This window comes from Delphinapterus leucas, chromosome 1 (assembly GCF_059928025.1).
Source record: "Delphinapterus leucas isolate spDelLeu-1000000601 "Yukka" chromosome 1, BTC_Dleu_Yukka2, whole genome shotgun sequence".
Classification (NCBI taxonomy): Eukaryota; Metazoa; Chordata; class Mammalia; order Artiodactyla; family Monodontidae; genus Delphinapterus; species Delphinapterus leucas.
Genome location: NC_143129.1, coordinates 168,521,818 through 169,098,533, shown reverse-complemented (window position 1 = coordinate 169,098,533; position 576,716 = coordinate 168,521,818). Strand labels below are relative to the sequence as shown.

Genomic DNA, 576,716 nt, shown 5'->3' with positions numbered 1-576,716 from the left:
AGGGCTGTGTCCTTTTGGGCTGGTTCTTTGGGCTTTTGCCATCCAGAATTGAGGGAAGATGGAGGGTTCAGAAAGGCAGAGGGGCAGTTTGTCAGGGGTGGTTTTTCTGTAGGATTTTGGACACCTCAGGGGGGGAGAGAAAAAAAAAAAGAAAGGGCTGGTTGAAAGAGAGAGAGAGAGAGAGGTGAAATCACGTTTTTTAGAAGCACCATTCTGTGCTCTGTATCCATCCCCTTCATGATGTTCAAGAAATGCAAGACCAGGGTTAGTATGAGACTGAATTGGGTCGCTTCACATTTCTTTGCCACTCTGGTTCTCTGAGATTGAGGAGATTCATAAAATGTTAAATTGAGGATGTTTATCCTGGTTAATGCATGAGGAAACTGAGAGACTTGTGACTTGGCCAAAGCATTAGTGAAGGCTCTGGCCTTAGAGTCTGAAAACCAGAAGGCAGACTGACTGGGTTTGAATCTTGGCCGTGGTGCTAACTATATGGGAGAATTTGAGTAAATTCCTTAATCCCTGGGTGCCTCAGTTTCCCCATTGAGTGGTAGGGATTAGAAGAAGCCCCACCTAGTAGAGCTGAGTTAGCCTGTGAAAAGGGCTCAGGACAGAAAAGAGGGCCACCTGGGCCGGCCCACACTCACCCAGGCTCTGCAGCATGGCCACCAGCCCCCCGGCGGGCACTCCGCCCCCGTTCGCCACAGCCGACCAGCTCATCATCTTGGCAGCCACCGAGTTGGCGGCGATGCCTGTGCTCATGAAGCCCAGCGCGGGCAGCGCCATGGCCATGAGCCCTGGAGGAAGAGGAAGCAGTGAGGGACGCCAGCCGCTGGGCCCGCCCCACCTTCCGGGGCTCCCCGCCCTCCAGACCCACCTCCTCCGACGGCCATGTAGGTCAGCGTGCCCAAGAACCCGGAGTCACTTTCTTCTGGAAGGAGAGTGGACAATGTCCAATGGGGAGCAGGGTCCCCCTACCTGTGCCTGATGCTCCGGACCACCCCCGGAGGTGGGGCCACCATCCTCCCATTTCAGAGAGCCTCAATGAAGGGAAGGGACTTTTCCCAGGCACTCTGCCTGGTACAGAACTGGGATGAACTCATTTAGGGAGAATGGAAGAATTGACAGAGCAGGGATTCGAATCTGGGACGCTAGCTACAGGGACCCCGCGCCGCGCTGTCCATTGGAATAGCTTCTCTCGTTCAGAGGCACGCCTGGGTCTCGAAACCAGGGATCCTGAAACTCTCCGCTTCTTTATCCCGGAGTCCCCAGGTGCCCCAGGATCCTTACCTGTCTCCTCGCAGCTGCAGGTGTTGAGTAGCAGGTAGCACAAGACGAGCGATACCGCCTTCTGCCGCATGGTGGCACAGCGCAAGGCTTTGTCGCCGTACTTGGGATGGGAGAGAGGGAAGAGACGGTCCCCAGAGCCCTATTGGAGCCACTCGCGCTCTATTGTATTCCCTTTCGATTCGAGGACGAGTCCACAAAAAGCAGCAAGATGCTCTGGACTGAGCCCAGGACCCCTCTAAGGAGCCGCAGGCTTTCCGTTTCCTCACGGCACCAGCGGGCTGATGTTCCTGCCACACCGGTGGTTATGAGAATTACAGGATGGAATCCTCTCTGGTACAGTGCCTGGCATGCACTGCGCACTCAGCGGAAGTCAGCTAGTATCATTACTGTGGTTTCTGTTTCTGGCTTTGTCTGGTTTTGTCTTAAGCAGGATACCTGGGGCTTCTTTGAGCCTGTTTCCTTATCCCTAAGGTGGGCCTATTTAATAAAGCCTATTTCGGAGGGTGGCTGTGAGTTTTGCAACCGTTCACCACTATATTCCTAGCAATTAGAACAGTGCCTGTCACGCAGAATGTTCTAAACGATGGTTGTTGATAGATTTATTCTCCCAATGCATTGAATATTTACAGGCCCCAAACACTGGCTTCACATCAACTTCCTTTCTCACAAAGAAAGCAGAGAGGGGTAAAAGAGCTTGCCCAGGGTCACACAAGAAATTGTGCAGCCTAGACACAAACTCAAGACTGCAGAATCCAAAACCTATGCTCTTTCCATTACACAGCAAAATAGAAACACACTTCCCTTCCCCCACCACAACTCACCTCTAATGTGAACTTTGTCCGCTCAAAGCATTTTCCTTGAATTGAAAAGAAACAAAAAACCCAAACAACTTCCCCTCTACTGAGCACTTCCTCAGCACTTTATGGTACAAGGTTATTTATACCCATAGCAACCCCATAAAGTAGGTATCATTGTTCTAAACCACACGTTATAGATAAGGAAACTGAAACTCAGAAAAGTAATAATCCCAAGCCTGCTAAACTAGGGAGTAGCAGTCAGGATTTAAAGCCACAATCGACTAATGCCCAAACCCACACTTTGAATATCTACTTCAGATCACTTCATCTATCCTCAAAGGTAAACTCACTGTCACATTAGATTCTGCAATAAAGGGGTTTCAGAAATCGTCCAGTCCTTTGGGCAGGTAAAGTAGCTTGATTCTCATTTTACAGATGAGGAACTAAAGCCCAAGGAGGCGAAGTGGCAGGGTTAAGGCCAGAGACTGCTGACATGGCACCTATAAGCTAAGTTTCATGACTCTTGGGGTTTTGCAACCCAACCCCCCTAAAAGCCCACCAACACATCCCCTCAGACCACTCTGAGTCCAGGGCACTCAGGGGTGTAGACTCCCTGAAGAATGGGCATCCCGGCTCTCATGGCATGAGCCTCAAGGGCAGGCAGCCTGGCAGAGGTTGGCAGCTTGACACCCACATCTCATAGCTTCTGGGTTTACCTTGGAGGAGAGCAGAGAAGGAAGCTTCCTGCCTGCAGCCTGCTGACAGACGGGAACAGCAGTGAGGTAACAGCTCTTAGGCTCGTTTTTTATAGGCTCGTTTTTTATAGCCCTTTCAGATTGCCCCAGGTGGCCAATCCCTGTCAGAGTTTCTAGTTTTGGTTTCCCAAGCTCTGTGGAATCTTTTCTCTTCCCCTCCAGCTCTGCTCAGTGACAACATCTCTGCTGAGCTGCCTACTGGCCAAAAAAGTGTAATTCAAGTCGGAGACTTTCCGAATAGCTAAGAGTATTCAAAGCAGGTCAAACTAGAGTGAGATCCACTGCCCTACTGGGCTTAGTGAAGCCCGATCACCAGCTCCTCCTGGGGCAGAAGGTCTTTCACAGTTTAATTCAATTAATAATGATGCCTACCACTTATCGAGCACTTGCAGCATACAAGGGCCAAGAAAGAGATCCAATCCCACAACAGTCTCGTGAAGTACTAGAACTGTTTATAATCCCATTTTGCAGAAGAGGAGATTAAAACTTGCGGAAATGAAATCACTCCATTCCATTGTTCTCTCAGGCTGGCTGCTTCTGGGTGATGGGCATATGGTAAGACCAGTGAAGCCCATGTTCGTGAGGCCATTGTCACATATCCTTTGCCATAAAATGAGTCTTCTGGCTCTGGGTAATGGATTGAGCATTCTTTCAACCTTTGGATGGCGATGCTTGCAGAACTAGAAATGCAAACCATATTTGGAGTACATAATTCCAGTAAGGATGAATCATTGCTTTCTGCAAGGTGGAAGGGGGTTGATATAATTGACCTGCCCACGGGGGGCTGGCTGCCCTCCCTGACCAATGTTTCTATGCTGCTGCCTGCTGCTGGCTGGTTGAATAATTGTTGGCCGTTGTCAGATCAGCCTCGATGAAAGGGAGCCCAAGTTGTTGGGTCCATTCATAGCCTCCATCCTTGCCACTATGGCCACCCTTTTATGGGTCTTTTGCAAAGCAACAGGGTGGCTAACTTTAGAGGCTGGCTGACATCCATAAGATGGGACATTTGGCCATCTGGCTGGAGAGCCTCGATGGTCTCTGGTGAGCATTAATGTGAGACACAAGATCTGCATACTTTGCACCCACTCCAATAAGTTCATCTATGTGCCCCTTACCCAGACCTGCTTGTCTCTGAAATTCTGCTCTCTTTCCATGCCCTTGACCAACTAGCCAAGCCATTTGCCATTTATTAGGAATTAGTGTATATCTGTGCTTCAGTCATATCTTCCTCCATACAAAAGGAAGGACAAAGTATATTGCTTGGAGTTTTGCCCCCAGGGAATTTACCACCGTCCTTCAGGGCTACCCCCACTTGGGGTTGTAATAGAGTGGTTCATTTCCAGCTTGTGTCTATACTGACTTGTGTGTAAATTGGCTTCTACTCCCTTCCTCCTTTATCAGTTTGCTATAGGGAACCCTCCATGAGGCCATAGGGATGAATTAAAGCAGAGGTGTCAGATCAACAGAGTTAGATGCCATGGGAGTCTGAGCTGCCTGTTCATTTGATTTACTCATGCCTCTGAACTCTTTGAGCCCAGCCCTGAATGTACCACTTCCATCATATTGGATTGCTGCTGTGCCCGTCTGATGACATCCAGCTTTAGACATACAGCCACCTGACATCTGGTGGCCACATGCTCAGTCACTACTGGGGCCCAGTGACACACCAGAACCTTTTTGTTCAAATGGACCATGGCAATTATGGCCTTACTCCAGAATCCTAGGGGTCCTCACTGCGACTCTCCTATTTGAGCTTTCAGAGACTCCCCACAGAAACTTTATCCACCACAGATTCCTCAGGCAACATTGTATCTGCAGGATCATATAATCCAAAGTGGCCGCATTGCCTGTTTTATGATCTGAACCTGCTATACAGTCCTCTGTTGGTCTGGGCACCACCCAGAGTCGGCAGCTTTCCAGGTCACCTAATAAAGGGTTGGAGAAGTAGTTCTAAGCGTGTCTATTCTGTCTCCAAAATCTAAAGAGGCCCACCAAAAACTGTGCATTTTTCTAAGAGATATGTGAGGTGAGATAACTTGTCCTGGCATGCCCCAAACCACTGAACCCCTAAAAATATTCCCAGTGTGGCAGGACCATGAATCTTCATGCAATTTATCTTCCACTCTCTAGCAAATATGGTGCTTACCATTCCCTTTTCATGTCCAATGAGCATGATGTCATCAATATAGTGGACCAATATGATGTTCTGCGGGATGTCAAGGTGATCAAGTTCCCTGAAGACTATAGATAACAGAGAGCTGGAAGGTTAACAAAGCCCTGAGGGGAGAGAGCGAAGGTGCTCTCACTGTCATATTGTGACGTAAAGGCAAACTAACCGCCTTTGATCATCTCGTCTCTGGGTATTGAAAAGAAAGCGTTTGCTAAATCACTAACCACACACAAGTGTTCGAGATTGTGCTGATATGCTCCGGTAAAGATACCACATCCAGGAGCACATCTCTGATTGGGGCTATCACAAGGTTAAGTTCACAGTGATCTATCCATCTTCTACCTGATCCATCTGTTTTCCTGGAGGCCAGACAGGTGAATTGAATGGGGATACGATGGGGAATCCAAGCTCAGCCAAAGCATTAGATCAGAAATAATACTGCACAAATCAGCTGTAGGGCAGTGTAATGGTTAATTTTACGTGTTAACTTGGCTAGGCCACAGTACCCGGATATTTGGTCAAACGCTACTCTAGATGCTGCTGTGAGGTAGTTTTTACATGAGATTTATATTTAAATCAGTATACTTTGAGTAAAGAAGATTACCTTCCATAATGTGGGTGAGCCTCATTCAGTCAGTTAAAAGCCTTAAGAGCAAAAAAATCCTGACTCCCCCTTGGAAGAGGGAATTCTGCCTGCAGTCCGCCTTCGGGCTCAAGCTGTAACATCAGTTCTTCCCTGGGTCGCCAAGTGGCCAGCCTACCCTGCAGACTGTGCACTTGCCGGCCTCCACAATTGCATGAGCTAATTCCTTAAAATAAATCACTCCCTTACTATATATGTACACATCCTATTGGTTCTGTTTCTTTGGAGAACTCTGACTAATACAGGGAGTTTCAGGAGCTTCTGCTTGGCTTTTCCTATCATTATAGCCTTTACTCTGCAGATCGTGGAATCAATGAAAGGATTCTGTCAGCTTCTTTGGGACCCATTGGACTTAGAGTAAACTCCATCTATATCAACTGCGCTCCTTTACTCCCTGCTCTAGCCAGAGAACTCTGTTTTGTGTCAATTCAGACTCCATTTCTTTAACAATCTTTCAATATTCTGAATATTGTCCTTTTTCCAATGCACAGTTATCCTGGTAAATGACAGCAGATTCCTTTGGGGAAGAATTGGAGGAATATTTACTATATATAATTATGGTATCACTGGAGAGTTGTTTCTTTAGGGGGATGGCCTCTGCTGTAGTCAAGGGGCTCTGGCTCTGTGGACTTAGATCTAGAATCTAGATGAGGGACTGTGGTTATCCATTGTAGCAGCTGACGTCAGTCATCTGCTTACCAGCTCCTGATTTTTTAAAAAATATGAAAATAGAGGATCACCCAGTCAGTGGTCCATCCATTCCATCCCCATAACAACTTGCCATAGATTCCTGCAGATCGAGGCATCCTCATTGTCACTCTGGCCTCGCTGCCCTTGACAGTAATTATATTCACCTGGTCTCGGATGCCACCTCTGCCATTCTGGAATCCCAACATTAGTATTGATATTAGGGATCCCAATTCCATGGCAGCATCTATTACTCTTAATCCCAGGGTACCCCAAACAGTCACCACTGAGCTACTCAGAAGTGCTGGTGTCCCCTTTATCAGTGAGTTCCTTTTTGACTTAGTGCAGAGGGTGTCGTGTGGGCCCTCCTAGAGAACATGGGTGCTGAGTTCTTAGATCTTACATTCCCACCTCCCTGAACTTTCTGACCTCTTCTTAATACTCTACCAAGGAAGTTCTAGCATCTTGACCTCATTTATTGTAGGTCATCATCCTGCTTTAAGGAACCATCCTTGCAAACTATTAAGATCATATTTCAATCATCTATTGCTGAATAACCGACCACACAAGACTTAAAGGCTTAACAACAGCAATTTATTATTTCTCACAATTCTGCAGCCTGGGTTAGGCTCAGCTGGGTGTTCGTACGCTTCATGTATTGTTTGTAGGTGTTGCAGGAGGCACAATGTCCAGGATGTCCTTTTCACTTACATAAATGGCAGCTCAGCTGGGATGGACGGAACATCTGGGGCTGGTCAGGCACCTCTCTTTCTCAGCATGGTGTCTCTTCACAGTGTAAGGGTGTCTGTGTGGTTGGATTTCTTACATGGTGGCTGGCATCCAAGAGGGAGGAAATGGAAGCTGCCAGTCTTCTCAAAGGCCAGGTCTGGAACTGGAACAGTGTCACTTCTACCATATTCTGTTGGTTATGGCAAGTCGTAGGCCAGTCCAAATTCAAGGAAAGGAGGAAAATAGACTCCATCTTCTGATATGAGGAGTGGCATGTACATAGAGGGAGAGAAGGAATTGATGGTGACCCTCTTTGGAAACTACCAGAGACCAGCTCAGGCATCCTTGCAAGCATATTAAAGCCTGACTTACTCAAGTGTGGTCCACGATAATGTATTCCCCATTAGCCAGTCTTATATTCTGCCATGCCTGCCCCCTCACTGCCATGTCTAGAACTCCCAAGATCACTCCCACATATATTAGCCAGGCCTTTCGATTCCTTTGATGTGTGGCTTATTTTTCCTGGGTCAGGACTTAAATCTCTCCCCTTAGGATTTGCTAGGAACTGATCCCAGTTCTTCGAGTGTGTTTTGGGAGTGACATTTGTATTAAGGAGAACAAATACCTTATGAAGGACGTGCTTCATGTGAGATTATTGTATAATCTCAAGGAAGTGAGAAACTGTTATTCCTTAGCAAGAGGGCAGGGGCTGCTTCTGCCACCCAGGAGAACTCATGAGATAAAGATTCTTAGGTTTGTCTACCCTGATGTCCCTAGCCCAGGTCTCAGGATCCTACTCTTTCCCTATCAGGGCCTTGACTATGACATAGGAGATCTACTGACACTGTACATTTAGAGACCTTTGCAAATCTGCCACTTATAATGTGATTGGCTGTGATGTTTTTTTTCTACATAGCCTTCCCTTCAGCACAAGTGAAAGCTTTACTAATTGTGATGCCAGCTGAAGGGCAAAGTTATTATCACTCCATCTACTACCAACAATGAGATCCCTATTGCTTTCACATGGGTGAGAAGTTCAACTACAAAATCACACCCCGGAGGTCTGTTTTCTAGGACCTCTTCTGGTACTAAATGTCAACCCATGTTCCTTAGAAAATGGAGCCTGAATCAAAGGTTGTACACTGATGCTTTCTTGGGTGTTACAATCCCAAGGAAGCAAAAGTGAGGGGGAGAACAGAAGTGAAACAGAAAAAGAAGGAAAGAAATATAAGCTCTTACATTACTTAGCTGGCCAGAGCCCCACAAAAACCAAGGCCAGTTGCTCAGTCACATGGGATCTCTTCAAAGAGGTCACATGGAACCACTATGTCTTGAAATAGTCCATAGTAAGGCAGAAGGGTGAGGAATTTATCTGTCATCAATTTTTCATTGTCTAGTCTCATGGTTGCCAACAGGGTCTTAACAGTCTGCCCTTTGGAACCGTGTTAACTCCTTCCACTGGGCTGTTGCTGGGGAAGCCAGAGCCTTCATAAGCCCAGTTGGGTCAGACATGAGTGCCAAAGCTTCTGGTGTTCCTACTGTAGCAGGCTTAATTGAGTTCATGCCAAAGACTAGCTCTTGCCTCCTGATGATGCTGAGGCAGCCCGTAACGTTCGGCAATGAGGGAAGGATGTTGACTGCTGAGAGACATCTAAACTGAATCTGGTACAATTAAAGGAAAGACTTTGGCATTTACTTAGAATGAGATGGGAAGCTATTGGAGAGATTTGAGCAGAGGAGTGACATGTCTGAAAAGCTTTCACAGGATCACTCTGGCTTCCCAGGAGGGCAGGGACAGAAGCAAGGGGACCAGTTAGGAGTCAGTTGCAATAATCCAGATGTATCCATCAGGGTTCCATCAGAGAAGCAGAACCATTAAGAGTGGTAAGAATAAGGGATTTATTATACATATTTGATTATATGCAATTATGGGTGTTGGTTACACAGTTTATGTACAGCTGTTGTTTGTACTTCTGCTGTTGGGTTAGGAGTCAGCAGGGAAGTCCTAAATGATGGGTGTTCTGAAAGATGGACATGAAGTGGTGGAGGGCAAGGTCAAGCTGGCACTCATGAAGATGAACTGGAATCTATGAGGACAAACTAGACCTCCACCCCCACATTTCTCTCTCCCCACCTCTAAGCCTCCAATTTTGATGATGACCGGCAAGAGAATCTGGTGCCTTTCATCAACACACATCTACCCTGGAGCTGGAGAAGCTGAAGGCAGAGATTGGGGCGAGGAGGGGGTGCTGGAGGAGCTACGGCCCAGCTGCTGCCTTACACCGACAAGGGGAGCCAACAGATCAGTGAAAACATGTATGAACTACAGCAGCACTTGACCCTGTACTAGCCTTCCAAGCGTAAGCATGTCTACAGCTTCACTTCCACCTCCTAAATCCTGCCTAAATCTCCCTCTGTGGCCAATTCTCATCCAAAACTATACAAGAAAAGGAACTCTGGGAAACATAGTTGCAGCTTGGTTGAGTTGACATAATACAAAGCCCACCACACCAGATGAGAAATTGAAATGGCTTGGACCAGAGTATTGGCAACAGGGGCGTAAGAAGTGCTTGAATTCTGGAAGTATCCTGACTATCCCTCACTATCTGAATCTATGTGGTTTCTGAGCTTGGATGGTGAGCTCTGATGTGAGAGTGGTCATGTCACCTTGAGTTTGATGAGGGAGAAGCAAACAGGCCCACCACTCACTTCTACAGGGCCTGGGACAATGGTATAAATTGATGCTCACCTACCAGATGTCTAAATATTTAAAAACTCTAAATCAAGACAAAAACCTATTATTTAAGGTATATTCTATCTTCATACCTTAACAAATATAGTTTCATAACAACAAAATGGAAAGTATGTATAGAAACCTATGTTTTTTTATGACTGAAAGTCTGTTAAAATGACTGAATATTAGTACGTACCTGGGTGTTCTACTGGTGGACTGGAAATACTTGGATGAGGAGTAAGAAAATATGTACACAGTTAATAAATTATGTATTTATTCCATATAAGAAAGAAAAAAAAAAAGGAGGCTGGCCTGGCACTCAGAGCTAGGTCATGATATTGAACATAAATGACCACACAGAATACCAGTCTCAGACAAGATTACTCTGACACCATGATAAAATGAGACAAAACAAGGCCACTTTATATTTTGTCTAAGCATAGACAACAAGTCAAAATATCAAACAACCCCACCTTAGCTAAAATGAGTGACTGCTACTTCTTACCAATTAGTTTTAACCTTGGGCTAGTCTCTTCCTTCTATAGATCAAACTTACATCCCCAATCATAGCATTGTACTTGCTTTCTATCTTTTTTTCTTTTTTAAAATATTTATTTATTTGGCTGCGCCAGTTCTTATTTTGTTTTTGTTTTTGTTTTTCTGTACGCGGGCCTCTCACTGTTGTGGCCTCTCCCGTTGCGGAGCACAGGCTCTGGAGGCACAGGCTCAGTGGCCATGGCTCACGGGCCTAGCCGCTCTGCAGCATGTGGGATCTTCCCGGACCAGGGCACGAACACTTGTCCCCTCATCGGCAGGCGGACTCTCAACCACTGCGCCACCAGGGAAGCCCTGCGCCAGTTCTTAGTTGCAGCATGTGGGATCTTAGTTGTGGCATGTGGAATCTTTAGTTGTGGCTTGTGAACCCTTAGTTGTGGCATGCAGGATCTAGTTCCCTGACCAGGGATGGAACCTGGGCCCCCTGCATTGGGAGTGCAACATCCTAGCCACTGGACCACCAGGAAAGTCCCTGCCCTTGCTTTCTGACATCCAATCTAGAGCAATCCCTCACTTTCTTAGACCTTCCCCCAAGTCACTCAGCCCTAGCCCAGATCCTATAATAGGTTCTTCCTAACACCCTCTGAGACATCCTATGATTCCCAGTGATGTGTATTCTCCCTCACTGCTGGGAGTTATAAATCCAATTCATTTAACTACAGGTGTGTTTCTGCTGGTCTTTGGCTGAATGATACTGACACACCTACAATGTATTTTTCTTGATTTTGTTTCAGCAAAATTACTAATATGTTTTCATAATTAAAAATTTCACATAATTTGTGTTCTCTTGACAGCACTGGAAAACTATAACCTGTGGGCCAAATCAGGCCTTTTGCCTGTTTTCGTAAATAAAGTTTTATTGGAACACAGCCATATTAATTCATTTATGTATTGTCTATGGCTGCTTTCATGCTACAGTGGCAGAGTAGTTATGACAGAGAATGCAATGACCAACAAAGCCTAAAATATTTAGTATTTCTCCCTTTACAGAAAAGTTTACCAACCTCTGATTTAAAAAATTAAAATGTAATTGTTTTCATAATACACAAAATTTGAATATATTTTCATCAAAAGATTAACTAAAAATTAAAATTTTATTATATATTTTAAAATTTAAAAAAATTACTCCAAAAGATTTAAATCATATATTACAAATAAAAAAGCAAGCTATACATATTAACATAACTTCTTTTTTTTTTTTTTGTGGTACGCGGGCCTCTTACTGTTGTGGCCTCTCCCGTTGCGGAGCACAGGCTCCGGACGCGCAGGCTCAGCGGCCATGACTCATTGGCCCAGCCGCTCCGCGGCATGTGGGATCCTCCCAGACCGGGGCACGAACCCGTGTCCCCTACGTTGGCAGGCGGACTCTCAACCACTGCGCCACCAGGGAAGCCCCTAATATAACACTTTAAATCAAAATTTGAAGCTGATATATTTTGTTTTGGTAAATTTTATCAAATCTTATTTTTTTTAAATAAAACTTTCTACCATTTTAGTATTCAATATCTATCTAAATGCTAACAGAAAGAATTTGTACTATGCTTCACATATAATCTAGAGCTATACATACCCAGGTGAGTAATAATTGTTTAATTGGAAAACATCCCTTTGCTGCCATGTGCAGCTGTTGTGAATGTTGAGGTAACTTATGAGTACGTCTCATTTGGAATTGAAACTGGAAGAGAAGCAAGAAAATGGACATTGGTCACTACCAGCAAATGATGCTTTGTCATGCAAGGATTTACAACTACATTCATGCTATCGGAGAGGAAGGATTTGGTAGGTCAACCAGTTTGTTGTTTCTCTTACCTAAGCTCTTCCATCTCTCAATCTTCCCCAGACACTGTAGCCGCGTCTGTCCCTGATGTTGGCAGCAACGCAACCTGTAAACTTTTACAGCAATCGACACAGTCAACTTTTGTTTTGAGGACATAGGGCAAGAGATTTTAGAAGCATTCCCCAGGGCCTGAATGGTGCTAGTCCTAGAGTGGATGTTTATGTTTACGAGCTGTGCTGTGCCAGTGCTGGGCTTCGGATCCTGGGAGTCAGAGGCACTTGTGTGTTCTTTATTTGATGTGTGTTTGTGATATGGAGGGTCCCCTAAAACACAGGGCCTAGATGGAAGGCTGGTTGTAGTAGTAAGGGCTCAGATGCTGAAGGACTTTTCAAAATAGTTATCTGTGTCTTTTTGGTTTCTGAGTTTGGATAACAGGAGTTCAACTAGTGAGGGATACGTAGCCTTTACTGACTGTCCAGATGTGAGATATGAGAGAAAGAGAGGAGTAAAGGATGACACCAAGATTTTTGGCCCAAACAACTGGAAAAATGGAACTGTTGTTAACAGAAAGGGGGAGGACTCCAGGACTTTTTCTGCCAGTTCAACTCTACATGAACTAGCCTCAATCATGCAGACAGTGGAAGGAATCTGGGTGCCTGGATGACAACAGAGAGCACAGCCACCAGATGACTTGAATGTTAGTCCTTAGCCCGTGATTGTCAGTTCAGGCTGCTATAGCAGAAGACCATAGACTGGGTGGCTAATCAACAACAGAAATTTATTTCTTACAGTTCTCTAGGCTGTGAAGTCCAAGAGCACGGTGCTGGCAGATTCAGTGTCTGATGAAGACACCTGTTTCCTGGTTCCTGTCTTCTGTGTCCTCACATGGTGGAGGGAGAAAGGGAGCTCTCTAGGGCCTCTTTTGTAAGGGCACTAATCCCATTTTTGAGGGCTTAGTCCTCTTGACCTAATCACCTCTCAAAGGTTCCACCTCCAATACTATCACACTCAGGATTAGGTTTCAACATATGAATTTTGGGAGGACATATTCAGTCCACTTCAATTATACAAGAGAAAAAGAAACTTCTATTTTGTTCAAGCCACTGAGTGATTGTTCATTCTCTTTGTAACAGCAGCCTAGCCTTAGGTCCTCACACCCAACCCAGTCCAGGAGCAGTAGAAAAGGAATAGTTGGAGAACGTGACTCCTCATGTTTGAGGGTGGCACCGGGAGCAGTGGAACATTTTCTCCAGTGGCCTTGAGCAAAGTAGGTGTGGCACATATGGCTGGCAGGCATGAAGAGGAGGACACAGCAGCAAGCCACATGGGCAGATGACTTCACACCAGGTAGGAAGGAAGATGTCAGTAAGGACAGATGACCAAGACTAGATATTCCTTACCCTGCTCCATTCCACCTGTGTTTGTGGTTCAAAAGACTCCTAGAACTTAGATGCAGGCCCTGGGAAGTGTGTGGGGAAAACTCTAAATTATTCCTCCTGCTATGCCTATAGGCAACTTTCAACTTATACACTGGATCCCATCCCCACTCACCTACTCAAAGACTTTGTTCCTGCAAATTTCTCCTCCTTCTCCTGTATCACCAATTTCCCCTTTACTGTCATAGCCCCTATTTGAGAGAAAGAGGTCAAACTTCCCTTGACCCCCAGGCCCCCCTTCAATTATTATCCTGTTTTTGTTTCCCACTTTTTCTAAATGCTTCTCTATACTCCCTGACTCCACTGCCTCACCTCTCATTCTCTCTCTTTCTCCTCTTCTCCCCCCATTCTGTCTTTAACCCATCCCAAGCAGGCTTTTCTTCCTGCCAACCCAGTGAAACTGGTCATGTCAGGCTCACCAAACACCCTTTACCACAGGTGATCACTTCTTTCTTGAAGCCATTTCTTCACTTGGCTTCTGAGACTCAAAACTCTCCTGGTTTATGAGGCTTCCCTGGTGGCGCAGTGGTTGAGAATCCGCCTGCCGATGTAGGGGACACGGGTTCATGCCCCAGTCCGAGAAGATCCCACATGCCGTGGAGCGGCTCGGCCCCTGAGCCATGGCCGCTGAGCCTGCGCGTCCGGAGCCTGTGCTCCGCAACGGGAGGGCCACAACAGTAAGAGGCCCGCGTACCACACAAAAAAACCCCAAAATAAAACAACTCTCCTGGTTTTCTTTCTTCCTAACTGGTTGTACCTTCTCAGTCTCATTTGCTTATTACCACTCTCTCCTTCCTTCATCCCATCCTCAGTTCCCAATCTATTGTTTGGAGCTCCGGGCCTGTCTTTGGAATTCTTTCTTCACTCTTCCCAGATGATCTCACGGCTTTTGAAGCCATCTACATGTTCATGACTTCCAAGTTACACTTGCAGCCCTCACTGATACTCTACACCCCAGGTCTGTATCTCTAACTGCCTATTCATCTTATAATCATCTCAAAATTATCATGGCCAAAATGGGAGCTTTGATTTTCCCTTCCAAATTAGCACCTCCACGACTCTTCCCATCTCAGTAAATGCCATCACTTTTTACCCAGTTGCTCAAGCCAAAAACATAGGACACACAACCTTCATTCCTCTCTATTGTTCACACCAATGTCCAATTCCTTGGCTGGCCATTTAAGTTCTAGTCTCGAAACTTATCCAATCTTCATGATCTTGGATTTGGTAATAGTTTCTTAAGTGTCACAACAAAAGCACGGGCAACAAAAGGAAAAAATAGACAAATTGGATTGCACAAAAATTAAAAACTTTTATGCATCAAAAGACATTATCTTATTACTCAGCCATAAAAAAGAACGAAATAATGCCATTTGCAGCAACATAGATGGACCTAGAGATTACCGTACTAAGTGAAGGAAGTCAGACAAAGGCAAATATCATATGATATCACTTATATGTGGAATCTAAAACAATGATACAAATGGACTTGTTTACAAAACAGAAGTAGACCCACAGACACAGCAAACAAACTTATGGTTACCAAAGGGGAAACGGGGGGAGGGATAAATCAGGAGTTTTGGATTAACATATACACACTACTATATATAAAATAAACAATGACTTACTGTATAGCACAGGGGACTATACTCAATATCTTGTAATAACTTATAATGGAAAAGAATCTGAAAAAGAATATACATATATATTTTATATATATATATATATATATATAACTGGATCACTTTGCTGTACACTTGAAACTAACACAATATTGTAAATTAACAATACTTCGATTTTTAAAAATGTTTTAAAAAGACACTATCCAGAGAGTGAGAAAAAAAGCCGCAACGGGAGAGGTCACAGCGGTGAGAGGCCCGTGCACCACCAAAAAAAAAAAAAATATATATATATATATACATCCAATAAGGGATTAATATACAGAATATATAAAAAACTACTACAGGGCTTCCCTGGTGGCGCAGTGGTTGAGAATCTGCCTGCCAATGCAGGGGACACGGGTTCGAGCCCTGGTCTGGGAAGATCCCACATGCCACGAAGCAGCTGGGCCCGTGAGCCACAACTACTGAGCCTGCGCGTCTGGAACCTGTGCTCCACAACAAGGGAGGCTGCGATAGTGAGAGGCCCGCGTACCGCGATGAAGAGTGGCCCCCGCTTGCCGCAAGTAGAGAAAGCCCTCGCGCAGAAACGAAGACCCAACGCAGCCAAAAAATAAGTAAATAAATAAATTTTAAAAAAAAAGAACTACTACACGTTAACAACAAAAAACAAACAATCCAATTTAAAATTGGGCAAAGGATTTGAACAGACATTTCTCCAAAGAAGATGTCAAATGACCAATAAGCACGTTCAAAGATACCCATCATTAATCATTAGGGAAATACAAATCAAAACCACAATGAGAAGACCTCTTCAGACCCACTAGAATGACTATTAAGAAAAATAACAGGAATAAGTGTTGGCAAGGATGTGGAGAAGCTGGAACCCTTATTCATTGCTAGTGGGAATGTACAATGGTGTAGCTATTGTGGAAAACAATTTGGAGGTTCCTCAAAAAGTTAAACATAGAATTGCCATATGATCCAGCAATTCCACTCCTAGGTATGTATCGCAAATAATTGAAAGCGAGGACTCGAACAAATACTTGAACATCGATATTCATAGCAGCATTATTCACAGTAGCCAAAAGGTGGACAAAACCCAAATGTCCAACAATAGATGAAAGGATAAACAAAATGTGATATATACATACAATGGAATATTATTCAGCCATTGAAAGGAATGAGGTTCTGATACATTCTTCAATATGGATGAACCTTGAAATTAAGCCAGACACAAAGGGACAAATTTGTATGATTTCACTTATTTGAGATATCTTGAATAGGCAAATTCATGCAGACAGGGGTTAGAATAAAGGTTACCGGGGCTGGAGGGAGGGGGAATTGGGGAGTTATTGCTTAACGAGTACAGAGTTTCTGTTTGGGATGATGAAAATGTTCTGGATATAAATATATAGATGGGTGGATATAAATAGTGATAGTTGCATAACACTGTGAATATATTTAATGCCACTGAATTATAGATCTAAAACTGGTTAAACTGGCAAATTATACATATTTTACCACAATGAAAGAAAAAAAACTTATCCCAAATCTGGCCATCTTTCACCATCTCTACCTTTTTCTCCTGAGTCCCAGGCATCATCACCTCTGGTCATCTAACTGGTCTCCCTGCTGCCATTCTCATCTCAGATCAGCCAGAGTGATCTTTTAAAATGTAAATCAGATCGCACACTCTGCAGTTCAAAACCTTCCAATGACTTAGCATAACCCTCGAACGACATCCAAACTCCTTATCATGGCCCATAAACCCTGGAGGATATGGCTGCTGGCTGCCTCTCTAACCTATCTCCTACCATTCTCCCTTTCACTGGTCTTATTGTTACTCGGACATGCCCAGCGCTCCTAGCCTCAGGCCCTTTGCACTTACTGTCCCCTTCCTCTGGAATTCTTTCCCCCAGATTTTCACATGCTTGACACCTTCACTTCACTTAGGTGTCTGCTCATGTGCCACCTCCTCAGGGAAGCCTTCTTGACCATTCTATCTAAAATAGAGCCTTTCCCATCATTCTCTGTCCCTTTCTCCCACTTTATTTTATTTTATTTATTTTATTATTTCCCCCACTTTATTTTTTATCAGAGCACTTAGCATCACTTGAAATTATGTTATACGTTTGTTTACTCATATTATCGCCTGTCTCTCCCCTCTCTGGAATGGAAGCTTCACGAGAGCAGGGACTTTGTCATATTCATTGCTGTCCTTCCAAGGCCTAGCACTAGATACTAGATGTGCAATTCATGTTTACTGGATAAATAATATAGAAATTAAATTCAGTTATATGTCAATTATATCTCAATAAAGCTGGGGAAATAATTAACTTTAAAAAAAATTAATTAATTTATTTTTGGCTGCATTGTGTCTTCAATGCTGCACGTGGGCTTTCCCTAGTTGCGCTGAGTGGGATCTACTCTTTGTTGAGGTGCGCGGGCTTCTCGTTGTGGTGGCTTCTCTTGTTGTGGAGCACGGGCTCTAGGTGTGCGGGCTTCAGTAGTTGTGGCACGCAGGCTCAGTAGTTGTGGCTCACGGGCTCTAGAGTGCAGGCTCAGTAGTTGTGGTGCATGGGCTTAGTTGCTCTGCAGCGTGTGAGATCTTCCTGGGCTGGGGCTCGAACCCGTGTCCCCTGCATTGGCAGGTGGATTCTTAACCACTGCGCCACCAGGGAAGTCCAATAATGAACTTTTTAAAAAAGAAATTGAATTAAGTTTTTTTTTTAAGTGTGTTGGTATTTGTTTTCACACACACACTGTATTTTATTTTTACAAGAGATAAATAAACTGACACCAAGCATTGTAAATGGATGACCACAACAAAAGCAACAATGATTGCAATTACCAAACACGAAACACACTCATACTATGTCATAATATTGACATTCACTCCAGTAATCCTCCACTGTAACAGGTCCTTTACTTTGCAGTGAAAATTGATTTGAATATTTTTTTGCCTCTGAGCCCTTGTGGGATTTTTCTTTTATTCAAAAAGAAAGTCACAAAAATTATAATCATCCTCATCAGTTTGCTCAGACCCATGTAATTAATTTTTTTTATCTTGATCTTTTGTTAGCACTTTTATGAATTCATCAGTTTTCCATTAGAGTTCTGAAAATGCTTATTCATTCAGTTCAGCAGTATAGTCAGTTACCAGAAACCTGTACTTGTCAGAGTCTTTTCCATGAATTCCTTGAAGATGAAACCCTTTTATAGGAACAGTTTTGCAAAAGCATCAGAGTACACCCAGGACTGTCTGTAAATGACGAAAGACTTTAAAATGACCACGTTAAAGATTTGATGAAAGTTCATAATAATGCAATTGACAAGGAAATTTAGTTATTTCTGAGATATACATTTTAAAGTAATAACTAGAATTATGACTTATAACATTATACCAGAACACATAAGATTTTTAGAAATTTCATGTAATGTCTGAAACATTTATATTAACATATTTCCATACAAATAACCCAAGGAAAGTTTAGTATGTTTTTTTGTTTGTTTGTTTTTTTATACTGCATGTTCTTATTAGTCATCAATTTTATACACATCAGTGTGTACATGTCAACCCCAATCACCCAATTCAGCACACCACCATCCCCACCCCACTGCGGTTATCCCCCCTTTCTGTCCATACATTTGTTCCCTACATCTGTGTCTCAACTTCTGCCCTGCAAATCGGTTCATCTGTACCATTTTTCTAGGTTCCACATACATGCGTTAATACACGATATTTGTTTTTCTCTTTCTGACTTACTTCACTCTGTATGACAGTCTCTAGATCCATCCACATCTCAACAAATGACTCAATTTTGTTCCTTTTAGGGCTGAGTAATATTCCATTGTATATATATACCACATCTTCTTTATCCATTCGTCTGTCGAAGGGCATTTAGGTTGCTTCCATGACCTGGCTATTGTAAACAGTGCTGCAATGAACATTGGGGTGCATGTGTCTTTTTGAATTATGGTTTTCTCTGGGTACATGCCCAGTAGTGGGATTGCTGGATCATATGGTAATTCTATTTTTAGTTTTTTAAGGAACCTCTGTACTGTTCTCCATAGTGGCTGTATCCATTTACATTCCCACCAACAGTGCAAGAGAGTTCCCGTATCTCCACACCCTCTCCAGCATTTGTGGTTTGTAGATTTCTGATGATGCCCTTTCTAACTGGTGTGAGGTGATACCTCATTGTAGTTTCGATTTGCATTTCTCTAATAATTAGTGATGTTGAGCAGCTTTTCATGTGCTTCTTGGCCATCTATATGTCATCTTTGGAGAAATGACTATTTAGGTCTTCTGCCCATTTTTGGATTGGGTTGTTTATTTCTTTAATATTGAGCTGTATGAGCTGTTTATATGTTTTGGAAATTAATCCTTTGTCCATTGATTCGTTTGCAAATATTTTTTCCCATTCTGAGGGTTGTCTTTTCGTCTTGTTTATGGTTTCCTTTGCTGTGCAAAAGCTCTGAAGTTTCATTAGGTCGCATTTGTTTATTTTTGTTTTTATTTCCATTACTCTAGGAGGTGGATCAAAAAAGATCTTGCTGTGATTTATATCAAAGAGTGTTCTTCCTATGTTTTCCTCTAAGAGTTTTATAGTGTCCGGTCTTACATTTAGGTCTTGAATCCATTTTGAGCTTATTTTTGCGTACAGTGTTAGGGAGTGTTCTAATTTCATTCTTTTACATGTAGCAGTCCAGTTTTCCCAGCACCACTTATTGAAGAGAGTGTCTTTTCTCCATTGTATATCTTTGTCTCCTTTGTCATAGATTAGTTGACCATAGGTGTGTGGGTTTACCTCTGGGCTTTCTTGTTCCATTGATCTATGTTTCTGTTTTTGTGCCAGTACCATATTGTCTTGATTACTGTAGCTTTGTAGTATAGTCTGAAGTCAGGGAGTCTGATTCCTCCAGCTCCATTTTTTTCCCTCAAGACTGCTTTGGCTATTCAGGGTCTTTTGTGTCTCCATACAAATTTTAAGATGATTTGTTCTAGTCCCATAAAAAACGCCATTGGTAATTTGATAGGGATTGCATTGAATCTGTAGATTGCTTTGGGTAGTATAGTCATTTTCACAATATTGATTCTTCCAATCCAAGAACATGGAATATCTCTTCATCTGTTGGTATCATCTTTAATTTCTTTCATCAGTGTCTTATAGTTTTCTGCATACAGGTCTTTTGTCTCCCTAGACAGGTTTATTCTTAGGTATATTATTCTTTTTGTTGCAATGGTAAATGGGAGTGTTTCCGTAAGTTCTCTTTCAGATTTTTCATCATTAGTGTATAGGAATGCAAGAGATTTCTGTGCATTAATTTTGTATCCTGCAACTTTACCAAATTCATTGATTAGCTCTAGTAGTTTTCTGGTGGCATCTTTAGGATTCTCTCTATATAGTATCATGTCATCTGCAAACAGTGACAGTTTTACTTCTTCTTTTGTAATTTGTATTCCTTTTTCTTCTCAGATTGCCATGGCTAGGACTTCCAAAACTATGTTGAATAATAGTGGTGAGAGTGGACATCCTTGTCTTGTTCCTGATCTTAGAGGAAATTCTTTCAGTTTTTCACCATTGAGAATGATGTTTGCTGTGGGTTTGTCATATATGGCCTTTATTATGTTGAGGTAGGTTCCCTCTATGCCCACTTTCTGGAGAGTTTTTATCATAAATGGGTGTTGAATTTTGTCAAAAGCTTTTTCTGCATCTATTGAGATGATCATATGTTTTTTATTCTTCAATTTGTTAATATGGTGTATCACATTGATTGATTTGCATATATTGAAGAATCCTTCCATCCCTGGGATAAATCCCACTTGATCATGGTGTATGATCCTTTTAATGTGTTGTTGGATTCTGTTTGCTAGTATTTTGTTGAGGATTTTTGCATCTCTATTCATGAGTGATATTGGTCTGCAATTTTCTTTTTTTGTAGTATCTTTGTCTGGTTTTGGTATCAGGGTGATGGTAGCCTCATAGAATGAGTTTGGGAGTGTTCCTTCCTCTGCAATTTTTTGGTAGAGTTTGAGAAGGATGGGTGTCAGTCTTCTCTAAATGTTTGATAGAATTCACCTGTGAAGCCATCTGGTCCTGGACTTTTGTTTGTTGGGAGATTTTTAATCACAGTTTCAATTTCATTACTTGTGATTGGTCTGTTCATATTTTCTATTTCTTCCTGGTTCAGTCTTGGAAGCTTATACCTTTCTAAGAATTTGTCCATTTCTTCCAGGTTGTCCATTTTATTGGCATAGAGTTGCTTGTAGTAGTCTCTTAGGATGCTTTATATTTCTGCGGTGTCTGTTGTAACTTCTCCTTTTTCATTTCTAATTTTATTGATTTGAGTCCTCTCCCTCTTTTTCTTGATGAGTCTGGCTAATGGTTTATCAATCAATCTTCTCAAAGAACCAGCTTTTAGTTTTATTGATCTTTGTGATTGTTTTCTTTGTTTCTATTTCATTTATTTCTGCTCTGATCTTGATGATTTCTCTCCTTCTGCTAACTTTGGGTTTTGTTTGTTCTTCTTTCTCTAGTTCCTTTAGGTGTAAGGTTAGATTGTTTACTTGAGATTTTTCTTGTTTCTTGAGGTAGGCTTGTAGAGCTATAAACTTCCCTCTTAGAACTGCTTTTGCTGCATCCCATAGGTTTTGGATCATCGTGTTTTCATTGTCATTTGTCTCTAGGTATTTTTTGATTTCCTGTTTGATTTCTTCAGTGATCTCTTGGTTGTTTTGTAACGTATTGTTTAGCCCCCATGTGTTTGTGTTTTTTACGTTTATTTCCCTGTAATTCATTTCTAATTTCATAGCGTTGTGGTCAGAAAAGATGCTTGATATGATTTCAGTATTCTTAAATTTACTGAGGCTTGATTTGTGACCCAAGATGTGATCTATCCTGGAGAATGTTCCATGCGCACTTGAGAAGAAAGTGTAATCTGCTGTTTTTGGATGGAATGTCCTATAAATATCAATTAAACCTATCTGGTGTATTGTGTCATTTAAAATTTGTGTTTCCTTATTTATTTTCATTTTGGATGATCTGTCCATTGGTGTAAGTGAGGTGTTAAATCCCCCACTATTATTGTGTTACTGTCAATTTCCTCCTTTTTAGCTGTTAGCAGTTGCCTTATGTATTGAGGTGCTCTTATGTTGGGTGCATATAGATTTATAATTGTTATATCTTCTTCTTTGATTGATCCCTTGATGATTATGTAGTGTCCTTCCTTGTCTCTTGTAACATTCTTTATTTTAAAGTCTATTTTATCTGATATGAGTATTGCTACTCCAGCTTTCTTTTGATTTCCATTTGCATGGAATATCTTTTTCCATCCCCTCACTTTCAGTCTGTATGTGTCCCTAGGTCTGAAGTGGGTCTCTTGTAGACAGCGTATATATGGGTCTTGTTTTTGTATCCATTCAGCAAGCCTGTGTCTTTCGGTTGGAGCATTTAATCCATTCACGTTTAAGGTAATTATCGATATGTATGTTCCTATAACCATTTTCTTAATTGTTTTGGGTTTGTTTTTGTAGATCCTTTTCTTCTCTAGTGTTTCCCACTTAGAGAAGTTCCTTTAGCATTTGTTATAGAGCTGGTTTGGTGGTGCTGAATTCTCTTAGCTTTTGCTTGTCTGTAAAGCTTTTGATTTCTCCATCAAATCTGAATGAGATCCTTGCCGGGTAGAGTAATCTTGGGTGTAAGTTCATCCCTTTCATCACTTTAAGTATATCATGCCACTCCCTTCTGGCTTGTCAAGTTTCTGCTGAGAAATCAGCTGTTAACCTTATGGGAGTTTCCTTATACATTATTTTTCATTTTTCCTTTTCTGCTTTCAATAATTTTTCTTAGTCTTTAATTTTTGCCAGTTTGATTACTATGTGTCTTGGCGTGTTTCTCCTTGGGTTTATCCTGTATGAGACTCACTGTGCTTCCTGGATTTGGGTGGCTACTTCCTTTTCCATGTTAGGGAAGTTTTTCACTATAATGTCTTCAACTATTTTCTCTGGTCCTTTCTCTCTCTCTTCTCCTTCTGGGACCCCTATAATGTGAATGATGTTGCGTTTAATGTTGTCCCAGAGGTCTCTTAGGCTGTCTTCATTTCTTTTCATTCTTTTTTCTTTATTCTGTTCCACAGCAGTGAATTCCACCATTCTGACTTCCAGGTCACTTATCCGTTCTCCTCCTCAGTTATTCTGCTATTGATTCCTTCTAGTGTAGTTTTCATTTCAGTTATTGTATTGTTCGTCTCTGTTTGTTTGTTCTTTAATTCTTCTAGGTCTTTGTTAAACATTTCTGGCATTTTCTCAATCTTTGCCCCCATTCTTTTTCCGAGGTCCTGGATCATCTTCACTATCATTATTCTGAATTATTTTTCTGTAAGGTTGCCTATCTCCACTTCATTTAGTTGTTTTTCTGGGGTTTTTATCTTGTTCCTTCATCTGGTACATAGCCCTCTGCCTTTTGATCTTGTCTATCTTTCTGTGACTGTGGTTTTTGTTCCACAGGCTGCAGGACTGTCTGAATTCAGTTTTTTAAAGTTTTATTTCTGAGATTGCAGATCAAGAATTTACACTTGCCAATAGAAGGCAGTTTCGATTTTTATCAACTCCCCCCTTCCACCCTGGACCTATACCATCCTCCTTAGCTTGAAGATTTTTCTGGAGATTGTGAACAGGAGGCAAGCAGTGACACTCTGGGAGAGCTGACCCCGTTGAAGCTAAGTGTTCCCTCTGTGTACTTCCACGATACTCTAAGCACAGCACAGTTCAGTCATCCATTATTCTGTCCATGGCTATTCCCTTTTTGTCCCCCTTTTCTTTTGCTACCATGAACAATCCTGCTAGAAATACCCTTTTTTCCTACTGTTCCCGCAGGGACACGCCCAACTGCTGTTGCCAAAGACACATGGAAACTTCATAAAGGGAAGGAGGGATAAGGTTTGACAGGCTAGACATTCAGCAAACAGGTGTGTGTTCAGAGCAGTTCAGGAAACATCAGTCACTGTCATCACTTTAGTCTCTCAGTAGCTGATGCCACTGTTGACTGATGTCTCCTGCTCTTCTCTTGGCTTCTGTGAAACTACTCTCCTCTCTGAACTCTCTTGCTCATGGCTACTTTGCAGGCATCTCCTCATGACAAGATCTCTGTTGGATGGACTTTCTCTTGACTCAGGAAGGGGCACTGCTATCTTCTCTCTCTAGGCTTCCAAGGTAATATCGTCCAGTCTCAGGGCATATATGCTGATCATTTCCCCCGAAACTCTCTTCATCCCAGACCTCTCCTCTAAGAGATATACAGACTAGAGCCGCCACCTACATAATGTCTCCCTCTGGAGGTCCCATAGGCATTTAGAACTTACTATGTCAAAAATAAAACTCTTGGGAATTCCCTGGTTGTCCAGTGGTTAGGACTTCATGCTCCCACTGCCAGGGGCCCAGGTTTGATCCCTGATCGGAGAACTAAGATCCCAGAAGCCACGTGGCGTGGCCAAAAAAAAAAGCAAAGAAATAAAACTCTTGGTTTTGTCTCTGAAACCCGTCCTTCTAGTCTTCCCTTTTGCTGGAAATGATACCATCATCTGCACACAGCTGGGCACATAGACCATAATTTCTTTCTTTCCCTCACCACCCCCTAAATCCACTCCACCCCTAAGTCCTGTTGACTCTATCTTCAAAATATATCCTGACTCTTTCCACTTCTCTCCACTGCAAACTTGTCATCATCACCTCTCACCTGGATGACTGCAATAGCCTTCTCACTGAGCTCTGTGCATTTATGCTGGCCCCCTACAGTCTATTCTCCTCGTAGCAGCCAAGTAAATTGTTAAAAAAATTTATATCTGTCACTTGACTGCTTAAAAACTGCCTATGGCTTCTTTCCCATTATACTTCATACGCTGTACTTTGAAAAAAAAATCATATGCGCATCAGGGTCTACAGGCTTTGCACATCTGGCCCCTGCTGACTCCTGCCAACCTCTCCACTTGCCCTCTGTCCAACTAAGCCCCAGCTATACTGGCCTCTCCTCCATTTCTTGAAGATGCCAAGAAATATTCCACCTCAAGGTCATCACCTTTCCCTCTGCCCAGAACATTCTTGTCTAAGTCCTTCTCAACCTTCAGGCCTTGGCATCCCCTGGCCTTCTCTCTACCCAAGTGACTCCCCCTACCTTCTCCCTATCCCAACTTTGTTGTTTATCCCTGCAGCATGTTTATTCGTTCATAGTCTTTGCTATTTAACTGTCTTTGCCACTAGACTGTTGGCTTCACAAGGGCAGGGATCACATCTGTTTTACACACCAGCGTATCCCCAGTGCCTAAGCCAGACCCTGGCACATAGTAAATATGTAAATATTTGTTGAATGAATGGGTTAATTAGCCCTGCACTGGGTGAATAGGATACAGAGGACCCAGATATGGTCTTTCTGTTCCATAATGCCATAATCTGATGGATGAAAAAGAAGTAGATAGGTAATTGCAAAACTGGTAAATAATAGAGACCAGAACTGGAGGCAGTAGAAACATAGAGGGGCCCATACCCCAGTGTGGAGTATGCATGTGAGCAGAGAGGAGGCTGTGTTTCCATGATCGATGGCACCAGCATCTCCCTAGAAGAAATTCAGTTTCTCCTAATAGCATTTATTTAGTGTACCAAGTTCCATGTACTGTTTCTTGTTTGTTTGTTTTTAATATGCCCAAAATCATACAACTTATAAGTGATAGAATTGGGATTCAAAGCCAGGCAGTCTGGCTCCCAAACCTGCATCTTTTTAAAACTTTTTAAAATTAAATTGTTTATTTATTTATTTTGGCTGAGCCACGTGGCGGCTTGCAGGATCTTAGCTCCCCAACCAGGGATCGAACCCAGGCCCCCCTGCAGTGGCAGCGCAGAATCCAAACCACTGGACTGCCAGGGAATTCCCTGCATCCTTTTTTTTAAAAAAATAATTTGAGGTGAAATTCATATAATATAAAATTCATCATTTTAAAGTGAACAATTCAGTGGCAGTTAGTACATTCACAATGCTGTGCAACCATCTATCTAGTTCCAAAACCTTTCCATCATTCCAAAGTAAAACCCCTTATCCAGGAAGCAGTTTCCCATTACCCTCCATGTACTTACTGTTTTTGATCCCCACAATGACCCAATTGTACAATTGAGGAAAGAGGCTCTGAGAAATTCAGCTATAGTGAGAAGTTCAGAAGTTCAAGGTTACCTAGCTAGCAGAAGTGGAGAAGTGATTTTTGAACCTTTGTTTTCTGACCCCAGAGTCTAAATCTTTGATTAATACAGGTCCTTGGGCAAAGTCACAAGTAGGGGGCTGGATTTGGGTATCAAAGAGAGTAAATTGGGGGGGGTGTGCACGGATTTATAAGCCATAAATGCGCCCTCGGTTGTTAAAAAACGCACGTTTAGGTAAAACTGCAATTAGCATCGCTCAGGCGAGCAGAGTCAAAAGTAAGAGCAGGGTCTTCCCTGGTGGCGCAGTGGTTGAGAGTCCGCCTGCTGATGCAGGGGATACGGGTTCGTGCCCCGGTCTGGGAGGATCCCACATGCCGCGGAGCGGCTGGGCCCGCGAGCCGCGCGGGCCGCTGAGCCTGCGCGTCCGGAGCCTGTGCTCCGCAACGAGAGAGGTCACAACGGTGAGAGGTCCGCGTACCGTAAAAAAAAAAAAAAAAAAAAAAAAGTAAGAGCGGTTATAGGGCAGAGACCTGGAAAGGTCAGCACTGCCGGAAGCTTTGCCAAAGCCTCAACAAGAAGTTTGTAATTCCTTGGACAGCCCCTAGACGCACCATGCTGGGACCTGAAAAGAGGCAGAGTAGCTGGGAGGGTGTGGCTTGCCTTCCTGTGGCCGGACCTAACCAGGAAATGCCAGGGAGTTGTTCGACAGAGAAGCTGAGGGTGCAGCTGGATTAGGCACAGTAGGAAGCAGTCCTCAGGCCAATTGCATCCCACTCAGAGTGGGCCTCCTGGGCACGAGTACTCTCAGGGGTGGAGGGCCTCGCCTTAGTACCCGTCTTCTCCTTCCGGGAGAAGCTGTCATCACTCTAGCACCCCTCTTCCACAAAATAGGGGTGCTCTCTCTGGGGCTTCTTTCTTTCTCTCTGGAAGTCAGGGACCCTGGAGGTCCCTCTTTTTTAGGGATCTCAGACAAAAGGCATCCCTCTAAGTTGCCTCTCACGTTTCCTCTCCTCCCTCGAGTGAGAGGGCTGTGCGGGCCCCTCCTACCCCGACGTTGGAGGCGTTTTCTCAGAAGCCCCCATCTTCTTCAGGCTCGGGGTGGCGGCCGAGTTCTAGTTCAACAATGCACCGCGCTCGGCTCAACCAGCTGCGAGAGGGCAACTCCATGGAAACCAAAACATCACAACTCCGTGGAGATATCGCGAGAAGCACGGTGGCTCCAGCTGCTGAGAGAGGAGGAGCGAGGGCGGGAACAGAGAGCGAAGTGGGAGGAGCCTAGGCACTTCAGAGTCCCCCGCGGGAGACCTTCCCTCCCAGCGGCGCCCCCTCGTGACTGCGCTTTACATAATCGAGGCCGCGCGCGTCATAAGTGGCGTACTCCAGTCCAGACCGAATCAGAGTCGTAAGAAGCTCCGTGTTCCGCCCCTTCCTCCTTGATAGACGTCAAAATGAACCAGTGAACGGGCGTCCAGCGCCGCCGCGCCAGCCCTGGTCCGCCCGCACCCGAGAACCCGCCCGCCTGCCGCAGCCCGCAGCCTGCCGCCGCCAGGTTGTGCTTCAGACTGTCAGATAAAGCGGCGGGCCGGGCCGGTAGGGTTGTGAGCACGGCCCGGGCCGGACATGGCGGCGCTCTACGCCTGCACCAAGTGCCACCAGCGCTTCCCCTTCGAGGCGCTGTCTCAGGGGCAGCAGCTGTGCAAGGTGCGCGGGCTGGGGCGGCAGCCGGGAACTGGGACGCTGGAGGCGCGGCCCGGAGCTCCCGGTTCTGTGGGGACGCCCGGCGGGGTCCCCCGGGCAGGGCGTGGCAGGCCCGCCTAGCTGCGGAACCGCACCCGCTCCGCCGGGGGCTGGCGGGGCACGTGGGGGAGACCCGGGCCGTGTCCAGGCCCCAGCGGCCGGCGTGTCCGGGTGCTTAGCAACAGAGAGGGATTGTTCTCGGACCCCGTGAGGTCGGGGGAGGGGACAGCTGGTCCCCCGCTCGCCCTCGACCAGCCGCGGCGGAGATCCCTTTTGGGCTGGCTTCCTCCCGCGGCGGGGTCTGCCGGGTTTCAAGCTTAGGGACCTCCTGCCCCGCCTGGGACAGAACTCCAGAGTTGGGTGCTGTCTGGGACGATCGTATCGAACTGGGAGCTTCACGGGCACTTTTCAGCCAGTCCTAGAGTCGGAGGTAGCCAGGCTTTATAATAAAGCCCCACAGTCAAACGCACGAAGCAAAAGGATGATATTTCAGCTTCTAGTTAGTGACCTTCTGTCCTCGCCGTAACCAGCTGCTGATCAGTTTTTACCCCTGAAGGTCCAAGTTCTCTTTTTTTCTTTTAAGTTGCTTCATCTTGCTTTGCCTATTTAAATGAATAGAGGTGCTGTGAAGCGACAGTTAAAAGTCACCAAGCCGGCTGGAGAGTGATGTTGAGATATCTCCAGATAATCCAGAGTTTGTATCTCTGGTATGGCTAACTCATAATTGTGTGTCATCAATGCTTTCAGTGGCCATGACTTTGTCTCTTTTGTTTACTAGGTATGAGAGAACTCAAAAAGTCAAATGTCTGAATGCCTTTTTGGCCTTAAAAAAATACATATTTGATTATATGTTTGTATATGTATATATTTATTGATTTTAAGGGAGTTTTATATATGTAAGCAATAATGATTTTAATTCAGTACTTTGGTTTCACAAGTGAACCTGCTCAAAAATCACACAGTGGCGGAGGCAGAACTGGACTAGAATCCAGGGCTTCTTATTCCCTAGGGCTGAGGCTTATTCATACCTTTGTTTTACAATTTATGACTAGTTCCGTATAAATTCTTACTTAACTCCCACATCAATGCAGGGTGGTGGTGCCAGTTTTACAGACAAAAAAAATTAGTCCCAGAAAGTTTAAGTGACTCACTCAAGCACAGTGGCTATGCTTGGAATAGTACCCAGGTCTTCTGCCTCCTACTGAAGACTTTCCATTTCTGACTGCCTTTTAAAATCATATCCTCATTTCATTTCAGGAATGTCGGATTGCACACCCTGTTGTGAAGTGTACCTACTGTAGGACTGAGTACCAGCAGGAGAGGTACAGTTTTCGTTGACCATGAGCTTTTCCTTTTAAAATCTGTAATCGATTGCATTTCAATATACAGATCTGTAATCAATTGCATTATACACAGATTCTGCCATTTCCTGTTATAACACAATGGAAGTAAAAAACACATATTGTTCCCTAGTTATTCATTAATTGCTTAAATTATTAGTTATTTTTCACATCCTCGATAATTTTATATTGTGGGGTTTTTTAAATAAATAAATAAATAAATTTATTTATTTATTTTTGGCTGCATCGGGTCTTCGTTGCTGTGTGCGGGCTTCTCACTGTGGTGGCTTCTCTTGTTGTGGAGCACGGTCTCTGGGCACGCGGGCTTCAGTAGTTGGGGCTCACTGGCTTCAGTAGTTGGGGCTCGCAGGCTCTAGAGCGCAGGCTCAGTAGTTGTGGCCCATGGGCTTAGTTGCTCCGCGGCATGTGGGATCTTCCCGGACCAGGGATCAAACCCGTGTCCCAGGGAAGCCCTATATTATGGTTTTGACATTTTTGACACTAAGAAACCAATCCCACAACAGTAAAACATGAGCCTTGTGCTCTAGTATATTTATATGCAGAGTTTGAAGAATTTATAAGCCAAAAGAAGATACTTTTGAAAATGTGACAATCTGATAAAGAGTTTGTTAGCCCTAGTCACATTTGAAAAAACTCACTTGCCTTTACACTTGCCTTGTGTGAATCTCATTTTGAAAAGTGTGAAAAATATTTAGGTGTGCATGAACACACATCTTTGGGGGACTTTTTAATAGCCAGCAAAGTGGTTTATTGGTATAGTAAGTTAAACTTTTGGGGAACCGTGGCTGTAGGTAATATTGCCTTAAGCAGGATGGGGTCTGTTTGCCAGCTCACACATGGACCCAGAAGCCTAATTTTGGTCAGCTTCATTTCAATTCTAGGAATATTTTCCCTGACATTTCGTTATGTATATTTTCAAAGAAAAAAAAAGCTAAAAAAACTAGATAGTAAACACTCATCTACCCACTACTTAGATTCTACAATTTACACTTACTACTTTTGCATCTATCCATCTCTCTATCCATCAGTGTATTAATCCATCTTATTTGTGATGCAGTTTAAAGTTGGGGACATCAGTGTACTTGACCCTAAACACTTCAGCATGCATATCATTAACTTAGAGTTCATATTTGTTTATGGTTTTTAAATTTTTTTAGAGGTAAAATTTGCACACATTGAAATGCTCAAATCTTAAGTGCATCATTCGATGAGTTTTACAAACAGTATATATCTGTGTAACCCTAAACCCCATCAAAATATAAAACATTACTATCACCCCAGAGATTCTAACCCCAGCCCAGTCAGTCCTCACCCTCCTTGCTTTTTCCAAGCAACTACTGTTCTGATTTTCCTTTCCACCATAGATTAGTTTTACCTGTTCTAGAACTTCATGTAAATGGAGACACACAGAATATACTCTGGAAGGTTTATATTTTAGCTTTTACATTTAGGCCTATGGTCCCTTTCAAATTTATTTCTGTGTGTAGGGTGAGATTTGAAGTTTAACCCTTAATTCACACCATACATAAAAATTAATTCAAGATGGATTATAGAAATAGGTTTTTTGCATTTTTTTTCTAAAATGTCAAGAGCATTTGTATATATTGATATATATGTCCCACTTCTTGAGTAATAAATCTAAAATAAACCCAAATGTTCAACATCACAGAAACACTGATGCTAATCCTCTTTCTAGAGGTCTCTTTCAATGTACTTCACTTCCTGAACTGCCTTTTTTTTTTCTTTTTGGCCACCCTGTGGCTTGTTGGATCTTAGTTCCCCACTAGGAATTGAACCCGGGCCACGGCAGTGGAAGTGCTGAGACCTAACCACTAGACCCCACTGGACCACCAGGGAAGTCCCTGAACTGCCTTTTTAAAATGGCAGAAAATTGCCCTGGGAAATATTTTGTTTGAATATCTCATTTTAATTTAATGATTTTTACTTTGAGGTTTTTCTTTTGTCTTTTAAGTTTGTAGTCACTTTGATAGGAATTGTATGGGAAAAAAATCACAAAGTAGCAATATACTGGATTTTTATGTGATTTTGTTTTTAGCCCCCAAATATTGTTTAAACTGTTGTTAAACATGAAGCATTTGTTTGTACCTCCCTTTGTGAAGGGTTAGACTTTATTTGAAGATAATATTTTTTCCCCAAGGCAGTTTACCAGTTTAGGCATGTAGGTAATATTATGACTTGGATCTTCACAAGGGAAAGGGCGTGTTTATTTTTGTCAGTGCTTAGCTCTTAGAGAAATTGGAAATATTGAAAAAATATTTGGTGTTAGCATCTATTTCCCCACATCAGGGATTTTCATATACTTTTACTTATAGAGGAGAACATAGACAGAGTAAGGTCAACATGGATAGAGTCTCTGAGCTTATATCCCAAACACAAATACTTTACTCCTCATCTCGAATTTCTCAGCTGCTCATCTGAATTGAGGAGAATTAATTTCTTTTCTGCTAGTCCATTTTGGTCTAACGTAATATTCTTTTCAGGGTCCTTTGCATATCTGATAATTTTACTTAGTGGTACTTGGAGATGTCATAATCATAAATAACTCACTCTTCATTTTAACCAAAGCCTCCTTGTATTTGAGCTAATAAAATTTATAACTACAGAATAATTAAAAGAGTTACTGGGCAGATACTCACCCTTCAGTTAATCAAATGTCCAAACCATATTCCACCTTGGCACTTAGTAATGAACAAATTCCTTGGACTTAAGGAAGAATCAGTTTTCAAATGTTGTAAGTAAAACAATTTTTTTCTTATAAAGCCTTGTGTCTTTTTCTTCCTTAACAGTAAAACCAATACAATATGCAAGAAATGTGCTCAGAATGTGCAGTTGTATGGAACGGTAAGTAGGGTTTCTCTGTACCTAACAGTCAGGTCTCTTGGGACCGTACATTCTGTGGACTATTAATATAATTACAATATTTTTATTAGAAGACTTAGTTATGCGTAAAAATGTTCTCAGAAAAATTTATGTAGTGTTTTAGCTTTCAAACTTAGCTAATACTTAATATTAAGGAGCTCTGTGTTTATAGTCACTGTGGCAGGATTGTGATTATAATTTTCCTTGAGAAGCTTCAGTAGCCAGTATGTAAAGAGAAGGGGAATGATGAATCCTATGACGTGACCTCTTTGTTTGGTAACAGTTGACTATTCATTTTGATGAATGATTTTTTTTCTTTCAGTGTTAGGGTTCAGCATACTGTGTCCTTGCAGGCATTCTCCCCACATGTTTATACACTGATAATGTCAAAAGAGGCCTTTTCAGAAATTTGGACGCACTTGCTCATTTCTCCAAGAGCTGGTTCTGTTGAATTGGTTAGAGAAGTCCCAGCATATATGCTAATGGGTTTTTGTTATTTGTTTATTTATTTAAAAATCAATAGTCCTGTGCAGAAAAACACTTTACATGGTGTTAGGAATTGGGCTTTATTGGATCAGTGTAAAAGGAAATTTATGAAGTTGGGAATGCATTTTTACCATGACTAATGAACTATGTATAATAGAAATCATTGCTTTAAAAAATGCACTGGAAAAAAAATGCACTGGTATTTTACAACATACTTACTTGACACTTCTTTTTTCTCTTTAAGCCCAAACCTTGTCAGTATTGCAACATAATTGCAGCATTTATTGGCAACAAATGTCAGCGCTGCACAAATTCAGAGAAGAAGTATGGACCACCATATTCTTGTGAACAGTGCAAGCAGCAGTGTGCATTTGACAGGAAAGATGATAGAAAGAAGGTAAATCTCTGTGTTTTTCTGGATATTTTTTTCTTTCAGAGAAATTAAGGTGGGCCAATTGTGTTAAAAAGACATATAACCAAGATTGATTTCTCAGTTCCTCTCCAAATTCTGTTATTGACTTTGAAGAAGATATTCAGTCTTTGTTTTCTTCATTTATCAAATGTGGACCATTATATTATAACATTTCATAGGTTAGTATTTCATGAGAATTTGAATTACAGTGTTCAACATCCCTTATGAGTGAAGTGGTGATTGGCAAAATTCTACAAAACTCTTTAAAGGAGAGATTGTGACTTAAGCAGGATATAGTCTGTTACCAGTTTTACTGTCTGGCTCTTTAAATGTTTCTGTCTGTTGAAGTTAAAGACCACAAGAAGATGATATAGATAGACCTCTATATGGAATGATGGTACCTTGGTGGAATTAAAATGATTTAGATTTGGTCTGTTTAAAATCCTCAAGTGGCTTCCAGTTGCACTTAGAATGAAACCCAAACTCCTTCCATAGCCTGCAAGGCCCGTACCTGACTCTCAGTCTCATCTTCCATCACACTCCCCTCCTCCTCCCTTGGTCCAGCCACACTGGCCACCTTTCAGTCCTTCAGATATACCAGTCTCATTTCCACCTTTGTGCCGGCTGGATTTGCCTGATAACACAGCCTTCTCCAGAGTGTCATAACTGGTTCCTTGCGTCAAGTCTCAGCTCAATTGCCAGCTTCTCACAGAGACCTTCTTTACTAACTCCCCCGATCACTCTATCATAGTACCCTGTTTATTGTCTTCATAGCGTGTAACGTTATGAGAAATTATCTTGTTTGTTTACATGTTTGTCCACCCCCACTAAAGTATGAGTTCTTTGTCCATCTGTTTTCATGCTGTATTACCAGCAGCCTGGCACATAGTAGGTACTCGATAAATATTTTTTGAATGAAAGAATGTAGTACAGAAACATCTCAGAGATGCTTTTCAGAGATGCTTAGGCTCTCAAAAGCTGATTCGTGGTAACCAAATTCATTAATTTACAATGGGAGGAAGTAACTTTCCAGTGACCAGAATACGCCTGCCTGCCAACCAGGGCACCTCTTCCCTGAATCAAGATACTAGAGAAGCTGAATTAGTAATCAGAAGGTAACATATAATAATAGTTGGAGCACAAGCTTTTTAGTCCCATAGATCTGGGTTCCAGCCCACTTCTGGCTTAGCTGAATGATCCTGGGCAAATTATTTACTCCTGTTATACATCAGTTTTGTCATCTTTACTGTGGGAATAACAGTAGCTACTTCACAAGGGCATAGGGAGATTTAATTGAGATAGGTATATAAAACAATTTTGAGCCTAGCATATACTATACTTCATTAAATGGCACCTATATTATTATTAATTGGATTACACTAGAATTCATTGTTTCTACTTTCTAGTGACAATCCTATCATAAGAGTTGGCGTATTTGTAGGCATCCTCAATCACCTATTTATAAACTTCAGGAGGACCAAGCTTAGGGATTGAGAGTGGATGATCTGGACTCAGAGTGCCTGGATTGAAATCTTTGTCTGTCACTTAATTGTTGTGTGACTTTGGGTGAGTTAATCTATCAGTGCCTCAGTTTCCTCATCTGTAAATGACCTCATCGTTGTTATGAAGGTCAAGTGTAAACCCCTTCAGAAGGAATCTGGCACATGATAAGTACTCAGTGTTATCTATGATTATTTCTTTATGATAGTTTAATTCTGAGAGGGTGATTTTATATTTTTAAAGTTTGTGAAGGAGAGATCTGAAATAAAGTGTCCTGTGGTTCAGTGTGTGATTTTCATGTTTAATGTTGGCTGTCTTTCAGTGCAGTTGCTTTGTTTTCAAACCCTTCTTCAGTGAAAGCTCTTTCGTGGAGAAGGTCTCCTAGAGTTTTTTGTTTTTTGTTTTGGCTGCATTGGGTCTTTGTTGCTGGGCGCAGGCTTTCTCTAGTTGCGGCGAGTGGGGGCTACTCTTCGTTGCAGTGTGTGGGCTTCTCATTGCGGTGGCTTCTCATTGCAGAGCATGGGCTCTAGGCACGCGGGCTCAGTAGTTGTGGCTTGCGGGCTCTAGAGTGCAGGCTCAGTAGTTGTGGCGTACGGGGCTTAGTTGCTCTGCAGCATGTGGGATCTTCTCGGACCAGGGATCAAACCCGTGTCTCCTGCATTGGCAGGTGGATTCTTAACCATTGCGCCACCAGGGAAGTCCTCCTAAAGTCAGACCTTCAGGCCATATCCCATAACCATGAAATGCAGCAAATTGAAGTTTGGTTTCAAAATTCATTTATACATTCGTTAACAAATAATTAGATGCTTATCATGTCTCAGACACTGCTCTGGGTGTTGGAAATACACTGATGAACTAAGCAGAAGAGACCTTATTCTCTCAGAGCTTTTATTTATGTGTGTAAGAGATGGATGAGAACAAACAAGGAAATAAATGAACACAGATTTTAGGTGTAAGTGCTATAAGGAAATAGGGTATATGGTAGAGAGTGACTGGGGAGGCCAGTTTTGATTGGGCAATCAGGAGGACCTGCATGGAGATAAAATCTGAGCTGAAACAGGAAAGATGAGAAGGAAGCAGCCATGGGAAGCTCTGGAGGGCAAAGATCCTGGGAAGAGAGACCAGCTATGAAAAGACCCTGAGGCAAGAATGAGCTTGGCAGATGGGAAGAACAGAAAGAAGGCAGAGTGAACAGAGAATGAGATTATAAAAGGCAGGCAGAGGCTACATTTAAGTCAACATAGGCTATGGTAAAAAGTTTAGATTTTATATTTTAAGGCGAGAAGAGACATAATCAGATTTACATTTAAGAAGCCCTCTTTGGCAGCTATGTGGAAATGGTTGATCTGGAGAAAAATAGCGAGATCATTTGGGTGGGTCTTGCAGTTGTGACAGGTAAGAATGGCTTTGCTTGGGTGGAAGCAGTGGAGTTGGAAAGAAGTGGATAGATTCAGACGGATGACTTGCTAATAGGTTAGGAGAATAAGGTGCAAAGAAGCTTTTGCTAACAAGACAGATATTTTAGGTAAATGATGGTCTGGCTTACCCATGTTCAAGATGGGGCAGAAGATCTAATTTAGAGGCAAGACATGAAAACTAAGATTCCATGAAATATCAGCACACTCCCTCCTCAACCTGAGTAACTGCAACCAGCTCTGCTGCCCTGCCACTTGTACCAGGCCACCCCACAAACTTACTTTTGCAATCTGAGTGCTGTACAGAGGCACCCCAGCTTCAGAGGATTGTGGAAGCCCCATTCTGCTTTCCTAGCCCTGTGCCCTGCACCCTGGTACAGAGCTGCCTCTGCCCAAAGTGATCAACTTTTTCTAGATCAAACAAAGTGCCATGGTAGGCCACCACCAGGGATTGGGGCCCTGGAAGCTACTTGCCCATCAGTCTTTTTCTGGAGACTTTTTTTTTTTAAACAGAAGATATTGGGGTAGGAGTTTATTAATTAATTAATTGATTTTTGCTGTGTTGCGTCTTCGTTTCTGTGCGAGGGCTTTCTCTAGTTGTGACAAGCGGGGGCCACTCTTCATCGCGGTGCGCGGGCGTCTCACTATTGCGGCCTCTTGTTGCGGAGCACAGGCTCCAGACGCGCAGGCTCAGTAGTTGTGGCTCACGGGCCTAGTTGCTCCGCGGCATGTGGGATCCTCCCAGACCAGGGCTCGAACCCGTGTCCCCTGCATTAGCAGGCAGATTCTCAACCACTGCGCCACCGGGGAAGCCCTCTGGAGACATTTATTTCCATCTGAGAAAAGATATCCAGCATACCATTTTATGAGCCATTTATAAGGTATTAAAGCTAAAGTATAGGGCTTCCCTGGTGGCACAGTGGTTAAGAATCCGCCTGCCAAGGCAGGGGACACAGGTTCGAGCCCTGGTCCGGGAAGATCCCACATGCTGCGGAGCAACAAAGCCCATGCACCACAACTACTGAGCCCATGTGCCACAACTACTGAAGCCTGCGCGCCTAGAGCCCATGCTCCACAACAAGAGAAGCCACCACAATAAGGAGCCCATGCACCGCAACAAAGAGTAGCCCTCACTCACCACGACTAGAGACAGCCCATGCACAGCAACAAAGACCCAACGCAGCCAAAGATAAATAAATAAAATAAAATAAATTTAAAAAAAAAGAAAAGGAAAAGCTAAATTATAAATTTTATGTTTCATCTTCTGTCTTCTCTTTTCCCTGCTGTGTTTTCCTTGATGAGATATTTGTGTCTTTTGAAATTCTTATGGGAACTTTGCTCTGGTCTGTGTTAAGTTGAAGAAAAACAAAATACAAACATATATAAAATTAGCAGCTCATTTTTATTTTATTTATTTATTTAAAAAATTTTTTGGCCATACCACACAGCATGTGGGATCTTAGTTCCCCACCAGGAATCAAACACGTGCCCCCTGCAGTGGAAGTGTGGAGCCTTAACCACTGGACCGCCAGGGAAGTCCCCGGCTCCTATTTTATTGAGCAATTTTTATGTACCTTGCACCATGCTTTACCTACATTATGTCACTAGATTCTTGCACCAGCCCTCTGAAGTAGGTTCTATTATCCCTCATTTTATAGATGAAGAAATTGACCCCATGAGTACCCAGCTGACTTCCGTAAGGTCACACAGCTTGTAAGTGGCAGATCTGGACTTAACCAGAGGTTCTAGCTCCTAATACCCATGTTCTCAGCCACTGCACTAGCACATTCCTTCTTCTTTATCTTTGTCTCCTCTTTCAGGTAGATGGGAAATTGCTATGCTGGCTGTGCACACTTTCATACAAACGGGTCCTTCAGAAGACCAAAGAGCAGAGGAAGCACCTGAGCAGTTCTTCCCGTGCAAGCCACCAGGAGAAGGAGCAGTACAGTCGACTGAGTGGTGGCAGCCATTATAACAGGTAACCCCGAGATGCATGAGATAGGACTAGAGGTGCTGGGAGGTCAGATGTAATACTCACACAATTAACCATGGAAGACACCATTTTGTCTAAATTTTCCTATTTTCTCTCTAGTTATTAGTCTATAGAGGGAATCTCCTTTGTCGTAGTTTGTAATTCATGTATCATCCAAGGGCCAGAGAGACTTCCATAAGGCATCAGGATTTTCTGACTTGGTTTCTGTTGTGTCTTAAAAGTTTGTGGAACTTACTCCACTTTAACATGTAACGTTCTCCCCTCCGTTAGAGTGGGTTATCTCCCTAGAAGATTGGACATTTCACAGTCTGAGGGATGCAGCTTTTTTATGCATATTGGCTAGGAGATTGATAGATATTCTAGGTTTGTCCTTGTGAGATCCAGTCAAAATGATGTCCTTTCATTATTGTCTTAAGCTTCGTTTCAGAGTATCTGTAGAATTGTTAAGAGTTCTGGCTTTGGATTGAATCCTGGGTCTGCCAAGTTTTCTGTATGGGATATTGGGCAAGTTTTTTCATCTGTGAAATGAAGGAAATAATAATATTACCTCATGGAGTTGTTGCAGAAATAAATTATATAGTATGTGCATAGTGATTAGTTTTATAACCGGCATATAGGAAGCTTCAATACATTTTAGTTATTCGTTGTTATTATTACCATTGTGATTTTCTTTGTTCATTGTTAAGTACTTTCATGAGCCAGGTTCTCTGCAAGGAATGCAGAGATAAGTAAAAGACTCACGCTGCTATCCAAGAGTATGCAGTCTGGTAGGGAAGACAGACCTGTAATCAAATCATTGCAGGATAATTCGATGGGCATCACAGTGGAAACATGTCAAAATACAGGCATAAGAGGCAGTGGTAATTAACTGCCTTGGGAGGTTAGGGAACGAAAGATCAGAGAAATGCTGGTGTTGGAGCTAGATCTTAGGATGGGTCAGAATCATCAGATAAGGAATGGGCAGAGACATTCTAGGCTGAGGGAATAGCATTTGCAAAGACATGGAGGGCATGAGACCACACGGAACTTGGGAACAGCAAGTCCTTTTATTTTGCTGGAGCTTATGATTGGGAGCTGGAAAATGGGAGGAAAAGGAATCCAGCAGACCTGGTAAGGAGCATGAACTTGATCTTAGTGATCTTAACGGGAAGCCACTGAAAGGATCTATGCAGGGGAGGGGCCAAATCTGCATTTAAAAAAAAATTAACCCAGACTACTGGGGAGAATGCATTGGAGGAAAAAGAGGCTGGGGCCTAGTTAAGAAGCTTTTTTGGTAAGAGTCCAGATAAGAGATGTTAATAGAGAACCTCAACTTGAGGCAGTGACACTGAAGAGGCTGATTCAGGAAGATACTTTAGAAGGAGAGTTTTGAGTAAATTAGATAATGTGATGAACAGATAGATGGGCAGGAGCTGGGTGAGTAAAGGACAATTCTCAAATTTCTTACTTGGGTGAATGGGTAGATCCTTATCTGAGAGAGAGTATAGGAAGGGGGAAAAAGAAGTTCAGTTTTGGAAAGTTGAGTTTAAAGCATCAAGAAGAATTATTTAGCTCTTTTCCGTGGCACCTTGGAGGCGAACGGCTGCTTCAGGATGAAGCTGAACATCTTTCCCAGCCACTGTCTGCCAGAAACTCACTGAAGTGAACTATGAACGCAAACTTTGTACCATCTGTGAGAAGTTTATAGCCATGGAAATTGCTGCTGATGCTCCAGGTGAAGAATGGACGGGTTATGTGGTCCAAATCAGTGGTGAGAGTGACAAACAAGGGACCATGAAGCCGGGTGGCACGACCCACAGCCGCGTCTGCTTGCTACTGAGTAAACAGTATTCCTGTTACAGGCCAAGGAGGACTGGAGAAAGAAAGTGCAGATCTGTACAGGGTTACATTGTGGATGCCAATCTGAGTGTCCTGAATTTGGTCATTTTGAAAAAAGGTGAGAAGGATATTTCTAGATTTGCTGATACAACTGTGCTGCATTGCCTGGGGCCCAAGAGCTAGAATCCGCAAACTTTTTAAGCTCTCTAAAGAGAATGATGGGGCTTCCCTGGTGGCTCAGTTGTTAAGAATCTGCCTGCTAATGCAGGGGACACGGGTTCGAGCCCTGCTCCGGGAAGATCCCACATGCCGTGGAGCAACTAAGCCCGTGCGCCACAACTACTGAGCCTGCGCTCCAGAGCCCGTGAGCCACAACTACTGAAGCCCGCGCACCTAGAGCCTGCACTCTGCAACAAGAGAAGCCACCACAATGAGGAGCCCACGCACCGCAACGAAGGGTAGCCCCTGCTCACCGCAACCAGAGAAAAGCCCGCGCGCAGCAACAAAGACCCAAGGCAGCCCAAAATAAAAATAAATAAATTTATTAAAAAATAAATTAAAAAAAATAAAGAAGATGATGTCTACCATTATGTTGTGAGAAGGCCCTTAAACAAAGAAGGTAAGAAACCTAGGACTAAAGCACCCAAAATTCAGCGTCTTGTTGCTCCACATGTTCTGCAACGCAAACGTCGGCATATTGCTCTGAAGAAACAGCATGCTAAGAAAAATAAGGAAGAGACTGCAGAATATGCTACAGTTTTGGTCAAGAGAATGAAGGAGGCCAAAGAAAAATGCAAGGAACAGATTGTCAAGAGACAGAAGCTGTCCTTGGTCAAAAAGAAGATGTTCTAAGAGTAACAAATAAATAGATCCGACATCCAAAAAAAAAAAAAGAATTATTTAGTGGAAGTTTAGCCTAAACTCACAAGAGAGGTTTGAACATGAGCCATTGGTAGCACGTAAGAGTCAGTGGTAGCAGAGATTAGTTTAAAATGTGGATTTCTGTGGCCCTACCTCAGAGTTTAATTCAGTAGAATCTAGGATAGAGTCCAGGAATCTGCTTTGTTTTATAAACATCTCAGATGATTCTGATGCAGGTGATCTGGGGAACATCATTTCTAACCACTATGATAGATAGTTGTTAAAACCATGCTCTTGAATGACACGACTCAGGTTGGAGGCTGAGAACAGATTCTAGAAGCACTCAAGAAGGATGGAGTGAATATTTGAAAACCAAATACCTGATCAGGGTTAATATCCAAAATATATAAAGGACTCAACAGTATGGTGTTTCCTGAAAAAATTAAAAATAAAACTGTCATATGATCCAGCAATCACTCCTGGGTATATATCTGAAGGAACTGAAATCAGTATCTCATATTCATTATAACTTTATTCATAATACCTAAGATATGGAAGCAACCTAAATGTCCTTCGAGGGATGAATGGCTAAAGAAAATGTGTATATACATACAATGGAATATCCAGCCATAAAAAAAGAAGGAAATCCTGCTATTTCCTACAACATAGATAAACCTGGAAGGCATATGCTAAGTGAAGTGAGCCAGAGAGAGAAAGACAAACACCATGTGGTATGACTTTTGTGTGGAATCTTAAAAAAAATAAAGCTGATTTCATAGAAATAGAGAATAGAATGGTGGTTGCCAGGGGCAGGGGGAGAGGGAAATGGGGAGGTGTAGGTCAAAGGGTACAAACTTTATAAGAAGAAGTAGTTCTGAGGATCTAATGTGTAGCTTAGTGACGATAGTTAATAATACCATATTATATGCTTGGAAGTTGCTGAGAGTAGATCTTAAGCATTCTCACCATTAAAAAAAATAAAAGAGGGAATTCCCTGGGAGTCCAGTGATTAGGACTCTGTGCTTCCACTGCAGAGGGCATGGGTTCAATCCCTGGTCGGGGAACTAATATCCTGCAAGCCACGTGGTGCAGCCAAAAAATAAAGTAAAAGAATTAAGTATTCGAGGTGATGGGTGTACTAATTATCTTGATCTTGGTAATCATTCTATAATGTACATGTATATCAAATTGTCACCTTGTACACTTCAAATATGTACAATTATATTTGTCAGTTGTTCCTCGATAAAGCCAGGGGGGGAAATGGGTGGCATGGTCAGTGGTATCAAATATTGAAAAGAGGCCAAGTAAGAAAAGGTCTGAAACATCCTTTGGGCTTGGCGATTGGACATCCATCAAAGTAAAAGGGTTGCAGACTAGTTTTAGGGTGTCAACTTATTGGGGCTAAAACTGATCTTTAGTGTTGTTGTGGGACTCAGACACCAGAAGATTCACAGAAATAGAGTGAGGAAGAACTGGACTTGGAGTTCAAATATGTCAGCCTGGTGTCTAGTCCCAGCTTCACTGCTAACTAGCTGTATATCCCTGGGTAGGTCAGTTAACCTTGATGAGCCTCAGTTTATGCAAAATAGAAATAATCCCTTGTATATACCTCACGGTATTATAAGATACATGTGAGACAATGAATGTGAAGGTACTTTTTAAATTGTAAGATAGATTATACTTCTGAGGTTTTATTGACTCTGTTCTCATAGTTATTAATAAAGCAGATAAGATTTAATCAAGGCCAAGAATTTGGGGGAGGACTATAGAAACGAGCTACCCATGCATCCAGGACCTATGAAATCAAGACTTTGGTGGATTTTGATGATCAAGAATAATTAGCTCTTAGATCTTAGATCAAGGCCACCTGGACATTTGTGCTTGTGGTCTGTTTCACGCGGACAGCGTGCCCCACCTGACCTCAGAATTGAAAGCTTTACCCCCTTTAAGTAACAACACAGGTTCATGTGTGTTCCTTGTGTTATGCTGTATTTTTTTAAGTAAAATAAATGAAAGAGAAAAAAAAGAATAATTAGCTCTTGCATAGAATGGGTATTACATTGGTCCCATTTGACAAGACTTTCATTGTGATGTTTTATTAATCTTTGATTTCTAAAGTGTGTGTATCTCTCTCTCTCTCCTTTTTTTTTTTTTTTTGCCACTAAAAGTCAGAAAACACTTTCTACATCTTCAATTCAAAATGAAATCCCAAAGAAAAAATCCAAGTTTGAGTCGATCACAACCAATGGAGATAGGTAAGCCAATTCAAGTGTGTGTGCATGTTTCTGTTTGAAATGCATACACTGTTCCTGAAACAGGAATACATTTTAGGGCGTGTCATGGAGCTAGTCTATGGTTGTCAATGAACTTCTCAGGTTCGCTACACTAGCCACTTGATATCTTATAAATAAACAGTACTGATATTTGTTTATAAATCTAATCTTGTCTAGAACATATAACTGGATTTCATAGCAATTGAATTCTGCAGTCCACAAATAACTTCCTCACACGAATTCAAAGAAGTCAATAGCTAGATGCTTTTTATTGTGATCTGTGCCTGTAGCCTCCTCCAGGCAGGGCAGGAGTTGGTCTCCAGAGGCAAAGCAGAGACAGGTTGGGATTTTTTTTTTTTTGGCTGCACTGCACAGCTTGTGGGATCTTAGTTCCCCGACCAGGGATTGAATCTGGGCTACGGCAGTGAAAGCGCTGAGTCTTAACCACTGGACCGCCAGGGAATTCCCGACAAGTTGGAATTAAGGCAGTATTGCTCAGTCTGTGAGGGATGATCCATGCTTCCTTAGCATTAACAAGAGATAGCCCAATGCAAATGCTGGCTCAGGAGAGAAGGAGATGTGTTTAAATATTTTTGTTTCATTTTAAGCCTTTCTAAATGCATTTTTATTCCTCACTTTCCCCTCTCCTTCTCAGTGATGCTTCGCTTACGAGCTACTTTCTCCTCATATCCAGGGTGCCCCATCCATGTTGGTGCAGTGGGCGGCTTCTCAGCAGAGTCTTGGGGCCACCTGTTTTCCTGTTCCTCCAGGCCTGGGCATCCTGAAGTGAGACCACCTGGCACACTCTTCCCTAAAATCCTTGGAATCATCTCCATTCTGAAAACTTCCATTCTCGGTTCTCCCTCCCAGGCAGTGGTGGGTATGGGAGCAGACCAGCATATAGGCTTACCAGCGCTGAATTTTGTTTATTTAGCTGGATACACAGCGTCTATGAAGTTGGCTTTTTCATTAACTTGATTTGAGACTCTGCAAGCTGTCTTCTTCATGCTAGTATTAGTGACTTTAAACTTCTTGAATTGATCCTTCTAGAAATGGTTAATTTAGATATTCTGATTACATAGGGGAAGGAACCATAAAGACCATCTTTCTGGTCAGCTTTATTCTCTGAGCAGCTAGTTTGACCATTCTGAAGAAAATAGATGTGGCACTGATTGTCCCATCACCTCTGCCAGGATTCATGATCCTGTAAAAACTACTTTTTAAAAGAGTGAACCATTCTGAATGCCCTGCTTTATAAAGGCCTAAGCCAAGACCCACAGCCTTTAGATTCATCATTTCTGTTTTGTGCTATTTGTGACGCAGGCTATGTTTGAATGACCCAGAAAAGCTCATTTAGTTTAACTTTTAGTTTAACCAACAGTCCTTAAAATTTGCCTTCTATTAGCTCATTTTGTTCTTGAGATATTGCCACTATTCTTTCTGACTATTGCTATGGATACACCAAGCCAAAGACTTAAACTTTCTGTTCAGTGTTTTATTGCATCCGGTTACCAGCGATGATTGTTTTCCTCAAGTAGGATGCCGATCCTTAACTTAGGTCTGTAGTCTTTCATAATGTCCTCTGGGAAAGATCTTTAAAAATAATTTTTCCTTTAAATGTCCATGGTAATTAAAAAAATAACTTATCCTAATAACTTGAAAATTTGGAAAAAATTTTTCTGCTGCCCAAAAAATTATTTTCATATACAAGTTCCATTTGAATGTTCCTGTATTAGCAATCTTAACAATCTATTCCACTTGTTTACATTTCTGTCTTTTAAAAGTTCATATACAAGGTAAATTACATTTTTCCTTTTCTTTTTACTTTTTGTGTTTTTTTCCCTTGCTTTTCCTTCACTTAGAAAACATTCTGACAAGACTTTTTTTTAACAGTCCTCTTTTTAATGTCATGCAAACCAAAAATTTTTTCCTGAGTATCCATTTTGAATTCAGTTCTGTAGTAAATGTTACCAGTTTTGTTTCCTAACTATCTATTGTGACTGCCTCCCAGTTTTTAATTAATCACAATCCACTTTGCTTGTCCCACTCTTAAAATATCCATATACTTTTTATTTTATTACAGTATAGTTGCTTTACAATGTTGTATTAGTTTCTGCTGTACAGCAGAGTGAATCAGCCACACGTAATATACATATATTTTTAAATTTATGCTTTTATTCTTTCATTTTTATCCCTTCATGTCTTCTGCAGGTTGCTCTCTAACAGTTTTCCATTGACCTTTCTATACTACCATATTTTCCTCTCTTTTTTTTTTTTTGGCCGTGCTGCACGGCATTTGGGATCTTAGTTCCCCAACCAGGGATCAAACCCGCGTCCCCCGCAGTGGAAGTGTGGAGTTGTAACCACTGGACCATCAGGGAAGTCCTCTTTTTTATTTTTTAAATATCGAGGAATATTTGATTATTTTTTCTCGTCTTTTTCTTTTTTTTTTGTGGTACGCGGGCCTCTCACTGTCGTGGCCTCTCCCGTTGCGGAGCACAGGCTCCGGACGCGCAGGCTCAGCGGCCATGGCTCACGGGCCTAGCCGCTCCGTGGCATGTGGGATCTTCCCGCACCGGGGCACGAACCCGTGTTCCCTGCATCGGACTCTCAACCACTGCGCCACCAGGGAAGCCCTCTTCTTTTTCTTTATTCATTAGCCTTCCATATCATAGAGAACCCATTACTTTAGGGTTTTTTTAAAAAAATAAAACCATTTTTCTCATGGTTTTATACTTATAAAATGCCTTTGTCTTTTTATTTTTTAGTATCCTATAAAATTCACAGCCTCCATCTCAATATTTTATAGTTTGTCAAAATTGTAACAAAAACTCTTCAATTTGAAGAAAATCGGAGTTCATTTCTAGCTTTCCTTCCCTGAGAAATGCACTTTTTGATCATATTTGTTTATTGTTCTATGGGCAGTAAAAGCAGTGGGTGACCTCCAGGCACACCTTGTGGTTTATTGTTTCTAAAGGACATTCTTTTCCTTTCCTTATAGTTTTATTTTATTCTCCCTCTGAAATATGCCTGAAAGATTAGACTTACTCTGTGTGGCCTTTGAGGACAGACCCAGGACTAATGGATGGGACTGATAGGGAGGCAGGTTTTGGCTCAACCTGAGGAGAGATGTTTTCTTAAGCTTTTGGAAAAGACAAGAAGCTTCTTGGAGAAATAGTGAGTTCCCTGTCTTTGGGGATATTTAGAAAGAGACTGGATTTGATTTTCTGCCTTGGTAACCTAGCCATCTTTTTTCATTTTGATACCCAGCAGTTCTTATTAATCTGGAGTTACAGAGTTACAGAGGTCAGGACCTAACACAAGAAAGGCACAACTAGTTTTGTCAACGATTTATTGGTATAGGAAGAATCCTCCCTCAAGAAGCAGGTAGAGCCAAAGCAATCTTGAGAATGAAGAACAAAGTTGGAGGTGTCATGCTTTCTGATTTCAAACTGTACTACAAATCTGCAGTAATCAAAACAGTATGGGATTGGCACAAAAACAGACACATGGACTGATGGAACAGAATAGAGAGCCCAGAAATAAACCCACACTTATATGAGCAATTAATCTACAACAAGAGGCAAGAATATACAGTGGGGAAAAGACAGCCTTTTCACTAAATGGTGTTGGGAAAATTAGACAGCTACATGCAAAAGAATCAAACTGGACTGCTTTCTCACACTACTTACAAAAATAACGCAAAATAGATTAAAGACTTAAATGTAAGACCTGAAAGCATTAAACTCCTAGAAGAAAACATTGACAGTATGCTCTTTGACATTGGTGTTAGCAATGTTTTTTGGATATGTATCCTCAGGCAAGGGAAACAAAAGCAAAAGTAAACAAATAGGACTACCTCAGACTAAAAAGCTTTTGCACAATGAAGGAAACTATCCATAAGATGAAAAGGCAACCCACTGAGTGGGAGAAGATATTTGCAAACGATATATCCGATAAGGGGTTAATATCCAAAATGTACAAAAAAATCATATATCTCAACATCAAAAAAGCAAACAGTTCTATTTAAAAATGGACAGAGGGGACTTCCCTGGTGGCGCACTGGTTAAGAATCAGCCTGGCAATGCAGGGGACGTGGTTTCAAGCCCTGGTCTAGGAAGATCCCACATGCCGCAGAGCAACTAAGCCCGTGCACAACTACTGAACCTGCACTCTAGAGCCTGCGAGCCACAACTACTGAGCCCATGTGCCACAACTACTGAAGCCCGCCCGCCACGGAGCCTGTGCTCCACAACAAGAAAAGCCACCACAATGAGAAACCCACGCACCGCAACTAAGAGTAGCCCCCGCTTGACACAACTAGAGAAAGCCCGCACGCAGCAACGAAGACCCAATGCAGCCATAAATAAATAAAGTTTATCAAAAAAAATAAAATGGGCAGAGGGCCTGAATAGACGTTTTTCCAAAGAAGACATACAGATGGCCTACAGTCACATGAAAAAATGTTCAACATCACTAATCATCAGGGAAATGCAAATCAAAACCACAATGAGATACCACCTCACACCTGTCAGAATGGCTATCAAAAAGACAACAAACAACAAGTGTTGATGAGGATGTGGAGAAAATAGAACCCTTGTGCACTGTTGGTGGGATTGTAAGTTGGTGCAGCCACTAGTATGGAGGTTCCTCAAAGAATTAAAAATAGTACTGCCATATGATCCAGCAATTTCACTTCTAAGTATTTATCCAAAGAAAAGAAAAATACTAATTCAAAAAGATAGGGCTTCCCTGGTGGTGCAGTGGTTGAGTCCGCCTGCTGATGCAGGGGACACGGGTTCGTGCCCCGGTCCGGGAAGATCCCACATGCCGCAGAGCAGCTGGGCCCGTGAGCCATGGCCACTGAGCCTGTGCGTCCGGAGCCTGTGCTTCGCAATGGGAGAGGCCACAACAGTGAGAGGCCCGCGTACCGCAAAACAAAAACAGAAACAAAAACAACAAAAAGATATATAGACCCCAATGTTCATTGTAGCATTAGTTACAATAGCCAAGATAATGAAAGCAACCTAAGTGACCATTGATAGACAAATGGATAAAGAAGCTATGATGTGTGTGTGTGTGTGTGTGTGTATACACACACACACACACACACAGGAATATTACTCATCCATAAAAAATGAAATCTTGCTGTTTGCAACAACATGGATGGATCTAGAGGGTATTATGCTAAATGAAATAAGTTGGAGAAAGACCAATACTGCATGATCTCACGTATATGTGAATCTGAAAAACAAACAAAGCAAAATGAAAACATGCTCGTAGGTACAGAGAACAAACAGGTAGTTGTCAGAAGGGTGGGGTGGGGGATGGGCGAAATAGGTTGAAGGAGATTAAGAGGTATAGACCTCCAGTTATATAATCAGTAAGTCACGGGGATGTAATATACAGCATAAAGAATATGGTCAATAATATAATAATGTTATGTGGGGACAGATGTTTACTAGACTTACGGTGATCATGATATATACAAATGTCAAATCATTATGTATGAAACTAACATAATATTGTACGTCAACTATATTTCAGTTAAAAAAAAAGAAGAAGCAGGTAGAGCAGAGTATTAGGAGCTGTGAGGACAAGAAGTTATTTGTACTAGCCCATTACTCCATTTCATTTGTTGCTCTGCTTATGGGTTTACCTAGATTCTGTTGGGTTGAGGGAAGACAGTCCCTTGGTGAGCATGAAAACCGGTGGAGACAATGATGGGTCCTTTCAATATTTTCTCCTCCATGCCTTGTTTTATTATTTTACATTTACTTTTTTTTTTACCCAGTAATTCTGCATGTTTATCAGTTAGAAAAGCAGTGATCCATTCTTCCTCTGACATTCTTCTCATATGCTTCGTGTAGACTGAGGGGGAATATTCTTATCAATGGAGTGTGTCTTCCCATTCTAGCCATAGAAATGTTTGACTTGGTAACTATGAGGAAGTTTGTCCAGCGGTTCACCTTGTTATTTGGAGTTTCTACCTGTGTAGAGAATTATTAGTTATTAGATGTTGTTTAAGATGTAGGAAAGAACCAACAGCAAGGGGTATCTAGAGTAGTTGCTATATTGATATAGGGAGTTGGGAATCAGTATTGCAGTATCTGTTAGGAGAAACAGGTTTGTGTTTTACTTTAAAGGTTGCCCCGGGAAAAGTAAAGAGCTTCCTTTGGGAAGTCTGTAGAGAAGGGCAGGATTTGACTCTCTTGGCTGTGATTCCTTAACTTCTTTGGGTCTAAGACACCTCTGACCAGCCTTAGAAAGCTATAGATCCTCACCCTAGAAACCATCCATTGTATGTATACATAGAATTGTACATACAATTTCAGAGCTTTACAGATTCCCTGAACTTGTCCTGGTTACTCTACTAAAAGGATGGAGTTCACCTGGCACTTTGACAAAGTGTAGTGCTCAGAGACTATTACTGGGAGGAATCTGTTGAAAACCCCAGGTTGTGATGTGGCTTTGCAGTTTGCCACCTCTTTGTTCTTTTCCTAACTAAATATTGCAGAATTCTTGATATTGGAAGTGACAATGAACAGGCCAGTTGTAGTGGGGGAAGTTGGCTTCTTTCCTATTAATTTCATCTTCTTTCTATCACTTTTTAAAAAGACTGACTGCTCCTGGGGCAGAACACAGCAGCTGCACCACATCGTGGGCTTTGGAGCAGAAAACAAAGAGTCAAAAACTCTATGGGTAGCTTTAAAGAAAAACGCATGAACTTACAATTGATAATTTATCCAGATTCTAGGGAAATTATCTAATCACAAAAAAATTATGACTCTCACCCATAAATAACCGGAGATCTTCAGTGAAGCTGGAACAGAATATCCTTGGCTCTTGTGAGAAGGCATTTATTTTAGTCGTGAATGTGAGCAAAGATGCTGCAGGAATGCTGTGGGTTGTGGCTTTGGTTGGTATAGTTATCTGATGGCTACCTTACCTGTGCAGTTTAGCGAATACTCTCAAGTCAGGTGTGTGTTTTGCTTGATGCTGGGAATTCAAGTAGTTGCTCCTGCTCTTGCACTTGCAGTCAAGTGGCCTACGATGTGTACTCAGGTAGAAAAAAGTTTATCAATCCAACTGATTTTCTCCCCCTCCATTTTTCCACTCAGCTTTTCCCCAGACCTGGCTCTGGACTCACCAGGCACTGACCACTTTGTCATCATTGCCCAACTGAAGGAAGAAGTAGCCACTCTAAAGAAGATGCTGCATCAAAAGGATCAAATGATTTTAGAGAAAGAGAAGAAGGTACTGTTTAGTTAGTGCTTCCCAGGTCAGAATGAGACAGGCGGGTAAGATATGTGGTGCAGGGCATGATGCTGTTTTTTTGTTTTTGTTTTTTATAAATTTATTTATTTATCTTTGGCTGCGTTGGGTCTTCGTTGCTGTGCACGGGCTTTCTCTAGTTGCGGTGAGTGGGGGCTACTCTTTGTTGCAGTAAATGGGCTTCTCATTGCGGTGGCTTCTCTCTTGTTGTGCGGTTTCTCTCTTGCACCTGGGCTTCAGTAGTTGTGGCATATGGACTCAGTAGTTGTGGCTCGCAGGCTCTAGAACGCAGGCTCTCAGTATTTGTGGCGCATGGGTTTAGTTGCTCCGTGGCGTGTGGGATCTTCCCGGACCAGGGCTCGAACCTGTGTCCCCTGCATTGGCAGGCGGATTCTTAACCACTGTGCCACCAGGGAAGTCCCAAAAGTTGATTTTTCTTTCTTAAATTTGGAGGAAGCTTCCACTTCTAAGGGAGGACCGATGTTGACCAAGCTTACAGAGATGATGTGTAAAAATATAATGTCTGCCTCTTAATTCACAACTATAATGTCTGCCTCTTAATATAACAGAGTACTACTCTTTTTGGCATAAGCTGTCTAGGAAGCTTGTAATCAGAGGGTGCTGAATGAGCACGGAGTTGGGACAAGAGGAGGTAGTTACATAATTGGAATTTTTAGTGCTCTCAGGCTAGGAGAACCTGATGCCTCCATCTCTATTATTGGTATGGCTGTGTCCAGGGGACAGTAATGCTCAAAATATGTGGACCAGGTCTCTCTCCTCCCTGGACAGTGTTCAGGTAGGCCTTCCTCTGTAACTGCATCACTTTGTTTACTATTGCTGATAACGCCCTTCCTGAGTGACCTACTCTTTGAGCTCATTAATATCTTCAGTGAAGCCTTTTTCTGGTCTAAGAGCCATCTCCCCCTCTTTCGGGGAGTTTTTTATGTCCTTGTTCTGATTCATATCTATTGTTTCTTATTTTCAGATTGTTAGAGAATATCTCATTTTTGCCTTAATATTTTAATAACAATAAAAATAATAGCTAACTTTTTTGGAGGCTTACTGTGTGCCTGAGCCCATTCTAAGTGCTTATATATATTAACTCATTTATCCCCATAACAACACTTTGAGGTAGGAATTATTATTATCATCATTTCATAGATAAACAGTACCTTCAGTATTTTTCCCCTTAGGGTTCCAGCCCCTTCCTCTAGCTCTGTTTTCTTCCGGAGGCTGTTATGTTGTTTTGCACTGTGTTCGGAATGCTATGATTCATTCTGAATGGCTAACAAAGACATTTATAATGTTAAAATCTTTATGTGCATTCTTTGCATCTGATTTCTACCTCATCTTACAGATGAGGAAGTGGACCCAAGAGGATTAAACGACCAAATTAAATGTCCGAATCACACAGCTGATAAATGACAGAACAAAGGAATGAACCCAAATCTTCTTGACCCTACTGTGCTGTGTTTCTACTCTGCCAGTAAGGTGGAGATTCATGGGAAGAGACCAATATTCTTTCCAATTTACTACATGACTGTCAGATGAAAGCAGACCCAAGTATGTTTTCTTCATGAACTAGATCAGAATAACACATAAAAGGATTTTTGCAAAATAGAGACAAAATGAACACTTGTTTCTAGTGCTTTGCAATTGCGGGATCTTAGTTCCCTCACCAGGGATTGAACCTGGACCAGGGCAGTGAAAGCGCTGAGTCCTAACCACTGGACTGCCAGGGAATTCCCACAAAGTTAGGGTTTTAGAAAGAGCAAACACAAGTAGTAGATTATTTCCCATAACTTTCAGGATCAAGGTCACACTCTTGGGTTGGAACACAGGCTCTTCCACATCATGCCTGCCTATCAGTAGCCTCATCTCCTGACACTCTCATCATTCATTTGAACACGCTCTCAGTTATCTCGCACCCTGCCTGTGCCCATACTGTTCCCTTTGCTCGGGTGCCCTTTTCCTTACCTCATGTGCCAGTTGCTGCTTGTACCTCAAAACTCAGCTCACACATCACTTCTCTGATTTAGATACCTCTTCTCTGTGTTCCTTGAATAGCATAGTCAATAGAAGGCCTGGAGTTTGAATTCTAGCTCTGCTACTTGCTAACATGTATGATCTTGGCCACTTTACTTAACCTTTTCTAAGGCTTTGATGTTCCCATCTATAAAATGGGAAGAATAACATTACTGTCCCACAGGGTTGTCATAGGATTGAATGAAATAATATAATCAAACAGTTTGCCTGGAACAAGGTAAAAATTCAGTAAATGGCAGCAGCTGTTATTCTCATGGCTTCTCTCAAACTGTCAGCCATATTTGTTATAATCACTGATTTATTTGGAGGTATTTGAAAGATGATTGCATATATTAAATACATGAAATATCTAAAACCTTCTAGTAAGTGGTTAAGTATCAAACATGCTATTTCAGGATTTTGTGTAATTTTCAGGAAATCATTAGAAAAAATAGGATACACAGTTCCCTGGCTTTGATTTAGGTATGAATCTTTAGGAGAGCCCTGGATTTCATTAATTTGGGGGACCATTTAGCACTCTGGTACCAAAACATTTCTCATTGCACAGAGATTTCTTCCGGTCACTCTGCCTTTTTTTCCCTCAGATCACAGAGCTGAAGGCTGATTTTCAATACCAAGAATCTCAGATGAGAGCCAAAATGAACCAGATGGAGAAAACCCACAAAGAAGTTACAGAACAATTGCAGGTGACTCTTCCTATTTAATATGGTAACTCTGGTTTATTTAGCTGATGGTATTTTAAGTGATCATCTCTTAGATTTCTTTTTTCTCAGAGAATTGACAAATCATATTAATCCACCTTATAGATGTCTTTTAATATTTTCTCTTGGATGTGTTCTGATCTTTTTCTCTCAGAAACAGTGGAATTAATAAATGTGCTCTTTGATTTTTGGATAAACCAGATGTGATTCCAGATGTCTGAATTGTAAATTCTGTTTATCCAGCACATTAAGGCGCTCCATGGTTCGTTTGTGTTGCATAAAGCATCCTTTTGTAATAGTGGATCCCAAGAGATTGAAGTACACTGATTAATCTCCAGCAAATACTTTCTTCCCTCTGAACCAAACCCTAGAGCTTTCTGTTGTTTTCTGCCTCTAGAATTTGTTCACCTCTTCCTGACCTCTGCATTGTCTCCCTTAGCATCTGCATGAAAAACATAGCCTATCCTGCTAAAACGTCCTGTGTGATTTTTTTTTTTTTTTTTTTTTAAAGGCCAAAAACCGAGAGCTCCTGAAGCAGGCAGCTGCTTTGTCCAAGAGCAAGAAGTCAGAGAAGTCAGGAGCTATAACCTCTCCATGAGAGACCACAAGGACGCTCCTGGCAATAGCAATGGATTCCTGGGTTAGGGTGGCAACGTAGCTGTTCTCTGGGAATTGCAAGCTTTCTTAAGAAATCTCTATTTTACTATAGTTATCCTTCTTTGTGCGATTGCAGTGGGGCTGAGTGGAAACACCTGGTTTGTGCTATATTATGACTGCATGCTTGAATGTTTGGGGTTTCAGGCTCTCTCTCTCTCTCTCTCTCCCACTCTCTCTCACTCTCCCTCACTCCCCTCTCTACCCCCAACCCTCCTCTCAGTACTACTGTCTCTCTGTCTGTCACTCTTTTGTTACTTTTTTATGTGTGTGTGGTGGTCACTGCTCAGTGTTATGTGCAGAATGGTTTGGGTTTTTTTGTTTGGTCCATCATGGCATCCTGCTATACCCATGAGCAAATAGTTGGCATTAATTACATATCACTGCCACCCTCTGAACTTTGAAAACTGCCACCTTAAGACTTGGTACAGTGGAAGAGAATTTTTCTCTCCAGTAAACCTTTTGCTTCAGGGTATACTCTTGGGTTTTTTTCCAGGTGTATTATGTACTTTGTACTATGTATAGCCAGAGTTTTATTTATTTTTTAAAAAAAGAAACTTTTTCTTGATAAAGGAGTAATGGTAGCCTAGTTTGTTCTTCTTGTAAAAGTGATGCCTCTTAAAAAAAAGTCCTACTCTCTAGCATTTAGTAACAGAATCAGATCTTTTCTTTCTTGTTACCTTGGAGTCTTAAAAACTGATTGCTAAGGTGAAACAATTCAATATATAAGTATGGAGTTAAGTGCCTTTTGGAGGATTTCTTGGAAGACCATGTAAGAAGATACTTAAGGGAGGTAGCAAAGATTTGGGCAGTCTGTCTTTCTAAGTAAAGGCAGAAAGAAGGGTTGTCCAGGTTGTACTGGACACTTCTCTCCCCAACCCCTTTCTTGATTGTTTTACGTGACTGATTTTAAATTCTCACACTGCCACCTCTTTTTTAAAAAATGCCCTTTACTTATATCGGTTGTCATACTGGGCCATTTTCAGGTAACTTTTTTTTTTACATGATTCAAAATGGGATAATATTCAGACTACAGAGCATTTTGGAGGTTAGTATGAGCTGCTCAAGTATGGACTGTAAGTCCTGGGAGAATGATATCACTGTACCTTTTCCCCACTCCTCCTCACCCACCCCAGCCTGTACACTCCCTGCCTTTAATGGAAATGTGTTGAAAACAGGTGCTTCTCAAAAGCAGCTTGGCCGCAGCCTGAACTGTGTCCTGTTTTCCCTTCTTGACACAATAGGTACATGGATTCTCTTTTCCAGGTGAGAGGATAGATTTGCATTTCTAGCCATACTCTCAGGTCCTCTAGATGATGTTTGTGAAAGGAACTAGAGATGTGTAGTGTGCCATGAAACAGTAAAACCAGCTACCTTGGAATCATTAATGCAGGGGGTGGTACTAGAGTTAGAGGTAATCATAAGGGCAGATGACATTTGTACCTCAGTCTACCAAAAGTGTAGCAGTAAGTTTAACTTGCTAGGCATTTCCTAGGAGCAAATGCTTCTAATCTGTGAGCATTCTCACAAGTGGAGCCATGCACATAATTGGACAGAGATGTGGCAATGAGTGGCTTCCTTCTGGTAAGAGGAACAACGGACCATGTTACTTATCTATCACTCTAGTAGAGGCTGTAATTTTCCCTTCTAAGCAAGGGAAATGGCAGTGCTAAACAGTTTTGTAACTTTTTGAATGAGAAACTTTTAGGTAAAGATAAACTGTCAGATAATATTTTCAGCTGCATTTACATTGACTATGGGGAAAAGATTGTGAAAAAAGTTACAGTCATTTTTTTTTTATTTTAAAGACTTGAGAAATTCTGTTACATGAAGTGACAATGTAAAAACACATTTAGTTTTATACTAAATCTTTTTTTAAGGTCTTGGCATTTAATATAAAGCAAATCCACACATTTTCTAACTTTCCACAAGTTCCAAAAAGGGAAGGAAGAAACCTCAGTCTTGAAATTTTGGTTTTTAAAAATCATGACACTGTTTTACCGTGAAATTGAGTAGCTAACTTTTGGTAACACCTTTTGTTTATTTGTATGTTTGTAATAATGGACCTTTTAAAACACAGGAATGTTTTGGTTTGTACAGACTTTGAAAAATGTGTGTTAATAAAAATTCATATTGACTTAAGTATAATTGGTTTTTTTTTTTTCATTTCTTGCTGGTTCACCAATAGACATATCCCATAATCCCCTTCAATCTAGAAAAGAGTCAGTTTGTCTTGCTTGTAGAATTTAAACAATTAAAAACCTAACAGTGCTAATAGGGAGTTTTATGTCCATCAGAGAATAAAATCATTCTCTTTCTTCTTTGAGTTTATTTATTCAGTTTAAGTGCTTGCTTTGTTATAAGCACTGGTAGGCAATGAGGATACAGCAGTGAAGACAATTGACAAAGTTACTCTCCTCATGACGCTCCCATTTAATGGAATATTGGACAACACCATTGTTCCTTGATTTTATATTTACCATTATTACTCAAAATTAATACGGGATGAATCTTTATAAGGTATGAGTGAAAGGTTTTTGAGATGTCATCTCAAGGAGAGGAATGTATTGGTTTGAAACATTGGTGCTAGTAGGTTTCTAAATAACAGGTGCCTTTCAGACATTATCACTGTCACATCCTGGTCATTCTGTTCTATAGGTGTAATGACAACTCATTTTCTCTAAATAAAGATAGTTTTATAGGTGCTATGGTCTGAATGTTTATTGCCCCTCTCCTCTCCGCCAGATTCATATGTTGAGATCCTAACGCCTAGTGATGGTAGTATTAGGAGGTGAGGACTTTAGGAGGAGCTTAGGTTCTGCCCTCATGAATGGGATTAGTGCCCTCATAAAGGATGCTCCAAATAAATCCCTTGCGCCTTCTACCATATGCCAGCTATGAATCTGGAAGAGGGCCCTCATTAGAATGCTGACCCCTTGATCTTGAACCTCCCAGCTGCCAGAAATGTGAAAAATAAATTTCTGTTGTTTATAAGCTACCCAGTCTGTGATATGTTGTTATAGCAGCCCAAACAGACTACGACAGTAGGTTATGTTTATGACCACATTTATTGTGTGAATTACCTTAATTTACCCATTTACACAGCCGTATAAGCGGCTGTAGGGAAAGAATATAGTGTAAACAGAGAAAGATATCATCTAGTTCTTCAGGAAGTTCTTCAACCACTCTAACTAACCTTAAAAGCAACTTAGCAGGATTTTGGTTGCATCCTTTTCAGTTTAAGACCGTATGTTACCTGCAGTATAGCTATCTTCATCTAACGGTCAGTTCGAGGATTTGGGGGGAGGGGCCGTTTTCGGGAAGGTCCAAACTGTCAGACCTACAGAGTGTTGTGGTTATTATTCCTGCATAACAAATTACCCCCAAATTTAGGTGTTTTGCTTTTGTTTTGTTTTTTGGCTGTGCCGGGGGCTCGCGGGATCTTAGCTCCCTGACCGAGGCAGTGAAAGCACTGAGTCCTAACCACTGGACCGCCAGGGAACTCCCCAAAATTTAGTGTTTGAAAACAACCATTTTAATATGCCCACAAACTCTGTTGATCAAGAATTTGGACAGGGCACTGTGAGGATGACTGGTCTTTGTTCTTTAATATCTGGGTCCTCAGCTGGGAAGATTCAAAAGCTGAAGGAAACTTATTGGAACTGAAATCATCTCTCTGAAGGCTCTGCTTACTTGTGTATCTAGTGCCTGGACTGAGATGACAAAGTCTAGTAATGCTGACTGAAGCACCTATGTAGGGCCCCTCCATATATACCTTGCCTTCTCCAGCATGATGGGCTCAAGGTAATCAGACTTCTTCCATGGTGGATCAAGACTCCAAGCACAAGTGAACAAACCTGAAGCTGTGTTTCATCATCTGACCTGTCCTCAGAAGTCACATTACCTCACTTCTGCAGAATTTTATTGGTCAAAGCAGTCAGGAGTCCATCCAGACTCAAGGGGAGGGGACATAGATCCCTTCTCTTGATGAGAAGGTGACAAAGTAGAAGAGCATGTGGGATGGAAGCTACTGTGGAGGCTATTTTAAAAAATATAATCTGCCAGACTTCCCTGGTGGCACAGTGGTTAAGAATGCGCCTGCCAATGCAGGGGACACGGGTTCGAGCCCTGGTCCGGGAAGATCCCACATGCCGCGGAGCAACTAAGCCCGTGTGCCACAACTACTGAGCCTGCTCTCTAAAGCCCGCGAACCACAACTACTGAGCCCATGTTCCACAACTACTGAAGCCCGTGTGCCTAGAGCCTGAGCTCTGGAACAAGAGAAGCCACCACAATGAGAAGGCCACGCACCACAGCGAAGAGAAGCCCCTGCTCGCCGCAACTAGAGAAAGCCTGCGCGCAGCAACGAAGACCCAACAACGAAGACCCAACGCAGCCAAAAATAAATAAATAAACTTATTAAAAAAATATATATATATATAAAATCTGCCACATAGAGAATGGATTTTGGAAACAAACTGAATATAAGAGAACAAGGCACAAGGCAGAAGCTGCAATGACTTTCATGGCCTATCTTTGGATGTCACACTGCATCATTTCTACAATACCCTATTGGTTACAGAAGACAAATTACTGACACTGGACTTCCCTGGTGGCACGGTGGTTAAGAATCCGCCTGCCAATGAAGGGCACATGGGTTCGAGTCCTGGTCCGGGAAGATCCCACAAGCCATGGGGCAACTAAGCCCATGCGCCACAACTACTGAGCCTACATGCCACAGCTACTGAAGCCCGTGCGCCTAGAGCCTGTGCTCCGCAGCAAGAGAAGCTACCACAATGAGAAGCCCGCGCACTGCAACAAAGAGTAACACCCGCTCGCTGCAACTAGAGAAAGCCTGCACACAGCAACAAAGACCCAACGCAACCAAAAATAAGTAAATAAATTTTTTAAAAAATTACTGACACTATTCAATGTGGAATGGGACTACCCATGTGCATTCATATCAGGAGGCAGAACCACTGGGGTCCATCTTGGAGACTGGCTACCACGTTGACCTTTGACCAATAAGATTGATTAACAACTATGTGAATCTCTGGATTTTGAAGGCAGGAATGACAGTTGGCATTTGGGGGAAAGGAGTTCATATTTCCTAGTTATGACTGGAGTCAAATAACCACTTTGCCTGCCAGTGCTTGTCAGGCTGTCACTGAAGCAGATTATCAACTCTACCTGAAAAGTGAGACTGTGTCAGGCTGTGGTTAGCTCTAAAGTCAGACTGCCTGTGTGTGAGTTCTATCTCTACTTAGGGTTGTTGTGAGGATTAAATAATGTATGTAGAAGTCTCTAAAACAGTGCTTGGCACATAGTATGCACTCGATTTTTTAAGCTATTATTATCACAGAATCTACATTGTCTGTTTCTTGAGAGAGAAAACAGTGACAAAATAGAGTGAACATATATGTTCACTTTTTTAAAATTTATTTTATTTATTTTAACTTTTTTGGCTGCATTGGGTCTTCGTTGCAGCGCACGGGCCTTCTCCAGTTGCGGCAAGCGGGGGCTACTCTTCCTTGCAGTGCGCAGTCTTCTCATTGAGGCGGCTTCTCTTGTTGCGGAGCACGGGCTCTAGGTGCATGGGCTCAGTAGTTGTGGCACTCGGGCCTAGCTCCACGGCATGTGGGATCCTCTCAGACCAGGGCTTGAACCCGTGTCCCCAGCATTGGCAGGCGGACTCCCAACCACTGCGCCACCAGGGAAGCCCTGTTCACTTGTTTTTTGTTTCCAAAGTTACTTTATCTCCAGATCACTTTATCCCCAGATTCACGCAACCCACAACTTTTATATCTTTTTTTCAACTCCACATTACCCACCTCATGCGTGCCACTTCATTACACTGATCCTTAGAGTGCCATTTTTCTTTACGTTTAATAAGATATAACTTGCATCTGGTAAAATTTATCCTTCTCAGTGTATACATCAAAAAGATTTTGATGGATGTATGCAGTTGTGTAGTCACCACAGTCAAGACATGGAACATTTCCATCAGCACAAAAACTTCCCTTGTGCCCCTTGGCAGTCAGTTCCCTCCCCCAGCTCCAGCCCCTGGCAACCATTAATCTGATTTCTCTCCTTATAGTCTTGCCTAACCATTAATCTGATTTCTATCCTTATAGTCTTGCCTTTTCCAGAATGTCATATAAATGGAATCAAACAGTATGTAGACTTTCATGTCTGACTTCTTTCATTTAGCATATGCATTTGAGATTCATCCACATTGTTTCACATCTCAGTAAATTTATTCCGTGTTTCAGTAGTTTGTTCCTTCTTATAGCTGAAAAGTTTTCCATTGATAGATGTACCACAATTTGTTTATCTATTCAGCAGCTGACGGATATTTGAGTTATTTCTAATTTTTGGTTACTATGAATAAAGCTAACACATTTGCATACACATCTTTATATGAACATGTGCTTTCATTTCTCTTGGGTAAATACCTGGCAGTGGGATTGCTGGATTGCATGATAAATTTATGTTTAATTTTCTAAGAAACTGACAAACTTTTCCAAGTGGTTGTACAAGTTTGCATTCCCACTGGCAATATATGATGAGTGCTAATTTTAACACAGTCTTCTTTGCAAACTTCTTTGAATTTCTCCACTGACTCTTCCCTACATTTCCCAGAAAGCTTGTTATATTGGTGATAATGATACTTTATTTTTAAAATATGAGATGTATTTACTGAAGTGTAGCATATATACAGAAGAGGACACACATCACAAATGTATGACTTGATGAATTTTCACAAAGTAAACACAGTTATATAATCACCATCCGGATCAAGAAAGACTGCTACCAGCACCCTAGCCCATCTCATGTGCCCATTCCTAGTCACTCCCTCTCCTCCTCAAAACTGAGAGTTCCATGGTGGCCTAATGCTTAGGATTCCAGGTTTTTCATTGCCGTGGCCCGGGTTCAATCCCTGGTCGGGGAACTGAGATCCTGTATAGCTGCACAGCAAGGCAAAAAACCAAACCAAACCAAAAAACTAACTACATGCTATTCTGAATTTTAATAATATAGATTCATTTTGCTGGTTTTGAACCTCATAAATATGGGATAATACAGAATGTACTCATCTTTGTCTACTTCTTTTGCTAGACGTTATGTTGGACAAGGTCACCCACATTGCTCACATAGCCGTGGGCCATGAATTTTCATGCTGTATGATACTACAATTTATCCATCCTACTGTCGATGTACATTTGGGCTGTTTCCAGTTTGGAACTTGTAAAAATAAATGCTGCTCTGGCCATCTTCATAATAGCTTCGAACTGGAAACTATCCAAATGCCCATAAATAAGAGAATGGATAATCAAATTGTAGTAAGATCATATGATAAAATACTACTCAGCAATAAAGACCAAACCACTGACATATGCAATATCATGGATAAATCTCAAAAACATTATGTTAATTGAAATAAGCCAACACTAAAGAATACATAACATATGATCCCTTCTTGATGGAGCCTGAGAATAGGCAAGACTAATCTGTAATGATAAAAATCAGACAGTGATTTCTGGGGATGAGGAGAATTGATTAGAAAGGAACACAGCCTGGACTTCCCTGGTGGCGCAGTGGTTAAGAATCCAACTGCCAATGCAGGGGACACGGGGTCGAGTCCTGGTCCGGGAAGATCCCATATGCCGCGGAGCAACTAAGCCCGTGTGCCACAACTACTGAGTCTGCTCTCTAGAGCCCGCGAGCCACAACTACTGAGCCCATGTGCCACAACTACTGAAGCCTGCGCGCCTAAAGCCCATGCTCCACAACAAGAGAAGCCACTGCAATGAGAAGCCTGCGCACTGCGACGAAGAGTAGCCCCTGCTCGCCGCAACTAGAGAAGCCTGTGTGCAGCAACGAAGACCCAACAGAGCCAAAAATAAATAAATTTAAATAAATAAATAAAAATAAAAAAGACATTGGTGACTTACAAAAGAAAAGCATCTCTTAAAAGAAAAAAAGAAAGGAACACAGCCTGAGGAAACTTCCTTGTGTAACAGTGAAAGTGTTTTATTTCTCAGTTTGGATGGTTGTTACGTGGGTATATACAAATGTCAAAATTCATTGAAATGAACACTTAATACCTGTGTATTCTATTGTGTGTTAATTATGATGAAATAAAAATTAATACAGAGAAATGCTGCTTAGTCGTAAAAAATGCTGTCATGAATTTTCCGATACTTGGTTTTTGGAACACATATGGATGCACATCTGTTGAGTATACAGGTAGGAGTAGAATTGCTGGGTCATAGAATATGTATGAATCATGGCTCTGCAATTTAATAGCTGGATGACATTGGGCAAGTGCCCAGAACCTCTAGAGAACACCAGTTTCCTTATCTGTTACCAAGGAGCTAATCTCACCTTGATGGGTTCGAACCATGAAAACTGTTTTTGTCAATTAGCAAAAAGACATAATGCTGAGAAACCTCATTTTCTAAAAGCACTGCTTTTTCAGAAAATTTGCTATTTGAAATATCAGTAAGAACGGAATATTCCACTCTCGACTGGAGGATCTGAGTTACTTTGACACAGAGAAGCAGCCTCAATTTCCAATCCAGGTGCAGAGCTTCAGATAAGGGGTTTCCAGATACAGCATTCCACATTTATCTTCACGCTGTAGTTTCCAAGGAAACAGGATTCTGAGTCTTCTTGTTAGCTCAGGCCTGACGATAATCCCTTTACACATAGCCTGGTGTGCTTTGAGGCTATCAAAAACACTGCTTCTTTTAAATTTTACCTACACTCCATCTTTCCAAATCCTGGAATAATTCTATCTCTCCCGTGCTTGGTGAGATACCCCATGATTCCTCTGGTGTGTAGTCCCCCTTGCAGCAGTAAGTTAAGAATCCTAACTTTGTCAGACCATATAAAGATAAAGCCACTTTATCAGATGGGCTTTATCTTGGGTATTACCAATAACTTTGTAAAATGTGTTCACATTACCTGGATGGACATTAAGAAATGATAGTTATTTTTTATTATTCATGTATAAATTCAATATATGTTCATTTGACATCTAGTATTTGCTAGGCACAAATGTATTGCTATGAGAGATAGCACAAGATAGCCATGGCACAGATGGAAAACCACTTTTTATTTTAGCTGGAGAAATAAACCAACAATAACAACCACCACTATGTTTTCAATCCTAGGAGAAAAATACCTTTACTGAACTTCACTTTAAATAGAATCAAATGTAAATGAAAACATTCTCAAGACTATTTTATAGGTAAAAAAGTACAATGTACACGATTTACTATAAGATAGGACATAAAACTATGGATTCTAAGAAATCGTATGGTTTTAATAACCAGAATGAGAGGACCCAAATGTCATCTGTCCTTTTCTAAAGAGAAAAAATTGCTCTTATAAATGCTCCAACGAAAAATAGAGACAGCATTGCTTACAAAAGCTCTAAGGCTGAATGCAGGCTCATTCACCCATTTAGGGTCCCCTCCTACACAGGCAAGCATCTTCCTCTCTTGGTCATTCCCCAGAGATTGCAAAGCAGACTGGAGTGAAGTGGGGTGGAGAATACAGGAAACAAACACTGCCAGTTCCCCTTCACTTCTCTCTATCTTGATCTCCTCCAACAGCAAAATCCTACTCTTGTCTTTCCATCTAACATACGCTCACAAAATGCAGTCTTCTATGGGAACATTGACGTCATACACTCCAAATTACTTAAGAGAATGATTTTAAAAATTTGACAGTCTAGTTCTCCAAGAAATCCTGGTTTGGGATATAGATGAAGAAGTTATTTGGGAGGGATTTAGATGGAGAATGAATTTGGTAATATAAGAATGCGTTTTAGGGACATAGCAAGATGACAATACGATTAGCTTAGTGTTTGGCTTTTGCAGTCAAATCTCAGAAAAACAAATTAACCTCTATGGTTTTTACTTTCTCAACTGTAAAAGGGAAAATAATAATGCTTGCTCTGTTGAGTTACTTTACTTCAACATTAAAAAAAATCGATTGTCCGTTATCTAGTCTGAAGGTAAAAATATAGTTAGAACATCGTCCCTTGCTGTGAAAGAGCTTATGAACAACTGAATTGCAGTGAGGGGATCACAAATAATACGTGCTCAAGAAATCTTATTATTATCATTTTATTGTTTAGACTAGAAGAGGGGTGGAGGGAGAAATGCAAGTAATTTGTAAACCATAAAAGTGCACTCCAATAAAGATGTAAAAAAAATAAAATAAAATAAAAAAAAGTGCTCCACAAATCCTAACAAAGCCCTAGAGGATGGAAGCAGAGTGAGGAATTTCAGGAGTTTGGTTACGGATCTGGGTTTCAAGGCTGTCGAATTCTCCATATTTGGGCCTGAATGCTCAGAATAGAACAGAATAGGATGTTAGGGCTGAGATCATCTGGTACAATTTTATGCTAATCGAAAAATTCTTGCCTTCTGTCACCGTGCCCTGGCGATAAACAACACCGCCACCTCAGATTCTCCAATCCGAGCCCCAATGGTATGATGTCATCGCCCCGCCCCGCATCCCCAAGCTCCAGGGCGTCACGTCTCTAAGCTACCGTGCCTACACCAGCTCCAGAGGCGCCTGCGCAATGTGGGGGAGCCAGGGCGGACGTGTGCGCGCTGCGAGGGGGCGGGGCTAGCGCTCACGCAGCTTTATCCCCTTCCCCGCCCTTTCTCTTCCCGGTTTCCCTGTCAGCCTGCTGGTCGGGTCTGGCGGCTGTTTCCGGTAGGAGCGCGGTGCAGGGCGAGTCGGTCTCGGCTCCTCGTCATGTCCTACGGTCCCTTAGATATGTACCGGAACCCGGGGGCCTCGGGGCCCCCGCTCCGGGACTTCAACAGCATCATCCAGACGTGCAGCGGCAACATCCAGCGGATCAGCCAAGCCAGTGAGCCGGGGTACCGGGCTGGGGGGCGGGGGCCGTTCCCGGGACAGGCCCGGGTGAGGCTGCCGGGACGCGGAGCCCGGCTAGGGCTACGGCCAGGGCCACACCTGAGGCCGTCTTGGGTGCTCTACTCTGGATACGGCGGGCTGCTATCCCCGAGTCTGCCAGGCCCAGGCACCCCGAGGGTCCGGAGCCCCAGCTGCAGCTCGAGTTTCTTCTCAGGAGTTCTGTTCTTACCGTGTTGGGGCCAAGACAGCAGTCCTGACAGCCGCAGGGTGGGAGGGTGTGTGTGTGTCCCCTCCAGAGCAGTGAATGAGTCGACTGGCTCCAGTGGTCAGCCTAGTTTTTCCTGTCATCTGCCTCCCTCCACCCACCTCTCTTTCCTCTTTGGCCAGCTTGGATCGGGAGCTGTTTACTGGTTTAGAGTTTACATTCTGCTGAGCTTCTGGCTTCTTGGAAGTCAGAACCTTTCAATTAAGGGAAGTGGAGAGTGCATGTGTTTTGGTGACTTTAATACTGTTCTTCCTGTAAGGAATTTGGAAATCAGATACAATGACTTGTATTCGAGGGGTGAGATGACTTCTACTTTAATAAAGAGAATTCACCAAAAACATTTTAGTTTACATTCTTTTGTCTTTTGTAGCAAAAGATTTGCATATATTTTTGGATTTCAAGCCAATGAGGCTTTCGTTTTCCTTCCCCACCTAGTTACTCTTTTGAACAAGCATGATACACAGAGAAGCTCAGGGACATGGCCACAATCACATAGCAAGTAAGACATGGTAGAGGTGGTGGTGGATTTCAGAATGTCATTGCTTGTCTTAAAACTCCCTCCCCACCATTAGGGTCTGAATGATACTATAGTTGAATGAGTCAAATACACGTTATTCCTTGTGCCTGAAAATTAGCTCAGAGCCTTATAAACAGGAGGTCAGCAGCAGCAACTACTTGGAAAGAATGGTATCATGATCCTTGTTGTTTATTATTGTGTTTTTGTGAGCTTGGCTCTACCCTGTTAATAGGTACAACTAGTTGGTCCTGAATTACAATTATGTTCTATATTTTAAAGAACAATCTATCACTTAGCTTTTAAATTTAAATATATAATGAGAGAGGGAAGTTTCTGATGGAAAGCGTTTGAATCTGGGCACTTTGGAAGTGGAAAGAAGAATATGTGGTCTGTTAAATCCAGAAATTTGAAACAAAAATTAATGTGACCACTGGTTAGAAAGTATAGTACTTTGTGTTCCAGTTTCCTTTTGTGAGGGAGCTGTAATACAGGTTAGATCAGAATATTCTGGTTCAATACTGAAAGTTTCTTATTGAGGCCAAATATAATTTTAATGTCTATTTGTGAAATTTTCATGCTGCATGTATTTGAGTATGAGGCATGTAGTATGTATAGGAACTGACATGGATTCCTTCAACAGGGAGCCTGTGGCGTACATAGTGACTGAAAGCGATCGCTACTATAGAAGAGATATAATAAAATTATAGATATTCAGGAGAGAAAGACACCTTTTTCACTTGGGAGAGGCCAGGGGAGGCATTATTGGCATTTGAGCTAGGTCTGGAAAGATGGTGGAAAGTATTTGAACTTTCGAGAGTAAAGAAGGGAAGAGCGTTCCAGGAGGGAATAAAATGAACAAGGCATGGTAGTGGGAAAGCATGTGGTGTGTATAGAAAAATAGAGTGATTTAATTTGGCTAGACTGGTGGAGTCCAGAAAGTAGTGGAAAATAGGATTGGAAAGGTAAGTTGGGGCCCAAACATGAAGTGCTTTAAGTGCTACACTAAGGGGGTTTGGATATAATTCTTTAGAAATGTGTAAATTGAGTTGGAAGGGAGAGAGACTGGAATCAGAGACACCAGTTAGGATCTGAAAATGAAAAGAAGGAAAGGATAGGAGAGGTGTCTGGTGATAGAATTGATAAGGTTTAGCTGTTGATTAGGCATCAGGCTCAAGGGATAGTTGGATTCATTCCATTAATAACATTAATAGCTAACATTTGAGTACATACTGTATGCCAGGCGATATAAGTGCTTTACATGCATTATCTTAATTTTGTAACAACCCTGTGAAGTAATTACCAATATTATTTCTTTTTATGGGTTAGGAAACAGGCTGAGAAAGGTTAAATAATTACCCAGCTTACAAATGGCAATACCTAAATTTGAAACCAGATCTGTCTCTTATGACCAGCATTCAGCCTTTTTATAATTTTTAATTAATATTACAGTTTTATAACAGTTAACACTTCAAGTTACAAGTGACTTTTCTTTTTCTTTGTTTTTTTTTTACTCTTCATAGGAAGCTATGGGGAATACCTGAGGCTGTGGAACTTTCTCTTCTTGTGGTGTGTCTGCCTCTCCTGCTAGATTGTTAGTTCCTTTGAAGAAATGGGACATGCCTTATTCATCTTTATATTTCTAGTACTTATCTCAGACCCAAGTATATGTTAGGTTCATTCATTCACTGTTCAACAAATATTTTATGAGCACCTGCTATGCACTGGGGATGGAGTGATGAGCAGGACAGACAAAATCCTGCCCTGATTGTGTGTCTGTGTGTGTGTTTGTGTATGTGTACGTATACACACGTATGCATACATGCACATATATAAACAATATTGAGAAATAATAAGTGCTATGAAGAAAAAATAAGGGAACAGGGAGTGAGGAGAGCAAGAGGGTGGGCGTGCTATTTTATACTTTTACATCAGTTGGTCAAGGAAGGCCTCTCTGAGGGGGTGATGTTTGAGTAGACACCTGAATGAAGTGAGGGAGAAAACCTCGTGAGTAGCTGGGGGAAGGCATCCTAGGCAGAGGGAATAGCAAGAGCGAAGACCTCAGTGATTTCAAGAATAGCAAGGAGACTAGTGTGGCTGGACTGCAGTTAGAGAAGGGGAGCATCGTAGGAAAAGAGGCCAGGGAGGTAGCCAGGGATCATATCATTTAGGGTCTTGATGCTTAGTAAATTGTATTTAGTAGATTTGAATGAATGAGGTTTCTCTACCATCTTGGAACTCTTCCTGACTCATTTACCTTGTGCTGTGTGGTTCCTACCACATCTTATGACCCTAGTCAGTGTGAGTTGGAATTCTCCCCTTGGGATTGTTTACTGAGGCACTGGGAATTTGAAATTGGTAGGGTGACATTGCTTCTACCCACTTATCAGGCTGGTGCCCATCCCCCAGACGTGGCCAGCATACCTAAGTATACAGTCTGAATGTGACCGCCCAGACATATGCCCACATCCATATAGTCCTGCAAGGAGCTGTATCTATGGAAAATTTGAGAGAATAGCTATTCTTTTTTCTCAACTGTGGGTTTTTTCACATATGTGGGTTTGGAATTGCTGAGCATATCAGCCTGAAATACGGCAGGCCACTGCGTGGGTTGTTATAGGTACAGCTAAGGTTGACTGCCTGGTACAAGGGGTTGTTATCAGTATGTGTGGGCTACAGAAGAAAACTGCTTGACTCTGCCTATTGTGAAACAAAGGGTCTGGGCAAGTATTGCTGAGGCAGATATAAGGAAATAACCTTAACAGGCGCCAAGTTATCTCTGAAGAGATTAAAGAACATCATTTCTGTTCTTTAACGTTGCTAATTTTTTAAAAAATTTATTTATTTATTTATTTATTTATTTATTTATGGCTGTGTTGGGGTCTTTGTTGCTGCACGCGGGCTTTCTCTAGTTGCGGCGAGTGGGGGCTACTCTTTGTTGCTGTGTGCAGGCTTCTTATTGTGGTGGCTTCTCTTGTTGTGGAGCACAGGCTCTGGCGCGCGGGCTTCAGTAGTTGTGGCACACGGGCTCAGTAGTTGTGGCTCACGGGCTCTAGAGCGCAGGCTCAGTAGTTGTGGCGCATGGGCTTAGTTGCTCTGCAGCATGTGGGATCTTCCTGGACCAGGGCTTGAACCCATGTTCCCAGCATTGGCAGGCAGATTCTTAACCACTGCACCACCAGGGAAGCCCAACGTTGCTAATTTATTGATATGGTTCTGTTTACTAAAAAAATTAAAAGCAGTTGAACTTTTAAAACTGATTATCGTGTGCAGTCCTCTGGGTTGTTCTTTCAGAGTTATTTTCATATTGGCCCCTTGCTCTTTATTTCATTGTCCTCCTCATAAGTCTTCATGATCTCAGCCTCTGTCATCCAGCAGCATACTCTCAGTGTCTCTGTTCCCATTCTAGTTCATCCTGATAAGGCTATCAGCAGTATGTCTAAAGTCCTGTTTTCATTATACCACTCACCTCCTCAAGAGCCTATGGCGGCTCTCTGTTGTCTGCTGTATCAGATCTTAACATTTCACCTTGCTTTCACTGTCTCTGTCATCTTAACCCAAATTAGCCATATTTTCTACTTCTCTTTGTTACAGGCAGGCTGTTTTTCTTAACATCCCTAAACACGGGGTTTTGCTGCAAGTTTTTGCTCTTTCTGTTCCTCCTTTCTTTAATCTTTCCCTATCTCACTAGCTACCTAAATTATAAAAATCCTTTGAGTTGTGCTTAAATCCTGCCGCTTGTAACTAAGCCTTCCTTTGCTTTTGAAAGAGTGAAGTCAGGAAGAGCCTGGGCCTTAAGCTCAGTAGATCTGTGGCTGAGTCCTTGCTCCTCTGTGTTGTACTGTTCACCTTGGGCAGGCTAGTTCCCCTTTCTATCTGTTACCCCATATGTAAAATGAATGGTGTTGTTAAAGTGGGATGTTTGAAAGTGCCTAGTCTAGTGCCCGGTACATAGTAGACATTCAGTAAATGGTGATATTATTGGTTGAGCCCCCTGCTCCACTACAGTTTAGTAGTTAAGTGAGCAGGCTCAGGAGTCAGACTGCCTGGGTTTGAGCCCTAGATCTGCTTCTTGCTAGCTATGTAAACATATTGCTGTACCTCTCTATTTCACAGTTTCCTCATCTATGAGATGGAGTTAATGATAGACTCTACTTCATAGGATTGTGGGAATTAAGTGAGGTAATTTATATAAAGTGCTTAAAGCAGTGCCTGCAACATTGTTTAAGAAATGTTAGCTATCATTTTGGTTTTTTCCTTTGAACTTGCAAGCTTAACACTTACTTTATTCTGTAGTCTTTAATTCATGCTTTTTGACCTTGTTATTCCAACTGAGAGATTACTATTAGTTTTGTTGTGGGGATAGTGATCACGCATTGTACAGCTGTCTTTAGCTTCAGTGCCTGGCACAGCAGTGGATATGTAGTTAGCATTCGATGTGTACTTAATTGATTTTATCATTGCTAAGTACATTTTTCTTGGTCTCGAGTTTGATAATAATAGCTATCCTTAATTGAGTTCTTTTAAGTGCCAGACATGTTCTAAATTTAGCTTCATATTATCTTAGGTCATCCTCACAACAACCATATGAGGGTTCTCTTGTTTTTCCCATTTTTTAGGTGAGGAAACTGAGGCACAGAGGAATAGAAACTTTTGCTAGGAAGTGGTGGAACCAGGAATAGCACACAGCAGTCTTAACTGAGAGTCTGTGCTCTTAACGAGTTCGTGTCCTGTCATGGGTATGGTAAATAGAAGATTATACCTTTGATGTTTAGTATTCATGTTCAGTTTAGTTTAGAGCTTTACTATTGTAGTATAGCGGCTACTTTTTTTTTTTTAGTTGTTTTAATTTTTTAGCTGCATTGGGTCTTCGTTGCTGTGCGCGGGCTTTCCCTAGTTGCGGTGGGGCTACTCTTTGTTGCGGTGCGCGGGCTTCTCATTGCTGTGGCTTCTGTTGTTGCGAAGCACGGGCTGTAGGTGCGTGGCTTCAGTAGTGCGGCACATGAGCTCAGTAGTTGTGGCGCGTGGGCTCAGTAGTTGTGGCTCGTGGGCTCTAGAGCGCAGGCTCAGTAGTTGTGGCACACGGGCTTAGTTGCTCTGTGGCATGTGGGATCTTCCTGGACCAGGGTTTGAACCCATGTCACCTGTTTTGGCAGGAGGATTCTTTGTTGTTGTTGTTGTTGCTAGAAATCTCTCCTGTCTTAGGAAGTTGACAGAGAGATACTACTTTTTTTTTTCTTGAATTTTATTTTATTTATTTATTTATACAGCAGGTTCTTATTAGTTATCCATTTTATACATATTAGTGTATATATGTCAATCCCAATCTCACAATTCATCACACCACCACCCCGTGGCAGGCGGATTCTTAACCCCTGCGCCACCAGTGAAGTCCTATAGTGGCTACTTTTAAAAAGTCAGGTCATTTTCATTGTAGCTTTGCAAAAGCAGTGCAAACCTAATTTTCAAAGACACTGAGATGACTTCATTGTAATAATGACCACGTAGGCTATCATTTTCTCATTTAATGTAAATAATGCTCTTTCTTTGAATTTATATTTGCTTGTTTAATATACTGAATTAGAGCATTCGAGTCTCTCAGATGAAGAAATTTTTACCTGTATGGTAGTTGCTTTTGATATGACTAGACATTGATTTGGATTAAGGTTCATTTGGAGATTCACATTCTGCCTATATCAGCTAAAAGCACATGAAGAGTGTTCAGTCTAGAGTAGTTCCTAGTGTGGGTGTTAGCTGTAATGTGCAATAAATTGATTTGCTTCGTAGTCTTTTAAAAATTTTAGCCAGGACATGCTTTTAAAAGTGAGAGGTCAGTGATAGGAGAAATTGAGGCCTAGTTTTAAAAATAACAAAATTGCTTACACGGAACTGAGGCCTAGTCATCTGGTTTCCAGGATTATGTAGCATTTCATAGAGAATAGATACCCAATTATTTTCATCCAAAATATTGTGACAAATCAATCTAAAGTAAAACTTTTATTTACTAGAATGCTTAGAAAAGGAGTTTTCTCATTAACCGAGCTGACCAGAAAACCCTTTTAGATGTAGCCCATTTTGGTAAAAATTGTTCCAAGAAGTATCACTGCACTTTTTGACATTTTAAGTACATTCAAGTGAAAATAAGCATGTATGTAAACATTCACACTATTCTATTTCTTTTTGTGCTTTAGGTTGAAGGAATACATTTCTTAGTTGTAAAACAGATGGGTCATTAAGTCACTATTTTCAAATAAACCTCTGATGTTGGTGGTTATGGAGGGCGGTATACAAAACAATGATACTTCCAGTAGATGTAGACACCACTGTCTTTATCATTTGAGTTTTGGGGCATCTGATACCTGAGTCTTGCTGGAAACTTTTAGGAAAATATCAATATGCAGGAATTTAGATAGAATTGATGGAGGCTTGGATTCATTCTGGTGCTTAACTAGTAAGTGACCCTATAAAGTCCTCCTCCGCCCCACCCCCCATCCCAATTCAGGTAATCTCAGCAAACAAAAGAAGTCAGAAAAGTCTAGATAAATAAAAGTTCTCAGCTGAGAATATACAAAGAGCAGCTGAATTTCAATTGATTTTTTTCCCCCCAAAGTCTGTAAAGTCCCCTTTGGTCTCTAGGGCATTTAATATGGTTTGATAGACGATTAACAACTTGAAACTTTGACATACCTGTAGAGTTTCTAAGGAGAATGCTCTATATAAAGACAGTCAGTAAGATGAAATGTTTCCTTGAACTGCCATACCAGTAACATTTCCCTTTATATGTCACCCTGTAACCAACTATTTTCTGGAGGGGTATGTATGTGTGTGTGGTTATGCAAATACAAAAATGAGTAGAAGGGCTTCCCTGGTGGCGCAGTGGTTGAGAGTCCGCCTGCCGATGCAGGGGACGCGGGTTTGTGCCCTGGTCTGGGAGGATCCCACATGCCGTGGAGCGGCTGGGCCCGTGAGCCATGGCCGCTGAGCCTGTGCGTCCGGAGCCTGTGCGTCCGGAGCCTGTGCTCCACAACGGGAGAGGCCACAACAGTGAGAGGCCCGCGTACAGCGCAAAAAAAAAAAAAAAAAAAAAAAAAAAAAATGAGTAGAATGTGGTCAGTGCCATCAGAGGCATATAGTCAATCCAGTCCCATTTGTACACAGGCAGAGTCTCTCTAAGCCAAACTCTGGCTTAAAAACACTGCATGGTTACACAGCATCATTCTGGGACTAGAGCTTCTTCATTATTGCTGAATTTTAGCATTGAGCAGTGGTGGGAGTACTTAGAGATCATTTAGTCCTTACATAGTTGTAATAATTTAATGACTACAAAGCCCCACACAAATAGTAAGTACTGTGACAAATAGTAAGTACTCAATATATGTTAGTTAAACCTGAATATCATATACAATTGGTGAAAGAGACCCAGCAACATGAAATGACTTGTCTGGTGCCATACATGTAGTTAGTGGTCGAATCTGGCTTAGAGTTTAGGTCTCATTATTCCTAGCTCATGTTTATTCATATCTTCTGCCTTGAAAGTGGCATGACATAAAACAGAGGCTAACTCAATTAATCAACAGTTACTTATTACCCGCTGGGTGCTGGCACTCTGCTGAACTCTGGTGAGTACACAGGAACCTTACCAAAGGTGGGAGGGAGTCCGGGAAGGGAGCAGGTTACAGCAAGGGCATCAGCCTATCTGGAGCAGAGAGCTATTAAGTTAGGATGCTATCAAATAAGCAGGGTGGGGCGAAGTGGAACACTGGGAAACGGAGGCCTGCCCTAAGTCACTAGTTCTGTGTATTTCCTTTAAGCGTCAGCCTTTTGAGAGAACCTAGTGTGGCATAAAGAATATAGTCATTGCGGGGGGCTTCCCTGGTGGCACAGTGGTTGAGAGTCCGCCTGCCGATGCAGGGGACACGGGTTCGTGCCCCGGTCCGGGAAGATCCCACATGCGGCGGAGCGGCTGGGCCCGTGAGCCATGGGCGCTGAGCCTGCGCGTCCGGAGCCTGTGCTCCGCAACGGGAGAGGCCACAACAGTGAGAGGCCCGCATAGTTATTGGAATTAGCCCTCCTGGGTTTGAATGCTGGTTTTTATGACACTCTGCTCAAAACCATCAGTGGCCTCACATTTCTTTAAAATTCGAAGTCCTTGCTCTAGTTTACAAGGCCCTATGTAATCTGGCTCCCCTCTCTCTCTTACCTCTCTTTTGCTGCCTCTAGGCCTCCTGTGCCTCCATCACAACAAGTGCTCTTGCCTTGGGGATTTTGTGCTTAATGCTCTCTGCTAGAGAGCTCCCCCAGAAATTTCGCATGGCTTGATCTTTCACTTCATTTGGGTCTCTGCTCTGTGTCACCTTATCAGAGAACTCTTCTCTGACCGCCCCGTGTAAACTAGTACCCCCTCCCTACCAGCCTTTAACTGAATTTATTTTTCTTTATAGCACTTATCACCACCTGATATATGCTTATTATCTCTTTTCCTTAAAATGTAAGCTTCTCGAGAGCAGTATCTTCTAGAGCACATAACAGTGTAGAGTAGGTATTGTAAATGAATGAATTAATGAGTTTTGTAACACTCAGTGTGAGCCTCAGTGTGCCCATCTGTAATAATGCTTATTTAATAAGATAATACTTATCAAGTGTGAAGGAAACACACTTCTGTGTTTCCTCCACTGTCAATACTTCTGACACCAGATGTGTGGATTTACCACACACCAAGCAATTATCATATTCTCTGGACTTCAGTTGGGTGTCCTCCAATTTAACTCAATTCTGACACTACCTGGAGTTAGCATCAGACTCCACAAATTAAGGACTTAGTCCCACAAGACTCCCCCCACCCCACCCCCTTCAGATGCCAATTGTAAGTCCAAGTTCTTATCTGTGCTTCTGACCAGTGAGCCATATTGGAGGTTCCCATGAGCCCCTCCTCAGGTTCAGCTAGTTTGCTAGCCCAGCTCACATAACTCAGGAAAACATTTACTTACAGATTACTGGTTTATTATAAAAGGATATAATTCAGGAGCAGCCAGATAGAAGAGATGCATAGGGCAAGGTATGTGGGAAGAGCTCAGAACTTCCATGCTCTCTCTGAGCGCTGACACCCTCCCCGCATCTCTGCGCCACGCCCCCCCCACCCCCCACCCCCCACCTTTCCAGAGGTTGATGGGTGGAACTGAAAGTTCCAACCTGATAATCACTTGATCTTTCTGGTGACTAACCCCACCCAACCTAAGCCTATCAGGAGCCCTACCCTAAGTCAGTCACTTCAATAGGTAAACTCAGTATGCTCCAAAGGAACCCTTTATGAATAACAAAAGACACTACTATCACTATCACTCCGGAAATTCCAAGGGTTTTAGGAGCTTTATGCCAAGAACTGGGGACAAAGACCAAATATATTTTTTATTATACCACATCAAGTATGTAGCCCAGTGTCTGGCACATGGTGAATGCTCAGTAAATGCTAACATCTGTCCTCTTTCTTAAATTATTTGTTTGGCCACCCAGTAGATAGCTTTGACTCTGATTCCCATTTGACTTAGGTAAGAAGGACATTATACATCTTAGTGATGAAAAATGATTATTTATATCTTACATAGTGTTTTTTTTTAGCAGAATGCAGTATTTTATAGTGCTTACATTTTCCAATGGAACCAATAAGCTAAAACCCCTCATTTAATAGAATAGATATATTTTAGGAAAGTTTGTCAAAAGGCAACTTTTTAATCAAGCGAATTCTATATTTCTATTGTAAAAGTGGAGTTATAGTTTTACTTAAAAAATGGCCTCAAAATAAGATAAAATCATAATTTGAAGTGTTAAAAACCAATATATTCTTGACTTCGCAAAATTTTGCTTTGTTACACCCATGATGACACAGGGATTTGGGCTAGGGAGTGTTGACCTAAAACAGAGACTGCCAGATATTTCTCCGGCAAAGAGGGGTTTATTCACGATCAGCAGAGTTGCAGTTTGGGGTCTGCAATCATGGCTAGCCAAGTGGAATCCCCCTCCTGGCAAGGGAAGGGGAAAAGGAAGTTGGGAGGGGTATAGCAAACAAAGAGTCCATGGCTTTTCATTGGCTGAGAGGAGTCTTCTTCATAGCAGTTGGGCTTGGCTGTTGTGGCAGGGTGTGCGAGCTCCCCCTTCTGGTCTCCCAACTCTGTTTAACTGAAGTTTCTGTTTATTAATTTTTTACAGGAGAAATAACTTGTACATGCTGCTAAGGACTAAGTTGTTCAGTTTCTACTTAGGAGAAGAGTCACTCAGCAATCACCTGAAAGATTTTGCTTAATTATTGTTTCTTAACAGACTTAGAGGCTATTAACACATCTGGGTTTTCTTAAGGTAACTGGTACTTAATAAACTTCGGCTTGCCTTTTTACTACCCTTGGTGACCGAATAAGGGCCAAGGTTATGACTCTGACCCCCAAATTTTGTTATTTAAGAAGCATCTTATCATAAGAAGCAATTAATTTTTATTAATTTAAAAAATATTTATTTATTTTGGTTGTGCTGGGTCTTAGTTGCGGCAGGTGGGCTCCTTAGTTGCAGCTCACGGGCTCCTTAATTGTGGCACGTGGGCTCCTTAGTTGCGGCAGGTGGACTCCTTAGTTGTGGCACGTGGGCTCCTTAGTTCTGGCGTGCAAACTCTTAGTTGCGGCATGCATGTGGGATCTAGTTCCCTGACCAGGGATCGAACCTGGGTCCCCTGCATTGGGAACACAGAGCCTCAACCCCTGTGCCACCAGGGAAGTCCCAGGAACAATTAATTTTTAAAATTTAAAATTCTAATAAGTGCAATTTCGTTTTCATTGGACATTGAAGCTTTGTTTATGTATTGTTCCTATGAGATGTATACAAATGATACAGTACAGTACCTCATCTTCTTCCACTAAGCCAGTCATTTAGCAGTCTGGTGTTTCACAGGTGAAACTTGGGCATTAATCCTGAGAGGGTAGGAAAGGCCCTCACAAAGGACATTGTCTTTTGGCTAGAGGAGCCATATATTACCTATTGTGTTATAGCATCTCTTGAAGTTCTAGTGAAACTTAAAGATAATTAATTGTGTTTCCCCTGGGCAAAAAGTACTCTATTGTTGTGTTCTGTATTCCAGCTACTTGCAATAGAAGACAGGGAATGCTCTTAAAATGCAAGCGTGTAAACAAACAAAAAAGTCGTACAATAAAATTCCAAGCTCTGCAAATGAATGAATGAATGAATGAATCTCCCTCGTCCTCCCTGCCAACCAGAAAAAGAAAATAGAAAGCAGGACATGGGAAATCAGGGGCTCTGTTCCTGTTGCAGAAGTCAGTGAGGGACAAGGGTGTTCAGATTCCCAGGCAGGCTGGTGTTTCTCCTTATTGAGAGACAATCCATTCCTCTGCTTTCCTAGTCCAGGACTAGGGGCTTAAACATCTAGGATTCAAACATGACCATTCCAGATCTTAGCACAATATCTAGGTAGAGTAATCTGAACAAAACGATACACTGTTTGTCTACAGACAGCGTAGTTAAAATATAGGCATTGCAGTCTGATGTACCTGGGATTGATTTTTTTGCCCTGCTACTTTTTGTGTGCCCTTATATAAGATATTTAACTTCTTTAAATATATTTCCTCATCTGCACAGTGGAGATACATCTACTTCAGACTGTTGCTATGAAAATTAATAAGATTATGTATACAAAGCTCCTAATATAGTACTTGGCACATAGAGGTGCTCAGTTAGTGGTAACTTAATAATAAGTGTACATTGTCTTTCCAAAAATGTTTGCCGTATAAAATATTGTGTATGAGTGAATTTAAATTTTTATTGTTGTGAATTGATATTTGGTATCAAGGCCATTCCAAAAGTGATGAACATTTTAACCAGTGTCATGGGAAATCTGGCAAAATGTGGGAGTTCTTTGGGAGTGATGAACAAAACCACCACCCTCTACTTAGTGGCACAGTTACTCTAGAGGAGAAAGGCGGACCTTATAAGTAGCTTTAGACGGGAATATATATGCCAAGGTCTTGATCATAGCATGCTTTCTATTAGTTGTATGTACTTATTCAGGATGTGGAGAGAGACCAGTGATCTGAGAATTAGGATGCTCGTGATGAATGTATTTTTCTTTTTTAAAAAAATTTATTTATTTTATTTATTTATTTTTGGCTGTGTTGGGTCTTCATTGCTGAGCGGGGGCTACTCTTCGTTGCGGTGCACAGGCTTCTCATTGCGGTGGCTTCTCTTGTTGTGGAACACGGGCTCTAGACGCGTGGGCTTCAGTAGTTGTGGCTCACGGGCTCTAGAGCGCAGGCTCAGTAGTTGTGGCGCACAGGCTTAGTTGCTCCGCGGCATGTGGGATCTTCCTGGACCAGGGCTCGAACCCGTGTCTGCTGCATTGGCAGGTGGGTTCTTAACCACTGCGCCACCAGGGAAGCCCTGTGTTTTTCTTTTTTTGTGTGTGTGTGTGTGTGTTTTTCTTTTCAATAAATCTTTTTTTCTTCTCTCCCCAGCTGCTCAGATAAAGAATTTGATGAGCCAACTAGGAACTAAGCAAGATTCAAGCAAGCTACAGGAAAATCTGTGAGTAGCTTCCTAACAAGGTTGGGATTTGTGAGGACCTTTTGGGGACACACTTAATACCCTTGCTGCCTGGCAGCTGAGGTTTCAGGCCTGTGAAATCAGAATGAGAGGCAGTGGGATATGAGGTCATAGCTGGATCTAGAAGGGGAGCAACAAAATATATTAATGGGTTGTGATCTCCGTTGCCTCGCAGAGTCCTTGAACGCTGCTTCTTTTCTCCCTTGGGCAGTTTAGCAGAACAATTTAGGGAAGCAGAGAGGGAATCCCTACCACTCTTAAACTACATTCTGCCTAAATGAGCTTCCTTGTTGGCAGAGGCCTCCTGATGATCTACAGCGCTCGTCTAATCGGGTTGGATTTCCAACTGTCTATCATATTAGAAAAATGTATTCAGAATGACCCGAGGAGAGTCTGAGGGAGAGAATAGTGGAATAGATTCTTTTTATTATGTCCTTCTTGACTCCGTCTCTGCTTTTAGAAGTTCAAGTTTTCATCTTTAACACGCACTGAACGATATTCTTTGTTTCCTGTCCTAGACATTGTGAAGTGAGAGAATGACTTACTACTTTGAGCTTTTTCCAGGGAGATGTGAGATAGCTCTGGGTATGTTAGTACTGTCTGCGATGCTCAGGCTTCTGATTGACTTCCCTCTTGGGGTTGTTTTGTTTGTTTGTTTGTTTTGTCTCCCTCTTGGTTTTGACTCCCTTGTTTTATTTATTTTTATTTTTTTTATCTTGGAGGCCCCTTTGCAGTGAAAAAAACATTAGTAATTAATGGTGTGGTTTCCCTGTCCTCCCTTAAACCCTTTGTAGAAATGGCCAGATAGTAGAGGAAACCATGACTAAAGGAACCTTTTTTGTATTTCTGCTACCTTTCAATCCCACTTAATATAGCACACATTCTTCCCTCTTTAATTTCCTTCCCCCTCTGCTCGTTACATTTTTTTACACAGTATAGGGCTTCTTTGTTTTGGAGGGAAGAGCCAGAAAGTCAGGCCTAAGGGACAGGTAGGGAGCCAAGGATAAAGCTGAAAAAGCATGAGTTTTAAGCAAGAGCGTGGGAGTAGATCTTTGGAGGTTGTTCCCTAGGGTGGAAGCTGTGCTTCTAATGCACATTTCGTCCAACCTCCAGTGCCTGGATTCTGTCACTAGTCAGTGGACTGTGACAGACAGTACCCATGCAGAACTCCTGGGCAAATCAATACGACAGTTTTGAGAGAGCGTTCAGTGTGTTAAAACTCTTAGATTGAGGTGTGGGGGCAGTTGCTCTTCTTCTATCAGAACTGCTGAGAATGCTTTTCCTTCCTCCCCGAGGAGTTAAAATACCCAGTCAGCAGGTTTCATTGAGGCAGGTTCTTTCTACTCAGTAACATGAAGACGACTTGAGGTGAGTATGACTGGGTAGTATTTCCGGAATTTTGTTGTGAACCTGGGCATCTAGGAACCCATTTCTTCAAGTGCCCTTTCATTCCCTGTGTTGTGAGACACTCTGAGAACGAACTGATACCAACAGCTCTCAAGAAGTGAGAATATCCTAAAACATATCTTTTCTCTCTTAGGCAACAGTTACAACACTCTACAAATCAGCTTGCCAAGGAAACAAATGAATTACTGAAGGAATTAGGGTCCTTGCCCCTTCCTTTATCTACTTCAGAACAGGTTGGTATTTTGTGGGGTTTTGGCTTGTTTTTTAATAAGAAAGGACTTTGTTTTTGTGGAGAGGCAGTGTGTGAAACAAAAATAACTTGGCCTTTGGTTCTAGATAGACCTTCTCTGAACCTCAGTTTCCTTATTCATAAAATGGATAAGTGTCTTTTGTGACAACAGAAAGAACATATGCACCGGATCTTGCAAAGTGCCTAGCATTTAGTAGGTACTCAATATGGGTAGTGGCTGCTGTTATTAGTAATAATATATTAGTAAAATGGGTTTAACTGGAGAAGAATGTCCATGTTTGCATCTTGTTGGGGTTTGACCTGCAGCTTTATGCTTTCAGGCTTGATCCTAGTTTTCTTGTATCCTGTATCTATAAATTTCAAGCAGACGTCTTTTATATTTTGTAGTCACTTTCATGTCGCATCATGAATCATTTATAGGTCTCAGGTTGAGGAAATGCTCAGGGAAATAGATTCCTCTATTTAAGTCATTTTCTTCAGTGGCCATTTAAATCCTTTAAAAACACACAATTTTTACTGGAATTCATTGTTCCCTTGATATGCGTGCCTTTTCTTCAGACGTTCCTGAAGTCAGATGTGCCCCCTCCACTGTGGCTTGACTTTTTAATCTATTATTCATGGTCTGCCTCAAATCCTCTCTCTTCCAGGGCAAAAACCTTCTTCATCTATCTTAGCCTATTATGATTCTATTTTGCTTTTAGTTTCTGTACCACTCATGGGAGCACTTAACTTACATTTCTTTTTATTATTGAATTTTTTTAAATGATGGTATCCTATCTCTGATGGCTCTAAAGATGAAGCCTACCACCTCCCTATCCCGGGTTGTCTGTGCATTGTGACTATTGGAACATAAAACAATTTTAGTGTGTTGTGATCATCATTTATAAAAATGAAACAAAGTAGAAATATCAGAGTGTGTAACCATGTAATAAGGGTAAATACTGTTAATGAAACTTTCATACATATGTATATATATGGTGCTAGGTCAAGATGTCACATTCTTATTCTGTGTCTCCATCAAAAAAGTTTGAAAATCATCAGTTTAACCCATTCCTGGCAAGTCATTTAATGAAGTATATGGTTCAGCCTTTGGAGTTTTGGCATCCCCTTGCACAAAAGAAAAGAACCAAAACTAGGTGCTTTTGTCATCCTGCTACAAAGTAGTAACCTTAATGTAATCACCCTTTGACTATCCACATGTGCTGTTTGTTTTGTTACTCATCCTGATATTTCACCTATGGACCAGTTCCCCCTTGCCATTCATTGTCTCAAATTGTTCCCAAATCACCCCTTTCCTCCCCCCAGCTGTGCACTTAGGGAATACACACTTGCAGATAATTTTAGCAGTAATAAAAAGGGAGTCTAAGAGTCTGATGTAAACAGAGTATTGAAAGTACTTAAGTGTTAAATAGTAGCCTAAGCAAAATGTAAAGTTCAATCTGCTTAAAAATAAACCTAACGTATTCCAAAATCAAATAGAATTTAGTTTTGGATTATGCATGCTCTTGTTCCCTTACGTTATCTTGGATCATTAAGAACATGAAATAAATCTACAGACATATTCTCTCTGGTGAAATACAGATCCTTGATTCCCTTCCTCCTATTGTGCTGAATATTCTTTTCCCTTTCAATTGTTTCTTTATCTACTTAATGTGAGCCCTGTCACCCATCTTTTTGTTACTGGACTATCAAACCATACATCCTACTCTCACATTTTCTCATACCTACGTGCTGTCATCAGTAATCTCCTAGTTGCTAAAGCCAGTGGCCTTTTTTGAGTTTATTCACTTTTCTTTGTTTCATTTGATCCTCTTGCCCATCCTGTCTTCACTGAAACTTTCTTCTTTCCATGATCTCTGTAGTAAAGCCTACAAAGTAGTTTTCATGTCTCCCAACTCTGGTGATCCCTTTCTGGCCTATTTTCTCTTACCCCAGGTTGAGTCTCAGCCTCCTTCTCTGACTTTATATCTTCGTAGAAGTGGGTGTGCCCCAAGGCTCTGCCATTGATCCTGTAATTTTATTACTCTATGCTTTCTCCCTCAGGAGTCTTTTCTACTGTACTTTTATGAGCTTCCTGTCACCTTTATGAACGTGATCCCCAGATCTTTTTCAAGCCCTAGCCCCTAAACCTCTAAGTATTTGGCCCATATTGCCAATTCCTGCTCTAACATCTCCTCCTGAATATGCTGCCTTCATCTAAAATTTAATGTGTTGTCTTATACTGAATTCTTCCTGTTTCACCCAAACCCCTTGACTAAGCTGATTAACAATGCTTATTGTCATAAAAAAGTTTGTGCCTTTTGACCTAATGTTCCCACTCCTGCAAATGTGTTTGCGTTCTAAGAAAAGGAAACCAACTATGTACTCCGGAGCCAAATTTCCTGGATTTAAATTCTACCCCTGCCATTTACTCTGTGATCATAGGCAAATTGCTTAACCTCTCTGTGCCTCATTTGTCTGATCTGTAAAATAGGTACTATAATAGTACCTAATTTATAGGTTGATGTATGGATTAAATGAGTTATTATATAAGGTACTTATAACAGTACTGGTACATGATAAGCACTGTATAAATATTAGCTGTTACAATGGGGCTCACTTTAGCTTTATTTATAATGGTTAAAAGTGGAACAGTCTAGAAGGAATGTTTACCTAAAATTTACTAGATCAACTTGATGGAGTATTATATAACAAAGACCATAATTGTGAAGAGTATGGTAACATGGAAAATGTTAATGATATACTTAAAAGATAGCACTTTTGTATAGTGAGATTGGGGAGTGATGGGTTTTTTCCCCCTATTGTTATAATGTTTATGTAAAAATTAAAATCCAAGAAAAGGGATAAAAAGTCCCTTATCTAAATTTGCTCTTCAGTATTACCATCACTCTCCCAGGCGTGAAATTTGAGTCATCCCTTGACTTCATACCCCTTTCCCCACAGCCAGTCACATAATATTCCTTAGATTCATTTCTTTGTGTTCCCATTACTGATACCACGTCTTCCTAACCTTAAATCTAGATTATTGCAGTCATCTTTTTGACTTGTTTCTTTTTCCCATTCCATCACCATCACGGACTAATTTTTCTAAGTTATCATTTTGTACCCATCATGTTCTCCACACAGAAATCTTCGTTGCTCTTTGTTCTGTAGAGGTTGAATCCCAAACTCATTATCTTGGCATTTAAAACCTGCCGTGGCCACCCCCTTTCCTCCTTTTCCAATTTTATCTTTTAGCTATGCTCATGAAAAAGCCTTTGGTTCAAGCCAAACTATCTTTTTCTAGATCCTCTGCAAATTTCTGCCACCATGCCTTTGCTCACACTGTTGCCTTGCCTGGATTCGCCTTACCCCTTCTCTCTGCTCTTCATGCCTTACTCTTCCTTCGGTGCCCACCTCCTCTGGAGGCCTTTTGATCACTTAGATTCTTACTGATCATACTTGCCTCTGTATAATGTGTACAGTACTCTGTATAGTACTAATTGAATATAGCAATTATTTGTATTGATTTGTTATTTGTATATCTAAATTCTTTATCTCCACATAGATGATAAGCTGTTTGAGGTCAGGGGTGACTTTTTACTTCTGTGTTCTCAGCACCCAGCAAGTGCTCTCAGTATGTGTTTTTTGAGACGTAGCATCAGTAAGCTTAGTAAAGGTAGCTCGTAACTCTACAAAGTAGTTTTCAGGTTCTCAAAGATTTTGAACCTCACTACAGTGTGAAGGAAAATGATGGTTTTCAGGTAAGCTGTGAACTCAGTATAGATGAATACAGTTTTAACATTTTAGCAAGAAAACAATCTCTGTTGGGTATTCTGCTTTTAGATTCTCCTGGGAGCTAACATTTTGAATTGTGGCTCGCTCTGAGATTCCCTTACCAGGTAAATGATACCCAATTCCCAGGTTTGTCAGAATGAAAGAAGGAAAACTCTGACTTGGCCTATAGTATTAACCAGGGATTTGAGTTAGAAAAGGACAAATTTATTAATTTAAGGAAGAGCCTATTTCATAGTAATTTTCCTAGTTGGAACTCTTTAGGAGGTATAATTTTGCTTTTAATGGGAATTAAAACCAAATGATTCTGGGTTAATGTGAAATTTCAAGTTCTTATTTAATTTCCTTAGCGCCAGCAGAAACTTCAGAAGGAACGTCTCATGAATGACTTCTCTGCAGCCTTAAACAATTTCCAGGCTGTGCAGAGAAGGGTATCTGAAAAGGAAAAGGAGAGTATTGCCAGAGCAAGAGCTGGATCTCGTCTTTCTGTAAGTTTATTTCCAAAAGAAGACCTTTGCAAATTTCAGGATGTTCTTTCCTAAGTTTTTAAAAAATTTTTGACCATTTTCTTTGCTTACTATCCCTCCAAATAATAAACATAGACATTAGCTGCTGTGAAAATGTCAGATTGGTTTACCCTTTGTTTAAAAAAAAAAAAATGTACATATAGTCACTTTGTACACTAGACCAGAAAAGAATGTGCCCAAAGATTTACAAAAGTGACAGGTAGAATTGTGTGTCATTTTCTTTTTCCTTTTTTCTTGTCATGTTGATCTTATGTTAAAAACTTAAAAAAAGAAAAAAGAATACATCTGTTTCCTAGAATATCGCAGGCTAGGTTATTTGGACTAGCCTTCTCTTTGAAAAGAATTAACAAATACTAGATTTTAACAACCCAATTTCTTAAAAATATTAAGAGCCATGAAAATATTAAGGTCAAAGTCTAAGAGAAGGTGTGAACCCATAGACATAAGCAGAGCACTGAAACTGCTTTTCCACTGAGTACATTTACTGAGGGCCAACTTAGATTCAGTTTCGATGTCCTCATGGCATGAAGGGGGACAAAAGTCAAAGCCAAGAATCCATGCATGGTGGATAATCTAAAAGAAGGTGCTCCTCAAATTAAACTGGGCCCTAAAAAATGAAAAGTAAGCCCTCCTTTCCCCTAGCAGACTGCAAAAAAGATCGCATTAGCACTGAGGATGGCAGGAGGGAGGGGAAATCCAGACAGTAAGTTGTACCACAAAGTAACCTTCAGGCAGATTTACTGCCCAAATTCTACCTGAATGGTCCAAAAGCCTAAAGCTTCAAGTAGTCCTGGTCTGGATGAGTACCTACGTGCCAGACAGAAGCAAATACAAATCCTTTCTGTTTAGAGGCCTTTATCCTAGCCCTAAAAGAATACCCTCAAATAAGTTTTGAAGTGTAATGAGCAGCCCAGGGTACACAAATAAACAAATAACCCCGGACAAAAACTAGTAGAAACAAAAGTGAGGTGAAATAGACCTATAAAGACTTAATGTATTAGAATTATAAGATAACTATACTTATTGGGTTTAAAGAAATAGAAGATCTTGAACACATCTGCAGGAAGAAGGAAACTACAAAAAGCTTTGTAAAGAGTCAAAAGATTTTCTAGAATTGAAAAATATAATGTGGAAATTAAAAACTTAACGGGTATGTGGTTTAACTAGAAAATAGGTTAGAAAATATTATCCAGCATGTAGCAAGAGGGTTAAGAAGTTAAATAGGGAAGAAAGGTTATGAGAAATGGAGACTGAAGTAAAAGGATCTAAAATAGTTTTTTTTTTAAATAAATAAATTTATTTATTTATATTTGGCTGCGTTGGGTCTTTGTTGCACGCGGGCTTTCTCTAGTTGTGGCGAGTGGGGGCTACTCATTGTGGTGTGCGGGCTTCTCATTGTGGTGGCTTCTCTTGTTGCGGGCTCTAGGCACATGGGCTTCAGTAGTTATGGCACACGGGCTCCGTAGTTGTGGCTCGCAGGCTCTAGAGCGCAGGCTCAGTAGTTGTGGCGAACGGGCTTAGTTGCTCCGTGGCACGTGGGATCTTACTGGACCAGGGCTCGAACCCGTGTCCCCTGCACTGGCAGGCGGATTCTTAACCACTGTGCCACCAGGGAAATCCCTATAATAGTTTTAATTAGAGTTACAGAATGAGGGTAGAGCAGACATGGATCAGAAGTCATATTTGAAGAGAGAATGGCTGGTAATATTTCAGAACTGATGAAAGTCACTAATCTACAGTTTCAAGAACCCCAACAAATCCCAAGAAGGATAAATTTAAAAACTCTAATTCTAGGTATATCAAAGAGAAACTTCAGAACACCAAAGACAAAGAGAAAATCATAAAAATAGCCCGGGAGGGCTTCCCTGGTGGCACAGTGGTTGAGAGTCCGCCTGCCGACGCAGGGGACACGGGTTCGTGCCCTGGTCCAGGAAGATCCCACATGCCGCGGAGCGGCTGGGCCTGTAAGCCATGGCTGCTGAGCCTGCGCATCCGGAGCTTGTGCTCCACAACGGGAGAGGCCACAACAGTAAGAGGCCCACGTACCGCAAAAAAAAAAAAAAAAGAAGCCAGGGAAACAATAGAATATCTTCAAAGGTGCAATAGTTAGACTTCTCAACAGCAACACTTGAAGCCAGTAGAGTGTTGTCTTTAATGTTATGAAGGACGATAACTGCCTCCCTAGGATTCTAAACCCAGTGAAAATAGATAACCAGAATGAGGCTAATTAAAGACGTTTTCAGTCAAAAGAGAGTTTGCTATCAGCACACCTTACTTAAGAACATTCTAAAGAATGAACTTCAGGCAGAAGGAAGGTGATCCCAGATAGTAAGCCTGAAAAGCAGAAAGGAGTAAGAATAAAGAAAGTGGTAAATATGTGAAAAGACAAATCACAAACAGGGAGAAGATACTGCTATTTGTACAACTGACAAAAGACTGGTATCGAGAAAATATAAAGAATTCTCAGGAATCAATATGAGCAAGACACAACCCAACAGAACAATAGTTTCTTAAACTTTTTGATTTCAGGGCCCCATTATACTCTTAAAAATTATTAAGGACCCCAAAGAGCTTTTGCTTGTATGAATGATATCTATTGATATATATTGTATTAGAAATTAAAACTGAGTTTTTAAAATGTTTATTATTTCATTTACAAATAATAATAAACCCATTACATACTAACATAAAAATGTAAATGAGATTTTAATTAATACTACTTTTCCAAAACAATAAAAAAAGTTTTAATGAGAAGAGTGGCATTGTTTTCATTTTTGCAAATCTTTTTAATATCTGGCTTGACAGAAGGAAGCTAGATATTCATACCTGCTTCTGTATTCAGTCTGTTATGATATGTTGTTTTGGTTGAGGTATCTGAAGAAAATCCAGCCTCACAGAGGTAAGTAACTGGAAAAGGAAGGAATATTTTAATTAACCTCTTCAGATCATTGTTGATATTTTTCCTTGATACTACATCAAAACTTAGTTGCATTGTGGAATCGAAAACCATTGTCAATGACTTGTTCGTACTCTGATGCATTAAAATCTTGGTCTGTCTTATGCTTTTATTGGATCTTTTATCCGTGCATGATTTTTATAACATCATGTATTTATCATTTGGAAAATATTGGTTCCCTGACTTATGCAGGTCTTCTAAATGTTGATATATTTCATTTTACAATATCAAAAAATCATGTATTATCTTCAGCTTGACCAGAAAAGTCTTTAAATATTGAGAATCTCTCAAGTTCACAAGCAGTAGATACAAGTTTTCCAGAATTCTTTTTTTTTCTATTTGAAAGCTAGATTTTTATCACTGGCAACAAACACTGTGCATTATTTTCCTTGAGGTGACAGGCTCACATTGTTTATCTTGAAGACCTTGTCTTTTGAATACCCATCTGAGTAACCATAGATTGTTAGTTATTCTTTTATATATATCATATATAATATATGTTTGTGTATACATATATATGTGTATATATGCGTATATGTATATACACAAATTGTATTAAAAGTTTATATATTTTAAAAGTTTTATATATAAGTATAAACTATATTGAATAAGTAAAAATGCTATTCCCTAAAAAAAGTAGCTAGTTCACCCAGCAACTCAATTACACAAGTGCTTTTCCTGGAGACAAACATCGTATTGCTGTTTGTAGCAGGAGGGCTTTATGTATACTTCCCATTTCATCATACAGAATATTAAAAAGACATGTACTAAAAAAAAAAAAGAGACATGTACTGAGATTTAGTTAATTAATAAATTTAATGGCTTCATTAAGGACAAACTGGCTTTTATCCCCCTATGTGTGGTGATAAAGAATAGAAAACTCCTAGTATGGTTTGGTGCCACTGCCTTGATTTGTGTCAAAGTGCAAGTGGTAGTTTTGTCCACCTTTGTTTTTGTCAACACAGTGATAAAAGCAAATAACATCTTAGTATTGCTTTGAATAATGGTCAAATGGACCATTTTTAGTAGTCATGGAATTACAGATTAAAACCACCCTGAGATACTATTTCATGTCCAAAGTAAGGGCAGAAAAAAAAAAAAGGCAGAAATTTAAAATTCTGTGAACAGGGAGGGTTGTTGCCATGGATATGATGCACAGGAACTTTCCTATCTGGCCAGTGGTAGTATGAGTTGGAACAACCACTGGAAAACATTCTGGCTGCAACTTCAGAACACATGCACACCTTATGACCCAGCAGTTCTATGCTAGAGAACACTGTAAGTCTGTACCAGGGTATATGTACAGGAATGTTCATAGCAGCATTATTTGTAGTACTCAAAAATCGGAAACATCCAAATGTCGATTAACAGTAGAAGAGATAGGGCTTCCCTGGTGGTGCAGTGGTTAAGAATCCACCTGCCCATGAAGGGAACACGGGTTCGAGTCCTGGTCCGGGAAGATCCCACATGCTGCGGAGCAACTAAGCCCATGCGCCACAACTACTGAGCCTGCTCTCTAGAGCCCGTGAACCGCAACTACTGAAGCCCATGCGCCTAGCGCCCATGCTTTGCAACAAGAGAAGTCACTGCAATGAGAAGCCCGCACACTACAATGAAGAATAGCTCCCGCTCGCCGCAGCTAGAGAAAGCTCGTTGCACAGCAACGAAGACCCAAGGCAACCAAAAATAAATAAATACATTAATTAATTTTAAAAAACGTATAAAAAATACAAGAAAATGATGATCACAAAGTCAGGATGATGGTTGCTCTAAAGGAGAGGGAGGTGATTGTAACTGGAGGAGGGCACATAGGTAGGCTTTAGGATGCTAGCAGTGTTCTGTTTCTTTTTTTTTTTAATTTATTAAATTTATTTATTTTTGGCTGCATTGGGTCTTTGTTGCTGCGCGTGGGCTTTCTCTAATTGTGGCGAGTGGGGGCTACTCTTCATTGCTGTGCACAGGCTTCTCATTGCGGTGGCTTCTCTTGTTGCGGAGCACGGGCTCTAGGCATGCGGGCTTCAGTAGTTGTGGCACACAGGCTCAGCAGTTGTGGCTTGTGGGCTCTAGAGCTCAGGCTCAGTAGTTGTGGTGCATGGGCTTAGTTGCTCTGCAGCATGTGGGATCTTCCTGGACCAGGGCTCAAACACGTGTCCCCTGCCTTGGCAGGCAGATTCTTAACCACTGTGCCACCAGGGAAGCCCTTGTTTTGTTTCTTGATATGGGGAAAAAGTAAAAATGTTTTTTAAAAAAACCCACAGTGTTCCTCTGGGTGGGTGGAATTTTGAAATTTTCTTTATTTTGCTTATCTTTTTAATTATTGTTATCATAAAAAGGGACGGCTTTTTAAAAATAGGAAAAGATTGCTCTTTTAACATTTTTTCTTAGTTTGTTGTTAAATTACAAAAGTAATACATAATTAGACTGATTTTTTAAGTCAGTTTGCCACTTTTGTACCTAATATGCTTTAAATGTCCATTTAAAAAAATCTTCACATGTTCTGAAAATTTGTTTCCTAGCAAATTTTCAACTCCTTCCCTTAATCCACCTGCCTCCAAATTTTAAGATAGGTTATCATTATTATTAATTTTTATTCCTTTCTCCTATCCATGTTTTCTCCGTCCTACTTAGTATGGTTTCTGTTCTGAATCCAAATTGGAATGCAGATTTGCTTTCAACTACTTCACACCCATTTCCTGGTCCAGTCAGATTGCCAGAGCCCTGTGTCATCTTACAGACTCTGTTGGAGCCAAGGGATGTTACTTCTTTATACTGTAGCTAAAGGAAGCCATTGTGTGTGTGTGTGTGTGTGTGTGTGTCTGTCTGTCTGTCTGTGACATGTTTCTGGATAACAGCAGCAATAATGCCATCTGCTTTCTAGGTGGAGGAGAGGCAAAGAGAGGAGCAGCTCGTCTCATTTGACAGGTAAAGGAATTATTCTAATGTAGAGAGTTGAGATGGGATTTTATACTTTATACTTAATTTTAATTTTAAAAATCAATGAGAAAAAAGGAGGAAAAAGAAAGGGAGTCCTGGAGTAGGTAATTTATAATCCATCAAATAAAAAGTCAAAACTGTGGGCTTTTCCCAGATCTTTGAATTATGGAAGGAATAATTTCAAAGTGAATAAAAAACTTTCAAGAAATCTCTGATGTCTATGTGTTGAGGAGAGGGTGTGGCTCAATAAGAATAAGTATGAGCCCCCAAATCTACGGATTTGGAGGTCTAAATAATTTTACCTCAAATTCAGATTTAAATTCTTCAAAGTTCTTGGGTCAGTGTTTACTCATCCCTAAAATGGAGGCAACCCATCCTTCTAGGGGTATTAAAAGAAAAAGCAAATAATTTGTATCTGAAGAACATCTCCTTTCTTAACTTCTCCAAACTGAATTAACTAATTCCATAAAAATGTACTGATGGTATTAGTTGAGAACATAAAATGTTTTCTTATAGGTATGTATCTATCTCCCCCCCACTATACTGTGAGCACCTCAAAGGCCTGGGGTGCTGTCTTATTCAGTTTTGTATCTCCAGCACATGGAGGAAATTCTTTAAATATTGTGGAGATGATTTGTGATTTATGTGTACTGTTGGAAAATGCTTAATACTGAATTTTCAAAGTGTTACATTTCTAGTATAAGATGTCGTATGCGTTTCTTTTAAATATGGTACCTGAAAAGAAGGGTTATAACATTTCACTAGCTTTTTACTTTGGCTTTCTGTTAAGAGACAAACTAAAGCATAACCTCAGAGATTCTCAAAAACCAGGGGATGTGATTCTATCGGACTAATTGGTGAAGCACTGACAGGTCACTTAACCTGCTCTCCTCCACCTGTCTAGTACCCGAGATACCAATACAGCTTGCGCTTTGAGAGTGCCCTGGGAGAGAATGGGCCTTTGTTGATTTCAAATCTCTGCCCACTTCTGTCTAGCAAGCCCTAGCAAGATTGTAGAATGTACCTCTGAAGGGAAACAGCAAGGAGTCCCATCCCTTATAATTCTGCTTCCTCTTAGTTTTGCCCAGGAAAGCTGAGACTTTGTTTTTTTGGTATTACCAACTCTTTGCCTCTGGATGTGAAGAATGTAGCCTCTGACACTTGTATTGATACCAGAGGAGTTGGAGCCCTGGTACTGTCTTTGGGCAGGCTCTGCTGGCAGCAGAGGTGATGAAGGTATGTCTCATGCACACCTTAGAGAGGAGGAATCAACTAGTGTGCTTGTCTCCCTGCAGCCATGAGGAGTGGAACCAGATGCAGAGCCAGGAGGATGAGGTGGCCATCACTGAACAGGATTTGGAACTTATTAAAGAGAGGGAAACGGCAATTCGGCAGCTGGAGGTGAGAGCCAAGTCATGTTCTTTGTTTGACTCAATGTAGATGCAATCTCTTAATTCACCTGGTTTTTCTCGCTGTGATTATGAAAAAGGATGAAATGAGTTGTTGTATGGCTAATGAGACATATTATGTCTCAGTGTAATCACGGTGAATTTGAACTACTCTTATGTTGGTATAGGCCATGGCACCTGAGAATGCCCGAATCCTCTCCTCAGTTACTATATCTTATATGGTCTCCATGAGACTATGCATAGAGAACAGAGCAAGGCCAACAAATATTTTATTGCTCATTAAGACTTTGTCCCCAAACCTCAATGCCAACCTCTAGGTTAGGTAGGGCTCTATGGAGAGCCCTTTGCTTAATCTGAATAGCCTAGAATAAAGATAGGCCAAAAAGGTTTGCTCCGTTTTTGTGTATCCCAAAGTCCACTCCCAAGTTTTGGATATCATGTCAGTGAGTCAGAGAAATAGGAAGAGTTTTTGAGGTAGGGGTTGAGAGAGCGGTCTTGAGGCCTCTCTTACCTTAGTTCCCAACTTTAATCTTGCACAGTGACCAGTAAAATATCCTTAAACCTGAGTACTTTTCTCCTCCATGGGGATAGAAAACTGCCATCCCCGGAGGCAGTGGGGAGGGGAGGGTTGAGAGAGGAGAAACTTTGAACTTCTCCTTGACCTTCATCTGTGGCAGTCGTTCTGAACCATGACGGCACTTTAGAATCACTTGGAGATTTTTTTTAAAATTCCCCAGCTCTCCTCCTCCACTACCAATTACTATGTTTGGACTATATGATTTGCCTATTTTTCATAGATTACAAATGGGCAAACATCCACAAGAGGCCCTGGCCGTGGACACTTTTTCCCTTACAAACTTCGCAGGTGATTACAACGTGCAGTCGAGGTTGAGCCCCACTGCCCTAGAGCCCATCAGTGTCAGTTTTTTTGATGGGACAGCTCATCCTCAAGTTTGATTATTACCTTCAAAAATGTCATGTCTTGGGCTTCCCTGGTGGTGCAGTGGTTGAGAGTCCACCTGCCGATGCAGGGGACACGGGTTCGTGCCCCGGTCCGGGAAGATCCCACATGCCGCGGAGTGGCTGGGCCCGTGAGCCATGGCCGCTGAGCCTGCGCGTCCGGAGCCTGTGCTCCGCAACAGGAGAGGCCACAACAGTGAGAGGTCCACGTATTGCAAAAAAAAAAAAAAAAAAGTCATGTCTTTTCTCTGTTTCACCTTCAAAAATGTCATGTCTTTTCTCTGTTTCACCTATTGCTACTAATCATTGACTTGGTTCTTTAATGTGAGAAATCCTGTTATAGCAGGGAGTAGAGTGAGATATATGGAGCTAAGGAGAAGAATGTAATGTAGTAGATGTCAGGAGTGTAATGGGGACTTCATTCAACAGAATTAAGGCCAAATTCCTTAGCCGGGGCTGGATTTTCATATCCAGTCATTTCCTGCATCTAACATACAAACCCCATGCTAATGGTGAAGCATCACACTCCTGTGTGTCTCTTCTGCTGTCACACTACACTTCTGACACTTCTGGCCCCTAGATGTGTGGGCTTATTCCCACATCAAGCAGCTCTGCCACACCATCGGGATGTCCTACAATTCAACTCAATTCTGACACTATCTCCCTGGAGTTAGCCTCAGATCCCACAAGACTGACCCCCCTCCCTGTGACTTCAGATGCCACTCCCAAATGCAGGTCGTCACCTGTGCTTCTGACCGACAGGCTGGAAACTGGAGGTTCTCACGACCCCGTCCTTGGGTTTCATTAATTTGCTAGAGCTGCTTACAGAACTCAAGAAAACAGTTTACTCACTAGATTACCGGTATATTATAAAAGGATACAGCTCAGGAACAGCCATATGGAAGAGATGTATGGGGCAAAGTATGTGCGAAGGGGTACAGAGCTTCCATGCCCTCTCCAGGCACACCACTCTCCCCAAATCTCCATGTGTTCACCAACCAAGAAGCTCTCTGAACCCTGTGGTTACATGGGCATGATTGATTAAATAATTGGCCCTTGGTGGTTGATTTAACCTTGAGCCCTCCTCCCCTCCCCAGAGGTCAGGATTGGGGCTGAGAGTTCCAACCATCTAATCACCAAGTTGGTTCCCCTGGCAACCAGCCCCCATCCTTACTGGTTTTCCAAAAGTCAAGCCATTAACATAAACTTAGGAGTGGTTGAAAAGGGCTTGTTACGAATAAAAAAAGACATCTTTATCTCATTTATCACTTAGAAAATTCTAAAGTTTTTAGAAGCTCTGTGCTGGGAATGGGACAGAGACCAAATATATATTTCTTATTATGAATCACAATATCACACCTTATGTTATAGTCAAACTGGGCTGTTTGTTCTTTAACCCAGTTACCTTTCTGTGTATATGGCTTCTCTTTTGCTGTAAGGCACAACTCAAGTCCTACCTCTTCTGCCATAGTCTTCCTCCTCTGCTAGACTTCCTATACCATTTATTAGTCATTTACCACGTAACACCCTTTCTTCTTATTTATCTTATTGTATACTGATCCCTCCCCCCGCCCCCCTCCCCGCCCTGTTAGCTATTATTAAGCCCTTTTATATTCACAGCAATTAGCAGACTCTCCCAACTATAGTAGACTCTTAGCAAGTAACTGAGGTTCTGGCAAGAACTATTCTTGCAGGTTATGATTAGGAAGTCATTGCTTTGAAGGCATCATTTTTTATTATAGCATTCTGAGAGGCAGTACACTTTGAAAGAGCGTGGGCTTTAGGGATATAATCCTGGCTGCAATGCTTAGTTTCCTCACTGACGAGTTGTATGACTAGACAAGTTACATAACCTCTCTGAGCCTCATTATCCTCAAAGATACTTAATTCATAGAGTTACTGAATGATTAATTCAAGTATCAAGGAGGCATAGTAACAAAAGATCATGAACTTTTAATTCTCAGTTCTGCCACTTGCTAGCTGTGAGACCTTGGGACAAGTCATTAAACCTCTTTGAGCCGTGATTTTCTCTTCTGTAGAATGGGGATAATACATGTCTCATTGGGTTGTCATGAGGACCAATTAAGTAATAGTTAACAATAGCTGACCCTTATGAAGTGGTTATTTCACAGTTCTAAGAACTTTTTATTTAGTACTTCTGAAAACCCTATGAGATGGGTACTGTCATTGTCCACATTTTAGAGGGGAGGTCCAGAGAAGTTCTTAATTTAAGGTTGGACAACAAAACTGGAGGATTAACAGTCCTCTGTAGCTGACAGTCAGGCTCCAAGAGACTGTGCTTTTAATTACCTACCTGGTATAGTACTTGGCACATAGTAGTCATTTAGTAAATGTTAATAATTAACTATTTTTCATTTTCTGTTTATGGAGAAAACATGATTTATAAGCTTTAAAAACACATGTGTTGTTACTAGACAAAACTTTAGGTAAGTAGAGGAAATGAATCTTCTAACATGTTGCTTAATGTTAATTGTTTTTTTGTGTTCCTCAGGCTGATATTTTGGATGTCAATCAGATATTTAAAGATTTGGCAATGATGATCCATGACCAAGGTGATCTCATTGGTATGTATTATTGATACCTTTAACATGAAGGTGAGTTGACAGTATTTGTGTGCAAAGAAGTCAGTAAGATGTGTCTTAGGAATTTTGGAATACCATTTAAAAATCATTAAATTCATTTTCTTAGCAATTTTCTTATGTTGTCAAATGTGTAAGTTAAAATGAGGCTTCCATGAATAGTCAGCTCCATTCACTTGCCATAGCCTCTTGGTAAGTCTTTGGCTGTTTAGGGAAATATTAGCTGTCAGCTTCCCAGTTTTTATCTCCAGAAACTTGCACAACTATGGGCTTAGAAACCCTTTTTTTTAAAAGCTTTTTATTTGGAAATAGTTTCAAGTTTATAAAAAGTTGCAAAAATGAAAATAATAAGGAACTTCTTGGGCTTCACTGGTGGCTCAGTGGTTAAGAATCCGCCTGTCAATGCAGGGGACATGGGTTCGAGCCCTTGTCTGGGAAGATCCCATGTGCTGTGGAGAAACTAAGCCCGTGCGCCACAACTACTGAACCTGCACTCTAGAGCCCGCGAGCCACAACTACTGAGCCCACGCGCCTAGAGCCCCTGCTCCACAACAAGAGAAGCCACTGCAGTGAGAAGCTTGTGCAACGAAGAGTAGCCCTCGCTCGCCACAATTAGGAAAAGCCTGTGCGCAGCAACAGAGACCCAACACAGCCAAAAATAAATAAATTAAATAAATAAAAAATAAGGAACTCCTTTATAAACTTTACCCAGATTTACCTCTTGTTAACATTCTGCCCCACTTGCTTTTTATTTGCCCTCTTTCTCACTCTATGTATATACCTGATTTTTTTCTGAACCATTTGTGGGTGAGTTATATACTTCATAACCCTCCACCCCAGTATTTATTTCCAAAGAATAGGGCTATTCTCTTATGGAGTTAGTAACTTTTGATTTCATGCCTGGATAGTTGGAGTGATGGTGATGAACCAGGACCCATAGCATCATAATTGTTTTCAGTTTGCAGTCTTGAGACATCTGAGTGTGGTAAAACATCCACTGCCCTTCTTTTTTGCAGACAGCATAGAAGCCAATGTGGAAAGCTCAGAGGTGCATGTAGAAAGAGCCACTGATCAGTTACAGAGAGCTGCTTACTATCAGGTAAAAGCAGGTACTAAAGAAAGTCACTGTGTGCTGTAGACTTTTTGAGAGCAGCTGCAGCCTTTTGCTTAGACTTAAGCTGGAGACAGGTAGTCATAATTGCAGTCCCAGCTCCACTTTTAGTATTTTTCTTTGCAGAGAGATCTACAAAAAGGCATCAAACTTTGAATAAACTGACATAGAAGCCTCTTAGCTGCAAAGCTAACCATGTAAGCTAGCATGATACCTAATCTGGTATAAGCCTACGTTTATAACCTAAACAGCTGAAGTTTGTTTCAATTAGGATAGTAATAGGTACAAAGTAGAACTTTGCAGATACTTTATGTTGACTGTTGCCACAGAGGATGGACAAAGAATCAACTCCGACAGCTATTTATGAATTAATAGGGGCTTATCATTTTGGGGTTATTTCGTATGAATAAGTAGGGGTTAATCGTTCCACTTTCTGTAAAGTGATATTTTTCTACATATGAGTTGAAACTCTAGTTTTGTGACTTTTATCTGGGTCTTTACCTCAGTTTACAAATATTGTGAATGAGGTCCCTCTCATTTCTCCTCAATTTGGTGTTGCATGGCTTTTTAGAAATAAATAGCATTCAGTCAGTTACCATGTTCCTAAGATAGCTGTATTTCACCTGGGACTGTTCTTAAAGAAATTCATATTTAATAATAGTGTTTCCCTTTAAAACTGAGTGATGACTTTAATATCCAACAGTAAAGGAACAATTAAGTAAATTATATACATCCACTCAATGTTATGTGGGAATTAAAAGAGATGTTTATGAAGAGTTTATAATATCAAAATTTTTATGCTAAAGCATTAAGTGATAAAAACATCAAACATCATACAGTATGGTCCCAATTATGTCGGATAACAACATGCATGGATAAAAGATCAGAAGGAAATACAATCAAAATGTCAACTGTTTTATTATCTGTGGGTGATTATTTTCTCTTCTGCTCGTGTGTATTTTTTACAGTGAACATAATTTTACAGTGAACAAAATTTTATACTAGGTATAAAACCTTTATTAAAATACACATGTATGGATAACTTATTTTATTGCAAATAATGCCTAGCAACATAGGTATAAACAGTTCCTTTGCAAAATTGTATTTGGGAGCCTGGAATTAGAACTTGCGCTGCTGCCTTAGCACTGGTAATTTGAGACTTTTGAGAAGGTGTCCGCATAGTCATACATGGATAGAGTTAATTTTGAATTACCAGGAGGCAGATTGATGAAGCACTCTTGGGGTCTTAGATTGAAACGTTTTTTACTTGTTTCATGAGTGTCTTCTTTACATATTTCTCTCCTCAGAAAAAATCTCGCAAGAAGATCTGTATCCTGGTGCTTGTCCTGTCAGTGATTATTGTAATCTTGGGACTTATTTTGTGGCTAGTTAATAAATGAAGTGATTGCCTCTGAGCCTTCTCCTGCTGAGCTGTTTTCAAGGGCAAGTGCTTGCTGGAGTCTTGCCAGAACAAACTGATCACAAGAAGACAGAATACACCAGAATGTCCTGTAATAATTTAGTTAGAAACTAACTACTAACTAGTCCTTGGAATTAGTGACCTGTGGAGACAGTATTTATCAACTTATGTGTACATTTTATTGATTTCTCAAATTAAGAATTAATTTATGTGGATTTTGCTTTCTCTTATACTCTGATTGCCCTTCGTCCCAAGTGTTTACTGAAAGTTACATTCTAGATATTCTTGTTTTGGTAGGTAACACTATAGTCTTGTAATATTGTCTTTCTATGTACATACAAGATTTACCTTTTTACTAGCAACTGAGATAGAATTACTTTCTGTCACCCAGCATATTGGAGTCTGTCAGAAACTGTATAATAAGCCAGCATTTTTTATTATTTAATATTTGTTTGAATTTCTAAGAAGCCTGCCCCCTATATGCTTTGAAAGGTTTTGGCAATGTATTTAACTAGAGAATAAAAAATTGCACAGGTGATCCAGATTAAATGAGAAGTAACTATTTGAGCTGGTCAGCTGTTGGGGTGTGTGTTAATCTGGGTTTAAGTTTATTATCTGCTAGTGTCATCGACTGCAATTCATCCATATATACACTAAATGATCTTGTTCACTTTTTGAAGAGTTTAATTAACATTATGATTCTCTGTGGGGTTCCTCTCCCACATGTCTGTATAGAAGGGGAGAATTAGACAAAGCGTTCTTCTGGAGAGCAAATAGGAATTGTTTGGAATGATTTAATCTTTTGTTGTTGTTGCTCAGTTGTGGTTCTGCATTCCTGGTAAATGATGAATGTTGCCATCAAAAGGCTGCCCCATACCCTAATAAGGTTTGCTGGGCATTTGATGGCAGGAAGATTTTAAAAGCTAGACTGAAGTTGGTTTAAAATTTAGTCCTGTGAACCTGGCGATAAAGCAAAGGTTCTTTTTTGTAAATAATACTGGTTTGGAATAGTGATGTTAGACTTATCCTAATTTATGAACAAGAGATTAATCTCTCCATGCATAGTTTTAGACAAAAAATGTTTCAATAAAAGATTGCTGTCTTGTAACATAAATGTTGTCCACTCCCCTTTTTCACAAGTGTAGGGAAGTTAAAGGGAAAGTAATTTCTCTAGGTTCTCACATAAATGTGAATTGGGCCAACGATTTCAGTTCATCCTTTAGTGAATCAGAGGATCTCACTACCCTGGATATATTTATACTTATTTCTTCCATTCCCTTTAATGTTACTTAATCTTCTTTTACTAAACTAATGTGAACAGCAGGGAAATAGGGCTAAATGCATAAGTTTCTTTGCACTCTTGCAGCATTCCACCCACATAAGACAAATAAACATTTGAAAAGCTTTTGTAGTAAGTTTTTATGAGTTAACATCCTAATGCAGTAGATACTGGGTAATGTGCTGTCCAGAGAAAAACTGAGACCTGCAAGAAGACTGGAGATCAGGTGAGGATTGGTTTAGGGGTGGAATAGGTCCTTTCCTTGAGGAACAGGATAGAGCTATTGGGGCATCAAGTGGCCCAAGCAGCAGCTTCAGAGGTAATTCCTTGGTTATACAATCACTGCCCCTCCAGCTCTAAATTACGGTTGGACTTGAATACATCATTTGTAACATTCCAGGCAAGAAAAAAGTCTTGACTGTAAAAAAATACCAAACAAACAAAAAAAACCACGAAACCTTTCAGTTTGGGTAAAATGAAGCCACCATAGTTCTGTTCTGTGTTATCCAATGGTGGTGGTAATAGTAGTCATGGGTAGCAAATATGACCTTGGCCTAGAATTTCAATGGCCTGGAATTTGTAGTAGTCACCAAGAGGTTCTGCTAAGTGGTCCTAACAAACCTGTTCACAGAATCCTCCTTGACTGTGCTTTGTCCACCTTTAGGGCACCATGGTTTAGGGCAGTGGCTCTTAACCATGGCTTCACATTAGAAACTAAAAAAATACTGATACCTAGGTGACCATGCCACAAGATTCTAATTTAGTTAGTTTGGGTTATAGCCTGGGTATAGAGACTTCTAAAAGCTCCAGATAATTCTCAGGTATAACCATGGTTGAAAACCATTGGTTTGGAGGTCAAAAACTAGACTGGGGTACAGAAGGCCTGGGGAATCTTAGCTCTGTCATTAACTTGCTGTAGGTATTTGGACAAGTTATTTAACCCATAGGCCCCTAGTTTCCTCAGTAGTTCTCTTAAAGCTATAAAATTCTTTGATTATAAAGACCATAGGGATGTGGTCTGAACATACCAACTGTATGTTTGTCTCTGTATTCCTTTCCTTTTCTCTTTCTTTCTCCTTTCTTTATAGAATGTTTTCTCTTCAAGTGAATTAAAACAGTAGTACTGTAGTATAGGGTAAAGTAGAGGTGTCATGCTGGCCACTTCCTCTGCAAATGTTCCAGAACAAGAACTTGCTAGCTGCTAGACCAATGCTCCCTGGGTAGGTTTTGTTTTGTTTTGTTAAGGGGTGGTGATACACTGCCTTGCACCACTGGGGAAAAAATATCAAAATGAAATCATGCTTCAGTCAGTGCAAACTAAAACATACCGAGCCTCCTCCGTTCAGTTTTTTTGTTTTTTGGGTTTTTCCCCCTTCTTTTGTTCAGGGGCAGTTCTCAGTCATGGGAATGAAGCTTTTGCTTTTGGTGACTAAATGCAGACCAGAACCTCACTCAGATTTCATTCTATCCTGTTTCCTAGGGCTAGAAATCACCTGCTTCCTCCCTTTTCTAAGCATATTTAGCGTATCCCTAGGTTTCAAGGAATTTTTCAGTATTGCTTTCCAGTACTATGAATTACATCTACTACTTTAGAATCTCCATTTAGCCAGGAAATAGCTTGAAAGGTTTTAATTCCAACCCTTGATCCTGCTTTTAGGCCAACTGAGTAGTTCATTTTAATACGTATCCAAAATGAAATTTGATGAACAATATACTACTTAATTTTTAAAAGATAAACTTGAAATAATAGAATTTTTAATGTGGGACTCTGATTAAGGACCAAGTTTTTACAGTCCACGGAGAAATGAGAAAAATAACATAGTGGGCTTTTTAAAGTACCATCTATGAATCTGAGCTAATGGCCTTCTCACTTTTTAAAAAGATTATGAAAAGGTGGTGATGTTAGGTGACAGTCTTCATTTAAAAATCTCAGTTGGCAAAATAAAAGTTGACACCCCTATAATACTTATTTTCCCCTGGTCCATGACATCTCGAATATCTGAACCACTCATCTATAAAGCTGCATCGCTTTACAACTGAAGAAGCTGAGGCCGGGAATGGCAGTATACTGCAGGAACTTAGAGGCTTGAGGAAGTGCTCTGTATGTGAATGGTCATTTGTGGGGTAATACTGGAGCCCTTACTACAAGCAATTTACTATGCTGAATGTTTTACATTTATCATCTTACACTCACAAAACTATTGAGGAGATATATTTTTCTCGTCCTCTTTTTATGGATTAGGAAACCGAGGCATAGTAAGTAAGCGACCTGGCCAAGGGCACACAGTTCAGGAGCAGTGGAGCCAGGATTTGATCTCAAGCACACAGACTTCAAAACCACACCTTTAGACACTATACACTGTCTCCATTCATCACTGATACAAACTATCCTGCTCACCACGTCTTTCATGAAGCTTTAACAATGCGGAGTAATGGGAATTTCTATTCAGTTTTCATGAATATCTTTTCTTTTGTTGGCACCTTGTAAACTTTTCATTCACCACCCTGCTAAGTGAAGTCTCCTGCTGTACCATCTCTACACAAACACACAATTTTTTCAGTGTCTCCATTTGATCACTCATATATAAAAGATGTTCTAAGAAGTTTTTTGATATCAGTATGCTCCTTATGTCTTTAGATTCTATTCTAAGGAAGTCTCAAAGTCTAAGAAATTAATGTCTTTGTTGAGATACCAAAATCCAAAGGCAGCTAGCCCATCAGTCTTTACATTTCAAAAGGTTCATGTCCTAGACTGCTGTCCTCCAGTTTGCTGATCTCTATTGACATCATTGGTGCCCAAAGAGCATTTTGCTTTATAAGGCCCAGGAAAGTGTAAGGTGCCATTACATCAGAGGTCAGTGTGAATATCAGCTATGCTGGAAACAGGGAACATGGCCAAGGAATAAAAAATTATAAGGGTAAGAATATACCTTAGGTTTCTTGGGTGTACATTCAGCATTAGAAGGGATTAAATAATAGACCACCCGCAGAAGCTGAGAAATTGAAAGGCAAAGCTGACATAAGATGGTATTAGGTCCCTGATAGTTAGACATGCCTTCAATACCTCTTCATGCCTGAAAAGGGCATGGGACCTTAAAGGCCCACACAATCTCTGTAGACACAAGCACCTTGCTCCTTTCTGTTACACTCAAAACACTTGAAACTATTTAATTCTTTCTTAAGAATCAAGTCCTTGTGCTCAAAGGAGGAAGCTATAGCCTGTTTTCCTGAAACCAAGTTTAGAGCTATCAGCCTAGTCTATTTTTGGAATCACAAAGCTGGAAAGTAGGATATTAACCAGTTTGTGTGATAAGTGATCTGAGGGAATTCCCTGGCAGTCCAGTGGTTAGGACTCGGCGCTTTCACTGCCGAGGGCTGGGTTCAATCACTGGTCCGGGAACAAAGATCTTGCAAGCCCCGAGGCACAGCCAAAAAAAAAAAAAGTGATCTGATCAGTTAACATCCTTGCTGGATGAGTTTACTGTGCATTTGAAGACCAGGGGAAAATGTGATCCTCCTGCCTAAGAGTTGATAATTTTAAATTCTAAGTTAATATTATGCTGCAGCTAAATCTTGATGCCTAGAGATGTCACCAAGGGCAAACTCTTTTGAACAGGCTGATGTTGGATTTAAAATCTAGAGGACCAGTAGCAAGCAATCAAGAAAAGAAATAACTCCACCATAGAAGGAGATAACTTGCTGTGCAGTCAGTGCCTCTTTATGGGTGAACAATAATTTTGCATTCGGTTTCCTTAAAAGAAAGAAAGAAAAAAAAAAGGTCAGATAATCCTCCCATGTTTTCTACAAAAGTGAAAAAGTGTTGGGCTTTAGTTGCATGCTAATATGATCACACCAACATCAAAATGTGACAGATAGCGATGATTAAAGAGCATGGGCTTTGGCATCACACTGATTTAGATTTGAATCCCACTCACCACTTGTTCTAGGGTGAGGCTGGGTAGCTCAATCTCTCTGACCCACCCCTCAGGAATCATAATACCTATTTCAAGAGAGTTGTGAGAATTAAATGAGATGATTCATAGAAACTATATACTTGCCCAGATAAGTAAGCACTCAATAGACATAAGCCATTACAACCAGAGGACCTGCTGCTGGTCTCTTTCACCCAGCTGTTGGCCTAAAGCAGGCCTGAATCCTAATTCTTCCTTACACTATCTAGTCACTATGACCAAAGTTTTAAAATCCAAAGGGGCCTCAACTTGATTAACCATTTCATTCATGCACACTGAAGATCTGGACGCCTGCCATCTGGTTGGATCCGTCCCTGGCTCCTGTTTGTCCAGAGTTTAGATGACCCCCAAAGCTAGCTTCCCAGATAATCTAACAGAAGCTCTCAAGTGCCGGATTTGGGTTACAATGGGGAAGGGAGTACGGTGCATGCAGCTCTACGCAGAAGGACCGGAAGAAGAGAAACAGAAAAGTTGGAGTTTTTCCAATCTCTGAGCTCTACCCTCTAGCTTCTCTCCAGACTGGGGTCGAAACGCTGAGGGGGCAGGCCCAGAGCAAGGGTGGAGTCGCAACATTTTAGAGCCTGGGAGCGTGTTTGCAAAAAGAACGTAGAGGGAAACAGAACCCCTCCTTACGAGCCCATTTTCCTCAAACAACTCCCGGCCAAGGAAGACCCTGACCTCTGTAAAGAGCGAACTATCAAGCACTGAAAAAGACCCCAAAACCCTACCCCAGTTCCCCCCGCTACTAGAAGCGCCCTGTGCGTCTGCGCGTCCATGCGTGCGTGGGTGGGCGCGCGCGCGCATACGCACAGGCTGATGGGAAGCCGCCTCTCTCCTCTGGGTCTTCCAGTTTCCCGGCGTGCTTCAGGCCCGCCAAATGGGAGGGGGAGAAGCAAGATGGCGGCAGCCGCGAACTCCGGCTCCAGCCTCCCGCTGTTTGACTGCCCGACCTGGTGAGTGGTGGGGTGACCAGCGCTGGAGTGGCCTAGCCTACGCTGGCCAGGGCTGGCCGGGCGGCTCATTTCTCGCAGCGAGCCGAGCGGCCCAAAGATCCTGGGACTGACTGAGGGAGAACTGTCTGTCGGGCCGGGCGGCGTGTGGAGGAACCGGGAACCCGGAGCCCGGGCCCAGGAACTGGGGAAACCCGGAGTTGGGGGCTCTGAGGCGCTCGCTTAGGCAGCCCCTCGGGCAATCAGCTGGTTGCCGGGGCGCTTCGGGGCCTTGACCCCGAACTTACCCCAACTCCTGTCTGGTGCTCTTGTGGAGCATCGTATCTGCCCCCCTGCTCTCTGTCCCGAGCGCGCACGAGCTAGCTTCCCGGCCCCGGCGCCCCGCTCAGAGCCCCGCATCCCGCGGTTGTTGATGCAGCCTGGGTGCGGCACTTGCCTGTCTCTCGCAGACTGGGAGCTCCCTGAGGGCAGGATCGGCTCTGACCTACCCCCAAGCTCGCCTCAGCGACCAGCGCGAAGCCGGGCAGCAGAGGGCATCCTTGCTTGTTAGGATGAACCCCTTTCCTCCTTTCGCAAGTTCTTGGGAATAATGGAATAATTTTAGTCTTTGAGTAGAGTACACGATGAATACATATGAATTGCCTTGCAAGGAGACCCATCCGAGTTGGGGCTATTTCTGCTTATCACAGTGTATTGTTTGTGTTACTCTCTGGCCCCCGTTATATAGAGATCCTCAAAGGCAAGGGCTGCCTAACGCATCTTTATATTCCGAGTTCCTAGGCCTGAGCCTGGCACGTAGTAGGAGTTCAGAAAGCATGTTTTAGACATAACTTGGCTTTCCCTGTTTTCCAGACAAAATGGGCTTTTGTCCAATGCACTTGTCATACTGACAACCTCCATAGAGGAGTTGGGTCAGGATTGTGAGATGACTGTGTTGCATCTTAAGTTAGATGTAAACAGATGCATTTTTGTGTGTGCATATGTAGGGACTCTGGCAAGATTGTTCATCCTTCAAACTTCAAAGGAGCAAACACAGGAAGCAAGTGAATGTGTGGCTATTTTCTGGGTCCCTCTGCACTTTTGTAACACCCAGTTGCTTCAGTCTACAAATTCTGTGTCCATTTTGGTTCCTTGCTGCATTGATTTCAGAAGTTGGGCCAGGACAGTAAACTTATAGTTAGAAGAGACTGTATAAGATCACCTACCATTTCCTCAGCGTCTGTTAGGCACCGGGCACTGTGTTAGGTGCTTTGACATACATGTATCTCCCTTGGATGGTGTGGTTACAGGAGTGTAGAGAAAAGTTCCCTTACCCATGCCATTGTAGAATGACCTGTTCAAGGTTAACAAATATGTCTTGTATTTATTGGTACCTGGTTTCATGGGCATAGTTTTGGATTGTCTTAGCTCCCTAATTACACTTCTCTGATTTGGACTCAGAGCTCAGGACAGTACCCTCTGCTTATTCTGTGATGAGTCTAGTCTTGATCAGCCCCAGACACCAACTGATTTATTCTGCCTTTATATGGTATTAATTAATGGTAGTGGCAAATCTTAGATTCAGACTCCAAGTGACCAGACAACCCCAGCTATAGTACTTGCAGTCTTTGTGCTGCTTTCTCTCCAAGGTGGATAATCCAGTGCTAAAATATGGGTTTCTTTGGTGCTGCTCTAAATACAGATCCACTAAAATATGTTTTGGAGCAGTTGAATCACTGGGGAAGTAAGTGTCAAATGTAGAAAGGAGCTATAATAACAGTGAAGTAGATGGCATTTCTGCTTGAACATGAACTAATTATAGGCTAGTAAGAGAGCTACAGTGTTGAATGGGATAATGATTGTAAATAGCATCTACAAACTCATCCTGAAAATGTTTTTTCACACTTATTTTTCAGGGCAGGTAAACCCCCTCCTGGTTTACATCTGGATGTAGTCAAAGGAGACAAGCTAATTGAGGTATGGAAGTACATGTCTTCCCTTTTTTTCCCACCACACTAAAGATTTTTGCCAGTGACTCACTTTTCCACCTCCTCTCCTGTGCTTTGTTTTACAGAAATGCTACTTTCGTTCATCCTGATTTTTTTTTTTCTATTAAAAGCACATGGTGATATAACACATTAAAACCATGTATCTCCACAGACACTCAGTTTTTTGTGACTCCTCTCACCTTCCAAATGAAGGGTTTTAATAGATCATGGGCTTGTAGGCCTCAGTCAAACTGGATGCCCTATAACTTGGTGAATTCCTTCTCTCTGAGTATGTGGAGTTGTATGGAAGGTGCAAGATCTGTAGTAATTGAAGAAGAAAGTGAATGATGTAGATTGAATTTAACTTTTAAGTTGCTTTTATGAGATTCAAGCCAAAACTCTTCAAAGAAGATAGTAAACTAAGATACTTGCTCAAACAAGAGAATGGAAATGGTGACAAAATTCATTCATTTATTCAAAACATTTACTGAGTACTTACTATGTGCCAGTCATTGTGCTCGGCATAGGACTGTAGCAGTGAACAGAACAAATGTGGTTCCTGTCCTCAAAGAAATCATCTGATGGGAACAACAGAATCAAACAAAAGTTTGCATGATTATAATTGAAATAAGTACTATAAAGGACAAGTTGAGCAGAATTCCAGCTTTTCTACAAGTCTCTAGAATGAAAACCACATAGAACTTCAAGAGAACATGAATTTTGATTAGCTGTTAGGTTGTGTACTTTTTTAAAATCCTTATGTTACCATTTATTTACCAGGAGATGGAGATTAAGCCCACTCTGACTGTGGAGTTGTGAGTCTCTGTGTCTTCAACCAATTTTATGTTTGCTTGCTTAGATAGAATTTAAGTTCAAGGCCCTATTATTGAGTGCAGTTATTTTTCTTTGGTATATATAGTAAAAACATTGCACTCCATAATGGAAAGCTATCTTTGAGGTCTCCTGCAGGATGTTCTATAAATACAGTGTTTTCACTTTCAGGATGTTGTAGAGATACCCACGTATTTTGCAAAGTATTAAGGCATGAGTTGTGATGAATTCTCTTATTAATTCATCAAGCCCTGAGCCAGTCACTTAGAGCCCCTTTGTCATGTGTTCTTCTGTCTTAAAGATTACAGAGTACCAAGATTATTCAAGGGAATAAGTTAGCTAAAATGTTTTTTGTTTTGTTACACTGTAGACTGTTCCACACATATAAAATATTGTTGCTAAATAGACATATAGGAGTCTTTTTTTATATATAACCAGAATTTAGTAAATCTTTAGTTTACTACAGGAAGAAACAGACAAGGAGGGCTAGCGTTAATGATAATGTCATATTCCTCTGCGAAATAATTTATACTTTCAAAGCACTCTGACTTGTCAAACATCCTTCTAATTACTGGTTTCCATTAAGTGATAATGTTCTCTTTCAGTGCTCTTAGGTGTGCTGAGTTGCCACAGAACTGTCATGTTACAATACTTAGACATCACTGTATTGTTTCCGAGAGGAATAGACACGAGATGTGCTTATTTTTTAAGGATTTAGGCAGCACTTGATACTAACCGAGCTATCTGTGTCCTAGCCTTATGTCAGAGGCTTGTGATGTGTTGTGATAGCTGGGTTTAAGAAGTGCAATATTAAAACAAAAGCCATGAGTCTTTTAAGCCCAGTGTGTAAAGATACACTCTGAGTTATAACTCAGAGGCACAACTGAATAATGATACTAGCCATAGCTAGTTAAGAAATTGTGGCTTAGTGGCTATTGAAAGACCAATGCATTATTTCATTCACTTGGACAGAAGAAGCATATTGTCTAAGGATTCACACATTTTCTTGCTTCCGAGGCATACTTTTTTTTCCCCTACATTTTCACATTTCTATAATTGAGATGCCTTTAATAGTGAATGTATATATTTAATTTGGAGGCCTTTTCTTTTTTTTCCCCTCTAAACACCTAAATCGCTGGTACTGGCAGCTTAGAGTCATAGAAATGTGGTCAATTTTATATTAGAGCCCAAGTGCTGGTGATCTTATGTACTGTTTCTTTAAGTCTAGCCTGTGAACACTTTGGTTAGCAAATTTAAGCTTATGAGGACATAATCTATGTGCACATAAATATGAATGAGAAATGCAGTGAGATTCAACCTGCATAGATATTATCTAGAGAGAATAAGATGCTGAAATTTCAGGGCTCTCTCAATTCTGAAGCATTGTCTTATTTTTAACCCAAGTCTTAATACTTGGGTCTGAGCAGACATGGGGATGCTTTTGTGACTGAGCTGTCAGGCTGTTGTTGAATCTTGGTGCTCCCTAGCACTAGGGGCCTGGGACAAGCTCTGCCAGCAGCAGGTGGGCACTGCTGGACAGGGTTTCCCAGAGGTGACCCCCATACCTATTTTGAGCCTTAAAGGCTAAGCTGGGAAGGAACTGGGTAAGTGATTGTTTAAAAAACAATTAAGAGTGTGACCCATAGTACTTGTTCACTCCTTAAAATGTTTTTTGCCATGTGGTGGATTTTTTGATGCAGGAAGAGTGAAGAAAATATATAATGTAGTGGTTTAAAAAGCTTAGACTCTGAAGTCAGACAAACCTGAAATTTCTAATCCAGTTTATAAATATCTAGCTGTGTGAACTTGCATATATTAATTAATTTCTTTGTGCCTCACTTTTACTATCTATAAAAATAGGAATAATAGTGCCTGCCTACCTCACAGAGTGGTTGTGAGGATGAAATGACATAGCATAAAACTCAGAGCATAAAACTCATAGCACATAGGCACATAAGTACTCAGCAGTTGTTAACTGTTATTAGTACGTGAGGTGTATTTCTGGTTTTGTAAGAACACTGAAGCATAGGGGAGAATTGTAGCCCACTGTGGATTCAATGACATAGCCAGGAATGAAATATAAGCCTCTTGATTCCTAGCCTGGTACATCCTAGTTTGACTATACTTCCCTACTCAACTTTGTGCTGTCTTCTCTCAGGGATTTTAGAAGGAGCATAGTGTGAAATGTGAACTAGAGCTTAGTGAGACCTTGTGTTTAAAGGAAAAACAGGGAATTCCCGGCGGTCCAGTGGTTAGGACTCGGCACTTTCACTGCCGAGGGCACTGGTTCAGTCCTTGGTGGGGGAACTAAAATCCCTGCAAGCCGCATGGCACAGCCAAAAAAACCCCCCAAAACTTAAAGGAACAACATAATGTATATGAATGAGGGTTATTCTCCAAGTACTCATATTGTAGACTTTAAGAACTGAAAGCAGTGTTAGCGAAAATTTATCCAGAGTCCTTCATCTGTGATGGCCCAGTCTACAACCAGTCTGTGGCAAAGGCTTTACTGATCATGGGCTAAAAGAAAAATAAAGACAGTGTAGTGAGTTTTTCATAAATTCAGCACAAAGAGTGGTCCTTTATCTCTCTTCTTACTTATTTGTTAAAATGACCTATCTTTCGTAAAATGATTATAATACTGATTGGTGACAATTAAAAAAATAGTTCTCATATGGCAAAAGAAAAGTTAACAGTACTATGTCAGCCCCTACAATTTTTAAAATAATAGATTGCTGGTCTGCGAAATCCTCTTTTCTGCTATTATATTGGGGCCTTATACAGTTTTGTTTTTTCCAGTACCACAGCAGTGGCTAGAAACATTTTGGAGCTCTTCTCAGAATTGTTTCAGACCCATGGCACTGTTGTTTAGAATGTTAGCATTGCAGGTCATTTCACACCTGAGTTTAAACCCCAGATCTGCTACTTAACCAGCTGGACTGCCTTGGATACGTGGCTTCATCTCTCTGAATCTATTTTCTTATGTTTAACAGTAAAGGTGATACTTGGTTCACAGAGTTGTTTTGAGGATTAGATGACATAATACTTAAAAATGCCTAGCAATAATAGTTCTTCAATAAATGTTTAATCCCTACATCCCCTTCCCCCAAACCTGGAAAATCTTTGTCCTGTGAGGTTGTTCCATATTTGGACACAGCAAGTACTCATTTAGAGTTAACTTTGAGTAATGCTTTTTTGTGGGCAAAATGAAATGGGACAATAAAGTTAGATTTAGAGGCTCATACAATGATGTCTAATGTAATTCTAGTTTCTAAAGAGGGTTCCAGAAATACTCTGGGTCTCTGGCAGCATGATTAGAATATAGATAGGTGTTTATATCCCCTTCCTTTTTGAACCAATTGATAATCTTCATTTGAATATATATTTTTCTGAAAAGCGGTCTTATTACTTTATAGGCATGCTTTGTGTTTCCTGCTTGACCTAAAATTAAGATTCAGTGAAATCTTAAATTTCCAATGGTCAGAAAACAACCACTCTTGCATGCCATTTACGTCTAATACGATTAGGAAAGTTCTTTTCATATCAGCACTAAACATTTGACCACTACATTTGGGGAGATTAATTGCCATCCATCCCCCAATGTTAGTAAATTATTCTGAGCTCTTTATCTTGAAGAATAATAGTAAATATAAATATTTCCTTTGACAAGGAATTTTATCTTAAGATGCTCTACTTAGTTTATTGGAAGAATTTTTGCTAAACCCTGTTGAAACAAGCTTTAAGTAATATTTAATTTAATTTATTTAGAAACTGATCATTGATGAGAAGAAGTATTACTTATTTGGGAGAAACCCTGATTTGTGTGACTTTACCATTGACCACCAGTCTTGCTCTCGGGTCCACGCTGCCTTGGTCTACCATAAGCATCTGAAGAGAGTTTTCCTAATAGATCTCAACAGTAGTAAGTAACTCATATCCCATCCTATTTCACACATTGTCTTTTGGGCAGTGTGAAAATGCTCTTTGGGTTCTTCAGTTTTGAAATTGTGTTTTGTTGCTCATCAAGGAAGTTTATGTTTGGTTTTTAAATTAGTTGTTCTCCATTCCTGTGATATTTCCTATTTTACTGGAATAATTGATGACTGGAGAGAGAAGAGGGTTTTGGGGAGCACTTTCCTGGAGAGAGCAATAGGTATATACAGAGAACAAAAAAAGCATCCAGGAACTAAGGAATGTGTTTATAGGCCCATGATAGATTGTGGTCCAATTTAAGCAGAAGCTGTGATTAGCTCCATTAATGTAGTAGAGTTGTAGTACAGTAGGACATTAAAAAAAAAAACAAAACTTGTTTTGACCAAAAGTTAATTTTTTATAATGGGCTCTTTATCCCAGCTATATTTTGCTGTGATATTAATAATATCAATTTTAATTCTATGAGCACACTCCAACTAATAAGATTTTCAAGTTTGTCAAAGATAATCCCAGAAATGCAGTTGAGACTTGACTGCATGGGGCCTTGAAATTTGTTCATTTTTGCCTATGTATAATTACAGCTTGAAATGTAAAGGATCTGCTTCCTGGGTTGATCGTGTTTTACTCCTTTCCCCGCTCCCCATACACACGCACACATCACCCCAGTATGCTTATATAATGGTTTTGGAGAGCCTTGTCTCATAAGTACTTACTTGCAAATTTATCTCATCTTTTCTCTCCATTTCATAATATGCAGAATGCAGACATGGAAAGATATCCAGACTCTCCAGTAGGATTGTGGCTTGCCTTGCCATTGATATTGCACCTGTTTCAGCCAACCTCATTTCTTATCCTGGGGAAACCCCAAGCATAACTGCCACCAGGCCAGCAATTTCTATGTTCCTTAGACTTGGGGCTGGAGAGGTCAGACCATAGCAATTCCTGTCTCCTGCCTTAGCGGGCATGCCTATTGCTGGGTTGGAACCATTCCTGCTGGACCCAGAATGGAGCCAAGCCTGTCTGGCAGCAGAGAACAAGCAGTGGTATTTGTTATGTGGGGTAACAGCAGGTCTGAAGATGTGTAAGAAATCCACTGAAGAGATTCAAGATTCAGTGAAGGAGTTTCCTTTTCATTGTGACCCATGACAAGGGATGCAAAGTGGACCCAGAGCCATTTCCATTTTAAAAAGCAAAACTGATGTGCTGGCAGGAGCTACTCTCCCTTCTACAACTCAGGTTTGTTTGTTTGTTTGTTTGTTTGTTTGTTTTCCTCTCTTACATTTCTGATTTGGTTATTCCCAGCACACGGCACTTTCTTGGGTCACATTCGGTTGGAGCCTCACAAGCCTCAGCAAATTCCCATCGATTCCACGGTCTCATTTGGTGCATCCACAAGGGCATACACTCTGCGTGAGAAGCCTCAGACATTGCCATCGGCTGTGAAAGGAGATGAGAAGATGGGTGGAGAGGATGATGAACTCAAGGGCTTACTGGGGCTTCCAGAGGAGGAAACAGAGCTTGATGTAATTCCATTGTCTATGTCATTGTTATGTCTTTTGGGACGCTGGCTTTTGCAGTGTGTAGCTGTTCTGTGTAGTTTGAAATGCCAGTGACTTAGCAACTGGAGGTTTTCTTGAGCCCAGTGATAAGCCTTTGCCACTTTGGCAGTGTGGTGTGGCCCTTGGAGAGCTGCATTGTGTGGGTTTGGTTATGTATAACCAGGGCTAACTAGGAGACTGGGTCTCCTGCCAGTAGACCCTTATGGTTGTCTTGTGCAGTTTCAGTGGATGTTAGAAGCCAAGGCTGGGAGTTACATTTCTCTAGAGCTGCACTGTCCAATGCAGCAGCCACTAATCACATTCCAAGTACTCAGTAATCACATGTGGCTAGTGACTAACCATATTGAATAGCACTGATAGAAGACATTTCTATCATCCAGAAAGTTTGTTTGAACAACACTAGCTTACAGAGATTGAAGCTTTCATTCATTTATGTAGCTGTTTTTGATATTGTCCAGTCAGCCCAAGAATCTTCTGAGTAGAACTAGATAACTTTTGCTCTGGGCCTGGCTGCCCTGAAGACCATGAATTTTACAAGATTTAATTTTAATGTGCTAAGGTTTTCTTTTCTAGAGCTGACCCCAGTAGTTTGTGATGTAGCTTTTGTCTTCACATGTCTATCACTGCATTGGTGTGACTGGTCTATCCAGGGAGATCAAACGCCAGCCTGTCCTTCACCACCCACATGCATTTACTATTCTTGTATACCGGGACAGTTTCCCAGCCCTTAGGAAGAAAAGCACAGTAGCAGTCTTACAACTTAGAAGTTATTTTGTTCTAAAGAAGTAGCCTCATAGCCAGGGACCTGGTTGGCAGTCAGTCTTGCACATTCTCTTCCAGGCTGCTTCCATGCCTTCCTGTCTTTTAGTTCAGTATGTTAGGTCATCTCTGGGTCCTTGTTCTCAAGACATTTGGGATGTCTCAAACTGCAGTACAGATTGGAATAAGTCCAGGTGATTGGGAAGAGGCAGGCAGCAGTGATGAGGTCAAGTTAATCACTGAGATGGATAGATAGTTATGAGTAGAAATGGGGCCAGATGAAGGGATGGGGAGTGACAAAACATTAATGCCAGATATTCAGTGCACTGGTAACGTCCTTACAAGTTTTAAAGGAGAGAGCTACTGGGAAAGAAGCTGTCAGTTGTCCTTTCTCGTCTCTGTTACTTAAAAACAATTCTTGGATTTCTTCCCAGTTGTATTCCTTTAATTCTCAGCATGAAGACATGATAAACTTTATTCAGAAAAACCCAAAACCTCAACTCAAGGGTTTTTGCACAGATGACCTGTCTTCATCTCAAGGTCCTTCACTCTCTTTTGAATATCACTGCCGCACTAGTCAATGAAGATGTTCCACATTCTGTCAAATTGAGGCTTGCTGGTATTAGCTGTCTAGGGACGGTAATGAATCTTTTCTGAATGCAGAAAAGAATCTCATCTGTGTGGAGAGGTCAAGGTTAGCTCCTAATACCTTCCTGCCCTTTATTTGGTAATATTCTCCTTCAGATTCCTTGTGTACTTATTCCTGTCTTTCCTGTGTGAACCCTGTCCCAGAACCTGACAGAGTTCAACACTGCCCACAACAAGCGGATTTCCACTCTCACCATTGAGGAGGGGAATCTGGACATTCAGAGACCGAAGAGGAAGAGGAAGAACTCACGGGTGACCTTTAGTGAGGATGATGAGATCATCAACCCAGGTGAGGTATCTTCCTAGTTTTTTCTGATGAGAAAGCTGTGATGTCAGAGAGTAGTGTACACAACCTGTAGGTCAGTTGTAATGATTCTGTACAAGGTTTAGGATAACAGGTGCTATGTTGAGGGGAGATATTTTTGTACAGAACAGGCATACCTTGGACATATTGTGGGTTCAGTTCAAGCATTGCAATAAGGCAAGTCACATGAATTTTTTAGTTTCCCAGTACATGTAAAAGTTACGTTTACACAACTTCAGTCTGTTAAGTGTGCAATAACATTATGTCTAAAAAAGACAGTGTGCGTACCTTAATTTAAAAATACTTTATTGCTAAAAGATGCTAACCATGCTAGTCTGAGCCTTCAGTGAGTTGTAATCTTTTTGCAATAGTAACAACAAAGATTGCTGATCACAGAGCACTGTTACAACTATAGTAATAATGGAAAAGTTTTAAATATTGTGAGAATTACAGAAATGTAACACAGAGACACGAAGTGAGTGAATGCTGTTGGGAAAATGGCACTGATAGACTTGCTTGATGCAGGGTTTCCACAAACCTTCAATTTATAAAAAACTCAGTATATGTGAAGTGCAGTACAACAAGGTATGCCTGTACATTGATGGAGTGCCTTGAAACTCAAGCATTATCCAGTTGCAGTGTGAAAGAAGTAGATGAAGGAAGGCTGTAATTCTCCTTTGCTGATCCAGGTATAGTGGAGTTTAAGCATAGGTCAGAGCAGACACTATTGTCATGGGGTTCCATGTATGATTGGTAACTCTAAGATTGGAGAACTTTCTGCTACTATTAATCGCATTGAAGACTTGCCTCTGTAAGGTCCTAATTTATAGATAGTTTGTATGGAAATGTCAGCAGGATGAGAGCATCAGTTTCTGGGAAGGCCATTGAGTTTACCCATTTGTTCCATCATTCAACATTCATTTATTGGGCTCATGTTATATCTCAAGTACTCTGGGAGGTGGATGGCATGGAGCTGGGAGGTGCAGTTTATACAGTGAAGATGGAATTGGGATTCCAAAAATCTTGTTTGAAAATAAACCTTCATGGATGGAAACAAGGATCCCAGACTAACAAGTTGCTTTTATATCCCAAATTGAAATGCAGTGAGAATAACTTTCAAGTCCTGCATTTAGTTTCAGAATGTCAATTGTTTAAATGGAGAAAATCTGCTCCAGTGACAGCTCATGTTAAAAAAAAGGTATAAGGATTTTAGTTAGTTAAAAATGCAGTCTGAGTCATCAGGGGGATATGGAAACTAATCAAGTACAGTTTAAAATTGCATTAATAGAATAATGGGGGACAGTAACCTGGTGGCCTGTGTTCTGAGCAGAACTCACCCAAATGTGTTACTAAATGCAAGCATGGCCTTAAGTACTAAATGTGTTACGTAGTCTTGAGGGAAAGAGGAGACTCCCAGCTATGGAAAGTGGTCCCTAAATGCTGGGAACTGTACATGAGGGAGAGTAGATTGGAGGGAGGCACCCTGAGGTGGATGTTTGCAAGGCTGACCTTCGGGAGGATGGAGTAGGCGAAACCAGAGCCTGTGAGTAGCAAGTATTTGGCTCAGCATGAAAAGCAACAACAAATCCTTCTTATATTTAGAAGAAGAATTAAAAGAATTCCTGTGAAAGAGATTGGGGCATTCATTCTAGTGACTTTTGTTCACTTTTTGATGATGTGTGAAGTGGAATGAATTACTTCTCAAGGTACTGAATGCCCAAGGGAAGTGTTTGGGCAGGAGCTGGATGACTAATCTGGGAAGTTTATTTCTGAGTGCCAGATAAGAGTTTCTAGGGGTTGGACCTCGACATTTGTAGTTTTAATAAGCTCCTGTTTGTACTGATGAACAGCCAACAGTTTGGGAATCACTGAACTAGATAATTTGTTAAGTCTCTTTCAGGACCCGGGGTCTGATATGTTCTGTTTTTCTCCTTGAAAATTATTGTGGGACTTCCTGGCGATTCAGTGATTAAAACTCTGTACTCCCTGGTTGGGGAACGAGGATCTCACATGCTGCACGGCATGCCCAAAAAAAAGAAAAAGGAAAAAAAAGAAAATTATTGTCCTGCAGCTTTATTAAGGCAGTACGTTCAGACGGAGTATGGCATAGTGTTTAAGAGCGTGGGCTCTGATCAGAGGGCCTAGGTATGAAATCCACCTGTCCGCTTAGTAGCTCTTTGACCCTGGCCAGTGACAGGACTACTGGTCTCAGGATTGGTGGGGAGATTAAATGATTAATATATGTGAAAATACCTCATATCTGTGCTTGGCACTCAGTAGCCCTTGATAAGTGTTAGCCATTGTCCTCCTCCTCATCCGCCACCCCTTCTGCCTTGACCTATGCAGACTTTCCTGTACCAGAGGTAGACTTAGCAAGAGAATTCTCGGTAGATCCTCCGGGAGCAGAGACTGCCTGCAATGGGCAGACCCCCTCTCTAGGAGTCGAATGGCTAGAGAATGAGGAGAGGGTGAGAGGCCTGAGCACCACTCAGCCAGCACAGGACAGGGTCCCCCAGATGGCTTAGCCCCCACTTCCGTAGGCCTCTTGTGTTTGTGGGTCACATACCCCGTTAGCCATGCCTCTTGGGCTCCAGTTGCTCTTGCACTTGATTTAGCTTTCCTGAAGGGATGATTGGAGCAGGGCTGTTATGGTAATGAGAGAGAATATAAGGGCGCCTTTTTTAGAGACCTCTCCTTCCTGATGAGCCTGGATAGCTTTTCCTCTTTCTTCTTCCATATAGAAGCTATTCATTCATTGAACATCGATTGTTTGTGAAAATAATTCCAGGGTATATTCCTTAGAGGCATCCTAATATGTGAAAAGCCAGACTTAAAACAAATAAACCAGGGACTATATTCAAATTAAATAAGGAATCTTTGTATTCCAAAGGGACTCACAAGAGTGTTTCTTTAAATAGCAAGTGCCCTCAACACATTAAAATAAGGTGTACAACATCTATTAGGGAAACAATTCCTTTCCTACCACTATATTAAGATAAAAGGGCCCTGGAGTAGTTTTTTCTAGTAATGATAATAAGTCTATGCTTGCCTGTTTCCCCACACTCAGTCTTCAGTGAGAAAACTGTTCATTCTAGGTGATCCAGCCCAATCTCCCCTCTGTGCTCCAAGAAAACTATTTTTGCACCACTCTTCAAGCACCTCCATTGTATTCTGGCCTGTCTGGCTTTACAACTGTGAACTCCTTACAGGCAGGACGGTGTCTTGTTCTTTATTTCCATGCCTGATGTCCAATAAATGAGAGACTGACTGACTACAAGCATGTCCCTTACTTGGTCTTAGTGCATTCTTGTGGCACAGTGAATGAATGAAGCTAGAAGCTTCGTAGGGTGCAATAGTGTGTGTATAAGCTGTGAAAAGGGAGCCGCTGTCCCACCCTGCCTGGACAGGGGCTTCAGATCCTTTAGTGAGTCTTAATTGTACAGGCATACCTTGGAGGAATTGTGGGTTTGGTTCCAGACCACTTCAGTAAAGTGAATATCAAAGCTAGTCACACATATTTGTTTGGTTTGTCAGTGCATATAAAAGTTATGTTGACATTATATTGTAAACTGTTAAGTGTGCAGTAGCATTATGTCTACAAAAGCAATGTACTCGTTTCTTTACAATGCCTTAATTACAAAATACTTTATTGCTAAAAAATGCTAACCATCATCTGACAATGCACAGTTGCCACCAACCTTCAATTTGTTGTTGTTTTTTTAAAAAAAAAAACAATATCTGCAAAGCACAGTAAAATGAAACTCAATAAAACAAGGTATGCCTGTGTACAGTTGTTCAGCTTGAAAGGCGAGGTTAAGCTAGGAGCCTTGGGTCTGAATCCTAATTCTGTTATTTGCTAATGAGCGGGTGTTAGCAAGGTATGTGGTGTGTGACCTCTTTTTATCACTAACATGAGATTATTGATGTCTTCCCTCAAAAGAGGGAGGTATGTGGAATGGGAAAGAACCTGGGGAAGCCAGTGTAGCACATAGTCCAGAGCACAGGCCTGTTTCTGGCTGCTTAGATTTATATCCTGGCTCCTCTCCAGCAAGGTGACTGGGCCGGTCACTTTCCTTCTCCAAGCCTGAGTTTGTTTTCTCATCTATTAAATGTTTATTGTAGTGGTACTAACCTCGTAGGGTTGTTGTGAGGATTTAACACAGTACCCAGTAAACACTTGAAGTGTTAGCTGTATTTTACTGTTTTAATATGAATTATTGTGATTGCTTTATTCACATTGAGCCCTATAACCTTAATCCTCCCAGTTGATTACGGAACTAACCCTGCCCTCGTGTCTTTTTGCAGAGGATGTGGATCCCTCAGTTGGTCGCTTCCGGAACATGGTGCAGACTGCAGTGGTCCCAGTCAAGGTAGGAAGCATGTTGTGACAGTATTTGAAATGTCATATAGTCTGGTTTAAAAACCCACTCTTTTATATGTAGGTAAGTGTTAAGTGTGTGCTTAATTTTAAAACATTCTTTGCTCCTTTCCCATTTTTCATACTGTGGAAATCCATTTACCCCATCTGTGTGCAGGGATCCTGGAGTGCCATAGAGAGGCTGCAGGTGACCAGCTAGCTTGATCCTGCATGTAAATTATGGTGTGATGTGGGTCTGTAAATTTACCTCCCAGCAGGGTGCAGAGAGACCCACCTTTCTTTAACCTTCCCTTCTTGACTCAAAGTAAGCTATTAGGCAAAGAAGAGACATTGTTGCATTTCTGGATGGCACCTCTGGCCTTTACCACATCTTTATTTTGTGAATGGGGATGGCACAGATAGGAAAGCCAGCCCACATTGGATTAGGTTTAAAGAGCAGCTCTGCTGAAGAACCAAGAGGTGGAAGTTACAGAGGTGTTCTGATTGCTCAACATGTGGAGAACCACCTGCCAGCTAGGGCTCCAAAAGGGAGCAAACGGCCCCTGGAAGTAGATCCCTATTAGTAGAGGTATTCAAAATGTGATTGGAAGATGCTGGTCAGAGATGCTATAGGGAGTTTTATTTTTTTAAAAATCTTTAGAATATATTAGAATAGATTGATAAAATGTGTCAAGTTCATGCAAAAGGAGTAGAGGGGTGAGGGAGGATCTTTCATTGAACTTTAGTCCAGTGTGAAAAAGTATAAGATGAAATTTTTCCATACAACTCCATAGTATTTGTGTCACATTTCCCCTTGGGCACTTTTCTCTTTTTTCTTCACCCTTTGGAATTTTCTGTTGTCTTTAAAGTATAATTTGAATTTTGACAGATATATACACCTGGGTAACCACCACCATAATCAAAATACAGATTTCCATCACCCCAGAAAGTTCCCCTGTGTCCCTTTGCTGTCAGTTTCCTCCCACTCCCAGGCAACCAGTAAGCTGCTTTCAGTCACTACAGATTTGTTCTGCTCTCAGATTAATGTTTAAAAATTAGGTGCCCAACAGGAAGATACTAACTTTTTATTTTCCCCCCAAAAAAGAAAAATTGAAATACTTACTCCATCTATTATCACCTCTGATTCCTGAAAGGGCATTTTAACATTGAAAACAAGAGGGAGGAGTATGACCTTAGGGTAAAGAATGGTCACTTAAACTGGATGTCTTACTTTATGAAAAGTTCACACACTAGCCTCATTTTTCTCAGTTTGACGTAGGATGGTGACCACTTTGTGTGGGACAGTGTTTGGGAGCCGTGATGTTAGATGACCACTGTAAGGTCTCTTCAAACCCTGAGATTTCAGGACAGTGAGATGGGTTGTTTAAGAAACAAAACAAGTTAGAGGTTTAGGGGCCTTCCCCAGTTTTTTGAGGACTGCAATAGAACAGGCTAACAGCACTCTTGTGTCTCACTTCTTGTCTTCTCTATAAACCACAGAAGAAGCGGGTGGAGGGCCCTGGCTCCCTGGGCCTGGAGGAATCAGGGAACAGACGCATGCAGAACTTTGCATTCAGTGGAGGACTCTATGGGGGCCTGCCCCCCACGCACAGTGAAGCCGGCTCCCAGCCGCACGGCATCCACGGGACAGCACTCATCGGTGGCTTGCCCATGCCATACCCGAACCTCGCTCCTGACGTGGACTTGACTCCCGTCGTGCCGTCAGCAGTGACCATGAACCCTGCACCAAACCCTGCCGTCTATAACCCTGAAGCTGTCAACGAACCCAAGAAGAAAAAATATGCAAAAGAGGCTTGGCCGGGCAAGAAGCCCACACCTTCCTTACTGATTTGATATTTTTGGTAATGGAGGAGGGTGGGATTGGGTGGGAACAGGGTGGAAGGGTGATGGGGGAGCTAAATGAATTAGGGAGAAAAACTTTCCATGTGTGCAGTATCGTCTTTCAGAATGTCTCCTGGGGTCCTAACCATGTAATATTAAAACTGGGGGTGGGGTTGAAGTATCCCAGAAAGACCTGTCTTCAGAACACTTTCATTGAAGAGAAATGTTTCATACATCCTTTTAAATAGACTGCCCTGGCTCTTTTCCACTCTTTCCATTATCTCCTTTTTTCTTTTCTCTCTCTTTCTAGGATCACTTTTTAAAAAATCATTTACCCCAGGGAGAGACTCCAGGCCCTCAGGTTGAATGTAGAGCTGTGGAGGTGACAGTAGCATTGCCAGCTTTGTGGGTTTAGCAGCCTGATTTATATTTACTATCCTGCAAGTCCCAGGTAGCAGAAGGGTTGCCACGGATTCCAGGTTAACAAGAGGGTTTAGAATGCTTCAGTTAAGCTAAGGTTTAAAACAACTCAGAAGTTTTCCTGGGTCGGTGGTTTTGAGGTCCAGTAGTTAGGCTTTTCTCTTTTGTCCTTTCTGTTAGAATGAGAACATTTTGATTTTTCTTCATCTGTGACCAGTGCCATAGACACAGGTTGATAGTTTTAAACTTACAGCATTGTTTGAACTTTACCTGTTTTTCTTGTCAAACCTGAGTACTCTACTTGCTGAAGTTTCTCATTTGATTCCAGAGTACTGTCCTCTACTCTCTAAGGCATTACTTTCCTTTTCAAGTGTGTTATGAAGGCAATATAAAGGATATGACCAGTTAGAGCAATTTCAATTAAAAAGGAAAAGATTTTACTTTGAAGTAACGGATAGCTCGAAGAGGACATTTTCAGATGTTGATTTGGAGGCTCTTTCCCCCCCTTGACTGAGAGCTCTCGTTGTCCAGAGCTCCAAGACTAGACCTGGTTAACAAACATAGGAGACGAAGGTAGGACACATTGATGTGAGCTTTGTACAGAGATTTGTACATTTGTGTAATAGGCCTTTTCACGCTTTATGTGTAGCTTTTTACCTGTAACCTTTATTACATTGTAAATTAAACGTAACTTTTGTCATTCGGGTGCGGTCTGTGATTCAGTTGCCATCACCTATTTCTACTGCCATTAGGGAATTTTTGTCAATACAGCTGTCAGGCTTGGGAGGTGATACTCTGTCCCCATTTTATTACTACAAATAAAGATGCCCCCTGATGAACGTGGAAATTCTAATTAGAGATTCCAGTCCCCAGACTGAAGCCTCAGCGAGCAAAGTGGGTTAAGAAGTGCTTGCTGCCCTTCATCAGGAGGCAGAGCCGCTGGTCTGACGACGAAGACTGGGCTTTGGGGCCCTTGTCCTGGGTGTAACCATTGCCCTCCAGTTACAGCTGCCTGCATTTGCGCTATAGCTCAGGAGGCACAGGAGTGAAAGGAAGCTAAAGATGAGTACATTTAGAAGGGATTTCAGCCAGAGTTTGGGTTGGATGGGTGTGTCTTGCATACTAGAACCTCGTGTGCAGGAAGTGCATTTGTGTGTGGTGAGACTTAATATATGTGGCTTTGTGGTGAAAATGCCAACTAGGTTCCAAATCCCTTAGATTGAGCGTGTGGACTCACGGCAGGAGCAGCCTGTTAAAGAACAGAGACCTGTAAAATCACAGACAAGTTAACTTCTCCACTGGCCTCCGTAACAGTGAGTGTCCTCGTCTTCATGAGGGTGCCTTCCCCTCATCACAGCGAAGGTTACTGTTAGTGCTGGTTAACTGTCACTCGTTGAGCACCTGCCTACTGTGCCAGCCATCTACAAGCATGTCATTTAATTTTCATAGCCCTAAGAGGAATACTGTTTTTATCCCCATTTTACAGATGAGAAAACAGGCTCAGAGCTAAAGTAAACTTCCTTATGATTTCATGTAGTAAAGTCAGGATTTAAACTGTAGCCTGAATCCAGAGCCTGAGCACAGGTTTACATGGCCTCCGGGATGAGTTAAGGGGAAGGATGTGCCGGTCTTTAGGTGGCTCGTCATTGTGCTCTGTAGACTGGAGCTAGGTGTTTGTTCTGAAGTTTGAATAAAGTATTTTTGGGACTTCCCTGGTGGCACAGTGGTTAAGAATCCGCCTACCAATGCAGGGGACACGGGTTCGAGCCCTGATCCGAGCCCTGGTCCAGGAAGATCCCACATGCCGTGGAGCAACTAAGCCCGTGTGCCACAACTACTGAGCCTGCGTGTCACAACTACTGAAGCCTGCGCGCCTAGAGCCTGTGCTCCTCAACAAGAGAAGCCACCACAATGAGAAGCCCACACACCGCAACTAGAGAAAGCCCGCGCAAAGCAACGAAGACTCAACGCAGCCAAAGATGAATAAATAAGTAATTTTTTTTAAGAAGGGGAAAAAAAGGTTTTTTTCCAAACTGGACAACTTACTAGAAGGTATAATAAGGGATTTAGGTCTAGTTTAGATAATAAAATAAATCCTTCCTGGTGAGAGAATAAAATCCTTCCTGGTGAGAGATGTCATGCATTATTCGGTTTCAGAATTTGAGTTGCAGAGTAAAACGAATTGGTGTGTCAAAGAAGGCTCAACAGAGAATATCCAAGCCTACAAAGCTCTGTCTTTCTCTTCAAAGGTCCATTTGCCTTTAGTGGAAGCAGGACTGGCTGAATTTGGTGGTTACACAGCATACGGAGGCATGTGTGTATGGAAACCTGGCTTTCCTGACACCAGATTTCTGATTTATTCCAATCATGTTTTAGTGCCCCTCAAAGATGAACACTGCAGGAAGGGGCTCAGCTGCCTCTCGCCCCTAATGCAGGTCTAGACGTTGACTGTGGGTAGGTAAGCCCCTGCTCTTCACCACCAGGATCAGCAAATGGTCTCTATCACTCAGGTGAGCACAGTGCTGCTGAGGGATGCAGGGATGAGAAGCAACTGTTGGTTTCCCCAGAGTCCTTTGCCCCTAATAGACCACCTGCTAAGGAGGGAGGGGATGACTCTTCCCCTCCCCAGGGTGGGAGAGAGTGATGAACCCCATGGAGAAGGACCTATTGACAGAAAGCAATAGGTGATCACAGCTCAAGCTGTTTGGTGACTGCTTGCCTAAAATAATGCTCATCATTATCAACTCAGAATTTTGGAGTCTAGAAGGGTTTGTAAGATCCTGCCTGGATCCCTCATTTTGCTTGCAAGCAAACCATGGCAGCGGGGACTTACTTCTACTTCTTTCAACTAATAAGGATTGAACATGTGTGAGTAGAGATGAGTGAAACCCGGGGTGTCAGTGAGGCTTCTAGGGAGATGATGTTTGAGCTGAGCATTGAAGATCAAGGAGGGATTTGCTGCGTGAAGGACTGTGGGCCATGGTTCTCCAGGCAGAAGAACCAGTGTGAGAGAGGCATGGAAGGAGGACGAGGGGATGGCTGGGGGGGTGGCAGGAGGGAGGAATCAGAAAGGCAGAGTCCAGGTCCCACACGGTGAGCTCTGCTGGGGAATTTGAATCTACCAGGGAGCCAATGAAGGATTTGTTTTCCTTACTTAAAAAAATAAAAATGTATACGGACATTCTTATACAGCAATATTGGAAACTCCAGAGACATATACCTCACACAGACACGCACCCTCCTCACCCAGAGTGGGGAGACTTCCTCGGGGAGATTTCAGGCAGGGCAGCGACGGATCGGATTCAGATGCTAGAAAGTCCCTCTGGCAGCAGACGAATGAGGCAGTCCCTGACCTCAGGTGAGTCTCGAAGCAGGGGAGACAGGTGTTCTAGTGTACTCTCTCACACAGTTTAGCAAACCTAGAGGTAAGTCCAGATGTAGAGAGAATACGGAAAAGAAAGTTCCTTAGTAGTTCTCTCTGTGAGAGGGAGGGGTGCTAAGAGGAGAGGGTCATGGAAAGCTTCAGACCTTTGATGTTTCCAAATGGCGGAGGTGGGGGCACTCCAAGCAAGGGCAGCTGCAGGAGTAAAGGGGGTTAGGGTGGATTAAAGGCCCTGGCGATGATGTTGGGGGTGGTAAGAAGACTGGAGTGCTCGCCTACCGAATTTGGGTAGTATCTGTAGCCATGGAATGAAATTGCTGGAGGAATTGTATGTGGAGGCTTCTACCTCTGAACTGGGGTAGAGGTGCAGTTCCAGAGTCAGCCAGCAGGCAGGGCCCTGCTCCCATCCTTGCAGCTGCCGTAAGAGCCAGTGTGAAGACCCAGGGTTGTGGGTGGCAGAAGATAGGAAGGGAAAGCATCTGGCTCCTTGTCAGGCACCCTGATGGCACTTTATGTGTTTTACCTCCCTAAATTCTCCCAACAGTCCCGAGAGGAGGTTGGTTGAGTCCGACTTTATACCTGGAGAACTTGAGGCTCACAGAGTGCACAGCGGGCAAGTGATAAACCAGCAGTTTGAACCTGGACCTGCTGTTTAGGATGACGAAGAACACAGGGGAGCTCCTGGCTCAGGTCGCTGTCCCTGCCTGTGCCTGGGGTCTGTGAGAGACTCTGGATTTTGGTCCCTTTCTGATTTTTCTCTTTCTCAGTTTCCTACCCCTTCTATCTCCATCTCTGGTCCCTTTTGGGGTCCATGGAGCTCCAAGTGCTCTCTCCATACCTGGGCCAGGCTGGGTGACTGAAGCCCCCTCCAGACACTATTGCACTCATGGCCTGGGGACAAGGTTACTAACAGGAAGTGCAGGTGAGATGTGGAGAGAGGCTCTCAGGAGAGAACCTCTGATGACCAAGTCCCCCATCTGCTTCGGCCTCCCCTCCACCCCCACCATTACCACGGTATTCCTCCATAGCCAGGCCGCCACTTGGGCCTGGAGCCTGTTTTTCTGCGGTTATGCCCTCTCCAACTGACACCATCAAGACAGTCTCTCCTCCAGACCTTCCTCAGCAGTGTTCTATTCATCGTCACTGCTCTCAAAGGGAAACAAAACCAAAACCTCTATTCCACTTTCTCACCAGGTACCACAGCTTCCTCCTGTTTCTCTCTTCCGCCTTGCACTACAACTTCTGGAAAGAATTGTCTCACCTGTGTCTTCATTCTCCAATTGCTTGTGAATCGACTTCAGTCAGGTTTGTGTCCTAACACTCCATCGAAACTGTGCCTGCTGATGACTCCGGTCCGCCGTGTTCACTGCTCTGCTCAGAACGCTCCAGAGGCCCCTCATTTCCTCTGGCCTGAGAGCCAGTCTTTTCACTGCTCTGCACCCCCTCCCATTGCCTCTCTGTCCTCCCACCTCTCTCCCCCTTGCTCATTCTGCTGCAGCCACCACGGGGTCTGGCTGGCCCTTCAGCCCTCAAGGCACACTCCCACCCTGCCCCTGTGGCTGGAACTCTTCACCCAGATGGCTGCCTCCCTCACTGCCTTCAAGCTGAACAAGAGGAAGGCAGGCCCTGACCTCCAGAGGCTGGCCTGGCTCACACAGCTGGGCCTTGGTGCTCTCCTGCTGAACATATACAGTTTCACAGAACATCAGTGTCAGACAAGGCTACTCTGTGACCACGATGGATCAAGACAAACAGGACCACTCTGTAATGATGTCTGAACACAGACAAAAACGTGAACACTGTCCAAACCACAGAAAGGAATAATTACCTTAAATGTCAATGGACTGAATGCTCCAATTAAAAGACAAAGAGTGGCAGACGGGATAAAAAAACAAGAGCCTACGATATGCTTCCTACAAGAGACCCACCTTAGGGCAAAGGACACATAGATTGAAAGTGAGGCAATGGAAAAAGATATTTCATGCAAATGGAAATGAAAAGAAATCAGGAGTTGCAATACTCATATCAGACAAAATAGACTTTAAAGCAAAGTCTATAAAGAAGGACACTATATAATGATAAAAGGATCAATACAAGAAGAGGATTGTACACTTGTCAATATATATGAATGTAATTTAGAAGCACCCAAGTGCATAAAACAAATACTAACAGACATAAAGGTAGAAACTGACGGGAATTCAATAATAGTAGGAGACTTTAACACCCCACTTACATCAATGAACAGATCTTCTAGACAGAAAATCAACAAGGCAAGAGCGATCCTAAATGATACAATAGAACAGTTAGACTTAATTGATATTTTCAGGACATTACATCCAAACCACAAAAAGGACCAGCCATCCCTGTACTGGGTTGACTTGTGGCCCCAAAAGATACGTCCACCCAGAGCCTCAGAATGTGACCTTATTTGGAATAAGAGTCTTTGCATATGTATTTAAGGTAAGCATCTTGAGATGCGATCATCCTGGATAAGAGTGGGCCCTAGATCCAATGATAAATGTCCTTGTAAGAGACAGAAAAGGGGAAGACACAGAGACACAGAGGGGAAGCTTGTGAAGAAGGTGGCAGAGACTGGAATAACGTCTATAAGCTCAGGAATGCCAAGGGCTGCCAGCAGCCACCAGAAGCCAGGAGAGAGGCATGGAACAGATGCTCCCTCAGAGCCTCCAAAAGGAACCAACCCTGCCAACACCTTGATATCCAACTTCCAACCTCCAGAATTATGAGAGAATAAGTTTCTGTTGTTATAAGCCACAAGTTTGTAGTAATTTGTTATGGCAATCCCCCTAAGCCAGATAATATGGGAGACTTGCTTTTTGCTAATAACAGTGGTAGCCTTGGTCTGGTCTTCCCTCCTTCTAGCTAAAGTTAATTAGGATCCCCAGTCATGAAAGTAAGGGGGTGGAAAAAATATTCCTTGCAAATGGAAATCAAAAGAAAGCTGGAGTAGCAATTCTCATATCAGACAAAATAAAGACTTTAAAGACTATTACAAGAGATGAAGAAGGACACTACATAATGATCAAAAGATCAATCCAAGAAGAAGATATAACAATTGTAAATATTTATGCACCCAACATAGGAGCACCTCAATACATAAGGCAAATGCTAACAGCCATAAAAGGGGAAATCGAAAGTAACACAATCATAGTAGGGGAATTTAACACCCCACTTTCACCAATGGATAGATCATCCAAAATGAAAATAAATAAGGAAACACAAGCTTTAAATGGCACATTAAACAAGATGGACTTAATTGATATTTATAGGGCATTCCATCCAAAAACAACAGAATACACTTTCTTCTCAAGTGCTCATGGAACATTCTCCAGGATAGATAATATCTTGGGTCACAACTCAAGCCTTGATAAATTTAAGAAAATTGAAATCGTATCAAGTATCTTTTCTGACCACAACACTATGAGATTAGATATCAATTACGGGAAAAACAGTAAAAAAAAAAACACATGGAGGCTGAATAATATGCTACTAAATAACCAAGAGATCACTGAAGAATTAAGAGGAAATCAAAAAATACCTAGAAACAAATGACAATGAAAATACGATGATGCAAAACCTATGGGATGCAGCAAAAGCAGTTCTAAGAGGGAACTTTATAGCTATACCAGCCTACCTCAAGAAACAAGAAAAATCTCAAATAATCTAATCTTATACCTAAAGGAACTAGAGAAAGAAGTACAAACAAAACCCAAAGTTAGCAGAAGGAAAGAAATCATAAAGATCAGAGAAGAAATAAATGAAATAGAAACAAAGAAAACAATAGCAAAGATCAATAAAACTAAGAGTTGGTTCTTTGAGAAGATACACAAAATTGATAAACCATTAGCCAGATTCATCAAGAAAAAGAGGGAGAGGACTCAAATCAATAAAATTAGAAATGAAAAAGGAGAAGTTACAACAGACACCGCAGAAATACAAAGCATCCTAAGAGACTACTACAATCAACTCTATGCCAATAAAATGGACAACCTGGAAGAAATGGACAAATTCTTAGAAAGGTATAACCTTCCAAGATTGAACCAGGAAGAAATAGAAAATATGAACAGACCAATCACAAGGAATGAAATTGAAACTGTGATTAAAAATCTTCCAACAAACGAAAGTCCAGGACCAGATGGCTTCACAGGTGAATTCTATCAAACATTTAGAGAAGAGCTAACACCCATCCTTCTCAAGCTCTTCCAAAAAATTGCAGAGGGAGGAACACTCCCAAACGCATTCTATGAGACCACCATCACCCTGATACCAAAACCAGACAAAGATACTACAAAAAAAGAAAATTGTAGACCAATATCACTCATGAATAGAGATGCAAAAATCCTCAACAAAATACTAGCAAACAGAGTCCAACAACACATTAAAAGGATCATACACCATGATCAAGTGGGATTTATCCCAAGGATTCTTCAATATATGCAAATCAATCAATGTGATACACCATATTAACAAATTGAAGAATAATAACCATATGATCATCTCACTAGATGCAGAAAAAGCTTTTGACAAAATTCAACACCCATTTATGATAAAAACTCTCCAGAAAGTGGGCATAGAGGGAACCTAACTCAACATAATAAAGGCCATATATGACAAACCCACAGCAAATATCATTCTCAATGGTGGAAAACTGAAAGCATTTCCTCTAAGATCAGGAAAAAGACAAGATGTCCACTCTCACCACTATTATTCAACATAGTTTTGGAAGTCCTAGCCATGGCAATCTGAGAAGAAAAAGAAATAAAAAGAATACAAATTGGAAAAGAAGAAGTAAAGCTGTCACTGCAGATGACATGATACTATACATAGAGAATCCTAAAAATGCCACCAGAAAACTACTAGGGCTAATCAATGAATTTGGTAAAGCTGCAGGATACAAAATTAATGCACAGAAATCTCTTGCATTCTTATATACTAATGATGAAAAATCTGAAAGAGAACTTACGGAAACACTCCCATTTACCATTGCAACAAAAAGAATAAAATACCTAGGAATAAACCTACCTAAGGAGACAAAAGACCTGTATGCAGAAAACTATAAGACACTGATGAAAGAAATTAAAGATGATACCAACAGATGGAGAGGTATACCATGTTCTTGGATTGGAAGAATCAATATTGTGAAAATGACTATACTACCCAAAGCAATCTACAGATTCAATGCAATCCCTATCAAATTACCAATGGCATTTTTTATGGAACTAGAACAAAAAATCTTAAGATTTGTATGGAGACACAAAAGACCCCAAATAGTCAAAGCGGTCTTGAGGGAAAAAAACGGAGCTGGAGGAATCAGACTCCCTGACTTCAGACTATACTACAAAGCTACAGTAATCAAGACAAAATGGTACTGGCACAAAAACAGAAATATAGATCAATGGAACAGGATAGAAAGCCCAGAGATAAGCCCACGCACATATGGTCAGCTTATTTTTGATAAAGGAGGCAAGAATATACTATGGAGAAAAGACAGCCTCTTCAATAAGAGGTGCTGGGAAAACTGGACTGCTACATGTAAAAGAATGAAATTAGAACACTCCCTAACACCATACACAGAAATAAACTCAAAATGGATTAAAGACCTAAATGTAAGGCCAGACACTATAAAACTCTTAGAGGAAAACATAGGCAGAACACTCTATGACATAAATCACAGCAAGATCCTTTTTGACCCACCTCCTTGAGAAATGAAAATAAAAACAAAAATAAACAAATGGGACCTAATGAAACTTCAAAGCTTTTGCACAGCAAAGGAAACCATAAACAAGACGAAAAGACAACCCTCAGAATGGGAGAAAATATTTGCAAACAAAGGAACTGACTAAGGATTAATCTCCAAAATATACAAGCAGCTCATGCAGCTCAATATCAAAAAAACAAACAACCCAATCCAAAAATAGAAGAAGACCTAAATAGACATTTCTCCAAAGAAGATATGCAGATTGCCAACAAACTCATGAAAAGATGCTCAACGTTACTAATCATTAGAGAAATGCAAATCAAAACCCCAATGATGTATCACCTCACACTGGTCAGAATGGGCATCATCAAAAAATCTACAAATAATAAATGCTGGAGAAGGTGTGGAGAAAAGGGAACCCTCTTGCACTGTTGGTGGGAATGTAAATTGATACAGCCACTATGGAGAACAGTATGGAGGTTCCTTAAAAAACTAAAAATAGGGGCTTCCCTGGTGGCGCAGTGGTTGAGAGTCCGCCTGCCGATGCAGGGGACGTGGGTTCGTGCCCCGGTCCGGGAGGATCCCACATGCTGCGGAGCGGCTAGGCCCGTGAGCCATGGCTGCTGAGCCTGCACCTCCGGAGCCTGTGCTCTGCAACGGGAGAGGCCACAACAGTGAGAGGCCCGCGTACTGCAAAACAAACAAACAAACAAACAAACAAAAAATAGAACTACCATATGACCCAGCTATCCCAGTACTGGGCATATACCCTGAGAAAACCATAATTCAAAAAGAGACATGTGCCACAATGTTCATTGCAGCACTACTTACAATAGCCAGGATATGGAAGCAACCTAAGCATCCATTAACAGATGAATGGATAAAGAAGATGTGGCACATATATACAATGGAATATTACTCAGCCATAAAAAGAAATGAAATTGAGTTATTTGTAGTGAGGTGGATGGACCTAGAGTCTGTCATACAGAGTGAAGTAAGTTAGAAAGGGAAAAACACCATATGCTAACACATATATATGAAATCTAAAAAAAAAAAATGGTTCTGAAGAACCTAGGGGCAGGACAGGAATAAAGACGCAAACGTAGAGAATGGACTTGAGGGCACGGGGAGGGGGAGGAATAAGCTGGGACAAAGTGAGAGAGTAGCATGGACATATATACACTACCAAATGTAAAATAGCTAGTGGGAAGCAGCCACATAGCACAGGGAGATCAGCTCAGTGCTTTGTGACCACCTAGAGGGGTGGGATAAGGAGGGTGGGAGGGAGACGCAAGAGGGAGGGGATATGGGGATATATGTATAGCTGATTCACTTTATTATACAGCAGGAACTAACACAACATTGTAAAGCAATTATACTCCAATAAAGATGTTTAAAAAGATAGATTCCTAGTCATAGAATTGTCCCCACTCCTACAGCATCCAATCCAGAGCAAAGTTCTACTTCCTGAAGCCCTCCCAAATCATCTAACCGAAGTCCAAATCCCATAGTAATTCATTTCTAACACCCTCTTACTGAGTGACCCCATGGTCCCCACGGAGTACGCTGTCCCTCACTACAAGTCAGAAACTCAACTTGATAACTGCCCTGTCTTTCTGGTGGTTTTTGGCTGGAGGTCCTTCACAAAGTCTTTACCCAGAGGTTACCATCTCCAGTGAAAACTGCAGCCTGCCCCACCCCCCAAGCCTCCCCATTCCCTTGCTCCATTTCCATCATAGCACCCATCGCCTTCTCCCACACTGGATCAATTTCTTATTTGCTCTATATTGTTTGTGGTCTGTCTCGCCCGTCCCCAACCCCATTTGAATGTGAGCTCCACTAGGGGCATGGATTGTTGTCAGGATCGTTTCAGGTTGTATTCAGGATGGCTAGAACAGGGCCTAGCACATCGTAGGCACGTGGTAAATATTTGTTGAATGAATGAACCATTGCTAGGACCGGAGGCCCTAAGCAGCTTGGCCATCAGGAAGGCTTCCCTGGAAATGGGCTATGAAGGCTGGGATCTGATGGGTAAATAGAGGTAATCCTGCCTGACAGTGGGGAGGAGCATTTCCAGCATGTGCAAAAGGCCTGGGGAAGCGAGGGGATATTTCATGATTGGGGGACTGCAAGTGCTTTGAGATAGCTCAAGAGGGAGTTCTGGAAGGGGAAGGCAAGAGATGAGGTTGGAGAGTTGTCAGGGGCCAAGAGGGCTGGGTCACTGGGAACTCAGAGTTTACCCTGAGGGCCACCAGGAGCCATGGAAGTGCTTAAGCAGAAGGCAGCATTTTAAGAGCAGATGGCAGGAGGGGGACAGTGCCGTGGAAGAGGTGAGGCTGGAGGTGGGAAGACCAGTGACAAGACTGTAGGAAAGTGAGATGATGCCACCTGGGTCACGGTGGCAGCTGGAGAGAAGGGGCTGAGTCCAGGGAGAAGGAGAAAGACCCAGGTGCCTCCTGGGTCCTGGCCTGGGCATCCAGGTGATCAGAGGTGCCATTCACTGCAGAGGGGGAGGTGGGAGGGGCACGTTACGGGGAAGGTGCTGAGTGTGAGACACTTCGTGCTGTGGAACATCAGGGGAGATGTCACGTGGGCAGTTGTATGTATACCTGGAGCTCAAAATTGGACTGGAGACACAGGTTTGGAAGATGGACACAGCGGTGCTGAGAGGAGTGGTGGAGAGAGGAATTCTGAAGACTTCTAGCTGAGAAGCCACAGCCTTGGGGGCTCAGGGCAGACAGGGTTTCAGGGAAGGCAGAGGAAGGCCCACTTCCCCACCCCACCCCCCCACCCGTCTTCCACTCTCTCTGGGGTCTGTAGGTCTCACCTTGCTCCCTGGAACTCCCAGAGGCTGGATCACTCACTGGGACAGAAGAGTCCTCCCTCTCCTAATAATTCACCGCTCCAGGCTTGTTTAGAAAGCAGAGGGGGAGGCTCTGTGCTGCACACAGGCCCTGGGACCAAAGGTGCTCTGGGACCAAAGCCCCACCTGGAGGCGGAGATGGCAGCCCCTCCCCGGGACACAGGCCCCCATTATTCTGGGAAAGCTCAGAAGGGGGACTGAAGTCGGGGGGGCGGGTAACCAGAGGAAGTCCAGGCACAATGTCACCATCAGCAGCTCACAGACAGCAGAGCTGGCGGGCAGGCCTGGCACTCTCCCTCCTTGTCCCAATGGCCCCAGCCACCTGCCCCCAAGACCCTTACCGGAGCTGACGGCAGCCCTGCCCCGAAGGAAGGGCTTAACCCAGACTCCCTGGGCTCCATTCTGCCTCCTACATGCCTCTCCCTCCCATCTGCCCACAGCCAGGTGGGACCTCCCTCCTCCCTCCTCCCTCCTCTGAGCACTGCTGCAGTGCCCTTCTCTGCCCACCAAGCCATCTTCCACATCTCCCCCGGGGTCTTCCTAAAATGCAATTCACAGCACATCACTCCTCCTTCAGATGTCCCTGAAGCAGGGACTCATCCCCAAAACTTTTGGGTCAAAGGCCAATCTCCCTCCTGGGGCCTCAAACCCTCCCACTTGACTCTTTTTTTAGCTCCTTAGTGTGCATCCTCCCTGCTGCCCTCCCCCTTCACCTGCTGTTCACCCTCGGCTCACTCATCACTTCCTCTGGGCGGCCTTCCTTTGTCCCCAGGCTGCGTAAGGAAGGTCTGCTTGAGTAACTCCCACTCACTGGGTTTTTCCCACTCGGGTGCTGGGAGGGCAGAGTCTGGGTCTATCGTATTCACCACAGCTTCCCAGCAAACCCACAGTGGGCCAGCCGTATAGACAGCATTGAGTTGGAATGTGTCATGAAGCTCTTTCACCCTCCTCCCCTCCCCCATCCTTGGATCCTGCCCCTGCTGGATCAGGTGAGCAGGGGGTGTTATTCCCCATCTCAGCGAGAAGGGGCAGCTGAGTGCAGAGCCGCGTCCCTTCACCTATGCCACCTAGAGGGTCTCAGCCCTGAACCCAGTGATGTCCCAGGGGTGTTGGGAGGAGACACCAGCAACTGAAGTCATGTTTCATCAAGGCTCCCAAACCCTCAGGGGAAGTAAGGGCAATGAGACAGAGCAGGAGATTCTGTGGGGAGGGCTCCAGAGGGCCCCTGAGAAAGGGAAATTGCCCTGTGGCTTCCTGCTCCGAGCAGCAGAGGGGATGCTGGCTCCTGGGAACCTGGTTCGGTCTCTTCCTGGCAGCGGAACTTGGGCACACCGCTTACTCTTTCCCACCTGTAAAATGGAAAGCACCGGAGAACCCTGTCTCAGGTATGGTGAGCTTAGCGGAGCAGTGCGTGGAGAGCCCCTTGCACAGCGCCTGCCGCATGGAGAGGCAAGTTCCCCTTCCCAGGCCCCCAGGCCTTCCCATCAGCTTCATGCATATGAAAATTCAAGTGTGTGCAACATCCAGGCCGAGGGTGGATGGGACGGACCCGGCTGAGGGGACAGAGGACACAGGGGCAGAGCTGCTGACTAAGGGCTGTGGGACAGGGCCCTGGGACTGAGGAAGAGCAGGAAGTCCTAACAGGAGGAATAGGGAGGGGACCTGTGGCTTCTTTCAGCCCCTTTTCATTGCAGCTGGGGAAACTGAGGCTTAGAGGAGGCAGAGCCAGGTTTGCGACTGCAGCTCTCCTGAACCTACCGCACTGAACGCAAGCTTCGAGGCACACGCTTTAGACGCAGACAATTGTTTGACTCAAGATCACAAGGAAGAGGGTGTGACAAGCCAGGAACCCAGGGTCCTGACTCCCCAGGACCCTTCCCCCTTCCCCAGGAGGCCATCCTCACAGGGTCTGGAGGAAGATGTGGAGGCTGGGAGTGAGGGCAGATCACACAGTCCAGAAGCTTCCCATCATCTAGTCAACAAACGCCAGGCTCTGTGGAAATAGCAGAAAAAGAGACGCAGCCAGCTCTCAGGGAGCATATAGACTACTGAGGAAGAGATGTTAAGAAATCACGAATGAATGTAACAGTATAACTGTGATGAGGGCTATGGAGAAGCGGTTCATGGGACTGTGCAAGGATGTAGTAAGGGACCACACTCTACCTGGGAGGTCAAGAAAGTCTTTTGAGGATGCGGTGCTTAGGCTGAGACTCAGGATGAAAAAGGTTACTGTGAGATAATAATTATATATCTATATCGATACCTGCCCCTGGTTCCTGGCCCAAGGCTCCTGTAACCCTTGTAATTTCCTGACTTATGAGGACACTAGGAGCATCTTTTGTTTTACTGAAGTCACTTGGCTGGGGGGAGTGGTGGTCCCGAACGGCTCCTGGAGGGGAGCTGTCCACCAGGAAGACCAAGCCTTGATTAGAAGCTTGGAATTTTCACATACACACTCCTCAACGCCAACTTCTCCAGAGAGGGGAGAGGGCTGGAAATAGTTGATCATGTCTACACAAAAATCCAAATAGCACGGGTTTCGGGGAGCTTCTAGATGAGTGAACACATCCACGTTCTGAGAGGGTGACACAACCCAGCTCCACGGGGACAGAGGCTCCTGCGCTTGGGACCTTCCCAGACCTCGCCCTATGTGTCTCTTCATCTGGCTCTTCATCCGTATCCTTTGTCATAACCTTTAATAAACTACTAAAGTGCTTCCCTAAGTTGTGTGAGCCACTCTAACAAGTTGATTGGACCCTAGGAGGGGGTCGTTGGAACTTTCAATCTGTAGCTGGTTGGTCAGAAGCACAGCTAATTACCTGGGCTTGTAACTGGCCTCTGAAGTGTGTGGGGGGGGGCAGTCTTATGGGACTGAGCCCTTAGCCTGTAGAATCTGATTATATCTCTGTGCACATAGTGTCAGAATTCAGTTGAATTGTAGGACACCTAATTGGTTTCACAAAGTTACTTGGTGTAGGGGAAATTCCCTGGGAAGATGTTTTTTTTTTTTTCCGCTACACAGTTACCCAGGCAAGAGGGTGGAGTGCATTCCAGGCAGAGGGAATGGCATCTGCAAATGTCCTGTCATAGGAGGAAGTACAACATACTCTAGAAATGTGCTCCAAGTTTGCCTTTTCAGGAAGGTGGAGTAGAGGCATCTTCTTCCCCTTTTCTTCTTGAAAATCACCCCATCACACACAGACAGACAGACACACACACACACACACACACACACACACAATGGGAACAAGAAACAGAAACTCCATCTTCTAAGAAGATATTTCTGACCTCAAACTACAATATTGTAGAAAAGCATCAAATGTTCTAGATCCTAGTATGGTTAAATAATGGAATTATTAAACAATTTTGTCTTCTCTATAGTTCTAGAACTTGGCTTCCTCAGCCCTGCTCTTTTGCATTAACTAATAAAATTCCAATGCCTGGCCCTAAGAATGAAAATTTTAATTAACAACTTCTATGAAAACAAGCCTCAGAAAGATGGGAAGTACCTGTCTTTTCTCCCCTGAAGCTGTAGAAACACAAATACTTATTATACTCCATCATAAAAATGAGTTTAAGAATCAGACATGATTGGGAATTCCCTGGCGGTTCAGTGGTTAGGACTCCACACCTTCACTACCGAGGGTGTGGGTTTGATCCCTGGATGGGGAACTAAGATACGGTGAGCCGTGGTGCGGCCAAAAAAAAAAAGAAAAGAAGAAAAAGAATCAGACATGATACAGATCAAAACAAGAAATTTCACAAGTGTGTCCATCTTGTTTTTCTGTCCAATGTGGAGACTGTGGAACTATGTGTGAAAAACATGTTAGCTCTGTTAATACAAATCCGTCCTGAGTGGGACTTCCCTGGTGGAGCTGTGGTTAAGAATCTGCCTGCCAATGCAGGGTTCGAGCCCTGGTCTGGGAAGATCCCACATGCCACGGAGCAACTTAGCCCGTGCGCCACAACTACTGAAGCCTAAGCCCCCTAGAGCCCGTGTGCCACAACTGCTGAGCCCACGTGCCACAACTACTGAAGCCCGTGCGCCTAGAGCCCGTGCTCCCCAACAAGAGAAGCCACCACAATGAGAAGCCCATGCACTGCAACGAAGAGTAGCCCCTGCTCACTGCAACTAGAGAAAGCCTGCATGCAGCAACAAAGACCCACTACAGCCAAAAAAAAAAAACAACATCCTGGGAAAGGTTGTTTGCACAGAGAGTCTTGAAAGACAGCCAGATTTCAGATTGTACAAAACTCTGTGGAAGTAACTTTTAAATTCCAAAAATAAGACTGGGATGGCAATTGGCTATTTTAACTGATAATTTGAGCCAGGATAATTATGTTACAATTGTCATCTGTACGGCTCTTATCATAACTGACACCATCTTGGGCCCATTCAGCTCCTCCTGTCCTTCCACTGACCCCAGCCAGGACTATACTGTCCTGTCATCAAGGACTTTGTAGTTAATAGATACTGTTTAATAATTGTGATGTCCAGGTGGCTCTATATTCTGTCAGTCTCCAAACAATGATGAAGACCTGCGCTGACTATTCCCAGTGCCCATGCGACTAGTTACCCATTTATAAATCTTGACTAGAAATGCACTTCCTGTTTCCAAGTACCTACCCCCAAACCCTAAGTTAACTATAAAATTGTCCCAGTGGCCCCTTGGTGGTGCAGAGTGCAGCTGCCAATGCTTCTGTATCATTGTCTGCCCCATCCCACCTTGTGATTACCCTGTAATAAACTGATCCTCTGATTATATGGAGCTGCTTGCCTCATTTTTGGTCTCAAGATACTTCTCAAGGAATTCCCTGGTTGTGCAGTGGTTAGGACTCGGCGCTTTCACTGCTGTAGCCCTGGGTTCAATCCCTGGTTGGGGAATTAAGATACTGCTAGCCATATGGCATGGCCAAAAAAAAAAAAGATACCTTCTCAGTTTGGTTTTTGTTACCTCCTACAGCCAACAATTAGCAAACCAGCCAGGAGACTGAAAACGACAGAGAAATGGGTAAAGGGATAGTGCAGCGGGGCTGGGGCGGGGGAGCCGATCTCTGGTGGGGGAATCCCAGGCTGGCAAGCCACGGCCACGTGGGGTGACCTGGCTAGGTTTCTGGAATGCTTCTGGACGGTGTATGAGCATGGGGATGCCAGGAAAACACCAGAGGGCTTACTAGATATATTAATCCAAGCCGTGGGAAAGTGAAAGTGGAAAAAAGAAAGTGAGCAAGCTATCAGGTTGTTGCATTACCTTTGTTGTGTGTCCTGAGGATTAGCACAGACAAGGAATTGCAGCTCAGCAGTGGAACTAGAGCCAACTAGAGAGGCGCAGGGGTTAGAGAGGGATGTCCAGACGCCATGGTCCACCACCTCAGACGTTATGTCAAAGAAAATACAACAAGAAGAGCACATTGAAGTGATGCATGTAAGATGGCTCAAATGAAGGGCTGTGGGCTGCCCCATTCAAAGGTGTTATTTCAAAGGTGTTATAAATCAGAAGATTGCCTCTCTGTCCCTTTCTGGTTTATGTTTCGCCCATACCTGATTATGCCGTGGGTTTGGATGTCCTACAGGACTTGGACCTCACAGCCACCACGGGCGAGTTCCGGTTACGGATCCCAGGGGTCAAGTTAAGGGGATCCTGTAAAATTGCTTATCCCTCGGAGAGTGGTAGCAATAAAACAATATTGCCTACCTGGGGGACAGGAAGAAGCAATGGCTACCGCCAAGGAATTAGAGAAGGTGGGAGTTATAAGACTGGCCCAAAGCCCATTTAATAGCCCCACGGGGGGACTTCCCTGGTGGTCCAGTGGTTAAGATTCCGCACTCCCAATGCAGGGGGCCTGGGTTCGATCCCTGGTCAGGGAACTAGATCCCGCATGCCGCAACAAAGATCCTGCATGAGGCAATGAAGATACCGCGTGCCGCAACTAAGACCTGGTGCAGCCAGATAAATAAATAAATATTTTAAAAACATAGCCCCATGTGGCCGGAGTAAAAACCAAATGGCACCTGACGCATGGCAGTAGACTATAGAGAATTAAACAAGGTAACACCCCGTATCTATGTGGCAGTTCCAAACACAGCCCAACTCCTCTTCTCTCAAGACATATCATTGTGTCTCAGATTTGTCTAATGCCTTTCTCAGCATACCCTTAGAAGGGGTTCCCAGGACCAGTGTGCCTTCACGTGGGAAGGGAGACAATGGACTTTTACTGTCTTACCCCAAAGTTATCTGCATAGTCCTACTATACGTCATGGGATGGTGGCCCAGGACTTGGAGAAATGGACTCTTTTTCTCTCTTTTGTTCTCTGTTATTACACTGATGATATCATGTTAACCTGTGATGACTTGCTCTCTCTTTCCCAAGATGCTGCGTCTCTTCAGGAACGTTTAAAAGCTCGGGGATGGGAGGTAAACACTGACAAGAAGCAAAGACCAGGACAGTCAGTAAAATTCTTGGGAACTCTCTGGTCTGGTGAGACCACAGTGATGCCCGAGACTGTCATTGATAAAATATAGGCATATCCGCATCCTGCAATGTAAAAGAACTACAAGCCTTTCTTTGTAGGTGGGCGAGGGTACTGGCAGCCTTTTACTCCCCACGTTGCCCAGATATTAAGACCCCTATAGGCTTTAGTAAAAAAGGGAACAATCTGGGACTGGAATATCCCACAACAAGAAGCTTTTGAAAAGGTCAAGGTGATTGTCAAACAAGTCTAAGGACAGAGGGTGTTAATGCCAGACACAAGTCGTGAATTGGATATAAGTATACATCCAGAAGGGTTTGGATGGGAACTGTGGCAGCAACAAAATGGGAAAAGAATCCTGCTAGGATTCTGGTCTCAACTACAGAAAGAGGGGGAGAACCAGTCTAGTCCAATAGAAAAACAATTGTTTGCAGTTTCCCTAGCCTTACAGCAAACCGAGGATCTGACCACCGACTTACCCGTCAGCTTACGAACTCCCCTGCCTGTGGGTCGATGGATTAAGGACTTTCTTTTAAAGTCTAAGTGTGCCTGTGTGTAGCTGAGTACCTTACACAAGTGCATGCGTACCTTCAACAGAGAAGCACCTCTTACACTGGTCCCCTCTCTCAGGAGTTGCATGTTTTATTAGGGCTGGTGACCACCACAGATGCTCTGACCATCACCTGCTTGCACCCTCTGTAGAGCACAGGTATGAGAAGATACCGGGATGCCTCCTGCTGATACATGGTACACGGATGGCAGCTGTAGGGGCAATTCCCCCCTGTACTCGACAGCTCTTTGGATTCTGATGTCATCTGGTTCGAGAAAGGGACTAGACAAAGTAGTCAGTGGGCAGAACTCAGAGTCGCGTGGCTGGCGACTACTCACGGGTCCACGCCCCTCAACCTTGCCACTGACAAGTTGGGCAGTATGGAAAGGCTTGACATGTGGATGTCTCAGTGGCATCAAGATAATTGGAAAATATAGGGAATTCCCTGGCGGTCCAGTGGTTAGGACTTGGTGCTTTCACTGCCGGGGCCCGGGTTCAATCCCTGGTTGGGGAACTAAGATCCCATAAGCCACAGAGTGCGGAAAAAAAAAAGAAAAAAGAACAATTGGAAAATTTTAAATAAACCTCTGCGGGGGTTGAATTATGGGCTGATATTTGGACTGCCTGCATGCTACCAGGTGCCAGTGTGCCCGTGTGGCACGTTTCAGCCCACTCACCCTAACTCTCTCTGGCAATCATGAAGCTGATGCATTAGCCAGGGCAAGAGGTCTGCTGCTGGAGGAATTACATATCCCATCTGACGTGGTGGAATGGCTCCACCGAAGAGAAAAAGGCTCCATTTGCCCCTCAAATATGCGGATCCACGGGCTTCCCTGGTGGCGCAGTGGTTGAGAGTCAGCCTGCCGATGCAGGGGACACGGGTTCGTGCTCTGGTCCGGGAGGATCCCACATGCCGTGGAGCAGCTGGGCCCGTGAGCCATGGCCGCTGAGCCTGTGCGTCCAGAGCCTGTGCTCCGCAGCAGGAGAGGCCACAACAGTGAGAGGCCACGTTGAGAAAAAAAAAAAAATGCGGATCCCCAAGCTGTAGATCATTTGAAGTGCCCCCTGAGACACCCCCCAGGGCACATCAGACACTCTGACCATCCAGTTACTAGATGGCAAGTGGATACATAGGGCCTTTGTGGGTGTCAGAAGAGTATCAGTGTGCTCTAACCTGTGCCCACACAACCACTGGATCAGTGCAAGCCTTTGCCATTAAGAGCCAATCAGGGGCTTCCCTGGTGGCACAGTGGTTAAGAATCTGCCTGCTGCCAAGGCAGGGGACACAGGTTCGAGGCTTGCTCCGGGAAGATCCCACGTGCCACGGAGCCCGTGCGCCACAACAACTGAGCCTGCACTCTAGAGTCCGCGAGCCACAACTACTGAGCCCATGTGCCACAACTACTGAAGCCTGCGTGCCTAGAACACATGTTCCGCAACAAGAGAAGCCCCCGCAATGAGAAGCCCGCGTACCCCAACAAAGAGTAGTCCCTGCTCGCTGCAACTAGAGAAAGCCTGTGCGCAGCAACAAAGACCAACGCAGCCAAAAATAAAATAAATAAATAAATAGATAAATTTATTTTTAAAAAAAAGAGTGAATCAGGCCGTTACAATTAAAGGCCTGTCAAAATTGGAAGTTATGTGAGAAACACTGGCCCAAATTGACAGTGATTAAGGAATTCATTTCACTGGACATGAAATACAAGAGCAGGGGCTTCCCTGGTGGTGCAGTGGTTGAGAGTCTGCCTGCCGGCGCAGGGGACACGGGTTCGTGCCCTGGTCTGGGAAGATCCCACATGGTGTGGAGCGGCTGGGCCCGTGAGCCATGCCCGCTGAGCCTGCGCATCCGGAGCCTGTGCTCCGCAACGGGAGAGGCCACAACAGTGAGAGGCCCGTGTACCGCAAAAAAAAAAAAAAAAAAAAAAAAAGAGCGGGCAGAAGCTCGAGAAAGTCTTTGGCCTTTCCATTTTCCATACAACCCCACTGCGGCTGGCCTGGTTAATTGGATGTTAAAAGCCACCTTAACAGCCCTATCCCCCGTCAGCACGTTACAAGGTTGGTCCCCTCGGCTGTCTGAAGCTATCAGACTGTAAAATGCGGGCTGACATTCTGCATATGAACGGCTGCCTGACCGAACACCAGCAAGGGCGTTGAGAAAGCAGGTACAAAAGGGAGGTCTCTGCCTATCCAGTGGGAGGAAGGTCTTGTTTTTGTCTGTTTGTTTTGCAGCTACCACTGGACTTCCCACCTGGTGTTACTGTAATTCATTGGCATTTAAATTGGTTTGCCCCTCCCAGGTGGTATCATGGATGGGACTCGCCTTGGTATCACCTTCATTCAGGGATTTTATGTGGGAATGGGCCCCAGCAGACCCAGATCACCTCTCCAGAAGCATTAGCACAGGAGCTGAAGTGGATTTAGTCATGTGGGGTCCCACTGAGGTCCCTGTATATAATTTTACTTTACCTACTGAAGATATTAAGGATAAAATGTGTGATATCACCACTGGGAAAAATGCCAAAACCAGGGGTGGTTTTGGCCGGTGGAGATCACACGGCTACAGTGTTACTCATGAATGAGGATTTGCTTTATCTTTGATCCCTAAAACACTTGTCTTATTGCCCATAGTGTCTGCCTCATGAACTTCCTGACTCTGGTTACGGGAAGTGTCTTCCTATGCTGGGCCCCAACATATGCAGAGGTCCACAATCGTTCTGACTACAGGGTCTGCAGCCCGTTGCCTGTCTCCAGTGCCCAGGGGATGCCGTGGACAGTTCACCCATTCAACCACATGGAATGGGAACAATGGCTTGGATTGGTGACCAAAAATCCCCTTGGTGATCTGACTCCTACTGAGGAAAGCTCTATGTTTGATTACAGTGACTCTAAACAATATGTTTTTCCCCTGGTGCAAAACTAGTCAAATGATTCCCAGATTCCAGTGGCTTATCATATTTGGGATGGCTTGGGGGAGTTGGGAGCTGAACATGGAGTCTTGAGGTCAGTAGCCCCCATCTGCATAGAAAGGACCAACCATATGCAAGCAAATCACAGACATATCTGATGTCTTCCCTATGAAGCCTGCCAAGTAACTCACAAGATATTAAATACTGAATGGACAGGAAAAGAAGCAGCTTCATACAACAGGCTCCTTTATGACTCCCAAACAAGGGAACTGGATATGTGGATCCTATTTGTGCCTCATCTGCCCTGTGGGTGAATGGGCCGATGCACCTTGGGGCCTCCTTCCCTCTCAGGCCATATCCATCTATCTATCTATCTATATATACACACATATGTTCTTACTGGAAACTTCCCATAACCTTCCTGCTATTAAGTCCAGGTGGTGGGTCCATCATAGTTTGTCATGGTGGGAATGGCCAACATCTATGTTCCTTCCCCAGTACATAGGTGTAAGTGCCATATGGGAAATCCAGGCGTTAGCACAGTTCACCATGTCAGCTTTGAATGACCCCCTCAAAAGCATCTCTCTATTAAACCAGGAAACTGCTCAAAAGAGAAAAGTGGTGCTGCAAACCGTACGGCTTTAGACATGTTGACATCTGTGCAGGGAGGAGCTTGTACCTTTATTGGGCAGGAATGCTGTGCATTTATACACCTTCATCTGAACCCAACGTAACTGGTTTACTTTCCCACATGAAAACAGTCATTAATCATATAAAGTTTCCTTTGCTGATGCTTCTACTCGCTGACTTACTTCTCTCCTGGGTAAATGAGGAACCGTAGTTCTTACTATCCTTCTATGTTTAGTAGTTTGTTCTTGCTGCTGCTGCCAATGAGGAACGCAAGCCACCTCCTGAGATCTGTCACTAGTGTCTCTGTGGAAGAATGATGGATAAGAGTGTATGGCTATCAAGACGTCATCAAGATGTCAGGGGTGGAGTGTACGGCTGTTGGCATAACCGATGCCATCTTGGGCCCATTTAGCTCCTCCTGTCCTTCCACTGACCCTAGCCAGGACTATACTGTGCAGTAAATGACTTCTCTGTCATCGAGGATTTTCTAGTTAATAGATACTGTTTAATAATCCTTAGGACCAGGTAACCTTTATGCTCTGTTAGTCTCCAAACAATGTCAAAGACCTTCGATGACATATTCCCAGTGCCCACCAGACTAGTTGCCCATTCATAAATCTTGATTTGGGAAGGCACTTCCTGTTTCCAAGCACGTACCTCCATACCCTAAGTTAACTAAAAAATTGTCCCAGTGGCCCCTCAGCCATGCAGAGTGCAGGTGCAAATGCTTCTGGATCATTATCCACCGGATCCCACCCTGTGAGTAAGTTACCTTATAATAAACTGATCTGTTGAGTACATGGAGCTGCCCGCCTCGATTTTCAGTCTCCAGATAGCTTCTCAGTTTGGTGGGCACTTTTCATTATCTCCATCCTCCAACAGTCATCTCTTAATTACTTCTAAGGTTTTCTTCTCTGGAAGAGTGAATCAAAGCAGAAGATAATCTTTGGCAACTCCCTCTCTCCCCATGAAATAAGAACAGGATGAATTAAAAGTAGAATTTTAAAGAACTGTTACCAAACCAAACTTGAGTCCACTCGCCCATGCCCAGTAAAGCCAAGCTGCTGACACTGGGTTATGGTGAAGGAAAGTGCAGTGTTTATTGCAGGGCACCAAGCAAGGAGTCCAGGTGGCTAGGGCTCAAAAAGCCCAAACTCCCTGATGGCTTTCAGGGAAAGGTTTTTAAAGACAGGGTGAGGGACAGGGGTTATGGGGTACACGATTAGCTTGTGGATACTCTTCTGATTGGTCAGTGGTGAGAAAATCAGGAGTCAACGTCATCAACGTCATCAACCTTCCAACCTGTCTGGGGTCTACGTTCTTGTGGGCAGCATAGAGTTAACTTGTTCCATCTGGTGGGGGCTACAGTATCAGCAAAACATCTCAAAGGACATGGCTCAGCAGATTATCTCTAGCCCTTGAAGAGGAACTAAAGGTCCTTGACTTTGTTTAATGGGTAAACTATTATTATTTCGTCTTTTGTTTTGTTTTAATATTTATTTATTTATTTGGCTGTGCAGGGTCTTAGTTGTGGCATGCAGGATCTTCATTGCAGCATGCGGGATCTTTTTAGTTGTGGCATGCGGGATCTAATTCCCTGACCAGGGATCGAACCCAGGCCCCCTGCATTGGGAGCATGGAGTCTTAACCACTGGACCACCAGGGAAGTCCTAGTATTTTGTCTTGTTTGACTGTTTTACTTTGTTTCTGCATTTTCTCACTTCTTGGATTAGATTTATCCTTTGGAACTAGGGGAAGGCCTAGGAGGCTAAAGTTTTTCCACAAATAAGAGGCAGGTGGAGGACTTGTGTGGGGGGGTGGTCTGTCCCGGGAAGGCACCATAGCATCTTGCTCGGTTACAGAAGGTTTTGGAAATTAAAAATGTAAAAGCAGAAAAAAATTTTAAGAGTTGTAGAACAGTTAGAAGATGAAGGCTATGAAATCTCCTGGAAAGTAGAACAGAAACTCAAGGAGATGAAGAATTGGTCCAGAAGATACAACATACAAGTAAAAGATGCTAACAAAAGAGAGAAAAACGAAAAATAAACAACAAAAAAAAACCAAAACAAGAAAGTTTTTAGACCTGAAGATGTGAGTCTCCATATTAAAAAGATTCACAAGTGCCCAGAAGCAAGAATGAAAGACCTGAAGAGGGCTGAGCATGTGAAAAATCAGAGCACCAGGGACAGAGACAAGACTCCCAACCTTCACACACAAGGAGTCTGGGGTAAAAATGACGCTGGACTCCCAACAGTAAACATGTTACTCCAAGACTATGGAGCCATGTTCCAAGTTTGGGGGAATACTGTTTACAACCTGGATTTCAATACCAGCCAGATCATTGTTGAAGAATAAACAATGCTGTACATTAGATTTAGGCTTAGACACAGTCTGAGAGAACTTGTTTTTTAAAGATCATGATAGGGACTTCCCTGGTGGTCCAGTGGGTAAGACTCTGAGCTCCCAATGCAGGGAGGAACTAGATCTCGCATGCTGCAACTAAGACCTGGTGCAGCCAAAATAAATAAATAAAAATAAATCTTAAAAAAATAAAGATCACGATAAAACACACATAACATAAAAGTTATCACTAGGTATATAGTTCAGGAGTGTTAAGTGTATTCACATTGTTGTACAACCCATCTCCAGAAATTTTTCATCTTACAAAACTGGAACTTGATCCCCATTTTCCCTCCCTCCAGGCCCTGGCGGCCACTCTTTTACTTTCCGTCTCTATGATTTTGACTACTCTAGATACCTTACTCCTTTTGTCAGTGGCTTATTTCACTAGCATAATGTCTTCAAGGTTCATCCATGTTGTAGCATGTGTCAGGATTTCCTTCCTTTTTAAGGCTGAATAATATTCCATTTTATGTAATATATACCACATTCTGGTTATCTATTCATCTGTTGATGAACACTTGGGTTCCTTCCACCTCCTGGGTATTGTCAATAACACTGTGATGAACATGTGGGTGTACGAATACCTGAGTCCCTGCATTCAATTCTTTTGGATATATACCTAGAAGTGGCATTGCTGGGTCACATGATAACTCTATTGTTAATATTTTGAGGAAGAGATAAATTCTTTTAAGCTCTGCTGAAAGGAGACAGCAGACCCCGCTATTCCCCGCAAGCCCAGAAACTACATAGAGGTTTTTGTAGTGTTTGGAACCCAAAGCCTGACACCTGCTCCCAGAACTGAGCCCACGTCCTTCCCTCTGCTCGCCAGCCATGCAGGTGCTGCAGTCCCTGCTGGGAGAGAAGCATCTGATGCAGGGAGCAGGGAGTTTTGGTTCTGTCCAGTCCCAGCTGGGACATGCCGGGGCAAAAAGCTCTTTGGGCTCACACTCACTTCCCCAGGCCAAGCCCCATGGTTCCACTTTCTGTGTTCCCGCTCTGCTCTGCCCCCATTTCCCTCCTCGGGACCTCGCTTGTTCCCAGGCCTGAGCAGCTCCTGCCCAGCCCCCCTCAGCTGTCACCCCTACTGACCTGCACCCCTGCAAGATGTCTTGGGACCCTTCACTACCCCCACCCCCAGAGCCAGCATGCCCTAGGCCTTCCCTGAGGTCCTGGGGCTTGAAGAGGACTTGCAGCTAACTTTCCACCACACAGGAGGGAGCAGAGTCAGTCCTTCGGAGATTCACAACCACACATGGCTCCTCCTTGAGGAGATGCAAGTACTGAATATCTTTTTCCAGAAGGGATGTTCCCCCAGTGAACATCTACCAGGGAGGGGCATCCCTCCAGGATGGTCTCCACAGCTGTCTCAGGGAGGACTTGGCAGAGAGTCATTCATGTATATAAACCAAGCTACAGAAAATCTAGCAAACAGGCAAAGAAGACAGATCACCCCTCAAGCCCCCATGGTTCCCAGCTCCGGGAGCGTTACTGGTTTCCCGTGAGTTTTCTGCACATGATGGGCAACTCGATGTGTGTCTGCTGCTCAGGTGGGGCGCCCTCGACACCCAGAGGTATCATCACGTGGCAGACTGTCGTTCGATTTGTGAAAGGGCACACGTCTCATAGCCATCAGGGCCAGTGCCAGAGGAAGAAGTCCACAGGAGCCCAGGGAAGGCTCCAGGCTGCGGGACAGAAGCCTTGTAACCTAGCAACCAGCATGCAGAGGGCTTCCAGCCTCTGCCAGCTCACTCACCCCTGAGCAGAGGCAGCCTCCTCCTCTCTCCCATACCCTGCCCTTGACCTTCCTGACTGCTGGCCTGTTTTCCACCACCTTGGGCCAACATGCCTCACTGGTGGACATTGAAGTGGACAGCAGAACATTGTAACCACCATGTCCAGCACTGCACCATCATTAGTCCCCTTTTCTTCCTGGAAAGGATCATCCCACCCACTTGGATGTTGTCTGAAAACCCCAGGCCACATGACAACACCTGCAAGAGTGGACGGTGCCAATGCAGCAGCAAGGGCCCCAGTCCCCAAAAGTTCCCCTGACCATCGGCTGCCCACAGCAGGTCCCGAGCCAGTCACCTTCAGGCTCCAAAAACGCGACAGAGACTGTGGAGGAAACTCCAGCCCTTGGTCCTGGCAGGCACCCTCCTCTCAGCTCCTTCCCATGGCAGCTCCCTAGCCTCTCTGTGAGCCTGGGATTCCCTCTCCACACCCCACTCGGCTCTTGAGGGACCTGGGGAGGCCCAGACCAGTGTTTTGGGGGTGGAAAGGGCTCGGGTGACGGCCAGCATAGGCCTGGCTTCCAATTCCATTTCCTCCATTTGCATATTGCATAAGAGCAAAGAAGAGTTTCCCACTCAGACTCTTATTTTCCTAAAATAGAAAGCAGGGTGCTGGGAGAAGGAAATAAGAGCTGAGATCTCTAAGAAATGACACAGGCACAGGAGGCCCTAGGGAAATAATAGTGATAACAGATATCGAGCGCTTGGCATGTGCCCAGATGCCTATGTTACACTATCATTTTCACCAACACCCCACTCTCACCAGTTCCCATTGTACAGAGGAGACTGAGATTCAGAGAGGTTAAGGAACTTGCCCAAGGTCACACAGCTAAGTGATGGAGCTAGGATTCAAGCTCAGCTCTATCTCCAAAGCCCACCTTTTTTTTTTTTTTTTTTTTTTTGTGGTACATGGGCCTCTCACTGTTGTGGCCTCTCCTGTTGAGGAGCACAGGCTCCGGACGTGCAGGCTCAGCGGCCATGGCTCATGGGCCCAGCCGCTCCGTGGCATGTGGGATCTTCCCGGACCAGGGCACGAACCTGCGTCCCCTGCATCGGCAGGCGGACTCCCAACCACTGCTCCACTGGGGAAGCCCCCCACACTGTATATTTCTTACTGATGACTCATTTATTTTGCAGGTGGAAGTTTGTACTACAGGAGCTTCTTCTTGAAGGTCAGGGCTGGACCTGATTTCAGCTGGGTCATGGGACAGGCAGTGGTGTCTGTAAATGTCTATGCAAGGAAAGAAAAAGACGGAAAGAAAAAGACAAAAAGTACAGGCAACACAGTGGCAAGGGGCACTCTCAGCGACCAGAGCATGGTTTCTAAACACCATTCTCCAATAAAAGGCACCAAGGCTTCTGGGAGAAATGTCTGATTGTAGGGTGAGGGCAGGGAAAAGACAAGAGGACCCTGGAGCATCTGATAGCACCAGGCAGTAAGGAGGTGCTCAGAGAAGGGAACAATGGGGGTATGGCAAAGGGTCCCAGGAGCCAGACTGGGGGAACTCCCAAAGCTGGAACAATCTGAGAAACAAAATAAATAATGTAGTATTAGATTATAGTCAAAAGTATAAATTAAATATACATGAGTCCATACTGACATAAATAATTGAATAAATAAATGGGGGAGAAGAGACAAATCTTTCTTACAGAAGAATTCCAAATAATTTATTTGGATGCTGCCCTTTCCAGGAAGCGGGGCGGAGTTCCCCCTGAGTTCCTTCCAAAGAGCAGCTTTACTGTGGTGAAACCTGGAAACACCACCTTAACCAAGTGGTCAAGTTTAACATCACAGCGAGAAGTCACGTGGATATGTCATGTGCCCCCGGGAGGGTGTGATGAGAAGGACACCTTACCTTGGTAGTATCCTCCCCCTAAAATTCATAACCCCAGTCTAGTCATGAGGAAGACATCAGAAAACAACAAATTGAGGGACATTCTGCAAAAATACCTGACCAGTACTCTTTAAGACGGTCAAGGTTATAAGAACAAGGTCAAGGAAAGGTTGAGAAAGTGTCACAGACAGGAGACATTATGACTAAATGTAACATGGAATCCTGGTTGGGATCCTGGGGCAGAAAAAGAACAGCAGTGAAAAAACAGATAAAATCCAAATAAAGTCTGTAGTTCAGTTAACAGCAACGCAGCAATGTTGGTTTCTTAGTTTTGGCAAATGCACCCTGGTAATGTGAGATGCTACCAACAGGGGAATTTGAAACTAGCTGAGGGATATATGGGAAATCTCTACTATTTTTGCAACTTCACTGTAAATCAAAAATTAAAAACAAACAAACAAACCACACACACACCCAGGCAGAATAAAGAGTAGAAAGAAACACAGCAAAATGTTCGTTATATTTGGGAAAAGAATGTCCTCTTTTTATTTGTCAAATGTCTTTAATTAGGGTTTATTCTTTTCATTTTAAACTTTTGTTATTATTTCTGATTAGAAGTCCTCTGTTATTTTATAGTGACAAAAAACGAAATAAAGCATTTTGTACAATATCTATATTATCTCATTTAATACTCACGATCAGTTTAGAAAAGATTCTTTCTTCCATTTTACAGATGAGGAAACTAGAACTCAACACCAAAGTGATTTGCCTAAAGTTATATAACAAGCCAGAGGAGGGGCTGGGACTTGAACCTCTGTCTGACTCCTGAGGCGCAAGGAGATGGAAAATCCTTGTCCTCTCTGGGGTCAGGGGAAGTGGCTGGTCTCTCTCCTAAGCTGATTTCTCTTTAGCCCAAGGAAGAATTTTTAAGTAGAATTGCGTCCTGGAAGGGTAATAAGCGGCAGAGGACCATGGAGTGTCCCGGAGAGGGATTCGGGAGACCTGATGCTCTATCTTCCTCCTCAGACCCAAAGGGCAGGCTGTGTCCCTCCTGTGAGACTCAGAACTACACCAGGAGGGACGTGTTTCCTCGTTCGGAGAGGACAGGGGGGATAACGAGGGTGAGTGGGAGTCGGGGGGTTCTCCATCTTCATCCTCGTCTTCCCTCCACTATGGGGCACCTCACTGATGACTGGGCACGTAGGGACCAGCTCTTATTTACTCAGAGCCTCCCGGATGTCAGGTCCTGGTCTTGACCTTCTAAATCCTGCCCCCAATGTGAGAGGTGGGTACTGCAACCCCCTTGTAGAGACAAGGGAACTGAGGCCGGGAGAGAGAGGTGGCGCGTCCCAGAACGCGGCGTCGCATCCCCAACGCCCCTGGGCGGGGCGCTCCAGCCACCCCCGCCCCGCTGGGCCGGCCGGGCGGGGCTGCCGCGCTCGGCGGCGGGCGGGCCGTTCAGTGTGCGCCCAGCGAGCCTCGCGGACCATGGAGCCTGTGTCGCTGCAGGACTTCGTGTGCGCCCTGGACCCCGCCTCCCTCCCGCGTGTGCTGCGGGTCTGCTCGGGTGTCTACTTCCAGGGTGAGTGAAGGGCCGAGACCCCTCCGACCTCGGCCCCGCGGCGGACCGGTTCTCCCTGCCAGGGCGTTAGAAACCCGGGACACTGCGCCCTGGGTTCGAATCCCGACGCTGCCGCTACCCAAGTTGTGTGATTTGGGGCCACACTCCAACTTCGCCGGGTCACGGCTTTTGCTTGCGTGGAATGCGGGATCACTGATTGCCCCGCAGGGTGGTGATGGGAAGTCCATGAGCTCAGATGCTCAAGTGGGTGGAACCGAGCCAAGCTGGGGCGGAACGGCGTTGCGCATTGCATGAGGTCGGACCGTGCAGGGTTGCGGCATTCAGGCGCTCACGACGCCGGGCTATTGCTTGATTCTCAAGAGCCAGGTCAGCCTTCCCCTCCGTATGCCCTCCCACTCCTCCCCTTGGACGTTTATCCACACGTCCTTCTTTCAGTGCCCCCATCCCGCCTTTGCCCTCTGCTTGGCACTGGGCCGTACTTGATCCGATCAACTCTTCAGTTCTCAGCTAAAATGACTCCTCCTCCGGGAAGCCTTCCTGGCTCCTTGCACACCCGCACATCTGCCCACATGGCCGCAGCCCACCTGGTTCACAGGGATGGTACACAGCTGGGGCTTAGTAGTCATTGCCTGAAAGGGTGAGAGGGGAGGGACTGACAGGCAGTGAGGGGAGAGGCGGCGTCTCTGAGGGTGAGGCAGGACCTGTGGGCGACTGAGTGGGAAAGGTGGAGGGCGAGGAGAGAGGGAAGTGAGAGTCTGGGTGGGGTGCAGGAGGCTACTTCCTTAGAGAGCAAACTACGTCTGAGTGCCCTGCTTCATCCTGTTCCCTCCATCCGCTCCCTTGCTCCGCCACAGCAGCTTCCAGAAAAGTGTTCTGAGGCCCCAAGTGGGGTTCCTAGATCAAGGGTGAGACGCATGGAGGGCCCCACAGGGGGCAGGACGGGCCACCACACCATGGGGTCTCGCCAGGCCCACTTGGGAATCTGAGGGATCTGGGTTCAAATCCCGCTCTCCCTGGGGGCTTCCTGCAGGCATCTGTGCTCTGTTTGCCGTCCGCCTGATACCCCGTCCCACGGTGTGTCACAATACTTGAGTTTCCTCATTATGCTCCCCGCCGGGGGGTGGGGGTGGGGCGGGAGTGGCAGAAGTGAGGGTAAGAGGAGAAGCTGACAGGATGAGAGTGTGGGGGTGGGGTGAAGTGGAGGGGCAGGTGGCTGTGGTCACCGCGTGGTTAGGAGCCCCAGTTCGGAGGCAGATGACCTCCTATTACCCGATAATCTCGGGCGGCCCATTCACCCTTGCCAAGGCTCGGTTTCCGTATTTAGAAAAGAGAAACTGTCCTTCCCTCCAGGGGCATTCATGAGTCTTAAGTGCTATGACACGTCTGCAGTGCCGAGCACAGCGCCGGGCATATAGTAAGTGCTCAGCACCAGGGCTGCTCTTGTTACCAGCCCCGAGCGTCTGTAGACAGAAGTGTGTGTTTTATGAGCCTGTGTGTATTTTCCTGGGGATAAGGGGGGGGATTTTCATCAGTTTCTCAGGGCTGTTGTAAAGGACCCTGCCGGGGCTGCCCTGGGGATGCAGTAGAGTCAGGTGGCCTGGAGGCTTGCCCACCTGCACTGTCTGTCCCTCATCAGCAGGATGGGTCGCTGTGTGAGAGATCTTTACTGAGCACCTTCCATGCTCTGGATCCTGCTATAGCCCTTTAAACCTTGTAAGTCAGGGCCCAGACCCGCCTACTGGGCCCACCCTGTCAGCAGCCCGCCACCCGCTCCTGTGCTTCTCTTAACAGCAAGTCCTCTGAAGAAGAAAGCGCCAGTGTGGGTGTTTGGCTTTGTGTGATCTCGGGGCAGTCACCGAACCTCCCTGGGCCTGATTTTGTAGCTAATAAGGGAACTGGGATTTACTGGGTTGTTTATTCATTCATGACTTAAACACACACACTTCGAGGCTGGGCCTGTGCCGGCTGAGATGGATCAGTCCTGCCCTGTGAGCTGAGTTCAGGAGGCAAGGGGATGTGACCACAGAGGGGTACAGTCAGTGCTAAAAGAAGGCAGAGCGGCATCAGGGAAGAGCATTCCAGGCACCGGAACAACGTGTGCAAAGGTGTGACCGAGCAGTGCCTGGGGGGAACAAGGCACGGGCGGCGCAGCGCTTGGCCTTTGCTGAATGGGTGAAACTGACTCTGTCTCCGCAGGCTCCATCTACGAGATCTCCGGGAATGAATGCTCCCTCTCCACAGGAGACCTGATCAAGGTCACCTGTGTTCGCCTCCAGAAGGTGGTCTGCGAGAACCTGGGGACGGGCCAGACCATGGAGCTCGCTCCCAACTTCCAGGGTAAGGCAGGCACCTCTATCTCCCTGAGTGCCCTGGAACCCTCCAGGCACACCCTCGGGCACATGTGACCCCAAAACAAACTCCCACCCCTCTGGGTTGGCACACACTGCTCTCACATCCACCACTACCCAGCCCCGAGACCCGAATGTCCTCTGAGTGCTCTGACGGTGTCCTGAGCTGGCGTGGCTGCGTCCTCTCCGTGTCCGTCTCTGATTACATCTGCCTCTTGGCTGGGCCTTTTTTGTTTCATGTCTTTGTCCACGTGCCAGTTTTCATGTTCGCTCCCACATTCACTCACCAAACATTTATTGACACTTGCTGTGTGCCAGGCCTCGTGCTGGGGGCTGGGGTGTGGGGTTCAGGATGAAGCAGATGCAGCCCTCTCCGGCGGGGAGTTTCCAGGATGGCAGTGAGGAGGACAACAGCACAAGTAGGCACCAGTTTGGAGAGGGCTCCGGGCAAGAGTGGCCTGCCTCTCCAGAGGTCTGTGCAGGCAGGCTTCCTGGAGGAGGTGGCACCTCAGCTGGAGGAAGGATCCCAGCTAGAGGGAGTAGCATGAGCACACTGGTGCTCCAGAAACCCCCTGTAGCGCATTCATTGCAGGAGGTGTGTAGTGTGGTGGACCATGGGCCTGGACGCTGAAGCCAGCAGCCTGGATGGGAATCCCACCTCTGCCGGCTACTAGCTGTGGCCGTGGTTAGTTCCCGTGACCTCTCTGTGCCTCAGCTTCCTCTTCTGTAATGGGGCAGTCAGCCTTGATGTGACGATTAAATGAGTTGCCACGTATGATGCACTTAGAACAGGGCTGGGCTCAGAGCAGGCACCCTCTGTGGGCTTGTTCTCAGTATGGCTTCCTGTGATCGCTGAAGGGGACCAGTGAGGGCATGGGTTCCAGGTGAGGGGCAAGTGGTGGGGAGGTGAGCGGGAGCCAGACTGCAGGGGGGCGGGGGGAGCTTGTGTGGGGCATGGACACATTTCGTTCTTTTTTTTTTTTTTTTGACTTAATTAGGCACATAACCCATTTTTATTATAGAAAGAAATATACATATAAGTAAAAAGATCATGTCACTTAGTCCCACTGTTCAGTTAACCAGTTCACATCTAGTGCATATCATTCCAGATATTTTTGGTGTACATACATGTGTATAAATATTTTTACAAAAATAGCATACTATGAATACCATCTACAATGGTACCTTGGCATCTTTATCTTACTTGATGTGCATATAAGTCTGTATCATTAAGACTGTGTAGCCTCCTGCTGGACAGATACACAACACCTAAAACAACATCTTTGTGTATCTCTGGTATAATTATTTCCTTAGGATAAAGTCCTAGAAATGGAATTGGAAGGTCTAAGAGATGATGAATATTTTGAGGCTTCACACTGTTGTCTTTAGGCGGTATCTGTTATATCTTGCTTCCAAACAAATTCCTCTGTGTAGCCAGTGCCCAGGCCACAGCTTCCAGCACAGGTGAAGACGGCCAGGACGCCCCAGTCGACACTCCTGCCCAGTCTGTCGGCCTTCAGGTAGTTGAGCAGACGAGGCATGACGTGGAATTCAAATATTCTCTTGGCACCACAGGGGCAATCTGGAATATCCTTTTCTTGAGTGATATTTTCACCAGAGATCCAGATGGGGGCAATCCCTCTGCCGTATCTGAGAATCTGTTCTGGTTCAAGGGATATTTTGGTTTTAAACTTCTGGAAAATTCTATCTTCCCTAGATTCATGTTTTGCCATGGAATCCAATTCTTCCTCAGGTGCTTCACCCATGCTACCTATAATCTCTGATTCATCATCTTTTTTTCACAACTTCAGGCATAATCTCATCTTCTGTTTCTATTACAATTTCAAATTCTGGAAAAAGGAAGCTGTGGTCTGGAACTGTACTGTCCAAATCACCTTCTTGTGTACAAGCCTGCTTATGTCCCTATCTCCAGTCCAGAGTCTGATGCTCCTTGCTGCAGTACTGTGCCTTGTGACATCGGGAGCATGTTTTGGGGCCTAAACAGCCACAAACTCTGCAGAGATGAGCACCGGACTCGAGCTGGAGGCACACGGATTCTCCTGTCTCCGGCGGAGGATCCTCAGAAGGTGGCTCATAGGCGTAGAAGTCATTTCTCCTAGGCAATTGATTTCTAAAAACGCGTAGGCCGGCGCAGCACGGTGGCGTTCGGCAGCAGAAAAGGAAGAGACCGCGGTGAAGGCGAAGGCGCGGCCCGGAAGCGGTGCGTACAGCTGCAGCAGGAAGGCCAGTGGGCGGCCGCACAGCGCGCAGGCCAGCCCCGCGGGCCCCGGCAGCCCGGCTACGCCGAGCCACGCCGGCCAGCCGCCCACCTTGCTGGGGAACTGCTCGCTGCGCAGCCGCCACGCCGGCGCCGCCTCCACCTTTTTTTTTTTTTTTAAAGGCTTTATAAATTTAATTTTATTTTTTTATAAATTCATTTATTTATTTAATTTTTGGCTGTGTCGGGTCTTCGTTGCTGCGCATGGGCTTTTCTCTAGTTGTGGTGAGCAGGGGCTACTCTTGGTTGCAGTGCACGCGCTTCTCACTGCAGTGGCTTCTCTTGCTGTGGAGCACGGGCTCTAGGCGCATGGGTTTCAGTAGTTGCAGCACACAGGCTCAGTAGTTGTGGCGCACGGACTTAGGTGCTCCGTGGCATGTGGGATCTTCCCAGACCAGGAATCGAACCTGTGTCTCCTGCACTGACAGGCAGATTCTTAAGCACTGAACCACCAGGGAAGTCCCCACATTTCAGTCTTTATTTTGAAGGTATTAAGTAGCCAAAGCGCTTTTAAATAGGGAAGTGATGTGTTTTGTTTTGTATTTTGAGGGTTTTTAAAAATTTTGAAATAATTTCAAATTTACAGAAGACTTGCTAGAACTCCTGTATACTGTTTATCCAGATTCACCAGTTAAGCATGTTGTTACATTTGCTTTCCCTCTCTCTGTATATTATATATACATACACACACACATATATACATATGAACATATATTACTATATATGTGTGTGTATATATATCTTTTTTCTGAACCATCTGAGAGTTATAGACATGATGCCCCATTACATCTGAATATTACTCCCAGTATTTAGCATAACTCCTATAAAACAAGGACATTCACTCACAAAACTGTAGTTCAGTGATTAAATTCAGGAAATTTAATATTGATACAATACTACTGTCTAACCCACAGTCTGTATTCAGATTTCACCAGCCGCCCTACTAATGTCCTTGATAGCCCGGTGTTTGCCTTGATCCAGAATCTAGTCCCAGATTGCACATGACATTCAGTTGGCCTCCTTTAGTCTCCTTCAGGCTGGAATAGTTCCTCAGCCTTCCTTTGTCTTGCTATCAACATTTTTGAAGAGTCTAGATCAGTACGTTTGCAGAATGTCCCTCAGACCGACTTTGTGTGGTGCTTCCTTGAATAGATTTGTGTTGAGGGTTTTGGGCAGGAAGACCCTGGAAGTGATATTATGTCCAGACATGGGGTATTTTAGGCCAGTCTGGTGGCAGAAGAATGGACAGGGCAGGGGGAGGGGTAGAGGGGTGGTCAGAGGTCATTTGGCCGGTAGCTCCTGGGTTTCTAGTTTGGGAGGGACTGTGGCACTCACCCACCCAGAATGGGGTGGTAGGTGCTGGTGTGTGGGAATGGAGCAGTGGTGAGGTATCTGGAGACAAAGATGGCAAAGTGAGAGGCAGGTGGGGTCGGCAGGTAGGAAAATGTGGCAGTGTGTCTGTTCTGTTCTGTCTCTGGTGACAATCCCTCTGTGTCCGTGCCTGTGTCAGAAGGAACTGTCCCCACCCCTGCCCTCACTGTCCATTTGCAGTGGTCACTTGCTGCCTGCCATCCCTCAGCCCTGCAGCCTGGATATCCAGATGCTGGCCCACCCTTGGCCCCTGTCCTCGGGGGATTCTGGCTGGTTCTCTGCAGCCAGACCTGGGCATGGGATATGAGGCCCTGGGCTCGGCAAAGGTCTGCCCCACCCTGACACCCCCTGCTGTGCCCCACAGGCAACTTCAGCCCCCTCACTGGCCCCCAGAGCTATGAAACCCTGGAGGACCTGGTCTCTGCTACGACCCAGAGCTCCAAGCAGCTGCCCATCTGCTTCATGTCGACCCACAGAATCACCACCAAGGCCAGGGTGGTGCCTCAGGAGCAGCCCCTCAAGCTTGAGGCTGTGGAAATGCACCTCGGGACCTGCTGTGCCCGCTGTGTGCTGGGCACCGGGGCCCAGCAGGTGATTCTGCACCTGCCCCTGTCCCAGAAGGGGCCCTTCTGGGAACTGGAGCCTGGGCCCCCTCGGACTCTGCTCCAGGTGCTGCAGGACCCGGCCCTGAGGGACACCATCCTCACCTGCCCCGTCCTCCCCTGGCACTCCCTGACCCTGATGCCCCAGTATGAGGTCGAAGCCATCATGCACTGTGAGTTCCCCGGGCAGGTGGGTGGGCCGGGGGCGGGAGGGACAGAGGGGGCCCTGGGGAGCTGCTCTGATGGGAAGATGCCCCCTATCCCCGTGGATAGTCCAGGGATTCCAGGTGGTTTACCTGGTATATACAACGTAACAGAATAAAGAATCCCCAATAGTGGAAGTTAGGTGCAAAAGGAGATAGGAAAGCGGGTAACTTGAGTGAGGTCCCACGTACTTTATAAAGTTTGGCAAAAGTTGGGCTGTGAGGTTGCCCGCAGCTAGGACAAAGAAACACAGTGTTAGAAAGTGCAGCTCAGGAGAAATATATTTTCCTGTTGCTGGGGAAAGCAAGATTGTTCGTGAAGGGCCTCCTGTCTGGGAGGGTACTGTCTGGCTGAATCCCCCAGCTGTTTCATAGGTTACTTCTTAGGACAGGCTGGTGGCTGCACACAGAGGGTTGGTGAAACCGGAGGCAGAAGCTGGCCAGGTCTGGCCGGTCGGAGGCCAAGCTGGAGCAGAGGTAGAAGAATGGGTGTATGTGTAGAGGTCCCCAGGGCACCCCCATTCTTCACCCTCCACTCACCCTTGGCCTCTTGACTGGCCAGGTTCTGCCTCTGCCTCACCAACCCTGCTCTGGATGCTGCCAGCAGCCTGACTGAGTCCTGTCCTAAGAAACAACCTAGGCTTTATTTACTAGTTTTTGTAAAAATAACAAGTTGACTGCCTTGGAGAGTGAGGCAGCTCAGGTAATTTATAAAGCATTCTGAACTAAAAAACAACAGTATAATGAACCCAGATGTGCCCATCTCCCAGCTTCAGCCGATTATCAGCTCATCTGGCACAGAGCAAAAATCCCAACCATGTGACCTGAGGGAAGTCACCACCGCTCCTCGGAGCCTCAGTGTTCTCATCCACAAAACAGGGAGAACATTCCGTGTGGTGCGGCTCAAACAACATAGTGGGTGGGCCAGTTTTCCTCAGACTCTTACAGAGCTTACGCACCAGGCGCTATCAATGCCAGGACAGGAGGAGGTTGTCCAAAGTCATGTAGTCAGTGTTTTTCTTGATTTGGTTCTATCTATTTAAATCCAGAAAGGATTTGGAAAGACAGCTTATAAAATTACATTCAAAATTCAATTAAAATTTTAAAAGTGAACTGATTGGATATTCAGTGATATTAAGGAATTATCAAATTATTATTATTTCAACGTGATCATAGCCTAGTGGTTATTATTTTTGAAATTTTAATTACCCCTTCTTTTAGCAATACACGTTGAAATAGTCACAGATGGCAAGATGTGATTATTCTGATTCCAAATAATCCAGTGGAAGGGGAATGGATAGATAGGGGTATCAAGGAAAGAAAATGGGCCATGGGTTAAATGTTGAAGCTGGGTGACAGGTACATTGGGGTTCACTATACTATTCTACTTTTATAAATATTTTAAAAACTTTTTATAGTAACTTTTCAAAAAGAGGTTGAAGGAAAGAGTGGGCAAGGAATCTGGTACAACAGGAAAACGCTGGTAGGAAAGAAAAGATGAAGACAGGAAAGAGGTTAGCAGGCTCAGACCTCTGAGGGGTGGAGGGTGCGCACCTGAGCTGACCTCTCCCCTCCACAGTGCGCAGGACCATCGTCAAGATCCCCTCCACGCTGGAGGTTGACGTGGAGGATATCACCGCCTCCTCTCAGCACATCCACTTCATACAACCGCTGCTGCTGAGCGAGGCCCTGGCCCGGGGAGGCCCCTTCCCCCTGCCCACAGAGATCCTGGAAGTTCCGGAGGGGCCCCCCATCTTCCTCAGCCCGTGGCTGAGCTCCTTACGGAAGGGCCAGAGGCTCTGCATCTATGGCGTGGCCTCGCCACCCTGGCGGTTCCTGGCCTCAACCAAGGGCCGGAAAGTGCCCAGACACTTCATGATCTCTGGGGCCTACCAGGGCAAGCTGCGGCGGCGGCCGAGAGAGTTCCCCACGGCCTACGACCTCCTGGGTGCTCTCCAGCCAGGCCAGCCACTCCGGGTAGTGGCCACAAAGGACTGTGAAGGAGACGGGTTGGAGAACCCCGGGTTCATGTCCCTGGCCATGGGAGACAGGCTGGAGGTGTTGGGGTCTGGCCAGGCCCTTGGGGTTCAAGAGAGGGACATGAATGTCCTGGTGTGTCAGCGGCTGAGTGACCAGCCTGGGGAGGAAGAGTATGAAGAGGCAGAGGACCAAGAACAGATTCTGCTGCCCCTCCACTTCTCTGGCGGCTTCGTGGAAGAGCTGGGTGATGGCCGGCGCTACAGCCTGCAGGATCTGATTGCCCAGTTCCCACTGCCCTGTGAGGTCAAAGTGGTGGCCAAGGATGCCAGCCACCCTGATGACCCTCTGCCCTCCTTCCTGGGCCTGCGGCTGGAGGAGAAGATCATGGAACCCTTCTTGGTGGTCAGCCTGGACTCCAACCCTGAGATGTGCTTCGAGGTCCCTCCCCGGTGGCTGGACCTGACTGTCGTGGAAGCTGAGGGGCAGCCAAGCCAGCCGGCTGGGCCCCTCCCCGTAGTCCCAGTGGAGGAGCTGACAGAGGCCTTCTATTATCACCTTCGGAAGTCACCGGCCTTTGAGGGTCAAGCTCCCCCGCCCAGGCCTCCGAAAAGTAAGGGCCTCAGTGGGCAGAAGAAGCAGGTCAGCAAGGCGAAAGGCGTCAAGGTACCAACAGAACCCAAGTGGGCAGGGAGGGGCCACCTGTAGGGATCATTAGGGTCCTGCCGTTTCTTCTTTGTCTGTCTGGCATCACGCCTCTTACAGCTGTACAGGACATGCAGTTTGTTTATTTATTTTTGAATTTTATTTTTTTATACAGCAGGTTCTTATTAGTTACCTATTTTATACACATTAGTGTATATATGTCAACCCCGATCTCCCAGTTCATCCCACCGCCGCCACTACCCACCCACCCCCACTTTCCCTCATTGGGGTCCATATGCTTGTTCTCTACATCTGTCTCTATTTCCAGAATGTGCAGTTTATAAACGTGCACGCTTTGTACCTACTATTCGATCCTGACCATCCTGACATTGGTGTGATCATTCATATTTTACAGTCGAGAAAATGAGGTCTCAGCGACTGTGAGACTCAAAGTCACACAGTTTGTAAATGGGGGGGCCTGAACTGGAGCGGAAGCATTGTGACTCCAAGTTCACGGTGCTTTACCTCTCTCTGCTACCCCTGCTGTCACTCCCTAGCTCAAGCTACAGCATTTTTCACCTAAACTCTTCCAGCAGCCTCTTCAACCCCTCCCCACGGCTGTCAGAATGGCCTCCCACATCCTTCCCTGGTCACTATGGGGCCTCAGCCCCACCTTCTGAAACCTTCCATGGCTCCCCATTGCTGGGGGTAATGCGAACCCCTTAACATGGTATCCAGGGTCCTTCATAGCTGACTTCAGTCTCACCTTCCCAGGCCCACCTTCCACCACTGCTCAGCAGCTCCAACCACAGAGGAACTCCTGATGCTCTCGGTATGCCAGGATTCCTGCCTCAGCACTTCACACGCACCAGTCCTGCCAGGAACATTCTTCCTCCTTTCAGGCTCACGGGCAAGGCTCAGCTCACATTTCCTCCAAGGCGGTGACAGTTCTCCCTCTTCTGTAGTCACCCTGCACGCTGTACATAGCTTGGAGGTGGGAGGCCATGTAGTTTTAATTAGTTGTACTTGGTCTCTGGCTAGAACAAGAGTCCTGTGGGGCAGGGACCTCCCACTCCAAGGCAGGCAGAGAAAGTGCCAGTGAGTCCGAACTGAACCAAACTGAATCATGACAAGCGGGCAAAGAACCTCAGAGTCAGAAACACGAAGTTCACATCCCTGTTTCCTCACTCTGTGGGCTGTACTTCCTCTCTGGGCATGTTTCCTCACCAGTGAGCCTGGGATAACATCACTCTCAGTGCTGTTTCGTTAGCCTCTACTCGTGGGGCGCTTACCCTGGGGTGGCCCCTTATGCATACGTACTGCCCCACCCAGCTCTCACGGCGTCCCTCTGAGGTGGGCGCTGATAGCCATGCTCTGCTGAGAATGGGGGGCGTGGTGGGGTGGGGGGAGTGATCTACATAAAAAGCACTTTGTAAACTGTAACAAGCATACTGTTTTGGGATGTGCAGAGACTTGGATTTCGTACTGTGTGGGGAGGCAGTGGGATGGCAGTGGAAGTTAAAAAGATGAACCCTGAGCGATCTCAGCCCCAGAAGGGGCTCGTATCTGTGGGGCAGGGGGTAGGGTAGTCGTTTTCTGACAGAACCAAAAATAGACTGGGACATCTGAAACACAGGCCTTGTGACAGTGCTGGAAAGAATGTGGTACAAAGAGCTGAGACCTCCGTCCCAGCCTTGGTTCCTGACGGCTCCTCTGGGATGGCTCCTGCTTGTTGCCCTAGAACCAGCAATTTCCCTCCCTGGGAATCAGTATTCTCCGCTGCTCATCAGGGAGCCGTACTGTTTGCTTTTGAAAACATGACGTGGTGGGAAGAGGAGCGGCTTTACAGGTCACAGACATGGTTCTGCGTCTGAAGCCTGGCCCGGCCAGGGATCCCATGTGAGGCTTGACATGGCACACTCTTTCTGAGCCTGGTTCCTCACGTGTAAACTGGGAACTCAAACAGCTCCTCAGAGAGTCACTTGAGGGTGAATGAACAGATATGCATACAGCTTCTGGCACATGGTAGGATTTCAATAAAAGTCCTCTTCCTTCTGGGACCCCTCTCAGCTCTGTACTGTTTGTCCTGAGGCTTTGTGACTACTTTTTTCTCCTTTAGCAAAAGATTTGGAGGACAATGACCAAATCCCTGTGTAAAAACGCAGAGACACCCTGTCTCTAGCCCCCAACCCTATCATGTCTCACCCTGGCCCCTTTCTCCCCTGCCAAAGAACAGTTCAAGTGCTTGTAGCAAAAACACCTGGCGTCCTGAGAAGCCATACACTGAAAAGTTCAGAGAGGAGCAGAGGAAGTGAGATGTGAAGGAAATTGCATTTCAGGTACTCTCTTACCCCATTTCTTGGGACCCTGCTAACTTCTGCTTTTTTTCCCACTTAGTCTTCTGAAGCCTTCGAATTGCAGGAACCATCTCTGATGCCTAAACCCAAGAGGAAGACCTTGCGAAAGGTCATCAAGGACAGCTGCAATTTATACAGTGAGATTCCTGGTCGCAAGAAAGGTCTCAGGCCCACGAAGCCCATCACTCAGGATACAAGTGAGTCTGTCAGCCCCTGTTCACCCCTGTCTTTCCTTCTCCCCTCCCCCATGCCATTCTGCTGCTGCTTTTGCCTCTGATGGTGCTGGCCATACCCTCAGCAGGGCTCTGCTCATGAGCGACCCTTCCACAGTCCCAGTTGGATGGACAGGCCTATATGAGATGGGCGTAGGCTGAAGGGTCCCTACTGTCCTTCTCCCAGTGGCTCCAGGGCCCTGGCAAGGAAAATGAGTTCATCCCCCAACTACCCTCCCCAAGGCACACAGGAGAATGTTTGCAAAGTGTTCAGACACAACCAAGTGTGGTTTCTGGGCTAGCAAGGACCTTAGAGCATCCAGACCAAGCCCTCCCCTGTTCAAGGGACGAAAGTACCCTGAAGCGGGGAAGGAACCTAAGGCCAAAGGTCCTCACTACTTGGGTTCTTTTGCAGATGACGAACACGATTACGAAGAAATACTTGAGCAGTTTCCGAAAACCCTCTAGGTGCTGGAGAAACCTTACTTCCTAACTGCTGCTTCTCAGGGAACCCGAGATATCAGCCAACTATTACAAGCCTTTAGAGGACCCTGGACAAGGTCTCTCAGAAATCAGACTGTGGACAAGGAGTGGCCGGGTGGGGACTGACTGGAAATAGGATAGACCCTGCACCAGCTTCCCTCTGGCCCCTCTGGGCCCAGCACCTTGCATTTGGCTCCTTCAGGTTCAGAGCTTTGGTATCAAGTAGCCAGCTGGGTTCTACTCAATCCTGCACCCCAACACCAGTTGTCCCACTTGTTACTGCAGAAAGGAATCCAAGACACTGCCCACCTCGGTGACAGCAGCACAGTGCCTCCTGCCTCTTGGTAAAGGGGACTCAATCCTGATGACACACTGCACTGAGAGCCTTCTGTAATGCTGGCCGCCCCTGCTCCACTCTCTCCTCTCTCTCGCCGTCCCCCACCCAGGCTCCGAGCCCCTGAGGGACCAGGACTGTCTTCCTCAACTCTGCAGCACCCAGCACATGACCGTTGTAGGTGACTATCTAAGATTATTTCACTTTAAAAGCACAGAATAAAAATGACATCTGAGCTTCGGGAAAAATGATTAAGAGATTATCACTTATTAAGTTCTGTCTGTGTACCAGACCCTTTACAAACCCGATCTAAATCAACTCTCTGAGGTAGACAAGGCCTGGTTTTAAAAATCAGGAAACAAACTAGTCTAGTGTGCTTCAGCGGGCAGGCTAGTCATGGGCCTGGGTCAGGATCCTTGCTCACCACCTACAAGTGATTTTAACCTCTCTAAGCTTCAGTTTCTTCACATGCAAAATGAAACTAAGTTATCTACCTCAAAAGATTGTTTTAAGGATCGACTGAGATAATATCTGTAGAGCATTTATCACAGTGCCTGGCTCATAATAAATATTCAGTAAACATGTTAGTATCATTACTGTTGGCCAAGATCTGAAAGCTGTACCTGTCTCTAAAACCAACACCCCTTTCACATGCTTACACTGTCTCCTAGTCATGGAATTCATCCCAGTGTTTATACTGTGTTCCTGGGCTGTGGAGACAGAGCCAGTATAACGAGATAAGAGAAGAAATACAAGCCTGTGCCTATGCAGAGAATAACTCAGTTTCCAGGGTCAGTTAAGGCCTGTTCAGTAAGGTAAGACCACAGGCCTCACTTCCTAGAAGTAGTGGGACTTGGTTTCTTGGGCTAATGCAGTCACGGAATTAAGCACCATGGTCAGCGGAGGACCGGAGAGAGACAAAAAGATGGAAGGAGTGTCCAGTGGAGGCGGGAGCCGAAAGAGGGTCAAATTCCCACTCCTGGATTCGAGGCACTACACCTGAGTGTGTCCTTCCTTTGCCTCCTAACATCCCTCTGGCTCTCTGGACCCATGTACTTCCCAGGCCGCCACACTCCAGCAGGGCATTCTCCAGGTGACCACTGAGCGGTGACTACGTGCTGCTGGGCCAGTCCCCAGTATCTAGCACCCATGCTCATCTCCACACCAGTTCCCACGCCCTCCTCCACAGATGCAATCACTACCACACAGGAGGACCCTGAGGAAGAGAGTACTCTGGGAAAAGCAATAAGCAAGAGACAGAAAGTTCCTCCTTGGCACCGAACCCCTAGGGATCAGGACCCCATGCAAATGTCCACAGTTTCACGTTCACGTTTGCAGTTAATCTTGGCGCCAAATTGAGCAAGATCACAAAAGGGGGGCAGAGGAGAGGGGCCACCAGTTCCCACAAAAGGGGGTTTCTGAGTGGCCAAATGCTGCCATGAGGAGAAAGCCACCAATTTCATAGCAGGGAAAGCTGGGCTTAAAAGGAAAACATGTTTGAAAACCACAGCTGTGACTGTCTTACTAGAGCAGTAAGGGTAGGAAGGGAATGGACCAAAGGCAGATACCACCCTCAGGGTGCTTTTGTCTTCTTTACCTCTGGAATAAACCGCTGGGCGGTGGGGAGGGAATTATAATGGGGCTAGAGATTCCCCCAAGCAGTGGTCTCCAAAGTGAGGACACAAGATGATTGACTGGGAAACAGAGAAGAATTACAGTTGACCCCCAACACGGTCAAAAAATCCACATACAACTTTACAGTTGACCCTCCGCACCTGCAGATTCAACCAACTGCAGATCGTGTAGTATGTGTTTATTGGAAAAAATCTGCGTATGAGTGGACCTGCACAGCTCAAACCGTGATGTTCAAGCGTCAACTGTATTGGTACATCCTTTCATATTTATTTTTAATATCCTTTTTCATTTCTAATTTTGAGTGTTTTGTAATATATATAACAAACTAATATAGTAACTGATATAGTAAATAACTGCTAAGTAAATGAATATAACCTGGGGATGCATGCTCAAAAATTTATCGAGTTTTGAATTTCCCTCAACAACATTTTAAAAAACAAATCTATTAATTCACATAGGACACTAATTCTTACTGGCTTTTCTCTAGTTAAATCCAATAAAGTACCACTATTTCCCAAGGAGCCTCATCTCCCACTGTACACCTAAAGAGATCTTCCTGAGACTAAGCTAGACTCATGGCTTGGCTGTGACACTGGGGATTTCTGAGAACTTGAGTCATAGTGCGGTCCCTGCTGTCTCAACAATGTACTAAGAGAACACTGTATACCTGACATCTCAGGTGACGACAAATATACAAAATGCAAGTTCCCCTGGCTTGAGCAGGTAGAAGCTCTACAGAGGCTGGCGTTTCACTCTGCTGAGCAGTGGCCTACCTCTGCTCAGCCCCACGGGCCTCCATAGTGCTCAGAATCCACAGAGCTCCTGTGATACCGTGTCAATGCCAAGGTGGCAGGGAATTCAGTATCCCTGAGTAGCTACTCTGTGTTATTGGGAATGCTGAATCAGCAAGTCCTGGGACACCAATCTCTTATTTTGCTTTATATTCCTAGTAGCTGACCAATAGGTTGACATAGTAGGTATTCAATAAACACTCGCTGAGGGCTTCCCTGGTGGCGCAGTGGTTGAGAGTCCGCCTGCCGATGCAGGGGACATGGGTTCGTGCCGCGGTCCGGGAAGATCCCACATGCCGCGGAGCGGCTGGGCCCGTGAGCCATGGCCGCTGAGCCTGCGCGTCCGGAGCCTGTGCTCCGCAACGGGAGAGGCCGCAACAGTGAGAGGCCTGCATACCGCAAAAAAAAACAAACAAACAAAAAAAACTCGCTGAATTAATGAGTAAGTAGTTTTTGATTGCTAAATCACAGAATTCAAAATCAAAAGAAAAAGTGACTTCCACCCAGAACCACTGCTATTGCCCCCTTGCCCATTTGAGGGCATTAGCATGGTAACTAGAAAGAGAAGTCCACCACCCATAGAAGCATCCTATCATGCATTCCATATTCAAATGTATATGCTTTTTTAAACCTGTTTTTAGCCACTGTCCTTTCTTTTAGGCAACCATCAAGAATGGACATACTTGCAAATGAACATACTGGGTGACTGACTTTTAAGCGTCTGCACAGCTCCCCAGATGGGAACTATCCTGCATGTACAGAAAATAACAACCACATTGTTGTTCACTGTCAGAAACCAAGGGAGTGGAGCCTTCTCCACACAGCTGCTGGTAGATCTCATTTAGAAACACGGTTAAAGCAGTTACAGAACTTTTATTTGCATGTTACACCTCATTAACTTATCTCTGAATTAGCTGAGATGATAAAGTATTAATTATTACAGTGTAAGAAAATAAGAACATTTTTACAAGTTACTGCAATAATAGAACTATTTTATTAAACATATGAATGTACTTATTTTGTACAAAACACATATCTTTCTCTCTGCCCCATGAAGCCACCATTCTAGAACGCCATGCTTATAAAAACACACTTTGGGCAGCAATTATGACAAGGTGAAAGAAAGTGCAATTCTGAAAGTAACAACACATAACCACATAACCAAAGTGGGCAACAAAAATAGGCAGAGGTTAGTGGGCTTCGTGGCTAGCTCTCTGCTGACAGGCCCTAGTCCTGCTCTCAACAGGAAACAATTTAGGCATAAAAACTCCTGAGTATTATTTAAGTAATACCGCCCAACCCTCTTGGTAGCATCCCTCTTCCAATTCCATTTATCCTGATATTGTAACTAATTTGTAAGTTCTTTAAGAAATTCCGTCCTGGTTTACATCCCTGTCAGTTGCCCATATCCCTCTGAGCTTCAAAAACACAAAAGAGTAGTAAGTTTCAAAAGGATGTCAATTGAAACCTTTTATAGATGAAACCTACTTCCTAGAAGTCAACCTGCCAAATATATGCACAGCTGGAGACGAGAGACTGCGTAAAAAGTCCAGCTGGAAAATATCTCGGGTACCCAATTAGATCCAGTTATTCTGCATCTGTGGATTTAAAATGATCATCATCCACAGTGGAATAGATGTGTCCCTCGTTGCTTAGAAAATCCACAGCTTCCCTAGAAAGAAAGAAAAAACCAAATGCAGAAGAAAGGAAACTGCCTTTTGGATATGGCCGAATATGTAAACTTTACTCATTTCCCTACTTTCTATCTTAGCTGACAAGAATTCATGGCATTTGCTCATGGAAGGCTCTTGCAGGGAGAAACACCAGTAAAATTACAAAACTGAGGTAATCCTTGGAGACAAAGGCTTTAGGGCTGCCTTGGATGCCTCTCCCAAGTTGTGTAAAGCAAAGAAAATAGGACCTCACTTAAATACCAGTGTAAGCAAACTGAAACCAGGATCTAAAGCTATAGTTCCGGTTGCATATAATGTCTCCCAATATAAACAGCTATATAAAAAAAATAGCTCCTCACTCATCCACCGACCCTCTCATTCCCCTCTGGGAAATCAAGTTGCAAGAAGGAAAGGAAAGGTCTTTCTAGAAATGGTATGACACCTTCAAATCCTTAAAGGCTCTCAGGGTCAGTGTCAGTAACATATTTAATAAGAGTAAAAATTTATAGAGCACCTACTATTGTGACAGACATTCTGCACCTCATCATCACAGTAACTCTAAGATAGGAATTATTATCCTCATCTCATAGGACAGGAAATGGAATTAGACCTGAGTATTCTTTTCTATCGAGACCTAGAATATCAACTGATTTATAGTAACAACTGTCACAAACACCATAATACTCAGTTTGTTTGATTAGTTCATTAGAATCAGGAAGCTGCTTGTCTAACAGGTTATCAGGACAAGGATGTTGGAAGGACTGTCTAATGGCTTCAGGTCCAGATAGCCTGAGGAACACTGCACAGTGGGGACAGCAATGCCAGTGCAAATGTACACCTGAGGACTAGGAGCTTAGGATCTCATTCCTCCAGACTAAATTCCACGAGAGGTATCTGGTCAATTTTTGCTCAAAATTACATCCCTTGCACATAATGGTACTTAGTATTTGCTGAATGAAAAATGAATGAGTGAAGTGACAGGCAGCACCATCTTTGTGAGTCCTTTTTCTACTTTTTCATGACTGAACAACTTCGCTTTTGTTAGTCAATAGTTTTTTTTTTTTTTAATTTTTTAAACTTACTTCTCATTACCGGGAAATCCTGGTGAGGGGAAACGGGTACAATTCTGGAGCCCTAGTTCACAGAAACCAAATACTCACTTGATGGAGGGTACGGTCATGTGTTGGAGCTGATTCTTGAGATCCTGAAAGTTCAATCCTTCAGGTCTTGGGCAAGCCTTAATCAAATTCAGTACCTGAAGATTCAAATCAGAAAGATTTTAGCAACTACTCTGAATCAGCTCCCCTATGTAAGCCAGAATCCCTTTATAGGAAAGAAATGAGTAAGGTACTTAGCACCATTAAGGAAGTAACATAATTTAAAACTAACTGTCTGTGTCTTGCATGTCTGGAGCCACTCAGCTGTTTACCTGGTTCTGGGCCACAGTGAGGCCATTTGCTGGCATGAAGATATTCCCACCGAAGTTCCCAGCTTCACCCATTCCTGGATTGCTGACAGGTGCTCTCCCTGCTGAGGGCTGAATTAAGAAATAAGTTTACAACATTAGTAAATTCACCAATTTAAACACAGTCCTTGCTCTTTTAAACAGCTTAATAAGTAGTTTACAAAAAAACAATTTAAGCAGTTTTTTTTTTTTTTTGGCTGCGCCACACGGCTTGTGGGATATTAGTTCCCTGACTGGGGGTTGAACCCAGGCCACGTGAAAGTGTGGTTAGAGTCCTAACCACTGGACTGCCAGGGAACCCTAAGCAGAGTTTTCCCAATAACAACTGCTTCCCTTGGAAAGGACAGCTATTATCTAATGAGAATTTCATAGGAAGATAAAGTCATTCTCTGAAGCATATCGTATCAAACAGAGAGAAAGGTACTTCCTGGATCCTCCTTTTCTTTTGTGATGTGACAGGAACCAGAGGAAAAATAGCACTGAGAAGAAAATTACTGAGATCTGCTATAGTGGTATCTACCTCTGGTGCTTCAATCATGCAAGCATTTACTGAGTGTCAACTAGGCATGAAGCATTACAAGGAGAGAAAAGGAGACATAGTTCTCATTACCCTCTCTTTTCTTCTTTTTTACCACCAAACTTTTAAAAAATAATAGATTATAGTCACTGTTTACATTTCCCAGCACTATTTGGATTCTCTCCAAATATACCTCTGAAACTGTTCTCACCAAACTTACCAATGCTTATCAACCAACACAGCCAGTAATCCCTTTCAGTTCTCATAACACTTGACCTCTCAGAAGCAGACACTGCTGACCACACCCCTCTTGAAATGTAGCCCTCCTTAGGCTTCCTGACACCATATTCTTCTGGTTCTCCACTTAATTTTCAAACTATACCTTCTCAGTATCCCTTCTCAGCCTCTTTGTCTACCTGTCTTCCAAAATGCTGATAGTTCTCTCAGGATTTCATCCCAGACCTCCTCCGAGGCCACAAATCCTCGTTACCAACCATCTACTGAAGACCTCCACTTAGCTATCTCACGCACTTCAAAATAAAGTTTACTTTCCTCCCCAAACCTGCTTGCCCTGGTATATTCCATTTCTATTAGTAAGTCCAAGCCCAGTCCTGTAGATCTTGGCCATCTTTGAGTCTCCACTCGCTCACCTCCCACAGCCCATCACCACAGCCCATCACCACAGCCCATTAATACAACGTTCAGTGGCTCGAATTGATCCTCATCACCCCTGATCTCCTGACTGGTGTCTCAGCTGCAAGTCTCTCCTATTCCAATCAACCCTCCTCACTGCTCCAAGTAATAACTTCTGATCATGTCTCTCCTCCACCTAAAAGCTTTCAGCTGGCTCCCGCTGCCTGTGAAAATAATATAAAACTCCTGGATATTAAGACCTACCACAACTAGACATCAAAGTCTGTATTTTATTCTTGACCACCCCCTTTCAACACAGGGAATTCTTGCCAGTCACACACATGCCTCTGACACGTTATTCCATGTCTGGAATGCTCCTCCCCTCATCTGCTTGGGAAACACTCTTCTCATCCTTCAAAGCCCAACTTAATTGTCACTGCCTTTGTGAAGACTTCCCTGACATCCCCCCAGGCCAAAGTTAGTTGTGTTCTTCCTTCTTGGCTCTCACAGCATTTGGCCCATTCCCTCTCATAGTAGCCATCACACTGTTTGCCTGTCACTTTCCCCCATAAGCCCCTTCAGCTTTGCACAGTGCCTGGTGGGCAGCAGGTGCTCAGTCAATGTTTAATTTATTGAACTGAATAAAGATGACAAAAGATTAAATATGTTAAGTACTCATTACAAGTAAAAGAGCATTGTGGAAGGTCATCAGTGAATCCCATGTAGTCAAGAGACTCATTCATTCAACAAACGTTCATTAGGGCTTCCCTGGTGGCGCAGTGGTTAAGAATCCACCTGCCAGTGCAGGGGACACGGGTTCGAGCCCCGGTCTGGGAAGATCCCACATGCCGTGGAGCAACTAAGCCCGCATGCCACAGCTACTGAGCCTGTGCTCTAGTGCCCCTGTGCCACAACTACTGAGCCCACATGCCACAACTACTGAAGCCCGCACGCCTAGAGCCCGTGCTCCGCAACAAGAGAAGTCACCACTATGAGAAGCCTGCGCACTGCAATGAAGAGTAGCCCCCGCTCACCGCAACTAGAGAAAGCCTGCGCACACGTGCACAGCAAGGAAGACCCAACGCAGACAAAAAAAAAAAAAAAAAAAAAAAAATTCATTAAATGCCAATGCTTCAAGGTCATTAAAAAAAAAAACCAAAATTCAGTCATGGTCTCCTGTTTTCAAGCTAGATGCCTTCACGTTGCTTGCTGGTGAGACAGAAGTCCTATTTTATGATCCAGTAATACTGAACTGAACGCTATTTCTTCCCTGGATACCTCTGCTGAAATGACCTCATGTTCTGCTTCAGGTGCGCCCCTGCTCCCATATGTGTATTTTAAGACTTGGTTTAGGCATCACCTCCTCCAGCAGGCCCTTTTTGATGTCCAGGTCAGGACAGGAAACTCTTCTCTGTGGTTCGACAGCACCCTGCACTTGCCACTCCTCACTGCTTAAGTGATCTGAACCCTCAATGCTTAAGGCAAACTCTTTGAGGGAAAGGATTATTTTATTTACTCCTCAATATAACTGTCTATACTCACAGCTTCCACCCATCCTCACTTTAAAACCATTTTTATCACAGAACATTTGATATATATGTATAGGTTATGAAGTATAGTCATAAAATAAACACCCTAAACTTTCTACCCAGTCCCATTCTTTTTAACCCACATTTCCCCTAACCATTGAAGCCTCTCTTCTGAAGATCCACGTTTCCAAACCCAACAGACCTCTCTCATCACCTTACTTGACTTCTAGGCAGCATTCTACTGTTGAACTCCACTCCCTCCTTAAAGTACTCTTTTCAGAATATTCTATAGAATCACATTTCCTGATTTTCCTCCTGCCCAACTGGCAACTTCTCTGACTTTCTCTGGCTCCTGCTGTGCCTCCAGACTCCTAGCTCTGTGTCTCAGAGCTTAGGTCTCTTACCTCTTAACTCACTAGTTATCTCGTCTCATCCGAGGCTTTAAATACCATCCACACAATGACTCCCAATGCTCTCTCTCTACCCCTGACCTCTCCTTTGAGCCCCAGCTTTATACAGTCAACCGTCCATTCTGGTCTCCATTTGGGTGTCTGACACGTTGCATTTGCTAAGTCCAGAACAGAACTCTGGAGTTTGCCCTTCAAACCTGCTAGCTTCATCTAGTTACTCAAGCCCCAAACCTAGGAGTTATTTTTGAACCCTCTCTTTTCTTTATATCCTGTATCTAAACATTAAGTCCTGTCAGCTCTACCTTCGAAATGTATTAGAATCCAACCACTTCTTACCCAGCTGCTGCTACCATTCCCCAGAATTACTTCTGTTGCTATTGTTGGTGCCTCATAGTCTACTCTCCACACAGCAGCTCAAGTGAGCTTTTAAAAAGGTAAATCACACCACATCACTTCCCTAGTCAAAACCTTCTAAAGGTTTAGTGTCAATTAGAAAAAAGTAATCCTTACTATGGCCTACAAAGCCCTACATGATCGGGGTCTCGCTCCCTTGCCTACATCCCTGTACCACCTCCCATGTCATTTGCTTCACTCCAGATAGTCTGGCCTTCTTGCTGGTCTCAAGTATGCCAAGCTTGTTCCAGTCTCATGGCTTCTGACACCGCTTGGAATGTTCTTCTCTCATTTAAAATTATACCATTCTTATTCCCTCCATCACTGTCTTCTCCTACTCTGCTTAATTTCAGAGTACCTATAACTACCTAAAATTATATATTTGTTTTCTTGTTGATGGTCCATTTCTCTCAAGAATATAAATTTGAGGGCAGACACTTTACCCATCTTGTTCACTGCTTTATTCCCAGGGCCTAGAATAATGATTGGCATATACTAGGCTCAATAAATTGAATGAATTTATCTTTGTATCCCCAGGGTTTAGCAAAGTGCTTGGCACAAAACAAGAGGCAACAGCTCCAGTCCCTCCTACTGTAACCAGTCTTCCACCTTGCCACCAGAATCATCTAAGGGCACTCTAATACTCAGATCAGCAAACCCATTATGTGGTCCTAGATGGACTTGCCAAACTGAATTTGTACCACAGGAAATGTTGAGAAATTTCGATATGAAGCAAGAAATATAATTGCAGGGACAAAATAATGGTGCATAAATAATCCTGTTTAGCCAACAGGTTGGAAGGAAAGCAGCAAAATGCTACCTTAATTGGGGTTTTTCTCTGAATATGGACTGAAAATCCTGAAGCTAAGAGCTCAGCTGAATTATGTGTCTACACTTGAAGCTTGTCTTGGCCTCAGCCATCCAAGCCACCGGGGTTAGAGGAACTTGTAATTTTGAGAGGAAAGTGTTTCATCAGGAATAAAATAACACAGCAAAGCTCAAGGAGAAAATTTTTTTTGAGGACTGAATGATGACTTTCTTGTGGCTCAATCTTCAAAATGTCAAGGAAATCAAAGCCGGAGCACAGAAGTGGTTTAGGTTTTTTCAGGGAAGAGAAAAAACGACGAGAATGAAGCTGCTCACCTGGCTGTTACACTTGCTGAGCATCATGTGTGCATTGACTACTTCCAGAATATGTGTGGTGAACTCATTCATATCCTCCAGGGGCATGATCTTAAAGGCTACCAGGCTTTTCTTGTTCTATTAAAATAAAGAGAGAAATGTGAACAAATAATGAGCACATTCAAGTCAATTTCAGGTCAAAACATTGTGGCTCCTTTCTTGGTTATAGTATTTTACTAACTGAGGAAAATGTGTTATATACTGAAAATTTTTAACTCAGAGTTAATCCAAAAACAGTCAATGAAATATAGTCAAAAGAACAAAACTAGCACAGAGATGTTCAATGACTTCCCCAAAGTTATACAACCAGAGTCTAGTCTCCAAATCCAGTGTCCGCCTTCTACACCTAATGAATGCCATAGATGGCAACTGTAGGCTGTGATCTTGTTCTTTCTCTACCTTTCTGTTTGTTTTATATTGAGGAAACCCATTATTTCCTTTTGAAGAAGAAAATAATGAAATAACTTCAATATAACTCCCATTAAACATAGAGACTTACTAAGTCTTAAGTATCCTAAACTTAGGCATGACCCCAGAAACTGCTTCATGCAGATACATTTTAACTGTCGTTTTTTCCTGACTTTACCTGAAAAGATCTCAGATGACCAGCCACTTTCACATATGTTTCTGGAGGAACCACAGTGTTTTCACTGCTGGCATCCTAACAGAAAAAATACAAACACACCACTTAGGTTTTAGTGATGCTGGTGAAAGCCTCATCAAAATTTCTAAATTATGTACAGAAAGAGAAAGTTACAAAGGAAGAGCTAAAGGATCCTAATGTAGCACTACCTAGTTTGCCCTGCCTTTTAGAATTTAATTTTTTAAAAATAAAACCAGGAATTAGAATAAAAATATCCAAGTTCTATGTTATGCACATCAAAAAACAAGCAAACGATTATGGCACTCTCATTCAGTGTTCTTAGGCACACAACTTTCTGGTGGACATACTTATTGGCATAGCAACTGTACTTTTAGAAATTTAAGAAAATAAAGAACACGTATTAAGATTTAGCTTTAATATGGTCAACTAATCTATGACAAAGGAGACAAGGATATACAATGGAGGAAATACAGTTGCTTCAATAAGTGGTGCTGGGAAAACTGGACAGCTACATGTAAAAGAATGAAATTAGAACACTCCCTAACACCATACACAAAAATAAACTCAAAATGGATTAAAGACCTAAATGTAAGGCCAGACACTATAAAACTCTTAGAGGAAAACATAGGAAGAACACTCTTTGACATAAATCACAGCAAGTTCTTTTTTGATCTGCCTTCTAGAGTAATGGAAATAAAAACAAAAATAAACAAATGGGACCTAATGAAACGTAAAAGCTTTTGCAAAGCAAAGGAAACTACAAACAAGATGAAAAGACAACCCTCAGAATGGGAGAAAATATTTGCAGACGAAAGATTAATCTCCAAAATATATAAACAGCTCATGCAGCTCAATATTAAAAAAACAAACAACCCAATCCAAAAATGGGCAGAAGACCTAAATAGACATTTCTCCAAAGACATACAGATGGCCAAGAAGCACATGAAAAGCTGCTCAACATCACTAATTATTAAGAGAAATGCAAATCAAAACTACAATGAGGTATCACCTCACACCAGTTAGAATGGGTATCATCAGAAAATCTACAAACAACAAATGCTGGAGAGGGTGTGGAGAAAAGGGAACCCTCTTGCACTATTGGTGGGAATGTAAATGGATACAGCCACTATGGAGAACAGTACAGAGGTTCCTTCAAAACCTAAAAATAGAATTACCATATGACCCAGCAATCCCACCACTGGGCATATACCCAGAGAAAACCATAATTCAAAAAGACACATGCACCCCAGTGTTCACTGCAGCACTATTTATAAGAGCCAGGTCATAGAAGCAACCTAAATGCCCATAGATAGATGAATGGATAAAGAAGATGTGGTACACATATACAATGGAATATTACTCAGCCATAAAAAATGAACGAAATTGGGTCACGTGTAGAGATATGGATGGATCTAGAGACTGTCATACAGAGTGAAGTAAGTCAGAAAGAGAAAAACAAATATCGAATATTAACGCATGTATGTGGAACCTAGAAAAATGGTACAGATGAACCGGCTTGCAGGGCAGAAATTGAGACACAGATGTAGAGAGCAAACGTATGGACACCAAGGGGGGAAAGTGGCTGGGGGGGTGGTGGTGGTGGTGTGCTGAATTGGGCGATTGGGATTGACATGTATACACTGATGTGTATAAAATGGATTACTAATAAGAACATGCTGTATAAAAAAATAAATAAAATAAAATTCAAAAAAAGAAGATTTAGCTTTAGGAGTATTCATCACAGCATAGTTTTGAATACTAAAACATTTAAAACAACCTACATATGCAACAAAAGGTGCACATTTGTATAATGGATTAGTTTATACTGCTGCAAATGATAATGCAGAATTCTATTCATTGTCTGTGAAGACCTGCTGTGACTCATGGAAAAAAGCTTATTTCCCACAAGGGGAAACATATACATCAAGACGTTAACAAAAGTTAACTTGGATAATTATAAATGATTTTAATATTTCTTTTTGGGTTTTCTAGACTATGTACCTATTATTAATAAGAAAAATACATAAGCTGACTCAAAGCTCTTTTTGATTATAAAATACACGACTATAAAAAAACTAGAATATAGAATGCATGTGTTTAAAACTAAAAAACACCCCAATTCCCATTACCTGGAGATTATCAACTATTTGCATTTCACTCTACCTATTATTTTACATAGCTGTATATATACCACAGATAAAAGTTTATATTCTCTCAAAGAACATTTTAAAACAAGCTGGAACTAACACAACATTATAAATCAACTATACTGCAATAAAAATTAAAAACAAACTCTTGCAAAAAGTAAAGCTGGATCTATACTTCTCTCCTTTTACCAAAATACATCATTTAATTATAAAAAGACTTAATCATATATAGAGATATAAAAAGAAACCACAGAAATTATAGAAGGAAACATGAATTGAAAAATAATCTGAAACAAGGAAAAGCTTTTCAAAGTCAAAAGACAAACTACAGAAGTCATATAATTATGATAAGAGGTTAATATTTTTCAGGCTCTTGCAAACAAAAATAAATATCCAAACACTCCTGGGGAATCAAAGGACTTTAGACAACTAAAAATCCCCCCACAAATTAACACTGAATAAAGTTAAAAAAAAAAAATCCAATCTCACTAAAACCAAAGAATTACGCATAAAAAATGAGAAAATTCTCAATGACAAGACTATTTTTAAACTATGATACAAAAATTTAAGACTCATAAAACCTACTGTTAGGGTGTGGAGAACTAATGGGGAACTCTCATGCACTAAGTAAATTGGTACCTTTATGGAAGGCAATAAAAAACGTAAAAACGTAAATGTAAGATTAACCAAAAAAGAAAGTAGAAACATGTAAAATGTGTATTTCCTCCAGAAAACCTAGTTTAAATTGATCTTAAGGAGATTATCTCAATCATGAAGAGATGTACACAAAGATACTCACCGCTGCATTGTCTATAATAACAAATGATGGAAATAAGCTAAATGTTTCCTGACTGGGTCTATAAGTAAGGGATGATATATCCTTATGATGGAATAGGCAGTCACCAAAATTGATGGTGTAAATTTGTATTTATTGACATTAAGAAATCAGTTCCACTACATAGTTTTGAGCAAAAAGAGCAGATTACAGAGCAGTTGCATATCATATTATCCTTTATGTAAAACTGTAAGCATACATCTATGTACAGATATGCAGAGAGAAATGTCTGAAAGGGTATTTCCCAAAATGTGTTGTAACAGTAGTCATCTTTGGGATGTGGGATTCCAGGGGATCTTTAAATGTTTATAAGTGAGCACCATACATTTTGTATGAGCATGCAGTATTAGGCATCTCTAGTAACTACCTTCCCCCTTGATGGCAGGGACTGTGTCTTTTGCATTCTTTGTCTACCTGGAACCAAGCAGTCTGGTTCAGAATCAGTACTCCAATAACAACTGTTGAATGAATTCTCCTGTATTTTTCTGAGGTCCAAAAAATAAAGAATGAATAACTATCAAGTTAATTCTTCACAGACGACTTGTGGTTTTTGAAGCGAAAATAGCATACAAAGTATGCATTATCCAAATGTTCTATAATGAATGTATTTTAAAAACAACATAAAAAACCAAGAGGCCTCTGCCCAATTAAAAAATAAAAAGGAGGCTTCCCTGGTGGCACAGTGGTTAAGAATCTGCCTGCCAACGCAGGGGACACAGGTTCGATCCCTGGCCCAGGAAGATCCCACATGCTGCGGAGCAACTAAGCCCATGTACCACAACTACTGAGCCTGTGCTCTAGAGCCCGTGAGCCACAACTACTGAGCCCACATGCCACAGTTACTGAATCCCATGTGCCTAGAGCCCATGCTCGCAACAAGAGAAGCCACGACATGAGAAACCCGCGCATCACAACAGAGTAGCTCCCGCTCGCCGCAACTAGAGAAAGCCCGCGCACTGCAACAAAGACCTAACACAGCTAAATAAATAAATAAATTTTTTAAAATAAATAAACTAATTAAAAAAAATAAAAAGGGTAAAAGGAATATATTTTCTTTAAGTCTATTTTCTCCATGTTTATACATACACTTATATATATGTTGCTTTGCAAAAATGGGGCCACGCCATGCATACTACCTTTTTTTTTTTTTTTTTTTTTTTGCGGTACGCAGGCCTCTCACTGTTGTGGCCTCTCCCGCTGCGGAGCACAGGCTCCGGACGCACAGGCTCAGTGGCCATGGCTCATGGGCCCAGCTGCTCCGCAGCATGTGGGAACTTCCCGGACTGGGGCACGAACCCGTGTCCCCTGCATCGGCAGGCAGACTCTCAACCACTGTGCCACCAGGGAAGCACCATACTACCTTTAACATGCTCTTTTCCTCTCAGCAATTTATGGTAAACACTTCTTTGTGACAATACATACATTTCTACATCATTTGCAGTATTTTAAAAAATATACCAGGATTTAATTAATAATATCCTACTGCTAACATTGAGATTCCTTTTAGTTTTCCATTATTATAAATAATGATGATCAACAATCTTACAACTGAATCTTTGTGTGTATCTTTAATTACTCCTTAATGCAAATTTCTGGCAGTGGAGTGGTCAACATTTCTGAGATGATTTTGATCATCGGCTGTTTTTTGAGAAAGGTGATGCTCATAACATCAAGGTAGGGTGGTATCCACTTCCCCAGACAAACAGTGACAATTCACTCCATAAATTAAGCGCTTACTGCTCTCAATAGAAGTGGACATTGCCATTCTCTTTTCTCCTTTGCCAATTTAATAAGCTAAAAATGGTATCTTAATGTTAAGTAAACTTGCTTTTCTTATTGTTGTTGCAATTTGTATTTCATCTATTATGAATTACTTGTGCATTTCTTTGCCCGTTTTCCTAAGGTGTGGTTGCTTTTTCCTTTTTGCTTTGTAAGAACTTTCAATAATTGAAAATTTTAAATGTTCGTAATATTTTGCAAAAAATTTTCCCACTAATTTAAATAATATTTACTCAGGGCCCACTATGTAACTGGCACTGTTCTAGGTGCTAGGGATACAGTGCCAACATAAAAATCCTTGTTCTCACAGAGTTTACATTCTAGTGTGTCCCGTCACTTGCCCTTTAACTTCGTTTATAGTATTTTGGGAAGTTTAAAAGATTTTAAATTTTTTATGACATCAAATGTATTGGCCTTTAATGTTAGGGTTTTTGCCTTTGATGTCTTATGTTTTATTTTTATAAGATCCACCTTTAAAAAGTAAGACTAAAAAAGTTCAACATCTCCAAAGTCCCAAAGTAACCCCACCCTGATTCAAAAACAACTACTTACATCTGTGTCAACCCACTGGCGAACATCCATGGGTGCAGCCGTCATGTCATCTATTTTGTAAACAATGTTGGTTGCAGCCTTCTCTGCATTTCTGATTATCCCCACAATAGTGACCTAGACCAGAAGAAAAAAAAATTTGGTTTTCTTAGAAACCAAAGCAACACTTATGTATTTTCTTAAAAATATTAATTAATTTATTTATTTGGCTGCACTGGGTCTTAGCTGTGGCACGTGGTATCTTCATTGCAGCATGTGGGATCTTTAGTTGTGGCACGTAGGCTCTTAGTTACGGCATGCAGGATCTAGTTCCCTGACCAGGGATTGAACTTGGGCCCCCTGCATTGGGAGCATGGAATCTTAACCACTGGACCACCAGGGAAGTCCCTATGTTTTTTTTTCATAAATTTATTTATTTTAGGCTGCATTGGGTCTTCATTGCTGCGCGCAGGCTTTCTCTAGTTGCAGTGAGTGGGGGGGGGCTACTTTTTGTTGCAGTGCGCGGGCTTCTCATTGCGGTGGCTTCTCTCGCTGCGGAGCATGGGCTCTAGGCGCATGGGCTTCAGTAGTTGTGGCTCGCGGGCTCTAGACCACAGGCTCAGTAGTTGTGGCGCACAGGCTTCGCTGCTCCACAGCATGTGGGATCTTCTCAGACCAGGGCTTGAACCCATGTCCCCTGCATTGAGGCGGATTCTTAACCACTGCACCACCAGGGAAGTCCCCTATGTGTTTATTTATTTTTTTTGTGGTAAGCGGGCCTCTCACTGTTGTAGCCTCTCCCGTTGCAGAGCACTGACTCCGGACGCGCAGGCTCAGTGGCCATGGCTCACGGGCCCAGCCGCTCCGCAGCATGTGGGATCTTCCCGGACCGGGGCACGAACCCGTGTCCCCTGCATCGGCAGGCGGACTCTCAACCACTGCGCCACCAGGGAAGCCCACCCCTATGTATTTTCACCCCTATGTATTTTGTTGAGATGTTAGTTTTATCTCATTCTTCATTCCTATGATTAAGTGACTCTTCCACAAATTATTTTTACTTACCTGTGAAATCTCAACATTTCCAATTCTGAACACTTCATCAACCAGAGTAGCAGAAAGCAGCTGAGATATGGTACAGGGTACAATATGCTGAGCTCGGGCTCTCTGAAAAAAAAGTATGCATACATCCAATTAAGAAAATAATAACTACTGTTCATTTAGCACCTGCTATGTGCCAAGCACTTTACATATATTATAACATTGAATCTTCAAAATGCACCTCATTATCCCTGCTTCACAGAGATGAAAACCAGGGTTATATAGCTAACAAATGCCACACTTTAGATTTCAAACCCAGGCTTGTCTGACTCCAAAGCTCCTGATGAATGGGTAAGTTTGTGCGGTACCAGGGATCACCAAAATGAGTAGGCCAGAGTGCAAACAGCATAAGGAAGATGACCTGCTTCTGGAACAGACTTTTAAAGGAAACCCCGCCTTTAGGAGCTGGCTTTTTATCACAGATGAGATGGTACTCAGAAGGGGTTTGAGAGATGGCCAGCAGAGACAGAACATTGGAGTTGTTCTAACTCTCATGATAAAATATAACACAAAGTTAGAGGTATAGCTTTAGGATAGATGTTCTGACAATCAAATGTGAGTATGGGGAAAATGGGATAAGGGCTTGGCCACACTGGACATCTTAAAGGAAAGGGACAGGAGGTGATGGGCAGAAGAGGACACCCAAATCACATCCAGAAGCAGCCTAACACCAGCATAAATTCTTATTTTTGCCTACCACTGGGCAGAGGTTGTTTGGGGGACATAAAGATGAGTAAAATGGAATAGGATTTGCCTTCAACATACTCCTAACTTAGGGGAGGTAAAAATGTAAATAACGAGCCTGATCTTGATACACTATAGAATGAGATGCTCTATGTAGGATCTCGGAAATATTTTTGGCAATTTCAAGAAGAGGGCGCATTTAGGCTGGACCTTGAAGCACAAGAATTTCGACAGTGAAAAAATAGTGGGTAGGGAATATGCATTATAGGCTGAGGGCAAACATGCACTCTCATAGACTCTTAGAGGGACCATGTACAAGATGGAAAAAGCATGGTGGATTAAAGATTACGGTTCTTCCTGTTGGAGATCAATAGGATGTAACCCAGTAACTGTTCCACATGTAAGACTGAACATAGTAGACTCTTGGTCTTCATGGATTTAGCAGTTGAAGCTTATCCCTGAAGGTCCATGATACTCGCAACATTTCACTTTGCTGAAGCCTAATTTTGAATGGTGAGTACTGCCAGGATGGTAGAAAGTAAGCCTAGCCAACTACCAGCACACATGTCACAACAGGCAGCAGCCAAGCTTGAGTGTAAAGATTATGGCTCTACCACTCAGGAGCAGTGTGTTCTTGGTCACATTTCTCTATTCATCTGTACCTCAGTTTCCTCATCTATAAAACTAGGAATAATAAAATCATTAAAAATCATTATGAAAATTAAATATATGGTGAAGTACCTAGAATAACTGGCACACTGTAAGCACTCAATAAACATTAGGAATTATTAGGTCAGCTATTGTTCCTCACTCTTTATATCTCAATAGCTTTTAACAAGGATATAAAGGAATCAACTGTTTTTCAATTTTACTTTATAGTATTTTATAAGTGAAGTTATATGCTATATTAGTATTTATATATTTAAAATTTGCTGAGGTCCCAGGATTTAGCGCTCATGATCTACTATACAGTTTTCACCTATCACACCTGAGATTTTCATTGTATCTTCAGCATAAGAAAACTAAGAGCCACTGTGGTAACAGCAGCAAGAATATGGGCTTTGGAGCCAGAAAGTCCTACAGACCTGTGTTCAAATCCCAGCTCCACAGCTCTGGACACACCACCACCTATTCTATAAAATGAGGATATCTACCTTTTGAGTTGTAAACGAAATATATAATGTATATGAAAATGCTAATCCCAAGCGCCACATGTAGTAGGTATTCAATAAATATTATTACTCCTCAGGGAAAAAAGTTACAGATGGGTAATTATTGAGGTGTTAGTAAATACCTTCAATTTCATCTCAAATCACAGCAAGTTCTTATTTTTTAATGGGCACCTATTATGTGCCAAGAACTGGTCACAAAGAGTTTCCAGTTTGTTCCAAAGAGATTCACAGAGAGGGTGTCAGCACAAGTACTGATATGTTTAATTCTGAAAAAAATTCTTTTCTAGCTGACTATGAACCACTGGCTACTCTGACAGTACTATAAAAAACCCACCATTTTTAAAGGCAAAACATGGTATTAGAAATTTCACATGATTCAATCAAATATAACAGGTTTATAGTCGACAGGAAACATTTTAGATAGAGTGTTTATCTAATTTACTGTGGAAAAGGCACTAGATTTAAACATAAAAAGACCTGGGTTTGAAATTCCAGTTTATAACCATCATTGTTCTCTGAAAAGCAGTCTTAATACACAGCCCCAGGGAGAGATACTGAGATTAAGAATTCTAACAACCAGGGCTTCCCTGGTGGCACAGTGGTTGAGAGTCTGCCTGCCGATGCAGGGGACACGAGTTCATGCCCCAGTCCGGGAAGATCCCACATGCCGCGGAGCGGCTGGGCCCGTGAGCCATTGCTGCTGAGCCTGTGTGTCCGGAGCCTGTGCTCCGCAACGGGAGAGGCCACAACAGTGAGAGGCCGGAGTACCGCAAAAAAAAAAAAAAAAAAAAAAAAAAAAAAAAAAAAAAAAAAAAAAAAGAATTCTAACAACCAGAATGAAGAAAAATAGTTAAGATAAAGGAGAAAAGATGAGAACCAATGATCTATCTTTTGTTCTTTCCTTTACAGCCTCAAGGAAGACAAAGTTAGAGGACTTGGAGTCCCCTCTGGTCTTCCTGGGAAAAAGAAAATTACAATAGACAGAAGTTGCTCATCAGATTTTGGATTTGTGCAGCATCAATGTGTGGACTGTCTAACTAGCTATGCAAGCTCAGGTGTCCCTTAATCTCCCTGAGCCCCTGTTGTGCAATGCAGTAAATAATAATTAACTCACAGGATTATATAAAATAATCATATGAAAAATATAAAGCAATGCCCAAATGTATGGGGATTATCAATGGATTTTTTTCCCACTGACACACCCTTGTGAATTACCAGTTTAGGTAAAAGCTTATCAACCTGGACATAAAACAAAGAAGCTACTAATACTGAATCTTAACACCAAATCCTATATTTTTTAAAGGATGAAATCAACAGCAGCTATTAAATTGAAACTCATTTCTGAAAGAGTGAATAACAAGCATTTGGACAGCTTCTTACAGATCACTTTCCTATACATTACCTCATTTATCAATTCTCAGAACCACCCTGGGACATGAGTAGTACTAGTACTATTATCAGATGAGAAAAATCAAGGGCCACCAAAACCAGCAGTGGAAGCTGCTTCGCTAAACTCACACCACCAGTTAAAAGGCAAAGTTGATTCTGGACACCACGTATTCTGGCTCCAATGCTCAGGTTCTTTTTAATAATACTCTCTGGGACCATTTACTGAAAGCAACTCTGGGGCAGGTGTAATTATATATATATCATAATATTAAGTCTCACAACAACCTTGTAAGGTATCTATTATTAATCCCATTTAGTAGGTGCCAAACAGATTTCCAAGGAGGTATCATTTGTCCAATGATACCCTGCAAGGAGTGTCAGAGCAATGGTGGATCATAGATCCACTAGACTTCAAAGACCATGTTCTTTCCACCGCATTAGAGCACCTCATTACATTTCATTTAAAAACGACTTCCAATACATGAAGAATGTAAACTAGGCTATACAAACAAGTTCACTTTTCCCACAAGGTTGATTTCATCAGTTCTATTGGTAAATTTCAAAATAAAGGCAAGGAAACAATGGATGCAAAATTAGGGGAATTTCATTTTTCAAAATTACAGCACTCAATTATAAGATTCGATAAGATAATAATTGACAATTATCGTATCAGCTCAAGTTTAACACCCTTCCTTCATCGCATAAATTTTCTCTCACAGATGAGTCAGTAGCTTCCGGACAGTATAAGATAAAACGAAGTACGCTTTCAACCTACAGATTTCTTTTCGGCCTGGGAAGGTGTCGGTGATCCAAAGCCCCCAGGGGACTGTGTGTAGCTTCCGGTTCCCCCAAAAGAGGAACTGCTATAGCTTTCAAATCCACCTGGTTTTAAACAACAACGGTATTAATACCTGTTCCGCCCTCCAAGCCTCTGAAAAATCCACAGAACCCCCAGACTTCACCCTAGCCACTTCCAGCGTCTCCTTAACCTCCCCCCGCCCCCGCACGCCCCCGCCCCTCCCCCACCCCCGCCGCCACAGGCCTCTCCCACCCAGCCCCTTGCTAAATCCTTCTTGCGGGTCTCATAATCCGCCCCACTCATCATTACTGGTCCACATCTTCGTCACGATTCCCTCAGGAAAGAGTTCCAGAACGTTCCGGCCTGGTGGGTTCCCCTAACCGCCTCCGAGCCCTGAGGCGTCCGCTCCGCTATATCTACTTCTCGCAGGAGCCACAAACTCCTTCCCGCGGAAGACGGAGCCAGTCAGCAGCCAGAACTCTTCTCGCTTCAGCCAATCAGTGCTCACGAATCTTACGCCTTTTCCCGTCTTCTCCAGCCGCGCTCCTGAAAACGCGCACTCTGCTCCCGGGAGGGTAGGAAGCCTCTGCGGCCATCGTTACTAACGGCAAAACAGGCTGCGCAAGCGGAAGTAAGGCTGAGGGACGTTGTGATAGGACGGTGTCTCAAAAAAATAACCAATCAAGACGATATGTCCGCACCTCAGGCCGTGTAATCCCACCCCCCGTGACACCTTACATCACTTCCTTTGTACGGCTCCTCCTGTTCCCGCCAAATTCTTCCCAAGCGACGCCTTAATCTAAAGGGTTGTAGTAGAATTCCTGCTTCCGCATCTGGGCCTGGCGATCACGCAGCATTTGCGCACCCGGGGAAGTCACAGTACTGGCTTCACGGCACCTCGTGGAGTTGCATGTTCTTTTCCTTAAAAAGCCAAGTTCAGTTCTTTTATTGCCACCTTCTCGTCCTGATTTTCCCCAGTGAGGCTATGAGAAACCTACACTGTCTTTCCCAGAATGGCAGAAGATCTGAGAATGACATCCCCTCAACCTGTTCCTCACCCCGCTCTAATCCAGTTTCGCATTCTCGGTTGCTTCAAGTATTCTTCATATAACACAGTTGTGTCCCTACTATAGAGAGTGGAACACGTCTGTCAGTTCTTTGCTCTAAATACTACTATACTGTTAGGACTCCTCCTCCCTCCCCCAATTAATTTATTAAAAAATATTTATTGGGCTTCCCTGGTGGCGCAGTGTTTGAGAGTCCGCCTGCCGATGCCGGGGACATGGGTTCGTGCCCCGGTCCCACATGCCGCGGAGCGGCTGGGCCTGTGGGCCATGGCCGCTGAGCCTGCACGTCCGGAGCCTGTGCTGCGCCCACAACGGTAGAGACCGCAACGGTGAGAGGCCCGCGTACTGCAAAAAAAAAGAAAAAAAAAAATTTATTGATGTCTCTTTTGTTCCCAGCTCAGTGCTGGCCACTAGAATTCAATGGTAAATAAGATAGACATGGTCCCGGGCTTTTGGGCCATTGTATTTCCTTTGCTAAAACTGCAGGCACTGTTTTTTTTTGTTTGTTTTTGTTTTTTTGGCTACGTTGGGTCTTTGTTGCTGCTGCACGGGCTTTCTCTAGTTGCGGCGAGCAGGGGCTACTATTCGTTGTGGTGCTCGGGCTTCTCGCTGCGGTGGCTTCTCTTGCTGCGGAGCATGGGCTCTAGGCGCGCAGGCTCAGTAGCTCCACGACATCCAGGACCTTCCCGGACCAGGGATGGAACCCGTGTTCCCTGAATTGGTAGGCGGATTCTTAACCACTGCGCCACCAGGGCAGTCCCGCAGGCACTGTCTTAAATATTTTACATTAATTAACTCAGTCCTGTGAGGTAGGTAAATACTGCTGTTGTCCCCACTTTACAGATGAGAAAACTGAAGCTAAGTTGTGGGCGTCTATACTGAAGCCCAGGAAGGCTGATTCTATCAACCAGTGTAGTTAGTATACCTTCTTGAACATCCTAGACCTGGGGCACAAACTCACATGACAACTGGGCTCAGGCAGGAAAACTGTAAATATAGTGGATTGAATAATAGAGGGGAATTTTTTTTTAATTGAAGTATAGTTGACTCACATTGTGTTAGTTTCTGGTGTACAGCAAAGTGATTCAGATATATATATATATATATATATATATACACATATATATATGTTCTTTTTCCTTGTAAGTTGTTGTTTTTTTAAATTTTATTTTTTTATACAGCAGGTTCTTGTTAGTTATCCATTTTATACATATTAGTGTATACATGTCAATCCCAATCGCCCAATTCATCCCACCACCACCACCACCCCCCTCACCGCTTTCCCCCCTTGGTGCCCATACGTTTGTTCTCTACATCTGTGTCTCAATTTCTGCCCTGCAAACTGGTTCATCTGTACCATTTTTCTAGGTTCCACATATACACGTTAATATATGATATTTGTTTTTCTCTTTCTGACTTACTTCACTCTGTATGACAGTCTCTAGATCCATCACATCTCTACACATGACCCAATTTCGTTCCTTTTTTATGGCTGAGTAATATTCCATTGTATATATGTACCACATCTTCTTTATCCATTCGTCTATATATGGGCATTTAGGTTGCTTCCATGACCCGGCTATTGTAAATAGTGCTGCACTGAACACTAGGGTGCATGTGTCTTTTTGAATTATGGTTTTCTCTGGGTATATGCCCAGTAGTGGGATTGCTGGGTCATATGGTAATTCTATTTTTAGTTTTTGAAGGAACCTCTGTACTGTTCTCCATAGTGGCTGTATCCATTTACATTCCCACCAACAGTGCAAGAGGGTTCCCTTTTCTCCACACCCTCTCCAGCATTTGTTGTTTGTAGATTTTCTGATGATGCCCATTCTAACTGGTGTGAGGTGATACCTCATTGTGGTTTTGATTTGCATTTCTCTAATAATTAGTGATGTTGAGCAGCTTTGCATGTTCTTCTTGGCCATCTGTATATCTTCTTTGGAGAAATGTCTATTTAGGTCTTCTGCCCATTTTTGGATTGGGTTGTTTGTTTTTTTAATATTGAGCTGCATGAGCTGTTTATATATTTTTGAGATTAATCTTTCGTTTGCAAATATTTTCTCCCATTCTGAGGGTTGTCTTTTCATCTTGTTTGTAGTTTCCTTTGCTTTGCAAAAGCTTTTAAGTTTCATTAGGTCCCATTTGTTTATTTTTGACTGGGGTCAGTCAGGAAAACTGTAAATATAGTGGATTGGATAATGGAGGGGAATTTTTAAAACTTTTTTCTCCACAGTAAGAAAAGCAACCACACAAGCATAATGGTAAATAGCAACTGACATAAAGAATATGGGGTCAGTGTTGCCAGGTCATCTTAAGTTTTTTTAGCAGGTACCAGAAGCCTGCATTTTTATGTAAAAATTTCAGAATTTTGTTTATAAGTAAATTTAAAAATTAAAAGGGACTTCCCTGGTGGCGCAGTGGTTAAGAATCTGCCTGCCAATGCAGGGGACATGGGTTCGAGCCCTGGTCCAGGAAGATCCCACATGCTACGGAGCAACTAAGCCTGTGCGCCACAACTACTGAGGCCGTGTGCCACAGCTACTGAAGCCCGTGCACCTAGAGCCCGTGCTCCACAACAAGAGAAGCCACTGCAATGAGAAGCCCGAGCACCACAATGAAGAGTAGCCCCGCTTGCTGCAACTAGAGGAAGCCCATGTGCAGCAACAAAGAAACAAGGCAGCCAAACAAACAAACAAACAAACAAAAAATAAAAAATTCTATGTAGGCCAAAGAAAAGGTATCTGTGGGCCAGATGTTGCTTGTGTGCCGTTTCTTTCCTATGTAAATTCTGTTAGCGTCCAAATCATTGCTGAGAAATAAACAAGATACAGCCAAGAAGAAAAGTCATATCAAGATAACATTATTATATTAAGCCTAAGGTGATTGAAACTTTCATAGTCTGACAAGTAAGAGCATATTTATGATGTGTAGGATTAAATGTTAGCAATTAAGAGTAATTGGGAAATTTAAGATGTGGGTTCACTTGGAGTAGTCAGCCTCATTTGTGGTTCAACTAGTTATAAATTCAGCTGAGAGGATCATACTTTTAAAAATAAATAAAATGAAATATGAATATCTTAAAATATAACAATGCAAAACGTCAAACTAAGGTTTTTGCAAATCTTTTCAAGAGCTTGATGATCTGATAAATTGAGCAGAGGGCTCAGTTTTCAATTAGCGCTAAAATGATTAGTATTTACCTTTTGTTTGGGGAGGGGCAGTGAATTCTCTCAAGGTTTAGTTTTATCAAGTTGAAGTCTTCCTGTCACATAGAAGGGATTTCTGAGAAGTCTTCCGTTTCCCTCTCCAGGTAGACTGCTATCAGGGAAACCCACAGCAAGACTGAGAAAAGGAGAAATCACCCTTTAAAAGCAATCTGGTGACACATCCATTAGGATGGCTACTATTTTAAAAATAGAAAACAAGTGTTGGTGAGGACATGGAGAAATTGGAAACTTTGTGCACTGTTAGTGGGAATGCAAAATAGTGCAGCCACTATGAAATACGGTATGGCAGTTCCTCAAAAAATTGAAAATAGAATCATCATATGATCCAGCGGTTCCATTTCTGGGTATATACACCAAAGAACTGAAAGCAGGGACTCAGTTACTTGGACACCCATGTTCATAGCAGCGTTATTCACAAAAGCCAAAAGGTGGAAGCAAACCAAGTATCTATTGACAGATGAATAAATAAACAAAACGTATGGGACGTACAATGGAATATTATTCAGCTTTTTAAAAAGGAAAGAAATTCTGATACATGCTAAAATATGGGTGAACCTTGAAGACATTATTCTAAGTGAAATAAGCCAGTCACAAAGGACAAATATTGTATGATTCCACTTATATGAGGTATATAGAATAGTCAAATTCATAGGGACAGGAAATAGAATAGTGGCTACCAGGGGCTGGAGAAAAGGAAGAATGGGGAGTTATCATTTAATGGGTATGGTTTCCACTCGGGAAGATTAAAAGTTTCCCTACTTCCCTGGTAGCAGAGTGGTTAAGAATCTGCCTGCCAACGCAGGGGACACGGGTTCGAGCCCCGGTCTAGGAAGATCCCACATGCTGCAGAGCAACTAAGCCTGTGCACCACAACTACTGAGCCTGCGCTCTAGAGCCTGTGAACCACAACTACTGAAGCCCGTGGACCTAGAGCCCATGCTCCGCAACAGAAGAAGCCACCGCAATGAAAAGAACGCGCACCGCAAGGAAGAGTAGCCCCCGCTCGCCAAAAAGCCCACACGCAGCAACGAAGACCCAACGCAGCCAAAAATAAATAAATTAATTAATTAATTAAAAAAGAAAAGTTTGGGCGATAGATAGTGGTGATGGTTGCACAACAGGAATGTAGCTAATGCCACAGAACTGTACTTGAAAATGGTAAAAAGGTAAATTTTATGTCGTTTGTATTTTAACACAATTAAAATTTTTTTAAAATCCACCCTGGTATTTATTGAGTATATGCCACAGGCCAGAAACGTGCATTATCTCTGCTAAATTCTTCATATGCATTATCTCCCAAAGTTTTTGACCTGCCATTTAAACCTCCAAGTTCATTTTGCCTCCACATTATAAATACACATATTTTAATCAGAATGTTCTCAACATTGATGAATTTTCATTTAGACTTAATTTCCTGTTCAATTTTTTGTATAGTGAGATTTAGCCATTTCTAATTTTTCCATTTTCAATTTTGCAGAAATTATTGTGAATCCATTCTTCCCTGGGCAAACTTTACAATGAGTGTTAAATTCATCATTCAAATTTGATTCATACCAAATTTTACTGGTTTTTCACATCTGCCATTATAGTTTCATGGGTGCTCATTTCTATCAAGTACAGTTTGATTCAGGGGATTTCTGGTAGTTTTCAATGTTCACAAGATGTGATTCTCCTTTTTTTTTTCCTAAGACAATTTTACTGGATGGAGTAGCTATTTTCAGTTTTATATTGTACTGCTTATTTCCACCAGTAATAATCATTATGAATTGGATAATACTGATAGAATTCTTTTAATATCAAAGAGGTTTTTAGAAGTGGTGCAGAACACTATTTGTTTAATGCTCAACTTTTTAACTCTTATAGGTAATAATCCTTGAAATCAATCTTTTGGGTATTTAAACATTGTTTACAAACTTAAATATCCTTAAATTTTTTTTTTCGGTACGCGGGCCTCTCACTGCTGTGGCCTCTCCCACTGCGGAGCACAGGCCCCGGACGCGCAGGCTCAGCGGCCATGGCCCACGGGCCCAGCCGCTCCGTGGCACGTGGGATCCTCCCGGACCGGGGCACGAACCCGCGCCCCCTGCATCGGCAGGCGGACTCCCAACCACTGCGCCACCCGGGAAGCCCATCCTTAAATTTTTAAACGGCAATTAAAGTGCTAGTATGGCTGGCTGATTCTTATGAATACTTCAAATATCTTAAAGAGCAGACAAAATACAAAAATGATAATTGTGAAGTTAATGAAGTTGAAGTTTCCAGGGCTCTTTGCTTGCACAGCCTCTTCCAAAGCCCTTCTTTTGTTTAGATACCTCTTTAATATCTTACTTTGCATTCTTTTCCTTAAATAGGGCTACACAAATTGTTTAAGCCTCAGGCCCAACAAAATCTGGTGCCTCCTTTCTCCTGCTTCCTTGGATCATTGCTTTATTTATTTTATCATCCTATGGTTTCTGTAGTATTATCCTTGGCTTTCAAACATTCAATCAGACTGAAAAGAAAAAGATATGTCATCTTAATCCAGTTGAGGTTATTGGATCTGGGTCTTCAATCAATTTATTCTTAGTCAGGTCTCATGACTTGCTTGTGTGGTCCAAGGGGACTGTCACCAGGCCACAGACGACTAGGCTGAGCTTCCTTTTTGTAATACCTGTTAGACTTTTATAGTCATACCTTTCTCTTAGGTTTTCATTGTTTGCAACCTAATGTCTTTTCTCAAAATCATGGGCTTTCAGTCTCACTTGGGCAGCATTATATAAACTGCTGTCCTGTTATTTTCTTTTAATTAGTTTATTTATTTATTTATTTATTTTTGGCTGCATTGGGTCTTCGTTGCTGGGTGCAGGCTTTCTCTAGTTGTGGAGAGCAGTGGCTACTCTTCTTTGTGGTTCGTGGGCTTCTCATTGCGGTGGCTTCTCTAGTTGCAGAGCACAGGCTCTAGGCGCTCAGGCTTCAGTAGCTGTGGCATGCAGGCTCAGTAGTTGTGGCTCGCGGGCTTATTTGCTCTGTGGCATGTGGGATCATTCCCGGACCAGGGCTCGAATCCATGTCCCCTGCATTGGCAGGCGGATTCTTAACCACTGTGCCACCAGGGAAGTCCCCTGATGTCCTGTTTGATACATTGATGGGGACTTTTGCAAGTTTGAAAATTCATGTATTCTTATTGATATACTATTTTGTTATATTCATAGGGCCACCTGAAGGCTTCACTTCCTAGAAGAGGAGGAGTAGTCTTTGGTGTTAGCAGGACTCTAGGATGGTTGGCTAATTAGCTCTTGGAGCCCCTTCTTTTTGGTTATTGTGTGTGAGCAGTCCAGCGTGTCAGCCCATCTTGTTCTGCACACAATTCCCATTGTCTGGGACTATTTGACTTCTCACAGGTCCGTGAATTTCTTCTTTATGCAAGTGGGAACTGTACATATGTATACTTTATAAATAGGCATCTAATTAATAAAAGAAGCAAAGTGTCCATGTGTGTATACTTATGAAAATAAACAAGTTAAACATATCCTGTACTAGTCACAGTCTTGTGTGTTTCAACTACCTTTTCGTGTTCTTTTTCTATGTGGACTGTTATCCTGAACTCATGGCCTTTCACAGATGCAGCTTCTTCCAAAAATTGTGACAATAACAATAAGAAAATCGTTATCATATTATTATTAATGCTGCAGTTGTCACATCTTGGCCAGCGATGGGTTGGATCCTTGGACCTATCAGCGCTAAGGAACCTCATGTTCCTTAAAGCCTTCTGGCTTTTTGGCAGCAGGAGCTCATCCCACCCCATCCAGCCTAAACTTTTTCTTTCCCTAGACACGGCCTCAGTGCTCCTCCTTTGAATGGAGAACGGTACAGGGGACCGCTGCTGTTAGAGCCCTCTTAGTAGTCACTCAGGAAGGGAAACATTTATCTTTTAAGGTTAGGAGTTTACATGTATTTTTCCAATTTAACATAGCATGTTGCTATACCTTCCATTTGTTAAGCTGACAGATAAATTGTGGATAGTTTTTTTAATGTCTTGGAGGAAAGGGCATTAGATTGGCAAAGACATAGGATCTGGGTGTGTCTCTGGATTGGGAGGGCAGGATCTAATGTCCTGCTTTATTCACTTCATCTTCACAACAACCAAACGAGGTAAGCACTATCATCATCCCCATTTTACAGATGAGGAAACTGAGCTTCCCAACTTTTTTAATGTTATATGTGCATGTAGAAAATAGTGCTTGTGTGGCACACTGGACTAAACACATGAGGCTGGCAGGGGCCAGAGGTGCAGGGGCTAAAGGGGCACTCATCCCAATTTGCCCAGGACTTTTCCATTTTTAAAACTAAAGGTCGGGACTTCGCTGGTGGCCCAGTGGTTAAGAATCTGCCTGCTGGGGCTTCCCTGGTGGCGCAGTGGTTAAGAATCCACCTGCAATGCAGGGAACACAGGTTCAAGCCCTGGTCCGGGAAGATCCCACATGCCGTGGAGCAACTAAGCCTGCACGCCACAACTACTGAGCCTGCGCTCTAGAGCCGGCGAGCCACAACTACTGAAGCCCGTGTGCCATAACTACTGAAGCCTGCACGCCTAGAGCCTGTGCTCTGCAACAAGAGAAGCCACCGCAATGAGAAGCCCACGCACTGCAACAAAGAGTAACCCCTGCTCGATGCAACTAGAGAGAGCCCGCGCACAGCAACAGAAGACCCAATGCAGCCAAAAAATAAACAAACAAACAAATAAATAAATAAAATTAATCTATTAAAAAAAAGAAAAAGAATCCTCTTGCCGGTGCAGGGGACACAGGTTTGAGCCCTGGTCTGGGAAGATCCCACATGCCACGGAGCAACTAAGCCTGTGCGCCACTACTACTGAGCTTGTGCTCCAGAGCCCATGAGCCACAACTACTGAGCCCACGTGCCACAACTACTGAAGCCCGTGCACCTAGAACCCGTGCTCTGCAACAAGAGAAGCCACCGCAATGAGAAGCCTGTGCACCGCAACAGAGTAACCCTGAGAAGCCTGTGCACTGCCACAGAGTAACCCCCGCTCGCTGCAACTAGAGAAAGCCCCGGTGCAGCAAGACAGACCCCACGCAGCCAAAAATAAATAAAAAAAAAAAAAGACACACACACACACACACACACACACAAGACACACACTCAAAAAAACCAAAGGTCTCTTGTCCTGGAAACCCCTCCAGTCCCATTCAAACCAAGATGGTTAATCACCCTTCAGAGGTGTTTTGTTAGCGTCTCCAGCTTCACCAAGCCCAGCCTGCCTGGCTGACCTATGGATGAATATCTCCTTGCTCCTGTGAACTTTTAGTGATGCACTGGTGTGCCTGGGTATTCCATGTGAGACTCAGTAATCAGCCTGAGGTCACAGAGCTAGCAAAAAGACCAACCAGATTGAACGCAGCTCTACGTGACTCCTGAGCCCAACTCTTTTTAAAAAAATAATTAATTAATTAATTAATTTATGGCTGCATTAGGTCTTCCTTGCTGCGCGCGGGCTTTCTTTGGTTGTGCTGAGGGCTACTCTTCGTTGTGGTGCGCGGGCGTCTCATTGTGGTAGCTTCTCTTGCTGTGGAGCACAGGTTCTAGGCACACGGGCTTCAGTAGTTGCAGCACGTGGGCTCAGTAGTTGTGGCTCATGGGCTCTAGGGCACAGGCTCAGTAGTTGTGGTGCTTGGGCTTAGTTGCTCCGCGGTGTGTGGGATCTCCCAGACCAGGGTTTGAACCCGAGTCCCCTGCATTGGCAGGCGGATTCTTAACCACTGTGCCACCAGGGAAGCCCCCTGAGCCCAACTCTTAATCATGATGTTTTTTTTTCCTGTGCCTCCTTTTTGTCCATCCCCTCACCCTTGTCAGCTCTTCTTTACCTTCAAATGCTTAGTACTTTGATGCTGTTGTCACATTAAACAAACAGAGGTGAAAGGAGCTTATTCTTGTTTTTCTCAAACATATTTGCAATTTTAAAGAGTGCCCGGGGTTCACTGCAGCACTATTTACAATAGCCAAGACATGGAAGCAACCTGAATGTCCATCAACAGACGAATGGATAAAGAAGACGTGGTAGTATATACAATGGAATATTACTCAGACATAGAATAGAATGAAATAATGCCATTTGCAGCAACATGGATGGACCTAGAGATTATCATACTAAGTGAAGTAAGTCAGAAAGAGAAAGACAAGTATCATATGATACCCCTTATATATGGAATCTAAAAAAAAAAGATACAAATGAACTTATTTATAGAACACAAACAGACTCACATACATAGAAAACAAACTTACAGTTACCAAAGGGGAAAAGGCAGGGAAGGGATAAATTAGGAGTTTGCGATGAACATATATACAGTTCTATATATAAAATAGATAATCAACAAGGACCTACTGTATAGCACAGGGAACTATACTCAGTATTTTGTAATAAGCTATAAGGGGAAGAAATCTGAATAAGAATATATGTATGTATATATGTATATGTATATGTATATGTATAACTGAATCACTGTGCTGTACACGTGAAACGAATACAACATTGTAAGTCAACTATACTTCAATTTAAAAAAAGACATTTAAGAAGACCTAAATACGTAAAGAAATAAACCAAGTTCATGGGCAGAAAAATTCAATATCATAAAAATATCAGGTTGAGAAGAATTGGCCTATAGATTCTATGCAATTCTAATAGAGATTCTCAACAAGGTTAAAAAAAAAAAAAAAAAGGGTGCCCTGGAAGAGGACACATGCCCAGGAGGACTGATAGAACAGAGATACCTACAAAAGGGTGACAGTGCCTGGTCTGGATGCCTTTTATGAACTTTGGACTTTCCCCCACAGTCATGGGGAGCCACCGAAGGTTTTGAAGCAGAGCAATTACATGATCTTGCTGGCAGATTGAGGGAGTACTGACAGACAGATTGAGGGACTGCCCAAGACTGGAGACAGGGTGATCTGTTAGGAGGCTGGAGAAGCAACCAAGGTAGTAATGATGTGGGCCTGAATCAAGGCAGAGGGAGTGAGAAAGAGAGGGACAGATAAAACAGAAGTCATAGGAAAGGGGAAGGTTTAAAATGTCTTTAATTTATTAATTTTTTATTCATCCAATCAGTCTTATTTAGTCCACTATTTATTTATTCAACAAATATATATTTAGTGCCTATTAAGTGCCAAGAACTATGCTTCCCCTGAACTGACTCTAGTTTTTTTTTTTTTTGCGGTACGCAGGCCTCTCACTGTTGTGGCCTCTCCCGCTGCAGAGCACAGGCTCCGGAGGTGCAGACTCAGCGGCCATGGCTCACGGGCCTAGCTGCTCTGCGGCATGTGGGATCTTCCCGGACCGGGGCACGAACCCGTGTTCCCTGCATCAGCAGGCGGACTCTCAACCACTGCGCCACCAGGGAAGCCCCCTGACTCTAGTTTTGAAGCTGGGTCACAATGAGAAATAGATCAGGAACTCAAGAGCAGAAGCAGGCTTCTTCAGTTCATATTCAGCCATGTGAGTTCGTCAGTTGTGGCCAACTTCAGAATTTCTCTCTGGGACCTTTAAGGATCAACCATTACAGAAAAACCCAGCTTAGAGAAGACACAAATTATATAGTATAATTTGAGGCCCCTCAGCTTTCCTCGTTAGATATTCATTCTTTTGTATCAGTCACTGCAGCTGCAAAGGGAAAATTCAATTAATTATTTTAAGATCTTTTCACTTCCCTGCTCCAAAATCTTCAGTGGTTCCCCATGACCTATAGGATAATGTTCAAGGTCCTTGGAATGGAATCCAAACTGGGCACCATCACAGTTATAGTTTTAGGTTTATCTGTATGAATCTTACTGAAGCCTATTTGTCTCACAAAACTATAAATTAGTTTTGTTCATCATTGTATCGCCAGCACCTGGCACTGTTCTTGACCTTCTTGGACTAAGCCCTCTGTGGACTTGGACCTCAAGCCAACCACAGCTTCCCAGGAGCTCAGAGGCCAGGAATGGACAAAGGTCCTGGGCACTGAAGGACTGGCCCCCTCATTCCCTGGGTATTTGTTTTATCTGCATCACTGAGGTTAGAGAACTAAAAGGCTACAGCAAAAACGTGAAGAATGCTTGCTTTTATCAGCTTTCATACCACATGTTTTTCTCCTAAGAGTGATGTGTATTTTCTGGAGATGACAGTTGCCAAGAATCAAATAAGTGCTTTGGGGCAATTTGAAGAAGAGCGGCTGTTTTGTACTTAAGAAGGAATGGTCCCAACCCTTCGGATTTCTCTGCCTCATTTACCTTTTCCAGCAAACCCAGGTCCAGCAGGCCAGGCTGAACCCAGGGAGAAGCCATTATCATTTAGGTAACCGGCTCCTGGCAGAGGGCTGAGTAAGGCCTGAAATACTCCCTGGCTGCACTCTGAGCCCTGCTGGGGTACCTTTTTCTTTCTTTCTTTTCTGGCCACACCACGCAGCTTGTGAGATCCCAGTTCCCTGACCAGGGATCAAACCCGGGGCCCCTGCAGTGGAAGCACGGAGTCCTAACCACTGGACCGCCAGGGAATTCCCGGGGTACCTTTTTCTATTTGTGAAAAGTTACCTTATGGGTTAGTGGTGGTGACAGTGACCAAAAAGCTGTGGTATTTAAAAGAAGTCCCTGCATCCAGCCAAAAGCTGAGTAAGACTCTAGCACCCCTCAGAGGGGTTTACAAGGAGCACCTAGGCTCTCTCAGAGGTCTCCCCCTTGTTCCAATTTCAAGCCTAGTCATTGCCAGCTCCCTGCTCCGCCCTCAGGGAGCTGCCTGCCCTAGACTCCTTGCCTGCCCTCCTTCCCTACGGGTCCCACGGGTTACCTTCTAAGCTAACCTCGATGTGCCCTAGATACTGTCGAGCAGGTATGAATCAGGCCATAAGCTAAGAAAAGCACACTGACTTATTTTCATTAAATCAAAAGCAGTTGGTCCCTGAGCCCTCTTCTCTCTGCACTGGCAGAAAATTCATCTTGGTGGTTATTTTGATGCCCTCCTCCTCCTTGGGGTGACCCAGGTTCTGAGCACAGATGGCGCTTTAGTCTTTTTTTTTTTAATTGAAGTATAGTTGATTTACAATATTGTGTTAGTTTCAGAAGTACCACATAGTGATTTGATTTTTTTTTTGCAGATTATATTCCATTATAAGTTATTATAAGATATCGGGTATAATTCTCTATGCTAAACAGTAAATCCTTGTTGCTTATCTATTTTATGTATAGTAGTTTGTATCTGTTAATCCCATACTCCTAATTTGTCCCTCTCTCCCCCCTCCCCCCTTTGGTAACCATAAGTGTGTTTTCTCTGTCTATGCGTCTGTTTCTGTTTTACATATAGATTCATTTGTATTGTTTTTTAGATTCCACATATAAGTGATATCATATAGTATTTGTCTTTTTCTGTCTGACTTATTTCACTAAGCATAATATTCTCTAGGCCTATCCATGTTGCTGCAAATGGCAATATTTCATTCTTCTTTATGGCTAATATTCCATTGTAATAGTCCATATATACACCACATCTTCTCAAGCCAGTCGTCTGTTCATGGGCACTTGGGTTGCTTCCATGTCTTGGCTATTGTAAATAGTGCTCCTATGAACATTGGGGTGCATGTGTCTTTCCAAATTAGAGTTTTTGTTTTTTTCCAGATATATACCTAGGAGTGGAATTGCTGGATCATACTGTAGTTCTAAGTTTAGTTTTTTAAGAAACGTCCACACAGTTTTCCATAGTGGCTGCACTAATTTACATTCCTATCAACAGTGTAGGAGGGTTCCCTTTTCCCCACATCCTTTCCAGCATTTAGTTTTATTTTTTATTTTTATTTATTTATTTTTGTCTTCATTGCATAGGGTCTTCATTGCTGCATGCAGGCTTTTCTCTAGTTAAAGCGAGCAGGGGCTACTCTTCCTCGTGGTGCACAGGCTTCTCATTGCGGTAGCTTCTCTTGTTGCAGAGCATGGGCTCTAGGCTCACGGGCTTCAGTAGTTGTGGCACGAGGGCTCAGTAGTAGTGGCTCGCGGGCTGTAGGGCGCAGGCTCAGTAGTTGTAGTGCACAAGCTTAGTTGCTCCACGGCATGTGGGATCTTCCCAGACCAGGGCTCGAACCCGTGCCCCTGCATTGGCATGTGGATTCTTAACCACTGCGCCACCAGGGAAGTCCCTATTTGTAGACTTTTTTGTTGATAACCATTCTGACCAGTGTGAGATGATACCTCATTGAGCTTTAGATTTGCATTTATCTAATAATTAGTGATGTTGAGCATCTTTTCATGTGCCTGTTAGCCATCTGTGTGTCTTCTTGGAGCTGTAGTCTTTAGTTGTCTATGGATCCTGCTGATATAGTCAGCGACTAGCCTTGTATGGTTCTGAGGGGCCAGAGGTTCTGCTGTGACTCTGACCCCAGGGCTTTGCCAGGCTGGGAGCCTTGTTGATTAGTTTGTATAATGTCCTTCTTTTTTGCTGAATGTAAGCTCCATGAGAGCAGAGGCTTTGTTTTTCTCACCTCTGTGTCCCTAAGACCTAGAAGCTAATAGAGTTTGGATATATATTGAACCCAAGTGAATGTCTCAGACTTCATGTCTGAAGACCGGCTTCCTCCTGGACACCTTGACACTTTTGGAACCCAGCAACTTCCCTCTGCTTCAATGATTGGGCCAGTCTCCCTTCTCTTATAGGTTCTTCCCTTCCCCTTTCTAGAGGACAAAATCTGGAGGTGGCTGTCTTCAAGAAGTTGTGGCCTTCTACCTGGCCACAGCCTCCCCCAAGGGAGGGGATCCTTACTACCTGCTTAGATCAGGTTTTCAAAAAAGATACAGGGAGAACATAAATTAACACAACAACTCCCCTGCTACAGTCTATTAATTCCACTCTACTACGAGTTACTCACTCCCTCGTGTAGACCCTCATTGCTTTTCTCTAGGACTACTCTGTCTCAGCCTCCTTGCTGGTCGCCTAGAACAACCATCTTCTACAGAGCCAGTGCGTCTTTCTAAGATGCTAATTTGGTTGCGTCTCTCCCCTAGTTAAGACTCTTCCATGGCTCCCCACAGCTCTCAGCTCAAACCACTGAGCACGGCTTGGCTCCTGCTTGCTGCCCCAGTTCAGGACCCCAAGCCCCAATATCACCCAACACAGCTCCCTGGGATGTTCCAGCATCTCTTAGCAGGAGTTGTTTCTTCTTCCTGGAATACCCTCTTCCCCATTTTCTCCTTCTTCTGGCTAACTCTTACTTGTACAGGCAGGCCTCCTGTTTTGAAAATTTTTATTTTATATTGGAGTATAGTTGATTAACAATGATGTGTTAGTCACAGTTTTACAGCAAAGTGATTCAGTTATACCCATACAAGTTCCCATTCTTTTTCAAATTCTTTTCCCATTTAGGTTATTACAGAATGTTGAGCTGAGTTTCCTGTGCTCTACCATAGGTTCTCGTCTGTTATCTATATTAAATGTAGTAGTGTGTACATGTCAATCCCAAACTCCCAATCTATAGTTCTCCCCACGCCCTTTCCCCCTAGTAACCATAAATTCGTTCTCTAACTCTGTGAGTGTTTCTGTTTTGTAAATAAGTTCATCTGTATCATTTTTTTAGATTCTGCATATAAGTGATATCACATGATAATCTGTCTTTGTATGATAATCTCCAGGTCCATTCCTGTTGCTGCAAATGGCATTATTTCATTCTTTTTAATGGCTGAGTAATATTCCATTGTATATATGTACCACATCTTTATCCATTCCTCTGTTGATGAAACTTTAGGTTGCTTCCATGTCTTGGCTATTGTAAACAGTGCTGCAGTGAACATTGGGGGTACATGTATCCTTTTGAACCACCGTTTTCTCCGGATATATACCCAGGAGTGGATTGCTGAATCATATGGTAGCTCTATTCTTAGTTCTTTAAGGAACCTCCATATTGTTCTCCATAGTGGCTGTATCAACTTACATTCTCACCAACAGTGCAGGAGGGTTCTCTCCTCTCCACACCCTCTCCAGCATTTACTGTTTGTAAACTTTTTGATGATGGCCATTCTGACAGGTGTGAGGCGATATCTCATTGTGGTTTTGATTTGCATTTCTCTAATACTTAGTGATGTTGAGCATCTTTTCATGTGCCTCTTGGCCATCTGTATGTCTTCCTTGGAGAAGTACAAGCAGACCTCATTTTCTTGTGCTTCACTTTATTGAACTTTGTAGATGATGAGTTTTTTACAAATTGGTGTTTGGCAGCCCTGCATCAAGCAAGTCTGTTGGTGCTATTTGTCCAATAGCATTTGTCAGTTCGTGTCTCTGTGTCATATTTTGATAATTTTCACAATATTTCAAACATTTACATTATCATTATACTTGTTACAGTGATCTGTGATAATAAGTGATCTTTGATGATGTTACTATTGTAATTGTTTTGGGGTGGCACAAAACGTGCCCCTGTAAGTCAGAGAACTTAATCCATAAATGCTGTGTGTGTTCTGACTGCTCCACTGACCAGCTGTTTCCCCATCTCTTTCCCTCTCCTTTAGCCTCCCTATTCTCTGAGACACAACAATATTGAAATCGGGCCAATTAATAACCCTACAATGGCCTCTAAGTATTCAAGTGAAAGGAAGAGTCAATTGATGAGACAAAGTTTATTGTTGTCTTATTTTAAGAAATTGCCACAGGGACTTCCCTGGTGGCGCAGTGGTTAAGAATCCGCCTGTCAATGCAGGGGACACGGGTTCGAGCCCTCGTCCAGGAAGATCCCACATGCCACAGAGCAATTAAGCCCGTGTGCCACAACTACTGAGCCCACATGCCACGACTACTGAAACCCGTGCGCCTAGAGCCCGTGCTCCGCAACAAGAGAGGCCACTGCAATAAGTCAGCTCAGGGCAACGAAGAGTAGTCCCCACTCGCCGCAACTAGAGAAAGCCTGCATGCAGCAACGAAGACCCAACACAGCCAACAATAAATAAATAAATAAAAAGAAATGTCCACAGCTACCCAAGCCTTCAGCACCCACCACCCTGATCAGTCAGCAGCCATCATCATGGAGGCAAGATCCTCCTCCAGCAAAGAGATTACAACTCACTGAAGGCTCAAATGATGGTCAGCATTTTTTAGCAATAAAATATTTTTAAATTAAGGCATGTACATTTTTTAAACATAATGCTATTGCACACTTAATAGACTACAATATAGTGTAAACATAACTTTTACATGCACTGGGAAACCAAAAAATTCATGTGACTTGGTTTATTTATTTTTTATTTATTTACTTTTTAATAAATTTATTTATTTATTTTTGGCTGCGTTGGGTCTTCGCTGCTGCGCGTGGGCTTTCTCTAGTTGCGGCGAGCAGGGGCTTTTCTTCGTTGCGGTGCACGGCCTTCTCATTGCGGTGGCTTCTCTTGTTGCGGAGCACTGGCTCTAGGCACGTGGGCTTCAGTAGTTGCGGCGTGTAGACTCAGTAGTTGTGGCTTGAGGGCTGTAGAGTGCAGGCTCAGTAGTTGTGGCGCACGGGCTTAGTTGCTCCACGGCATGTGAGATCTTCCCAGACCAGGGCTCGAACCCGTGCCCCCTGCATTGGCAGGTGGATCCTTAACCACTGCGCCACCAGGGAAGTCCGTGACTTGCTTTCTTTGATATTCGCTTTATCGTGGTGGTCTGAAACTGAACCTGCGATATCTCTGAGGTATACCTGTATGTTAAGATTAAGCTGGTGGGACAAGCATACAATTACATGCCTTGCGCTACAATGCAGCAGGAAGGACACAAGGCAACATGAGACGTCATCTTGCCAAAAAAAATCAAATCTAAATGTCATCAAACCTCTAGATCTAACTACCAGTTTATAGGAAATATGGGGGACAGAAGAATAACTTAAATGATACCACGAAGAAACAATCAGACAAATACTCCAGAATGGGGGAATTTCATAGGACAGATGACCTGGTTCCACTGACAAAGAACAAGCAAAAGTGGAGGAGGGAGAGAGGCCTAACATTAAAGAGAGACTTAAGAGACACATCAACCGCATGCAATGTGTGGACCTGGTTTGTATCCTGATTTGAACAAACCAGTTGTAAAAAAAGTACTATGAGACAATCAGGGAAGTTTAAACATTGACCAAGTATCTACCTGGTGGTAGTAAGGAATTACTATTGAGATAGGCTGGGACCTGGGACCCTCTATGGGAGTGCTTTCAATTGCACCTGGGCAAATGTCTCCTTGAGCAACAGAAGACAAAGAACCTATAAGGGGCTAAAAATAACTGCACACATGAGCAGTTGGGACAATTATGAACAATAAGATACAAAAAGGCCACAAACCAACTGCCACTTCTGAGGTGCTGGGAGCAAAAGCAGGGTACTACGCATGATCCTCACACACAGCACCACCAAGGGATGGGCACACCATCTAAGTCACCCCTCCAGCCCGACCCACTGATCCACGCCTACCCTCATCCCATTTAAAGAGCCAGCCCTCCTCCTTGGAGCGCAAGCAAGGGTACCTGTTTCTTGTTTTCCTCCCTCGTGCTGCAGCACAAGCCCCAGTAAAGTCTTGCCTGAATTTCTCATCTGGTCTCTTATGAATTTCTGTTGATTGAAGAGTCCAGGGATCCCAGGTTGGCAACATTATTATTTTTTTAGATCTGCTATGGTATTATCATTGGGTTAGCAAAAGAGAATCCTTATCTTTTAGAGACATATACTAAAGTGTTTATGGGCAAAATGATATGATCTCTGGACTTGACTTTAAAATAATCCGTCGGGGTCGGGGTGGGGGTACAGTAGAAGTAAGATTGGCCGTGAGTTCATAACTGCTGTTGCTGGAGGATGGGTACTGGGGGTTCCTTACACTATTCTCTCTACTTTTATTTATGTTTGTCAATTTCCATAATGAAAGAAGAGATGAAGCCTGCGTCACCTCCTCCCACTTTCCTCTCACTTTCCTCAGAGGGTTAGATCCCTCCTCTGCGCTTGTCAAGCCACCTAACACAATGAACGGCAGTCCAGTGGCTTACTTCTCCCTCTTGAGGGCAGGGTGGCCTGGGGTCCCCTCTATCTCCATGGGACATGGTTTCCGGCATAAATGAGCAGATGACTCTTAGTCTTGATTCATTTGTGGTCAAGCATCTCGATCTCCAACAAGCAGTTATGTTCCTTTGATGGCAAATGCCTGACATTTTATACGGTATGTTTGTTCTGCTGGGGTGGGGCAACATGAAAGCTTCAAAAGTAGTTATTTGCCTGTCATTGACTGGGGTTGAGTGAGTCTCTTGGAGAATCCAGTTGCTGGCTGTACCAACATTCTCTGAGGAACTGGCAGGACTGGTGCTGCTTCCTACTTGAGAGTCCAAAGTCCTGGCAGGTACAGCTCCTTGGGCAAACCCTGCTCACACCCTGACGGGCAAAGGAAGAAAAGCTAGAGGAGCCAAAGGCCTCCAGTGTCTGGGACACTCAGCGACAGGACAGGAATTCTGCTCTGGCACGTGGCCACCAACACCTAGTTGGGAAGCCTGTGGCTTGAACACTTGCTCCGGGAGAACCTGATGGCTCCCATGAGGCGAGCCCCCAGGATGAGACTGCCCGAGCTGCTGATTTTCCTGGCCCACTGGGGAGTCACCAAGGCTGGACAAGGTAGGCACTGAGAATGCCTGTGATCTCTCTGTTTGGTACTATGAACTCAGGATCTAGGGCTGCTGGAAAGTGCTCACAGAAAGCTGAAAATGCTGATAAAACTAGCAAGGCAGGGAGCTAGGCTGGGGAGGCTGGGTGAGAGAGTTAGTGGGTGGTGGAGGTGCTGTTTGAGCCTGAGATTTTAAGTGGAGGTGACAGCTGGCCACAGGAGGGACATTGACATTGTTCAGAGGTGTGGGTATGTAAAAGCCGGCCAGCTGGTAGAGGTAGAAGGTGGCAGGAAGATTCAAGAATTCATTCAAAAAATATTGGTTGAGTAGCTCTCAAATCTAGTATTTTATTCAAACTCTGTTGAGGCATTTTACTAACCTCATTCCCTTTTTTAAAAAAAAATTTATTTATTTATTTATTTATGCTGGGTCTTAGTTGTGGCAGGTGGGCTCCTTAGTTGCAGCTCGCAGGCTTCCTTAGTTGCAGCATGCTGGCTCCTTAGTTGTGGCATGTGAACTCTTAGTTGCAGCATGCATGTGGGATCTAGTTCTCTGACCAGGGGTCGAACCCCAGGCCCCCTGCATTGGGAATGCAGAGTCTTAACCACTGCACCACCAGGGAAGTCCCCTCATTCCCTTTTTGACCTGTAAAACACTTTAGAATTTCCTAACAGAGTTTACTCTTGTTTAGAAATTTGCAAGGGCTTCTTCTCTGCAAATGCCACCGGCAGATTATAAGTTTGGCAACAATGTAGGTCTTAGTACCACCAGACTTTGACCTACATCATTCATGGTATAAAGTTAACCCTTGCAAGATAACTCCTATCTCTCTCTTAAAACAAAATCAGTTAGCCAGACTCATCAAGGAAAAAAAGGAGAAGACTCAAATCAATAGAATTAGAAATGAAAAAGGAGAAGTAACAACTGACACTGCAGAAATACAAAGGATCATGAGAGATTACCACAAGCAACTATATGTCAATAAAATGGACAACCTGGAAGAAATGGACAAATTCTTAGAAAAACACAACCTTCCAAGACTGAACCAGGAAGAAATAGAAAATATAAAAAGACCAATCACAAGCACTGAAATTGAAACTGTGATTAAAAATCTTCCAACAAACAAAAGCCCAGGACCAGATGGCTTCACAGGCGAATCCCATCAAACATTTAGAGAAGAGCTAACACCTATTCTTCTCAAACTCTTCCAAAATATAGCAGAGGGAGAAACACTCCCAAACTCATTCTATGAGGCCACCATCACCCTGATACCAAAAACAGACAAAGATGCCACACAAAAAAGAAAACTACAGGGCAGTATCACTGATGAACATAGATGCAAAAATCTGCAACAAAATACTAGCAAACAGAATCCAACAGCACATTAAAAGGATCATATACCATGATCAAGTGGGATTTATCCCAGGGATGCAAGGGTTATTCAATATACGCAAAACAGTCAATGTGATACACCATATTAACAAACTGAAGGAGAAAAACCATATGATCATCTGAATAGATGCAGAAAAAGCTTTTGACAAAATTCAACACCTATTTATGATAAAAACCCTCCAGAAGGTAGGATAGAGGGAACTTACCTCAACATAATAAAGGTCATATATGACAAACCCACATCCAACATCCTTCTCAATGGTGAAAAACTGAAACCATTTCCTCTAAAATCAGGAACAAGACAAGGTTGCCCACTCTCACCACTATTATTCAACATAGTTTGGAATTTTTAGCCACAACAATCAGAGAAGAAAAAGAAATAAAAGGAATCCAAATCCGAAAAGAAGAAGTAAAACTGTCATTGTTTGCAGATGACATGATACTATACATAGAGAATCCTAAATATGCTACAAGAAAACTATTAGAGCTAATCAATGAATTTGGTAAAGTAGCAGGATACAAAATTAATGCACAATCTCTTGCATTCCTATATACTAATGATGAAAAATCTGAAAGAGAAATTAAGGAAACACTCCCATTTACCATTGCAACAAAGAGAATAAAATACCTAGGAATAAACTTACTCAAGGAGACAAAAGACCTGTATGCAGAAAACTATAAGATACTGATGAAAGAAATTAAAGATGATACAAACAGATGGAGAGATATACCATGTTCTTGGATTGGAAGAATCAACATTGTGAAAATGACTCTACTACCCAAAGCAATCTACAGATTCAATGCAATCACTATCAAACTACCACTGGCATTTTTCACAGAACTAGAACAAAAAATTTCACAATTTGTATGGAGACACAAAAGATCCCAAATAGCCAAAGCAATCTTGAGAAAGAAAAACGGAGCTGGAGGAATCAGACTCCCTGACTTGAGACCATACTACAAAGCTACAGTGATCAAGACAGTATGGTACTGGCACAAAAACAGAAATATAGATCAATGGAACAGGATAGAAAGCCCAGAGATAAACCCGCATACATATGGTCACCTTATCTTTGACAAAAGAGGCAAGAATATATGATGGAGAAAAGACAGCCTCTTCAATAAGTGGTGCTGGGAAAAGTGGACTGCTTCATGTAAAAGTGAAATTAGAACACTCCCTAACACCATACACAAAAATAAACTGAAAATGGATTAAAGACCTAAATGTAAGGCCAGACACTATAAAACTCTTAGAGGAAAACATAGGCAGAACACTCTATGGCATAAATCACAGCAAGATCCTTTTTGACCCCCCTCCTTGAGAAATGAAAATAAAAACAAAAATAAACAAATGGGACCTAATGAAATTAAAAGCTTTTGCACAGCATAGGGAACCATAAACAAGCCGAAAAGACAACCCTCAGAATGGGAGAAAACATTTGCAAACAAAGGAACTGACTAAGGATTAATCTCCAAAATATACAAGCAGCTCATGCAGCTCAATATTCAAAGAACAAACAACCCAATCCAAAAATGGGCAGAAGACCTAAATAGACATTTCTCCAAAGAAGATATACAGGTTGCCAACAAACACATGAAAGTATGCTCAACATCACTAATCATTAGAGAAATGCAAGTCAAAACCACAGTGACATATCAACTCACACTGGCCAGAATGGGCATCATCAAAAAATCTACAAACAACAAATGCTGGAGAAGGTGTGGAGAAAAGGGAACCCTCTTGCACTGTTGGTGGGAAAGTAAATTAATACAGCCACTATGGAGAACAGTATGGAGGTTCCTCAAAAAACTAAAAATAGAACTACCATATGACCCAGCAATCCCACTACTGGGCATATATCCTGAGAAAACCATAATTCAAAAAGAGATTGGGGCTTCCCTGGTGGCGCAGTGGTTGGGGGTCCACCTGCCGATGCAGGGGATGCGGGTTCGTGCCCTGATCCGGGAGGATCCCACATGCCGCGGAGCGGCTGGGCCCGTGGGCCATGGCCGCTGGGCCTGCGCGTCCGGAGCCTGTGCTCCACAAAGGGAGAGGCCACAATAGTGAGAGGGCCGCGTACTGCAAAAAAAAAAAAAAAGAGAGAGAGACAGGTACCACAATGTTCATTGCAGCACTACTTACAATAGCCAGGATGTGGAAGCAACCTAAGAATCCATCGACAGATGAATGGATAAAGAAGATGTGGCACATATATACAATGGAATATTACTCAGCCATGAAAAGAAATTGAGTTATTTGTGGTGAGGTGGATGGACATAGAGACTATCATACAGAGTGAAGTAAGTCAGAAGGAGAAAAACAAATACCATATGCTAACACATATATATGGAATCTAAAAAAAAAAAAAGGTTCTGAAGAACCTAGGAGCAGGACTGGAATAAGGACGCAGATGTAGAGAATGGACTTGTGGACATGGGGAGGGGGAAAGGTAAGCTGGGATGAAGTGACAGAGTGGCATGGACATATATACACTACCAAATGTAAAATAGATAGCTAGTGGGAAGCAGCCGCATAGCACAGGGAGATCAGCTCGGTGCTCTGTGACCACCTAGAGGGGTGGGATAGGGAGGATGGGAGGGAGACACAAGAGGGAGGGGGTATGGAGATATATGTACACATATAGCTGATTCACTTTGTTATACAGCAGCAACTAACACAACATTGTAAAGCAATTATATGCCAATAAAGATGTTAAAAACAAAAAATAACGAGATCAGGTTAGCAAATGATATAAAAACTTCATTGTTTGGGACTTCCCTGGTGGTCCAGTGGTAAAGAATCCGCCTTCCAATGCAGGGAATGCAGGTTTGATCCCTGGTCAGGGAACTAAGATCCCACATGTTGCAGGGCAACTAAACCCGTGCGCCACAACTACTGAGCTCCCGCACCTCAACTACAGAAGCCCGCGTGCCGCAAACTACAGAGCCCATGTGCCCTGGAGCCTGCCTGCCACACCTAGAGAAAGAAAAAACTGCATGCCACAACTAGAGAGAAGCCTGTGCGCCGCAACCAAAGATCCCGCATGCCTCAACTAAGACCTGACGCAGCCAATAAATAAATAATAAATTTAAAAAAAAAACAAAAAATTTGTTGTTTTTCAAGACAAAGACAAGCTTTCCTAAGCTTGAATTTATAGTTATTAAAAAAGAAAACAAAACAAAGAGGCAAACAAACAACAACAATAAATCAAGACACAAGAAAAAGAATGTCCTGGGCAATAAAAGAATGATTTTAAACCAAAAAATATGTCATGCACTATTCTAGGAACCAGGGACGTGGCAGAAATAAACAAAAGTCCCAGACCTGGTGAAGCATTCCCTCACCTCCGGAGAAACCTCTGAAAGACACATGAACAAAGAAATACATATTCCAGTAAATAACAAGTGTTATGGAGAATAATAAAGCAGAATAAAGGAGTGGAGGGGATGGCGGGGGGAGATACTTAAGGGATAGCCAGAGAAGAGCTGTCGAATAAAGTGACATTTGATCAGAGATTTAAGGCAGCAAAGGAGAGAGCCATGTGGACGTCCAGGAGAAGAACATTCCAGCAGGATAGGACGGAAAGTGCACAGGCCCTGAGCAGGACGCACAGGCGATGTGTGTAAGAGAGAGCCTGAGGCCAGCTGGCTGGAGCAGAGAGGATGGGGAGGGTGTGGGGAGGGATGTCAGGGGTTACAGGGGTGGGGGTGGGGCTGGTGGCAGCTCATGTACAAACCTGTAGACAATTTTAAGAACTCAGAGTGAAATGGGACATCCTTAGAGGGTTTGGGACAGAGCTGTGGTGTGATCTGACTTGTGTGAGTTTAAAAGGACACTTGGGCTGTTGTACGGAGAAGCGCCTGTGATGGGGTAAAGGTGGGGTGAGCAAGTGATCTCAGTTTGCCTGAGACTTTCCTGGTTTTAGCACTTAAAGTTGGGCGGCCTTGCCAGTCCCTCAGTCCTGGGCAAACTGGGATGACTGCTCATCCTGGTAAAGGAGAAAGAGCAAAACCAGTGACGAGGCTACTGCCATCACCCAGGGAGAGGAGGGTTGCTGGGAGATGGTCTGACTCAGGACAAGACTTGCTGACAGGACTTCCCTGGTGGCGCAGTGGTTAAGAATCCACCTGCCAATGCCGGGGACACGGGTTCGAGCCCCGGTCCAGGAAGATCCCACATGCCGCGGAGCAACTAAGCCCATGAGCCACAACTACTGAGCCTGTGCTCTAGCGCCTGTGAGCCACAGCTACTGAGCCCACGTGCCACAACTACTGAAGCCCGCGTGCCTTGAGCCTATGCTCTGCAACATGAGAAGCCCGGGCACCGCAACACAGAGTAGCCCCCGCTCGCCACAACTAGAGAAAGCCTGTGTGTAGCAATGAAGAACCAACGCAGCCAAAAATAAATAAAATTAAAAAAAAAAAAAGACTTGCTGACGGAGGGTGTGAGAGAAGGAAGACTCAGAGGTGACTCCAAAGTTTTTGTATCAGCAGCTGGCAGGACGAGGTTGTCATTTGCTGAGATGTGGGAGGAGGAGAGGGCGGTTTGATTTGGGACATGCCCTGAGAGGATGTGTCATTCCCTGGGAGGGTGACTGCTTGGGAGAAGGTCAAGAGTGGCCGTCCTCCATCTACTTGGACACAAAGACCCTGTTCCCCTCTGGGGGACTCAGGGCCCTGCCAGTCTGACTGGAGACTTAGGAATGATTGAAAGTATCTCCACCCCCTCACTGTTTCACTTTTAAATATGTTTTCTTAGAAATCCAAATGCCAGCAGGCACCCCCTTCTCAAGCCCAGGGTCTTAGTGGTTAAAAAGAATCTCCCCTGCAACCAGAGCACTAAGATGTTTATTGCAGTGTTGTTTATAATAATGGAAAATGCTAACAGCAATAGAATGGCTGAATAGATTATGGTAAAACCAACAGACAGAAAAGTTTTAAGATAATACCATAAATTGAAAATATTAAGTAACATTTATTAAGTACTTACTATGTGGCAGGCACTGCTAAAAATTTTTACATGATATCCTCACAACAGCCTTGTGAAGTAGGGAGTATCAGCAAGGAAACTGAGCCTTAGAGAAGTTAAATAACTCTCTCAAGGTCACACAGCTAGTTAAGTGTCTGAGTCTGGACATGAACCCCGGCTGTACATCTTCAATCTGTTTATAAAATAATGTTATATAAAAACACACAAAGAGGGACTTCCCTGGTGGCCCAGTAGATAAGGCTCTGTGTTCCCAATTCAGGGGGCCCAGGTTCGATCCCTGGTCAGGGAACTAGACCCCACATGCCGCAACTAAGAGTTCACATGCCGCAACTAAGAATTCACATGCCACAACTAAGGAGCCTGTGTGCCGCAACTAAGACCCAGTGCAACCAAATAAATAAATAATTTTTAAAACATAAATAAAATCACACAAACCACAGTAAGGAAAATAGCCAAGAAGTGCTAACATTTATTTTCTGAGCACTTATGATATGCCATGCTTGTGCTTGGTGCTTGACATATGTTGTCCTTTTAAAACCTATTTGAAAAATGAAGTGAAAAAACCTCCTTTGATTTTTATAGTCCCTGTAAAGTAGATACTATTACCATTATATCCCTTTTGCAGATGAGGAAAATGAGACTCAGAGGGGACACAACACCCGCCCAAGATCCCACAGCTGGGAAGTGGCAAGACCAAGTTTGTACTCAGCCACTTTATCCGTCATGCCCTTTGATGGGTCCTCTTGGGATGGTGGGTTTTATAGGTATTATTTTTTTTTCTCTTTTCTCCAAACTTTCGGGAATGTATACGTCTATAATCTAAAAATGGAATTAAATTTAAAAAGAATTCCACAGCACCTGTAAGATTTTTCAGAATCCGAGTCTCTTCCTGGAGTGCAGAACTTTGAGACACCAAATCAGATAGCAGTCATCCCTGTTTTGCATAAAACCGTGGGGATTCTAGAGCCGGTAAGTCACAACTACTGAGCCCGCGAGCCTAGAGCCCATTCTCTGCAACAAGAGAAGCCACTGCAATGAGAAACCTGCACAATGCAACGAAGAGTAGCCCCCACTCACCGTAACTAGAGAAAGCCTGTGTGCAGCAACGAAGACCCAATGCAGTCAAAAATACATTAATTAATTAAAAAAAAAGACCTTATTAGACTTTAGGAATGATTTTTGCAAGTCTCCTCCACCCCATCATGAATCATTGTAAAAGTATCTCACATTATCTATGATTTTATATATATATATGATTTTTAATGATATTTTTAATATTGCATTTGAAATGGATTGTTGGTTTCGCTACCATAGTTTTTTTTTGTTTTTTTCTGAACTTGGGAAGCAATGCACTCTTTTTCAGGCCTCAGACATTTCCATGAGTCTTACAAAACTATTAGGCCCTGGGCCCTGTATCTGTTGTCCCCAGTGTACAAGGTGGGCCTGATGACTCCTTTGGTGAAGAAGGAGGAGGGCCAGGAGACTTTTGCCTGCCCAGGCACAGGGAGCAGAGCTGAGCTCTCAGAATTAAAACTAGAGGGTGTGCTGTGCCACCGGTCCTCCGCTCAAGGAGGACCAGCCAGGAGGGGACAGGATCTGTTTTCACATTGTTCTGTTTCAAATGTCCTGGCCCCAGACCTGCACTTTCCTGCAGAGGACAGCAGCTGAGGGGACGCTGGGGCAGGCAGGGGAAGGACACAGCCACTCCCCTGGTCCCTTCTCCCTTCCATGGTGAAAGGGGACTTTCAGGACACCTCAGGGACCAAATTCAAAGTAACTGCTGCTTGGCTTTGCTGAGTGCTTATGCATATTCTCATATTCTCTCATTTTAAACCTCACAATAACCATAAAAGCTGGGGGGCGCTGTTGTCCCCATTTTACAGATGAGGAAGCAGGCACAGAGTAGTTCACCCAGTTAGTGGGCACTGGAGCTGGAATTCCAACCCAGGTCTGTGCCCTCAACTTCTCACTGGATTTGATGCTAAATTAATGAATAACAATGACAGCTAAGATTGGTATACCTCTTCTTAAAACTCAAAGATTACATGAATACTTTCTTACTGTAAAATATCCAAGCAGTATGAATATAGAAAGCATCTTAATTTTCATGAGATTCCCCAGGTGAGGCAACTGCGTGGTAATGTTTGAGAAGCTCTGGTCCAAAGGATAAAGTGTTAAAGTGCCCAACTCCCCACACCCTCCCAGTCTCACTCCTGGCCCCGCAGGTAATTGCCAGGGACAGTGGTGTGTTGAGAGTCTTCTGGACTAGCTCTTTCTTGTTCACTGTCTTATTTGATGCTCACAACAAGCAGGGCAGGCGTCAAACACCCTCAGGCCAGCTGGCTTGCCCAGAGAGCCTGGATTAGAAACCCAATAACCTGCCTCCCTCTCCAGGAGGTGCCCATCCTCTTCTCCATGACATGATAATTAGAGCTTAACTCCTCACATTCTGTGACCAACTCCATAGAAGCCTGTGGCTCCCATCTTTTATGGGTAACATAGATGTATTATAAAAGCCTTCTGGGGGCTCTGAGTCAACATTGTGTCTCAGCTTTGCAGTCAGAGAGGTTGGGTTCGAGCCTCAGTTTCCTCATCTGTGAAATGGGCATAAGAATCCCACCTCACAGAATGGTTGCAAGGATGAAATGAGATGAGCATGTGAAGGACACCTGGCTAACATTCTTTGAGTGCTTACCAGTCCAATCATCCTCCCCACAGCCTTGTTCGTTCATCAACTATATGGGCATCTTCCACATCCCAGGCACTGTTCTGGGTGCTGAGGACACAGGGATGAACAAGACAGGCTTTATGCCCTCATGGGACTGACACTAAAGAAGGGGAAGATGGCTGACAAGCAAGCCAACAAGATAAGTTTATATGTGAGAGTGCTCTGAAGAAAATAAAACTGGGGGAGTCACATAGCTAGTGACCAGAGGGGCGGGAGGAAGTGGAACTTGAGCAAAGGTAGTCGGGGGGGCTTCTCTGAGGAGGTGACCTTCGAGCTGAGGCCTGAATGAAGAGGAGAAAGCAGCCATGCGATGACTTGGGGAGGACTGGGGAAGGTGGCAGAGGAGCCAGAAAAGAGGCCCTGTGAGGAGAGCGGGTGGGTGGGGTTGGGCAAAGCAGCAGAGGAAGGATCTGTGATCAGACACCACAATGAGGACACTGCAGCCTGAGGTGGAGCCCCTGCCTAGATCTCTGGCTCTCTCTGCCATTCTTTTTCTTTTTCTTTTTAATTAATTAATTTATTTATGGCTTGCGTGCGGGCTTTCTTTTTAATTGCGGCGAGCGGGGGCTACTCTGTTGCGGTGCACAGGCCTCTCATTGTGGTGGCTTCTCTTGCTGTGGAGCATGGGCTCTAGGCGCGTGGGCTTCAGTAGTTGTGGCATGTGGGCTCAGTAGTTGTGGCTCGCAGGCTCTAGAGCGCAGGTTCAGTAGCTGTGGCACGCGGGCTTAGTTGCTCCACGGCATGTGGGATCTTCCCAGACCAGGGCTCGAACCCGTGGCGCCTGCACTGGCAGGCGGCTTCTTAACCACTGTGCCACCAGGGAAGTCCTAATGAACGTTTGTTGAATGAATGAGTCTCTTGACTGCATGGGATTTCACTGATGAGCTTCTACAATGCTCTTTTACTTGTAATGAGTACTTAACATATTTAATCTTTTGTCATCTTTATTCAGTTCAATAAATTAAACATTGACTGAGCACCTGCTGCCCACCAGGCACTGTGCAAAGCTGAAGGGGCTTATGGGGGAAAGTGACAGGCAAACAGTGTGATGGCTACTATGAGAGGGAATGGGCCAAATGCTGTGAGAGCCAAGAAGGAAGAACAGGCGGATTCTTAACCACTGCGCCACCAGGGAAGTCCCTCTCTCTGCCATTCTTTCCACTGTCCTGGCCTCTCCTGAAGTCAGGCCTTTGAGGACGTGGGCACGCATGCACGCACCCATGCACACGCATATACATACACACACACAAAAAGCACATACACACATATGAACACACACATGCACATACATGCATGCACGCACTCAGAGGTCCTAGGAAGTGTGAGGGAGGCTGCAAGGAGTTTTAGTTCTACGGCTGACTAGTCCGGAGCTTGCAGGAAGAGACAAACCAACAGCTGACAGCCTCAGGCAAGGAGTCTCTGAAGTGGAGAAATAACCTTTGAGCACTTTGAGGGCTGATGTCAAAGGGGCAGAATTGCTCCATGTTTGTGGTTAGTTGAGAAAGAGCTGGCTTGAGGCAGGGGAATGGTCTCTGCATGGTCTGCAGAGAAGGCAAGGGACCCACGTGCCAGAGAAAAGGGCAAAGGGCCTCTCGCTTCCACAGCCAACCTCGCCTACCCTCAGGCTTAGAAGCAGGTGTGACCCGCTCATCGCCTCTGGCAGAGGCTTGGGAAAGTCCATCAACTCTACCCATTAACTAGTTGAAATGCGGAGGTTATTTTCTTTCCTCTGGCTTAGGATTTTGCCCCTGTAGAAGTAATTTCAAATATATTAGTGATCACAATTTGTGTGAAAAGTTTAAATTCCCGCCGTTATAAACAAAGACTTTCAGTTTGGGTAAAAAATTAAAATGCAGGCATAGACTATCTACAAAAAGACATAGTTAAAATAAAAGGCACTGGTTTTACCCCCTTAGCAATCACATCTTCCTGGGAGAGGATAGGGAGCCAGAGGACCCCCACCATTTACCATGATATCTCAGGCATGTTGACCTCTGAACCTTAGTTTCCTTATCTGCAAAATGAGGTCGATCCCTTCAGGGCTGTAGTGAGGATGACCATATAATGACCTTGGGAGGGGCCATGATTTGCTTAATCAGTCATTTGCAACTTAGTGTGTACCTTTGTTTTTTGTTTTTTTAAAAATAAATTTATTTATTTATTTTATTTTGGCTGCGTTGGGTCTTTGTTGCTGCACATGGGCTCTCTCTAGTTGCGGCGAGCAGGGGCTGCTCTTTGTAGCAGTGCATGGGCTTCTCATTGTGGTGGTTTCTCTTGTTGTGGAGCATGGGCTCTAGGCACGTGGGCTTCAGTAGTTGTGGCGCTCGGGCTCAGTAGTTGTGGTGCACGGGCTTAGTTGCTCTGTGGCATGTGGGATCTTCCTGCACCAGGGCTCAAACCCGTGTCCCCTGCATTGGCAGGCAGATTCTTAACCACTGTGCCACCAGGGAAGTCCCATGAACAAGTTTTTGATCCTTTCCTGAGTTGAGGTTTAGATCAGGAGAGGTGGGCAGAAGCTCAGAAGCATCTGGAGTAAAAGTCAAGGAGTGAGATCAGGGTCCAGACTTTACCTTCAGGCCTTAGAGCCCCACTGACGGTCCTGTGGCGGGGACGGGGGGAGGGACGGCTTGAGGGAGTGGGAGACTGACTGATCCAACCCTGAAAGCAACAAAAGCGGGACCCCCAGGCCCAGGCCCATTTTCCTGGGATGGGGTGGGTGTTGGCTATTGGCTCTGAGTCTGAGCGACACAGGAAGTGGAGGAGGAGGTGACAGCAATGGTGGAGAGTGAGGAAATTCCAGGCCTCACCCCTGCTTTAGCCAGAAATAGGATTTAGGGCAGAGACCAAACCTGCTCAACACCCTCCTTCAATAAGCATCATTGAAACCACTTACACCAGGTCTTGTGCTAGACAGATGATAAAGCCACTCCACGTGGCCAGTTTCTTTGGGTTCCGTCCTCTGTATTACACCAAGAGATTTTTGGCATTTTACCCCGCATCCAGAGTCACTAACAAGTGCACCCACAATAAGAAACTCAACCCAATCTGCAGTTACGTTCCTTATTTTCTGGCCTCGTACTTGTAAACTCCATTTCCACACATATTCCCCAGGTTTTTGCTGGTACTGATCAGCAAGATCTTACAATGCATGTGATGTGTCAGCCTTCTCCCAGGTCAGATTTTTGTATGTATTTCCCTGCTGAAAAGATTTGGCTCTAGTTATGGTCTCAGAGAGGTGAAGCAACTTGCCCATGGTCACACAGCTAGTATGTGGCTCCAGAGCCTGGGCGCTTAACCCACCTTTGCTTTAAAACAAGCACTTTGCTTAGAACTCCCAAAGCGTTTCTTTTTTTAAAAAAAAATATTTATTTATTTATTTTTGGCAGCGTTGGGTCTTCGTTGCTGCGCGCGGGCTTTCTCTACTTGCGGAGAGCAAGGGCTACTCTTCCTTGCGGTGCGCGGGCTTCTCATTTTGGTGGCTTCTCTTGTTGTGGAGCACAGGCTCTAGGTGCGCAGGCTTCAGTAGTTGTGGCGCGTGGGCTTAGTTGCTCTGCAGCATGCGGGATCTTCCTGGGCCAGGGCTTGAACCCGTGTCCCCTGCATTGGCAGGCGGATTCTTAACCACTGTGCCACCAGGGAAGTCCCCCAAAGAATTCTTGAGGGTCACGCAGTCCATCTCTCATGCTGCTGCTGGGGAGACTGAGGTGGGGAGATAGAAAGGGGCTTGTCAAAGGTCAGAGGTCAGGGACAGGACCAAGCCTGTCTTCTGCTCTGCTCAGTGCCTCCCTGGGCAAAACCAGGCCCTGGGTTCGGAGAAAACTTCCTTTTACCTGTGCAAGCTCCCTTCCCCCAGCCCAGGGTTCCCTTGACTCCCGCCACATCCAGACTCAGGGAGAGACCTGCACTGAGCAGGGACTCCTTGCCTCTGCAGGGAAGTTCTGGCACATCTCTGACCTGCACCTTGACCCGGACTACAAGGTGTCTGAAGACCCCCTCCAGGTGTGCCCATCCGCTGGCTCCCAGCCGGTGCCCAATGCGGGCCCCTGGGGCAACTACCTCTGCGATTCTCCCTGGATCCTCATCAACTCCTCTATCTACGCCATGAAGGAGATTGAGCCAGAGCCAGATTTCATCCTCTGGACTGGGTGAGAGCCATCACCACAGCTACCCTTCCCCGGGCCACCACCTGTGCCCCAAGCCTGCCTGGCACCTTCCCCACACCATCTCCCTCAGTCCTCACCAGCCCTGTTGCAGAGAGGATGAACCTGAAGCTCAAAGCTTGTCCAGGGGAGCCTGGGCCTGGCTGATTCCAGGGTCTGTGCCCTTGATCTTGTGTCTTACGGCCTCAGCAGAATATGGCTCTCACGGAGGCTGGGGACACGGTCATGGCATGTCTGGGCATGTGGGGAACTCCCGGATTTTAAGTTGGGGGTGGGCGTGGGGGTCGCTGAACACTGGCGCCACTCCCAGTGGGGTTTGGGGACTGCAAGCCCCAGAGATCCAAATACAGGGAGGGGAGAAGGTAGGAGGGCTGAAGGTGAGCCAGCATTGGGACCAAGTGTCCTGGTCAGCTGCAGGCCACCCCCGGCTGCCCTGGCCCTGGGGATCCTCACTGGTCAGAGCGCTACTCTGTGTGGAGAGAGCTTGAGGGGTGATTTCAGCTCAGCCACAGAGATGCCATTCCTGCTGCTCATCCATGGATGCTGCTGGAAGTCCTCTGAGTTCCCTCAGCACTCGAGGTCCTTCCTTCACTCATTCGTTCCTTCCCTCCCTCCCTTGGTAGGTCAGCCTGTCTTGTGCTCACCCCCAGGAGACGGGGGGAACAGAGGTGATAGGGACCTGGACACTCCTTCAGGGAGCTCGTGGTCTCCCGGGCGACACAGACAAGGCCACTGACCATTGTATCCCAGCGAGGACAGAGGGTCACTGGGTGGATGGGGGAGCTTCACAGGGCACCTGACTCCCTCTGGTGGGATGGCGGAGGACTTCCTGCAGGAAGCGGTGAACCAGGGAGCGGGTGAGGAGTGCTGGCAGGAGCTCGGGCTGCTTGTGTCCTCCTCCAGCCTCTATGGACACTTCTGTAGGGAAGGCAGGATCAAACCCATGGCGTCCCCAGCTGCCCCTCAGTGTGACATGGGAGCTATCGGAATGACCCTCAGATGGACTATGTGGTCAGCAGCGGGAGGGGCAAGGCTGGACACTTAAGAAATGTGACAGTGTCTCAGCAGGGGCCTGGGCAGCTCTGGCTTCCCTGGGCCCAGGAATCCATCTAAGGAGAGAGTGAGATTTAGGCCACGACTCTGGCCTCCTGCTGTCTGAGGAGGGGCCCTTGGAGAAATGCGTAACATTCTAAAAGATTTGATCCCTCTGGGAGATTCATGACCCTTTAACAGAAGCATGATTTTTCTGGGAAATCTCTGGGACTCGCAGAGGTGTATGGCATTGGACAAGATGACCTCTAGGACCCTTCATAATTCTTCAATTTCTAAGAAATTGGACCTCTCCGGGAGAATTGCAGTTCCTTGGTGGATAACCTGTAGAAATTGGAGGTGTTTTTGCAATCCCCTGAGGGATAACCTGTAGAAATCGGTTGTGTTTTCTATCACACAGAATTAAATGCTCCAAACTAGAAAAAAAAAAAAAGGAATTTTGTTCTATCTTCGTATTCCTGGCCTGTCCCCAGGGAGGACAGGGCTAAAAGGCCCTTTTACTGCCCTAATGAGGGTATCAGAATCACAGTAGGATGTAATGGATGTGAGCATAGACTCTGGAGCCAGGCTGACTCGTTCAAACTCTGACTCCACCACTGTCTAGGTGTATACATTAGGCAGGATCCTTCACCTTTCTGTGCCTTGGTTCCTTTATCTGTCAAATGGCACTAACAGTAGATCCTATGTTGTAGGGTTATTATGAAGAACAAATTAGTGGATAAGGGTACAATACACAGAAAGTACCCAGCACAAAGTGAGCCAGGGTGGGCTGCCAGTAGCGGTCTCAGAGCGATTCAGCTAATTAACTTCCCTGGGGAGTCTCTGGGCAGCAGCTGCCTCGCCCCGTCGGTCCAGCAGAGTCCTCAGGCTTTAGTTGTGAGGGCTCTCAGCACCCTGCAAACCTCCTTGCCCACTTCTTCCCCCACCTTGCTGCATCTTTCTAAGGTGGATCCAGGAATTTAGGTTTGTCAAACGTGGGGGACTAAATGGTCCTGGGGTAGGTCCTCGGCCTACCAGAGTAGATCTGAATTCTATATTCTGAAGCCAGCTCCAAACTCCTTAGAACCTTTGCGGAAACTCAGAACTCAGACATGGTTTCTTCATCCCAAGCTCCCCAGGGGCTTGCAGATGAGACTGGAAACCCAGAGCTTCCCTCTCAAGACCATATTAACTGCAACCTAGCAGCTACTACATTTTATATATTTTTTTCCCCCTTTATTGAAATCCCATAAATACTCTGTGTGTAGATACCATTATTGTCCCTATTTTATAGATGAGCTAATAGAAGCTCAGAGAGGTTAAACAACCAGCCCAGGGACTCACAGCCGGTCAATGGCAGAGCCTGGGTTTGGACTTTGTCCCACGTGACTCCCAACTCCAGCCTGGTCATTCCCCTTCAGTAGCTGTCTGAGGCTCAGTTCTGCAGTCTCTTTTCTTGTGGTAGAGCCGTCCCTTCTTTTCCTTGTGCCACTTCCCGAGCTGCCCGGCGGTGTTTTGCAGTGATGACACGCCCCACGTGCCCAACGAGAACCTGGGAGAGGCGGCCGTGCTGCAAATTGTGGAGAGCCTGACCGAGCTCATCAGAGAGGCCTTTCCAGGTAAGACTGTGCCCCAGGTCCCCACAGCACTCCCTGATGCCCAGGCGGTGCCTGGCACAGTGGGACGACAACGGCAGCAAGATGCAGAGGAACGACCTTCACCCGTGGACAATGATGGCTGCTGGCCAAGTCCCGGGCCAGGCACTTCACAGCGATTGTGTCTTACCTTCCAACAACCCTGTAAGGAACATGAGAGTTTGTCAGCCTGTGGATACACATAGAATCCTGTTAATGGTGTTAAAAAACCAAATTCAACTGAGTAAATCTGAAGATCTATTTGGCTGTATTCAACAATTCACGAATCAGGCAACATCCCATCTAGCAAATAGAAAGGAGCTCCAGGAACTTCCCTGGTGGTCCAGTGGTTAAGACTCTGCCCTTCCACTGCATGGGGCGCGGGCTCGATCCCTGGTCGGGGAACTAAGATTCCGCATCCTGTGCAGTGCGGCCAAAAAGAAAAAAAAGAAAAAAAAAAAAGAAAGGCACTCCAAGGAGTTGTACGAATGGAAGGTTTTATAAACGGAAGGCGGTGGAAAAAGGAAGATTCTAGCAAAAAGTGGATTGTTTCAGGCAAGGTTACCTCCATTTACGGGAAGGGGTGGTGTCTTATCAGGCAGATTTCCTCACTAGTGCTGACCAGGTAATTCCAGATTGACTGTTTAAAGGTCACATTCTTGGGAGAGGCTGAAACTTCAGTTAGGTTAGGTATTAACTTGGTTAATACCTAACTTGGTTTGCTGACCTGGGACTTAGCACAGGTAACTCCATTTTGGACCTGTTGTTTCTTTTTTAATAATGGAAATGCCTGACATTTCACTGGCTTCTGTCCTGACAGCTTAACACCAGGCTCACAGCCCTTTCTCAAGGCATTTACTGTTATATTTAGGCATCTTCCCTGGGTGAGTCTCACGTGGGCTCGCACACAGCCCTTGCGTCCTGCTGTGGCTCTGGAATTGCCATCTACTGCCTTTAAACTGTCCCAGCTGCTGGGACTTTGGGGAGATGCTGATTTCCAGCCAAAGTGCTGTTTCGTGGTGCAATCCGAGGCCTTCAGAGCCTGGGAGAGCAGGCCAGGACCACGAGTGATTATGGTAGCAACCCCACAGGACTTGACAGGGAGAATGTAGCCTGGGTGCTCCATCTAATGGCCCTTGAAAATGGCTTTAATCAGGCTGTGCCAAACACAAGGTCCTGGGGGCTGAATCAGGCTCTCAGCCCGCCAGCTGGACACCTGTGAAAGCAGACCCCTAGGACCCCCCCCCTCCCCATCCCCCAATCTCCTTTGGGTTCCAGCACAGCTGCTTCCTCTAAAGGTCTTGGTCATGGGTCCCCAGGACCCAGATATGAAATAATGATAATAAAAACAAGTAATAGCAGTGGCAAGAACAGCTATATGTATCCATGTATCAAGGGCTAAGTGTCAGGCACTCCTCTAAGAAAATTATATGCCTCAGCTCGTTCACTGTCAGGAATGAGACTCAGGAGACTCATGGGGAGTGGAGCTGTCTCACGTTTTTACTGATGACGAATGTGAGCCTTGGGGTCAAGGAAACAGGCAAGGTTGAGGATGCAGATCCTGGTTTGAGGACATCTCTTACCTATCACTCCTACTGCCACTCCAGGAGGGGCCCCCGAGCTGCTGTTACCATCCCACATCTGTCCCCAAGGCAACCTCATTTCTGACATCTCCTTCCCTCAACGTAAATCAGTGTGTGCAAAGAAGTTGCCTTGATGCCTCTAGTCTATGTAACTCAACCCAACCCGACCCAACCCAGACATGCTTGGGCTAGTTCGTCTTCCAGCAGAAGTCGCTACTAGGGTCAAACCAGGACACTCTCCCCCATGGCAACAATAGGTATTATTATCCCCAGTGTATATATAAGGAACCTATGGCTCAAAGCTAGTCAGTTCCTAGGGAGGGATTCACACTCAGATCCAACACTGAGCACTCTTTTCTCTGCTCCACATGGGGCTTCAGGAATAAAAGTGAAATAATGGATAAGAAAATGCTTTATTACTATGACTTAACATACAAGTGTAAATAAGATTTTACAGTTTATAACACGCTTGCACATTTATTGAATTTCCTAAATCCAAGATACCATTGGCTGTAAGATGTTTCATTATTTTATGTATCGCTAAGAAAAAAAATGCTCTCCAGGAAATTCCCTGGTGGTCCAGTGGTTAGGACTCAGCCTTTTTACTGCAGGGGGTGCGGGTTCAATCCCTGGTTGGGGAACTAAGATCCTTTAAGTTGCATGGCGTGGCCAAAAGAAAAAAAAGAAAAAAAAATTGCTGTCCATTAAAGTATGACACAGAACTTTCTCATGGTCTCAATGGTAAGACACATCCCACTTATAGAGATGTTAAAATATGAACACATTGGAAGAGGTGAAATGAGGCATTATCTTATTTGAGAATGGTAGCAGCACAGGTCAAGCAGAACACTCCCTATCATAGAGATAAATAAGCTGAAGCAACTTGTTGGAGAAGAGGAAGGGACTGAAATTTGAGATTTTGGTTCCATGTCATGAGTTCTTCCTGCCACGTGTCCCCCCCACCAGAGTCACTGTGAACACTGGTCCCTGTCTTTCCACCAATGGTAAACGCAGGTGTGCAAGGCAAACTGATCCAGGTCCCAATTCAGGTCCTGCCACGCTCTAGCTGAGCCATCCTCTGGACACACAGTGTTCTCCCTGTGCAAAATGAGGAAAATAATGGTACCTGCCCAAAGGGTTGTTATGAGGATTAAATAAGGTAATCCATACATTCATTTAGTCAGTCAACAAATATTTGAGTGTTCTCTACGGGTGAGACACCACGCTAGGGGTAGGGGATGTGGCCGTGAACAAGATGCCAGGTCATGCCCTCATGGAGCTTAGGCTTGTAAGGATCTTCTAACAGTGCCCGACACATAGAAGTGGCCAAAACCTGTTACCCCAAAACTGGGTTTGCCTCTTGGTGGGTGTCAAGCCAAAAGACACAACCAAGCCAAAGATCAGGAGAAGGAAGGATTGATTACTTGCAACAAGTAAGGAGAAAACCAGGGATCTTTCCAAATCAGTGTGTCCTTCAACAGCAAAACTGGGGAAGCTTTAAGCTAAGGATATATGCATATTCATGAAGGGGCTTGAGCAGGAGAATGCAACTTAGAATTGGGGCAAAGGTTGACAGAGTCCAAGCTTTAGTTGATTGAAGTCACAAGGGTCAGCAAAGGTCAGCATCATCATTCCTTAGGTTCCAGTTGATCTCACGGTGGTCGAGGGGGTTTAAATTCTGCCAAACAGCTCAAGACAGTGCTTCAGGCTAATCTGTACCATTGAAACAGAACTGGGAGTCTTTACAACTGATTTATTATCTTTGCCCTTGTTACTTCTCTTGCCTGATAACAGTAGTTTGTGCTTTTGTTCCCTTAAGATCATTGTTACTGAGATCTGTTCAAGGGCAAGCATTGTAGCCAGGCTCAGATCCCAAAATGGCTTAGGCCAAAAATGGCTTCTCTTATGTCTCCGGGCACCCCCCACCTTATCTGCTTATAAACCGGGAGAGATAACCTCCCTTCTCATCTGCCTTTGGGATGCCAGGGATTTGTGTTTTCTCTTAAATGAATTCTTTTTTTTTTTTTTTAATAAATATCAGAGCTGTATTTAATTCTGTTGTTTATTTATTTATTTTTGGCTGCACTGGGTCTTCTTTGCTGCGCGCAGTCTTTCTCTAGTTGCAGTGAGGGGGTGGGGCTCGTGGCAGTGCGCAGGCTTCTCATTGCGGTGGCTTCTCTTGTTACAGAGCGCAGGCTCTAGGCGTGCGGGCTTCAGTGGTTGTGGCACACAGGCTCAGCAGTTGTGGCTTGAGGGCTCTAGAGCGCAGGCTCAGTAGTTGTGGTACACGGGCTTAGTTGCTCCGCGGCATGTGGGATCTTCCCAGACAAGGGCTCGAACCCATGTCCCCTGCATTGGCAGGCGGATTCTTAACCACTGCGCCACCAGGGAAGTCCTTAAATGAATTCTTATGGCTGCCTCCATCTGTGTTAGAGAGGTGAGGTTTTCTTTCAGGCAGTCACAGCCATGACTTCTGGCTTTGTGACTAATTCCTCATGGGAATTCTACGGCCTCCTCCTTTGGCAGAGCTTAGCATTTCCAGATCTTGTAGGCAATACAGGGTAAAGGGTTTGTTAGAATCATTTTTTCAACTAGGAATTGGAGGCGCCAGGCTTCCTCATTGGTTCAAGTTCACTCCCTGGGGTAAGCCAAGCTCATATAAGGGCAAGGCCCTGCCTTGAGCTCAGAGGAGTTTTTGTTTACTATCAAATATTTATTGAGCAACGACTACATGCCAGACACAGATGTAAAATAAAAGCAGGAGTGAGGCTACTCACAAGGAAGAAATGAGTCTGACAGGCTCCCCTCTCCCTCCTGGGTTCATTCACAGGCCACATCCTCAGGGAGGCTCCCCTGACCCCCACTCCCACTCCTGTTATACACTCCCACAGCAAGTGGCTTTTCCCTTTTTGTGACAGCCATTACTCAACGCCTATCAACCCTATTGCACTGCCAGGCCTCTGGGCCTGGGCCTGGGGGCCCAGGTTTACACGTTTGCATGTACTAGGTGCTCAATAAATATTTGTTGATTCATGAATGAGTGAAACTCCCCAGGCCTTCCAGGGTGCAGCAGACCCCTTCCCTGACAGTAAGATGGATCTGGAATTGACAAGAACAAGGCACACTAAATGACCAAGTGGCTGATCATGGACCTGAAGGTTATTTGGATCTAGCTTTCTCCTCCTCATCTCATGCTTCATTTCTGACCACGGAACTTTCTGCTGGGAATGGAGTTAGAGAACTCACTGCTCTTCCTTCCCAGATCTAAGCCAAGTTCTGCCAGATTCTATAATGTGGTTTTCTGCTCGGCTCTGTATTTTTCCTTATCTGTGCTATAGCTCTTCCCTATTAGCTCTGATAGCCAGTGGCTGAAACTAACTCCACTAAGCACTTTTGCATATATATTCTTATATTTTTCTTTTTCCTCCCAGATACTAAAGTCTATGCGGCTTTGGGAAATCATGACTTTCACCCCAAAAACCAGTTCCCGGCCGGAAGCAACAATATCTACAATCGGGTAGCAGAGCTGTGGCGACCCTGGCTCAGTAACGAATCCATTGCTCTCTTCAAAGAAGGTACTAACACCATTTGCTACTGTAAGGAGCACTTTATGCCAAGGTCTGATCTAACTTCATCTTCACAACGTCCCCATGAAATAGGGACTGATTTTATCCCCATTTTACAGATAAGGAGACCGAGGCTTGAACATACCAAGTCACTTGGCCAAGGTCACCCAGCTTAGAGGAGGCAGACTTGGGAGTAGGATCCAGGGCTGATTCCAATGCCCATGTTCTTAACTCCACAGCACTAATGAGGATCATAAGAGAATATTCACTGAGCATTTCCTGTGTGCCCGGAACTGCCCTCAGCACACTGCTAGACTCCTTACAACAATCCTAGGTAGGGGCAGTGGCCTTCAGTTCAGGCCAGGTTTCTCAACCTTGCCACTGTTGACATTTGGGGCTGGATAATTCTTTGTTGGGGGGCTGTCCTGTACATTGTAGGGTGCTTAGCAGCATCCCTGGCCTCTATCCACTAGTTGCTAGTAACACCTCCAGGTGTGAAAACCAAAAATGTCTCTGGATGTTGCCAAGTGTTCCCTTGGGGACAAAATAACCAGGTTGAGAATCACTGGTTTGGAGACACAGTATCCCAAAGTGACCTGACCTCCTCCCCTTCCTTTCCTCAGTCCCTTGCTGTTGGGGCTCCCCATTGGTCAAACCCAACCAGAAGCTCACAGCACAGAAGCCCATAGATTTAACCCACAGCTCCTGGGGCAGAGAGCTGAGTGGAGAAGGGTTGACAGTGGATCTGGAGGGGCAAACACACCTCTATGTTATGCCCATTATACGGAGGAGGAAACTGAGGCATAGAGAGGTTAAGGAACTTTCCCAAGTTGCACAGCTAGGAAGTGATAGAGCCAGGACTTGAACCCAGGCAGCCTGGCTCCAGGGCCTTTGGTCTTACCCACAATGCCACTCCTATGGGAAAGATGGGAAGGGAGGAGGCAAGGGAAGGAGGAGGTGGGGGAGTGAAGTGGAGGGGGACAGAGGTGTGTCTGTTCGGAGGCTGGAGACCCCTTCAGATTCCCCCTGGCTGTGATGTCCTAGGTGCCTTCTATTCTGAGAAACTGCCGGGGCCAAGTGCGGCTGGGCGAATCGTGGTCCTCAACACCAATCTGTACTATAGCAACAACGAGCAGACGGCCGGCATGGCCGACCCTGGCCAGCAGTTCCAGTGGCTGGATGATGTGCTGACCAATGCGTCCCAAGCTGGGGAAATGGTAAGGGCTCCCCACTCCTCCTCTTCCCTCCCTGGGGTCTCTTCCCATACAAGTCCCCTACTTTGGCACAGACTCACCCACTCACTTGAGATGCCCACATCACAGAGGGTCTTTCATCAGCTCGGCACCTGAGGGGGCTGCTTCCATCCTCACAACAGCCCGTGAGGCTGGGACCCTGGAGTCCATTGCAGATGTGAGGCTCCTGGTGGGCAGTGACAGTCTCGAGGCCCACAATAAGTGGTGGGCCTAGACTAGAACCCCAGTCTCCAGAATCCAAGGCCAGCACAGCTGCAGCCGCACTGTGGGCTAGACCTCAAGGGGATGCCCTGCCCTTGAGGTGTGTCCATCTAGTCTGCTGGGCTAGCAGGTCCCCGATGACTGACCCTGTGTCTCATTTGCCTGAGTCCCTGCTCTGACCAGCGCATCCCAGCAGGATCTCATGGCCAGTGCTTTTGCCCTCACTATGCATCAGATACGTTGCTAAGTGCTTTACATGGATGATCTCATTTAACTCTCATATCTCCACCAGTTAGGTGTCCTTCCCGATGAGAAAACTGAAGCTCAGAGAGGTGACACACAGCTGGTGTCCAGCTGCAGCTTGGCTCCAAAGCTCATGCTCTTAACTGCCCTTCCTACCACTGCCCCCATCCCCCATTCTACCTCTTGCAACGGGGACCAAGGGCCCAGGCATTGTTAGCTGAGAGACTCGAGGAATGTAAGACGTGAACACACATTACCACACAGCATATGCTACACAACCATGCAAGGAAGGTTTGGTTACAGTGCCTGAGCTCTCCAAGAAGAGAAGACTTGTCTCTGAAGGATCAGAAACGTTTCAGGAGGACGTATCCTTTGAGCTGGGTTTTGAAGCATGAGTAGCATTTACAGAAGTGAAAATGAGAAGGGCGCTCCAGGTGGCAGGCATAGGATGGGTAAAGGCACAGCGGGAGGGAAGCATGTGGCACATTCATTTCTGGGTACAGGGAGATGCCGGATCACCTGGGAGAGGGATGGGGGAGGAGGTACCTTTGAGCCCATCTGCTTGCCTCTGGGGAGACGGGCAGGTTGTGAGAGGTAGAGATGAAGAGTTGTGGAAGGGGTCTCTGAGCCCCTGCTGGGCACCCCTTCCTCGTAGGTGTACATTATCGGCCATGTGCCCCCTGGGTTCTTTGAGAAGACGCGGAACAAAGCGTGGTTCCGGGAGGGCCCCAACCAGGAGTACCTTAAAGTGGTCCGGAAGCATCATCGAGTCATCGCAGGGCAGTTCTTCGGGCACCACCACACTGACAGCTTTCGGATGTTCTATGATGATGCAGGTACCCAACCTGGAGGGCCACGGCCAGACCAACGCCCTCTTTCCCTCGCCAGCCTCTCAGCTCCACTCTCTCTTGAAAGGTGCCCCCATCAGTGTCATGTTCCTTACACCTGGGGTCACCCCATGGAAAACCACGTTACCTGGAGTGGTCAACGGAGCCAACAATCCAGCCATCCGGATGTTTGAATACGACCGAGCCACACTGAGCCTGCAGGTCAGGAGCCTTGGGTCTGCTGGGGCCAGAGGAGGAGGGGGGAGGGACCTGATAACACCACTCCCTTCCCTAGCTGACCCACGCTCTACTGACCACTGAGACTCAGGAAGGTCAAGTTATTTCCACCCTTTTAGAGCTCAGGATCAGAAGAACCCTGGCTCTACCTCCAAATCCTGCCACCAAGTCAGGTCAATTCTCCAAATTGCCCTTTGCCCTGGATCATTGTCAAGGCCTCCTACTTGTTCTCCCCGCCTCCAGCACTGCCCTGCTGTAGCTCATCTGGTACAGCTAAGGAGGGGATTAATCTTTCTAAAGCATTTCTTGTCTCTTTCCTGCTCAAAAACCTTCAGTGGCTTCCCAGTGCTCCCAAGATAAGTTGGATCTCTTTGGCCTGGTATTCAAGGTCTCTCACAGTGTGACTCTCCTTGGCCTGGTATTCAAGGTCTCTCACAGTGTGACTCTCCTTGGCCTGGTATTCAAGGTCTCTCACAGTGTGACCTCAGGCCCACTGCCAGGTCTTCTCTACACTGACTACGCTGCAGCTAAGCAGGCCCCTAACTCAATGAGCAATCCCACACCTCCTGGGATGTGCTTGTGATTACTGAAATGACAAACAAATATTATTCCTTAATGTATTCAACAAAACGTGTTAAGCCTCTGCCATGTGCCAGGCCCCGTGCTAAGCTCAGGAGATACATAAGCGAACAAAAGTCACTGCTCTCCTGGAGCTGACAGACAATAAACAAACACATAAAGTTAAGTGTGGCATGAAATAAGTGCTAAGGAGAAATGAAAACAGGGTGAGGAGGCAGGTGGTGACACTTACGGGGTACGTGTATATGTGTGTGGTGTTAGATGGGGCAGGGAAGTGTCACTGATAGGGTGACATTTGAATTCTGAGTAACTTCAGGGAGTGAGCCGTGGGAGCGTCTGCGGAAGGGGCAGGAAGAGCATGCCAGGGGCCCAGGGTGGGAATGTGCTTGGTGTGTTAGGGGAGGAGCACGGAGGCCCACGAGGCCATGGCGGAGGTCGCGAGCGGATGGGGCGTCAGGTAATGTAGGCCATGAGGATGACTCTGGAATTTTAGAAAACCACCATTCTGCTGGGTGGAGAGCAGGCTGTAGGGGGCAAGGGCAGACACAGGGGGATCAGTTAGGAGGTGACCACAGCCACCTGATGGTGGTGTGGGCCAGGGTGGCACCCATGGGTGGTGAGGAGAGCCAGGTCCTGGATGTATTTTGAAGGCACAGCAGACAGGATTTGCTGGTGGATTGGATGAAGGGTGGAAGAGAACGTGAGGAGGCAACGAGGGCTCCAAGGCTTTGGCCAGAGCACCTGGAAGGATGAGGTTGCCATTTACCAAAACGGGCTCACTGCAGGAGAAGCAGATTTTGGAGGAAGACCAGAAGGCTGGCTTTCCTGTTAACTTTGGGATGTCTAAGTGGCATCCAGGTGAAAATGCTGAGAGAAGAGGCAGCTGGGTATTCAAGCTGGAGTTCCAGAAAGAGGTGGGTACAGAGATTTAATCTGGGTGTTGAGAAAGGACATTTAAAACCAGGGACTGCATGAGTTAACCTGGGTCCTCGACTCTAGAGTGAATGTATATGGAGAAGAGGTCTGAGGATTTTTAAGAGTGTGGTCCATTGTCCACATGGGCACTCAGACCACAGGGTTCGGGGAAGACTAAACGAAATAATGTAAGGTGCCTAGCAAGAAATTGCCATCCATCCATGGCAGCTCCTCTTAGCCCACCTCTCCTGACCTAAAGCAGATCTGCAAATTTAGGTGGAAAGTGTTGCACAGATAAACCCTTCCAGATTCTAGTCCTGAAAATGCACCTGAGTACTCAGGGTCTTGGGTGTAGCCCAAGCCCCCTTCAAAGCACAATTCTATAAGCTAGCTCTCTCAGCCAGGCACTCCACCCCACTGCTTTTATATTGCGTTTTATCCAGTCTTTTTGCAAATATTTACTGACAATCTTCTGGGTACCCGGGAGCTTGCTGCAACAGAAAATGCACAGGCTATGGGGTAAACAAGCTGGGTTCCAATCCTGCCTCAGCCACCTGTGGGACCCTGGCCAAGTGAATTAACCTCTTTAGGACTCAGTTTCCTCATCTGTGAAATGGGGAAAATAAGCACAGTTACCTCATCATATTCAATCAGAGGATGTCTGCCAAGCATGCCGGGCAACTAGTGAATGCTCAATAACTAAGAGCGGTCAGGATTACAGCTATTAGAATCTGGGGGCAAATGCAAGGTGGAGGATTGGGGGCGGAAGCGGACAGCTGCTCACAGCCGGCCCGCCTCGCGCGCCCCCTCTGCAGGACATGGTGACCTACTTCTTGAACCTGAGCCAGGCGAACGCGCAGGGGGCGCCGCGCTGGGAGCTCGAGTACCAGGTGACCAAGGCCTACGGCGTGCCCGACGCAGGCGCCCGCTCTATGCACGCGGCGCTGGGCCGCATCGCCAGCGACCAGGGCGCGCTGCAGCGCTACTACGTCTACAACTCGGTCAGTTACGACACGCTGCCCTGCGACGAGGCTTGCCAAGCTGAGCACGTGTGCGCGCTGCGCGAAGTGGCCTTCGACGGGTATGCCGCCTGCCTGCGCGCCCCCGGCGTCGCGCCCGCGCCCCGCCTCGCGCTCCTGCTGGTGGCGCTGCTGGGCCTGCGCACGCTGCTTGTGCCGTGACCTTGGGCGCCGCCCGCTGATTGGCTTGGCTCGCCTTCCTCCTGGTAAAATGGGGAGAGCATCAGCCCCGAGAGCTGTACTTTCCACCCTTTCCCCGGCGTCCGCAGAATGAACTGGGACGGGACAGCCGATCAGGAAATGAAGCCCCAAGGGCCCCACCAGAAGCACATTTCTTTCAAGTTTCATGTTTTATCCCAAACACAATGCTCGTCGTGCATGTTATTCTGTTATTAATTTGTAAATCATGTTTAAAGTAACTCCCTTGCCCAGTTATTGAATCCCCCTCCTCCTATTCGGATAATCCGAGTAAAATGAGCTGCCAGGAAGATGCGCCTGGTTGATCCAGTGCCCTCTGTCTCCCCTGGCACACGGCCCGGACTCGGAGGCAAACTTAGCAAAGTCCCTCAGTCAGGGAACGGAACGGGCCTTGGCGTTCTGTTGTTTTGTTTTGCAACAATGCAGACGTGAGACATCGCAGTTCTAGCCCGGGCGCTAATCTCCGGGCCATATTCGCCGTTTTGGGTATCCAGGAGCCTCAAATGTAAAACAAGGCGATTAGAAGCCTCCTAAGCTAAGGGCATTGCGCCTCGGACGGTCCGTCTTCGGGCCTAGCGGTCCTCGGGGCCCTCAGGGCTCAGCGGGGCTGGGGTGAGAGTGCGGGGATGCCTAGGCAGGCGGCAGGGCCAGGGATCTGTGGGACCGCTGATACCCCAACCGCGGGGTCTACGGACCTCGCTCCTCCCCGGACAGGGCGGGACGGGGAAGTCCCGCCCCGCAGCCCAAGTCCTGGGCGGCCCCGAGGGCTGTGTCCGCCTCCTTCCTGCCACCGCGACCCTGGGCAGGGAGGGCGACCCTGGGCCGGGAGGGTGGGTCCGAGCCCAGAAGAGAAAGAGGGGCAGAGGCTGGCGGGTCATGCCCTGGTCGCCACGCGCCGCTCTCTTCTGGGACCTGGTCCTGGGCGTATTGGGCACCCTCGCCTTCCTGATCGACCTGGGCGCCGACCTGTGGGCCGCGAGCCAGTATGTGCTCAGCGGTCGCTACCTGTGGGCCGCGCTAGTGCTGGCGCTGTTGGGCCTCTCCTCAGTCGCGCTGCAGCTCTTCAGCTGGGTCTGGCTGCGCGCCGACCTCTCCAGCCCGCACGCGCCGAAGCCCCCAAGCCACTGCCTGGCGCTGTTGCATGTCCTGCAGCTGGGCTACCTATACAGGTGAGCGCCCTGCCCTCCGGGAGAGGGAGGGGGAACGGAAGTCAACGTCACCTCCTGCAGCTGGGCTGGTAGCGCAGGTGAGAGCCCTGACCCCGCGACGGGGGCGGAGAGGAGAGGACTGAGACCCCGAGGAGGAAACTAAGCGCCTTGTAGTTTAGCGGGCGCCTCTCCCTACAGGTGAGTTCCTGATCCCTGATGAGGGAGAAATCCTGCTGGCAGCCCTCAGAGCTCATGAACGGCACCCTTCCTGGCACAGCTGAAGAAACTGAGGCCCAGAGAGGGAAGGGAGGCACATGACTTGGGGTCGGACCCTTTGGGATCCAATCCTGGCTTTACCACCTGTGTGGCTTTATTCCTGCCTTTCTCTGAGCCTCAGTTTCCTCCTCTGTTAAAGGAGGTAGTGATCTAGAGATAGGTGTGGCTGGCAGGCCTGTGGTGAAGGGCAGAGAGGGAAGTGCCCCGCACAGTGCCTGGTGGCAACAGACCTCCCGTTGTTTTAGCTGTGGGTGGAGCCTTGGGCAATTCACCTGACCCCTCTGGGTCTCAGTTTACTCATTGTTCCAGAGGCTCACAGTGTAAGGATTAAATGGAATGAGACCTGTAAATTGCCCTGGTGCAGAGTAAGCAGGCAGCAAGTGTTAGCTAGCTTCATGATCAGCTGGGTCACCCTGGAGTTTCAGCAGCCCTGACCCCCAGAGCAGCGCTTGTTCCCTCACGGCCAGTGCCTCCCACCCTGTCTTTCCCAGTTGTATTCTCCCTGAACACTTGCTCCCCACCCCACCCCCTCACTCCCAGACCAAGCAAGAGGGCAGAGGTGGGGTCTGACACATCCATGTCCCTGGAGCCACGTAGGGTTGGGCTCAGGCAGGGGCCCTCTAGAGATGGGGAAACTGAAACGAAGGGGTCAGAGTCATGTGAAGTCAGGACATGACGTGGTCTGGGTTGGGATGGGATGGACGGAGCCAGGATCTGCTCTTGAATCCATGTTTACAGATTCTCTCCAGATCTTGCCTTGAGTCTCCAGGAGTGGGCGAGAGGAGCTTTGAATGTTGCAGTGTTGCCTGAGGGACTGTCCAGGCATCAATAACACCTTGGGTGAACACGAAGGGGCACAGTTATTACAGTCCTGGCAGCCCGCAGTGAACCCTGAATCTATAATTACATCATGTAGCTTCTGTTTCTGCTGAGCATGAGTCAGACAGACTGTACTGAGCTTTGGTTGAGAAAACGGTGTCTCTGTTCCTGCCTGTGACTAGGCTGAGGCCTCTGCCAGGGCACTGGGGGACCTCCCCCCGCCCCGAACTCGGGTCTGCTCCCTGAGTGTGTTGTCAAGTTCATCCAGGGGAAGTGACAGTAAACATCTGATGAACGAACTTGCAATGAGTGAATGGCCTCACCTTCCAATAGCCAACTGAGATCAGTTCTGGGTGGGGCGAGATCTTGGTGCATCCTCCACTGCCCGCTCATGCCAGTGGATCTCTCAGGCCTGTCTGTCCAACCTCTGGACTCTCTTAACTCTGCCCCGTCTGTTCCCATCGCTCTGGGCAGGCCTGTTAAATGGATCCCTGGGTGCTCTTTCTGTAGCACAGTAGGACCTGTCTTGCCTGTGCTCAGAAGCTCTCAATGGCTTCCTTCCCCACAGGATCCTAAGAAATTCTTACACCTGCTAAAATTTGAGAATGCTCACTTTAGGCAATTTCCCAGTACACCTTTCAAATTCAAACAGCTTTGGGTCCAAATCCTGTTTCCACTGCTCATTTGCTCTTTGGTCCTGTTTCCCCATCTGTAAAATGGGGATATTGTAAAGGAGTAAATGGGACAAGGTTTGTGATGAGCTTGGTATGGTGGCTACCGCAGAAGTAATAGCTGTTGTATTTATCCCCACTTCACAGATGAAGAAACAAGTTCAGTGAGGTAAGTCGCTTGCCCAAGGCCTTATAGCATGTATGTGACGAGCTAGGATTTGAGCCTGTCTGCATCCACTCGATGGGTAGGGAAGGAGGAATGCCACAGGATGCTAACTGGGCCCCTTGGGGCATCGTGTGTACTGCCTAGGTGCGTGCAGGGCCTGCGGCAGGGGCTGCTGGTGTGGCGGCAGGAGGTGCCTACCCAGTTCGACTTGGCCTATGCCGACTTCCTCTCCCTGGACATCAGCATGCTGCGGCTCTTTGAGACCTTCCTGGAGATGACACCGCAGCTCACACTGGTGCTGGCCATCATGCTGCAGAGCGGCAGCGCCGAGTACTACCAGTGTGAGTGTCAGGCCCTTGGCCAGCCCCCCTTTTACACCTTGGGAAAGTTGCCCACAAATGTCAGAAAGGTTTTCACTCTTTTATAAAGGCTGCTTAGAAAATAGGAGAATGTCCTTTAGTCGGGCAGGTCTGTGTTCAAATCCAAAGTTATGCTCTAGCCTTGAGTTCGGACAAAGGACCCCACCTCTCTGAGCTATCAGTTTGTTCTCATCTGGACAAATAAATGGATGTAATAAATGATCCTACCTCATGAGGTTAATGAAAGGTTTAAGTGAAGTGATGCCTATAAAGCCTGGTGCCTAGTGCATAATAAATCTTAAGTGTGATTTTTACTATTTTGGAGATAACAGGTGAAGTGTGTAGGGTGCCTGACGCCTAATAAGCAATTTGTTGATCAATAGATAAACTACTGAGCACTTTTGTACCTGCAGAGTGCCTTTTTTTTGTGTGTGTGTGGTACGCAGGCCTCTCACTGTTGTGGCCTCTCCCGTTGCAAAGCACAGGCTCCGGACGCGCAGGCTCAGCAGCCATGGCTCACGGGCCCAGCCGCTCCGTGGCATGTGGGATCTTCCCGGACCGGGGCACGAACCCGTGTCCCCTGCATCGGCAGGCGGACTCTCAACCACTGCGCCACCAGGGAAGCCCCGTGCCTTTGTTTTGATCGAGCACCTTTGTGCCTGGCCCTGTGTTAGGAACACCACAGTGAATAAGGAGATGGACACAGCCCCTGGCCTGCCAGGACCGTAGACTGTAAAGCAGGTACTTACAGTAAAGCATGTGGAGTGATCTGAAAAGGAAGAGGCGGGTGGCCTCATAAAACACAGGAGAGGTTTGTGCAAAGAGAAGCTTTGGGAGGGCTTTTAGGGAAGTTGCCCAACGTCACAGGCCAGCTGGCAGCCAAGTTAGGACTCCAGCTCACATCTGATTCAGGGTCTAGGCTTCCCATTCTCCTCCTCAGCCCTCGCACACCTGCTGCCGTACCAGGCACAGCCTCCCAAGGAGCCAGTCCCAGCTCTGCCTCCACTCTCTGCGGGACTTGGAGATCCCCTCTCTGGCCTCAGTTTCCACAGCTGTACAAGCTGGGGAGTTGGACTCAGTCTCCAAGGGCCCTTTCAGTGTGCTAATCTGAGTCTGCAGTATTACTTGAAAAACAAAACAAAAACCAGTAATAGCAGCCATCACGATTGAGTGCCTGCTATCAGCCAGCCCTGAGGAAAGTGCTTTATTGTCATCATCGCTCACATTCATAGCGCCTCTAGTTTGGTGCTACATTTATCTCCATTTTACACAAGAGGAAAGAGATGCCGAAAGGTGAAGTGATTTGCCCTGGGACACACAGCACTCATTGTGCACGTACCATCGGGCCTCTGTCTGTGAGTCCTGCATCCACAGATTCAGAGGGCTGGCTCTGTTATGCCATTTTATATTAGGGACTTGAGCATCCGCGGATTTTGGGAACCAATCCCCTGTGGATACTGAGGGATGACTGTGTTTTTTGTTTGTCTCTTTGAAGGCAGTGGGTGTCTAGGACCAGGGCTAAATGGGGACAGTCTACGCTGTGTATGGAGGGAGTGGGGATGGGGGATTGAGGGAAGAGACAGGTTTTCCCAACTTTTGTTTAGCAAACATGTATTCAGCTGCTGTTATATGCCAGCTTCTGGGGGATCCCTGGGGAGCAGAATCTGTTTCCTACCCTGAAGGAGCTCAGAGATAAGGAAATAATTACTGTGTGATAAGACTCCAGAGAGGAATGGGGTGCTATAGGAGCTGCACAGCGGAGTGGGGTGGGGTGGGGTCCAGATGGGTGACTATAGGGGATAATGAAGCCAGAACTTGCAGGGTAAGGAGGAGTAGGCCAGGGGAGCCAGGGCGTGGGTCCACCTAATACCAAGGGCACCGCTTGTCAGCTCAGAGAATGTGGCACGCTGGCAAACTGGAGGAACATCAGCCCTGCCGAGACCCTGAGTGTGGGGTGGTTACAAAGGCCACAGATCTGATTCCAGGCTGGGAGTGGGTTCCTGACCCATAGCAGGTCCCCAGCGAACATCTGTTGACTGAATGCAATAGGGAGGGGGCGGGGAGGAAGCAGTCTAGAGATGCTTCCAGCCCTCGTTAGAGGGCCTGGTGCTTCTAGTCCAGGATGGGCAACTAGGAGGTGGGATAGGATCCCCACTATACACTTCGAGTCTTGGAAAATCAAAGCTGGGGCCCAGTCTGAGGGTGGAGGGGAGTAGAGGCTGTTCCACCCATATAACAGGGACATCCCTTTTGGCCCCGGAAGGCAGCTTCAGCTAGAGGCCTGTCGCCACCCCATGGGATTTCCTGCTTCCCTTTCTGAGACTAAGAAGGGGGAACTGGACTGCTGATTTTCAGATCCAAGAAAGGCATGGGCTCTTCTGGGAAAGGAAGGGTTACAGGGCCCTAGAAGATGCTCAGGGTGTGGCCAAGGCCCAGGGGTGCCGGATGCTGGGTGACAGGGGTGCCGATGAGACTGTATAAGTCACACACCTTCTCATCCATGAAAAATATAACCGTGGTAGCACCTGAAAAGGAAAGGTTTGCGGTGAAAGGCAGACTCCATATGGATCCTAGCTCTGTTTGGGGTTGTGTGAACTTGCTGGTCTCCAGCTGTAGTTTTCCCTTCAACAAATTGGGGGCCGTAATACCCACGTCAGCGTGGCTACGAGGCCTCGCAGTACCCGTGGCCTCTGGGGAGTGCCCGCAGGGCTCACCTGTCTCCTCTTCCTCTTCGTAGGGGTCAGCACCTGCACGTCCTTTGTGGGTATCTCGTGGGCACTGCTTGACTACCACCGGGCCCTGCGCACCTGCCTCCCCTCCAAGCCCCTCCTGGGGCCGGGTGCCTCCGTGATCTACTTCCTGTGGAACCTGCTGCTGCTGTGGCCCCGAGTCCTGGTCGTGGCCCTGTTCTCAGCCCTCTTCCCCCGCTATGTGGCCCTGCACTTCTTGGGCCTGTGGCTGGTGTTGCTGTTCTGGGTGTGGCTTCAGGGCACGGACTTTATGCCAGATCCCTGCTCCGAGTGGCTGTACCGGGCGACGGTGGCCACCATCCTTTATTTCTCCTGGTTCAACGTGGCTGAGGGCCGAACCCGAGGCCGTGCTACCATCCACCTGGCGTTCCTCCTGAATGATAGCCTTCTGCTGGTGGTCACCTGGGTGACCCAGAGCACCTGGCTGCCCAGCGGGTGCCTGCTACAGAGGCTGCTGCCTGCGGCCGGCGCCTGCTTCCTCCTGGGGCTGGCTCTGCGGCTGGTCTACTACCGCTGGCTGCACCCCAGCTGCCGCTGGGAGCCTGACCAGGTGGACGGGACCTGGGGTCTGCACTCCCTCGAGGGGCGTCAGCTGCCTCAGAACAGGCGCATGGCCCATTTGGCTAAGAACTTTTTCCCCAAAGGTAGGGATGAGGCTGCTTTGCCATGGAAGGGAGAGGTGAATGGTGTCCTTTGAGGCAGGGTCAGACCCAGCCAAGGGGACTGAAGGCCAGATGGAATCAGTTGGTAGAATGTAGAAGATAAGCTACTTATGCTGCTATGGGCCTTGATTCACTCAACGAGCACTTGATGCCTGATCTGTGCCAGGCGCTGGAGGCCAGAGTTGAGTAAGACAGAGGCCTGCCCTCAAGGATGAGAACAAGATGAGAAGGGCTGGGCCCTGGAGGGTCCAGGGCCCCAAATATTTATGAAACACTTTGGGAGGAAAGAAGAGACCCCCTCTTCCCTTCCCCCCAAACAAGTATAACCCCAAAGCATCCCAGTGTTGGTATTTTTACCGCCCTGGCTACCTCTAAAATAATTGGTGGAGCTGTTGTCCCACCCTTGGTTCCCCTATCCTGGGCTGGAAGGCCCCAGGACCTCCAGGATGTGTTCTCTGGAATTCTTCCTCCCCTGCCCCACCCTAGTCATTCAGTTCATTCAGCAAATGTTTACCGAGGGCCTTTTACGTGCCAGAAGCATCATTCTAGCCTTGGCAGATCAGTTGCCATTCTAGCTTCACCCCTTACCCTCTCCAGATACTCCAGAACAGGCTCTCAGGCTGGAAGCCAGGGATGCCTGACTGCCTGTCAGCCCTGTCAGCCCCTCCAAGGCCTTAGTGCAGCTGGCCCAGCCTCTGCCTCTGCTCTCAAGGGGCGACCTTTCAACCAAGTGCCTTGTGAACCTGCGGTCTGGGCCGTGGCTCAGCCCGCCGAGTATGTTTTTGTGCTTCAGGCAGTGTACTTTCTACCTCAGTCTGTGTGGGTGGAAGAGGTGTGTGTATCTGCGTCTCTGTAAGCGAGAGACACGTGTGTTGTCTTTGTTGAACAGTATTATTAGATTATTATTAAAACCTCATGAAATCCCCTAGCCTAGTTGTGTCATTAAATCCGCCACCAAGTTCAAAGCTGCCTGGAAAAAAGGGGTCAGGGACGCAAAGTCCTCCTCTCAAAGTCGATAAAGACCCTGGGACCAGAGAAGAGGGCTGGCTTAGGCAAGACTTCTTAACCTTGTTTTCTAAGCATCAGGAGCTGGTGAGCCAGTGTGGTGTTGACCGCTCAGGTGGGCATCAGAACCCAGATCTGGGCTGACTCTAGCATGTGCTCTTAGCCGGCTCTGCTGCTGGGCCTGGCGGGAGTAGGTACACCTTTGTGCAGATTCAGGAAGTGAATACGCGAGCGCAGGTGAAGAAAGGTCTTTTTGCTGGGAGGTCACTGGGAGCGATGCAGTGATGATAGGGGATGTGGATGTGGGCAGTGGTGTTGGGGAAGTCTGTGGTTTGGAGAAACAAGGAGCGGGGAAAGGGCACTGGAGACAGAAGGAAAGGTTCATCACCACCGGGACGGGATCCAGGAGAGTCTGTTATTCATTCATTCATCTAGTGGAGACACAGTAAACAGAATAAGTGAAAGAATGTATGATAGTGTTAAGTGCTAAATGAAAAATAAGGTGGGGAGAGTGCGTGTGTGTTGTAGGTGGGAGTTACAATTTTATATAGAATGGCCGGGAAGGCCTCCCTGAGAAACTGATATACGTCCTAAAGGAGGTGAGGATGACAGCCACGCAGATGTGCTTTATTCCAGACACCAAGTCAGCAGTGACTGTATGAAGGAGGGCTTGTAGCAGTTATACTGGCCTGGAGCCAAGGCTGACACAGAGATGAAGGTTGGGAGCAGGGAGAACTCTGGGAAGATGATGCTGGTGCTTTTTACATACACAGAATGGTAGAGGTAGAAAGGATCTCCAGGATCACTTAGTCCAATGATTTTCAGACTTCTGAATTTCATGAACCAATATAATGGCCAACATGGTTGCCAAGTTAACTAATGAAAAAGGGCATAAAAACTACCACCATCTATTATCTTGTCTTATGAAAGGACATACAACCTCAGAAAGAGGATCATTTTTTAAATTGACTATAAACACACATTTGCACACACACAAAAGTGAAATCATTATTTTTCTCAACTCATAGGGAATATCAAGGGTTGAGACCTCAGAGAGCAGGCTTGGCCTTTATAAATCCCTGGGCTTAGTGTCCACCGTAGCCTCAAACATAGCTTCTAAGGGGTTCACTAAAACAAATACTTGCTCTCAACTATACTTCAATTAAAACAAAACAAAACAAAACTGGCTACATTTACTTTTCTCTACTTCTTCCTGTCATACGTGGAGAAGACTAGGCTCTGGGGAGATGCCATACATGCCCAAACAGATGATGCAGTGTAGTGTCTTAGGCTATTTCCCCTGAGAAAATCCAAAAAGATGTTTAATTTTTTGGCTAAGCTCTCATCTGTATTCTCTAGATGAAATTGTCAAATAAGGGTAACAGGTATGTAATTTAAAAAGCTGTGGAATTTAGTGATCGTTTCATTTGTAAATAAAGTTTACAGAATCAAGAATTTTAAAAAGATGACAGTGATGTTACTTGTAATTAGAAATTTCCTTTGAAGATTTCCATTGTTTTTTTTTTTTTTATGTCAAGAAACTTGTTTTTGAAGAATAAAAAAGCTCTTCTTGATTTGCTCATTTTAACCTGCCACCGGAAAGGTTCTTGAGAAACGTGCAGACGTTACACCTATTGGAGGGGGAGATGGAGATGTTTACTCTTTGGGCTTAAAAGCTAATAACACTCTGATACCTGTACTTCTGACCGATTAACAAGTTTGCTTCAACTATATTGTGGCTCAAAATGTGCATCTTCTGATGAAAAGATTTAATGCCTCAGAATACAAGACAACCCCCTCTTTTCTGGGGGGAATTAATTTGGGGAAAAATACATCTTATAGTCTGACATGTATGGTACTTGGAAGCTAGAACCCAATTCTAATCTCCATTGGAAAAAAAGGCAAAAGGATTCCTGACTGTTTTCCAGACCAATGAACAGTCAGACTCAAATCTAAAGAAATGAAAAGAGAAAAAGTAGTTGATGTAACATGAAAACAAGCCAAATCAAACAGTTTGGTATCAATTTGTCAGTTTTATTGCTTTTGCATTTTAAGCTCAGCACAGCAAGGTATTGATTTTTTTAATAATTAAATTTCAGCACATTTGACAGCAAATGAAATCTCTTGGCGTTCGAGTCCTAAACTTTGAAAAGTGATGTATTTTAGAAACAATTAAGAAATAAACTTTCCCTTGCAAATTATTTTAAAATATTTAGTTTATTTTCTCATTTATTTATACCAAATGGTTAGTTTTGTTTGTTTCTTTTGGTGAAATTAATGACTCAGTTACTGAAAGGGTGCCATCTTTCTAATGAGCTCTTCTGATTTTTTATGAAGCCCTACTTAGAAGCCTACTCAGCTGGGCAACTGGGCTGATCCTACTCAGAAAAGACACAGGAGCAAACCATATAGAAAATAAAAACTTTATTTTTTCAAGTTTATAAGATAGTTCCCATTACATATAACATTATGGTCAAGGACTCTACAGCCACAAATGCCCGCAGTCACATAAATATATCTAATCAGTGCCTTTTCCTGCTAAAAGAGGCATCTGAAGTCCAGAGGGTCATGTTTTGAGTAGAGGTCGTCCTTAATGGGATGGCTCCCATCAGTGCATTAGGAACTAGCCAGGTAACCTTGCTTGCTAGAGCTGTCTGACTCAGAGGAGAAGAAGGGACAGAGGGCCTGCTGATCAGAGGTGGGACAGAACTAGATTTTCTCTCCTGGTTTAAGATATTTCAAAATCTCAGAATTCAGATTTGGCCTCTACAGGGTATTTGGGGAATTCCAACTTTTGGATGAAAAAGGAAGCCAATTTAGTGGTAAGAAAAAGAAGCCTGCTTAAGAGGGGTCCTAACTGCCCCCTTCCTGCAGGAGTGAGGAGAGGAAGGCCCCAAGCCCACCAGCCCTTGGCTTAGACCATCGCTCTCCCAGGAAGAGGGAGAGCGTGGCTCCGCCCCTCGGCTCCTCTCCCCCACGGTTCAGTGGCACCGACACCCATTCAAGGTAGTGAACATCTAGAAGCTCCATATACTGCAGCTGGAGTTTGCCAATCAGATTCTGCTTGGAGCTTTAACGCGAACAAGTTTTTGTAAACTGCGAACAAGCTGTGGCACAAGTCTCCTGGGACACTAGCTTTGCTCCCCCAACTTGCAGAAGACAGGAATACCCCAAACCAAATAAAAGCCCAAGTAGGCATCTAAATCTGGAGCAGGCATCCACTCTCCTGGACACCACCAGCTGCCCCAGGGGCGCCGGACAGGGTGATGCTAAGGCACAGTCAGTTTTACATTCGAAAGTAAAGCCACCTCTTAAACCCAGGACACAGCTGACAACTCGATTCCCTACTAGAGACGGCCTAGCTCTCACCACGAAATGTGCAGACCCATCTTACAGGACCCACGGTGCCCAGCTGGGAAAAGGACTCATCATGGGGCTTATTCCATGGGGACTCTTTCTAGTAAAGAGGGCTTCCCCCTTGACGAAAGGACCCACAGTATCCTTTCGACCTCAGCCTCCAAGAACTCATGGTGCTGCCTACTTGTTTTCCTCTCCAGACCGCTGTGCTGGGGAAGAGGAAAACACAGGCTCCAAGAATATCACTCGGTTCCCTGAACAATTCATTTTGGCAAAGAGCCAGGAAGCTCCATTTTCTGTCTACCCTCTAAACCACCAGAAAAGAGCAAAGGCGGCACTGCTCAGAGAGCTTCCTCACCTCTCTTAGCCAATTTCAAGTTCCTTTTGCAAAGACCTAAGCCGTGCAGTCAGAGCAGGAGGGAAAAGGCCATCGCAAAGGGACTCCAAGTCATATTCTAGGAATAAAGAGCTTGTCCCAGCGGGCAGGGAGAGGGAAGTGTGTGTGTGTGTGGACCTGTGTGCACAACGTGGGTACCGCTCTGCAGCCTGAAGCACAGCACCAACAGGGTGGCCTATGTCCAGGGCAAGAAACCAACAGCTCTACTGCCGGTACGGGGAGGGCTTGGGGCCTGGAAGTACAGACCCACCCTAGAGCATTCTAAGATAAATTACCAAGCAAGGCGGAGCAGCATCTGGGCAACTATGCTGAACTCAGACCAAGAAGGTCCGCCTCAGGCTTTGTATTTCCCATCCAAAGGAAACAGGCCAAAGAGGCAGCTAAGTAATGAGCACTGACTTGAGCTCCTCTCCAAAAACATCTTCTCTAAAACTGAGTCACGAAGCACTTTCTCAATCAGTTCTGAGGGAATGTGTGTATACCAGCCTTTCTCTGGGTGATCTGGCTTTGGAAGGAACCTGACCCCTTTGTGCTGCAACATCTCTGAAAATGGATATGCAGAATCTCTGAGTACAAGCATTTATAGCTGGGGTTGGTCAAGGATGCCTCCTACTAAGGACCCAGACTGCACCTCTCTGAGGTGCTTATAAAATCACCTCTCTCTGTGCAACCTGGAAGAGGCCGAACTTCCTCAGCTCTACAGAAGTTTATTCTGCCTGAGCAGATGCCCAGGCCAGTCTTGGAGGGATGGGGCATCCACAAACACAGCTGGACTGAAGGCTGCGACCAGTGCCTGGGCACCCACCGATCCTCCCAGAAGTCAGGTTGAGAGATGTTCCTGCATTGGGAACATTTCAGGCATGGAGTAGGGGGCCTACAACCTCATTTAAATCAGGAAAGTGTTTCTGGCCTTCTGGTTTTCCATTTTAGAAGGGGATTTGAGAAGTGGGAAGGGTATATTCCATGGGGAAACTGGGCTGTGATCATGGCAATCTGTTCTTCAGTTTCAGGCTGAGATCTGGGTAAATACATGTCCAGAACACCTTTCAACAGGGCTTAAAGGATTCAAAGAAAGTCAAATCCCTTCATAGTTTTGGCCAAAATGTGATTATGAACCTTTTCTCAGACTTGACTCCTTGGGTCCAAAGCCTGGGGACTGGCCAGAGCTGCATGGGGGTGGACATGAGGTACAGAGGGCAGGAAAGGGCCAAGAGCCCAGCCAGCACTGATGACTAAGAAGGGCGAGGGCGCTGTAGAGGTGAACATGTGTTGGGGAAGGGTGCTTCTCTGCAGGAGGAAAAGGTGGAATCTTCTTGTTTCAAGAGCCAAAGAAGTGGAAATTCCTAAGAAGCCTTAGTTCTTCTCTCCAGTTTGGAGGTAAGCCCCTTGGGACATACCCTTTGACTAAGAGTCAAGCTGAAGGCTTACAATTTACTGTCTAAGAGAAGGAGTTTCTAGGGTTGTGCCGTTTGGTGAAAGGGGAGAGGGACTGGAAAGGGGACTAAGGCTTCTAGGATGGGAACCAGCAAAGTCTACAGTGAATCAGTGTCCATGCCCCACAGTGCAGCCAGCCAGGAGATGGAGGAGCCGGAAGGAAGCCGCCCGAGAGAGCAGAGCGCTGGGCAGCTGAGGAGGTGCTACCGTCACAAAGAGGTATCTCAGATAGTTCAGTTACGAGTTTCCAAGGAAACTTTACAGACCCCTTTCTTGCTAGAAAGAGGGCGGGAACCTGCTTCAGAGACCAGACCCTTACCTATAAAAATAACATATACATTCACTGGGAATATGTTCTACAGCTAAGGAGATTACAAAGACTGCAAGAGATGTTATTATAAAAGTCTGCTGCGTTTATCCTATCACCACAAGTTAATGGCAGTTCTCAATCTGGTCACGGACGCAGAGTGCAACTCTGCCCCAAGAATTTCCTTCTCTTTTTCTTCATTTATTTTGACACAAAATAAAACAAAACAAAACCCAGAAGAGTTAAAAGCACTGTAGCTGCGGTGAGTCTATTGTTCTCTCAATCCAACTGTCTTCCGCTCCTATGCGAGGATGAACACGGGGCTGCAGCTCACTCTTAGCAAAAATAAGCTTCATCTCTTGCAGCTGTTGGTTTTGATTGTGTTCTCGCCAGCATTCCATGGAGAAAGAGTTCCCAGTTGGTTCCAGTCTCTAGCTCCTTTCAGGAGTGAAAAGGAGCTCGCGGGGAAGGCTCTTCATTCCAGTTCTTAGAGAAAATCAAGCTCCAAAGCCTGGTGGAGGGACACCAGGTCTCCGTGGTTTGTGATCCTCCAGAAGGGCATGTTGTGCTGGAAGGGGGAGGAGGGAGGGGAACTGGTTAACCCAACTTCTTTTGGGAGCTTATATTTACCCACACCCCTTCCTCCACAGACCTCTCCCCAAAGTACTTGGTAGCCCTCCTTACTCCTGCCCACCTCATAAGACTGTCATACGGATCAAGTAAGTCATGTGTATAGGGACATATGTATACTACAAGACACTTACAGATGGGAGAGATTTTTATTAGGTTTCAGTGATAACTCTGCTTTTATGAGACAGACTTGTACGATCCTCAGGATCAAATAAAATGACCCATGTAAGAAATCAGTATTAATATAGTATTACATTTTCTTATGGATAGTCTATTTTCTATAAGGTTCAGAGCTGCAAAGCCCAAATCTTGTCCATGACCAAGATGAAGAACAGAGAGATCTAGAAAATAATAATCCCACTATATTATGTGATCAGAGTTATGTCCAGAATACTGTGTGCCATTCTGGAAGCCATATTTTAAAGAAGGGCTTTGAAAAACATGAGTGTTGGAAACCATGTTCTATAAAGCTGACGGAAATTACCTTTACTAATCATTTTGTTCAGACTGGTTGCAAGTTACCTGGAATACTGAAAGTCCTAGAACACAGTTCTTTTGGCATGTAACTCAGTGCTTTTTCAAGCCTGCTGCTCACACATAATATTTAAAAGGCCTTGAATATACTGAAGAGGAAGCAGACTTGTTATGTTGTGCTCAGAAGTGCCAGATTAGGACCAGGATACAAAACAGAAATTTTAGTTCAATGGAAGGAGGAACATCCTAAGAGCCTGGATGACCCCACAGTGGAACAGGATACCTGCGAAGCAGTCTCCTCACCCTTAGGTATATTCAAGCAAGGACTAGGAAGTCTTCTGTCACAGAGGGTGCAGAAAAGATCCCTCAGAGGGAAGAGACTGAGATCTAAGGCATTTTCCAATGGGTGTACTCTGTGGCAGATGACTAGAAGCACGCGCTTAGAGACACAAAGTCTGATAAATGACTTGAGTTGTTCTTCTATCTCCCCCACTCCCTTCTTCTTCAGACCAAGAAGCACTGATGTCTACATCCACTAGTGTCTTCCCCAGAGGGCAACAAGCACTTTAGAATTAAAGCTGGAAAGCCTGTAAAAGTCTGAATGATTGGCCTTTAGTAGTAAAGTCTCACGCTCTTGAGAAAGCACTGACCTCTAAGATGAAGATGGAAGATGGGGCCCACGTCAGGTTTAATGATTGGCGTCCTTGTAGCAGGGCTCAAAAATTTTAAGATTTTAGAGTGGCAGGGAGGAGAGAGAAGGGGAGGATCTAACAACTTACAGGGAAAACTCTGCATGGGGAAAAAAATGACCCTCTTTCTTTTTTTTAAAAGAAAAATGGGAGAGGAATAGGAGGAAGAGAAAACACTGTAAATGCACAACAGATTACAACGATTTCTGAGTTTTACCATTCTTCTAATTGCTCAATGTATTCCCATATGGACTATTTACTTTGCCATGTTACCTGTTTGGCTGCAATTTCTTCATCTCGTCCATCTCCAATCACTACGTATGTGACTTTCTTTCCAAACCTTGACACAATTCTCTCGAAGCAGCTCTCTTTACCTGATGAGAAAAAGAAATTTCCTATTGGGACATTCCTCCCTTTCTTTTTTTCAATACCAAAGAAAAGGGCTGCTGCTAGGTTCACCTGCCTGTGCTTAGACAGAATCAGGGCAGCCCATGTGGTCTGCCTGGTGGGGAGCAGGGGTGGTAGCTAGGGATCCAACAGGCCCTCTGTCCAAAGAATGTGAAATTGTGCCATTCACACAACAGACTTTCTAGGCCCTGTGCTCTCTAGGTTATTTTAACTTTCACACTGAGGGTGAAGTACCTAAGATCTTAGTGTGGGATGTTTCTATAAACACCATATGAGAGCTGTGCACACTCCCTCCCTCTTCCACAGCTCCTGTACTTTACAATATACAAAGCAGTTTCAAAGTGTTCGTTCACTTAATTCTCAAAATAATCCAGTGAGACGGGTCCCATCCCCTATTCTGATAGATGGAAATGGACCCAAAGGATTAGTGACTTGCCCCAGATCACAAACAAGCTAGTAGCTAGACTCTGAGCCTCTGACTCCAGAGTCTAGGCTCTGGTCATTGTGCCATGACGAAAGGACGATTTTTTTTTTTTTTTGCGGTAAGCGGGCCCTTCACTGCTGTGGCCTCTCCCGTCGCGGAGCACAGGCTCCGGACGCGCAGGCTCAGCAGCCATGGCTCACGGGCCCAGCCGCTCCGCGGCATGTGGGATCCTCCTGGACCGGGGCACGAACCCATGTCCCCTGCATCGGCAGGCAGACTCTCAACCACTGTGCCACCAGGGAAGCCCGAAAGGACGATTTCTGAGGGGAAACCGTTAGTGTAAGAAAAAGAAGTGAAAGTCCCCAATTTCCGGTTAGTAATTAGGAAAAAAACAGCCATTTCCTTCCAACTCTACATTTCCCAGAAACAGTCCTAGTCCTGGGCCTTATGTCTTTCAGGAGGGGAGGAGTCTCAGAGTACCAATGAATATGGCAGCAATATTTGTCACATCTGGAATTTCCTATTATACTGTGTAACTGCAACTGAGATCCTGTATCAGTGACATTAACCTTGGGAAATGGGTGATTTAAATCCACTGCAGACAGCTCTTAGAAACATGGTGATGAATCAAAATTCAAATCCTACCTGGAACCAACACCTAAACGTGCACACATAATACTGCTGTGGCAAAGACACTGTACTTGCATAAGTAAATAAAAAGAAAATTCTCTCTCTTGCTCTTCCTTCACCATCTCTTATGTTTTATTAAAACTGCTTCTGCCACCTTCTTCAGTTAAGGAAGGCGCTAACTCTGCTTCCTTTTTATATCCTGCTGCACTAACTTTCTCATCCTATCTTCTTGCCAGATTCAGTGACTTAGCACCAGGGTTCCTGTGTGAATAAGAAAAAGGCGCGGGCTTCCCTGGTGGCGCAGTGGTTGAGAGTCCGCCTGCCGATGCAGGGGACGCGGGTTCGTGCCCCGGTCCGGGAGGACCCCACATGCCGCGGAGCGGCTGGGCCCGTGAGCCATGGCTGCTGAGCCTGCGCTCCGCAGCGGGAGAGGCCACAACAGTGAGAGGCCCGCGTACCGCAAAAAAAAAAAGAAAAAAGAAAAAGGTGTCTCTTCCTCAAGGCACTTGAATGCCATCTGCTGGAAAACTCTTGTAATAAATATACAAATATAGAAATACACAAATCTAAGATGACTACATCATATCTGACAAGAATCTTTACACCCATACTCAGAAGTCCTGATTGGTACATCTAAGCAACTGCAAGTCTTTGACATGCCTAGCCCAGGTAGCACCTCAAACCTGGAGCAGACACTAGTCCACTTGGGGCTTCAGTCTCCCACTCTTAATACAAGGCTTGGCTTAGGTGCACTTAGGTCCCTTTCAGTGCTACCATTTTATAACAGCATTGTCACACCTTATGTTCATATCAAGCATTCAATCCATGTTTGCTAAGTAAATACATTTTAATTTCACAAATGATTAAGGGGATGGCTCTACTCTATGCCTTGAGCCCCAATTTAAACATTAAATAATTCAACTAATAATGAGTTCTTAACATGTTCTTATTAAGTGTTAAAGAGTTATTTGTCTAATTCCATTCCAACCATTAGGTCCTTACCTAAGCCAACCTCTGCTAGACCCACAGTCTAATTTATGATTTATAGAAAAAGCTTCTAGGTCGGTAGGATTTTAGAAATTTCCCCTAAGAACCAACAAAGGGAATGTCTCTTATTTAGAAGACAGGGACATAGAGATGTTTTCATTGTCCTGGCCTTCAATGATCAAGGAAGAAATACAATTAAGAATGTTTCTCTAAAAGGATTAAGGGTGAGTTATTAACAGCTCAGGGTAAAGAAGTAGCCATATGAAAAAATAATTCCAATACAGTTGGTAAATACACTGCTTCCATTTTATACTTTCAAAATAATCCTAGAGATGAGCTTTCCTGTTCAGGAGGATAAAACCAATGACTAGTCAGCCTACCAAATGTCAAGCGATAGAAGCTGTCACTGCAAGACCAACCAAGCCTTTGGAGAAGATGAGGTTCTTGGGTTTCCTCTATCAGAAAGACTTCTGGGCTTCCCTGGTGGCACAGTGGTTAAGAATAAGCCTGCCAATGCAGGGGACACGGGTTCGAGCCCTGGCCCGGGAAGATCCCACATGCCACAGAGCAACTAAGCCCGTGCATCACAACTATTGAGCCTGTGTTCTAGAGCCTGTGCGCCACAACTACTGAAGCCCGTGAGCCACAACTACTGAAGCCCGTGCGCCTAGAGCCCATGCTCCGCAACAAAGAGTAGCCCTCACTCGCTGCAACTAGAGAAAGCCTGCACACAGCAACGAAGACCCAACGCAGCCAAAAATAATTAATTAATTTAAGAAAAGAAAGACTTCTGACATTTTCAGAAATGATTTTGAGAATTCTCTTCAATGTCAGAGTGTCCATTAAGAGAACTGCAATTCTGAAACCATTTCAGAGGAACCGAACAAATATTTCCTCTCCCTGCTCTCATCTCATAGTTCTGTAGAGGAAAGCCTCAAGCCTCTCACTGTGGTTACCATGGTGCCAGGTACCACTGTAGCTCCGCTAATTAGCTCTGGACAAAATTGAGAAAATCACCAAATAAGCACACTTACTGTCAGAAGGAATAAAATCACGTCCATTAGTTTGATGAGCCTCTGAGTGCCAGGATGCAGTATCAAGCACTACAGAAATCTACCTTTCAGGTGTGGGAAGGTTAGCAAGTGCTCTGAGTTCTTACAAAATGCATAGTAAAGCAGGGGCAGCAGTAGCAAAATCTGAAGGGGGGTTACAGATGTATCTCCCCCATCAAAGCCCTTGTAAATAAAATAATTCAACCATACAAAAAAAGAACAATAAAAAATAAAGGCCTATATAGCTACCACCAACCCAGCTTTATCAAATCTTAACACTTTAGAGTTGCTTTAGATAAAAAAATATAAAAATGAGATCGTACAGGTTTATTTGAAGTTTTCTATTTACCCCTACTTGATGACATTCTTCCTCCTCCTTTCTCTCCCTGAGCGTGTATCCATAAACAATGTATGGCTATTATTGTGAACGTTTTTTACCTTTATATAAATTATATACTGTACATACTATTTGTAATGTGTTTTTTGTGTTCAGCATTGTTTTTAATACTAATCTTTAGGGATATATGTAGTTTTAGTTCATTCACCTTTTTTTTTTTAATTAATTAATTTATTTTTAGCTGCGTTGGGTCTTCGTTGCTGCACGTGGGCTTTCTCTAGTTGCGGTGAGCAGGGTCTACTCTTCAGTGCAGTGTGCAGGCTTCTCATTGCAGTGGCTTCTCGTGTTGTGGAGCATGGGCTCTAGATGCGCGGGCTTCAGTAGTTGTGGCGCACGGGCTTAGCTGCTCCGCGGCATGTGGGATCTTCCCAGACCAGGGCTCGATCCTGTGTCCCCTGCGTTGGCAGGTGGATTCTTAACAACTGCACCACTAGGGAAGCCCCAGTTCATTCACTTTTAGCTGCTATACAGTATTCCATTGTTTGACTATTTTCTGTTCATAGACAGGTTCATGTGCTGTTTCTAATTATTTTCTACTATGAACAAGGCTGCATCAAAAAAAAAAATCCTTGCACATACCTCCTTGTGCAAATGAGAATAAACTCAAGGGAAGGAGTTGGCATATTTCAAGCTTTGCAGGTCATATGATCTCTGTTGCAATTATTCAACTCTGCTACTGTAGTGTGAAAGCAGCTATGGAAATGATTACACATGGCTCTGTTTCAATAAAAATTTCCAAAAACAGGCAGTGGGCAGAATTTGGTACGTGGGTTATAGTCTGAGACCCCTGCTCTCGAGTATAAATATCTAAAAGTAGAATTGCTTGGTCACAGGGTTATGCACATCTCAAACTTTACTAAACATTGACAAACTGTTTTCCAGAAAGTTATATCCATTTTCAATCCACTAGCAGAGTAAGCTCTCACTTCCTTGACAAAGTTTGGTACTGTCAGACTTAAATTTTTGTCAATCTAATAGACGAGAAAGGCATTACATTTTAATTTGCATTTCCTTAATTTGCAGATCCTTAATTGGTGAGGTTAAAAAACTTTTCATATACGTTTACTAACAATTTGGGTTACCTTTTCTGCAAATTGGCTGCTCCAAGGTTTTTGCCTACTTTTTAAAATTATGTTGTCTGTTGCTTATTGATCTGCAGGAGTTCTTTATAGATTCTGTATACTAATCAACAAGTAAATGTATTGCAAGTATCTTCTCCCAGTCTGTGATTTGTCTTGTCACTTTATGTCATCTTTCACTGTATATAAAATTAAAAGCTTCACAGAATCAAAATGATCATTTTCTTCTGTTTTTTTTTTTTAAGTACTATTTTTGGGGTCTCTTAAATGAGATCCCTCCCTACCTTAAGGTCATACAGATACTCTTCTATTTTCTCTTCTAAAAATTAACGTTTTGCTTTTCATGGTAAATTTTTTATCCACCTGGAATTTATTTTTGCAAGTAGCATAAAGAAGGAATACAGAATCTGCTTTCTTCCCCCGTATGGATAACCCAATTATCCGAGCACCACTGACTGAAGGTAAGTTCCATGAGGACAGAGGATTTTGTCCCTGCTATATTCTGAGTGCCTTGGCAATGCCTGACATTTTTTAATCTAGCAGATAACTACAACTTATCTGCAAATGAGGACTGTCTCCTTGGCTGCAGTAGGGAAGTAGGAACTGTAGGCACAGACTAAAGGGTCTGGAGGGGTAAGGAGATAGCTGTCACAGTCCTCTTTCCCCGGACCATGTACAGCACATAAGATTAGAGTGACACATTCTGCTGTCTTCTCAGCCGAACAAGTTGGTTTTATATAAATCTGGTGCCAATTCACTAATCAATTCAGCAAATATTTATCGAGTACTTACTATTTCATGTACTTAGAACTGAATACATTTTTAGGGGATAAAAAATATCTTCACATACACAGTCTCATTTGATTTTCAAAACCTCTCTGGTAGTTTTTCATCTTATATGAGAAAACTGAGGCTCAGGAGATACACTAATTTCCCTAAAAGCTAATAAGTGGGGGAGTTAGGACTCTATCCTAGTCCTTAGCTTTTTGTTTTTGTTTTTCCTTTTCAAAAAAGTACGGTAAAAAAACACATAACATAAAATTTACCATCCTAAACATTTAAAAATATACATTTCAATAACATTAAGTATGCTCACACTGTTGTGCAATAATTCTCCATAACTTTTCATCTTACAAAACTGAAATTCTATACCCATTAAGCAACAATTCCCTATTTCCCCTCTCCCCAAGCTCCTATTAACTACCATTCTATTTTCTGTTTCTATGAATCTGACTACTCTAGGTACCTTATACATGAGTGGAAACATACAGTATTTGTCTTTCTGTGATTGGCTTACTTCACTTAGTATAATGTCTTCAAGGTTCATACATGTAGTAAGCATATGACAGGATTTCCTTCCTTTTTAAGGTTGACTAATATCTCACTGTATGTATATACCACATTTTGTTTATCTATTCATTTGATGGACAGTTGGGTTGCTTCCACCTCTTGGCTACTATGAATAATGCTGCTATGAACATAGGTGTGCAAATACTTCTTTGAGATCTGCTTCGGATTCTTTTGGATATATACCCAGCAGTGGGATTGCTGGATCATGTGACAGTTCTATTTTTAATTCTTGAGGAACCGCCATACCGTTTTGCACAGCAGCTGCACCATTTTACAATCCCACCAGAAGTGCACAAGGGTTCCAAATTCTCCACATCCTTGCCAACACTTGTTATTTTGTTTTTTGGTTTTTTTTTTTGGATAGCAGCTATCCTAACGAGTGTGAGGGATTTAACCATTTTAAAGTATATATCTTAGTCCTTGATTTTTAATCTAGGGCTTTTTTGATTATACTACATTACAGTGCACTCTCTGTGAAAGAGGAATTTGAAATGAGGAATAGTGGATTTCTAAACTAGATATTATGTTCTTTCAAATATTATAAAAGAAAAGAGCATGATAAATTTTAAGTCCAACAGACCTGGATTCGAATCCTGTTTATGTAGCTTACTAGCTATGAAGTCTTGAGCAAACTACATAACTGATAAGCCTGAACTGCCCCATCAGTAATGTCAGGAGAAGAATGCTGTGAGGATTATAGATATATGTATATGTAAAGTGTCTAACTGAGGAACTGGTAAATAATAAGCACATCCTAAGTAGCAAGTATTATTGAAAGGCTAGTGACAAGAAACAGAATTGAACCCGTACCAATTTTGGTAGCACTGTAGATGTTTTCAATAGGAAATATTTCTCCTAGCCCATATAGGAGAACCTTGGCCAGAGCTGGAACCAGTTGGGTTGTAGTGATCAGAACATTCACACAATTCTTTCTGGAAGGGAGAAAGAGGGAAAAGAAAAGAAAAAGGTGAAATCAAACCAACCTGCGAACAAGAATTCAAATGGATCTTCTCTCTAGGACCTGCTTGTGAAAAATTAACCTCAAAATGCCTGGCATGGTATCTGTTCAGTGCCAATGTCCACTTTTTGCTCTAATTATCTCAGGTTTATTTATTTTCCCAATTAAAGGACAGAGACTTTTGTGGTGGACACAAAGCAGCAACTTGATTCTTGCCTCACTTCCTTCTGACCATTCTAGCTCACTGCATTGTTAGCAAACCCCACCAACCCACGGCACTGATACCACACTCCAGAAAACACAACGAGGCTTTCAGTTACAGTGCCATTTCATCTGAATGAGATATGACTGAAGTCCTCTCTGCTCATCACACCATGGCAACATAAATTTCAGAATACATATTATTTTCACAAGTCCTTTACCTTCACAGATATCCACCCCTTGGTGTCAGTTTTACTGTTCAGTAGGCTGTGAATCTGGAATTCTTGCTTCGAGGGAGGGACGAATAAGGGTATGTATTTATTTCCCATTCTAGCTTCAAGCTCAAATCTCCTTAATCTGCTTAATGTACCCTTTTTCTTTTCTTTTTTCAAGTTATTTATTTTTGGCCGCGCTGGGTCTTTGTTGCCGTGCGCGGGCTTTCTCTAGTTGCAGCCAGCGGGGGCTACTCTTCCTTGCGTGCGCAGGCCTCTCATTGTGGTGGCTTCTCTTGTCGCGGAGCACAGGCTCTAGGTGCACAGGCTTCAGTAGTTGTGGCTCACGGGCTCCAGAGCGCAGGCTCAGTAGTTGTGGCGCAAGGGCTTGGTTGCTCCGCGGCATGTGGGATCTTCCCAGACCAGGGTTGGAACCCCTGTCCCCTGCATTGGCAGGCGGATTCTTAACCACTGCACCACCAGGGAAGTCCCTGTACTTTTTCTTTTGAATCCCGCCTTCCTGAGTAGGTTTTGCTACATTTCTCTGGCGCTTCCTACACTTAGGATGTTTGTGATATAGCTCCTACATGTATTCTTTGATGTCACCAGGCCCACCCACGTTCTGGGTTGGAGATTCTGGGTTACTGAGTATAATTTAGTGAGCAAAAAGTAAGAGAAAAGAAAAAAGCTTTCAAAGCTCTTCGGTGTGCTTTTAGAGTAAAATGACCTTGCCTCCCACCTAACCGAATACTTCCCTGCATCATTTGAACTCTTCTCACCCCTGTCCCACAGTCTGTTTTAGGGAATGGCCTATCCTGGACTAGGGTGGAAGAAAGCGTCTCTCTGAGAGGATGAAAACTAAAATTATTATTTCCATACCTGGACTGGATGAGAAGTAAGGACTTCAATGCAGTTCCTAACCAGGAATCTGTTAAAACTTCAATTTCTGCTCTTAGTCTCTGCAGTGCTTCCTTTCTCTGGGGACTGAGGAGCCCTTTGGGAATAAAAGTAGACACATTCATCATTTGACAACATCCTTGCTGGCATAGAGAAAGCGACTTCTATATTCAATTTGGAAATAGTGTGAGCTACTGAGATATTCTATTGAGCTAACACATCTCTCTCCTTGATAAAACCCTAGCCTACTCAAAATGCCTTTTTTACTTTCTTCACCAGAATATTTTGCTGGGGGAGGGGGGAGGTGCATAATCACAACAACGAAATCAGCTGATAGAAACGCTATGATTAGGCTCTGGCAGAGGCTCTTTCATCACCAACCGGTAACGTAATTTGCAGACCAGTGGACCATACTTTGAGTAGCACTGCTTTAGATGTGACATCAAGAACCAAAGGGGGAAAAATTACAGATGGAGAGTCCACAGCATTTCCAATCTCTTTCTAAAGAAACCGAGGTCCACAGAGGAAAGGGGGCTGCCTGAGAATACACAGCAAGTTAGTGGCTTTTGGTCTCAGAAATCTTCCCACTATCATACACTGCTCCCACAGTGACTGCTCTCACCCACTTCAGAACACATCAACCTGAGATCCCAGGCCGAATCACCAGCTTTCTGAATGCCATTTGTTTGTACTGTACTTCTGAAACAACTCCAGCTGATAAGAGACTAAAACACTTCTTTATTAAAGATCAGACGATTAAGCACAAAACAAAAAACAATGCATCTGATGGGAGCACGTTACCTGACACTTGAGTTACAATATTCAAATAATAAACCTGGCTCTGAATGTTCTGTAGTGAAGGTAAAAAGAGAAATTCTGCATTCTATTACCAACACTCCATAAAAACAGAAGTCATTTCTATGAGTAGAACTGTGTATAATTTGTTTTCAGTCTGATGGTTTTTCACAATGCAAGCCTAGAATTAGATGACTCTCAAAATTTCTGATAAAACAAAACAAAAACCAAACAAGTATCTATACGTCATGTATGACATATACATAAGCACGCATATGTCATATATCATGTGGCACTTTTGTTAATTCGCATTTTACAAAATACAGGTGGATATTACTTTTACTATGTTCCCCAGGGTGGGCTCAGGGGATTCTCACAGAGGGTTATATATCACTTTCTTCAGGAAACCACATCCAGACACTCACTGGGCAGAGAAAGGACCAGAGACTTAGGTTGTATATGAAAATGAACAAAAGAAAGGCTAATGTCTGTGAGAGAGAAAGAGCAAAAAGACTTGGTTACCAAAATAAAAAGTACTGGCTCTGAATCATGAAGAAAAAAAAGCAGTAAAGAGAGGAATCTGAAAAAAGTAAATAAATTAGATTCCCAAAAGCCCAGATGCCTCTGATTTTTTTCTGGTATTGGAGCACTATAACACGAATGCACCAAACTGATCTTTGAAGCCCTATTTTTACTTTCTGCCCCACACTGTAGTAGTGGTATGGTAGGTAGGAGGGCTCTCTTGACCTGAGGTAATAGACTTCTAGGCAGTCTATGGAATCCCCGAAACTTCACGCAACATTTTGTGCAGATGGAGGTGGTTGAGGGTGATGGTTCACAGTTTTCAATATTTTCTCACAAGGGTATATCACTAAAAAAGGAATTGCATGAATGTAAAGTGCAGTGGACCAAGAGTTCGGGATTCCAGTTGTGGTATGGGCACTAATTTGCTGTGTGACCCGACCTTGTTACCCTCATGATGGACCATCAATTTTCTCAAGTGCAAAAAGAAGGATTTAGATTAGTTCCCTAATGTCACTTCTAATTTGAACAATCTATGGCTAATTAATTAATTCCAAATAATAGAATTTTAGGCATAATGGCACCTGACATTTGAGATATATCTGGGCAGAAAGAATTTCCAAGGTCCTTCAAATCACAATGCACAGATACTGCCAACCTATCATCCTGGACCTAGTTTTCCATCCACTATAAACCTGGTTGCTAGTTCCACCTGACTTGTCCCAATGGCTATGTAAATCTGTTCAAAAATATGGCAACCTATTAAATATTACTGATAGTAGTTGTTTGCGAAGTTATACCAAGAGAAGTCCATGAGAAATGCAGAGCTTCCTCCCCAGAGGGTTTCAATCAAACCTGTTTTTTAAATACAGAGTTAAAATGTTACTGTGGCACAAATTCATAAGTCAGGGAGCCCTAAGGAAACCCTGGAAAAGAAAACAGGAAATCAGAACAAAACAGAAAATTAGCTGGTTGTATGCCACACTTACCAGCCACATTGCTTTTATGCTTATCATAGATTTCTCTCACTTTTCGGTAACGGAAAGCCAGTTTCCTCATCCAGTCCACACCTCCCTGGACGCCCACAGAGGAACCATGGCTGCCACTACCTCCCGAGCCACTGAAACCATCTGTTGAGAAACTGTAGTTGCTGTAGAGAGAGAGGATGATGAAAATTAAAATCTACACTGCATGGAATTTTTGGTTGAATGCCACCTCGGATTGATTCTCTGTCCTATTCCTGGCATCTGACAGCAAGGCTTTGAGAATCTTCTTTCTTAATCTCTGTATGTCAGTCTATTTTTTCATCAGTCCTCCATCTCATCCCTATTACTTCTATCAAAGAAAGGATGGAAAGGGAGAGCAAGAGAGGCAAGACTAATTCAAGCACCAGCATCCCCTAGAGGTTGGCTTCAGACAGACCATCTTTTCATTAATGACAGAAAATACCTTACAGTGAAAAAAACCCGGAATACAAAACTTTTGTGTACACACCCACCCACAGACACACACACACGATTGCAACTATGTAAAAAGGAGAAACGTGAAAAAATAATGGAAGGAACTACCCCCAAATTCTAATAATAGTTAGAAAATGGGAATGTTTTCCTTCAGTGATCTTTTGGCTAGTTTAATAAGTTCATGGGTCACATATAAAATATGTCCACAAATTCTTTAATACTCCTCTAACTTTGCTCCCTGTAGGTACGGACTGTATTTGAACGTAAACAGAATGTGGTGGAAGTGATGGTGCTGGACTTCAGAGACCAGGCCTCTCTTACAGCACTTGCTCTAAAAGAAGTCAGCTGTCACAGGAGAGCACTCATGCTGCCCCATGGAGAGGCACATAGTGAGGACTGAGGCCTCCTCCTATCAGCCACACATGGAAGCAGGTCCTCCAGCTCCAACCAAGCCTTCAGATGATTTAGCTTCAGCTATCTTGACTTCAATCTCAGAGACCCTGATTCAGAACTACCCAGCTAAGTCACTTTCAAGTTCCTGACCTACAGAAGCTATGAGATGATAATTGGTAACTGTTTTAAGCTACTAAATTTGGGGGTAATTTGTTACACAGCAATAGACAACTATTATAGCTAAACAGGCTGGGAGGGATTAATACTTCCTAAGTCAAGATTTCCAAATGACTGACAGAATTAGAGACAACTTGGTTCAATCAGAAGTCAAAATAGAGTTCAGTGTAAAATTCTATATTTAAGAAAATAAAGCTGCCAAGACATAAGATTGGTAATTACTAGTTAGCCATATGCATAAGAGAAAAAAAAAATACTAGGGTTCAGAGTGGACTGTAAACTGCTTCAGACCAGGCTTTTTCCTAAGGTGAGTAAAATCTCTTAAGACTGGTACCCTCCAAGGCTGTGGAAGACACAGCATACACGACTGAATCTGCTCCAGAAGTGAAACCTTTCTATCCTTCTCGGCACCAAAGGGTTACGTCCTTACTAAGTGATATGTCCAGTTCTGCTCTAGATTTGAGAATTCACAGAGGAAACAATTTTAGGGTAGACGCATGGAAAAACTTTTTGCCTATGAAAAGGGATAAACATTAAAACAAATTAACATGAAAAGATGTGACAACTTTTTTTCTAAAGGTCTTTAAATGTAAGGTAGATAAATTTTTGGATTATTCTTAGCTACTACTACTGAGCTAGAAGACAGTAGCCAAGAGAGAAAGGAGGAGACTGGGCAAGCATTTTGCCACTGAGACCTCCTTGGTTTAGCGTTCACTGTGATATTAATGTTTAAGATTGTCTTCCATAGGGTCACTCCTGACACCATCAGACCCCCCACAATTAACTTCCTTGGTGAAATCCCTGGTGCTTATTTGTATCTAAAACCAATCAATCTGGAAGCACACTTTTCCCGACTGAAAATCTGGCCAAAGAGAAACTAGTATATCCTTTACTTTGGAATGCTTTTTTCTCATTCCATCATGCTACCCATTCATCAAGGTCATAGTTAAATTCTACTGTGCTGAGAAGGCCACTCCAATGTTGGCACCACGTACTCCCCACACCCATCAGAATTACTTTCTATTCTGTGTTCCATCACATTTTCTATTGTCACCTTCTCACACTACATGCCATCGTTAACTACGTTTGTTTCTATCTCCTCTAATAGACTGTGAGCTCTTTTAGGGCTGTGTCTTATTCATCTTTGTTTTCCTCTGAACCTAGACAGTGTCTTATGCCTAACAGGTGTACTGATGTTTAAGACATCATTGTTTTTATCACCTCAAGTCTTGGCCATTGTCATCAGAAGCCACATCTTCCACATGCACCTGGTCACACTCCTGTTAAAAGACAAAACCACACATTATTTCAGTCCAGGGAGTAGAAGTGCTATTACCACCACAATATATTGTAAAAATATCACAAACAATGGCGAGGTGATGAAATACCTTATGGTCTCTTATGTGTGGAGGATCACTCTCACCCCCCTTTCTGTTCAACTTCTTTTAAGGCCTAATTTACATTCCTCAGTCTTCATGAAATCTTCCTTAACCATCCCAACCCTCAGTTATGCTCTTATCTCAATAGTTCATTTTTCCAACAGTCCATGGGTATAAACACAAGCTCCCTTACACTGTCAGGTGTGCCTATGTCCTACACTAGACTGTAAGTCCTATTACATTGTAGGCCCCTTATGGCATGACCATGCCTTACATCTCCTTTGTACCCCTCTAGTCTAGTCCAGGGCCCTTATATAGCATGTACTCAATACATTTTTGCAGATGAAACAGATGCTGGTAGAGTGCGTGTCGTATCAAAACTGAGAATGACTGAAACAGAAATTTGTAAATTCAAACTTAGGAATTAGAAGAGGTCATCTAAGTCAATCTCCTCATATTCTAAAAGTGAGGTAAAACAATTTGCCCAAGGTCATAAAACTAGTGAGTGGCAGAAAGAAACTAGAAGGAGCCTGGGTCTTCTAATCTGAATCCAAGGTTCTTTCCTTTAAGCCCACACTACTACTGACATAAAACGCCACCCACTGCCTAACTGACAGATTCATTCCTCTGACACCACCTAGGGTGGTGCCGTGATGTCCACCTGCATCAGAATCCTCTGGGGAAGATTTTTAAAAATGCATATTTTTGAACAGAATTTCTGTGAGTGAAGTCCTAGAATCTTCATTTTTAACAAGCTCCCCAGGTGATTCTTATGCCCCCTGAAGTTGAGAACCACTGACCTGGGGGGCAGGAACACATTCAGGTCAAATTCTTCACAGAACTTTCAGTCCTGAGTGAGGACTATGTCTAGAAAATCATTACAAATACAATTTGGCAACAATTACTGGCACATAGTAGGTTTTCAATAAATGTTTGCTGAATAAAACTATAATGTCCCAACTTATCAACATGTGAAGTTGAGGGAAGATTAAAGCACTGTGGAGCTTACACAAAAGTGTTGGAGTTTAGGGCCCTATTAATTTAATTTGTTGGAGAATTGTCTGTTGAGTAGAACTAGACTGTATTTTAAAAGAAAGAGGATTACTTCATGTTCATTTTACTTTAAAATTAAAAAAACTAGGTAATATATGTAGTACACAGTTCAAAATTCAAAAGGACATTAAGTGACAAGTCTGCTCCTTCCCACCTCTGTGTTCCAGCAACACATTCCTGTCCTGAGATAGAACAACTGTTACTAGTTTGTTGTGTACGGTAACTGCTTAACTGAGGCCCAGAATGGGGAGATAACTTTCCTAACTTGGTACTCGCAGTCTGGTCTCCTGATTCCCAGTCCTGTGCTCTTTCCACTACACGATGTTCACCTCAAAGATGAACTCAAATGTCAAAACCAAAAAAATTAACCAAGAAGCTCTCAGTGTTTCCTGGTTTCCCTCCACCTAACTATAAAATGATCTGACATCAAGGCTAACCTATACATGGACAATAAGCATGTATAAAATACAATGAGTTAGAGTAGCCATCTACAGATCTGACAAATCAAGAGGCTATCTTTTAAGAAGGTAAAACTGAAAAACATTCAAGAGTACAAATAATCAAAGCCACCTTCTATATGTTATTTAATATAGCTGAATAAATTGGAAGGTTGGTTTATATATCAGTGTTTTGCCTGATGGGGTGGCACTGCCCCTAGAGCTAGATCACTTCCAAATAGGCTAACAAAAATCAAGTTTTTGAGCCAATAAAACTGAAGCCCAGAACTAAGACTGTGGTGACCTAACCAAGGCACTATTTCTTCAAGACTATGTGCACCCAAGTGCCGAGCTGGCCTCTCCATACCTACCCTGTCTAACCACATTTCCTCTAAATACAAAAAGCACAGGCTCAATAAATAGTTATTGAACAAAGTGTTTCACTGAAGTACAGAAACAATTTAAAATGCTTACCTCTAAGTCATTGAAAAATAGATGCGTGTCAGCCACTTCAAAAATCATTTCTTCCATTGTTAAACCTGAGCCAATCACTACTGTTGGGTCCTGAAAGACAATAAGAGAATAATTTGCTTGACTTGGCACTCACAGCATTGGTTATTATCTTTAAATGATTCAAAATAGTTTGGGTCAAGGCCAAAACAACACTGGCCCACAACAGTGCTTCTCACTATTACTGATGCAATTTCATTCACTTATAAGAATCTGGGATTGTGCAAAGTTAAACATTTCAGGACTTTAGGACTTTAGTTTCTAGAAAACTTAACCCACTTTAAAAAAAAAACAATTTTCAAAGAAATTCCGTTTCAGGAGAAATTCTAACTATCACTGAAATATTGCTCTTATAACACCCATTATCGTCCCCCTGCCCAACCTCACACATACAGTACAATACCAGAAGTCAGCAATCTGACAATCTCAACGACGAGGAAATCAGTAAAGAAATATTTGCAGGAAAACCAATGCACGTAGCTTTAAAATGAACTATCAGACCTTCCCTTAGAGGCAGTATGCTCTTATTTTATATATTCTCATTACCAGACTTGTTATATAGTATATGAGCTTATGTCAGCTTGCCAGTCTAGATACTAAAAGCCTATGGGAAAGTACTTCTAACAGAAACATTGGTGACAATAAGAAATAATTAGGAGCAGTAAAAGTAGGAAAGCAAAGGAGGCTGATATTTTTATAAAATGTATTCATAGAAACTAAAAAATAGGAGCCTGGAGGTAATTTAGTACAGAAATATACACCCACTACCTCAAAAACAGCTCATCCCTCTATCAAAACTGATGTTAATACTGATGACTAAAATTAAATTCTGCTTGGTATATTTCATTTAAGAAGGTATATAATCTATTTTATTTTATTTTAAGGTTTTTTTAAAAGATTAATTAATTAATTTAGACTGTGCCGGGTCTTAGTTGCGGCATGCGGGCTTTTTAGTTGCAGCATGTGGACTCTTCAGTTGCGGCATGCGGACTCTTCAGTTGCGGCATGCAGACTCTTCAGTTGCGGCAGGCGTGCAGGATCTAGTTCCCCAACCAGTGATTGAACCCGGGCCCCCTGCATTGGGAGCGTGGAGTCTTACCCACTGGACCACCAGGAAAGTTCCTAAGAGGGTATATAATCTATTTTAGAAAGATATTTTATATTTTAAATGTACAGATCTGGTATATTCTCAGCTAAATGGAATGCTCAGTTTAGGCTGTTATATGTGACATAGGGATAACAGACGAGTCTTTGGAGTAGATAATCCTGAGACTCCACTCTGTTTTGAGCCTCAGTCCCATACTTAGTCTTTGCAAAATACTGCTCTCCAACAACTTCAGCTTTCAGTACTGGTCCCAGGTCTAGTCTCTACCTTTATCATCAGCTCTGCCTGACTATGTAGTCTGCCTGGTAGAAGCCATTGGGTGAAGCTTTATGTGAAAGGTGAAAGGTCAACAGGGTAAGATGGAGATAACAGAGACAGTGATTTTGGTTACCTGCACACATAGTCAGGAGAGGGACAGTTACAACAAAGGAAGAAAGACTCAAATTACCTTTCCATACTTCTGGGCATAGGATCCAGTAAGAAGGGAGTGGAAGATGATGATGGTTTCATCTAAGTCCCACAGAAATACCCGCTGAGTGAGGAAAATATTTTAAAAAATGAGTGAGCATCTTTTTTAATCGTAATGGAATGAGACAAGAAATCAATAACAGAAGGAAAACTGGAAAATTCACACATCTGTGAAAATTAAACAATAATCTTAAGCAACCAATGGATAAAAAAGAAATAAGTGAAATTAGAAAATACCTTGAGATGAATGAAAACCAAAAACAACATACCGAAATTTATGGGATGCTGTGAAAACAATGCTAAGAAGGAAATTTATAGCTCCAAACGCATACCTTAAAAAAGATCTCAATCAAAAACCAAACTGCACAATTTAAGTTGCCAGAAAAAGCCAGTAGAAGGAAGGAAATAATAAAGGTTAGAAGAGATAGATAAAGCAGAGGGTCGGAAAAAAATAGAGAAAATCAACAAAACCAAAAGTCGGTTCTTTGAAGAGAGCTACAAAATTGACAACTTTTAGCTAGACTGGCTAAGAAAAAAGAGAGAAGACATAAATTACTAAAATCAGAAATAAAAGTGGGACATTATTACCAATTTTACAGAAATAAAAAGGATTATAAGAAAATACTATGAAGAGTTATACACCAACAAATAATCTAGATGAAATGAACAAATTCCTAGAAATTCACAATGTGCCAAAACTGACTCAAAAAGAAATAGAAAATCTGAACAGATCTTTAACTGGAGGAGGTTGAATCAATAATAAAAAACATCCCAAGAAAGAAAAGCCCAGGACCAGATGGCTTCACTGCTGAATTCTACCAAACACTTAAAGAAGAATTAACACCAATCCTTAAGATCTTCCAAAAAAATTGAAGAGGAGGGAACGCTTCCTAACTCACTCTATGAAGCCAGCATTACCCTGATACTGAAGACAAAGACACTGCAAGAAAACTGCAGACCAATTCTCCTATGAACTGTGATGCAAAAACCTCAACAAAATAGTGGCAAACAATATTCAGCAGCATATTTAAAGAATTATAAATCATGACCAAGTGGGATTTGTTGCCAGAATGCAAGAATGGTTCAACATAGAAAAATCAATATAATATACTGCATTAACAGAATAGAGGAAAAAACCCACATGGTCATCTCAATTGATGCAGAAAAAGCATTTGACAAAATTCAACACACTTTCATGATAAAAACACTCAATAAACTAGCAACTTCCTCACCATGATAAAGGACGTATATGAAAAACCTACAGCTAATATCATACTCAATGGTGGAAAATTGAAAGCATTACCCCTGAGATTAGGAATAAGAGTATGCCTGTTTTCACCACTTCTATTCAAATGGTACTGGAAATTCTAGCCAGAATAAACTGGCAAGGAAAGGGGAAAAAAGGTACCCAAACTGGAAAGGAAAAAGTAAAATTACCTCTGTTCACAGATGACATGATCTTATACATAGAAAACCCTTAAGAATCCACAAAAAATTGTTGAGAGCTAATAAATGAATTCAGAAATCAGCTGTATTTCTATAAGCTTGCAATGAATAATTCTAAGAGGAACTTAAAACACAACAGCATCAAAAATAATAAAATATTTAGGAATGAATTTAACTAACAGTTCAGGACTTGTACACTGAAAACTATAAAACATCACTGAAGGAAATCAAAGAGGACACACCTAAATAAATGTAAAGACATTCCATGTTCATGAATATAAGACTTAATATTGTTAAGATGACAATACTACCCAATGTGATCTACAAATACAATGCAATCCCTATCAAAATCCCAACAGTGTTTTTTAAGGAAACAGAAAAACTAATCCTAAAATTTGTATGAAATCTCAAGGGACCCTGAAGAGCCAAAATAATCTTGAAAAAGAACAAAGTTGGAAGACTCACACTTCCTGATTTCAAAACTTACTACAAAGCCACAGTAATCAAAACAGTGTGGTACTAGCATAAGGATAGATATACAGACCAATGGAATAGATGAGAGAGCCCAGAAATAAATGCTTTTATATATATATATATATATATATATATATATATATAAGCTCGATTTTTTTTTTTTTTTTTTTTGCCAAGGATACCAAGACCATTCAATGGGGAAAGGAAACTGTTTCCAAAACAAGGTCCTGGGAAAACTGAATATCCATGTGCAAAAGAATGAACTTAGATCCCTACTTCACCCTATGTACAAAAATTAACTCAATATGGATCAAAGACCTAAATTTAAGAGACGAAACAATAAAATGCTTAGAAGAAAACACAGTTGAATATCTTCATAATCTTGTTTCCTTAAATATAACACCAAAAGCACAAGCAATAAAAGAAAAATAGAACTTTATCAGAATTTAAAACTTTTAAGCATCAAAGGATACTATCAAGAATGAAAAGACAATCTGTAGAAAATATCTGCACGTCATATATCTGATAAGGGATTAATATCTAGAATATAAAGAATTCCTAACATTCAACAACAAAAAAACAAACAACCCAATTTAAAAATGGGCAAAGGATTTGGACATTACTTCAAATAAAACAGACAAATGGCCAATACACACATGAAAAGATATTCAACATTATTAATCATGAAGGAAATGCAAATCAAAACCACAACGAGACACCACTTCACACCCATTAGGATGGATTATGCAAAAAAAGGGAAATAACTGGAACCCTGGTACATTGCTGGTAGGAATGTAAAATGGTGTAGTCATCTGGAAAACATTTTGGTGGCTCCTCAAAAAGCTGAACATAGAACTACCATATGATCCCACAGTTCTACTCCTAGGTTTATACTTTTTCAAATAATTGAAAAGAGGGACTCAAAGAGATACCTGTACAGCAGTGTTATAGCAGCATTATTCACAATAGCTCAAAGGTGAAAAAACCCCAAGCATTCTTCACAGATGAAAATGGATAAACAAAATGTGCTATATATACACAATGGAATTATTCAGCCATAAAAAGGAATGAAGTTCTGATATATGCTACAGCATGGATGAATCTTGAAAACATTATGCTAAGTGAAGTAAGCCTGACACAAAAGGATAGATTTTGTATGATTCCACTTATATGAACTATCTAGAATAGGCAAATTTATAGTGACAGAAAGTAGAACAGAGGTTACCAGGGACTAATAGGAGGGGAGAATAGGGAATTATTGCTTAATGGGTGCAGAGTTTTTGTTTGGATCATGAAAAACTTCTGGAAACAGATAGCAGTGACAAACAACACTGTGAATGTACTTAAAATTGCACACTTAAAAAATGGTAAATTTTATATTATATATACCTTACCACAATTTAAAAAATGAGTGAGTCCTCCGTTTTTTCCAAGAAATATATCAGGTCTTTAGATTTTCTTTCTTTCTCCTCCTGCCCTCCCCGCTGCCCCCAGTAACAAAAGGGAAGAGAGGTTTCAAACATAGCCTCAATTTACCTATGTCTTCTGAACACCTGTCAATGGACTCATTTTTAAATATGGCTTTTCCCTCCTATTAAATGATCACATTATAGAAAAACTGAAGAAAGAAAACAAAAGGATTAATATCAAAACTCCATTATTATTAGAATTTTGTATGACTTTCTAGTCTTTTAATAATGAAGCCAAATGTATGCCCATAATAAATTCCTATAGTGTTTAAACTACAGAATAAGTGAGAGCCAATCTCATTAATAAGTTACGAGATCTGGTTGCATGTTTCACAGAAACTTGGCCTAAAGCACTTTAGTTTTCTCATTTTACTTTGAGATTTTTAAATGGAGAACAGTATATTACTTGTGACACCCTCTGCTTTCTGAATATGATGCATTATTCTTTCTGTTCTCCTCTGGAATACAGAAAACAGTTTGTTCTTTCCCTTAAAAAGTGACCTGGCCACCTAAATTCAAAAAAGCTTTTTCAGTGCTCTTGGTGAAAAGGATCTGAAAGTGATATGGTAAGATATGGGCATAGAGTAATGTGTTTTTACATTTCTCTTTTCACTTGGCCAATTCATTTTCTCTTGCTCAGGAATTATAGGGTATACAACACAGAACCACATAATCTCATGAGTTTCAGATATATATCTGATAAATTTAAGAAATGAGAAAAAAAAAAGGTTGCAACTCAAATGAGTTTCTTCCCATACTTCTAATTCACTGTCCTGGGAAGAGCTGGCATCAGCTTTCCTCTTGCCCCGGTTCTTGCCAGTCATGTTTTTCCTGGACTGGTCATCAGCATCTTTACTTGGTGTAGTCTGGGTCAAAGATGGGCTTGTAGAAGGGTCTCCTGGAAAGGAAAAGTGAGACACCGGTATTGCCAGTGTAGTCACAGGCTATAAGAACCAGAGCAGAATGGTCAGCAGGTTCTCTGCCCTTAAGAATCATGTTGCAGGGATAAAGGCTGGAATACCAAACTTTACTTAAGCAATTTGGAAATGTAGACCAAACATCATGAAGAGAGTTATAACTAGAATTTATATGCCTTCCTCCCAATGGAAGAACACATCTATAAGTCATTTTGCCAAAAAAAAAAAAAAAAAAAAAAAAAAATTAAACCTGAACCTGATCAAGCTTCTAGATCAGGGTTTCTCAACTTGGCACAATTGACTTTTTTGGACCAGATAATTTTTGTTGTGAAGGGACGTCCTGTGCATTGTAGGATGTTTGGTTAAGCAGCATTCTTGGCCTCTACCCACTATATGCCAGTAGTACCCCCTTCCCAGTGTGACAACCAAAAATGGGTCCATACATTGCCAAATATCCCTGGGTGTGGGGGCATGGGGGTGGAGGCAGGGGGCACAGAACCACCTCTAGCTGAAAAACCACTGCTCTAGATCCATTTACCACTTTAAATAAAATATAGAAGGCAGTGGGCTGTGGTAAGCTACCCTCTAAGGTTATAACTGGCGAAATTTAGACTGAGAAATGGTATGGGACAAACAATCTATTGATTGTTTCTTCAACAAATAAATTACAATCGGAAATAAAAAGGGATAGGGGAATTTATAGGTTAAAACAAAATATCCACCAATCACAATGTATGGACCTTACGTGGATCTTATTTTAAACAAACTGTAAAGAGAAAAACAAAACTCCTAACATTTATGAGAAAACTAGAAATATGAATACCCTTTGGTATTTTATGTTATTAAGGAATTATTGTTGAATATTTAAGATGGGATAATGGCATTGTGCTTATGTTATCAAGCATTATAAATAAATATGATACCTGGCATTTGAGGAGGGAATTGGATGAAGTATAGTTGAAACAAGATTGCCTATGAGTTGTGAATTGCTGAAGTTGGATGACAGATATATAAGGGTTCATTATACCATTCTGACAACTTCTGCCACTGTTTGAAACTCTCCATTATTAAAAAGTTAAAATTGTTATGAAGAACAAAGATATTTAGAGAAATGAATTCAAAACTAAGGCATCAACACATGTAATGATTTCAAAGTTATGTACGTTCGAAGCAGCAACCATTTGTATGTCTTTATCTAGAAGACCAGTAGGGGCAAGATGCACAGAAAACTGCATTAGTTGATGTAGACCGTTTTTAAAAATGCATCAGTGTTAACGATAAACAGTCCTTCCCCAAGTTACATGATGTGACAGCGAACCACCAAATTTTCATGAAAAATAGGGATAAAAAGTATGTGCATATGTTTACTGAATGTGTGCATAAAGTCTTTATGTCAGGATTTTTTTTTTTTTAAACACTAGTCCTTTGGTTTTTAATTAATTAATTTATTTATTTTTGCTGTGTTGGGTCTTCGTTTCTGTGCGAGGGCTTTCTCTAGTTGCGGCAAGTGGGGGCCACTCTTCATCGCGGTGCGTGGGCCTCTCACTATCGCGGCCTCTCTTGTTGAGGAGCACAGGCTCCAGACGTGCAGGCTCAGTAGTTGTGGCTCACAGGCCTAGTTGCTCCGCGGCATGTGGGATCCTCCCAGACCAGGGCTCAAACCCGTGTCCCCTGCATTAGCAGGCAGATTCTCAACCACTGCGCCACCAGGGAAGCCCTATGTCAGCATCTTTTAATCTGGACATCATAATTCATTGATCCATTTCAAAGCTAGAGGTTTACATTTGTAGGTTAAGTTTTATGTATTTCTTTGGGGAAAAAGAACCATACCTTTCTTCAGAATCTTAAAGGGATCCATGACACAGAAAAAGTTAAGAACTACTGTTCTGAGGCCTAACCAGAAGTCAGTTATGCACAGACTAAAACTGGAGTCCTCCAGCTTTTATAAAATGTGCTAAGATTCTGAAGTTCTCTGTAACAAGCATATTATAGCTACAGGGAGAGTGGAGTGGGAGTCATAAATAAAGTCTTTTCATTCTTGGTACTTTTCTGTTCACAGCATCAGGTATTATATTCAGTCTGCCAACGACTCATCGTTGTCTGGTTACAGTGTTTAAATACTCCTCACCTGAGAAGGAAGACCAATAGCATGGTAACAGTGACTTAGACCAGAACAAAGTAATCTTCACCATCACCTGTTGGATGAAATGCCCTTAAGCCAAATGTAGAGCTTACCAGAGGAAAGTCTCTGTGCTGCAGGAGCAGGTACCATGACACTAGGCTTCTCCGTCTGGTATGTGGCTGCTGCTAAGGTGGTACTCTCAGCATCACTGTTAGTCTGGCCTGTGACTCCAAAGCTGGAGCTGGGGTAGCAAGCCTGGTACTGACTTTGACCAAGGATAGTATAGGTGGGATAGTCCTGTAGGTCAGAGGGAATAAGGGAGGAAAATAAGCCACTTAGCCAGAGCATAACATTAATTTCAACACAAGAGACTTTCATGTCCCTCTTTTTCACAATTATTTCCCTAAAACATTAACCCGACTTCTTATTTACCTAACCTATATAGTCTTCCACCTAAACCAATGATTTTCAAAATGCATTCTGTGGAAACCTAAGAGTCAAGAGGACACACCTCAGGGACTGTCTTTGGGATGAGGTTAAGGCTGAGAGCAAAGTGTCCCATGCACTGTACACACAATGTCCCTTTTCTACTGTACCAGCCTTTTTTTTTTTTCTACTTTATGTACAGAATTTCTGCACAGAATTTCTGAAGGAAAGAGGCTACTCCTTAAGAAGCTTATAAAGCACTGCACTAGGTGATAGTGCTTTTAAGGATAGATGAGCTTAAACAAAAAAGTGAATATCCTACATTAAAGTTTCCCAGTTTAAAAACTGAGTATCTCTCTCTCTCTCTTTAAAAATATTTATTTATTTGGCTGTTCAGGGTCTTAGTTGTGGCATGCGGGATCTTTAGTTGCAGCATGCAGGATCTAGTTCCCTGACCAGGAATCGAACCTGGGGCCCCTGCATTGGGAGCATGGAGTCTTAACCACTGGATCACCAGGGCAGTCCCCTCTCTTTTTTTAAATAATCAAGCTTTCTTTAAAAATAAAGTTTCTTTAAAATATTTGAAGGGAACTTTTGGTAGTTTCACGGGCACATACATGACAAAACTTATCAGATCATACAATTTAAATCTGTGTAATTTACTGTATGTCAATTACACCTTAAAAAAGCTGTAAAAAATGGGTATGATGCACAGCTCAAATACACACCTTAAAAAAATTCCACTGATAATTGATACTGGTGACAAGCAGGAAGAAGCTAACTGATCAGACCAATTATTTATAAAGAACACTGAGCATCTACCATAAGCCAAATATAATTCACAGTGTGAGTGTGTGTGTGTGTATGTGTTGGTACATGGGAGTTAAAAATCTAGCAGGATAGAAGACCAAAAACCATTTCCAACAAATTAGCAATAAACTGTATGTCAAATGAGTAAAATACAGAGGAAGACAACTATCACTGCAGACTGTGACAGAGAACTTTCTGAGACAAAGAAGCACAGGGGATAGGAAAAGGAACAGGCCCTGGAAAGGTTTTATTAAGGGGCCAGAGATGTTGAGTCTGGATGAAACAAAGGATCTCTGTAGGCCTGAATGACTGGTTAAGGATTGGATTGGATTCTTTACGCAGTGGTGTATAGTTTGTGTGGGAGCAGAAAATGGGGATCATCAAATTCAAATAAATAAAAATATGAAAAGATTCTGAGCAGGTGAGTGACAGGATAAAATGTGGCATTTAAAGAAAATTAATCAGATAGTGTTTTAGAAAATGTACAGGCACGGTGAAAAATTAAAGATGAGATGAATAGTTAACTCAAGATTAAAGAGGAAAAAGCTAAACCATGGGAAATGACAGCAAAAATGAAAAAGCAGGGATTTCCCTGGCAGTCCAGTGGTTAAGACTCCACGCTTCCACTGTAAGGGGCACAGGTTAGATCCCTGGTCAGGGAACTAAGATTCTATATGCCATGTGACGCAGCCAAAAAAGCAAAAAGCAAAAGCAAAAGCAAAAGCAGGAAAGAATTCCAGAAATGGCTGGATTAGGGCTGGGTAAGGAAAAAAAAAATCGAAGATGACTGGTCTGGTTTTAGGCCTAGGTATATTAAAAAATAGTGTAACTGACAAGAATTGAGAAGCCATAGGAAAAAGTGATATTACTTTTGGAGGACAGGGAAACGGAAGAAAGGGTGGAATGAAAGGCTGGTTTTAGATATGGTCAACTTAGGGAAATAATAGGATATTTAAAAAAAAAAGCCCATCAATCAGCAGGAAGCCTGTAGATATCATGAGGTCAGGACTAGAATCTTCATTTTGGAAGAAGTAAATGGACATTGTGAATGTGGTTAAACATTCCTGGGGATGAAATAATAAGCATGTGGAAAACTAAATAGAGACTGTCCATGACAGAAGACAGGATATGCAAAGGGAGAGAGATGTTACCCTGAAGAATTCCAGGTACACAGCAGGAACTCAATAAATACCTGTGGACTAAAAGAATGAACAAATGCAAAAACAGTCAAAACATAAAAAGTGAACCAGAATAGCAATGTTAACTGCAGCCACAAAAAAAGATCCATGGAGGCAATGGTTGATAATACTAATTGCTGCAGAGAAAACAACAAATAAAAACATAACAACAAAACCAAAAAAACCCTAAAACACTGAAGATGTTACAAGTGATCTAAACATACAGAGTTAGTAGAATAGTGACCAAGACCAGACTAATTCACAAAGAAATGAGTGGCTAAGTAAAAAAAAGTCAAAGTAATATTTCCACAAACATTTATTATGTGCCTTCAATGTGAGTACTAGGCATTTTTCTGAACTCTCAGAACAAATAACTGAACAAAATAGAAAAATAAATCCCTACCCTTACGGAGCTTACATTCTTGTAGCAGCAGGGTAAGAGACAGACACACACACAGTAGATAAAGGAGCAGATATAATCATATCATTCATAGTCTTAGCAATGGAATGAGAGAAACTGGGTAGTAGCCTGAGAAACCATCCAAGGTCTCAGTCCTGAGGGCATCCAGAAAAAGGTCTCTCCACAGTCCATACTGGTTGTTCCTTAGATTGGCAAACTGATAATGGAAAGAAGAGAGGAAGAGCTAGCTAGATGAACCGTATCAACAGGAGGAACAAAAGCAGCACCGTACCTGGTTTGAGATGCTGGAAACTGCTGCTGCTGGAATATTGGCAATAGTAGATGAAGTGGATATCAGGCTGGCATTTGTGCTTGAAGCTGTAAGATTGAAAGTGTTAAAAGATATTATGTAAACGCCTAAATGAAATTCAAAATATATTCTGTCCTAAGTAAACAGATCTATAAGGAGATAAAAAACATTGGCAAAGGAAATAAATACTATATACTGGTTTTGCTCTTTTGCATGCCATACCTTAATTTAGACTTGATTAGAAATAAAACAGTTCACACATTTTTGTTTCAACTTGAGTCTTCAATTATTCCTACTAAAGTCCTAGAAGGATACAACACAATGCACTGGTTCATACTAATGATACCAGTGAAATCAGAACCTAAACCAAATCACTCCAGTCCATCTTCTCTGGCAGCTGAAAAATAACTCACCTGCAGTGTGACCTACTGACACCAGCAGAAACAACAAGAACTCTGGCAAATCCACGTGTTAAGTCCTACACTGTGATATTTACTGTCACTTGCCCCAAATTATGCCTTTCCTGGTGCAACACAATTACTCTGAGAAATTGATGTAGTTTTCCAAATTCTAAAGTGCTTGGAGTTGCTTCAACAAACACCATGTTCTGGCATTTAATGATTTCACCCATGAGCCTGGAAAAATTCGGAAAATATTCAATATTATTCTGGCCAGGTAAAAATTTACTTCATAAGCTACTTAGGCTGCCTGTCTCACGACAAGAAATTTGGGTTTTTTTCACACCCTTCTATCACAGATTCCACCAGGGTTTTAATAAAATCCTCAGTGACTAGTATTTGTCACAGTGACGTTTCTCAGGTGGACAATGTAGGTGAAATTGTGAGGTACTGCTCTTGAACTCCTCTCTTTTGCTCATCATAAGCATACTTATACATGGTTTCTACCGCAGTCACACACACCATAAAGGCTCACCATCAGGTAAACCACACTATCTGACTACCTATCCCATTGGCGACAAAGTCCTCTAGAGGGAAAGTTATTAGGAAAATCTCCATTAAGAATAGTGCAGGTGGGACTTCCCTGGTGGCACAGTGGTTAAGGAATCCACCTGCCAATGCGGGGGACACGGGTTCGAGCCCTGGTCCGGGAAGATCCCACGTGCCGCAGAGCACCTAAGCCCATGTGCCACAACTACTGAGCATGTGCTCTAGAGCCTGTGAGCCACAACTACTGAAGCCCGTGCACCTAGAGCCCGTGCTCTGCAACAAGAGAAGCCACCGCAATGAGAAGCCCGCACACTGCAACGAAGAGTAGCCCCCGCTCACAACTAGAGAAAAGCCCGCGCACGGCAACGAAGACCCAACGCAGCCAAAAATAAATAAATAAATAAATTAATTAAAAGAAAAAGAATAGTGCAGGTGAACAAATGCAGCAGAAACTTGAGAGGACTGGGCAAAATCATAGGGAATTTTTATCCCTTTCCCCAAGGGTACTCTGCTTAGAAGAAGGTCTAGAAGAGATTGAAGTAAATTAGATATAAGGAACAGCTACTGCTAGCTTTCAGAAGAACTTGGGACAAAGAAGAGTTAGAGTAATTTGTCCACAGTCATGGGGTTAAAGGTAGATAGTCAAAATGACAACTGTGATCTCCCAATTCTTCATCCAGTGCTCTTTCTTTCCTCAGTCAGTGGCTGAGCTAGGGATCAGATTTTGTCACTATCCAGGGAGATTTTCTTTTCTACAGTACTCCTTCCCCCAGGTAAACTAAAGGATTCTTGTTTACTTTCTTAAACCCAATACCTAAATGAAACAGATTTTATAATTTATAGATGATATTTTCTTCCCATCAATATTTTTTCCCTTAAGGGGGAAGTCCTAAGAAATCATTGTATATAAGCTAAATGACTCTACAAGTAGTTTTTAATTATTCTTGTAGGAAAAGAACTTTGAGTACATTCCAGATTCTATTACCAGTACATTATGCTAGGCAGGCCTGCTGGCTAAACATAGGTGATTTAATGTGGGAAAGAAAATGAAGTATTTAATCTCTTAAGTTTATCTCTCCCAGCAAACTCCATTTCTAGATCAATTTTTCTTTAGCCCTAATCCTAACATATATTCCTCTTTTCCTCCCATTTACCTTTAATTCTATTCTACCTTCTTAATGATTTATAAATGGTTACAGGTACAACTCATTCACATCTGATATCTGCACACATGGGGAAAAAGGTGCTCTGACTGACAAGGTAGTTTTATAAATTTAACAATTTTCAGATCACTTACAGAATTGGGCTGGAGGTAAAAAGGCAGACCTTACAAACAACTGGCCACATACTCTTAATTATCCCTGACAGGAAGTTTAATGACTTGATTAGCTAGTTGTTGATACCAAGTTTTTAACAAGTGCAGTACTAAAAATCACAAATTCCTCTCAGCAATAGTGGCTTCTATTACAGGAAATGTTGGGCTGCTAACCTAGAAAGTTTATAGGGCTCAATAACAGTTCTTTCTCCAACTCAATCAAATCATTTCTAACATGTGTTATTCATTCATTCATTTGTTCATTAAACCAGGGTCTACTATGTGCCCAGAAACAGTTCCAGCCACTGAGGAGTAGAGTACTGAACAAGACAAAGTCCCTGCCCTCATGGCGTTTAAATTCTAGTGATAAAAGTTAGATGATAATTAAATAAATAGTATTTATTTAGGCTCTTGTAACCAGCATTGAACCCAAGCTAAACTCATTTTAAAATATACACAATCGGGCTTCCCTGGTGGTGCAGTGGTTGAGAGTCCGCCTGCCGATGCAGGGGACATGGGTTCGTGTCCCGGTCCGGGAAGATCCCACATGCCGCAGAGCGGCTGGTCCCGTGAGCCACGGCCGCTGAGCTTGTGCGTCCGGAGCCTGTGCTCCGCAACGGGAGAGGCCACAACAGTGAGAGGCCCGCGTACCGCAAAAAAAAAAAAAAAAAAAAAATACACAATCACTACATGCTGTACCCCCTGCACAACTATGACTAGAAAGCCAGGCACCTCAAAAAAAAAGCAATGATCATCCTACATAAATATACATCTAGGTCTCAACAACAACAAATTCAACTGCAGATTTAAAAAACAAAAGCAGCAGCAATAAAATATGCAACAAAAATAAATTTAGAGGCTAAAATAAAACTCAAGTGGTAACTCCTATTGATATATATATTTAAAGACTATTAGCTCTCCAAATGCCAATGGCATGGCCAATTGTTTTCCCATAGTTCCCACTCCTGTTTTGCAACAGAGCTGTGAAATCATAGACAAAGCTTCTGAGAACCATGCCCCACTAGAGATCCACCTGAAACAGTCAGGATACAGAGATAGCTTTAATCAGAAGGCTGTGGTTATAGAACTGTGAGAGGCACAGTTGAATTAAGTGACATTGCCCCAAAGCTGGAGGGTAAACCCAAGGGTTAATGGCACATAGAAGTGGGTGCAAGATTTAGTTTCTACCCACCTCTCTAATTTTATGAATGTTTCTCTACCACCCATGCTCACCCAGCTTTCGAGTTACTCAAAACAAGAGAGACTCTTTCTCACTCAAGGACCTTTGCAATGCTGCTCTCCCTGCCTGAATTGTTGTTCTCCCAGGTCTGTCCCTCTTGCCCTCCAGCATGATCATTCCTTCTCAGCATGTCTACTTCCAGAGAGACTCTCTCTGGACTCCTCTATTAGAACTAATTCCTTTCTTGTTTTCCCAGTCACAACAACCAATTCTTTTTTCCTCTCAGAGCACTTTTCAAAACCTATTAATTTACTTGTTTTCTGCCTCCCCTCCTAGTCTGTAAGCTCCATGAAGGCAGAATCTTACTACCTTATTCATCACCTCCAACGTCTAGCAAAGCACCCGGCCTACAATAGGTAAAGCTCAATAAATACTCGTGGGATTCATGAATAGCATGTCAAGGTTATCAAAAACATGCAAAGTGTGAAAAACTGCAGTCAAGAGAATCCTAAGGAGCCACATGACAATCAAATGAAATGTGGTGTCCTGGATGGGGTCCTGGAACAGAAAAAGGACATCAGGTAAAAACTAAGGAAATCTAAATAAACCTAGGATTTAATTAATAATAATGTACCAATATTGGTTTACTAATCATAACAAATGTTCCATTCTAACGTGAGATGTTAATAATAGGGGAAACTGTGTGCACGGCAGGGAGATATATAACTCTCTGTATCATCTGCTCAATTTTTCTACAAATCTAAAACTACAATAAAAAATAAAGTCTATTAAAATACAAAACAAATCTCTTAGTCAACAAAAGGCTCTTGTGTGTTACCAACACTATCAGAGCCCAAAGACATTCACTGAAATTCAAGGTTGGGTTAAAATTAATTCTGAAATTTCTGAAATTAATTTTGCTACTTGAATTTTAATTATTTAAATCATCTCAATTGAAGAAAATAACCAGAGATTGGGCCACACAGTCACAGACACTCTAGGAAAAGGTTGATATAAAGACACCAGATCTATTTAATCAAAGGGTTTTCATGAGCATTGAAGTATAAACTAAAGAAAAGGTTTTGATCAGAGCTGATCAAGCCAGAAGTGGAATTTGCTGTAATTTCCCTAACTTCCCCTGGGAAGATGGGCTACTGTCAATTGTTGAAAGCTTCTGGAGGGGATGAGGGGACATTGCTGTTTTGACCACTTAAAAAAAAAAATTAATACAATGCTCCTTGTTTTTATTCCGTGGAATGACTGGGTAGTTACACAGGGGGGAAGATGAAGCCCTGGAGAGCTGACATTAATTATCTGTGCTAAAGGAAATGAAAAGTGGGGGTGAGCAGAGTGATACTGATAGAGGAGGATCCAGGTGATTCAAATGTGCCAGTAATACCCATATTTCCTTTTAGCCAATTGTTACCACTTGCTTTCTACCAACTTTTTCTCAGAATAAATGGCAAAAATTGATAACTTGATGGTTCATTTCTGCCTTAATTTCTACCCTTTGCCAAAGTTCTAATGGCAATATAATGGGCCAATAGGTTAACCAGAAAAGGGAAGGGAAATGAATTTAAATACTTGCAAGTATAGGTTCTCAATTATGGGGGTTGATATTGATACCATGACTTCTACATTGAAAATCATAAACATTACACCCACGTGCTGGGGTCAGGCTGCCCAGCTTACATCCTTGACTTATTTACTGTGTGTCTTATGTGCCAAATCTGTAAAATGAGATTAATGACAGTACTTCCCTCATAGGTGTGCTGTGATTACATGAGTAACACCTATCTCTGCTAAAATAATGCTAAGCACATAATATGCACTTAACAAATACCAACAGTGATCATTATTAGCACTATGGAGGAAATTGGGTTAATTGATCTAAAGGGAAAAAATGTACTAAAAGGTAAGAAATTAGGATAGTGGCAAATGAGGCTGAAAGCACAGCTTCATGACTTTTTTAAAGCAATGGGTCTTAAAAGACCCCCAAAAGGTGGTTCCTCTTGTTTTACAAAGAGGGAGAAGTAAGCACAGCTATCAGGTTCCTCAAATTCAAGGTACAGGTACAGACGAGTGGTGGTTCTACACCTTGGGAGAGGATTATTAATATAAAGGAAGAGAACTCCTTGCTTTACTTTCATGACCTAGGTGTAGTCATCAGAGATATATCAGTTTAGGAGGGACTTGGCTACTAGATTTGCCTGTAGTTGGACCCCAAAGCCTACCAAAGTAGAGGAACACTTTATAAAAATGAAAGGGAGTAGAGGAGAAGGCAAAGTCATGCTCTTCAGTTTTTTTCCTCCTGGTTTGTTCCCATTTTAGAAAGAAAGAAGGGGGAGGGGACAAACATAAAAAGAAGGGAAAATAATTAAGAGGAGACTCTGTAAACAATAAGAGAAAAAGGTAGCTCAGAGCAAGGTCTTAGGAATGCAGTAACCAGTTGTTCCCAACAGACTAAGAAAAAGTAGTCCTCAGTCATTTTATTGAAAACAGTTAATACTGAAAATCAAAATATTTTGTTTAATATAATCTACATCAAAACAGTTTTTCATCATCAAAGTTTATATTTTAAGAATACCTAGGACTGGGCTTCCCTGGTGGCGCAGTGGTTGAGAGTCTGCCTGCTGATGCAGGGGACACGGGTTCGTGCCCCAGTCCGGGAAGATCCCACATGCCACGAAGCGGCTGGGCCCGTGAACCATGGCCGCTGAGCCTGCGCGTCTGGAGCCTATGCTCCGCAACAGGAGAGGCCCGCGTACCACAAAAAAAAAAAAAAAAAAAAAGAATACCTAGGACTGGTTTTATAAGGAATAATATTTAAAAGCTGGGAGAAATCAGGAGAAAGGAGGCAGATGAGAAGCCAAGTAGATGGACATTAATTCGCAATTTGGAGCAATGATAAATTCCCTGCATTGGACTTGGAAGGGTAAGGAATTAACTCCACAGTGCCTTTTGAGTTTCTTTGTCTTCATTCCAAATAGTCCTGTCATAATTCTAACCTTTTAGAGGAAGAACTCAGGAAGGCAGAGATGTTTAGAGTTCAAGCTTTAATGCTATGCTTTCCATCACAAAATAGAAACAACACTGAATTTTTTGAATGAGAAAAGCTCACCAAGAAGCAGTAAATGGGGGTGGAGGCATAACAAAAACCACAGCAGAAAAGCAGCACACATCTCACAAAGCAGCACTCAATCCCACTTTCCAGTCTATTTGGACTTCACATAAAAGAAGTCAGCAAAGCTCTAACCCATGGAGTCTTCTGCTCATTTACAGGACAAAATGCCACTGAGAACAGACTAGAACAAAATTAGACAGGTTTTCTGGACACCAACGTGCAAAAGAGGAGTCTTCAATTCTATTAAGCAGTTCACAAAAGCTTAAACTACTTATGAACCACACTCCTAGGTTCTAGTTTGTCTAACACAAAAAGCATGCACAAATGCAAATATCCTACATTACCCAGTATGTCTGGAGATACAGGTAGATTAAAAACAAAAAACAATAATAATTTTTTTATAAAAACAAAAAAACAAAACACACACAACCATGCCTGTTTACCTTGAATGGGATAAGAATAATGTGCTGGGCTTGGCTGGCTTGTGGTTAACCCTGTAGTGCAGGTAAGAACACTGTGTTGACTTGGAGATGGAGTCTGAGTTAAACCACTTTCAGGTTTCATACCTGGCCACAATGCACCTGAATCAGATAAATTGGACCAATTACAAACAAAACACTGGAACTGAGGAGCATGGTTATGCTTTCAAACATCAGCCAGTAGGTTTAAAATCAAAATCTTAAAACAAAAATAAATTTGCTTGTAAGAGAAAATTATTGAATCTCCCACTCGTAATATACCACAAGCAAATACAATTTCAAAGAATTGGGGAATGGGGCCATAGAAACAAAAATCTTGTCAAAAACCCAATAGTGATATGTATGTATGTAAGTTCACTTCAATGGATGGGGAAAATCGATCAGCATTCAGAAAAAGGGCTACTGACACCCTACCATTGTTGTAGAGTGCCTGACATTCCTGTAGAGTGATAAATCATTTATCTGCATTGTCTAGGTAGGAGACATTCCACATACGTTTAAAATTCACTTACCCATTAAACAAGCACCAGATTTTTCTAAAATGTATGTATACTTCTCTGCCTTCTTAAGCTGGTTATTTTGTTACCTTTATTTCTTCTGATTAGGAAAGACATACCTGCTTACTTTTATAAATTAAAAAACATTAACAAATATAATTTCTAATTTTTAGAAATAATAAAGTCATATATAATCCCACCATCCAGACTTAACTGCTATTCAGTTTGCATAAGAGTCACTCAGATTTCTTCTGTTTACTAATCTTTTTTTCTTCTTTTTAATAAAAATGGGATGTTACATGCTGTTCATAATTTGCTTTTCCACATAATACCTGAGACATATCTTTCCCTGTTAGAACATATAATAAGACATCATAGCTATTCAGTTTTGTTTTTATCACAATGCTCCTAAGTGACAATCTTTCTAAAAAATATTTATATCCTTTCCTGCCTTCCTAGCAGGGAGGAAATAGTGACCATACCTTTTCTCAGATCTATACTGTGCTGTGCTATGTACATTACAGAAACATCCCCAGAGGCTACTGCAATATGTGAAGACATTTGCTTAGTACTAAGTAGAACTCAATTACAGTTCTATGATTTGAAGGCTCTTGTATCACTTTGTCTTTTCTCTGTGATCTGTCACTTCTTGACAATCTCCTGTTTCTGGCTGTATCTCCTTTTTCATTTGCAGTAAACTAGGAAACCATTAAAAAAGCTTGCTTCTACACGACAGCCTAAGGATATCCTTTATGAGTGAAGAGTTTCTGTCATAAAATTTTTTTTTTTTTTTTTTTGGCCACGCTGTGCAGCATGCGGGATCTTGGTTCCCCAACTGGGGATCAAACCCATGCCCCCTGCATTGGGAGCATGGAGTCTTAACCACTGGACTGCCAGGGAAGACCCCAAGTTTTTGTCATAATTTTGGCTATGCAAAAGTCTATTAAAAACCTCACTGTAGGGAGGAGATATGGGGATGTATGTATAGGTATAGCTGATTCACTCTGTTATAAAGCAGAAACTAACACACCATTGTAAAGCAATTATACTCCAATAAAGACGTCAAAAAACAAAACAAAACAAAAAAACCCTCACTGTGCTCTGAACAGTTATAGCTACGGGATCAATATAGTTGAAGCTGATAATTAGGCCCAAGAAGATTCATCAAACACATTCCAGGTAAGAAATCAATACCAAGGTCAGCCACAGATTCAAATTCAACATTACCTCGCTTCATATACTCTTAATCTGATAAGAAATTTATAAATATATAATGCTTTGAGAGTAAGGACCTCTGCTTCACCAGGGCCCTCAGATATCTTAGTGTAACTCAGATCTGTAAAATTTGTTGATAAGTAAATGTAAGAATAGTAAAAGGAGATGTTAGGGCTTCCCTGCTGGCGCAGTGGTTGAGAGTCCACCTGCCGATACAGGGGACGCGGGTTCGTGCCTCGGTCCGGGAAGATCCCACATGCCGCGGAGCGGCTGGGCCCGTGAGCCATGGCCACTGAGCCTGCGCGTCCGGAGCCTGTGCTCCGCAGCGGGAGAGGCTGCAACAGTGAGAGGCCCGCATACCGCAAAAAAAAAAAAAGGAGATGTTAAAATCTGAAAAGGTTCACAGTGGAACATGGTGATTGCCTTGTCTCAAACTTTTTTTTTCATTGAAGTATAGTTAATTTACGATGTTGTTAGTTTCTGCTGTAGAGCAGTGATTTAGCTACACACACACACACACACACACACACACACACACTTTTTCAGATTCTTTTCCATTATAGATTATTACAAGATATTTAGTATAGTTTCCTGTGCTATACAGTAGGTCCTTGTTATTTACCTATTTAATATACAGTAGTGTGTAAATCCCAAACTCCTAATTTATCAAGCTAAAGCATTAAAAAAACAAGACATATTCTTTTCTCACCTACTAAACACATGAAATAACATATTTGAGGAGATTAAGGAATGCCAACATCTCTATAGCACAAATTAGGAGGGTTGTCCTCCACCCCCTTCCACCCCTTGGTTCATGATGATTTTCAGTCTTGCCCAGGTAAGCCACAGCTTAATTCCTTGTTATGGCTGACATTTAACAATAAAAAATATTTGAGAATGTAGTTTTTTTAAACATTTATGATGTGAAATTTGAATATTAGTGCTAAGATTCTTGGTGGTTGACTATCACACTTTTTAGAAACATAGAAACAACTTGCCTTTTCAATGTCACAATAACTTTCAGATTTATTGTAATCAATGTGTTTTTTTCCTAAATAGGTTCTGAACCTGACGTGTTGGGTTTGTAAACATGTTTATTATTACACTGTCCTAAAATACTATCTTACTAATAACAATAGTATTAACTGAGAGAGTTTTGCTAGTCTCATTATTCAGTATGTATTTTTAAAGTTTCAAAATGTAAAATTTCTATAAACTGGTCCATCTTATAAGGTCAGAAATTAGTGCAAAATGTCCAAGACAAGTAGAGGAAATAATAGATAGTTTTGAATGTTCTGGGGCAGAAACATAAAGTAGCTATTGAATATTATTTTATGAAGAACAGAGGAATAAAAGACAATATGGACACTGCCTCCAGTATCACTGTAGCCCTGCTCTTTAAGTGTGTGTGTATCTATCTGTCTATCTTCCTTTAAAAGCACTCTTTGCAGAATTCCAAGTAACAAGTAGCATGACCAAATGGTGTGACTGTAGAGCACTAATGCCAGCAGCAAAGAAGAAATGAAATCCCGGCTTCCTGACTCCTGGTCCACTGTTCTTTGCCTACAAGTAAACTTTCTCAAGTCATTTTAAGTACCAAGAGCCTGATGTAGAGCAGCAGCTGATCTAAAAATGGCAAAGGAAGTCTGCCCCTGAGTGCTGTTCTCGTGCTGCCCCACAGTGGGGTCTTATCACAAACTCTACCCAAGTTTCTCAGCACAAATACTTCCCCCCTATTGGCTAGTCACTAACCAAACTAATCTGAGCAGTTCACTTTGCAGTAATATATATCAGAGTAGTGGAAATTTAGAGAAGATTAGTTTGGTTAAAAATCGAAGTACAGGGCTTCCCTGGTGGCACAGTGGTTGAGAGTCCGCCTGCCGATGCAGGGGACACGGGTTCGTGCCCTGGTCTGGGAACATCCCACATGCCGCGGAGCTGCTGGGGCCGTGAGCCATGGCCGCTGAGCCTGCGCGTCCGGAGCCTGTGCTCCGCAGCAGGAGAGGCCACAGCAGTGAGAGGCCCGCGTACCGCAAAAAAAAAAAAAAAGAATCGAAGTACATATAAATGCTAAAAAAAACCACATGAAAGAATATCTTGTTGATTTAATACCTCACTGGGATGAGCTCTTATAAATACTAAGTAATTTAATCTGAGTACTTTTGTTAACTATAAGTAGATGTATATTATAGAAAATTTGGAAAATATAGAAAGTGAAAAGAAAAAAATTGCATAGTCTCATCACACACACAAAAAATACAGACAGGGCTTCCCTGGTGGCGCAGTGGTTGAGAGTCCCCCTGCCGATGCAGGGGACACGGGTTTGTGCCCCAGTCCGGGAAGATCCCACATGCCGCAGAGCGGCTGGGCCCGTGAGCCATGGCCTCATGAGCCTGCGTGTCCGGAGCCTGTGCTCCGCAACGGGAGAGGCCACTACAGTGAGAGGCCCGCGTACCGAAAAAAACCAAAAAAACAGACAATTCTCACTTTTGCACGGGACTGTGTTAACTGAAACCTGTACACATTGGAACTGTGTCCTCACTTTGCATGATTCCTTGGTCATTGAGATCAAATCTGTACTGCCTGTACTGTTAACATTCAGTTTTTCTTCCAAATTATTCTTTATGTACATATTTTTAAAAACTACTAACTTGGTATATTATATTGTATTTTTAGTTTTATATACTGCTTTTTTCAATTAATAATAAACTTTTTTCAAGACACTAAATATTCTTTAAGAATATGATTTATAATGGCTACACAGTTTTCCATTCTATGGATACACTGCAATTTAACATATACCTTTCAATTCAATATGTCTGTTGTTTCCAATCTTTTGCTATTATAAATAATGCTGTGATGAATATCTTGGTAGTAAATTTTTGTGGTTATCTCTAATTAATTCCCTAGGATAAATCCCTAAAAGTAAAATTACTGAGGGATATGGCATGAACATCCTTAAGACTCTTAATACATACTGTCAAATCTCCATCTCATATTAAAGTTCTTTTAAAAGAAGGTAGAACAATGGCAGTTAAGCCAATCTTTTATGAGCCCCTAAAAACGAACGAGTACCCTTTCTCTCACACGTACTCATGCAGATCACTGGAACCTCAAATCTTCATTCTACCATCTCACCAGATTTCTATATAGCCCTGAAAAGATATGACCACCATTCCTTTACTTTTAAAGATTAGTCATAATATGGGCTTCCTAGATTTCCTCTAGTCTTTTCTCACTTCTTTAAAAGGAGGAAACTTTTAAATTTCAAACTCAACTGTGAGATTAACTTTTTCATACAGACCTAAATTTATGAGCACTTCTGGAATTAAACAGACCGGGGTGCACTTCTAATCCTAGGCATTTACTAACTGTATGACCTCAGGTTAGTCACTTAATCTTTCTAAGCCTGTTTCCTCATCTATAAAAAGGGACAATGCTGCCACTTACTTTTTAAGGGTGGTCCTGAGGATTACATAAGAAAGTAATGTGAAGTGTGAAGCACTCATTCTCAGCATACTGCTTGCGTAGTAAGCACTCAATATTATTACAATATATTATTACTGTATAAATATATAACATACAATCATATTACAGTAAGATTTTCTAAAGCTCTGTTTACATCTGAAATAAAATAGCAGACTAGCTAATCTAGTTTTAGTGCTAACAGGCGACACTAAGATAATAAAATTACCAAAATCTTCACAAGAAAAAAAGAAATGGAGTCTTTTTTTTAACTGAAGTGTGGCTGATTTACAATACTGTGTTAATTTCAGGTGTATAGTACAGTGATACAGTTTTTTTGTTTTTTGCAAATTATATTCCATTATAGGTTATTACAAGATATTGGGTATAATTCCCTGTGCTATACAGGAAGAAACGGAGTGTTTTACATCTGAGTGATATAAAAGAAAAGAAGTCATGTGTTAAAACATAAGAAAATGTCTTTCAAAAATACAGGCACTTTAAAAAGCATTACACACACACACAAAGTATCATAAACATTTCCTTAAAATTTCCTTTATAAAATTTAAGAATATGCCATACCTATCATTCAAAGGCAAATTAAGCTAATGAACAGTTCTCTCTGAATTACTGATAAGAAAAACTTATTAAACAAGTTTCCCTCACCCCCAATTACTAAACAGAAATAGATTAATAAAAGAGCCTGTTATAACCAATATTTCTTTATAAAATAAACACTGTTTCCTTCAAGTTTTTAACAGGGATCTACCTATTTTACAGATTTTTCTTTCTTTCTTTAAAATGAGAGAAATGCTGTGATTATAAAAGATACCATAATATCTAGGACCTATATGCACATGGCATTGTGCTAGGTATTCCAAAATCTGAGTTCAGAGATATAATAGGAGTTTTATTTAACACTGAACAGCAGGATCAATCAACTGTTCAACAATGTCATAAAGCGCTTTTGGCTTTCTAATAAAGGATTTAAATCAAAACAGAGAGTAAAAAAAAAATGTGAAATACTTTATACTTGCTAGCCTATTGTTAGCCAGCTGTTGATAAATTAGCTTTAATATATGCAAAAACAAACACAAACATATTCACAGAGTCCTGCTTCCAAAAGGACTGCTCAGTCTTGTCTGGTTAAATATATCAGAAACATAAAAGTTTAGTATATACCGACAGGCACGAGGCATGGGTGTACAAACAGGAAAACAAGAGCATTTCTGTTTCTCTTCTCTCATGAAGTTATCAACTACCACTACCATTAAACATAACCCCCAATTTTTGTTTCTAGTAGTTATCAGGAGCTAAGGAATGCTAACAAGCCTCAAGATAAGAAAGCTGTCAGTATCATAAAAGAGCAGCCAAATCGGCCAGGAAAACTAGGAATCTCAAAACCAAAGGCAAGCAACACCCAGAATCTGTGGCAATCTGTTTGAAAGATTTTTCTAATTCCTAGCTAGTTTCAATAAAGGCTACACAGTTATAATTTTATTAACATATTGAATATTTTTTTAAAAATACAGTATTTTCTTAATTTTCTGACACCAGTTCTAGGAAAGCAGGGAAGGGGCAATGAGGCACACTGACAATATCTATCAATTCACACACACACAGAAAAAGCGCAGCTATTAAGTGCCCAAAGAACCTCAAACTGACTTCTAGTAAATCACTCTAATTTATAGTTCATGTACAAGATACCTAAAACCAAAGAACAAAATTCTCTGTGCACATGATAAGGTTGTACAAAACTGGGGATTTCCCCCTCTAAGACGACTTTCTGGTTCAGCAGAGCAACAACTGATCAGTTTGGGGCAGCAGGGAAGGAGAGGGAGAAATTGACAAAACAGAGCAGGGTTGGTGGGGGCAGAAAACTATAAGGTATATTCCATCCGGAATATGTAGATTACTTGGTTTTAGCAAGAAATTAGCCACCTCAAAATATATTTGTCATGGTATCATGTTTTGTATGGTAAGTCAAATCAACTGTAATTCCTCAAAGAGTTTCCAAACACTTGAAGATTCCAAGCTTTACAGTCAAGACTTAGTATCCTGGAAATAGCTACATTATGGCAGATAAACAACTGAGTATTGAGAAGTTATGATTTTATATGACATGCATCAAATATACTGCTGGAAAGTTGCATACCCAACTTCTATCACACCTGTGCCTGAGCAGGTGCTCTGCCAAGAACAACGTGGCATCTCTCAGCTTCCTGATCAGCCGTGCTCGCTTTTGGGGGAAAGACGGAAATTTCTGGGGGATAAAATCAACATTCTTAGCAACTCCTCACAATAGAATGCCTTACCGAAAGGAGGTAGTCCATATGTTTGGGTTGCCTGAGGGTAGACAGCATAGGGTTGAGACTGCTGCAGTGGCTGATACTGAGTCTGCCCAGGGTAAGCAGTTTCCGAAACAGGAACTGAGAGGATATGTGCATAAGGTCTAGAAAAGTTCAAGAAAACAAAAACTTTCATGTGAGAAAAGTAGGGGAAATAGCTAATACCACTAACAGCAAAGCCTCAGCAATGAGGAGACTAACCTGCCACATAAAATGTCTCTTACTATGGTCAGAAAGTAGAATTCTTTTTTCCTTTCCAGGTTCTACTGTCACCTACCTAACAATTTTACAGAAAATTTAATAGCTTCAAACATCTTCCTCCCAAGGTCCAGTTACTATGCCTCAAACATTTGTGGTGTGCCACATGCAAGGCCCTATGTGAGATGCAAGTATGGACTAAACTCGCTTATGCCCTTATGTCTAAATATAGAATAAAACCCTAAAATGACATAAAACTGGACAGAACAGGATTGGCAATTGGCTCCATTCTCCACCTAGCCCTCTGGGCCAAACTAAAGTTCTGAGAGGGAAAGTGGGACTTAGAGAAGAGGGTGAGGCTGGCAGAGAAAAGGCAAGCAACCATATTAGAAAACAGGGAGTACAGGTGTGGCCCAATATCCCCAGATCGAGCCTATAAAATAGAAGTCACATAACTAATAAAATCGAGGAAGTTCTAGACAGGACACAGAATTGCCCCGCTGATACTTAAGCCAGAGTACTGCCACTAGTTGGTGCCAACCACATCAGGTTTAGCTAGAGATGTGAACTTAACAGTGAAACTTCTGGGATTTTAAACTAGCTAGATGACCTGGTCATTTTATCCATGGAATAAGATGGTGCCACATTTTATGCACTGAATTTTTAGATACCGGTTGTTTTATTTGGTAAGTTATGCTGTACTCATAAGCAAGTGTCATATGTACCATATAGATCATAACAATAAAATAACGGGGGAAAGGGGTGTTTCAGAAAGGAAAAGATTTTTTTTCCCCCAGTTTTGGGGAAGAAGAAAATGAAGGAAGCCTATAAAGAAATGGTCTGTGAGCTGAGCAGATAGCATGTGCAGAAGTGGGAGAGAAAGGGTGTTTTAGGAAAAGAGAAAAACTCTGGCAAAGGTACAGAGGAAGGGCTTCAGCCTGCAAGGAGCACATATTATATTAAGGCAAAGTATAAGAAGATAGACAGCAAAGACCTTGAATATGAGGCTAAAAGTGTTCAACTGGGAGTCACTGAAATTGGTGAGCAAAGAATGACAAGATCAGAGCTGTTCTTTAATAAAGATTGGTTTGACATTTCTTTGTAAAATGGATTGCGGAGGGTAGCTGAAATAGAGGCAATTAAAAAATGCAATGGTTTTAGCTAAGTGGTAAGGAGGTCTGCATTAAGATAGAAGGCATAGGGACTCCCCTGGTGGCACAGTGGTTAAGAGTCCACCTGCCAATGCAGGGGACACGGGTTCGAGCCCTGGTCCGGGAGGATCCCATGTGCGGCGGAGTGGCTGGGCCCCTGTGCCATAACTGCTGAGCCTGTGCTCTGGAGCCCGAGAGCCACAACTGCTGAGGCCCACCCACCTGGAGCCCGTGCTCCGCAATGGGAGAGGCCGCCAAAGTGAGAAGCCCGCGTACCATGGCGAGGGGTGGCCCCCGCTCACAGCAACGAAGACCCAACACAGCCAAAAATAAATAAAATAAATTTAAAAAAAACTTAAAAAGGATGAAAGAATGCTCAACATCATTAATCATTAGAGAAATGCAAATCAAAACTACAATGAGATATCATCTCACACCAGTCAGAATGGCCATCATCAAAAAATCTAGAAACAATAAATGCTGGAGAGGGTGTGGAGAAAAGGGAACACTCTTGCACTGCTGGTGGGAATGTGAATTGGTTCAGCCACTATGGAGAACAGTATGGAGGTTCCTTAAAAAACTACAAATAGAATTACCATATGACCCAGCAATCCCACTACTGGGCATATACCCTGAGAAAACCAAAATTCAAAAAGAGTCATGTACCAAAATGTTCATTGCAGCTCTATTTACAATAGCCCGGAGATGGAAACAACCTAAGCGCCCATCATCGGATGAATGGATAAAGAAGATGTGGCACATATATACAATGGAATATTACTCAGCCTTAAAAAGAAATGAAATTGAGCTATTTGTAATGAGATGGATAGACCTAGAGTCTGTCATACAGAGTGAAGTAAGTCAGAAAGAAATAGACAAATACCGTATGCTAACACATATATATGGAATTTAAGGGAAAAAAAATGTCATGAAGAACCTAGGGGTAAGACAGGAATAAAGACGCAGACCTACTGGAGAACGGACTTGAGGATATGGGGAGGGGGAAGGGTGAGCTTTGACAGGGCGAGAGAGAGTCATGGACATATACACACTAACAAACGTAGTAAGGTAGACAGCTAGGGGGAAGCAGCCGCAAGGCACAGGGATATTAGCTCGGTGCTTTGTGACAGCCTGGAGGGGTGGGATAGGGAGAGTGGGAGAGAGGGAGACGCAAGAGGGAAGACATATGGGAACATATGTATATGTATAACTGATTCACTTTGTTATAAAGCAGAAACTAACACACCATTGTAAAGCAATTATACCCCAATAAAGATGTTTAAAAAAAAAAAATTAAAAAGGAAAAAGATAGAAGACATAGCTAATAAGGTGTCCTGAGTACAGCACGTATACAAATATTTTTTGAACAAATGAATGAATTTGGAATATGCAATATTCACATCTCGGTAGATCCTAAAAGACTGAATTTGAAAATTTCTATTCTTCTTAGCCAGATCTGAGACCAGAAAATAGCTCAGATTGTAGCTGTTAATCAAATCACGTGGGAATGATTTAAAATCTTAGTGACTTCAAATGGATTAACCTCCAGATATGATAAAGATCATAATATCATTTTTTATATAGTGTCTTTATAGCTCAAATTATTTTCTTATCTTCTTCATAATGATCTCAGAGAATAGGTTCGGTCATTTCACAGAAGAAGAAAACCACATGAAACTGACTGGCCCAAGAATGCCATTAGTGTTAATACCAGGTTAGAATTTGAAGAACTCATTGAGCTGACTTTTCAATTAGCTCATTTTTTTAACTGACGCAAAATTCAAAAGGAAAAAGTTTTCTTTTTATAACATACCCATACATACCACTCACCTCTGTTACCAAAGGTGAGTGTTCTTTATGTACCCTGCCTATGTAAGCACATCAGAATTTATCCCAGTTTAATAAAGCACACTTGTATGTATCTATGTATGTAGGCTCACTCTAGCAACGCACAACTGCTGGCTCGATATACACACTGTTCTGCACCTACTCATCTTGGAGATGATTAACTTAGTGGACCTTAAATGCTGATCTTACCCCATGAGGCCCAAAATATTGCCTCTTAATGACTTCAACCCACTAAACCTGTTTAATCTCAAGCCTAGTTCTACTCTTCAGGACACTCCTAAAACAATAAACTGAACATAGATTAGGCTGAGAAGCCCCAGTCTGAGGCTGGCTTTAGCTTTTTAAATTGATCTCTCTATTAAAGTAGAGCAAAGACAGAATGATCAGAGGTCAATCAGTAATATGTTTACATCACTAATGGTATTTTGCATTTTTCAGTGCCTATTCATTTTGAGCAAGCTCCTGGGTAACAGTGATCTATTCCAGACAATCATCAACTTTTAAAAAGGATGTTATATAGATTATATTTAGAGGGAATGAAAAAACTGGAGTAGGGAAGAACAAGAAAGGTGAAAATAAGTTAAATGTCAACTTAATAACTTAAATATCAAGTTAAATTTTGCAATGAATCTAGAGAAAAAGCATACAGATTTTTGAAATAATCATTCAACTTACTTTGCAGAATACATTTGTGAGGTATAATCATTGGATGAGCGAGGGATGTAATCGGTGCATGTCATAACTGAAAGAAAGATATCACCAGGAAAAAGTTAGAACATTTCAAAAATGAAATGGGGAAATTTCACGTCTCACTGTATAGTCTTTCAAACTAAATAACAGAATACAACTTGGGCATCAGAAATTTAGAAAGACTATGCAGTAGGAAATACCTCACTCTTCTAATAATGGGTTTAGAGACTTTTAGAGACAGTAAAAGAAGCTAGAATGCAAAGGGTATGGTAAAGCACTCGAAAGTCAGTACCAACTGACCTCTACCTTCACCCATCACTGATCTACAACCATAGATAAAGCAACTTCCTAAGCTCTCAGCTGTGCTCATAGGCAAACTTAAAATGCAAGATCTATGTCTAGGAAACCACATTATACTTCTTCAGCTTATTCATTCTCTGGGTGCTTACCCTATTCTGAATAAAAGGTCATAAGAATGGCTTGCAGGAAGACAGATTTGGAGCAAGAGCTCAATTTTATTAGAAAACTGTAGCTACTGCTGTATATAATCAACAGCAGAAAGACGTAAGTACGCTTCTGTATTACTATTTTTTCAGCTTTGTAGTAAAGGCTTTACGTTTAGCAAAGCAGACACACACCTGAGGAACTGATGTAATACTGATAAACCATCAAGTAAAGAGACTTTAACAGCTAGTGTCCTCTTCACTTCCATGACTTCATCCAGAATAGATACCGTCATGAGGCTTGACCCTAATGATTTCATCTGGGATAAATACTGTCAATATTCAACTCAAGTTTGACAGATAGCAGAATCCTATTCATTAGCACTATTTCAGTCCTTATTGTAGACAGAGTAACATCACACAGAGCTTGTACCAGACTCCTCAACTGTTCAAGAACTTCCTTCAACAACTATAAAGGAGGTTGCTCTATTGTGATTAGGGACTAAGGGTGAACCAACTAACTTTATGTCCAGCTGGGTTCCCTGAGTGTCTGACCCAAAAAGGGAACCCTGATCAAGATCAGATGCAGGGACAATTCATGCCCAACAGTACGATAAATCATCACCTGTGAGTTTATCATGAATCTTGTCCACTGCCATTGTTCAAAGTCTTTGAAAATACTTAATGGCAATTTGCAGATTATGTTAATCCATAAGCACTTTGACAAAAATGAAGGGGATCTCAATTAGATCTAAAGTTCTTAGCATTCATCGCATGGAATGGAAATTCATTTGAAATTCTACATAATGGTTCCTTCTCTGCTGACAAGTACATTAAAAAACCCAAATCCTTCTCCTCCTCTGATTTAATTTAATTCTAGAAGAGGTCCACAAAACATCCTGGGAGATCTAGGCCAATTTTTACTTCTCTAGAGAATGAATGAGCCTTGATCTTTGCAGTACTTGGGAACTATGAAAGGCTTATCAAGAGTCAGGGCAAGGGACTTCCCTGGTGGTCCAGTGGTGAAGAATCCGCCTTCCAATGCAGGGGACGAGGGTTCTATCACTAGTCGGGGAACTAAGATCCCACATGCCAGGGGCAACTAAGTCCGCGCGCCACAACGACTGAGCTTGTGCGCCTCAACAAGAGAGCCCGCGTGCCGCAAACTACAGAGCCCACGCGCCACAACTAGAGAGAAGCCCACGCACCGCAACGAACAGCCCATGTGCCGCAATGAAAGATCCTGCATGCCTCAAGGAAGATCCCATGTACCGTAACTAAGACCTACTGCAGCCAAAATAAATCAAGAAAATAAACAAGTTTTAAAAAAAAGAGTCAAGGCATAATCTGCTTAAAATCTGTAACTTCTCTGTCCCCTTGCCAAGCTGTGGGACAGCTGCCTTCCTACTAAATTGCAAAAGTATTAAGATCATTATTGTATGTGCGCTAAATACCCAAGTCTTCTGTTCCCTTGTGACAAAAAATTGCATGTGAGGTGGGATAATCAAGTTTCAATGACCTATGTCAGCTACACAACAAAGCCAGACCCCAGAATAAAATTACACAAAATGGAAATAGAACCCAAATTTCTTTAGCTTTGTGTAAATAAATCTGGATGTGTTTAACTTTGTACTGGTTAAAAAAAAAAAAAGCAGTGGAGATGAAGCAAAACCTTGAAATATATCCTGAAGGTAAAACTAACACGACATCCTGATGAATTTGTATGTAAGGAATGAGGAAAACGGGAATACAGGATAATTTCTAGGTTCCCAGCTTGAGTAATTAGAAGGATAGTGAAACCACTTCCAAATATGGGGAAGTTCGGGAAAAGAACAGATTTGGTGAGGGCTAAGGGAATAAAAAGCTTTCACACATTTTAAGTATGACTTTCCTTTTAAATATCTAAGTGGAGATGTCAAGTAGGCAGCTGGATTCACAAATGAAATTAGGGGAGAAGTCAGACTAGAAATACAAATTTGGAATGCGTTAACAATGTATAAAACATTTAAAGTAATGTAGTAATGGATGAGAGGATGCAGAAAGAGCAAAGATGGTAGACTAGAACCAAACCCTGAGGCCCACCAACATTCAGAGTTCAGATAGTAGAAGAAAGGCCAGCAAAGGAGAAAGGTGGGAGAAAAAATAGTGGGAGGCAGGATACAAGGAGAGAAATGTCCACTAGAACTAGCACTTTCAGTTACTGAAAGTAACTAATGACCTTGACAAAAGCAATTTCATTGGAAGAGTGGTGACAGAAGCTAAATTTGAGAGGGGTGAAGGGCGAATGGGAGGTGAGAAAGCAAGTGAGGGCAACTCTTTCCAGAGGTTCCAATGGGTCACGGAACAAAGAGAAGGTCTATATCTAGCGGGGGATGTGGACCCAAAGGACGGTTTTGTGTTTTAAGATGGTAGATACTGAATCATGTCTCTTTACTGACAGGATGGATTAAGAAGAGAAGAACATGACAATGCAGGAATGGTATTAGGATAACCAAAGTACCAAAGTACCAAAGTCCTTGGGGGAGGTGAGAACAGACAGGGTATGAAGCACAAATAAAAGGTTTTACCTTTGACAGGAGCAAGAATACTATTCCAATTCTGACAAGAATGAAGGAAGATAACATGGGTACAAACACAAGTAGCTTTGAAGATCCAGTGGTGGTAGGATAATAAGGGAGCTTCCTGTCACAGAGAGCTTCTATTTGAGAAGGAGTCATCAGGTAAGCATGAAGAAAGGTGAATGAGTATGGGTACTTCGAGAGGAAAGAAGTGGTGTGAAATATTAAAAGGTAAAACTCATGAGTGAAATGTAGTAGGGTGCCCACTTGAGGCCCTGTGAGTAAATAGTCAGCTAGGTGTATAATTCATCCAATAATGTTCAGCTATTTGAATGCACTTACAGAGACGGTGGAGAGTTGGATTAAATTATGACTGGGGTTTAGCAAGAAGAGTACAAGAGGCCAAATTATTGAAGATATTTGTAAGGGAGTAATTATAATAAAGAACCATAGAATCTATGCTGAGTAAAAAGGGACAGGAAAACAAGAAGGACATTATGGGTATTGGATAGGTCATCTACATGGATGTTGAAATTACCAAGAATAATAAGAGTCTGGATGGAGAAGAAAAAGAAGATCTAGTCTTTAAAGAGCAAAATGACTAAGAGTTCAGTCTGAGGTAAAAAGATGTGGGGGAGGGGCATAAATATAGACTTCAAAGGAACTAGAGTTTTTGAGAAAAAAAGAGAAATGTTTTTCAAGAAGCAAGAAGACAACTTACCTCTGGGCCCTGAAGTATATAAGGAACAGGCCTTTTTCTTGGGGATGAGTGAGATATTAAAAAAATTAGAGTAGACACTTTTCATTGATTAGAGCAGTCTCCCATATGTATCAGAATTAGCTATCTTCTTGAAAATGCAGATTCCCATCCACATCAGGTCTACTGAATGATAATCACTGAAGATGAGGCTAGAATTCTACATTACAAACAAGCTCTCCAGATGACTCTTAGGTATGCTGAAAGTTTGAGAACCACTGGAACAGCATCTTTGAGGAAATAATATATACAACTCAAGACATACCATTTTTTTTTTAAATAGGCACACCATTTTTTAACACATGGGAATTATACAAGGTTAAGCATAATCATCTTAAGATATATCCCCCAAATAAATGTCTTTTCAAAAAGCATCTTACACAAATTTATCCTTTCAAAGTGTGTGGGAAAATATGGAAGGGCACAGCTATTGGGTTGGCCAAAAAGTTCGTTCAGGTTTTTTCCGTAAGATCTTACTTACTTTAATTTCAAGGAGGACTATTTGCCCTATGGAGCATACCACCATGATATGTCAGAGAAAGCTCATGCCTCCACAGGAAAAAAAAAAAAGAACATTCTACAAATTTTTGTCTAATGCATGAATATAACTGTTCTACAACAGAATACGGGTTGGTAAGTGGATATCTGAGATGGATCTCCCTCAGGGCCCAGTATCAATCCTGGGCTCTCAGGGGATTACTTTTCTTTTTTTTGGCCTAGATGGATAGGTAGAATTATTTGGTTATTAGGAAGGTAGAAAAATATCAAGCCCTCTGGAGGAACAGTCAGAGGTTGGCCCACAAACTTTTCTGATTTTGAGTAAGGCACTATTTATTACCTTTAGAACATCCAACCTCAAAACAAAAACACAATCACCAATCCCTGGGGAGTGAATTCCATGTGATTTTGTTCCTTAGCTGGTATGTCAATAAGGCTTATAGGAGAGCACAAGGATGGACACACAAACAAGGCAATGAAAGGATTCTGGATATTCTGAGACAAACAAGGCAATCAGTGAAAACCAATTATAAAAGAATAGCATCACCTGGTCACAGGAACACCTCTTCCATGGTGCACAGAATATGGTACTTACTTTCCTCCGACATGGTAAGGTTTGAAGCAAGGCTTGAAGTTTCAGGTTTCTGATCATTGACTTCAGAGTTGCTTACTTGACTGGGAAAACCAAAATGATACATTAGCCTCTGACTGACCTGCTGCATTGCTAAAAGTGATTAAATCAAACCCTTTCTTCCTAGGTAAGTTAAGAGGCAAGGTAAGTCTACTTTATGAAATACTTATTCTTGGTTTTTAGCGGCTACCTAAAGAGCTAGGGCCAGGGCTAGTACCTTCAGCATTCTACTGTTCTTCGTCATCACTTCAATCTTTGTATCACTCGGAAATTCCACCTAAGCCACAGGCAAGTCGGATTTTCTCTGAAGACCACATGGTAAAAGAAAAATTCCACAACACCAAAAACTGCTGTCACTTTATTTCCAAAGTACCAAAGGGAAGTAGGAAGATGCTTGATTTCAGACAATGGCCCTCATAATCACTTGACAAGTTTTTTCAAATCATACACGCTTGCTTCCAAGAAGGGGTTCTGAACCTTAAAATGGTACATTCCACTGTATTTCCTTTCCCCCAATTAAAAATAAACAAATTTTTATTTTTATCATTCCCAAAACTTAGCAACATCTTTTTAAAAAAACTTATAAGACAAATTAAGAGAAATTGTAAAAGATAAGTCATGTAAACTGGGAGGACAAGTCATTATGTTAGACACTTTAATGTTGGGAAGATCCTCACTGAAATTCTGAATTGGAGATTATACTTTCATCCCTCACAATGTCCTCTCTCTTCCTTCTACCTTACTTTCCACTCTCCACATATTCCCTCAACTACCAGTATAGCACAGTGCTTAAGAGTGTGGATTCTAGAACCAGATTGCTTGAGTTCATATTCCACTTTGCCAAAACTAGCTTTATGACTTTAAGCAAGTCACTGAACTTGTTTGTGCTCCAGTTTTTCAACTGTCAATGAGGGATAATTATAGAAGCTACCTTTTAGGGCTGTTATAGAAATTAATGAGTTAATACATGAAAAGTACTTAGAACAGAGACTAGAACAAAGTACAATATAACTGTAGCTAGTATTATTACAATACAACTTCTCCCCAGCCCAGGTATTCTTCCCACATTCACGTTCCCTAGCAAGAAATCTGCTTTGCTGTTCTACACTCTAGGGAGACGTGGAGAACACTGTCCCAGACACTACACATATCTGGAAAGAGTAGTTTTAAAAAGAAAAAAATTTTTTAAAGAAATGTTATTTATAAAAAAAAATACACAGCACCAAAATTCTTAAAGCTCTCATTATCTTTTCTGAATGGACCTCTAATATTCAAGCATAATAAAGTTTTTTTTTCCGGGTATATTCTCAATGTTCAAACAATTTTCCCTAAGATGTAATTAATTTTTAAAGGTAAATCCCCAGATGAAGTTTATTTTAATATATTTACTCAACTGTCCGTATTTCTGGAATAGCGCTTAATATACCAACCAAGATATTACTATGGGAACTGAGGGTAAGGGTAAGAAATCATACTGAATATTTATATCATTGTTTCCCAAAATGGCTTATTTCTTATAATTACCTGAGTGGTAAAAATACAGACTTCTGAACCCCATCTTATGCCTAATTAAATAGGATTCCAAGGAGAAAGGTATAAACCCAGATAAGAACTTCACATTTCTGACTACAATGACTGGTCTTCTATGTGTACCTGAATAAGTCTGGGGTTCACTGTTATATCCACTGTTGAAAGACTATTTCTAGATCCTGTATCTTAGAAGGTATATTTGTATGGTCTGGCATACAATGGACCAGTGCCTAAAATCCTATGGTCCTGTAATCTTATAGCAAAATCCCCTACCTATTCAACTGAGTATCTAGAGAGTAAATAGAAACAGCACCAAGACAGTGAAATAACTCCAGCACTTTGTTAAATATTTAAAGTTATTGTATCTAGAAAAATTATTACTGTCTCAAAATATAATTATTTTCAGTTATATAAACATAAATTTTACTTAACAATGTGTGTATATTAAAATAAATGCTCCAAAATAAAATTTCCCTCCTCCAAAAAAGAGCAAAAACACCCAAACTCCAAAGGTAAGCGCCACAAATATTTCATTCTCATTCAATAGAACTCTTGTCAATAATGAACACAACCAACTAAAGAATGGATAAACAAAGTGTGGAATAGACATACAGTGAAGTATTATTCAGCCTTAAAAAGGAAGGAAATTCTCACACATGCTACAACATGGATAAACCATGAAGACATGCTAAATGAAATAAGCAAGTCACAGAAAGACAAATAACTTATGATTGCACTAATAAGAGGTACTTAGAGTACTCAAAATCACAGAGACAAAAAGCAGAATGATGGTTGCCAGGAGCTGGGAAAAGGGGAAAATGGAGTTACTGAAGTCTTTTTTGGGGAAAGGGTCAATGCTTGATAGTGAAAATATGACAGCTCATTTAATTGGAAGTGTGTAAGACACAGGGCTAGTGTGACAATAGAATAAATAAGCTGGAATGATAGTGTGTGTGGTGGTATAAGAGTAGGATTCTTAAAATTAAGATGTTAGAGGTGATGCAGTTACCGGTTCATATGGTTGGTAGACAAACAACAGAAGGTAAGAACTGTGGACAACTGAAAATCATGGTGTTGTGGAAGCCAGAGCATGACATGCAAAGAAGCTGCCTCTTTTCTACAAGGAGAGCCAAGCTAATGACTAAGGTGTCCCATATCCATTTGGTAATTAATGATTAACCCCTTGGATTTTCCTTATTTCTGTCTTCCCTATTAAGTATACAGTACATCTGACTGAAGAATATTCACCATTGTGTCTCTTCCACATATCACAGGACCTGAGAGATACCATGCGATTGGTATATATTGTTGAATAAATAATGAATAAATGAAAAAAATCAGCACCTATGTGTTTCAAGGACAAACTTTTAGAGGAAAATCTTCACCTTAAACCAAATAATTTCAAAACGTAAAGACTGATGCTAAAAACCAAAAAGAGGGTAGTCAACACAAATCATGCCCATATACTAATCAGCATGTAAAAACAATTATAAGTAGGTCACTAAAAAGAAATTCAACTCTGTATACCTTAAAGTTTGCTCTCCTGATTCCTGCATCTTGGCTTTTTTCACCTGTAAAACAATTATACAAAAGCATCAATGTCTTGATCTGTTTTTAAAATCATCTAGCTACTCAAGTGGCAGCCTAATATTAACTAATAAATTACAGGGTAACTTTCCTTTTGGTTCCCTTAGATTTATTTTATTAATCCCTATTATATTTTAGAGTTAGAGATGTACTTGTTTTTCACATGAGCCTCTCTCTTTTTTTAAATGAAAAAAGTATTTTTCAGATTCAAGGTAAATAAAAGGTTTACCAGGATTTTTACTCAACACAGAATGTTTACCAGGATAAGGTATCCAAACTTGGATACAAACTGGTTAGTTTAAAATTTTACCAGACACACAGTTTTATTCTCAAACAGTAAGTATGGCAATCTCACTATCATCTAATCATTTATTTAACAGAAATATCTTTATATTCAAATTACTTACATGCCAAATATAAAAATAAATTCTAATCAGGTTACCAGTAATCTAAAAAATATTCTTCACATTATACTGTTTTTTCCCCATATTTTCACCTTCTCTAATTCCTTCTAAGGTAAAAGCATTTTCATTGAAACAGTTTAAGAATCCATAAATGAAAGATCAATGGTTAATACTACTAAGTTTCCCGGTTTTTTTATATGACAAAGAATCTGATTTTAGAGTTTTCTGATTAGAATTACTAGTTATAGCAGAAGTATGCTTAGTGTGCTTAGCCATACAAATTATGAACACTTAAAGTATTTCAAGCTGACAAAGAGTACTGCCAACCACTACAAAGAGTAAGAACTCACAGAGGCAGCAACTTTGCTAAACAATTTTAAATAAACATATCTGGTGGGAATATAGCTATTTAATATGATTAAATTTAACAATTCAGACAAGGTAAATAATAAAGACAAGTTAAATACAAGGCCCATACAATTTCTCATGGACAGCCACTCCTCATGAGAAAACATGACAAAATAAATAAAACCAAATACTCTTGGTTATTTGCTTATGGCATATCAACTCATTATATAATGCTGCCTAAATTTTCAAAGGTACCAATAAAGGTAAAGAAAAAAGGGGCATTAAAAAAGAACCCTCTAGGGACTTCCCTGGTGGTGCAGCGGTTAAGAATCCACCTGCCAGGACTTCCCTGGTGGCGCAGTGGTTAAGAATCCGCCTGCCAATGCAGGGGACATGGGTGCGAGCTCTGGTCCGGGAAGATCCCATATGCTGCAGAGCAACTAAGCCTGAGAGCCACAACTACTGAGCCCACGAGCCACAACTACTGAGATCTGTGCACCACAACTACTGAAGCCCACGTGCCTAGAGCCCGTGCTCCACAAGAGAAGCTGCCGCAACAAGAAGCCTGCGCGTCACAAAGAAGAGTAGCCCCCACTCTCTGCAACTAGAAAAAGCCTGAGCACACCAATGAAGACCCAACACAGCTAAAAATAAATTTTTAAAAAAACCTCTAAATTTAGAAACAAAATTATAGAAGCATATGAAGAAAAAAGAAAAAAACAAAGAAGTTTGAGGTAGATAAACCCTTACTAAGCATGATATTAAATTCAAAAGCCATAAAGGAGAAAACAGACTGATTTTACAAAATTCAAAACTTCTGTATGATAAAAGATACCAAAACCAACCAGGAGGTCAAGGAATTCCAGGATGGTATACATACTGTGACAAGAGAATTTAATTGTATTACAAATGTATGACATAAACTCACTGAAAGGCATAGGAGAAAAATGCGCTGATGGAGTAACGCTGGAAAACACGTTTTGACTGGAAACTGCAAGGCTAAAGATAAGAAAAATTCAACTTTCTAGTTTATCTACTTAAACTTCCTAGTTTATCTATTTATGTCATTTCACAAATGACAAAATACAGGATCTTGCTATAATATAAATGTGCTGTCCCTCCCACCTGAAGATGACAGTATTTACATAAGGTCAGATAATACTGTAATTTTCCAATAGTGGTGATGAATCTATGCTTAGCTCACCCAAAGACCCTCTTTGCGATCAAAGAAATAATTTTAAAACAGTCTATGGTCTCCTAACAGTAATCCATATAAAGAAAACTAGAGCACTGAGGAATCTAATTTATCAGTCTTCATTTTATTAGCACCACAGAGTAACAAACTTAGCTAGAGAACTGAAAAAAAAAGCCCTGGAGCAAAATTTTAAAATATACCATAATGGCCTTTCAAGTAAGAACTACGCTTTTTTACTTTCTATTTACTACAGTGCCAACTCGGTACAAAGAGTATGTACTCATAAATAGAAATGGAGAAAATGTACTTAAAGACATATCTACCAAACAAAAACATCTGGGGGAGGAAAATATGTTATCAACTAATTTTGTACCTTTCACGGCCCATTGTTAGCCTTGATTTGGGCAATTATGTCCTCCTGTAAGTCAGGGATAGGAAACCTTGGCACTAGAGGCAGGTAAACTAAAAGGATACAGACAGATTTCACTGGATTACAAAAGGATGGGTTCAAACAATACAATCCAGAAACTGACAGAATGTAAAATAGTGCAGTTAGTTTGGAAAACAGTCTAGCAGTTCCTCCAAAGGTTAAACATAGAGTTACTATTACATATAATCCAGAAATTCCACTCCTGACTATATAACCAAGAGAAATGAAAACTTATGTCCACACAAAAACTTGGACATGAATGTTCCTAACAGCATTATTCAAAATAGCCAAAAAGTGGAAACAACCCCAGTGTCCATGAACAGATGAACGGATAAATACAATAATGATAAATAAAATGATGAATGATAAAATAAATCCATACAATGAAACATTCAGCAGTAAAAGGGAATGAAGTACTTATACATGCTAACACAGATGAATCTTGAAAAGATTATGCTAAGTGAAAGAAGCCAGTCACAAAGGACCACATATTTTATGAATCCATTTATATGCAATATCCACATATAGGTCAATAGGAAAGTAGATTAGTAGTTGCCTAGGACTGTGGGAGGGAGGGAATTGAGGGTGACTGCTAATGGGTACAGAATTTCTTTTTGGAGTGATGAAAATGTTCTATAATTGACTCTGGTGATAGTTGCAAAACTCTGTGAATATACTAAAAACCATCAAATTGTATACTTTAAAATGGATGTGAATTGTATCTCAATAAAGTTGTCATTTAAAAAAATGACAATCTTACGGGCATGTTATGACTAAAGGTTACACAAAAAGGAAGAACCACTGGCAAATTCATGAATCAGAGTTCTACTTGTGTCTCTGCTTAAAAAAAAAAAAAAAAAATCATGCTTTAAATATAACAGAGCAAAGGAATACATATAACCCAATACACAAATTCAGAATATCCAGGTACAAGGCTCAGTTCTGAGAGTTAATTCACTGTATGTCTACTTCTCTACATCTGTTTTCTCAACTGTAAAAGAAAACTATGACTATTTCACAGGCCTGCTGTGAAGATGAAATTGGTGGTGGTAGTGGGGCGGGTGGTAAGGGAGAGAGCGAATGAGAGAGAGGTGTTTATGAAAGACAAAGACATTGTTAAATTTTAATGTTACCACCAAAAGCAGCAAAAACAAAGCTGAATTTCCAAAATTTCAAAGACAAGATTAAGAAATACCACTTTCTAGATAAGAAAATTATATTATGCATCTCAAATGTCATTCCAGAACTATTCTGAGATGACTTTCAAGTATATAACTATAGTGCCTCCTAAGTTTTAACAAGAGGCTAAATCATACTAGGGCTTGGTAAACTATAATCTTGGGAATAATAAATCCAACAGAAGTCTGCATGAAGCCTATAAAAAGGAAGATGTTTTTGTCAGAATTTATCCACCACTGTCAAACAAAGCATATCATTCTCTTTACTAGAAAGTCATACTCTATATTCTAGAAGGGAAAAGGGCTTGATCATAACCTGGATGAAATTATACACAAAAAACATTTAATGCTATTTTCTTTGATTGTGCTTACCAACAGTCTTTTTTTTTGGCGGTACACAGGCCTCTCACTGTTGTGGCCTCTCCCGTTGCGGAACACGGGATCCGGATGCGCAGGCTCAGCAGCCATGGCTCACGGGTCCAGCCGCTCTGCGGCATGTGGGATCCTCCCGGACTGGGGCACGAACCCGTGTCCCCTGCATCGGCAGGGGGACTCTCAACCACTGCGCCACCAGGGAAGCCCACAGTCATCTAATTATTAATTTTACTTCCAGAACTTGACATAAGGAAATGAGTATGTAGAAAGTGAGAGTAAGCATTTCACTAGAAACTAGAAAGGTAAATACCCGTGGCAGAGACAACTGCCTGCTCCACCATTGCATGTGGGGTGTGACTTGCGATGGGAGGCAAAAAACATGTCTTTTAAGTTCACAGGTACCCGTCCAAAAGAAGTCACATCTGGACCTAGTAGAAACTAGTGGGCATCAGATCCTGGATTTGATGTGGATGTAGCAACTGATGGAAGCTGGGGCTGTTTCTCTTAAGAGGAATGTGTGGGGTAAGGAGTTACATATTGTTCTTTAGATGTGAAAAATGAAACAGGTGAACCAAAGAGAAGATTATTGTAGATTCACTTATAAATATTCAGTGGTCTTTTTCCTGTTCCTGGGCACACAGGATGCTATAGACTGAACGTCTGTGTCTTCCTCCAAAATTCATATTTTGAAATTTTATCCCCAATATGATGAAATTTGGAGGTGGGGCTTTTGGGGTGATTAGGTCATGAGGGTGGAGCCCTCATGAATGGGATTAGAGGCCTCCTGGGAATTCCCTGGCAGTCCAGTGGTTAGGAGGTTCACTGCCGGGGGCCCAGGTTCAATCCCTGGTCAGGGGAACTAAGATCCCGCAAGTCGTGCAGCAAAAAAATTAAAAAATAAATTAAAAAAAGAAAGAGACCTCCTTTTCCCTTTCCACCATGTGAGGTCACAGCAAAAAGATGGCAGTCTATGAACCAGGTAGCAGGCCCTTACCATACACCAAATCTGCTGGCGCCTTGATTTTGGACTTCCCAGCCCCCAGAACTGTGAGAAATCAATTTCTATTGTTTATGAACCACCAATTCTATAGCATTTTGTTACAGTAGCCAGAATAGACTAAGACACAGATTGATGGCATTTTCCAGACCCCCTTGCTGTCAGGTTGGAGCCATCCACATAAGCCACTTCTACAACTACCCCTTAAAAACATCTCATGTGATTCTCCAATCCTCTCTTCCGTTTCTTTGGCAACCATGGAGGCCACAGTTGAAGATAATAGCATCACAAGATGAAAGAAGCCTTCATGGAAGACTGGCCCAGGAAAGCTGTCAATCCACATGAGACTAATGTGAGAGAAAAATACACTGCAGATTCATTCTCCAATGTTAAATGCCTACAGTGAGAATTCTAGTTCATATTCACGCTATCATTCATTCAACTGACTGTTCTCTACCAAGCCCCCCTGAAAGGGAATATAATGATAAACAAAATACAGTCCTTGACCTCAAGGAAGTAATAGTCTGGTTGAAAAGAAATAGATAATTTCTAAAACAATGAAACAGGGACTTCCCTGTGGCACAGGGGTTAAGAATCCGCCTACCAATGCAGGGGACACAGGTTCGAGCCCTGGTCCAGGAAGATCCCACATGCCGCGGAGCAACTAAGCCCGTGAGCCACAACTGCTGAGCCCGCGTGCCATAACTACTGAAGCCCGTGCACCTAGAGCCTGTGCTCCACAACAAGAGCAGCCACCGCATGCAAGGAAGAGTAGCCCCTGCTCGCCACAACTAGAGAAAGCCCACACGCAGCAACGAAGACCCAACGCAGCCAAAAATAAATAAAATTTTTAAAAAGTAATAAATAAAACAGTGAAATAATGATTCTGATAGAAGTTCAAGGTTCTATGGAACACAAAGAAGGAGCACCAAACCCAGTCTTTTTACTGGGGGGAGTCTAGAGAATTAGAACTCATTTGAAATAACTTAGGTACCTGCTTATAAATGTGGAAATAAAACATTTTTAATTGATATGGTATCCTTTGTAGTTTGAAAATTACCCTTTTTTTTTTTTTTGCGGTACGCGAGCCTCTCATTGTTGTGGCCTCTCCTGTTGCGGAGCACAGGCTCCGGACGCGCAGGCTCGGCGGCCATGGCTCACGGGCCCAGCCGCTCCGCAGCATGTGGGATCTTCCCAGACCGGGGCACGAACCCGTCCCCTGCATCGGCAGGCGGACTCTCAACCACTGTGCCACCAGGGAAGCCAAAGATTACTCTCCTTTATCGATAAGACAAAAAGAAATTAGGGGTTGAGTACAGTCGTTCTCTCTTAGCCACTTATTCCATCCTTTTATTCTCCAAGACAAAAACACAAATTTTAGGGTCCTTTTCATTGCTCTCAAGAATATTTCCCAAGCTTCACTCCTTTTCCATGTTTTAGCCTAGAGTACACTGTGGTTGTAATCATGTACCACCTCTTTTGTCTACAGTATTACTAATTTATTTTTAATATTTAAATACAAAAGGCACATATGCTCATATTTTTAGAAACCCAAACCATACAGATATGTATAAAATAAAATATAAAAGACCTTATTCTGCCCCCAAACCTCCATGATTTCAGTATTAAGTTTTGTGTATATTCTTCTAAAAATTTTTCCTATGTATATATGTCCTTTTAAAACTTGAGCTCAAAGAGCACCCTGATAGCTATAAAGGAGTTTTTTAAGGGCTTCCAGTTTGCCAGGAACGGTGTTAATTTATACCTCCTATCCTAAAACCGAGTTTGGTTAGAGCCTCCTTTCACTCTACAAAAGAGTTCTAGTTTGGACAATAATATGAGCTGCTTCAGAGTAGCTGAGAAAGATGAAGACTAGGGTAAAAAGATGGAGTGATTTCAAGGTAAGCGATGACCACAGAGAGAACCATTTCTGACTGCAGAGGATTGAGGACTGACTGGCAATAGGGGAAAGTGAAAGAGAACCTGAGGCTAGGATTTATGTTGTATTGTGAACAATGACTGGAACAATCTTGAGATAGAGCTAGCAAGTAGTACAGAAACAAGAAAGGGATAACTCAATAAGGAAGAGACAATGTGATTAAAATAACTCCAATAGTAATGCTCATCAGCAACATCTCTCTTTATACACAAGTAAACAGCAGGGTTAAAAATCTTGGCTTTATTCAAGATATGGAAACAACCTAAATGTCCATCGACAGATGAATGGATAAAGAAGATATGGGGTGTGTGTGTGTATATATAATGGAATACTACTCAGCCATAAAAAAGAATGAAATAATGCCATTTGCAGCAACATGGATGGACCTAAAGATACCACACTAAGTGAAGTAAGTTGGAAAAGAGAGACAAATGCCATATGATATCACTTATATGTGGAATCTAAAACACAATGCAACTAAACTTATCTATGAAACAGAAACAGACTCAGACATAGAGAACAGACTTGTGGCTGCCAAGGGGGAGGGGGTTGGGGAGGGATGGATTGGGAGTCTGGGATCAGAAGATGCAAATTATTATATATACGTATAACTGAATCACTTTGCTGTATACCAGAAACTAACATAACGTATATACCTCATAAACTATACCTCAATAAAATAATTTTTTTTTAAATCATGGCTTTATCATCATCAACTTGGAACAGGACCATTCTTTCCACTCAAGTTTTAGATTTCTACTACAGCCTGTGAAAATTAGCTTTACTCCTCAACATCTGACATTTACTCTTCTTATTCTAATTATTTTTAACAGTTAATAAATGCTCTATATTTTCTTAGACTCTATATTTGTCTGTTCGGCACCCACTAATCACAGTGCCAAACTAAGAGCCAAAGTTGCTTACGTCTCCCCTGCAATCTAGAGCCTATATTCTGAACCATACTCTGAACTATATTCCCCTGCTGTGAAATCAACCCAGTGCCAGATACCTAGTGATAGCTTCTATACCCCAAAACCCTCTGGAATTATTCAAACTAGCCAATCCTAAATAAACAATTACCCTATGTTACGTTGCTTCACCTTGCCTGTGGAAACCTCAATTAAGGCTGTAGCCTATGCATTCTCTTACAATTCCCCTATGCATCTCTGCCTCCTGAATGACACTGGTGCTTACCCCTGTGACCCTGTGTGGTCTGCTACATCTCTCATCTCTAAGAGAAATGTAACATGAAGTTTTTTTAAAAAATAAATTTATTTATTTATTTGGCTGCGTTACATCTTCGTTGTTGCACATGAGCTTTCTCTAGTTGCGGCGAGCAGGGGCTACTCTTCGTTGTGGTGCGCGGGCTTCTCATTGTGGTGGCTTCTCTTGTAGCAGAGCACAGGCTCTAGGCTCCCAGGCTTCAGGAGTCGTAGCACACAGACTCAGTAGTTGTGGCACACAGGCTTAGTTGCTCTGCGGCACGTGGGAGCTTCCCAGACCAGGGCTCGAACCAGTGTCCCCTGCAGTGGCAGGCGGATTCTTAAGCAGTGTGCCACCAAGGAAGTCCAAACTTTTTTTTTTCTTCTTTTTTTCAATGGCACTGACCTCTTCATGTAGTCACTCAATCACCTTTATAAATTTATAAATTAAGACCCAGGTACAAATCAATTAAAAAAAAAAAGATGCCTCATGACCATCACGATTTATAGTCAGCAGAAAATTTGTGGGTTTAAAAAAAAATTTTTTTTTAGTATTTAAAAAACAATTTCTTTTTTTAATTTTTTGGCCACATCACTTGGCTTGTGGGATCTCAGTTCCCAACCAGGGATCGAACCCAGGTCCCTGGCAGTGGAAGCACAGAGTCCTAGTGACTGGACTACCAGGGAATTCCCAGAAAATTTGTTTTTAAAGCACTTTAATTTCTTAACTCTCTCTGAAGTAACAATCAGATTTTGCACATTATAGATACTGAACAGAACAGCAAACAAATGAAGCAGAGAGGAAAAAATGACTCACCAGCAGGTCAGCTTCACAATTCTCATTACCTTAAATAGGTAAGGAGTGACTAACAACAATACTCATTTCAACAGTATGTCAACACTTACATAAGTCTTTTGAAACTATGACTAGACCTTTGTCTTACTATATTAAAAACTCAATGACAGAATCTTCTTTGGTACATTTAGTGTCTCTAATGCAGCTATTTGTTCTTATAGTGTATATCTCAGATACACCGCTGAGGATGATTTTTAACCCTACCATTTCCCTGATTATTAATGTTCCACCAGGGATATGGGATGACATTTTAAATGTTTCAAAAGGTCCTTTTACCAACTGCTTATGTCTTCCTAGTTTTATACTTAAGTGAGGGGCTAAAAGACTAATAGCAAAAGAATCACCAGTATGCACCAGTATGTCTCAACATAAAGTAAAATATTAAAAATGTATCACTGATGTAAAGAATACATCTAGAACATGAAAAACATACCCTATTATCTGCTTTCAAAATTCAAAGTTTTTTAGGTTGGATTTTCATAGGGAGGTAAACATGTACCACTCTATATTCTCTCTTAATATAAAATGCAAGAGGCTCATTCAGGAGAGCAAATTGAACAGCAAATTGAATCAGTATTTATCTAATTTCAGAAAAAGAAGGTCAAGCCAAAAGGAAAAGATTCTTTAACACAAAAGTATCTTAATAGAATGATTACTATTACCTTCCTTTTTTAAATGCTAAGGGTCAAAAAAACACTTAGGAAAAAACAAAAAAGCCATGGCAAGGCAATAAATCTGTATCACTTGGGGACATTTAAAATGATTTTATTTATTTATGTTAAATATTTAAAAGAAATTAAGAATTCAACCTATTCTCATGGGTCTTATCTATTTTTAAGAATTAGCTAGTGGTCAAATTATACTTTCTTCAACTACTACTACTACTTTAAAAAAAATTAAGTCAGGGAAATTTAGGTAATGATAAAACTAGATTTTCTGGCAGAAATGGTATATACTGTTTGGTAAATAGATGTCCTCTTTTATTTTCTAAAAACTGTAAGAGTAGCCATTGCTTTTTTTAAATGACACTTCTAAAGACAATATTTATTTTGTAATGCTGAATTTTCTAAGCAAGTCCTTGGCATTAAGTTAGCAAAATATGAATTTAGGAACACAGAACATCGTTTCTTAGAAGGAAAGTATTAAGGAGTCCTTTCCTTAATTTTATTTCTGATTTAGAATCTGTAGTACAACTGAATAATATTTAACATCTCTTAAGATTAGCTTTTCTACAATCAACTTTAAATTGTTAAAGGAAATACTTACTGGTTGCTCTGGTAAATCTTGCTCTTCTTCCATGAGGACCAATATTTCTTTATTACACTTATGTGACTGGACTGCAAGTGTCTCTCAGCAGTCTTCACAGTCTATTTAAAAAAGAGGGGGGATTCAAAACTTTATGTACTCTTAAAGCATTATCATTGAGGCCATCAGAGAATAATTTTAAAAATATTTTGCTACCTCAATCTTTCTACGTGAGCTCCAATCTCAAAATCTCAAATCTGCACGTGGCTTTTCAAAATGGACATGCTGCACCAAGTCAGGATACGTTTACACAATGACTTTTATAATTCCTTGCAAAAGCCAGCACGTGGAGCCACTTCTGCTGTACTTAAAACATGGTTACTATAGTGCCCAACGCATTAAACACTTTATAGCAGCCATGTGCAATTAACTAAAACACAACTTTTTTTAGAATTAGGGTTACATTAAAAAATGATAAAACCTAGCTTAGCCAGTCAAGAAGTTATGATAACATCTAACCTGCTTTAATGGGGAACATTTACATAACTGTTAACACACAATCACTTTAAATAGGGCAAACTGGAATATCAAATAAATACTTTCGCAACCAACTATCTGTATATATGTAATCAGCTTAAAGGAAAACTCAACTCTTCTGGATCTATCTCAATAATGCAAATAAATAAGTAAAGTGAAACACTGAATTTTAGAATTAAGGAAAATAATCATGTAGAGCTAGGACCCAATTTATCCTGAAATAGCTCCACTACATGTATTGCCTAGTCAATTATTTAAGCAAAATCTTTACCTTCTCAGACCCTGCTCTTCCTGTCCTGGTTTTCAAACTAAAAAAGAGAAATAGGACTCTAAGCCCCACATTTACTGGTAAGAACACCTTATTGTGCCCTGCTGCCGAGTGAGACAGAAAGATGTTAGAAAACTAAATAATTATAAAAACTATAAACTCCATTTCTATTTAACAAAAATGAAAGTAGCACTTCTCCAAAACAGATGTGATTGTTTATGCCTTTAATTAAGGTCACACCTGTTTTCACTTATTTTACCAACCACTGTAACCAACTTAACAGACAAAGCTAAAGCAAGTATAGAATCTTATTGCAGAAGTAATGAATAAAAAGGGAAATGAAAAACTTCACTTATACCAATTTACCACCACTCCACTAATACTGCTCTATTCTGGTGTAATACAACACACTTTATTTTAGAGTCACACTCTAGAATGGGAAAAGGAGAGAAAACACATATAGGGGACACAATCAGACGCAAAACTGTCCAACTCTGACACAGCTTTCCTCCCTGCCCCGATCTAGAATGTCAAAAGAAAAAAAAATTTAAAGGTCAGAACTTGATGCTCAATGCACTCACGTGTAACTCATACACAGAGCCTCAAAAGCTAAGTTTTCATACTACATGACGTAGATAACTAGTACTGCAGAATTACAGCAGGCAATAACTAAAGCTCACAGGAGCTATCTTCCCTGCATTTGTTTTGCTCTCCTCCCAAGAGCACAACCAATGTGACGTGAAACTGATTCACAATTGTGAAAGATGAACTGTTTTTTTGTTTTACCAGCTTATATCTGTTTTAGTTTTAAAATGAAATGTCTTGTCTTTATGGGATTTTAACAGTGTCAATGTACATAATGTATTTAATACATATATGATTTCATCCCAAAAGAAAAAGCAAACTAGGGTCAAATCATTAGAGAAATGTAATGCCTTTAATACCTCATTTGTTAAACTTTTGTGTGACCAGATCTCATCTAAACAGAAAGTGATAATATCCCAGGTTTTACTCAACTGAAAGCCATAACTGTAATGACTTCAATCTCTAATTAGTAGAATTTCAGCAAAGGAGAAGGAAGGGATATTCTTTCTCATGGAGGAAGGGTTATAAATCTACGCCTAAACAAGAGGAAAGTAAGAAAAATTGTGTTAAAAAAAAAGAAAAAGGTACAAATAACATGTCCTTTAATTTTTGTTTTAAACACAGAAATGAATTTATTTTAAAAATATGAACAATGTTAAAGGAGAACATAGATTTTTTTATAAATCAAAAGGGGTCATGGGTTTTATTTATTTTTTATTTATTTATTTTTTTTGCAGTACACGGGCCTCTCACTGTTGTGGCCTCTCCTGTTGCGGAGCACAGGCTCCGGACGCGCAGGCTCAGCGGCCATGGCTCACGGGCCCAGCTGCTCCGCGGCATGTGGGATCTTCCTGGACCAGGGCACGAACCCATGTCCCCTGCATCGGCAGGCAGACTCGCAACCACTGCGCCACAAGGGAAACCCGGTCATGGGTTTTAAAAGGTAAGAAATACTACTCTTAATAGTGGGGAAATAAATTCTCAAGCCATATAAAACAAAATGTTAAAATCTTGAATTTTGTTTCTTAGGAATATGGTAATATTACAGTGATTTTATAACAGAAAGGGAACAGCTTTCTATTTTTCTTGAGATAAATTCTATAAGTTGAAAGAAAACCTTCTTTAAGGGAAAAGATTGGAAGACATTCTTTTCTACCTCTATTTCTTCTTTGAAAATAAGCACCTTATGTTGTTTCCATCTTAAAAATCACCTTTATCTTCTTCATTTTTCAATTTAGGGAAAGAAAAGGGTCACAGATAATTTCTACATTTGGAAAAAAACCTTAAAAAAATCAAGTAATTAATCAATGACCACCAATAATTTTGATAATTTTAAAACAAAAAAAAAGGCAACCTACAAAGGATGCGTATGATTTATTACAGAATTTCTGGGATTCTACTGGCAACATGTGATATATGTGAAGTTTGTAAACATATATTCTGGTACACTTGTATATAAAATATATTAATAATGACTATAAATTATGTAATTCCATTACAACATGCATCTAAGATACTACTTTCCATCAATATAGGATTCTTCCTTCCTTCCAATATTTTGTAATGTCAAACACCTGAAATATACTAGATAAAAGAACGCAAGTATTTATCATGCTTCTAGCATTTATCAATGTGATAATAAAACTTTTAATATTAAGATCTTACACCATTTTCTACAAGTGGCACATGCTTACAATCGAAAGTCACATTTACTAACCACCAGATGAAAGTGTTATATAACACAGACAAGGTGCTCCAGTACTGGATAATAAAAAAAAGTACAGAATTACCATACAAACCTTAGTTTTCTCACTTCCGTGTACTAGTTCTAGAGTTTAATTGTGTATTTTGATATTTTCTTACCATTAATATAACCTGACATTGAGAATGGCTCAAGATGGTGGAATAGAAAGACATGCGCATACACCCCCTTGCGAGAGCACCACAATCACAACTAACTGCTCAACAATCATCAACAGGAAGACACCGGAGCTCACCAAAAAAGATACCCACATCCAAAGACAAAGGAGAAGCCGTAATGAGACGTTAGGAGGGGCACAATCACAATAAAATCAAATCCCATAACTGCTGGGTGGGTGACTCACAGACTGGAGAACACTTATACCACAGAAGTCCACCCACTGGAGTGAAGGTTCTGAGTCCCACGTCAGGCTTCCTAACCTGGGGGTCCGGCACCAGGAGGAGGAATTCCCACAAAATCAGACTTTGAAGGCTAGCGGGATTTGACTGCAGAATTTTGACAGGACTGGGAGAAACAGAGGCTCCACTCTTGGAGGGTACACACAAAGTAGTGTGTGCATCAGGACCCAGGGGAAGGAGCACTGACCCCATAAGAGACTGAACTAGACCTACCTGCTAGTGTGGAGGGTCTCCTGCAGAGGCGGGGGGTGTCTGTGGCTCACCGCGGGGACAAGGACACTGGCAGCAGAAGATCTGGGAAGTATTGCTTGGTGTGAGCCCTCCCGGAGTCCGCCATTAGCCCCACCAAAGGGCCTACAGGCTCCAGTGCTGGGACAGCTCAGGCCAAACAACCAACAGGGAGGGAACTCAGCCCAACCCATTAGCAAACAAGCAGATTAAAGTTTTACTGAGCTCTGCCCACCAGAGCAACACCCAGCTCTACCCATCACCAGTCTCTCGCATCAGGAAGCTTGCAAAGGCTTGTAGATAGCCTCATCCACCAGACAGCAGCAGCAAGAAGAACTAAAATCCTGCAGCCTGTGGAACGAAAACTACACTCACAGAAAGATAGACAAAATGAAAAGGCAGAGGACGCTGTATCAAATGAAGGAACAATAAAACCCCAGAAAAACCACTAAATGAAGTGGAGATAGGCAACCTTCCAGAATAAGAATTCAGAATAATGACAGTGAAGATGATCCAGGACCTCAGAAAAAGAATGGAGGCAAAGATTGAGAAGATGCAAGAAATGTTTAACAAAGACCTAGAACAATTAACGAACAAATACCAAGAAGAATTAAAAAACAAACAAACAGAGATGAACAATTCAATAACTGAAATGAAAAATACACTAGAAGGAATCAATAGCAGAATAACTGAGGCAGAAGAACGGATAAGTGACCTGGAAGACAGAAGGGTGGAATTCACTGCAGCAGAACAGAATAAAGAAAAAAGAATGAAAAGAAATGAAGACAGCCTAAGAGACCTCTGGCACAACATTAAACGCAACAACACTCACACGATGGGGGTCCCAGAAGGAGGAGAGAGAGAAAGGACCCAAGAAAATATTTGAAGAGATTACATTCAAAAACCTTCCCTAACATGGGAAAGGAAATAGCCACCCAAGTCCAGGAAGCGCAGAGAGTCCCAGGCAGGATAAACCCAAGGAGAAACACGCCAATGCACATAGTAATCAAATTGACAAAAATTAAAGACAAAAAACATTACTGAAAGCAGCAAGGGAAAAAATGACAAATAACATATAAGGGAACTCCCATAAGGTTAACAACTGATTTCACAGCAGAAACTTTACAAGCCAGAAGGGAGTGGCAGGATATATTTAAAGTGATGAAAAGGAGGAACCTACAACCAAGATTACTCTACCCCGGCAAGGATCTCATTCAGATTCGATGGAGAAATCAAAAGCTTTACAGACAAGCAAAACCTAAGAAAATTCAGCACCACCAAACCAGCTCTACAACAACTGCTAAAGGAACTTCTCTAAGTGGGAAACACAAGAGAAGAAAAGGGCCTACAAAAACAAACCCAAAACAATTAAGAAAATGGTACTAGGAACATACGTATCGATAACTACTTTAAAAGTGAATGGATTAAATGCTCCAACCAAAAGACACAGGCTTGCTGAATGGATACAAAAACAAGGCCCATATATATGCTGTCTACAAGAGACCCAGTTCAGATCTAGGGACACATACAGACTGAAAGTGAGGGGATGGAAAAAGATATTCCATGTAAATGGAAATCAAAAGAAAGCTGGAGTAGCAATACTCATATCAGATAAAATAGACTTTAAAATAAAGAATGTTACAGGAGACAAGGAAGGACACTATATAATGATCAACGGATCAACCCAAGAAGAAGATATAACAATTACAAATACATATGCACCCAATACAGGAGCACCTCAATACATAAGGCAACTGCTAACAGCTATAAAAGAGGAAATCGACAGTAACACAATAATACTGGGGGACGTTAACACCTCACTTACACCAATGGACAGATCATCCAGACAGAAAATTAATAAGGAAACACAAGCTTTAAATGATACAATAGACCAGATAGATTTAATTGATATTTATAGGACATTCCATCCAAACACAGCAGATTACATTTTCTTCTCAACTGCGTACAGAACATTCTCCAGGACAGATCACATCTTGGATCACAAATCAAGCCTTGGTAAATTTAAGAAAAAGGAAAACATATCAAGCATCTTTTCTGACCACAACGTTATGATATTAGAAATCAATCACAGGAAAAAAACGTAAAAAACACAAACACATGGAGGCTAAACAATACGTTACTAAAACAAAGAGATCACTGAAGAAATCAAAGAGGAAACCCAAAAGATACCTAGAGACACATGACAATGAAAACACGACGATCCAAAACCTATGGGATGCAGCAAAAGCAGTTCTAAGAGGGAAGTTTATAGCAATACAAGCCTACCGCAAGAAACAAGAAAAATCTCAAACAATCTAACTTTACACCTAAAGGAACTAGAGAAAGAAGAACAAAGAAAACCCAAAGTTAGCAGATGGAAAGAAATCATACAGATCAGAGCAGAAATAAATGAAATAGAAACAAAGAAAACAATAGCAAAGATCAATAAAACTAAAAGCAGGTTGTTTGAGAAGATACACAAAATTGATAAACCATTAGCCAGACTCATCAAGAGGGAGAGGACTCAAATCAATAAAATTAGAAATGAAAAAGGAGAAGCTACAATAGACACCGCAGAATACAAAGCGTCCTAGGAGACTACTTATAAGCAACTCTATGCCAATAAAATGGACAACTTGGAAGAAATGCAGAAATTCTTAGAAAGGTATAACCTTCCAAGACCGAACCAGGAGAAACAGAAAATATGAACAGACCAAACACAAGTAATGAAATTGAAACTGTGATTAAAAGTCTTCCAACAGGGCTTCCCTGGTGGCGCAGTGGTTGAGAGTCCGCCTGCCAATGCAAGGGACACGGGTTCGTGCCGCGGTCCGGATAATCCCACATGCCACGGAGCGGCTGGGCCCGTGAGCCATGGCTGCTGAGCCTGCGCGTCCGAAGCCTGTGCTCCGCAACGGGAGAGGCCACAACAGTGAGAGGCCCGCGTACCACAAAAAAAAAAAAAAAAAAAAAAACTGCAGAGGAAGGAACACTCCCAAACTCATTCTATGAGGCCAACATCATCCTGATACCAAAACCAGACAAAGATACTACAAAAAAAGAAAATTACAGACCAATATCACTGATGAATATAGATGCAAAAATCCTCAACAAAATAGTAGCAAATAGTCCAAGAACACAGTAAAAGGATCATACACCATGATCAAGTGGGATTTATCCCAGGGATGCAAGGATCCTTCAATATACGCAAATCAATGTGATACACCATATTAACAAATTAAGGTATAAAACCCATATGATCATCTGAACAGATGAAGAAAAAGCTTTTGACAAATTCAACACCCATTTATGATAAAAACTCTCCAGAAAGTGGGCATAGAGGGAACCTACCTCAACATAATAAAGGCCATATACAACAAACCCGCAGCAAACATCATTCTCAATGGTGAAAAACTGAAAGCATTTCCTCTAAGATCAGGAACAAGACAAGGATGTCCACTCTCACCACTATTATTCAACATAGTTTTGGAAGTCCTAGCCATGGCTATCAGAGAAGAAAAAGAGATAAAAGGAATACAAATCGGAAAAGAAGAAGTCAAACTGTCACTGTTTGCAGATGACATGATACTATACATAGAGAATCCTAAAGATGCCACCAGAAAACTACTAGAGCTTGTCATTGAATTTGGTAAAGTAGCAGGATACAAAATTAATGCACAGAAATCTCTTGCATTCCTATACACTAACAATGAAAGATAGAAAGAGAAATCAAGGTAACAATCCCATTCACCACTGCAACAAAAAGAATAAAATACCTAGGAATAAACCTACCTAAGGTGGTAAAGACCTGTACTCAGAAAACTATAAGACACTGATGAAAGAAATCAAGGATGACAGAAACAAGATGGAGAGATATACCATGTTATTGGATTGGAAGAATCAACATTGTGAAAATGACTGTATTACCCAAAGCAATCTACAGATTCAATGCAATCCCTATCAAATTACCAATGGCATTTTTTACAGAACTAGAACAAAGATACCTTAAAATTTGTATGGAGGCACAAAAGACCCCAAATAGCCAAAGCAATCTATAGGGAAAAAAATGGAGCTGGAGGAATCAGACTCCCTGACTTCAGACTACACTACAAAGCTACAGTAATCAAGACAATATGGTACTGGCACAGAAACAGAAATATAGATCAATGGAACAGGACAGAAAGCCCAGAGATAAACCCACACACCTATGGTCAACTAATCTATGACAAAGGAGGCAAGAATATACAATGGAGAAAAGACAGCCTCTTCAATAAGTGGTGCTGGGAAAACCACTGGGACAGCTACATGTAAAAGAATGAAATCAGAACACTCCCTAACACCATACACAAAAATAAACTCAAAATGGATTAGAGACCTAAATGCAAGACCGGACACTATAAAACTCTTAGAGGAAAACACAGGAAGAACACTCTTTGACATAAATCACAGCAAGATCTTTTTTGATCCACCTCCTAGAGTAACGGAAATAAAAACAAAAATAAACAAATGGGTCCTAATGAAATTTAAAAGCTTTTGCACAGCAACAGAAACTATAAACAGGATGAAAAGACAACCCTTAGAATGGGAGAAAATATTTGCAAATGAATCAACAGACAAAGAATTAATCTCCAAAATATATAAACAGCTCCTGCAGCTCAATATTAAAAAAATCAAACAACCCAATCCAAAAATGGGCCGAAGACCTAAATAGACATTTCTCCAAAGAAGACATACAGATAGCCAAGAGGCACATGAAAAGCTGCTCAACATCACTAATTATTAGAGAAACACAAATCAAAACTACAATGAGGTATATCACCTCACACCGGTCAGAATGGCCATCATCAAAAAATCTACAAACAATAAATGCTGGAGAGGGTGTGGAGAAAAGGGAACCCTCTTGCACTGTTGGTGGCAATGTAAATTGATACAGCCACTAAGAAGAACAGTATGGAAGTTTCTTCAAAAACTATAAATAGGATTACCATATTACCCAGCAATCCCACTACTTGGCATATACCCAGAGAAAACCATAATTCAAAAAGAGTTATGCACCACAATGTTCATTGCAGCACTATTTACAATAGCCAGGACATGGAAGCAACCTAAATGCCCATTGATAGATGAATAGATAAAGAAGATGTGGTACATATATAAAGTGGAACATTACTCAGACATAAAAAGGAATGAAATTGGGTCATTTGTAAAGCCGTGGATGGATCTAGAGACTGTCACACAGAGTGAAGTAAGTCAGTAAGAGAAAAATATATCTTAACACATATATGTAGAATCTAGAAAAATGGTACAGATGAACCAGTTTGCAAGGCAGAAATAGACACACAGATGTAGAGAACAAACGTATGGACACCAAGAGGGAAAGCGGGGTGGGGTGAGGGGGGCAGTGGTGGTGGGATGAATTAGGAGATTGGGATTGACATATATACACTAATATATATAAAATAGATAACTAATAAGAAGAACCTGCTGTATAAAAAAAATAAAATAAAATAATATATATATATATATAACCTGACATAATTCTACGTTCAATGAGATTCATCTTTTGAAATATCCAATAATATAACGGCTTGACATAGAAGTGGATACTTAATGTAGTGTAAATGAATATAATTTTAACTTAGTCAAACAGCCAATGAAATAACATAACATACTCTGAGTTAACTGTTTGTTTTAAGTACCTTCAAGGCATTTGGATAGTAATGTCTTTTCATAATTTTCTAGTTTCAATTCTTACTGTTGGCTTCTAAATACAGCTGTTTTACCACCTTTTTTGGAGAGAATTTATCAGTATCCACATGCCTTCACGGGCAGAAATCTGGGAAAACCTGTAACTGAGTACAGAAATAGTATTTCCTAAGATTTCACATTTCCCTACCTGCAAATACTAACAATGAAAAAATAGGAATTTTGGTTTGTTTGAAAAGATCACATAATTTTAAACATTGTGATTGCACACGCTCATAAAGCAGGATTCTTCTGTAATATGACAGCATAATTTTTATTTTTAATACTTAAAAATTATAAGCGAAATAAAAAGTAACAAATATTTTATTTCAAAATTCTCATTAGATTCTTACCTCAAAATTTCTGTTTTGTACCAATTTCAACATACTATTTACCCTGTAATTACAAATGGCCACAAGCAAGAACTTAGATTACGTCAATATGTTATTATAGCTCTTAAGTATAGGAAGGGGAAATATATATATACTGTGTATATACATATTTATATTTTAAAACACAGAATAAAGGTCAAATTGTTTTCAATGAAAACAAAGTATACATCACTCTTAATTACAACATCACAAGAAGTGTCAAAATAGAGCAGAACAGTCTCATTATAGGTCCTAGAAGGGGAATTTGCATATGGCAAAGTGTGCACAGAGATATTCAGGAGTTAACTGAATATCTTTTTTTTTTTGCGGTACGCGGGCCTCTCACTGTTGTGGCCTCTCCCATTGCGGAGCACAGGCTCTGGACGCGCAGGCTCAGCAGCCATGGCTCACGGGCCCAGCCGCTCCACGGCATGTGGGATCATCCCGGACCAGGGCACGAACCCGCATCCCCTGCAATGGCAGGTGGACTCCCAACCACTGTGCCACCAGGGAAGCCCTAACTGAATATCTTTTGTTCAGCTGTAAGTAGAAAACAGGTAGCTCAAAATTTGACCACTGACTACACTGTATTTTAGAAGTCTATTTACTACCCCCTTCCAAAGCCTTATATGTATTTTTAGAGCACACCACAAAAAAGGCTACAGAAGTTTCCCTGGGGAAAATGAACAGCACGTTTCCCAAAATTAAATATATCTCAACAATAGTTATAAACAACAGTAGCCTGAAGAAGGTATCAAAAAAGTAGTATATCATCACTTATGATTTTTATTAATATGTGGATTACTTTAGGATATAAAAGAAGTAGGTAATTAGCAAATGTTTACCATGGTGTCCTCAAATATAATTATATGTATGCCTTGAAGAATAAAAACAAAGAGCAAAATACCCTCTTCTAGGTGGCTTGAAGAAAACTACTTCAAGTATTATTATTCAACAATAACTGATCTCTTCTAAAGAGGATTTATTAATTAATTCAGAAACAAGTGTCCTAACACCCAAAGTACCAAACATAAAGCCTAAAGATATCTCTTCAAAATAAATTCTATTTTATAAACTAGGAGGCCTCATAAAGCATAATCGGAAAAGATGTCAGGAAAATGATTTCAAAACCTTTCTATGGTCTCTTGCAGAACAGTAGTTAGTAGTGTCAGTGGGGATGATACTAAATACTCATTTGGGCTTCACAATCTATAGAACGCTTACAATAGGTTTCAAACAAGAAGTAAACAAAGGTTTATTCCAATACCTACAAATTTCTTACTGAAAATTAGGCAAAAATAATAATGAACATCTTGGAGGAGAATAACAGAGGCAATTAAGGAAGATCTGCCCTACACCAGTCTTTAAAATCAATTACAGTGGGGAGGATAAGAGACCTATCATTTACTGAGCATATAAAATCCACCAGGTATTTTTACATTCGTTGCCTTACTTAATTTTATCTCCTCAGCCATTTTGAAACACAACTGGTACCATCCTCATACTATGGACAGGGCAACTGGGATTCAGAGATTTAAACAATCCGCCTGAGAATAAGAGCAATCATGTTTTCAGACTAAAGTAGAAATACATCAAATAAAGACAATAGAGGAGAGTGCTGATGGCTGTGCAACATTGTGAATGTACTTAATGCTACTGAAAGGTATACCTAAAAGTGGTTAAAACTGTTTATTTTGTTATGTATACTTACCACAAGAAAAAAAAGCTACAAAAAGACCCCTGAGACTAGAAAGAGCAAAATAACGACCAAATCCAAAAAGTGCTCATAAGTGGAGAAAATCATTATTTAAAAAATATTGTCAGGGGGGGCTTCCCTGGTGGCGCAGTGGTTGAGAGTCCGCTTGCCGATGCAAGGGACACGGGTTCGTGCCCCAGTCCGGGAAGATCCCACATGCCGCGGAGCGACTGGGCCCGTGAGCCATGGCCGCTGAACCTGCGTGTCCAGAACCTGTGCTCCGCAATGGGAGAGGCCACAACAGTGAGAGGCCCGCGTATCGCAAAAAATATATATATATATTGTCAGGGGACTTCCCTGGTGGTGCAGGTTAAGAATCCGCCTGCCAATGCAGGGGACACAGGTTGGATCCCCGGTCTGGGAAGATCCCACATGCCACAGAGCAACTAAACCCATGTGCCACGACTACTAAGCCCATGCGCCACAACTACTGAAGCCTGCAAGCCCTAGAGCCCATAAGCCACAACTACTGAATCCCGTGCGCCTAGAGCCTGTGCTCTGCAACAAGAGAAGCCACTGCAATGAGATGCCCACGCACTGCAACAAAGAGTAGCCCCCGCTCGCCTCAACTAGAGAAAGCCCGCGCACAGCAACGAAGACCCAACGCAGCCAAAAATAAATAAAATTTTTAAAAAATGGTCAGAAAAACTGAATATCAATGTGGAGAAAAACATATCCACACCATACACTATGAGTAATTCTAAATATATGAAAAACCAATAAGCTTGCAAATAATTCTGGAGAAAACAGAAGAGCATATTTATTGCGTCTGTGGGAAAGAGATAAAATTTGGGGCAATGAAGGAAAGCATAAGCAGCAAATTGACAGATCTGGTTATGTAAAACATACTTTCATGCAGTGAAAAAATAACAAATCTAAAATTAAAAGGATATAACAGGGCTTCCCTGGTGGCACAGTGGTTGGGGGTCCGCCTGCCGATGCAGGGGGCGCGGGTCCGTGCCCCGGTCCAGGAGGATCCCACATGCCGCGGAGCGGCTGGGCCCGTGGGCCATGGCCACTGAGCCTGCGCGTCCGGAGCCTGTTGCTCCGCAGCGGGAGAGGCCACAGCGGTGAGAGGCCCGCGTACCGCAAAAAACAAAAACAAAAACAAAACAAACAAACAAAAAAAGGATGTAACAAATGGAAGCTACGCCTGCAATAATTATGACAGATAAAGCTTAATGTCTACAATATAAATTCAACCAGGGCTTCCTTGGTGGCGCAGTGGTTAAGAATCCGTCTGCCGGACTTCCCTGGTGGCACAGTGGTTAAGAATCTGCCTGCCAATGCAGGGGACACTGATTCGAGCCCTGCTCCAGGAAGATCCCACATGCCATGGAGCAACTAATCCCCTGTGCCACAACTACTAAGCCTGCGCTCTAGAGCCCGCAAACCACAACTACTGAAGCCTGTGTGCCCAGAGCCTATGCTCCGCAACAAGAGAAGCCACTTCAATGAGAAGCCCACACACCGCAACAAAGAGTAGCCCCACTTGCCACAACTAGAGAAAGCCCGCATACAGCAACAAAGACCCAACTCAGCCGAAAATAAAAATAAATTAATTAATTAAAAAAAAAAATCTGTCTGCCTATGCAGGGGACACAGGTTTGAGCCCTGGTCCAGGAAGATCCCACATGCCACGGAGCAACTAAGCCCATGAGCTACAACTACTGAGCCCGTGTGCTGCAACTACCGAAGCCCATGTGCCTAGAGCCCGTTCTCCGCAACGAGAAGCCACTGCAATGAAAAAGCCCACACATCACAATGAAGAGTAGCCCCCGCTCACCGCAACTAGAGGAAACCTGCGTGCAACAACGAAGACCCAACACAGCCAAAAATAAATAAATAAAATAAAAATAAATTTTAAAAATAAAAAATAAACCCAACCAGTTCAACATTTATTGCTCATCTGTTATGCGGCAAACGATGACTAACATACACATCCATCAAAGGATACAAACAGTTTAAGTAACAACCAAGATCAAATCATCACTTTGGAAAAAAGATTCTCACTACTAACTGAATAAATTTTAATATTTTTAAGATACCACTTCACACGTATTAAATTACCAAAAATAAATCTAAACAATAAAACCTAAAGTTATGTGGGCCATAAGAAGAAAAGAAATATTCAGGCACTGCTGTAAAATTGTATGTATATTCAGACTGTTCTCTGGTTAGAGTACAAAAGAGGTCATAAAATTGCCCATGGCCTGAATAATTTTTCTTGGATTTTCCCCCCAAAATTAAATAGAGGAGTAAAAAGCTAACTCTATTTTAAAAATTGAGTAAGTTTCTTGTTCACAGTAATGAAAAATTAGAAACAACCAACATGTGGAGAATGATTTATCTAATCTGTAATTCTATATTCTATATTAAATGAAACTGCAACCTATTTCAATAAAAGCTCATTTAAAAGATGAAAAAAAAGTAAGATTTAACATTAATTACAGCATAATAATAATACCTTAAATAGTTTAATAAAAATCAAAAGTAGGGCTTCCCTGTTGGTGCAGCAGTTAAGAATCCACCTGCCAATGCAGGGGACACGGTTTCGAGCCCTGCCTGGTCCAGGAAGATCCCACATACCGCAGAGCAACTAGACTCGTGCGCCACAACTACTGAGCCTGAGCTGTAGAGCCCATGAGCCACAACTACTGAACCCGCGGGCCACAACTACTGAAGTTCGCATGCCTAGAGCCCGTGCTCCGCAACAAGAGAAGCCACCACAATGAGAAGCCCGCACACAACAGAGTAGGCCCCACTCGCCACAACTAGAGAAAGCCCACGCGCAGCAATGAAGACCCAACGCAGCCAAAAATATAGATATACAGATAGATAGATAGATAGATAGAATTGAGCACATGACCCTCCCTTTTAAAATTACATTCCTAATATTAACTTAAGCTATTTACTCCTTTTCTTTCATTAAATCTCAAACTGTTCTGTTACATTAGTTTGACCTCATGGTCATACTCTTGAAAGTTTTAAAATGTTTTAAATTTATAAACTCAAAACTTCTTTTTCACTACTGTTAACTGGTACTTTAAGGACTGTCTAAAAATCCTAAAAAGATTCTTCTTTTAAGCTACTTTTTAATTTCTTGTACAATCTAGCAAAAATAACAATTTGATTTCTCTTTATAGCCATAAGTCTTTAATTTACAAGACACAAACTTCGATCTATTGTTAATGAAACAGGTAATTTTAATTATACAGGATATAAAAATAAATTATTTTACCATTTCTAGTCAGAGATGAGTATCATGGTTTTGGAAAAACAAAATATCTCCTAACCTACCAAAACCTCAAAGTTATTAGTGAAAGAGTTCCCTGCTTCATTATTAATTAATAATTAAGAATTCTTCAAAACTACTTCTCTGACCCCTACTGTGTTCTATAAATCTGGCAGTTAACAATTCTGTCAAAACTACTAATTTTCCTTTGGTCCTAAGATTCCTGTGGAATCTTGATCCTAAATTCCACAATGGCAGAGACTGCCTTCTTTTTAGTATCTGAGAGCACATAGCAGGCAATCAATAAATATTTGTTCAACCAAGTACAATTTCTAGGCTCTTGATTCCTCTAAATATCTACTTAAAACCAGTTCATTAAGAACCTTCAATATATTTAGAGGCACAAAGAATTCAAATCTTCACTTTTCTCATCTCTCACCAGGAATGCCTAAGTCTTTAATTCTTTACAAGGTTTTATTAACTGATTTGAAGAACATCATTTTTAAGTTCTATGTTAAGTGAAAAGTTCCCTTCAAATCAAAAAAAGGACTGATATGCATTAAATCAAATCTTAATATCACATACATAACAAGGGATCACAACACACGCACTACTTACTTAGAGGTGAGGAGTTAGGAGACCTTAAGTTTCTGTCCCTTAATAGGCTGAGAAAGGAAGGAGGGAAGGAATGAAGGAAAAGAGGGAGGGAGGGAGGGAGGGAGGGAAGGATGGTGGGTGGGGAGAGAGAGAGATCAAGTATGAAATCACCTTCCCCAAACACAAATATACACAGCTATCATGAAACATTTCTGGCCAAAGATGGGTCCGCATCCTAATCCCTAGAACCCATAAATGTTACCTAATTTGGAATAAAGAGTCTTTGCAGATGTATTTAAGGATTCTGAGATGAGCAGATTATCCCGGATTATCTGGATAGGCCATAAATGCCATCTTAAGAGGAAGGCAGAGAGAAATTTAACACCCACACACATACAATGAGGGGAAGGCGATACAAATATGGAGGCAGAGACTGGAGTGATATGGCCAAAGAATGCCAGCAGCCACTAGAAGCTGGAATAGGCAAGGAACGGATTCTACCCCTAGAGCCTATGGAGGGAGCGCAACCCTGCCAACACCATGATTTTAGACCTCTGGCCTCCAGAACTGTGAGAGGATAAATTTCTGTTGTTTTAAGCCTCCAAATTTGTGGCAATTTATTATGGCACCCACAGGAATCTAATACTATTTGTAAAGAAGTTTATTTTGTTTTTCATTCGTTTTTGCTATTACCTCTCAGCTTGAGTTTGTTGGCCATCTGGCCACTGAATGAAACACATAAGCTGAAAACAAAGGTAGGAAATGAAGAAAAGTATGTAAATAAGACGACAGAACATGATTATACATACAGTTGCAAAAATGCTTCCAAACATTAAGAAGAATAAAAAGCTTTCCAAATAATTGGACAGTTTGCCTAACAGAACTGTCGTATTACAAAATTAGCATTTTCCTGCTTTCACTCTGGGTCAAATCCTAAATTTATAGTTGAAGAAATTTCCAGGTAACATAGTAAAATTGGTGGTCCCAGGTGTTTCATGGATCTTGAGACACCTTAGTGATCCATCTAATGCCTTGAGAACAAACAAGTATTAGTATCTGTAAGATAGCATTTAAAACCAGCATACAATCACTGTACTGGACTATATGATGTGTTCTGCTTGGGGAAAAAAAAATACTGCTAGAGCTAAACCCGAAAGATAATCAAGTCCTCCTTTCCAGCTGGTCTTGAATAACTTTCTTAGGCACACCATGCCTCAAGACTGAAGCTCATATTTTTCTATTTTGATTGACTGAAGTTCCTATTTTGTATTTCTTTCATGAAGTCATTTTGTGATAGCTATAGAGTAGTATGCTTCTTCATAAAAGCATTTACTCAACATTTAACTTAAAATTTTGTAACACTGCGTTAAGCACTGTATTAAGAACATTAATAAACAGATTACAGAATGATACTGGATAATCAGAAACTTTTGTCATTAGAAAAACATGACTTTTCTAACTAAGCAAATACCTCTTTTTGGAGGGGGCATATACTTCTTTCTTTGGAGCTTCCTTTTTTGTTTTTCTTGAATAGAGCCCTAGAATTCTTTCTCAACATAAAATATTCATAGAATATCTGAAACCAGAAGAAAAACACTAAAATAAAATAGACGGTAGAATATGCCAGGTGTTTTAAGACATATTCTGAAAGAAATCGTAATTAGTGTGTTTTGGCTGCTCTCAAAATTTTATGTCAGTGTTGAAAATGCCATTTAACTAAACACTAAAATGTATATATCAGAGTAAAAATATAAAGGCTTCATTAATTTAACCAATAAAAGCTGTTAATGCTAACTTCAAGCAACAAAGTAAACAAGAAGAGTAAATTTTAGGAACTTACTCTTTTTCTTGATAGACTCTTAATTGAAACAATTTTCCCAGAGGCTATTATCTTCTGGTTGGTCTAAAATGAAGGGATCAAATCTACAGAGGCCAGCAATCTCAAACTCTGGAATCTCCTCTGAATGCAACTCAAAAAGGACGATACACAAATTAAACTTAATCACTAAAAAAAAGTATACGCTTTCCAAACAAACTTCAGGGTAATGTTATCAAAGTTTTTTTAAAAAATGATATTTTAATTTAAATTGCATTAAACACATAAATTAATTTAGGGGGAAATGATGAGTTTACAATATTGTGTTCTCCTATCTAATAACACAGGATGTATTTCCAGTTAATCTTTTTTAAAAAACATCTCTTAGCAGATCCTCTACGTTTCTTTATGTTGGCGTTTTATCTTTTCATTTGTTATATTTTTCATTTCTAAAGAAGTTATTTTTTATATATAGGATAGTTGTTGATATTGGTACATTAATTTTGTAAACTCCCATGTTACCAAAGTCTCTTATTGTTTCTAACAATGATAATAGTAAGATGGTTGATTCTTGAGTTTCACGTATATATTTTCCCCAGCTGCATAAAAATAGCTCCTCTTTCCCCAATATTAACTTCTTTATTTCTTCTTCTTACCTAATGATATTGGCTTACACCTCCACTACAATATTAAGTAACAGTGCTAATTGCTAGGCATCCTTTTCTTGTTCCTCACATTAATAAAAATACATCCAGCATACCACTACTAAGCATGACATTGGTCAAGTGCTTTTTTGGCATCCAAAAAAATGACCATCTGGTTTTTCTCTCGACTATTAATACAGCATATTACTAGATTTCCTAATATTGAACCACATATGCATTTGGTTCAGAGATGGAACTCTGGCATTGTAGAATATTATTTTAATGTACTGTTGAATCTATTTTCTAGTACTGAATTTATGATGTTCAATAACTGCTTTTAATTGTTTTAAATGAACACCCTGAGAGGGGAAAGGCTATTTGTACAGGGTGAGCTCCACTCAGGTCAAATATAGTCTTGAGAATGAGGTCTTTCAAGGAACCTCCAGACAGGTCAAATAATGACAATTTTCTGGGAACAGGGCTGTGAAGGAGCTCCAATCTTGTTCTGCCCCTTCCAGTGGCTTCCAGGTTGCTAGTTCTCACCATGACTGGGGGCTGCTGGTTTCCAAGGCTACTATGGAGCTGGAGAGAGGAGAATGGGAACAATGCAAGCTAAAATGCTATACAAAGTTCACTGTTTTTGCTGAGATTCAGCCATTTTTCTTGAATAAATGTTCAGATTGCTGCAAGCCTGTAGTTAATTTTCAGAGTCCTGAAAGAGTTGATTCTGACTATTTTTGCCAGTATTCTCACTGCTTTTATGAAGGAGAATTTTCAGAAGTTCTTACTCTGCCATCATTGTTGACATCCTTTGCATTTCAATTCAGCTCAATCTTTACACTTATTAATCTGCTATTCACACTTTCTGATTCTTAAAATTTCAATATTTACATTTATTTCCTTTTTCATTTCGTCTGAAATTACTAACGATGCTTATCTTTAAATCTCCTTCAGTTTATACTATTCACTATTTTCTTTAGTGTTGGAAGCATTTCGTACCTCTCTTGCATAGAATTAATTTTTCTTAAATGGCTGATAAGTCTAGGTTAGTAGTTCATATTTGCAGTCAGGAATTTCTTTTTTTTTTTTTTTAAATAAATTTATTTATTTATTTATTTTTGGCTGCATTGCTTCTTCATTTCTGCGTGCAGGCTCTCTCTAGTGGCGGCGAGTGGGGGCTACTCTTCGTTGCAGCGTGCAGGGTTCTCATTGCGGTGGCTTCTGCTGTTGCAGAGCATGGGCTGAAGGCGTGCACCCTTCAGTAGCTGTGGCACGTGGGCTTCAGTAGTTGTGGCTCACGGGCTCTAGAGCGCAGGCTCAGTAGTTGTGGTGCACAGGCTTAGTTGCTCTACGGCATGTGGGATCTTCCTGGACCAGGGCTTGAACCCATGTCGCCTGCACTGGCAGGCGGATTCTTAACCACTGTGCCACCAGGGAAGCCCCAGGAATTTCAACTAAACAATGTATCCTCACAGTGGGTGAGAATCTTTGTTCGTATATTATTATATGCAGGTTCTAGTTACATACATTCACTTCTAGTAACTATGGAAGAGGGGTGAAATATTCAGTTAGGCAGTGTCTGCAGGTCACCTGCTTTCTGGATAAGAATTCTTTCCTCTTCTGAACATCACATAAATTACTAGGGATATCTCTTGTCTCCCACGCCAGGACTCTAACTTTAGAGAGTAGCTATCATAGCTTTATCTGGGGGAGAAACACTTCTTAGCTAGCTACTCACTTTGCTTTTTGCTTCCACTGCTTTTGGGTGGAAGTCTATAGTTGCTTCAAGCTGTGCTTGCTTCTTTCTCTAACCTCCAAATTCATTCATTCACTTACAAAATATTTATTGAGTGTCTACTACGTGCCAGGCACTAGTTTAGATACTGGGAATTTGTGATGAACACAAAGTCCCCAGCCTCAAGGAACTTATATTCCAACAGGAAGATAAACAAGTACATAAGGTAATACAATTTCACAAAGTAATAATACTTTTCTTTTTAGATCTTTTTTCTTGATGTGGACCACATTTAAAGTCTTTTATTGAGTTTGTTGTAATATTTTTTCTGTTTTCTGTTTTGGTTTTTAGGCTGCAAGGCATGTGGGATCTTAACTCCCTGACCAAGGATTGAACCTACACCCCCTGAATTGGAAGGCAAAGTCTTAACGACTGAACCAGGGAAGTCCCCAAAGTAATAATACTTTGGAAAATAAAACAAAGGAAGGAGTCCCTCCCATCAGGAAGCTTGCACAAGACTCTCAGATAGCCTCATGCACAAGAGGGCAGACAGCAGAAGCAAGAAGAACTACAATTCTGCAGCCTGTGGAAGGAAAACCATATTCACAGAAAGACAGACAAAATGAAAAGGCAGAGGACTTTTTACCAGATGAAGGAACAAGATAAAACCTCAAAAAAACAACTAAATAAAGTGGAGATAGGCAAGCTTCCAGAAAAAGAATTCAGAATAATGACATTCAACATGATCCAGGACCTCGGAAAAAGAATGGAGGCAAAGATTGAGAAGATGCAAGAAACGTTTAACAAAGACCTAGAAGAATTAAAGAACAAACAGAGATGAACAATACAGTAACTGAAAAATACACTAGAAGGAATCAATACCACAATAACTGAAGCAGAAGAACGGATAAGTGACCTGGAAGACAGAAGGGTGGAATTCACTGCAGCAGAACAGAATAAAGAAAAAAGAATGAAAAGAAATGAAGACAGCCTAAGAGACCTCTGGCACAACATTAAACGCAACAACACTCACACGATGGGGGTCCCAGAAGGAGGAGAGAGAGAAAGGACCCAAGAAAATATTTGAAGAGATTACATTCAAAAACCTTCCCTAACATGGGAAAGGAAATAGCCACCCAAGTCCAGGAAGCGCAGAGAGTCCCAGGCAGGATAAACCCAAGGAGAAACACGCCAATGCACATAGCAATCAAATTGACAAAAATTAAAGACAAAAAAAATTACTGAAAGCAGCAAGGGAAAAACAACAAATAACATACAAGGGAACTCCCATAAGGTTAACTAACAGCTGATTTCTCAGCAGAAACTCTACAAGCCAAAAGGGAGTGGCAGGATATATTTAAAGTCATGAAAGGGAGGAACCTACAACCAAGATTACTCTACCCGGCAAAGATCTCATTCAGATTCGATGGAGAAATCAAAAGCTTTACAGACAAGCAAAACCTAAGAAAATTCAGCACCACCAAACCAGCTCTACAACAACTGCTAAAGGAACTTCTCTAAGTGGGAAACACAAGAGAAGAAAAGGACCTACAAAAACAAACCCAAAACAATTAAGAAAATGGTACTAGGAACATACACATCGATAATTACCTTAAAAGTGAACGGATTAAATGCTCCAACCAAAAGACACAGGCTTGCTGAATGGATACATAAACAAGGCCCATATATATATATGCTGTCTACAAGAAACCCACTTCAGACCTAGGGACACATACAGACTGAAAGTGAGGGGATGGAAAAAGATATTCCATACAAATGGAAATCAAAAGAAAGCTGGAGGGGCTTCCCTGGTGGCACAGTGGTTGGGAGTCTGCCTGTCAATGCAGGGGACACGGGTTCGTGCCTCGGTCCAGGAAGATCCCACACGCTGCGGAGCGGCTGGGCCCCTGAGCCATGGCCGCTGAGCCTGCGCGTCCAGAGCCTGTGCTCCGCAACGGGAGAGGCCACAACAGTGAGAGGCCCGCGTACCGCAAAAAAAAAAATTTTTTTTAATTAAAAATAAAAAGAAAGAAAGCTGGAGTAGCAATACTCATATCAGATAAAATACACTTTAAAATAAAGAATGTTACAAGAGACAAGGAAGGACACTATATAATGATCAACGGATCAATCCAAGAAGAAGATATGACAATTATAAATATATATGTACCCAACACAGGAGCACCTCAATTCATAAGGCAACAAGAGGAAATCGACAGTAACACAATAATAGTGGGGGACTTTAACACCTCACTTACACCAATGGACAGATTATCCAGACAGAATATTAATAAGGAAACACAAGCTTTAAATGACACAATAGACGTGATAGGTATAACTGATATCTATAGGACCTTCCATCCGAAAACAGCAGATTACACTTTCTTCTCAAGTGCGCACGGAACATTCTCCAGGATAGATCACATCTTGTATCACAAATCAAGGCTTGGTAAATTTAACAAAACTGAAATCATATCAAGCATCTTTTCTGACCACAACGCTATGAGACTAGGAATCAATCACAGGAAAAAAACGTAAAAAACATAAACACATGAAGGCTAAACCATACATTATTAAATAACCAAGAGATCATCGAAGAAATCAAAGAGGAAATCAAAAAATACCTGGAGACAAATTACAATGAAAACAGGACAATCCATAACCTATGAGATGCAGAAAAAGCAGTTCTAAGGGGGGAAGTTTATAGCAATAGAAGTCTACCTCAAGAAACAAGAAAAATCTCAAATAAACAATCTAACTTTACACCTAAAGGAACTAGAGAAAGAAGAACAAACAACACCCAAAGTTAGTAGAAGGAAAGAAATCTAAAAGGTCAGAGCAGAAATAAATGAAATAGAAACAAAGAAAACAATAGCAAAGATCAATAAAACTAAAAGCTGGGTTTTAGAGAAGATAAACAAAACTGATAAACCTTTAGCCAAACTCATCAAGAAAAAGAGAGGTCTCAAATCAATGAAATTAGAAATGAAAAAGAAGTTATAATGGACACCACAGAAATACAAAGCATCATAAGAGACTACTACAAGTAACTCTGTGCCAATAAAATGGACAACCTGGAAGAAATGCACAAGTTCTTAAAAAGGTGCAACCTTGCAAGACTGAACCAGGAAGAAACAGAAAATGTGATCAGACCAATCACAAGTAATGAAATTGAAACTGTAATTTAAAATTTTCCAACAAACAAAAGTCCAGGACCAGATGCCTTCACAGGTTAATTCTATCGAACATTTAGAGAAGAGCTAACACCCATCCTTCTCAAACTCTTCCAAAAAATTGCAGAGGAAGGAGCACTCCCAAACTAATTCTATGAGGCCACAATCACTGTGATACCAAAACCAGACAAAGATACTACAGAAAAAGAAAATTACAGACCAATATCACTCATGAATATAGATGCAAAAATCCTCAACAAAATACTAGCAAACAGTCCAAGAACACAGTAAAAGGATCATACACCATGATCAAGCAGGATTTATCCCAGGGATGCAAGCATTCTTCAATATATGCAAATTAATCAATGTGATACACCACATTAACAATTTGAAAAATAAAATCCATGTGGTCATCTCAACAGATGCAGGAAAAGCTTTTGACAAAATTCAACACCCATTTATGATAAAAACTCTCCAGAAAGTGGGCACAGAGGGAACCTACCTCAACATAATAAAGGCCATATACAACAAACACAAAGCACACATCATTCTCAATGGTGAAACACTGAAAATATTTCCTCTAAGATCAGGAACAAGACAAGGACGTCCACTCTCACCACTATTATTCAACATAGTTTTGGAAGTCTTAGCCAAGGCAATCAGAGAAGAAAAAGAAATAAAAGGAATACAAATTGGAAAAGAAGAAGTAAACCTGTCACTGTTTGCAGATGACATGATACTATACACAGAGAATCCTAAAGATTTCACCAGAAAACTAGTAGAGCTAATCAATGAATTTGGTAAAGTTGCAGGATACAAAATTAACGCACAGAAATCTCTTGCATTCTTATATACTAATGATGAAAAATCTGAAAGAGAAATTAAAGAAACATTCCCATTTACCACTGCAACAAAAAGAATAAAATACCTAGGAATAAACCTGTCTAGGGAGACAAAAGACCTATATGCAGAAAACTACAAGACACTGATGAAAGAAATTAAAGATGATTACACACAGATGGAGAGGTATACCATGTTCTTGGATTGGAAGAATCAATAATGTGAAAATGACTATAATACCCAAAGCAATCTACAGATTCAATGCAATCCCTATCAAATTACCAATGGCATTTTTTACAGAACTAGAACAAAAAAATCTTAAAATTTGTATGGAAACACAAAAGACACCGAACAGCCAAAGCAGTCATGAGTGAAAAAAACAGAGCTGGAGGAATGAGACTCCCTGACCTCAGACTATACTACAAAGCTACAGTAATCAAGACAATGTGGTTCTGGCACAAATACAGAAATACAGATAAATGGAACAGGATGGACAGTCCAGAGATAAACCCATGCACCTATGGTCAACTAATCTATGACAAAGGAGGCAAAGATATACAATGGAGAAAAGACAGTCTCTTCAGTAAGTGGTGCTGGGAAAACTGGACAGCTACATGTAAAAGAATGAAATTAGAACACTCCCTAACACCATACACAAAAATAAAGTCAAAATGGATTAAAGACCTAAATGTAAGGCCAGACACTATAAAAATCTTAGAGGAAAACATAGGCAGAACACTCTATGACACAAAACACAGGAAGATCCTTTTTGACCCACCTCCTAGAGAAAGGGAAATAAAAACAAAAATAAACAAATGCAACCTAATGAAACTTCTAAGCTTTTGCACAGCAAAGGAAAACATAAACAAGATGAAAAGACAACCCTCAGAATGGGAGAAAATATTTGCAAATTAAGCAAGTGACAAAGGCTTAATCTCCAAAATTTACAAGCAGCTCATGCAGCTCAGTATCAAAAAAACCCCCACCCAATCCAAAAATGGGCAGAAGACCGAAAGAGACATTTCTCCAAAGAAGACATACAGATGGCCAAGAAGCACATGAAAAGCTGCTCAACATCACTAATTATTAGAGAAATGCAAATCAAAACTACAATGAGGTATCACCTCACACCAGTTAGAATGGGCATCATCAGAAAAGCTATAAACAACAAATGCTGGAGAGGGTGTGGAGAAAAGGGAACCCTCTTGCACTGTTGGTGGGAATGTAAATTGATACAGCCACTATGGAGAACAGTATGGAGGTTCCTTAAAAAACTAAAACTAGAATTACCATATGACCCAGCAATCCTACTACTGGGCATATACCCAGAGAAAACCATAATTCAAAAAGACACATGCACCCCCCCAATGTTCACTGCAGCACTATTTACAATAGCTAGGTCATGGAAGCAACCTAAATGCCCATCAACAGACGAATGCATAAAGAATATGTGGTACATATATACAATGGAATATTACTCAACCATAAAAAGGAACGAAATTTGGTCATTTGCAGAGACGTGGATGGATCTAGACTGTCATACAGAGTCAAGTAAGTCAGAAAGAAAAAACAAATATCGTATATTAACACATATATGTGGAACCTAGAAAAATGGTACAGATGAACCACTTTGCAGGGCAGAAATAGAGACACAGATGTAGAGAACAAACATATGGACACCAACGGGGAAAGTGGTGGCGTGGTGGTGGCGGGATGAATTGGGAGATTGGGATTGACAAATATACACTAATATGTACAAAATAGATAGCTAATAAGAACCTGCTGTATAAAAAGATAAAATAAAATTCAAAAAACAAATAAAATTGGTTGTGGTGATGGTTTCACAACTCTGTGAATGTAGTCAACACCAATGAATTATATACTTTAAATAGGTAAATTGTATGGTATGTGAATTATATCTCAATAAAGCTGTTACCAAAAATATAATAAGTAAATAAATAAAACAAAGGAAGGAGGAGAGCATGACTAAAGGGGAGCTATTTCAGATTTGGTGATAATTTCTCTGAGGTGGTAACAACATTTCAGCAAAGATGTGAATAATCAAAAGTAGAAAACTATACAAAGATGTAAAAGAGGGCCTTCAGAAGGAAACAAGTGTAAAGAAACTAAAAGGAAAACATCCTGATGTGTTTGAGAAATAGCAAAAAGGCTGATGTTAGTAAGTGAATAAGTGGTAGGAAATGAGTCCTGAGAAGCAGACAAGGGCCAGGTCACACACAGCCTTGTAACACATGATAAGCAGTTTGGGGAGGTAATGGGTGCTTCAAGCAAGATAATGACATGATTTGATTTATATATACTAAATGCCACGGGGAGAAGAGACTATAAGGAAAGCCCTCCCCAGATTGTTCCATATGTTTGGAAAGCATTTCTCTGGGCTTTATCCAGGGGACAAACACCAGAAGCTCAAAATAGAGCAAGGGCCGGGAAACTGATGACTACTCCAGGCACTCTTCCGTTCTTCATATTCATTTACTTGGAGTCTGGTATATTTCTGAAACTTCTACACATACTTTCCGATGTGATTTCTTCTCCTAGTTTCTCTATCAATCCAATCTCACTGTTTCCTATCTTTCAGAAATTCACTGAAGTCTATCAGCTGATGGCAATCTTTCTCAAGTACTACCTTTAAAAAAACTTACCTAACTTATCTACTAACACATTCACTCAGAGTCCTCTGTACTCAAGAGTCCTGCTAAGTAGACACAAATATCCAGCAGACCTGCACGCAACTGACCTCCTTTAAGGCTCCCTTTAAAGTAACCCTAAGAGAGCCTTTTAGCTCTCACAATTCAGGCATCAGCACAAATCACATTTCTGTGGCCAAAAAAACTGCAAACAACCATACCTTCTCTGCTGGACTTCCTGTGGACGGACAAAAGCCATCACCATGTTGGTTAACTCCCTCCATAAATAAACAGCCCAGCCAACTGACTGTGGTAAAGTTGGTGAATTCTTCTGGCTACTTTATTTGAGAGGCATGACTAACACATCATGGTACTGTCAGCTGTAGGAATATTTATAGCAACTTTACACTAAACAGAATACTATCAGAACTCACTGAGAAAGAATTTTTTAAAAAATACACTTAGACTATACCAAATTCTTAACAGGAAAAAATATTTTATCAGGAATAGATTCTCCGAAAAGAACTGTTTTTACAATTTCTAACCTTACTTCTTGGAAAATCATCCTTTGAAGTCGTCTGTAAAATTATCCTTAATAAAAATTAACACAGGGCTTCCCTGGTGGTGCAGTGGTTAAGAATCTGCCTGCGAATGCAGGGGACACGGGTTCAAGCGACCTGGTCCAGGAATATCCCACATGCTGTCGAGCAACTAAGCCTGTGTGCCACAACTACTGAGCCTGCGCTCTAGAGCCCGCAAGCCACAACTACTGAGCCCATGTGCCACAACTACTGAAGCCCACGTGCCTAGGGCCCGTGGTCCATAACAAGAGAAGCCACCGCAATGAGAAGCCCGCACGCCGCAACAAAGAGTAGCCCCTGCTCGCTGCAACTAGAGAAAGCCCACGCACAGCAACGAAGACCCAACGCAGCCAAAAATAAATAATAAAATAAATTTAAAAAAAAATTTAACACAAACTTTTCCCCACAAGCTTCCAATAAAATTAGGAGATAGCGTTCCACAGGAAAAATTCCAAAACCACAGTATAAAGTATTGAGAAGGAATGACTTCATCTGAATTAGAGTGTCAAAATGACCTTAATAATAATCCAACAGTTCTACTACATTCCTTCCAACCCTCTTTGGACCTCTCTTCAGTTTTTAGTAACGTGTCAGTCACAAAGCATAAGAGCTTCTCTAATGCATGGAGATCCAGACTCCATAAAACTCTCAGCCTCCAAAACTTTATCTCCACCCTCCTTTAATCTAAAGTTAACATTTCTAAGAGAATCACATTTTTTTCTATAGGTGCTGTGGCCTGACACATGGTATACTCCAACATGAATGTTCTATAAATGTGTCTATACTACCCATTTTCTAAAATCAAAATTCTATATAGCATTCTATATATCTATCCATCACATGTTTCTATCAATCCACTATCCAGTATTTGAACAAAACTTACTACATGCTATATTAACAGAACTGAGTCTTTTGAAATGCACGTCTTTAGCTCTCAGAACTATAAAATCTAAGTACAGATCTTTTATTAATATTTTACTTTGAATTTATTTATTCCTTCAAAACTCCATCAGCCAAAACACCATCACACATAATTTCAGTGCTGTCATTCAGTACACAGAGTAAAGAACAGTGAAGTAACTTTTAACACTTGCTATTTTACCCTTTTCAACATAATTCATCTCTGTAAGAGGCAGGCTTGGCAAGCTTGAAGCATGAACTCTGGAGTCTGACTCTTAGGTTCAAATCCCAGTTCTGGCACTGATGAGTGGTGTGGGAGCTTAGACAAGTTATTTAACTTTTCTGAGCCTCATTTACTTCATCTGTAAAATGGGAAAAATAATAATTAGTGTTTTTCTCATAAACTTGTCATAGGTTTAAATGAGTTAATATCTATAAAGCTCTTAGAATAGTGTCTGGCACATAGTTAGGAATGATATAACTGTTAAAAGAAAGATAAAATAAAGAAATATCTTACACATAAGCTAAACAGACTCAGGACAGAAATGTGGTCCTGAGTGAAAGTCAATTCATTAACTAGTTCCTCTTAGTTTTTCAAAGGGCAAAATATTAAAATTACTAAAGGTAAGGTCCAGGGACTTCCTTGGAGGTCCAGTGGTTAAGACTTCACCTTCCAATGCAGGGGGTGCAGGTTCAATCCCTGGTGGGGGAGCTAAGATCCCACATGCTTCACAGCCAAAGGCCAAAAAAAAAAAAAACAGATGCAATACTGTAACAAATTTAGTAAAGACTTTAAAAATGATCCACATCAAAAAAAAATCTTTAAAACAAAACAAAACAAAACCCAACAACAACAACAAAAAAGGTAAGGTCCAAATAACAAGAGATTCCTGTGAAAGATTAAACCAGTTGGGCCTGTAGCTGATACTCTGTCCCTGGCTTTGATTCCAACACTCTGCACAAGAACTTCCTTCCAAGTCCTCAAGGAAAGCTGTTTTCAAGCTCCTGGGCAATAAAACATTGAATATCAATCACGTCCTGTTACTTAGCAAATATGAACTCATCATGGTCACAAATGCTTTCAGGAGATCCAACTGTGAGTTGTGAGTTACTAATAGCTAACATTTATGTAATGTTTTTTATGGGTCGGCCACTGTTCTAAGTACTTTACGTATATTAACTCTTTTAATCCTCTCAATAAGTCTATAAGATATGTACTGTTTACTATTATCACCATTTTACAGATGAGAAAACTGAAGCGTAGAGAGTAACTCAACCAAGGTCATATACCTAATAACTCACCAACGTGGAATTCAAGCCCAGGCAGCCTACCTTCAAAGCCTGAGGTTTTAAACCATAGCTTCGTGCCTAAGTACAGAACATCACAGACAGGACTAATGATTTTAAAAAGCTGGCCAAGTTAAAAATATATGCTGGGACTTCCCTGGTGGCACAGTAGTTAAGAATCCGCCTGCCAATGCAGGGGACACTGGTTCGATCCCTGGTCTGGTAAGATCCCACATGCTGCGGAGCAACTAAGCCCGTGCGCCACAACTACTGAGCCTGTGCTCTAGAGCCTGCGAGCCACAACTACTGAGCCTGCGTGCCTAGAGCCCGTGCTCCGCAGCAAGAGAAGCCACCGCAATGAGAAGCCCATGCACTGCAACGAAGAGTTAGCCCCAGCTCACCGCCACTAGAAAAAGCCTGCGCACAGCAACGAAGACCCAATGCAGCCAAAAATAATTAATTAATTTATTTTAAAAAAATGTATGCTATGTCATGCTACAGTCACCAATAGCCAGAACTCACAAGCCAGGTAATGAGAAGATACTAAGAAAGCCAGTTTTCTTCTTTCTTCTTTCTCATTCTCGTTCTTCCCCCAGGCCTCCCAAATAAATATGAGTTAATACAAGAGAAATGCTTTAAATAGTGCCTGGCACAGAGGAAGTGCTCATTACGTGTTAAGAGGAGGTAGTGGTAAAAACAGTAGTGTATGCCTGCTGACCCTGCCTCACTCTAATAGCTGTGATATGCTAGGAACTGTTGATATCTCTACCATCTTTCCCCCTTTATGATTAGAGGAAATGAAATCAGGATAATAAATAAATACGGTCCACTGTAACAAATCCTAATGACTCTTCAATTGTGTTACTTTGACCTGACTATATACACAGAAGGAAAACTGCTTCACTCCTTGGCTCTCTTTTCTTGGTTTACAAAGACTGGAATGGGGCCAGAAAAAAGCAGAATAAAGCAGCTTTGTAACCTTTTGACTAGTTGCCAAGAACAGGAGCAAGGTTTGTGAAAGGAACTTAATCAAACTAAACTTTGACTGTCAGATGGAAACTAGAAAAGGATTCTAATGATAAAAGCTCTACACATGACCAAGCGTTGTCAACCTCATGATTCTGTATCACTGCAGTTTTTGAAATGATGTGCCTAGACACAGAGTAAAGGACAGAGGTGACAGTAACAATAATTGGGGCAACATCTCCCTCTCTCAACTGTTCTGCACAATTATTTAGGTTAAAAGATTAAGAAAATCAAGATATATTTCAGTGAAAAAAAAACTAACAAACCCAAACATCTCCAATTCCCAAAAAACAATATTGGAAAAAATCTAGCAGTCACTAGAATTTTTCAAACTGCAGGTTCAACACATTACTGGGTTATCATATCCATTTAGTGGATACCAACAGTTTGTTTTGAATGAAATGCAATTAAACAAAATAAATAGAAAACATTACAATGCATCACCAATAGTAAAAATAAATATTGTTTCATGAAACGTCTGTTTCAATTTTAAATATTAATATGTACATATATGTGTATAAGTACTGGATGACAATGAAAAATGCATCTTATAGTGGGGTTGTGATCAAAAAAGTTTGAATGCCATTTTACCCAAAGACTTTAAGAAACTGACCAGGGACTTCCCTGGTGGTCCAGTGGTTAAGACTCCGTGCTCCCAATGCATGGGGGCCAGGTTTGACCCCTGGTCAGGGAGCTAGATTCCGCATGCCACAACTAAAGATCCCGCACACTGCAACTAAGACCCCGTGCAGCCAAAATAAATATTTTTTAAAAATAAAAAAACTGACCAGTCAAAAAGGAGGGAAATATCCACTTCAAGCTACATATGAAAGAACACTCAAAGTTTTAGTGGTTCTCTAAATTACAGTTTTTTAAAGGCAAGCCTCTGAAAATGAACAAAAAAGGAAAAAGGAACCATCTGGGTAAGAATCAATAGTTCACCACAGTTATTCCAAATAAGCAACAATTTCACCGAATGAGAGGTACCAACACTAAATAAATATTACTAACAGGAGATAAACAGAAATGAGATAAAGCAAAGATTTTCAGTTCATCTAGCTATTAAATACCACACTAATATGACAGATGGTGCATAAGCAAAAGCTCTAGTACTCACTCTCAAGAACACTTATTTTTTAATGTTATCTAATCACTGCTTCCTAACCTATAGCAAAGTTAAAAACTGATGAAAAGGAAAAACAGATTTGAAAAACTCAGTGAAGTAATAACACACTGATTACTAGGGTATGTTTTTTAATAAGATATGTATGTACTCTTTTGTATCCTAAAATGTTCTCTAAATTCTGAAATATTTCAAGAAAAAGTCACACACACGCATTTTGGATTATGCTGTCAGTAAAGAGAGTGAGATTATCATATTAATATAATCAATCTAGTAGGAAAAAATTAACATCGTTGTGCTAAATTAAAATGCCCTCTTATTTTGAAAAAAGGAGGAACAACAGGTGAATCTGACCTAAATCTTTTTCAACTACTATGGAAACTAAAGAATAAGTTCAATTCCACCTAAGAGCTAATCATTCTAATTTATTCCCATAGTAACAGTGCTGATAGCAACAAACTACCAATTTTCCTAAATTCAGTAACTGCTACATTATTAAATTTCAGGTGAAAGGAAACTATTGAAATTTTAGAAAATAAACTGATTACCAAACCCACATATAAAAGAGAGTTGCTTTTGAAATAAAAATCAAATGTTTAAATCAAAGTAAAGAACATTCTAAATACCAGTAAGTAAATCATCATAGCAAAGCTTACACTTTTCACCTCAATAACAATACTTTTCTGACAGAGAAAAAAAAAATCAAGACAAAAGCTACTATTAAAAATCAGTGCACTTAATTAACATGTCTGAATTAATAAAGGGGGGTTAATAGTATATAAGAGTGAAAATAAGTAGTATCCCTAACCAAGTGTCACTTCTGACTAGAAACAATGGTAGTTTTTTTGTTAACCAGATTCCATGATTCTCAAGTGTATTCAAAAATACTCAGAAAAATAACTTCTTATCACATGTAAGTCCCAGGCTCTTCCATTAAGCTGCACTCAACTGATATAAAATCATCTCCTTCCCTTAGAGATGCAACAAAATTTTTAAATCTGGAAATAATAAAAGTACAAAAAAGTAATAGTAATATGATTAACAATATTCTAAATGACTATTTGCATTTTTATTTAAAAAGGAATTGTTTTATGAAAGTACACCTCCTCTTTTCTAAAGTAAAAATAAAAAGACTAATTTAAATATATTACTCTAAACATGTTAGTCCTAAAGAAATGGATGCACTTAATTTTGTACAAATTTCCAAATCTCGAAATGAGACTAGAGGTAAGTCAGAAATTTCAGCTTTAGTCTTCTGTTTTATATTTCAAAGTTGTTAAATTCTGAAATATTTCAAATCTCGAAATGAGACTAGAGATAAGTCAGAAATTTCAGCTTTAGTCTTCTGTTTTATATTTCAAAGTTGCTAAATTCATATTGGGGACAGTAAGATTTCAGAGTTCAAGACTATTACATAAATTTATTTAATATTCTGCAAATCAGAGAAAGGGAAAAAATTAATGTCAAGGGGTAAACATTTTAGTAACATAGAATGCATTTTATTAAATAAACTGCCTTTTCTCCAAATAACTCAAAAGTAATTGACTTCCATATGATAATTTTTTTAAGAGGGAAGGATATGGATATTACTTGCTTTCTTAATATGTGGTTTTTGCCATCTAAGAAACCTAGGTAGTAAAGGGTTTGCAATTTGCCTTAAGCCAGCATTTATAAAAGGACCAGGTAAAACCCCTCTCTAAAGTTCCCAACCAAATGCAGTATTCTTCTATGTTTCAGAGAAACTGGATTTTTTAACTGTTTTAACCTATGAAGGAAGAAATCATTAAACTAGTAGAACTTTGTACAAAAAGGTCATGAACTCTGGAGCTAGAAAAACTAAGTTCAAATCCACCTCTCCTGCCAACTTGCTGTGTTACTTTGGGCAAACTGTGTAACTTCTGTGCCTTGGTTTTCTCATTTGTAAATGGAGATAAATATAATACTTACTTCATAGTGCTGTAAGGATTAAAGCGTTAATACTATATGTAAGCCACTTGGTAATTCCTGGCACAGAGTAAGTGCTACACAAAATGTGCTTTTTTAAAAAAATTACTGCTTTACCACTACAGACTTTTACAGTTCAGTTGTGAAAAAGTTTCCCAAATGAAAATTATTTAATTGTATGTATAAAGAACATGACTTTATTTATATTAATTAAGCTGTGATACAGATTAATGCAAGAACCTTAAACTCAAATAATGAAATCACTGAGTGTTTTGAAAATAGAAAATCATAAAATCTAGTTAAAAAAATCATATGCCGTTGTACTGATAAGAATTGACACCTTTTTAGGATTAAATAAAGCTTATTTTCATTCTAATATGTTAAGTCTTTCTTTTTCCCTACACCCTGGTGATGCAGGTTATGTTTAGTCTTATAGTTTAATTCAGATATATACAAATAAAGTCAAATTCAGAATCTAAGTGTAAATGTCAGCCTTGTATAATGTCACCTAGTTCATATGAACTGTCTATATATGTAATATAACTGTGCATAGTAGGTATCCAATAAAAAAATTTGCTGAAAGGAATGTATTACAAAGATTATTACTATTTCCTAACTACTATAAAACTATTTGTTTTTATTTCCTAGGGAATAAAAACAAATTTAACTAGTACAAATATTAACCAAGCTAATAAGTTAAAGTGCATCCAACACAATCTGTAGCAAGATCTTTAAGATATTAAGCGCTGACCGCCTTGGGCTAATCTGTTAATTAACTTACAATAAGTCAGCACTATCTACAGTTCCTCTTCTGGTTTAAAATACTACTACATATTTAAAAGGGGAAAATAGCAAAGATAAATTTTATGAAGCCCATATTTCAAATATCCTTTTTAATATACTATAAATAATAGAGAAAATACCCGAATTATTTCTACATTTAATAATTAGATACCCTGGGACTTAGGTTAATGGGATCAAATAAAAACATCAAGATGATCATGTCGCTGCTGTTTGCTGTGTTCTCTGCCAATAAAACATAATAAGGCAGTTTTTGCTTAAGCCATATATTCTGTACGAGAACATGCACCTGTATTTTTAAGTTAATCCGCAGATAGAAAGTCCACATATTTTCCCACTTTACTATAAATATTACAATTCGGCCCCTTGGTATAAACCAATTAAATGAATGTATTGGAAAAAAAAAACTATTCTTAATATCCTTAAATACATTTGGAACTATTCCTATGTTGAACTATATTCTATGTTGAACAATTCTGAACTATTCTTCCTCCATTTAAATCACAAAGAAGTTAAAATATCCTGCTATTATATGCAGAACACAAAAATCTTTTAGACAACTACCAAAAAAGAAGTTCTATGAGCCTTTTGTCTGTAAACAAAACAAAAAGAATGAAGTCATGGAATGGCTTAGGCAGATCACAGAAACCATCACACCGCGAGGTACAAATGACCAGGACACTGTAAAAATTTTAAATTTTTAAAACTGCATTTTCCTTAAAACATATCCTAGGGTTCAAGGATAAAAATTAAAGCATGTAAAACAAAGTACAGTAGCAAGTAAAATGACAAAAAATAACAATCAAAAATAATCAAACAAAAAAACCCTGCAGGCATAAAACTAATACGCATAAATGTATTTTAAATTGAGCCATCAGGGTTACAAACTAAGACTTTGCCAAACTAAAGCAGAAATTTTTATAGAAAACCGACAGTCATTCCTCTCCTGAGCTTTAAAAACACATACACTATGTTGTCTCTAGCGATATTTTTTCCTTTGGCAGCTAAGCATGAGGTGTAGGCTTTTCAGTAATTAGAAAGTCTATCACTGTTCTGTACAAACAATAGGACCATGAATACAACTGCTCCAATGAGACCACAGGATGTTCGTTTCATGTAAGAGCTTTTATGCAGAATTTGTATCATAATAGGCCAAAGAGATTTTAGAAGAAAAGAGAGAGAGAAAGAGACTCCCTAAGACTTTTCAACTTCTACTTCTGTACAACAGTTTCTTTCTGGAGTCCCTCTTTGAAGGCAAAATGACTTCAGCCTTGAATTTTAAATTCTGCATCATAGATTTCTTAACCTAAAACGTTTATTCCTACGACATAAATTTATTGAAATGAACCACTAAATACAATATTGTGCTCTCCAGCCTACAGCTTTGAAAGAACTAAAACCCATTTCTCTAAACACATGAACAGGACTTATTTGTGAATAATGACGTTGGGGAAAACACCACCACTTTAAACCCTGATTTCCGTATTTTGTAAAATAAAGGGATAAGTTTGAACTCTTACGGTTCCCTCCAGCTGTGAACTATAGAAATCAATCTAGATTTAAACAGGCATGCTGAAGAAGTAAAAAGTTCAGAAATGAAAAAGGCTGAAAGAGGGCCTTGCAGCAATCCAAATATGGGTATGTATGTACAAAAAAAAAAGGGTCCACCAGCCTGGAGGTAAGAAAACATGAGAGTCAGCCCATATTCATTGGGGTTAATTTCTAAAGATTGGGAAATGATGAGGCCAGGATGAACAGAAGCTAGAGTTTCCAATGTAGGTGCTGGGTTCGAGGAAGTACTAGTAAGGAGCTTTCAAAAGGGCTTCCCTCAGCAGTGAAATAATTCCTGAAAGCCAACCAGAAGGGTCCTTCTCTGTGGCTTCTAGGACTAATACGGCCAAGCTCCAAAGTCCTTTGCTAAAAATAGCTGAAGGGATCAGCCCAATTTTGGAATACACCAAGGTCTATGCTATGTTTGCATATGTATATGTCTCATATAATGAGGGAGACTTTTCTATAACTTATCAGTCAAAAGAAAAGCATATGCTAAAAGCTGTATTTATTCTGTTCACTGAAGTACTAAATTTTAGAGCACAATTTACATGAGAACAGAAACTGATCACACAAAAACATTTGTAATCAAATGCTAGAAATACACCATAAATATTGGAAAGCCAAAAATAAAAATTATCCAACTCTGTGTCTCAAAATATACCTCAGATAACAAATTTTGGAAAACAGGACACTAACCCTTATTAAAACTAATCGCTTCATTTTAGAGATGACTAAAAGCCTACAGAGACATTTAAGAAATTTACGAGAAACTGAAGTCTCAAAATGAGAAAAAGATGGTTTCAAGACGGTGAAAACAGTAAAGAAAAAAAGTCAGAAGAATATGCTAAGTAATAAAGAGATGTAATGTCTGGTCTATGAAGAAAAACAGAAAACTTGTCAATACAGTAACAATGAAGAAACAATGTATAAGAAGCAAAGATAAAGATACACATGCACACTGAGTTCAACTAAAGAAAATGTACTTCGAAATTACTATAATGAACTCTAGCAGAATTTTTTTCAGTAACAGTTCACTAAAATTTTTGTCAATAAGCTTAAAAGTCTGGGGCTAATAATCTCCCAAGAAACTCTGTCCTCCAACATAGCAACTGTCCTGTAAGTAAAGCCCATGCAGAAAACAAGAGCTGATCATCCCAGAACATCCGCATTTTTGCCTCAGCTGTGCATATCCATTCTCATGGGACAGAGAACAAGAAAATGACAGAACGTCCTCATGACCAGTCGATTAACAAGATGACACAAGCCCAATCTACCAGCAATTCCGAGTGCCTGCCACCTGTTAGCCTGCTCTAGCGAAAGCCCCCAAAACTGTGCTCCAGCGAAGAACTGGGAACGCCTTTGTTGTTCCCTAACCATGGAAACTACCAGAGTTCAGTCTAACCCAGCGCGCCTTAAGGAAAACTTCCCCCAGGCCGGGTAAATCTGCCCAGATCCGGGCTTGGGCAAAGGCCTCCTCTAGCGAAGAAAAGGAGGGAGAACCCCAGGCGAAGCACAAATGTCACCTACTCGTCCCGGGAGGAGTAGGGGTCAAGGATGAAGGAAGTTGGAGAACCAGGACCTAGGACCCCAGAGAGAGACAGGCTCAGTTTCGCAGTGGAGCAGAGTGAGCACAACGAGGAGGTGGGCCGTCCTGCTGGGTGAAAAAACAGCAAGATCCCAGGATCAACGGTCGGGGAAGAGAGGTGCTAAAGTGAGAGTAGGGGCAAAACCGATGGGCAGTGGCTTAGGGAAGCGCTGAGGCGAAAAGGCAAGAAACCAGGGCTTTTAAAAGGCGGATGAGGCGGAGGAAAAATAGCAAGGCGAGAGGTGAGCGGCGACAAAACAGGCTCAGCTGAGGGGAAAGAGGCGAGGCCGGTTTCGGAAGGAAGGAATGAAATGAGCTCAGGAAGCATTGCAGGGACAAGGGACAGGCAAAGAGAACCCCCACCCACAGGGACCGGGACACAACACTTGACCCGGCCCTCTACAGGCTGTACTCGACCGGCCGCACTCAGAACCTGTCGGTAGCGGAGACTCACCCAAAAGCTGCAGAGGCCCCACAGCAGGACATGGGGACCGGTCCAAACACACAGGGGAACCAAGCGGCTGCAGGAAACGGCGGCGTTAGTGTGACCCGGATGCGCATCCCTAGAAACCGGAAGTTGGCGGCCAGGGTCATCACACAATCCACACCTCGTTCCAACAGAAGCCTTTGGGCGCATGTGTCAGGCCTCACGTGGAGGGGCGGGGAAGCGCCTAGACCCCGCCCACTCGGCCGTCCCGGGAGCCCCGCCCCTAGTTACGGCTCTCTCGGCCCCTCGGTGGTGCTTGGGGCGGGTAGGTTGGTTCATGCGGCGCCTGGGTACCACTGAGGCCCAAGCAGCACGGGTAAAAAAAAAATACTCAGCACTCATGTTTCAGGAAGGTGTTTTAAGTTGCGTGTAATTCCTGTCTCTCTAAAGCGAAAGTGAAATGTTGGACGTATTTGGTAGATTTAGAAAAACTGTGGGAGGAAGAATCGCTAGGAAATTCTGGAAGGCACTTGGAGGGGAGGCTAGCCCAAGGTGATGGTTTTATTCCGGTATTAGTTTATTCCTAATATTGTATTGAGCTTCCAGTTAACTTCTATTTCGTGCACAATATTTTATGTAATAATTTTATCAGAAACAAGGTTTTTAAATGCTTCGTTAACGTTAAATTACTACCCCAATATGGAAAAGGAGCAGGGTTGAATTAAGGTTTTGTGGGGGCCTGAAGTTTATTCAATTCGGGGGCTCTCTTTAAGTAAACCCACAATTACAAATACAATATTAGGTCTAAAAATGAATCTTTAGTGTTAGCAAAGAAATCACAAGTTTTAAAAATTTCATAAATAACACAAAATCCAGAAAAAATAAACACTATTAGTTGATACACCTCTAAAGTACGTTTTTTTCCTACCTTTTTTGGCTGTATCTTCTTTGATCACCTTTTCCTATGACAATTTACTAAGCAATATCATTTACCGAGATCCTTGACTCCTGTCTCTGACACCATACATCTAAATCATCAGCAAATTCAGCAGGATCTACCTTTAAAATCTGTCCAGATTATGACTATTTACTGCCTCTGTTGGTATAAGCCACAGTTAATGTGTGGCTGTTTGCTGTTTTTATACACTTGCCCTTCCAGGGTCTATTAACACAGCAGCAGTGGGCTCCTGTTAAAACCTTAATCAGATCAGGTCCCTCCTCCAGTGGATTCCTATTTCAAAGTGAAAACCAGAATCCTGCATAAGCCTAGAGGACCCTCAAGACTTGACACCCCCCAGTACAAATAACCTCATCTCCTACTCTTTCCATTAACCCTCTTTTCAAGGCACATTGGCCTCTTTGCTATTCTTCTAACCTGCACATAGACTCAGGGTATTTGTGCTTGCTGATCCCTCTGCCCAGAATGTTCTTCCTCCAGATAACTGCATCTTTCACCCTATCACTTCTTTTACATATTGGTTCAAATGTCACCCTCTCAATGAGAACTTTCCTAACACTATATTTGAAATTAAAGTATTACCCACAAAAATAAACTCAAAATGGATTAAAGACCTAAATGTAAGGCCAGACACTATAAAACTCTTAGAGGAAATCATAGGCAGAACACTCTATGACATAAATCACAGCAAGATTCTTTTTGACCCACCTCCTAGAGACATGGAAATAAAAACAAAAATAAACAAATGGGACCTAATGAAACTTAAAAGCTTTTGCACAGCAAAGGAAAACATAAACAAGATGAAAAGACAACCCTCAGAATGGGAGAAAATATTTGCCAGTGAAGCAACTGACAAAGGATTAATCTCCAAAATTTGCAAGCAGCTCATGCAGTTCAATATCAAAAAGCAAACAACCCAATCCAAAAATGGGCAGAAGACCTAAGTAGACATTTCCCCAAAGAAGATATACAGATTTCCAACAAACACATGAAAGGATGCTCAACATCACTAATCATTAGAGGAATGCAAATCAAAACTACAATGAGGTATCACCTCATACCGGTCAGAATGGCTATCACCAAAAACTGTACAAACAAATGCTGGAGAGGGTGTGGAGAAAAGGGAACCCTCCTGCACTGTTGGTGGGAATGTAAATTGATACAGCCACTATGGAGAACAGTATGGAGGTTCCTTAAAAGACTAAAAATAGAATTACCATATGACCCAGCAATCCCACTACTGGACATATACTCTGAGAAAACCATAATTCAAAAAGAGTCATGCACCACAATGTTCATTGCAGCACTATTTACAATAGCCAGGACATAGAAGCAACCTAAGTGTCCATCAACAGATGAATAGATAAAGAAGATGTGGCACATATATACAATGGAATATTACTCAGCCATAAAAAGAAACGAAATTGAGTTATTTGTAGTGAGGTGGATGGACTTAGAGTCTGTCCTACAGAGTGAAGTAAGTCAGAAAGAGAAAAACAAATACTGTATGCTAACACATATATATGGAATCTTAAAAAAAAAATGGTTCTGAAGAACCTAGGGGCAGGACAGGAATAAAGATGCAGACGTAGAGAATGGACTTGAGGACACGGGGAGGGAGAAGGGTAAGCTGGGACGAAGTGAGAGAGTAGCATGGACATATATACACTACCAAATATAAAATAGATAGCTAGTGGGAAGCAGCCACATAGCACAGGGAGATCAGCTCAGTGCTTTGTGACCACCTAGAAGGGTGGGATAGGGAGGGTGGGAGAGAGACGCAAGAGGGAGGCGATATGGGGACGTATGTATATGTATAGCTGATTCACTTCGTTATACAGCAGAAACTAATACACCATTGTAAAGCAATTATACTCCAATAAAGATGTTTAAAAAAAATTAAAGTATTACCATCCTCCCTGCACTTCCTAGTCCAGTTCCCTCACTTCATTTTTCTGTAATAACATTTTTCCCGTCCAACAATTTGCTAGTGAATTTGGTTTAACATCTTGCCCCCACCCCCATCTCCCTCCCCTTCCTCCCCCCACCAGAATGTGAGCTCCATGAGGGCACGCATGTTTGTCTGTTTTGTTCCCAGATGTATTTCAGTACCAGAACAGAACGTTGCACGTGGAGGGCACCCAATAAATGCTTGTTGACTAAAAGGATCAATTGCTCATTTACTTTGCTTTTGCTTATCCAAAACCATGTAAGCTGAGCCAACAACTCCACCAGGGGGAGCACATGAGTAACCAATGTGGTATCCCCAGAAAAGTTTTTCCTAAAGCATACACATACACATAATTCTAAAACACACCTACAAGAAAGAACACAAATACCTCCCCAGAGCAAAGAATGCTGCACCTCCTATCAATAAAAACCCTCCAATGTCTTCACAGTCCCTTAAGAATAAAATCCAAGCTCTTTACTATGATCTACAAGGCCCTTCTTGGCCTGCCCTTCCCAACTCTCTGATGTCATTTCCAGCCTCCCTTACCCTCACCTACAGCCATCCTGTTCTCCTTTGTGCTTCTTGTACAAACCAAGCTTTCTTGCCTCAGGGTCTAAGCAAATACCCTTTCTGCTCTCTTGAACACTCCTCTCCAAACCTTCCAATGAATTATTCCTTCTGCTACTTTCAGTTAAATTTCAGTTCTGAAGGCTTCACGCAGGCCCCCCATGACCCCCATCTCCCGTCTAAAGTAGCTCTTCCATCCCCTTCTCATACCTTATCTTTTCTCCATGGTCCCTATCACTATCTGAAATTACCTTGTTTATTTATCGTCTGTCACTAGAAAGTAAGCTCCATGGGGGTCTATATCTCTCTTGTTCACTGCTAAATTCTCAGCACTAGAAGAGTGACTGGCATATAGTAGGTGCTCAGTAAACAAAACAAGTAATTACTAATATTTACTGAAGCTTTACTATGTGTTACGTACCATACACAGTAAATATATAAATGCTCATATTTCTCTTTCGATCCTCCCAACAATCTTGGGAAGTATTATGATTATCTCCATTTTAGAGATGAGGAAACTGAGGCAGGGATAAGTTAAGCAACTTGCTCAAGGCCACATAACTGGCAAGAAGCAAACCCATGACTTGAATCCAGGTCTGCAAGACTACAGAGCCCATGATTCCTCTCAAACTACAGGAACAGGGCTTCCCTGGTGGCACAGTGGTTGAGAGTCTGCCTGCCAATGCAGGGGACACGGGTTCATGCCCCCGTCCGGGAAGATCCTGCATGCCGCGAAGCGGCTGGGCCCATGAGCCATGGCCGCCGAGCCTGCGCGTCCGAAGCCTGTGCTCCGCAACGGGACAGGCCACAACAGTGAGAGGCCCGCGTACCGCAAAAAAAAAAAAAAAAAAACTACAGGAAGAGTAAGTATGGATTCATTTATTTACTAGTTTCTTTTCTCTGACTTCAGACAATTGTGCTTGCTGTCATGGTCAGCAAGAGTGGAAATGTTTGTTGGGGTTTTTTTCCTGCCCTACTGCACTACTCCTGGGGACAGATATCAAGAAATATGCTAGGGACTTACCTGGTGGTGCAGTGGTTAAGAATCCACCTGCCAATGCAGGGGACACGGGTTCGAGCCCTGGTCCAGGAACATCCCACGGAGCAACTAAGCCCGTGCACCATAACTACTGAGCCTGCGCTCTAGAGCCAGTGTGACACAACTACTGAGCCCGTGTGCCACAGCTACTGAAGCCCACGCGCCTAGATCCCGTGCTCTGCGACAAGAGAAGCCACCACAATGAGAAGCCCGTGCACCGCAATGAAGAGTAGCCACCTCTCACTGCAACTAGAGAAAGCCCGCACCCAGCGACGAAGACCCAAGGCAGCCAAAAAATAAATAAATAAATATTTTTTTTTAAAAAAAAGGAATATACTAAAAATATGGTTTTGCTCAAGCCGAGTTATAACTACTTAGATATTTGCTATATTATTTCTGTAGATTTGAAATATTGCATTCAAGTTTTAACATTCAAATAATCCATAAGTATTATGGCCATGTCTTTCTAAACAAAAGCCAAAATGTAAATCAAAACACAAGCCTAATTACACTAAAGCTATCTAAAAATAAGTTCTCTAAATTATATATTTCCATTAAAAACACATAATGAATCACTGTTTTGTAATAGTTATCAACTTAAACTCTCCTGATTGATCTGAGAGGCTAATGGTCTAGCTTTTGTTTCTGTTGACTTCTCTATGGTACTTAAGGCAATATCTTAATATGTACATGAGAGTTGAGCCTCTAAAAGCAATCGATAGTTGATGGGATTGTAACATGGTGCAACTGCTATGGAAAACAGTAGGGCAGTTCCTCAAAAAATTCAGACTCAAACTATCATATGACCAGCAATCCCACTTCTGAATATATAGCCAAAAGAATTGAAAACACAGTCTCAAAATGATATTTGCACACCCATGCTTATAGCAGCACTATTCACGATAGCCAAAAGGTAGAAGCAACCCAAATATCCATTGACAGATAAATGGATAAATAAAATAAGGTATATGCATACTTTATTTTTTTAATATACTTTAGAATACAATGCAGCCTTAAAAACGAAGGAAATTCTGTCACATGATACAATATGGATGAACCTTTAGGCCATTATGCTAAGTAAAATAAGCTAGTCACAAAAAGACAAATACTGTATGATTCTACTTATCTGAGGTCTTTAAAGTAGTAATATATATGTATATATATATATATATATATGTATATATACATACATACATACCAGTGGCTGAGGAATTCCCTGGTGGTCCAATGGGTAAGACTCCGAGCTCCCAATGCAGGGGGGCCAGGTTCAATCGCTGGTTGGGGAAGTAGATCCTGCACGCATGCTGCAACTAAGGCCCAGTGCAGCCAAAATAAATAAATAAAAATAAACATTAAAAAAAATAAATATACCAGTGGCTGGAGGGAGAGAACAAAGGGGAATTGTGTAATAGGTAGAGAGTTTCAATTCTGTAAGATAAAAAAACTTAGGAGACCTGTTTCACAAAAATGTCAATACACTTAACACTACAGTTAAGTGTACACTGAACTGTACACTTAAAATGGTAAAGGTGGTAAATTTTATGATATGCTTTTACCACAATAATTACTTAGCTCTTAAAAAGAGATCTATAGCAATCTAGTCATTGATATAATAAAGATGTGGGTCACTTTATGCCTACTCGGCCCTGCATGAACATTATCATAGTCTTTTTCACAGTTTTGTCGAAATTTAAACCAGTAAGAAGGCTTTAGAGTGGAATAAATTCACATTTTCAAGATGTGCAATAACCATTGCTGTTTTTTTTTCTTTTTTGAATTTTATTTTATTTATTTTTTTATGCAGCAGGTTCTTATGAGTCATCCATTTTATACATATCAGTGTATACATGTCAATCCTAATCTCCCAATTCATCACACCACCTCCCCCACCGCCACTTTTTCCCCTTGGTGTCCATACGTTTGTTCTCTACATCTGTGTCTCAATTTCTGTCCTGCAAACTGGTTCATCTGTACCATTTTTTCAGATTCCACATATATGTGTTAACATACGATATTTGTTTTTCTCTTTCAGACTTACTTCATTCTGTATGACAGTCTCTAGGTCCATCAACGTCTCTACAAATGACCCAATTTCGTTCCTTTTATGGCTGAGTAATATTCCATTGTATATATGTACCACATCTTCTGTATCCATTCGTCTGCAGATGGGCATTTAGTTTGTTTCCATGACCTGGCTATTGTAAATAGTGCTGCAATAAACATTGGGGTGTATGTGTCTTTTTGAATTATGGTTTTCTCAGGGTATATGCCCAGTAGTGGGATTGCTGGATCATATGGTAATTCTACTTTTAGTTTCTTAAGGAACCTCCACACTGTTCTCCATAGTGGCTGTATCAATTTACATTCCCACCAATAGTGCGAGAGGGTTCCCTTTTCTCCACACCCTCTCCAGCATTTGTTGTTTGTAGATTTTCTGATGATGCCCATTCTGACTGCTCTGAGGTGGTACCTCACTGTAGTTTTGATTTGCATTTCTCTAATAATTAGTGATGTTGAGCAGCTTTTCATGTGCTTCTTGGCCATCTGTATGTCTTCTTTGGAAAAATATCTATTTAGGTCTTCTGCCCATTTTGGATTGGGTTGTTTGTTTTTTTAATATTGAGCTGCATGAGCTGTTTATATATTCTGGAGATAAAACCTTTGTCTGTTGATTCATTTGCAAATATTTTCTCCCACTCTGAGGGTTGTCTTTTCATCTTGTTAGTAGTTTCCTTTGCTGTGCAAAAGCTTTTAAGTTTCATTAGGTTCCATTTGTTTATTTTTGTTTTTATTTCCATGTCTCTAGGAGGTGGATCAAAAAAGATCTTGCTGTGATTTATGTCAAAGAGTGTTCTTCCTGTGTTTTCCTCTAAGACTTTTATAGTGTCCAGTCTTATATTTAGGCCTCTAATCCATTTTGAGTTTATTTTTGTGTATGCTGTTAGGGAGTGTTCTAATTTCATTCTTTTACATGCAGCTGTCCAGTTTTCCCAGCACCACTTATTGAAGAGACTGTCTTGTCTCCATTGTATATCCTTGCCACTTTGTCATAGATTATTTGACCATAGGTGTGTGGGTTTATCTCTGGGCTTTCTTTCCTGTTCCATTGATCTATATATCAGTTTATGTGCCAGTACAACATTGTCTTGACTACTGTAGCTTTGTAGTATAGTCTGAAGTCAGGGAGTCCGATTCCTCCAACTCCGTTTTTTTCCCTCAAGACTGCTTTGGCTGTTTGGGTCTTTTGTGTCTCCATACAAATTTTAAGATTTTTTGTTCTAGTTCTGTAAAAAAATGTCATTGGTAATTTGATAGGGATTGCATTGAATCTGTAGATTGCTTTGGGTAGTATAGTCATTTTCACAATATTGATTCTTCCAATCCAAGAACATGGTATATTTCTCCATCTGTGTGTATCATCTTTAATTTCTTTCTTCAGTGTCTTGTAGTTTTCTGCATACAGGTCTTTTGTCTCCTTAGGTAAGTTTATTCCTAGGTATTTTATTCTTTTTGCTACAGTGGTAAATGGGAGTGCTTCCTTAATTTCTCTTTCAGACGTTTTATCATTAGTGTATAGGAATGCAAGAGATTTCTGTGCATTAATTTTGTATCCTGCAACTTTACCAAATTCGTTGATTAGCTCTAGTAGTTATCTGGTGGCATCTTTAGGATTCTCTATGTAAAGTATCATGTCATCTGAAAACAGTGACAGTTTGACTTCTTCCTTTCCAATTTGTATTCCTTTTTTTCTTTTTCTTCTCTGATTGCCGTGGCTAGGACTTCCAAAACTATGTTGAATAATAGTGGTGAGAGTGGACATCCTTGTCTTGTTCCTGATCTTAGAGGAAATGCTTTCAGTTTTTCACCATTGTGAATGTTGTTAGCTGTGGGTTTGTTGTATATGGCCTTTATTATGTTGAGGTAGGTTCCCTCTGTGCCCACTTTCTGGAGAGTTTTTATCATTAATGGGTGTTAAATTTTGTCAAAAGCTTTTCCTGCATCTATTGAGATGATCATATGGTTTTTATTCTTCAATCTGTTAATATGGTGTATCACATTGATTGATTTGTGTATATTGAAGAATCCTTGCATCCCTGGGACAAATCCCACTTGATCATGGTGTATGATCCTTTTAATGTGTTGTTGGATTCTGTTTGTTAGGATTTTGTTGAGTATTTTTGCATCTATACTCATCAGTGATATTGGTCTGTAATTTTCTTTTTTTGTAGTATCTTTTTCTAGTTTTGGTATCAGGGTGATGGTGGCCTCATAGAATGAGTTTGGGAGTATTCCTTCCTCTGCAATTTTTTGGAAGAGTTTGAGAAGGATGGGTGTTAGCTCTTCTTTAAACGTTTGATAAAATTCACCTGTGAAGCCATCTGGTCCTGGACTTTTGTTTGTTGGAAGATTTTAATCACAGTTTCAATTTCATTACTTGTGATTGGTCTGTTCATATTTTCTATTTCTTCCTGGTTCAGTCTTGGAAGGTTATACCTTTCTAAGAATTTGTCCATTTCTTCCAGGTTGCCCATTTTATTGGCATAGAGCTGCTTGTAGTAGTCTCTTAGGATGCTTTGGGTTTCTGCAGTGCCTGTTGTAACTTCTCCTTTTTCATTTCCAATTTTATTGATTTGAGTCCTCTCCCTCTTTTTCTTGATGAGTCTGGCTAATGGTTTATCAATTGTTTTTATCTTCTCAAAGAACCAGCCTTTAGTTTTATTGATCTTTGCTATTGTTTTCTTTGTTTCTATTTCATTTATTTCTGCTCTGATCTTTATAATTTCTTTCCTTCTACTAACTTTGGGTTTTCTTTGTTCTTCTTTCTCTAGGTCCTATAGGTGTAAGGTTAGATTGTTTATTTGAGATGTTTGTTGTTTCTTGAGGTAGGATTGTATTGCTATAAACTTCCCTCTTAGGGCTTCCCTGGTGGCGCAGTGGTTGAGAGTTCGCCTGCCGATGCAGGGGACACGGGTTCGTGCCCCGGTCCGGGAAGATCCCACATGCCGCGGAGTTGCTGGGCCCGTGAGCCATGGCCGCTGAGCCTGCGCATCCGGAGCCTGTGCTCCGCAACGGGAGAGGCCACAAGAGTGAGAGGCCTGTGTACCACAAAAAAAACAAAAAAACGTCTCTCTTAGAACTGGTTTTGCTGCAACCCGTTGGTTTTGGATCATCGTGTTTTCATTGTCATTTGTTCCTAGATATTTTTTAATGTCCTCTTTGATTTCTTCAGTGATCTCTTGGTTATTTAGTAACGTATCATTTAGCCTCCATGTGTTTGTGTTTTTTACGTTTTTTTCCTGTAATTGATTTCTAAACTCATAGTGTTATGGTCAGAAAAGATTCTTGATATGATTTCAATTTTCCTTAATTTACTGTGGCTTGATTTGTGGCTCAAGGTGTGATCTATCCTGGAGAATGTTCCGTGCGCACTTGAGAAGAAAGTGTAATCTGCTGTTTTTGGATGGAGTGTCCTATAAATATCAATTAAATCTATCTGGTCTACTGTGCTTTTTAAAGCTTCTGTTTCCTTGTTTATTTTCACTTTGGATGATCTGTCCATTGGTATAAGTGAGGTGTTAACGTTCCCCATAATTATTGTGTTACTGTCGATTTCCTCTTTTATAGCTGTTAAGAGTTGCCTTATGTATTGAGGTACTCTGATGTTGGGTGCATATATATTTATAATTGTTATATCTTCTTCTTGGATTGACCCCTTGATCATTATGTAGTGTCCTTCCTTGTCTCCTGTAACATTCTTTATTTTAAAGTCTATTTTATCTGATATGAGTATTGCTACTCCAGCTTTCTTTTGATTTCCATTTACATGGAATATCTTTTTCCATCCCCTCATTTTCAGTCTGTATGTGTCCCTAGGTCTGAAGTGGGTCTCTTGTAGACAGCGTATATATGGGTCTTGTTTTTGTATCCATTCAGCAAGCCTGTGTCTTTTGGTTGGAGCATTTAATCCATTTACGTTTAAGGTAATTATCAATATGTATGTTCCTATGACCAGTTTCTTAATTGTTTTGGGTTTGTTTTTTGTAGGTCCTTTTCTTCTCTTGTGTTTCCCACTTAGAGAAATTCCTTTAGCATTTGTTGTAGAGCTGGTTTGGTCGTGCTGAATTCTCTTAGCTTTTTCTTGTCTGTAAAGCTTTTGATTTCTCCATTGAAACTGAATGAGATCCTTGCAGGGTAGAGTAATCTTGGTTGTAGGTTCTTCCCTTTCATCACTTTAAGTATATCATGCCTCTCCCTTCTGGCTTGTAAAGTTTCTGCTGAGAAATCAGCTGTTAACCTTATGGGAGTTCCCTTGCATGTTATTTGTCATCTTTCCCTTATTGCTTTCAATAATTTTTCTTTGTCTTTAATTTTTTCCCATTTGATTACTGTGTGTCTCAGTGTGTTTCTCTTTGGGTTTATCCTGCCTGGGACTCTCTGTGCTTCCTGGACTTGGGTGGCTATTTCCTTTCCCATGTTAGGGAAGTTTTCGACTATAATCTCTTCAAATATTTTCTTGGGTACTTTCTCCCTCTCTTCTCCTTCTAGGACCTCTATAATGCAAATGTTGTCGTGTTTAATATTGTCCCAGAGGTCTCTTAGGCTGTCTTCATTTCTTTTCATTCTTTTTTCTTTATTCTGTTCCGCAGCAGTGAATTCCACCATTCTGTCTTTCAGGTCACTTATCCGTTCTTCTGCCTCAGTTATTCTGCTATTGATTCCTTCTAGTGTAGTTTTCATTTCAATTATTGTATTGTTCATCTCTGTTTGTTCTTTAATTCTTCTAGGTCTTTGTTAAACATTTCTTGCATCTTCTTGATCTTTGCCTCCATTCTTTTTCCGAGGTCCTGGATCATCTTCACTATCATTATTCTGAATTCTTTTTCTGGAAGGTTGCCTATCTCCACTTCATTTAGTTGTTTTTCTGGGGTTTTATCTTGTTCCTTCATCTTGTACATAGCCCTCTGCCTTTTCATCTTGTCTATATTTCTGTGAATGTGGTTTTTGTTCCACAGGCTGCAGGACTGTAGTTCTTCTTCCTTCTGCTGTCTTCCCTCTGGTGGTTGAGGCTATCTAAGAGGCTTATGCAAGTTTCCTGATGGGAGGGACTGGTAGTGGGTAGAGCTGGCTGTTGCTCTGGTGGGCAGAGCTCAGTAAAACTTAATCTGCTTGTCTGCTGTTGGGTGGGGCTGTGTTCCCTCCCTGTTGGTTGTTTGGCCTGAGGCGACCCAACACTGGATCCTACCCGGGCTCTTTCATGGGGCTAATGGCAGACTCTGGGAGGGCTCATGCCAAGAAGTACTTCCCAGAACTTCTGCTGCCAGTGTCCTTGTCCTCACGGTGAGACACAGCCACTGCCCACCTCTGCAGGAAACCCTCCAACACTAGCAGATACATCTGGTTCAGTCTCCTATGGGGTCACTGCTCCTTCCTCTAGGTCCTGATGTGCACACTATTTTGTGAACGCCCTCCAAGAGTGGAGTCTCTGTTTCCCCCAGTCCTGTCGAAGCTCTGCAATCAAATCCTGCTAGCCTTCAAAGTCTGATTCTCTAGGAATTCCTCCTCCCATTGCCGGTCCCCCAGGTTGGGAAGCCTGACGTGGGGCTCAGAACCTTCACTCCAGTGGGTAGACTTCTGTGGTATAAGTGTTCTCCAGTCGTGAGTCACCCACCCAGCAGTTACAGGATTTGATTTTATTGCAATTGCTTTCCTCCTACTGTCTCATTGTGGCTTCTCCTTATCTTTGGATGTGTGATATCTTTTTTGGTGAGTTCCAGTGTCTTCCTATTGATGATTGTTCAGCAGTTAGTTGTGATTCCGGTGCTCTCACAAGAGGGAGTGACAGCACGTCCTTCTACTCTGCAATCTTGAACCAAATCTCATTGCTGTCTTTCTATTTATTTATTTATTTATTTGTTTGTTTGTTTATTTATTTATTTATGGCTGTGTTGGGTCTTCATTGCTGTGCATGGGCTTTCTCTAGTTGCGGTAAGCGGGGGCTACTCTCTCTTGTGGTGTGCGGGCTTCTCATTGTCGTGGCTTCTCTTGTTGTGGAGCATGGGCTCTAGGTGCACAGGCTTCAGTAGTGTGGCACGTGGGCTCGGTAGTTGTGGCTTGCAGGCTCTAGAGTGCAGGCTCAGTAGTTGTGGTACACCAGCTTAGTTGCTCAGTGGCATGTGGGAATCTTCCCAAACCAGGGCTGGAACCCGTGTCCCCTGCATTGGCAGGCGGATTCTTAACCACTGTGCCACCAGGGAAGCCCCCCATTGCTGTCTTTAGAGCAAAGCATTTCCAGTCTCCTGAGTATGTTATCTTTACTTTAACCACAGACATCTTTTCCATACAGTTACTATTATTCATATTTTTCCCCAACAAATCAGTATCATCTGGAAATACCCAAGATCTGTTGCTCTGTAGAGAATAATTCTTGAACAAAACTAGGGTGTTCTAGTACATCTCACCAGACAGGATTAAAATTATGACCCTGGAAATCTACATGAGATATAAATGGAACATTTTCTGCATCTTTACCACAGGCAGCTTTGTATTCATTAATATCACACTTGAAGTGTATTCTGGTTATCTATTGCTATGTAACAAAACTCAGTGGTTTAAAACAACCACTGTATAATATCTCACAAGTTTTGAGTCAGGAATTTGGGCAGTCCTGATTTGGGTGATTCCTTTCTTCCATCTGGAATGAATCAGAGTTCATTGGTAATGTTCTAACTGGCAGCTAGGCTGATCTGGACGGTCCAACACAGTCTTACTCATATGCCTGGCACTTGATGGGAATGACTGAAAGGCTGGGTTTAGCTGTGTAGTCTCAGAGTCTCTCCACATGGTCTGTCCATCAGGGTAGTTGAACTTTTTACATGGCAGAGACAGGTCCTGGAAGCTGCATTTCTTTTAAGGCCAGCCTGGAAACTGACACAGCATCACTTCCATCCACTGGTCAAAACAATCATAAAGCTCATCTAGATTCAAGGAAGGCAACGTAGACCCCAGACACTGTCAGAGTAACTTGGACCTCTTGCCACTATTGTTATCTTTCTGATGTTCACCCGAAGAGCTCCTGAGGAGACATTCATTTTGATGTGTATCTACCCATTTATTTAGCAACTAGTTTGTAATATTTTAGGCTCTGAGGACACAGCAGAAAACAAATCAGACAAAAACCTCTGCCTGCATGGAGCTCACATTCCAGTCAATCCATAGTCAGAAATCTAGTGAGTTGACTAGCTTCAGTTGGGGTTAAACATCTATTCCCACTTCCTTCTAGTGAGCCTTTTTATATCGCAGAAGTGAGAAGGTTAAAGATGGCATTTCTCAGGCTCCCTTTCAGCTAGGATTCTGTTGGGGTTTTTTCTGTTTTTTTTTTTGTTTGTTTGTTTTTATTTCTTGTTTTTTGCGGTACGCGGGCCTCTCACTGTTGTGGCCTCTCCCATTGCGGAGCACAGGCTCCGGACACGCAGGCTCAACGGCCATGGCTCACAGGCCCAGCCGCTCCGTGGCATGTGGGATCTTCTCGGACCAGGGCACGAACCTGTATCCCCTGCATCGGCAGGCGGACTCTCAACCACTGTGCCACCAGGGAAACCCCAGCTAGGATTCTGGATGAAAGCTAGGTATTGCCAGTTAGATGCACTTGGGTAAGATTTACAAGGTGGAAATGAGGAAGAGACCATTTTCCTGCACTTTGGCCATTTCTACTGGCCAATAGGGTCATCACTGGAGACATGGGGTTTTCCTGCAGCAGTCTTTCCATTTCCAGTCTCCAGCTCCATGAGTTGGGAAGGCAGCTGTAGCAACAGTGGCCACCAAAGGAGAGCTACCCAATCCCAGCTTTCCAACCCCTGAATCTTAATTGTAGAGAAGTATGACTATGTTCTTGAAATTAGTGATTTTTGAGTTGACCTCTGATTCTCTCTCCTCCAGATTTTCAATGATTTACAATGATTTTGTAAGCATTCAATTTCCTGAAATTAATTGCTTTCTGCTTTAAACACCTAGAAAGATTTCTGTTGCCTGTGCTGAAAACTGACTGAGAAGGTATGATATTAGAATGAAAATACTCAGTTCCCACCATCTCTGCCTTCTAGGTAGACCCTCTATATTCATCTAATGATTACATTAGAATCCCACACGTGCAAATCGGAGCATCTGATGTTCTTGCCTTTAGCCCCTCCCAGACAGCTCTGCAGCTTTCCAGGCACAGGGTGAACCTGACCAGGCCCCTGGTAGAGAGAAAGCCAAGTGTTAGACCAGAGAGCAAGTCCCGGGAATCACGTGAAGCTTGGAAAGTGCCATCGCAGCAACCAAGGGACCCAAGGTACCATCTCAGCATTAGCTCTTGAGAGACAGGACAGCCTAGTTCCTCCCCTGCTCCATGGCAGTGTGCTTTAAAGCTCTGAAGTGGGAATAAGAATACTAGTCCTAATTCACAGAGTTTTGTAAACTATACAGTACTACACAAATATAAGAGGCTACATAGTATCTGGACTGGTTGTTCTTAAAGTATGGAGGTCTCTGAGCCACTATCAGGGAGTAAGTGAAATTAAAAATAATATTAATGCAGCATTTTATTTTTTTACCCTTATTCTCTCAGAAAGTGTGGTGTTTTCCAGAGACTCAGTGATGCCATCATTGTTCTGATGGCTAACTGGAATACATGCTGGTGTATTCTTTATTTTTAAAATTTCTGTTTTAATTTCTAAAAGAGAAAATATTAATAGCTGTAACCCATATAAACAAAAATTCTTTGGGGGTCCTAAATAATTTTTAGGAGTGTTAAGGGATCCTGAAATAAAAACATTTGAGAACCGCTGACTTAGGCCCTTGTGTATACCCATTCTCGTACTATCTGTAATGGCCCCCACTCTAACCATTTCTGGTTGCCTGATTCCCACTCATGGTCATAACCCTGCCATGTCCAGCACTCTTCTACTAGGATGCCTTTCTATTTTGATTAACATACTTGAGACAGTATGTTCTCGCACAGATGTCTAGTAGCATTTGTCTTGGCACAGTCTTGGGACGCCATATAACTGTGACCTGTCTTCATGGGCAACACTAAACCCACAGCCCAGCCCCTTGCTTTACTTTCCTTTCTGGCTGGACTCATCTGGGATACCTGGTTTCTGCCCCTGCTTTCACCCTATTTAATATTAATCTCACCCACTTTGGCCCCCTGTTCCTACTTGTTGTTCCCCTCCTGTTCAAGTGGCCACCTGCTATGGGGATCATTGCCAGCTGCCCACAGCTAAGCTGAGCCATCCCCACCCCTTAGCCCTGTCCAGTTGGATAGCTTGAGCTGGGTCAGACTGAAGCCTCTTGGAAGTTTCCTGCCAACCACATAATGGATTAATACTTGCTTTTAATTTTGACTATAACTTCCACCAAAAATGTTGTTATCTGTGTATTTGTACTCTATAACTAGATTTAAAATTAAAACATAAACTGTTAGCACTGAATATTTCTTGTGGGTAGGATTAAAGAGACTTAATTTCTATGTTGTATGTATCCGTAAAGTTTGCTTTTTTTTTTTTTTTTTTTTACTATAGTGAGAATATATAGAGGTTAAGAACAAAGGCTCTGGAAAGAGATTGTGTCCGATCTCCCAGAACTCCCTGGCTATTCCACCGCTGTGTGACACTAGGCAGGTCAAGTACTTTCTCAGTGCCTCATTTTTCTCACCTTTAAAATGGAGATTTTTTTTTTTTTGCAGTACGCGGGCCTCTCACCGCTGCGGCCTCTCCCGTTGCAGAGCACAGGCTCCGGACGCGCAGGCCCAGCAGCCATGGCTCACGGGCCCAGCCGCTCAGCAGCATGTGGGATCCTCCCGGACCAGGGCACGAACCCGTGTCCCCTGCATCGGCAGGCGGACTACCAACCACTGCGCCACCAGGGAAGCCCTAAAAAGGAGATTTTAAAAACCACTTATCGAAGAAGAAGGAGGAGGAGAAGGAGAGGGAAGGAGAGAAGGAGAAGAAAGCCCTTATAGGGTTGTATGAGCATTAAATATATGTAAAGTGCTTAGAATTATGTCAGATATCTATCTATATAAGTGATTAAAAATCAAAATAGAATGGAGAAATAGAAGGTACATTATGAAGTTTTCATGAGTTTAGAGATACAGAAAACATTATAATAAACCATAAAGGTCTGATCTTTATCAGGAAACTTGAGAAGATGAGAAACTATTAATCTAAGTGCTTTAGAGAATGCCAACACCGGATTATCCATCCTCCTTTGTTTAGAAAGATAAGGAAGAAGGCTAGTGAATTTTTACATAGGAGTTACTGTAAAATTTAAGACAGATCCAAATGGCTTCCAAATCATGTCATTATAAAAAGACTGTCTAAGTCTTTTAATTAAAAAGACAAAGAGCTTTTCTATAATATTGGAATGTTTGTTTTAATGATTCCAGGAAGTATTTACTTGTAACCCTGAGGCTAATAATTCTTACTATAGAAAACGACATTTTTTTTAGAAAGCTACATTTTAAAAAGAATGTTTGTTGTAGAAAACAGTGGTTATTCATTTAAAGCTGTAAACAATTTTTGTTATAGAAGGTTAATTTTATTCCAGTTTGGTGATAAATTAACCCCCTATGACCTCACTGATCTAGATCTAATTAACTTGACAAGTATAAAAGTCTAGGCAGAGTCTCTTAAATTTGATAATGCATGTAAATACTTTCCTTCATGTGAAAAAGTTATCTTATAAAAGATTAAATATAAAACTCTAACAGATTAACTTTAAAAAGCAATACAAAGAATGAAATTCTGATACATGCTACAACACGGATGAGCTTTGAAAACATTATGTCAACTGAAATAAGTCAAACACAAAGAACAAATACTGTATGATTCCACCTGATGAGGTGCCTAGAATAGGCAAATTCATAGAGACAGAAAGTAGAATAGAGGTTACCAAGGTTACCAGGAGCTGGGGGAAGGGAGAATGGGGACTTATTGTTTATTGGTACAGAGTTTCTCTTTGGGATGATGAAAAAGTTCTGGAAATAGATAGTTGTGATGGCGTACAACCTTGGCAATATACTTAATGTCACTGAATTCTTCACTTAAAAACAGTTAAGATGGCAACTTTTATGTTATGCATATTTTACCATAATAAAAAAATACTATACAAAGAAAAGCAGTTCAAAGGAAACAATGTAATATTTTCTAAAAGACAACTAACCTGGATTAAAACATCAATGACATGAAAAATCCAAAAATGTAGAGGAATTGCTCTAGATTTAAAGAAAATAGAGGGAATTCCCTGGAGGTCCAGTGGTTAGGACTTGGCCCTTTCACTGCTGTGGGCCCAGGTTAAATCCCTGGTCGAGGAATTAAGATTCCACAAGCCACGCGGTGCAGCCAAAAAATAAATAAATAAAAGAGAATAGAGAGACCCTAAAACCAAGTGCAATGAGTGAACTTTAATTCAATCCTGATCTGGAAAAAAATCTATAAAACATATTCTTGTATCAGTTGAGGAAATTTGAACATGAACTTGCAATTAGAAGATATTATAGAATATGTATTAACTTTCTTAGGTGTGGTAATAAGTATTGCATTTATGTAGACAAGTGTTGTTATCCTCCGGAGATACATGAATTATTCACTATTTAAAGGCTAAAGGGCCATGATATCTATGGCTTTCAAATAGTTCACAAAATTTTTAAAATGCAGAGAGAAATTAAAGCAAATGTAGCAGGACTTTCCTGGTAGCACAGTGGTTAAGAATCCGCCTGCCAACGCAGGGTACACGGGTTCGATCCCTGGTCCGGGAAGATCCCACATGCCACAGAGCAACTAAGCCTGCGCGCCACAACTACTGAAGCCAGTGCGCCTAGAGCCCGTGCTCCGCAACAAGAGAAGCCACCACAATCAGAAGCCCGCACACCACAATGAAGAGTAGCCCCCACTCTCCACAGCTAGAGAAAGCCTGCGCAGCAACGAAGACCCAACGCAGCCAAAAATAAATAAATAAAAATTAAAAAAAGTAAAGCAAATGTAGCAAAACGTTAGTAGTTGTTGAATTTAGAGGAAGGGTAGATGTGTGCTCATTGTTTTATTCTTTCAACTATTGTGCATATTTGAGAATACTAGGAAAATCCAGAACCTTGATATTTCATCACAGGGAGAACAGTATTTGTAGGGAACACTTGCTAGTCGTGCTCACCCAGCACACATACCCCTCTTCCTGTAACAGCACTTCCATTTACCTTCTGGGCATTACCCTCCCCCAGTGTATGCCCACTTATTCTAAATTTCAGTCTAGGTGTCCTCTCCTTCCCTGAACCAAGGGGGTAGGTGCACAGCCCATGTCAGGTCAATCAAGCGTTCCCTTGTAAGAATTTAACCCAGGGTAGATTAACACAAGGCACACCTGATAGTGCCTGGAGGTACTGCTCAGCACTTCCTGCTTCCCAACTCCCTAGAGCTACCCTGTGTGCTTTTTCTGAGGCTTGCCATTTAGCTTTTGCCTCAGTGAGCTAACCCATTCTTTCCAATAAAATATTGTTGTTGTCATGAAGACCAGAATTGGTCACTGACTTTGACTAGTGAACCATTTTAACACCAATCCAATGGTTTTTTTTTTTTTACAAAAAACAAACACACAAAAAGCAAACAAAAACAAAAAAACACCTACAGAAGAAAGAACACCTACAAAGAAAATGCCTAGCATGAAAAATCTATTGCTTTTATAGGAGGGTTAAAATCTTCCAGGCCGGAGACAAATTACAATTGTGAAGTGAGCTGTGAACCATAAAAACAATTTAAAAATTCAGAGTTTGAACAAGTGAAAGGTGAGAGACATATTAAATTTACTCCCTCCCTGGAATGCAGTCTCACCTTACTACCAAAGTAGGCAATGGGAGTGAAAGCAAGCTGAAAGCAGAAAAAGCTTCACCGCTTCAGCAAAGGATGGAATCTCGCGATAATATGGCTGCCATTTACCAAGAGCACACCGCCCTAGGCTCTGAGTTAGTCCTTCATATCCGTCACCTCACTGAATTCTCCCAACGGCAAATTTATTATCTATTATTTGGCTGTATATACTCTGATTATCTGCACTACAGAAACCTGGGGCTCAAGATTGTTAAATCTCTAAGTCGTAGACCTAGAAGGAGGAGGGGCAGGATCCAAACTCAGACGTGTGACTACAGCACTGGGGCCGTAGCACCTGGAGGGCGAGCGAGCTCCAGCTTCCTGGTCCAGCCTCAGATCAGCATCCCAGCGGCCTAAGCCCCTCCCTTTCAAGTTCCTGAGCCAATCCAGAGAGCGGTCAATAGATGCTGAGAGACTCTGCTTCTCTCCACCCACTCTGGACCCAAGAGCCTCCTTTGCAGACACCTTCCACAGCACCCAGTTCCTGGCTCTCAAGGGTCTCCTGAGTCACCTCTGCTACCCGCAAGAACTGGGTCCGGGAGAGCCGTAGCCACTTCTGTGCCACACACTCCCAAGTTATGGCACCTGCTAACCCCCGCTTCGCCGTGTTAACTTCATCGACAGAAAGTAGATTTCTCCCGCTCCCATTCGCCTTGACCTAGTAAAGCCTAAAGGATATAAGCATGGCTTTTGGAGCCAGATACACCTAGGTTCAAGGCCCTGCATCACCACTGCCTGCCCGTGAGTAAGTTTCTTCATCTTCAGGCTCCCAACCTAAAATTAGGAATGATAACCCTACCTTTATAGCAGGCTTGTTGTGAGGATAAGATGCACTAACCTATAGAAAGCATCAAGCACAGTGCATGGCACTTTGTAAGCACTTGATAAACAACAGTTCTTATTTTCTTACTTTCATTGTTATCCCCACACTGTAGTCTGTCCAGCCTTTCAACCCCTATTTTGTACTTTGGGGTCTAGATCTCCTGCCTTCTCTTGTCAATTTTTTTTTTTTTTTTCTCTCTCTAGAAGTGAATCCAAACCCTGGGAGGGTTCCCAGTTCACTGGTGGGTCTTCTTCATTTAGACAGATCTTCCAGAAACAAGAATTTAGCTTGCCTGACGTTTTCATTTATAAAACTTATTTCCAGGTAAAGTTTTGCTGCAATGCCCACCAGTTTTCATCTAGAACTTGAATGTAGGTGATTATGCCCCTGGGAGCACCAGTGAAAGATGGAGAGGTCACGAGGTGGGGCTGGAGCCTGGGCCTCAAGTCAGCTGGGCCTGACCCTGCTCTTGCTGGCTGTGAGGCGTGCACACTACGTCTCAACTCCGAACCTTAATTTCCTCAGCTATAACATGGAGAGTCTGGCTCTTAACCTGTAGGGATGTAGTGAAGAATCCACGAGATAGCAACTGGAAAGCCCATGTGCCTGGCACAGAGTAGGCAAGGGTAATGTCAGTTTCCTTCCCCCTAGCAGACCATCACTGTCTTGAAGTACTACCATTAGCATCCTAAAAGAGAGGTCCCACCCCTAAGGAAGCAAGGCTTCCCCTCTCCTATTGCATTTTCTACCCTTTCCCTAGTCACTCCTTTTGCTTCTCTGAACCTTAGTCATTCTGCAGTTGGGGGTGGGGCAACACAGGAAAGAGAGGCGGTTCCTGGGACTCAGCCAGCCGCAAAGTGGCCCTGCTCAGATGCCATCTGGTCAGGAGCCAGACTTGCTGCTTAGAAAAGCACATACATTCTGGGCACTACTACCTAAGGGAAAACTCTGAGACACTTTAAAAACAGCAGTAAAGATGATTAAAGAGTTAGAGAAAAGGGCCTGTGAAGAAAGTCTATAGAACCTAGATTGTTTAGGTTAAGGAAGTGAAGGCAGGAGGGGAAGCCTGGGCTTCTGAGAAACAAGTTTCCAAAGAGACGAAGCCAAACAAAATAAAATACGTACAGTGGTAGGTCAATGTTGTAGATTGGGAGGGGTGAGTGGTGGGTGACAGTGGAAGGGTCTTGGCGGGTCCACTGAGGCATGACCTGAAGTCGGGGGATTTCTGTAAGAAAAAGAATGCAAAATTATTACCACAAAATTGCTAGGGCCCTTCCTGGGCTTTGAATGGTATATGCTGGTGAGGGACCCTGAAGCTCTGTTGATTTCACCTCTAATCAAGTAAATTTACTTCCAATCGATGGTGTGACAAGTGAGCTGGTAACAGATCTGAGAAATGGTCACAAAGCTTGATTGTTCTGCAAACTCTGCCTGGCAATGCCTTCTTCCCCTAACTAATGCCTTTTTAGCCTGCAAAACGCAATGCCAGCCTGCTCTCCTCTCAGACATCTTACCAGATGCAGCCCTTCCCTGCCACAGTAGTTCAGTGCCTCACCTTCACGTGTGCACCTGTCGTCTGTCACACACTGCGCTTATATTTACCACTCCACCTGTGCATTAGTTATCTAATGCTCCATAACACATTTCTCTAAAATGTAATGGCTTAGAACCATAGGCATTATCTCACCATTTCTGTGGATCAGGCGTCCGGGCATGGTTCGTCTTAAGGCTCAGCTGGAAGAGATCGGCTTCCCAGCTCACATGATTGTTGGCAGGATTCAGTTCCTCATAGGCTGTTGGACTGAGGCCTCAATTCCTCAAGAGCTGCTGGCCGGAGGCCTCCCTCAGTTCCTTGCCATGTAGACCTCTCCATCAAGCAAGCATGGCAGCTGGCTTCATCAGAGTGAGCAGATGAGAGGGCAAGAGACAGAGTGGCAGCAAAGTGGCAGTCACAGTCCTTTGTAACCTAATCACAGAGGTGACATCCTATCACTTTGGTCATATTCCATTCATTAGAAACAACTCACTAGGTCCAGCTCACACTCACATGTAGGGAATTACACAAAGTCATAAATACCAGCAGGTGGGGGTCATTTGGAACCTTGTCCGAAGCTGCCTACTACAAATGTCACTCCCGCTCCATCTTGTCACTGCCTGTTGTCCTGCCTGTCCCTGCCAGTCCATTATGAGTGCTTTGAAGACAGGAACCACAATTTACTCACATCTTAGTGCTCCTTAGTGACTAGCACAGGCCTCTGGGGCTTGTTAAGTGAATGGATAATGAATAAATGAATGACTGATTATTCCCTGTAGCAGAAATGGAACCAAAGGCAAGTGTATCATTTTAATTAAGAGTGTGCTATTTATTACCTTTTCACCCAGTCACTGCATTTCTAGAAAATTAAGGAAATAATCAGGAAAGTAATTACAAGGATATATTTAGAAGTTTGTAAGTTAGTTGCAAGGATGGTCTATAGAATTGTTTATAACAGCAAACATCCCCCTCAAAAACAAAAACAACTAACCTGTAAACTACCTGAATGTCCAATAATAAAGGATTGATTAAATGCATTGTGTTACAGTCCTACAATGGATATTCTGAAGTCATTAAAGTGAAAAATATTGAACAGTAGTAAATGACAGGGAAAGATGTACATATATAGAGATGTAGGTATATATAATATTGTACATTATTTTAATATTGTATAATGCACATTATTTATTGTACATCTAGAAAGCAGGTTACAAAGCAGTGTATGTATTTCACATTTTTACAAAGTAAATATACACATAGAAAAAGTCTGGAAGGATTTAATCAGTTTTGAATGGCCATGAGGTTCAGATAAACTGATTTTAAATTGCTTAAACAAACAGGTATGTGTTTCTTTTTTTGTTTGTTTTTTTCACATAACAAGATGTCTGAAAGTAGGCAGCCTCTGGCCTTGGTTCTCTCTGGCTCAGTATCACCACAGTTCTTTAGGCCTTCCCCTCAAGCTTGCCACCTCATGGTCATAAGATGGCTGCCCCAGCTCCAGGAATCACATACACATTCAAAGAAGGAAGAACAGCTAAGGGGAAGCTCCCGTCATGGCTAACTCTTTACTAGGAAAGCAAAAGGTTCTCCAGAAGTCCCCCACTATACTTCCCTAACTCTCTCATTGGCTGAGTGACATGGACATTCCCAGCTACAAGGGAGGCTAGGGACACTAGAGACAGAAATTTCATGATTGGCTTCAAAAGTCATGATGTATACCCTAGTTACACAACTACCTAAACAAACTTGAAGGTCTGTTAGCAAAGAAGGGAGCAGGGACATTGGGTGGGCAACTAGATCTTGCCCCCTTTAGATAGGACATGCTGTCCGCTTTGTCACTGTCACTGTCACCTCACTCCTTCTAGCCTTACACCTGGATTGCGCTACTCAGTTAATCACCTGCTAGTCCCTGAGGGCATCTGAGCTTCCAACACTTGAATATGAAGCTCAAGGTTAGGGGCTTCCCTGGTGGCGCAGTGGTTGAGAATCTGCCTGCCAATGCAGGGGACACAGGTTCGAGCCCTGGTCTGGGAAGATCCCACATGCCGTGGAGCAACTAGGCCCGTGAGCCACAAGTACTGAGCCTGCGCATCTGGAGCCTGTGCTCCACAGCAAGAGAGGCCGCGATAGTGAGAGGCCCGCGCACCGTGATGAGGAGTGGCCCCGCTTGCCGCAACTAGGGAAAGCCCTCGCACAGAAATGAAGAGACAACACAGCCATAACTAACTAACTAAATAAATTTAAATCATATGGGCTTCTAAGAAGACCTCCGCTTAAAAAAAAAAAACCAAAAAACCCTCAAGATTAGAAAATGTGAAAGAATTGCTAGCTGTCCTTCATTATTCATAATTTCCTTCTTTCTTCTGGTAACAAAGCAACCTTCACCCCAAGAACTAGCAGGGCATATGGCTGCCCAGCTCAAGATCATATCTTCCAGCCTCCCTTGCGGCTAGCCTCCCTTCCAGCCTCCCTTGCGGCTAGCTGGGTGTGACCATGCAAGTGCTCACCATTGGAAAGTGACTAGAATTGATATGAGCATCACTTCTTCTACATCATATCCTAAAAGGAAATGTCAGCCATCTATGCCCTCTTTTCCCCCTTTCCCACAGGCTGGGAATGTAGATGTACTGGTGGAGAGCTTGCTTCAACAATGTTCTAGGAGAGGGCAGAGCAACAAGATAGAGGGAACCCGTGTCCTTAAAATGACCACGTGGGGCAGAGCCACTTACTCACCACTGGACTCATGCTGACCCACTCATAGGCTTAAAGAGATAAAACAACAACAACAACAGCTATTAAACAAGATATGTATTTTTAGAGTATCCTGTATTTTTTTATCTCTTTATTAAAACAGCTATTCCGTTCCCCAACTAATATAGAAAACAAACCACATTATACTAATGTTTGTCGTTAATAGTTGAAAAGGGGGTTGGAGCTAAGCTGAAAAAAGAGAAGAGTCAAATAAGTGCTGGAATAGGAGAAGGTGTTTTTGTAAAGAGGTCTTGGAAAATACAAAGGCCTTCATTAGCGGAGGAGGCACCTGAACTATTAACAGGCAGGACATTCATAGAGCTTGGTCAGAAGCCCTGCTGGGCTCTGCTTTGACCTAGAATGGAATTAATATGGTAGGGGCTGAATCTAAATAAAGAACAGGGTGAACCTGAACAGTGCAGCCTGAATGGCACAAAGACCCATCGTTCAAGAAGGGTCTGTGCAGCTATGAATTAGGTGAGAGGGCCATCAGTCAGGGCCTTTAGGTTGGAAGCAACAGAAGGCAACTGTGACTCTCTCAAATAAAACAAAACCAAAAAGGAATTTATTAGAAGGACACGGAGGAGGTCAAAGAATCTAAAGAAGACCTTGAGAGCCAAGTTCCAGGAAAGAACAAGATCCAGGTAAGCTCTGGGAATCCCACTGGCAGAAACTTCTAATTTCCCAGCATTAGAAGCCAGAATCACCTGGAGGGCTTGTTAAAACAGAGGTTTCTGGGGCCTACCCCCAGAATTTCTGATTCAGCTGATGAACGGTGGGACCCTGGAATCCGTATTTCTAACATTTTCCCAGACGCTGATGCTGGTGGGCCAGGGGCCGCATATGAGAACCATTTTTCTAGGTAAACACATCAAATGATTCAGCACCGACTGCCTTCCATCTCCGTGTCCCCACTCAAGATTCCAAAGTCCTGAGAAAGTCTAGCTGACTCAGAGTTGAGTCACTCCTGTGGTCAGAGGGATAGAGTCCTGTGACTGGCAGCCCTTTGAGTCTCACATGGGTTGGGGGCAGTGGGGGGCTGGGAGGGAAGTTCCCCAAAGGAAGGCTTGCTGGTCAGAAAACAATAGAAGACGGCCAAGCTGAATGCACAGCTCTCAACATCTGGAGCAAGATCTGCTGCGGCAACTTCTCTCAGCACAGACAGTTCCGGAGGAGAAAACTTTTTAAAAAGAAAAGAAAGAAGGGAAGGAAAATGTGGACTCTTGGACAGTTATCTTTATTCAAACTTCTTTCTCTTTTCCAGCCCAAGATAGGAGACTCCTGCCCCCTAGAGGCCAGAAATCAATTCCACAGCCGCCTTGGTGACTTAGAGAAGCCCCGAGGAGGCAGTGGACTTTGCACTGGGGACAATTTTGACCAGATAGGCCACTGCCCAGGACAACGTGTCATCATGCATGCTGTAGCTTTTCTCAGCCGCAGAGAAACTGACACCAACAGATATTTCCTTAAAAAGCCTAAACATATTTTTGCATTATATTTTATATGCTCACAATGAATTTTTTCCTTCAGAAAAACTGAGAGAAAAAAAAATTTGTTAACCTAAGTAACCAAGCCTATACTTCTGTAAGTCTGTATTGCTGTCTATCAAATTTTCTTAAAATGAAGCTCACCTGAGCTTATAAACCAATATGATATGATGATTTAACATAGCAACATGGAGTGTGTTAAAAACATCATGTTTGTATTTACACAGCAATCAATGTCATATGCCATATTAACAGGGTAAAGGACAAAAATACATGATTATCTCAATAGATGCATAAAAAACATTTGACAAAATCTAATACTCTTTCATGATAAAAACACTCAACAGACTAGGAAGAGAAGGGATCTTTCTCAACCTGATAAATGTCACCTACAAAAACCCCACAGATAACACCATACTTAATAGTGAAAAACTGAATATTTTCCCTTAAGATCAGTTGTAAAGATTACTGGTTGCCAGGGGCTGGGGGAGGGGGAAACAGGAATTTACTAATGGGCACAGGGTTTCTTTTTGGGGTGATAAAATGTTCTGAAATTAGATAGTAACAATGGTTGCACAACCTTGTGAATGAATGTACTAAAAACCACTGAATTATTCACTTTAAAATGGTAAGTTTTGTGATATGTGAATTATATCTCAAATAAAATTGTTATTAAAAATATATATTTACATGGGGGCAACTATTGATTGTGTAGCTAGAAGTGGGGAGAAATCCCATGATCCCTGGAAGCTTGTTTGGGACAGAAGGAGAATTATTTGTTATAATATTCTCTTTAACTTCCCCAAAACTGGTTACAAGGGAGCCCAGTTGAAGAATTTAGTTTTGTTAAAGAAAAAAAAAAAACAAACCCTATAATTGTCAGGTATACTTGCTCCTTTGTTTCAAAGGGCACTTCAGTGTTCCCTGGGTCAGTTTCAGCCTGAGGTTTAGCCTGGGGTCTAGAACAGAGAAGAAAATACTTCACCTTATAGAGTAAGAAGTTTTAGAACAGACTGCTGGAGACTAGAATGGAGCTGGAGGCTGGAGGAGATGGTAGCAAGCTGACTCCCAAGGAGGGATAGAGCCCGAAAGAAATTCCTCTTGGCAGTAATGGCCCATGAACTTTTAGGACAGTGATGTCTTATAGATAACTCTAAGTGGGTGCCTCTACTGTGCTGAAATTCTCCCTGTGTGTCACTAAAGCCTCAGTAGAACCCGCTAAATGTTAGGAATACTTGGAGAAATGAAGGAATCAACAGCTTGTCCAGAAGGGGCTGAGAAAGCCTGCCAGAAAAAGAAATAGCACCAAAGGAAAAAGAGTAACAATGAGAAACAAATTATTTCTTGGGCTAGCCTGGGGCATGCGGCTCCAAATCCACTCAATCCCTTGACTAAAATCACAGGAATTACGGGGAGAGGCCTGGAGACCAAGTTAAGGATGGTTTTGGCTACATGTAAGAAAAAACCCAATTCATGATCACTTAACCAATAAGGAAATGTTATTGTTTCACAGAATGAGAAATCCTAGATTAGACTGGCTTCAGGGCTGGTTAATTCAGTAGTTTAATGATGTCATCAAGGGCCCAAAGTTCTTTGCCTCTTGCTGCTCTGCTATCCACAGCTGTTGGCTTATCTTCAGGCCATCATAGATCCAGCTACCCTGATTGCATATTAAAGTGAATCCATGTATTGATTAGAACGCTTTTGATTACAAACATCAGAAATCCAACCTAGATGAGCTTAAGGAAAATAGGAATCCAAGGGGACTTCAGGCATATCTGAATCCAGGAGGGCATCAGAACTTTCTTTCTTTCCATCGTTCAGGCTTATTTGACTCTGCTTGGCGCCACTCTCAGACAGGAGATGGCTGCTGGCATGCCAAACCTTCAATGCCGTGTATCTCATGCTGAGCGTGAGAGACAGAGACAGAGAGACCTTTTTTCTAATGTCCATTTGACAGATTTCATGAAGGGATTCTGATTAAGTCACCGGCCCATCCCTATCCCTGGATCAATCACTAGAGACACAGGACAAAAACCTTGGATTGGCCAGCCTTGGGTCTTCTGCCCACCCCTGGGACTTAGAGTCAGAACCACCCAAGCCACAAGGACTGAGCTGCATTTGGGGGAGGAGGAATGCTTCTCCATTGGAAGACAGTCTGAGCAATGAAAGTGTGTCTGCCACTTGCCAGAAGGCTGTCAGACATGAGTACGTGGGATTCCAATGCGAACTAAGGTTTAATAGGCACCCTCCAAGAAACCAGAAGGGAAGGGTGAAAGGAACTGGAAATTTTGGGGGGCATACCATGTGCTTTCCCAAGGTCGCAGAGCTAGGACATGGCGGAGCCTGGATTTAAATCCATGCCTTTTTAGTTCCAAAATCCATGCACTTAGCACTGGGGGGACTGAGCAAAGGCAGAGGGGCCACGACAGAGAAGAGCTGTGCTGTTGAGACAGAGAAAGCTGTCCAGCAGACACCATAGCGGAGCACTTAGCCCAGCCTGGATATGAATCAGGGAAGTCTTTCTGGAGGAGGAGATATTTGAACCGAGGCTTAAGGGACAGTAGGTGTTTGTCAAAGGAATAAAGGAGAGAAGCAAGAAAAGAGGTTGTCTGGCTAGGCAGGGGAGGTCACAGAGGCCAGAGTTTCGGCTTTGGACACTGTCTCCATGGGATAGGGGCTTTCTTATCCTGTTTTCTCCCAGCTCTGCCCCCATACCATCACACCACAACAAGCCATCCTTGTTCTGACAAACATAGTTATTCAAGTGGGGATTTCCAGAGATATTCTCATAGTGGTTGGGACAGTGGTCTGTGTTCTGCCATCTACATCCTGTGTGACGATTACCTAGTCATTTCCCCTCTTTGGGATAGAACTACCTTATCCATAGAGTTGTAGCAGGCAAATTGACTGTGGTGATGGTTGTACATATCTGTGACTATACTAGAAACCATTGAATTATACACTTTAAATAGGTGAATGTGAATTCTATCTCAATAAAGCTGGGAGTTTTTTTTTAATTGTAGTGGGCACGGTGATGGGGGAAGTTTGGCTTAAGGGCTGCAGAGCTGTTGCAATCAAGGCTTTGTTACTTTATAGCCAGGTGGCTTTATGTACATTTTTCTTTTTACTTTATCTCTCGGAACCTCATTTTCCTCATTGTAAGAGGGGAATTATGTCTTTATCTTGTTTAGGTGGTGAAGGAACAGATGCAGTCGGGGGCTGGAATGCTTAGAATTCTGGCTCCATCACTGACAATCTCTCTGTGCCAGCACATCCTCATCTATTTAATGGAGATAATAGTACCTTATTTATTGCATTGTTGGGAAGATTGTACACTTTGATACCTAGAGTTGATGCCTATAAAGTTCTTAGACCTATGTCTGGCATGTGGTTCAATAGTTCATAAAAATTGTAGCTAGTTTATTATCTCTATTTCATATCCTGGATTCTACTTGGGATCTTCTAGACAAGGTTTAATTACCCACCCAAACCTAGTACTGGACTCCCTGAGGACTGGGGATTCCCCATACCTGAGCCTTTTCCTAAAGGTAGTACACAATTCTGAGGGTGGTCTGCCAGTCCATGTTCCTCTTTTCTAAAAATGCCTTTCCCATAGAAGTGGGCTTCAGCAGTCCCCAGCCATAACTGAATGAATAGGGGTGGATCCCCTCATCCAAGCTGGACCAGTCAACTTCTCTCTTCCAGATATTTGGACTCTGGGATGTGTTAGCGGGTGATGCTGAAGCTGAGAGGTGACATTGGCTGGACAGCCATTTTGCACCATGTGAATGGGAATGGCAAGAACTCAGAGAGAGAACCATGGAAGACTCACAGAGAGTGACAAGAAACCTCAGAGGGAGAAGGAGAGAGTGGTTCTGCCAGGAATCCTGGTGCATTTCCATTCAGTCAATCAACAAATTTATTGAGCACCTACTATGTGCCATGCCCAGGGATATAGCAGTGAACAAGAGGACAAATTCCTGCCTTCAGGTACAATGGGACACCGCTGAAAGGTTTTGTACAGGGGAACAACACAATCTTATTACATTTTTAAAAGATCGCTCTGGCTGTTGTGTGAGGGGGACAAAGGAAGTGGGGGGGTGGGGGGGACAAAGGAAGAAGCAGAGAGAATGTCACAACCATCCAGGCAAGAGCTGAAGATGGCTAGGCTAGGGTGGTGTGGAGGGAGTGGTGAGCAAAAGTGGGAGTCTGGTTCTATTTAGAAGTTTCCAGTTCCTGGTTCTAGTTCCTCATGAGACCTGTCTACCTCCTGCCCCCGAGTGTTCATCTAGATTTCCCCCTTCCTTCCTCCCCCATGATGTTTTTCTTGCTTTGGCTAGTGTGTGACAAGGATTCTGTTATTTGCAACTGAACCATTCCTGACTAAGACACCTTGGCTCTTCAGGCTGGTCTAATTCACCACTGTCTAGAACATGACCAGTTTCATTTTCCCTGTGTTAAGGAAAGTGTTTTCTCTTATGAGTAACCCACATAGGAATTAACAACCTCCTGAAGGAAACTTTTCTTCCAGAGAACTTTCAAAGGAAGCAAAGATTTATTTTATGATGTGAGAAAAATGCTTGTATCATATGCCGCCTCCAGTTATGCCCACATCAGATAAGGGGACAGTATAATAGTAACAGCTGCTAAAATATGGAGCTGATTATACTCCAGGCCTTGTCCTGAAAGCTTTATACGTATTGGACTTCCCTGGTGGTGCAGTGGTTAAAAATACGCCTGCCAATGCACAGGACACGGGTTCGAGCCCTGGTCAAGGAAGATCCCACATACCGCGGAGCAACTAAGCCCATGAGCCACAACTACTGAGCCTGCGTGCCACAACTACTGAAGCCAGCATGCCTAGAGCCCGTGCTCCGCGACAAGAGAAGCCACCGCAATGAGAAGCCTGAGTACCGCAATGAAGAGTAGCTCCCGCTCAACACAACTAGAGAAAAGCCCGCACCCAGCAGCGAAGACCCAATGCAGCCATAAATAAATAAATAAATAATATTTTAAAAAATAATTATTATTTTTTAAAAAAGCTTTGTACATATTAACTCATTTAAGCCTCAGAGCAACCCTGTATACTGTAGGCTGTCATTGTTCTTATTTTACAAATCTATCATTGCTCCCATTGTACAGATGGGAAAACTGAGGCACAGAAGGTTCAGTAAGTGTCTAAGATCACAAAACTAGTAAGTGATAGATCTGTGATTCAACCCAGGCATTCGAGTTCCATGCTCTTAGTCAGTGTTTCTCAACTAGGAGCACTGATGGCTTTTTAGGTGGGATGGTTCTTTGCTGTACAGAACTGCCCATCTCACTCTTGTGGTTAGTTTAGTGTCCCTGGCTTTGTATACATGAACTCAGTTTAATCCTCTTGATGACCCTATGAGGTAGGTATTGTTATTCTCATCCCCATTCTACAGAAAACTGAAACCCAGGGAGGTTCGTAGCTTACCCTGAGTTACCCAGCTCATAACAGGGGAAGCCAGCATTTGCACCCAAGCAGTCTGACTCCAGGTCCTGTGCTTTTAACCATCCTGCTATCCTGCCTCACTAAGAGTTAACAGACTAGACTAGGTATGGGGTGCCCTGGCCAGATAGGACCTTTAAGTAGAGTCCAGCAGGCCTTTCAGAGTGGGCTTGGCAGCTCAAAGGAGCCACTCCAGGCTGGAAAGGCAAAGACTGGCAGGAACCAGTGACCCTTTCCTCATGCAGGACTGGCCAGCAGGTAAAGGGGAAAGTGGTATGATTAGAAAAAGTCTAACCTGTAAAGGACACAGCCCGGGAACGGGATAATCAAGGAGTCAGTATCAGGAATCCACAGCAGAGTGAGGCCAAAGGAATGTCAGGAACGCTGGACTGCTGGGTGAGTGCCTTGTCTTCCCCCACTTGTTTTTTCTTCAGCTCCTCCACCTGCAGCTGGTCCTTCCCTTAAACGTATAAAGTTGCCAGGGACATCCTGGGCACTCCTTTGCCTGTAACTCTGTACTTTCAGACTCCCAGATATGCTCACACATGGCTCATGGCAGGGCTAATTAGTACCATTTTGGATAAAGCCACTGGTGGCTAATACCAAGAATCAAATCTTCTGGCTCTATAATCCCACTCCAAAAATAACTTGACAAAAACCGAAAGCCAGGGGCCTGGAGATATTGGTGGCTGCCATCCCTGTCCTTGTACCTTTAAGCCAACTGCACATCACAAGCTACAGAGTCTGAAAAGCAAAATTGTGAAAAGCAGGACACCACCCAGGACACCCACTGTCCATTGCTCAGGACACCGCCTCACTTTGTTTTGTTTGTTTGTTGTTTGTTGTTTGTTTTTGCTGTACGCGGGCCGCTCTGGACTCACAGGCTCAGCGGCCATGGCTCACGGGCCTAGCCGCTCCGTGGCATGTGAGAACTTCCCAGACCGGGGCACGAACCCATGTCCCCTGCATCGGCAGGCGGACTCTCAACCACTGCGCCACCAGGGAAGCCCATTTTGAATTCAACCTTCTCCTCTTTAAATGAAGTTCAGCTCTGGGGCCCGGCCCTGACCCTTAACTCTGACTTCCATTTTCTGCCCTTTGAACTTGTGGGGGATTTTAACTCAGACTCTCTGCTCTGGTTCCTCTTATTCCTGCCCGCTTCAGGAGGAATGCCCCATCCAAGCTCAGATCTTTAGGACCTATGCCCTGGTGAGCAATCACTTGTTTGCAAGTAGAAGAAACCCACTCAAACTAAAAAGGAAGAACGTATTATGAGAGCCCAGAGGTCTTACAGAACCCAAGGTCATAATTGCAGTCATGTAATAGGATGTTGAAACGGGGCCTTTCCCCGCCTCTGTTTCTACAGAGATGCCGGTACATGGATATCATATCCCAAAGTGAGTGTGAGGCTACCTCCTACATAGAAGTTACAGAGGAAAAGTATAGAATCAGCTTTATTACCATTTTCAGACCTCTCAGCCAGATCAAAGATATTAAAAAGTGGTCCGAATGCAGAAAGGGGAGATTTGATGAAGAGATATCTTTGGAGAGAGCCGTTGTCTGTACTGTTGTTCCCACCATCTTACCAGCCCAGGGTGGAAGGGAGAGAGGTGGAGAGGAACAGCGTACATTATTTCAAACCTAGGGAGACAGTTCTTCAAGAGCAGGCTGCCTCTCCACGCTGTGGCCTGGGGCCTGACTTCTCCCTAAGAAACCCTGAAGATGAGAGATGCCTCACCAACTACTTGGGCAACACTTATCAAGAACTTTCCATGTGCTAGGCACTGTTTTCTGTGCTTTCCCTGTATTAACTCATTTAATCCTCCCAACAACCCTGGATGGTTAGTGCTGTATTTTGAAATGTGATGCTCTCACTCACCAACATGTTGTGAATATTTTCCCATGTCAATAAATATTCTTCTGCCACATGGATTTAATGGCCACATGGTCTTCCTTTGCACAGCTGCAAGCCCTCATGGCTAAGCACATGGATTCTGGAGTCAGCCTGCCTATTTTCAAATCCCATCTCTTCCAGTTACATATGGTAGAGGACGATTTTTAGAAAGGAAATGAATGTATGTAACCCGTGACTTGGCAGCCTGGATGTCCCCCACATTTCCAGCCCACTAGGGTCACCTGTCACTGCATTAATATTTCTTGAACATCTAGCATCTTCCAGAAACTAGAGATACAACAATGAATGAGACTGATGTATTCCCTAACTTCAGAGAGTTTATACTCTAGTAAGGGAGACAGGTAGTAGCCAGTAAAAATGCCAAAGAAGAATGCAAAATCATGTAAATGATAGATTCAATGAAGTGAAAAAAGCAAGGGGCTGCTGAGATGGAGCAAACAGTAATTCTTGGGAAGTTAAGTAAAATTGGCTTGAACTCCCAGATCCTGGAGAGTGGGCGACTCAAGAGTCCCTCTCAATATCTCTAACGATGTGATGGGGCATGGAGGACAGTGGATCTATGGCTTCTGGCCTACTCTAGCTCCACTTCCCTTCTCTTGGTTACTTAACTCCTTGTCATTTGATAATTTCCTGGGATGAACAAGCAGGACATCAAGAATCACGATGCTGTTTGTTCTTGGATTAAATCCTCCTCGTCTCAAGACATGTTTTGCCAACCAAGTCCTTGCAGGTCTTTGCAAACCCATGAAGCTTCTCTTTGGACATTATCTCATCCCAACCTCCCTCTCCCATTTTACAGATGGAGAAACTGAGTCTCATCATCTTCAATAATTTTCTAGAGAAATTTCAGCTTCTCCTCTGATTTGGAAAGTTTTCATGAGAAAATGCATATTCAAAGAGACATAGAAATTGATCTGAAAGTTCATCAAATGTTTACCTCAAGCTGTTAAATCATCGTCATCATTCAGGGTACTTCCACATTCCAGATCTACAAGTGTCAAAGCCAAGGGAACTGAACAAGCTATATAGAAATGGATGTCTCAGAAAAGAGAAGTAGCTGCAGTGGACAGGAAGAACAACATCCTCAATTTTCAGGATATTTACAAAGTGTGTGTATGTGTTTTTCTTTCTAAGTTCCCTCTTCAAAGAAACGATCCCTCCTCAGTCCTGATGAACTTTTACTTATTGGCACACCCTGTTCACCTATGCTGTGAAAGGAACAAAAACTAAGTCAACTATGAGACACTTAGAATAATTATAATGGTCAGTGCTGGCAAAGATGTGACAAAACCAGTATTTACACAATTTGCTGGTGACATTGTAACTGACATAGCCCTTTTAAAAACAATTTTTTTAAGATGGAGAGCACAATTTTATTCTAAAAATAGATCTCAGTAACAATGAAATACCAAAAGCTGGTCATTATAATAAAAAAGGTAACAGGAATTTGCTTTAATTTTTTTCCTGAAAAATACAAAATTATCACTATAATATACTGCCAACTCTCATTTATCTGTATTTGAATTATTCATTTTATAGATTATCCAAGGACATTTTAAAATCATAGATTGGATTCTGCCTAATATTTAGACATATACCTAGATTGATTTTATCCTCAAGTAAACACATTCTCAAAGAATGCAAACAAAATTGAACATTTGCTTAAATAAACATAATTAGGAAGATAAAGTGATGTTGAGGAAATGTCCTCCAAAGTGAAATTCTGGTTTGCATCACTGTTTTCCTCAATTTTTGCAGATAACCAAAAAAAAAAAAAAAAAAAAAAAATGGCTGCATTGAAGTGCTGGTATTTGAAAGTAACAAATTATACAACTTACATGCAGAGGAAAGAGATAACTAAATTATTTCAAGCACAGGAAACTTTATAGGCAAAAAACGACATTTAGTACTTAAAAAGTGGTTTTAGGGCTTCCCTGGTGGCGCAGTGGTTGAGAGTCCGCCTGCCGATGCAGGGGACACGGGTTCGTGCCCCGGTCCGGGAAGATCCCATATGCCACGGAGCGGCTGGGCCCGTAAGTCATGGCCGCTGAGCCTGCCCTTCCGGAGCCCGTGCACCACAACGGGAGAGGCCACAACAGTGAGAGGCCCGCGTACCGCAAAAAAAAAAAAAAAAAGTGGTTTTATATCTTCAAAATGCTAAAGAAACAAGTATTCAAGAAAATTTCAGGCCTGTCCACAATGTTCTGACTGACTTGAAGTACTGAAATATCAAGAATGCAGGAGACAAAAGTTAAATTTTAAAGGGCCCCATTACTATGAAATATATCTTAAGTATATTTTCCAAAGAAGTGAAAACAGTGGTTGAAAGATCAGTTGGGGCAACTTACCTATCAGTCACATCTCTTTTCAAACCAATGTAACCACATGTGTTTCATAATGTTTTCTCCACACCACATACATCCTATCATATCCATATTTTGGATAATTTTTATCACACATATTCATCATATCAATCAGCCATAATGCACAGTGAGTAGAAATGATCCTTTTATACCAAAATTCTTGATATAATATTTTCAAAATGTTCTTGAAAATTCAGAGAATTTTCATTCTCTGAAAATTAAAGCTGATCACAAGAGTCACCTTTAATTCCTATTAAATGTAAATGCATGTTCATTATGATTCTCAGCTCCTTTTTGGACTATCAGAAATTGGTGCGATTTGCTTTAACCATCTAAGATAGAAGAAATACTAACAGCATTCAGTGTGACTGAATACCTCTTTTGTCAAAATTTGACCCTGAGTTTTGAATGCTCCAATATAAACTATAAAACTGAAAACATTGCATAATACATTGGCTAATATCGGTGTCCCTACAATACTGTGCTTTTTCTCTCCATTAACATAATACATCTGGAAGTGCCTCCTCTTCAGCAAGGGAGGGAGAGGAGCTGTCTGAAGGAGACCCACATAAGGAAGTAGGATGTTTCCTGTCTTAAAAATTCCTGCTTTAAAACTTCATAAGAATCTATTCCAAAATACACTGGTGTTTTAGTACAAAAATGCTGTCTCGGGCTTCCCTGGTGGCGCAGTGGTTGAGAGTCCGCCTGCCGATTCAGGGGACACGGGTTCGTGCCCTGGTCCGGGAGGATCCCACGTGCCGTGGAGAGGCTGGGCCCGTGAGTCATGGCCGCTGGGCCTGCGCGTCCGGAGCCTGTGCTCCGCAGCGGGAGAGGCCGCGACAGTGAGAGGCAGGCGTACCGCAAAAAAAAAAAAAAAATGCTGTCTCCCCAAATCTTTGAGTAAAATGGACAGTGAATGAAAATGCACCGTTTTCATCCTGTAGGTTTAGCAGCCCCACAATCCCTGGCTTGATAAACACAGCATTCATCAGTAGCTCAGAATTCTAAGTTTTGTTTTGGAAATCATATGATGGGCTTTTTTTTTTTCTTTTAATTTAAGTGTGTTTCCATTACACCAAACATTTCTAGATATAGAAAGCAGCTCTACAGCTCTTAAAAATATTCACCAAATATGAAATTAACAGCTAAGTATGAAATGAAGCAGTATGCAGTGGTGACAATATTCTCACGGTACTGAAAAATCCAACTTATTATTTAATACTGACAACTAAGTCTTTAAAACATTAGCATGTTAAACATTGCAATTCACTGAAATTATATCAACTGTCATGGAATGCTCAAAAGAAGTTATTAATAAAAATACAGCCTCTCCAACAGCTCTCTAACAGAGTTAAGCCCAGGTATTGTTTCTGGGTTTATCTGGGTTTTTCATTTTTGTTTTTGGTATGTGTTTTGTTTCTAAACCATGTACTAAGTTTTGGGAATTACCTGGTGGTAATTACACTGGTGGTCCAGTGGTGGTTAGGACTCTGCACTTCCACTGCAAGGGACACGGGTTCCATCCTGGTCAGGGAACTAAGATCCCACAAGCCTCGTGGCAAACACACACACACACACACACACACACACACGCAAAAAAAACAAGTACTAAGCTTTAAAACATATAAAATACTGATGCATTCTGAAGAGACATTGAAACTAAAATTATGCTTAAAACCTTGTTTGGCGCCTCCCTGGTGACACAGTGGTTAAGAATCCACCTGCCAATGCAGGGGACACGGGTTCGAGCCCTGGTCTGGGAAGATCCCACATGCCACGAAGCAACTAAGCCCATGCGCCACAACTACTGAGCCTGAGCTCTAGAGCCTGCGAGCCACAACTACTGAGCCCACGTGCCACAACTACTGAAGCCTGCGTGCCTAGAGCCCGTGCTCTGCAACAAGAGAAGCCACCACAATGAGAAGCCTGCGCACCGCAACAAAGAGTAGCCCCCACTCACCGCAACTAGAGAAAGCCTGCTCACAGCAACAAAGGCCCAACACAGCCAAAAAAAAAGTCAAACCAGGGACTTTCTTGTCAGTCCAGTGGTTAAGACTCTGCGCTTCCACTGCAGGGGGCACGGGTTCCATCCCTGGTCGGGGAACTGGGATCCTGCATGCCGCGTGGCAAAAAAAACCCAAAAAGCACACACACACAAAATATCCAAATCCTTTTTGCCTTTAGTAATCGTGAGGAAGCTTTACACATTCATATAATACATTGTACATTATATGCACTGGCTTGTTAATACTATTTTCAAGAAGAGAATATTGTTTTAAACTAACAATAAAACAAAGTTAATTGACTGGGCTGCATCAATCTTTCTTCTTTCCGTTGGTTCTTGGATTTCCTTAAATGATGGCATCATGTTCACAGATGGGTCTATAACAAATGCCTCTTCTTGAATAGTACATTTTGCATCCAATGTAAAGCATAGATTAAATTCCATAATTTAATATAATACTACCAACAAAGCTGCCAGTATCAAATTTTAATCTTTTATTTTCTTTAGAGTTAAGAGTTGCTGTAATTGTTACTGATGAAGAAACAAATTTTACGTAACTACTGTGGGTTGTAGTCATTGTGGATGTTGATTGACATCCGGGATGTTTTTCGAAACACTTGTTATTTTGGGTGTAGACTCTAAGGTGGTGGAAGTTATATCTGTTGAGACCCCTGTTGTCATTTTAGATGTTACTATGGGTTTCACAGTGGTGACTGTCCCATTCTTTGAGACTGAGGAAACTGGAGTCGTTGATGGTTTCATAACGCGGTTGGAAGATCCATTTGCATGGCTGAAAGCCACCCGTGGGGTCTTCCCTGTTGAGTTAGCATTGGAGTTTTCTAGAGACAGTGCTCTTTGTGCTTCGCGACCCTCTGGGTCTGTGCGGTCCATGGCTGCCTGCGGCAGCGGCAGCGCTAACTTGCATCACCGCCCCAAGTTGCATCACCGCCCAGACACCTCGCGCCAGTCCTGCTGTTCCGAGAGGAGGACATGGCGCCCCACGTGTCCCCAACTGAGGTGGCCATTGTGCTGGTGAGAGCAGCCACTTTGCTCAACTGAGCCCCGCTGCGCGTTTCCTCTCGCCGCCTGTTCCCTCCCTCCCAGTACGCCCCCACTCCCCCGCTCCCCCAACCTCCCATTTCCCCTCACCTCCCCCCACCCCCAGGATCACCAAATAGGGCGCGGGTGCCCTTTTAAGAGAGCTGGGCCCTTTTAAAAGCAATTTGGCAATCTATTTTAGGAGGCGGTAATTCCTCCCCTGGAACTTTATCCTAATAAAATCATCTAAAGAGACAAAAAATAAAGTAGCAAAAACTTGAAAACAACTTACGTATCAAAGGTGTTTTGAGTGCTCACTTTGGGGCAAACTCGTGTTATACACGAGACACAGATGATCTCGTTTAGCTCTCAAAACAATTCTAGGCAGCATATGCTATTTTACCCCTCATATACCAAATGGGGAAACTGAAGCTACAGGAAATACTGTGGTTTGGCCAGAGCTCAACAAAGTTAAAGCTGGGGTTGGAACCCAAGCCATCTGCCTCCAGAGTCACATGCTTCACCACTGCATTTTGCTGCCTCTGCCACATCTCTGTCTTTAGTGACCCTTTGCTTCACTGCAGTTTCCTGTTCCCAGACCGATGTTGATATCTTGATCTGATAAGAGGCTCATGAAAAGCTCCCACAAGGAATGACAGGTAGTTGAGGAGTGATAATGATACAGAGCTCCTTTCCCTTCTTCAGAGCTGTGTGGAGAAGGGGCAGTGAGCAGCCATTTCTGGAGCCTCCAAAATGCGCTGGGGTCTGTAGATAGGTAGTCTCATTAGAACCTCCCAGCTCCATTGTAGGGGATCATTAGGCTCTTTGACAGGTGTGGAAACTGAGGCTCAGAGAAGGGCGGTGACCAGCTCAAGGTCACACAGCAAGAAAGTGATAATGGATCCAGAATCCTAGCCCAGGGTGTCTGATTGTAGACCCCACCCTCCTTCTCCCGGCTGTCTCTTTGACAGAGACTCAAAATATAATTACTGTAGTGGACTCGGCATGGGGAATGTTGGGCTGGTGCAGGCGGGGAGGATGTTTGGTAGATAGGTCTAGGGGACACTGACCCAGCTCCAGTAGCAGATCCAGGACAGGAAGTTAGGCAGTCCCAGGTCTGGGATCCAATGGGTCCCTCCTCGGATCCCAGACCTTGGCAGATGCTTGACTAGTGCAACTAAGAAGAAGGTCATATGCAAAGTCTGAAGCTACGTTCTTGTGCAAGTGGAGAACTACATAGGGAAACAGAGGCAGAATCCCAGTCAAGGACTGGGGCCAACACAGCAGAAGGAGAAGCCTGCAGCACCATGGATCAATGGGTCCCCCGAAGCATCTGCCGACTTTATGGCCTTTTCCAGTTCACAACTTTTTTCCCCACAAGAGAGAAGGGGAAAGGGACAATGACAACAGCTGACTCATCTCAGGGAAATCACCCTCCTGCCTGCCCCCCCAACCCAGAGGCAAACGAATACAGAAGACAACTTTATGCACTGTTGGTGGGAATGTAAATTGGTGCAACCACTATGGAAAACAGTATGGAGTTGCCTCAAAAAATTAAAAATGGATCTACCATATGGTCCAGTGATTCTACTTCTGGGTGTTTACCCAAAGAAAACAAAAACAGTAATCCAAAAAGATGTCTGCACCCCTAGGTTCATTGCAACATTATTTACAATAGCCAAGATATGGAAGCAACCTAAATGTCCATCAATAGAAGAATGGATAATAAAAGATGTGGTATATATATGCAATGGAATATTACTCAGCCATAAAAAAGAATGAAATTGTACCATTAACCACAACATCGGTGGACCTAGAGGGTACTATGCTAAGTGAAATAAGTCAGACAGAGAAAGACAAGTACTGTATGATCTCACTTATACAGTAACAGACACAGTAAAACAGAAACAGAGTTGTAGATACAGAGAGCAAACTGGTGGTTACCAGGAAGGAGTGGGGGGTTGGGCAAAATAGGTGAAGGGGATTAAGAGATACAAACCTCCAGTTATAGAATAAACAAGCCATGGGGATGTAATATACAGCATAAGGAACATAGTCAATAATATTGTCATAATTTTGCATGGTAACAGATGGTTACTGGACTTGTAGAGATCATTTAGTAGTGGATTTAATTGTTGGATTACTATTTTGTTGACCCAAAACGAACATAATATTGTACATCAACTATGCTTCAATTAAAAAAAAAATGTTCCTAGAACCTCCCATCCCACTTATCCGCACGCCCTGCCCTTGCTGGGCTTGGCCTGGGGGCTGAGCTGGGTGGTCATAGAGTAGGGGCCTCAAAGGGAGGAGCTAGGAGGGCTGAGGAAGCTGGTCAAGAGGAAGAAAACCTCCCTGTCATGGACTTATTCACCCCCGAATATTATCACATGAATCAAGAAGCTCTGTCCACATCTCCAAGCCTCTTGCCCCTGTTCCCTTAAGCCAGTGGCACAGTTTTCTCCTTTCCTATATAGCTCTCAAGGACCAGGAAAAGGACTATACCTGCAGGGGACAAATGAGGAAGGGGTAAGGTTCAGCTTTCTTACCCCTGTTGCCCACACCACCCCTGCCCCCACCAAGAGCTGCTGTGCCCTAGGTTACTTCCCCAGTAATGAGAAAATCTAGAGTGCATCGGAGATGAAGTCTTCTCGGGGGGAAGGCACCTCAGGATCAATGATTCACTCCTCTGAGTGCAGAATGAGGTATCGAGATGTGTGGTTCTAAGAACCTTGTAAGAACAGATCAGACTCACCTTAGAAAGGAGCCAAACCAAGCTGTGGCCAAGACCGTCCACACCAGAAGCACCGTCTCCCATGCTTGGCCCCAGTTGGAGTCTGAGGAAGGCAGGGTAGGAAGGATGAGAAGCACGTAAATATTGAGTACCTACGGTGTGCCACGAGCTGTACTCATCTCATTTCATCCTCGCTACTACTCCAAGAACTCAAGATTCTTAACTTTCCCCATTTCACAGGTGAAAATGGTATTAGTTCAGATTCTTTGCACTGGAATCAACAATCCACTGAAGTGAGTGTTTCCGGAAAGGGGGTGGGTGGGGTGAAAAAAGGGTATTAATTTTAAGGATCGGAGACTATGACCTGGAAATCATGCACATGGATTAGTACTCACCATGCATTAGATATAGTTCTATGCACTTTTATTTAATCATTATGGCAACGCCATGAAGTAGGTATTAATGTCATTCCCACTTTACAGATGAGATTGAGGGCACAGAGAAGTTAAATAACTCAGCTAGTAAATGATAGGGCCAGGATCTGAACCAAGGTAATCGGGGACCAGAGACTATGCCCTTAACCATTACACCAGTGGTTACCTAGCTGCCTAGCTAGCTGTCTGATAGCTGACTGGGCCTAAGAAATAATCTGGAATGAGGGCTTTATTCTTCTCTCTGGCTGTAGACCAGCTCTCTCTGGTGGAAAATGACCATAGCCAGCTCCTGATTTCCTATCTCCTCCATTTAAGAGGCCAATCAGACTAAGACTGGAATTCCAAATTTCTGGAGAAGAGACTCTGATTGGCCCATTATGGTTCAGATCCATACCCCTGGTCCAATCAGTTGAGACAGGGTTGGGGGATGGGGACAGGGTCACGTAATACAGAAGCCCCATCACAGGAAATATGTGGAGATGGGAGGGACAATTACCAGAAAATGGGGAGGTTGCACTGAGAGGTCACCCAAAAGTTTTCCACTACAGGAAAATGAGACTCAGGAAGGCTGGATAATTTGCCCAAGGTCACTGGTAGCAAAGGATGAAGCCCAGATTCGAGCCCAGGTTGATTTGTGTCCAAATTTAAGTCCTTTCCTCCATAGCATACAACCTCCCCACAAAAGTGAAAAATCTTGGTTAGATGCATAAGGTAAGTTCACAAGGGAATTTTCACTCAATCACTATTTGTTAAGCACCTGTTTTGTATCCAGCACTGTTCTAGACAGTGGGGTTACATGGTGAGTAAAACAGACAAAAGTCCCTGTTCTCATGAACCTGACATTCAAAGTGATACAACTGAATAAGAACAGAGGCCTGTCTTGGAGAAAAGCTCCTTTGGTTGCTGCCCCAGGTGGTGTGGAACATGGAAAGAACTTGGACTTTGACATCTGTCACAGACATTGACTCCTTTTAGACATTTCCCCATGGACTGCAAACATGGCACCAATTCTTCACCTTTCCCTGTACAGTCTTCCCTTGTTATCTGCTGGGGATTTGGTTCTAGGACAACCACTACCCCACCCTTGCAACTCAAATACCAAAATCTGCAGAGTATTTGCATGTAACCTATGCGCATCCTCCGGTATACTTTAAATCATCTCTAGACTATTTATAATATCTAATACACTGTAAATGCTATTTAAATAATTGTAAATACAATGTAAATGCTGTGTAACTAGTTTTTCTTTTTGGAACCTCCTGGAATTGTTTTTTTCGAATATGTTTGATCCATGGTCGGTTGAATCGGTGGATGTGGAACCTGCAGATATGGAGGGAGGGCCAACTGTATCCACACCCTTTGCCGTGATATTTCACAGTGCTCTCTCACTCTGATGCTGGCCTTGGTCATGTGACTTGCTTTGGCCAATAGGGTATCAGCAGATGTGATGCAAGCTGGGCCTTAAAAAGCACTTGTGTGATAGGGTTTGCCCCCTCTTCTGCCTCTGCCATTACCTAGGAGAACATGCCAGAAGTAACCCACTGGAGGAGCAGAACCAGAGGGCCTAGTCCTCCCAGCCAAGGTTAGACTAGATCAGCCAATAACCAGCCAATCTCCAGACATGTGAGCAAGTCCAACCAAAATCAGCAGAGCTGCCTAACTGACCACCAGATGTATGAGCTGATTGTTACATGCTTTCGAAGCATGTGATTGTTTGCTATGTACTATTATTTCGGCGATAGATAACTGATAAACACCCCCTAACACTGTATTAATTTCCTCTGTGGCCTTGATGGAAAGGTAACTCCAAATGACCCATTCCACTAAAAAAGCCATTTTCCTATCCTCACCCTGGAGGACAGGGCCATGATGGAAACTAACCCCATCAAACACCTTATGTCCTGAGAATTTGAATTTGGAGGCAGTACAGCCAAAATAGGAGATCTCGCTGGAGGTCATTCATCGTGCTGGTGGTGGCAGCGCTCAAGTGTAAATGTGTCTCCAACATGATCCTAGACCCTCCGTCTCTCCTTTGCTTCCTGTCTGTCCCCAAACTTGCTTCTACAGCTCCCCATAAATTCTTTGAGCCTCGCCCACATCCCTCCAATAAATTCTCTTTTGCTGAAAGTTGGCAGAGGTGGTGTCTGTTGCTTGTAGCCAAGAACTCTAACTGCTCCTCTGCCAGCTAGACCCAAATTCAAGTCCCAGTCCTACTACTTAGCAGCAAATCATTGTGCAGGGACTCGATGACTAGGTGACCTCTCAAGAGATCATTTAGCCCTGGTGTCACCCAAGAACCACAGGGAAATGAGAGCAGCAGTGTCAGGGGCTCTGAGTGCCAACCCCCATTCTGCAGTGGAAGGGAGCAATTATCTCCCCTCCCGACATCTAGGCAGCTGGAGTCTGGTTAGGTGACTGACCCATGCTTGCTTCATGGGATGCTCCCACCTGGGTCTTTGAATCTTGGGGGACAGTCTCAAAGACAAGGGAACAGCTGGAACAGTCACAGTGGGGACAGTGCCGGTGGCATTGTCCTCACAAGCTAGTTCCTAGAGCATGGACTTGGCTCCATGAGCTGCCCACCCTCCTGTTTCCTGGGTCTGGTTCTCCTGCTTTTCTTTCAGCTCTGGGACCCATCCAATGCCCTTCCAATAAATCTCATTCCTAAGTCAGTTTCAGTTACTTGCATCCAAAAACTCTGGTGTAGTAAGGATGATGCCCATTTTACAGAGGAGGAAATGATACTGGCTTGGAATTTATTTACTTGACCTAGACTTCTAACAGACTAGATTTTGAGCTCTTTGAGGACAGAGCTCTTTGATTCATCTTTATGTCACCATCTCCCAGAACAGAGTCTGGCAATGAGCAGGAACTTTGTGCATTTTTTGGAAAAGAGGAAGGAAGAAAGGAAAGGAAGGAGGAAAACAGAGAGAGGGAGGAAAGAAAGAAAGACAGATGTAAAAGGAAGAAAAGGAAAAAGAAAACTTCCCCCCCACCCCTATAAGTTCAGGCAAACTGTCAGCCTTTTCAGATCCATTTCCAAAGGCTTCCAAAGGAAGCAGTTGAGGTTTCTAGAACTGCACATCCAGAAATGGCACAATCCCAACACTTCCCCCATCTCAGAGGACAGCAGAGTGAAAGCAAGAAAGGGCAGGTTTTGGAGTCAGATTTGGAATTTATCTCCCTGCTGGTTGTATGACCTCGGAACAAACCTCAGTATTCTGATTCAAAAATGAGCATGTGCGTCTGTGGTTTTAAGAGACGTGAAGTGCCTACAGAACAAGGTGCAGGGATTTAATGGCGAACAGACACAGACAAAGCCCTTGCTCCCCTGGAGCTTACAGACTAATAGTGGTTGTGTTGGGGACAACAAGTATTAATCAAATGAATAGACAAGTAAACGGAAAATTGGAATTGTGTTAGCACTACCTAGGTGAAATGCAGGGTCTATAATGGAATTCACTGACAGTTTATAATGGGAGAATTCGATCTAGTCCAGGAGGTTGAATAGTGTCCGTGGGAAATATAAAAGATGAGTTAGAGGTCTGGCAGACTGCACAGAGTATGCCCTGGTTAAATGATGAGAAATAACATGGCAAGTTTGAGGAACAAAAAGAAGTAAAAGACCAATAGATTCTTGAAGGGAGGCAGGACTAGAGAAATAGACAGGGAGCAGACCCCACAAAGCCTTAGCTACCATGGGAAGGGTTTTGGTCTCTCTCCTAAGAGCAATGGAAAGCCAGTGAAGTGTTCTGAGTGGGTGAGTTAAATGATCAGATTTGCATTTTGGAAAAATAACCCTGGCAATGGTATGGAGAACAAACTGGAGATAGGTCATAATGGACCCAAGAGACTGGTTTAGGTGGCCAATGCAGAAGTCCAGGCAAGAAGAGTTAACAGTTTAGACAGAGGTGGTGGCTTGGAGTGGAAGATGAGAAGACTGAGAGAAGTCGATGAATTTAAGATCAAGAAGGTAAAATGGAAAAAACTCAGTCAAACTCCACTGAAATAGTTTTGACAAGTAATAGGTACCATTCCCATTCAGTGGAGGGTATTTTTGTTTTTGTTTTTTGCTTGGTTTTAATGATTGTTGTTGCTACAAATAAAATTCCATCAAATAAATAGAAAAAAAAAAGACTCAGTCAAAGATTGGATTGGGAGGAAGGAGAGGATGGACATTAAGGATAATTGTCCAGGTTTCTGGCTGCCATAGCTGGAGGGATGGTGGTGCCATTTACTGACTTGGGGCCTGGTTTGGAGAGAAGCTTTGAGACATCTTGAATTTGGAGGGCCATCAAGATAGCCAAGTGGAGATGTCAGGTGGGCATTTAGATAAATTTGTCTGGACTCAGAGATGTTTGGGCTAGAGATGTGGATAGGTAACCATAGTTGGTAATTATGCCTTGGACTCAGTGGGCTTGCCTGGGGAGAGAATATAGAGTGAGGATAGAAGTCTAGAGCTGAAACTTGAGAAACAATATTTAAAGTCAAATAAAGCAGAGAGGGGTGGGGGAGGGAAGGATTGGGAGTTTGGGATTAGCAAATGCAAGCTAGTGTATATAGGACGGATAAACAATGAGGTCCTACTGTATAGCACAGGGAACTATATTTGATAGCCTATAATAAACCATAATGGAAAAGAATATGTATTTGTGTAACTGAATCACTTTTCTGTACAGCAGAAATTAACACAACATTGTAAACCAACTATACTTCAATAAAATGAAAGAAAGAAAGAAAGAAAGGAAGAAAGGAAGGAAGAAAGAAAGGAAGGAAGGAAGAAAGAAAGGAAGGAAGAAAGAAAGAAAGAAAGAAAGAAAGAAAGAAAGAAAGAAAGAAAGAAAGAAAGAAAGAAAGAAAGAAAGAAAGAAAGAAAGAGAAAGAAAGAAAGAAAAGCCATGGGACTTTCCTGGAGGTCCAGTGGTTAAGACTTCATGCTTCCGCTGCAGGGGTGTGGGTTCAATCCCTGGTCAGGGAACTAGGAACCTACATGCTGCTTGTGTAGCCAAAAAAAAAAGAAAGAAAAGAAAAGCCAAGAAAAATACATAAATAAAGTCAGGTAAAGAAGGCTGAATCTGCAAACGATACAAAAGAGTAGCCAGACAGATGGTGGACAAAGCAGAGAGAATAGATACTTACTGCCTTTGCCTTCCAGCACGCACTCCGTGGTAGGCAGAATAAGGTCTCCCCCCTTACCCCATTTCCCTGGCCCAAAGATGTCCATGTTCGAATTCCTGGACTCTGTGAATATGTTACCCTACATGGTAAAAGGAGCTGCACAGATATGCTTAAATTAAGGACTTTTGAATAGGGAGATTACCCTGGATTATCCAGGTGGACCCAATGAAATCACAAGGGTCCTTATATAAGGGAGGAAAGAGGGTCAGAGTCAGAGAAAGAAACTTAACAACAGAACCAGGAGCTGGAGTGATGTGGCCATAAGCCAAGGAGCTAGAAAAAGGAAGGGGAGGGATTCTCCCCTAGGAACACAACCTGCCAACACCTTGGTTTTAGCCCCATGAGACCCATTTCAGACTTCTGACCTCCGGAACTATAAGAGAATAAATTGTGTTGTGTGAAGCCACTGCGTTTGTGGTAACTTGTTACATACAGCAGGAAATCAATACGTGACCCCTCTTCTTCTGACAACAGTACCCCAATTTTGCTTTGGGGAAAGCAGCTCAATTCTAAGCCTATATACTCCAAAGAAGCTAACTCTAAGCTGGGGCTCCAATGGTGGGGTAGGTGACATAGCCTAAGCCAGTCTCCCATCCCACCCCCTCCCCCGCCAGCCACATTGATCAATCAGGATCGGGCATATGATCTCAGCCAGCCCCATCAGAGCAAATCTCGGGATTTACGCTAGGGCTGCTGGGGGAAAGGGCCTCACTCCTCTTTGCTGAATGTGAAGGAGGAAGCACACAGCCCTGGGAGCCACTGGCAGCCATCTCACAACCAGGGGAGAGAGACTGTCTGAGAACCGAGTCCATATGGAATAGTACAGCTGAGAGAGGGGGATAAAAGAGTAACTGGATCCTAACACAGGGCTGCTGTTCACCTGGTACGCACTGGAATGGCTGATTATTGTTGAAATATTTCTGTTGGTAAGTAAATGCTGCCCAGAACCCCCTGGGAATAGGAGTGATTTTGCCACTTCCTCCTAGCCACCCTTCTGCAATCCCTGAACTTCCCCATGATCCGGTAACTGAAGAGTTAATGTCAGAACCAGCAGGGGACTTCCAGGACACTCCCTCTTACTGTTCTGAGGGTCAATGACAAAGCAAGGCCAGTTGTTAAATATTTTGAATGTCATTCCAGTACTCATACTATGGTTTGAACCCCTCTATTCAACTGGGTGCAAACATCTACTCCGGGACTATTCTGGAGTTACTGAGACAATATGTTCTTTTGATGGTGTTGTTGAAACCAGTAGAAGTCAAGGTTTCTGTCACTTGATAACCCAAAGAGACGCCACACTTTTCCAACCGCTCTCCACTCCCTGCCGTGTGCTGCTGCCCTGAGCTCTGGGCTCCAACTGAGCTAGCGCCGCCATCTCCTTCCCATCATGATCATCTACCGGGACCTCATCAACCATGATGAGATGATCTCCGGTATCTACAGGATCCGGGAGGTCACGGGGGTGGGGTGGGGGGCTGTGTCTGCAGGTGGAGGGGAAGGTAGTAGGACAGAGGGTAACACTGATGACTTGCTCATTGGTGGAAATGCCTCCGCTGAAGGCCGGGAGGGCGAAGGTACCGAAAGCGCAGTAATCACTGGCGTGGGTATTGTTATGAACCGTCACTTGCAGGAAACCAGCTTCACAAGAGAAGCCTACAAAAAGTACATCAGGGACTTCCCTAGTGGCTCAGTGGTTAAGAATCTGCCTGCCGATGCTGGGGACAGGGGTTCGAGCACTGGACCGGGAAGATCCCACATGCCACTGAGCAACTAAGCCCGTGCGCCACAACTACTGAGCCTGCACTCTAGAGCCCACGAGCCACAACTACTGAAGCCCACGCACCTAGAGCCCACGAGCCACAACTACTGAAGCCCACGCACCTAGAGCCTGTGCTCCACAACAAGAGAAGCCACCGCGATGAGAAGCCCACACACCACAACGAAGAGTAGCCCCCGCTCGCCTCAACTAGAGAAAGCCCGCGCACAGCAGCGAAGACCCAAGGCAGCCAAAAATAAATAAATAACTTTATTTTTTAAAGAAAAAGTACATCAAAATTATATGAAGTCAGTCAAAGGGAAACTTGAAGAACAGAGATCAGAAAGAGTAAAACCTTTACGACAGGGGCTGCAGAACAAATCAAACACATTCTTGCTAATTTCAAAAACGATCAGCTCTTTACTGGTGAAAACAGACGTCTAGATGGCACGGCTGCTCTGCCGGACTACTGTGAGGATGGTGTGACCCCATGTATGATTTTCTTTAAGGAAGGCTTAGGGATGGAAAAATGTGAACAGATTTGGCTGTTACTTTGGATCTATCACCTATCGTCATAACTGGCTGGCTGCTGCCTTTCATCCACACAGCACCAGGACTTAGACAAATGGGACTGATGTCACCTTGAACTCTTCACTTATTTTGACATTGTTTTATTTGGAGTAGAGGCATTGTTTTTGAGGAAGAAAACCACAAAACATGTCATGTAGGTTGTCTAAAACATGAAATTCATTTAAACTAAACGAAAAAAGAGACCCCACAAACACCAGGAGATGTGAGGTCACAGAAGCCAGGTGATAAGAGTTTTAAGAAGAAAGGAATGGTTAACAGAGTCAAATGCTGCTGAGAAGTGGAAACACTGAAACCTCATAAACGTGTAAACCATTTGAGCCCAGGGCAAGTGCTCCCAGAGGTGGTTCCTCTCCCCTCTAGTCTCCTACAGCTCCATCCAGAAATATTCACATAGGTTAGATTTAGCTGCATGTAACAGGAAATCCAAAACAGCAGAGACTTAAACAAGAGAGAATTTTATTTCTCTCTCAAATAGAAGTGGCCCAGAAGTAGGCAATAGAGGGCAGGGTTGGTACGCCACCAGTATCACGGGCCCAGCCTCCTTGTATCGTTCTCTTCTACCATCACGGCAAAGAGCTTCCATTTTCAAGGTCACTTCAAGGCCAAAGACAGCCATTGGAGTACCAAATTCCAGGTGAGAAGAGAAAGGAGGCACAGGCAGAAGAGGCTCACTTAGCTGAGTCAACTCCCTTGAAGTAACATTTCCAGAAGTCCTATCAGCTCTTTCACTTACATCTCTAAAGTAAGTCAGAAAGACAAAGACAAGTATCGTATAATATTACTTATATGTGGAATCTAGAAAAATGGTACAGATGAACTTATTTGCAAAGCAGAAATAGAGTCACAGATGTAGAAAACAAACTTATGGTTACCAAGGGGGGAAGGAGGGGTGGGATGAACTGGGAGACTGAGACTGACATATACACAGTACTATATATAACATAGATAACTAATGAGAACCTACTGTATAGAATACTGTGTATACTGCACAGGGAACTCTACTCAGTACTCTGTAGTGACCTAAATGGGAAGGAAATCTAAAAAACAGTGGATATATGTATATGTATAACTGACTCACTTTGCTATACAGCAGAAACTAACACAACATTGTAAAGCAAGTATACTCCATAAAAACCTTTTACTTACATCTCATTAGCTGGAACTTAGTCACAAGGCTGGCTCCCCGAGGCTGTAAGGAAGTATAGTCTTTAAGCTGGATGCATTGTTACTTCCAATAAAAGAGGGGTTCTGGGACTTCCCTGGTGGTACAGTGGTTAAGAATCTGTCTGCCAATGCAGGGGACACGGGTTCGATCCCACATGCAGCAGAGCAACTAAGCCCGTGCTCCACCACTACTGAGCCTGCGCTCCAAAGCCCACGCACCACACCACTGAGCCCACGTGCCACAACTACTGAAACCTGCGTGCCTAGAGCCACCACACTGCAACAAAGAGTAGCCCCTGCTCGCCACAACTAGAGAAAGCATGCACAGCACCGAAGACCCAATGCAGCCAAAAATAAATAAATTTATTTTTTAAAAATAGGGGTTCTGTTTTGGAGTAGGGAGAGAATAGATATTAGGTAACCTGCAATATTGCCGCAATTAACTGCTCACATTCGATGGCCCATGTAATGGTCCTTGACAGGTTACAAAATGGTTTTGTCTCCATTGTCTCCCCCTCACCTTCTAACACATCTCTGCAGTAGTTGTCATCACACCCGTTTTTACCATTGGAGAAAATGAGGCTCAGAGATAGGCATTCAGTTACCTAAGGCCAAACAACTAGTGATGACAGAAGTGGGAGACAAATCTAGATCTAACTCCAAGGCCAGGGTTCTTCCGCATTCCCCATCTTGCCTTCCTGAACAATTTTTGGCTGCTGCTGTAATTAGAATTCATTTGTTGTGAAACATCCATAATGTTGCAGGCCGTGAGATCAAGTATTGCTATAAACAATGAAACAATGAACTGCAGAGAGCAATGATCATCTCCTCCGTTTCTAGTCTCCCCCTCCCTCTCCCTAGTGCCCACAGGGTACATAATAAGCCTGGGCACTATAAGTTACTGCCCTCCCTGGACAATGCCCAGCCTGAGGCAACATCAGTGCCGGTTGAGGAGATGCGGTAGGGGTATCAGCAGTTAATCTAAGGAGAAATGGGCTTCCTGTCATCCAAGAACAACCGATTTGCATTCCAAGTGTCAAATCATCCTCTCCCTAGGAGAGAGAAAAGAACCAACATTTACTATATCCATTTTACAAATAAGGAAACCGAGGCTGGGGAGGTGAAGTGATTCACCCAGGATTGCACAGCCAGTGACGGAGCTGAGATTCAAAAGATTTGTAGCATTTGCTAATTTCTGTGGTGTAAATACTCAGTCAAGCTACCAACATGACATCTCTGAACACAGAGTTGGGAAGAGATGCTCACAGTAGACCCTCACAAGCCAGGATGACCCAACTCTAGCACCACTGAGTAGCAGACATAACATACTATTGCATTTTTAACACATCTGCCACTTGCTGGAGTGTGAAGGCAGAGACTTTATCTTTTTCTGTCCCCACAGCACATGGCAGAATGCTACCTATGATGGGCAATCATTAAACATTGGGGAATGAAAGAAGGAAACCCATTCTCTTTTTTTTAAACTAATTTTTATTGGAGTATAGTTGATTTACACTGTGGTGTTAGTTTGTGCAGCAAAGTGAATCAGTTATCCATATACATATCTCCACTCTTTTTTAGATTCTAGTCCCATATAGGTCATTACAGAGTACTGAGTAGAGTTTCCTGTGCTATACAGTAGGTTCTCATTAGTTAACTATTTTATATATACTGGCGTGTATATATCAATCCCAATATCCCAATTTATCCCTCCTACCCCCTTCCCCCACTTGGTAACCATAAGTTTGTTTTCTACATCTGTGACCCTACTTCTGTTTTGTAAATAGGTTCATTTGTGGCATTTTTTTAGATTCCACATATAAACGATATCATAAGATATTTATCTTTCTCTGACTTACTTCACTCAGTATGACAATCTCTAGGTCTATCCATGTGGCTGCAGATGGCATTATTTCATTCTTTTTTATGGCTGAGTACTATTCCATTGTGTATATACGTATATATACGCCCACACCCATTTTCTTTTCACGAGGCCATGATGCCTCAGACAGCCACATGTACCAAAAATATGACATATGTATAGAATTTTACTGACTAAGCTCTTTCACACACAGTAACTTAGGCAGAGTTTGTTGACTCCATGGCAGGCAACCCCACCTTGAACATGCTGGACCCCCTGTAAGAACAGCTCCTTTGGAAGTCTGAATTTCTCTCCCCTCACCTCACTTCTTCCTACCCCATCCTCCCCCTACTTTTTTCCAACTTTTGTGTGTGTTTGTTAACATAAAATTGACTATTGTAGCCATTTTTTGGGTCATTTTGTAATTTGATTTATTAAGTTTTGCAAAGGAATTTTATTGCTTTTTATGGAAATTTAATCTTGATCTTCATACCTAGAATCTATTATAATTTTTAATAGTTTTAAAATTATTAATATTAGTTTACTCAATCCCTCACTTTATTTCCTGCTGTTTTGCTGCTCGGACGTTTTGGACTTTTAAATTATTTTAGATAGCTCTTCTTCTCACTCCCAGAGGAAAATGACCTGCTCTTGTAATAATCCTCTGGCATTATGCTGATTTCTTTTAACTCAATAAGGGGTCTATTCAAAGGAAATTGAAGTCCTGACATTGAATTCTAAAACAATTCTCCCTTTGTCACTTTATCCAATTCTTTTTTTTTTGAATTTTATTTATTTATTTTTTTATACAGCAGGTCCTTATTAGTCATCAATTTTATACACATCAGTGTATACATGTCAATCCCAACCACCCAATTCATCACACCAACCGCCCCCCACCGCCGCTTTACATCCTTGGTGTCCATATGTTTGTTCTCTACAACTGTGTCTCAGTTTCTGCCCTGCAAACAGGTTCATCTGTACCATTTTTCTAGGTTCCACATACATGCGTTAATATACGATATTTATTTTTCTCTTTCTGAGTTACTTCACTCTGAATGACAGTCTCTAGATCCATCCACGTTTCTACAAATGACCCAATTTTGTTCCTTTTTATGGCTGAGTAATATTCCGTTGTATATAATGCACCACATCTTCTTTATCCATTCATCTGTCAATGGGCATTTGGGTTGCTTCCATGACCTGGCTATTGTAAATAGTGCTGCAGTGAACATTGGGGTGTATGTATCTTTTTGAATTATGGTTTTCTCTGGGTATATGCCAAGTAGTGGGATTGCTGGATCATATGGTAATTCTATTTTTAGTTTTTTAAGGAACTTCCATACTGTTCTCCATAGTGGCTATATCAATTTACATTCCCACCAACAGTTCAAGAGGGTTCCCTTTCTCCACACCCTCTCCAGCATTTGTTGTTTATAGCTTTTCTGATGATGCCCATTCTAACTGGTGTGAGGTGATACCTCATTGTAGCTTTGATTTGCATTTCTCTAATAATTAGTGATGTTGAGCAGCTTTTCATGTGCTTCTTGGCCATCTGTATATCTTCTTTGGAGAAATGTTTATTTAGGTCTTCTGCCCATTTTTGGATTGGGTGTTTGTTTTTTTAATATTGAGCTGCATGAGCTGTTTATATATTTTGGAGATTAATCCTTTGTCCATTGATTTCTTTGCAATTACTTTCTCCCATTCTGAGGGTTGGCTTTTTGTCTTGTTTATGGTTTCCTTTGCTGTGCAAAAGCTTAGAAGTTTCATTAGGTCCCATTTGTTTATTTTTGTTTTTATTTCCATGTCTCTAGGAGGTGGATCAAAAAAGATCTTGCTGTGATTTATGTCAAAGAGTGTTCTTCCTGTGTTTTCCTCTAAGAGTTTTATAGTGTCCGGTCTTACATTTAGGTCTCTAATCCATTTTGAGTTTATTTTTGTGTATGGTGTTAGGGAGTGTTCTAGTTTCATTCTTTTACATGTAGCTGTCCAGTTTTCCCAGCACCATTTATTGAAGAGACTGTCTTGTCTCCATTGTATATCCTTGCCTCCTTTGTCATAGATTAGTTGACCATAGGTGCGTGGGTTTATCTCTGGGCTTTCTATCTTGTTGCATTGATCTATGTTTCTGTTTTTGTGCCAGTACCATATTGTCTTGATTACTGTAGCTTTGTAGTATAGTCTGAAGACAGGGAGTCTGATTCCTCCACCTCCGTTTTTTTCCCTCAAGACTGCTTTGGCTATTTGGGGTCTTTTTTGTTTCCATACAAATTTTAAGATTTTTTGTTCTAGTTCCGTTAAAAATGCCATTGGTAATTTGATAGGGATTGCACTGAATCTGTAGGTTGCTTAGGGTAGTATAGTCATTTTCACAATATTGATTCTTCCAATCCAAGAACATGGTATACCTTTCCATCTTTTGGTATCGTCTTTAATTTCTTTCATCAGTGTCTTGTAGTTTTCTGCATACAGGTCTTTTACCTCCTTAGGTAGGTTTATTCCTAGGTATTTTATTCTTTTTGTTGCAATGGTAAATGGGAGTGGTTCCTTAATTTCTCTTTCAGATTTTTCATCATTGGTGTATAGGAATGCAAGAGATTTCTGTGCATTAATTTTGTATCCTGCAACTTTACCAAATTCATTGATTAGCTCTAGTAGTTTTCTGGTGGCATCTTTAGGATTCTCTATGTATAGTGTCATGTCATCTGCAAACAGTGACAGTTTTACTTCTTCTTTTCCAATTTGGATTCCTATTATTTCTTTTTCTTCTCTGATTGCCATGGCTAGGACTTCCAAAACTATGTTGAATAATAGTGGCAAGAGTGGACGTCCTTGTCTTGTCCCTGATCTTAGAGGAAATTCTTTCAGTTTTTCACCATTGAGAATGATGTTGGCTGTGGGTTTGTCATATATGGCCTTTATTATGTTGAGGTAGGTTCCCTCTATGCCCGCTTTCTGGAGAGTTTTTATCATAAATGGGTGTTGAATTTTGTCAAAAGCTTTTTCTGCATCTCTTGAGACGATCATATGGTTTTTATTCTTCAGTCTGTTAATAAGGTTTATCACCTTGATCGATTTGCGTATATTGAAGAATCGTTGCATCCCTGGGATAAATCCCACCTGATCATGGTGTATGATCCTTTTAATGTGCTGTTGGATTCTGTTTGCTAGTATTTTGTTGAGGATTTTTGCATCTATGATCATCAGTGATATTGGTCTGTAATTTTCTTTTTTTGTAGTATCTTTGACTGGTTTTTGTATCAGGGTGATAATGGCCTCATAGAATGAGTTTGAGAGTGTTCCTTCCTCTGCAATTTTTTGGAAGAGTTTGAGAAGGATGAGTGTTAGCTCTTCTCTAAATGTTTGATAAAATTCACCTGTGAGGGCTTCCCTGGTGTCACAGTGGTTGAGAGTCCACCTGCTGATGCAGGGGACACGGGTTCGTGCCCCAGTCCAGGAAGATCCCACATGCCGCGGAGCAGCTGGGCCCGTGAGCCATGACTGCTGAGCCTGCGCATCCAGAGCCTGTGCTCCACAACGGGAGGGGCCACAGCAGTGGGAGGCCCGCATACCACAAAAAAAAAAAAAATTCATCTGTGAAGCTATCTGGTCGTGGACTTTTTTTTTGTTGGAAGATTTTTAATCAAAGTTTCAATTAAATTACTTGTGATTGGTCTGTTCATATTTTCTATTTCTTCCTGGTTCAGTCTTGGAAGGTTATACCTTTCTAAGAATTTGTCCATTTCTTCCAGTTTGCCCATTTTATTGGCATAGAGTTGCTTGTAGTAGTCTCTTAGGATGCTTTGTATTTCTGCGGTGTCATAATTTCTCCTTTTTCATTTCTAATTTTATTGATTTGAGTCCTCTCCCTCTTTTTCTTGATGAGTCTGGCTAATGGTTTATCAATTGTGTTTATCTTCTCAAAGAACCAGCTTTTAGTTTTATTGATTTTTGCTATTGTTTTCTTTGTTTCTATTTCATTTATTTCTGCTCTGATCTTTATGATTTCTTTCCTTCTGCTAACTTTGGGCTTTGTTTGTTCTTTTTACTCGAATTCCTTTAGGTGTAAGGTTGATGGTTTATTTGAGATTTTTCTTATTTCTTGAGGTAGGCTTGTATAGCTATAAACTTCCCTCTTAGAACTGCTTTTGCTGTAGCCTATAGGTTTTGGATCATTGTGTTTTCATTGTCATTTGTCTCTAGGTATTTTTTGATTTCCTCTTTGGTTTCTTCAGTGATCTCTTGGTTATTTAGTAACATATTATTTGGCCTCCTTGTGTTTGTGTTTTTTACTTTTTTTCCCTGTAATTCATTTCTAATCTCATAATGTTGTGGTCTGTAAAGATGCTTGATATGATTTCAATTTTCTTAAATTTACTGTGGCTTGATTTGTGACCCAAGATGTGATCTCTCCTGGAGAATGTTCTGTGCGCACTTGAGAAGAAAGTGTAATCTGCTGGTTTTGGATGGAATGTCCTATAAATATCAATTAAATCTATCTGGTCTATTGTGTCATTTAAAGCTTCTGTTTCCTTATTTATTTTCATTTTGGATGATCTGTCCATTGGTGTAAGTGAGGTGTTAAAATCCCCCACTATTATTGTGTTACTGTTGATTTCCTCTTTTATAGCTTTTAGCAGTTGCCTTATGTATTGAGGTACTCCTATGTTGGGTGCATATATATTTATAATTGTTTTATCTTCTTCCTGGATTGATCCCTTGATCATTATGTAGTGTCCTTCCTTGTCTCTTGTAACATTCTTTATTTTAAAGTCAATTTTATCTGATATGAGTATTGCTACTCCAGCTTTCTTTTGATTTCCATTTACATGGAATATCTTTTTCCATCCCTTCACTTTCAGTCTGTGTGTGTCCCTAGGTCTGAAGTGGGTCTCTTGTAGACAGCATATAGATGGGTCTTGTTTTTGTATCCATTCAGCAAGTCTGTGTCTTTTGGTTGGAGCCTTTAATCCATTCACATTTAAGGTAATTATCATTATGTATGTCCCTATGACCATTTTCTTAATTGTTTTGGGTTTGTTTTTGTAGGTCCTTTTCTTCTCTTGTGTTTCCCACTTAGAGAAGTTCCTTTAGCATTTGTTGTAGAGCTGGTTTGGTGGTGCTGAATTCTCTTAGCTTTTGCTTGTCTGTAAAGCTTTTGATTTCTCCATCGAATCTGAATGAGATCCTTGCCAGGTAGAGTAATCTTGGTTGTAGGTTCTTCCCTTTCATCACTTTAAGTATATCATGCCACTCCCTTCTCGCTTGCAAAGTTTCTGCTGAGAAATCAGCTGTTAACCTGATGGGAGTTCCCTTGTGTGTTATTTGTTGTTTTTCCCTTGCTGCTTTCAATAATTTTTTTTGTCTTTACTTTTTGCCACTTTGATTACTATGTGTCTCAGCGTGTTTCTCTTTGGGTTTATCCTGCCTGGGACTCTCTGCCCTTCCTGGACTTGGGTGGCTATTTCCTTTACCATGTTAGGGAAGTTTTCGACTAAAATCTCTTCAGATATTTTCTCGGGTCCTTTCTCTCTCTCTTGTCCTTCTGGGACCCCTATAATGCGAATGTTGTTGCGCTTAATGTTGTCCCAGAGGTCTCTTAGGCTGTCTTCATTTCTTTTCATTCTTTTTTCTTTATTCTGTTCCACAGCAGTGAATTCCACCATTCTGTCTTCCAGGTCACTTATCCGTTCTTCTGCCTCAGTTATTCTATTATTGATTCCTTCTAATGTAGTTTTTATTTCAGTTATTGCATTGTTCATCTCTGTTTGTTTGTTCTTTAATTCGTCTAGGTCTTTGTTAAACGTTTCTTGCATCTTCTTGATCTTTGCCTCCATTCTTTTTCCGAGGTCCTGTATCATCTTCACTATCATTATTCTGAATTTTTTTCTGGAAGGTTGCCTATCTCCACTTCATTTAGTTGTTTTTCTGGGGTTTTATCTTGTTCCTTCATCTGGTACATAGCCCTCTGCCTTTTCATCTTGTCTATCTTTCTGTGAATGTGGTTTTTGTTCCACAAGCTGCAGGGTTGTAGTTCTTGCTTCTGCTGTCTTCCCTCTGGTGGGTGAAGCTATCTAAGAGGCTTATGCAAGTTTCCTGATTGGAGGGACTGGTGTTGGGTAGAGCTGGCTGTTGCACTGGTGGGCAGAGCTCAGTAAAACTTTAATCTGGTCATCTGCTGATGGGTGGGGCTGGGTTCCCTCCCTGTTGGTTGTTTGGCCTGAGGCGACCCAACACTGGAGCCTACCTGGGCTCTTTACCGGGCCTAATGGTGGACTCTGGGAGGGCTAATGCCAAGGAGTACTTCCCAGAACTTCTGCTGCCAGTGTCCTTGTCCCCACGGTGAGCCACAGCCACTGCCCACCTCTGCAGGAGACCCTCCAACACTGGTTCAGTCTCCCCTGGGGTCACTGCTCCTTCCCCTGGGTCCTGATGCACACACTACTTTGTGTGTGCCCTCCAGGAGTGGAGTCTCTGTTTCCCCCAGTCCTGTCGAAGTCCTGCAATCAAATCCCACTAGCCTTCAAAGTCTGATTCTCTAGGGATTCTTCCTCCTGTTGCCGGACCCCCAGGCTGGGAACCTAACGTGGGGCTCAGAACCTTCACTCTAGTGGGGGGACTTCTGTGGTATAAGTGTTCTCCAGTTTGTGAATCACCCACCCAGCAGTTATGGGATTTGCTTTTACTGTGATTGCGCCCCTCGTACCATCTCATTGCGGCTTCTCCTTTGTCTTTGGATGTGGGGGTGTCCTTTTTGGTGAGTTCCAGTGTCCTCCTGTTGATGACTGTCCAGCAGCTAGTTGTGATTCTGGTGTTCTCGCAAGAGGGAGTGAGAGCACATCCTTCTACTCTGCCATCTTGGTTCCTAATCTCAGCCATTTTTAAAAAAATAACTTTTCTTTTTTTTTCTTTAATAAATTTATTTATTTATTTATTTTTGGTTGCGTTTGGTCTTTGTTGCTGTGCGTGGGCTTTCTCTAGTTGCAGCGAGAGGGGGCTCTTCGTTGTGGTGCACGGGCTTCTCATTGTGGTGGTTTCTCTTGTTGCGGACCATGGGCTTTACGTGTGTGGGCTTCAGTAGCTGTGGCACATGGGCTGAAGAGCGCAGGCTCAGTAGTTGTGGTGCATGGGCTTTGCTGCTCCATGGCATGTGGGATCTTCCCGGACCAGGGCTCAAACCCTTGTCCCCTGCATTGGCAGGCAGATTCTTAACCACTGCGCCACTAAGGAAGCCCTACTGTAGCCATTTTTAAGTGTACAGTTTAGTGACACTTACAGATTATTGTGCACCGATCACCACCATCCATCTCTAAAACTTTTTCATCTTCCCAAACTGAAACTCCAAAGCCATTAAACACTAATTCCCCATTCCCCTCTCCCCCACCCTTTGTAACCACCATTCTACTTTCTGTTTCTATGAACTTACTGCTCTAGGCACCTCATACAAGTGGAATCATACAGTATATTTTTTTTGACTGGCTTATTTCACTTATTGTAATGTCCTCAAGGTTCATCCACACTGTAGCATGTGTAAGAATTTCCTTCCTTTTTTTTTTTTAAGGAATTTTTTCTTTTTTTTAATTTTAATTTTTTTTATTTATTTATTTTTGGCTGCATTGGGTCTTCATCACTGCGTGCAGGCTCTCTCCAGTCGCGGCGAGGGGGGCCACTCTTCATTGTGGTGCACAGGCTTCTCATTGTGGTGGCCTCTCTCATCACAGAGCACGGGCTCTAGGCGCGTGAGCTCAGCTGTAGTGGTTCACGGGCTCCAGAGCACAGGCTCAGCAGCTGTGGCACATGGGCCCAGCTGCTCTGTGGCATGTGGGATCCTCCCGGACCAAGGCTCGTACCCATGTCACCTGCATTGGCAGGCAGAATCCCAACTACTGTGCCACGGGGGAAGCCCAAGAATTTCCTTCCTTTTTATGGCTGAATAATATTCCATGGTATGTATACACTACATTTTGTTTATCCATTCATCCCTCAGTGGACACTGAGGTTGCTTCCATCTTTGGCTATTTTAAATATTGCTGCTATGAACCTTGGTGTTAAAGTCCCTGCTTTCAGTTCTTTTGGATATATAACCAGAAGTGGAATTACAGGGTCATATGGTAATTCTGTGTTTACGTTTTTGAGGAACTACATGCTGTTTTCCACAGCAGCTGCACTGTTTTACATTCCAACCAGCAATGCGCAGGATTCCATTTCTCCACAGCATTGCCAACTCTTGTTATCTTCTGTTTTCATCTCATCATGGTTTTGATTTGCATTTCCCTAGCGATCAGTGATAATGAGCATTTTTTCATGTGCTTGTTAGCCATCTGTATATCTTCTATGGAGAAATGTCTATTCCAGTCCTTTAACCCATTTCTTAAATGACTTGTCTGTTTTTTATTGTTGAGTTGTAGGAGCTCTTTATATATTCTGCATATAAATCTCTTAATCAGATATATGATTTGCAAATAATTTCTCCCATTAAATGGGTTGCCTTTTAACACTCTTGATAGTGTCCTTTAATACCCCATCCTTTCTTTTAAGGAACTGATTCATCATTTCCTTCCCAAGGTCAAAATCCCCTGACTCACGCATGTGGCAGGTCTTCTTAAAACACTCTCTGAATGTATTTTATTTTATTTTATTTTTGTTTATTTATTTATTTATTTTTGGCTGCATTGGGTCTTCATTGCTGTGACCGGGCTTTCTCTAGTTGTGGTGAGCAGGGGCTACTCTTCGTTGCAGTGCACTGGCTTGTTACTGCGGTGGCTTCTCTTGTTGTGGAGCACAGGCTCTAGGCACGTGGGCTTCAGTAGTTGTGGCTCACAGGCTCTAGAACGCAGGCTCAGTAGTTGTGGCGCACAGACTTAGTTGCTCCACAGCATGTGGGATCTTCCCGGACCAGAGCTCGAACCCACGTCCCCTGCATTGGCAGGTGGATTCATAACCACTGCACCACCAGAGAAGCTCTCTGAATGTATTTTAGAATGACCTGGGAAGTTAAATAAAAAGAAAAGCAGGCTGGGCTTCCCTGGTGGTGCAGTGGTTGAGAGTCCGCCTGCCGATGCAGAGGACACGGGTTCGTGCCCCGGTCCGGGAGGATCCCACATGCCACGGAGCGGCTGGGCCCGTGAGCCATGGCCACTGAGCCTGCGCGTCCGGAGCCTGTGCTCCGCAACGAGAGAGGCCACGACAGTGAGAGGCCCCCGCGTACCGCAATAAAAAAAGAAAGAAAGAAAGCCAGGCTAATCACACTCTGTTCCTCTTGTTAAAAAACGAAATTTAACTGAGTAGATTATAAAGATCTTATTGGGTTTATTCAATGATTCATGAATCAGGCAGCACCCCATCTAACAGACAGAAAGGAGCTGTACAAAAAGATTTTTATAGGCAGAAGGGAGCAGGGACAAGGAAGTTTTACTACAGAAAGCAGATTGTTTGTGGCAAGGTCACCTTCCTTTAGGGGCCAGGGAAGGCAAGGGTGTATCAGGCAGATGACCTCACTAGTGCTGTTTAGGTAATTTCAGATTGACTGGTTTAAGATTCCATTCCTGGGAGAGGTTGAAACTGCAATCAAGTTAGGTATTAAGTCTTGGTTTGGTGACTTGGGGTTTAACATAAGTTACTCCATTTTGGGTCTGTTTTCTTGTTTTTAACACTCTTTTTAACAGTTTCACAATTCTAAGGAAAATTCATATGAATATGCAATATGAACTTCATGAAAAGGTGTCGGGAGGAGATGGGGAGAGTGGAAAATGAGGCTGCATGGAGAACAACACAATCTATCAGGACAGGATGTAGCGTTTACTAAGTACTTATTCTGTGCCAGGCACTGTTCTAAGCAATTTTAAATCCTCAAAACCACCCTATTTTGTTGACAGTAAAATTATTCCCATTTTACAGATGAAGAAACAGAGGCCCAAAGAGGTTAAATCACAGACTAGGTGGAGCCAGAAATTGAACCCTGGCCATGCAGACCCAGTGGCTACTTTACTGATCACAGTGTGACACTTCGTAGGCTTTGGAGTCGGAATTAATCTGCATTCAAACTCAAATGACTAACAAGAACATGATTACAAACCCATTAGTAATCTGACAGAAATTCAAACTGAAAATAAGTTTTCACTTTACACTTACCAGCAGTTTGAAAGTTGGACAACATCAAGTGTGGGTGAAGATTTGGGGAAATAGAAACTCTCATGTAATTATGGGTGGGAGTATAGCCTGGTGCAGCCATTCCAGAAGAGATTCGGCAGCTCTTTACCCAGTTAAGTGTAGCCTGGGACCTAGCACTGTCACCACTGGGTGTACATTCGGGGAAATTCTTACACTGGTCCATAGGGGAACATCTGGAAGGCTCTCCTCACGGCATCATTTGTAGAAAAGGGAGTTGAAGGCGATCTGAGTGTCCATCGCCAGGGGAATAAGTAAGTAAAATGTAGATGCACATGATGGAGGACAAGATAGATGTTTACATCAATGAACCAGATGTACACACTTTAACATGGTTACATCGCAAAAGCAATGCTGAGTGGGAAAAAAAATGAGAAACAGAATGAGGTCCATAGCCCAATTTACGTAAATCATACCTTTTATGTAAATTTTAAATGAATATGCATGAAAAATAACACTACATTTTCCAAGGGTACATAAAAGTCAAAGATATTGAACGTGCTAGAGCTACCATGGAGGATGGGACTGGAGAATGGTGATGAAGGGAAATAACATGCATTCAGATGGAAAAATGGATGTGAGAAGTGTCTTGCAAAATGGAGGTAAAAAAAAGGATCTATGCCTCTCAGTTCTACCAAGTTATTGCTATGTGGCCTTGGGTAAGTCATTTCCCTCCTTGATACTTGTTTTTCTTATCTGGAAAATAGGAAGGTATGAGCCTTCACATCCTATGTCATGAAGGGTGTCTGCAGAGGAAGTCAATGTGATAGAATGGAAAGTGCATGGCCCTTGGACATGACCCAGCTGATTGCTGTGTGGCCTTGGGGAAGCACTTTACTCTCTCAGCTTCTGTTTTAAATGAGGTGGTCTCAGGTCTCACTGAGAAGGGGACATTTGAGAAAGGTCTTGGAGGCGAGGGAGTGAGTCGTAGGGATATGTGGGGGGAAGAGTAATTCAGGCAGAGGAAAGAGTCAGTTCCAACCACAGGAAAGGACACGACGCCCCTTTCGCAGCGCCTGCCACACGGTCTGTGCTCAGCAGCTGTTGACTATTCACTCACCCCTCCCCCTCCTCTTGCAGAAATGTCAGGATCCAGGTGACCTTCTAGCTTCAGTAACAATGGCACTCTGGCTTCAGAAGCTCTTTGTAACACTGCGTTCACATATACCATCCACTGCAGGAGGGCCCTCTCTAACTGACCACAGAAGCCTCAGCCTGGAAAGAAGTCATTGCTGCTGGGGCTTCGGCCTGCATGGGGAGCACAGGAGCCCTCAGACAGCAGGGCAGACCCTTCACCAACTGCTATTCCCCTCAAGAGACCCCTACCCCAGCACACATCAAAGCTAGGACAGTACCTAGAGGGGCTTGAGTGAGGGTACAGTCAAACAGGGAGAGGAAAGAAGGGAAGCGACCCATATTTACTGAGGCAGATCTGGGTTTGAATATTATTCTGCTGCTTACTGGCTCATGTACACGTACAAATCACTGAAGCCCTCTAAGCCTCAATTCCCCCATCTGTAAAATAAGCATGAAAAATATTTCTGTACAGTAGTTGTGAGGACTCAGTGAGATAAGATTTGTGAAAGTGGCAAGCAAATATCTGGGGCTCACCAAAAAGTAGCCCTTTCCTTCTGTACCAAGTACCTGGGAGGCATCCACTGCCTTATTCAGTCAGCTCAGGTCCTTATTTATTTTATTCATTTCTGTGGGGATTGAATCACTTAACTTTCAAGGAGGGTGTGAGGTTACAGTGAGGCAGTAGACAAAAACTGTGGTTAGCATAGTTACTGGACCAAAACAGGTACTCCATAGGTATTTGTTGGATATCTAGATGGACAGGTGGATGGATGAATGGATGGATAGATGACTGGGTAGGTGGGAGGATGGCTTGCTGATAGGGAAAACATGATTTGTATTACAGAAATACCAAGTCTGCACAAAAACCAGGTGTTTTAACAAGAGGGTTTTATTATATCTGTTTGTGGCCTCAGGTCTTAAGCACAGATATAGCATAGATGAGTAAAAATAGGCATAAATGTGCCCAGTTCTAGTCAGCTGTGACCTACACTTACCACTCTTGTGTCTACGATTCATCTGGATGAGGTAAGGGGCCAGGTCTTGCCTGAGCCAGTGTTCTTTAAGTGAGATCACTGGTGGTTCCCTGGGGTCAAGGCTGAGATCAGGGGAAAATGCAGGGTGAGGACTTCGTGATGTCCAACGTGGTTGGAAATCCTGATTGGTGATGTTTCATTAAAAGAATTATAACTCAGCTTTTCCGGTAATCCTGTCACCGTTGCAAGAAGGGAGAGACACAAGTGCATTCCGCGCTATGTAACTTCTGCAATCACATGGCCCCTCTGAGCCCCATGTTCCTCTTAGTAAGATGAAGGAACTGGACCCTACCAGCTTCAAAAGGTTCTGATCCTCTGAAAATCCCTGACATCTTTTTTTAAATATGGATGCAGAACTCCAGAAAAATATATATTAAATTCCTTCCTTGTCTGTCTGTAGAGAGTCCTCTTAAACCCTTTCACAATAAGTGCATGTATACGTCAATGTGTGCTTATGCTACACCCTGGGGAAGCAGGAAGCTTTGGAGATAGACAGCTCATTTCTAGGCGTCACGTGAGAAATGTGGATACACTGATTATGATTCAGTTCCTGCAACTATACTTCGATTAAAACAAAGAAAGATTCAGTTCCTGCCCCCAGGGTAGGAAAGAATACATTGAAATGGATAAACTTCAATAGTTATTAAGGTATAAAAAAGTTGCACCTTCCCAGACCTAAAATGCTGCTAGGTCAATTAACCTGTCTAGAGGAATTCAGGAAGGCTGCCTCGAAGAGGTGTTCTGGGCTGGGTCAAAAAGAAGAGAAAGCATCTGAGAAGGTCACAACCAGGCAGAGGTCACAGGGGCAGTAAAGGTGGTTGTATTCAGAGTGGTGAGGCAATCATCAGAGCCGTAGCATGAGCTACAACCTAAAATTACCACCTCCCCTGGGCCTGGATGGGAGTGAGACCCTGGCTTGTGTGTTGGAGCAACATTCTGAGAGAAGCAAGGGGGCAATCACAAGATACCATCTCGGAACTGCCTGTCTCTTTACTGAGCACTTACTGAATGCAGACCCTGTGTACTTTATATACATAGCAATGTTTCCTAAAGTGTGCTATGCAACTTGTGGGGCATATGAGGTGACTGTAAACAGGACACCAAGAACATTTTGATTTTCTTTTTTTCTTTTTTCTTTAAATAAATTTATTTATTTTATTTTATTTATTTATTTTTGGCTGCGTTGGGTCTTCATTGCTGCACGCGGGCTTTCTCTACTTGCGGCGAGCGGAGGTTACTCTTTGTTGCAGTGCACGGGCTTCTCATTGCAGTGGCTTCTCTTGTTGCAGAGCATGGGTTCTAGGTGTGCGGGCTTCAGTAATTGTGGCTGGTGGGCTCAGTAGTTGTGGCACGCGGGCTCTAGAGCGCAGGCTCAGTAGTTGTGACGCGTGCTGTGCGGCATGTGAGATCTTCCCGGACCAGGGCTTGAACCTGTGTCGCCTGCATTGGCAGGCAGATTCTTAACCACTGCGCCACCAGGGAAGTCCCTTGATTTTAATATTTGTGTTTTGTGTTTATTTTTACCTTCTACGTGTGGCAGGTGGCATTTGTTTTCATTTACAATTTAGTTCTAAAGCATTCTTTTAAACAGGTGAAAGTTTTAAAAAGTGACTTGATTTAGAGAAATATATTTCTTGAGTAAACATACAGATGGTACATGGATATTGCAAAATTAACGAGGGGAGTACACAAACGGCTGAAATTCAAGAAACACTGTGCTTTAGCATACAAGCATTTATCTCATTCAGAACTCTTTCGGTTGCAAGTAATAGATAATCACTCAAATCAGCTTAAGCAAAATAAGAGAATGTATCCTAAAAGGGAATCTCACAAGGACCCGAAGGAAGCAGCACAGATGCTGAGCTTCGAGAAGGGCTGGGCCTGGAGGAAGGGAACCAGCAGGCCCCTGGAAGCACGGCCCCTCCTCTCTCCAGGCCCCTGCAGTCCCCCCGGTCTCTGCCTTGCTCTGCACACCTCTGTCTTCTCTCTGAGCAGAGCCGTTTTCTCTACTACATTCATGCAGGTGCCTCCCTCAACCCTGGCCCGCTGGCCACACACACACACACACACCTCTCACACACACACACACACTCACACATACACGCAGACACACACCTCACACATACACATGCGCACACACACATACACGCACGCACACACATACACACGCGCACACACACCTCACACACACATACACGCACACACATACACACGTGCACACACATACACACGTGCGCGCACACCTCACACACAAACATGCAGACACACACCTCACACACACACTCACACATACATGCAGACACACACACACCTCACACACAGACATGCAGACACACACCTCACACACACACTCACACATACATGCAGACACACACACACACCTCACACACATACACACGCAGACACACACACCTCACACACACACACCTCACACACAGACATGCAGACACACACACCTCACACACACACGCAGACACACACACACAGCTCCAGAGTTTAAATGTGTTCCGGTAAGTGGCCTGCAGAGCCTGAAAGAGCATCCCTGAATCTTGCTGCTTATTCCCAAGCGAGAACCTGACTGGCTCCACTAGAGACAGACGCTCACCTCTCATCCCTTCAGCTCCTATCGGAGGGTCGGGGGAACAAATTCTCAGAAGACGGGAGAATCTGGGATGAGCAGTCAGCCTGACCTAGAGGTATCTGCTCCTCATAACTCTATGAGGTAGGAAATTCAGTTCACAGGCCCTGGGCAGGAAGTGACAAAGCCACAGCTTGAACCTGGGTCTGTGTGACACCGAAGTTCAAGTCCGCTGCACTAGCCACCTAGTCACCACCTGCTAAGTCCAGCCCACAACTGCCACCCCAGACCCAAGCAGGTCTCTGGCCCATTGGGAGGCATTTATCAAAATCAGCCCAGTATGCGGGAAACGAGGATCCCAGCTTTGTGGGGTCACTGGCTGGAAGGGAAGACGATTTCTGGAAACCAGGGAAGGCTCCTCCTAGCCCCTGGGTCTGAGGCTGTCAGGTTCACACTGCAGGTGCTCAGGGTGAGAGAGGAGGCTCAGGCATCTAGAACTCCTCAAGAGAAGTTTTCACCTCTCTTCTGCACCCAGAACTCAAAGTGCCTGCCTGCCCTTGGGATTCTAGTTGCTCTTCTCAGCTCGTGGCAGCTAAGTCAGAGGGGCCTCTCAGAAGGTGAGGTGGGGAGGGGAGCTAAGGACTCCTTCCACTCTGGAGGCCTTCCTGCAGGCACTTCTCAGCCTAACTGCCCTTTCCCACGGAAGCCTCTGGGCATCGCAGTGGCCTGGAGGGCCCCAATTTGGCTTTGAGGGGACTTTGCCCACCCACAGTGGGTGGCTGTGCTGCAGGAGTTACTTCTTCAGGGTCCCTTGTTGAGACAGAAGGTGGATGTGGGTGTTGTGTCTCTCCCGCTGTCCCAGAGCTGCCCCAGGCCTGAGGTGAGGCCTGTGCAGAAACACACATCTGCCCCAGGAGACAGGCTCCCCATCCTAGCTTTCGGTCTATGCATGTTTTATCTTCTCTGGTCATCACTCAATACAGGTTGTTGCATGACTCGGGAGAAGGTTCCACCAAGCCACTTCCCCTGAGAAGTGCCACAAAGACCTTGTGCCTTTAGGTAGAGACTGGGTGGCACCATCCTAGCTTAAAAGTCTATCCCAAAGATGGTGCCACACAGCGAGGGGAGCATCCCTTTTCCAAAACCCCTTCTCTGACTTTTTAGTGATAAAGGGAGTGGTTGCCCAAAACTTTAGGACTTACTCATTTGGGACTGCTGTCCTGGTAGGATGAACTGGGTGGCTCAGTGTCAACCCCCAAGGACTGCCCCTGGCCCTGACATTCCTTCCAGAGCTGTCAGACTCAGGCGCTCGGGATGAGGTTACCAACCAAGGTTATTATGGCATGTGCCCAAAGGTGGCTGAAAGGGCTCATTCAAGTTCTGGATTTCCCAGCAGTCTGGCTCTACCCAGCATCGACACCTTGGTGAGGTAGCCTCCATACCTAATGGGCCACCAATGCCCAGGGAGCAGATGCCAGGGCCACATCAGACACCCCTTCCTCCCCCAGGTCACTCCATGATGTCCATGGAGGATAAGCCTCTGGGCTCCAAACAATCCGGGCCTAATCTTTGAGGGAATTGACAGGGACGTGTTTGAGCGGCATGACCACTTCGGTGCCTGTCTCCATGGTGGCCCGGGAGCATTTCCGGCTGCTGCGCATACTGTAGAACTTCTCCGTTAGGTGCTTACGGAAATTCTTGGTGAGGAAACAGTAGATGATGGGGTCTAAGACACAGTTGGTACTAAGGAGGCAGAGAGTGACCTGATGTGCATCGTTAATAGCCTGGTGGGAGTTGCTGTTCTGGAAGCCCAGCTCAGCCAGGGTCCAGGGCAGCTGTACAATGTGGTGGGGCACAAAGCAGATAATGAACACAGCCAGCACCGTGCAGACCATCCAGAGCGCTCGGCACTTGATCTCTGCGTTGCGCTGCATCTGCATCGGCTGCGTGAGCAGCGTGACGATGATGACCAGGTTGCAAACGAGGATGATGAGGAAGACGAGGAAGAAGCTGCACACGAGGAAGACGTGGATGATGAGGACTGGGATTCTGCCCTTCTCGTAGTGCTCAAAGCAGCGTGTGATGTTGCCTGAGCCCGTCTTGTTGGGCACTGTGTTGGTGGAGTCCAGGATGAGGTAGTAGGATGCAGCGGCCACAATGGCCACCCAGATGATCAGGGACAAAATGATGCCACGCTTGCGGGTGGTGACCTGAACGGTCTTGATGGGCCGTGTTACAGCCTGGAAGCGGTTATAAGTGATGACGGCCAAAAAGGCCACTGAGCAGTAGGTGTTAATGAAGAAGAAGCAGCCAGCGAGGTTGCACAGGAATTCAGGAAGAATCCAGTTGCCCTCGTTGTAGTAGTAGATGATCCACAGGGGCAGGGTGACCAGGAAGAGCAGGTCAGCCATGGTGAGGTTCACCATGAAGATCTTTATCTCATTGAATTTCTTGGAAGGGTACAGGTGGGCAAAGACCCACAGCACATAGCTGTTGGCGAGGACCCCCAACACAAAGATGATGCTGTAAAAAATTGGGAAGAGGGTGTATCGGAACTCAGAATCCACACGAGAGGAATCATTTGCCTCCATCACGGTGGGCTGGAGTGGGCAGCTGGTTATAGGATCCTACCTGTGCCTGGAAGACCACACAGAGATTCTGGTTAATGAAGGGCTAACAAGGGACCATCCGATTTACTCAGTTCCAAGACTCCCATTTTGCACATTTTAAACACTCTAAAATTGGTGGCATTTTCCAATTAATTGGCATTTTTTTCTTCCTACATAAAATAATGGTGTTTTTTTTTAAATGAATGGCCTCTGACATTCAATAAAATCAGTGGCAGTTCAGTTTCTTTTCTCTTGTTCCATTTAAAAATATACTTTTTTATTCTTTAGCTTGTTTTGACTTAGAGTTTTAGATAATCTATTCCTGGTGATGAAACAGATGGAAATCAAATTTTTTTTAATTTAAATTCTATGGTTTTTAATTTCTGACAAAATTTGAATATTGTTCTATTGATGAAATTTGAGATAAAAATTTTGATGGTAAAATGCCTTATGTTAAAAAATAATTCACATGCCCATACAAAATCTAGAAAATACACAGATGTATATTAGAGTCACCCAGAGAATGAAATAGTAGCTATATATTAGAAAGAATGAGTTAGATCTGATTGTACTGCCATGTAAAGTTGTCCCTGGATAATATTGTTAAGTAAAACAAAACAAAACAAAAAAGTTGGTATGACCCCGTTATGTACTTGTATATGATATAGAAAATGATCTAGAAGGATACCCCTCAAAGCAATGACAGTGGTGAAACCTCTGGAAAGGTGAGGTGGGCTTGGTGGGAAGTATAATTACCTTACTTTTTTTGTTTGTTTAAACATTTTAGGAGTGTGCATTGCTTTAGTAATTAAAAATTTTTAAGTATAATTTTAAAAGAAAAGTATACAGTGGAGAAGCCCAATAGACAATACTTTAACCAAGTAAACAAGAGTAGCATCATCATTAGTAAGACATGTCAACATCATGTACCCCTGGTACGATGTACTGACAACGACACAACACCACTTCTGTGGTATTCTTGCCAAAAATGCATAATCTCAATTTAGCCATGAGAAAACATCAGACAAAGCCAAATTGTGCAACATTCCACAAAATGACTGATCAACAGCGTCAGGGTCACAAAAGACAAGGAAAGACTGAGGAACTATCATAGATCAGAGGATGTAAAGGAGACATAGGACAACTAAGTGCAAAGTGGGATCCTGGATTGTACCCGGGAACAGAAATATTGTTAGGGGAAAACTGGTGAAGTTCAAATAAGGTCTATAATTTAGATAATACTGTAAACATGTTCATTTCCTGGTTTTGATCATTGTACTATGGTTTTATAAATTGAGAATGTTGGGTAAAGGGCATATAATGAACTCTTTGTACTATTTTGCAACTTTTTTGAAGGCCTAATATTATTTCAAAACAAAAAGGTGTTTGTTTTAAGTACAGTTGACCCTTGAACAACACAGGTTTGAACTGTGTGGGTCCACTTATACATGGATTTTTTTTTGATTGATACAATACAATACAACACTACACGACCCATGGTTGGATGAATCCACAGATATGGAACCCCACAGAAGGAGAGACAACTGTAAAGTTATAAGAAGATTTTCAACTGCGGGGAGGGTGGCGCCCCTAATGTTCAAGATTCAACTATATATGAAAGAAGATTAAAAGTAGCTATAATCGCACTACCCAAAGTCTGGTTCATTTTCAACAGTTCTTTGTCCCCATCCACTGTCCAGAAAAACCAGTTCCTCCCTCCCCTCTTGTCCCTCCCACTATGTTGCCATCACGTGAGCCTGGAAGCCCCTCTTATGTTTGTGTTGCAGCTGAGGGGGATGGGATGGCAAGAGACTCAGGATTAAGCAAGGCCCAAGGTTCATCATATATCATAGTAGAGTGAAAAGAGCGGGGAATAGGCAGTGAGAAGCAAGGAAGACAATTAACACTTAAGAGCATCTCTTTTGGAGCCAGGCACCCTGCTCAGTGCTTCCACACGCACTACCTCCTTTGAGTCTCGCAAAAGCCCTTTGAGATAGGAAGTAAGATCCCCACTTTACAGAATAGGAAACGGAGTATAGGGTGGTTATGTGACTTCTCCAAGGTCACACAGCATTAAGGGATGTAGCCAGGATCTCAAATCTAGCTCTGTCTTCATATGTTCATACATACATTCAACCAAAAATATTTCTGAGCACCAACTGCGTGTCAGGCTCACTGCCAAACACAGGAGAGGCAGGGTGAACAGGACCGACAGGACCCTGCCTTCAGGGAACTTAGAGTCTCGTGGGGGCGATAGACAAAAGCAGTGTAAACAAACATAGCTCTATACAAAGAAAATAGGGTGCTGACATGGAGAAGAAAACAGAGATCTATTTTTTTAAATATAAATTTATTTATTTATTATTGATTTATTTATTTTTGGCTGCATTGGGTCTTTGTTGCTACACACGGGCTTTCTCTAGTTGTGGCGAGCGGGGGCTACTCTTCTTTGCAGTGAGCGGGCTTCTCATTGCAGTGGCTACTCTTGTTGTGGAGTACGGGCTCTAGGCACGTGGGCTTCAGTAGTTGCAGCACATGCGCTCGGTAATTGCGGCTCACGGGCTCTCGAGGGCAGGCTCAGTAGTTGTGGCACATGGGCTTAGTTGCTTTGTGGCATGTGGGATCTTCCCCGACCAGGGATCAAACCCGTGTATCCTGCATTGGCAGGCGGATTCTTAACCACTGCGCCACCAGGGAAGTCCCAAGATATCTACTTTGAAAGGAGGTGACATTTCCATTGAGGCCTGAAAGAAGAACCTAGGAAGAGAGTTCCAGGCAGAGGGATCTGCATGAGTCTAGCACTATGGCAGGAAAGAGATTGGCAGGTTCCAGGAACTGGAAAAAAGGCCACCTGATGGCCCTTGCCCTGACCTCTGGCTGCCACTCCACCCTCATCTTATGCCACCTTCTCACCAGGTTCCAGCCAAAATGGACTTCCCAGGTGGGTCTTCAAACTCACCCAGAACTCTCCTGCTTCAGCCTGCACACATACCATGCCACTGCCTTGAACATGCTTCCCTATCCACACCCCACTGCCACCTGGCCAACTCCAACTCATGTTTCAGACCTTAGCTGAATTTCACTTCTTCAGGGAGGTCTTCAATGACCTCCAGGTCAGGTCAGGTCCCATCTCAAAGCTCCCTATACTTCTTCTTAAATCTTAGCACAATTGTAATCGTATTCATGTTTGTATGATCGTTTCACACTCTCCCACTTGACTGTGAGCACTGGCAGATCAAGGACCTTGTCTGCCTAATCAACACTATTCCCAGCACCATGAATCAATAAATAAAAGGAATGGGTAATAAGCCTTGTTAATTACACCCACCCCTTAGGGAGCCCCAGAACAGCGGAAACACTTGAAGAAGTCTATAGATACTTACAGGTGAGTTTAAAGAAACCACTGGCTGTAATTAGAATTTTTCTCTTGATTGAGAAAAATTTTGTTCTTTGTTCTATTTAGTGTATGGTGATGGTTTGTCTATGTTAATTAAATAAATGTACGTTCAATTATTCCAAGAAATCATTGCGATTCCTTTAAAAACAAAAAACTCACCCTCAAGTTGCATTGTGAATTACATAGTTGATTTGAATTACATACTTTTATTCTGCTTCCTCAGCAGCAAATTGCTAGCTTCTACTCAGCTGGGATCTTTTCCACTCCTAAAGATGACCCTGCCATCTGATCCCAAAGGCGTAAGACAATAACTCTCAAAGGGTGGTCCATGTAAATGAGGGATGAGAGAGGAGGTCTATCTCTGAAAACTTTCAGGGAATCCATGAGGTCAAAATGATCATCATAATAATACCAAGACATTATTTATTATTTGTCTTCTTCACTGAGTTGACTGACATTTGCGCCGACAGTACAAAAGGGTGAGCAAAACTGCTGGCTCCTTAGCACCAGTCAAGGCAGGGACACCAAACTATCATAGGAGTCATATCCTTCACAGCTATGCATTCAGTGTAAAAAAAAAAAAAAGCCAATTTCACTTTATTTTTTATTATTTTTTTTAATAAATTTTAAAATTCTTATTATTTTTGGCTGCATTAAGTCTTTGTTGCTGGACACAGGCTTTCTCTAGTTGTGGCAAGCGGGGGCTACTCTTTGTTGCAGTGAGCGGGCTTCTCATTGCGGTGGCTTCTCTTGTTGTGGAGCACGGGCTCTAGGCACGCGGGCTTCAGTAGTTGTAGCACATGGGCTCAGTAGTTGCGGCTCGAGGGCTCTTCCCGGACTAGGGCTCGAACCCGTGTTCCCTGCATTGGCAGATGGATTCTTAACCACTGCGCCACCAGGGAAGCCCAGTACACATCCTTTTAATAATCTGTGTATCGGAATGGGAAATACACATGAAACATCTCTGCTGCAAACTGGAGTAGAGTGGTTGTCTTCAGAAAAAGACCCAATGCCATTGTTTGAGTTGTGAGCTGAGCTGTTTTTTGGATCATCATTATCACTTGAAAAAATGACTGGCAAACTATGGCTTTTCAGAGACTTGGGTATCTGGCAGACTTTTTTCTCAAAAAGTCCCTATAGAAATAAAGCGATCCTGTCACTTCAAGTAAAACCGATGATGGGATTTTGCTGCCATGATTAAAATTTGAACTTCCAAGAAAATATTAAAATGTTTGGAAAATCTGTATCTTCCAGCACGAGCTTGACAGCTTTCCAATATCCAAAGAATTTTCTGATGAGATTGGTAGTGATATTAATTAATACAATTGTTTGATATCTTATAATGAAAAGTCAATATCTGGAAGACCTGTATATCTCAGTGAACCAATATTTTCCAAATGAGGAAAGCATGATGTTTCAAAATTACATAGAGGTAAAAGATTCAAAGGGCAAGATAGACCAATACATTGCCTTGTTCACGGATGACAAAAAGTTTGTTGATATGATTCAGTATACATTGCAACTAACTTTTAAGAAACTACCATTTGTGGAGTTCTGATGTAGAATCAAAGAAGAGTATCACCAATTATCTGAAAAAGCCATTAAAATATTCCTCCCTTTACAAATACACATACCTCTGTGTGAGGGCAGATTTTCTTCATATACTTTAACCAAAACAACGTATCACAATAGACTGAGTGCAGAAGTGAATATGAGAATCCAGCTGTCTTCTATTAAACCCAACATTAAAGAGATGGGGAAAAAAAAATGTAAATCAATGTTACTCTTCTCCTGAAATTGTTTATGTTTTGAAAACTTTAGTTATTTTCCACTAAAAGCATTATTTATGTTAACATGAAACGAGTTTATTATTGGTTTTTACATTTAAAAACAAAAATTTTTAGAATGTCTTAGTTTTCATTTTGAAGACGGTAAATATTGGTAGGTATACCCATGTAAACAAAAGTTCTCTGGGGCCCTCAATAATTTTTAAGAATATAAAGAGATCCTGAGGCCAGAAAATTTGAAAATCAATGCTCCACAGTCTCAGTTCACCACCCCGCCCCGTCCCCCCATTTCCTTTGAGCCTAAGACGCCCATTCATCTGGGACTGGCCTTGTTTCTTTTTCCTGCTGGACCCTCGTGCCTTAGGGGACCCTGTTCCTGGGGCCTGAGAGGCGGGGGTGGGGAGCAGCCCACAGCTGGGAGGTGTGTGGTGCTCACTCTGGGTCTTTGAGGAAGTCACATCCCTATCCACCCCCAACACCCTATCCCCACCCCTAAGTAAGTCCTGTCCTCTTCTTGGGTTTAGGCTCCAGCACAGTGGAGTAGAGACAACTGTCCTCCAGAAACTGTCCTTCTCCAGGCAAAGGACTCCACTCAGGACATCCTCCTGGTCCCTGCCCCTTATGCCACCCCTGCCCAGGCCTGTTGAGAAAGTCTTCCCATGAGGATCAGGATTTGAATAAGTCTCATGACGTGCTCACCTGGGTACAAAATTTAAGGGAGCGCCAAAAACCTCAGTAATCAAGATAAATAATATTTGGATGCAATCATTTGAAGAATCAAAATCAGTATTACTGATGCTTCCTTTTGCCCCAGGCTCTAATACGGCCCTGCCTGGCACTATTATGATCCTGTCTTCATTTAAACTTTTGGTATTTTGTTCATCATGGATTTCGAGGGGTTTGGGGTGGGTTTTTTTGGTATTAATTGATTTTAAAAAAAAATAGTCTCACCATGTGAATGGGGCACACACAGAATAGCCCAGCTCACCCATTCAGTCACTCATTCGTGCCTTCTCTGGACAATCTCACTGCTGCTGGCCTGGGCAGAGTCCTGAGGCTTCTGAGAACAGACCTCGTCTTTGTCCTTCAGTGGCTCACAGGCCATTTCGCGAGAGAGAGATTCAGAAATAGATAGGTGCTTAGTGTTAGGATGGTGGAGGTTCTAGATGTCAGGGTCATTCTGAGTGTGCCCGTGACCCAGACCTGACGGTCAGGAACGACTCCTGCTTATGCTGAAGGAAGACAAGGAGTTAGCCAGATGCAGCTGGGAGAGAGGAAGACGCCTGGAAGAACAGGAGAGGATGTGCCTTGTTCTCAGGGAACTTGAGAAGTTTGGTTTGGCTAAAACTTAAAAGGTGGGTGGGGTGGTGGTAAGGAGAGACAGGACCTACAAAGCAAGCATCAGTCAACTGAAGTAGAGTCTTTCATACTAGGCTAAAGGAGTTTGTATGTGATTCTGCTGGAAATGGGGAGTCATTGAAGGATGTGGAGTTTCAGGTTTGTGGAATATGGCTTTGACTGTCGTGTACAGAATGAATTGGAGGGGCCTCAGGTCAGAGGCAGGGAGATAACAAAGAGATAACTGCAACTGTCCAGAGCACCAAAGGGAAGCTTGGAACATGGCAGGGAGGATGGAAATGGATGGCTGTGAGAATGATTTGGGAGATGGAATGGACAGAACTTAGAGATGCATGGGATAGTGGTTGAGAGAAAGGGAGGAGACACGGATGGCCAGGTTTTCTGGCCCAGATGAATGGAGCTGGGTGGTGTCTGTCTTCACTGAGATGACACTGAGGAGGAAGAGTGTGGGGCATAGAGGATGAACTTCGTAGGGGCCATATCACAGGTGGAGTGCCTGAGAAACACCCAGGAGGATCCAGGGTTAAACCCTGAAGAGCCCAACATTAAAAGAGAATGGACTTCCCTGGCAGTCCAATTGTTAAGACTCTGCACTTCCCTTTCGACAAAATTCAACACCCATTTATGATAAAAACCCTCCAGAAAGTAGGCATAGAGGGAACCTACCTCAACATAATACAGGCCAAATATGACAAACCCACAGCCAACATCATTCCAATGGTGAAAAACTGAAACCATTTCCTCCAAGATCAGGAAGAAGACAATGTTGTCCACTCTCACCACTATTATTCAACATAGTTTTGGAAGTCCTAGCCATGGCGATCAGAGAAGAAAAAGAAATAAAAGGAATCCAAATCAGAAGAGAAGAAGTAAAACTGTCACTGTTTGCAGATGACATGACACAATACATAGAGACTCCTAAAGATGCCACCAGAAAACTACTAGAGCTTATCAATGAATTTGGTAAAGTAGCAGGATACAAAATTAATGCACAGAAATCTCTTGCATTCCTATACACTAATGATGAAAAATCTGAAAGAGAAATTAAGGAAACACTTCCATTTACCACTGCAACAAAAAGAATAAAATACCAAGGAATAAACCTACCTAAGGAGACAAAAGACCTGTATGCAGAAAACTATAAGACACTGATGAAAGAAATTAAAGATGATAAAAACAGATGGAGAGATATACCATGTTCTTGGATTCTTGGAAGAATCAACATTGTGAAAATGACTATACTCCCCAAAGCAATCTACAGATTCAATGCAATCCCTAACAAACTACCAATGGCATTTTTCACAGAAATAGAACAAAAAATTTCACAATTTGTATGGAAACACAAAAGACCCCAAATAGCCAAAACAATCTTGAGAAAGAAAAACGGAGCTAGAGGAATCAGCCTCCCTGACTTCAGACCATACTACAAAGCTACAGTAATCAAGACAATATGGTACTGGCACAAAAACAGAAATATAGATCAATGGAACAGGATAGAAAGCCCAGAGATAAGCCCACGCACATATGGTCACCTTATTTTTGTTAAATGAGGCAAGAATATACAATGGAGAAAAGACAGCCTCTTCAATAAGTGGTGCTGGGAAAACTGGACAGCTGCATGTAAAAGAATGAAATTAGAATACTCCCTAACACCATACACAAAAATAAACTCAAAATGGATTAAAGACCTAAATGTAAGGCCAGACACTATAAAACTCTTAGAGGAAAACATAGGCAGAACACTCTATGACATAAATCACAGCAAGATCCTTTTTGACCCACCTCCTAGACACATGGAAATAAAAACAAATGGGACCTAATGAAACTTCAAAGCTTCTGCACAGCAAAGGAAACCCTAAGCAAGATGAAAAGACAGTCCTCAGAATGGGAGAAAATATTTGCAAATGAAGCAACTGACAAAAGATTAATCTCCAAAATTTACAGGCAGCTCATGCAGCTCAGTATCAAAAAAACAAACAGCGCAATCCAAAAATGGGCAGAAGACCTAAATAGACATTTCTCCAAAGAAGATATACAGGTTGCCAACAAACACATGAAAGAATGCTCAACATCACTAATCATTAGAGAAATGCAAACCAAAACACAATGAGGTATCACCTCACACGGGTCAGAATGGCCATCATCAAAAAATCTACAAACAATAAATGCTAGAGAGGGTGTGGAGAAAAGGGAACCCTCTTGCACTGTTGGTGGGAATGTAAATTGATACAGCCACTATGGAGAACAGTATGGAGGTTCCTTTAAAATCTAAAAATAGAACTACCATACAACCCAGCAATCCCACTACTGGACATATACCCTGAGAAAACCATAATTCAAAAAGAGTCATGTACCACCATGTTCATTGCAGGTAGGAACAGGATGGTCAAGATGGAGGAGGAGGACCAGGGGACCACCACGCAAGACCTGACAGAAGAAAGTTTCAAGAGTGTGGCAGCAAGTGGCCAACGGTGTGAAAAGCCTCAGCGAGATCCAGCACAATGAAGACAGGAAAGCAAACATTGCACAGGGCCACTCAGAAATCTATCTCCCTGATCAGACGGACAGTAGTTTCCTAAGTATGCGTTCAGGAGTGAATGAGAGGCAAGGAAGTGGAATGTCAAATTCTCGTTCGAGAAGCTGAATTAAGCAAATAAAGGCTGTGTGTGGACCTTGTGTGTATCTTGATTTAAACAAACTAACTGTAAAATATATATATATATATATATATTTGTTAGGCACCTGGGAGAACTCAAACACAAAGTATCAGATGGAATTAAGAAATCGATGCTGGGAATTCCCTGGCAGTCCAGTGGTTAGGACACAGCACTGGTCGGGGAACAAAGATCCCGCAAGCTGCAAGGCACAGCCAGAAAAAAAAAGAAAAGAAATTGATGCTAATTTTGTGAGGCTGTGATCGTGATATATTGGTTATATACTTTTAGATTTTTAATTCCTTATTTATTATACACACATACTGAGGAATTTATAGGAAGGATTACACAATATCTCAGTTTTGCTTTAAAATATTCCAGGAAAAACATGCCGGTGTGCTAATCTCAAGTGAGAAGCAGCTTCCCAGGAACCCAACCTGAGACAATGTGTACTCAGGTCCTTCCGAACCCAGAGCCTCCCCAGTCCACACGGCCCTCACAGGAGGCCCAGCAGAGGTAGGCCTCTTCCTTCCAGATACTGGACCAGAATCAGTGTGGACGTCTTGGGCAGAACCCCTTTGCCAGTAGCCTCGTCCTTGGTGCCTCCAATACCCACCACCCAGGCCCTTCCTACTTCTGCTGCCTTCTCTCCAGTCACAGGTCCCCAGGTGACTCCCACTCCCTTGGCCCTCATCCCAAACATAATGCCCAGATGTCCCTTTGCATCAATAGAACCCTTGAAATCACCCAAATCGTAACCAGCCTAGCCTCCTCTGGGTCTGGGGGCTCATACATCCACGCCTTCATTCATGCTCCCCTCCCTCTCTCTGCCCAGCTGACTACTGATCATCCTTTAAGGCTGTTCAGTCCTCCTTTCCTCCAGGTAGTTTTTCCTAAGCCTCTCAGACTCTTTCACATCCTGCCTCTCCCCCAAGACCCGGTTAAGTGCCCATCCCCTGGGCTCCCAAAGCTCACTGAAATTGCCTGTGTGTGTCCTCCTGCCACTAGGCCTTAGCTTCTTGAGGAATGAGCCCATGTCCATTCATTCACCTGACATCCTGCTGACTGCCCGGCACTGTGTTGGGGACACTGCGGGAATAAAACAGGCAAGATTCTGGCCCTTGAGGAGCTTATACTCTAGTCATAGAAAACAGACAAAAATAAGTACAGAGATAAATGAACAAGGTAATTTCAAATTGTGATGAATTCAATAAAAGAAATAAAAATAGTGACATGATGAAGATTGGATAGAGGGCTACTTAAAATAGAGTGACCAGGGAAGGCTTCTCGGAGGAGGTGACATATAAATGAAACTAGAGGCAGATATACCATGAAGCCAAGGAATTAAGCCTTAAGACCTCTTCCTAGGCCTTGTTCCTAATTGTATATTTATAATTTTGTGTCTCTTAAAGAGGGGCCCACATATTGTATAAGCTTCAGAGTCCTACAAAACCTGTGTCTTCCCCTGGCTAAAATCTAAAACGTGAAAAGGAACAAGTCAAGAGAAAATCTAGAAGAAGCATATTCCAGGCAAAGGGTATCATGTGCAAAGGGCCTGCAGTGGGAATAAGTTCATCATATTCTGAGCTAAAAATAAATGTGTCACGTTCAGGGAACTGAAGGGTCAATGTCCCCAGAGAAATGGGAAGAGTAAGATGAGATCTGAGGGCAACAGACCCCAAATCCCTCCTACGCCATGGTAAGGAGTTTGGGTTTTATTCTATAAACATCAGAGGGCCGCTGGACTATGTCAAGCACATGAGCAGCAGGATCTCTCTCTCCAGCTGCTGGGCAGAGAATAGAGGGTAGGGGACAAGAGTGGAAGCAGAGAGACGATGTCAGAGGCAAGAGATGGTGGTGACTTGGACCAGAAAGTAGCATTTCCAATTCCTCTCTCCATCCCCAGCACCCAGCACAAGCTTGGCCAGAGTAGGAGCTTAACAAACATTTGTCTAGTGAACAAATATCTAGCAACTAGCAAGATTGACTCTTTTGTGAGGGCTGCAAGAGGGCTGACCCAAGAAGATGGTAGAGGCCTGATCTCTCCAGTGACAAAAGAGCACCAGTGGCTGCCTGCTCCCCAGAGCAGCCTCCAGGCAAGGCAGAGTGAGCCCTCTACAACCTCATTTATTCAAAGTGTGGTCCCTGCACCAGCAGCAGCAACAACACCTGTGAGCTTGTTAGAAATGTAGAACTTGACTCTACCTCAGGCCTGCTGTTTCAGCATCTGTATTTTAACAAGATTCTCCGGTGATTCACGCGCACACTGAATTTTGAGCAGTGCTGTGCCTCCACACGCTGTCAGCCACATACTTGCCTGTTCTAACACCTTCCATGGCTCCCCATTGCCCAGGACCAAGTGCAAGCTCCTTCCCCATCTCATCTCCCACCAGCCTCTACTACCACTCACCCTCTACTCCAGCCACAATGAACTTCTTGCTGCTTCTCTAAAAACTATTTCTCCTCAAACCTCTGTGCCTTTGCACATGTTGTGGCCCCTACTGAGAATGCCTTTTGCCTATTGCTTTACCTAGCAAAATCTTACTCATCTTTGAAGACCTGATCTAAAGAGTGCTTCCTCCGGGACACCTTCTCTCTTTGCCCCAGGCAGAATGAGTTGCCTCCTTCTCTGGGTTGCCATGGCACTGGGCACATTCCTCAGCATAGCATCTGACACTGTATGTTGTAAATATTGATCTCTGTGCCTTTCCTCGCCAGGCTGAGAGCTTCTTGAGGGCAGAGACTAGATCATTTTTATCTCTTTATCTTCAGTGTCAGACATTAAAGACTGAATGAATGAATGACCAAGCCCTGACAATTATTCAGAGGAAACTAGTATGAAGGAAAGGTGTCCAGTCTCTCTGGGGGGAAAAGGCAGGGTAGGGAAAAGGCCTCTGGAGTCAGAAAGACCTGGGTTCTTAACTGGCTCTGCCATTTACTTGCTGTGTGACCTTGGGCAAGTTACTTCACCTCTCTGAGCTTCAGTTTCTTCATCTGCAAAATCTTATAAGCCAAACAATGTTTCCAAAGATAAGCATGCAAAGTAGCCACAAATGGCCAGGACTTCCTCTCACTATTGGCCCAGTCACTTGGAGCCAGGGGAGGGGACTGTGGATCACCAGTGACCCCAGGGACTCTAACCCACATACTGGCTTTCCTGCCAGCTCCGGACAGGGTGTTGGGCTAATGCCAACAAAGCTTTCAACGCCTCAGGAAGGGAAGGAGCATTTGGAGGGAGAAGGAAGAGGTGACTCAGACCACTCAACTTAATACGTGGGCAGGGCTCCCTGATGGATCAAGGCCGGGCAGCAGGCCCAGGCCCAGCATTTAGCTGGGGGGTGGGCTAGGGGGGCATAAATATTTATGGAGACAAGAAGAATTCTACCATCTGTATCTCCCACCCTCTGCCCTGCAGAGTATTCAGTCCCAACTCCCACTGACTGCCATTCCCATACTGTCTGCAAACAATCCCAGCCCCTTAGGGGACCTAGAGAAAGGGCTCCCATCCTCAGCTGGACAGAGGGACCACTGAGATCTGGGCAGAAGGAATTATGTGCTGATTACTTCCCCAGTGTGGACTGTGGGTTGGGACGTTGGGTTTACCAGTCAGACTGGCCCCTAACATTTATGGGGCCATTTGGGGTCAAAAGTACAAATGTCTAAATATTTATAAGCTATAAATCAGTCATATCTAACTTCATGCACATTCCATGAATCAGCAGCTCCTCGCAGCCTGGCAAGCCTGGGAGCATGGGAGGGGCACTGGCTCCAAATGGGCACTTCCTCAGGGATCCAAGGACTCCGTGCTCTGTGGGGGAGGGCATGACTGGAGGGGAGCCAGAGCCAGCCCACCTAAGCTCAGGGCACTGGGCATCATTCACTGATTAAATGAACAGACACCTCTTACCCATGATCGTATTTCCTCCTCAAATCAGCCTTGCAAGGTGAGTTTTACAAAATGCCCATTTTTCCAGCAAAAAAAGTGAGGTCAGAGAAGGAAACAGACTTGTCCACAGTCACATAGCTGGGAAGTGGCCAGTGAGATTTTGAACTCCAAGGCCCATCCTGTCTCTCCCAGGCCGAGCTGTGGCCCCTGGTGGAAGCAAACGACTCCTTGGCCAACTCATCCACTCACAGACCTGTCCTATTGCCTGAGAACAGGCGCTTCAGAGGCTGCAAGGCCCCGGGAAGAGTTGCCTTCGACCTGGGGCCCTGCTTTTACCTTTGCTCCCCAAAGTGGGGAATTGAACAGGGCAAAGGCAGGGGAGGGACTGCTCTGCATTCATCTAACTCCTGCCAGGCAGCGTTGAAGCTGGAATCAAATCCTGGTTCAAACATTAAACTCACCCCATGACTCTGTGTCTCTGTCTCTTCACTGGTAAAATGAGGATTTAAAAATGGGCCTAAGAGAAAAGGAAATTAAGAAAGTAATCTCATTTATGATACCATCAAAAAGAATAAAATACTTAGGAATAAACTTAACCAAGGAGGCAAAAAACTTGTACACTGAAAACTACAAAATATTGCTGAAAGGAATTAAAGAAGACACAAATAAATGGAAAGACATCCTGCGGTTATGGATTGGAAGACTTAATATTGCTAAAATGTCCATACTACCCAAAGTGATCTACAGATTCAATGCCCTATTAAAATCCCAATGGCATTTTTTGTAGAAATAGAAAAAATAATCCTAAAATTCATAAGGAATCTCAAAGTACCCCCAGGAGTCAAAACAATCTTGAGAAAGAAAAACAAAGCTGGAGGCCTCACACTTAATGATTTCAAAACATATTACAAAGTACAATAATCAAAAAAATTTGGTATTGACATAAAAACAGACATGAAGACCAACGGAACACAATAGAGAGCCCAGAAATGAATCCCTACATACATGGTCAAATGATCTTTGACAAAGGTGCCAAGACTACACCATGAGGAAAGGATAGTCTCTTCAACAAATGGTATTTGGAAAACTGGATATCCACATGCAAAAGCATGAAGATGGACCCTTATCTTAAACCACATACAAAAATTAACTCAAAATGGATTAAAGACCTAAACATAAGACTGGAAACTATAAGATTCCTAGAGGAAAACCTAGAGGGAAATCATCATGACATTGGAATTGGCAATGATTACTTGGGTATGATACCAAAAGCACAGGTAACAAAAGGAAAAATAGACATTTGGAACTATATCAAACTTAAAAACTTCTGTGCAGTAAAGGAAACAATCAACAGAGTAAAAGCCAACCTACCAAACTGTAGAAAATATTTGCAAATAATATAAGGGATTAATATTCAGAATATATAAAGAACTCTTACAACTCAATAACAACAACAAAAAATTATAAACGGGCAAAGGACTTGAAGAAACATTTCTCCAAAGATATACAAACGGCCAACAAGCATATGAAAAGATGGGGAGGGATGGATTGCGAGTTTGGGATTAGCAGATGCAAACTATTATATATAGGATGGATAAACAACAAGGTCCTACTATATAGCACAGGGAACTATATTCAATATCCTGTGATAAACTATAATGGAAAAGAATGTATATATATATATACACACACATATATATATAACTAAATCACTGTGCTGTAGAGCAGAAATCAACACAACATTATAAATCAACTATACTTCAATAAGCTAATTTTTTTTTTAATTGCCAAGAGGCAGGGGGGAAAGAAAGCATATGAAAAGATGCTCAACATCACTAATCATCAGGGAAATGCAAATCAAAACCACAATAAGATATCACCCATTAGGATGGCCTCAATCAGAAAAGCAGAAAATAACAAGTGTTAGTGAGGATGTGGAGAAATTGGAACACTCACGCACTCACTGTCAGTGGGAATATAAAATGATGCAGCCACTATGGAAAACAGTGTGGAGGTTCCACAAAAAATTAAAAATAGAACTCCCAAATGATCTAGAAATCTCATTTCTGGGTATATTTCCCCCCAAAAATTGAAAACAGGATCTTGAAGAAGTAGTTGTACACCCAGGTTCACAGCAGCACTAGTTACAATAGCCAGGAGATGGAAGCAACCTAAATGTCCATCAACAGATGAATGGATAAACAAAATGTGGTATAATGGAATACTATGCAACCTTAAAAAGGAAGGAAATCCTGTCCTATGCTACAACATGGATGAAACTTGAGGATATTAATAAGTGAAATAAAACAATCACAAAAAGACAAATATTGAATGATTCTACTTATATGAGGTTTCTAAAGTAATCAAACTCACAGAAACAGAAAATAGAACGGTGGCTGCCAGGGGCTGGAGGGAGGGAGAAACAGAGAGTTGATGTTCAATGTGTACAGAGATTCAGTCATGCAAGATGAAAAAGCTCCAGAGACCTGTGGTGTAACATGTGCATATAGTTAACAATACTTTAAAATTGTTAAGAGGGCGAATTCCTCTTACATGTTTTTTACCACAATAAAAACAATTTTTAACGGGTCTCAGAGATGGCAGATTTGAAAATACATTGTATAATTTTTAACTTGGAATCATATGACTCAGCTTTTTTATTTAATGGTTGTGTGACATTTTGTAAGACTGCTTCCCCTCTTTGGGCCTCATCTATAAAATGAGGACAATAACACATCTACCCTATAGAGCTTTTTGTGAGCACCCGGCAAGATAAAGGATATAAAGTATTTGGGAAAGGACAGTGGTTAAGACCACAGACTCTGGCGTCAGACAAACCTCCATTCAAATCCTGTCTCTGTCCTGGCTTCACGACCATGGTCAAGCTTATCATTCTCTGAGCCTCAGGTCCTTCCCCCGTAAATGGAGCTGATAATATTTCAAGCACATAGCTCCCAGCATGGTGTGAAGATTCAATGAATAATGTAACACAGTTTCAGGTATTCATGATCCACAGCTCTAAAAAGCTGTATCTACAGGAAATCCAGACATCAGCTGATTAGATCAGATCAAATGTTTCTCAAGATAGCACCACTGTCATTGCAACCGTTCACATCTAGCTCATCCCAAGTTTACCCCAGCTTGAAGCCACCTATATCAAGCTTCCAGATATATCATTAACCCTGAAAACTTCTGGGAACCAGTCACATCTTTTTATGGCAGCTAGAGACAGTTGGCAAAATGCTATCAGCCAATTCTCGCCCAAGACAATTTCACCTCCATAAGCCTCTGTTCATTCATCTGTTTAAAAAAAAAAAAAAAAGAATCCTAACACTACATCATAGCATTTTTGTAAGGATTAAATGGAAAATGCCTGATCTATAATAAGAGCTCAGTGAATGCTAGCTACTGTTAGTCTTACTTCTCTGCCCCAGAAAGGGTTAGAGGCGCCACCTTTGGTTCCCGTAACAAATCACACTGCATTATAATGGCTGTTGATTTCTCTTTCCCTTCTGGGCTGGGAACTCCCTGGGTACAGGTCCTCAGGCATTACACACACACACACACACACACACACACACACACACAGGCATTACACACACACACACACACACAGGCATTACACACACACACACACACACACACACACACACACACACACAGAGTCACATTGTCCCTCATCCTTCACTTCCAAACCTCTCACACCAGCTTCAGCCACTCCCAGCCCTTAGATTCCCTGGGACCAATAACACACCATAGTTCAGGGACTTCCCTGACGGTCCAGTGGTTGGGACTCCGCGCTTCCACTGCAGGGGGCACGGGTTCAATCCTCGGGGAACTAGGATCCTGCATGCCATGTGGCGAGGCCAAAAAGTATAAATAAATAAATAAATAAAATAAAGGTTTAAAACACCATAGTTTAATCATTTCCCTTCTGTGAGTCCTAGTTTTCACATCAATAAAACGGAAATGATATCAACATTGACCTCACAGTATAGCTTTGAGGTTGAAAGCAGGTAAACTTCTAACATGCTCAATAAATGAGTTACCTCCTATTCTGGCCTCCCCTGATGCTTGACATTTGTGCCCTGGCTTGGCCATGCCTCTGTGCTTCTGGTCATATCCTCTAAAAATTCCCCTCATGGAGTGGTTTCATTACCATTTGTCCAGGAAACAGAAGGATTTGAGGGGCAAATAAAGGGAGCAAGTTTCCTGACCTCTGGGGAATTCTGCACTAGGCTCTACATGGTTTCCAGTACAAGGAGGCTAGCACCACGCTAGGTACATTTATTGGTGGATGAATGGAGCTCATTGTCTGGGAAGAGGTCAGGGACAGGGTCTAGGGCCCCAGAGATGGGGGATGGCCTGGGCATCAGAGTTTCCCAACTTTCCTTCTCACTTGGGGCCCACCTGATCCCAGGTTTATATATTATATTGATGAGACTCAGTCTCTGCTCATCTGATCTAGGACATCCCTGTGGAGTTGGGGGACCCTGAGCCTGGCCTGAGTCTCTCCTTCTGGGTCCAAGATACCCAGGTAGTATCTGTCTGTGAGTCACCCTCTCCCACTTCTTGCCTCCTGGAAGTCAGCCAGGGCAGAGAAGAGGAAGCACCCAAGGAGGTGCTTCTTCCTCTGGGCTTCCCCAGCAAGGGCACACCTCTGTTATACCAGGAATCATTCTGACATCTTCAGGGGCTGGCCCAAGGGAAAATGTAGGTTACAGGACACAGGCCCTGCGGTCACATAGACTCAGATCTGCACCTGGCTCTGCTCTTTCCTAGCTTATCTTCAGCCCTTGAAGCCTCTCTTTCTTCATTTGCAAAATGGTGATAATAGAACCTTCCTCATAGGGTAAGTTATAAGTGCAAAATGAAGCAACTGATGCCCAAGGTTATTGATCAAAAACTGTGAGCTCCTCCCCCCGCCTCAGAAAATGTTTGTTGAATGAATGAATGAATGAGCAAACAAATCAGCAATGTACCAAAGCAGCCACATATCTCCTCCTTTGGAAGCAGCAACCAAGGGTGGCTGAAGAGAAATACGAATTACGATCAGGAATTACGATCAGAGGATCTGGGCTCTGATCTCAGCCAAGCCACCCACCACCTAGAGTGAGTCTCTCCCCAGTTCTAAGCCTTGGTATCTTCATCTGCACACACCCCTCCCCAACCAAACCTCAAACACTATTGCGAAAAGGAAGATGGTTGGGCGTGGTAAAGGGTTTGGTAAAGAGTAAGGCATTTGGGGAATTGAAACGGACTTTATAAACTGTGAAGAGATCTGCAGAAATTTTTGACATGCTTCTCCCATCAGCCAGCTGAGCTCAGCGCCAAACTTAGACCCTGAAGGTCCCCTCCTGTAGAATTAAGAAGGGGGGAGGGGCTGCCGAGTGGTGATCTTCCCCCCACATAGTCTCCCCCACCACCATCTCATTCACACACACACACACACACACACTCTAAGCACCTGGAACACAGCTGTGTATTCAGTCAAGAGCTAAATCAGAGCTTCCTGAATGCTTGGGGAGAGACTCGGCTGGTCCCCTCATTCTCTACAGGTGAGCAGGTGTCTGGGCAGCAGCCTCCATTCACCACACCCACATCTGGACCTGCCAGTGAAGGACAGGGGCTACCAGCCTGTGCTCTGTCCCTACCCCCTGGAACCTGCTGGGGAAGCAGGTTGTGAGCCAGGCACTTTGTACCAGCAACCTGGTTATCCTCTTCATCATCCCCCTGGAAAAACCCAGCATCTAGTGAATTCCTAAGTACGCAGCGCCGTACCAGACCCTTTACCTCTCCTGATCTTCAGGCTGGGGAGACAGCGTTATCCTCATTTGACAATTTGGGAAACGGAGGCACAGAGCGGGGATGTGACATGGTCAAGGCCACACAGCTAGTAAAGCAGATGCCTTCCAGCCCCTGAGATCTAGGTAGCCCCCTCTCATCATCTTCGCCACCTCCCAGTGAGGTCTCTGAGGTCACTTCAGCACCGCCTTGGCCTTAGAGAACCAAAGAGGGAAGTAAATTCCCTGGGAAAGTTTGATCACGAGGAATTCCTTTTAAGCAAGAGCCTCTGGGCCTGAAGAAGATGCCAGAACATTCCCTTAAAAGCAGAAACACTGGGACTTCACTGGTGGTGCAGTGGCTAAGAATCTGCCTGTCAATGCAGGGGACAAGTGTTCAAGCCCTGGTCCGGGAAGATCCCAGTTGCCGCAGAGCAACTAAGCCCGAGCGCCACAACTACTGAGCCTGCGCTCTAGAGCCTGTGAGCCACAGCTACTGAGCCCGCGTGCCACAACTACTGAAACCCACACGCCTAGAGCCCAAGCTCCGCAACAAGAGAAGCCGCCGCAGTGAGAAGCCTGTGGGCTGCAACAAAGAGTAGCCCCTGCTTGCCACAACTAGAGAAAGCCTTGCGCAGTAAGGAAGACCCAACGCAGCCAAAAATGAATTAATTAATTAATTTTAAAAATTAAAAATAAACCCCAAAACAGAAGCACTTGTTTGCTTAGGCACAGTCTAGGGGCCATGACCTTGGTCTCCCGAGGACATTGTCACACACCTCCTCCTGGCCTGGCCAGGGCTGGGACGCCTCTTACCTGTCCCGGGGCAGCGGCCGCCTCTGTCAGGTCTGAGTATCTGTCTGCAGCCCCGGCCTCTGTGCTGTCTGGAGTCACAGAAGTGAGGAAACAGAGCACGTCCCTGCCAAGTCACCCACAGGAGGAAACGTCATGACCCCAGGGCCCCTCCACAGAAACCTCAGAGTTGGGTCACCCAGGCCCTGGGCGCTGCTCGGAGGTTTCTCGCAGAGAAAGGGGCGGGGGGGGGGGGGTGGGCAGCAGCCACCGAGCAGGGAGCTGGGGAGGAGGCAGAGGAGAAGCAGACAGGGAGAGAGCAAGAGGGGTGAGAGCGTGCATTCGAGACAGCACAAGTGTGAGGGAGAGGGGAGAGGAAACGTGAGCGAGAAAACAGAATAAGAGAGAGAGTCAGGGGAAAGGAGAGATGGAGGGAGACAGGCACACACAGAGAGACAGACAAACGTAAACACAGAGAGAGAGAGCATGAGAGGAATGAGGAGATTTGAGGACAAAAACCAAGGGAGTTACAGAGAAAAAGATGAGACAGTAAGAGCACCTGTGTGTGTGTGTGTGCGTGCGTGCATGAGCATGAGAGAAAAGACAAAAGAAAGGGAGAGAAGGAGGAAAGGGAGAGGCAGCTGGAATATAAAGAGGATGAGGAGAAGGGAGGAACTCGGAACAGCTGCTGTGGTCAGTGCCATGGCCTGGCTGGGCTCCCCTGGTGACCAAGGAGCACCAAGACCAAGGAACCGATGGGGACAGAGCCCTGCGGGGCTGGGATTGCCGGGGAGGAAGGCTCTCAAGACCCGGGGCAGGAATTTGGCAGCGAGTGAGTTAGAGGGAATAGGTGAGGGTGAGTAGGTGTGAGCAACTGAGCAGGTGAACGCAGGTGAGTCTGTCAGTGAGCCTGTGTGTGTGTGAGTGTGCGTGTGTGTGTGTGAAAGTCCGGCGGTGGAGGCTTTTTGTGTGAACAGAGGTGAGAGATGGGCCCAAGCTCCCTGCCTCAGTTTCCAGTCTATTTATCCACTCATTCATTTAACCAATAAACGTTTATTGAGCCCCGCAGGCACCGGGCACTGCAGAGGACACTGTCTAAGGAAGCAAGCCCCTCAGCTGAGAGCCAACCCAAAAGCCTCCTACACAGGGCGGGAAACAGGTCTAGACAGGACCGGGGTCCCACAACAAGGCAGGTGCAAAGCAGAGGTGGTAGTACGGGCTCCTGACGCCCCATGCAGGGTCTGGCCTCAGCTCTGCCCTGGGTGTCTGGACTGGCCCCCTCCTGCTCTTTGGGACCCCACTGCTGCTCCTTATCAAAGCCAAAAATGGACCTCAAAGGACAAACCACCTTTAACATGTGAAGAACTAGAGCTAAAATCTGCCCCCTCCCCCAGCTGCACCCCATCACACATAGGTGGAAACACTCAAACCACCTAAGCACACAACCCTTGCACGCTCACGTACACTCAGTACACACCATCATGCAGAGATACCCCGTCATAATTACATCTCCCTACTCACCTGCACATTCACAAGCTCAGGTGTCACATCTGTCATGCCCTCACTCACAACTGCCCAGCGTCACCTCCTTCCTCGTGCTCATTCACACACTCTCCTCAGATCCTAAGATGTGGCCCAAGCCTCCTGGGAGGGACTTTGAAAAGGCCCAGTTTGGTCATCCCTTCTCGTCTCCCTTGGAGGCATTTTGAGCCTTGAGCACCTGAGACAGGAGAGAACGTGGTGGTCTGTTTATCACGTTCAACCTTCACACAAACTATCCACCAGAGCTGAGGCCCTAGCTCTGCTCCCCAACCCAGATCCTCTTCTCCCAAACTGGCTTCACCTTCTCAGCCATCCCCCAGCCACCACATTCCAGAGGCACAGAGGGACCTCCAGGATCAACCTTGACCACAGACTGAAGGACACCTGGCTTAACTTCAGGCTCACGCCTGGTTTTCAATAGTCCCTCATGTATGTGCATGGAGCAATCGCAGTTCAGCGCTCTTTGAGATTCTCAATAATCAGGGCAGGTAGGCAGAGGTTATTATCCACATTTTACAGATGAGGAAACTGAGGTTGACTCCTCTCTCTCACACCCACCTCATTCTGTTACCAATTCTGTCAGTTCTACTTTAAAATATATCCAAATCTGAATCTAATAAAGCCTTTAGATCCAAACTTCAGTTTGTAGGAAATACAGGCAACAGAGGAACAAATTAAAGGGCATTTCAGAGAAGCAATCAGCCAAAACCAGAATGTGAGACCAGGACAAGCTACAGGAGAACTGACCCGGTTCCTTCGACAACCACGGCGGGGGGAGGAATGGGGAGGGGGTTTTAATCTAAGAATCCCTAGATTAAAAGAGACTTAAGAGATATAAAAATCAAATGCAGGGACTTCCCTGGCGGTCCAGTGGTTAAGACCATTCTTCCACCGTTCCATCCCTGGTCAGGGAACTAAGATCCTGCATGCCGTGCAGCGCAGACAAAAAAAAAAAAAAAAATCAAATGCAACCTGTGGGTCTTGTTTGGAACCCGGATCAGTCAAGTCAACTGTAAAAAGATACATGTATCATTTAGGGTCCTGGAAAGAGATGGCACACTCAACGTGGGCAACCTGAGGAGGAAGGGATTACTTAAAGAGACGCGGGCAGGTCTAGAGAACCAAAAGGAATAGTGTAGTCGTCCAAGGCTGCCAAGAGTGGGGTGCCCTTTCCATCTGAAGGGCTGAGGAGAGGGGGCAGTTGCTGGAACACAAAGAGGGTAGCTATTTGGAAAAGGCTGCCTGACAAGAGTTGTGATCTTGCATAGGCAGTTGTAGCTGGTCGTCAATGACCAGGCAGAGGGGGAACCAGGACATAAATACCCGAATCTCTCTCTTCTTCCACCCTCTGGTTTCTTACCAGTGCCTCCCATTGGCTGAGCCCAACCAGAAGCAAGGGAGATGGATAATGTTGTCCATACAGATCAGCCTCTGGGGGCACAGAGTTGGGTGGAGAAGGGTGGAGAGTGGATCTGGAGGGGAAAACAAGATATCCAGGACAGACACATTTGAGAAGAGCAGGGAGAATTTCATATGGGCAGGATTTTAGATGGTTCTAAGGGATTTAAAAAATTTTATTAGAGCATAATGGTGGTGTGGTTATATAAGAAAATGTTCATATATATGGAAATATTTAGGGATGAAATTACAGGGAAATGGTTTAAAATATTACAGTAAAATGAGGGGAGAGAGAGAGAGGAGGGGAGGGGAGGGAAGGGAAGGATGAGAGGAACGAAAGAAAGAAAAAGAGAGAGAGAGGCAAAATATTGAATCTAGAGAATGGGTATTTTGTAGGCTGAATATGGTCCTCAGAAATATCAGGTCCTAATCTCTGGAACCTGTACATGTTACCTTATGTGGCAAAGATTTTGCATGTACAATTGAATTACTGCTCTTGAAATGAGGAGATTATCCCGGATTATCCAACTGAGCCTTAATGCAATCACCAGCACCTGAGTAAGAGACGAAAACTTGATACAGACAGAAGAGAAGGCAATGTGGCCACAGAGGCAGAGTGATATGGCCACTAGCCAGGAATACCAGCGGCTACCAGAAGCTGGAAGAGACAAGGAATGGCCTCTGCCCTAGAGCCTCTGGAGAGAACGCCAAAAAGAAAAAAAAAAAGAAACTGATTTTGGAATTCTGGCCTCCAGAATTGTAAGAGAATAAATGTGTGTTGTTTTAAGCTGCCAAGCTTGTGGTCATTTGTTACAGCAGCTGTAGGAAACTAATACAGGTGCACAGGGATTTATTATACTCTTTCCTCTCTTCTTGTGTGTTTGGAAACTTTTCTAATAAAGTTGTGTTTGTGCATGCTCAATTCACAACACTACCTATGAAATAGTCTTGCCAAGGAAAAAGAAACAGAATCAGCAAGTTCAACTACCAGTTTACAGGAAACAGAGAAGAGGAACAGATCATAGGGTACCCTCAGCAAATTCAGACAGCAGTGAACGCACAGAACAAGCAACCTGGTTTCTTCAACAAATAAATTATAAGGGAGAAAAAAGATGACGGAAGAACCTATAGATTATGAGAATTAAGGGGCATAGCAACCAAATTGCTATGTGTGAGCCTTTTTGGGATTCTGATTCAAACAAACTAGACAGAGAGAGAGAGAGAGAGAGAGAAGCAAAGGAAGAGAAACTTAGGAGACAATCAGAAATTTGAACACATCAGATATTCAATTATATTAAGGAATTAATGTTGATGGTTAGGTTAATGACTTCACAGTTATGTTAAAAAGAATTCTTATCCTTTAGAGAAACATATGAAATATTTACCGATGAAATTATGTATTTGGGATTTGCTTCAAAATAAAATGGGACGTACCTCAACTGAAAAAAATGGGTTGATAATTGTTGAAGTTGGCTGATGGTACGTGGGGATCCATTATACCATTAAGTGCACTCTTGTATGTATTTGTAATTTTTTATAAGAAAAGGGGTTTTTTGTTGTTTGTTCTTTAAAGTAATTCAACAGTTGTTTAGATTTTAGAGGTGAGAACAACAGTGAAAAAGAAAATTGTCTCAATGCTATATAATGAATAACTGTGTCTTGGGATGGACTTTTCTTATGATAGCGTCTCATTAGGATGTTAGATGCTGTATCTCATACAACATAAATGGAAGTAAAAAACATTGTAACCTGGAAAATTCTGTTAAATGAAAGAAAAGAATAACAATAAAGATGCTGACGTCAATGATGTACAAACTGAGTGTGAATAAATTAGTCTCATGAAACTTGAGAGTGTAAAGAAGCACTCTCAAAATTATAAAATAGTAAATTATTGTCCAAAATGATTATGTCAGTAACCAAAAGAATAAATTAAACTGAATCACTTTGCTGCACACCTGAAACTAACACAACATTGTAAATCAACTATACTTCAATTTAAAAAATAAAATAAAATAATTTAAAAGGATGAATTAAATATTATAAGCAGGCATTTGACTCTAGCAGTCATTCTCACCAGGGGCTACTTTGCCCTCCAAGGACATTTGTCAACGTCTGGACGCATTTTTGGTTGTCACAAGTGGCAGGGGAGGAGGGGACTGGGGTGCTGCTGACATCTAGTGGGTAGAGACCAGCAAGGCTGCCAACCAACCTACAATGTACAGAACAGTCCCTACAACAAAAAAATTTCTTTGGCTCAACATGTTAATAGTGCTGAGGTTGAGAAACTCAGGATTATATCATCTACATTCTAAAGAGTTTATATATTCAAGTAGGCTTAAAAAAAACCTTTTGACGGAATTTCCTGCAGGCCAGTGGTTAGGACTCCAAGTTCTCACTGCCGAGGACCCGGATTCACTCCCTGGTCAGGGAACTAAAATCCCACAAGACATGCAGCCAAAAAAATATATTTTGGGAATCTTATCATCAGGAAAATAAGGGATTGCTTATTTAAAGAGTGGCCTTGGGACTTCCCTGGTGGTCCAGTGGTAAAGAATCCACCTTCCAATGCAGGGGACACTGGTTCAATCCCTGCTCGGGGAACTAAGATCCCACATGCCGCAGGGCAACTAAGCCCGCGTGCCACAACTACTGAGCTCTCACGCCTCAACTAGAGAGCGCATGTGCAGCAAACTACAGAGCCCACGTGCCCTGGAGCCCACGTGCCACAACTAGAGAGAAGCCCAAGCGCCCCAACGAAAATACTCCTCGTGCCACAATGAGCCGCTTGCCGCAACTAAGACCCGACACAGCCAAAAACATTAATTGATTTTTTAAAAAGTTATGAAGATTGGAAAGGAAAAGCAAAACTGTCATTTTCACATGCAATATGATTTACAGAAAAATTAAAGCAATTCCATGGACAAATTATTAGAATCAACAAAAGACTTCAGCAAGATTTCTGGATATAAAATCAATAATAAAAATCAATCATGTTCCAGGAATTCCCTAGCGGTCCAGTGGTTAGGACTCGGTGTTTTCACTGCCATAGCCCGGGATCAATTCCACAAGCTGCACGGCACAGCCAAACAAACAAACGAACGAAATCAATCATGTTCCTGTAAACAAGCAATAAACAGAAAATGTCATTTTCAAGACACAATTTATGATACCAAGAAAACTATCTTGGCCAAAGATACGTGTAAGGTCTTGATGGAGGAAATTATAAAATTACTGAAAAACAACTAAGAACTAGATGAATGGATAGATGTAAAATATTCATGCACGGGACTGTCAGTATCATAAAGATGGAAGTTCTTCCCAATTTAATCAATAAATTCAGTGCCAGCTCAATCAAAATCCCGATAGATGTTAATTAACTAGATGGTGGGAATCCTTTTACAATGTTAGGGTTAGGGTTAGGGTTTACTATGATGTACACCTTAAATATCTTACAATTGCATTTGTCAATTATACCTCAATAAAGCTGGGGAAAAGATAGCATATGTAAAGCACTCAAAAAAAAAATCCCAATAGAGTTCTGCAAGGAACTTTACAAGCTGATCCTAAAACTCCAAATGAAAAAGCAAAGAGCCAAGAAATTTCTGAAGTACAATGAGAACATGCAAACAATAAGGACACATGATAGAATTTCCCCTATGATGTATCGAGTCTTATTATAAAGTTATAGTAGTAAGACAGGGTAGTATTGAGTATTAACAAAGGGACAAGCAGATAGACCAAAGGAATAGAATAGAGATCCCAGAAAGAGAGATCACAAATAGAGATCACACATATGGAACCTTGATACATATGACAGAGTTGCTATTACAGATCAATTAAAGAAGAGTAGATCTTGGTGCAAACCACTGGCTATCCATTAGGGGAAAAAAATAATAAAATTAGATTCCTACCTCGCACTATATCCAGAATTAAATTCCAACTGGCATAAAGACCTAACCATGAAAGGCAAAATATAAAAAGCTTTGGGAGAAAATAGGGGACAATATCTTTATGAGCTAAGGGTCCGGGAAATTTTCTTAAATTAAGACATAGAAATTATAAATAACAAAGAAAACTTTGATAAATATGACCATATAAAGTTTAAAACTGTGTAAATCAAAAGATACTATAAAAATAGTAAAGAGACAAGTCACATACCAGGAGAAGATATTTGTATCATATATATCAAAGAATTTTCAGGCATAACATAATATAAATTTCTAAAAATCAAAAACAAGACAAGCCCAATAGAAAAATGGGTAAAAGAAGAAGTAGGCAATTTACAGAAGGAAAAGGCTGAAGGCTAAGAAACCATAAAAATATGGTTAACATTTCAAAAAATCAGGAGTTCAAATTAAAACAACCAACCACCAGATTGGAAAAAATGAAAGTCTGCCAATTCCAAGTATTGGGAAGGATGTAAAAAAAAAAATAGAAACCCTGGGCTTTCCTGGTGGCGCAGTGGTTGAGAGTCCGCCTGCTGATGCAGGGGACACGGTTTCGTGCCCTGGTCCGGGAAGATCCCACATGCCGCGGAGCGGCTGGGCCCGTGAGCTATGGCCACTGAGCCTGCGCGTCCGGAGCCTGTGCTCCGCAACGGGAGAGACCACAACAGTGAGAGGCCAGCGTACCGCAAAATAAAAAAAAAAAAAAAAGAAAGAAACCCTCATTACACTGATAAAAAGAAACTACAAATGGCACCACCATTTTGGAAATTAATTTCATAATAAAGTTGAAAATGCACATTATTCCTAGTTACATACTGGAAATATTAATATTTGTATGTTTCTCAATGTAATCCTATACATATGTAAAAATGAACAGAGCTACATGTAATAACCTGGACAATAAACATAATGCTTAACTAGAAAAGCAAGTTGCAGAAGGATGCATACAGCATGATACTATTTCCTAAGACTTTAAACATTATTATTATTAGTGGGCACACTACACTACATATGCGTCAACATATAAAGACAAATTCAGGTTATGATTACCTCTGGGGAGAGAGGGAGGGAGCAGATTTAGTGAAGATACACAGGAGATTCCTATTATATCTGTAATATTCTAGTTAACTCAGCAGTAGGTGCACGGGAATTTGTAATACGTATTTATATATATAACCTAAGTCTGAGATTTGCCTAGATAATTTGGAGAATAAGTCAAGAAAATGCCACATTGTATATCAAGATTTACTATAAAGTTGAAGTAATTAAGATAGGATGGGGAATTCCCTGGCGATCCGGTGGTTAGGAGTCTGCACTTTCACTGCGGAGGGCCCAGGTTCAATCCCTGCTCAGGGAACTAAGATTCTGCAAGTCAGCCATGCACGCACTGACAGAAAAAAAGCACAAAGATAGACAAATAGCGCAAACGAACAGAAGAGAGAAAGAATCACTGGAGAAGGGGGATTACTACAAAACCAGAGGCCTCAGAACCCATAAGTCACTTGGGCAGCAGGTTCACTATGAGAGCCCTCTCGGGGATGGCCAGCCCTGATGCTTGGCAGCCCTGAATCCTCTTACTCCTCACCATCATAACCTCAGTTTCTCTCTCTGACTCTCTCTCTCTCTTTCTCATTTACTCATCCTCCCTCAAACTCTGCCTCTTAACCACTGGGCCCCCTGAGCCTCAGATTCTTCATTTGTAAAGCAGGAATGACACCGCCAACCTCATCATGGCATTACGTCTGTAAAGGACAGTGCCAGGCAGCTAGTCCTCTTTCTCCTCCCTCCTCTCCCCCTTCTTCTCCCTCATCCTCTCCCTCCTCTGGTAAGGGCTCAGTCCCACCTGCTCCCCCTCTTCACCCTGGGCACACCTTCGACAGCAGTGAGAACTGCTCCCCTCCACCAGCTTGTAAGAGGGGTCACCTCATCCTGCACTGGATCCTGAAATGAAGACTCAGGGGTGTGGTGGGGCCCCCAGGGGTGAGATAAGGGGGAGAAGATCCAGGTCCAGCAGAATCAAGGGCAAGGGTCTCCCTGAGGATTTAGGGCAGGAGTGGACTTAGGTCTTAGGTTGGAAGGAGCCTTAGACCTTCCGGCCCCACTCCTCACCCGGGCAGATAGAGGAGGGGGAGGACATGGGAAGCCCCCAGAGTCTGGGCACTGCACTTGGAACTCTTACTGCTAGACTGCCCTGTGACTGTTGTTAAAAGAGAGGTCAGGAACTCCCTGGCAGTCCAGTGGTTAGGACTCCACACTTTCATGGCTGGGGCCCCAGGAACATGCGTACAATCCCTGGTCGGGGAAAGAACATCCCACAAGCCACAAGGGCAGCAAAAAAAAAAGAGAGGTCTCCAAGGGGTAACTCGGGGGGTTTCCTCCAGACAGCAAAATTGGATGTTTTGAGAACAAGGATCAGAGGGAGTCTTTTCACTGTGTGTTCTTTTATATCTACTGAACTTTTGACTTGCTCATTTGTTACCTCTTTAAAAAAAATTTTTTTATTTTTAATAAATAATAAAGAAGTGGAGGGACTTCCCTGGTGGCGCAGCGGTTAAGAATCTGCCTGCCCCAGAGGGAAGACAGCTGAAGCAAAGAAGAACTACAATCCTGCAGTTTGTGGAACAAAAACCACATTCACAGAAAGATAGACAAGATGAAAAGGCAGAGGGCTATGTACCAGATGAAGGAACAAGATAAAACCCCAGAAAAACAACTACATGAAGTGGAGATAGGCAACCTTCCAGAAAAAAATTCAGAATAATGATAGTGAAGATGATACAGGACCTCGGAAAAAGAATGGAGGCAAAGATCAAGAAGATGCAAGAAACGTTTAACAAAGACCTAGACGAATTAAAGAAAAAACACCTAGAAGAATTAAAGAACAAACAAACAGAGATGAACAATACAATAACTGAAATGAAAAATACACTAGAAGGAATCAATAGCAGAATAACTGAGGCAGAAGAATGGAAGACAGAATGGTGGAATTCAATGCCACGGAACAGAATAAAGAAAAAAGAATGAAAAGAAATGAAGACAGCCTAAGAGACTTTTGGGACAACATTAAACACAACAATATTCGCATTATAGGGGTCCCAGAAGGAGAAGGGAGAGAGAAAGGACCCGAGAAAATATTGGAAGAGATTATAGTCGAAAACTTCCCTAACATGGGAAGGGAAATAGCCACCCAAGTCCAGGAAGCGCAGAGAGTCCCAGGCAGGATAAACCCAAAGAGAAACACACCGAGACACATAGTAATCAAATTGACAAAAATTAAAGACAAAAAAATTATTGAAAACAGCAAGGGAAAAATGACAACTAACATACAAGGGAACTCCCATAAGGTTAACAGCTGATTTCTCAGCAGAATCGCTACAAGCCAAAAGGGAGTGGCATGATATATTTAAAGTGATGAAAGGAAAGAACCTACAACCAATATTACTCTACCCGACAAGGATCTCATTCAGATTCAATGGAGAAATCAAAAACTGTACAGATAAGCAAAAGCTAAGAGAATTCAGCACCACCAAACCAGCTCTACAACAAATGCTAAAGGAACTTCTCTAAGTGGGAAACACAAGAGAAGAAAAGGACCTACAAAAACAAACCCAAAACAATTAAGAAAATGATAATAGGAACATACATATCAATAATACCTTAAACGTGAATGGATTAAATGCTTCAACCAAAAGACATGGGCTTGCTGAATGGATACAAAAACAGGACCCATATATATGTATGGGTATGTCTACAAGAGACCCACTTCAGACCTAGGGACACTTACAGACTGAAAGTGAGGGGATGGAAAAAGATATTCCATGCAAATGGAAATCAAAAGAAAGCTGGAGTAGCAATACTCATATCAGATATAATAGACTTTAAAATAAAGAATGTTACAAGAGACAAGGAAGGAAAACCAGTCAAAGATACAAAAGAAGAAAATTGCAGACCAATCTCACTGATGAATATAGATGCAAAAATCCTCAACAAAATACTAGCAAACAGAATCCAACAACACATTAAAAGGATCATACACCATGATCAAATGGGATTTATCCCAGGGATGCAAGGATTCTTCAATATATGCAAATCAGTCAATGTGATACACCATATTAACAAATTGAAGAATAAAAACCATATGATCATCTCACTAGATGCAGAAAAAGCTTTTGACAAAATTCGACACTGATTTATGATAAAAACTCTCCAGAAAGTGGGCATGGGGGAACCTACTTCAACATAATAAAGGCCATATACGACAAACCCACAGCAAAAAAAAAAAAGAATAAAATACCTAGGAATAAACCTACCTAGGGAGACAAAAGACCTGTATGCAGAAAACTACAAGACACTGATGAAAGAAATTAAAGATGATACAAACAGATGGAGAGACATCTTGGATTGGAAGAATCAACATTGTGAAAATGACTATACTACCCAAAGCAATATACAGATTCAGTGCAATCCCTATCAAATTACCAATCGCATATTTTACAGAACTAGAACAAAAAAATCTTAAAATTTGTATGGAGACATAAAAGACCCCAAATAGCCAAAGCGATCTTGAGGGAAAAGAAAGGAGCTGGAGGAATCAGACTCCCTGACTTCAGACTATAATACAAAGCTACAGTAATCAAGACAATATGGTACTGGCACAAAAACAGAAATATAGATCAAGGGAACAGGATAGAAAGCCCAGAGATAAACCCACACACCTATGGTCAACTAATCTATGACAAAGGAGGCAAGGATATACAATGGAGAAAAGACAGTCTCTTCAATAAGTGGTGCTGGGAAAACTGGACAGCTACATGTAAAAGAATGAAATTAGAACACTCCCTAACACCATACACAAAAATAAACTCAAAATGGATTAGAGACCTAAATGTAAGACCGGACACTATAAAACTCTTAGAGGAAAACATAGGAAGAACACTCTTTGACATAAATCACAGCAAGATCTTTTTTGATCTACCTCCTAGAGTAAAGGAAATAAAAACAAAAATAAACAAATGGAGAAAAAAAAAAAGAATCCGCCTGCCAGTGCAGGGGACATGGATTCAAGCCCTGGTCCGGGAACCGCAGAGCAACTAAGCCCATGCACCACAACTACTGAGCTTGCGCTCTAGAGCCTGTGAGCCACAACTACTGAGCCCATGTTCCACAACTACCGAAGTCCGTGCGCCTAGAGCCCGTGTGCTGCAACAAGAGAAGCCCCGCAATGAGAAGCCCACACACCCGAACAAAGAGTAGCCCCGCTGGCCGTAACTAGAGAAAGTCCACGCGCAGCAACGATCCAACACAGCAATAATTAATTAATTTAAAAAGAAAAAAGAAGTGGAGTCTGAGGTCAGACTTACTTATGTCTAAATCCCGCTGCTGCCTCCTAGCTGTGGCATATCGGGGAAGTTTCTTAACCTCTCTGAGCCTATATGGAAACATAGCTGCAAAATGAGGATAATGGTATCTATCTACTTCATAAAGGTATCACATAATTAAATAAGAATAATACTTGCAAAATCAGTGAGCGGTATGTCTGACTCACAGCAGGCATGTGATAAATGCTAGCCAGTTATTTTTTATCATCAGCTTGTGTGGAGACCCAGGGCCATCAGGAAGCTGCACTCAGACAGCTGGGAAAGGTGGCCCCTTGCATCATGCTCCATGATGTGACCCAGACCCCCAGCTCTGCTCCTGGCTGCCCCCCAGTACACAAACAGGGTCCAACGCGGGGGAGGTGAGAAGTGGGGATAATGCTGCTGACTGGGCCCCAGCCCCTGCCCCAGCTGAGCAGTACCACCCAAGGATCTTGGGGACCTGTTTCGGGGTGTGAGGAGTTTCTATGATATGTGTGTGTGTGTGCGTGTGTGCGTGTGTGCGTGTGTGTGTGGAGAAGTTTGTTTGCCGTGAGTGAGTGGAGGGTCTTTCAAGTCTGGGCTTCTTGTGCCCTGCAAGGGTTCATGTGTTCTGTACGTCAGTGCTATCGGTACATGTTGTATGTCTATAAGGATGTGTATTTCATCCTGTGAGTTACAACATACATCCTACAAGGGACTATTGTGTCAATTGTGACTGTGTGTATTGCGTGTAGTGGGTGGGGTCAGTGGATGTCAAGGGTCTGTTGTATGACGTGTATTTGTGAGGGGCCATGGACGGTGTCTGCGGGTGATGAGGGTGTGTTTTCTGTGAAGTGTGTGAGGGAATGCCACGTCTGTTGGTGATTGTGTGTGTTAAATGTCTATGAGGGGTGAAAGGATGTGTGCTGTGTCTATGAGTGATAAAGGGGGTTGTGTGTCCATGAGGGGTGCTGACGGCGGGGGGAAGTCTGACATAACCCAGCTGGGCGGACCCCTCCGGAGCCTGACCCGCCTCAAGGATTATGCAGAGCAGCCAGCCAAAGTAGCCAAACCTGACCCTGTCACCCAGGCCACCAGCCTCTTACCTGAGGAACTGCAGGGACAGTGGTCTAGGAGGCGACAAGAGGCCGAGGGGGAGGTTGGGGCCGCCGAGAGCATGTTTCCTGCCGGTTTCTCAGGGAGCTCAGGAAGCGAGGAAGGAACAGGAAGGAGGCAGAAGGCGGGCCCAGACCCAGGTGCGTGACTCACTTGAGGCTGCAGTCCCCGGTTAGCAGTGGCGAATGAAGGATTAGGGAAGCCCTGCCTGTAGGCTCTGCTGGGTGAGCACAAGGCCAGGAAGCCAGCTCCTTGGGTGGGGCCCCAACTCCAAGGTCACCAAGAATACTCACACCCAGCCGGGACGCGCGCGCTCTCTCTCTCTCTCTCTCTGCACATCAGCTCAGCCAGCAACACTGGGCTGGTCCATCTAATGCAGAGCCCCTCTGGGAGGAAGGGCCGGGCCTGGGCTGGTAGAGAAGGGAGGAACTGGGTTCCTGGTCTGAGGGGGAGATGGGCCCTGACCTAGGGAGGGCTCAGCCCTGTTTCAGGAGCCCGAGCTTCAGTGGGTGCTGCCCCAATCCAGCGAGCCCCACGGTGCTAGAAAACGCCCAAAGCTGCTTTCAGAAGATACCCCTGTCTGAGAGGATGCACAGCCAGTCTTGCCCACAGGAAGCCACGGTCCAATGGCTGTGACAACCTGCCCACAAGTGCCCCCAGCCAAGGAGGAGACAGCCTGCCCTCAGGGATGCCCAGTCTGTTAGGAAAGAGAAAATTCTGCCTCCTGAAGCCAGCCCCGTGTGAGGGGAGATGCAGCATCCCGGCTCTCCTGACCCCCAGTCTGAGAGGGAAGATAGATCCTTGCTCTGAGGAGTACCTAGTCTGACCATGGCAAAGCACCAGAGTTCTGTCAAAGCCTAGGACTGTGCCTGGGCTCCCACTGCGCATTCTGCACTGAGAGTTACTCCTTATCTCCACCTCCATCTCCCTGAAATATCAGATTGGGCTTAGCAGGAAGCAGAGGTGTCAGGCCACAGAGAGAAGCAAACTGGACCCTGGCATAGGTGGACATTCTCAAACACCAACACTAAGAATCTACGAGACCGGGCTTTGACTGCTGCCTCTGGTCTTCAGCTGTAGCCCGCTCAGAGCCTCAGCATCCTGGGTCAGTAACAGCCACATATATTCCCTCTGTTAGACCTGGCATGACACCTGGGCACATAATAGGAACTCGGTAAGTGAAAATCCCTTTATTTACCCAAGTTCCTGCCTGGTGTCCCAGAACTGGAAGTCAAATCCCTTCTCCACATCAGACTCAGTCGGAGAACTTGTTAAAAATGAAGGTTTAAAACAAAAGCAGTGGCTTCCCTGGTGGCGCAGTGGTTGAGTCCACCTGCCGATGCAGGGGACACGGGTTCGTGCCCCGGTCCGGGAAGATCCCACATGCCGCGCAGCGGCTGGGCCCGTGAGCCATGGCCGCTAAGCCTGCGCGTCCGGAGCCTGTGCTCCGCAACGGGAGAGGCCACAGCAGTGAGAGGCCCGCGTACCGAAAAAAAAAAAAAAAAAAAAAAAAAGCAGGTTCTCAGATTCTACTTCAAGAGAGATTCTGAATCAGCAGTGCTAGTCATGGGGCCAAGGAAATGAATTTTTAACAAGCACCCGGGTGATTCCAAGGTAGGACGTCAGAGCAGGCTTGGAGGGAGCCAGGGACTGGGCAAGGAGAGCCCCATTACCTAAGAGCTCTTTCTAGCCATGCTTACCTGCTCTGAGCCACAGGTGTAGGGCGAGGATTTTGGCATCTGTAGCAGAACCCAAGCTCTCCCCACCCCCTACCTCCCGGTGGACTGGCTGTCCCTGCCTGACGTTCCAGTGCTGGTGGGGTTAACCCAGGAGCTCGTTAAAGATCCAGCTGTCTGTCTCCTCCAGCCTGAATCCTGAATTAGAATCTTCAGGGAGACCAGAGAATGTTTTTTTGTGGGGTTTTTAAAATATTTATTTATTATTTATTTTATTTATTTATTTTGGTTGTGCCGGGTCTTAGTTGTGGCATGGCGGAAGCTTCACTGTGGCACGCGGGCTTCTTAGTTGCGGCATGCATGTGGGATCTAGTTCTCCGACCAGGGATCAAACCCAGGCCCCCTGCGCTGGGATCGCGGAGTCTTCCCCACTGGACCACCAGGGAAGTCCCGAGAATGTTTTTTAACAAGTTTCCCAGGCATCCTCCATTTTCTGCTCTTCCACCCAATCTTGGAGCAAGGACCACCCTGCCAGAGGAGGGGACGGAGAGGAGTACCCACTGTGCACCCCGCTGTGCTGGGCAGAGGGTTCCCTGATCTCCTTAACCCTCAGGGCAACAGATTTAAGAGATGATGGAAGCTGAGGCTCAGAGAAGTTTCAAGACTCCAGTCGGCCTGACACCTCCACTTGCAAGGTTTGTTCTTTCTACAATAGACAGAATCTTACTTGAGTTCACGGAACAGGGACAGAGGAGCTATTTTTACCCTCATTTTACTGAAGAAGAGGAAGCTAAAGCCCAGAGAGGCAAAATGACTGGCCAGGATTACAAAGCCAGTCAGGGGCAGAGCAGGCACTTGGCAAGGTGACTCCCAGGCCCTTCTGAGCTCTTTCCTCAGGGCCGCCGGACGTTCCCACTATTCCTAAATCAAATAATGAGGAGCATGGATGACCTCCAGCAAGGGGACAGATGAAACAGATGTGCTAGGATGAATGCAGGGCTGCAGAAAGGGAGAAGGAAATGGAGAGGGCGAACCCTGCTTCCCTGAGGTTCCAGCCAGTGCAGGCCCAGACTCAACCACGCCCCCGCCACCACACACACACACACACACACACACACACACACACTCACACTCCAACCTTCACTGGGGCCTGTGAGAAGGGCTGGAAGGGGGGGCCCAGCTGTGGTGGCCCCAGACTGACACTGAGAGGCCAGCCACGGGGGTGGGATGTCTGGACTGATGCTTTTGGTGGTTACACCTCGTTTTAAAGGGACAATTCCCACTTGACACGTGAGGAAGCTGAGGCCTAAATGCCCGGCTGCTACCCCTACCCATCTGGCTCAGCCTGCGGTAGCCCACAGGCAGCAATGAGCTGCCCTCTGGGAGGCGTGAGAATGCTGGGATCGTCCCCATTATTCACAGCAAACCACAGGAAGAGGAGTGAAGTGTCTCATCCAGCCTTCCGCTCTTTCTGGGCCCTGGTGCTCCTCCAGCCAGCCTTCCCTGCCCAAGGAGCCCCTCAACCTTGAAGGGGATGAACCAGCTGCCACGGAGACACCCTGGAGGCACCTTGAGCAACGCAGCTGGTTCAGTGCCCAATGTACATTGCCCAACGCACACCTCTCTCACGGGCCAGGTCATCGCTGAAAAGATGGCTCTGAGCAGGGTTATGGGAATGGGCTGGGACCACTGCTGACTTTCCAAGTGGGTCTGTGGCTATCGTGTGCCAGAAAGGAAACGGGAAGGTGTTAGGCCGTCTGGGAAAAGGGGATGTCACGGCTGAAACCCAAATTCCTTATTATGACTTTCTCATCTCCCTGGTCTCACCTCACCCCACTTCTCTGCTCCAGGCGTGACAAAAGGTGTTCAGTTCCAAGAATGTGCTATGCTCTTACTTCCAGGTCTTTGCACACACTGTTCCCTCTGATGGAAACATCTTCCCCTCAAGTCCTACCTCACCTATGCTGGGCAATCTCCCTTTCTTCCTTCCTTGCCAACAAGACTTTACTGGAAACAGTTGGTGTCCAGTCCCAAGGGGCAAGTCCTGGTCTAGGGCCTGCCCATTATCCTTTGCTGTTTTCCCAAATTTACAGTTAGAGGTGGTCACGTCACACATTTTGGGGCCAATGACACCTTTGGGGGAAAGTTTTGCTTCATGGATGACTTCTTTCGCTTGGCAATTGATATGGGGTGTGATGCAGTCACCACCTTCTGAAACTCTACACCTGGAAGATGACAAGCCCTCCTGAGAGGAGGGAGAAGCTGAGTAAGAGCCTGGTTCCTGAAACTGCCTGCCACCAGACTTATGTGAGAAAACAGGCCCAAATCGTTTACGCTAGTTATTCCCTGCAGCTGAAAACATCCGACTTTGAAAAGGTCACCTCCTCCAGGAAACACTCCCTGGCCGCTAAGAACGGGATCAAAGGCCCCCTCCTCGAAGCAGTGGACGCATCGTGCCTCTCATGATCTTTGCACCGGTTCACCATCCACACGCCCCAGTAGGATGCGGTCGGCAGCAGGGACCCGTGGTGTTCACCACTTTATCCCAAAGCCAGCGTATTTGTTGAGTGCCTGAGCATACCAGTAGCTGATCACTGGTACAACCTCCTGGAGGACAAAGACAGGGCCTGGCCCTCACGAGCTTGCAGAGCTCTAAGAAAGGGGTGGGTGTGTACACACACACCCTGGAGTGAGGTGGGCGGCACCTCCCTGCCCAGGACGATCAGCATTCCCTCAGCATTCCCTCACTGACAGGTGTCATTCCGCCGCCGGTGACTAAACTGTTCCCTCTCTCTGCCTCGGTCAGGTTTTAGCCAGAACCCCTCCCACCCGCCCCCTGTGGTCTAACCACCTGCAGTTTGGACTCGCTTAGCTGCACTGGGAAGGACAGTAAGACACGCAAGCTTCTGTCCCCTCCCATAGAGAAGCAAGTCAAAGTTGCAGGACCTCTTGATACAAGACATTGTACCTCTGTGACTACTGGACATCTTTACCCATCTACAAAATAATGCAAAAGTCTGGCTTCAAGTCACCCAGCTTCTCCTGTCTTCACATTTTAGGTGTCACCTTTCTAGTTTTCACCTTATGTCCCTCCCAAGGGCTGGTCCTGTCTCTCACAGCCAGCACGACACTGGAGTATATACCGTAAGCAGGATGCTTCCATACGTTATTTCATTTAATCCTCAAAATAATCAGTATTTTCATTTTGCACAGAAATAATCCTGGCAACACCCACTGAGCACTATGGTAGTTACCTTACATATGCCGTACCTAATCCTCCCTGAAAGCTGCCAGTGATCTATATTCCCATTTGCAGATGAAGAAATTAAGGTTCAGCAAGTAAGGGGTCAGAAGCCAGGTCCATGCAACTCCAAAGCATTTTGCGGATGGGCCAAGCCCGACAAGAGACTCACCTGTGGAAAACTACCTGAGCAACAGTACATCAGTGGTTCGGGTATAAAAATTTATTACACATACAGAATATTACCACCAACAAACGCAGACAGGCTAGGACACAGTGGTACTGGAGGGAGGATGGCTAGCTCTTTGGAAAGTGAACAGGTTTGGGTGGCTTGGAGCCTCATGCCACACGGATTGGCCAGTCAGAAGGGAAAGCACATGCCAAACACCACGGGACATCAGGACATCGAGTGACTGCTCTATGTGTCCAATGCCTTCCCATCTGATCTGGGGCTTCGAAGGATGCCACACCCAGAAGCAAGCAACTGAAGGAAAGGGGCTTCCTAAGGTGGCCCAGGCTTGTCTCTGAAGTCATGGCAACACCATTTTAAGCAATATGTTTAATTGGATGATTTCCACAAACTATACACGAAGTTTCTAACCATCACAATTCAGTGAAGTACAAAACATTAAGTTACAGGCTGTGGGAAGAGAAGGCAGCACCAATGGTGGCACCTTCCAGATCCCGGTTGGTCTAGGGGTAGGGGTAGGTTTCTTTTTAAACCGAGCCCCTCATTTCAATGTACAAAAGAATTACTCTGATCGATATTAAATTGTATTGAAAACAAAATGGACTAAAAAGCAAATACTACTCTATGTTGGGGTGAAAATGGGAGGAAAGAATGAGTCCTTCAAAGCAGGAGGGGAGACAGGCGAGGGAAGGTTCCGTGGCTGTGACCCCAGGCGGTCACTCACGCTGCTCCATTTTTACTTTGGGTGGTCTCAGGAAGGTCCTGTTCTTCTTCTCTTTCTTTCCTTTTGTATTTGCTTGGAAGTTTCGCCAGCTGTCCACACGACCATCTCGACTTTCCTAAGCACAGAAGAGGTTTGAGGTGAGGAAACCAGTTAGGGAAAGGAAGGGCCTGCTCTGCCGTCCCCCTTGTAGCCCAGCTCGGCCCAGCCCAGTCCTCTGGAATAATCCAAGAGTAGAACAGAGCAAGAGCTTTTCTGCCCCTTCCATGGGCCCAGGAAAGGGTCATACCACCCCTAGAAGGCAGGATAAGCCACAGGCTGGAAAGGAGGATGAGACGAATAATACTCATCACAACAAAGCCACCGTTTGCTGGGAACCTCTGGGCTAGACACTTACCACACGCTATTTCTAACCCTCACAAAAAGCTGCGGTGTGTCGTGTCACTGGTATTTCACAAACGAAGACACCAGGGCTCAGAGGTTGCATCCTTTTATCAAAGCCATCTGGCTTGCCAGCAGTACAGCCGCTCTTTCCCCCGCCCCTTCCTTCTGCCCCTTAAAACCTGGATGGAGGCGTGAAGCCAGCACAATGCCCGGCCAGTTGTGCTGGGAGGGCCACTGGGATCCCTCCCCCTTACCGAGGGGCCTACTCATTTTCTCTCTGTGCATTCACTCAGTGGGACAGAAACAAAGCCATCATCGCTGGTTAGCCAATCCTTACCCTGAGTCCTAAATCTTACAGAAGATAAGACCAAATGGTGCTCAATTCAGGAAACTGGCTGACCCCCTGAAGGATATAACCAGGATGTCAAAGAGGAATCAAGCCTTAAGTCTCTCTGCAGGCAGGACACCAGGGTTACAAGAACCTCGGTTTCTACTAACAGACCACTAAATAGGGCTCTACTCCACGTTTACCCCCTAAATTAGAGGTGTCAACCATTGTTCCTGAGCCCACTTGGCAGCTGTGCCTATCATGCCCTTGCCAAGCTACAGAGCGCAGAGGTGGCTGAGCCAGGACTCAGTCCCCAAAGCCCCCGCTCTTCCCCACATAAGCCATTTCCCCGACTGTCCACCCCAGTCAGTCCTGGCAATGCCCAGGAATCAAGCTTCTATGCTGGGAAGTTTTCTTACTCTGGAATAAGAGTCCCTAGCCACCTTGGAAACTTACCTCAAAATTTTTCTGCCACTCCCTTTCTCGTTTGGCTTTTTCTTGAGCTTCAATCTCTTCTTCCCTTTGTCGCTTCCTAGGAGGAAAACCAGGCCATAGGATTTACATGATACCTGGAGACTGTGTTAACCATACAAGTTAGGCATTTCCCCACAAAAGCAAGCGTATAAAGTAAACCAATTCCCTAGAGTTCTCCAAAGACGGCTGTCTGGAAAGGGCTCAAAGCACTGCACAAATGTCATTCTAAAACATGCAGATGAGACTGTGGGGCAAGATACAGCCAGCCCTGTCACAGAGAGAGACAGACAAGGTCGTCAAAGCCCAGCCAGCACTAATCGGAGGTTCCAGGCCCAGTCCCTGCCATCTCAAGAACCCAGGCCACCTTACTTCAGTAGAGTGACCATTACAATAGCAGAGGTTCTTGTTCAAGAGGATCTCTGGACAAAACCCTACCCTAACACAAGGCCATTTCACACAACCCCAACTAGCAAAACCTAGTTATTGCTAAACACCAATCAGCAATACAAAATACATAAACTAAATTAACCTCAAGATTTCTGATGAGCAAAGGAAATCATACTTTCCGGCAACAAACATATTGTTAAGTGATTACACTGTACAACACTACATACTCCCCGAAGCTGCAGCCACTAGTCACACAAAAGGCTCTGGCCTGAATAACCACCTACCTCACTCCAGGAAACCAGGAAGAAAACACACAGCACTCTTGATTATAAACTCCCTAAGGACAGGCCTATTCAATACCTCCCAAAAGTCAGAGAGAATTCCTTACCCTCGTGATTCAAAAGTTTGGCTGTTTCAGATAACTATTTTAGACAGTCTCTTAAACGATGTACTGTAACAATTCCTTCACCAGGAAAATCTCCGAAGACCATCTTGGTTAATCTAGGTATTCAGACATGGCTTAAACGAATATACTAATATATACCTTTCATGCATCTCTTTGGCTTCTCTCTCTTTCCTTTTAATTTCCAGCTCAGCAAAGAGTTTCATGGTCTGTTTGTATACTGCTTGTTTGAACTACAAAAAAATTAAGAAGAAAACAAAGTAAATACTTCACCAGCAATCTGAATCAAGCATTTTTAGATGGAGCCCAGGACAAAAGCAGATTAGACCAACAAGGGAAAAAAGACTCTCCAGAGAGAACCACTTCAGGATGCTGGCTCTCTCCTGGGAGATAAATAACACATCCTCCTATGAGCCCTTTCCACTTTCACCATTCAGATGATACAGAGAAGCCTTGCTCTGGTAAAAAGCACCAATCAAGAGAAAAAAAAAATTTTACCCACTTATCACAACCATTGAAATTTTGGAGGGCCCTTTCTTCCAAAGAACTTCCAAAAATAACTTTCATTCTTTCTTTTCACGCATATTTTATAATTACTCTGAGCTAGGCACCAAGAGAGGTACTGGAGATATGCAGGTGCTATCAGACTAGTCTCAGGAGTCTCCCAACTGTGGCAGAGATACTAGTTGTCCCCTATCCTCGCCCCATGACGTGTTCTACCTTCTTGTACACTCCCTTATCTTAAAGCACATGGCCACCCAGTGCAAAAGCTTGTATTTCTCAGGCTTCTCTGTAGCTAGGCGTGGCCATGTAACTTGTTTTAGCTAATGAGCTATAAGGAAAAGTGATGTAGCAACTTTCTGGAGTGTTCTTAGAGGGAGCACACTTATCCCTCCCGCCCTATTCCTCTATCCTGCTGTTTGTACATGGGTGAGGTGATGACACATCCTGGACTGTGAGAATGGAGGCAACACACTTGTTGGCAGAGCCACAGAAAGGAGGACACTGAGTCCTTGAGTGACACGCAGTCCAGCAGCCATCTTCCCAAAGACTTACTACACAGGAGAGAAAAAAGTCACTGACTTGTTCAAACCACTGTCATTTGGGTCTCAGTTGTATGCAGCTGAGCTTATATTCTGACTCTTACGTTGGCAGAAACAGGTAACACAGCATTAGATAGAAAACAAAACTCTTATCTTGAAAACTTTTTCCCCCAAATATTTTTAAATATACAAAGAAATATAAAAACTAACCCATCATGCAGATTTCATATGATTTATATCCGAAAATCAGAGACAATGGAGCAAGAGTGACATATGAAAAAAGGGGAAGTAAAGGAATCCCCAAATTAATGTCACTTCTCTTTAATACTGTTACCTCCCAGGCACTGCTCAATGAAAGCAATGCTGACAAACTCCAGCCCCTAATAAGGACAAATATCAAAGAGGTGAAGGAATCTGTAATGAATATTTCAATATTTTTAAAAGCTCCTGGATGAACAGTTTCTGGTGATTTTAATTTTTTATATTTTTCTGCTTTTTCCAAATTTTCTAGCATTAGCATGTGTTCCTTTATAAGCAGGAAAAAAAGGCAACTAAAAAAAGTTAAGGTTCTTAACAACTTAGGAGGAGCAAGGAATATTTATAAGAGGGTCTTCAGAAAAGACTAAAAAGGATAATTAAAGGGAAGGGAAAGTAAGGCTGAGGAGAAAAAAACACTAAAATACTGGAATGGAGTAAACCCCAAACAAGTGGCTAGTGGAAAAGATGGCCTAACAGTTCTCAAGCAGTGTTACCAAACAGAAGAGGGGACCAGTTGCTGTTAGTAAAATCACTGATGGAAGAAGTTGATAGGAAGTTTCCAGTAAGCAGTTTCCAGCAGCAGTAAGACAGCTGCTCCTCTATAAATCTTTTAAAATAAGCATGTGGATTAAGTTATTTACTGACCTAACTTGAGGCAAGATTAAGATGACTTAAAATTTTTCAGGCCAGTGAGGCAATCAGACACAAATATATAAGTAGAATCTCTCTCTTAGCCAGTCTCCACTGAAGAACCCACAGGATTAACAGATGCTTGGGGACTTCCCTGGTGGTGCAGTGGTTAAAATCTGCACTCCCAATGCAGGGGGCCCAGGTTCAATCCCTGGTCAGGGAACTAGATCCCAAATGCATGCCACAACTAAGAGTTTGCATGCCACAACAAAGGGGGCCGCAAGCCGCAACTAAGACCTGGCGCAACCAAATAAAAATTAAAAAGAAACAAAAAAAAAAACCAGATGCTTGCCATTTCCCTGGAAGCACATTATTACCTGTAGCACAATGGGTACCCATGGTTGTAGACAGCTGTTTACCAAGAGTCATTTGTGGTTGCTCCCAAAGCTGTCTATCCCAGTTGCAATTACTACTGTACTTATGTGATTTAAACATCACAGAAATTGATGAGTGTGGTTATAAAAATAAATGCTTGTTGGTTCTTTTAAAACTAAGTGGAATGCTTTAGAAAGAGTCAAACACAAGTTCCTAAAAATAACCGCTGTTGAATTAGGTACAGGTGAGACATCTGGAAAAGACTGAAGAAACAATCTAGGATTCTGCTCTTGCTTTGCTTCACAGGTACCTAAGTTTTCAATGTTCTTCAAAAGAAATTAAAAGCAGAAACTATGGATAATGCTCTGTGTGTTTTATAAAATAAAGTCTACTGCGAACTCCAATGAGCAGACAAACCCTCAAAGGAAAGGCCATAGCCCTATGTCCAAAAAAAGGTGGATTTTTCAAAAAGGAGAATGAATATACATTTTAATATTTTAAGTGAAAATGTTTCTAGCATGTACGCAACATTCCTTAAGCTTCCCTCTCGTTAACCCACCAATCAGTGAACCCATCCACACAAGATGAGGTGGTTTTTCCCATATTTAACTTACCAGCTCAGGATCATCCTCCTCCACATTTGTAGGCTTTCCTTCCTTCTTTAATTGCTTTTTTCGCTCTTTCACCTAAAAAGAATTTTTTTCCATCAAAAAATGAGCGCTCATACTTTGAGAATATCCATTAAGCTGCACACATAGAATATGTGCATTTTTCTACAGGTATAACAAAAAGTTTGCATTGAAAAAAGATAAGCCACTCCCCTCCCCTCCAAAACAGCAACGCAATCAAAGGACACTAGGAACCAGGGGTCCTTTCTCTAACCTCATCTGAAGTCCAACACAAGGGGACCGGCTGGGGAGTTGTCCCCAACTTATCAGATCCTAGGCCAGATCCAAAGAGCCTCTGATACATTGAACAGATCATGCATTTATCTTTCACGGCTTGTGGTTATGTGTTTATAGCAAAAAAAAAAAAAGTACATTTGTCAAGTTTTAAAGAAGCTACAGAATTTGCAGCATCCAATATGATTGTTTTCTGGCATTTCTGCAACGGCATTCTGGATACTTTTCGGTGAAACCTCCTTAAACCAACGATCTTCACAACACATTAACTGACGTTTTCATCACTTTGGCCACCATTGAGATTCCCCCCAAAAATAAATATATCCATTCACAAAAGAATGACATTACTCCATTAAATTACCATTCAGTCTGGCAAAAAGCCAAGTGCCTTCCAAGCTCAAAAAGGCCCTACTGCCACCCTGTGGTCAGAAAGCCTGAGGGTGGCTCCTTTACAGGTAAAATACAGAGGAAGGGTAACTATCACAATAATTCAGGGACAAATTGTCAGGTTCTTTTCTGGTTTCTACCAGAATTTGGCCCTCAAATTCCAACACATGACCAGCAAGACACAGTTATGGCAGTCTGTCTCCTCTTTTTACTCATGTCCCTCGTCTAAATTGGCCTCGTTACTATTATTGGTTATATAGTTGTTACAGATTCCAAAGCTCTTCAAAGAAAAGGTCACATCCATATTCACTCCCAATTGAAACTGCTCTTATAAAACAGCCTCAAGATTCTTGCCCTAGCAAGTAAAAAAATAAAACAAAGACCTTTCTTACCTCAAGGAAGCTGTCTTAACATTTCCCACCACTCGGGAGATTTAGGTAATGGAAAAACATAAAGACAGCTAAAACTGAATTTATTTCAATTGAGTCCTTCCCAACCCTATTACTAATACAGACATGTATCTTGTCCTATTTTTTTTTTTTTTTAATATTTACTCACATCCCCTTGCCAGCCTTTCTCAAGTCCTTGTTTCAACCCTTTCAAAGAGACAAGAATAAAAGTCCAGAGTCAAGCAGCACCACGGCTGCTCCACTGTTCCACTTTCAGAATGGGGTACTGCGATGAGAGAGCAAGAAAAATCCTCTTTCCACAACAAGGGACTGCTAGGGAAAGAGGTAGGAGCAGCGTCCTGGCCACTTATCCTGAGCTCTACGAGTGAATGCCAGATTAAGGCACGCACTGTTCATGACCACCACAGCAAAGTGGTGGAGACCACAGGAGCAGTCAGGCCCGTCAGGCCAGTCAGGCATTGCTACGTTAATGTTAACATTTACCCTCCTACAAGGCAAGGCGCCCAAGGCTTACTAATACTTCCTGTAAACACAGCAGCACTATAAATACTTACGGTGTGTTCCACGTATTCTTTTCCTGCCTGAATTACATCCAGGGCCCTCTTCTTTTGTTCCTGATCCAGTAGCAACTTGTAAGCTTTGTCCACAGCTAATGCAAAACATTGAAATTAACTGTTTCTGCAAACACCCTCTCAAAGTCTGAACTATACTCAGGCAGTGTAAATGGACTTGTGCCGTCTAAAAGCATTCCCTTCTTTGTTAAATCATTTACTGTTGTTAAACTAATTTAAAAACATACAACTACAGCAATGATTTTCCTTGAGAGCCTTGGAAAAAAAGTAAATATATGCTCAAGGTTAAATACACCACATCTAGATTTAACTCAGTGATCAAATTCTTCCAATTATTTTTTATGTTCAAAGGAAAAAAAATGATCCTATGCAGTAACAATCTTTGTTGGCACATAAAAGTTTTAACAAACCAAAGTTAAGGTCTATTTCTAAACAGCAACATTCTGCTTTGAATGACAACTGTTCTACTGAAAACCACAGCTTCTTCATGACCAGAAGACAAAAGTGTAACATTCTTTTCTTGATCCAGGACTAGGAACAGTTAGTCCGGAGCACTGACAATATGTTACTCAGAAGCAGGTAAATATACAAATACCTTCAAAAGCCTTTTGTGCTCTGTCAGCATCATCTTGATTTTTGTCAGGATGCACCAATATGGATAACTAATAAGAGAAGAGATAGCTTTGTCAGTAAGAGGAACGTTTAGTAACTCTTCGCCTGCACTGTGCCTCTTTGCAACCAAAAGCTCTCATTAGGGCAAAAACTGCCAGCCAGAAGCATTTTTAAAAATTAATAAATATCATAAAATGCCCAGAAGTGTTAGTCCTTAATAAAATTCAAGTGCCAACAGGTAATTGCACAGATGGAAAACATTTATTTGAGAACAAATGTAAGCCTAGCATTATGAAGATGTTGTGATAATTTGGGAGGGGGAAGGAAAGAACAAAAAGTACCAAGTTCCTTTTATGTTTCTTATATGGAGCACTACAGAGGATTAAACAGGTCTGAGATATCACCTCTTTCCTAAAAGAACTTCTAACATCGAGCAGTGACTCTCAGCTCTGGCTGCGTTCCAACCCTGTGCAGATTTTTAGGAATACAGAGGTCTACTCTCCAGCCTGAGACCTTCTGAATCAGTCTCTGGCATCTGTACTTTTCAAACCTCTACTAGACTGGGTATCAGATGATGGTAAGGAATTAGTGTTAATTTGTTAGGTGTGACAAGTAGTTTTGCAAGAATATGTCCTTTTTTTACTTTGGTGGGATAACTGCTTAAGTACTTAGGGGTGAAGTATCATAGTGTCTGTAATTTACAGTTCTGCCAAAAATACATATATAGTTAATGAAGGGAACTGTTGCATATAGATGGTGAATATATGGGCTTTCATTGTTTTATTCTTTCTTTTTAAAATATAACAAAAATTTCTTATAACAAAAAGTTAAAAAGCAAGAACCTCCATAGGTGATCCTTTCAGACAGCCGGGGTTAAGAACCACTGACCTACTATCACCGACAGACAGAAACAGTTTGAACAGAGGGACTGTGCTCGGGGATGACATCAAGTAGGGATCTACTGCTAAATCCAGCATTACTGGAGCCAAAATCCCGGGTTCCAATTTCAACTTCAATCACCTGCTAGCTGTGAGACCTTGAGCAATTCACTTGATCTATCTCCGCCTCAGTTTCCTCCTCTCTAAGTGGGACAATACTGTATACCTATATCTCACTGGGTTGTTGTAAGGATGAAATGAGATAATGAGTAAAGAACTTAGCATACTAACACACAATGGCAACAGCTAGCACATGAAGAGGACATACCATAGGCCAAGACCTACTCTAAGTGCTTTAGGTGTGTTGCCTCATTCAAATCCTTATAAAAACCCCAGGGGCAGCCACCATCATTACATGCATTTTACAAATGAGGTAACAGGGCACAGGAAGGTTGAAAGTAACTTGCCAGAGCTCACACTGCTCGTAAGAGGTACAGCCAAGACAGAAACTCAAGTCATACAGCTCCAGCACCCACACTCTTAACTATTAGGCTCTATTAATGACTAAATAAGAACTCTTACTGAGTTCTTCATATAGCTACATAAATAGTCTAAAAGTTTTGACTATGAATTTGAATGACTGCTTATTGAATTGGGAAAGATTTCTAACGCATTACATTAGAAAACTTGAAATTTTAGAAGAAGGGGAAAAAGCTGAATATAAGTGCAGAGAAGAAGTCAGGAAGCAAAAAAGCTATGAAGTTATATAATGGGAAATGACTGAGTAGGCAAAGATAAAAACACCTTGGCTTAATAGAAGATCAGAAGACGATTATGAGTCAGCAATGTGGAGGCAATGACTGTATTGAAAAAGCAAGCATAACACTGGATATTAACAAGTCTGTCATGCAGGAGCTGAGAATTATATTCAGCACTGGTCAGGCCCTAATAAAATATGAAGTATATAAAAGATATAAGTTGAGGAAAGTTAAAAAAAAAAAGACATGAAATATACAGAAAATCCAATTTGCAAAGACATTACAGGGAGTATGATTATTCAACTCATAGAAGAAAAGGCTGGGGGTTACTCAGCTGTCAAAACTGGAAGGGTGTTTTAAAAGGCTACTATAAAACCCTGCAGCTTGAGTTATTAAATATCAGAATGGGCAAGAATCAGAGGTTGTGGATCTCCTTTCCCAGAGAACTTTCTGAAAGCACTCTATATTAAACCAAGTATCTTGAGTATTCACGTAAGTCTGCAAAAGATAAAATTATTGAGAAATAGAACTTTAAAAATAAAATCATTTAACACTGTTAAATGAACTTAAAAATAAAACACTGTTATGAATCTCCTAGAAGCCAGGGGATTTGATAAGTATGACTCCATGTAAGCTCTACTACTCTACCTTGTACTTCTCTCTCTTAATTAAGGAACTGGAGAGATTCTATTTGGACGTAAAATTCATCCTATTCACAGGTAAGCTGTGGTCATTAAATTATTTAAGATTTGTATGTCACTGTAAGATTTTTTTCAGAGTTACATAGCCTTAAAAAAAAAAAAAAGATTAAATTTTGGCCCAAAAGTCATAATAGAATGCCCTGATAATAACCTTCAAGTCCTAAGAGAATCATGCACTCAATACATTTTTAAAAGGTTCAAACTCCACCTATTACAGGAATATAGAATCATACCTGCCGAAACCTCTTTTTTATTTCTTCATCTGTCACTTCAGGATCTATCTGAAGAACCTGGAAGAATCAAAATCAAAACTGTAGGGCTTCCCTGGTGGCGCAGTGGTTGAGAGTCCACCTGCCGTTGCAGGGGACATGGGTTCGTGTCCGGGTCCAGGAGGATCCCACATGCCGCGGAGCGGCTGGGCCCGTAAGCCATGGCCGCTGAGCCTGCGCGTCCGGAGCCTGTGCTCCGCAACGGGAGAGGCCACAACGGTGAGAGGCCCACGTACCGCAAAACAAACAAACAACAACAACAAAAAAATCAAAACTGTAAAAGAGATTAAAAGAATTTATAGATTTAAGAGATGCCCAGTAATTATACATTTTATAATCAGCATCTAGAACAGTACTCAGCATTCTGTAACAGTACCTGACATACAGTTCTAAAAAATGTTCAAGAAATATAAATGAGTAAACCAATAACAGAATAATAGCTATAGTGTTTCAGGGTTCTCAAATTAATTCAGTGGTTTCTTTCACTCCATCAGAAAAATAATAAATTACCCTACACCCAGGGACATGTTTACAGACCATGAGAAAAATGTTGCCTTTCTCCTTCATTCATTAAGAAAAGTACCCACCCTCTACTTACCTTTGCAAATGTGGAGAAAGTACAGCAACTCAACATGGAAATAATTAGGCTGGCTACCTGATTTTTTTTTTAATGAGGGAGAACTGTAGATCTTCAAATAAAGCCCCCCCACAGCTGATTTTCATCTCAATCGAGAAATGTCCACTTGGCTCGACGTTATAATTTACATGGCTCAACAGTTCTCAACCCAGAGTGGAAATCTGAGAGCCATGCCAGGGGTTCACTCTAGGAAAGTCTGATTCCAGCTCAGTAGAACTTAGTAGAATTGGGTACGGTCAAATGACAGCAAAGTCTGTATTTTTTGAGCAACACTGTTTTAAAGATAAGTTTTATCATTCTTCTCCAACCCTGGGTATCCTGGCGTTGACATTCGTCATCAAGGATTCTGATTCCCTCACCACAAAAACACACATTCATTCAAACATTTACATAGCAGCTACTACCTGCTGAACATGCTGCTATACACTAGAAATGCAAAGATAAATAAGCAGGGGAAACATTTTTTTAAATTACCATATAATAAGAGTTTTTCAAAAAAGCCTTTATTATAAGACATACAATTAAACCAGAGGATTTCATAGTGTAGTCCATGGATTCAACATAGCACCTAATAACATTTATGTACTTAGTATTCAAGGTGTGAAGAAGGTGCTGAAGGGCAGAGGGTAAGAAGGTCTGTTAGAAATTCAGAAGAGCAGGCCCCACTTCAGTGTGACTGAATCAGAATCAACAGTTCAACAAGATCCCCAGGTGATCTCAATCATATTACAGTTTGAGATGCACTGGTAAGGAATGATGACAGAGGTCAGAAATAAGTGCACTTGAAGTTAATAGAACTGATGATCAGTTATTAAAGGGGGCAAAGAGGAAAAAAAAAAAGTAAGAAATCTTGAAAAATACATACCAGGGGCTTCCCCGGTGGCGCAGTGGTTAAGAATACGCCTGCCAGTGCAGGGGACACGGGTTCGAACCCTGGTCCGGGAAGATCCCACATGCCGCGGAGCAACTAAGCCCATGCGCCACAACTACTGAGCCTGTGCTCTAAAACCCGCAAGCCAGAACTACTGAGCTGCATGCCACAACTACTGAAGCCCATGCCCCTAGAGCCTGTTCTCCGCAACGAGAAGCCACCGCAATGAGAAACCCACGCACTGCAACAAAGAGTAGCCCCCGCTTGCCACAACTAGAGAAAGCCTGTGCGCAGCAACAAAGACCCAACGCAGCCAAAAATAAAATAAATTTATAAAAGAAAACTACATACCAGAGAAATTAAAACTGAAAAGTAATCTGCCAAGCTTAGTCAGATGTTTAGAGTCTTAGAAAAACTTGACAACAAGTAATGTCAAGATTTATAGCAAGCTTTCAACACATTCAAACAGCCCACCTACAGCCGCAGTTATTGGTAGGCAATGAAGCTGAATCAACCCTGCATTCAATAGACTTTTGAAGGTTACTACAAGAGCATACCCATTCTCAAATGTCAGGCATACAATTGGGGTGAGGGAAAAGGAAGAACTTTAAAACAAAGACTTTTCAAGAGCGAGTGCGCCCCATCATACCTTCCCAAGGAAGAAAGGAAGCAGGGAAAAGTCACTCAAAAGAAAAAATGCAGCCACATTACGATTTACAGACAAAGGGAGGTAACTGTACATACACAAATATTCAGAGGAGAACCCTACCTTTCCTTGGTTCTGGGGAAAAGGAATGTACTAGAGCAAACCAAAGTCCAACAAACCCAACAAGGTATTCAAAATGAATGTGAAAGGATGGAAATCATCCCACCTTCACACACAAAAAAAAGCCTCAATAAAGCTACAGCCTAGAACTAATCATGCCAAATGTAATTCATAAACCTTGACTGGTTCCCAGGTTAAAAAATAAAATAGGTATAATTGAGATTTTTTTTAGGACAATTGGAGTCATTTGAGTGTGGACTTTATGCTAGATGATGTTGCTGAACTGCAGTAATGTGGTTTTTCCTAGGTGTGGTAATGGCATGTGGTTGTGTGGAAATGTGTTCTTGTTTTGAGGAGATGCATGCTAAAGCACTTGGGCATGAAGCATCAATGTCTGCAGCTTACTTTCAGATGATTTGGCAAAAATGAAGAGGGTGTGTATAAATATACACACACACAAGTTATTTTTCCAAGGGTCATATCATATGTGTACTGATCGCTAGCAACATATATTCACTGAGTGCCTTCAAAGCTAGCTAATCCGACTCCTCTTCTACCGTTAAGAGTTGGAGGTGCCATATGTGGCCATGAAACACAGTGAAGACAATGGGCCTATACCTGCAGCCCAAACCCCTTTGAAGCCAGTTTTATACATTCAGTACAAACTTATAGAGCACCTGGGATTGCTAGATCCTGTGCTCACTACCGTCCTCATAGAATTTCAGGTCCACAAGGGAAAGAACAGACAAGTTACAAATACTTCTTACCAAAATGATAAATACCATATAACCAATATGGCTCTAAGGAAGCACACAGGTCTGTTCAGATTCTTGGAAGATTTTTCTGAACTCTCACTGTGTCTCAGGCTTTGGGGATACTGCAAAGAAAAATCCACAGTCTTGGACCTCAGAGAGTTAATAAATCATCACACAGAAACAAAAATGCTTGACTGTGGCATTTATATAAGTTCCTGAACTCAAATAAACCGCCATAGTCTCCTTTAGGATCTTCTGCTTGAAAGAGGAATCCAGTCTTGGGTCACATCTGAACTCTCTGACCTCTTAATAATGTGCAGGTTCCAGAATCCTGTGAGATAAATACCTTTCTTTCCAACGTGCTAAACAAGATAAACAGAAAACGAAGTCTGTGGTGCTGCCTTCTGGGGCTTTAAAGTTAAATAGAAGGACTTCCCTGGTGGTCCAGTGGTAAAGAATCCACCTTACAATGCAGGGGACACAGGTTCGATCCCAGGTCAGGGAAATAAGATCCCACATGCTGCAAGGCAACTAAGCCCACGCGCCACAACTACTGAGCTCGCGCACCTCAACTAGAGCCCACGTGCCGCAAACTACAGAGCCCACGTGACCTGGAGGCTGCGCGCCACAAGTAGAGAGAGAAAACCTGCACTCCACAACTAGAGAGAAGCCTTCGCGCCGCATCCCGCCTGAAGCAAAAATAAATAAAATAAATAAATAAAATCTTTATAAAAAATAAAGTTAAACAGAAAAAAGCAACACGAAAAAGGCAGGGCTGAGCAGGCGCACAGGTTCATCTAAGCTTATGGAAGGAAGTAGGGGAAGGCCCTTAACCTAAGAACAATTGTAGAATGCATAAGAAAGATGTTTAGAAAATGGCTGAAGGTTAGAAATGCATCCAAATAGTGCAGTGATGGCAGGAAGCAGGTGGGAAAATGCCCCCTGGATTAGGATTCCTGTAATAAGACCCATCAGAGTCCCTTTTCTATCTGCTGCTCAGGAAGATGGTATATAGGACAACTATTCGCATTTCAATTTATAGCCAAGAGGACAGCTATTACTGCATCACTTCTCCTTAGTAGGAAAAAACCAGTCTGCTTACCTCTGGAGAAAAGTCTGATTCATTTAGATGTCTCAGTAGTTGTTGCATGAAAAAACAGAAGTTACTGATTTCCTAAATTGCTAGGAACACCTAATCCTGACTTAGGGTCAAAAACCAACTTTGTAAGAAGACAACTGGCGGGGGCTTGGGGCTAAATTAGGAGTTTGGGATTAACAGATACACACTACCATATATAAAACAGATAAACAACAAGCACCTACTATATGGCACAAGAAACTATATTCAATATCTTGTAATAACCTATAATGGAAAAGAATCTGAAAAAGAATACACACACACACACGTATATATAGTATAACTGAATCACTTTGCTGTACACCTGAAACTAGCACAACATTGCATACCAACTATACTTCAATTAAAAAAAAGACAATGACACCCATCCTATAAAGTGGCTAGCATATTTGTATGAAAGAGAAAAGACAAAAGTTCTAACGGACAGTCATGGATGGAGTCCTGCTCACTCAAACACAATGTGGCACCTCCCCAAGTTTGTCAACCTTACCATATTCTTTACACATTCAAACACACTTCCGGGGAATTCCCTGGTGGTCCAGTGGTTAGGACTCCGAGCTCTCACTGCCAACCGCCCAGGTTCAATGCCTGGTCAGGGAACTAAGACCCCACATGCCACGAGGTGAAAAAAATAAATAAAATTAAAAAACAAACACACTTCCTATAATCAGGACAGGAGCTATGGGGCAGTAAGTTCCAGACCACATTAACTGGTAGGACAGTAAAATCCTAGCATTCATACTGGTCCCAACAATCTGTTACTCCTCATCAACAGATCTCCACAGGAAACACTAATTATCCTAAATAAACGGGTAAGTTATATGATCATGTGTCCCCTTTTCACAGTACATACTATCTCAATTTAAAAATATGACGAGGGACTTCCCTGGTGGTGCAGTGGATAAGACTCCATGCTCCCAATGCAGGGGTCCAGGGTTCGATCCCTGGTCTGGGAACTAGATCCCATATGCATGCTGCAACTAAGAGTTTGCATGCCTCAACTACAGACCCAGTGCAACCAAATAAATAAATATTAAAATATATATATATATGACTAAACAGAAAGGACATACCATCAAATTCTTTATCACCTTTCAAACATATTATGTCCCCCTACGCCCTCCCCAAAATCATATCTAAATACTCTTTAAGCTTTTCATCTTCCTCTTCCCTTTCAAATATGTTAAGTGGGGCCAGGCGAAGTAGACATCTACTTTGGGTGAGGAATCAAGATGGCCCAGAGCAGAGTGTCAGAGCCCATCTGGGACAAAGAAGACAGTATCACGAGGAGTGTCGGCTAGTCATGTGGTGCTGGAGCCCCAACAGGGTGAGAAGAGCATCCACGGAGGGGTAACTTGACATAAAGTGCCAAAGTGGGTTGAGGAGGGCACCTCCATGGACAGGTGGCCTGCCATAGGGTGTTAGAACCTAAGCAGAGTGAGACTGTCAATATGGGAGGGCACAGGGTGCAGGAGCCCAAGCAAGGACATCTCCACAAAGCCCAAGCCTAGCATGGGGTGTGGAAGCCTGTGCCTGGTGAGGTGGGTGCCCATGTAGGAGAGCATCCAATATAACAGGGCAGCTCAACTTGAGGTGTAGGAGCCCAAGTACAACTGGCACAGACAGTTGAACATGAGCAGAATGAAGAGGACCTCCATGCAGGGGGGGACCTGGAGTGTGGAGTCAGAACCCAATAAAGATGAGGAGGGTGTTCCCAGAGGAAGGTAGCCTGACACAGGGTGTCAAAACCAGAGCAGGGTAGGAAGGAAGCATGCCTGCTTGGTGGGGAGGATGCTGGAGCCCAAGAGGGATGAAGAGACCTCTTGGGGGTGGAGGGCAGGCACAGGGAGGCAGAGCCAGGTGAGAAACATACCCACACCAAAGGGTGACCTGGCATTGGAGTTTAGAGTTCAGGTGTGGGGAGAAAGGTTTTTGCACAGTGAGGCAACCTGGTGTTGGTGTCAGAGTGAAGCAGGGTGAGGAGGTCATTCACATGAGGGAAGGAATGGCAATGGGAGATCGAGATCAGAGTCATACAGGAGGATCAATTAAGTAAATATATATATTAAAGACAGTGGGAGCCAGATTTCTCAGAGAAGGGAACTATGAACATGGAAAGAAAAAAAACCCTAGAATAAACCCTGTGATGTTGGATTGAACTTTTATGTAATACGTGTATGTGTATGTACACACACACACACACACACACACACACACACACACACACACACACACTCCTTAGCTCTGTCTACCAATAGGGTCTGGGAGTAGTGACATCCCAATGGCAAAGGGTATACCTAGCATCCAAATCTTGATTTCTAAATATCATTCTTCATTAAAAGGAATCAGAACTCCTCAAAGAAATGGTTAATTCCAGGCTGGGTCAGGAAAAGTACAAGAGTGCCTAGTAATCAAAGAATGATGAAGACATATCAAAAAGACAGGAAAGGCTTAAAAGTAACCTACTGGTCAAATTTGGGACATTTGAGCATCGAAATAAGTAATATCAAATTATAACCCATTGAATAAAATAGGAAACCCCAAGTCTATACTGACAAATGAATAAACTGAAACTTTGATAAGGACAGTATATTCACACATTCTCAAAGTACCTCCTCATAAAATACTTATCAATTACAAAGGGGAAAAAAGTTAACTTCATGAAGAAACCTAGTAGGCACCTCTTTAAGTGATCAAGTAATATCATTAATAACAGGATAAATCAAAATCACGTACCACTTTAAGGGTTACAAAGAGAAAAATGCAGTACCACTTCTATGCTATTCCTGTCAACATTGCATAAACTGAATCTAATGTGAAGAAACATCAAACAAACTCAAGTTGAGAAAGATGCTACAAAATAACTGGCCTATTATCTTCAGAAATGCCAAGGTCATGAAAGTCAAGGAAAGACTGAGGAACTGTTCCAGACTGAGGGAGACTAATGAGACATGACAACTAAATGTAACAGAGATTCCAGACTGGATCCTTTTGCTATAAAGGACATCATTGAAACAATTAGCTAGTTTGAATGGGGTCTGAGGATCACATAGTAAAATAAATGCATCAACATTTATTTCCTAAAAAAAAAAAAAAAGAAAAACTTTATTTCCTGGTTTTGATTGTGATATTGTGGTTCAGTAGGAGAATGTTGTTCGTTGGAAAATACACTAAAGTATTTCAGGGAGATGGGGTGTCATATTGACAACTTACTTGTAACCTTTCTGCAAATCTGGGATTGTTTTAAAATGAAAAATATTCTTCAAAAACACAGAAACAATTGGTGAATCTTTTTTTTTTTTTTTTGCAGTACGTGGGCCTCTCACTGTTGTGGCCTCTCCCGTTGCGGAGCACAGGCTCCAGACGCGCAGGCTCAGCGGCCATGGCTCACAGGCCCAGCCACTCTGCGGCATGTGAGATCTTCCCGGTCCGGGGCACGAACCCGTGTCCCCTGCATCGGCAGGCGGACTCTCAACCACTGCGCCACCAGGGAAGCTCCCAATTGGTGAATCTTGAAAATACTATACTAAGTGAAATAAGCCAGACATAAACAAACATTGTATTAGGCACCTGGAATAGGCATTCATAGACAAAAAGCAGAGTAGAGCTTACCAGGGGTTGGGGGTAGGAGGACTGGAGAGTTATTATTTTATGGGTTTGAAGTTTCAGTTTGGAATGATGAAAAACTTCTAGAAATGGAGAGGGATGATGATTGCACAACACTGTGAATGTACTTAATGCCACTTAACTGTATGCCTAAAAATGGTTCAAATGGTTAATTTTACGTTATGCATACTTTACCACAATAAAATGAAGTGGAGAAAAGGGTTTTTTTTTATAAGTGCTCAATAAGTGTTTTTTATAAGATGTAACAACATTCGTTTCAAAGTTATTTATAATTGTGACAATTAGAAACTAGTTTAATTATTGTACAATAAAGGAATTGTTGAAATAATAATTGAGACTTTAAAAAGTGTATAAAAATAGTTTATGTAACAATACAGCATTTAAAATAGCATGGGAATAGATAACTAATAAGAACCTGCTGTATAAAAATAAATAAATAAAATAAAATTCAAAAAAATAAATAAATAAAATAAAATAGCATGGGGCTTCCTGGGTGGCACAGTGGTTTAGAATCCACCTGCCAATTCAGGGAACAGGAGTTCGAGCCCTGGTCTGGGAAGATCCCACATGCCTCGGAGCAACTAAGCCTGTGTGCCACAACTACTGAGCCTGCACTCTAGAGCCGGTGAGCCACAACTACTGAAGCCTGCACATCTAGAGCCCGCGCACCACAACAAGAGAAGCTCCCCCCCCAAAAACAAGAGTAGCCCCAACTCACTGCAACTAGAGAAAGCCCACACGCAGCAACGAAGACCCAACACAGTCAAAAATTTAAATAATTTATATATTTTAAAAAACTTTTAAAAAATAAAATAAAATAGAACAGCATGAACTGCATGACCCTCTTTGTTTCTAAATAAAACTAAAAACAGTTGGAGCATAAACAGGTGTTTTCTTAGGTACGATTATACATGATTTTTATTCTTGCTTTTTCTGTATTTCTGATTTTTATTAGAAATATGATTTACTTTTATAATCAGGAAATATTTAAAGTTATAAAACTAAGGAAGCTAAAAATTGTATTTGCTTGTCTATAATCTTGTGAACATTTTTGGGTTGTTAGGTTTTTTTTATTGTGGTGAAACAGAAAAGTTTTAACTAACAAATTAAATCAAAGACCCTAAATTTACCAAGGCTAGCTATTCCTTCACATTTGAAAATAAATCCATATATATTTGGGTTACTAAAAGATGAGAGCAAGCTCTGCTCACAATAAACCACCCAAGTTCAACTCCAACTATGCATAGTACAAATTAGGTGTGTGTTCCGAGGTAAGTCTGCCTGCAGTAAAGCTCCCTATCAAGGGCCACAGCAACATCAGATACCTCACCTCAAATGGGTTCAAATTGAAGTAGGAGGAACCAGGACGAGTCAATCTTTCAATCTGATTTTTGGACGTTAGAACTGAATCTCTCTTCTCTATTTGTTTCACCTAAAATAAAGGGGATAAAAACCTCATTAGTAAAGCTCAGTAATGAACTCTGAATTGTCATCTTAACAAGTTACTCACAGACATGTTCAGTAAACATTTATTTGCGTGTCTACACGTTCAAGGTATTTTGCTAAACACTTTGAGAAATAATTACAACAGCTACCATTTACTGAATTTTAATATAATGTAAAAACTTTACAGGTGTTTACTCCTCTCAACAATCCTATATGGTAAGTACCACTATTATCCCCATTTCGCAGATAAGAAAACTGAGAGTTAGGTCAACTGACTCGTAACCAGCCAACCTGTAAACCAGATTTTTTCCCAATCACCCAATTTATAAACCAGAATTTTAAGCCCAACAGTTTGACGCCAGAGCAAGGCAGCAAGAAGATTCAAAAATAAATAAGTCACAGCCACTGCCTTCAAAGAGCTTCCCCTCTAATGATGAACGATGTACTTGTCAATGTTCACATTAATTTACAACTTTTTAAGAAAGGAAAAATACAATTACACTGAAATATACACCCAAAGCAGCACTAAAAAAGTGTGTGGGAGGGAGCAAATAACTCCGCCTTTCTAACTCTAATAGCTAGAAAAATCCCTGACCTGAACACAATGCTAAAGAGAACAAGCACCAGGTAGTCCCAGGAAAACATCCTTGGTGCCACTGTCAGAACTGAAATTTTAGTTGGAACGAACCTCTGGCATGTTATATATACCATCTTTATTTCTATGGCCAAAATGGATTTGGAAAGGATCTCAGTAACATAAAAAGCTAATCCATTTCAGCATCTTCCCTCTTCACTCTTTTGTAAAATAGCACGCCCCTCCCCCCACTCTCTTTTTCCCACTCATTTTTCCTCATAGCACTTATCACTACCTGACAGTATATTGTACATCTATTCATTATTTATCCTTCTCAATAGAATGAAAGCTCTATGAAGACAGGATTTTTCTCTCTGTTGTTCACTACCATTTCTCCAGGACCTAAACAGTACACTAGACCATATCAGGTACTCAATAAATATTAGTTAATGATGATTAAAGGGTCCTCCTTTAGACACTTTCTCTCATTAAATTAAACAAAACAGGATTGCTTTTTTTTTAACTAAGAAAGAGTAATTAAAACAAGTTCCACTATAACTGCTGAGTACTCATGAGAAGCCAGTAAACTGGTACTAGTGCATTAACACTTTCAAGTGAATTAGACATTCTGAAAGCACAGACTATAAATGGACATACTAATTTGTTTTTAAACTTAATATTTTGGAGAAACCACTATGTAACAAGCCCTGTTACAACTACCAGAGATAAAAGATGAAATGTGACATGGTGCTTTACTCTCAGTAACTCACAGCCAGGTGGGGAGCAACTCCATTCCTCAAATGCATGCCTAAGTGGACCTAAAGAGGTCCACTTTCAGTCTTATTTTAACTCTTACAAAGATGCTTCTGCTTTATATTTCATGAAACTTTCTTATACATTAAACCCTTTAACCCTCATTAAAACTCTTGTTTTAATATTAACTTTCGTTCTACAAGCGTGGAAATTGAGGATTGCAAAATCAATGGCTTGAAAGAATTCTGTCACAGTCACGTTAACTGCCTTGCACGAATCCAATCCGAGGTCCTCTGACTCCAAAAGCCATTCTTTTCTTCATTTATTCATTCATTCGTTTACTCAACAAATATTTATTAAGCAACTACTACGTTCTACGCGCTGGAGATGTGATAGTAAACGAGGCTCACACCAAACTCACTCCCTCCCAACATGATACCGAGCTGTCATCTGCTCTAAGACCCAGCACAAATTATTTCACCTCCCTAAACCTCAGGTTTGTCATCTGTGAAAGGGAGATAACGCCTGCACGGCAAAATGCACAGTGCCTAGCGTTCGCTAATGGCAGAAATAACTACCAGGAAAACTCACTACAGATAACTAAGAGTAGAGAGTGCTTCCGTTGAGAATAAAAACGGGGGCCAACCCGGTTAAGTCGCCCCCAGGAAGGCCCAGCCTCCCAGCCGCTGCCAGCCCCCGACTACGCGGACCTGGGGAACTCTGCGCGCGCCCAAGCACTTGGTTGGCCACGATCGCCGCCTCCCCGCAGACGCCGGACCCCCGCCCCTTTCTGTCGTCCAGGGGATCTCCGCGCCGCAATATTAGGAAGAAATGCACACACACTCCCGAAGCCCCCACCGCCCCAAAGGCCAGAGAGGAGGGGCTGCCCAACGGTCCACGCCAGAAGGACCACTGCCTTCGCCGGCTGGGATCGTAACTCCAGCGGGGTCGCCCCGTTGCCGCCATCCCTCACTCTGTGTTCACCTCACTGTAGAAGGTCATAAATGCCTCCTCCGTGCTACCGCCGCCACCCGAAGCCCCGCTCTCTCCTGGAGCCGCCATTTCCCCGGCCCAGCCACCATGTGACTCTTCTGCGCAAGCGCCACCTCACGTCTTCTTACAGGTCCGCCTCTCCCCCTTGTGACTCTTAAAGGGCTCGCAGCCCAGCCAGACACCTCCAATCTAAGTAAACTCTTCTTTAGACTGAGGTTAAATACACGTGACATACAATTAACCATTTTACAGTGAACAATTCAGTGGCCTTTAGTACATTCACAGTGTTGTGCAACCATCACCTCTATCTAGTTACAGAACAGTTGCATGGCCCCAAAAGGATACCCGGCACCTAATCAACATTTCGTACGCATATTTCCCAACCCCTGGCAACAACCAATCTGTGTATTGTCCTTATGGACTTACTTACTCTGGCCATTTCATATAAATGCAGTCATACAACATGTGACCTTTTGTGTCTGGCTTCATTCGCTTAACATAATGTTTTCCAGGTTCATTCAGGGCACAGCATACATCATTACTTCATTATTTTTTATGGCTTAATAGTATTCCATCACATGTGTATAACACAATTTGTTTGTTCATTTGTCAGCTGATGGACATTTGGGTTGTTTCCATCTTTTGGGTACTGTGAATTGGTGCTGCTATGAACATGTGTTGAGTACCAGTTTTCTATTTGAGGGGTACAATTTCCTAGAAAGGAATTTGGTAATTCTATATTTAACCTTTTGAGCAACTGCCAAGCTGTTTTCCACAGCGGCTGAACAATTTTACACTCCTACCAGCGATGTAGGAGGTTTACAATTTCTCCACATCCTCACCAGTGCTTGTTATTTTCCATTTTTTTAAATTACAGCCATCCTAGTACCTAGATGGATCTTTTGCACAAACTCAGCAAGACCCTCCACTGGATGTCCAGCCAGGACATAATCAAGAAACAATAGTATCTGAGAACTAGAAACAGTTTCTGAAATGGGAATGGCACTTAAATATCTAGAAACACAAAAAATTATTATTACTAGATAGTGGGCTTATGGGTGATTATTATTTCTAGCCTTCTGCTTTCGTGTTTTTCCAACTTTTCTAAAATGAACATTTGAAAATATGCCCTGCAGCTATTTCCTCCCATTTAACTCATACAAACCAGGGCTGGTATTTTTCCAACCAAAAGATGATCAATAAAAACTGTTCAACAATTTCATGGAAAGCAAAGAAGATATTTTTATAATCATGAATAAGATCTGGCCCAACCCTCTCAACTAAAGGAGAAAAAGAGTGGGCCCAGAGGGAGAAAATGACCTAGGCAAAGGCTATAAACTACTATTATCTTGTTCACGTTTGTTAGATGGCTTAAGGAAGGTCAAGGCAAAGCCATCCCTAGACTCCTGCCTATGCTCTTTTCCACTTCATTGCACCACATTGCCAAAAGTCCTGTTATCAAGCCCATTTGATAACATATCAGTACATTTTGCAAATATTAATTCAGTGCCTACTTGATTGATCAAGGTCCTAATAACTTCATAAGCTCAAAGGTGCAAGAACAAAACAGGGGGCTATGATTGAATGACGAAGGAGGTCAGAGAAGTTTTCTCTGAGCTGACGTTTAAGCTGAGACTTGAGAGTGAAATGTCAGTGCAACAAAAGAACATTGACCATATACACATACATTAAAAAAAATTTTTTTCCCAACCCTAAATGACTAAGTCAGGGCATCCTGGACATAGCCGCCCACCCCCACCCCCATATTACCCATCTTATTGATGCTAACAGTCCAGGAAAGGGAAAGCTTCCTTTGGGTGCTTAATAAAAACAGCTTTAGGATTGGAATCGTGAGGTGGTGATGGACGTCACGCCTAATTCTCATAGACCCGAGAGCCGAAATCTTGACTTCTGCCCCTCTGTTCTAGCTTTTCTATCTCCTCCATTATTTTTCTCCAGTCCTTTGACCCTGGAGCCCTTGCTAGGGGTTGGCTAAGAATAGGCCCGCCTCTAGGCCAGGATTCGCTGCAAACTACAGGAACCCCGCCTCTCCCTCTCGTGATTCGCTACTCCCAGGTTCATCCTGCCTCTCCAGCGAAACGATTGGCGGCCTGGCCTGCAGCGCCGTTAGCTCCTGCGAAGAACCTTGCACCTCCGGTCACTAGAGGGGTGCTGCACTGACAGCAATGGCAGCCACGGCATTGGCGGCGCGGACGCGGTTCGGCGTGTGGAGCGTCTGGGCCATGCAGGGCCGGGGCTTCGGCTCGGAATCGGTACGCCGCCCGCGGTGCCTGTTGCCCCAGCCCTGAGCGCAGATCCCCTCTCTGCCGCCCTCACCTTTACCAATACCCCCGTCGCTTTCCGCAGGCAGACAATCTCGGCTCCAGTGCGGGCGCGGTCCGGGACGCCGGTGGAGCCTTCGGAAAAAGAGAGCAGGCCGAAGAGGAGCGATACTTCCGGTGAGGCCCACGGGACCCCGAATCCAGCCCTATATCTCTCACGGCCTTCCAGTCCTTCAACTGTCAGTCGCCCCACCCATCCCTCCCTGGCGTCCTGGGGCGCCCCATCCCCCAGTAGAACTCCCGGCCCCTGAACCCGTTACACCCAACACTTGAGGACCCGACTGTCGCCACCTGTAAGGGCGCTTCCCGTGCGCTGCCGAATCCCAAGGCCTCCACACCCAAGCCGTTTCCACCTGCGGGTCTTCAGAACTCGCCAACCACCGCTCATCTGTTCCTGAATCATTTACCATCCCCACCCGTGGAGTTTACCCCGCATCATGCCAAACGCCCCCCAGATTCCTCCCAGAGTGTCTAGATCCGACGGTTCCAATACATGCAGACACCCTGAGCCTGACTCCCTCGGCCCTCACCCACCCATCACCCCAGGCCTCAGCTTTGCTAGCCCCGCGTGGATGGATTCCCTGACTCCTCAGACCCTCTCAGCCATTTCTAGACACCCCCCCGCCCACCTCTCCAACTGGCCTGAGCGAGTGGGTCGTAGAGCATGTAGCAGCTGCTCGTGGCTGGAACCCTGTCCCCCACTCCTCGGAGACTTGGCCTGCTCCACCCAGCCCAGCTTTTAGGAGTATGGTGTGGACTGGGCCTACCTATCCTGTTTACCAACCTCGAGTTATCTTACAGTGACTTCTATCCACAGTGAGGAGCAGCGTGGAACTAATCTAGCTTCTGCTTCTCCTTGACCTATCTTTTCTCTTCCACCCTCTCTTGCTCACTCTTAAGAATTACCACCATAGCACCTGCCATACCAGAGAGACAAGGTGCAGCCCTTAGAGATCATCTAATTGGCCTCCTGCATTGTACAGTTATGGAAAACAGAGGCCCATATGTGGCCGAACCAACATTTGAATCATCCCTTCTTGAGGCCTAAACTTGGACTGCCAAGTACTGCAAGAGACCGCTTCTTTTTTTTCACCCCCCCCCCCCTTCATTTTGGCCTTTACAGTGGGTCTTGCAGTTCTCAGGTAAAGAAAGCCCTAGATTAACTGGGATAGGACACATATATTTGTCCTTTAACTATGCCCCTTCGTATATCCCACCCCCACCTTTTGCTCTTTTTCCTCCCAAAAGGGATTCTGTTCTCTGGGTTGTTCCTCTAATAAGTCCCCCAGTTAGGGACTTAAGTCATACCTCTCTGGAGTTTTCTACTGAATCTGAAAGGAATCCATCATTAGCGGTGGAATTTCAGGCACTAGCACCGGGAAGATGGAATCATTTTGGTCATCTCCTAAAAATGATACACCTTAAGGTGGAGTATTCTTAATATGGGGCTTGAGAGGGTAGAAGAGGATGACCAGCCAGACTCCCATGGGATTGGGACTCCTGTTCTTTGCCTTAGGTATTTCAGATTATGCTTAGAGGTCTCTTTGGGGTGAAGGATTGGGATTAAACCAAGAGCCACTATGTCCTTGTAGAGCTCGTGCTAAAGAACAGCTGGCAGCCTTGAAGAAACACCATGAAAATGAGATCTCTCATCACATGAAGGAGATTGAGCACCTGCAGAAAGAAATTGAGCGGCACAAGCAGTCAATCAAGAAACTAAAACACGATGATGATTAAGTGCACACAGTTCCCTATAGCATGGCTACCTGTTATTGCCCACTTCTCTTAAACCAGACATAGTTCTGGTTTAATTAATATCTGTGTGCTTCCAACAAATTATAATAAATTGTCATCAGTGAACTGTGTCTAATGCCTTCTATCTGAAGAGGGGTAGGGGGATACACTACTGAACCACTAAAATGAATCAGACAGGGTACCAGCAGTAGGGAACTTGGAGACAAAGCACAGTGTGATAAGTGCTGTGCAACATGGGGGGACCAATGTGACATGGAGCATGGAAAAGCCCCTTTCCCTGTCGGACACTAGTCGAGGTGTTCAGAGAAAGCTTCTTAAGGAACAAACCTCAATCCAAAGCGTAAGGTCAAGAGCAGCCTGGAAAACAGGAGTGATTGCTTAAAAAGGTGTAATTCAAGGCACCATCAATAATCACACCATTTTGCATTTATAAAATGGAGTAAACAGCTCTTCATATGAACTAGTTATCCTTGTTCTAATTATCCTTGCACAGGTTGAGAAAGCTGGAATTAGAAATCATTTGTTGCCTTGGCATCCAGGTGTTTTGACTCCTAATCAAATCTGTTAACAGCACAGAATCAGAATTATTTCTTAGGTTATATTTTGCTTTGCCGAGTATGCTCTTGATTCAAATTAGACTTTAAGGCCTTGTTTAGCTAAATTATTATACAAACTACTTGTGTAATTCGTCCAGACAAAAAACAAAACAAAACTTCAAGTGACCTATGGGCCATTGGCAAGACATTTTCAATTCTCCAGTTCAGTAGATCATTTGCCCCAGAATTGTGATGAGTCTTTTGTTGTAAGACCCTATTACACAAAAGCCTTTAGGGCCACTGAGTGATCACAGCTTGGATAAGTCATTGACCCTGCCCTTGCAGACCAGAAACAATGGCTGTTTCCAAAACTTGTCCATGATGCTACTGATGAAAAGTTTATTTATGGTACTCTTGAGGTATGAGTGCTGAGATTCTAGTGGCCAGCAACAAAATGACCTCAAAGATGAAGTGCAAGAAATGATTATAATAAGTCATATACCTTTTTTAAAATTTTAGAACACTACAAAATTTGAAAAGTTTAAAAATTGGTTGAGGAACAAGTAATATCTTCCATTTCGCATTTTTGTGACCAAAGAAAGGCATACAAAATCTCTTAAGTTTGGCGATTCCCTGGCAGTCTAGTGGTTAGTACTCCCTGCTTTCACTGCCATGGGCCCAGGTTCAATCCCTGATGGGGGAACTAAGATCCCGCAAGCGACGTGGCCAAAAACAAAACAAAACAACCTCTTAAGTTTGAAGATGACAGTGTTTTCATGACTTACAATCAATAATTTCCTTATTGGGAATGATGTTCCTGAGTTGATTCCTCAATAGCAGTGTACCATCTGCTCTTATCCTATATTTTAAATAAAAATCAGTCTAATGATGATTGAAGCAAAAAGTTGGAACTTTAACGTGAAAATGAGGAATCGTGAGTTTGAATTCTTAAAAAGGTTAAATGAATTTTTGGAGCAGCCTAATTTAAGACTACCTGAGCTTTATGGGACTTCCTGGTGGTCCAGTGGGTAAGACTCTGCACTCCCAGTGCAGGGGCCTGGGTTCAATCCTTGGTCGGGGAACACATCCCATATGCATCCCGCAACTAAGAGTCCGCATGCCACAGCGAACATCCCGCATGCCACAACTAAGACCCGGTGAAACCTAAATAATTTTTTTTTTTTTAAACTGGGACTTCCTGGTGGCACAGTGGTTAAGAATCTGCCTGCCAATGCAGGGGACATGGGTTCAATTCCCGGTCCGGGAAGAGCCCACATGCCGCGGAGCAACTAATCCCATGCACCACAACTACTGAGCCCGTGAGCAACAACTACGCACTTTATAATTGTTTGCTCATTAAATCTCATGATATTTCTGGTAAATAGGTTCATACCATTAGCTTAATTTTATAACCAAAGTAACAGAAGCAGGGAATAGTGAATAACTTTCTCAAGGTCACACAACCAGGTTTGTGCTGAGCAAGAACTTTACTTCAGAACTCCTGCTCCCACAGTCTTGAGTTGCAGTTCCAGTGTAGCGGTTCAGCTTCCTGTTAGCTACCTCCTCACTGTGGGACAGGTTGGGGGTGGTGGGGCTTGCCTGGACAATTGGGGACGACCCTGGGTTGTTCCACTATTCTTGAATATGCATTGCTGCATATCCTATGTATTCCATTTTCAGATTTCTGAAACGTATTCATTAAAAACTATATTTAGGGGACTTCCCTGGTGGCTCAGCGGTTAAGAATCCGCCTGCCGATGCAGGGGACATGGGTTCGATCCCTGGTCCGGGAAGATCCCACGTGCCGCACAGCAACTAAGCCCGTGCACCACAACTACTGAGCCTGAGCTCTGGAGCCCATGAGCCACAACTGCTGAGCCTGCATTCCACAACCACTGAAGCCTGCGTGCCTAGAGCCTGTGCTCTGCAACAAGAGAAGCCACTGCAGTGAGAAGCCTGCGCACCGCAAGGAAGAGTAGCCCCCCGTTCGCTGCAACTAGAGAAAGCCCGCGCGCAGCAACGGAGACCCAATGCAGCCAAAAATAAATTAATTAAAAAAAAAAAAAAAGACTGAGTGACAGCATCCGAAGAAGCCTGGCATTGAGAGAGACCCTTGGTTGCTGGGGAACTGACAATACTTCAGCCTTTCTATCTGGAGCCTGGAGGGAGCAATGGGGGAGGAGGAGGAAGTGTGGTAAGTTCTATGAATCTTCCCAGGGCTGAGTTGGCCATTTGTAAGCTGAATCAGTCACCGTTTCCTATTCCTTAGTCCTTCCTTCCTCCTTCCTTCTTTCCAGCCTCTCTCCCTCCTTTGCTCCTTTCCCTCTTCTTTTTAGGTGCAGTCCTTTATTAGAGCAGAAAACTCCTAAACCACTTGTATCCTACTTGCAGGAATTGGAAACACTGGAAAGGAACAAAAAGCTTCAGAGCAGGCAAAGGAACAAAGAAGTACAAGGAGATGTATGCCAACACTTCACATGTTGGTGCCACCCGACACAACCTCTCAATTAGCAGATGCCACAGGTACCTCCTTGCTCATCAGTCTTTTTATTAACTTGAGGTAAAATTCACATAACATAAAATGAATCATTATCCATTTAAAGTGTAAAATTCAGTGGCCTTTAGTATATTCACAGTGTTGTGCAAACATTGCCTCTATTTAGTTTGAGACACTTTCATCACCCCAAAAGGAAATTCCATACCCATTAAGCTGTCACTCTCCATTTACCCCTCCACCCAGCCCCTGGCAACCGCTAGTCTGATTTCTGTTTCCATAGACTTGACTTGCCTGTTCTGAATGTCACATGCAAATAGAATCATACAATGTGTGACATTTTGTGTCTAGCTTCTTTCACTTAGAATAAGGTTTTCAAGGTTCATCCATGTAGCATGTTTTAGTACTTCACTCCATTTTTTATTTCTTTTATTTTTTTTTATTTTTTTGCAGTACGCGGGCCTCTCACTGTTGTGGCCTCTCCCGTTGTGGAGCACAGGCTCTGGACGCGCAGGCTCAGCGGCCATGGCTCACGGGCCCAGCCGCTCTGCGGCATGTGGGATCTTCCCGGACCGGAGCACGAACCCGTGTCCCCTGCATCGGCAGGCGGACTCTCAACCACTGTGCCACAGGGAAGCCCCTTCACTCCATTTTTTAAATGGCAGAATAATATCCCATTGTATGGATATACCACACTTTTGACTATCCATTCATCAATTGATAGACATTTGGCTTGTTTCCACCTTTTGGCTGTTGTGAATAGTGCTGCTAAAAACATTCCTGTACGAGTATTTGTTTGGACACCTGTTTTCAATTCTTTTGGATACATATCTAGGAGTGAAATTGCTGGGTCATAGGGTAATTCTATGTTTAACTTAGTGAGGAACTGCCAAATTGTTTATCCACAGTGGTATTTTGCATCTCCACCAGCAATGTACAGAGTTCCAGTTTGTCCACATCCCTACTACCACTTGTTACATCTGACTTTTTGACTCTAGCTATCCTAGTGTGTGTAAAGTGGTAGCTCATTGGGCTTCCCTGGTGGTGCAGTGATTGAGAGTCCACTTGCCGATGCAGGGGACACAGGTTCGTGCCCCGGTCCGGGAAGATCCCACATGCTGCGGAGCAGCTAGGCCTGTGAGCCATGGCCGCTGAGCCTGCGTGTCAGGAGCCTGTGCTCCGCAACGGGAGAGGCCACAACAGTGAGAGGCCCGCGTACCGCAAAAAAAAAAAGTGGTAGCTCATTGTGGGTTTGATTTGCATTTTCCTGATGACTAATGATATTGGCCAATAGGCTGTTTGTATATCTTCTTTGAATAAACACCCATTCAAGTCCTTTGCCTATTTTGAATTGGATTGTCTTCTTGTTGTTCAGTTTCCAGAATTCTTTATTTATTTTTTATATAAATTTTACTTATTTATTTATTTATTGGCTGTGTTGGGTCTTCCGTTGCTGTGCATGGGCTGTCTCTAGTTGCGGCGAGCGGGGGCTACTCTTCGTTGCGGTGCGAGGGCTTCTCATTGCAGTGGCTTCTCTTGTTGCAGAGCACAGGCTCTAGGCACGCAGCCTTCAGTAGTTGTGGCACACGGGCTTCAGTAGTTGTGGCTCACGGGCTCTAGAGCGCGGGCTCAGTAGTTGTGGCACACAGGCTTAGTTGAACCGTGGCATGTGGGATCTTCCTGGACCAAGGCTCGAACCCGTGTCCCCTGCATTGGCAGGCGGATTCTTAACCACTGCGCCACCAGGGAAGCCCCCAGAATTCCTTATATACTCTGGATACTAGATATATAATTCGCAAAAATTTTCTCCCATTCTGTGATTTTAGATGAGGTCCTGAGAGTGGGACCCTCATGATGGGATTAGTGCCTTTATAAGAAGAGACACCAGAGAGCTTGCTTGCCCACTCTCTGCCATCTGTGGACACAGGGAGAAGACAGCCATTTGCAAGCCAGGAAGAGAGCTCTCCCCAGTACATGAACATGCTGGCACCTTATCTTGGACTTCCAGGCTCCAGAACTGTGACAAAATTAATTTCGGTTTTTTAAGCTACCCAGTCTATGATATTTTGTTATGGCAGCCCGGCCTAAGGAAGGCATCAATAACATTCACAGAAATAAACTTCTAAAAGTTTTTAGAATTAGCATCAAGAGAAATGTATTTGTTCATAGCCTTTGACTCATGGATTTGCTTCTAGAAATTTAACCTGGGGAACTAATCAGGAATATAATGCAATATTTTGTATGTAAGAGTTTTATCTCATTTTGATATAAAGTAGTGAAAAATGTCCAGCAATAGGTATTAATGAACAAATTATATGACACATGAACATTCTGCAACCATTAAAAATTATGTTTAAGGGGAATTCCTTGGCAGTCCAGTGGCTAGGGCTTCGCACTTTCACTGCCATGGCCCGGGTTCAACTCCTGGTCAGGAAACAGATCCCGCAAGCAATGTGGTCAAAAAAGAAAGAAAGAAAGAAATGTTTAAGGACACTTATTTGAAAAGATATATGCACCTCTATGTTCATTGCAGCATTGTTTACAATAGCCAAGATATGGAAACAACCTCAGTGCCCATCAATGGATGAATGGATAAAGATGTTGTATAAATATACAATGGAATACCATAAAAAAAGGAGAAAAAAAAAAGGAGAAATCTTGTTACTTGCAACAACATGGGTGACATTGAGGGCATTATGCTAAGTGAAATAAGTCAGATGGAGAAAGACAAATACCATATTATTTCACTTCTATGTGGAATATTAAAAAACAGAAATAAATGAACAAACAAAACAAACACATAGAGAACAGACTGGTGGTTACCAGAGGGGAAGGAGGGTGGGGGAAGGGACAAATGGGTAAAGGGGGTCAACTGTATGGTGACAGATGGAAACTACACTTTTGGTGGTGAGCATGCTATGGTATATGCAGAAGTCAAATTATAACGTTGTATGCATGAAATATAATGTTATAAACCAATTTTACCTCAATTAAAAAAAAAAAGAGGGACTTCCCTGGTGGTGCAGTGGTTGAGAATCCGCCTGCTAATGCAGGGGACACGGGTTCGAGACCTGGTCCAGGAAGATCCCACATGCCACAGAGCAACAAAGCCTGTGCGCCACAACTACTGAGCCTGTACTCTAGAGCCCGTGAGCCACAACTACTGAGCCCGCGTGCCACAACTACTGAAGCCCGCGTGCCTAGAGCCGGTGCTCTGCAACAAGAGAAGCCACCACAATGAGAAGCCGGTGCACCGCAACGAAAAGTAGCCCCCGCTCGCCGCAACTAAAGAAAGCCCGCGGCAGCAACAAAGACCCAACAGCCAAAAATAAGTAAGTAAATAAATAAATTTATTTTAAACAATTACTAAAAACAACATGACCTATCAGTAAAATCACGTTATTATGAATTTTTTAAAAATTAAGGAATATTTAATATTTTGAAAATTATCACAAAATGTAGTAAGTGGAAAAAGCAGGCTACACAACCATACATAATTTATATACCGTAAATATAAGCATAGGTTAAAGAATATATAATAGTAATATATTATATATAATAAATAAATATACGCAAAAAATAAAAGCCAACATGTTAACATTGATTCTCTCTTGGTAGTAAGATTAGAATTTCGAAGGGATTTCCCCCACCACCCCCCCGCTCTTCAAAAGGATCTTTTTTTTTTAAGTTACAAACGTAATACATCTTGGCTTTTAAACAATTATTAAACAAGTGTAGTGTATGAAGTCTTATAATTTCTCTATTATCTCAGAGGTAACTGGACCCTAACAGTTTGTTGCAAACTGCACATCCTTCCAGACTTTTGTTGCCTCTGTGTAATCACGAACATATCTATGACATCATTCTAAATGTATCACTGTGCAACTTGGTTTTTTGTTTCTTTGTTTTAACCTAACATTAAATCCAGCACACCTGGGCTTCCCTGCTGGCACACTGGTTAAGAATCCGCCTGCCAGTGCAGGGGACACGGGTTAGTTCCCTGGTCCGGGAAGATCTCACATGCTGCAGAGCAACTAAGCCCGTGTGCCACAACTACTGAGCCTGCGCTCTAGAGCCCACAAGCCACAACTACTGAGCCTGCGTGCTGCAACTACTGAAGCCTGCGCCCCTAGAGCCCCTGCTCCTACAAGAGAAGCCATCGCAATGAGAAGCCCGCGCATCGCAATGAAGAGTAGCCCCCGCTCGCCCGCCGCAACTAGAGAAAGCCCACGTGCAGCAACGAAGACCCAACACAGCCCCCAGAAATAATTAATTAATTAAAGAAATAGAAAAAAAAAATTTTAAGCATATTTATAAAAAAATAAAATCCAGCACACCTTTTCATTTCACGTAGAGCACCTATTGAACACGTAGAGTACCTACAACAGAGCACGTAGAGCTGTCTCCTTCTGCTTCTTTGCTGCGTTATGTTCCACAAAAAAAAAAAAAAGAAAAGGAGAGGTGGAGGAATATCATTTCAGGTTATTTATTTGTTTGTTTGCGATACGCGGGCCTCTCACTGTTGTAGCCTCTCTCGTTGCGGAGCACAGGCTCCGGACGCGCAGGCTCAGCGGCCATGGCCCACGGGCCCAGCCGCTCCGCGGCATGTGGGACCTTCCCCGACCGGGGCACGAACCCGTATCCCCTTCATCGGCAAGCGGACTCTCAACCACTGCGCCACCAGGGAAGCTCTCGGGTTATTTCTTTTGTTTCTTTATACTTTTCTGTATTTTCCAATCTTCTGCAATAATGTGTGTCACATAATTTGGAAGGGAAAAGCATGAACTAAAACCAAAAGTTCATTAAAAGAAGAAAAGGAAAGAGGAAAAAAAGAAATGGAAAGCGAATGGGGTAGTCCGCGCCCCCTCCCAGAGGGGCGGTATCGGGCGGAGGGAGGGGCGGGCCGCCGCAGTCCTTACCAATCAGAGCCCGGTTGATAAGCAGAGCGAGGAGTATTTGGAGACACCCCCCGCCCAGCAATCAGCCTGGGGGTTTAGCTTCCCTAACCAGCCTGGAAACCAGCCTGGGCCTAGCCTGAGTGCCGCTGCGGGCTGCTATTGGCTGTCAGATAAACCCGCCCATCTTCCTGCTCATTGGCCGCCGTGGTTTTCATAAGAGGGGCCTGTTGCTGAGCAAAAAGAAGTAAGTGCCGCTGCTTTTGCTAAGGGGAGGCTTTTAGGCTGCAAACGTACTGGGCGCCCTTGGGTCAAAAAAGCAACATTACTAACCATCGTTTATTCAGTCCCCACTAAATGCCAGGCTTCCTGATCCAAATTTTTTAATTTAATGGTGATAACCACCTTTCTTGAACACCCAACAACCTACCAGTCACTGAGCTAGGTACTTTAAAATAAGAACAACAGTAACAATGTAAACGATAATTACAGTTTACTGAACACTTAACCTGCATCAAGCCTTGTTAAGGGATTTGTATGTATCAACTCTCATCCTCACAATAGTCCCTGTGAAGGTAAATGTTATTGCCCCATTTTACATAACAGGAAGCAAGTTCAGGGAGGTGAAGTGACTTGCCTAGGTTCACACAGCTATAAAGTATAAGAATTGGACCCTCAACTCTGATATCCTGCTTCCAAGTACAACTTTTTTTGGGGGGGGTGGCGGGTAACAAACGGCTTTTGAGGGTAGGAAGAGGTGGAACAGGTTGATGACAAGGTCCTGGGGCATTGCTCCAGTGACAGGCCTCAGGGTGATTGTCTGAGGATGGGATATCTGGAGCCTCTAGGCCTGGAGGAGAGGGGGAAAGAGGGTGAGCAAAACACCAGAGCAAGAACACTTCTTTCTGGAAATGTGAGACTCCTGGCGCAGTCTGTTGTGGTGCAGGTGGCCCTGGACTGGGGGCCTGGACCCCAAGGTTCTAAATACTGCTCTGTGGCCAACTGCCTGGGGAACCTTGGGCAAATGCCTTCTCTCTGGACCCCAGGATTCCTGCCTGTAAGATGAGAGTAAGCCAAAACAAGGGGATGTGTATTCGGGCTGGGGGTCTTTGGGGAGTCTGGTTCCTGGTGGCAGCAGGGGAACCCTCAGCAACCACACAATCTTTACCTAGCTGTTTCCTGACCTCTTTTCAGGACCTGACGATTCTGTGAACTGCAAAATCCACCTTTTTCCCCAGCCCGTTCTGAGCTATAGCAGAGTCCTGCCTGCAGGGTGCGCTGAGGGCTCACAGCCGACAAAACCAAACTGGAGCTCGTCGGGTTTTTGGTTTTATTTATTAAGAGGGGTGAATTTTTGAAATCTTTTTGAAGATTTCTGTCCTCAGGATACAATCGATGAACCTGAATTATATGTATTGCCCAACATCAGTTCTTTCCACAGTGGCTCTGGAGCTAATTTCAATTCCTTTGTTTTCCGGATGAGGAAAAAGATTCCAAGAGATGAAAAAAAATTCACTTTGGGTCACATAGCTAAAACCTAGCACCCTAGTTGCCTGACTCCTGGGCAGTGCTCTTAGGAGAGAGTTGGCTCTGTTTTCAAGAGTCTGTGGCTGTTGTGCCCCCTAATGCACAACTCCTGGGTACAGTTTCAATTTTGGTTGTATAGCTTGACAGCTCAGGACCTGTCAGCCAGAAGGACCTCCCTCAGCACCTAGCAAAATGCCTGCTTAATGAGTAATTAAATGAATGAATGTATGAATGAGCCACAGAGGTTGAGTCTGCTTTGGTTTTGTCAAATAAACCAGCTGGAGTTGTGTTTCTTTCCTGAAATTCCCCCAAGGCAGAAATTAAATTCTGTGATGGGAGGGGAGCGCGTGGCAAAACAATAAGAACTCAGAAAATTACATCGGGACTGATAAATCAAAGCCCCAGATCTGGTCAGGGTACAAGAATATTCAACTATAGTAAAGTGATCCCAGAATTGGGGATTAGAAAATTAATTTAGGAAGAATAAATACAGAACAGATGAGAATCCCATTAGGGTTAAAATCTGCGAGAGGGTCTGAAGCTAAAGAAACCTCAGAAACATTTCAAATCCAACCTAGATGTATCTTCAGGACTGGAATGTGATTGAGGAATAAAAAGAGCTTTGGCCAATCAGTGGCCTCAACACAGCTGATGCAAGAGTGGAGAGTATGGCAACAGGAGGTGGATCTTTCCGAGCCAAAAATACAAGGCATGGGGGAGGGGAGGAACAAACCCACGCAATGTCACCTGGCCATGTCCTCCTGGTCTGAAAGTTTCACCGCTGGACTTCCAGAGCCCAGCACAGTGCCTGGTACACACTAGATGGTCAATAAATGTTTAGTGAATGAAAGAGAGAGGGAAGAAGCCGGAGCCCTAACCAGCAGTTTTGCTCTGAGTGGAGTTAGTTCAAGGATTCATCTTTTCACTGGCTCCTTTTGCTCAGATTCCAACTGCCCTAGCCACCTTCAGATGATAATTTGGCTTTTCATGGAGGCTGTCCTGTAAAGAGGGATGTACTGCCCCATCAGTTATAGGCCACTTGACAATTATGTTTCTCACTCCCAATTAATATACTGGAATTCTGCTTCATGCATCAGTTCCCTGTGCCAGCTGCTTCTTACACATTCAGGTCTTTCTCTCATCAGTGGTGCAGTGGAATTTCTGCTTTGGAGTCATCCCTGACTAGGTTTGAATCCTTACTCAACATATTACTAAGCCGTCTGAACTTCATCAACACACCTCTTTAGCTTCAGTAACCTCATCTGTCAAATGGGCCATAATGCCTACTTCATGAGATTGTGGTGAGAGTTACATGAGATAACAGATGTATCCTGGACTGTTGTTGGAGCTCAGTAAATGGTAGCATCTGTGTCCCTTCTGAGCTTTCTTTCCAAGGAGTTTGGGTCACAAAATCTCATCCAATTGAGAATATCAGTATCTCTTGCTTTTCACAAATTCACTGACTTTGTAAGTGAAGCCTTGGGAATGATTTAGTCGCTTCCTTGAAGGTTATAAAGGGTCATTCTACAAAGGAGAGCAACTCGTATTCATTAATTCAAAAGTATTTCCTGAGGACTTACTACACGCTAGTGGGGGATAGAGAGACACAGTTCCTGCCTTAAAGGAGTTCTGACACAGTCTGATGCAGTCAAAAGAAGACATTGTATGACCCTGACACAAAGTTTTACTTTTCTGAACTCGAGCTTCCTCACTTTGCAAAAGTGGTCAATAACATATTCCATTGTTAGTTGGAGAGAAGGGGTAAGACATTCAGACACCATAACAAGGCTGCATCAAATTTGAAGGCCAGTGGTACAAAAAGGTAGAAACAATGTGTTGGGGAGTTGAACAGTGGGAGAGATTATTTTCAGCTGAGCTGAAGAAGCAATACTGTCTATAGGAAGTAGAATTTTGAAGCCTTCATTCAGGCCACAGTTACCAATAAAGGCATTGATTGCTGGGTTGGAGTTCAGTGGCCAGAGCTTTGCAGAGAAAGGCTTGAGGATCAAACAAGGAACATGAAGGTGGCCGTGATAGGGCTAGAAAGGTAAATTGAGGCAGATCTTGGCAGATATTGCATGTCAATCTAGAGGTTTGACCTTTATTCTGTAGCTGATGAAATACCAGTAAAGCTGATCTAAACATTGACATTACAGAGTAGATTTTGAAAATAAAAGCTGAATCTGACATATTGGGGTGGGGGGTGATTTCAAGGGGAATTCAATTCAAAGGAAGATTTAGTCAACAAGAACATGTTATTGGCAGGACATTGTGCTAGGTGGCATAGGGCAGAAGACAAAGATGTTAAGATGTGGACCCTGTCCTCAAGAAGCTTATAATCAAAAGGGTCAGATAAGACATGTACACAGAAAAATACAACCCAAGGTAGACTGTGATAAGTGTTATAATAGAACCCCAGCCCAAGTGCCTGAGCTCAGCAGAGGGTGAGATTAATTTACTTCTCCCAAGAGACTGGAGGCAGGAGACCAAGTCAGAGGGTCGTCTTTGGAATCCTAAGCCTAGACCCAGGAAGTCTCAGGAGGCGATGTCGGAGGTCATCCAGTCCACTTTTGCTCCTGTCAGTATTCTCTGTCCCAAGTAAACAGTAACTTTAAAACTGAAACAAAAAGTGGAGCTCTGAAGAAAACCTGTGAAGAGGCTGTGGGAAGGGAAAAGAAGAAGACGAATTCAGCTTTGAGGTGCTGAGGTGCTGGTAGAAGCGACTTACTTCCAAATGGAGAGTTGAAGGCCAGGAAATGGATGAGATCAGGGAGGGAGAGTGTGCCTGGAGAGAGGAAAGATGAAAACAGTAACTAGGGGAACACCCACGTTCCAGGAGTGGGGAGGAGAAAGAGGAGTCAGAGAAGGAGTGGCCAGAGAGAGGTGAGAAAAAAAAAACAGTAGAATACCTTGTTACAAAGTTTTTAGAAGAGGGGTATGGAAGACAGGGTGGGAGGCCCCAAGGGAGCAGAAGAGGGGAAACTGCAGCAATAGGGACTGAGGTTAGACCAGAGGTTGCCATGGACCTTTCAATGAATGAAGGCTTTTCCAGAGACTCCACAAATAAGCTGGATTCCCTGTGTCTGGTACATTTTAAGATGGAGCCTTCCCGAAGGCCAGAGGAACCGGGCTATGTGCTCTGATCTCCAAAGATCTGGCGGTCAGCTCTGTAATTAGCACTACCTCTCCTAACCCGAACCAGTCCCTCCAGGAACTGAAAAGCTGAAGAACATACTTGAGAGGGATTTCACACCCGGCTCTCTGGCCCAGCCCGGTGAAGTCCCGTTTCGTCATGCAGCTTTAATGACTCTCCGGAATGTCACTCTCGTCTGGTATTGCCAGCAATCTGACCAAACCCTCTTGCAAAAGTTTGCAGCATTCGTCCGGGGCGGACTACAGCTCCCAGAGTTCCCGGGCGCTTCCCGGTGCCGATTGGCTGAGCCGTAGGCTCCAGAGGGAGGTGTCGCCCCGCCTCCCCAGGAAACAGGCACCTGATTGGCTGCGGCGCGGGGCTTTTGTGTCCCCGCCCTTCCCCAGGGACCGCGGCGGGCAGAGCGGAGCTGCTGGTGTCAGAGCCCGGAGAGCGCTGGCAGTTCCGCGGTGGGGATGCTGAGGAGCGCTGGGTTTGCGAGCAGCCGTGGCCACTGCGGACTTCCGAGGCGCTCCGGGCCGTGAAAACCCCTGCGCCGCGGCCAATCCCAGGCTCCCGAGGCCATTCACCATCCAGAAGCCAGACGAGCGGGGAGTCCAGCGCAGCGGCGGCCGTTCCCGGATCCTGGGCTTTCGGAGCCTTCTGGAACCCCGAGAGACACCCCGGGGCTCTAGAACCTCCCCAGCGGCCCGCAGTCCCGGCTTCCTGCGCGCGTCGGTCCGAAAGCCCCTCGGGTGCACGGGCGGTCGGCGAGCCGCGGCTGGGTCCTGGCGCACACCATGATCGTTGCGGACTCCGAGTGCCGCGCCGAGCTGAAGGGCTACCTACCCGGGGCCGGAGAGGTAAGCAGCGGTCGAGCGACGCCACTCTTCCCTTGAACCCAGAGCCGCGTCCGAGCTTTGGGCTGTCGCGAGCTGAGTCTGTGAGCCAACCCCCACCCGGCTCGGGGAGAGGGAGCGGAGCGCGCAAGCCGGAGTGGGGTTGCATCAACTGGCAGCCTCGGCTCCCTCCGCCTCCTCCCCCTACCCCCGGGGCTGTAGAGCCCTCCAAGGCTCCTTTGGACTCCTGGCCAACGTGAGGGGAGCCTTCTCGACGTTATCTTGGGTTTGGGCCCTAGTCGAGGGAGTCTTCAAGTCCAGGCAAATCCCGGCGCAGCGGCCCGACCACTCCTCCTCCCCGCCCCCTTCCGCAGATCCTTTCCTCTAGGCTGGGGCTAGAGGAACTGTTTCTAGGTAGGATATGTACCCGCTGCAGTGCCCCCGCTCGGGGATTGGAGCACTTGGGGCTGGCCAACGGAGGTCGACCTCGTCCCCCGCCCCCACCTGCACCCCCGATTTGGATTGGGGGCGTGGGCGCTTCGGGGCCTTGGCGGGCTGCCGGGTACGCCGCGGCCAAAGCACGGGGGAGAGGGGGAAAACCCGGGCCGCGACACCAGAAGCCAAGCGCCGATTTGGCTGTGCCCTACTAAGTGGCCTGACGTCCCAGAAGTTTGTTTTGGAGGGACTCTCTTTGCAGTGAGGCTGGGAATGCGGCTGGACCCAATCTGACACCCCCTCCCCCATTACCACCGCCACGGACAATGGCCATCTTATTTATTACGCACCTACTGGATGCCAGGCTCCGGCTTTGCCTTTTCGCTGAGTCCTCAGGATTAAACTAGCAAAATATGAGCTATACCATTAATAGGAGCCCCAATCTACGGGATGAGAAAATTGACGCCCAGGAGGGGCTATAGAGAGGCTTCCTTCACTAACCCAGCAGAATAGCTCATTCTTTGGCTCGGGTGTCTCTAGGATTTCCAAGTGTGCTTCACACAACGGAGAGTTTTTGCTTGTTTCTTGAGTTTACAGACATGGAGCCTGGCGCAAGTGTCTTACTGGGGTTGGGAGTCAGACAAGTGCTAGTCCTGAACTGTGACCCTGGGAAAAACAGCTGCACTTCTCTGAGGAGCACGGTTTCCAGGGGTCCCCGGTTTTCTGTTAACTTGTCACCTTTCCCTATCATGGTTTAGGAGCCCGAAGTGGAGGGACGAATACTGCTCCTGCCACTTCTCAGTTGCGTGACTTTGACCAAGCTACCTTATTCTGTCTGTTTCCTTCTTTATGGAAATAATTTTATTTATTGGAGCACCTGGGCACTAGAGCAGGCATGCTCCGGGTTCATGTGGCAGCCTTCCCACTTACTTGCTGTGTGACCTTGGCCAAGTGATCACTTCTATGATCAGCAACTTCCTCCTGTGGAGATTTGGACATATTTCCAAAGGACTGTTGGGAGAATTAACTGAGAATACATGCAAAGGCCAACGCACAGTGCCTAGAGCATAGCAACTACGTCCTGTATCAAACACGCTAGCTATTTTTAGATTGTGGCCACAGCACATATTTCCCTTTCCCCAGAGTGTCTCACAAGGGGGTGTCCGAGCCCACCCCTCCTGCCTGAGGTGAGAATTGGTCCATCCCTCTTTGGGACGGTGTCTGGGAAGTGACCTGGGGAGAAGAGTGTGCCCCTGGTGGACTGGGAAGGCTCTGAGGGTGTGGCCTTTAGATGGAAGCCAGCTGTCAACAGCAGGCGGGGGTGGGGGGAAGCTGGTGATATCTGACCCCTTTCTACAGATTCTCTCTCAAGAAAAGAGGACCTTGGGAAAATGTCTGTTTTAAGCAGGATCTTTAGAAGACAGTAGGGTGCTGAACTTACAGAGCTGGGTGCCCAAGGCCCAAGGGAAGTTGGACAAGTATGAACAAGGAATGTACAGTCCCCTCAACTCCCATCACTTCGCCACACATGCTTTCACCGGGTCAAGGCCTTCAGACGCTTCACTCTAGTACTGGTGGTATGTTCTCAGAGCCCTCTTGGGCTCTAGAATCACTTCCTGAAACATCACTGCCTCAGGGAAGTCTTTCCTTCCCCACCAGATAATTCCCCTCTGCATACCTGCTTCCTGTTCCCCTTCTCCATTGCAGGAGCTATTATCCCAATTACAGTATAACAGTTGTGTAATCAGGAATTTCTTGTCTGTCTCCTTTGCTAGACTAGAAACACTCTGTAGGTCCCATCCCCAGCACTGTTCTTAGTACCTAATAGGTGCTCGTAACTATTTGCCCCTTGTTGGCTTAGCTGACCCTTGTGAACTGTGCAAGCTTTGAAGTCAGATCTGAGCTCCAAAAGAACCTCAGTGAGCTATCTCTGAAGAAGGGATAAGAAGACGTATTTCCCTCCAGGTGGTTGTGAGAAATCGGCCAGATCGTGGTGGGCATATGAGTTTATATGCACCACTCACACACCCCTCCCTGCAAGGCTGGAGATCAGAGGTTGCTTGGGCTCTGTCTCCCTCTCAGGTGTAAACCCAGGCAAGTATCTTGAATTCAGCAGCCCACGGGGAGGGGAGTCTCTGCCCCTTCCCAGCTGGCAGAGTGACTTCGAAGGTCTCCGTAGCTGAGTCCTGGAGGTTGCAGGCTCTGGAGAGGATACCAAGAATAAAGGCTGGGGCTACTCCAAGAGGCTGATCTGGGTGGTGGACAGGACCCTTGCAAGCCAGACTGAGCTGAATTCAAATCTCAGGTTGGCCTCTTGTCAGCTGGTGCTTAACCTTTGGAACCTTAATCTTTCCTTGTGTGCAAAAGAGACCCCCACCCCCACCCCCAAACTGATGAAGATTAGATGCAACCAGTGTGCTAGTGAAAGGTAATATGGAAGCTGATATGAAAGGTAACTTTTAGCGAGCGCTTAAATCAAGAGCCAGGCACTGAGCTCTGAGGTGATTATCCTCTCTTTACAACTTGCCTGAAGCCCTCGCAGTTGAGTGGCCACCCAGACAGCTGTCTGACCTCAGTGTTCCTGCTGCCCTGTGTGGTCCCCTCAGTTGGAACTCATTGGTTTTCCCTCTGCCCCATCCTAGCTGTGTTGCCTTGGGTAGGTCACCCGGCCCCTCTGGTTTTCCTTTCTTTATCCGCATAGTCAGGGCGGGGATCTTGCCTTTATCAGGTGTGCTGAACCTGCACTGTCCTACATGGTAGCCCTTAGCCACATGTGGCTATTGAAATGTAGATAAATCAGATTTTTTAAAACTAAAAATTCAGTTTTTTACTTGCACTAGTCATACTTCAAATGCTCAGCCACTGTGGCTAGGGGCTACCATACTTATTGGACAGCGCAGATAAAGAATATTTCATTATAGCACAAAGTTTTATTGGACTCACTGTGCTAAACTCTGGGATAACAACAGAGAACTAGATCCAGTGTGTGCTCTCAAGGTAAGAAACAAGGCAGGATGACAAGGGCTGTGATTGGGGCAGTGGATCCCCTGGGAATGTAGACAGAGAAGGAGCTTCTCATTCCTGGTGAACCTCAGAGGCAAAGCCTTGGGGCTTCTGAGACCTTGAGAAGTTTAGAGAATAGGAAGTTTCTGCAGTTGAGGAAACCTGATTTGTATCCTAACTCTGCTACCTCCTTCCTGGCTGAGTGACCGGAAGTGACTTGACCTCTCTGAACCTTATTCCCCATCTGTAAAATGGGAGCTCTGGTAGTAGAACTCCCTTAAAGTGCACATGAAATAAGTGCTTCGCCAATGGTAATCAGCGTTGTTACCCACCATTATTATTATTGCCTTCCTACCCCAGGAAGTAGGGGAGGGCTGATCTGGAGGTGTCATCTCTTGGTGGTGGGCCCCTGCCCCGTCTGCTTCCTCTCAAGTTTTGGGTGTCTAGGTTGGGGAAGCATTCAGGGTACTGGAGCTCTGGATTAGAATCTACTTGATCTTGCCTTCAGGGCTTTGCACTTTCTGTTACATCTGACTGGAATGCTGGTTCCCTAGATCTTTATAGGCCCTTTACAGGCCCATCAACTCATTTAGATATTTGATATTTAGATATCAACTTAAAGGTTGTCTCCTCAGTGGCTTTCCCTGTCTACTAGGACTGAGATATTGCACACACTCCCCCACCCATCCATATAATCTGTGATTTGACATCCTATTCATCATTTGTTTGTCTTTCTCCTTTAGATCGTAAATTCTGGGAAAGCTAAGATTTTTGTCTTTTCACTCCTGTACTCTTGCTACCTGCCATGTAGTCATCAAAAATATTTGTTGAGTGAACAGATTAATTCTGGTTTCGCCTGGAAAGCACTTAACACAGTGCCTTATAATTGAGAAAGTGATCAATAAATGGTGTGAAACAATGGCCCTCCCTCCCCGGCAAATTATGCTGGGCTGCACCCAATTAAATTAGAATTGCTGGGCCTTGGCATTGGTATTTTTTAAAAAGCTTCTCAAAGGGATTCTAAGTGTGCAGCTTGTGTCAAGAGCCCCTATCTTTCAACAGTATTCTGCCATCATCATCACCTTCGTCAGGGCTGATAATGTTGGTAGATCCAGACCTATCATTTAAAGACCCACAGGCATCAGTTTCTTCCCTTGACAGCTCCTGGGGCAGATTTTAGAGTGGGAAGGGATTCCCAAAGCTGTTCACTGTCCCTCGCTAGTACCCTGGTGGGCCCTCCCTGTCCCCCCCCCAACTCCCCCAGTTCCTTCCTGCCCTTCCCCACCACACCTGGCTGTGGTTTTCTATCTGTCCTTAGGTCCCCTGAGGGGGAGGCCCAGTTTGTGGAGTCAGCAATCCTTATCTCCCAGACAGAGCTGTTAGGTTTTTTTTCTCTTTGGTGAGGGAGGAGGGAAGGTGAAACGGGAGTGCTTGGGGACTGTGGTGGTTTCTATGCTGGACTTGGACCAGGCTGGCCTGGTAGATCCCAGAAGTATGGGCTGAAAGGGGCCTAAGCAGTCAGCCCAGCTACCTTCTTTGTCCAAGATTAAGGCCCAGAGAGTTTAGGTTACTTTCTCAGAGTCACACAGCAAGTTAGTGGCAGCAGAATTGGCACTCATGCCTGGGACTTTTGTACCCTTGTTCTTTCCTTTGTGGTCTTTCAGAGCCCCAGAGCTCTGCCTCCCTCAGGGGGTTTTTGGCTATGTGAAAAGGAAGGTTCAATTATAATCTTTAGTCCCTGGACACTTGAGGATTAGCAGTAAGTCTAAATTTGAATGAGGAGGGGAGAGTTAGGAGGGCACCGTCTCTGTCCTGTGAGGGTATGACTCTGGTTTGGATAAACTGTTTCTAAGGCCAGTGCAGAGTGCCCCCTCCCAGGTAGCAAAACAAATGGATAAATAAAACTGGTGGTTTCCATAGAGGCTCCAATACAGCCACGTCAGAATAGCTGCTACCATCAGCGTTGTACCGCCCTGCCCTCCATGCCTCTCTGCTTTCTCTGTTTTCGTCATTCACAGACTAGTGTGAATTACCTGGTACCGTTCTCCACAGAATGTGATCTGGTAGTAGGAGACCTATCTCAGACAATTAGAAGGCAACGTTTTCAGAAGCAAAAGTGTTGGGAATTGGGGGGTCACAGATGAGGATCAGAAGAAAGGTTCTTAGACCCTGGAAGACAGAGTTAGCTCTGCAAAAGGTGTGACCAGTGTGAGCACGGTGGGCCTGAGCCACTAATGGTCTGGGAGGCTACAGGAGGCAGAGGCAGGGTTTTAAGCCAGTGATGAGATTTGCACTTGCGGAAGTTCACTCTGGCTACAGCAAGTTTGCCCTCTTTAGAAACCACCAGGGTCATGTACTCACTAGATCTGCTCCTGGTCCCAGAGGTGGGGTTGGGGGAGAATGTTTTATTTATTCATTCGTTCTGTTAACTTGGTAGAGGATGGATAGGAGAGGGCGGGGCTGTGGAGGCAGGGAGACCATCGGTGAGGCTGTGGGTTTGAGAGAGGCTGAAGCTGCATCATAGGAATCTAGGGGACTTGGTAACCTGGCTTCAGGATACGAACAAGGGGGCTTCTTCTATAGGTTCTCCAGGGCTGCCAAGAAGGTGGCCTCCTGGAAATGTGCAACAAAGTGGCTGTATATTTCCCTTGGGGCTATATAGTGGGCTCCTGTGTCCCTTCCCAGTTCCTGAAGAACTCAGCCTGTGGGGTAAGCTCTCTTGGTCGCTTTACCCTTTCTTCACCCACCAAACTGGTATATATTTTCACCTGACTGCTTCATGCAAGGTGAGCCAGAAAGGTGATTTTAAAAGCTCAGTGTAGGGGACTTCTCTGGTGGTCCAGTGGTGAAGACTGCGCCCCCAATGCAGGGGGCCCGGGTTCGATCCCTGGTTGAGGAGCTAAGATCCTGGATTTCGCATGGTGCAGCCTAAAAAAAAAAAACCTTAGTGTGACCCCTCGCATAGGAGGAGAAAACTGGAGAGAGAACTATCTTCTTAGTCCTCGCTTTTACCTCCATCTAACCATGATGTGTTTCCTTCTAGGAGCAGAGGGAGAGCCGGGTTCGGCGAGGCCCTCGAGGGCCCAGCGCCTTCATTCCAGTGGAGGAGGTAAGCTTGGAAGGGGTTAGGAATTGTTGTGGGTCCCTGGGAAGAAAGGACATGGGGCATTGAGTGTGTGTGGGGCTTTGCTGGTCTCTTGAAATTGCAGGTTTGAAACTACCCCTTCAGGTTCTTGACCCATTTAATCCACAAAACAGCTCTTTGAGGCAAGCATGTCAACCCCATCTTGCTGGGAAGAAACATGCTCAAAGAGATAAAGTGATAATAACACAGCCAGGTAATGAGCAAACTTGTGATTCCCAGAACAAGACTTGCATTTCCTTAAGAAGATAGAACTATGCATGTTTATCTTCTCATCCTTGACTGTGCGTGTATTAAAGTTTTTTTCGACTTCAAAAGTAATATGTGTTCATTATTTTTAAATTTCCAACGTTTCAGAAAGCTTTAGTCTCTTACAATCCCACTCCCACAGAGATAATCACTGTTAACCATTTGCCACTGTTTTCCAGACTTTTTTTCATACGGAGCCAAGGTCATAGTTTATAACATGGTTCTGTTGTTGTTGTTTATTTGGGTTTTTGGTGTGGTTTTTTTTGGTTGTTATTTTTTCGCTTAACGCAGCAGAGACACCTTTCATCTACTGAGTCAGGTCATCCATTCATTTATTTAACAGATATCTATTGAATGATTAATGTGTGTCAGGCACCGTTCTAGGTGCTGGGGGTACAGCAGAGAACAAGACAGACAAAAATCCTTGCCATCATGGAACTGACACTCCAGTGTGTGCCTGGTGGTGGGGGAAACTTCAAAACCCATGAACAGACAAATTTAAAAATAATACTTTCCTTCTTTTTCTTTGGCCTTCAGTGAACAAAGACAAATGTTTCCTTGTCCTCCTTGTTCTCCTAAATGTGTAGGCCAAGCAGTTAATGAGCTGTTAACAAACGTCTAAACCCTTCAGTTCCTTCCACCCTTTGTAAGTGGAAAGCACACAGCCACCCGCTGATTATTTACGTAGCCCAGAATTTTAAGCTCAAATATTGTTCTTATCTTTTATTTTTTCATTTATAAATAACCACTCCTCTTCTGTAATAAAGGAAAGAAATAGGCTTTGGGCTTAATCAGGAATTGAATCCTGGTTCTGTCATTTACCAGATCTGTAACCTTGAGCACAGAATGAAATCTCTCTGGGTCTTGATTCCCTCATGTGTCAGCGGGGGAAAATAATAGTATTCACCTCACAGGGTAACTGGGAAGAATCAGTGAGATAATGCAGGCGGGGAACGCTCCAAACTCAGACCTGGCACAGAGAAATCACTCAGGAAATGTGAATTATTTTGCATCCACCTCCAATGACTGCATGGATTTGCACTATTAGAATAGAAGCTCTGTGGGGAATTCCCTGGCAGTCCAGTGGTTAGGATCCTGTGCTTTCATTGCCGAGGGCCTGGGTTCAATCCCTGGTTGGGGAACTAAGAGCCCGCAAGCCACCTGGCACAGCCAAAAAAAGAAAGAAGAATAGAAGCTCTACGAAAGCAGGAGAAGCTGTACTTTAATCTCTGTGCCTCCTATCTAAAATTGGAGAAAACAGGTCTCTAATTTCATAGTTGTGAGCAGTAAATGAGTTAATATATGTAAAGTGTTTGAACAGTGCTTGGCACTTAGCGAGCATTATATAAGTATCAACCAGTATTATATAAAGTGTCTAATAAGTATTTGTTTAATCATTTAATGAAATATCTTTTCCTCCCCTGTTCTCCTTTTTTTGGACATGGCGGTTGTCTTCAGTTCCTTGCTATTAAAATCCCAATGAATGCAATGAATATGTTGGTCTCTTTGGTGGGGAGGGCAGGAGGGGAAGCCATCCCTTCCTCACCTTTGCTTGGCAGGTCCTTCGGGAGGGAGCCGAGAGCCTTGAGCAACACCTGGGGCTGGAGGCGCTGATGTCCTCCGGGAGGGTGGACAACCTGGCAGTGGTGATGGGCCTGCACCCCGACTACTTTACCAGCTTTTGGCGCCTGCACTACCTGCTTCTGCACACGGATGGGCCCTTGGCCAATTCCTGGCGCCACTACATCGCCATCATGGTGAGCCTGTCTGAGCCTGACTTTTGTAGGGGTGGACACATTGGGGGATTCGGTGCTCAGATCTCTTTGCTGGGGGCTTGATTCCACAAACAAGGAGGAGAGGCAGCATAAAGCAAAGCCCTGGCTTTATCTGACCATCCATCGAATTTTAGATTTTGAAGAGAGGCATATTTAATGCCTGCTTTGCAGATTGGGAAACTGAGGCACATAGGAGTCTGGTGACCTGCCCAAGGGAGGACAACAAGCCAGTGGCAAAGCTGGGGTTAGAACCTAAGTTTCCTGCCTCTCAGGCAACAGTGAGGCTTGTGATGTTCCCTCCATGGGGTACCCACCCGAGCAGGGCACACAATGAAGAGGGTGATCTGGGCTCTGTCCACCACCTCCAGGCCGCCGCCCGCCACCAGTGTTCCTACCTGGTGGGCTCCCACATGGCTGAGTTTCTGCAGACTGGCGGTGACCCTGAGTGGCTGCTTGGCCTCCACCGTGCCCCTGAGAAGCTGCGCAAGCTCAGCGAGATCAACAAGCTGCTGGCTCATAGGCCGTGGCTCATCACCAAGGAGCACATCCAGGTGCAGTGGGCAGAGAGGCGGGCCCCCGAGGGAGCACGGGGGCCGGGCTGGGGCATGGCAGGCAGCCCAGGGCAGGCACTGAGCAGGTCTGGCCTTTCCTTTTCTCTCCAGGCCTTGCTGAAGACAGGCGAGCACAGCTGGTCCCTGGCCGAGCTCATCCAGGCCCTGGTCCTTCTCACCCACTGCCACTCGCTAGCCTCCTTCGTGTTCGGTTGTGGCATCCTCCCTGAGGGGGACCCCGAGGGAAGCCCCGCCCCCCAGGCCCCTTCACCCCCCAGTGAGCAGAGCACACCCCCCAGCAGGGACCCACTGAACCACTCTGGGGTAAGTCACGGGCTTCAGTCTTGGCGGGAGAGGAAGCTGGCATGGCCCCTGGTCCTTGGGTAGAAGACAGCGCCTCCCTATCTGAAGCTGCTTCCCTATCACACACTGAGAGGCCTTAGAAAAGTTATTTGATTTTGAAACCCAGTTTCCTCATCTGGGAAATGAGGATAAAGACTCGCACTTCATAAAGGGTTGTGAGGATGAGATGAAATAACCATGTGACTGGCCTCAGCATGGAGCCCCGTGGGCTTAAAGTCACTGACTTTTAGAACTTTAAAAATACAAAGTTTGCCTCTCATTCTATAAAGTGGCTTATTTGTTTGTATTTTAAAAATACAGATACTTTAAAAAGCCCTTTCCTGTGAGGGAAGTTGATGCTCAGAGAAGCCGTGTCTATTCTCTAGCTCTTAAACATCACTTTGGGAAGTACAGGCCATGTGAGCTGTCCAGTGCAGTGGCTGTCACAGAGGAGGCACGGGGCTTTTACGATCGTTCAGGGAGGCCTGGCGTGTGGGAAAGACGTGTGGGGTTTCTGGGGCCCAGGGAGGAAGAGTAGATGGCCACCACCAGGTCTCTCATGCAGGGCTTTGAGGCCGCCCACGACGTGGAAGCTTTGATGGAGCGCATGAGGCAGCTGCAGGAGAGCCTGCTGCGGGATGAGGGGGCCTCCCAGGAGGAGATGGAGAGCCGCTTTGAGCTGGAGAAGTCAGAGAGCCTGCTGGTGACCCCCTCAGGTACAGGGTCACAGGCATCCAGGTTCAGGGGCCGCCCCCTCCTTACATCATCTCTGCTGGGAAGCAGGTACCTCCATGCACTGCACCTCTGCAGCCACATCCCGGCCACCACAGGCCTGATTTACCTCCTCTCCCAGGCCTGGCTCCTGCCGAAGTCCTGGTCCCACTCGATGTGGTGAGGGGCTTTCTCTGGCCCCCTACTCTGCATTCCCCAGCCCCCTAATGGTGATTAATCAGGAGTGGAGGCCACTGTGCTCCATGCCTTGGCCTCACCATGACCTCTTTCTGACGTCCTCAGCGGACATCCTGGAGCCCTCTCCAAACTCAGACATGCTGTGCTTTGTGGAAGACCCCACTTTCGGATATGAGGACTTCACCCGGCGGGGGACTCAGGCGCCCCCCACCTTCCGCGCCCAGGTAGGCTCTCCCCACTGGTCTTACTATTGCTTTACAAACAAGCAGGGGTGGGTGGTTTGTGTAGTTAGAGATTTGGGTACCTTCTCTCCCTCAGGATTCCACGAGGGAAGTGGGAGACCCTGGATGTGAAGGGACCCACCTGTGCCCTAAGCTCAGGGGATCCTGATCACAAGGAGGAAGTCACCACCAAGCTGCATCCTCCTCAGCTTCTCAGGTCCAGACCAAGCAGCGGGTTAGATCTGTGGGGTGGAGAGACACATGGAGAGCCAAGGTGTGCTCCAGAGGATGGCATCTCTCCGGCTAGCCTTGGGCCCCAAACGTTCTCCTCACTGACCCCTTCCCACGTTCCTCAGGATTATACCTGGGAAGACCATGGCTATTCACTGATCCAGCGGCTCTACCCCGAGGGTGGGCAGCTGCTGGATGAGAAGTTCCAGGCAGCCTATAGCCTCACCTACAACACCATTGCCATGCACAGTGGAGTAGATACCTCCATGCTCCGCAGGGCCATCTGGAATTACATCCACTGCGTCTTTGGCATCAGGTTAGTGCAAGACCAGGGCATGAGTGTATTGCAAGCCCTCAATCTGAGCTCACAATTGTTTCCTTTTTCTGTTTGTTTTTCTTTCCCTTTCTTCCTGCCTATATTGTTTTTCAAAGCAAATGTATTTCTTTGCTGATTATAAAAGATAATAGCCATGCTCACCTTTTGAAACTCTTTAATCCGACCCCCAGAGATAACTAGGGAGATTTTATATATATGTGTGTGTGTGTGTGTGTGTGTGTGTGTGTGTGTATTGAGAGAGAGAGTTATATTTGTATTTTCATTCCAAGTAGCATTTCTTCTCATAATAAAACAACAGAAATGCCAACAGTAGGGGATTTTAAATAATGACATATCCATTCAGTGAAATATTATGTAGCTATTAAAAATTATAATAATGGTTTATTTATATTGCCATGGGAAAATGGTCAAAATGTATTGAAAGAAAAGAAAGCTGGCTACCAACCAGAATCTTGTTTTTGTTCCTTTTTTTTTTTTTCTTTAAACTAAAAGTGTGTACATGCATGGAAAATGTGTGGAAGGCTGTACCGTAAAATGTTATTTGATAATGGCTGTCTCTGTATAGTATATGATGAATTACATTTTCATTCTGTTACCTAAGTGTTTTCTGATCTTTTTTGAGTAGGTTTTTTTTTTTAGTTGATGGAATCATACTTGATATATTCTGCAACTTGCTTTTTTTACCTAATAATCTATTGTGAACCACCTTCCTTGTTGGTGTGAATAGATCTTGCATGCTTTTTAGCCACTGTATAGTGTTGTTATGGATGAAGTGTAATTATCCAACCATTTCCCTATTGTTGGATATTTAGGTGGTTTGCAGTTTTTCACTATTACAAATACCATGTGCAATGACTAGTTTTAAACCTAAGTCGTTTTTTTAAAAAAAATTTATTTATTTATTTATTTTATTTATTTTGGCTGCGTTGGGTCTTCGTTGCTGCACGCGGGCTTTCTCTAGTTGCAGCGAGTGGGGGCTATTCTTCGTTGCGATGTGCTCGCTTCTCACTGTGGTGGCTTCTCTTGTTGCGGAACACGGGCTCAGTAGTTGCGACATGTGGGCTAAGTAGTTGGGGCTCGCGGGCTCTAGAGCTCAGGCTCAGTAGTTGTGACGCATGGGCTTAGTTGCTCCGCAGCATGTGGCATCTTCCTGGACCAGGGCTCGAACCCATGTCCCCTGCATTGGCAGGCGGATTCTTAACCACTGTGCTACCCGGGAAGCCCTATACCTAAGTCCTTGTAGGTAAACCCTAGATGTGAAATTACTTGTCAAAAATATACACGGAACAATTTTTTTATTTTTAAAAACCTCGCTCTGATAATGTTGTGGGAAATTTAAAGAATTAAAGAAAGAAACAATTTCCCAAAATTCTACTACTCCACAACCACATCCACATTCTGAGATGTTTTCCTCCATTGCTTTTTTTCTTTCTTATGTAGTTGCTTTTGTATAGTTGAAATTATAATTGTTATTTTGTTTTTTAAAAGATATGCTTGATGTTTGTAAAGAGCCAGATTTTTAGTAAATTCAGGAAACAGATAACAAAAAGAAGAAACTAAAAATCATCCATAATCCCACCTGCTCTTATTATTGTCAAATATTTCTTTCCTGTCTTTCTTCCATGCACAAATGACCAAAACATATATAATTTTACAAAAATAAGACTTTCTTGTCTACTGTATTTATTTTACTCAGTTCAATCAAATGAGAGCATATTTCAGAGAACACATGATTTTTTTTCCTTGCTTTTCTAGTTTAGCTATTATTCCAAGCATCAAAACAAAAAATCCCCAAAGTTTTAAAAAGGTACATGTTCCTTGTAGAAAAATGTGCATTTCTGTGCATTACTAGCTGTAAATCATATTTCACTGAGTGGGTTGAGCTGTGCTTAATTGGCCAGCCTCCTTCTGGCCAACCTCCTTGGCAGGTTTCTAAGTCAGGGAAGGCCAAGGGTGGACGGGCATCTTAGGGTGTGTGTGGCACAGGCTAGTTCCTGCCCAGCTGCCAGGTCCAGGCTCCTCCACTCTCCAACACGGCCCTCACTCCTAAACCTTTGTCTACCAAATCTGTCCCCTAGTCTAAAACTGGTCTTCTGGGACTTCCCTGGCGGTCCAGTAGTTAAAACTGTGCTTCCACTGCAGGGGGCACGGGTTCGATCCCTGGTCGGGGAACTAAGGGCCCACGTGCCGCGTGGCGTGGCCAAAAAAAAAAAATTTTTTTTTTAATTTAAAAAAAGGTAAAGAAAAATTAAACCAGTCTTCCTCATCCACACTGGTCTGTGACGACTCACTGGCTCACTGGACTAGGGAGCGACAAAGTGGCTTCTAGACTTGTCACCAACTTGCTCTTTGACTTTGAACAAGCTAATTGCCTTCCCCAGGCCTTAGTTTGCCCATCTGTAAAATGACTACCGGCTCCTTTTTCTCTTTCCCTCTTCCTTCTCCAGGGTAAATATTTGAACTAATATTTGAAATAATTGAACTCCTGCCCCATCTTCCATGCATGGCCTCAGCTGTAAAGTAGTGACTATGACCTTGGAGTCAGGCAGAGCTGAGTTTGAATCCCATTCCCAGATGTGTGACCTAGGGCAGGTGACTTCACTTCTCTGAACCTCAGTTTCATCTATAAAATTGAGGCTGATGAAATACAATAAATTGTATACAATAGTTTTGTGTACAGTAGTTTTGAGGATGCCATGAATACATGTTCACATGGTCAGTACAGCATGCTCACCCTCTGTGCATTCCCCTACAAGTCCAGTGGCCTTTGATAATATGACATCAGCTGTTTTTCTAAGAGGAATGAAGTTTCTAGTTGCTTCCTACCTTCTGCCTTTTCTTGCCACTCTCTGTTCCTCCTTCTGCAGGGTGGGACTGGGGAGAGGAGATACTTGTGGGAGCAGAGGGTAAGTGATGCTACTGGGGCCTTTCCATCCAGATATGATGACTATGACTACGGAGAGGTGAACCAGCTCCTGGAGCGGAACCTCAAGGTCTATATCAAGACAGTGGCCTGCTATCCAGAGAAGACCACCCGAAGAATGTACAACGACTTCTGGAGGCACTTCCGCCACTCAGAGAAGGTGAGACTCTCAGGGTAGGAGCAGGACGGAAGCAGACAGCCTGGCCCGTGGAGGAGGCAAGGGGTCGGGACCCAGTGAGGTGCCCCAGACTAAGTCTGTTCTGCCAGATGGGGCACCTGGGGGTATTGTCCTGGGTTCATGTCCTACTCCACTGTGTGGTTTCAGACTCCATTTACTCACCTGTAAAGTAGGAGTGTGCTTCCCAGGGTCCTCAGTGGCAGCCAGAAGGACCTGGGTTCAAATCATAACCCTATTACCTGGTAGTCATGTGACCTTGGGCAGGTCATTTTGCCTCTCTGAGCTTGTTTTCTTTACAATAGGAATAAAAACTGCCTGCCTTTCAAGGTTGCTGGGAGGATGAAATAAGAAAATGAGTGTAAACCTCTGATCCCAAATAGATGTCAGGGGTAGCTATTGTTTTTAGTTTCGGGGGATGAAGAGATTAGCCATGATAGGGATAAATGTGCTTGAAATTCTAACACAGTCCTTGCACCAAGTTGCTTAGAGCCTTAGGAAAGGTCAAGGCATCTCTGTAGGAAAGGGGAGGATGAGGGACTTCCGTGACAGTCAGGTGGTTAAGACTCTGTGCTCCCAAGGCAGGGGGCACAGGTTCAATCCCTGGTCAGGGAACTAAGATCCTGCATGCCACACAGCATGGCCAAAAAAAAAAAAAAAAAGAATGGGGAAGGATGAGTGGTCAGGGATACTGGCAGTCTGGGAGGGAAGGGGATGGCGAGGAGTGACATCAGTTGCCAACAAGCCCTTGTGTTGTGCCCCAGGTGCACGTGAACTTGCTGCTTCTGGAGGCCCGCATGCAAGCCGCCCTGCTCTATGCCCTCCGTGCCATCACCCGCTACATGACCTGACTCGTGTGCAGGACCTGGGCCTGGAGCAGCTGACCCTGGGGGCATCCTTCTCCCTGCAAGGACTTCTCTGTCTGGAGACAGAGCCTAAGCCTGCCTGTCCCACGCCCACCCACCCTATTCTGGTGGTGGGCCTGTGTGTGATGTGCAGCCCCTGAGCCACACCCTCCTTCTCACTGGAATGGACAGGATCATTGCACTGACTCTGGGATCTCAGCTCTGCCCCTGGGAGCTGGAAGAGGACTAGCAAATCTCCAGGCGCCAAGGCCCTTCTTCCTGCCCCTACCCCCAGAGGCCAAGGGCACAGGAAGGAAAATGGGCTGAGCTCAGACTTGTGTGCCAGCAGGCAGGGGCCCGGGCAGCACAAGTACTTTGGCCTTCCTGGCCTGGGAAGTCCCTGGCTGGCCCCCAAGGGAGAGGGACAAACACCTCCAGGGACTGACACTCCAAGCGGCTTTGCCTTTCCTCCTGCTTCCTCATTCTCAGACTTCATTACCTCCCACCTGCCATTCATCCATCAATGTGAAAGTCAGGGTCACAGCTGGTTTGTGCATCTGGCTCCCCAAAAGCCTGTTCTGTTAGACAGCCTGCAGGCCTCTCGTCCCCTGGTTGCCCCAGTCCTAGTTCAGTTCCTTTGACCTCCTTTGTTTGCCCTTTTACCCTTTTCTCCCACACCTGGTGGTATGAGGCCCCAGGAGAGAGACCAAGCACATCAAACAAGCAGATTATCTCTAGAGAGTCTGGACTCTCTGTTGGTCACTTTGCCTTTAGAAGAGGGAGTATTATATTATACATTCTCTGTATTTCGGTTTTTTATGGGTGAGGTTCTTCAGGGCCTCAACCCTAGAGCCATAGTCAGTGTCTGAGAGGACAGGGAAAAATCTGTCCTCCCCAGAGCTGCACCTGCCCTGCAGAAGCTGGCACCCCACTTTGCTATCTCCCATGGCGCTGCCACAAACATTTGCCAAAAAAGCAAGCCTTTCTAGGTGGTTTAGGTGACACATGGCTCCGGGGAGAGGCAGGAGGCCCCAGGGTTCTTGTGTGGGCCCTGGCACTGGCCAGGTGACCTCCATTTCCACAGTTGCAGACTGAGGGGTAGTTTCTGAGATATTTGAGCCTTCACTCAGATTCTGAGGCCAGCAGCCAACTGCAATCCTTGCAGGATCTTGAGGGCTTCTGGGGAGCCCCCCCTCTTGTAGTCAGTCTCTCCGGGCTACCTACCAAGGACCTCCCCACCCCCATCCCAATTTCTGTCCCTTCTCCTCGGTTTTAGGTGGATTGCTTGAAGGCAGAAGCAGCCGAGGACTGATTCCAGGCACTTTCTGTAGCAAACGAGCTGTGAATTATGACTTCCCTTGCCCTTCTTCCGGCAGTATGTGCCTCCCCTCTGACCAGTTGGGAGGTGACTGAAGAAAGGCAAGGGCCAAGCTGCTGCTGCTTCTGACCCTCCCCTCTGGGGTGGGGCAGGAGAGGAGCCTGGTCATTGTGCCACATTTCATACCCGTGCAGGCATGGGCAAGCGACTGGCACCCCCTTCAGGCCTCAAAGCCCTCCCTGCAATGAAGCTGGGCAGGAGAGAAGAGGCCCCAGCATTGGGGTTTGGATTCCAGAGGGGACAAGATGACTGTACATGTCCCCGGGTGGGTGGGGAGGAGTATTCAGTGTTCAAGTGCAGAAATCTTTGCCTTTGCTACCAGTTCTGTATGATGAGAAATAAAAGTTCACTGAGGTTTTGTTTTGTACTTCTTCTTAATGGACTGTTTTTCCATTTCCTAAGGGTCATGGTTCACCTCTTGGCATAAGCAGGGAGCTGTGATTGCATCATGGACCTGACCTGCCAGCCCTTACCATGCTAAGCACTTGTGCCCACGACCGTAGGGTTGGGAGTGGTTGGCACTAAAAGTCTACTCTTGTCCCTGGGGTGTCCAGCCCTGCCACTCATCTGTGTCTGGCCTGGCATTGTGGAATAATAATGGCCATCTTATTTTTCTCACTATGCCTGGCTCCGGGCTGGGTACTTGGAGGCATTTCTCTGAATCTGCAGCAAAATCCTGTAAGGGAATTGAGACTCAGAGGTCAAGTGACATTGCTGAGGCCACATCAGTGGTCAGTGGTGGAACCAGGATTGCAACTGGGGTCAACTTGATCCTGAGGCCTTGGCCTGTGGCAGAGGGAGGATTTTTGAGAATTTCTGGGGGACCCTTTGTTCCTCCTGCCTCATCACATTACTCTTACTTGCTTCTCATCCTTCCCTCCCCAGCACCAAGGAGACAGATCGAGGCATAAGGAGTTAGATGTGACTCCAAGTTGTGCCAGTGCCATTTAGTAGCTGTGTTACCTTGGTCAAGCTTCTTAGCTTCTCTGGGCACTAGGAACTCTAGCAAGCTTATCAGAGAAACCACATCATGACTAAGAGCTAAGACCTCTCCTGCTGGCTTCCCACTTCCTCTAAGTACTGCCGTCATAAAATGAAAACTGGGTCTCCTCCAGGAAGCCTCCCCTGATTGACTCTCCTGTACCCTTTCCCTTAGATTCTGGTCCTGACTTAGTCATTTATTATCCCTGGGAGGGGGAGGGTTGATTAATTTCACTGTGTCTCAAGTTTGCCAAAAAAAAAAAACGAGGGCAAAACATTTTCTTTTCCAGGTAGCATCATTGAGTGACTGTTGCCAGATGTTTTCAAAAGTAATCTCTCCATCTTCACAGCAACCCTGTGAGAAAAGCGTGGTGGTCCCATTTTACAGATGTGGAAAAGGAACCTCGAGAGTCTAGGGAACACTAACATAACACAGACCCAGGTTCAAATTCCAACTTTGACATTTAATGTTTGACCGTAAGCAAGTTACTTCAATTCCCCTTCCTCAATTTCCTTATCTATGCAACAGAATTAATACTTAGGGTCACAGGAGAGTTGTGTGGATTAAATAATGCATGAAAAGCACCTAGCACAGTTCAGGTACCTTGAACTAGTGAGCCATTCAGTATTCAGACATCTGCCCAACATCATGAAAGTGAGATAGAATTTGAATCCTTGTTAGTCTGACTCCAGAGCATTACTCTTTTTTTTTTTTTTGGACATGCCGCACGGGATGCGGGATCTTAGTTCTCCAACCAGGGATTGGACCCATGCCCCCTGCAGTGGAAGCACAGAGTCTTAACTGCTGGACTGCCAGGGAAGTCCCATCCAGAGCATTACTCTTATCCCCAAACTCCCTATGCCCTCAGTCTGTATTTCTAAAAATCATGTTCAAGCTGATTTGCATGTGGAATTGAAAACTCTTGGCTCCAGTTTGGATCCAGTGAATCTGTTTTAGACTTCTGCAACCTGCAATCCAGGACCTGGGCATGTCTACCCAGGTTGGAGTTAGTAGAAGTTTCTGGTGACTTGATTCTTGGTTGGTTTGACATTTGAAGCCATGCTTGGATTGAGGGCTGCTGAGAGTGGGTAGAAACAGGAGCTGGGTGAGTGAGTCTCCTCCATCAGGTTTCGAACATTCACCAGAGCCCTAGGACAAGTGGAACGGAGAAGTTGCTCACAAACTTTTTGTGCTTTAGAATCTCCTAGAGGACCAGTGTTTAGGGGTAGAGCTCAGAAATGTGCAACTTTAACAGCTTCCCTGCTGTTCTGATGCCAAGGTCATTCTTTCATTTAACACAAGATGTTGTGCTCCTAATATGTAAATGCCCTGAATACAGAACAGTGAACATGACAGGCATGGCTCCTGCCTTCTTGGGATTTATTACCTAGTAAAGGAGTCAGACATTAGATCATTATACAACTAATTATTTCAATTATAATTGTGATCAGCACCTCAAAGGAGAGACGTGAGGTGCCGTCAGAGTACTTACAATGTAGCATCATCAGAGGCTTTTCTTCCAAAGAAATATGTTGGGCTTCTGCAGAAACTAAAACACATCGAAGAAGAGCAGTTTCCCACCCACTGAAGCACCTTCTTGGAACCTGAAGCCTCCATGGAACAGTTAGAAAACTGCTAATCTACATTCCTCTGTAACAGATTCTGTCGTGTGCAACCCAGACTGTAGCACGCATTCCTTCCCACACCCCCACTCCACTTCAGTTGGTTGCTGAAGGATCTCAGCTGAGTGCCTCTCTGGGAACTGCCCAGTTGAAGGGAGCAGCCAAGCTCACGGTTATGCCCCTCCAGGCACTCTGGTCTGCCTCCAGTGACTGGTTGATGGGAGAGGAGTATGCAAAGACCTGACCCCTTTGCTTCCATTCAAAACAACTCAAGGATTGTCCCAGCTGTACTGCTCCCTTCATGATCAGCTGAGGCCAATGTTGCAGCTGCATTGCAGCCCAACTTCTGCCCAGTCCTGCTTCTCACTGTCCTGTGATACTGATCCCCACTAAACCTCCCGTATGCAAATTTCCGTCTGAGTCTGCTCACCAAGGATCCTAAGACACTCTTATTACAGATAGTGAAAATAAAGACCCGAGAGGAGAACTTTCTTGCTTGTCGTCTCACAAGCCTGAACCTTCAGATCCTCGTCATAGTTTGTCACCACCCTGTGTCGGAGGCCTACAACTTCCGGTCACAACTTTCTCTTCCTGAGGTTGGAGGCGACAGCTGCAATGCTGAAAAGGCCAGAAAAGGTCCTCACTCCCATCACCACTCCCATGGCTGGAGACCTTGGGCAAGTCACTTGCCATCTCTGGGGAGAAGGTTAAGTACACTCACTGCCTGAATGCTTTACCTTCTCTTAAGTCAGCCCGTGTCATGGTTCTGAGAAAAACCATGTCTCAGCTGGTTATAGCAGAAGAATTTCTTTCCCCTCCTGTCTGAATCACCTCTGACCTCAATGTTGCTTCCTCTTCAGGGAAGCCTTGAGCTTCTGCCCCAATTCCGAGTTTCTAAACTCACATTCCAGGGAGGAACCCCTTTTCTTGGCTCATGCCAACATTATCAAGTGTTTACTTTGTCACAGACACTGCCGGATGCCGGCAGTTCAGCAATGAATAAGACAGATACAGTCCTGGCCCTCATGGACTTTAAAATCCAGTGTTAAAGACAAACATCATACAAATACTTGTGATGAGTCCTGGACGGGGGAAAAAACAGCACAGGAAGCCATGAGAGCGTGCGGCAGAGGAACCATTCCCAGAGAAATACCTCGGACGTGAAGGATGAGAGAGAACCAGGCAAGGATGGGAGGGGAGAAAGGCATGCAGAGCAAAAAAGATTTCTGGCAGAGGAAACAGCATGGGAGAAAATTCGAAGCAGGAAGGCAGCCTGGCAGGGCAGAGGGAGCAGAGAGAATATGAGGAAGGGTGAGGTAAGAAGAAAGCCTAGGGCAGATCTGGCATATTAAGAATTCTGGACTTTATCCTATTAGCAATGGGAAGTCTTCAAAGGAGATTTTATTTATTACAAAACAGATGTTGTGGACTGAATGTTCATGTCCTTCTCAAATTCATATGTTGAAATCCTAATCCTCAGTGTGATGTTATTTGAAGATGGGGCCTTTGGGAGGTAATTAGGTAATGAGTGTGTACCCCTCATGATGGGATTAGTGCCCTTTTAAGAAGAGACAGGAGAGAGCTTGTTTTCTCTCCCACTTTCACTCCACTATGTGAGGACACAACGAGGATGAGGGCTCTCATCAGGAACCCAGCTGGCTGGTACCTTGATCTTGGACTTCCCAGCCTCCAGAACTGTGAGAAATAAATGTTGTTTATGCCACTCAGTCTAAGATATTTTTGTTATAGCGGCCCAAACTAAGGCAATAGATAGCATTTATTAGAAGAAGGAGTGAAGAAAGTAGTAAGACTAATTTAGGACTGCCTACATGCCAGGTCCTCCACTAAGTAATTCACAAGCATGACATCATTTCCTCCTCACAACAGCCCTATAGAGCCTAGTACTGTCTCCCTTTTACAGATGGACATGATGGAATGGAGACTCAAAAATCCCCACAACCGGACTTCCCTGGTGGCGTAGTGGTTGGGAATCTGCCTGCCAATGCAGGCAACACAGTTGGAGCCCTGGTCAGGGAGGATCCCACGTGCCACGGGGTGGCTGGGCCTGTGTGCCATGGCTACTGAGCCTGCGCTCTAGAGCCCGCAAGCCACAGCTACTGAGCCCGTGAGCCATAACTACTGAGCCCGTGTGCCACAACTGCTGAGGCCCCCACCCCACACTGGGAGGCCACCGTGGTGCGAGGCCCTTGCACCGCGGCAGGGAGTGGCTCCCAGTCTCCGCAACTAGAGAAAGCCTGCACGCAGCAATGAAGACCCAATGCAGCCAAAAAGAAAGAAAGAAAGAAATTTATTAAAAAAGAAAAAAATCCCCTCAACCAAAAATGTTTCTCTGGTTCCCCAACTCCACCCTGAGTATACATCTTCGTCCTTTGACCTAAGCTTACCTAGCGCCTCTGTTTTATGAAGGCGTTTTTTATGTCTAATATTATAACCATTGTGGGGCTCACTCATCTCCCCACTCGACTGCAAGCCCCAAGAAGGCAGAGGATTTTTGTCTAGCGTGTTCACTGCTTTATCTCCAGAACCCAGAGCAGGACCTGGCATGTGGTAGGGGCTGAATAAATAAAATAGGTGTGAAATATATGTTTGTATCCACCAGGAGGCCTGGTCTAGTGCTGGATATGGGCAACGGTGCTACAGAAATAACAGGCTCCCCGTGTTTTGGACTCAGCCTCTGCTCTGGCTAGTTGTCTGTTCCGTAGCCAGCTCTCAGACTCTCAGCGTCAATGTGGTGTCGGGGAGAGAGCTTGGACTTTGGAACGAGTCAGACAAGGCTCAAATCTGAGTGCAAGTCCATCTGGAATGAGGCAGAGCGTAAGTAAACAGAGCCAAGTACCTATATGACCTTTGATAACTTTCTTTAATTTCCTCATCTATAAAATGGGAACATTACCATCAAAAGTTATTAGTGTCAAGATCAAATGAGAAAATGTTCATAGAGTACCTGTTTAGTTAATTTACTTCCGCCCTTCAACGGAAGACAGGGATTGGGTCAATGTTATTATTTCAGATGAATAGCCTCAATTTCCTCATATGTGAAATGGGAGTTGTGAAATGCAAGATAATATAGAATTCCCACTACCTAGACTGCTCCTCTCCCAGGCCTGTGTGGGGGCTAGCTCTTTCTAAACCTTCAGTCCTCACCCTCCATATCATCTCGTCAGAGTTCTGACCTGATCCCTGTTTCTCAACCTAATTCCACCCCTTTTCTCTTCAGCACCTTTCATAATCTTTATTGCTTCTTGCCTGTCTCCTTGTTAGCTGTTGTACCCCCACTGTCTGCCATAGTGTTAGAGTTAAGTGCTCAATTTATGTGTGTTGATTGCATTAAATACTTATTGATCACTTATTCACCAACCAGGGACTGTTTTTGGCAATCCTAACCACAACCCTGGGACATAGGCAGGCAGGGATTTCACCCATTTTACAGCCGTGGAAGCTGAGGTCTAGCAATATTAATATTGCCCAGGAATCTGCCAAGCAAATTAGCAGGAGTTCTAGATTCTTCGACCCGTGCTCTTTCTACCCACCCCTCCAATGGGGAAGGAGCATTGGAGGCCTAGGAATTGGAGGCTGTAATATTTAGGTGAGTTACTTCCCTTCCTAAGCCTTAGTCTTCCCAACTCTAAAATGGGTAGAATAATCCTTGCCCTGACTGGTGGTTAAGGTGAGAATCAGCTGAAATAGTGGGCTGAAAGCATTTAAACTGAAAGCACTATACTCGTTTACGGAGGATTTTTGTTTTAATATGCAGAATCAATATTGACTGCAAAGATAAATCACTGTGGGCTGGGGAAGCCAGGGAACTTTCCTAAAAGTGGCAGCATTTCAGCTAGGTCTTAAAGATAGGTAAGATTTGGGGAAGATTTGGGGGAAACAAAGCTCAGAGCCAAAGTCATAGACCAACAAAAGCAGGACCCTCCAGGATCTCTGGGTTTTACTTTCTTCCCTTCGAGGTTGGTATTCTCCTCTAATGTGCATTTCTTTACCCTGTTTTATTTTTCCTTTCAAATAAAACTCATTAAAGTATAAGTTGCATGCAATAAAATGCATACTTTCTAAATGCACACAGTTCCATGAGTTTTGACAAAAGTACACACCTACGTAACTGCCACCCAACCAAATCAAATTCCCTTGTGGTGCTTTGCAGTGAGTCCCCCAACCCCCTATCTTGTGTCGCCCAGACACCTACTCTCTGCTTTCTGTCACTACAGGTTAGTTTGTCGTTGTTGTTCTTAATCACTCATTTCTTTATTAGTAAATCACGAAGTTTTGCATTCAAAAATTAGAACAAAAACATAAATGCAACAAAATGTATTACTTCACTAGGCTTAGGACAATATTTCATTCTAGGCATTTGCTAATGAATATAGTAGTCATTAGATAATTTGACAATAACTAACTGGAGAAAAGAGTTAGTAATAGGGCTTCCCTGGTGGCGCAGTGGTTGAGAGTCTGCCTGCCGATGCGGGGGACACGGGTTCGTGCCCCGGTCCGGGAAGATCCCACATGCCGCGGAGCAGCTGGGCCCGTGAACCATGGCCGCTGAGCCTGCGCGTCCGGAGCCTATGCTCCACAACGGGAGAGGCCACAACAGTGAGAGGCCCGCGTACAGCAAAACAAAAAACAAAAAAACAAAAAAACTATACCTACAAAGTTACAAGAGGTACGTGGATAATTTGATTGCTTCTTGAGAGATGATGGCTTACGTGTAAGGCAATATTTTAAATTTAGTTTAAGTATTTTTAAAGAAAAGACATTTTTAAAAAAAAGAATTGGACTTCCCTGGTTGTGCAGTGGTAAGAATCTGCCTGCCAATTCAGGGGACACGGGTTTGAGCCGTGGTCCGGGAAGATCCACATGTCGCAGAGCAACTAAGCCCATGAGCCACAACTACTGAGCCCGGGTGCCACAACTACTGAAGCTCGCGTACCTGGAGCTCGTGCTCTGCAAAAAAAAGAAGCCACCGCAACGAGAAGCCTGCGCACTACAGCGAAGAGTAGCCCCCACTCACTGCAACTAGAGAAAGCCCAGGTGGAGCAACAAAGACCCAACACAGCCAAAAATAAAAATAAATAAATAAATTTATTTTTTTAAAAAGGAAGAAATGAGGGAAATGATAAAGTTTTGTTTCAGGGTCTCTTCTTGTTGAATAAGAAGAAAATCATTATATCAAAGAAAGAGTAAATCATCAGGAGAAGTGTCTGCTCTAAATTTAAGACAGTTAACGATGAAACAATACCTGGCCCATTTTATTGGGCTAAATTACAGCAACTCTTTTTTTAAAAAAATAATGGGCTTCCCTGGTGGCGCAGTGGTTGAGAGTCCACCTGCCATTGCAGGGGACATGGGTTCGTGCCCCTGTCTGGGAAGATCCCACATGCCGCGGAGTGGCTGGGCCCGTGAGCCATGGCCGCTGGGCCTGCGCGTCCGGAGCCTGTGCTATGCAACGGGAGAGGCCACACAGTTAGAGGAAAAAAAAAGATTTAAGGGACTTCCCTGGTGGTCCAGTGGCTAAGACTCCGTGCTCCCAATGCAGGGGGTCCAGGTTCTATCCCTGGTCGGGGAACTAGATCCCACATGCCGCAACTAAATGACCCTGCATGCTACAACTAAAGATCCCACATGCCGCAACTGACACCCAGCACAGCCAAATAAATAAATAGGTAAATAAATAAATAAAATAAAATAAGATTTAGTACAGGGAATTAGATACATAGTTATATCCTAAAAGAGAATAAAGGTGAAAAAAGAAAGATGCTGAGGTAACCCAGAGACTAAAAACTGTAGAAAGAAGTTACAACCTCTCAATTAGGAGGACAAAAGGCAAAAAGTGGTGTTCCCAGAACATTGGGGCTCAGAGGAGGGATGACCACATAACTGGCAGCAACTCATTTTTTACTTTTGTACATTTATTTTATTGAAGTATAGTTGATGTAAAACATTGTGTTAATTTCTGCTGTACAGCAAAGTGATTCAGTTATACATAAATATCTATATGTATGTATACATTCATTTTCATATTCTTTTCCTTTACGGTTTATCACAGGATATTGAATATAGTTCCCTGTGCTATACAGTAGGACCTTTTTTTTCCCCATAAGTTTATTTATTTATTTATTTATTTATTTATGGCTGCGTTGGGTCTTCGTTGCTACTCGCGGGCTTTCTCTAGTTGCAGCGAGCGGGGCCTACTCTTCCTTGTAGAGGGGGCTACTCTTCGTTGCGGTACGTGGGCTTCTCATTGTGGTGGCTTCTCTTGTTGCAGAGCACGGGCTCTAGGCGTGCGGGCTTCAGTAGTCGTGGCACGCGGGCTCAGTAGTTGTGGCTCGCGGGCTCTGGAGCGCAGGCTCAGTAGTTGTGACGCACGGGCTTAGTTGCCCCGTGGCATGTGGGATCTTCTCGGACCAGGGCTCCAACCCTTGTGCCTTGCATTGGCAGGCGGATTCTTAACCACTGCGCCACCAAAGAAGTCCCAGGACCTTGTTGTTTATCCATTCTATATATAATAGTTTGCATCTGTTAACCCCAAACTCCCAGTCCATCCCTCTCGCTCCCCCCTCCCCCTTGGCAACCACAAGTCTGTTCTCTATGTCTGAGGGTCTGTTTCTGTTTCGTAGATAAGTTCATTTGCGTCATATTTTAGATTCTGCATATAAGTGATATCATATGGTGTTTGTCTTTCTCTGACTGTGTTCACTTAGTATGATGATCTCTAGGTCCAGCCATGTTGCTGAATAACGGCATCATTTCATTGTTTTTTATGGCTGAGTAATACAACAACTTTTTTTCTTTTTTTAGCTTTTTTTTAATTTTTGAATTTTATTTTATTTATTTTTTTATACAGCAGGTTCAATTTTATACACATCAGTGTATACATGTCAATCCCAATCGCCCAATTCATCACACCACCTTTTTTTTTAGTTTTTAAAATGTGAAAAATCAGCAAATTATATAAGAAAGAAAACCAAATTGTCTTCTCATTGTTCTAATCACATCAAACAGGTGTTAAGTCATCTCCTCAAACATAGCCTTGTATATGTAATTCTCCTACTTGAACATCTTTGATGGATCTATTTTGCCATTCCTTTTAAAAAGTTTTGCATTCAAGTACAGATTAGTTGTGCCTGTTCTATAATTTCATATAAGTGGAATTAGAGTATATATATTCTTGTGTATGGTTTCTTTTGTTCAGCCTAATGTTTTTAAAGTTTATTCATGAGTTTTCTACATTGGTAGGTCATTCCTTTTTATAGCTGAGTGCTATTTCATTGTATGAATATACCCCAGGCCGTTCCTCTGTTTATCAGTTGAACATTTGGCTTATTTTCAGTTTGGAGCTGCTTATATTAATCTGCTATGAATATTCAGTTATAAGTCCTTTTGTGGACATAAATTTGCATTCCTCTTGGTTAAATACCTAGAAGTGGAATTGCTGGGTTGTACGACAAATGTATGTTTAACTTCACAAAAAACTGCCCAACTGTTTTCTAAAGAGTTTGTACTGTTTCACACTCTCACCAACAGTGTTCAAGAGCACGTGTTGCTCCACATCTTCTTTAACACTTGGTATAATTTGGTCTTTTTCATTTTAGTCATTCTAATAGGTCTGTCATGGCATCAGAACTTTTACAGTGAGCCATACTGAGGTAGAATTTGCATACAATAAAATTTACCCATTTTAAATGTACAGCTCATTGAGTTTTGACCAAGGTATACAGTCACCTAACCATCACCAACATCATGATATGGAATATTTTAATCCCCCCTCAAAAGTTCCTTGAGTTCTTTTAATATCAGTCCCTTCCCCCAATCCCATCCCCTAAGAACCACTGGTTTTGCTTTGCCACTATACTTTTGATTTTTCTAGAATTTCATATAAAAGGAAGTATTCATGATGTAAGCTTTTGTGGCTGGCTTCTTTCAGTTAGCATAATGCTTTTGCGATTCATCATGCTGTTGTTTGTATCAGTAGTTTATTCCTTTTTATTGCCAAATACAATATTATTGCATGAATACATCACAATTTGTTTACCTATTCACCAGTTAATGGATATTTGATTTGTTTGTAGTTTTGGCTATTATGAATAAAGCTACTATTTGTGTGGGCATAGATTTTTATTTCTCTTAGGTAAAACCACAGGCATGAAATTGTTGGGACATGTGGTAAATGTATATTTATTTATTCATTTATTTTTAATGGTAATAGCCACTATAGAGAACAGTATGGAAATGCCTTTTTAAAAAATATATATATTTATTTATTTATTTGGTTGCACCATGTCTTAGCTGTGGCAGGTGGGCTCCTAGTTTGTGGCATCAGAAATTCTTAGTTGCTGCATGCACGCGGGACCTATTTCCCTGACCAGGGATTGAACCCGGGCCCCCTGCATTGGGAGCACGGAGTCCTATCCACTGCGCCACCAGGGAAGTCACTGTATATTTAATTTTATAAGAAATTTCTGGGGCTTCCCTGGTGGCACAGTGGTTAAGAATCCACCTGCCAATGCAGGGCACACAGGTTCGAGCCCTGGTTGGGGAAAATCTCACATGTCGCGGAGCAACGAAGCCCGTGCACCACAACTACTGAGCCTGTGCTCTAGAGCCCACGAGACACAACTACTGAGCCCACGTGCCACAAGTACCGAAGCCCGCATGCCTAGAGTCCGTGCTCTGCAACAAGGGAAGCCACTGCAATGAGAAGCCCGCGCACCACAATGAAGAGTAGCCCCTGCTCGCCACAACTAGAGAAAGCCCGCACCCAGCAACGAAGACCCAACTCAGCCAAAAATAATAAATAAATAAATAAATTTATTTTTAAAAAATCCGCCCCTAGAGAGTACTACTGTTATTCTTTTGTAGAATTTATCTTCTAGATCTTCCTTCTATGCCGAAATATGCTAACAAAATGGCAACATAGTAAACAGTCTGTTCTACAATCTGTTTCCCCCCTCCGCAGTATATTGTGGAGTCTGTTCCATTAAATCAGTGGTTCTCACCCTGGAATGATTTTGCCGCTCCCCCTGCCACCCCCCGGGCATCTGGCAAAGTCTGGAGACATGTTTCAGTTGTCACAAGTGGGCAGGTGCTACTAGCATCTGGTGGATAGAGGCCAGGGATGCTGCCCTACAATGCACAGGACAGTCCTTTACAACAAAGAATTATCCAATCCAAAAAATCAATAGTCCTATGATTGAGAAATCCTAAATTAAATAATGTACATAATGTGTTCAGTTCAACACTTGGCACATATCAACTGCTCAGTAAATGAAAAACAAATAAATTTGGGGAAAATATGTTTCCAGGAACAGGAATATGAATTTGGCAGATCCAGATTCCCCATGGTCCTTTTCCCAAACATCTCGCCACAAAGTTGCTACGAAGTGAGGAGGTTCACAATGAAGTGAGCCTCCACAAATTCCCCAGAAACCAAAAGGTAAGGAATACGTCCAAGACAGGACACCGGAGGCCTTGGACATTGGACTCCTCTGCTGGGGGGAAGGAAGAGATGGTGCACACATTTCCCCTCCCCCACCAGGCAGCGTCTCCCTCGGTTGGAGTTCCAGCTGCTGTCTGGGTTGGTGCAAAGACCTCTGGGATGTCCCAGATCCAGAATTTACAGCCCATGGGCTCCTCCCAGTTTGCAGGAGTGCTGGGAAGACACATTCCAGGTCAGCAGAAATTAAGTGGGGCACCCCCCACCAGGGAGGTGTCACATGTCTGATTACACAGGTAGGATAAACTGAAGAGGGGCAAATCACAGTCCAGGGGAAAGTGGGGCCAAAGCAGAATTTGATTCAGTTCAACACAGCCAACCATTTAGCAACATTCACTGTATTCCTACTGTGTGCCAGGCACTGTCTTTCTCCGGTATGGGACGCTGTTTGGAATAGTGGTTAGGAGCATAGCCGATTTATGAAAAGCACATTTGAGTCCCAGATCTGCTAGCACTAGGTATTTGCACTTTATAAGGCACATCATGACACACATAGTATATGTTCAGTAAATTATGTAAGAGTATTTCAGGTCTCACAAAAAGCTGTGAGGTAAGGACCACCATCATCCCTATTTTACAAAAGAATAAATCAAAGCTCAAAGAGGGGAAGGGCTTTTCCTAATATCACAGGACTGATTAAGTGGCAGGGGATTGCTGTGACAGACTTTTAGGAAATAGAAAGATGAATAAGATGCAGTCCTTTTCTTCAAGAAACTTAGGGTCTCATAGGGAGGTAAAGACAGGTAAAAGTCTAATTCCAAGCAAAGAGACGATAAGAGAAGTGCTAATAAAGAGCATTCAGGTGGGGCAGGGCAGGGCAGAGGTCAATTCCAGGTGGGGGCAATCAGGAAGCCTTCATGGAGGAAATGGTAACTGAGTTGGTGTTCTTTGAAGATGAGTAAGCTTAAAAGTAGACAGCCAGACTCTTCCTTCAGAGTGAGGTCCTGAGATGTATAACTACGGGGTTGGGCCACAGGATGTGTGCCTTTGGGAGCAGGAACAGATGGTCTGGCTGAGAACATTAATAAATTGGGGCAAGACTACTTGTTTGATGGAAATGGACAGAGGTATGTTCAAAATAGTTAAAAACTGGAAGCGCATGGCATCAACTGATCAGAATGGATACTGAGTTGTAAACAACCCCCATGGCCACACTGTTGGGGACAAACTGAATACCATGCTAAATATCCTGGAAAGGATGTCCGCATTTACCTACCCAGCCTCCTTTATACTTTTTGGAAACTGCACACTCCTATTATGCTTTAGAGATTCACTTATCCTACTCTGATTCTATATAGTTTTGGTAGGCCCAACCCCACCTTTATATCTCCAGACGTGGACACACAATGAAGTCTGGTCTAGCCAATTAGAGTGCAACAGTGACTGGTACAAAGATGGACATATAACCCAAGCTGGGTCAGTGAGAATCCTCCTCAGCACATTTGTTGGAACTCTTGGGAAAAAAGAAGCTGTGTTTCACTAGGGAGGCTAGGAGAAAGGAAAGGAAAGAGGGAGCCAGACAGACACGGAGGTAGATTTAGAGAGAGAGAGAAATTCTTTTTTTTTTTTTTTTTTTTTTTTGCGGTACGCGAGCCTCTTACTGTTGTGGCCTCTCCTGTTGCGGAGCACAGGCTCCAGACGTGCAGGCTCAGCGGCCATGGCTCACGGGCCTAGCCGCTCCGCAGCATGTGGGATCTTCCCGGACCAGGGCACGAACCCGTGTCCCCTGCATTGGCAGGCAGACTCTCAACCACTGCGCCACCAGGGAAGCCCTATGAATATGATTTTAAGCGTGCCAAGACAAACTAGAAGGCTTCGGTATGTTGCAGAACTTAAAATGTCATTCAGCCATTAAAATCATGTTATGAACGAATGTGTATGATCATAGAAGATATATTCAGTGTTTCATTAAGTGATAAATCAAGTTAAAAAACAGTATGTATAGTACAATATGATCTCATTTTTTTGTTTTGTTTAAAATATTTTCATAAGTTTGTAAGAAATAGACCTGAAAGACATTGTAACAGAATATTGTTACTTACCCCAAATCTCTTTCTTCTTTGTTCATTGAACTCCAAGTTTGTCCAGGTTTTCACCTCCGAGGGAATGTGTCCCCATCCAGAACTGAGCTGAAGATTTAACTCTAAGCCAGCCAAGACAATGCTAGTGATAGTTTTAGGGGCAGCCATGCATCTGATCTTGTTCTGGCCAATAAGACAGGAAGAAGAGTCTGCTGGAGGGCTTCTGGAAACAGTTTCTTACCATTAAAAAAAGAAAGAAAGAAAGAAAGAGAAAGAAAGGAAGAAAGAAAGAAAGAAGGAAGGAAGGAAGGAAGGAAGGAAAGAAAGAAAAAAAGAAAGAGAAAGAAAGAAAGAAGGAAGGAAAGAAAGAAAGAAAGAAAGAAAGAAAGAAAGAAAGAAAGAAAGAAAGAAGGAAGGAAGGAAAGAAAGAAAGAAAGAAAGAAAGAAAGAAAGAAAGAAAGAAAGAAAGAAAGAAAAGAGGAGAATGTGGAAAAATTGGAACCCTCATATACAACTGCTAGGAATGTAAAATGATGCTGCCACGTTGGAAAAGAGTCAGGCAATTCCTCAAAAGGTAAAACACAGAGTTACCATATGACCCAGCAATTCTACTTTTTGGTATATACCCAAGAGAGATGAAAACATCTGTTTACACAAAAAGTTATACACAAATGTTCACAGCAGCATTATATATAATAGCCAAAACAACCTAAATGTCCATCAACTGATGAAAGGATAAAGAAAATCCATATAATGGAAGATGATTCAGCAATATAAAGGAATAAAGTACTGATAAATTTTACATGAATGAACCTTGAAAACATTACACTAAGTGAAAGAAGTCAGTCACAAAAGACCACATTTTTTATGATTCCATTTACATGAAACATCCAGAACAGGCAAATCTATAGGGACAGAAAGTAGATTTGTTGTTGCCTAGGGTGGGGACTGGGGAGTATATGGGGGGGAAATAGTGAGTGATGGCTAATAGGTGCTAAATTTCCTTTTGGGGTGATAAAATATTCTAAAATTGATTGTGGTGATGGTTGCAAAAATCTGTGAATATACTAAAAACCATTGACTTGCTTATTTTAAACGGGTGGATTTAAAATAAAGCTCTCAATAAAGCTGCTATTTAAAAAAGAGAGAAAGAGATACTTAAAGGAATTCTTTCTTTGTTCCACTACAATCTTTTGGAGCTAGACATTATGTCTGGATGCAGTGCTTGGAACTGTGGAGCTAAAAACAGAAATTGATCTAAATGTTGAGAGTGGTGGAATTATTTATTAAGTTCATACAATGTAGCAGGTACTGTACTTAACATTTTATATGCATAATATCATTTGTTTCTCACAAAAATATCTGTAAGATGAGTAAAAACTGAGGGCAGAGAGGAAGAGTAACCTACTCTAAGACAGAGCTGATAAAAGGTGGAGGCGTGATTTGGATATAGGGCCCAGGATTTTTTTTGTGTGTGTGTGTTTATTTATTTATTTAGGTTGCGCCAGGTCTTAGTTGCGGCATGTGGGCTCTTTAGTTGTGGCATGCGGGCTCATAGTTGCAGGCATGCAGACTTCTTACTTGTGGCATGCATGCAGGATCTAGTTCCCTGACCAGGGATTGAACCCGGGCCCCCTGCATTGGGAGCTTGGAGTCTTAGCCAAGAGGACCACCAGGGAATTCCCTCACATGCAGTTTTAAGATACAGTACAAAGAGATCCTATGTACCCTTTACCTGGTTTCTCCCAATAGTAACATTTTGCAAAACTATAGGAACACTATCACAACATTGATACAGTCAAGACACAGAACATTCCATCACCACAAGGATTCCTCACATTGCCTTTTTATAGCCACACACAGTTCCCTCCTGCCTCCATCCCCTCCTTAACCCCTGGCATTAGTAATCTGATCTCCATTTCTATAATTTTGTCATTTCAAGAGTGTTATACAAATGAATTGTGCCAAGTGTAACTTTTTATTGGCCGCGTGGCATGCGGGATCTTAGTTCCCCAATCAGGGATCAAACCCATGCCCCCTGCATTGGGAGCGTGGAGTCTTAACCACTGGACTGCCAGGGAAGTCCCAAATGTAACTTTTTGAGTTCGGCTTTTTCTGCTTAGCATAATTCTCTGGAAGTCCATCCAGGTCATTGTGTGTATCAATATTTTATTTCCTTTCACTGTTGAGTAGTACTCCAAGCTGAGTGGTATTCCATAGATACACCATGGTTTAACTATTCACCTACTTAAGGACATCTACTACCAATAGAGCGGCTCTAAACATTCATGTACAGGTTTCTGTCTTAGAAGTTTTCATTTCTCTGGGATAAATGCACGGGTTTGCAATTGCTGGGTTGTATAGTGGTTGTGAACTTAGTTTTTAACAAACTGCCAAACTCTTTTCCAGAGTTCAGAGGCCAGGATTTTAATTCCAATATTCTATTGCCTGTAAATGAGCTTTAGTAATAGTACCTTTTTTAAAAACCCCACAAGTTATTTTTAATTAAAAAACAATATTCACTGGGCCTTTACACATGGGAACACATGCAACAAAGACTGCTGAGCTGCTGGCCTGGGAGGGGCTGAAGTGCTTAGTCTTTTCTCCAGCACGTGGTCTCTGGGGGCCCCCAGGTGCCAGGATCAGTAAAACATGCTCTGGGCTCACCAAGTCCACTGGAAGGCCCTGCTCTGCCCTGGTGTGGTTGGAATTTGCCCTTTTCTGAATCAGGGCCCTTTTGAGTGTAAGTAACAGAAATCTGCTAAGCTTTACGCTAAAAAGGGGAGTCAATTATGAAGATACAGGAAGTGCAGCTGAGCAGTGCAAAGAACTGCTAGGAAATAGTAAGTTCCTTAGATCCAATCAACTAGTCTAGGGGCCAGTCCCATGGTGCAAGCGTGACTGCAGGCAAACAAAATCATTAAGATCTCCGGCTCAGGAGTCCATTGACTTGGGATGAAATCCTGATTCTACCACTTAGAAGCTGTGTGATTTTGGGCAAGTTATGTAACCTCTCAGTACCTCACTCTTCTTATCTTAAATTGGGGTAATAATAGTGTCTAAATTATTGGGTTGCTATGGGGATTAAAGGAGCTAATCTCTGTAAAATGCTCTAAAATAGTGCCTGGCCTGTAGCCAGTTCTAAGGTTAGTTATTATATTATTATTATTCCAGTATTAAATGAGAAGGCTCTTAAACTATAGCACAGTGTCTGGCAAGAGTTCAGTAAATGTTAGCTCTTAGTATTATTTTGGAACAATTTTACTGAGATACAATTCACATACCATACGAGCGTACAATTCAATGGTTTTCAGTACGTTCACAGAGTTGTGCAATCGTCACCACAATAAATTTGAGAACATTTTCACTACTCCCCCCACAAAAAACCCTGCATCATCTCTTAGCCATCACCCCCCAAGCCTCACATCCTCCCAATCCTAAACAACCACTGATATAATTTCTGTCCCTTTAGATGTGCCTATTCCGATTATTTCATATAAATGGAACCATACAATATGTAGTCCTTTGTGATCAGCTTCTTTCACTTAGCATAATGTTTTCAAGGTTCATCCATGTTGTAGCATGTGTCAATACTTTGTTTCTTTTTATTGTCAAATAGTATTCCATTGTGTGGGTATATACCACAAGTATTCATTTTTATAATTAGTAAGACAACCACAGCCTTGGATTAGGTTCCTATTGCAATTGTAACAAATGACCACAAATTTAGTGACTTAAAAAAACCAGAAATGTACTCTTTTACAGTTCTGGGAGCCAGAAGTCAGAAATGATGAGTCTTATGGGGCTAAAATCAAGGTTTGGCAGAGCTGATTTCTTTTGGAGGCTCCAGGGAAAAATCCATTCCTTGCCTTTTCCATCTTCTGGGGGCAGCTTGCATTCTTTGACCTATTGTCACATCACTCCAATCTCTGCTTTTGTCATCACGTTGCCTACTCCTCTTTTTTTTTTTTTTTTCTGCGGTATGCGGGCCTCTCACTGTTGTGGCCTCTCCCCCTGCGGAGCACAGGCTCCGGACGTGCAGGCTCAGCGGCCATGGCTCACGGGCCCAGCCGCTCTGCGGCATGTGGGATCTTTCCGGACCGGGGCACGAACCCGTGTCCCCTGTATTGGCAGGTGGACTCTCCAACCACTGCGCCACCAGGGAAGCCCGCCTACTCCTCTTTTGCAATCAAATATTCCTCTATCTCCCTCTCATAAGGATACTTGTGATTACATTTGAGGCATACCTGGATAATCTCTCCATCTCAGTATCCTTAACTTAATCACATCTACAAAGTCTCTTTGGCTATATATGGTAACATTCACAGGTTCCAGAGGTTAGGATCTGCATGTCTTTGGGGACCAATTTTTGACCTACCACACCCCTTGGTTAAAAGTGTCTCTTTCTTTTCTAATAGTAGGAAATAAATCCAGGAATCAATAGAATAGAAATGATACAACTGCCCTTGGGCATGTATCTGAGAGTGATACCGATTCCTTTTTCACCACTTCTGGCTGAATGGAAAAGTGACACTATAGTGTAAACCCTTAGCTCCGGAGGGGCAATTTCAGTTTGAAGTGGAGAAAGAGGCAGATTTGAGGGCAGGACCCTAATAACAACTTATGGAGTGTTTTCCATGTTTCAGGAAATTTACAACTTTTATCTTGAAAAGACAATTTTGTGAGGTGGGCATTACATAGAATAAAGACATTGAAACCTAGCGAGGGTAAGCCATCCGTCCAAGGTCACAAGGACAATAGGCAACAGGGTCAGAATCTGAACTCAGGTCTGTACAATGTGGACACCAAAAGCTCAGACCCTGGCCAAAATGTCAAGCTGCCTCTTGAGAAATAGAGGCTCCCCAGCCTCTAACACATTCCCCTCTTCATGACATTGGCCCTGGGTGGTTGTTAGACCAGAATAACAACCAGGAGATGTTGTCTACAACTCAAGCACCCCAGTTCAGTCATCTGTGACACCTCAGGGATCAGAGTTCACAGTCTGTGCTTGACACCGTCATCAGGGCTTTGACAAGCAACATGTTTGTCAGACATGATGTCCTTTCAAGCCTCAACCAAACAGCCCCAGCCTGTCTGCACTGACCAGCAGAACAGGACCCGGGCTGAGTCACTGCCCAGGTTGTTTCACAACCTGTTTATGCACCGAGGCCTCAGAGGCAGGGAAGGTCACCGTGGGTGGCTAGTGTCTTCTTGAGCTCCTGAACAGAAGGATGGCTCCCACTGACAGGGGCAAGGAGAGCTTGGCTCACCCTGTGCAGCCCCAGTCCTCACCCAGAGATTTCTTCAGTGTCTTCTAGGCTCACTCTTTGACCTTAGGTACAATCCTGAACCAAGGGAAGTTTCGACAAGCCTCAATTCCTCATCTGTAAAATGGGAAATGTACACATGTTTAAATTATTGTGCACTCGACATACACCATATAATTTAATATTTATAGCAAACCAGTGAGATGCTATTATTTCATTTTACAAATGCAGGTACTGAGCATCAGAGATGTTACAACCCACAGCTAGTTAGTGCAGGGTCAAGAATAGACCCCAGGGACTTCCCTGGTGGTCCGAGTTGATGAGATTTGTCTTCCAATGCAGGGGGTGTGGGTTCCATCCCTGGTCGAGGAGCTAAGATCCCACATGCCTCGAAACTAAAAAAACATAAAACAGAAGCAATACTGTAACAAATTCAATAAAGACTTTAAAAAAGACATATATACATTAAAAATATATATATTCAAAATAAAAATAAAGAATCGACCCCAAATCTGTATGACTAGAGAGCTTGGGTTCAGAAGGAAATAGCAAGAGTAAAGTCTGGCCACTGTTCAGGGATTGACATTCTATGCTGACTCGTTTAGGCAAGTCCCTTCTGCTCCCTGGGCCTTGGTTTCCCCATCCATTCTGTGGGGTCGGGGAGAGGGAGCTGATCCCTTTTTCTGTTTTGGCTGCACCACTCGGCTTGCAGGATCTTAGTTCCCTGACCAGGGATCGAACCTGGGCCCTGGCAGTGAAAGCACTGAGTCCTAACCACTGGGAATTCCTGGAGTTGATCACTTTTAAGTCTATGATCCTATGCTTTCATGTCAGCAGGGCTTTCCCTAAATCGCCCCTTGGGCATGGTCTCTTTCCTGAATAGCCCATTCTGGGGGAAGAGCAGACAACAGTGGTAAAGGAGTCTTCCAACTTGGAGACTTCTCAGAAAGTCTCAGCTCTTGCTTACAATTTTTTCATGGCTTCCATTGAGCCATGTCCACATCCGTAAAATTGGGATGACCATAGTACCAGCAATCCAGTCACAGTACATACCACTGTGCTAGGTGTGTCATATACATGTCTCTTTATCTTCATAGTGGCCATAGGAGAGGATGTCACTGCTTGAGCTCATCGGCTTATAGGAGGTGGAGTTGGCATCTCAGCCTAGGTGGGGTATGTCTGCCTCTTTCTCCTTTGCCGCACTGCCCCTCCTCTTACCTCTTACGCCTGATGGTGGGAGACTGGACTGAAATGAATGAAAAATACTTGGTGAACTTTACATTGCTGTGCACATGTGAACTAATAGGAGTCATTACTAGTTTTCTTTTTCCCACTGTAGTGGGGACTGGGACCTGAGTCTTCCACCATTTTTGCATCCACAAAGAATGCCAAGATGGGACTTTCTATGGGCTCTTGGTGCGTAATTGCTGACTAATACAAGTCCCATCCACGAAGGACAAATGAGGGAATCAATCAACGATACTGGCCAAGCAGGAAGGACAACAATGTCCTTGGGAATTAGCTCCCTGGTTGACTTGGTCATTACCAAGGACCCTGTGCCCACTTCCTCCTTCATTTATTCTCAGCTTTTCTCTGCCATCATGATTTTTGTCATTGCCACAGTCTCACTCTTTCCCACAAGGGAATGGGAAGACAGAACCCTAAGAGTAAGTAGAAAAGCCAGTGACACACAATTCCTTATCAGTTCACCTATTCCGACCTCCATTCTCACTTCCTTCCCACCTCTGGGGGCGTGTCATTAGGGGTCACACACCTGTCTTGTCACCCCTGATGGCCTCATCCTCCAGCAGGGCTTCTCCTGGATTTCTGTTGTTCTTACTGGGTGTAACATTCTATTCACTCTTCTTTGCTTCCTCATGGGGTTAATTCTCTCTCCTACTCCGTTTTTTGATTTACCAATATTCACTGTGTACAAACCCTGTGGTTAGAGTTGCTTTGACTTTCCAATTTCTCAAAATGGAGAAAGTAACTTTTTCCTAAATATTTGAACTTTTTTCTAAAATATTAGAACTTCTCACAATAAGCAGGAAATGCTCTTGTAACCAGAAAAAAAATGAAATTTTGTTCATTATTTTAATCAATTTTATTGTGATAGATATACGTACAATTCGAATGCACCCATTTAAATGTACAGCCTGATGCGTTTTGACAAATATACACACCTCAGTAACTGCCACCACAGTTAAGATATAGAATATTTCCATATTCCAAAAAAGTTCCCTTGTAACTCTTTGCAATCAATCCTTCCCGTTCCTTAATCCAGGCAAGTAGGGATCTCATTTATTTCACTATAGATTAGTTTTGTCTGTTTCAGAATATCTTATAAATGGAATCACAAATTATATATTCTTTTGTGTCTGGTTTCTTTCACTCAGAATGTTTTTAGATTTGTCTATCAGTACTTTGTTCTTTTTTTTTTTTTTTTTTGTGGTACGCGGGCCTCTCACTGTTGTGGAGCACAGGCTCCGGACTCGCAGGCTCAGCAGCCATGGCTCATGGGCCTAGCCGCTCCGCGGCATGTGGGATCTTCCCGGACCAGGGCACAAACCTGTGTCCCCTGCATCGGCAGGCGGACTCTCAACCACTGCGCCACCAGGGAAGCCCTGTTCTTTTTTTTTTAGTTGCTGAATACTATTGTGTTGTATGAATATATCCCAATTTGTTTATCCATTTACCTATTGATGGACGTTTGGTTTGTTTAAAGCTTTTTTTTCTTTTTAAGTAACACACGCTCATCAAAAATTGGGAAAACAGGGACAAATGGAGGGAAAAATAATCTCTGGTCTCATTAAACAAGACCAATTATTCTTAGCATTAGAGTGTTTTGGTTTTTTTCCTCTGTGCACGGATGCTTTGGAGACTATATAGTTAAAAACATATCACACGTAGGATTTTGTAGCTGCCTTTTTTTAGTTGACAACATAAGTATTTTTCACATTATTTCTTTTGTAACCATTTTTCATGGTATGTAATGTTTTATCACTAAAATGTAGGCTCTGTCGGGGTATGGATTTAGGTTGTCTTGCATATACTCATATTCTAAGAGCCCAGTACAATGCCCACCCGGCTTGCGCTACACCCGTAATAAGTATTGACTAAACTGTATGCCACAGCTTGCCTTGCTATGTCCATAGAGACATGCCAATTCTCCTTAAAATTTTCATTTGTCCCATTTTTAATGTTTATGCCCTGCCTCCTCAACCAAACTATTTGAAGGCACTGTCTGAAAATATTTATTACACGCTCAGCACGTTGTATGTGCCATCCGTACTCTTCACAGCAATCCTGTCAAGTGGATCATCTCCCTGTTTTACAGATTAAGAAACAAACTCAGAGAAATTAAGTGACTGGCTCAAGGCCACACACCAGTGTGCAGCTGAGTCCAGATATGACCCATATTTATTTGTTTTTAACCCATGTTTAATAGAGTCCGAATCCCACAATCATAACTGGAATAGTTAAAATTATTATTGATACTTGCTATTTGCCAAGTGTATCAGTCCATTCTCATGACAACCTTAAAGGGAAGTACTAGTTTCTCCCCATTGGAGAAATGAGAACATGAGCCTCACGGAGGCAAAGTACGTTGCCCAAGCTTACATGGCTAGACAGTGATAGGATTTTAACCCAAGTAGCCTGATGCCAAGGCCCATCTTAAATGCTAAGCACTAGTGTGTTAACCCAGGCCCTTTTGCTTCTCCATGGAACTCCCTTGGGCTTCTTTATCTCCTCTGGGCTGTACACAGAGTGTTCCCCCAGGAAAGGTTTGAGTTGATAGTGTATATGATGGCATATGATCCTCGACCCAAAGAAGGGGTTAATAATGATGAATCTTAGGGAACCAGAAACAAAACCTTTTACTTCCAAAGATATCACATGGCAGACTCACAATTCTCACAGCTATGAGACTGGAAGGACACCACCTGCTTTAGAAGGCAGGTGTGAGGAGTAAATGAGTGATCCAGATCCACAGAAAATGCTTACCCCAGAGCCTGGTATGGTACCCAGTAAGCCCACACTAAAGGTGAGCTCTTCAAGGGCCTCTGTCTAGGAAATTCGAGACCCAGTGGGTTAATTATCCTCAGATAGAAAACAACACTGACTTCCCCAGACAGACCTGCGAGGGGAGAAACCCAAACAGACAGTTACAGTTCAGCTAAAATAGAGCTAATCTTTAATCTTTTATGGATATGTGTAATACATTAACTATTATAACCTATCCCCTTGAGGCACCTCGACACCTGGTCAACCAGAGGCTGGGGTTGGGTTGGCTGGGCTAAGTGGAAAGGAGCAAGTAAATAGGACAATTACCCTTTTGCAACAGACTTTCTTAGGTCTCCGCCTTGAGATTAAGAGGATGAAATGGCTGATGCTGCCTGTCGTATGAGGGTGGGGTAGGAAGGTGAACCCTTGAGTCAGCAGCCAGTGAAGAATACTAGGCACAAAATAACCTGGGGTGTTTTACATGTCTCTCTGCAAACCAAACTCCGTAAGAGCCAGGATTGTATTATTTATTATTTGTCATTGGGTGTTTGCTCATGATGGTTACTATTAATAATGGCGTTGGGGTTTTCATAATAGGAAAAAAATCCAAAGGTGAAGAATTACTAAGGCTAGGTGTCTCTATGAATTATGAAATTGTAAGTTTCAACTACCATATTTTTTCAACTCTAAGATGTACTTTGTGTCCATGTTTATCAGGCTTTGTCTTATAATACATATGTACATGTATATGGAGGTGTTTCTCAACTGCCTGGAACTCTGTTTTTAAGTAAATGCTGTGGCTTAAGAGTGGCTAGTGTTCAAGAATCGAGGCGATATAACAGTTCAATCTCCCACTCCAGGCAAAAATTCTTTCTACCATAATCTCTACTTCAATATTTCCACTGGAAAGGAGTTTACTTCTCATCCAAGCAGTCCTTTTCATTACTAGACATCATCACAATGACCAATTGTTCCTTACATGGAGCCGAAATCTGTCTCCCTATGACTTCTACCCAGCAGTTCTAGTCCTGTCCTCTGGAACTACACAAAATGAGTTAAATTTTTCTTAGGATGCAGAGTGGCTTAGGACTGTAAGCAAAATCTCTGGAGGCAGACAATCTGGGTTTTAATCCTGACTCTACCAGTTATTAGCAAGTAACTTAGTTTCTGTTCCCTCAAGCACCATTGTTGTGAGGTTTAAATGAGATAAATATGTACAAAGTATCTGGCACCTGATTCTCAATAAATGTAAACTATTCCTCTTCCCTCCTCTTCCCCTGGCTTTGTTATAATTTTATACACTTTAAGATAGATGTTATGTTCCACACTTCCAAGTCTTTTCCAAATTAAATATTTCCCAGTTCCTAAACCATTCTCCTCATGATAACTCTGATTCATTGCTTACCAACAACATACAGTATGTGCCAGGCACTGCCGAAGGCCTAAGAGTTTAAATAACTTGCCTAGGGCCTCATAAGCAGTAGCCAGGATTCAAACCTAGATCTGTCTGGCTCTAAAGCCATACCTTCAAATCTAGATCCCATAGCAGTGCTGTTCAATAGAATGTAAATTGAGCCACATATGCAATTTTACATATACTAGCCCCATTTTAAAAAATAATGAGAAACAGGTGAAATTAAATTTAATAATAATTTAATAATATTTTATTAAACCCTAGCTATCAAAATATCATTTCAACCTCTAATCAATATATAAAATTATCAAGATATTTCACATTTTTTTCATAGTAAGTCTTCAAAATCCAGTGTGTATCTTACACTGATAGCTTATCTCAGTTTGAACAAGCCACATTTCAAGTTCTCGTGGCTGTAAACTGGTAAGCAGGCAGTGTGTCACCTAGTCAAATGTGTTGTGAAGAAATATACAGCAGGGTGTGGGGGAAGACAGGACAGATAGTGGATTACAATTTGAAATATGTGATCACGGAAGGCCCCCCTAATAAAGATTTGAGCAGAGACCAAAAGGAAACAAGGGAGTGAATCCTGCAGTTCAGTGGAAAGGAGAGCTCCAGGCAGACTTCACAACAATTAAGACGGGAGCATCCTTGACATGTTCTAGTAAGAGCAGAGTAGATGGGGCGGGGGCAGGCACAGATGGAGATGGTCAGAGAGGTAACAGGTGATGAGGGTGGATCGTGTAGCCATAATGAGGGCTTTGGCTTTTACTCTGACTAGAGGAATAGCATGAACTTATGAGGATGCTGGAGACCATTAGGTTGAAAAGAAACAGTTATACCTTTTCCAAAGGGCTATGCATATAGGAAGCAGCCATTCCTGGGGAAACACTAGTTTGTAACACTAAGGTTGATATCCTAGCATTGCAGATAACACAGGGGTAGACCTATTTAATTTCTATCAGGCCATTCTAGAAAGCTGAGTGTGTGCTACAAATCATGTTGATGGTCTGCAGTTCTGATGACGACTGGCCAAGAGCTAGTCTTAATCCTTTGAGCCCAGCCTAGTGATGGGTTAGGGAACAATGTATGGACTTCTCTCCTCCTTTGTTGCCACTAACTGTAATAATTGGGGAACTTAACTGTGGAGAAAGAGCCCATGAATTCAGAAGGTAGCATGGTAAAGAGGTAGGTTTCTGAATGAAAGAACTGAATTTGAATCTGCGTTCTGCCATTTGCTGGCGATTTGGCTTTGGGCAAGTCTCTTCACCTCTCTGAACCTCTTTTTCCTCCGCTGTAAAGTGGAGATGGTAATATCTACCTTTTAGCAGTATTTGACATATTTACACACATATAAAGTTGGGTATATTAACTGTTCAATAATTGGTAGTTATTGTGATGTGTTCAACAAAATTTCTGAACACCCACTACATGTAAAACACATTGTTATAGAATGTTTTTGTCCCCCTGCCAAATCCTTACGTTGAAACCCTACTACCCAGTGTGACAGTATTAGGAGGTAGGGCCTTTGGGAGTGGTTAGGGTTAGATGAGGTCAAGAGGGAAGTGCCCTCGTAAATGGGATTAGCGCTCTTATAAGAGTCCCGAGGGAGTTTGCTTTGCTCTGGTTTTCACCATGTGAGGATACAAGAAGTTGGCAACCTGCAACTCAAAAAAGGGCTCTCACCAGAACCCAACCATGTTGGCACCCCAATCTCAGACTTCCAGCCTCCAGAACTGTGAAAAATAAATTTCTGTTGTTTATAAGTCACCTTGTTTATGATATTTTGTTATAGCAGCCTAAGCTAAGGTACACATATATATAAAGAAAATACATGATTCCTCCCTTCAAGATGTTTATAATCTATCTAGGGAGATGAGACATGCACAAAATATATTCAATAAGATAGAATGTGCTTGCTCAAATGAGAAATATAAAGTGGAATAATAATAGCTACCATTTATTGATTGCCTACAATAAGCCGGGAACTATGCTAAGTGTTTCATAAATATCTCATTTTATTTTTGCAACCTCCCTCTTAGAAAGTACTATTTTTAACTCTATTTTATAAAAAAGGAAGCTGAGGCTCAGAGAGGGGAAGTGCATTGCCCAAGGTTGCACAGCTGGGTACTGGCAAAAGACGGAAGTGAGTTCCATCCTAAGCTCCAGGCCTCACATCCTTATCACAGAAACCCATCCCTATAACTCCTAAGCCTTGTCCAAGTTTTACCATATTGTTTGCCCATTTCTTACCCATTATTATTTTTTTAATTTAATTTAATGCTACTTTTCAAATGCCAGCTATAATTTGGGCAAATGTTATAGGAATGTTTTCAAAAATGTGAATGAGTGGGAGATAGTGTGGGTTACAGCAAGGGAACTGGAGTGAGAAGGGGCTGTATAGTGTAGAAATTAAGAGCATGGGTTCTGAAGTCAGCGGCTTAAATTTGTATCCCAGCCTCTCAACTCCCTCTGGTGTTATTTTACATTTTGTTGCCTAAGTTTCGCCATCTATAAAATTACCGTACTTATACTCGGGTCATAGGGCTGCTATGAATATCAACTTTAAATTTCTGACACTTTGTTCATAAAGGATTTTTTTTTGCATTAAATTTGTAAAATATTGCATTAAAAATTTTTTATTTGTTACTGAGTTTTTTGGTGCCCCCTTAAATTTTTTCGCTCCAGGAGAGTGCCTCAATCACCTCACTCTAGCTCACTCTTTGCATGCATTTTATATGCTTGAAAATAAGCAGGGTTCAATAAATATTCATTGAATTTACTTACCTCCCAATATTTTTAAATTGAGGTAAAATAAACACAGAACAGTGAACAAATACTAAATGTATTACTGAGCTCCCCAATTGTTCAGAACAGTTTGCTAAGCAGTAAAAGGTGTCTTTCCTTTTTATCTTCACGTACCCAACCAAAAGAAGTTTTGTTTTACAACAATCTCTTCTCTTTTTCTGCAGCTCTCATCCCCAAGCTCTCTTTTCCCCCTGTCAGTTCAAGAGATTTCCTGGACATCTCCAGGTCGTCACACCAGAAAAAAATAAATATTTTCCTGTAGGACGGCCTATGACGTCAAGGTTCCCTGTAACTCCCAGACGAACGTTCGAAAGCAAGCCGGCAGCTTTTCCGAAGCATCGCAGTTTGCGCATGCGCTTCTGCTTGCCGGACAGCAGAGGGGATTTTTGTGCCCTCTCGGCACCCTTACGTCGCGGAGCGGTGGTGTTAGAGGTTTGAGCGACGAAACCTTTTTTGCCGGAAGTGGGAAGAGGAGAGGGAAGTCTCGACCTCTCCCGGGGTCTTCAAGTTTAGGGCTGTGGGCTAGTTGTCACTAAAAAGCTCAGAGGTGCTCTGGTGGATACAATTCCTCGCTTTGCGAGAAGAGGCTAGAACGCGCGCTGAGGTGTGTGTGGTTTTTTGTTTTTTAATTTAATTTATTTATTTTTGGCTGCGCTGGGTCCTCATTGCTGCGCATGGGCTTCTCTCCGTTGCAGTGCGCAGGCTTCTAACTGCGGTGGCCCCTCCTTGCAGAGCACGGGCTCCAAGCGCTCGGGCCCCAGCAGTTGTGGTACACGGGCTCAGCAGCCGTGGCTTGTGGGCTCCAGAGCGCAGGCTTAGCAGCCGCGGCAAACGGGCCCAGTTGCTCTGCGGCATGCGGGACCCCCCCGGACCAGGGATCGAACCCGCGTCCCCCGCATTGGCAGGCGGACCCCCAACCACTGCGCCACCAGGGAAGCCCTGAGGTGTGTTTTTGGTGTAAGTGGGCACGCGTTGACGCTGGCTTAAGAGGACCTAAACCATCAATTAAAAGAACTTCCGCTTGGCTAGCTTTAAAAGGCGTTTGATTCAGAGAGGTGGAACGCATAGATTTTAGTCTGGTCTAGGTTCTGCCACCGACCTACTGTGTGTCCTTGGGCTCCACCCCAAGTCTCAATATCCTCATCTATAAATTGAGGGGTAGACAAGATTCTTTAAGTCACCTTTCAATCCGTCTATTATTGCAGGTCCATTTTGTCGTCTGAGCAACAAAGCCTTGGGGGTTAAATATCGTTGGCCCCGTTTTAGAAGGAAGACATTGAGTTCCAGAGTGAGAGACTTAGTTATTGCACAGAAAACGGTTAGAGATTTTAGACCTTGAGACTAAAAGGTTATGCTGTAACTCCATGATCAGGCCTCCTTTGTGTATTTCTGTATCATCAGTTCCTGAAACTGGCCTATAGCAGTTACTCAAAAAGTTTTGAATGGATGGATGAATGAATCTTTTCATGTTAAGGCCAATGACCCAAGCAGATCTGGTGTCTCTCCACCTCTCTGATGTATTAACAAGTATAACTCTTCTCCAGGTGTATCCTGTGTTTACTTGACGGGGGACTCCGAGTCCAGTTCTGTCGTTTTCAACTTAAACAGGTAACATGGAGGCACCTCCAGTCACCATGATGCCTGTCACCGGGGGCACCATTAACATGATGGAGTACCTGCTGCAGGGTGAGTGAACCAGGGAGCTTGCTTTCCTCTTTTCTGTTCGGCTTCCGCGGAGATGAGAAGCTGTTCTACAAAGGCAGCCTGCATAATTTCTGGCACCTTTTTTTTTTTCAATTAACCCTTAATTATGGTCACAAATACATAACATTAAATTTACCATATTAAACATTTTTAAGCATACAGTTCAGTAGTGTTAAGTATTTCACATTGTTGTATAGCCGATCTCTAGAACTTTTTCATCTTGCAGAATTGAAATTCTATTCCCGTTAAACACTAATTCCTCCTTTCCCCTCCCTGCAGCCCTTGGCAACAACCTTTCTACTTTCTGTTTCTAATTTTGACTACTTTAGATAACCGCATATGAGTGGAATCATTACAGTATTTGTCGTTTTATCACTGGCTAATTTCACTTAGTATAATGTCCTCGATGTTAACCCATATTGTAGCATGTGACAGGATCTCCTTTTTAAAGGCTGAATAATGTTCCATTGTATATATGTACCACATTTTCTTAATCCATTCATCTGTCAGACATTTGGGTTGCTTCCACGTCTTGGTTATCGTGGATAATGCTCAGTGAACATGGGTGTGCAAATATCTCTTCAAGATCCTGCTTCGAATTCTCTCAGATAAATACCCAGAAGTGAGATTAATGGATCATATGGTAATTCTATAATACTGTTAACTAGCTCCATTTTATAGATCAGGAAATAGAAGTGAAGTAACTTTCCCAGATGAGAAAACTGAAGACCCAGAGGGGGTAATGATTTTCAGGACGTCATACAATGTTTAGTGCAAGAGTTTAGACTTTTAATTCAGATCATCCATTTAGTAACTTACTGTGAACAAAATAGGGTTGTTAATTTTCACTCCTCAGGCTGCACCTCCTTCAGGCTTTCCCATCTCAGTAAGTGCCACTGTCATTCACCAGTTGCTTGAGCCATGCATTCAGGAGTCAATGTCCATTTTTTACTTTACCCCCACGTGTAGTCCATTTCTAATCCTATTCATTTTACTTCCAAAATATGTATTAAATAAGTCTTTTCTCAACCTGCAGTACCACACCCTGGTTTATCATCCTTTGCCTGAACTATTTTAGTAACCCTGTACTTATTACATTGCTTCCACTTTTTTTTTCATTGCTTCCACTTTTGATCGTCTTTCTCTTCTCACACAACAGCTAGTAGTCTTTTTTAAAAAATTGTTTTAGTATTAAAAATATTCAAACATAAAGAAAGTGGGGGCTTCCCTGGTGGCGCAGTGGTTGAGAGTCTGCCTGACGATGCAGGGGACACGGGTTCGTGCCCCGGTCCGGGAAGATCCCACGTGCCGCGGAGTGGCTGGGCCTGTGAGCCATGGCCTCTGAGCCTGCGCAACCAGAGCCTGTGCACCGCAATGGGAGGGGCCATACAGTGGGAGGCCCGCGTACCGCAAAAAAAAAAAAAAAAAAAAAAAACACATAAAGAAAGTGGAGACTAATATAATGAACGCTCCCTTTCTGTCATCCAGATTTCAGTTTCTGTCATTTTGCCATATTTGCTTTCTCTTTTTTCTTTTGCTGTTTTTAAAGACAGTTTCAGGGACTTCCCTGGCGGTCCAGTGGTTAAGACTCCGCGCTTCCACTTCAGGGGGTGCGGGTTTGACCCCTGGTTGGGGAACTAAGCTCCCACATGCCTTGCAGCCAAAAAATTTTTTTGAAAAACGACAGTTTCAGATATAACATTTTACCCCAAAACATTTTCAGAATGCATCTCTAAAAAATAAAAAACAAGGATATTTTCCTTTATAACCCCAATACCATCATTATTATCTAAAAAATGAATAATGTATTTTTAATATCATCTAATATCTAGTCCATATTCAAAAGTTTCCCCCTATCTTGCCCTCAAAATGTGTTTTGTATCCAGGATATAATCATGTTTCATGCATTACATTTGATAACTGTGTCTCTTAAGCCTCTTTTAACTTGGACCAGTCTCCCCTCATTCCCACTTTTTTTCCCATGACAACGTCTTGTTGAAGAGTCTATACCAGTTTTCCTGGAATGATCTTTTTAAAATGTAAATCCAGTCATCTCTTTCCCTGTTGTGTGGAGAATAAAATGTGGAGCTAATAGCTTCCCAATGGCCTTAGAATAGAATACAGCCTTTAGCATGAGCTGTCCATAAGACCTGTGTGCTTTGGCCCATCCCAAATCCTCAGTTCATTATCATCTTCCATCTTGCTTACCACACTTCAGCCACACTGATATCCCTTCATTTCTTTGAATTCCCCAGACCCTTTCCTGGGCCTTTGCATTGTTTCCTCTGCCCTTATACTTTGTTCCAGCCCTTCAAATAGCCATTTTATTTTTATCCCTTAGTCCTCAGCTCAGTTGTCCTTCCCTTTGAGAGACCTTCTCTGACTACTCCAAGCCCTCAGAGAGGTCTCCTCTTCTCCACCCCCATCAGTTCCTCTCTCCCATCTCCCTTTTATTTCCCTGTATTTCTGTTTAATTGTTTACTTATCTATTTTTTGTTTCCCCCACTAAACTGTAATCTCTGTGAGGGCTGGACCCCCTACTTCCTAGCATGATGCCTGGCACAGTATTCAGTAAGTATGTGTTGAAGGAACCAGCACTTACAAAGCTCCTTAAATGTTTGAAGTATGAAAAAACACATGTCTGACACTGTCCTGAATGTAGGACACAACGTATCCAATGTAGGACCCATTCCTTGCTCCCATCGTCATCTGTCCTATGATCACAGGGACCTGATCTGTTGCTTTCCCTCCAACACTACCCATTTCCAAAAATGTAGTCGTTTGAGTCCCACTGTCAATATTTACCATAGTTACAGTAGTATATTTTTATTTACTTTAACAGATTTAGGCAATAAATGAATATGTTCCTAGCATTGGAGTAAGTATCAGCAGTAGAGGAAGAAAGGTGTTAAAAAGTCAATACATAATTGATATATTGAAATATGACTAAAAAATTGAGGTGCTAATGCTAAAAAGTAAAGCAGGGAAGTGGAAAGAGATTGGAAGGAGATAATGCTATTTTATTTAGAGCAATGAGAAAAGAGATCTCTGATAAAGTGACATTTGAGCAAAGATCTGAACAAAGTGATGGGGTGAGATATGCAGGTGTCTGAGAGAAGAACGTTCTAAGCGTAGGGACTAAGGGAAGGGTCTCTGAAGAGAAATACATTGTCAAACACTTGGCATTTTTAGGAAACAGCAGGAAAATCACTGTGGTTGGAGAGAGTGATCTGGGAGATAGTAGAAGGAAATAATCAACATCAGGTAGCAGAGACCGCAATTTATAGGGCCTTGTAGACCGTGGTAAAGAATTTGGGATTTATTCTGAGTGACAGGGGAAGCCATTGGAGGGTTCTGAGCAGAGAAGTGTCATTATCTGCCTTATGTCCTAAAAACCAGCTGGCTGTTGTATGGAGGAGAGAAGAAAAAAGCAAGGATAGAAGCAGGGTACTGCAAAGACCAAGCAAGAAATGATGGAGACTTGGACTAGGTGGAAATGATTGAGTAAACTGGATTCTGCATATATTTTAAAAATGCAGAGCGGATGTAGGATGTGAGAGAAAGAAAGGAGTCAAAGCTGATTATGTGGTTTTTGGTTGGGCAGCTGGAAGCAGAGAGTTGCCATTTACTATGATGGGGAAAACTGCAGGAGGAGTAAGATTGTGGAGGAAAAATCAACAGGTTGATATTGAACATGTTAAGATGAAGATGTCTTAGGCATCCAAGTGGAGAAGTTAGGTAGACAGTTGGATGTATGAGTCTGTAGTTCATGAGATATAAATATGGTAGTCCTCAGAGCATAAATGATACTTAAAACCATAGGGCTGGGCTTTCCTGGTGGCGCAGTGGTTGAGAGTCCGCCTGCCGATGCAGGGGACACGGGTTCGTGCCCCGGGCCGGGAAGATCTCACATGCCGCGGAGCAGCTGCGCCCGTGAGCCATGGCCGCTGAGCCTGCGCGTCCGGAGCCTGTGCTCCGCAACGGGAGAGGCCACAACAGTGAGAGGCCCGCGTATCGCAAAAAAACCCAAAAAAAACAAACAAGAAAACCCCATAGGGCTGACTTAGGTCACTGAGGGAGGAAGAGATTTTTGATAGAGACAAAGACCAGGATTGAGTCCTAGGATCCTCCAATATTTTGGGAAGATGAAGACCCAGCAGAGATGACTTAAAAGGAATGGTCAGTGAATTAGGTGAAGAACCAAGAGAGATTTGTGTCCCAGAGGCCAAGGGAAGAATAGATTTCAAAATGGGTATAATATAACAACCATGTGAAATGCTGCCAGGAGGAAGAATAAGATGAGAACAAAGGACAGTGTATTTCTCTGAAGCAGTTCATTCTCTTTTACTTAAATATATTACATAAAAAGGAAATGTTATATTTTTTCTGTCAATGGAAAACTTTTGTTTTCTGAGACTAGAAGATAATTTTTAAAATAAATGACAAAACAGTATTATTTTTCTAGGTAGATACTGTTGCCTGTTAAGGCCCAAAGCCCGCTGGAGGTTAGCATTGTTAGAGAAGGCCTAACTATTCTAGTACCAAATAAGACAATGCAAAAAATTAAAAAGGGATTAACTTGTTATATAATATCTTGGCAGTATAACCCCTCTAAAATCTCATATATTGGGCCTGTGCTTTACAAAACACTGCACTAAACTGTTCTCATTTTTCATTTAACTTTTTTCAATCTTTTGCTATTTCCATTACCCAGAATGAAAGATGGGACTCAATGGTACTTTTTTCCTTCTTCAGGAAGTGTTTTAGATCACAGCTTGGAAAGCCTCATCCACCGCCTTCGTGGTTTGTGTGACAACATGGAACCTGAGACTTTCCTTGACCATGAGATGGTATTCCTCCTTAAGGGCCAGCAGGCCAGTCCATTTGTTCTAAGGGCTCGACGCTCTATGGATAGGGCAGGGGCACCCTGGCACCTGCGCTACCTGGGACAGCCAGAAATGGGAGACAAGAACCGCCATGCCCTGGTGCGTAACTGCGTGGACATTGCAACATCTGAGAACCTCACTGACTTCCTGATGGAAATGGGCTTCCGCATGGACCATGAGTTTGTTGCCAGGGGACACCTGTTCCGTAAGGGCATCATGAAGATCGTGGTGTACAAGATCTTCCGCATCTTGACACCAGGGAACACAGACAACACTGAGGCCTTGTCACTCTCCTACCTTGTGGAACTAAGTGTTGTTGCACCAGCTGGGCAGGACGTGGTGTCTGATGACATGAGGAACTTTGCAGAGCAGCTGAAACCTCTGGTTCACCTAGAGAAAATAGACCCCAAAAGGCTCATGTGACAAGGCAGTCTGTCCACCACTGGGGCTTGTCCTCAGCTGTTACAAAAAAAGATGTTATAATTGCCCTATTTCACCACTGCTAGCCAGGCATTCTTCCCTCAGGAAGGAGGACAATGAGAACTTAGTTGGTTCTTTGCACTGTTTTCCTCATATGGCCAGTTCACTTTTGTGACAGCCTTTCTAAATTAAAGGCTAAGGATGACATGGAGAATCTAGATAATCCCTCTGCATAAAGAGGGGAAACTGGAATAAAATAGCTTTGGGGAATAAAAATCTTTTAATTGTTTTGCCATTTGTGTGTAAGGTTTGTAAAACAGAGACTGAGTTTGTATTGTGCAGTAATAAAGGCTATAAAGAGAAATGTCTATCATTCTGATTCTTTACCCCATTACCCTGCTAATTTGGGATAGACTCATCAACTGGAGCAAAAATATGACAGTTTTTTGTTTTAATTTTGATAGAGGTGATAGTTTACCTTTCATAAAAGCAGCACATGGGCTTCCCTGGTGGCGCAGTGGTTGAGAGTCCGCCTGCCGATGCAGGGGACACGGGTTCGTGCCCCAGTCCGGGAAGATCCCACATGCCGTGGAGCGGCTGGGCCCGTGAGCCATGGCCGCTGAGCCTGTGCGTCCGGAGCCTGTGCTCCGCAACGGGAAAGGCCCGCGTACCGCAAAAGAAAAAAAAAAAAAGTAGCACATATTTGTTATTGAAAAAAATTTAAATTCTGACAAAAATAAGAAAAATAACCTGTAATCCTGTTATTCAAAGAGGTATACTATTTGTTTTGTTTTATATCCTTCTAGTCTTTATTTTTGGAAATTTATGTATATGAGATATATTTATTTTAGAAAAATATTGTATATATACTGGTTTGCAATCTTTTTTTGTTTAATTTATCATTAACATCTTTCCGGGACATTAGGCATCTGGGACAATGTTTTTCTGGGGTTTTTAAAAATTAATTATTTGGTTGCTTCTGGTCTTAATTTCAGCAGGCGTGTTACTTAGTCGCAGTTCCAGGGCTCCTTAGTTGTGGCACGTGGGCTCCTTAGTTGCAGCAGGCGGGCTCCTTAGTTGTGGCATGTGAACTCTTAGTTGCGGCATGCATGTGGTATCTAGTTCCCTGACCAGGGATTGAACCTGGGCCCCTTGCATTGGGAACATGGAGTTTTATCTGCTGTGCCACCAGGGAAGTCCCTCTTCTGTTAAAAAAAACTTTTTTTTCTTATTATTATGTGTCAGCGCTATCCTAAGTGCTTTAGGTATGTTTACTAATTTAATCCTCGCAACAGACCCATTTTTTACAGGGAAACTGAGGTACAGAGAGAGTAATTAGCTTTCCCTGAGCTATACAGCTACAAATTAGCAGAGCTTGTATTTAAATACTGATAATTGTAACTGCTATTTGTATCCTATCATTTGGATTTTCCGTAACTTAATTGATTCCCCTACTTTGGGAATTTTAGTTTGATCCCAATTTTTTGCTTTTATAAACTGTCCTGTGATGCTAGTGTTTTTAATTAAATTTCTGTTGTCATCCATGATGATTCTTCAGGATAAATTCTAGGGAACTGCTGAGTCAAAGAGTGTGCCTTGTTTTAAGTCTTCCACTATGCATTGCCAGATGCCTTCCAGAAATGTCCCAGTTTTCACTCCTACCAGTTTTCCAACACAGTTGCCAAAGGTGGGTGTGACGGTGAAAACTTATTTTTCCCATTTGATGATAAATGGTGACTGGTTTTAATTTTCTTTTAAAAATACTCATCAATTAGGTTTAAAATTTTATATGTTTATTGGACATTTTTTCTTATGTGAATTCCCTTTTCTTCATTGTTTGTCTTTATTAATTTGTAAACAGCTTTTATATAATTTCCCATTTATCATTTGACTTCTAATGGATTTTTAAAAATAACAGTTCTGAGTGGGATAAATGTTGATCATTTTAATACTTATAGAGTTTTGTTTTTTTTTTTAATTTTTGGCTGCGTTGGGTCTTCGTTGCTGCATGCGGGCTTTCTCTAGTTGAGGCGAGTGGGGGCTACTCTTCGTTGTGCACGGGCTTCTCATTTCGGAACATGGGGTCTAGGCGCACGGGCTTCAGTAGTTGTGGCACGCAGGCTCAGTAGTTGTGGCTCGAGGGCTCTAGAGCACAGTCTCAGTAGTTGTGGCCCACGGGCTTAGTTGCTCTGCGGCAACTGGGATCTTCCCGGACTAGGGCTTGAACCCGTGTCCCCTGCATTGGCAGGTGGATTCTAAACCACTGTGCCACCAGGGAAGCCCACTGATAGAGTTTGGCCTTTTAAAAATTGTTGGTCACTCAAAATTTTCATTTTCTTCTGGAACGTCCACTGAGATAATACCCCAGTTGAGGTATTACATTGGATAGATCATAATTCTCTTTGGACCTCGGTTTGCCACTCGAAAGATCATATGAATACTCCGTTAAGAGGTTTTGGGCAAGTAACAGAAAACCTATCCAAAGCTGCCTTAAACGGTAAGGATGGTGTTATCTCATTTAAGGGTAAGTTCAAAGATAGGGTAGCTTCCAAGTTGGTCAGCTGGTTATTTCTCTGGCTCTGGGATCCTTTTCTTGGCTTTCCCTTGCATATTTTCAAGATAGCTTTTACCCCCTTCAGTTGCAGATTTCATGAGTAAGTCTTGTTCCTCCTTTCGTAGCATATTAGCAGGATGATTCAAGTAAGGCCCCTTTCTTATTTTGTAGTCTTCCACTTTATTCCTAAACTCTACTCTCATTCTATCCTATAGGCACCCATTCTGATCTGTTCAATGTATGTCTGTCATGCATGTCTTGTAAAATATGTAGAGTTATGTAAGTATGTTCAATCCACATAAATGATATTATGACGTAAATGTTCCATTTTGGGACTTCCCTGCTGGCCCAGCAGTTAATCTGCCTGCCAACGCACGGGACACTTGTTCAAGCCCTGGTCGGGTTAGATCCCACGTGCTGTGGAGCAACTAAGCCCGCAAGCCACAACTACTGAGCCTGCGTGCCACAACTACCGAAGCCCGCGCACCTAGAGCCGATGCTCCACAACAAGAGAAGCCACGGCAATGAGAAGCCCATGCACCACAACAAAGAGTAGCCCTTGCTCACCGCAACTAGAGAAAGCCTGCGCACAGCAACAAAGACCCAACGCAGCCAAAAATAAATAAATAAATGTTTTTCTTACTTTTTAAAATTATTATTGCTTTTGTGATATTCTCTTATTGCTATACGTAAACCTAACTTACAACTTTGAACTTGCATATGCTTTCATGTTAACAGTAATATTAGTACTTAAATAGTGCTTAACTCTGTTTCAGATGGTTTAAATGTTTTAACTCATACTTCTCCCAACAACCCTATGAGGTAGATATTATTACTCCCATTTTGTAGATAAGAATGAGGCCTTGGGGCTTCCCTGGTGGCGCACTGGTTGAGAGTCCGCCTGCCGATGCAGGGGACACGGGTTCGTGCCCTGGTCTGGGAAGATCCCACATGCTGTGGAGCGGCTGGGCCCATGAGCCATGGCCACTGAGCCTGTGCGTCCGGAGCCTGTGCTCCGCAACGGGAGAGGCCACAACAGTGAGAGGCCCGCGTATCTCAAAAAAAAAAAAAAAAGGAATGCGCAGATTACTCACATTTTTACTTCTATTGTAAGTGGTGGAGCCTGAACTTCAACTCCAGCAGCCTAGCTCCAGGTACATAACCACTGTTCATCCACCATGTTTTACTCATTCACTCTTTTGATGATAGAACTCTAGATTGCCTTCAACTCTCGATTACTATTAAAAATTCAAAAATAGGGACTTCCCTGGCGGTCCAGTGGTTAAGACTCCACGCTTCCACTGCAGGGGGCATGGGTTCAATCCCTGGTCAGAGAACTAAGGATCCCGCATGCCATGCTGCACAGCGGCAAAAAAAAAAGCAAAAATAAGCAAGTTTGTATACTGACGTGAATATTCCTCTGAACTATGCAATTGGGCATGCTCAATTTGCCAAAAATGGCCAGGTTACTTTTCAGAATGGCTGTGCTAATTCCTATCACCAATACACAAGAACTCATAACCACCAATCTTCAGTGTTAGCATCTTTCTCATTTTTTCCAGTTTTCTTTTTCTTTTTTTATGTTTTTATATATGGCAAATTATTTAAGTCAATAAATTTTTAAGGAATTTCACATGTTCTGATTCCTTCCACTGCCGATCACCTTAGTTCCTCCAGTGTCTGAGTCATACTCTTCAAGATAGCCCTTTCAAAAAGAATTTTTCCCTAGTCCACAGTTGTCATGTCAGTCAGTCAGTCTCCCATTCTTTTAGTTGGGCTTCTTTGATCTCCAATGGAATATGGACATACTTCAAAATTCCCCACCTGTGATCTTTGGGATCCAATTTCCTCAAGCAATTTACTTTTGGACCATGTTTAGGGTCAGAGGAAATGGATCTGCCTGCTTCTGAATTTTAGACACCCTCTAAACATGCATTAAGTTCAAAACGTATTCACTCCTAAGCTATCATAGCTTAGAACAGTACAGATCGTTGGAATATGCCAATACCTTTTTAAAGTCCAGACACTGTGTTCTCAAGATAAAAACCTAAAAAAGGAAGTCATCTTTGTTTCATGTCAACATTAGAGTACTAAATCAGCGTAGCTGATAATTTCCCACATATCTTGAGCTTTTAAATTATCAATTCTATAGTCCTGGAAGCAACCTTTGTGTTTATCAATACCCCCACCGCTTGAATCTGTTTCAGGTACCATGTTCCTTCTTACCTCTATCAAAACTCATACTGAACAATGAGTTCTGTGTTGCAAAAGAGGATTTATTTTTGCACCCATCTATAAGTCTTTGTCTACAGATTAACAAAAACAAACATAAGTACTATTAATTTTTGCCAGTCTGGTGGAAGTAAAGTGGCAGCTCTTGGCTGTCTTGATTTGCATTTCTCTGATTATAATTAAATTTGAGCCTTTTTTTTCTTTTTTGTTTTTTTTGTATGCTTAGTATGTGAAACTAAGGTATTTATATATCCTTTGCTTATTTTCCTATTTGATTTCCTGTCTTGTTGATTTGTAGGAATTCTTTGTATATTCTAGACCTTCTTTTATTTGTTTTAAACACTGCAAATACTTTCTCCCAGTGCCTATTTATATCCTTTGCCTACTTTTTTAAAATTTGATTTCCTGTCTTCTTAGTTTGTAGGAATTGTGTGTATATTCTAGACATTATTCCGTGTTTGTTTTAAACATTGCAAATACCTTCTCCCAGTCTGCAACCTTCGTGTTAACTCTGTGATGTCATTAATTAAGCAGATGTCCTAAATTTTGACCTTAGAATTTGGAGTCTTGTTTAGGAAGTCTTTATTTACACCTGGGTAACAGATTTTCCTGCATTTTCTAATATTAGCTTTATAGTTTTAACTTTCACATTTATGTCTTTAATCCATCTGGAGTCCACTTTTAACATAGTTTCAAGTAAAAATTCAGCTTTTTTCTCTATACAGTGAATTTGTTTTTCTATAACTGTCAGAAAAACAATCTTTCCAGTGTTTTGTGATGCCACCTTTATCACATATTAAGTTCCCGTGTATATACTTTATTTATAAGCTCTCCATTCTATTCCATTGATCCTTTTATTTGTTTCAGTGCCAGCAACACAATATTTTTATTACTGTGGCTTCGTGGTAGAGCCAGTTCTACCAGTAGGGCAGGTCTCCCTACTTTTATTTCCCTCTGAAAATAGACTTAGCTTTCATAGAACTTTATTCTTTCATATTCATTTTAGAGTGGGTTTTAGTTTCTCAACATTACTACTGGAATTTTTATTGGAATTTCATTGAACACATGTAGATTAATTTGGGGGAGAACTGACATCTTTGCATGGAACACTCCCTCACCAGAATTCAATGGGGCAGGCTTCCTTCACCTCTTTCAGGTCTTTGCTGAAACATCAGGAAAGCCTTCCCTGACCCTCCTAAATTAAGTAGCACCCTCACTCCTCATCACTCTTTCTTTCTCTTATTTAATCTTTTTCAGAGCATTTATTACTATCCAACTTTAGATTATTTAATCACTGCTTCTCTGCTAAAGATGTAAGATTCGTGAGGATAGGTGCCTAGCACCCAGAACGATGCCTGGCGTATGGTGGCCACTCTGAATATTTGTTAAACAAATGAATAAAATCTTTACACTCCTGAAGTTATCTGAATTATGACATTTATTCAGGCCTTCTAATGTCCCTGAATGGAGTTTAGTTTTTTTTCCTTGATAAACTTCTTAGGCATTGCTTTGTGGTAAGGGAAGTTTGCCTGCCATTCCAGTAAGCAATAAATGTTGCCTGCCATCAAGGCATCAGGCACTATAGCCACCTCCCCACACCCACAACAGTGCACCCTGAGGAGAATTCAGCATAGAGGAAAATAGGAAATATTCTGTGCTCTGGATACTGGCCCTAGAGAGTTAAGCTGCATATCTAAGGAAAAATTTCAGTGAGCCCAGAATCTTGCATCTTCCCATATGTAGAAAAGCTCTAAAATCACTAACTTGAGATGTTTGTCTTTTGTGATTAGCAGTAATCTTTTGATGTTCGTCTACATGGTTTTTCAGCAAAAACTCTCCTATATATCCTGGCTCCTCCCTTACCTCTTCGAAGTAGTTCCTCAGAGCTATCTGCGAGGCTGTCTCCCAGGCTCTAGTCCTCAGGTCCCGAATAAAACTTAACTTGCAACTTTTAGGTCGTGAGTTTTTCTTCAGTCCACAGTTTTTAGGCCAATTACTATAGACCAGGAGTTGGCAAACTACACCTGGGCATGTCAGCCTGTGCTCTGGTTTTGTAAATAAAATTTTATTGGATCATCCACATTCATTCATTTAATACTGTCTATGGCTGCTTTCGTTCAACAGTGACAGAGTTGAATGGCTGCGACAGAGACCACATGACCTGCCAAACAGAAACTATTTACTGTTTGCTCTTTACAGAAAGAGTTTGCAGGTATTTGCTATAGACTTCAGTTGCTACTGTAGATTGTGTTATATTTTTTATTACATTTTTAAGGTGGTTATTCCTAATAGAGAAGAACACTATTGAATTTTGTAAGATGATTTCTATTCTTGCAAACTTGACAGTAACTCTTTTATAGTTCTGATAGTTTGCCTGTTGATTATATTGTGTTTTCCATATAGACTATCATATCATTGGCAAGAATGGCAAGCAAAAGAGTACATACATCTTTCACTTTTTCTCATCTAAAAGAATTGGCCAGACTCTCCGAGACTCTAGATAACACTAATGATGAGCATCCACGACTTAGTCCTGACCTTAATGCTACTGCATCAAGTTTCTCTAAGTATGAAAAAAATCATAATTTTTACCCTTTGGTCCATCAATGTGGTGAATTATATTGAGAGATTTTCTGCTGTTGGGCCTCCCTAGTACTCCTGGGATAACTCCTATGCATCATGATTTTATCCTTTAAATGCCCTGTTGGATTTGAGTACCTATTATTTTGTTAAGGGTATTTGCTCTGTGGACTACCTTAATTGCCATCCAGAGATCTATGCAATGTGACTACTCCCTATTTTTCCAACCTCTCTGCTGGAACTACAAGCTAAGCATTATGCTAGACACTGGGTTACAGCACAGGCTAAGATACAGTCCCTGTCTTTAATAACTCCCATTATAATGGCAGAAACAGACATTTATACAGTTTGTGTAGTCACCAAAGGTATGCAAACAAAGGGCTCCTTCCCAAAACAAATGAATCTTTAGCACTGAACAAGAAGGTCTGCTTCCTTTTTCTTGGATGTAACTCAATACTCTTGCTTATGTATTATCTTCCTTAATACCCTTTCACTTTTGCCTTTTCCACTCATCTCTGGCTATGTGACACCTACACAACCAAAAAGCAAGGTCAAATAATGGAAAGCATGTAACACAGTGCTTAAGGGCTCAGATTTGAGAGACAAATAGGTTCCAGTTCTAGCTATGCCATTTACTAGCTATGTGACCTTGGACATATGCAGCACCTTCCAGAGAATCCATTTCCTCGTCTGTCAAATTTAGAATAATAATAATACATTCACAAAGAGGATAATGAACAGACCTTTGTGAAGGCTTTCAACACAGGGCCTGACAAACCGCCAGGATTTTCCCTTTCTATCCTTCTGTGATCATTCCTGGAACACAAGAAGGTCACGAAGTCTCTTTCCTGTGACTTCTGAAATTTGATGGTAGCTAAGCAGCATCACTTGTTTTACATTTCATCATGTTCCCTATACAGTAATTCTTTGTATATCTTGGCTTCTAGTGCTACTATTTAAGAGCTATTTGTATATTGGGCAAGTTATTTAAACTCTCAGAATATCTATTTTCTCATCTATAAAACAAGCATAATTACAAGAGTATTTCATAGAGTTGTCATATGAATTAAATGATCAATATGCATAAAGGCCTAGCACAGTGCTTGGCACATAAGTGCTTAACACTTGATAGCTGTTTTCAATTTTAGTATTATTAATAAGGCTATATGCTTCTTAAGGGGAGAAATTGTGTTTTGTAATATAGCATAATGGCTAAGAGCACAGACTCTGGAGTCTTCAGTTCAAATGTGAACACTACAGGCATGTTGCTCAAGCTGGGTAAATCTCTCTAGGCCTCAGTCTTCTTATCTGCAAAATGGGGATGATTAAAAAGAAACCACAACAGTTCCTGGAGGTTGTTGTAGAGATTAAAGGAGATAATACACTTACTTGGCATTTAGCAGAGTGCCTGACATAAATACTGATTTATTGAGCAATTATTGTGTGCCAGGTTATGTGCTAAATGTTTTATTTAGCCTTGTTCTAAATATTTTTTTCTGTGAACCCTGTAACCCCTGCTTAGTACTACTCATGTACTAACCTTTCAAATATTTATTGAATGAATGAGTGAGTGAATTAGTGAATGCTGACTTGTAGACCATAAGAATCTTGCCTGCATTAGCTGGTTTGTCCCAGGTTAACACTCCTCATTCCTCTGCGATGAGTTAGTGTATAAGCCATGAGGTTCAGCATCTGTAAAAAGCAGCAGAGCATGGAAAGGGGGTAGATTTTAGACTGACTCTTTTACTCTAGAGAAATCACTCATCCTTTAGTGCTTGGATTTATTTCTCAGAACTGGTAAAATGAATTATAAAATGTTGCTGTAGGCAAAAGTGATAAAATTTACATTTAAGGTCATGGAGAACATAGAGAAAGGAACACCTCTTTGGAGGAAATAAAAATCAATGCAACTGTTCTTGAGGGCAGTTAGCCTAAGGAAATAATTAAGGATTGTGCACAAAGGTATAGTATAAGGCATCTTATACTACATCACCATCTTAGTGATGTGTATAAATCAAAAAATGGAAATAATCTAGATGTCTCATAAAAGGAAGTGGAATAATTAAATGATACTTCATCCACAAAATGGCTGCATGGATATCGTGCAGCCATTTAAAAAAAAAGAAAATGTGTGGAAAATGAATTTAGCAACATGGAAAAATGTGCCAGTTCGTTAACTTATTGACTTTGTGACCTTAGGCAAATTACTTCTCTGCTTCAGTCTCATCATTAAATGGGAGTACTAATATTGCCTTCCTTATAGAATTATCATGAGGACTAAATGAATTATTACATGTAAAACTACTTGGGGGCTTCCCTCGTGGCGCAGTGGTTGAGAGTCCGCCTGCCGATGCAGGGGACGCAGGTTCGTGCCCAGGTCTGGGAGGATCCCACATGCCGCGGAACGGCTGGGCCCGTGAGCCATGGCCGCTAAGCCTGTGCGTCCGGAGCCTATGCTCCGCAACGGGAGAGGCCACAACAGTGAAAGGCCTGCGTACCGCAAAAAAAAAAAAAATAAAAAAAAATAAAAACTACTTGGAATTGTACCTGACCCATAGTAAACATTATGTAGATATGAGCTATAATTATTATGTGGGGGAAAAAAAAGTTTAAAAACAACGTGTATGGTATGCTATATATATATATACATATATATATATTTTTTTTAATTTATTTTTTTTCCCCACACCTTGCAGGATCTTAGTTCCCCAACCGGGTATCGAAACTGTGTCCCGGGGGCGGGAACGCGGCGGCTCCGTGTCGCCGGAGCCCGAGCGCGCAGGCCCGTCCTGGCTGTCAGGGGGCGGGCAGCCGGGGCGATGGCGCCACGTGGTTCATGTATGTGCTGAGCTGGCTGTCGCTCTTCATCCAGGTGGCCTTCATCACGCTGGCCATCGCAGCCGGACTCTATTACCTGGCAGAATTGCTAGAAGAATACGCGGTGGCCACCAGCAGGATCATAGAATATAGGGTCTGGTTCTCCACAGCTGTGCTGACTGGCCTCTACGTTTTTGAGCACTTCCCCACCTACATGATTGGCGTGGGCCTCTTCCTGGTCTACCTGTTCTACTTTGGCCTCCTCCAGACCTTCCCCTTCATTATGCTCACCTCGCCTAACTTCATCCTGTCCTGTGGGCTAGTGGTGGTGAATCATTACCTAGCGTTTCAGTTTTTTGCAGAGGAATGTTATCCTTTCTCAGAGGTCCTGGCCTATTTCACTTTCTATCTGTGGATAATCCCGTTTGCGTTCTTTGTGTCACTGTCGGCTAGGGAGAACGTCCTGCCTGCCACCATGCAGCCTGGAGATGATGTGGTCTCCAGTCACTTCACCAAAGGCAAGCGGGGCAAACGCTTAGAGATCCTGGTTGTCTTCTCCTTCATCAAAGGGGCCATTCTACCCAGTCGGCAGAAGATATACTGACCTTCTGCGGAGGGGATGCTGAGGCAAGATCAGGAGAGTCAGGCCTCTGGGCCTCTGCACTAGGTGGGGGCCGGGAGCTGGAAGGCACCTTTCCCCAGCCCTGGCCCTCCTTCCCTCGACTCCCCCAGAAGCCCCCATCCCTACCGTCCTCAGGAGGCTCAGCTTGGCTCAGATCTGATGCTGCCAGAGGCTGAGACCTCAGAGGGCGCCAGGGAAGATGTGGTGCCTGCTTAGCCAGGAGGCCATGGTCCACCTGGGTGTGCAGAAGCTGAGCTCCTGTGGCCCTCCCGCCCCCTCTTGTGATGGGTCAGGAGTTCTGGCTCAGCCAGGGCAGGCAGGGCAGGGGCTGTGAAGCTGGAGAGCAGACAGGGATAATTGCTATGGGCAGATGGCAATGGGGAGGGGCCGTGGCTTAGCCCTTGCAAGAGAAAGTTTTTGCTGTTGAACTGTGATTTCTGTCCAAGTGCTGATTCCCCTTTGAATAGATTCTAGGTGGCCCTGTTTGCCTTAATACCCTGAAAAAAAAAAAGAAAAGAAAGAAACTGTGTCCCCTGCAGTGGAAGCATGGAGTCCTAACCACTGGACCACCAGGGAATTCCCTGGTGTGCTATTTTTTATAAAACATGTTCTATAGAGAAAATGGTGTGAGGGTAAATACTTCAAAATGTTAATGGTCTTTGTTTGGTGTTGGAAATAAGCTGTACTTTTTATTGTTTCTGCCTGTCGTTTTTTTTTTTAAATGATGAATGTATATTTCTTATGTAACTGAAAAGTAATAATAGTTAAAAAAAAACAGTAAGAGATGATTGCTTTCGTAGGGGAGTAATGGGTATCTGGAATTTTCCACCCTGTCTGTGCTCTGCTTTTTTTTTTTTTTATTTGTGGCTGCATTGGGTCTTTGTTGCTGCGTGGGCTTTTCTCTGGTTGCGGCCAGCCGGGGGTCTACTCTTCCTTGCGGTGCGCGGGCTTCTCATTGCAGTGGCTTCCCTTGTGGAGCACTAGCTCTAAGCATGCGGGCTCAGTAGTTGTGGCTCGCAAGCTCAGTAGTTGTGGTGCACGGGCTTAATTGCTCCACAGTATGTGGGATCTTCCCGGACCAGGGCTTGAACCCATGCCCCCTGCATTGGCAGGTGGATTCTTAACCACTGCACCACCAGGGAAGCCCCAAACCACTTGACTTTAAAATTGGTTCATATGAAATATTTTTCTAGCTCCTAAGTTATTAAAATTGTGATACCAAGTTCTTGTTTTAGATGCAGTGAAATGGGTATTCCACTGTTTCCTTGGCATTATAAATTAGTGAAAACCTACCAGAAAATAATTTGAAAGTAACTATCAAGAACCATCAAATCCTCATACCCTTTGATCCAACATTCCCACTTCTGGTAATCCAGGCTGAGGAAATAAGCAAAAATTTGAGGAAAAGTACATATATTTCATAATGAAACACTTAAAACAACCTAAATGTTCAGCAAAAGAGAAGTGGTTAAGTAAATTCTGCCATATCCATTTGATGAAATATTATGCAGCCATTAAAAATATTATTATGAGGACTCTACAGCAACATGAAAATATGCTTATGACATAATTTAAATTAGGTTAGCATGTTACAAATGATATGTACACTATTACTACTATTTTTAAAAATGTATATTAAGGAAAGATAAGGAAAATGCACCAAAATGATAGCAGTTGTATTGTAAGCTATGGGTAATTTTCTTTTTTGTTTTAGTAGTCTAATTGGACTTTTTAAAAAATAATTTATTTAATTAATTAATTAATTTTATTTTTGGCTGCGTTGGGTCTTCGTTGCGGTGTGCGGGCTCCTCATTGTGGTGGCTTCTCTTGTTGCGGAGCACAGGCTCTAGGCATGCGGGCTTCAATAGTTGCGACTCATGGGCTCAGTGGTTGTGGCTCATGGGCTCTAGAGCATAGGCTCAGTAGTTGTGGTGCACAGGCTTAGTTGCTCCGTGGCATGTGGGATCTTCCCGGACTGGGGCTTGAACCCGTGTCCCCTGCATTGGCAGGCAGATTCTTAACCACTGTGCCACCAGGGAAGCCCTAATTGGACTTTATTGCTTTTATCTTTTAAAAATTATTTTATTTTAAATGGATAAAATCCTTGGGAATTCCCTGGCAGTCCAGCGGTTAGGACTCCACACTTTCACTGCTGAGGGCACGGGTTCAGTCCCTGGTGGGGGAGCTAAGATCCCGCAAGCCGCACTGCCAAAAATAAAATAAAAGGATAAAATCCATGTAAAAGCTATATAAGAAAGTTAGTCTTACTTCATCTTCCCCTGTACCCTATTTATTCATCAACTCCTGATTATTTCAAACATTGGATTTATCTTTACAGAAGATGAAGATTTCCTACTGATGAGGATATTCAGAAGAATGTGTCATAGACCCTGAAGAAATTTCTAAATTGAGTACCCCAAAAATGTCCTGGAGAGTGGAAGCATCCTTGGAATAAGTGCACTGCCTCCAAGGTAATGACAACTTGAAGTAAACAACATTCATTTGTACGTATAAGGTGTGTCCTGTTTTTAAAGAACCAGGCATAATACTGTTGTGGGCCCCAGACTGACCTTAAACTGGGACCACTCCTGAAATTCAGTCCTTATTAGATGTACCTGATAAGATAGGTGGCCTACAGGTAATAATCAATGTTAACCATTTATTAAGCACTTACTGTGTTCTGGGCACTGTGCTAAAAAAACGCAAAAACTGTCGCATCTTAAACTCTTTCAACAATCTTTTGAGACAGACATTATTATCTTCATTTTACTGGTAAGGAAACTGAGACTCATGGAGAAACATGGCCAAGGTCACAGCTGTGAGAGGTAGAACTAGATTTTAACCTAGGTTGTCTGACTCAAGGCTCACTTGCTATGCAGTCCTGCTCTTATTACTTGCATTAGTTTATTGGGGTGGGAATGGAGGGCTATAGTGATGAGGAAGAAGAGAAAAGCTTGCATAGAGAAGACAGCCTGATGTCTGTGTATGACATTAGTCCCAACGTGAGCCTTGAGGACATGTCTGTATCAGATTCATGTAGAGAAAGGGGTTGTAGGTTAAAGCTTTTTCCTGTTCCATTCCAGTTCTCATGCAGAGCTACTCTGGGGTCCAGGGGACAAATATGTGACAAAGTAGAGCAGGGTCTCTTCTACTCTTTTTTTTCAGTATAGTTGATTTACAATATTGTGTTAGTTTCAGGTGTACAGCAAAGTGATTCAGTCATTTTATATATATATATATATATATATATATATACATATGTATTCTTTTTCAGATTCTTTTCCCTGTATATAGCAAAGAGATTCAGTCATATATACATATATATTCTTTTTCAGATTCTTTTCCGTTATAGGTTATTACAAAATATTGAGTATATTTTTCTGTGCTGTACAGTAGGTCCTCATTGGTTACCTATTTTATATATAGTAGTATGTATATATTAATCCCAGTCTCCTAATTTATTCCCCCCCCTTTCCCCTTTAGTAACTATAAATTTGTTTTCTATGTCTCTGGGTCTATTTCTGTTTTGTATATAAGCTCATTTGTATCATTTTTTTGTTGTTAGATTCCACATATAAGCGATATCATATGATATTTGTCTTCCTCTGTCTGGCTTACTTCACTTAGTATGATAATCTCTAGGTCCATCCATGTTGCTGCAAATGGCATTATTTCATTCTTTTTATGGCTGAGTAATATTCATATATATATATATATATCACATCATCTTCTACTCTTTGAAATACACTCCACTTTGTTACAACTTAGATTTTGAGGGATTGTTCTGTTACTTTGAGGCAGACACAAAAGAGGATACAAGAGCAGCAGAGTTCTTGAATGCAACAGTCTTCAGTGTGGAGCACTGGAGCACAGTTATCATCCTAGAATGTTCCTTACAGCCACTTGGGAATTCTCTTTGCTTCTCTCCTGTGTTGACTCTCCTGTTTCCTGAATCCCATAACTTTCTTTCTCTTTTCTAAAAAAAATAACGTAGATTTAACTGACATATAACATTGTATTAATTCAGGTGTACAACCTAATGATTCAATATATGTATACATTCAAAATGATCACAGTAAGTCTAGTTAACATCCATCACTGCACAATTTTTTTCCCTTGTGATGAGAACTTTTATCATCTACTCCATAACTTTTATCTTTTTTTGCCCTCTAGTTTTGGTGGCCATGTCTTATGAAAGAATGCACTAGAAGTAAGGTCTTCTCTTGTTGCAGAGCACGGGCTCTAGGCATGCGGGCTTCAGTAGTTGTGGCACGCAGCCTCAGTAGTTGTGGCACACGGGCTTAGTTGCTCCGCGGCATGTGGGATCTTCCCGGACCAGGGCTCGAACCCATGTCCCCTGCATTGGCAGGCAGATTCTCAACCACTATGCCACCAGAGAAGTCCGAAATAAGGTTTTTTAACACTTTGTATATCTTTTTTTTTTTTTTTTTTTTTTGGCCAGGCCGTGCAGCTTGCAGGATCTTAGTTTCCCGACCAGGGATTGAACCAAGGCCCACAGCAGTGAAAGCGCCAAGTCCTAACCATCGAACCACTAGGGAATTCCCAACACCTTGTATATCTGATTTTGTCTTATCCATATGTTTTAATGATGGTATTGATAGTTTAACAGGGTATAGGATCCTAGGTTGAAAATCATCATCTTTCAGAAATTTTGAAGGTATTCTTCCCTTCTCTTCTACTTCTAGGTCTGAAGGTCTGAAGCCACTCTGATCCCCGAGCCTCTATCTGGGACTAGTTTCTTATCTTCTTAGAAGATTATAGAATCTTGTCTTTGTCAACAGTGTTCTGATATTTCACAGCTGTGGGTCTTAATGTGGGTCTATTCTCATTTATTGTCCTGGGTACTCCTTATTTTATGATTTCCTCAACTCTTTTTTATATATTCTCTTTTTATGAAACTTTTATTCAACTGTTGCACTTCCTTGACTGGTTCTCTAATTTTCATATCTTTTTTCCTCCTAGTTTCCATATCTGTGTCTTTTTGCTATACTTCTAGGGGATTTCCTCAACTTTATCTTCCATTCTTTCTATTGGGCTCTTGCTTCTGCTTTCATGTTTTTTTCATTTCAAAGAACTTTTTTTCCCTTCTGAATATTCTTTATTATTGTTTATTGCTATTTTTTTCATATATTCAGATATCTTTTCTTCTAGTTGAGGCTATGCATGATAGTTTTAAAAATTTTATTTTCTCGGGCTTCCCTGGTGGCGCAGTGGTTGGGAGTCCGCCTGCCGATGCGGGGGACGTGGGTTCGTGCCCCGCTCCGGGAGGATCCCGCATGCCGCGGAGTGGCTGAGCCCGTGGGCCGTGGCCGCTGAGCCTGCGCGTCTGGAGCCTGTGCTCCGCAGCGGGAGAGGCCCCAACAGTGAGAGGCCCGTGTACCGCAAAAAAAAAAAAAAAATTATTTTTCTCTGCATTGTCTCAGTTTCTTCCAAGTTTCTTTCTTCTCTTTGTTTTCATCTCTTTCTTTCCTGTTAGAGGAAATCCTCATGTCCCATAATCCTTGGCTTTCTGCTCATGAATAAAAGTGGGGGACTAAAAGCTGATTGGAAACTCTGTGCATGAAGGAGAGAATCATTGACCATGAGGTCATTTGTCCATGAACCAATGACCATGAGGGACCATTAGCTGGAAGACCTCAGTGTCACTATCTTTACATCTTTCATATTGGGCTTCATTTTCCCCAAAGAATAAGATACATCTTCCCAGGAGGTAAAGGTTGGCTACCAGAATTCCGGGAGCAGAGTGTGGAAAAAGTCTACTGATTGCCTCTTTTTCGGTATGATGCTCTTAACTGTTCCTGGTGACCTGTATTACTCCAGAGATTGTTTTACTCTCTCAAGAGAATACCCTCCATACTTCTGCTGAGGTGGAGGAGGGGCAGTCACCTGGAGGGTACGGTGAGGGAAGCCGACTGACCTTCAACTAGTCCTTCTTAGTTTAGCTGTTCTTCACCCCCACCTCCAGGGATACCGCTGGTTAATTCTTGAACATATCCAGGCTGCTTCTCAGCTTTCTCCAGTTTCTGGTCCAGGATTCCACATTCTTGGGTCTGCGGGCCTTTTAACACTCATTCATTTGCTTTCTCACCTGCAAAATTCTGTTGTATTTATTACCCCCTCTCCCTTTCCTTATTCTTTAAAATAATCCTTTACTGAAGTTTTAGTGCGATGGGACTGGGAGGGGAGGACGTGGAAAGGAAAATTACATGCATGAGAAATTATATTCACTGTCTTTATCCAGAACTCTTTAATTTTTTTGTTTTGTTTTTGTTTTTATGGAATTATACCACATTCTACTATTTACACACAGGCAATCTACTTGGATTTCACTGTGCTTCTTCAGCAAAATGGGAGAAATGATGGCATCTACTTTATATACTATTGTGAAGATTAAGCAAAATACCATACTTAATTGTTTTTAAGAAACAAATTCTTTCCAGATTTTTATATCTCTGAAGTCAGAATGTTAACACAGGTCCAAGTATCTTGTAAACATTCAGTAAACAATTATCTTAGGTTCAGTGAAATATGGTAATACATGTAACACACTTCACAGAGGGCCTGAAACAAGGTGTGCAATAAATGTGGAAGACAGGATTATTATTATGCACACTAAACCATACTTAATATTCCAAAACCTGCTTGTCCTACTTAATACAATCTTGTGTCCATTCTTCTGCCTTAGTAGAAAGAGATCTACCTTACTCTCTTTGAAGTTGTATGGTATTCCATAGAATCGATGTTCCATTTAATCACTCTTCCATGGATGGACATTTTTTTTTCAAATTCTTTCCTGAAATACCAATAGTAAGCACTCTAGTAATGATATCCTTATAGACATGTGTTAGTATTTCTGTATGATAAAGACCTAGAAGTGGAATCACTCTATCACACTCGTATGGAAAGTGTCTAATAGGAATTTCCAGAGTAAAAGAGGCATGTGAGTGATTAATCAGGATCCTGATTTAGGTAGGCATCTGTAATTGTGGAAAGCACAAGAGACTTAAAGACAAAAGACCTAAATCCCAATGGTAGCTCTACCGCTTATCTGGGGAAATATTGTTTGTTCTTTCATTTATTCAAAAATATGTACTGAATTCTGCCTGCTCTGTGCCAGATGCAGTGTTAGAGACTAGGAATACAGGGATGAGTAAGACACAGTCCTTGCCCTCAAGAAATTTACAGTAATCGGTGGGAAGATGGACAAAGAAACAGATGCCACTTGCTCTCTGTGTGACCTTGGGAAGTTGCTTAACCTCCTGAATGTCTGTTTCTTTTTCTGTAAAATGGCTGATAGTCCTTATACCATAGGGTTTTTGTGAAGATTACATGAAATAATGTATGAGTGCCCTGTACGGTTCCTGGCACAGAGTGTGCACTCAATAAATGGAAGCTATCATTATTGTTTTAGTAATATGATAATTGTAATAAATAATTTGTTCTAGTTGCTGTGATAGAAGCTGCTATGTGTTCTACCTCTTTGAACTCACTTCTACAGTATTAAATGAATTGTTAAGAGACAGTAACATAGCATATTCAAAGTGGCACTAAGTAGAGACTTCCCTGGCGATCCAGTGGTTAAGACTCCATGCTTCCAATGCAGGGGGCTTGAGTTCTATCCTTGGTCAGGGAACTAAGATCCCACATGCCGCGGGGCGCAGCCAAAAAACCAAACAAACAAAAGTGGCACTAGGTAAATATTAGTTTCATTTTTTGCCTTTTATGTTGGGACAAAGGGTAAATAAGCAGATGGAAACGCAAACATCCATATGTTTGAACACAGCAACGATCTTCCCAGTCCATGTGTCACAGAGCCAATTCTGGGCATTTCCTTAGCTACATAGATTTCACTTCTGGCTGTATCTGAACGTCTGGAATGAGGCTGCATACCTCCCTGCCCACAGCCACAAATAATCACGGAGACAGGATGTTCATGTGTCCCACAGCTGATGGCTGCCTGCTGCAAGGGATTCTTTTCTCCCAGTTTACAAAGCACAGCACAGCTTGTACCCCCATCCTTAATGGGGGTCACTTTTTGCTTGACACTGACTTTTATGAAATTGTTTCTTTTCTTTCGCACACAGATGTAAAACAAGAATTAAAGGAGGGACTTCCCTGGTGGCGCAGTGGTTGAGAATCCGCCTGCCAATGCAGCGGACATGGGTTTGAGCCCTCGTCCGGGAAGATGCCGCAGAGCAACTAAGCCCGTGCACCACAACCACTGAGTCTGCGCTCTAGAGCCTGTGAGCCACAATTACTGAGCCCACATGCCACAACTACTGAAGCCCGCGCGCCTAGAGCCCATGCTCCGCAACAAGAGAAGCCACCACAATGAGAAGCCCGCGCACCCCAAAGAAGAGTAGCCCCAGCTCACCACAACTAGAGAAAGCCCGCATGCAGCAACAAAGACCCAACGCAGCCAAAAATAAATAATTAATTTAAGAAAAAAGAATTAAAAGAGGTATATCTTGATACCAAAAATTCTCAGCTTTAGCTACTAATTAAATTTAAAGATAATTCTAGAGGCAAATTTAAGCACAATGAAGTGATAGAAAAGGGCAGTATAAATATTTGGGGTGGACTCTCTATTTAGAGGTTAACTAGTGTTTAATGACTAGATACATTGTTTTGTTTTATTTTTTCCCCCTGTTTCTTTACTCCCCCTAGAGGGTTTTTAAAGCACCTATATTTATTTCTCCTGTCTGGATATGTACCTAGCTATGCAGATCATACCACATTCCCCTGGATTTTTACAAACTGACTCTCCTTGCAGAGGTGGTGTGGTGTAATGGTCTAGAGCCCAAGTTTTGGAGTCAGGCAGACCTGGGTTTGAATTATAGCTCTTCCATTTACTAGCGCTGGGATCTCAGGCAAAAATTTCTAAAGCTCAGTTTCCTCAGCTGTAAATGGGCAATATTAATATCAATACTATGATATTAGCTTTATAGAATGAACATGGGTTAAAAGAGATAATACATGTAAACTCCTCTACACAGCCTCACAGTGTGGGCTTTTAGTTTTTAGTTACGATCATTTTTAATTTCTTTAAGGTGCCTCGTGCAGTGCTTGGCACGTAGTTAACGCTCAAAACTTGGCAGCTATTATGATAAGTTACCTATGGTTTCTAACTGCCAGGATTATGGCTTTGTTACTTAACTTTTTTTGGTTTTTTTAGCTGTGTTGGGTCTTCGTTGCTGCGTGCGGGCTTTCTCTAGTTGTGGCGAGCGGGGGCTACTCTCCTTTGTGGTGCGTGGGCTTCTCACTGTGGTGGCTTCTCTTGTTTCGGAGCTCAGGCTCTAGGCACGTGGGCTTCAGTAGTTGTGGCACGCAGGCTCTAGAGCGCAGGCTCAGTAGTTGTGGCGCACGGGCTCTAGAGCGCAGGCTCAGTAGTTGTGGCGCACGGGCTTAGTTGCTCCGCGGCATGTGGGATCTTCCCAGACCAGGGCTCGAACCCTTGTCCCCTGCATTGGCAGGCGGATTCTTAACCACTGTGCCACCAGGGAAGCCCTGTTATTTACCTTTTTAAATTTGTTAGTGACTGGGACTTCCCTGGCGGCCCAGTGGTTAAGACTCTGTGCTTCCACTACAGGGGGCATGGGTTCGAACCCTGGTCAAGGAACTAAGACCCCACATGCCACGCGGCCACAAAAACAAATGAAACAAAACAAACAAACAAAAAACCTATAAATTTGTTAGTGATTAACATGATCTTTAGCCTAGTACCTGGAAACTTTTCTCATCATCTCTGTAACTCTGACAATGCCTGGCACCATTCCTAGCACACAGTAGGCACTCAGTACATCGCTGTTGAGCCATATTCAGTTGAACTGAACATCTATTCAGACATTAGGACAGGAGCTGTGTCACTAAATAGCTGTCATTCCAAAACAGACAGCTAAACCTGACACAGACATGCTTGCATAGTTTGTAAGCCATTATTTCAACTTCCTGCATTGCAGGCATCTCAGTTAATATTCCATTCCACTCACATGACCCTTTGAAGGAACATAAAAACTAATAGAAATATCTAGTTTAGCAGCTAAGAGAATGAGCTTTGGTCTAGGTAGATCCAGGCTTACATCCTGGCTCCAGCACTGTCTAGTGGGTCAGTTACTTCATCTCTCTTAGAACCTCAGTTTTCTCATCTGTGAAAAGGGGATAATCATAGCGCCTGTTTCATCAGGTTATGGTGAGACTAGTGCCTTCCATGTGCTGTTCTCTTTCCTGGAACAGTGTTCCCCTGAGTTTCACTCCTGCCTTTTCGGCTTGACTGTCACTTTTTCCAGAAAGCCTTCTTTGCCACCCATGATAGGTTGGGTTCACTGTTGTACTTTCACTCCAGTGTCTGCCAATTACCCTTTGTAATTACTTCTTCAGCTACTCAATTCCTTTCCGGGTTGTGAGCTTCCACAGGATAGGGATGGTGTCTGTCTCACTCATTCCTGTGTCTCCAGTGCCTAACAGTCCCTTGATACATAATATTTTGGGTGGACTATATTTGTTAACTGAATGAAATAATGAGATAATAATACACATACACACAGAGCCTAACATTTAGCAAGCTCTCAATAAATGGCCTATATAATTATCAACAACACAGTATTGGTGCTGAGTTTATTCACCTTGAGAAAACTAATATAGTGAGAAAAGCAGCAAATTAGAGATAGGTGTTGTGAATCTAGTTCTGTATCTGGTTTGACATATGTCCTTGGCCAAATCTTAATTCTTCTCATTTTTCCACTATTAAAATAAACATAAGAAATTCACCCTGGCGGGCTTCCCTGGTGGCGCAGTGGTTGAGAGTCCGCCTGCCGATGCAGGGGACACGGGTTTGTGCCCCGGTCCGGGAAGATCCCGCATGCCGCGGAGCGGCTGGGCCCGTGAGCCATGGTCGCTGAGCCTGCGCGTCCGGGGCCTGTGCTCCGCAACGGGAGAGGCCACAGCAGTGAGAGGCCCGCGTACGGCAACAGAAAAAAAAAACAAAACAAAAGGAAATTCACCCTGGCGTCCTGCTTAGCTCGGTCTTTGCGAAGTCTGCCCTTTGCCAGACCACACCTGACAGGCTATTCTATGTATGCCCAGAGTTTCTAGATAGGGATCCTATAATGACCTAGTACTCCTCTGCTTTCTTAGCTGCTCACTGTTGACCCGTGACCCTAATCCATCTGACCCTGTCTAGCCCCTCAGTTTGTTGGCTACCAGCTACCTGTTGGCTACCTCCCAGCTTCCAGCCTTGAACTACATTCATCCTCACGATAAAGTCCAAAATCCTTAAGGTGCTAACTGGAGCTTCATCTTCTTCCCACCTTTCCCTTCACTGTCCTCCAGCCACCAGACTTTCCTGAAGTGCCCTGAAGGCACTAATCTCCCTGAATCAGGCTTTTAGACCTGCCAGTTCCTCTGCTGGGAGCGTCGTCCCCACTCTATTAGGCTAACCCCTACTCAACCTTCATGTTTCAGCTTCAATATCACTTCTTCAGGGAGCATTAAGTGGCTCCCTTGAAAGAAATTAGATTTCCCTGTTATATGCCATCTTCCTTGTAGATCTGGTGTGATATATAGTCAGAGCTTTACATTATAAAAACAGAAGTTAAGAATCGACTTACATGTGAAATTTCTGTTTTTAATGCTGGCAAGTAATTTAAAAATTGTAACACACTGAGGGCCAACCAAAATATCTGTAGGTTAGTGACCGCCTGTGGCCTGCCTGTTTGCAACCTGACCTGTTCAACCTTTGGCTATACTTGGTAACTATTCCTGTGTTAGTCATCACTCTATTTATTAACTGTCCACTCCATGCCAGGCACTGTGGTTGGTGCTTTACATAGATGAGTTCATGTAATATCCAAAACCACCTGTGAGGCCAATAGAGTTCAGAGAGGTTAAGACACTTGCCCAAGGTCACAGTTTGTAAGTGGTGCAGCCAGGTATTAAAGGTCTTTTCTTGACACACAGTAGTTTCTTGCACTACCGTGTGTCAAGAAACAATTTGTCAGGGACTTCCCTGGTGGTGCAGTGGTTAAGAATCTGCCTGCCATTGCAGAGGACACGGGTTCGAGCCCTGGTCCGGGAAGATCCCACATGCCTGGGAGCAACTAAGCCCATGCGCCACAACTACTGAGCCTGCGCTCTACAGCCCGTGTGCCACAACTACTGAGCCCACGTGCCACAACTACTGAAGCATGCGTGCCTAAAGCCCGTGCTCCGCAACAAGAGAAGCCACCGCAATGAGAAGCCCGTGCACCGCAATGAAGAATAGCCCCTGCTCGCTGCAGCTAGAGAAAGCCCGTGTGCAGCAACGAAGACCCAATGCAGCCAAAAATAAACAAGTAAATAAATTTATTTTTAAAAAGTAATTATTTAAAAAAAAACCAATTTGTCAGTTTAGAATGGGAGAGGCTTCTGCAGGTTTGCCTAACAACAACTCTTAATACTGGTTGTGTGCTCACTAAGTGCCAGGCAGTGTGCTATACACTTTATAAATTTATTTTATAGTAGCGGGGACTACTCTTCGTTGCGGTGCACAGGCTTCTCATTGTGGTGGCTTCTCTTGTTGTGGAGCACGGGTTTTAGGCACGCGAGCTTCAGTAGTTGTGGCATGCAGGCTTTAGAGCACAGGCTCAGTAGTTGTGGCGCACGGGCTTAGTTACTCCACAGCATGTGGGATCTTCCCGGACCAGGGCTCGAACCCGTGTCCCCTGAATTGGCAGGCGGATTCTTAACCACTGTGCCACCAGGGAAGCCCCAGTTACACACTTTAAATGATCCGATTCAATCCTCACATCTATTCAAAGGAGCTACTATTATCTCCACTTCATAGATGAGGAAACTGAGGTATAGACTGGTCTCTGATTTACCCGAGTCAGAATTCAAACCCAGACAATCTGAGACCACAGTCCCCACACTTAGGAACTCCTATCACCAGTTTGTGTTTGTAGCAGAGTAGTGGTCTGACGGGCAAAAAGAAAAATGTATAAGTCCCTGTTTCTCCAATCCAGAGTCCCACAGAGGACTCATTTGAGAGAGGGATCCGCGTGGGTTATTTCCATGAACCTGCTGTTGACAGATGTGGCCTGCACGTGGCAGCAACATCCACAGCCTCAATTCTGCAATGTTCAAAGAAAGGTTAAGGAAGCTTTATATAGTCAGACTCACTCATTTGCATTTTACTGAGTGATTGGCCCAGTTAATTCTTTGCCAGTTAATTGGACTTGGTTCTCAGCCCAGTAAGGACTGCCAGGATTTGGGAGCCCTTCACAGTTTGTGAAAGAAAAGATCTCAGGATGTGAAACTATGGTGAAGTCATTCAGTCCAGCAACCATCGTGGTGATTTTAAACTGTTAGGTGGAACTGGGTTTCAGTAGTCCCCAACACATATTGAGATCTTAGCTTTTTTTTTTCTTAATATTTATTTATCTATTTATTTAGCTGCATCAGGTCTTAGTTGAGGCACTCAGGATCTTTCATTAGGCATGTGGGATCTAGTTCCCTAACCAGGGATTGAACCCAGGCCCCCTGCATTGGGAGTGCAGAGTCTTAGCCACTGCACCACCAGGGAAGTCCTGAGATCTTAGCTTTTTTAAAAAATTCCCTATTTTGTTTTTCTTTTTAAGGTACAGTAATGTGTACATTTAAGGAAAAATTCAATAGCACAAAAGGGTATACAGTTTAGAGTCAGTTTCTCTATCACGTTCAAATCACATGATTTTCCCACCCCAGAGAAAAGCTTGTGTATTCTTCCAGGTATAGAATATGGATATAAGAGAATATGCATCTATCCTTTGAAAAAAATAAATGATAACCTAAAACTATAAAGTTCCAGAAGAAAACTTAGGGGGAACATTTTGTGATCTCAGGTTAGGCAAAGATTTCTCAGATATGACATGATTCACAAGGTGGGGGGGAAAGGACAAATTAGACTTTATCAAAATTTTAAAATTCTGCTCTGTGAAAGATATTGTTAAGAGAATGAAAAGACAAACCACAGACTGGGAGAAAACATTTGCAAATTGCATATCTGATAAAGGTCTTGTACCTAGAATATATGAAGAACTCTCACAACTCAATAATAAGAAAATAACCTAGTAAAAGAATGGGCACGGGACTTCCCTGGTGGTCCAGTGGTTAAGAATCCACCTTCCAATGCAGGGGACGTGGGTTTGATCCCTGGTCAGGGAACTAAGATTCCCACGTGCCTCAGGGCAACTAAGCCCGTGTGCTCTAGAGCCATTGCGCCACAACCAGAGAGAAGTCTGCGCGCTGCAACAAAGATCCCGCATGCCGCAACTAAGACCCAATGCAGCCAAATAAATAAATTTTAATAAAAAAGGCACAAGACTAATAAAAATACTTCACTAAAGAAGATGTACAGATAGGGATTTCCCTGGTGATCCTGCTTGGCATGCTGCAAGGCCAAAAAAAAAAAAAAAAAAAAAGAGGCTGAATATTGTTATACATTAGGGAAATGCATATTTTGCTGAGATACCACTACACACATGTTAGAATGGCTGAAAACAAATACTAATTATTTTCAAAAAAACTGACAATTCCAAATGCTGATAAGCATGCAGAGCAAGTGGCGCTCTCAATTCTTGCTGGTGGAAATGCAGAATGGTGTGAACATTTTGTTAAAGAGTTTGGTTGTTTTTTTAATAATGTTGGACATACATTTACCATACAACTCAGCAATCCCATGCCTAGTTCTTTACCTGAAAGAAATAAAAACCTATGTTTACACAAAAATCTGTATACAGATGTTTATAGGAGCTTTATTCACAGTCAACAAAAACTGAAAACCATCCCAATGCCCTAAAACTGGTAAATGGAAAAACAAACCATGGTACATCACTGCAATGGAATACTATTCAGCAGTAGAAAGGAACAAAATACTGAGACATGAGACAACATGGATGAATCGCACATGCGTTATTCTAAGTGAAAGTACCCAGACTCAGAAAGTTATTTGTTTTTTATTCCATTTATATGACTTTCTGGAAAAACCCAAATTATAGGAACAGAAAACAGATCAGTAGGTGCCATGGGTTGGGTGAGGAGGAGAGGCTGACTACAAAAGATAGCACAAGGGGATATTCCGGGGTGATGGAACAGTTCTTACCTAAATGATTATGGTGGTGGTTACACAGGTATATGCATTTGTCTCATAGAGCTGAACACCAAAAAGAATGAAATTTACAGGGTCCAATCCCTGGTTGGGGTACTAAGATCCCATAAGCCGCATGGCGCCCCCCAAAAACCCCACAAACAAAACCCAATACTTCACTTCCCCACCAAAGCCATTGATTTCAGGTTGGCATAATAGCAGTTGTTGATATAAATAAATTGTTTTTCCTTACAAAAAAAAAGAGTGTTTTGCGCACTGCTCCGCTCCATGCTTGCTTTTTTTTAAAATAGAGAACTATTTCAAGAAGCAGATAAAAAGAGGTTTATGTAACATCCAAGTACCTTTCACCAACTCTGTCAAATCTTAACCTTTTGCCTTATTTCCTTAGTTTTTTTTAAGAAAAAAAATGAGAGATGTGTTAAGCCCCAATGTATCCTCTCTTTCACCCAATCTTTTCCTTCCTCCTCAAGAAGTAATCACCTACCTGAATATTTTATTTCCACACATGATTTTATATTTTTACAATGTATATATGAACCTTTAAACAGTACATAGTGTTGCTTGGCATGTTGTAAAATTTTATATACATGGTATCAAGCTGTATCTATCTACAGCTTTCTTCTACCCTCAACATTTTGTTTTATCCATGTTGATAACCAGTAGCTTGAGTTTATTCATTTTAACTGTTTTGAATTATTCTGTATTATGAATATATCACAATTAATTTGCCCATTATCCAGTAGATGGATATTTAGATTGTCTCCATTTTTTTTTCCATTTCAAACAGTGCTACAATGAACATTCCTGCACCTGCAGCCTGTGTCAATGTTCATTGTTGAAAATTTGGAAGCTTAAAAAAAATAGAAAGATGAAAACTAATATTGCCTACCATAACAGTTATTATTAATATTTTTTGAGCATTAAACCAGGTACAATGCTGGGTACTTTATGGGTTACTTTAATTCTCACACCAACCTATATATTAGGTACTATTATGTTTCCTATGGTACAAAGAGAAAACTGAATTTTTTTTTTTTTTTTAGTAAAAGGTGAAAAATTTATTCGATCTGAAGAGAAACAGGAGTGTGGAGGCTGAATCTTAACAAGTTTAAATAACTTAGCCAATTGCACACAGAAAGGGACAGAACAACTCTCCATTGCCAAAGCCTGTGCTGTTAAATTAACATTATGTTCCAGTAGTGCCCCAAAGCCCCAAATCCAGAAATATTAATAGTTAGAAATAGTCTTTATGGTTAATTGGTCTCTCAGAAGACAAGAGAGGCCACCTTCCAGCTAAAAATTATATCAGGAGTATCATACATATGCATAAAATTATACATACCCCACTGATTAATTTTTACAAACTGAATATATTCATGTAACCAGCACCCAGATCAAAAACCAGAGTATTACCAGCATTTTAAAAATGTCCTTTCACCCTCTTCCAGACACTGTTCTTCCACTTGGAAGGGTAGCTGCTGTCCCAACTTTCAACAGACTATTTTTGCCTGCTTTGTGTTTTATTTATGTGAAATCATACAGTATACACTACTTGGTCTGGCTTCTTTCACTTAATATTATTTGTGAGAATCATCCATATGGTTGAGTATAGTGTTTATAGGGCACAAAAGGCATATGGCACAATGTACATTTTGCAAAGAATTATGAGCACCACTGAGATTGTAGCCAGCCATTACTGAAGACTAGGTGATAGACTGGATCGAATGTAGAGCATGGGCAAATCTGAGTCTTGCAAGGGATGGTGTGGGACCTCTTTTGCCTTCTGTCATCTCAGCCTTACCTTAGATTCTAGATGAAGCTGCAGAAAACAGTACAGTGGGAGCCTACCCAGAAGTGGGAGGGGAGTTGATGCCCCTGGGCCATCCTAAACAATGGGGGATGGGAGTCAATGGATAAATGCTTCTTCATGGCAGTCCTTAGGTGGACCATGCTGAGAAGCATTCTAGGAAATCCTCAGATGGCTTTGGTAGGATCTAGCCCCAGGTACCCACAGCAGCGAACACCTTGGTAATGCATCTTTTGTGTTGGCCTTTCTTCCTTCCCTATTTTACCCTGTACTTTCACATTAAATCCCTGGGATCACATTCCAAGTAAATTACCTGCAACTAGTAGTTGTCTTGGTTCTGTTTTCTGGCGGGAGTCCTAATTAAGACATATGTAAAATACCTGGTTCATGGCAGATGTTCAAGAAAAAGTAGCAGTTGTTTGTTTTTTGTTTGTTTGTTTGGGGTTTTTTGGGATGCATTGGGTCTTAACTGCGGCACGTGGGATCTTTCATTGCAGCATGCGGGCTTCTCACTAGTTGTGGCAGGCAGTCTCCAGAGTGCAAGGGCTCAGTAGTTGCACAGCACGGGCTTAGTTGCCCCATGGTATGTGAGATCTTAGTTCCCAGACCAGAGCTCGAACCCGCTTCCCCTGCATTGGAAGGCGGACTCTTAACCACTGGACCACCAGGGAGGTCCCAGCAGTTTTATTATTACTACTTTACTGCTACTACTACTGTTACCACCGTTATTAGTTACCTGGAATTTCACAATTGCCATCCCTATTAGTCCCCTTCCTCATGGATGATACTGAAGCTTCACAGTTAGAGCTTCTATGCAGTGATTTTTGCTTTTTTCCTAGGGTACTAGGAAGCCATTGAAGAATTTTCTTTCTTTTTTTAAAACAATTTTTTAAAAATATTTATTTATTTATTTTGGCTGCACCAGGTCTTAGTTTCAGCACACTGGATCTTTGTTGCAGCATGCAGGATCTTTTAGCTGCAGCAGGCGAACTCTTAGTTGTGGCATGCAGGATCTAGTTCCCCGACCAGGGATGGAACCCAGGCCCCTTGCATTGGGAGCTCGGAGTCTTAATCGCTGGACAATTTTTTGACTATATTATTTTTCAGGTTTAGTGGAGTATAAATGGCAAACAATAAACAGCATATATTTAAAGTGTGTAGTTTGATGAGTTTTGATTTTTTTTTGTTTTTGCCGTGCTGTGGCAAAAACCATAAGCACAAACCTTGAAACCATAAGCACAATCAAGATAATTAACACAATTAATTACTGTGTTATTGTGTGAATTAAAAATATTACTAGCCATATCAGTAAACAAAGGATGTTGCAGCCATCAAACCATCACATTACAGCCTCCTGGATGGTGAGCCCCAAGGGAACTCAGGATAGAAACAGGATGCCCGCCATCTAGCATGCTGAGGAAACTCAGGATGAGAAAGCACAGGGTGCTGGCCCCAGATACCTGAGGTGCATACCAAAGGAATGATTTCAGTGAGCCCAGACTCTTTCATCTCCCCATATATAGAAAAATGCTAAATTCCTTAACTTGAGACATCTGGTTTTCTTTAATTAACCATAATCTTTTGATGTTCCTACTACCTGGTCTTTGTTGCAAAAACTCCTATATATCCTGGGTCTCCCCTTACCTCTTCAGAGCAGCCTCTCAGAGTTATCTGAGATGTTGTGTCCCGGGCTTAAGTCCTCAGTTTTGTACACCAAATAAAACATAACTCTCAACTTTTAGGTTGTGTATTTCTTTTTTCAGTTGACATCTGTCACCCCAAAAGTTTCCTCATCCCTTTTATTTATTATTATTTTTTTTACTTTGGGGGATCTTAGTTCCCCAGCTAGGAATGGAACCCACACCCCCTGTAGTGGAAGCGCAGAGTCTTAACCACTGGACCGCCAGGGAAGTTCCTCCTCATCCCCTTTATTATCCCTCCCTGTCATGCTTCTGCCTCGTTGGTCCCCAGGCAACCACTCGATCTGCTTTTGTCACGATAATTCCTAGAATTTATGTAAGTGCAATCATAGAGAATATACTCTTTTATGTCTGACTTCTTTCTTTCTTTTTTTTAAAATATCTATTTATTTATTTATTTTTGGCTGCATTGGGTCTACGTTGCTGCGCACGGGTTTTCTCTAGTTGCGGCGAGCAGGGGCTACTCTTTGTCCTGGTGCTCGGGCTTCTCACTCTGGTGGTGTACGGGCTTTAGCAGTTGTGGCACGCGGGCTCTAGAGTGCAGGCTCAGAAGTTGTGGCACATGGGCTTAGTTGCTACACGGCATGTTGGATCTTCCCGGACCAGGGCTCGAACCCATGTCCCCTGCATTGGCAAGCTCATTCTTAACCACTGTGCCACCAGGGAGGTCCCTGTCTGACTTCTTTCACTCGGTATAATTATTTTAAGATTCATCATGATGTTACATGTATTAGTAGCTCATTCCTTTTTATTACCGAAGAGTATTCCATTGTGGAAATATCCATTTGCATTGTGAAGAACATTTGAGTTGTTTCCAGTCTTTGGCTAGTAACAAAGCTGCTATGAACATTCATGTTCAAGTCTTTGTGCAGATGTATGCTTTCATTTGCCTTGGGTAAATACCTATAGTCAGTAAATGGTTGGGCGATATGGTAGGTATATATTTAATTTTTAAAGAAACTGACAAACTTTCCCAGAGTGGTTGTAGCGTCTTAACAATCCAGCCAGCAGTGAGTAAGAATTCCCATTGCTCTACATTCTCACTAACACTTGATACTGCCAGTCTATTTTATGTTAGCCAATCCAGTGGGTGTGTAATGTTATCTTGCTGTGGTTTTAATTTGCATTTCCTTAACATCTTTTTTTTAAAATAAATTCATTTATTTTATTTTTGGCTGCGTTGGGTCTTCGTTGCCGCACGCGGGCTTTCTCTAGTTGGGGCGAACGGGGGCTACTCTTCGTTGCAGTGCGTGGGCTTCTCATTGCGGTGGCTTCTCTTGTCGCGGAGCACAGGCTCTAGGTGCACAGGCTTCAGTAGTTGTGGCTCGTGGGCTCTAGAGCACAGGCTCAGTAGTTGTGGTGCATGGGCCTAGCTGCTCCGTGGCACGTGGGATCTTCCAGGGCCAGGGCTCGAACCCATGTCCCCTGCACTGGCAGGCGGATTCTTAACCACTGCACCACCAGGGAAGCCCTCCTTAACATCTTTTATGTGTTTATTTGCCGTACGATTTATCGTCTTTGGTAAAGTGTCTCTGTTCTTTTTTTTTTTTTTTTTTTAACTAGGTTGTTTGTCTTGAGTTGAAAGAGTTCTTTGTGTGTTCTAGATACTAGTCCTTTGTTGGCTATAGGTTTTGCTGCTCTTTCATCCAGGTCTGCAGCTTGTCTTTTCATTTTCATAACTGTGTTTTAAAGAGCAAAAGTGTTAATTTTGATGATGTGCAGCTTATCAGTTTTTCTCCTTTATGGAT

At 42.9% G+C, this 576,716-nt stretch overlaps 14 protein-coding genes, 2 non-coding genes and 4 pseudogenes across 61 annotated transcripts in view; 13 read left to right on the top strand and 7 right to left on the bottom strand.

The window, feature by feature from the left end:
• IFI6 (interferon alpha inducible protein 6) overlaps nt 1-2,916 on the bottom strand; it is a 3,283-nt gene extending 367 nt beyond the window's left edge. The window contains exons 1-5 of one of the 7 annotated variants that reach the window (XM_022552057.2): nt 2,804-2,916; nt 1,291-1,390; nt 878-931; nt 648-797; nt 1-32 (exon numbers count right to left, since the gene is read on the bottom strand). The exon at nt 1-32 is cut by the window's left edge and continues 55 nt beyond it. In XM_022552057.2, the coding sequence (XP_022407765.1) occupies nt 1-32; nt 648-797; nt 878-931; nt 1,291-1,360 (306 nt within the window). In that variant the 5' untranslated portion in view covers nt 1,361-1,390; nt 2,804-2,916. The other 6 variants (XM_022552058.3, XM_022552059.2, XM_022552060.2 and 3 more) reach the window with 6 other exon arrangements.
• A 24,871-nt stretch (nt 2,917-27,787) lies between these two features.
• Nucleotides 27,788-55,934, top strand: FAM76A (family with sequence similarity 76 member A). 3 transcript variants are annotated; one of them, XR_016388154.1, is made up of 9 exons: nt 27,794-28,081; nt 29,375-29,439; nt 32,286-32,340; nt 33,089-33,241; nt 37,992-38,149; nt 43,012-43,098; nt 50,238-50,373; nt 51,749-51,954; nt 53,022-53,123. XR_016388154.1 is itself a non-coding variant. In XM_022551956.2 (9 exons), exons 1-9 carry the CDS (start codon nt 28,001-28,003, stop codon nt 53,734-53,736), a joined length of 924 nt encoding a protein of 307 aa, XP_022407664.1. In that variant the 5' UTR covers nt 27,803-28,000; the 3' UTR covers nt 53,737-55,934. The 3 variants fall into 3 exon arrangements, 2 of the variants coding, with proteins under 2 accessions (XP_022407665.1, XP_022407664.1); XM_022551956.2 differs by lacking the exon at nt 51,749-51,954 and adding an exon at nt 53,650-55,934 and having other exon boundaries at nt 27,803-28,081; XM_022551957.2 differs by lacking the exons at nt 43,012-43,098; nt 51,749-51,954 and adding an exon at nt 53,650-55,934 and having other exon boundaries at nt 27,788-28,081.
• On the top strand, nt 38,160-42,969 carry LOC149750813 (small ribosomal subunit protein eS6-like; annotated as a pseudogene).
• An 8,522-nt stretch (nt 55,935-64,456) lies between the features above and the next one.
• On the top strand, nt 64,457-98,529 carry STX12 (syntaxin 12). Of its 6 annotated transcripts, none has more exons than XR_016388150.1 (9): nt 64,457-64,689; nt 77,980-78,049; nt 79,608-79,707; nt 83,849-83,986; nt 89,860-89,903; nt 91,211-91,316; nt 94,797-94,869; nt 95,293-95,983; nt 97,303-97,409. XR_016388150.1 is itself a non-coding variant. In XM_089898055.1 (9 exons), exons 1-9 carry the CDS (start codon nt 64,572-64,574, stop codon nt 96,149-96,151), a joined length of 762 nt encoding a protein of 253 aa, XP_089754181.1. In that variant the 5' UTR covers nt 64,457-64,571; the 3' UTR covers nt 96,152-96,192. The 6 variants fall into 6 exon arrangements, 5 of the variants coding, with proteins under 5 accessions (XP_089754181.1, XP_089754177.1, XP_022407666.2 ...); XM_089898055.1 differs by lacking the exon at nt 97,303-97,409 and adding an exon at nt 96,122-96,192 and having other exon boundaries at nt 95,901-95,983; XM_089898051.1 differs by lacking the exon at nt 97,303-97,409 and adding an exon at nt 96,107-96,192 and having other exon boundaries at nt 95,901-95,983.
• Nucleotides 98,530-103,490: 4,961 nt separating this feature from the next.
• Nucleotides 103,491-120,937, top strand: PPP1R8 (protein phosphatase 1 regulatory subunit 8). Of its 3 annotated transcripts, none has more exons than XM_022552022.3 (7): nt 103,491-103,618; nt 105,511-105,571; nt 110,182-110,335; nt 111,649-111,869; nt 113,457-113,601; nt 117,922-117,986; nt 119,474-120,937. In XM_022552022.3, the coding sequence occupies exons 1-7, from the start codon at nt 103,563-103,565 to the stop codon at nt 119,825-119,827; spliced, it is 1,056 nt and encodes a 351-aa protein (XP_022407730.2). In that variant the 5' UTR covers nt 103,491-103,562; the 3' UTR covers nt 119,828-120,937. The 3 variants fall into 3 exon arrangements, with proteins under 3 accessions (XP_022407730.2, XP_089754151.1, XP_089754158.1); XM_089898025.1 differs by lacking the exon at nt 105,511-105,571 and adding an exon at nt 111,104-111,582 and having other exon boundaries at nt 103,533-103,618; XM_089898032.1 differs by lacking the exons at nt 103,491-103,618; nt 105,511-105,571; nt 110,182-110,335; nt 111,649-111,869 and adding an exon at nt 111,880-113,358.
• Nucleotides 107,133-107,298, top strand: LOC115803903 (small Cajal body-specific RNA 1). Its single transcript, XR_004024702.1, has one exon.
• A 29,299-nt stretch (nt 120,938-150,236) lies between the features above and the next one.
• THEMIS2 (thymocyte selection associated family member 2) lies at nt 150,237-165,192 on the top strand. Of its 2 annotated transcripts, none has more exons than XM_022551906.2 (6): nt 150,237-150,367; nt 152,564-152,704; nt 156,729-157,139; nt 158,749-159,812; nt 162,189-162,345; nt 162,776-165,192. In XM_022551906.2, the coding sequence occupies exons 1-6, from the start codon at nt 150,274-150,276 to the stop codon at nt 162,826-162,828; spliced, it is 1,920 nt and encodes a 639-aa protein (XP_022407614.1). In that variant the 5' UTR covers nt 150,237-150,273; the 3' UTR covers nt 162,829-165,192. The 2 variants fall into 2 exon arrangements, with proteins under 2 accessions (XP_022407614.1, XP_022407615.1); XM_022551907.2 differs by lacking the exon at nt 150,237-150,367 and adding an exon at nt 150,643-150,733.
• LOC111163449 (uS5 assembly chaperone PDCD2 pseudogene) lies at nt 153,679-155,123 on the bottom strand (annotated as a pseudogene).
• On the bottom strand, nt 157,149-185,040 carry RPA2 (replication protein A2). 4 transcript variants are annotated; one of them, XM_089897996.1, is made up of 10 exons: nt 184,750-185,040; nt 184,417-184,523; nt 180,361-180,462; nt 179,323-179,436; nt 176,742-176,795; nt 173,992-174,066; nt 173,367-173,483; nt 168,706-168,813; nt 168,437-168,531; nt 157,180-165,992 (listed from the first exon to the last, which is right to left on the bottom strand). In XM_089897996.1, the coding sequence occupies exons 1-10, from the start codon at nt 184,757-184,759 to the stop codon at nt 165,794-165,796; spliced, it is 981 nt and encodes a 326-aa protein (XP_089754122.1). In that variant the 5' UTR covers nt 184,760-185,040; the 3' UTR covers nt 157,180-165,793. The 4 variants fall into 4 exon arrangements, with proteins under 4 accessions (XP_089754129.1, XP_089754122.1, XP_089754138.1 ...); XM_089898003.1 differs by lacking the exons at nt 173,992-174,066; nt 176,742-176,795 and having other exon boundaries at nt 157,149-165,992; nt 184,750-185,039; XM_089898012.1 differs by lacking the exons at nt 176,742-176,795; nt 179,323-179,436 and having other exon boundaries at nt 158,978-165,992; nt 184,750-185,038.
• Nucleotides 185,041-209,157: 24,117 nt separating this feature from the next.
• SMPDL3B (sphingomyelin phosphodiesterase acid like 3B) lies at nt 209,158-230,941 on the top strand. Its single transcript, XM_089897981.1, has 8 exons — nt 209,158-209,353; nt 217,384-217,597; nt 220,163-220,260; nt 225,290-225,433; nt 226,469-226,641; nt 227,777-227,957; nt 228,037-228,170; nt 230,495-230,941. The coding sequence occupies exons 1-8, from the start codon at nt 209,275-209,277 to the stop codon at nt 230,858-230,860; spliced, it is 1,389 nt and encodes a 462-aa protein (XP_089754107.1). The 5' UTR covers nt 209,158-209,274; the 3' UTR covers nt 230,861-230,941.
• Nucleotides 230,942-231,630: 689 nt separating this feature from the next.
• Nucleotides 231,631-243,012, top strand: XKR8 (XK related 8). The gene is made up of 3 exons (XM_022552002.3): nt 231,631-232,065; nt 234,121-234,317; nt 237,073-243,012. Exons 1-3 carry the CDS (start codon nt 231,773-231,775, stop codon nt 237,780-237,782), a joined length of 1,200 nt encoding a protein of 399 aa, XP_022407710.2. The 5' UTR covers nt 231,631-231,772; the 3' UTR covers nt 237,783-243,012.
• EYA3 (EYA transcriptional coactivator and phosphatase 3) lies at nt 241,162-381,089 on the bottom strand. Of its 19 annotated transcripts, XM_089897912.1 has the most exons (23): nt 378,467-378,873; nt 368,608-368,886; nt 368,046-368,145; nt 362,892-363,109; nt 352,396-352,507; nt 337,138-337,297; nt 309,138-309,238; nt 298,888-298,931; nt 295,795-295,874; nt 290,929-290,995; nt 287,024-287,160; nt 279,496-279,633; nt 272,469-272,554; nt 269,476-269,659; nt 267,082-267,221; nt 262,915-262,998; nt 261,326-261,415; nt 259,204-259,262; nt 256,942-257,102; nt 254,618-254,732; nt 253,178-253,299; nt 246,314-246,414; nt 241,162-244,815 (listed from the first exon to the last, which is right to left on the bottom strand). In XM_089897912.1, the coding sequence occupies exons 7-23, from the start codon at nt 309,168-309,170 to the stop codon at nt 244,735-244,737; spliced, it is 1,722 nt and encodes a 573-aa protein (XP_089754038.1). In that variant the 5' UTR covers nt 309,171-309,238; nt 337,138-337,297; nt 352,396-352,507; nt 362,892-363,109; nt 368,046-368,145; nt 368,608-368,886; nt 378,467-378,873; the 3' UTR covers nt 241,162-244,734. The 19 variants fall into 19 exon arrangements, with proteins under 19 accessions (XP_089754038.1, XP_089754047.1, XP_089754044.1 ...); XM_089897921.1 differs by lacking the exon at nt 337,138-337,297; XM_089897918.1 differs by lacking the exon at nt 362,892-363,109.
• Nucleotides 381,090-394,505: 13,416 nt separating this feature from the next.
• LOC111163249 (translationally-controlled tumor protein-like) lies at nt 394,506-396,372 on the top strand (annotated as a pseudogene).
• Nucleotides 396,373-413,105: 16,733 nt separating this feature from the next.
• Nucleotides 413,106-451,111, bottom strand: PTAFR (platelet activating factor receptor). 6 transcript variants are annotated; one of them, XM_089897825.1, is made up of 2 exons: nt 449,666-449,795; nt 413,106-416,706 (listed from the first exon to the last, which is right to left on the bottom strand). In XM_089897825.1, exon 2 carries the CDS (start codon nt 416,658-416,660, stop codon nt 415,632-415,634), a length of 1,029 nt encoding a protein of 342 aa, XP_089753951.1. In that variant the 5' UTR covers nt 416,661-416,706; nt 449,666-449,795; the 3' UTR covers nt 413,106-415,631. The 6 variants fall into 6 exon arrangements, 5 of the variants coding, with proteins under 5 accessions (XP_089753951.1, XP_022407668.1, XP_022407669.1 ...); XM_022551960.2 differs by lacking the exon at nt 449,666-449,795 and adding an exon at nt 436,361-436,474; XM_022551961.2 differs by lacking the exon at nt 449,666-449,795 and adding an exon at nt 432,600-433,250.
• A 3,689-nt stretch (nt 451,112-454,800) lies between these two features.
• DNAJC8 (DnaJ heat shock protein family (Hsp40) member C8) lies at nt 454,801-476,951 on the bottom strand. The gene is made up of 9 exons (XM_022551895.3): nt 476,826-476,951; nt 474,399-474,500; nt 465,239-465,295; nt 462,652-462,718; nt 462,039-462,133; nt 460,400-460,471; nt 457,621-457,712; nt 456,672-456,747; nt 454,801-455,621 (listed from the first exon to the last, which is right to left on the bottom strand). Exons 1-9 carry the CDS (start codon nt 476,901-476,903, stop codon nt 455,499-455,501), a joined length of 762 nt encoding a protein of 253 aa, XP_022407603.1. The 5' UTR covers nt 476,904-476,951; the 3' UTR covers nt 454,801-455,498.
• Nucleotides 476,952-478,977: 2,026 nt separating this feature from the next.
• Nucleotides 478,978-481,036, top strand: ATP5IF1 (ATP synthase inhibitory factor subunit 1). The gene is made up of 3 exons (XM_022551896.3): nt 478,978-479,107; nt 479,202-479,293; nt 480,769-481,036. Exons 1-3 carry the CDS (start codon nt 479,021-479,023, stop codon nt 480,911-480,913), a joined length of 324 nt encoding a protein of 107 aa, XP_022407604.1. The 5' UTR covers nt 478,978-479,020; the 3' UTR covers nt 480,914-481,036.
• A 12,862-nt stretch (nt 481,037-493,898) lies between these two features.
• On the top strand, nt 493,899-517,023 carry SESN2 (sestrin 2). 2 transcript variants are annotated; one of them, XM_089897808.1, is made up of 10 exons: nt 493,899-494,376; nt 500,834-500,899; nt 502,741-502,938; nt 503,325-503,507; nt 503,619-503,831; nt 504,415-504,565; nt 504,864-504,982; nt 505,336-505,526; nt 508,486-508,630; nt 512,140-517,023. In XM_089897808.1, the coding sequence occupies exons 1-10, from the start codon at nt 494,314-494,316 to the stop codon at nt 512,263-512,265; spliced, it is 1,455 nt and encodes a 484-aa protein (XP_089753934.1). In that variant the 5' UTR covers nt 493,899-494,313; the 3' UTR covers nt 512,266-517,023. The 2 variants fall into 2 exon arrangements, with proteins under 2 accessions (XP_089753934.1, XP_022407720.1); XM_022552012.3 differs by lacking the exon at nt 512,140-517,023 and adding an exon at nt 509,410-511,235 and having other exon boundaries at nt 493,900-494,376.
• Nucleotides 517,024-538,956: 21,933 nt separating this feature from the next.
• MED18 (mediator complex subunit 18) lies at nt 538,957-546,270 on the top strand. Of its 3 annotated transcripts, none has more exons than XM_022552094.3 (3): nt 538,957-539,108; nt 540,049-540,190; nt 544,964-546,231. In XM_022552094.3, exons 2-3 carry the CDS (start codon nt 540,118-540,120, stop codon nt 545,515-545,517), a joined length of 627 nt encoding a protein of 208 aa, XP_022407802.1. In that variant the 5' UTR covers nt 538,957-539,108; nt 540,049-540,117; the 3' UTR covers nt 545,518-546,231. The 3 variants fall into 3 exon arrangements, with proteins under 3 accessions (XP_022407802.1, XP_089753984.1, XP_089753989.1); XM_089897858.1 differs by lacking the exon at nt 538,957-539,108 and adding an exon at nt 539,122-539,448 and having other exon boundaries at nt 544,964-546,236; XM_089897863.1 differs by lacking the exons at nt 538,957-539,108; nt 540,049-540,190 and adding an exon at nt 540,197-542,779 and having other exon boundaries at nt 544,964-546,270.
• Nucleotides 546,271-550,279: 4,009 nt separating this feature from the next.
• On the bottom strand, nt 550,280-550,405 carry LOC115803904 (small nucleolar RNA SNORA40). The gene has a single exon (XR_004024703.1). It is a non-coding gene; the product is annotated as a small nucleolar RNA SNORA40 (small nucleolar RNA).
• Nucleotides 550,406-555,568: 5,163 nt separating this feature from the next.
• LOC111163247 (protein TEX261 pseudogene) lies at nt 555,569-556,996 on the top strand (annotated as a pseudogene).
• Nucleotides 556,997-576,716: the final 19,720 nt, after the last annotated feature.

Coding starts and splice junctions, on each gene's coding strand:
- FAM76A (XM_022551956.2), top strand. CDS start 28,001: ATGGCGGCGCTCTACGCCTGCACCAAGTGCCACCAGCGCTTCCCCTTC. Junction 38,150..43,011: donor GGTGGCAGCCATTATAACAG/GTAACCCCGAGA, acceptor TGCCACTAAAAG/TCAGAAAACACTTTCTACAT. Junction 53,124..53,649: donor AAGTTACAGAACAATTGCAG/GTGACTCTTCCT, acceptor TTTTTTTTAAAG/GCCAAAAACCGAGAGCTCCT.
- STX12 (XM_022551958.3), top strand. CDS start 64,572: ATGTCCTACGGTCCCTTAGATATGTACCGGAACCCGGGGGCCTCGGGG. Junction 64,690..77,979: donor CCAGCGGATCAGCCAAGCCA/GTGAGCCGGGGT, acceptor TTCTCTCCCCAG/CTGCTCAGATAAAGAATTTG. Junction 78,050..79,607: donor AGCAAGCTACAGGAAAATCT/GTGAGTAGCTTC, acceptor TTTCTCTCTTAG/GCAACAGTTACAACACTCTA.
- PPP1R8 (XM_022552022.3), top strand. CDS start 103,563: ATGGCGGCAGCCGCGAACTCCGGCTCCAGCCTCCCGCTGTTTGACTGC. Junction 103,619..105,510: donor CTGTTTGACTGCCCGACCTG/GTGAGTGGTGGG, acceptor CTTATTTTTCAG/GGCAGGTAAACCCCCTCCTG. Junction 105,572..110,181: donor AAGGAGACAAGCTAATTGAG/GTATGGAAGTAC, acceptor TAATTTATTTAG/AAACTGATCATTGATGAGAA.
- THEMIS2 (XM_022551906.2), top strand. CDS start 150,274: ATGGAGCCTGTGTCGCTGCAGGACTTCGTGTGCGCCCTGGACCCCGCC. Junction 152,705..156,728: donor GCTCGCTCCCAACTTCCAGG/GTAAGGCAGGCA, acceptor TGTGCCCCACAG/GCAACTTCAGCCCCCTCACT. Junction 157,140..158,748: donor GGTCGAAGCCATCATGCACT/GTGAGTTCCCCG, acceptor TCCCCTCCACAG/TGCGCAGGACCATCGTCAAG.
- RPA2 (XM_089897996.1), bottom strand. Junction 174,067..176,741: donor TAGTTCTCCACACCCTAACA/GTAGGTTTTATG, acceptor TTTTTCTGTTAG/GATGCCAGCAGTGAAAACAC. Junction 168,814..173,366: donor TCAGCAAGTGTAACAGCCAG/GTGAGCAGCTTC, acceptor TTCTTAATTCAG/CCCTCAGCAGGGAGAGCACC.
- SMPDL3B (XM_089897981.1), top strand. CDS start 209,275: ATGTGGACGTCCAGGAGAAGAACATTCCAGCAGGATAGGACGGAAAGT. Junction 225,434..226,468: donor CATTGCTCTCTTCAAAGAAG/GTACTAACACCA, acceptor GTGATGTCCTAG/GTGCCTTCTATTCTGAGAAA. Junction 226,642..227,776: donor CGTCCCAAGCTGGGGAAATG/GTAAGGGCTCCC, acceptor CCTTCCTCGTAG/GTGTACATTATCGGCCATGT.
- XKR8 (XM_022552002.3), top strand. CDS start 231,773: ATGCCCTGGTCGCCACGCGCCGCTCTCTTCTGGGACCTGGTCCTGGGC. Junction 232,066..234,120: donor CAGCTGGGCTACCTATACAG/GTGAGCGCCCTG, acceptor TGTACTGCCTAG/GTGCGTGCAGGGCCTGCGGC. Junction 234,318..237,072: donor CAGCGCCGAGTACTACCAGT/GTGAGTGTCAGG, acceptor TCCTCTTCGTAG/GGGTCAGCACCTGCACGTCC.
- EYA3 (XM_089897898.1), bottom strand. CDS start 309,170: ATGGAAGAAGAGCAAGATTTACCAGAGCAACCA. Junction 290,996..295,794: donor CCTTACCATGTCGGAGGAAA/GTAAGTACCATA, acceptor TCTTTCTTTCAG/TTATGACATGCACCGATTAC. Junction 244,816..246,313: donor AAGAAATTGCAGCCAAACAG/GTAACATGGCAA, acceptor TCCCCCTTCCAG/CACAACATGCCCTTCTGGAG.
- PTAFR (XM_089897825.1), bottom strand. CDS start 416,660: ATGGAGGCAAATGATTCCTCTCGTGTGGATTCTGAGTTCCGATACACC.
- DNAJC8 (XM_022551895.3), bottom strand. CDS start 476,903: ATGGCGGCTCCAGGAGAGAGCGGGGCTTCGGGTGGCGGCGGTAGCACG. Junction 457,713..460,399: donor AGGAGGATGATCCTGAGCTG/GTAAGTTAAATA, acceptor ATTTTTTTGTAG/TTCAAACAAGCAGTATACAA. Junction 455,622..456,671: donor AGTGGCAGAAAAATTTTGAG/GTAAGTTTCCAA, acceptor TTCTGTGCTTAG/GAAAGTCGAGATGGTCGTGT.
- ATP5IF1 (XM_022551896.3), top strand. CDS start 479,021: ATGGCAGCCACGGCATTGGCGGCGCGGACGCGGTTCGGCGTGTGGAGC. Junction 479,108..479,201: donor GGGGCTTCGGCTCGGAATCG/GTACGCCGCCCG, acceptor CGCTTTCCGCAG/GCAGACAATCTCGGCTCCAG. Junction 479,294..480,768: donor GAAGAGGAGCGATACTTCCG/GTGAGGCCCACG, acceptor ATGTCCTTGTAG/AGCTCGTGCTAAAGAACAGC.
- SESN2 (XM_089897808.1), top strand. CDS start 494,314: ATGATCGTTGCGGACTCCGAGTGCCGCGCCGAGCTGAAGGGCTACCTA. Junction 502,939..503,324: donor GCCACTACATCGCCATCATG/GTGAGCCTGTCT, acceptor CACCACCTCCAG/GCCGCCGCCCGCCACCAGTG. Junction 508,631..512,139: donor ACTTCCGCCACTCAGAGAAG/GTGAGACTCTCA, acceptor TTTCTTTTCCAG/GTAGCATCATTGAGTGACTG.
- MED18 (XM_089897858.1), top strand. CDS start 540,118: ATGGAGGCACCTCCAGTCACCATGATGCCTGTCACCGGGGGCACCATT. Junction 540,191..544,963: donor GATGGAGTACCTGCTGCAGG/GTGAGTGAACCA, acceptor TTCCTTCTTCAG/GAAGTGTTTTAGATCACAGC.